The following is a 533214-nucleotide window of genomic DNA, read 5'->3' on the forward strand; positions in this document are numbered from 1 at the left end:
AGAATATTGAAAGTGCCATGGGCTGTTAAAGGACAAACAACTTCATCTTGGAAGAAGTATGGCCATTGCCTTATATATTTTGAACTTGTTGTCGGGAGAGACCAGTCCCTGGACTGTTTGGTACAGTAGCGGGGTGGTGAGAAAGAGGAAGCCACTTGACAAGATGGACGGACACAGAGGCTGAAAGAATGGGCTCAAGCATGGCAACACTGGTGAGGCTGGCACGGGACCTGGCAGTATTTTGTTCTCTTGTACAGAGGGTCACTATGGGTTGGAAATGAGTTGATGGCACCTAATAACAGCAACAACTTTCCATATAGAGTAAAACTATATGGAAAGAGAGGATCTATTTATCCTCAAGAAGATTATCTGTGACATGCAAACAAGAGGACGACAAGTTTCTTTTAACACTATTCAGGAATCTCTCCAGGGATTTGGAAACGTGGGAGAGGCAGAACGCAGACTTGCTGGGCAATAGTACTGGAGGCTTCAAGAGCGCTGACTCTGGAACTGCATGAAGCGCCAATGTCCCCAATATGTGCCCCAGGAGAGGGAATGGGAAAGAGTTTAATACCTCTTCAACAGAGTTTGAGGACTTAGACAAGGGAAAAAGTGGTGTCTGGTTTTCACTTAAGGATTTCGGAGAATGAGGATTGCTTGAAGCATTCACAAGATCCTGGCAAGAAGGGCTCTTCTACATCGCATCAGAGAAGGAGGTGGGGAAATCTCATCACTCCAACGAGTTCTCCAAGACTCTCAGAGACGTGGAAATGGACTTTGAGTTGCTTTTGTCTATAATGTGATGTTAGGGTCTCCCCTAGGCAGGAGACATGACTCTCACCCAAGACAAAAATGAACAAAACAAGTTAAAGGCCCATGCGAAGAGCTAAATAATTCACTCAGTGCTAGACAATTTATTGACACCAAGCATGTAACACAGGCATATAACTTCCTCTTTAGGAGTTTACAGTTTACTTGAAATAATACATAAGCACTTTACAAGTTACACAAGAACACAGGAGTTTAAATTCTCTGAACACTGATATGAGGTATATTTAAAAGAAAATTGTTTCATTAAATGCAGTTGTTAGAAAAAAATAAATGCCACCACACATGTTGAATGTTCTTCTAATTTTCCCCAGCTACTGCTTGTACATTATTTTTTAGTCCATATTTCTTTTGTGTTAGATCTGACGATAAAATTCTAGTTATAGTTAATAAATGACAGTGTCAAAACACCAACAAAAAGCATCAGCATTCAACAGAACCAGGAGTTAGAGCATGGGAGAGTGGTGGACTTCCCAATCCAGAGAGCACATAATGCTTAGTTCTTGGGGGCATGAGGCTGGCTTGTGGAGTGGGGTGCCCCTGGGCACTTAATTGAGAGAGCTGGGCTTGCTGAGCCGTGGAGTTTCAGCTGAATACCTGAGAATTAAGGTTTACAGTTCAGTGGGGTGCCCTTTATTAGCATTTTATTTATCATTGGCATTGAGGTTTACCCTTGGAATTTGAGGGTCTGGGGGAGCCCAAATAACATAGCAACATCCCAATTCCCAAAGATTGGCAGCTCAAACCAGACACCTATTCCACAGAACAAAGTAGTGGCACTGTGGTTCTATAAGGACAACAGCCTTGGGACCCTACAGGGAAGCTCTGCTCCGTCCTTAGGGCCACTGGGAGTTGTAATCACTGAAAAGGCAGTGGATTTGGTTTCAGTTTGGCGCATTAGCATAGTTTTTATTAGAATCCCTAAAAGAACTTTGGACCATGTGTGGGCTGAATAACTGTATCTTAAGTATTTCTCACCTGCCTTGAAAATGTTCATTTCTTTTATAATCCCTTTCTTGAAACACCCAAAACCTTTTAATCATGGGAGGAAGAGACTCATCTGATAGTTTTTGCAGGTGGAAACTGTCTCCACCAAGAGACAAAGAAAAGACCAGTGCTCTGTTGTTCATTGATTCTAGCATTTGAACTCCAGTCAAAACTGCCCCGACAAATCCAGGCTGGTGAGACCCGCATTCTCCTCTGATTACTCTAGAAGATGCTCTGTCAGTCATTGCCTAGACTCCCTTGGACACTACCGACAACCTCTTACTCTTGTTCATCTTACTTTCCATGTACTCCACTCTCTTCCAGCCATCCTTTCATGGTCTGACGCTGGTGCCTTGAAGCATCTCCTCAAACTCACTTAATATCTTTTTAAAATATCTTTATTCTCTGCACACCACCACCCCTTTTTCCTTGCAGGGACCATATATAAGCAAATCCATGACTAGATAGATAGATAGATAGATAGATAGATAGATAGATAGATAGATAGATAGATAGACAGACAGACAACATCCTGGAATGACATTGACCAATATATTCCTTTTTAATTGCCTGATTTGAATAGCACCATCAATTAGGAAATTATATCCCAAATGACATCAAGGTGTTCTTGTCCAGAAATAAATATTGAGCCCATGTAAGAGTAGTTTAAGGTGACGTCAAGACTTTCAGATAATTTTGTGTTAAGGGAGCAGAACATGACAGACACAACACTTGAGCGTGGTTAGGTATCCTCTTAGAGGCATTAGCAAGATAAGATCAAATTTAGTCATCAAACTAGAACAGAGCAGTTAAGGTAGCATGCACTGGCAGATAATCAAACTAAGGCTTGCTAATTAAATTGTGCTGCAGTGGATAACAATGCAGTTGAGGATGCCCAGTGCATCCCATGATTGTCACCAATTGCTGCTATTTATGAAACAGAGCAGTAGCTTTCCACTTGCATATTTTCCAGACCAAAGAGAACTGCTTGTACATGCACGTGTGCTTACAGGTGCCTGGTTGCTGTTTCGAAATATTTTTAAATGGGCATTTTTTTCTATGAATTGACCTTGTCAGGTCGTCCATCACTCACAAGATTAAGGTTAAAAACAAAACAAAACACCAACAACCCCAAACTCACTACCATTGAGTCAATTTGAACTTGTAGTGATACTATAGGACAGAGAAGGTCTGCCCCATGGATTTCTAAGGCTGTAACTCTTTATGGGAGCAGAGCGCCTCATCTTTGTCCTGTGGAGAGGCTGGTGGATTTGAACTGCTGGCCTTGTGTAACCCTGAAAGCCAAAATAGCCTGTCTCTACTGAGGATAGAATAGATGTATGTGCACATATCTTTTTATTGCTCTATACTTGTGTCTGGTCTATATTTTGGTGGATTAAAATATGCCGCTAGTACGGAGCTACCTCTCAGGAAAGGCATTCCGGTCGGTGCGATGGATAGGTGTGTGTGTGGCTGCGAACCAAAAGCTCATTTGTGAGTCCAACAAGCACTCAATGAGAGAAAAGACCTGGCGATCTGCTCCCATCAAGATTGAGTTTGACTCAATCGTACAGGGCTCCTGAGCCAGAATCCACCTGGGAGCAGAAAACTCTCAGGAAGGTGAGCATTCTTTAAGCCATTATCAAACAATCATCTTTACCTCCCAAAAGACCTCTGCAAGCCCAGACTTTGCTGCCCATAGAGGGCTCTGCATCTCAGCACGAGCGGCATGCAGCCACACTCACTGCTTTGCAGTTGCTGCTGTGGCACCCTCACTCATGATGAGCCTGGCCCATGTGGACCCCACACCCCGTGGGGTAGAAGCACACTCCATATAGTTTTCAATGGCTGGTTTTCCGAGGGAGATGCCAAAGGCCTTTCTCCTGAGACACCTCTGGGGCCACCAAGTTCTAATCTTTCAGTTAGTATCTGACCTTTTTGCCATGTGCACAACCCACATACTCTCTATACTAGATAGTAGCTGTGCTATTGATTTGGAATTTTAAGCATCATAAGTTAATTGAGCAAACTTTGACTGACTCTCAAGTCCTATTGGTGAGAACTTAATCACAGAGCAAAGAATCAATATTTCCGTGCCGTGTGCAAAGAATCAATACTTCCATGCCCTATGCCATGATGGGAAAATTCAATATGAATAGCAACTTCTGTTTTTCTCAGAACTGAATTCAAAGAGCACAGAAAGACAATCATAGGAGATCATGGCTGAAATGACTAGGGGTCCTCAATTCACAAGTCTGCCTCACCGCACATTTTCATTTTGAGATGGCATGAGCTCTGTCAATCAAGTAGTTAGGGAGAATCTGTCTAACCAAATGTATGCAGTAGACAGTAGACGAGATTATTCTGTGAATTAAGAGAATCTGGGATTTCGTTCATACTGAGTTGCAATTGATGCTGGAGCTTAGGGAATGGTCATTTCTCTGCCATACCCTCTCATAGCATTCTAGCTCCCTCCTTTGTGGGGGTCACATTTCTTCAATTCACATTTTAAGTGATCATGTAATTAATGAATGCCTGAATTACTCACCGGCCATAAGAAAGGGACCGTGCTAGACTTCACTTCTAGCATTTGTACAGTGCCAAACACCATGTAGATGACCAAGCATTTATCAGAAACCTAAATGAATGAGTTTTCGTTTTTTTGTGGCCCAATTTTTCCATGTGGAATATAAAAAGATATTTATATCATTATTCCTATATATTTACAGCATGGCTGAATATTGCCCATGCTTTAAAAAAAGATTTAATGGTGGTAGACTGCCTTCATGCTGTCTATTTTTGAGAAGCTTAGAAACTCTCAGAAAGAAGAAGCCATGAGTATTAAACTAAAAATAAAAAGGTTGTCAATAAGCAAGCACTTCCTTGTGAGTTACTACATTCAGAAAATAAATACTTATGTCAGTTAGTAGGATTTTACAAGATGGATACATTTGGGTAGTAGAAAAGATGGAGATAGGATGTGTAGGGGAATGCAAAGATCCCCTCCATTCCAATAACTGTGTGTTTATCTGAATAAATCCCCAACTTATTTGATTAATGTTTGTTTTGCCACATCATTAAATGATGAAGTAAATGTAACAGCCCAGATCTTGGTGACTGGATTCATCAGAGTTATTTAATTGTATTTGCTGAATCCTGGAAGTTCCGATTATAAATATCACATATCAAATCTTGGGGAGATCAAGTGGACAATGCAATACTCTGAGGCAGAAAACTGGTCATGCCCACCATGCTGTGCGAAGGCAGATTTTGAGAATAGAGATGTTTGTCTCCTTTCAGAGATAAAGGAGAAGCACTTCAAGCTAAGTCTGAAAGGCAGGTAAATAGGAGCAGTCTATAAAAGCCTTTGAGATGACCAAGAAGAGAATTCCAATTGCCTTAATGATTAGAAGTGAGACTTGAAGTCCAGAAATTCAAAGGCTCTTTACAAAACCATGGACCTCACATTTATTTAGGGATGTATGTGATCACAGGCACACAATTGTACACATCCAGCATCCTTTTTGCTCAGCCAGGAGGATATACAGCCACCTGGCACAAGGCTTTGATTAATACTACTGAAATCAGAAAGGAGAAATCCAAGTGGACAAAAAAGCCAACTGAATGTGCTCACAGTCACAAAACATTCCATTTGTTCAACCTGAAGAGCAGGGACTGAGGAATCCTTATTTTTAGACGACTCTTTCAAAATAAAATCAACAGAATAGTCTTCAACAAGTAACAGCTTGAAGTATATTCCCCAGGCTTGACTCTGGGTTCCAGATATTTTGAAAAAAAAAATTCAAACTAAAAAAATGATTACCAGGAAAAACACCTCTCAAAGAAGTGCAATGCCTATCCCGTACTTTTGAACTTAAGTAACCCTTTCTTCACATTGGACCTTATTTTAAGGTGTCAAATGCTATGTTTTCTGTATTAAAATTTGCCCAAAGCTTCGCATATATGGCTTGAGTGGTAAAGGAGAAGTTCTCCTAAATCATGCATCCAATAGTAATATTAAAAACTTTCAAAATGTTTTTGGAAAATTCCACTATCTTTTAATTCCATGAACTTTTTTGAAGCCGCCTCATGCAATACTAATGTATAGACCAGTTTCTGGTGCCTTGGGAATGCAAACAAGAGGAAGACATGACTCCTGCCTTATGGAGACTTCGAGAAAAGGTGAGCAAACACGAAAGGTGGCAAATAGTATGGAGCCGTATACGAATAAGCTCCACACTCACTGCTAGGAGGCACAGTAGGAGTCTCCTTTTGGGTTTCTGAGGCTGAAAACCACTATTGGGTTAGAATGTCTCATCTGTCTCTACCTATCTGGTTGGCTGGTAGGTTTGAACTGCTAGCCTGGATGTTAGGTCACTGTGTAACCAACCCACCTCCTGTACACGAGAGTCATTAAGTGAAGATCATGGCAGTTAGGAGAATGCTCACGGAAAGCTCTCCATGAGCATTTAATTTGGCCTGGGATGGAGAAAAGGTGGAGTGGATTCAAAATGGAAGGGATGATGAGAATGGAAGTGTGGATGCTGGACTGATGCTAGATCTGGGACACAGAGAGCTGGGCAATCTGGTTGTGATGGTGGGCTCCTGGGAAAAGGGGGACAGGGGAGGCAAGATGAATTTTAAAAAAATTAAAATAATGAATAAGGTGAAAGAGGAAGTATCATTATCATTTGATGTCTTCTTTAACATGTATAAATGCATTGCTAGTTTCTAAATGCTAAATGTATCCATGACTTCTGATACCATCGGCTTGATGATTTACAATGTTAGGTTATTTTCAAGTTCAGCAAAATATCTCATTTTAGTGAATGCTAGTTACCATATATACTCAAGTATGTTACCATATATTCTCAAATAGAAGCCAACCTGAATATAAGCCAAGGCACCTAATTTTACCACAAAGCCGCATTAAAAATGTTCTGAAAAACCCAGCTTATACACGAGTATATACGGTAATCTCACCACGCCCTGGTGGCATATTGGGATGCTGAATGGAAGGTCAGCAACTTCAAACCATCAGCTGCTCTGAAGGAGAAAAATGAGGCTTTCTACTCCTGTATAGAGTTACAGTCTTGCAGACTATGGTAGTTACACAATCTCCTGTGCGCTTGCGAAGGGGTGGAGTCTAGCCTGTCAATCAGCTCAGCTTGATAATCTCATTTGGAGGGACAAAAGAGATAAATACTCACTGGAGGGCAGGCACACTCCTGCTTCATCTTCCTGCTGACACGACACATGGAGCTGCACTGATGGAGCCAGAGCCCTGGAGCTGGAGGATCCAAGTGGAGACCTGTGCCAGCACTAAGATGCTTCCACCACCACTGGATCCACAAGACTTCCCACCACTGGCCTGTGGTCTTCCTGCATTTGGCATCATGCATGGCTGTACAAGACTAAAGAGGAATTTATGGACTAGTATCGACATATGGGCTAATATCAGACTTAAGAGCTTGATCTGGACTGGGATGGGATGTTTTATAATGTACCATTGCTCCTTGATATAAAGTTCTTTCTTACACACATATGAGCGGATTTAGATTTGTTTCTCTAGCCTACCTGGACTAATACAGAAACCTACAGGGGGCAGTTATACTCTGTCTAAAGGGTCACTATGAATTGCAGTCAGCTCGATGGCAGTGAGTACTAAGGAGTTAATCATAAAGACTTGCCTCAATAGCACAGAAATAAATTGTGAAAGCAATGTGCTTATCTTAGTGTCAAGCATGATTTTCTGATGAAAATAATGTTTGTATTTAAGATCATTTTAGGATCTGCAAATGTCACACACAGACCTTTTGTTTTCACTTCAATAACCTGCACACAGTATATATTTAGTTAGGATCCCTTCCAAGCTTAAGAAATCATTTACCCCATTGCAAAGATATTCTTTCTTATGGAGACTCACTAAATATCTCCTACTCTTCTAATGTAAAGATATAACAGAATAGGTCAATAATCCATTCCACACTGCATGTATCATAATGACAATGAATTCCATGTTCATGTCCTTCACTGAATCACTTTGTTGTTGCTAAGTACCCAGAGTCCATTCTTACTCTTAGAGCCGCTGTGTACAACAGAACCAAACACTAAAGGTCCTGTGTGGTCTTTCCTATTGTTGGCATCATATTGTTAGAGGTACCAATGTAACAGACATCTTGAAATAGACTCAGAACTCCAATTCACGTTTTAATATATCTAACTACGATGTTAAGAGATGTTTTTTTAAAGTAAAGCAAACACCCATACTATCACAGTATTTCTTTTCTTCTTTGATTTCTACATTCAGGGATGAGTACCATTTTGAATTAGAGAGTGGTGGTTATACTTTAGGCTGCCAAATCCAAGGTCAACACTTTGAAACAACCAGCTGCGTCAGTGAGACACGGCTTTCTACGCCTGTGAAAAGTTACAGGCTCAGAGACCCACATGGGGTAGTTCTAACTTGTCCTATAGGGTTGCTATGAGTTGGAAATGATTTGATGGCAGTCAGTTTGGTTTTGGTTTAGTGATTACTTGTACATTTTTATTTCATGTACATGCATATAACCTCATATAAATTTGTTGATATACATCTGTATACAGTTTCTTTTTTTCCAGTTTTCCTTGGTCCCCTCCTTTTTCCTTATTTCACAAACTTAACATGTAACTCATGTGGACAGCTTACTACATATGTGACATTGGATACTTCTCTGAATTTCTTCATACTCAACAACTAGTGAAATTAATCCAACTTGAGTCATTTATTTTTTTTATGAATGCATAATGTTCCATCACATGGGCATGCCACAATTAATCCAATAATCCCTTTATTCATGTTTTGTCACTTAAGAATATTATATATTGGTGTTTTATACTGTATTTTGATCTCTTTGGAACAGATTTCTAGGAATGATAATGTTGGGTCAAAGACAAGGAATTTTAATGGGAGTGATGATTACATATTATTTCCCTAAAAGCTATTATATATCGGACTTAGAGAAACAGTGTATTAGAACACTTTCCCCCATTGTTGCTAGTAATAAGAGCTTTAACACTTAAAAAATAATTTGATTAGTAAAAAGTATTTTATGTGCATTTTATGAATATTTGCTGGTTTAAGCATCTTTTGAGGTCTGTGAGATAGTTAGATTTGCTCTTTGATGAATTGCCTATTTATGCTTTTTAATCTTTTCCTTAATGGGCATTTGGAGAAGTCATTTTATATTTTACATATTAATTCTCAGTGCGCTCTATTGTAAATTACTTTTACTAATTGCTTATTATCTAGTGACTTTTTCATGGTATTTTGGGGAGCTGGGTCTTAGTTTTAATCCATGACAACATAATATTATTGTAAATTCTACAAAAATTTCTACAACAAATGTGAATTGGTTAATGGTTATCACTTGAAACTGTGGCTCCTGGCCCACTCCGCTGCATGTTATCACTGATATTCCAATGGAGTCTATGAAGAAGCTGATCCCTGCACTTTCTCTCATTCTGTTCTCCTCCCAGAACACTCTCCGTCCTGATACTTCTGGTTATTCTCAATGATACACAATCTAACTTATAAAAGTGAGTGAAGAATAGATTTTGAAAAAACAACTCAGTGATGTGGATAGAAATTGTCCTTCCTGCTTTCTGAAATATATTTTCAAAATTTTATTTTCAATGTGATAGCTTCTATCTATCTATTTATTTTGATCTATTCATTTTTTAGCTATCATAAAAATAGCTTTATTTTCTCTAAGGGAAAATCTGAGTACCATACATACTCAAGTATAAGCCAACTCGAATATCCTCTGAGGCACCTATTTTTACCACAAAAACCGCATTAAAAATGTGCTGAGAAACTCGGCTCATACTCAAGTATACACGGTAAGTTTTCAATCATCAAGCTCATGTTTAAGAGTCAAGGAGCCTAGGTTGTATAAGTGGATTATGATTAGTTGTTAACTTTGATGTTGTAATTCAAATCTAGAGTCTCCACAGAAGAAAGATTTAGCAAAATGCTTCCTAAAGATTAGAGTAAACGAACTGCTATAGAGCGGTATACTCTGTAACGCATGGAGTCACCATGAGTCAAGGCAAATTTGAGCCCCAGATAACAGTCACAATTTGAAAATCAGCTTAGACTTCTTATATTGTGATTGTTGTGTGCTGTTGAGTTTAATTCTGACCATAGCAGCCCTATACCCCATCCTAAAGGACAGAGCTTCTAGCCCATAGGGTTTCCTAGACAATAAACTGTCAAAGATGACTGCCAGGTGTTTGTCCTATGGAGTCACGGAACATACAATTGAGTGATAAGCAATTGTATCACTCCTGATCCTTGTACTCTAGATTCTGTAAGATGATGGGCAGCTTCACATTTGTTAATTTGTTTTATTACCAAGCGGGCATGGTACGAGGTGCTTTCTATGACATATTTTGTATGATCATTTCGACGACACTGTGAAGAAGGTGTTATTCCCCCAATTTCATAGTTGAGGAAACAGAGGATCAAGTAGATCCAAGAACCGCCCATCAGTTTAAGCAGTGTACCGCTTGTCTAGGTCCTCGCGTTGACTAACTCACGGTTCGTGCTGCGCTGCTGACCTCAAGATTGGTGGTTCAAACCAGCCAGAGTCGGAGTCAACTCGGTGGCAACTAACAACCACTGCAGTATTGTTTATTTAGTGACTTTCCCCCAGGGTATCTTTTGAAAGCTGTGTCTTAATTAATAATGGAGATCTGCCCATTCGCTTGACCAGATCATTATTAAAATATGCGCATGAGTCCTCCCCACCTACCATCTTCTTGGTCTGGAATCCTGCTTCCAGGACTCCCTTTCTTGGCAATAGCCTTGCCCATCTCTCCTGAGAAGTGTCGTATTGCGTCTTGCCTTCATGCATCCATCAAGCCTCCCACCATCACGCTGGCCAGAAGCTGAGGACATTTAACAAACGGGCAAACACTACAGGATGGAAATGAGCCAAATGGCTTGCCTGAAGCAGCATCCTTGGCATAGCCTCCTGTTTGGAGCATAAAATACTGGATACCTTCACTCCTGTTCAAAAACAAAATGTTCACAACTAGACCAACAATAGCATCATGATTAACTGAGAAAAGATAGAAGTTGTCAAGTATTTCATTTTTCTTTGAATGCACAATCCATGCTCATGGAAAAAACAGTCAAGAGATCAAGTGATACATGATCTTGGGTAAGGAGCCCTGGTGGTGAAGTGGGTCATGTGTTGGGCTGTTAATTGCAAGGTCAGAAGTTCGAATTCACCAGCAGCTCCAGAGAGAGAAGGTGAAACTTTCTACTCTCATAAAAGGTCATGGTCTCGGAAACCCACAGGGTGATTCTATTCTGTCCTAAAGGTTCCTGGTGACCTGGGATTGACTCAATGGAAGTGAGTTATTGCATTGGGTAAATCTGCTGTGTGAGGCTTTTTAGAAAGCATTAAGAACAAAGACGTCACTTTTAATCTGTGAGTTTAGAGCTTCCTTTTCATTTTTAGATATAATCCATGATACTACATTTAAATAATAAAGAACTTACGTGTTTTCCTTCAGTTTTTGTGCTGAGTAAAAGGAGCCCTGGTGGCATAATGGTTAAAAGTTGGGCTGTTAACGACCAAGGTCAGCAGGTCCAAGCCACCAGCCGCTCTTCCAGAGAAAGATGGGTGTTCGTGCTCCCATCTTGAATCACACAGTGTCAGAAACCACCGGGCGCTGCTCCCTGTCCTACAGGGTCTTACCCATGTCCACGTGAGGGGAGGGAGTTTGGGTTTCTTTGGTTTTCACAGTCTAGTTAGTGTAGGAGTTTCCTTTTTTATAAGGAGAACCACAGAATTCTTTGGAGAAAGGTTCTCCTTCCGGTGGTCTGGATAAGGATTTGGGGAGGATTTATTTCCTTTATAATTGACTTTATGGAATTAGCTTGATTGATTTTCATATCTCTTCTAGGCTTGAATTTAGAAAAACAAAATTTCCATTTGAAGCAAAACTTACTTCAAAACTTATTTCCATAAACTTATTTTAAATGTTTTTTATGATTTGTTTGTTATTTTAGATTTATAGCTACTACCTTTTATACTTTTTTATGTTGTATTCTAGGCATATCTCCATTTTTCTTTTTTTTAAATATTTTATTAGGGGCTCATATCTCCATTTTTCAAAAACAAGTAAGCTGATTTATATTCTACAGTTCTCTGGAAGCTGCTTGTCTCGTTCCCTGATTTTTGCTTCAGTCCCATCTTAAGCAAGAAGTACTGACTCCTGCTTTCTTTTTGCTTCCATTTTCTGAGTTTATCGTTACCTGATGACTTCACACAATAAAGTTTAAATTCATTCTCAGAACAAATCTAGCCATTCAGAGATCTGCATTTTATTCATCCTTCTGCCTTCCCATTTCAACTCAAGTTTAAGACAGGAAGTTGCTTCACAGCGACTAAGGCAGGAAAAGATGAAAGTTTGTACCTTGCGTGTCTTTTTATTTTATCAATAGATGTATTTTCCTGAATGACATAGTGTTGTTTCATGTTTGTGTCAAGTGTAATTCTGTGTCTTTATTATAAATCTCATCTGCAGAATATCATCTTTAGGACGCAATGGTCCCTAGTGTCTTGCATATAGAAGGTACCCAAAATAGACACATGCTTTCTTGTTCTAAATGTGTTTTTATGTAACATTTTGATCAGAGGTTGCTTCAGGTCTCTTTTTTTGTATTTCATTTCTTCAGATTTCATCCTTTTTATTGTATACATTTATCATGTTTTACTTCTCCATTTCCCTGGACACATAGGCTACCTTTATCTCTTTGAGAAAAACAAAAAACCAAAAACTCACCGCGAAGGGTCTCAATTTCTGATGCTGCAAATCTTTATGAAAGCAGACGGCCTTATTTCTCTTGTAAGGGTCAGTTGGTGAGTTTGAACTACTGACCTGAGTTTACAACTAGTATCCTTGTGAGAATCCCCTGCTTGATAGATTTCTCTGGAATTATTGCACCAGACTCTATACCGGGCCTCTTTGTTGGTGCAGATGCTTAATGTGACCAAATCTAGAGCGCCTGTATCAAGCGCCTGTATTATTTGTTTACATCGGGTACAAACGCCTCCAATTTCTCATATCCTTGCCAGCATACAGGGGGGGCTTAAAAATGTCCATGGAAAAATATCCATTATTTTTCAGTTCAATTATTCCAAGAACTTTTTGAAGCTTCCTTGTATTACAGGTATGAAATGATATTTCAGTAGTGTTTTAAGGATTCATTTAGTTACTTTCATATGTGGTTTCCTGCCATGTTCTTCTTGGGTTGTTGGAGCTCCTTTTATCCCAAATAATAATAATCAAAAATAATTTATCCTTGATTTTACACATTGAAAATGTCTCCTTCTGCTTTTTTAAACTCTGTTTACCCAGAACGTCTATTTCTTTGTGGTTTTATTGCTCACCATTACTTCTTCTGTCCCCATGGAACCTAGGTTTGCCCATATATGTCTTCAATTTAAAACTCCCAATATCTAATTGGGTTAGTTAATCATTATTATTTCTGCTGAACCAGGCTCTCCCATTATGTTGCCTCAGAGATTACTGCCTCGCTGCAATTTTGAATTTGTATTTCACTGGTCTCATAGAAAACTGGCCTTGGGGCTATGGAGACAGGATCAAATTGTTCTAAACTGATTATTTAATATGGGCAAGAAATGTCCATGTGAACCCCTCAAAAAGGGACAGTGAGTATAAGAGGCATTCTGAAATCTGAGCTTTTCAATATAAAATGTGCTTACTAAGAATTACGGTAATCAAAATCGACGCACTTTACGGATTGTACCTTATTATGTTTGCGATTTAAAATGCATGTGAATTGGTCCTCCCTCCTCTTTATGTTTTGATTGTACATTAATGCTTTAATCCTGACAATCTATTTTTTTCTCTATGAGGTAGGGGTCTAAAAGTAATTGTTTTCTCGACATATATTGAATACCTTTTACTGTTCTGAATTCCACTTTTATTTTATGTTTACTTTCTATATAATTGGTTTAATGTCTGAATTCAATCCATGTTTATGGTGCTAGTGCGTCCCACCACTTATCTGTCTCTTTGCTTTGCTGTGGTGGCTTGTGTGTTGCTGTGATACTGGAAGCTGTGCCACTGGTCTTTTAAATGCCAGCAGAGTCACCCTCGGTGAACAAGCACAAGAAGAGCTTCCAGGTTAAGAACAGGCTGCAAAGAAGGAATTGGCTGTCCACTGGAGAGGAAGCAGCCACTGAAAACCATATGCACAGTATCCAAACACTGTCCGATACTGAAGGTCTGATGGGTAGAAGAAGAACATTGTCAGAGACAGTGCCAGAAAATTCACCCCTCAGGGTAGAAGCACTTAAAACATGACTGAGGAAGAGCTGCCTTCTCAAAAGAGAGTCAGCCATGAAGAATTAATGGAGGAAAACCTTCAGGACCTTCATTTGCTGAGGGGGCATGCCTCAGAATGAAAAGAAACAGCTGCAAAATCTAATAATCAGAACTTGCAATGTCTGAAGGATGACGTTAGGAGAATTGGAAGTCATTAAAATGTAAATAAAATGCATAAAGCTTGATGTGCTAGTTGTTAATGAGCTGAAATTGACTGGTATTGGTCATTTTGCATCAGAAAACCCTGTGGTTTACAATGCTGGGAATGACACAATCAAGAGGAATGGTGTTGTATCCAATGTCAAAAAGAACACTTCAAAATCTATCTTGAAGTATAATATTGCCTATGATAGGATTATATGTATCCAAATATGAGGAAAACAAAACAATACAGCTATTATTCAAATTCATACACCACAAGAGCTAGTGGTAAAGAAATTGAAGAATTTTACCCATGACTTTAGTCTGAAGTAAATCAAACATGCAAGCAAGCTGCATTGATAATTATTGGCCATTGGAATTGGAATGCAAAAATGAAAACAATGATGGAGGAACAGTAGTTGGAAAACATGGTCTTGGTGATAGAAACAAAGCTGGAGATTGCATGGTAGAATTTTGTGAAATCAAGGAATTCTTCATAGAAAGTACCCTTTTTTCTCAGCAACACAAGACCACCATTCATGAAGAAAGCCAAGGGTCATCTAAGAGACAGAAGAGAAAGAACAGATCAAAGAGGGGTCAAAAGATACTCTGAAAGTTGCTCTTATTCATAGAGTAGCTAAAGCAAATGGAAGAAATGGTGATGTCAGAGCTGAAGAGGTCATTGCAAAGGGCGCCTCAAGAAGACAATGACAAACATCATAATGACGTATGCAAGGAGCTAGAGCTAGGAAAAAACCCAAAGAAGAGCATGCTCAGCATCTCTGAAACGGAAAGAACTCAAACAAGCTCACGCCCTGAATGGCAATTTTGAAGGAGTCAATCGGTAAAATATTGATTGATGCAGAAAGTATCCAAAGAAAATGGAAGAATACACAGAGTCATTATACACCCCCCCCCCAAAAAAAAAACAACCTAGTTGAAATTCCACCACTTCAGGGGATCGGATATGAGCAAGCACCAATGATACTGAAGAAGAAATCCAGGCTGCATCTAAGACCCTAGAGAAGAGCAAGACCCCAGGAGTTGATGCAAACCAAATGAACTGTTTCAGCAAGCCGATTAGCACTGAAAGTACTCACTCATCTGCGCCAGGGAGCCAAAAAAGACAGCTACTTGCCCAACTGACTGGAATGGATACCATTTTTTGTACCCATTCCAAAGAGATGACCCAACAGAACATGACAATTATACAAAAATATCATTGCTATCACATGCAAGTATATGTATGTATAAATATACATTATATAAATATATCTTGATATGTGTTTATATGAAGACAAGTGCAATCTGAGTGGGTCATCTATTAAACTGGAAGCTTCTTCTGACTTGCATAACCTCCGGGGTCTAGACCCAAGGATCTGCAAAGGAGGATGAATACAAGATCATTCGGTCAGGACAGAGAGGCAGATAAACCCAAGGTCAGCAGGTCAGGTGGCAGGTCAGTTTGCAGGCCACTGATAGTCCTGGGGTGGTAGGCAGTATGGTAGGCTTTGGGTTCCCGTCTAAGAACCAGATGACAGGCATTTTGGGAGATGTTGACTGAAAATGCAGGCCTGGTGGTGGATGAGTCACATGCAGGTTCCAGACCTATCAAAAACTAAACAAATATTTCCACAGACCACAGCCCCAAGGAGACTTCCTTTCAATCACATCAAGGCTGTCACCTGAACCAGGGAATTGCAATCCACAGTAATTTTCTTACATCTGATTGACTGATCACAACAGATTCCATTATGGAGTTAATTACATTGTCTTAGGTAATAATATCTTGGGGATTTCTAGATCTTAAGTGCCAGAGTTCCAGCCCAGCTAAGTTGACACAAAACCTCACTATCACATTGTGAAAATCCTTTTTAAACATAATTGTGCACGACAACTTATAAAGAAGAGTTTAGTTTTAAAAGTGAATCTGATAGAAAAGCCACGTTTCATGTAAGAAGGTCTTCATAGACTTCTGTGGAACTAGTTTTTATGGGGTGTTACTTGGCAGGTGGCTACAATTAGAAAGATAGTGAATCGAGAGATGATTCAAATGAACCACTTGAAATAATGTCAACACCAGGCTGATCATAATCCTTCTCTTGGTGGAGGGGGCTGCTCAGTGTTTGTGACTGGCTGCGTTCCAGGTCTTGCAAATTAATGGAAATGTTTTTTTTAATCTGAGTTCATTTTAAGAGTCTAGACAATGAGAAGCAGATTTGCCTAGATGATCTTTCTCTATAACACATAGGCATGAGTCACATTAGATGGCTTCATGTTAATAAGTCAAGGTTATCAAAGCACCACTGTATCTAGAACCCCCATATAGTCAGCATTTGCTTAATTCATAGCAATGCCACTTGGATCCATCTTTTTTCTTGAGTACTTAATAAAGAAGCAGCTTAGGGTAGACTGTAGGTTTGAAAGTATTATAGGACATCCTGGCGAGATGCCCAGCAGGGTATTAAATATCTAGAACTGAAGCTATATGAAGTCTAGAATAGAGAGTTAAGTTTCTGTGTTATTGGTCTGAAAAATTCTACTTTATAATGTGAGGATTGATGACATCAACTTGGGATAGCATATACAATTAATATAGAAAAGTACAGGACAGAGCTTTAAGGGATAGAAAATACAAGCAGTGCATAGAAAATAGGTTGCCAGCAAAGGAAACTAAAGAAATGTGTTCAGAAAGAGAGAGCAAGGTCATGAGATCATGAAAATAAAGACAATGGGAAAGGAATTCTAGTTGCTAACTAAAAAGATTGATTGAAAAACATCCATTGGATTTGAAAATCACTTGCTCATTTGTGAACTTGCACTGGGAAGCCATGAAGAAGAGGGTGGGAGAGGGTCGAAGAAACCACTTGGAGAGGGTTGAAGAATGACTTGGAAAGTCAGAAAATGAAGATACTGCTTCGCTTTGGGATGCAGAGGGGAGAAGGACCAAATTAGTAGCCTAGGAAGAACATGTGGAAAAGAGATTCTAAAAAAAATCTTGAAGAAATCGAAAGTAGATCTACTAAAAGGAAACTATTAATGATTATTGATTAACGTAACTTCTGAGGAAATGAAAGAAAATGTTATTGATACACAAGTGGTATTGTTTTACACTGCCAAATCACAGCTACCATAAAGGGCAAGCTACGCCAGCTTCAGGAATTGATAACATTGTGCTTGAAGTGTTTTAAAAAGCTGAGGAAACACTAAAAACCTTCATTCTTCTATGATAAGAAATGAGGAAGACAGCTACTGGCCAACCTCTTGGAATAGATTGATATTTGTGCCCATTCAAAGAAAGTGCCCCAGTAGAATGCCGAAATTATTGAGCAATATGATTTATTTACATGCATGTAAAATTTTGCTGAAACTAGTTTTCAAATGGGTGCTTTAGTACACACCAACAGAGAGCTGCCAAAATTCAAGCTGAATCTATGAGACTCAACAATGGATGTTGTTGCTGGTGTCAAATGGATCTTGAATGAAAGCAGAGAATACTTACTTGTGTTTTTATTAACTATGCAAAGGCATGAGACGGTGTGGATAACATAAACCATGGATAGCATTGTGAAGAATAGGAATTTTGAACACTTCCTGTGTAACCTGCACATGGGCCATGAGGCAGTTGGTTGTTCTAACAAAATAAGGGGATATTAAGTGGCAATCAGGAATGGTGTGCGTTAGGACTTTATGCTTCCACCAATAGTTATTCAATCTGTGTGCCGAGCAAATTGGCATTTGAAGCATTTGCTGATGAAAATCTAAGATTGCAGCCTTCGGCATGGATTACAACCGAGGGTAAAGAAAACCAAAATCCTCATAAATGAACCAATATACAACATAATGATAAATAGAGAAATGGTTGAAATTGTCAAAGATTTATTTCATCTGATTCCTCTTACTTGGAACCATAAACAATGTTCATGGAAATAGTGGTCAAGAAATCAAACGACAGGCAAATCCGATCTAAAAGACCTGTGGAAGCTGGTGAAGAACAAGGATATCGGTGTTCCACGTCATGACATCTTCAGCCACATACTCTGCATGTGAAAGTCGGACAGTGAACAAGGAAGAATGCATAGGAATGGATGCACTTGGAGTATGGCTCTGGAAAAAACGGTTGAAAGTGCGGTGGGCTGCCAGAAGAACAAACAAACCCGTGTTGGAGGAAGTATCGCCAGAATGTATTGTAGGGTGGACGATGGTAAAACTTCATCTCATATAATTTGGGCACGCTCTCAGAAGAAACTAGTCCCTGGAAAAGAGCATCTTGCTTGATAAGGTGGAAGGTCAGAGAAAAGAGGAGACTGTCCGGAGATGGCACGATGTGGTGGCTACAGCAATGGGTTCAAACAGCAATGGCGAGGATTACACAGGACTGGACAATGTTTTGTGTTACCGTACCTATGGTGGCTATGAGTTGGAACCAACTCCCTGGCACCTAACACTAGTAACAGAACTGTCCCATAAGTGTTTCTTCAGTGACATCTTTGTAAGAGCAGATTGCCAGGTCTTCTCTCCCGTGGAATCTCTGGTGGGTTCAAACCACTTCACTGTTGGCACCTTGAACATATAACCACTGATCCCCTAGAATTCTTGAGCTCAAATATAGATATATTTACATTTGAAATGGAAGAAAAGTATCTGTTTTATTTGTCATGATCATTGTGGCTTTAGGCATCTTCATTGAGAATATCTAGAAATTAGCATTTCTCCATAAAAATATAAGAAAATGTTGGCTGCTGAGAAAAACAAGGACAGAGATGGACCAATTGATTTGTGGATGATTGTGAAGGTAATGATAGACATTGAGGGTCGTGCCAAAGGAGCTAAGAAATAACTGACTTTGAGTCGATGACTGAAAAGCATGATCTGCACAAATCTCATAGAATGTACATCTCAGAAAACATACCAAAATGTCCCCATACTTTAATTCAAAACATGGAAAACTTTAGCGCTCAGTAGAAATATGATAATATTTAATCATAAAGAAATTTTGGGTACCAGCCCCCACAATCAAACAGTCCAAGGGGTGGCTGTGTAATTGAGAGGTAAAATTAAAGAGACGTCAGACAAGATAAAGCATGCAATTGCTCACCTCCAGGACGGCCATAATCTCAGCAGACAGGTCCGTACAGAGAGAGAAAATATGTTTCTAACCAAGGTTTATATACCTCAGGGGGCATGCAAGCCCCCCTAATTAAAGGGAACCACATGTGTAATAGGAAGGGGTTGTACAATAGGCACACGTGTGACAGGAAGGGGTTGAGCTAGAGGTGTACATGCAGTAGGAAAGGGAGGCACTAGGGCATACATGTAACAAGATGGGTGGAGTCGAGTCAAGATGGAAGCCTAACCATGGTCCTCCCTGAGTTGGCTTGACCTTGACTTTGGGCTCTCCTCCAGGGGAATGATCCACTATCCTGATCAGAAGGGAGTGGACCCCACCTAGGATGGGACAGACTATAGGGTATGATTACTCTAAGTCATAGGTTCTCAACCTGTGGGTTGAATGACCCTTTCACAGGGGTCACCTGATTCATAACAGTAGCAAAATTATAGTGATAAAGTAGCAACTAAAAAAGTTTTATGGTTGTGGGGGTCACCACAACATGAGGAACTATATTAAAAGGTCACAGCATTAGGAAGGTTAAGAATCTCTGCTCTAGATGGCTGACAACCCTCAGGGAGATAACCTTTAAGCAGTTAACTTCGAAGGGTATAGCCATTGACCATGTGTTAGCTAGCAGCGTCTTAGGTTTGGCATATAATATGGGGGGATAACCTTTCTGGTTCCCACAAGATTTAACTTATTTTGAAAAAGTCAAAAAACAAAAAAGACAATGCATGAAGGCCACGGCAGTTATGCAACTAAGGGAGTGAACAGATCAGCCTCCAGGAAGAGGATCTCATGGAGGAGACCCGAGGCAAAGAAGTAGAAGACAGATGCAGAATTGCATTATTGCATATTTCTGAAATAGCTGAGCTTACAGATGCCCAAATTCTCAGAAATCCTTTTGAATCCTGAAGTGGCAAGGGAGACATCCTTCATGGGAATACATGTGATACAATACATACCATCAAATGAAATATATTGTCAGTTTTCTATAATCATTGTATGAACATTTGTTTGGTTCTTGCTTGGACAAATTCTCCAGGGGGGAAGGGATGAAGACTGCCACCATGGGGGAGATGCAGGTTGATGCTTTGGTTGTCTCTGAAGATGACAGAGATGTAAATCCCACATACAATATTACCAGAAAAAGGGCATCTTAACGAGCAAGAGGTGACGGCCTCATCTGGGCACAGGTTTTGACAGTCCCGCTCTCCCTTTAATTGGGAACTTTACAGGCAGCACCTTCTGGGGGAAATGTTCTCTTTCTTCCAAGAAGTAACAGGATCAAATGCATTTTCCCTGTACCTGGGGAGCCTGTTTGTAAAGATGATCATATTTTTATAATTAATCTACTTCATACTTCCTATCTTTATATTCTTAAGGAAAAATGCTATGCATTATTTTTTTCCTTGAAATTCCTTTTTTTAAACTGTGAATTTACCAAGTCACAGTAGCAAAGAAATGATACACACAGGTTCTGAGAGTAAAATTTCCAGATCAGAACATGTGGTTTTAGGCGGTAGGACGGGTTGAGGAAGGGCAGGCTAATTTTATGTGTGTCAGGTTTGAGGAATGCCACGTAGGAAAGAAAGCTCCTAAGACCCTGTAAGCTCAGAGTGAATGGCAAATATGAATGTCTATCCTTTTAAAACCTGCAGGATTGAAGCTCACAAAGGTAAGATGTGCTGTCATTTCTAAATCATCTAAATCTGGAAACAAACATGCTTCTGGTCTTCAGAATTCTTTTGAATATGAGCCTATTGACCATCTCCAAAGACAGCACCCTTGATTGATGGATTTCTTAGGCAAGTAAAGGATTTTATTTTGTTGAAATTACATATCATATATATATATGCATGTATATTTTAACTAGTAAAAAAATCTCTTGTTAGAGCAAACTAAAGGTTAGTTTTGGAAATCTCATCTGAGCTTTTTAAAAATCATTTTATTGGGGGCTTGTACAACTCTTATCACAATCCATCCATCTATCCATTGTGTGTCAATCACATTTGTACCGTTGTTGCCCTCATCATTCTCAAAACATTTGCTTTCTATTTGAGCTCTTAGTATCAGCTCCTCATTTTACCCTCCCTTCCCATTCCCCCTCCCTCATGAACCATTGGTAATTTATAAATTATTAATTTTTGTCATATCTTACACTGTCTGATGTCTCCCTTTACCCTCTTTTCTGTTGCCCATGTCCCAGGGAGGAGGTTATATGTAGATCCTTGTAATCAGTCCCCCTTTCTACCCCACCTTCCTTCCACCCTCCTGGTATCGCCACTCTCACCACTGGTCCTGAAGGGATCATCTGTCCTGGATTTCCAGTGTTTCCAGTTCCTATCTGTACCAGTGTACCTCCTCTGGTCCAGCTGGATTTGTAAGGTAGAAGTGGGATCATGGTAGTTGGGGTGGTGGGGAGGAAACATTTAAGAACTAGAGGTAAGTTGTATGTTTCATCGGTGCTATACTGTATCCTGACTGGCTCTTCTCCTCCCCACGACCCTTCTGAAAAGGGATGTCCAGTGGTCTAGAGATGGGCTTTAGGTCCCTACTCCGCACTCCTCCCGTTCACAATGATATGATATTTTGTTCTTTGATGCCCGATACCCGATCCCTTTGACACCTCATGATCACACAGGCTGGTGTGCGTCTTCCATGTGGGCCTTGTTGTTTCTGAGCTAGATGGCTGCTTGTTTACCTTCCAGCCTTTAAGGCCCCAGATGCTCTATCTTTTGATAGCTGGGATCATCAGCTTTCTTCACCACGTTTGCTTATGTACACATTTCTCTTCAGTGATCAAGTCAAGAAGGTGAGCATCATGGAATGCAATTTAATAGAGCAAAGGCATTTAGGGAGTACTTGAGTGTAGGCCCAATGTCCACCTGATACCTTAATATTAAACCTACAAATATATGCACATAGATATATTTCCCCATCCTCATATATAAATATATTTACACATGTATGTGCCTACATTTAGACCTCTATAAATGCCCTTTGCCTCCTAGTTATTTCCTCTATTTCCTTTACTTTCCTCTTGTCCCACTGTCATGCTCAGCCTCCATTTGGGTTTCAGTAATTCCTCTTGGTTGCACTCCCCTTGATCAAGGCCTACCAGGCCTCTTATACCCTCCTTGCCACTGATTATGGATCACTTGTTCCCTTGTCCCTGGATTGGTTAATGCAACTTCCTTCCCCACAAGATCCACCTCTCCCATGTGCCCCCCGACCCCAAACCATCGGTCCTGTTGTTTTCTCCTCCAGGTTGTTTATCTTCATCTGAGCTTTTTATCTGACCCCAAAGATGCCACCCTGATAAGGCCCTGCTTCAAATCTGAGATGTGCTAAGACAGCAGTTCTTAACCTGTGGAGCACAACCCCTTTGGGTATCGAACAACCCTTTCAAAGGGGTTGCCTGATTCATAACAGCAGCAAAATTCCAGTTATGAAGTAGCAAAGAAAATAACTTTATGGTTGAAGGGTCACCATAATATGAGGAACTGTATGAAAGGGTCGTGGCATTAGGAAGGTGGAGAACTGCTGCTCTACGGTGAGATGCTCTGGGTCTGAGGGAGGAAACGCGGTATGAGTTCAGTGTCATCCACAGAAAAACTTTCTCCCACAGAATGGCCTGAAAGTCCTGGTAGGGAATGACAGGACCGCTGGTGCTATCAAAATGTGATAGGCAATCCTAGAAATCTCTCTGGAAGTGGGATGAGACTCAGAGATTGTCTAATTCTGAGTAGAAATGGTTTATAAGACTCAAAGTCTGCACCGAGTACCCTCTTTGTCTTCTCTAGGTCAACAGCCTTCTTTAAAAAAACAACCCCCCAAATTAAATGAAAGCTCAATACTCAAGCCTAAATGCCACCTTGACCCCCAACTACCATTCTTCCTCATTGATTCTGCCCACTTACACCCAAGCATCTTGAAAGTGGTAGTGGACTCTTCAGAGCAAAATGGAGAGAATGCTTCTCAGGTTTGAAAATTGTGAAAAAAAAATACTCCAACCATTTTCTTAACATTTAACTCAATAGCCTACTAATTTTAGCAGAAACTTTGTGTCCCAGTGGGATTCAGAGGGGTCTTTCCTCTGGGCCCGATTGCTCAGCATAAACGGGTGGGTCACACTCTCAGAGCATTTTGGATGCCCAATGGGCTCTTTCCAGAGACTAGCACCACTGGTAGATCTTTTCAAATTCTGAGCTCTGTACCTTTGGGTAGATGCTCTTCAGAACTCATGGAAGCTCCCAGGGACACAGAGTCTCTAGGAGGCTGCTAAGGCACAAAGTGAAACTGGATTTCACTTGGTTAAATTAGAATTATGCTGTGAGCTTTCGCGCTGTGGATGTTTCAGCTCTGAGAGCCAGAACATTCAGCCGAAGGATAAAAGGAGTTTTTAAAATCTAAAAATATTGGGCCTGATGCCCTCCACTGCTTTGGAATGCCAGCTTGCTAAATGAATAAAAACTATGGGTCAAAAAGGTGTTCCCTTTTAGAAAAATGGGCTGATTATGCTAAGGACATTTTGGATTTTCTGTGACCCAAACTGAGGGATTTTCTCGTTGGAACAAAAAAAGTCATTTATAAGGGAAGTTGAAAACTTAACATTAAAACCAATGGGTTGTGTATTTGTGATATTTTCATTGGCATGCTGAAATTTTTTTAAAAGGTAACATGAGAGTAGAATTGCATTTCTTAAAGATTGCTTGCAGGAAGTTTATGAGAAATGTAAAATGCTAGAAAAGGAGAAATATCTTTCTCAATTTTTATCTAATTAATCTCTTCCAAAGGTCTTTTTTACCCTTCACCATCTAGTTTCTCTAATTTTGATAAATATCCAAAGTTTTATCTGAACTTCTTTTCTGAAAGGAAGAAATTATTACTAAAAATGTCTTCTAAGATGAGACCTGCTACAATGCTAAGAACATCTGCTCGCGTTATTTCTGCCCCCGAAACAAAGCTGAATGAAGAGCTACCTTCAAATAATTTAATCAGTCCTGCAATGATCCACATGGATTTTAGCAGGAATTAAAATTTTAATTGAAGCTTTGGATTTTATATGTTCTCTTTTATGCCAATTCATATGCAATTGATAAAAATTGTATGTATGTGCTTTTGTTTTATACTAATTTATGAACATTTGTGCCAGTTTCTTTACATGCTTGGAAAAGCAAGGATGGATGATTTTGTTGTTAGATGCTATCTAATCAGCTCTGAAGCACAGCCACCCTGCTCACAAGAGAACCAAGCACTGCCCATTCCTGTGCCAGTCTCATAACTATGTTTAACCCCATTGCTTCAAACCCCGGGTCAATCTAGGTCCGAGACAGTCTTCCTCTTTTTTTTCAGGTCACCAAGCATTGTGTTACAAGTGGTAGAATATGCAGCACCATCTTGGGCTTTTCCAGGGACTGGTATCTCCTGACAGCAAGTCCAAAGTACATCAGACAAAGTTTCCCATCCTTGCTTCTAATGAGCATTCTGGCTGTACTTCTAAGACCTATTTGTTTGTTCTTCTGGCGGTCCATGCTTCTTTCGATGTTCTTTTCCAGCACTGTAATTCAGAGGCATCAATTCTTCTGAGATCTAGCTTACTTCCTTCACAGCCATATGTTGAGATGGAAAATAAATAGTAAACACAAAAGGACTAAGACTTGAATTGAGTTATCTAAGTGGAAAAGCATAAATGAGAATGAGCAGCAGTCCCTTTAGGTGAAATTCTTAAATTAGCTAAACATATTGAGGCAACACTTGAAGAGAGGCAGAAGGGCAAGCATTATGGTGGGGCAGGAGGAAAGTAATATAAATGTATTAATTCATAAAAATAGAGCGTTGTCCTATGTACATATATTAATATGGCAGTAAACTGAGGTAGCGAACGGACTTTGAGACTCTGCTCAACTCCTGCCTCAACGCAAGAAAATTTTGATCTGACAACCTGGAATTCTGTGATGCTCATCCTACCAGCATGATCTCTGAAGACAAAATAGGTATATAAGCAAATGTGGTGAAGAAAGCTGATAGTGCCTGGCTATCAAAAGATAGCCTTAAAGGCTAGACATTAAACAAGAAGCCATCTACCAGAGAAGCAACAAGCCCACATGAAGGAAGTACACCTGCCTATGTGATCATGACGTGTTTACAGAATTGGATAACAGGCATCAGAAGACCCCAAACAAACAAACAAAGCAAAAAAAATATTAAGAATGGGGGAGATCATAGCAGAGACCCAAAACCCATCTGCAGACAATGGGACATCCTCTCACAGAAGGGTCACAGGAAGGAAGGAATCAACTGGGGCACAGTCTAGCACCAATAAAGCATGCAAATTCCTCTGTTCCTTGAGGCTTCCTCACCCCCTCTATCGTGACCCCAGTCCTGCCTTTCCCTGCGGGCTAGACCAGAGCATGTACCCAGGTACAGATAAGAGATAAGAGCTCACAACACAGAATCCAGGAACAGGGATGGGAGTAGTGATACCAGGAGAGTAAGAGGAGAGGAGGGGAGGAAGGGGGAAACAATTGCAATGATGGACACATAACCAACCCCACTCCCAGGGGAACAAACAACAGAAATGTGGGGGGAGGGAGACAGCAGTTAATATAAGATATGAAAATAACTATAATTTATCAAAGGGTCACGAAGGTGGGAGTGGGTGAAGGAGGGTAAAAAGAGGAGCTGATACCAAGGGCTCAAATAGAAAATAAGTGTTTAGAAAATAATGATGGCAACATATGTACAAATATGCTTGATACAATTGGTGTGTGGATTGTTATAAGAGCTATCAGATCCCCCAATAAAATGATATTTTAACTTAAAAATAAGAGAGAGAAATTAAGTTAATGACACTAACTGCCACTTACAACTGCAAGGGTCTAAGATAAACTCTTGAGATGAAAGTTTTTCTTACAAGTCTTTGCTTTGCCCTCCTAGGTGTCAGTCACAAAAATACCCAGTCAAGAAAAAATCAGTGTCTGCAGTACATATAGACACTGGAAAAATAGTTTTCCATATTTCATCAAAATAAACAAAATCCACCTGAAATCCCTCACCCCCTGAAAAATACTTTATTTGGTCTGAGGTTGTTATGAGAAACTAAATGACAACATTTCCCCCTCCCCCCACACCTTAATTCCTTTATATTCCAAAGCAAAAACACAAATAACTGTTCAGGGGAAACCTGCGAAGCTTTGACAGACACTAGTGCAAGTCTTTCAACATTAATCCCCATGTTTTTATATCAATCTGTTGTTCAGAATGATAGAATGGTTTCAGTGGTAAGAACTGCAAATAGCACCTATGAAATACTTGTCTGGTAATAATGAACTTGGGACCTTTTGTGGAGCACTATCCTCTTTGGTCTTCTGAAACTAGCTCCATAAATTAATGGGGATACTTATTTTATCAAAATTAAGGAGTCAAATTATTGCTACTTCTGAAGGTGTGAAAATGTTAGAAATTCCTGATTCTTTGGAACATGCATCATTTCACTTAATACGGAATGGGATAGAATCAAACTCAATGATCAAAAATTAGAAAATTAAATCATTAATAAAAACTGAAAGAGAAATTTGGGGCAAAGAATTAAAAAGATACAGGGCCTATTCCACATGCAGAACCAATTCAAGTTGAAATTGATATTACTAAGCCTTGGCAATGCAATATGTGACTGACCAATTTGAATGAACAGAGAATAGTTATTTATATCAATTCACTTCAACAGCAAATTGTGTTTCATGCAAGAATCTGAGAATGTCAAACTTCAAATGGCAGAACTAAATATTTATATATTGATAGATACCTTTTTGGTGGAATTCATGATTTTTGCATAACTTGCAAACAAAGTGTTTGTTTTGTTTTTTAATTTGGCTGAAACTTCAATAAATGATGGCTCCTATCTCAGAAGAAATACAGCAGAATATTTCTTGGAATCAAGGATGGTGAGACTTCATCTCGTGTACTTTGGACATACCATCATAGGAGTCTCATCCCTGGAGAAGAACATCATGCTTAGCAAAGTAGAGGGTCAGTGAAAAGAGGAAGACCATGAAGGAGATGGATGGACAGTGTCTGCACCAATGGACTCAAACATGTGAACAATTGTGAGGATGACACAGAACCAGAGTTCTGTTCTGTCGTACACAGGACTGCTGGAGTCAAGACCCACTCGCTGACACCCAGCAAAGCAAGAGTTAAGGATTAGAGAATGGTCTCTAATTATTGAAATTGAAACACATATCACAATGATCCAGCATATCAAAGACATGTTTAACGAATTATTATACAAAAGTAGCTTCAACTTCTTGGATTGCTAGAAATGACACTATGATGCTTAAAGGAAATTCTAAACCAGAGGGACGTTTAGAAATCATATAAGTAAAGTAAAAGGACGGCTGGGAAGAGGAAAAGCAAAGTTGGACGAGGGCTACTTGGGAACCTACTCAAAACAGTGGATTCATAGAAGGACCAGATAAAAGTCAATTCTTCCGATATTGAAAGCATCATTTAACTAGAATCTTGCATTCTCTAACTCATCATTAAATTAAGAACATGATATAAATAATGAAGACTCACCTGTGGAGAAAATTTTCAAAGGCAGTTTTTAAAAATTCTATACTCAATGTGGTATTTGTATAAGCCACCTCACTCACTGCCATCGAGTCAATGCTGACTCAGAGCCACCTCTTACGGGTTTCCGAGACGGTAACTGTTCACAGGAGCAGAGAGCTCAGTCTTTCTCCTGCAGAGCTGCTGCTGGCTTCCAACTGCTGACCATGCTGACCACAGCCCAACGTGTACTCACTACACCACCAGGGCTACCCGCTTAAATTACAATCTAAAGAAATTGATCATTGCAGATCCTGGGCTGCATCCTTCACTAAAATGGCCTTTGAACTTTGATAAGTGACTTTTATTCCATCTCTTTCCTTTGCCATAGTGGTTACACATTGGGCTCCTAACAGCAAGATCAGCAGTTCAAAACCACCAGGATCTCCGGCGAGAGAGGGAAGGATTCCGGCTCTCCTAAAAAGTTACAGTTTCAAAACCCACAGGGGCCGTCTTTCCCTGTCCCACAGAGTCACCGTTAGTCAGAATGGACTCAGTGGTAGTGAGAGACTGTGTGAGGATATCATTATTTCCTGGGTATTGTTTGAAGATTCTTTTGTTGGAAAGAAGAATTTCCCTGGGAAAGAGCTAATGTAATTGTAATGGCCAAAAATGTTCTTAGAAAATATCTTTCCTCTTTGGGAAATGCCTAAAGACCTATCCAGTGGTTCGAGACCTGCCTTGGCTCTTCCTAAGAATGCATGGTACTAGGAAGATTACTCAATGATTAATGAGAATTAAAAAAAAACACAATTTACATTGTCCTTGTGCTATCTCCCCAGGCTCTAGTGATATTGAAAGAGCTGAGGAAATATGAAAATTGCTAAATTTACAGAAGTCACAGAACTTCTTTGGTCAAATATCTTGCCTTTGCTCCATGTGGCCACTAGATCACACCCCACAGGAAGATGTAAGATAACCTCCTATAAAATTATAAGTGGATATTCGTTGTCTTTAGCTATTTTTCATCAAACACTTCTCCTCTTGGAAATGTTGGTATAATACTATACTGTGAGCCACTAATGGTCTGAGGAAATGATGGGGGGCTACTTCTGACCTCCTCTAGCTGAAGGAGGTCCAGCTTCATATCATCTCAAGATCTATTGCCAGAAGGCAGAGGTCAGACTTGCCTCCAATGTCTCTCCTTCTACAGCCTGTTCTGACACCAAACATCCCTCCCATATGCTCTGTTTCACTGCTGGGTTAACTAATTTATGGCATTGGCTACACAGAACTCAGACAATACTCATGATGACGAGGTTTATTAGGGAAGCTGACAGGTTACAAAATGCTAAAGATACAGGTCTTTTGTCCTCATTACCTTCTCTTAGCTGTGCTGGCAAGTTTGCCTATCTCTTGTCCTTGGCCTCTTCACATGCTCCCTTGACTTCTGCCTGGTTCTGTGGGTCAGGTGGCTCGCTGCTCAACCTCATGCTATTACTGGTAAGGTCGATGCAACCAGAGCATATGTGCCACTAACAGAGAGGATTGGTCAGTTTTAGTTACCCCACCTCTGGTTACAGGGTGAACCATCTTTGAAGCAAGAGCAGAAAGAGAAATCCTGGAACCATTGGAAGAGCCTGTTTGGGATCTGTGTTTGAAGGGAAGGGGCAGAGGCACAGACCAGAGACACCAGAGACTGTGGCCTGGAGACCATAGGACAGAATAGAGTAGCCAGACAGAGACCACAGCCTGGGACAAGGAAATCATGAGAGAGCAGAAAAGCAGCCCCAAGACCATGGGACTACTACGGAGCAGAGCGGGGGCCCGAGTTCCTGGTCTACGGAACCACATACCTGAAGGGCTGAGTACCAGAGGGACTTGGCTACTCGGAGGAGAAGTGTTGCTGTTCACCAATGGCTGTATCCTTAATGTTTTCTTTTTTTTAATTTAATAAATCTTTTTGGGGGGGTTCGTACAACTCTTATCACAATTCATACATACATCAATTGAGTAAAGCACCCTTATACATTCGTTGCTCTCGTCATTCTCAAAATTCTTCTTCCACTTGGGTTCCTGGAATCAGCTCATTTTCCTTTTTTTCCCTCCCCCTCCCTCGCTGCTCCCCCCTCCACCCTGAACCCTTAATAGTTGATAAATTATTATTTTATCTTATCTTACACTGCCTGGCATCTCCCCTCACCCACCTTCCCATTGCCCATCCCCCAGAGAGGAGGTTGCACATAGATCCCCAAGATTGGTTCTCCCTTTCTACACCCCCTTCCCTCCCGGTGTCGCCACTCTCACTGCTGGTCCTGAGGGGTTCATCTGTCCTAGATTCCCTGTGTTTCCAGATCCCTACTGCACCACTGTGCATCCTCTGGTCTAACTAGGTCTGTAAGGTAGAATTGGGATCATGATAATTGGGAGGGGAGGAAGCGTTCAAGAACTAGAGGAAGGTTTTGAGTTTCATTGTTGCTACACTGAACCCTGAGTGACTCATCTCCTCCCCACTACACCTCTGCAAGGGATGTCCAGCTGTCTACAGATGGGCATTGGGTCCCCATCACGCACTCCCCTCATTCACGATGATGTGATTTTTTTCCCCCTCTATCTTTGTTGTTTGAAACCTGGTCCCCTCTTCCCTTCACAGTCACACATGTTGGTGTGTTGCTTCCATGTGGGCTTTGTTGCTTCTGGGCTAGATGGCTGCTTGTTTACTTTCAAGCCTTTAAGTCCCCAGACACTATCTCTCTCAATAGCCGGGCACCATCACCCTTCTTCACCAGCGGGAGAAGCAAAACAAAGAGATCCCGAGGCAGTATAAAGAATGGACTTAGGGGCCAGGACGTGGCACCCCACAAGACTCATCCGGAAAACACTCCTAAAGGCCAACAAACAGACTTCGAACTACTAACAGAAGTCTTTCTTTTTATGCTGTCCTTAATGTTGTCTAATCCTCATTTGTGGGAGCCCGTGAACTCTTCTCATAAACCTCCTTACTCATGAGTGCTGTCTCGAGTTCTGTGTGGCCATTGTAATGGGTTATCAAACCCAGGATGGATGCAGATTAGCATGAGAGAAAAGGTTGGCATCAGAATAGGTAAAGAGGAAGGGAGCACAGAGGCATGTCTGACCCATGCCTTTTGGCAACAGGGAAATCAGAGGAGGAAACCCGAGCTATTTTACATGTTATCAGAAGAGACTAGTCCCTGGAAGGGCATCATGCTTGGTAAAATATCAGAGCAGTAGAAAAGAGGAAGACCCTTGATGAAATGGATTGACAGTGGCTGTAACATAAAGCTCAAATATAACAATTTTGAAGATGGCACAGGATCAGGTAGGGCTTCCACCTGCAGGGTCATGTAGGAATCAACTCAACTGTACAGCAGCAGTCTCACAGTAGACCGTTAAGTATTTGAACCTAGCTAACTGCCAATCTTTTTTTTTTAAAAAAACAATTTATTAGGGGCTCATACAACTCTTATCACAGTCCATACATATACATTCATCAATTGTATAAAGCACATCCATATATTCCCTGCCCCAATCATTCTCAAAGCATTTGCTCTCCACTTAAGCCCTTTGCATCAGGTCCTCTTTTTTCCCCTCCCTCCCCGCTCCCCCCTCCCTCATGTGCCCTTGGTAATTTATACATCGTTATTTTATCATATCTTGCCCTATACGGAGTCTCCCCCCCCCCCCTGCTCTGCTGTCCCTCTCCCAGGGAAGAGGTCACATGTGGATCCTTGTAATCAGTTCCCCCTTTCCAACCCACTCACCCTCCACTCTCCCAGCATCGCACCCCACACCCTTGCTCCTGAAGGTATCATCCACCCTGGATTCCCTGTGCCTCCAGCCCTCATATATACCAGTGTACAGCCTCTGCCCTATCCAGCCCTGCAAGGTAGAATTCGGATCATGGTAGTTGGGGGGAGGAAGCATCCAGAATCTGGGGGAAAGCTGTGCTCTTCATCAGTACTACCTTGCACCCTAATTAACCCATCTCCTCTCCTAAACCCCTCTATGAGGGGATCTCCATTGGCCGACACTTTGGCCTTGGGTCTCCACTCTGCACTTCCCCCTTCATTCAATATGGTGTATAAATATATATATATATACACTCATACATACATACATACATACACACACACATATATATACATACACACATATATCTTTTTTTTTTTTTTTGCATGATGCCTTATACCTGGTCCCTTGGCACCTCGTGATCGCACTGGCCGGTGTGCTTCTTCCATGTGTGCTTTTTTGCTTCTGAGCTAGATGGCCACTTGTTCACCTTCAAGCCTTTAAGACCCCAGACACTATCTCTTTTGATAGCCGGGCACCATCAGCTTTCTTCACCACATTTGCTTATGCACCCATTTGTCTTCAGCGATCCTATCATGGAGGTGTGCAGTCAATGATATGATTTTTTGTTCTTTGATGCCTGGTAACTGATCCCTTCGGGACCACTCGATCACACAGGCTGGTGTGTTCTTCCATGTGGACTCTGTTGCTTCTGAGCTAGATGGCCGCTTGTTTATCTTCAAGCCTTTAAGACCCCAGTCACTATGTCTTTTGATAGCCGGGCACCATCAGCTTTCTTCACCACATTTACTTGTTCACCCACTTTGGCTCCAGCAGTTGTGTCAGGAGAGTGAGCATCATAGAGTGCCAATTTAATAAAAGAAGGTATTCATGCATTGAGGGAGTGTTTGAGTAGAGGCCCAAGGTCCTTCTGCCACCTTAATACTTAACCTATAAATATAGACACATAGATCTATTTCCCCATCCTCCTATATACATGTGCATGTACATGTCTTTGTCTAGACCTCCATAAATGCCCTTTGACTCCTAGCTCTTTCATTCATCTCCCTTGACTTTCCTCCTGCCCTACTACCATGCTTCGTCGCCACCTGGGCTAGAGTATACCTTTTCTCTAAGCTACCTTACCCTTGATCATTTCCCACCAGGCCTGCCACTCCCCCCTCTCTACCATTTTGGGTCCCATGTTCTTCCCTTGCCCCTGTGTTTGTTAACACCACTTCCTTATCCTCTCTACCCCCCCACCCCAAGTCCCCCCGGAACTGTCAGTCCCGTTGTTTTTCCTCCAGAGAGTTCATCCAGCCTGTCCTATTCAGACAGACCTGTGGAGACACTGACATGCACGAAAACAAGACAGAGGAAAACAAAGCAACAGTATACAACCAGACAACAAAACAACAAAAACAAACCACTGACAAAGAACAAAACAAAACACTTCACAAGAGAAAAGCTGGTAGTTAGTTCAGGGATCGTTTGCTGGCCCTTAGGAGCGTTTTTCAGTCCAGTCTGTTGGGGCACCACGCCCTGGCCCCAAAGTCCACTTTCAGCATTCCCTGGGGACCTTGCCACTCCATTCTCTTGTTGTTCCACTGCACTCCCCCAGTGCTTTGCCTCGGTGTGGTGGGATCAGGTCAGGTGCAATTCCCACACTGTGTCTCCGGTGCTGTCCCCTGTATCGCCCTTAGTTACTGATTGGCATCATTTCTCATAGTGGGCCCAGTCATGTTGTTCTCTGTGTGGACTAGCTACTCTACTCAGGAACATCATCCTCACGGCCTGGTGGGCCAGTCTGTGTTCCACTCTCTCCTCCTGCCCCTTCATCTGCTCCCATGTGCTCTGATCAGATATGTCCATCTCCCGGTGCTACAGAGTCAATGTCGTCCTTTGGAACAAATTCTTTTTGGGGGAGGGGCAGGAATCCACTTAATTTATGGTGCTGGGGCCAGCCTCCCAGACCTCTCCACTGGTTCCCTACTCCACGCCGGGATATTGCATTCACACCTTGCGGCACTGGGTTGAAGTCTGGTCCCACTTTCCCTGTGGAGATATAAACAATACCCTCCCCTTGGATGGATTAGTGCCCCATGCCCCCACTCCCCTTTTCTTCCTTATATTCATCCTTTTGTTTTCCTTTCCCCCCCCTCCTCCACCATTGTCTACCATGTGCATCCCTGGTTTTGGTCTGGTCTCTGCCATATACAAAATGGAAAGAAATGGGAAACTAGAATCAATAGGAAAATATAAATGAATATGGAAATTCTCTGTTGACAAGGATAATTTTTTCCCAAGAAGATAGGGAAAGCATTTGAACAATGATATATGAGTCCATGTTTTTATTAGGTAAACTGTGGAAGTTAAAGAATAAGAGGTGTTATATACCTAAAAATCTAAAAACACTATATATTTTATAACTGCTTACATTAATTTTCTCGGCATAAATAGCAGTCACAGAATGGATTTCTTTTTTTTATTCGTGAAAGACAATCAGAAATGATATATTTTTTAAGAGAGCAAATAGAAATGGATAGTGATGAAGAATATAGTAGGCAATTTAGGTAAAAAATGCTTGTGTTCCAAAGGATTCGGAAATTGCCACACCTGTATATTATAAGGAACTGGCATCATTCAATATTGCAGAAGGAAAAAATTCCAAATACAACCACATAAATTATAATTGCGTCCCACTTGACCTTTTAAACAGTTAAATATTTTAGGTAGGAAGGCAAATCTTCAATGGGGCTCAAATGCATTATTTAGATGAGCAGGTGTTTGCTTCGGAAAGTCATTTTAGATCCTCTCAGTGTAGAATCAAAGGCAACATGTGTAGTTCACAAAGAGCAATTTCAATCACCATTACCACAGTGTAATCACACAAACAAAGTTTTGTTTAATTACTGTCTTTCCAAGGCCCAGCTCTCATGGATTCTTGTCTCAGACCTCTAGGCAAAGCTTTCAGTAAAAATAGAAAGTGCTATTCTGTTTAATTGTCTTTCAGATGGCGGGGAAATTAGGCCCTTAACCCCACATAGCAGAACATCCTTCAATGTGAGGATGAAGTTGTGCCAGGTGGGCCCGGAACCGGGGATGGCCCCTGCATCCGGAGGTCTGAGGAGGTCAGAGGCCAGCCTTAACATACAGAGTTTTGACCCAGCAGCACAGGCAGCTTAATCAGACAGCAACTCCATTTCCAGTGAGCCCTGGTGGCCCAAAGTTGAAGCACTTGACTGTGAACCAAAGGTCGACAGTTCTAATCTACTGTCATTCTAAGGGAAAAACACCATGGTGTGGTATAGTTGACCTTCTTATACCCTCTCCCAATGCCATATAGAAGTGGGTTACAATAGGGACAGGGTCCTTTTGAACCCCTCTCCCTTCCTAGAGGAACATCTAGTGCAGTTTAAGTTCTTGGGAATTTTAATGGGGGGTTTCCATCCATACTAAAAAGCTGCAGGACCCCCACCTGGCCCCTCTGGTGTGGAAGCAGCTGTGCTGCCGGAGTCGCGCTCGCCCTGGACCACCTGGAGGCGGTGGCTCTGCACGACTGAGGAAGTTTCCACAAGATGATTTCTCCTGATTCTTCTGTTGGTCAAAGCGCTGATGGCAACATGCTCCCCATCACCCCCGGTGGAAATTATATCCCACTCACATTTTCCAGTACAAAGGAGTGTGTGGAAGGGCCATGGAACATCAAATTCATGCGATGGATTGATGTGTGGCCACTGTCTGAGAGGGGATGCCCGGGATCTTCCCTGTGCCGCTGCAGTCCCTCCTCCCTGCGAAGAAGTTAGAACAGATGGTGTGGGGATGCCTGGGATCTCAGTAGAGTCCTGAAGAAAGTGGTGTGGTTCTAGAAGGTGGATGCAGTGCTTCTGGTGCACTCTGCAACAGTTCTCCAACCAAGAGTGGGCGTTTTCATGAGGTTTGTGTCTGGAAGGTCCCGCCTGCCTGCCAACACCATTCACATTTCTCAGAGCTCTCAAATCATGGAGGTTGAGAGGTCTTAGGCCAGTCTGCCTGCCTCACAGACCTGCTTCTTCCTGGAGCAGATCTGCCGCCCTACTCCAGCCAGCGGTCATGGGCGAGTGACTGCGCTAGGTCACCAACCACTGCTGCTAGGTCCACCTGGACAACGGCATGCTCCTGTGCAACGCGGGCAGCGCTGAGGGCTCCTACAGTGACTCCCAACCCACAGGGGCCACCGCCCCCTCTGTCCTAGAAATGTCCAGTGTCACGTTGATCTACTTTGATGCTAACCACATCGATGCTTTAGGAACATAAAATGACGTTATAAACAGTGGCCACATTTAGCTACTTTAAATTTAACGAAGAGATTAGATGGTTTTTATGTTTGTGATTTTATCCCCTCCAGATCTCCCCCACAACACCCCCCCCCAAGAAAAAAATGACAAAGGCGCTCTCTCAGTCAGGTGTTTCCCTCCATGTTTTTGGTCACTTTTGATAAGTTTGCATGGAATTATTTTGGTGCGTTTTTCATTGGAAACGGTACATTTTTGAAAACCCACCAAGTGAACATTAAATTGTACATTGTGTATAATCGCTCACTAGAAAGGACAGTTTTTGTTTGTTTGTTTTCATTTTATTGGGGACTCTTACAACTCTCGTCACAATCTGTACATCGTTTGCATCAGACAAATTTGTACATATGTCGTCTTTATTCTTTTCTAGACATTTACTTTCTATTGAGCCCTTGATATCAGCTCCTCTTTTTCATATACTTATTTTGTTTTCATTTGAATTGCCTGTTTGGAGTCTTATGCAAAGAAATAAAGCAGAATCAGGGGGGAATAAGGTGGTCTGCTTCAGGGAAGATTAGAATCCTGTAACCCCTGAGTGGAGTGGACTTGATGTCATCCTATGTGTTGTTGTTGTTCGTTTTGCTTTGATTTTATCATTTCCAGATGAATTGCTACAATGTTGAGAAAACTGAGCAGTGAGCGCCCATGTAATGTTTTCCAACGTTTGGGAGTCAGGCAAGACTCTGCAGATATCCCTAGAGAGCCAGAGATATAGGAAAGAGTGCAGATCAATGAATGAATGGATAGTCTTATCCTAGATGAATTTGTGTTTCATCTCCAGTATCTTTTTCATTATATTCTTGATGTAAATTCCAGAGAGCAGCTGACCAGGCCTTGGCTACTAAGTTGAATTATGCTTAATGGGATAAAGATAACCACCACCCCTCCCCCCAAAGAAGTCAGAGCATTGCTCTGATATTCAACAGATTTTGTTGGGGAAAGGGTATTAGAGGCACTGAAACTTAGTTGATTGTAAGCAAACTTAAAATAGGTTGTCATGGAAACACCAATGAAGGTAGTCACAAAGATGAAAGAGCATCATGTTGACCAGTGTGGGAAATAAGGCAAATGTTAGGGAAAGATAGGGACAGACAGAGAAAAGTCATTAGAAATGAAAATAAAAGATCTGGAGACTAGTTGTTTAAATTCATAAATACAAATATGCGTGTCAGAGTAGGGACATATTTAATTTAAGTTTATTTCCATAATATTTAACCTATCTCTGTTATATAGTACACAGATATTTAACAATGGTTTGCTGAAGTAATGGTGTATAAATAAATAAGTAAATAAGCAAATGGATAGGGAAATAGGTGGCTGGCTGGGCCTTGGAAGGAGGGAAAATACAGACTGTTAATTTGGTGAAATCTGACAGTTTTCCGATAGAATGGAGTAAGGGTGTTAGGCTACCTTGCTCTCAGTGAATCAAAGTTCCAGTAATAAAGTGAGGCTGTTAGCTCCAAGGCATCTGATGACCGTATGTGAATTCCTCGAGTGCCTTCTGCAGCACAAGCATGCAATTTCCTCCAATTGTGTGCACCCAAGGAGCATAACTGCTCAGCCTCCAACAACGTGTCTTATGGAGGAGTCATGATTTCAATGACTCCAAACTACCAGATCCTTTTATCTTCTAAAATTATCTACAATTGGTGCCAAGTCATTTTTTGTTATTATTCCTCAGAAAATTTTCTAGAATGATAGCTGGAATAACCCCAGAAAAGCACTCAAAATGCACCTGAACTTTGACAGGAAAGAAGAAATAATAAACTGATCAAATTCCCTCCTGGAAATCTTAGGCACATTTCCCCAGTCATCCAGGATCCTGATGATGTTTTCAGGGTCTTACTTTATTAGAAAATGTTCTGTTTGGGGTACATCAAAGAGAAAGTCTACAAGGTCATTAATTTGAAACCACCAGCTACTCTCTGAGAGAAAGATGAAGGTTTTCTGCTCTCTTAAAAGTTATTTTCTTGAAAACCCACACAGGGCAGTTCAACTCTGTCCTCGAGGGTCACCATGAGCCAGAATCGATTTAATGGTAATCAGTTTTGTTTGAGCTTTTGGTATATGTAAGGTCGCTATGACTTGAAACGAACTCATAGACACCTAAAAGCAACAACAGTGTGTCTTCCTTCTAAGGCATTTCCATATGCTATGATGGAGATGATGCTCAATATCTCTTGGAGATATTGTTTTTTGTTTGAAAAATTGTGTTTCCCTTCCACACTTTCTATGGACTTCATGTAAAACACCATTTTTAAGAGCCTCCTAATACTTTTGAAGAATATAATTTGAAGGCAGCTTCATGGATCGTAGTCTAGATTTCAATGAATATTCATAAGATGATTTTAGGCTTGGCAGAAAGCTCAGGACTGTGAAGATACAAGAAAACTGAAGAAGTGCCTTGGAGCCACAAAGACTATGGGAAAGAGATGAAAGTAGCTGATTGATATTCTAATGATAAAGGTCATTCATCTACTGATTGGAAGTGTATATGAAGATACTTCAACACTTTGACACTCATATTACTATCTATCTGTTTTCATGGCCTTTGAGCCCAGGATAAAATTTTTCAGTGAGTCATCTTTGAGAGGTAGAGGGAAAAAGTGAGTTGAACTACTTCCTGCTGCTGGAGATTCAGAGAAGCTGGATATGAGCGTGGATCTGCCAAACCGCACTTGTAGGTACCAGACAAAGGTCCAGATTCACACTAACGATGCTTTCCTGACTGAAGGTTCACACTCCAACCAAACCTACTGTTATCCGATCGATTCCCACCTAGAGAAGCCCTACAGACCAGAGTAAAACTGCCCCATAGAATTTACAAGACTGTGACTATTTACAGAACCACACTGCCTAATCTTTCTCTTGAAGAGCGGTTGATGTGTTTAGACCCCACTATGTCAGTTAGCAGACTGATTTAACTCCAATAGACTTTAAATCCGTGTGGGCAGGACCATATTTGTCTATGCTTTCCACACTCTGTGACTAGTGCTGGGCACATGGTAGGCATCAAAAGAACCTTTGTTGGGCAGATAAATGAAATTGTACATATATCTGAGATGTAAGGTAAATGAAATTAGAGGCATTTGCATTTGTAAACTGTTCACGATGATTCATGCAATTGAGCATGGCTTGGCAGTATCGTTGGAAGAGGATGGTCTTCTATTATCTTATGTGCTACGCACTTCAAAAGAATGAATGTGCAGAGAATATGCATTCTTAATTTTCATGAATATTTTCTTTGCCAAGACACCAGAAGAACTAAATGGTGCCTAGTTACCATGACTAAATATATTGATTAAAGATTCTGAAGAACTTTGATCACAGGGGGGAAACGTGGAACAGAATTTCAAAATCTAAAAGGAATCTAGACTTTCTGGAGTCATTCAGGGACTCCATAAATCCCTGATATGATTGCACTGAGTTAATCTTCAAACACTTAGCTGTGAACCAAAGCTATGCCCAGAAGTCTTCTTTGAAGCAAACAAACAAAACCACTTATCTTAATAGATAAAGTACATTTCCTTTTAGCATTATACAGTTTTTAAAAAGACATTTATCTGTATATCAGATAGACCATATCAACTATAAAGGTTGGATTGGGAATTTAGGGGACAGTGAGTTTAAGGCAATGGTGACAAAATCATTTGGAAATGGATAGCTAAAATAGTAATACAGCTTGAAGAATGTATTCAGTGTCGTTGAAATGTACACATAGAAATTGGTGTAACCCTGGCAGTGCCTACTTCCACCAATATATATGTGTGCATATGATATATACATTATGTATGTGTGTATACTATGTATGTGTGTGTGTGTGTGTGTGTATATATATATATATATATATATTTTACAAACCTCTGTGAATTCATGACCAGAGTTGAGAAATTGGGCGAATTACCTACCACTTCTATAAACATGAGAAATTCTCAACTGTTTGAATTGTTCTAGGGATGGTTTTGCCTTTAGGAGACACCATGGTGACCTGTCGGGTTAGGCTGCTAAACATAAGTCTAGGGGTTCAAACCCACCAGCTGCTCTGCTAGAGAAAGATGAGCCTGACTGCTCAGGTAAAGGCTTGCAATCTCTGAAATTGAATGTGTTTCTAAACTGTCTCAATGGTAGTGGTTCCCTGTGGGTTCAAATGGTTTGTACACAAATGAAAGGTTGGTGGCTTGAACCCACTCAGCTGTCATCCTGAAAGTAAAAGCCTGGCAAAGTGCTCCCATAAAGATAAGGCCAAGAAAACCCTATGGAACAGTTCTACTCTGTAGTACACATAGTCACCACGAGTTGGAATCCACTCAATGGCACAAGAGAGCCCAAACATCATAGAACTTATAGTTTAGAGTACCATTCCTTACTTCTTTCCTTTCTAGAATCAGATTTCAGACACGAAATCAAAGACTTTAGTATGGCTGACAATTCAAAACTCTATGGACTAAGAAGTATGGCACTTTGCTGTGCAGTTTGTAGAATCCCATTAAGTTGCCCCAGATTCTATCTGAGTGGGCACCATTTTTCAGATATGTGCATGTCTTTAACTCTTAAGGAAAAATTGAGAGGACAGAAAAAGAGATAAAAGGATAGTCTAAGTTAATGGGTTCACAAGAAATTCAAAATTTGCTCTTCCTGCTGTGTGACTCAGGGAAGACAACTTAGCCTCTCTAAATTTCTGCATCCTGATCTGTAAAATAGCCATAATGATACCAAACTCATGAGGTTGTTGTGATATTAAAATATAAAAGACACATTGAGGTTTTTATTTAGTATATAGTGTAGCATAAAGGAAAGGTAGCTATGTTTATTATCATCAATAGCTGCATAGCATCGACCTGTCAGGAATTGTCTCCTTATGGGAGCATCTTTAGAATTCCTGGGAAGTGAGATTATAGAATACTATTTCCTTTGTTGGTTTGTGGTTTCACTCTGTTATGAGATTTTGTAGAAGCAAGAAGTTCGAGATCTTCAAGGAAGGATGAGTTTGGTAGTGAGTAAGACCCTAGCAGTTACACATTTTTAGACCAGACCAGGCCTAAAAATGTGCCCTAGTACAAAGAGACTTCAAAAAAATCATGGAAAAATATGGAATTAAAAGATAACAGAGATTTCCCCTGAGCTTCTGAAGCCCTATAGGGCAATTCTGGGTAGCCACTTAGTGAACAAATTGAATATTGTCAAGGATTTCATTTTACTTGGATCAACAATTAATAATCATATAAAAATAACCAAAAAAGATCAAGCAACAGAGTGGGTAAACTGGTACAAAATATCTCTTTAAAGTCTTTAAAAGCAAAGATGTTACGTCTGTGACTACAGTGCCTCATGCTATTTTCAGTCACCTCATCTGCATATGAAATTTTAGACCATCAGAACAAAAGACCAAAGAATTGATGCGTTTGAAATCAGGGGTTGCCAGAGAATATTGTATATACTTTGGGCCACTAGAAGAATGAACAGTCTTGGAGAAAAGACAGTCAGAAGGCGCCTTAGAAGTGAGGATGGAGGGATTTTGTCTCATTTGCTTTGGACACATCACCAGGAGGGAACACCTGTCGGACAGGGACATCCTGTCTTGTAGTGGGTTAGCATATAAGGAGACTGTCAGTAAGAAGAATCGACACAGTGGCTTCAACAGTGTGTTCAAATAGAATAAGGATTGTAAGATGGTGCAGGAACAGGCAATATTTCCTTCTGTGAGTTAAAGCCAATTCCTTGGATCCTAACAGCCTCTAGTGCAGTGGTTCTCAACCTGTGGGTCGCAACCCCTTTGGGGGGGGGGTGTCAAATGACCCTTTCACAGTGGTCACCTGATTTATAACAGGAGCAAAATGACCGTTATGAAGTAGCAACAAAAATAATTTTATGGTTGGGGCGGGGTCACCACAACATGAGGAACTGTATGAAAGGGTCACAGCATTAGGAAGGTTGAGAACCACTGCTCTAGACTCTGGGCTTTACAGTTGGGGATTGAAGAACCACCCAAGAAATTATTTTACAATTTTATTTATGATTTCAGCTTGGATTATACTGAAAATAAACTGAACCTAGCATTCTAGGTGCATTCTCATTCCTTACTCTCTTAGGGTATGTCACATTATCTTCATTGCATATGAAGGACATTAAGCTTGCCTGCATTCAAATCAACTGGAAGTCACCTAAATTGCTGGCCACATTGAAGTGTTGGCAACGTGATCATTGCTTAGTTACATAGAAGATGCAGTGGAAATGTTAGTGAGCTGGTAGTCAGAGTGATGATTAACCAATTCCATGAGCATCTGAGTATAATCACTTATGATCTGCAATATTTATGTTCCCTTTAGGCATCATTATATTTTCTTACTTGAGTAATTTTGTAACTCATATATCTCTAAAAGACCAGAATATATTCAACTCTATTGAATTTAATTCAAAATGTGTGTTATAGCCATTCTCATATTCACAAGGATACAAATGAGGATAGTTTTATAGAACTGACTATGAGAATTAAAAGTGTAAAGTGTAATTCTTCAATAATAAAGTTGTGATCATAAGTTATATGAAAATTATACAGTCACACACTATAAAAATATGTACATGGGACTTTAAAACAATGTAAAAGTATTAGCTATTGAGTATATAGTCATCCCTGCTGTGGGTTCATTAATTTGATCATTAGTTTTAAAAGGTCTGTTCCTAGCAACATTTTAATTTAGGTAATAATGGAGGTGTGTGGAGTTGTAAAAGACTCCGTCTCTTCTCTAAACTAGGAAACTGCTCAGTAGTTCATGAGTAACAGGAAGAGAGCAGTACATTGCAGAAGATTCCTACAGTAGATGCAAAAGGTTCAGATGGAGAGAGGACTCTACAGAAAGGAGAAAGAGGAATGTCTGGTTGAACATGAACCAATCAACTGAAAATATAATAGCTAAGTAATTATGACTAAGAAATGAGCTTTACCTTGATTCTTCAAGCTTTAGGGGCAGGTCTACTAATAGACCTTGAAAATGAAATGAGTGAGTTGTTCTCTTATTTACTCAGTGGATGAAACAGGAAATCAAAATAGCCTTTAGACCATCTTGAAACCTGCCTAGTAATAATTAATCAAATAAAATACAAGAGGTTGAGTTAATTTCAAAGCTGTGCTGCTCTTCAGCTACAAGATACCCTACACAATCCCTTCTTAAAAGACATTATTATGCACAGAGTTATATTCATGTTGTACTTTCATGTTTCAGCGTTAGTGTTGTTGGCTGTGCTTAGCTCCCATCAAGTTGGTTCCGATTCCGAGCAACCCTATGCTCAAAAGAACAACACTGCTCAGTTCTGTGCCATATTGTCAATGGTTCTTCTGTTTGAGCTCATGGTCGCAGCCGGTATGTCAATCCACCTCATTGTAGCTTTCATCTTTTTTGTCCTCCCTCTACTGTACCAGGCATGATGTCTTCTCCATGGACTGGTCCTCCCAGATAACATATCCAAAGTATGTGACATGAATTCTCATTGTCCTTGCTTCTAAGGAGCATTCTGACTGTACTTCTTCCAAGACAGACTATTTGTTCTTTTGACAACCAGAGACATGAACTATTCCTAAGCTCATTTTGGTAGCTAGTAGCAACCCTCACCCCCAACCCCACCTCCGAACCAAACCCAAATCAAAAAAACTCTCACTGCCATCAAGTTGACTCTGATCCATAAAAAAGCTCTCCAGGACAGAGTAGAACTATGGGTTTCTGGACTGTAAATCTTTACAGGAGTTGAAAGCCTTATCTTTCTCCTGTGACAATCCTGATAGCTTTGAACTGTTGATCTTGGAATTAGCAGCACAACTCATAACCCACCATGCCACCGTGGCCTTGTCTAAGACCTGGAAATGATTCCGCTTGAAAGGTAGATGAGCCCCTTCGTGGTGAAATGTGTGCCGTTCGCAGTGCCAGGAATTTGATTGCTGGCAATCCTAACATTGCAGGAATATGATTGTGATAAAGACAATTTTATGAAACACATCACATATAATTGAGGAAAACAGCCTTCTGTTTTATTAACTTGTTAAAAATATTTAAAAATCTTAATGCTCACTGAATTTTAAAATTGTATTTCATTTTTTAAATTGAATAAATCATTTTACTGGGGGCTCTTACAGCTCTTATAACAATCCATATATCAACTGTATCCAGTACATAATGTTTTTCCATTATCATTTCCAAAACATTTTCTTTCTACTTGAGCCCTTGGTATCAGCTCCTCTTTCTCCCATCCCTCCCCACCCTCTCACCCTCATGAACACTTGATAATTTATAAGTAATTTTTTTCATATTTTATACTTTCCACTTCACCCATGTTTCTGTTTTTCGTCTCCTTGGTGGTGGTGGGTGGGGGGTGGTGGTGTATGTGTTGTAAGTCAATCACTGTGATTGGTTCCCCTTTTCTTCCCCTTCCCCCACATTCTCCCTACCTTCATGGTATTGCTACTTTCATTATTGGTCCTGAGAGGTTTATCTGCCCTGGATTCTTATTGTACCAGCGTACATGGATTTTTAAGATAAAACTGGGGTCCTGATAGTAATAGGGAGGAAGCATTAAAGAACTAGAGGAATGTTGGGTGTTTCATTGATGCTATACTGCACCCTGGCTGACTTGTTCCTTCTTTTTGACCTTTCTGTGAGGGGCTATCCAATTGTCTACAGATGAGCTTTGGGTCTTCATTTGAACTCCCATCATTCACATCAAAATGGTATTTGTTTTGAGTCTTCTGATGCCTGATACCTGATCCTGTTGACACCTCGTGATCACACAGGTTGGTATACTTCTTCCATGTGGACTTTGTTGTTTCCCTGCTTGATGACCGCTTGTTTAACTTCAGACCTTTAAGACCCCAGATGCTATATCTTGTAATGGCTGGGCACCATCAGCTTTCTTCACCAAATTAGCTTATGCATCCATTTTGTCTTCAGTGCTTGTGTTGGGAAGGTGAGCATCACAGAATGCCAGGTAATTAGAAGATAGTTTTCTTGTGTCAAGGGAGGACTTGAGTAGAGGCCCAATGTCCATCTGTTACCTTAATATTCAACCTATAAATATATATGTACATAGACCTATATTCCTATCTGCATATATTAATATATTTACATATGTACCTTCCTATGTTTATGCAGCAATAAATGTCTTTTTCCTCCTACTTCTTTACTGTTTCCGCTTAATTTCCTCCTATCCCACTATCATTTTCAACCTTCATTAAGCTCTCTGCATTTACTCTTGGCTACACTGTACTTGACTGAACCACACCAGGCATTCTATGCCCCCCTCACCATCAATTTTATATCTTTGTTGTTCCCTTGTCCTGGGTTTGTTGGCTCCCCCATCCCTTTATGTTTTAAAGCCAGGTAAAACAAGCCTTCCAACTTTGTTTTTCTTCTTGAGGAGTTCACTGATAATTCTGAACTTCTTCCCTCTCCATATGAAGTTGGTAGTCAGTTTTGAAGAAGATTGTTGGTATTTGTATTAGTATAGCATTAAGCTTACATTGTACCTTGGGTAGGATTGACATCTTTATTATATTGTCTTTCAATTCATGGCACAGGATATTCTTCCATTTGTAGAGGTCACTTTTGGTTTCTTGTAGTAGGGTTCTGTAGTTTTCCTCACACAAATCTTTAGGTTTGTTTGGTTAGGTATATGCCTAGGTATTTCAAGTTGTGCTTGGCTAATGGGAAGGGCACTGACTTCTTGATTTCCTCTTCTGTGGTCTTGTCCAATATATAAAGCAATCCAATAGACTTCTGTTTGTTGATCTTGAATCCAGCTACTCTTCCATATACCTCTATGACTGTCAGCACAACTTTTGTGGAGCTTTTGGGGTTTTCAATGTACAGAATTATATTGTCTGAAAATAATGATTGTTTCACCTCTTCCTCCCTGAGAAAAAAATGCCTCTAAATCCATTTCATTGCCTTGTGTTTTTAGCTAGGACTTCCAGTACAATGTTGAATAGACATGCAGAGAAGGGGCATTCTTGTCTGGTCCTCTTCTTCAGTGGGATTGTTTTTTCTCTTTTCCCCATTGACTATGACGTTGGCTGTTGGTTTTTCACATATACCTATATTAACTTGAGGAATTCCCCTTCAATTCTTATCTTCTTGAGTGTCTTAATTAGGATTGAGTGTGATGTTGTCAAGTGCTTTTTCTGCATCTATTGATATTATTATGTGTTCTTATCCATTTTCTTTTCAATGTGATAGATGATGTTGATGGACTTGCAGATGTTGAACCATCTCTTCATCCCTGGAATGAATCCCATCTGGTCATGATGGATGATTTGTTTAATATACTTTTGTATTCCATTGGCCACTATTTTGTTAAGGATTTTTGCATCTATGTTCATTAGCGATATTGGTCTGTAATTCTCTATTCTTTTTGTAAAAATCATTTTACTGGGGGTTCATACAATGCTTATCACAAACCATCCATCCATCTATTGTGTCAAGAACTGTAGTTCTCTATTCTTGTGGGATCCTTGCCACCCAGTTTGGGTATCAGTGATATACTAGCATCGTAGAATGAGTTTGCGAGTTTACCCTCTTTTTCTATGATTTGGAATAGTTTGTGTAGGATCTGTGTCAGCTCTTCTCTCAATGTTTGTAGAATTATCCTATGAAGCTATCTGGCCTAGGAGTTTCTGTTGTCAGTAGTTTCTTGATTACCTTATCTATTCTTCTATTGCTATGGGTCAATTGAAGTTCTTGACTTCTATATGGGATATTATAGGGAGGGATTGTTTTCCCAGTATTTGTCCATGCCTTCCAGGTTGTTGAATTCATTTGGAATGCAGAGTTTCATAGTTGATTGTAATTGTCCTTTTAATATCATAGGGTCCATTGTGATTTCCCCTGATTCATCCCTCATCCTAGCTATTGATGTTTGCTTCTTTCTATTCTTGGTTAGGTTTTCCAGCAGTTTATCAATTCTGTTTATCCTTTCAAAGAACCAGCTTTTTGCTGCATTGATTTATTTTTGCATTCTTGTGTCTTCCCACTCCTTTTTCTCTACCAAAATTTTTATTATTTCTTTTCTTTTGCTATTGGAGGGATTGTGCTGTTGACTCTGCTCTTGTTGCTGAAGATTTTGTGATAGCATATTACTTCCTTGTTGTTCCCTTGTCCCTGGGTTTGTTAACACCACTACCTTTCCCCCACCTCCCCATCTCCCATGTCCCCCCAGAACTGTCAGTCCTGTTGTTTTCTCCTCCAGATTGTTCATCCAGCCTATCTTATTTATACAGACCTGCGGAGATAATAACATGCACAAAAACAAGACAAAGCAAAACCAAGCAACAAAATAAAACAAAGCAACACAAAACCAATGACAAAAACAAAATAAAACAATGAGATAGAAAAGCTTGTAGATAGTTCAAAGACTGTTTGCTGGTCTTTAGGAGTGTTTTCCAGTCGAGTCTGTTGGGGCACCAAGCCCTGGCCCCAAAGTCTATTTTTCGTATTCCCTGGTGGATTCGTTGCTCTCTTCCCTTGCTGTTCTGTTGTACATCATTAGTGTTTTGCCTCAGTGTGGTGGGATCAGATTGGACGCAATTCCCACACTTATCGCATCTCATAGTGGGGCTGGCCATGTGGTCTTCCCTGTGGATTGGCTGCTCTGAGCGGGAATATCGTTCTTAAGGCTTGGTGGGTCAGGATGTACTCCATTCTCTCTTCCTCCCCCTTCACTTGCTCCCGTGTGCTCTGATCAGACGTGTCCCTCTCCTGGAGCTGCCGATTCAGTGCTGTCCTCTGAAGTAAATTCTTCTGGGGGGAGGGGCAGGTGACCACATAGTTTGGATTGGGGCTGGCCCCTCAGACCTCTCCACTGGTTCCCTACTCCACGCCGGCATGTTGCATTCACATCTTGGAGCACTGAGTTGAAGTCTGGTCCCTCTTTTCCTGTGGAGATATAAACAATATCCTACCCTTGGATGGGTTAGTGCCCTGTGCTCCCTCCTGCTACCCATTTCTTTTTTATATTTTTTTCCTTTCACCACCTCTTTTTTAGTTGGCTACCATATTAATCCCTGGATTTGGTCTGGCCCCTGCCATACTACTTGGTCCTCACCACAGAAATGTTTGTGTAAAATAACTTTTTCCTTTTGCCCCTTTTGCATTTTTTTAAGCTTATCCCAGTGGACTCATGTTGTACTTGGTTTTTTTTGCTTGGCTTACTTTGCTTAGCATGATTTCCTCCAGTTCTTCCCTTGAAGCAATGTGCTTCATACGTTCATCACTGCTTTTCAGCGATGTGTAGTACTCCATTGTGTGTGTGTGCATACCACAGCTCTTTAATCACTCATCAGTTGATGGAAATTTGGGTTGTTTACAACTCCTTGGAATTGTGAACTGTGCCGCAATGAACATTGGAGCACAGATGTCTGGCCTTGGTTTGTTTCTTGCCTCTTTTGGGTATATGCCCAGTAGGGGAATTGCTGGGTCGTATGGTAACTCGATTTCCATCTGTTTTAGATATCCCCAGATTGATTTCCATAGTGGCTGTATATACTTACAGGTCCACCAGCAGTGGATGAGAGTTCCTGTCTCCCCACAGCTCCTCCAACACTTGTTGCTTTCTAATTTTTTGAATTGGGCTATCTTTGAGGGTGTTAGGTGTTTGGTACCTCATTGCTGCTTTAATTTGCATTTCTCCTATGGCTAAAGATTGGGAACATTTTCTCATATGTTTGTTGACCATTTGGATTTCTGCCCCTGGGAAACTTCTTTCTGTTCAGGTCCTTTACCCACCTCCTCAGTGGGCAATTCGTTTGTTTTCTTTTTGGAAACTAGCAGCATATTGTAGATTTTAGTAATAAGGCCTTTGTCTGATGTGTCATTGCTAAAGATGTTTCCCAGACCGTGGACTCTCTTATTATGCACTTGGTGAATTCGTTTGATGTACACAGGTGCTTTATCTTCAGTTTATCCCATTTGTCAATTTGTGCCTCCTCTGTGTTTGTGTCCTTCCCTATTTCTGATAGCCTATGTAATCTCTGTGCCAAAGTTCTCAAGTTGGTCCCAATTCCCTCATTGATGGCCCTAATAGCTTGGGATTTAACTTCAAGATCTGTGATCCACCTTGAGTTTATTCTTGTGCATGAAGTGATATAAGGATCTTGCTTCATTTTTCTGCAGGTAAATATCCATTTTTTTCCCAGCACCACTTGTTAAAGAGGGCATCTGCTTCTCATTGGATATTTTTTTGGGCCCTTATCAAAGATCAGTTGTCTGTATGCTGATGATTTTATTTCTGGGTTTTCAGTTCTTTTCCATTGGTCTGAATATCTGTCATTGTACCAATACCATGCGGTTTTGACAACTGTGGCTGTATAGTATGTGCTAAAGTCAGGTAACACAAGCCCTCCCACTGTGTCCTTCTTCTTGAGGAGTTCTCTGCTAATTCTGGGCTTCTTCCCTCTCCATATGAAGTTGGTTATCAGTTTTTCCATTTCTTTGAAGAAAGATGAGGATAATTGTATCGGGATAGCATTAAATATATATAGTGCCTTTGGCAGAATTGGCATCTTGTTTTCATTCATTCAGCTGGGTAAGTTTTCCTCCAAGAATTCTCTTATTATTGTTGCAGATGACTTCTTTGTTGTGTGTGCCTCTGGTAATCCAATAATTCTAATGTTATTCCTCTTCATAGCATCAGACATAGTTCTTAGGTTTTCTTCAGCTTCTCTGATGATCTTCTTACATTTTTGTTCGTGTTGGTTAAAGTCTGCTTGGCTGTCCTCCAAGTCACTGGTTTGGTTCTCTGCTTCCACCAGTTGATTCTTGAGGTCTATGGGTCTGCCACTAGTTTTTGTTATCTCATCCCTAAGCTCTTGTATTTCCCTTTGTGTCTGGACTTTATCTCCTCTATCATTTCATCCTTTTTCTGTATTGTTTCCCTCATATCTTGTATGACTCCAATCAGCGTTCTCAAAATTTCTTTCTGTGGCAGAAATGTCTGCTTCTTCTATACATGTCATTATGTCCAGGGCATCTTCTGCCATTGCCTTTTATTTCTCCTGTTTTTTCGTTGAGATTGTTGGGGCTGATGGCTGTTTTCATTGTGTTGTTTTAGAGAAGCCAGGTGCCATTTTTCAGGGAGTCGAAGAGCACTGGCTCTCTCTGGGAGACTTGTAGGAATGCTTCTTTGAACTGCCTACAGCTAATTTCACTATGGAATTAACCCACCACTTTATCCTCCTGTACTTCCCTTTCAGTGGAGCGCCCCGAAAGGCTGGTGGGTTGCCTGCTTTGGTGTAGAACACTCGAATGCTGGGTGGAATTGCCCTCGTCAGGTAGATCACTGAGGAGGTTTGTCAGAGGTTCCTGCAGCACCTTGGAACTTTGACGAGTGTTGGCCAAGCTGCCTTAGGCCTTGTGAGGCACGAAGGTAGGCGGGAGGAAGTTCCCTCAGTCATGTGGGACAACAGAGGTAAAATAGGAGCTCCCCCAGCCACACAGGCAGGAATTTCCCGGTAATAAATTGTTTGGATTATCCCCTGGTGGAGGTCAGTAGGGCCTTTCCAGCCTCAGACTATGCTGCACAGAGTGGAGCTCACCTAATTGGGTGGGGGGCAGGCATAATTGCCCTAGGCTAAGGGGAGTGGTCTGGAGGTCAGCAGTGGCGTGAGAGAACAGGGAAGAGACAAAGACGTGAAAAAAAAATCTCTCTGAGACTGGGGATGGGGGCTGCGGGAGATGGAGAGAAGAGAGGGAAACAAAAGGAACAATGTAGCTGAGCCCCGATCACTGCCCTGGGGCTGCAAGGGTTTAGTCCCTGCCATGAGGCGGCAGCAAACTTTGCTTGTGTTGAGATAAAACCCCTTTTCCAGCTCCAAATGGTCCTGGCTCCAGCAGAGGCAGTGGCGGAAATAAGGTCAAGCCCTATCGGGCCTCCACTATGCTAAGCCAAAAGCTCCCAGCCCCTCAAAACCTTATTGTCCTGTGTCTATTTATATTCATAATGCTCTTCCTGTGATCCTGCAGTGTTGAATTTCCCTCTTAGTAAGTCTCCTGGGCTATTTCTGCAGATTCCCTCTGGTGTGTTACTCCGTCGCCATCTTCCCTAAAGTTCCTCTCTTCCTTTTTTTATATGTGCATTAATCACTTTCAAATAACCTCTAATAACTGTTTTTGCTGTGTCCTATAGGTATTGGTAAATTGTGTTCTCTTTCTCATTAATTTCTAAGAACTTCCTAACTTTCTCTCTAATTTGGACTAGTACCCACTCATTCCACAGAAGATCATTATTAATCTTCCAGTTTTGTGTCCTTGTTTTATTTTTGATCATCCCTTTGTTTATTTCCACCTTTATGGTGTGATGGTCCAAAGGGTGTCTGATGTTTGCCCCAGCATGTGGTCCATTTTTGAATAAGAGCCATGTGACCTTGAAAAGAAGGTGATTTTTTTGCATTTGGGTGGAGAGCTCTATAAATATCTATCAGGTCGAGTTGCTTAATTGTGGTGTTTAGTTCTGTAATTTCCTTGTTAAATTTATTTCCTGGTGACATATATTTCTCTGATTTCAATGTATTAAAGTCACCTATTATGATTATTGAGTCTATGCTTTCTGTTTTCATTTTTCGAAGAATTTGACAAATTTTGCAGGTCTCTGGTTAGGCATGTATATATTTATTATGTTCTCTGGTTCTTGATCTCCTGGTCCTTTTAGCATTATATAGTAACCATCCTTATCTCTTCAAATTAATTTTGTCCAAGATTAGAATTTCAACTCTGAATTTTTTTCATTCAGTTACTATTTGCTTGGTAATTTTTTTGCCAGCCTCTTATTCTTAGCCCATTTTCATCTGTGAGCTGAAGGTGTGTCTCTTGAAGGCAACAGATTGATGGATTATGTTTTCTTGGCCAGTCTACAAACCTTTGTCTTTTAATGGGTGAATTCAGACTGTTGACATTCAGAGTTATTACCACCAACTGTGGATTCATTGTTGTCATCCCTATGTGTTAGGTGTTTTTTTTATCTCGCCACATAACATTGTGTTGAGTGCATGTGGGATTGAGGGGTTTCATTCTTGCTTTCTTTTCACCATTGAGGCAATGTTATCTTGAGGGTTGTTTGGGGCCCATTGTCTTCCTTTTGGGTTTGTGCTATGTGGTCTCCTATTTGTACTTAATGAAGGTTGATCTTCTGACCACAGTGAGTGGGCAAGGAATTTTTACAGGGTTGGGTGTCTTATAACCTATTCTTTGAGTTGTTCCTTTTCCGGGAAGACTCTTACCTCTCCATCTATCTTGATAGACAGTTGGTATGATAGAGGATTCTTGGATTTGCAATGTTCTCATTCAACTTTTGGAAGATGTTACTCCACTCTCTCCTTTTCATGGTATCTGATGATAGGTCTGAATATATTCTTAAATGAGTACCATAGTATGTGACTGCCTTTTTTTTCCCCTCTGGCTGCTCTTAGGAGTTTTTCCTTGCCCTGGTGATTTCTTTCTGGGGTTTAGTCTAATTTGTGTCCCCTTTGCTTCCTGTATGATTGTCTGAGTCTGATTCATTAGGTTAGGGAAATTTTCTTCCAAGAATTCCCTTGCTACTTTCGATATTGCATTCTTCGTTGTGTCTTGTTCGGGTATTCTTATTATTTGAATATTGTTTCTATTCATAGCATCTGCCATTGATCTCAGGGTGGTTTTTTTTTTTTTTGCCTCTTTGATTGTCTTGTTTGAGTGTCATTCCTATTTGTGGAAATCTGCCTGGTTGTCCTCCATATCACTCATATGATTCTCTGCCTCTTCTAGTCTGTTGGTGAGGTCTGTTATCTTGTTTTATTCTGTGTATCTGTTACCTTGCCTCTTTACTCTTGTATTTCCCTTTGGTGTGTGGACTTTATCTAATAGATCATGGACTTCATCTCCTCAGTTCTTTCATCCTTAGTCTATATTGCTTCCCTCATATCCTGCACAACTCCAAGAAGCATTTTGAGCATTTCTTTTTGTGGCAGATTAACATCTGCTCCTTTTATGAGTGTAGTTAGGTTTAGGGCTACCTCTGATGTTATATTTTGTTTCTCTAGTTTTCTTGTCGAGGGTGGTAAGGTAGGTTGCTGTTTGCCTTCCTTTGGTGGTGCCTGGTTCTATTTTCTTGAAAGACATGGTGTCCCTTACCTTCTCTCTGTTGGGCTGGTAAGAGTGATTATGGGTATCAGGCTACAACATAAGAAAGCGGTAGTGGAAGCTGGGTGGCTGGCAGTAGCAGGGGTGCTCGCAAATGGTCTGTGGCCAGTGACAATAGACATGATTCTGGATCAGGTGTGGGCATGCCTATGGCTGACTGAGACACCACTGGGCTGGGATGAGCTTTGGATATGCCATGAATCTGTCACAGAGATACCCTGGGTAATCCCTGAGGTTGGTCATTGTCTGGCAGAGAGTTGTCAGAGCCAGGGCAGTGCCTCAGTAAAGCCCCAGTGTTGGGGGTGAGCTAGTAGAGAAGCTATGCCAGTGTTCTCAAGCTTCCTAATTGCACGACCCTTTAATACAGTCTCTCATGTTGTGGTGACCCCCAACCATAAAGTTATTTTCATTGCTAGTTCATAACTGCAATTTTACTAGTTGTATGAACCACAATTTAAATATCCAATACACAGGATGTATTTTCACTGTTACAAATTGAGCATAATTAAAGCATAGTGATTAATCACAAAAACAAAAAGTAATTATAATTCATAAACTGTCATTTAACTTCTAATACTGCTGCTTTCAGCACAGTAGCTGCTTTCAGCACAGCAACTGCTTTTTACACAGTAACTTCTCTATACACATGTGTTACTGGTCCGCATAAGTACATTATGTTGCCAACCCTGTCAAATACACCTGTATTTGTATGGGGTGTATGTGATGGGGTTGGTGTGATGATGTCATCATCATGTAAGGTACTTGTATGTGAGTTTATATGCATGTGGGTGGAGCCACCTGGAGACTTATAGAGGAGTGGTGTATCAGTTCTTACGAACTTCAGAAATATGGTCTTATGCGACCCTTGTGAAAGGATCATTCAGTCCCCCAAGGGGTTGCAACCCACAGGTTGAGAACTTCTGAGCTACACAGTCATGGTGTTACCACTTATAGGCCCCTGGGGGAAGAAGCAACCTGTGTGGGAAAACCTCAGACCTTGAGGTGGCCTGTCAGAGAAGCCACTAGTCCAGGGCAGATTTACCAGAGGTCCGGGGTGTCCAGGCTGGTCCTTGTGGAGCAATCTGCAGATGATGGTGGATTGGTTCTGGCTGCTGGAGTCACTTGCTGTGGAGGGATCCAGCTGCAGGCTTACAGGGCGCAGTCAGACTCTGTGTATTTATTGAAGTGTTTTAGTTGCAGCTACTGGAGCTCCACACAGATGGCTGTCAGGCTGCAGTTATAATGGCACAGGCCACAGTTGGTAGGTAAGTGAAACTCAGGTGCAGGCACCTGAGCAATGTATGGGGGACAGTGGTAGGGATGGTTTTCAACTGGGCCAGGTATGCCCATGGGCTGGTAGTGTGTGGGGGCATTCACTGTGGGGTTTACCTTGGGTGGACTGCAAAAGGGCTCTAGCTGCAGCTGTTCCAGCCACAGCTGGTGGCAGGACGATACCAAGTGTGGCAGTGGGGTACTCCATAGCGAGAAAGTGGATTCTCGTGGTAGTGAGTGTCATGAACGTCAGACAGAGCCGAGGGGCTCTGGAGCATGGCTAGCTGCAGGGAAAATCATGTCCCCGCCTAGGGAGAACTCTGGATTGCTACAGGACTTAATTCACTTCCCCGAGTCCCCCACTGGGTCTCTAATTGTTGAATTTACTGATCACCGTAGACTTCTCAAGGCAAACTGCTTACCAGTGAACCATCTTGCCAGAAGTCCTCAATGAATTTTTTAAAATTCAAAGTCTCAGAAGATAAATGTAAGTCTGCATGAACCCACTTAAAATACTTTTGTTTATCTTTAACAAATTTGTTGATATATAATTCACACATCATACAATTTAATGGTTTAAATGTATTTTTTAAATGTGCAATCATGACCACAATCAATTTTAGAATATCATCTTCATCCTTGTACCCATTTTAATAGCTCCCCATTACCCCCAACCTCCTTTGCCACAATTCTAAATAACTATTAATCTAGTTAATGTCTCCATAGATTTCGCTATCCTGTATGTCATATGAATAACATTGGATAAAACTCCCCAGCAAAACAACAAAATAAAACTCAAAGATCTTCAATCCAAGAGAAAGCAGAAGATAATAAAAACCATAGTGAATTAAAATGGACCAAAATGATGTGTTTTAAAAATTGTAATTTTCTTTTTTTAACCATTTTATTGGCACTTCTTCCACAAATCAAACAATTCAGTAGTTCAATCATATCCAGAAGAGTTGTACCATCCTTATCACCATCAGTTTTAGAACATTTTCTTCTTCCTGTACTCATGGTTAGTAGTATAATTTTTTTCCAATTGTGGCAAAAAATATAGTTAACAAGACATTCTTCAATTCAACAGCTTCTACTTGTATCATTCAGTGCCACTGATTATACTCTGTGCTGTGCAACCATGTGTCGACCTTTAACTCCATATGCAGTAGTTCAGTTTCCATCCCACTCTGTCTGAGGGCAAGACATAGCACATCCTTGATCAGTGGTCTGAGGGAACTACATGGAGGCTGAATACCGCTAGTGACACTGCCCATGGCTTTTGGGCTTTCACTTTCAACCATAGTCTTCTGCAAACTGGGTGTTCAGAGTTTAAGCTCTAATACAATTCTCTCCCTGTATATTAAATACTGAAGCCTTCTGCCTGTCTTGCGTTTGAACTCTCACTGATACAGTACCTCCTAAATGCATATGCTAGATATTATAAAAATAATCAAACTCACTGAAATTGAATAGATTCCAACTCACAGCCACCCTTGCGGTTTCTCAGACTTTATGGTAGTAAAAAAACATCACTTTCTCTTATAGAGAAGCTGGTGGTTTCAAACTGATGACCTTGCTGTTACCAGTGTTTATAGAATCACTATGAAATAAATAAACTCGAGAATTACTAAAGCTTTAGAAAATAATCACATGAGTAAATATATTTAAGTCTAGAAGTACTGGTAGCACAGTAGTTTCAGTGTTGGGCTGCAAACTAGAAGGTCTAAATTCCAATCCACCAGCCACTTGGAGGGAGAAAGACTAGGCAGTAGGCATCCTTGGAGAATTGTAATGTCCTAAGCCGAATGGTGTTAGGAGACTATAAATGCTTGATATGGTAGAGGGGCAGCAAAACAATGGAGTGTTACATGGAGTGTTACATGGAGTGTTACATGGAGTGTTGCATGGAGTGTTGCATGGAGTGTTACATGGAGTGTTACATGGCTGCCACAATGGGCTCAAACATTAGAAAGCCGTGAAGGTGGTTCAGGACCAAGTACTGTTTTTTCTGTTGGACGTAGGTGGCTATGAGTTGGAAATGAATTGAGGGTACCCTACAACAAGAACAACTGAAACACATGTAGCCGTTCTACTCAGTCCTATAAGGTCTTTAGAGTTGTAATTGACTTGATGGCAGTGGGTTTGCTTTGGTTTCAAGTACATTTTAATATGTTTATACAGTTTATATTCATTTTCTATTGTTATATAACAATCACTATGGACTTTGCCTCTTAGAAAACATCATTATTACCTCATAGATCCCATGGGTCCGAAGAGCTTACAACAAATTCATTGTCATTTATATAAACTATTTCCTCTTCAGTTAACTCAAATTCCCACCAATCTAAATGGGATGCAACCAATTAATTCTAAGATATTTATTTAACCTATCTGACCCCTGACATCACCCGAGTTCTTAATGTGTTCAGTCTGAATTTTCTCAGCATTTCTATATTTCTGGCGTATGACTTCTTTTGGGCAATGGTAGATCGGTGAGGTGTGAACTTGGAAAATAATTCTCTGTTTCAGATTTCAAACTGGGGCCCTCTCCCCAGGAAATAGGGCATGGAAGACTCCATAAATTCATAAATGTCATTCAGGGCATGAGAATCTCAGTCAGGCTCCTCTCTTGTATGTTCCACACAAATTGCTGAGAACCTCTAGAAGATACTGTCGTTAATTGTCATCGAGGCCACTCCTGACCCATGGGAACTCCCATCTCATGTTAAGTGCATGTGCAGCAGAACAGGAGAGGACTCAGCCCTACGCTAGTCCCACAATTGGCTGCAGAATGAACTGTGATTACCACGATTTCCACTGATTATTTTTTTGGAAGCAGATCAACAGACTAGTCTTCCAAATATGCCTTAGCTTGGAACTTCTGAAGGAACCTGCAGCCTCATGGTGTTGTTGCCTCATGGTGAAATCACAGCCTCATGGTGTTGGCTCAGCCTTATGGTGAAATCACGTTGTTGGCTTAAAGTGAAAGCACCATCCCAACTACATGGACAGCCCCACTCCCTGCAGAAGAATTAACTTCAGAGGGCAACACTGAAGCTACACCTAAGGGAGAGTAACATGTCTGATCAGAGCACACAGGAGAAAATGAAGGCGGAGGAAGAGAGAGTGGAGCACATCCTGGCCCACCAATCCCTGAGGATGATATTCCCACTCAGATCAGTAAATGTACACAGAGGACCAGAGGGCCAGTCCAACTATGAGACATGACATCCATCACTGACCCACAACACTACATAGAACAACACTGGAGACATAGTGTGGGAATTGTGCCCGATCTGACCCTACCACACTGAGGTGAAACACTAAGGGTGTGCAATAGAAGAGCAAGGGGAGCAGAGCAACAAAGTCCCCAGGGAATACCTAGAGTAGATTTGGGGGCCAGAGCATGGCACCTCATCAGACTCGACCAGAAAACACTCCTAACGGTCAACAAACAGACCTTGAACTATTTAAAGACTTTGTGTGTGTGTGTGTTGTTGGCTTTTGTTGTTGGTATTATTTTGTTTTCTTTTGGTCTGTCTTGCTTTTGTGTGTGTGCATATTATTATCTGTGCATGTCTATCTAGATAAGATAGGTAGGATAAACAATCTGGATGAGAAAACAATGGGATGACAGTACTGGGGGACATGGGAGAGGTGGAGGTGGGGGAAAGGAAGTGGGTGTTAACAAACCCAGGGACAAGGGAACAAGTGATCTAAAATCAATGGTGAGGAGGGTGTTGGTGGCCTGGTAGGCTTGATCAAGGGCAATGTAACCGAGAGGAATTACTGAAACCCAAATGAAGGCTGAACATGATAGTGGGACAAGAGGAAAGTAAAAGGAAATAGAGGAAAGAAGTAGGAGGCAATGGGCATTTATAGAAGTCTAAATACAGGCATGTACATATATGGAATCGACTCAATGGTACCTAACAACAATGAGAAATGAGTTGTAACGGACTCAGTGACTCAACACCAAAAATAAGGTCACTATGAGCCAGAATATACAGGAGGGCACTAGGTTTTTAGGTGGTAGTTGTGTTGTTTGGGGGCATTTTAAAAGAGAAATAGGCCTTGAAACAAAATGGAGTTTCTAGTGCTACAGGAGAGTCTGATTCAACCCTTGTTCTCTCATTTCTGGATATATCGCATGCCTTTATTTTAAAATACTCTTACACATCTGGCAAAATGGAGTTTGGCCTGCCTCTTGTCTGGGCTGTCCAGAGACACTCAAACACCTTGAATTTTAAGTTCTCCTATAGAATAGCAGTAGCCAAATTCCACTGACAGACAATTACACGGACATGAGATGCATTGGCCAAAATCGAACCAAATTTACCACTGAGCCCTCACCAAACTCTCAAGACACCGCTAGAAGATAATAGGACGGACTGAGCTCAAAGCACAGTGAGAGAGCTGGGTGAGGAACTGTCTCAACCGCTCCTTGCCCAAACCGAATACTGGCCACTCTGCTCCGGAGACCCAGCAATTCCACTGTAACCGGCAGACTCATCCTTCAGTCAGCGCACAGGGGAATTTTATGAATAAAATTGCCTCAGAAAATAAAATGGGCAGGCAGTGACTCTGAGAATTCAGCTATTGGCACCATCTCCCCTAATCCTTTTAATGTTCTCATTTTTCCGTTAGTCAACCACACCGCTTTTGTTTGTGGACAATCAATAAAAGTCTGAGAAGACAAAAAACAATCAATTGTATGATTGAAGTAACATCAAAAGATGTGCGCTTCTGAACTGTCAGGATTGCAAAGTCAATTTATTCCTCAAAAGTCACTGTTACTGAGTCAAATCTGACTCGCAGCCACCCTGTAGGGCAGGGGAGAACTGCTTGTGTGGTTTCCCAGACTGTAATTCTTTGGGGTGAAAGCCCAGGCTTTTTCCCAGAGAGCAGTTGGTGGTTTCAACTACTGAACTCCACTTAGCAGCCCAGTGTGTAACCACTACACCGCCAGGGCTCCTCAACTAATTCCTACTTCGGTTTATTGGAACACTCACTTTTTGATGAGTCCTTAGCTGTAGTACAGTGCACTAAGCACTACTGATGAGTGTGCTGGGGGGTGGGGGGTGGGGTTGGTTATAATAAATCATATTAGTTAGGTTTAAAATCACATTCCCACTTATTTTACATGAAATTCGTTTATTTATAGTTTGCTTCTAGTCATAACTTAGGAGTTACAATGGATCCGTTACAACGAGATCAAGCAGGTTGAATTCAGGTTGAGGAATCCAAATGCTAAAACTATTTTGCTCTAAATCACGATTCGAATTTGAGATTAGATGGGATCCTCTCTAAGATCAATTATGCATTTTAGAGAGAAACTCCATTCACCAGTCGTTTCCAAAGTGTCTCCTGTGATTCCTTTGTCGCCGTTTCTGCTGTAATAAGGAAGGGCTAGCTAAGGAAATAGAGAGACGATCAGCAGGAGGCTGCAGTCCATTTGTTTGAACTCTGGTATCTTTCTGGAAAGATAAATGTTGAGAATCAACATTCCCCGTATCTTAGTTAGATGGGAGATCAGAAAGAGCTATTTCTGGCTCCAAGTTGATCCTTGGGTCAGATGGGTAAGCAACTGTCTTTGCAGTTTGGGGCTTGAGAAGAGATGAACTGTTGACTGAAGCCAAGGCTGGCTCTCGAGGTCCCCTCAATCCCTTCAAGGCAGAAGAGCCGGCCCCTTGCAGTGGATCAGAGAAAGGTCACCGTGGAGGAAGAGACCAAATACAAAGCCTGACTCAAGTCACCCCAGAGCTTTAGAGCAACCCCAGGGAAGATGTCCTGACACAAACAAACTCTTGCTTTAATACCCTTAGTGTTTGATTCTCAGAAAAGTCAATCTTGCTTCTCTGCCTGCTGGGGGCTATAGCTGTATAGTTCAGTTTTTCAGCATTCATTGCAACCTCCTGAAGCTAAAGCCATTTATGGGAGTTCTTGGCAGAGATGCCTTGATTCAGTGGGGGATGCTGGCCTCTGTCCTGTCTTGTTGTAAGTCACAAGGTACAAGGGGTAAATAATCAGGTTGTATGGGTCCATGGGCTCATGGTAAAGTGATACGTGGGCCCTTAGGTGGCTCAAGATGACTCTGAAACAGACAGTTCTATTATGAAGCTCCATTTTCATTTTAAGGCCAAGAATGAGTGTGCAAGCCCCACTGAGAAGACACGGGAACGTAGACGTTCTGGAGCCTTCGTCTTTATACCGCCAGGCTTCGAAGCTGCACAGAGCACCACTTTCATGCAGTGGGAAAACCAAAGAGAGCTGTTGTGTTGGTTGGTAAAAAGATACCTAAAGTTCAGGGTCATGTTTTCCTTCCAATAATATATACTGCAAAGAAGAGTCGCTAATCAGCTTTGTTTATCACAAGTCTGTGCTGAGTAATCACACTGATTTTCAGGTTTCTTCAAACTGCCATGGTGACTTATTCAGGAACCACTGAGAAGCAGTCTCTCCTAATGCGAACTGATGATGAACAGTTCTCTGGGCAGTGAAAGAGAGGAAGGCCCTCCGTGAGATGGACTGACTACATGACTGTGACCATGGGAACGCTTATAAGGATGGCACTGTTCATAAGGACAGTTGTAACGAGTGTGCAGTGTTTCATTCTGTTGTGCGTAGGGTCCCTATGGGCTAGATCCAACTTGATGGGCCCCTAACAAGAATATTAGCAGTTCTGGGGGAACGACGAGGCTTTCCTGTAAACAGTGACAGTCTTGGAAACTAACAGGAGCACTTCTACCATGTTCTCTGAGTCAGAAGCAACTCGATGGCAGAGAGTTTGGTTTTATTAGCAGAAAAATGAGGTTTTCTGCTCCCGTATAGATTTATAGTATTAGAAACTCACATGGGCAATTCGACTGTGTCCTATAAGGTCACTAAAAGTTTAAATCAACTTGATAGCAGTGAGTTTGGTTATTTGGATTCATACCCTGTGAGGTCTGGTGGAGCTCTGGATAAGCACTTAACAGGGAGCCACAGTTGGCAGTTCAAATCCACCTGCTGCTCCTTGGGCAAATAATCTGCTTCCATAAAAATCACAATGCCTTCACATTTGATTTACCGTTTGACAAATGTTGAGTTTGCTCTAGTTTTAAATATTTTCTGTTTTCTTTCAAACTTGGATTTATCTCTGTTGTATTTTGTTATTATTGGTAGCCTTCTTGACTATCTGATATTTGTTTTTGTATGTTTTTCTGTATATGAAACCCAGGATGGGTGACCCTATAGAGAAAATAGCTGGATTAAGGGTTTCTTGGGGGTATGGCAGGGGAGGCTGGGGAGTGGGGAACTAATAACAAGGAGTACAATATGGAAGAAAATGTTCTAAAACAGAATGCAGTGACAGTTGTCCCACACTTCTTGATATGACCGAACTATTGAATTGTATGATGTGTGGATTGTGTCCTACTGAAACTTTATGCATATCTAACTTTGCACACCTAATGGGGTAGTTTACTCTGTCGTCCATGGTTGCTCTGAGGCAAAACTGACTAGGCAACAACACATTCCAGTACTCCAGAGCCCCTGGGTTGTACAAGATGTCATCGACTCAGTGGCAACTGATTAGCCAATGAGAACCATGAAATGCAGATCAGGCCTGATCTTTCTGCTTCATTGTTCATGCTGAAGCATCTTTGACCATTGGTACCCATGCACTGCTTAAAGAAAGTGCAAGCCTTGATAAAAACTAGGGTTGAATTTGCCATCTGCACTATCGAGTAATCAATGTAATCCATATAATATGATCTCAATGTAAAGTAGTCACACGATTATTTTGTTTCCAAACATTTTCCCATATAAACAACTTAAAATGTCCCACAATTGAATGAATGACATTCAGTTTCTACATTCCCCAAATCACTGCCATTGAGTTGATGCTGACTCCCAGTGACCCTAGGATGGGGTAGATCTATCCCTGAGTCTCCAAGCCTGTAACTCTTTGCAGGAGTTGAAAGCCTCTTCTTTCTTCCTGGGAGTAGCTGGTGGTTTGGAACCTCAGACCTTACAGTGAACAACCCAACCCTTAACCACTATGTCATGAAGGTTCCTCAACATTGTTTTTGCAGATATAAATAATTCATATATCTACATACATATATGTATACTAAAATCATTCTGAAGTGTCAAAAGATTATTTTTAAATTAATTATATTGGTCCCTTAATGGCTCAACCTTCACTATCTCTTTTTATTTAAAATGTAGCCTTTATTTTCCAGGTGTATTCTCAGGCTTACGACTCTCTAAGCGGCCCCTCAGTAAGAGCTGAGGACTCAAAGTGGGAATTGTTTCAGCTCTATTTTACTAGAGTCACTCTTTGCTCCCTGAGCACAATGTCAAAGTCACTCTTCCAGGGTGTACTCTCTTTTTTTGATGTATGTCTGCTGCTCCCAAATTTTATCTCATTCATCTCTACCCAGGTCTACAAGGATAACATTTCTTTGCATAAGTACTAAGGTGTAGAGAACATTAGAGTGAAAATTAGTCTTCGGAGTGAAATTGAGAATAACGGCATAGTTATTTTCCTATCAGTAACTTATAAGCACACAGGCCATTACAAATGCTCTCTCGATAATTTTGCTTCGAAAACCCAGAAAGACAAATAAGATGTATATTAGGAAATACATTTTTAATCTCTGTCTTATGAGTGCCCGATGCCTGATGAGAGACAGTCTGCGAGGTCAATGTGCATTTTCTGTCCCTGGAACAAATGAGGTTAGCACGGAGGAAGGACAGGAAGCACATAAAAATACACAAGAGAATGGAGCCTTAACGCTACAGAGAACAGGACAGTAAGTGAAAAAGGAGAAAAATTATGAAACCAGGGCAAGTTTCCCAGGAAGAGAACAAGAAAGAACAATTGTTTGGCGGGAAATGAGAAAAGTTAAAGTATGAAAGGAGATGCATCTTGTAAGAGACTTGCAATTACACGAGGCAAGGAGATGTACTAAGGAAGTTTTTTCTAACAGTCAAGGGAGAAAAGCTGCTAACTGAAGATTGTGAAAAGAAAGATGCTTTCAATGTATCCCTTTCCTCTCTGCCTTTTCAAAAACCCGCGGCTGCTGCCGTTTAAGCAGAGAGGGTCCCATCTGAGTTTAGTGAAACAAGAAGAGGCTTGTGAAAAGTGGAGTATATGTCTCCAGAACCGAGATCTTGGAAATTTATAAATCCAGAGTTTCTCAGGAATTGATAGATATTATTATAGAAGTCTCAGCCACTGTCTTGGAGATAAGGAGCCCTGGTGGCGCTGTGAGGGAAGCATTGAGTTGCTAACCAGAGGTTGGTGGTTCAAGCCTTGGGGGCAGTTGAGGCTGTCTGCTCCCTTCACACCCTGGAGAGCAGTTCCACTCTGTCCTACAGGGTTACCATGAAGCAGAACCAAGTCGGTGGCAGGGGTTTGGTTTCTGTTTCAGTATCTTTGAGATATTCTGTAATGTAAAATTTCTGTTTCTGGGATCCAGACACGCACAAACACAAACGCACACAGACACATACACACACACTCGGAGAGAGAGAGAGCCAGAGAAACCTGGTGGTGCTATATGGGTTAGGTGTCGGGCTGCTAATTGCAAGGTTGGTGTTGGAAACCCACCCGGCATTTCACCAGAGAAATTGAGGCTGCTTCTTCCTATAGATTTTAATTTCAGAAAACCTGTATAGAGTTGCTATAAGTGAAAATTTAATGGGTGGAAGGCGGTTTTATAGGTATATTATAAATGAGTTTGAGTAGATATCGAAACATACATATGAGTTAGAATATATAATTATATACATATGAAGGGTACCCCTTCCCCAAGTGGAAATAGCTTCACTGGGCAGAGCTTTCTTAATACACATTTTTCCCCGCTAGGCAAGCATCGAGCAACTCTCTCTGAGTTAGTACATCCAGTGTCCCAGTCTCTGGGAAGGTTCTCTGGTCAAAGTGAATTTTGTCATAAAAGCAGTTTTGCTCGAACCCTGTTTTTTGTGATGGTCGATTTGAGAGAACAGCATGCGGCTATGAGATTTTGTTTCCTGCTTGGGGAAAATGCCGCAGAAACTGTTGTGATGTCGAACACAGCCTACAAGGACGGCGCTATGGGGAAACTCGTGTGCTCCAGTGGTTTTCTCATTTCAAAATGGCGAAATGTCAATTGATGACAAACCTCAGCTGGACAACCACCAACTTCCCGAACAAATGAAAATATTGACTCCTAGTGAATTTTGAGTTCATTTCACCAGGTCAGACTTCTTATCAAGATTTCTATTTAGAGGTTCTGAAAAGATAGTGTACTAGTGTGTGACAGAAAGAGGCCTGATTTGTGGCAGACAAGGAACTGGTTTTGCCACTACATCAATGCACCTGCTCACACAGCCATCTCAGTGCGCCAGCTTTTGGCAAAAAACAGCATGCCTCTCTTGCCCCACACACCTTACTCACCTGACCTGACTCCATGTGACTGGTTCTGACTGACCTGGAAATAGAGCATCAAAGGAAAAAAAGCCGGGCTTTGAAAAAACTGCTCTGAATCAACCCAGACTTTTTCCCAAGGTCATTACTGGTGATGAGACATGGTGCTATTCTGATGACCCTGAAAGCAAACATCAATCAAGCCAGTGGAAGACGCTATTGTTACCTCGCCCCACCCACAAAGTTTGTCAAGTGAAATCAAAGATCAAGATGATGCTCTCTTTTTAAAAAATTATTTTTATGTGAGAGTAGAGTAGTACATTTGGAGTTTATTCCACCAGGTCAGACTGTTAATTAAGCTTTCTATTTAGAGGTTCTGCAAAGACTGTGTAACAGTGTGCAACAAAAATGGCCTGATTTGTGGCAGATGGGAGACTTGTTTGGCCACCACGACAAAGCACCTGCTCACACAGCCATCTCGGTGTGCCCGATTTGGTCAAAACAACAGCATGTCTCTCTTGCCCCATGGCACCTTACTCACCCAACATTGCTTGGTGTGACTTCTTTTTGTTCCAAGAATGAAGAGGGACATGGAAGGACAGCCATGTGACGATATAGAAGAAGAGGTGAAGAAAAAAATGAGGGTGGTGCTGTCAGCCATCCAAACAGACGAGTTTGAAAAATGTTTCCAAGAATGGAATCGCAGATTTGACCAATGTACAGAATGGAGAGTGCTTCAAAGGTGTGAAGGTTGATTTGTAAAACAAAGAAGAAGAAATATATAGCTTCTGAACCCGCTCATATATACAAACACACATATATCTTTGCATTAAGTAGATTCCTACTCATAGTTATCCCATACGCCTTTTGTGTTTCCTAGGCTATAATTTTTTTTCTTCTCAGATTCCTCTTTATTTATTTTTTTAACAATTTATTGGGGCTCATACAATTCTTATCACAGTTCATACATATACATACATCAACTGTATAAAGCACATCTGTATAGTCTTTGCCCTAATCATTTTTCTCCTCTTTTCTTTTTTTACATTTTATTAGGGACTCATACAACTCTTATCCCAATCCATACATAAATATACATCAATTGTATAAAGCACATCCATACATTCCCTGCCACAATCATTCTCAAAGCATTTGCTCTTCACTTAAGCCCCTTGCATCAGGTCCTCTTTTTTTCCCCTCCCTCCCCTTTCCCCCCTCCCTCATGTGCCCTTGGTAATTTATACCTCGTTATTTTGTCATATCTTGCCCTATCCGGAGTCTCCCTTCCCCCCTTCTCTGCTGTCCCTCTCCCAGGGAAGAGGTCACATGTGGATCCTTGTAATCAGTTCCCCCTTTCCAACCCACTCACCCTCCACTCTCTCAGTATCGCCCCTCACACCCTTGGTCTTGAAGGTATCATCCACCCTGGATTCCCTGTACCTCCAGCCCTCATATGTACCAGTGTACAGCCTCTGCCCTATCCAGCCCTGCAAGGTAGAATTCGGATCATGGTAGTTGGAGGGAGGAAGCATCCAGGATCTGGGGGAAAGCTGTGTTCTTCATCGGTACTACCTCGCACCCTAATTAACCCATCTCCTCTCCTAAACCCCTCTATGAGGGGATCTCCATTGGCCGACACTTGGGCCTTGGGTCTCCACTCTGCACTTCCCCCTTCATTTAATATGGTATATATATACATATACATATAAACATATACACACATATACACATATATACACACACTTATATCTTTTTTTTTTTTTGCATGATGCCTTATACCTGGTCCCTTGGCACCTTGTGATCGCACTGGCCGGTGTGCTTCTCCCATGTGGGCTTTTTTGCTTCTGAGCTAGATGGCCGCTTGTTCACCTTCAAGCCTTTAAGACCCCAGACACTATCTCTTTTGATAGCCGGGCACCATCAGCTTTCTTCACCACATTTGCGTATGCACCCATTTGTCTTCAGCGATCCTGTCATGGAGGTGTGCAGTCAATGATATGAGTTTTTGTTCTTTGATGCCTGGTAACTGATCCCTTCGGGACCACTCGATCACACAGGCTGGTGTATTCTTCCATATGGACTTCGTTGCTTCTGAGCTAGATGGCCGCTTGTTTATCTTCAAGCCTTTAAGACCCCAGTCACTATCTCTTTTGATAGCTGGGCATCATCAGCTTTCTTCACCACATTTACTTGTTCACCCACTTTGGCTCCAGCCGTTGTGTCAGGAGAGTGAGCATCATAGAGTTCCAATTTAATAAAAGAAGGTATTCATGCATTGAGGGAGTGTTTGAGTAGAGGCCCAAGGTACTTCCTCCACCTTAATAATTAACCTATAAATATAGACACATAGATCTATTTCACCATCCTCCTAAATATATTTGCATGTACATGTCTTTGTCTAGACCTCCATAAATGCCCTTTGACTCCTAGCTCTTTCCTCCATCTCCCTTGACTTTCCTCCTGCCCTACTACCATACTTTGTCACCACCTGGGCTAGAGTATACCTCTTCTCTAAGCAACCTTACCCTTTATCATTTCCCACCAGGCCTGCCACTCCCCCCTCTCTACCATTTGGGGTCCCATGTTTTTCCCTTGTCCCTATGTTTGTTAACACCACTTCCTTACCCCCCTACCCCCCCACCCCAAGTCCCCCCGGAACTGTCGGTCCTGTTATTTTTCCTCCAAATAGTTCATCCAGCCAGCCTGTCCTATTCAGACAGACCTGTGGAGACACTAACATGCACGAAAACTAGACAGAGGAAAACAAAGCAACAGTATACAACCAGACAACAAAACAACAAAAACAAACCACTGACAAAGAACAGAACAAAACAGTTCACAAGAGAAAAGCTTGTAGTTAGTTCAGGGATCGTTTGCTGGCCCTTAGGAGCGTTTTCCAGTCCAGTCTGTTGGGGCACCACGCCCTGGCCCCAAAGTCCACTTTCAGCATTCCCTGGGGACCTTGCCACTCCATTCCCTTGTTGTTCCGCTGCACTCCCCCAGTGATTTGCCTCGGTGTGGTGGGATCAGGTCAGGTTCAATTCCCACACTGTGTCTCCGGTGCTGTCCCCTGTATCGCCCTTAGTTACTGATTGGCATCATTTCTCATAGTGGGGCCAGCCATGTTGTTCTCTCTGTGGACTGGCTGCTCTACTCAGGAACATAATCATCACGGCCTGGTGGGCCAGACTGTCCTCCACTCTCTCCTCCTGCCCCTTCATCTGCTCCCGTGTGCTCTGATCAGATATGTCCATCTCCCGGAGCTGCAGAGTCAATGTCGTCCTTTGGAACAAATTCTTTTCGGGGAAGGGGCAGGAATCCACTTAATTTATGGCTATAATTTTTATGGGAGCAGACATCTTTCTGCCATGGTGTGACTGGTTATTTGAGCTGCCAATCATTTGGCTAGTAGCCAAATGCTTAACTATTGCACCACCAAGACTGCATATATATACAGTACTGATAGGTGCCTTTCCAGTAGTTCCAACTCATGGTGACTTCATGTACAGCAGAGTAAAACACTGCTTGGTGTTGCACCTTCATCATAGTTCCTGTTATGCTCGATCCCATTGAGTTATAATGCATACTGAAAGCTATATTCTTTTATATTTGTATTAGTCAGGGTACTTTAGAAAACCAAATCTACAGAAATTCATGTATAAGAGAGAGTTTTATATAAAGGTTATGTGCACATCAGGAAAACATTCTAACCCAGTGCCGCCCAAGCCAACATTAACCCATATGTCTGACACCAATTCACAAAGTCCTCCATCTCACAAAACATGAACTATGATGCTGACCACAGGAGGAAAACCGAATCAGTGAACGTGTAAGCATCTCAGCACTGGCAGGGGTCTCCACATGGCTGCTCCAGCACCCAGGGCTGCATTGGGGTAGGTCCATGTGGCTTTTCCTTGGGGATGTCTCACAGGAAGTGAGCCTTGCAAGCTGAAGCAGGGAACTGGGTAAGGCAGCTGCACCCTGGTCTGACCATCACAAAGCAAGAGACCTGAGAACTAGAAATGTGAGACTCACCGAGCCATTTATCCCTCTGCCCTTTAATTGACCCCACATGTGTTTATCTGCCAGCTTGGCACAATTAACTCCCACAATATTCATCAGTTGCTTTTGTTAGGTCTCATCAAGTACTTTTTGAGCCGTTGTTACCCAATGCACAACTGTTCAAAACTATGCCTGGACCTGTGCCATCCTCACAATTGTTCCTATGTTCCCCCACCCTCCCACTCTCGTGAACCCTTGATAAATTATTTTAATTTTAATATCTTACACCATCTGCTGTCTCTTTTCACCTATGTTTCTGTTGTTTGTTCTCCTGAGGGTGGTGGGTGGTGGTGGTGGTCGTGGATGACGCAACTGCTGAAGACAAAGAGGGTGAATAAGCAAATGTGGCAAAGAAAGCTGATGGTGCTCGGCTATCAAAAGATATAGCGTCTGGGGTCTTAAAGGCTTGAAGGTAAATAAGCAGCCATCTAGCTCAGAAGCAACAAAGCCCACATGGAGGAAGCACTCCAGCCTGTGTGATCATGAGGTGTCAAAGGGATCAGGTATCAGGCATCATCAGAACAAAAAATCTTATCACAGTGAATGGGCTGGGGGAGTGCTGAATGGAGAACCAAAACCCATTTTTTAAATCACATTTTCAATGGCAACTTCTTCAAAGACATTCATCTTAACAAATGCCTATGTGATAAACCCCAGAATCACTGTAGATTTCCAGTTCTTTAATCCAACAACCAAATGCTTCACTCTTTTTCCAAAGGGTATTTGGACTCTGACCACTGCCAAACTCCGCTGCTCTGATGCCGGTCAATGCCCTCATCTTTTATCTGACTCATTGCAAAGACCTCCTTACCCTCATTTTGCTTCTACCCTCACTACTGCTTTACCTTACTTTCTATATAGTAATCAGAATGATGTTGAAATTAAGGTCAGATGTCCCCTTTACCCCAAATTGTACAGTGTCTCTGCTTCTCACTCTTCTAAGAACTTGCCGTAGCCGGTAGTCCTTGGGAACCACTCTGATCTCATCTGCTATTCTGTCCCTTCTGGCTCCTAATGCCCCAAGTACAATTTCCAGACCAGCTAAGATGACTCCCTCTTTTGAACTTGTCAAGTTCCCACTGCCCAGAGCACTCAGCCCTTAGATACTTGTATGGAACATCATAGTCTTTCCGCTAAACCTTCTTGAAGGGGTAGGATGGTTCTTGCTGTACTTGCTAGGTACCATCGAGTGGGTTCTGTCTCATAGTGACATTTTAGGCACAACACAAGGCCACCCCGCCTTGCCCGTGCCATTCTGGCGATCATTGTTTTGTTGAAGGTCATTGTTGTGGCCACTGTGCCTTCCCCCTGTCACTTACCCTCGACTTTACCAAGCACGATGTCTTTCAAGGGCTGGTCCCTCTTGAAGTACGTCCGAAGTAAGTGAGATGAAGTCTAGCCATCCTTGCTTCGAAAGAAAATTCTTTCAAGTACTTGTTTCAAGACAGAATGGAATAAACAGGAGAAAAATTACATTAATGAGATAAAATGGAAGCTCAGCAGCTTCACATTCGAAATGTGAATTCTAGTTAAAATTCTACTCATTTGATTTTTGTGAGCTTCTCATGTGCAAATATCTCCTAATTTTATTTTCATTGTAGTGCATTGCATAGAAAAGTAACTTAAGGTGTATGTAATCATTTGTGGAATCAGATGTGGATAAAAGATACCATCAGTTCAATTCATTTCAAGCCGTGTTTCACTGGTTGCTCTTAGTGTGGTGAGTTAAGCACTGTATTGCTAACCAAAAGGCTGGACCCCACCAGTCAGTTTGCTGGAGAAATATGTGGCTGTTTGCTTTTTAAGAGTGCAGGTCTTATAGGATAACTGGGAGTTGAGATCTGTTCCATGGAAGAGAATTTGGTTGATTTTTAGGAATTCTGGACTAGTCCCTCCTTTCCAGAGCTATGGCACGTGCCCTGGGGCCCCTTGAAGGGGGTGTTGCCATTGAGCAGTTTCTATTAAGCATAGTAGTGTCGTCAACAGCAGTTAAAAGTCACCAGCAGCTCGTTCAAGTTAAAAGTCACTCACTGCCATTGAGTTGATGCCCACTCATAGTGACTCAATCAGGTGTGGCAGAAGTGTCCTCTGTGAGCTTCAGAGACTATAACTCAATGGGAGTAGAAAGCCCTGCCTTTCTCCTGTGGAGCAGCTGGTGGCCTTGAACTGCTGAACCCAGTACTCGCCTCTTGGAAAGCCTTGGATGATTGTTTTCTTTTCAAGTGCTTACGGGTGTTCAGCCTCCACATGGAGTTATCTTGCTGAAGAAGGTAGGAAGCCTGGAAACTAGTTTCTCAGGATCCAGCTGGGTCTGTGGCAGACACTGATTAAGGGTCTCTGGGTAGACACTAATGGAATGTGATGGTCTCCACTGAGACACAGAGATTTGGAAAAGCAGCCCCCGAGGAGGTTAAATCACCCCCACTCCTCTCCCCTGCCTGTGGAAGCCCCTGTCATTCTTCCTGCTCCCCTGATACCCATTTCTCAGCTCCGGGGCTATCACAGCTCTCCCGGCTTCTCTCCCTCCCTTCTGCATTGTCCCTAACCCTCATTCCTGATTCCCAAAGGCTCTGAGGGACAAGTGTGCACTGGTAACCTGGTGACTGGAGACGCCCCTGGGTCGCAGGTGTCCTGCTCCCCTGGAAGTGGTCTGGCTGTCAGACTCCAGCAGCCCTCTGGAAGCCACCTTTGTTCACAAGATCTAGGGCTGCTCTTTGCAGTGACGAAAGAGCAGAGTGTCTTTGAGACCATGGCCAACCTGTTTTTATCAGCGACGCAAGGGAAGTGCTATTGTCATTTCCGTGCCCTATGGGTGATGCGCTGGGCTGCTAACCATGAGGTCAGCGGTTCGAAACCACCAGCTGCCCCATGGGAGAAAGATGGGGCTTTCAGCTCCCATAGTTCCAATTATGGAAAGGCATAGGAGCAGTTCTCCTCTGTCCTCCAGGGTCACTATAAGTCAGAATCAGCTGGATGGCAGCGAGAGTTTGAGCCATGAAGCCTTAAGGAAAAGATTAAGGAGCTTGACTTGTATGTCTAGTGATCTGAAAGAGGTGTGTCTGCTATTTGGGCAGAGGCACAAGTTCAGGGCTCCTCCTGGGCTCTAATTTCTGTGGCCACGCCACTGGTGCTAAATATACCTTTTCTCTAATGGTAACCTGTGCTGCTGGGTAGCACCTGATGATGTGGGTGCGTCTTCATGAAGGATGAAGTTTAACTGTAACTTCCTGTGCCATTTCTTTACATGCACACGTGTGTGTGTGTTTGAGAGAGAGAGAGAGAGAGAGAGAGAGAGAGAGAGAGAGAGAGAGAGAGAATTTAAATTTCAGAGCTTGAAATTATAAAAAACACTACTCCTACATGAGTATATTTCTTGCTTTATTTTCACTTTTGTGTTATTGGGGAGCATATTTGTGTTCTTGTTTTATACTAATAGAACTCCAGCTTTAGCTGGGAACATGATCACCCCTCCAGAAGCAGGCATTTTTCAGCCTTTCGGGCAGATGACCGTGGTGTCTGGACAATGTTTCCACTAAAGGGATGTTAGTGTCAGGTGTGTAGTGGAAGGACACTCTCTGCTCACGTTTCTTCCTGCCCCTGCAGCCTGGAGGCAGATTCTGTGTGTGTGTGTGTGTGTGTGTGTGTGTGTGTGTGTGGTCCTGAATCCCGAGAAGAAGCACCACATTCTCAGAGACAGTGGGTAAGGTGGTAGGGGGTTAGAATTTCCCGAAGGAGAACCATCATTCTACTTCTTGACATTTTCCCTCAGGTCATGCATTAAAGAAATAGGAAAAAATGTCTTCTTCTTTTAAAATATAAGCCACTGTTATTGTAAGCCTCTTACAGTCAAACGTATTCCTACCTCACAACAATAAAACTGCCTCCCCCCTTGTACTCTACAGCTCAAGAGAGTGGCTGCAGATACCTTTGTGAAAATCAAAACAATACAAAGCATTTGCAATGATAATCAAATGTCTTTATTCTCTAGAATTAATTTCTTACAATCACATTGAGAAGAAAACTAGTGCATCCCCAAATCTCCTTTCACGGGAAGGGAGCTGATATGAGCAGAAGGGTATTCTGAGTGGTGGTGGAGAAAGCTTGCTTTTTACTGAAGAACAAGAGTTCCATTCATTTTCCATCGCACATCCCCCAGCACAAACGTAAAGGGAAGTCCGTGCCCGAAGGAGGGGGCTGCTGTTCTTGACAAAAAATGTGAGAGAACAAGACAGTGTCTGACAATTCAAGATCCAAACCTGAGATATCCGCAATCCCATTAAAAGAAAAAAAGAAAGAAAAAAGACTATCTAGAAATGTGGAAAAGTACGTTTGTGAAAATGTCTTTCTGAAGAATGTCTTTTTATCGTTATTTTAACATTCTCTTAGTCATTTGGAGGTTTATTTAACAGAGTATTCAATCTGCTTAGCATTCAAATTTAGACACGCTGATTAATTGCTCTACACTTCTGAATGGATAAGTACACTCTATAAATAAACACATCAATTTTGCTTTATTACCACCCTTCCAAAGAGCTTCACAGAGTGGGGATTAACCTAGTGTCTACTTATCATTGAATATATTTTTGTTAGTGAGGACACACAGCACGTGAGTTTCAGGATTTTCATGAGTTGAGGATAATTTTCGTACTCTAAATAATATTTAAAGTGTAAACATCGCAGTGATAGCAGAATAAAGGAAATCACAACATTCACAAAACAATATATTTGGCTTTGAGGTTGAAGCTGTTTTCTTGAATACTTAGGTAGAACTCAAAATATAATTATAATTTTCCTTCAAGAATCCTGAAAAAGAAAGAATTGGTATATTAAGCATCAAATTAAAAAATTATTTGCAGCATCCTAGCATCATTCACTCTTGGACTCTGATAAAGATTTATTTCTCCTTGCCCCTTGAAACTGGAAACTGGCTTCTCAAGATCCAGCAGGGTCTGTGTGCCACGAACACTGAGAGAAAGTCTCTGTGTAGACATTGCCAGGGACTTGATGTCTCAATGGAGACACAGAGATTGGAAAAGTAGCCCCCCAAGGAGGTTAACTCACCCCCATTCCCCAGAGAATCATCTGTGCTATCAAGAGGATGTCATCCAAAGAGCAGATTATCAGAAAACAACTAGAATGTGAAGGAACTCACTAATTGGTCATTAATAATGACCCATTGGGAAGTTTTACAAATAGATTTCTTGTTTGAAAACAAATTGTCCAACACCATCCCTTCAAACAAGATGTGGAAAACACCCTGAGCGTACAAATTCATAACCTTAAAAGAAAGAGTGATTGGCTCTCTTTTATATTTCAGTACTTCTTATATTTCTTAATGAGAAGAAAGCTTCTTCTGATCTTTCCCTCCCAAGAAACTAGTTGCAATAAGCTTCTTCTTTTTAAAAAAGGTACTTGACAAGAAGGGATGGACTGGTTTAGCCAATGACCCGGTACCTCCCATAAAAGAGGAGGGGCCATCAGTGAATCAAGTGACTCCTGCAGGCATCTTCCCCGGCAACCGCTCCATGCATGACATCTTTGTGGACACTTTGGTATCCAAAAATTCAGATAAGATGATGAACTGCCATCAGATTTAGTTTGGGGCTTTTAATCTCCCAAACTAATTGAAGGTCAGTATCTGGATTGTCAGCAGGATTTGAAACTGAAGTTTTATTGGGACAGTGCCACACCCATTCCCTTTTCCATATTATCTGTAGCTGATTTCATGCTACAGTAAAAGCATAAAATTAATTGCGAATCACTGGAATCTCACATGACAGCATAGACCTATCTGACCATAGCAGCCCTATAAAACAGAGTAGAGCTGCCCCCTATGGTTTCTAAAACTATCAATCCCCGTATTCCTCCTGAGGAACTGGTGCGTTTGAACCATTAACCTTGCAGTTGGCAGGACAATGTTCAACTCACTATAACCCTAAGCCTTCATTACACTAATATAGTTAGTTGTATGAACACAGAACGTACGATCCACAGAACTTCTCGAGAGGCCTTCTAGAGAAAGAATTTCCCAGCCTCTGATACAGTTATGGCACGAAATTTCTTTTAATCGCTTGGTAATTGTTATAACTAGGTTGTTATGAACCAATGTAAACAGTAATGTAAACTGACTTTGAAGCAACTATGGCTTGTGTTCATATGTATAAGAGGGTGCTTCCAAAAGTTCATGGGAAATTTCATTATCTGTTCATTCCTTGTTCCCAGCAACTTTTTGAAGCCCGCTAGAATAAAAGCAATTTTGATAAGAAGCATATCACATCACAAAGAAAAAAACCCACTACTCAAGAAATATTTCACCATGAATGCTAATGGGGCGGTAGTCCTTCTGCTTAGAGCTCAAATAAACCAAATTTGAATTTTCCTGCACGATGCTCGTTACCTTTTAAGGCATACAGTTGGATCCTGATTGGGTGTTTTCATGGGCTGTATTGGCATTAGTTTTCCCTGTACTTCAATTAAATGAGATGACAACAGTCAGTTGTGGGGCTAAATCCCAAATTAATAAAAAAAACAGCATGGCTTGATACTCCTAAAGAAATTGAATTTTTCTCATTAGTTCAAGTCAGGCTCCTCTGTTTAATATCTCAACACCAGAAGAGGAAGATGTCCGAATCAACCAGAACTGTTTGGATACCAACCTCTTTGCTCAGTGTGAGTCTTCTCGCCTATAATATCAGAACACGGCATGAAGAATTTAGAGCTATTAACTGGGTTTAAGAGCCCTGGTAGTGTAGCGTAGTAGTTATGCACTGGACTGCGAATCACAAAGTCAGCAGTTCAAAACCACCAGCCTCAGGAGAAAGAGGAGGCTTTTTACTCCCGTAAAGAGTGACTGTCTCAGAAATCCACAGGGGCAGCGTGAACTCGATGGCACTGAGTTTTACTGGTGGGAGGAGTTCATTTCAGGTCCTCTCTAGATGACATCTCTTTGTCAGAAAGTATTCTAGCCCAGACTACTTCCTGCCAAGTGACTCTCATCCACTTAACTGATACAGTGGATGCTAGAAGAAGGCAAAATTGTACCCACCGCTGGGAAGGGGTCGGCAGCTTGGTTCCACAGAGTGCGTTCATCATTTCTCTAACTCTCCAGGGAGATTGAGGGACTCTCCCTCGTTGCTGCAGATCAGAACAAGAAGATTACATGTCTTGCGCCTCTTAAATGAGAAAGCTTCTAAAGAAATGGTTCACGCGCAACTTGGAAAGTTGGAGGACATCAAGTGTCTGGTGAAAGTGATCGTGCTGGGGGGAACCCTTGGGCAAAGGAGGACGAATATGGTCGGACAACGGGAAGAATACAATCAACATCACTGCGCTGTCCATGCAGAAAATGTTGAATTCGTGTAAGCTTTGCTGGGTATTGTCGCCACAAAAACAGCATAGCCGAAATAATGATACCGTTTTCAATGCAGATAAATGAGGTTGGTGGAACTATCGCATGCTTTTTGTGTACAAAACAAAACCAAGTGAAAAACCATTCATGTGACCTGTGCTGGTCTCTGTGTTCTGGGACGTGTACTTGGGGGTCAAACAATGATATCGGAGGCTTGTCATTGGTGTCAGGGGCTGTGGACGTGGCCCTGACTTGTAATTGTTCCCAGACAACACAAGGAAACACTGTCAGGTTCTGCACCACCTCCCCGTTTTTGTTACATGCGAATATGATGCATGAACACATTATTAGGAATGAATTGATGCTCAACCTTCCAATGCTTAAAATCCTTCTCACAGAATTATGATCGGGTGAGCAGAAAGAGCCATCCTGTCTGATCTCACCTAAACAGAATTGTCCTTAAATCTCAGCAAAAGAACAAAATGCAATAGAAAGTGAGAAGACTAACTCCACTTCCTAGTCATCCTGCACCACAGAGAGAGAGGTCAGTTTGTAGAATCTGCAAAGTACAAAACAATGCGCGGTTTCAGCTGGTAAAATAAGGGCGCTGAGATGTACTCGTGGAGGAAACAGTAAGTCTCACAATTTCCACGAGGTGCAGGACTTTCCTTTCTTTCCGCTATCTTCCTCTTTTTTTTTTTAAACCTTTCCATTAAAGCTGTTCGCACATCCAGCCTGGATGCCTCCACAGCGGCGATTCTCAGCCCAGGCTGTAGACAGGAATCAAGGGAGACAATGTGGGGAGCCAGCCCAGAGACACTCGTTTCCTGGCGCCTGGATCTGGGTTAGACCCAGATGAGTGTTTTTCCTAAGTGAGCATGTGGACACATGGAATCCCCAATGGACCGCAGTAAACCTCTGCCTGCAGGGTGTATTTTGAAAGCCAGGCATAATTTCTCATTTCAGTAGGCTCTCTCTTTATTTATATTTTTTACCTCCTCTTCCCATTCAGGATTGAATTCAGGTATTTCTTCACAGCCATTTGTTTTCTCAGGCGGGTGTAGTTGTCAGTGAAGATGGCGTCAGAGTGACGTTTGATGGGTGCCTTGTCTTCTGAGATGTTACTGCTAAGGAAAGTGACAAAGGAAATTAAAAAAAATCTTCTTAGCAAGGAACGGCACATGTGCCGATGCATCAAGTTTTTTGGAATTGCGTAGAAAGCAATTCCCACTAATTCATGCTTGATTGTTAAAGAAAGGGAAATAAAAATATACTGTACCTAAGGCTAGAGAAATGAGCCCCGGTGTTATAGTGGTGATGCGTTCGGCTGCTAACCTTCAGGTCAGCAGTTCAAGACCACATGGCAATCCATGGGAAAAAGACAAGGCTTTCTACACCCGTAAAGAGTTACAGTCTCAGAAACCCACAGGGCCAGTTCTACCCTGTCCTTTATGGTCACCATTAGTTAGAATGGACTCACTGGCCGTTGCTTTTGTGTGTTGCTCTGCTGGTTTTAACAAGTCCTATATCTGACTTTAAACATTGTTTATCTGGAATATGGTGTCGGGGGAGGGAGGGAGGACTTGGGGAGCAAACAGTGAATGGGGTGGGGAGGGAGCACTAGAACGGATTGCGATGATGTGTACACAACTTTTTGAAAAAACTGAACGATGGAAGTGTATGGTGTATGAATATTATATCAAGAAAATTACTGCTACTAAGAAAAAGAAAGAAACCAAACTTGACCAAAGGTTACCAGGAATGAAGGAAGGAGAGTTTTTGGTTAACGGGCATCCAGTTATGTTAATAATGGTGGACGAATTTGGAAAAGGATATCAATGATGGTTGTACAAAAGGACAAGTATAATCAATGACACTAAATGATACATGGCGAAGTTGTTGAATGGGACAATATTTTGTCTTATATATTTTTGTCACAATTTAATCAATAATTGCATTAATAACAATGGGTAAATAGAAGAAGACAATGTTCTAAAATTTATTGTGGTAATGATTTTATAACTCTTCTTGACATGACTGAGCTACTGAATTATATGTGGATGGAGTGCCAATAAAACTGTTAGTTATTTTAATGTGTTTAGTTCAGCCTGATGACAGATTTGTAAATGATTTCTACGTAAGAAAATAAATGTGTCTCCAGGTAGTATGCTATCACTGAAGGGGCATCTTTTCTTAATCTGTGAGCCATGTATAGTTTATTCATGAATATAAATTATATTTGTCTAAAGCAAACCTTATCAAGAGCTTAGTAGTTTTGAACACTAGGTTGCTTACAGAGAAAAATAATACTTTGAACTTTAAGAAATGATCATGCCTTTGATAAAAATGAGACATTCTCTTTACCTAACTCGTTTTCCAATCAGGGACTCCAGGTATTTTTTGGCAGAGAGCTGACCTAAGAGCCTGCTGTAGTCACTGGTAAAAACTCCATCAGCATGTCTGGCATTCCTAAAACAAGAAAGAAAAGATAGTTATTATCTTGTAAATCTTTTCTTCTAAAATATCATTTTGGTTCCTTGAATAACATCAGTGACATTAAAGAAACTTAGCTTGTCATAAAACTTCTTATAAAGTGGAAAAGATTTCCTAACAACCTAACAAAAATATTTTCTGGTCATTTGTTTCAAGATATATTCTATATTTCCAACCTAAGAATTTGAAAATAAATTGAATGGCATTTTAGGAAATATATCTCAGTATTAAATAATGCTCCCAAGTAGAATCCTTAAAACAAATTTTTCTCTAAAAACTACTGGTGTAAGAATACATTTAAACTAGTTTTTATCTTGACTTTTGTTAGTTTATTTCTTGATCCTGAATAAAATATAGGCAATAAGAAGATGTCCTGGCTTTTGGTTATTTCTTCCTTGAAAATATTTGGACACAAAAATTATTAGGATAGAGAAGACTTTGGAGACTCTTGTCCAATCTTTTAATCCAGATCAGAAAAATTTATATTCTGTTTTCAGCATAGACATATACTGTGTCTTTTACTGTTCCAAGTAATTTCGGTAATGAATAGCTGTATTAGATACCTTTCTTTACATTAAGATGAAATTCTTGCTTTAGAACCCACTCCATCACAGAATCCTAATTGCTGTGGTTTTATTAGGATTAGAACAACTTAAAGAATGCTTTGTTCATTCCAACTCATTTCAACGGCTTCCTACCTGAAAATCACGTGCAACCAGTAGGGCCGCAGTGAATCAGTCTGAGGAAAGCCAGGCTACATGGAAGTGTGTAGCATTATGCTAAAGAAATAGCCTCAGGGTGCTACACACTCTGGAGTGAGACAAAATAAATCACATTAAAAAAATAAAAGTCAACAAGCTCACCTGGCTGCATCATAATAAGGCGCTTCATTTTCAGCTAATGCATCGTGCAAGATTCCAGTGTCCGCCTTCAATAAAACTTGATCATTTTCTCCTTCAAATGGTATTCTGTCACCCAACCTATTAGGGAAACTGTGTTACTACATGTCTTTCTGGGAAGATGCTACTTGTGTTTTTGTAACAATTAGAAATAGGGACCCAAAATCTTAGGAAATATCACACAGTCACAAAATATGGATAGTGTAAGTGAACTTAATGAATGTAGATGAACTTAAGGGCCTCTGTGGTTTATAAGAATACATATAGTGGATTTTAAAATTATCTCATCCCAAAGTTGCCATATAACTTGTACTAGTTTGATAACGCCAAGTATCAGAACTGCGTCATTCAATTCTATCTGAATGTTAAGCAAAGTATACTTCCCTGACATATCTTCACTTTGCACAGCTAAAAGGTCCACAGGTAGATGAGTTTTGGTTTCACATTTTTATATTCAATGTAAAAAATCAGAGAGATTTGAGTGTATATTGATAATCGGTGTCATTCATTCCAAACATCAAAAGCTGAGTGTAAACGGCTTTTCTCTTGGTCATTTAGCTTTATTTTAGTGTCTGTTGGCTGAGTCAAAAGAACCCATCCATCTATGCATAGTTACTCAAGCCCAGTCAGATTTGTGGAACCTTTTGGCTTCAGTCTTATGACTTAATAAAATTCTAATAATGGATGTATGATATTATCCGATATGACCAAGAATGACCATGTCTATTTAGGTAACATAACTATACTTTTGAATGCAAGTACTTTTGACCATCAGAACACTATTGAAATTGCCTGCATGTGGGTATGTGCGTGTTTGCTCCGTTAGGATAAGCTTCCAATGAGTGTGCCCACTTTTAGGCCATGGTACATCTTTTGGTCAGTAACACACAATCAAAGCAATGGATACAAATTTCCGCATTCTTGGGGTTGTTCATCTACTGTGGTTTAGCCACTCAAATATAAACATTCTATGTAGTTATCAGAGCAACATAGGAAGTCAATGTCTTGAGCAGAGAATCAGGACTGGGCAAGATTATTTCCTCTTAGATAGAGTGGTGACCATACACCAGAAGAAAACTGAAGTTAGTGTGTTTTTCATTTACTACTTGCTTCTAAGTATGTCTTATTTCAGATAAAGCTTTAAATATGAGGTTTTTTATACCTTTGGAATTTAAAATACGTACTATAGCATATATAGATTAATGATGCTAGAGATTTATGTTTCAACCAAGTTATCATGATTTACTCATTGGGGGATGACTATCCCAAGAAATCAATTATCTTATAATTTTTAATATTGGCAAGTAGATTCTACCTACAGACCTCTGTCCAACATGGTTTTATTTATGTTTGACTAATAGTATTAGTGTTATGCTTATGTAAAGTGGGATATTTCTATTTCACCAATTAACTTTGAAAAGAAACCATAAAGAGGTTGCCAGCCCAACAGCTCAGTGCAGAAACTAAAGTGTTTTTGAATGAAAGGAAAGTCAACTCCTTCCATCCTTGTTTAGAAGCCTCACCCATAGACTAATTACAGACACGGCCTCACCTGCCCTGGAAGTGAACTTCAAGACTTGGAATAATCTTAGTGCCCTGATGTTGAAAAACACTTCCTCAACACACCAACCAAAGATGTAAATAGCAGCGCCCAACTTGAACAGTTCAGTTGTCAAGAATGACATACAGGAGATTTCCCGTGGATGAAAAGGAATGCCCCACCGTCCTAAAGGCAAGAAGACTCACCTCAGAGAAGGAGGTGCCGCGAACAGCGGCCACGCCAGCGTGTGGGAGAAGAGGACACTGCAGAGTGTCAGGAGCATGAGGAGCTGGGGGTTCCTTCTGGTTTCCATGTTTGCCCTTCGAAAGAGACACAGTCATGTCACCATCCCAGTCACAGCAAGCTGCTTCTGAATATCTAGGAACACCTTCTCAGGGTGGTTGGTGAGCTTGGAGATAGTAATTCCTATCTCATAGAAAGAGTTAAACTGTGATATGGTTACTCCTTAATTTCTGTCTGTGATGGGTGTTCAAATTAAAATTCGGGTAGGTTTTATTTGCTGCCTGTATCTCAGCAAGCACAAAGTTGGCCCAGGTCGATATTGAATGTTGTGTTATATTTCTGCATTGCTGGGAATTACATGGGGGACTATTTTCTGATAACACATTTGTAGCATCTAAGCTGAACTTTTGAGGCTAGAGAAACAGCTTCATGAAGCTTCTCCTATTTTTATGCTTTTCATATCTGGCTAATATGAACCTGGAGTATCATCTGTTTAATTATTCTTCCACAGTCAATCTTAAATATGGGTTTATATATCCACACAGAAAGATGTTGCATATACATTCTCCTTTCCTCTTCCAGTTACAGATAACATTAGGGATTGAGTTCCCGTTTGAGTTTAAACAATGGAGCAGTGAAAGTTAATGCAAAAACTTATCATTGAATCACAGAAATATCATTTAAATAAGTTTTTCCATTAAAGAAGAGTTCTTAAAGACAAAGCTAAAAATATTTAATCCATTGACAGGCTTATTTTATTTCTAAACAGTTTCTAGAAAGAAACTTTAGAGGCTCAAAGATTAGTTCTCCTGCTGTCTGTGAAGACTTAGATATTTAAACTTAAAATAAAGAGGAAAAGAAATGTTCCATAGATTCAGTTAACCAACACATGTAGAAAGTCAACACTTGGAAAAAAATAGATTGAAAACATTGAAAACAAATGCACCCAGGAAATCTTTCAGTCAAAATTTATACGCAACCAACTAAAAGGAAGTTGAATATATATTTAAAGATCAATATTCAGTAAAAAGAAGTCAGGATAAAGTAAGTGGTAATCAAAAGAATTCAGAAATACTTACCAGGTGACTTGAAAAACTTGCCTTTTTCTGTTGCAAATGTGGAGCATTGTAAAATTCTTTTCGAGAGAGAGGAAAATGCAGTATAGCCTGAGAAATTTGAAGAGGCAAGGGAAAAGAGAAGGAAGGAAAGATGGAAGGAAGCACAAGGAAAAGGAAGGAAGGTCAAGTGTTCTCTTACCTTGTTAATATTCTCGGGAGCTTTCTCTTCCGAAGGCAAGTGTGGAGCTGTCTTAGGTGCTGAAGTCCTGTGCGCGTTCTCTCAGCCTTCACTGCTAAAGCGGAACTTGCACTGGCTGAGGACTCGCAGGCTTGTGAGCTGCCAGCTCTGTTCTTCACTCTGACCAGCATTTCAAAGCCCCTCATTTATAGGGCTTAGACTTAGGGCTGAGCAATCACAAAGCTCTTCCAAAGACGTCACCGTAGCGCTCTCTTGGGATGAAGAGGGCTCAGAGTTCTTTTTTAATTGTCATTATCTCTGATTTATATAAATTTACGGTGAGTAACTTCAAGATGTAAGATACAAAGAGGAAATTTACTTTTCTTTACACAACCTTTATTCTCCTTTAAACAAGCTTATGTGAGACGCTTTTGTCTTTCCTTTAGCACTAATGAAATAAACGAGTGATTGTAGTGTTCTAACCAGGGCCACAGGAGTTCCTGCAGAGAATAAGAACTTCTGAGGGCAAGATCGAATACAGAAAGCAACAAGGACTTATGTTCATCTACTTATGATCGTCTAATTTTCCCACTAGTACATACCATTAGTTGTCCACATGCTTTATTTTTATGCTATTCATGGTGATACTGATATTAATCATTCTGTAGAACTATCCTAATTTTTAAAACATCTCGAAATCATTTTCAGTCTTTCTGGTCCATATTTCCCTGATGTTAAAAGTAACCCCAGAATGAGAGCTCCAGTAAGTCTCTCGGAGGGTACGATCTGCACAGAGGTGTATAAAAACAGCACCTCCTCTTCACTTCTGCATACAATGTTACAATTTTCTGTGCACTCCCATATGCACTGTCTCAAATCATCTACATAACGTAACTTGTTATCAGGCTATATGCTTCAAAGGGTTCATTTTTCTCCTCCGTTTAAAATTAATCTTGGCATCTTTACAAGTCCATGCAATATATAGAATTATTTTCTTTTTCTCCTTTCCTAGCTCAGTTGGTTTTGTTTAGTCACTTCTGTGTTTGCATTCTAAAGTATAAGTGTTTGTAAGAATTTTGAAAAAGACTTCATTTCTATGCGTGAACTATCAACTCAAAGTAGACTAGTGTAGATTCAATGGGAGGTTATGGTAGAAATACAGGAATATAAACAATCTCACAAGCAAAGTCGAAAGGTTTATTCGCCCACCCCTTACCCAGAACATCTGGTGTGTTTATTGCATTCTTATTTAAAAATTCCTCAAGAGAGAATGGTTCTAAATATTCCTTCTTTCTACTACTTCAAGCTGGGAACATATATGTGTTTTGTTCAAAGTCAGGCTGGTCCAGTAAAAGAATATCTTGCTATTCTTAATCATAGTTTCTAATCCAGTTTCCAGGAAAATTAAATGAATTAAATTTCAAAATGTCTGGAAATTTGTTTCCCAGTTGACAGCTCTGACTTAAACCAGAGTTCCTGTGGCTTAATTCCAGGAAATCTTTTTTTACCTGATTATTACAAACTGGGGGTTGAGAGGTATGTCATATGGAATTTGTTATCCTTAGCTCATCGGCACTCAGTTCACAGGGAGGCAATTTTATTGATGAGCAGCAACAGTAAAAGGAGGCTTATGGGGGGGGGGTCACATAAAAGCGTTTTTCCCCCAGAAAAAACAACAACATAGAAATGGCTGATCATTGAGTGTAAGGAATTACTTAGCATTCACCATGAGTAAGTGTAATATTGCTTTTCCAGCAGTAAAAAAAAATTCTCCCATGATAGTGATAAGACACAAAAATAAAAAGAAATAATCCAATCTTATTACCTTGAAATAAGAATAAACTAGGCAAAAACCCTGAATTCCCTCCTATTTAATTTTTTAAAAGCAAAATTGGTTTCAGAATGGGATCATAGCACCACCTGCAGGTTCAAAGGCTTAATTCACAGCCTTTGAACATACATTTATCTTTTCCAGCCAGTGGTCCTGGTCACATTACACATATGGATAAGTCCAGAAAAATAAACATCAATATGCCATAGATAAACTAATCTTGAATATTTTGATATTATATGATTCTAACCACAAAATCACAAGCATTAATGTACTATCTTTTTTCTTTATTTTGGTATCCCCAAGAAACAAATTCACTGCCCTCTAGCTAATCAATTCTGACTCAGAACAACCTCATAGGACAGGGTAGAACTGAAATTCTCATCTTTTTCCTGTTGGGTGGCTGCTGGTTTCAAATTGCCGACCTTGTGGTTAGCGGACCAACTCATATCTCACTGTACCCCCAGTTGTTGACCACTCCTTCGTGGGTCACTCTGAAAACGTCAGTTTTTCCATCCTCATAGTCTAGTTCCTTTGCTTATAAAACACAGGTAAATATCTCTTTATCATCACTGTTTTTAGTCAGATCCATCTGACATTCACAATTATATCCCTTACTCCATATCTTTTTCTGACATTAGCTTCAACTTCTGGCAGATTTTTGTCAATATACTGTTGCACCTAATTTTAAATTATATTTTGCTAAGTTTAGCTAGCATAAAATATTGATTAAAGTTCAACAATTTTCACATCCCATATCATGACCTTCCGTTGGAATAGTTAGTTGGTTGGCCAGGTAACTGTACTCCAAATTTCGGACTTACAATGCTTGATTCATTTGTCAAAGCATCTCCATTGGTATTTAGTTCGTTCTTGGAGCCTCGTTTTCCCCCACTGCTCTCAGTAAAGCATAGACTCCTTCGTTCAGCACAGCACTTCTTGATCATATGCAGCCTCGTGATGTGGTTCAATGTCCATCTTGTTTTGCGTGTTGGGGGGGCGGCACAGTGACTTTGTCTATCTCTTCCATTTTCTTTTGATGCTTCCTACATAAGTCCACGTTTCACCTTTGGCAGATGCCATCCATTCAGCTGGCTAGGACTCGTAGCCACTCTACATACAGGAAAAACACTCAATGCCAGTCCTGCGCCAACCTCGTGATTGCTGTCATGTTTGAGTCCAGTCTAGCACCACTGTGTCAATCCATCCCATCAAGGAGCTTTGTCTTTTTGCTGACCCTTTCCTTTACCAACTGTGATGTTCCCTGTTTTACATGAGAGTGCTTTGTTTTACATGGTGTCACAGGCTGCTTAGCCAGTTCTGACTCATAGTGAACCCGTGCACCACACTATGGACCATTGGCAGTTGTTGTTATGTTTGACCTCAATGTTCCAGCGACAGTAGCTCTTCATCTCACTGAAGAAAGAGTTTCCTATTTTTACCTTCTACGTTGCCAAATACAATGTCCCTTTCCAAGGGTGTTGGTTAGAATCCCTTCATGTGTCAGCTCAAGACTTGTTTATTACACCGTAAAGCGCAATGAATGTGATCTCACCCTTTAGATGTTTAATTCTAGACATTTCCACACTATGATAGTTTACCTGCTTTCTTGAATTCAACTCTTTTATAGAAAACTCTTCCAGGTGGTTTAGCTACTCTGTGCTTAAATGCACATTTCAGAGTAGCTTCTGTCATCCATTTTGGTGTTTTATTTTTTCCCTGTCTTTTTAATGTCCTATTGCATCCTTCCCTTATGCTATCAAATGTCTTTCCACAATTCTCCTGATCTTCAGTCATTAGTGTTCCATGTGTCAGATCTATGTTTGAGATGGTTTCTAAATTCATGTAGGATGCATGTAAGGTTGTACTCTGGCTTTCTCTAACTTGTTTTGATTTTCTTCAACTTGAAATTTCACATGAACAATTGGTGGCTTGTTCTGCAGTTTATCCCTGGCTTTGTTTTGACCGATATATTGAATGTCGCCATCATTTGTTTACACGGCTGCAGTGGTGCTTGAAATACGGATGACATCACTGCCAGCATCGTACCTGTGTGAAAGCCACGACAGTGCAACAACCTGACAGGCAGGTGGTGGTATAAGTATTAGGGTTATATTTCTCAGATATTTATCTAAAGTAGATTTTGGTAGGAAGGTTATAGAGAAATCAAAAGAGAAGGAAAAAATGGGTTCTGGGAATTCTCTACTTGTCAATGTCACTTTCTGATGTGGTCTCTGTACCCTCTCCCATCATACACACATTCTCTGCAACCAACCTTCAAATTTCTGGTTCCTGAAACTCAGGACACAGAGGCTAAGTAGTTGTCAAGGAAGGTAGAGCTTGCTAATAGCGAAAATGGAAAATACATTTGACTGAGTCTTGGCTTTTAAGTTTGAGAAATCTGTTTGAGAATCCAGCCTAGATATTAGACTGGAAGATTTAGCAAGAACATTTGTTGAATGAGATTCATAATCCTTATGTGTGCCTTTCTCAGACAATCGAAGAGATCCTGAGATGGAGAAGAAAAGAGATTATTAGTGCAAGGAAGGGCATCCAGCCCTCTGTCCCTAGGTCATGGGAGTAAATGGTAGGTTTGAGGGATGGATGGTACAATTCTCTCCTACTCACCTTGGGAATGACAAGAGAGAACAATGTAGTTCCATTTCACATGTTTTCCCCGAGACACCGGAAACCATGGAGGGGCCCTCTCAACAATAATTCAAGAGGAGGTAGAAAAACTGGTCTGACAAATTGAGTCATCAACGAAAATCCCACATGCCCTGCTTCGTAAGACTCCAAATGCCTTCCAGCTGGATATGGGTTGGTGGAGGCCTATGCCTGGACATATCTGGGGACAGTTAATAGTACATTTTGGTCAACTATAAATGACACAGAAGCATTTCCCAAGGCTAGAGACACCCCACGATTCCTTCTTGCTACATGCACTCACGGTAACTTGTAAACTATTCTAAACAAAAGGGGAAGGAAAGACCAAGCCTCACCCAATGGAAAGTTAAGTCTGAAAATTATGGCATTTACCCAGATGTGACTGACATTCCATTTTCTGTGAAATGGAGTACCAAAATAGACGTCGAGTGAGAGATGGCATTTTAAAACTAATTTTGCATGTGTGTGTCTTGTAAAAATGTGTACTTACAATACTTTTATGAAAGCTCTATATTTTGGGTGGTTCTGGTTTGTCTGGGACGAGCTGCTCATGACCCTCTACCCTACTTCATGGCACAATCAAATGAGGAGAGAGCCTGAATCAAAAGCCCAGGACCTGGAGATCCGCTCTTGAATTAGAAGGTCTTCCTGTGTCACTGACTGCAATAAGTCCTCTTTTGTCCCTCCACTGTTGCAGGTAGTCTTCAGCTTTCATGTCCAGTTCCTCTCTAAGGAGGAGTTAGTAACACCCCCAACCTATTACTTGGCCTTGAGGCTTTCGGTCTTTATCCTTTTTGTTGTCTCAGCTTGAAATCATTCCCCAATGTACCTGGCTTGTGCCTTGATCTTAGGAAGATAGGATGTGCCTCACCCTCCAGCTGCCCACTTCTGTTAGACACTCTCCATTCATTGCATACCTGGTTCCCGCTCCATTCTTCTCCATCTGGCCTTGTTCCCTGGAGCTGACATTTACGGACTGCCTCCTCTTTGCCCTGTGGTTTTCTGGTCTCTGATTGCGTGTGGTCAAAGGGATGCACTGGCAAGAACTCATAGGGACTAAAGTGGCTAGGAAAGAGATTTCCATTTATTTAATCCCTGTTGGCCATTGGATGGGAGGCTTGTGTAAGATCAAGTTTCTGTACATTGACCCAAGTCCTGCAGTTACAATTCTTATGTCTCCTGGGGTTCTGACAGCAACTTTTCCACTTTCCCCCTTCAATCCTAGAGGTGCCAACCACTTCCTGAAGAGTCTAGTTTATGGGTCATTGGTCATCCCACTGATTTCCTTAAACTGGCCTATGCTTTCATTCAAGTGTCCTCAGCTAACCTTGAGAGAGAGAACTGTGTTTCTGTTGCCATGGCCCCACCTATTATGCCCTCACTTCCAAGAGCAATCGAGGCATTACTTTTTAGGTTTGAGCAGCGTTGGAAGATGTCCTCATCATTAACAGCTTAATATCCTTAGTCACTCAAGTGTGATGATTTAGTCATCAAGTGATTTTTGAAATTTAGTGGCTGGAGCACTAATAAATTAGCAGCCTATTCCAGCCCTTGAAGACAGGGAAATCTCTCCAGGAGAAGAGGCAGGGTCCTTTGCTGATCCAGCTCCAGAGGAAGGGACAACATGGTGCCAGAAGCCAATTGTCAAACCCTGATGGAGACGTTTGTTGGGCATCACAGAAGAGGCCTGAGGACAGAATCCAAAGCAAACAGCCTCTCCCTCTGGAGGACTCCTGGCACCTTGTCCTCAGGAAAGAGAATCTCCCTGTCTAGGAAGCAGAAGTTGTGGCTATTTGATAAGCTTTCTTAAAAAAACAACAACCTCAGTCATCATTCCAACATCCTGTGTCTGTAGTCATCTCACTGCACTTCCCAGTCTGGGAGACTCATGTTCTAATTTCTTACTCATAAAGCCATAAATTTCAACTAGAGTTTAAGAAAATGCAGCTGCTTTGTTTTGAGCAATTATAGCAAAGTCAATATCCAAATAGATACCCCCACAAGATAAGGAACTTCCAGTTGAATAGAAGATCTGGGCTTAGGAGCCTTTTTTTCTCTCTCCAAGTGCACTGACTTTCTTTGTAACCACGTGCAGCCAGAAAAATTAGAGGCCTTGTGAACAGAGGCTGTATGATGGGGGAGAATAAACATGAAAAGGAAGAATGCTACTGTGATCGTGTGGATCTACCAAGGATGCTTGATAAATGTGATGTTAACAATTAAGTCCATGGGTCTCATTTGTTTTCAGAGTCCTTTGGAAAGTTTCACCAAAGCATCCTTCAGGAAGAGAAAGCAACTCTTTATCCTTTTCGTTTTTTTAGCAGACGAGCTCTAGATAGAAGTACCATGGGTGAAATGCTAGCTAGAGGCCCTTCTCACCTCGCATAGCTTCTATAGAGAGGAACAAGGGAGCAGGAAGACCACAGAGTAATGGAGACAGAATGGAAGTGACCTGTGTTAAGCCTGGCTGAGTAGGGAAACAAATCTAGTGACACTCATATATGTAAGAAAGAGCTTTATATCAAGAAGTAATTATGTATCAAGAAAAATCCCAGGCCAGTCCAGCTCAAGTCCACGAGTCCAATACTCATCCACAAGTCCCTCATCAGAACCCCGCAGTCTGTTGCAAGGACCGCAGAATGCTGGAAGATCCCAGGCCGGTGATTGAAAGTCTTGTGGACTCCATGCCATTGGAAACCTGGCAGGCTACAGCAGCTCTCTGGGTGTCTAGCAAGCAGGAAAGTCAATGGGAAAAAAGCAGAGGTTCCTAAGACCCTCCTTATGAGAAGGCCGCGCCCACCAACAGGCTGTGACCTGATTGACACGTGGAATACCACCCCTACACTTTATTTATATCTTTAAATTGACATAAAATTGTGTAACTACACCAGGATCCATGGTTGACAGAAAACCTGGTAGGCCACTGATAGCTCCAAGGGTGGAGAGAACAGGTGGTGGCCACCAGGCCAAGTCCTAAAAAGCTAGACACAGATTACAGGTGAAGAAGAAGGAAGAGGAGGAGGAGGAAGAGGAAGAGGAGGAGGAGAAAAGCCAGTGCTCCAATTGTCCATTTATAAATATGAGATAGGCCACGCCTTCAAGGAGGCCTTACTGGCAAAGTACTGCGGATCCTGGCCCAGACAGTTGATATGAAACCTCATTCTCACAACACGTGACTTGCAGATTGAGCCAGACTGTACTTCTCAACTTCTACAACTTTGTGAACCACTTGCTTGTTATTAAATTCTGTGTGTGTGTGTTTTGTGTGTGTGACTGATTTTCCTTCTCTAAAGAGCCCAGCCTAAAACAATACTCCATTTTCTCTCTCTTCTTTTGCTCTAGCGGTTTCGAGTACCTCCAGTTACCTCCTGCCTTTTTCTTCCAGTCTCATCTCCACAGGGCTGATAGACTGATCAAAACCAACAACCTCTCGGATCCCTCTGGTTCTCTTACTTAGAGCAATTCCACAGCTTCCCATGGTGCTCTAACCACAGTCCAGACATGAATGAATGTCTACACTTGCCTTATGTCACTCTTGTCACCGGCGCCTCACTTTGCCCTGACTGCCATCTTCTATTCTCAACCCCCCATATTTGCAATGTGATCCCTGGAGTGCCATCCTGCTGCGTACAAAACAAGCCCTCTGAGAAGCAGGAGGAGGGATCTCATCACCAGCAAGAGCCAGGAGTAGAGCTATCCTGGGGACCTGAGATCCCTGCACAATAACCCCCAACAACAGAGTCAGGACGGAGAAGGAAAGGGGGAGGAGTTAATGGTAATGGGATTTTTGCACTGATTAAGGGAGGGTTGCTCAGTCAATTACTAATTGTGTCCACCAGCCCCAATCACTCCCTGGAAGCTCTGTATTCTCTGCTCCCTCTGGTTTTTATACATGCTGCCTTCTTTCCAAGGAACACTCACCCAAACCTCTATGGCTTTCAGGTTTCAGCTTATACGACCCCCCCACCCCCCGCAGAAACATCTCAGCCTATTTTCTCATGCAATCTTACATGGGTACCAAGATTTGGCCTCCCATTTACTTTGGACTCCCATTCAACTCTTCCCCCCTCACATCAATCTGAGCCTCCTATATTCTTACAGGGTGTCGGATACAATCTGAGCTTTTAAGGCAAATAATAGCCACTGGAAAACACTCATGTGACAAAGTAATCATAAGTTGACCTAGCGAGAAATACCATGTAGCAAAAGAAACAGAGAAAGCATCAATGCTGAGATTTGTTGAGTATATATGTTTCGGTCAAAATAAATCAACAGAAACAAGAAGAAGGAACATCCCAAGTAAAAGGGCAAACAGTTGAGAAGCCTTTGAAATTTAACATAAGTAAGAAATTGATATGTATCAACTGGAATCAATGGATGGATCTGAAAACATTCAAAGAGAAAGGTTAATATGAGGAAGATGTAGTCATGGGCCAGATAATTTCTAACCGCTGTGAAAGCGTTTGGGCCTTATCTTACGGAAATGGGCACAAGTTGGAGTGAAATGTGAGCAGGTACTTGTTTTACACAGCTCACTCGGACTACCTTATGGAGTACAGGTTCAATACTGGGTGCAGAGAGACTGATGTATCCATATGATGCAAAAGCACAGTTTTCTAGGTCCAAAGGATAGTAAAACGTATTCTCTCTTAGAATGAACAAACTTTTTATAAACACATAGGTTCATAGAACATGAATGAACATAAGCAGGCTTATTGCTGCCGTCAATCTCACAGAACACATTGGATATTAAAGTTGAAAAGCTTTGGTCAAAAGAGGGAGTTCAATTTTGTTCTTATGACATTACCCTGTTGACATTTCTCCTCATGAAGAGATCGCTGAAGATAAGGGTGTTACAGCAAAGTGTGATGAAGAAAGCAGATGATGCTCAGCTATCAAAAAGAATAGTGTCCGGGGTTTTACAGACCTATATTCAAGCAAGCAGCCATCTAAGTGGGTGTCCACTAAGTCTACATGGAAAAAGCACACCAGCCTGTGTGAACCAAAGATGACAAGTAACAAAATCCAAATATGATGGACTGAAAGGATCAGAGCTTCAATTGTGAACACACAATGTACTGAAGGGTATGGACGACAGTGGGAACCCAAAGGCCATGTGCAGGGCACCTATAGGGATTAGGCCTCTGGTAGATCCCCTCTGACCAAAGTCTAGGGACTTAACTAGCCTTGCTTTCAGACAGAGGTTATTGGAAAGTTACTTGTCATGGATGGAGCTACTATCTAATGTGATACCCGGTCACTTGATCTCCTTCTTGAGCGATTCTGGATTTGTTCTAGGTTGGAATATTTCTTGCTCATTTTTCAACAACAATTTTTCTCTCTGACTTATTTTAATATTGCCGGTGGTCTTTTCCTTCTTCTTAGGTGTATATTTTTGAATGTTTATGTTTTTGTGTGTTTCCCACTTTATGAAGCTCAGAAGTAATGGATGTAAAGAGATAACAATTGACGTAATAGCTTTGGGGGGATGGGGAGCAAGGCTAAGGGGTGTTAGGGAGCAAATATTGAAGACAGGAGTGAGGAGGAGGCACTGGAACTGACGGCAGTGATGTATCTACAACTCTTTTAAAAGAGGACTAAACTGGAAATGTATGATATGTGAATTATATGTCAATAAAACTATTTGGAAAAAGAAAACACGTGGAGTTACCATGATTTGGAAAAACACGTGGGGAGAGTTGAGGTTCAGGCTAGTTCATGGAAGGGGATGAGGATGGTGATTGGGAAGAGGTGAGTTGAGTAGACATGATCTTCATGGCAGTGGGCATGGTCCCCGGTCTTCAAAACGTTTGCTCTTGTCTAGTTCAGACCTTTCTCCTTTTTAACTCAAACTTGAGTAGAATTTTATTTATTTTGTCACTATTTTTGAGACTATACACAGCAAAACACACACCAATTCAAGTTTGAGTTAGACTGATTACATCACTGGAGTTTTAACACTCTTGTGCCCCTGCTCTTGCATGTTCCTCCACCATTGGTGTGAACTCACTGCCCACTGAGGTTGCTACATCGTCTTTTGCGTTGCTCTTATCAACTTGATCTCACATCGATACTTTGTTTTTGAAAAAGCTTATTACTCAAGCCAGGAATTTTATTCCATTAAGTCCAACTATTGTTTGAGTCTTAAGACTTCAAGAGATATTTTTGGGTTAAAACTCTAAAGATTACTTCAGGACATAGTCTAAGGGCATGGTCCCAGGAAGTCTAGAGGCCAGGAGAATTTGAAATTACGTTCTGCATGTCCTCTCTGGATCTGAAATTCCTCTGTAGCATCTTTTATTGAAATATTCAGGCATGTTAACCCACCAAAGCCAGTTCTTTTGGTCTAATGGCAAAGGAGGTAATTGTTCATGGAGACAATTGACCACATATTGTTACTGTCCTGGGGCCCCTGGAATGGTAGTGGGTTAGACATTGTGCTAAACTTAAGGTCAGCAGTTTGATCCTACCAGCCATTCCTTGGAGGAAAGATGAGGCTTTCTGTTCCTGTAAAGATTTCCAGCCTTGGGAACACAAAGGGGAGTTCTGCTCAGTCCTGTGGGGTTGCAGGAGATACATGTAGCATATACATATTCTATTCAATGAGTCCGAACTGAATACGTGGCAGCGAGTTTTTGTTTTGTCCCAGCCTCCTACTATGACTGAATCTTTCCTTCCTCTGCTCTTCTAGGCAAATAGAAGTGAATTGTTTTGCCTTGGATGGCCACTTCTACACTTTTAAGAGCCCAAGCACTACACATTGCACTAGGGTTTAGAACAGAAGCACTAAACATGGTATAGGCCAATTAACTGGATGCCCCATGAACCTATAACTGCAAACTTTCAAGCCAAGACATCACCTTCTATGATGTCTTTCATTATGCATATGTAACCTCAGCAAATTCGCTTCTTTTTTATCATTGTTGTTGAATAGCACACAACTTTTGCCCATTCAAACTCCTTACAAGTGTACAATTTATTGCACATTGAACTTCCTAGATACAGCAAGATGGCTATACATCAGAAGAGCAGCAGCAGAACCATGAACCAGAGCATGGAACAGAGGGATGGACGTACCAATCCATGGAGCAAGTAAACCTGGGTGCTTTTGTGCAGGAGGCTGGCTTGTGCAGGATTGGTATGTCTCCGAGCCCTTAATTCAGGAAGGTGTCCTTGCTTATCTACGGAGCTTAAGATGAATGCCTTCAGGTTCAGTTTTATAGCAGAGTGGAATGTCCTTTGGGCATTCTGGGGTGCATTACAAAGCCTTATATGCCACCTGGATTCTCCCACCACTTCATGACTCAAATGCCAAAGGTGAGGTGTATTGGCGACTGACACCAGTCCTTGGCTGACATGGCTTAGAATTGTCATTGGCTTAAGAGAGTCAAATTGTCCAAATTCATGTTCCAGAGGTATTCCACTTCCAATGACTGGCCACTGTGAAGTATGAATAGCAATGAGTTCACAGGTCATCATCTCTCCAGCATACCCTGTGGTATCCCCATGCACAAAAAGGAACTCCAGATGGATCAAAGACCTCGAGGTAAACCCCAAAGCCCCCAGGATCTCAAGGAGAACACTGGAACAAACCTAAGGGCCCTATTGCAGGACATGCATGGACTACCAAATACAATGGAGGGGGCACACACAGCAGAAGACAAAACCAATGACTGGGACAAGCCGAAATTACATCACTTAGGTTCATCAAGAAACCTCATCAGGAGAGTGAAACCAGAGCCCACAGATGGTGGGGGTGGGGGTGGGGGGATTTAACAAGGACACATCGGACAAATGGCTAATTGCCAAAATATAGAGAATTCTACAATAGCTCAATAAGAAAATAAGAAGAGACTCAATTAAGAAATGGGAAAATGAAATGAACAGACAGTTCACCAAAAATGAAGATCAAATGGGTAACAAACCCATGAAAACTGTTTGAGATCACTAGCCATCAGGGAGATGGAAATTAAAGCCACAATGAGATACTACTTTACACCTACAATGATAGCCCAAATTAAAAAACAAACAAAAAGAAAGAAAACAACAAATACCGGAGAGGATGTGAGAGATTGGAACTTGTCTACACTGTTGTCAGGCTTGTAAGTACATACAGCCACTGTGGAAAATGATATGGTGATACATAAAGCCACTGGAAACTGAAATCCCACATGATCCAGCAATACTACTGTTAGGTATTTACCCGAAAGAAGTAAGAGACACAACATAAGTGGATGTATATTTTATCATGTTCATAGCAGTAAAGTTTACAATAGCAAGAAACTGGAAGCAGTTAAATGCCCAGTGGATAAAGAAACAACGCTACATACACACAGGGATACTATGCATCCCTGAGAAACAGTGACGAAAACATGAAACACTGCATGACATGGAAGGACCTGGAAACCGTTATGCCGAGTGAAGTCAGCCAATCACAAAAGGACAAGTACTGTAGGAGTCCACTAGTATAAGGAGAAACACCATTCAAACAAATCTTAGGGGCCAATTTCTGAATACACGCGGAAATGACCATGAACTATTTATCACCTCCCTTTTACGCACCTCACAAAAACCACCTTCTCGGGATCTGTGTGTAACCTCCTCTCTGGAGGATGGGCAACGGGACGGTGGGTGAGGGGAGACGCCGGGCAGTGTAAGATAAGATAAAATAATAATTTATAAACTATTAAGGGTTCACGGGGGAGGGGGGAGCGGGGAGGAAGGGGGAGGGAAAAAAAGGAAAATGAGCAGATTCCAGGAACCCAAGTGGAAGGCGAATTTTGAGAACGATGAGGACAATGAATGTATAAGGGTGCTTTACTCAATTGATGTGTACATGGATTGTGATAAGAGTTGCATGAGGCCCAATAAAATGATTTATTTAAAAAAACAAAAAAGCACCTTCTGAAAGGAGGATATCTCACATTGTCTGGGGTCACTCCTTCAAGAGGGGGAAATGGTATAAGACCATCCACTTGAGGCTGTCCAACAACAACAAGAAGTCTGGGACAAATCAATGCACCCCCCTCAGGAATGGAATGAGAATCTTTCCCAGAATCTCAACTTCAACACAAAGACTGCACTCATTTTCACAGGACACAGAAATTACTATCAGGGTCTTAATCAGAAAACCCATCTACACCAATTCTGTGCTCGATGTTACACTGGGTTGACTAGAGAAACTAATCCAGAGACATTCGTATGTGTGTAAGAGAGAGTTTTAAGTCAAAGAGCAATTGTATGTTGAGAAAACATCTTAGCCCAGTCAAGATCAAGTCCATAAGTCTGATATTAGCCCATATGTCCAACCCAAGTCTATAAATCCCTTTTCAGACTACTCACTTGGTACATGCAATGATGCCGAATGCAGGAAGATCACAGGCTGGCGGATGAAAAGTCCTGTGGCTCCAGTGGCAGAGGAAGCAACTCAGCACTGGTGCAGGCCTCCAAATGCCTCCTCCATCTCTCCAAGTGTCTCTTCCACAGGAAGGTGAAGCAGAGAGAGAGTGATCCCCATCCAGGGAGAAAGAGAGGAAGTTTCCAGAATCCTCATGAGAAAGCCACACCCACCAGGAGGCAACATCAGGTTGTGACCTGATTGACAGGCTGAACTCCACCCCTTCACTTTATTTATCAAGTTGACATGAAATTGTGTAACTACCACATGCCCTACAGCAACAGAGACACTGCTGAACTAGGAAGCGGTCTCAGTGTTGTATTTATTGGGAAGGAGTGAAGGGGTGACTTTGTGAATCTTGAGTGTGCCCCTCAGTATTAACAGGACAGCTATGAGTCCTCAAGACATTCAAAGGTGAACAATTATATGCCTCGTGACATAATCATAGTATAGGAGATTTGTGTGCTGACTTGAAGTGGACAGAGGTGGCAATGACAGTCCCCACTAACCAATGTGAATAATCAGACTTCCAATTTACGAGCATTAATAGTGCCACAGACTGTCAAAAGAGCAAACAAACCTGCCTTGGTAGAGTACAGCCCTGGCTGGACTTCATCTCACATACTGTGGACATGGTGTCTGGAGAGACCAGTCCCTGGAGAGGGAAATCATGCCTGGGAAGGCAGAGGGGCAATGAAGAAGAAAAAGGCCCATCACAAAATAGATGGACACAGGAGCTGATAAAATGGGCTCAAAATAAGAACCGTTGTGAAGATGGCACGGGGCTGGGCAGTGTTTAGTTCTGTTGTATAGTGTTTAGTTCTGTTGCATCACTATGCGTCAGCTCTAACTTGACGGCACCTAGCAAAGACCATTGGTAACCTCCCCCACTCTGTGGCGTGAAAGCCTTCTGCTTCACAGAGGCACACTGAAGAGGGGGAAAAGTCGTTAAAATACACAAAATAGTGTCATCGTTAACATAAAAAGCTATTAAAATGTAAAAAAAAATGAGCAAGAAGAAAGGCAGGAGGGCAATGAACATATAACGCATGTTGTTGTGGTTAGGTGCCACTGAGTCAGTCCCCACCCCTTGTGACCTTAAATATAACAGAACAAACACTGTGCAGTCCTGCCCTGCACCATCCTCACAATTGGTCCTACACCTGAGCCCACTGTGGCAGCTCTGGTGTCAACCCACCTTCTTAGGGGCCTTCCTCTCCTCTGCAGCACCTCGACTTTACCCAACATGATCGCTTCTGGCAACATGTCAAAGTAGGTAAGATGAAGTTTCACCACCCTGGCCTCGAAGGACCACTCTGGCTGTACTTCTTCCAAGACAGATCAGTTTGTGTTTTTAGCAGTTTTCTCCAGTACCACAATTGAAATGCATCAATTTTCCTATGGTCTTCTTTGTTCAATGTCCAACTTTCAAATGCATATGAGGCAATTGAAAATGGCTTGCGGCTGGTGCACCATATCCTCAAAGTAACATTCTTGCTTTTCAATACTCTAAAGCAGCCGTTCTCAACCTGTGGGTCATGAGCCCTTCCGGGGTCAAACGACCCTTTCACAGGGGTCACCTGATTCATAACAGTAGCAAAATTATAGTTATGAAATAGCAACAAAAATAATTTTATGGTTGGGGTGTCACCACAACATGAAGGACTGTCTTAAAAGGTCAGGTCATTAGGAAGGTTGAGACCCCCTGCTCTAAAGAGATCTGGGGCAGCAGATTTTAATGCAGCTAATCTTTTGATCTCTTGACTGCTGCTTCTAGAGTGTTGATTGTGCATCCAAGCAAGACAAAATCCTTGACAATTTCAACCTTTTCTTCATTTATCATGATGTTGCTTGCTGGTTCAGTTGTGGTATTCCTTACATCAATTCATACATAATCCATGTGGAAGGCTGAAATCCTAGATTATCAGCAAGGGCTTCAAGTCCTCCTTACTTTAGCAGTCAAGGTTGTTTCAACTGCATATCTCTGGTTGTTAATAAGATTTCCTCTAACCCTGATGCCTCATTCTTCGTTATATCAGCCAGTTTCTCTGAGGATTTGCTCAGAATACAGGTTGAACAAGTGTGGTGAGAGGATACAACCCTGACGTACACCTTTCCTGATTTGAATCACACAGTATTCCCTTGCTCTGTTCACATAGCTGCCACTTGATCCCTGTGCAATTCCTCACGAGCACAGTGAAGTGTTCTGGAATTCCTAATCTTCTCAAGGTTATCCAGAGTTTGTTATGATCCACCCAGTCGAATGTCTTGGCATAGTCAATAAAACACAAGGAAACGTCTTTCTAATCTTCTTTGCTTTCAGCCAAGGTCCACCTGGCACCAGCAATGATATCCCTATGCCACATCCTCTTCTGAATTCGGCCTGAACTTCTGGCAGCTCCTGGTCCATGTACTGCTGTAACCACTGTTGTATGATCTCTCATAGGCATCATGTGTGTGATATCAGTGATCTTGTTTTACAGTTTGAGTTCTGTTGGATTATCTTTCCCTGGACTGAGTACAAATATGGATCTCTTCCAGTTAGGTGGCCAAATAGCTGTCTTCTAAATTTCCTGGCAAGGATGACTGAGTGCTTCCAGCGCTCCATCAGCCTGCTGAGACATTTCAATTCATATCCCATCGATTCCTGAAGCCTTGATTTTGGCTAATGCTTTCACTTTGAACTTCTTCCTCCAGCACCATTAGTTCTAGCTCATGTACATGAAGAATACTCAACTTTACTAGTCATAAAAGGAACTCAAAGTAGAATATTGAGATAAAATTTAGTATAACCATCGCTATAATTTTATTTTAGTATACTGCTTTAGCTAAACAAGAGTCAGGAAATAAAGCTATCACTCTTTTAGACATTCTGGCAGTCAATTAACAAAACAAAATATATATTACAAATGTTCAAAATGTTTAAACATGAGCTCTGTGATTGACGAGGCAGTCTGCTTTTAGAGATTAGCTTGGCCAAATAATTAATTAGGAGCCCAGCTATTTTTCCAGCTGAGAGTTTTTGAAATAAGTAAATAACCTAAAAGTCTTCCTGCCTCAGCAACATATGTTTCCAAAATACAAAAACTGTGCATATTGTGTGTGAACCTGTCTCTCCAGCATCTTCAATATGATGTATTCAAGTAATATGTACCAAATTTACATTTGACAAATTAGATTGTGAGACATGCACATATAGAGTACCAGTTACCCTTGAAATAATAAGTGGATTGAAATTGGCACATGCTAACTTAAGCCTGTCAAAAACCTGAGAAAATACCCTTTGAGTGATATCAATTTTGCTATATGTTTTCTACACATACATGCAAACTCTGTTGAGATATGCATAGAAATGAAAATGGTAATTATCTCTGTAAGAGAGGGCATTGTTAAATTCATAAAGAGAAATATGAAATTATAAAGAGAGATAAAAGAATAACTGAGCTATGAAAAGTATATTTCCAAGAAATCCTTTGAGTGATGTTTTCATGTTTGCCTAAGACCATAATAGAAAATAAAAGCTAAAAATCATTGCGATCTAATAGGAGAGATACAGGTTCAATCATTTTGACGTTTAGAAAAGTTAAGAAAATGGATGCGCTCATCAATTGTAGCTTCTTCTAAGAAATAGCAGGTTTCCAATGTGTTAGAATTATTGAGTCTTTATAAAAATCCCCAAGAAGGCAATGCCTTCTTGAATTGTGGTTTAAAGGAAAAGGATCAAGATTTGATAGTTCTAGGACCTAAAATCTTTACAGAAAACAAAATGGGGTCTCTATCAGCAAAACGTTTTCTTTTCCTAGGCTAAGAAAAGGGTCTAAGGGACAAGAAAACGTCGTCACTTTGGAGCCACGGTCAATGCGGGGAGTTGTTCTGTTTATTTTCCTTTAATAGGAACTTCAAGTCAGTTCACCCAACTAAGGAAGATTATTAAGCAATTTACACTAGATTTTAGACATGGTATACCATGACATGATACGCCTCCCTCCTGCATTACCGTCCTCCCTATACGCCATAGCAATAAAGGAATGGCCAGCATCTTCTTAAAACTTCCGTCTCAGCTTTGTTAACCCAAGTATCATCAGGCATATAGCTTATTAAATTACCAAGCTTATACAGGCCATGGAGAAGCCACGTGTTCAGTGCATGCCAATTAGGAGCCCCAAAATAGTTTCAGTTTTAATTGTTTTATCTCCTTCTTATAAACCATCAGAAGACTCTAAAACATGGCACTGGCTTGATAAATAGTACATGAATTAAAAACACCATCAAAATATAACATAAAGATAGCCACCAAATATAGAGAATCATAGATTGAAGAAATATCAATTGTATTCCCCAAAATTAACCTAGTGGGAATGATGTAACTCTAAAGCTAATTCCTGAGAATTGCAGGATTGTTTTCTGATTGTGAGGCAATGGTCTCTAGTACTAGAATCTGGGGTTGGGGGAGACAGAGTGAAGTTGGAGATGAGCAATTAGAGATTCTGATTGGAAAGGTCTGGAAAAGTAAAAAAATATTTTTTTGATCTTGATAATGTTGACTTATTAACACTCTTCAAAATTACCTTTGTGTATTAAAATAATCCTTCTTGAAAAGTTGCTAGTATTTTAGTAAGAGAAAGACTATTTATAAAGCAAATACAATGAAATCTACTTTAAAGTTTATGTATGAAAATATTAATCTTTCAAACATAAAGAAAATGTGTCCTTTGTTCCTATTGTCAAATAAAGCATCACAATCTGAAAATTATTTCCTTTGAGATTAGCCTACTTGTGTAAATTGATTAAAATGCAGCTTCTTCTGGAGAAGGCCAATTAGATAAGAGAAATAAAGCAATGATGTCATTATTTACAATTTGTGCTTACTAATTTACATCATCTCATAAATGTTAGGTCTATTTTATTCCTTCTGTTTAAGTTTTCCACGTTGAGGTTTCTATGTTCCTATCAAGTTTTCTTTCCATGCTTGAAGGCTCTTGGAATGGACTCGGTGACAGCAAACAACAAATGAGTGGGAAAAGAACTTCAGAATTTCTTATGTTTCTATTTTATTATATAGTGTTGATATCACGGTCTTTATTAAGCCTGTAGGAACAGCTATCTGTTTCCTCCCTCGTGTTTTCCTCAGAGTCTATGACAAATAAAGATGTACTTTCTGCTTCCCTTAAAATATTTCACAGGGAAAAATGCCTACTGTCAACTAGTAAAAGGCGTCGTAAGGCTGACTGGAGGAAATTGGAAGAGTGAGAGAGGAAAAACCCTATCAATTGAAGTGGACTCTCTTCAATATGTTTAAAAAAAACAATGTCTATCCTTAAGAGAGAGAAGTCAGTTCCTCTATGTGTATTATCTGTTACAGACATCTCTTGATTTTGTCATTCCAGTGATCTTGACAGAGTTATTTCTTTCCATTAGGAAAAATAGCAATAAGAATAGAGACTATTTTATGCTAACTTGCTCTTTAATGATTGTGCAGAATTTGAATGAGACAGATGCATTGTTCCTCCTTTATAACCCCTCCTACAGACAATGAAAAGTCAACATTCTTGTTAGTAGCGTCTTTGTATTTTTGCACAAGAGACAGCCTGGTTGCTTAGCTTAAGAAATGCACCAGAGTGCGAGTCCTCTTTTTTTTTTTTTAAAGTACTCAGTTTCCCTCTGGTGCCCCTGTTAAGTCTGTAACCTCTAAGCATTAAGCTCCTGGACTGGAGATTGGAACTGACCAGTCACTCTGTGGGAGAAAGATGAGGCTGTCTGCTCCTGTAAGATTTAAAGTCTCAGGAAGCCAAAGGGGCAGTTCTACTCTGTTCTGGAGGATCACTTTAAGTCCGTAGCGACTCAATGGCAGTTAGGGCTTTTTATTTGTTTCTGTGAACAGTTTTATTGGCACGTCATCCACATGTCATACAATTCAATACTATCGAGAAGAGTTGTGCAATCGTCACCACCATTCATTCCAGAGCATCTTCTTCTTCCTTGTAGTCATTGTTATTTGTGTGATTATTTTTTTCAATTGGAGCATAAACTTTGAGTGATCAAACTATAGTTCACTTTTGAAGCCTTAGCATAATGCTTGGTTGACGATCCATATCATAGTACTCGTGATTAATATCTAGATAGATTCCAGCTGTGCCCCATTTGTCTTTGCCCTTCTAAATGCTATAGTCGTTTATTATATTTGACAGAAATAACTAGTTAAACAACCTTGTAATGATGCTGAGTATTACAACTATCTAGAATCTGAATTGTTTAGATCAGTGGTTGGAAAACGGTAGTTCTCAAGCCATATGCAGCCCTTTTGGTATGTACTTGTGGATCTGAAGCAACATTGAAAATGAAAATACAACCATGTAGTTTAATTTGCAAGAATAAAAGAAAATCATTTTATTGGGGGCTCGTACAACTCTTATCACAATGCACACACACATTCATTGTGTCAAGCGTGCTTGTGCACTTCTTGCCATCATCATTCTCAAAACATTTTCTTTCTACTTGAGCCGTCGGTATCAGCTCCTCATACAACCCCCTTCACCCTCCATCCCTCCCACTTGATAATTTATAAATTATTATCATTTTTTCTTGTCTTACACTGTTCAATGTCTCTTTTTACCCACTATTCTGTTGTCCTTCCCCCAGGGAGGGGTTAGATGTAGATCACTGTGATCAGTTCCTCTTTCTTCCCCGCCTTCCCCTGCCCCTTCTGGTGTCACCACTCTCATCATCGGTCTTAAAGGGTACTATTCAGATAATGGTGATTTCATTTGTTTGTACAAATAGATTCATGGTTCTCAAATAACTTTTAAAAATCTGCGAGGGACAGGATTGTCTCTTCTGTCTCAAAAATTTGCTGACTTTTGGTCTAAATCATAGGTTCCTGAGCTTATATGGCCCACCATCTCCTTTTCAGGAAAAATAATTACTCAACACCCCCTGGAAATTAAAAACATTTGTACCATACCACAGAAAGTGTAGGTATCTGCCCTTAGTAGCCTTCCTGGATCATCCCAGTGCCCCCTAAAGGAGAAATATCACACACTCTGAGAAAAACTGATTTAGATTTTGGACTTAGAGTAAATCCAGGATGCATGCCTTCATGATTAAAAAAGAAGTTTTTTTTTAAGGATCTACCACCCCTTTATTTAGAGCTATATGTTAGTTTGTGGTATGGATTTCTCAGCATTAAAGTGCCTTTAATATTCAAGACCTTGTCAGGACCATAGAAACATCTGACCCAAACTCTACAGCCTGAAATGAAAGTTCTAATTTATTTACAGCTGACAACGCTATTCCACAAGGTAGCTCATTCAGTTAGAGGAATACATTTTGCAAGTCATTTATCTCAGTGTGACGTTCCAGGAAATTGCATTGCTGAAAGCCAGACTGTCCATGGGCAAATTGACTCAACTCCCTTTGGGTTGAGATAAGCTTGTGGTTACACCTGCTTTAAAAATACCCATGCTAAACTTATGAACACACTAGGTATGTAAACAACTGAAACTTTATTCTATCAATAGGAATACATACCAAAAATATTTGTATAAAAATCCTTATTTTTCCCTCCAACATGCCCTGGGTTGTCTCCCTTCCAGGCATGTATAAAGCAAGTTTTGATAGTATTGGGCCTAAGCCATTGTCTCAGTTTTCATAATCAGAGAATAAGCCTATCCTGATATGTTGATTCTTAGACAATATGTTTTTATTCTTTACTGTGACATCAAAATATAGATATGGATATAGATACAGATATAGATTTCCATTCTGAAATTTCAGCATAGGGCAAAATAAGAAAACTCATTATAAATATTTATGAAAACTTCATTTAAAAGATGTGTACTCTCTTTCCTTTTCTAAATAAGCAGTTCTCTACTCTTGGTGGAGTTCTTTAATATGAAAGGCACTATACTGAAAATCCCCTTTTGGTAAAAATTATATACACTATTCTCAGAAAAATTCATTCATGCCTATAAAACCAAACAAAGAACTGAACCAATTGCCATCATGGTGATTTTAACTCACAGGAGCCACGCAGGTTTTAAAGTAGAATTATGCTCTGGAGGCTGAGTGTCCTCAAATTATTGGCTCTTTGGGAAATAGATCACCAGTCTTTTTTTCTCACAATGACTCTAAGTTGAGTCTAATTACTAACCTTTTTGTTATTCACCAAGTGCTTACCCATTTCTGCCACTCAGAGACCTCTTACATGCCTGTAATGCCCACAAATGTACACAATTTATGTGAATTTTATATCCCTTCCATTAAATGTATCCATTGACTCCATTTGGGTTCTTCTATCTACTTAGAAAGGTCTGCTCAAGACACCCCAAAAATATCCCAAGTACATTTATGTATTACTTCGATGAGACTGTCATATTATGCTTGCAGGAATACTTTTATTGATCCCATTAATTTTTGATGTGATAACAACTCTCTGTAGTAGTTAAGTTCTATGCCAACTTGACTGGAATCAGGATTGTCAGTGGTTTGGCAGTTGAGGTCTAATATTCCTCCCTTGGATGACCTACCACAATGTAATCATCTCCATACCAGGATTTACTAGGAGGAGCCAAGCAGTTGTAAGACGATAAGGGTGGAGTGCAGGCCCTTTACTAGGATCATAGCCCTTATGCAACTGCTTGGGAATGTGGCTTATTTCCTATATACATTACTTCCTATATACAAGCATACTATGGGGACAGTTATGCACATGAAAGTTAGATGTTGAATAAGGAACAGGGAAGAAAAATTGATACATTTGAATTCTGGTGCTGGTAAAAAATATTGAAAGTACTATTGTGGTAGTTACGTAACCTGTTGTCAATTTGAGAAGAGCAAAGGGGTGAAGTTTACCTGTCAATCAGGTTGCAGCTTGATGGCCTCATTTGGAGGTGTTAAGAAGATAAATAGCTCGCTGGACTTTCTATCCACTGGCCTGTGATCTTCCTGCATTTGGCATCATTGCATGTGTTTCGTGAGACTGAAGAGGACTTTATAGATTGGTTTCGGACATATGGGCTAATAGCAGACTTATGGACTTGATCTGGACTGGTCTGGGATGGTTTGTTAATATTTGATTGCTCTTGTATACAAAGAAAGCTCTTTCTTATACACATATGAGTGTCTATAAATTTTGTTTCTCTAGTCTACCAAAAAAAATCTGTCTAGGAAGAAATACAGCCAGAATGCTCCTTGAAGACAAAGATGTTCATCTTATATACTCTAGATATGTTGCCCGAAAAGACCAGTCACTGGAGAAGGACATCATATTTAATTAAGTAGATGGACAGTGAAAAAGAGGAAGCTCTCAGTGAGATAGATTGACACAGTGGCTGTAATAATTGGATCAAATATAGGAACAATTGTGAGGATGACACAGGACCATGCATTGTTTCATTCTGTGGGGCCGAGACTTTCTATGGGTTGGACCTAACAATAACAATAATATAGGAAATTTTGATTGCATTTCACTGGGTCTGTATCTCCATTGGACTCATTGATCTCCATTTCTTTGGGCTTGAACCAATGGTTTACCATATTGCCGTCAGATCCTGGGAGCCATATGATCCACTGACCTTGGATTCATCCACTTCTATAGCCTGGTACAAGCCTGTAATGTTCCTGCCTATCTTGGGTTCATAAGCGCTCTACCCTGCAAAGCTATGTTAGTCAAGAGAAGTCTCCAGCTTAGTATCTTACTCATGGAACTTGGACTGGACATGTCCTCTTCTACATCTATCTATCTATCTATCTATCTATCTATCTATCTATCTATCTATCTATCATCTATCTATCTATCTATATTATATACTCAAGTATAAGCTGACCCAAATATTAACTGAGGAAACTATTTACCACAAAAACTGCATTAAAATATGATGAAAAACTCAGCTTATACATGAGTATATACATATATATGTATGTATGTTACTTCTTTCACTTGTTTTGCTTCTCTATAGAACCCAGGCAAAAACACTAAGACACAGACTCATGAAATACCTTGCTGCTTCTTTATGACATACTTCAAATGAGCAACTCTTAAGACATAAATCAGAAATTACAACGATTCTCCTAAAAGATAATTGGACTTTATTTTATGAACATTATGATGCGATATCTAATCCATTACTAGACAGCCAAGAGTCAAATCCATCACCCCTGGTTGGTAAGCATATAAGATATAAGACTCTGCTTCCTGAGTGCTAACCTCATTACTGGCTCCGTGTGATGTTTCCTTGGTCCTGTCTATCTTTTATTTATGCTGCCTTGTTCAAATGCCCTTTTAGAAAAATTATACAGCAATGCTGAGAAGAAAGAAGGACAAGAAGAAAAAGGAAGGAAACCATGAAAGTGATTAGATATTTAATTCTGATTCATATTTTTTTCTAATTGGACAAGACTTCAGAAAATCTAGAGTAAAAGAGTATTTTACAATCCATGCATTCTGATCAGTGGCAGAAAAATCATAACTGCTAATATTCTATAGCTTAAAATATATAATTAAGCATACTGAAAGTGTTTGCTCACCTCTGTTTAGCCATATTCATTGACGACCCAATAGTGATCTACATGTGTGACTCAATGGTTGATACCAATGAAGCAATGAAAGATGCATGAGACTCCATTCAGTAACAAGAGCTAACACTAGATTATTCAGTGAGGAATAAAAATGATCCTGTAGGAAAACTTTACCTTTCAGTATGGCTACATAAAAGATGTCGCCTTTTATGAAACATCCAAAGGATCTTTTGAACATCAACTTATGAATACAGACTCCCTACACTAGTTTATCTGTTTATAGCACTGACAAGTTCCTTTCAGTTCTCTGAGCAACGCTAAACATTTCCAACTACTTAACATGATTATAGTCTGCCTGTCTTAAAAAACAAACATCTAGAAAATAATGATGGCAACATATGTACAAATGTGCTTGATACAAGTGATGTATGGATTGTTAGAAGAGCTGTAAGAGCCCTCAATAAAATGTTTATAAATATATAAATAAAAAAATCAAACAAACAACTGGAATTGGTCCTAACAACGTACACCCTTTCTTGTCTGTCTTCTGTTCCTAATGGGCCATATTTTCTTTTATGGATTTAGAAATATTAGAGATAAATGCCATTATTTTTCATAAAATGAAAAATAAAATGTTCGTTCAGCAGCATTACCTCATAAGCATTGCCTAATTTTATAAAGCATCCGTAGATCAGGGATCTGGCAAATGTTGTTTTATTTTTAAAACAAATTTCCAGTAAATGCAGTTTTCGGTTTACACTTATGAAGTCCAAACGTCAAGATGACTCAAAACAATACATTAAATTGCAAGTGAACTTTACAGATTTGATTTGGTGAAGAAGCGCAAGATTCAATGAGACCTCGTGTCTACAAATGCCCGAGTGAGCAATCAGAGATCATGCAGGAAGATAATGTCAGAGGCCAGACGGACCCCACTCATGCAAATAGCTTGGGGTGAAATGAGCTTCACAGACTAGAACATGCCCCCACTGAGAAGAAAACAGAATGAGTCCAAAGCGTGTGGCAAACGTTATAGAAGTCTGATTTCTAATGGCAATTTCCATGAGGAATAATGGATAGAAAAACATCCACTTTGAGATAAGGCAGAGGCCCAAAATGCCACTACACAGGCCCCAAGTCATAGATAGACCCACATAGAACCTGAGTGATTGTGTTTCTTTCCACCCAGGTGCATTGAAGTGACAAGAGGCAACGACTAAAATTACATTAAATACCATCAGTCCTCGATGTTCATCACACATGGGCATTTTCTCCCAGCAGGACCATTTTGTCAGGGATTTAAAAGTGAAGTCTATGTTTGTCTAGAGAAAAAAAAAGCTAATGAAGTTGGAAATTTATTCTGAAGAGTTGGAGGATGAAAAGTCAGAGAACATATGGGACAAAGTGTTTCACCCTGTGGGGAAACTCCAAAAATAAGCCACAAACCTAGTGATCGAAACAACAACCAAAGAAGGTGGCGTCCAGTTGAATCGACTGACGCAAGGACACCTGATGCCCCGGGGTCCCAGCGTGCGATTGATCCATCGGGTTCTCTTGGCTGTGGTCTTCACAGAGACAGGTCCCAGGCCTTTCTTCCATGGGTGGGTACAGTAACAAAACTTCACTTTTGCACACAATCGCAAAATGCATGTGCCACCCAGGGAAATCAAGGAACAACCAAGGGAATTTTAACGCATGTTAGAGTCTCCCTAGTTCACAAGGAAGATGTTAGGGGTGAAGAGAGGACAAAAAATGCAGAGTGAAGACAAGCAGCAAAAGCAAGATATAAATTATACATAATCAGTAAACGGTATGTTAATTAAGCAGGAGTGTAGCTGTTGTTAGCACCCCGATGAACAACAGAATAAAAAACTGCACAGTCCTGTGCCATCCTCAATGCTGACTCATAAAGAGCCCTCCGGGGGTTTCTGGATTATAACTGTTTATGGGAGTGGAAAGCCCAGTCTTTCTCCTGTGGAGCTGCTGGTAGTTTTGAACTCCCAACCATGAGTACCACAGCCCAACGTGTAACCACTATGCTTCCAGGGCTCCTGTCTGCCGAAAGTGTGGAGGAGTTGAGCTCTTGATGATGACGACAAAGGATTATAGCCTTCAGTACGGATTACAACTCAATGTGAGGAAGATCAACATCCTGACAACTAGACCAGCAGGTAAAATAGTAAAAAATGGAGAAAATGTTGACATTGTCAAGGATTTTATACCAGATAAAAGAAGAGAAACGTGAACAAAGAAAGATGGTACCTTCTACTAACAGCAAAGAAGAACTGGGAGCAAAGCATGTCCTTTGTTAGGGGCCCATGCACTAGGAAGCAGTAAGACCCAGGGAAAGATTGATTGGCAAGACAACCTTGCAGATGTTCTTCAGCACGATAAAGAACATCTGCTAAAACTCACAGCTACCATCACACTAAGAGTGGAAGACAATCTTCCCCACTAACAGCAAGAATGTGAAGAGAATATTTGTTGTCATACTTTTCAATAAACATATTGAAGTAAAAGAAATATAAAAACTATATTAATTGGTGACATGATCTTATATGTATAAAATTCTAATAAACCCACAGAAAGCTGTTATGCGTAATAAACAACACTAGCAATGTTGACAAATGCAAGATCAATACGCAAAATTAATATACGCTAGCAATGAAAATTTCAAAATCAAAATCAAGAAACCAATTCCCCTATGATAGCATTCAAAATTACTTAGGAATAAATTGAACAAAAATTGTATACCGAAACAAGCCCAACATTTTGAAAGGTATCAAAAAACTAAATAAATGGAAAGACAGCCCATGTCCATGGATCACAATATTTATGTTGTTAAAAAGACAACCATCTCCAATTTGATCTACACATGAAACACGAGCCTGATCAAAATCATACTTGCCTTTTTGTAGCAATCAACCTACAGATCTTAAATTGTATTTGAAGATGCAAGTAACCAATAGTATCATTAAAATAATTTTGAAATGTATGAATTGGAAGATTCACATTTCCTGATTTCAAAACAGACTTTACAGCGGAAATAACTAAGATAATTTAGCACTGGATTAGGATATATATGTATATACATGCATGTACAGTAAATAATATATTTTAAAATAACTGTAAATTAAAACATATCTGATAAGGGACTTATATGTAGAACTTTTAAGGAATCCTTACAACTCAACAATATAAGGACAATAATTTTAAACCTTTAAATGTTAGTTTGAAGCCTAAGGTGAGCCAACCCAAGTCATGGTATTTTCAGTTGCCTCATTTACATGTCTAAGTTGGACACTGAATTAGGAAGCCTGAAGAAGAATCGGTTCGCTTGAATTATGGTGCTGATGAAGAATATTGAAAGTGCGTGGATAAAACAAATCTGTCTTGGAAGAAGTACAGCCAGAATGCTCCTTAGAGGCCAGGATGGTGTGGCTTCTTCTCAAGTCCTTTGAACATATTGTCAGGAAAATCCAGTCTCTGGCGAAGACTGTCATGCTGAGGAAAGGAGTAGAGCAACGAAAGTGAGGAATTCCCTTAATGAGATGGATTGACGCACGGCTTCAACGATGGGCTCAGACATAAGAACAATTGTGGGTTTGGCTCATTAGCAGACTGTATTTTGTTCAGTTGTACATTAGGTTGTTTTGAGTCATAAATGACTCTATGGCACCTCAGTGCACAACAAATTTTAAATATGGCAAATAATTTTAAAATGGGAAAAAATTGGAATAATGATCTCTCCAAAGAAAATGTACACTTGGCCAACAAGTACTTGAAAAGATGCTAAACTTGATGTCCGGTTTCCATTAAATCAATCCCAATTCACAGTGGCCCCATGTCTGTCTAAATAGAACAGTGTCATATAGTATTTTCAATGATTGTCTTGACTTTTCTTCCAAGGCACCTCTGGGTAGACTGAATCAACTCTCTTTGGGTTAGTAGTAGGTCTTAGCTGTTTGCAACATCCAAGTTCTCTTCAACTTCTCTCTAAAACCCCCAAATAAAACCCATTACCATTGACCCAGTTCCACCTCATAGCTACCCTATACTATAGAGTACAATGACTTCATAGGTTTTCCAAGGCTGTAACTCTTTACAGGAGCAGACAGCATCATCTTTCTCCCAAGAGCATGGCTGGTGTGTTTGAACTGCCCACCTTACAGTTAGGAATCCAGTGTTCACCCAACAGCACTTTTAGGGTTCCTTAACACTCACTCTAAACTAACAAATAAGCACAAACTCACAACCATTGAGTTGAGTCACATTGATCCCACAGAACAGAATAGAACTGCCTCTTTGGGTTTCTGAGACTAAATCTGCAAAGGAATTTCAGCTTTCTCCCAGCACACTAATTAGTGTAGCTAACATAAAAAATACATATAATAATATCTGTTTAGAAGAATATGGGGAAATGAGAACTTTCAAACATTGCTGGCAGAATCATAAAATAGTGCAACCACTTTGAAAAGTTTGGCAGCTTCTCAAAGTTCTAAATAAAGCATCATCCCATGACCCAACAATTCTCTTTGTATATAGCCAAGATAATTGAAAACCGATGACTGCCAATAATCCTGTGCATAGGTATTTATAGAAGCGTTAATCATAATAGCCAACATTTGGAAACAAACTAAATGCTCATCAATTTAGGAATGGATAAAACATATATGGTATCCCATACAGTAGAGCACTATTCAGTCATACAAAGGAATTAAGTACTGGGACTACATACACGGATTTTGAAAACATGCTGCTAAGTGAAAATAATGCAAAGACCATGTATTACAGTATTTCACTTATAGAAAAAGTCCAAATGGGCAAATTCATGTGGAAAAGATATAAATTCATGTTCTGAAGAGGAGGAAATGGGAAATGATTGCTAATAGGGGGCAGAGATTCTTTTGACATGGTGACAATATTCTAAATGTACTTGTAGTGTTGACTACCTAACTGTGAATATATTGAACCACTAAAAGGTCCCTAAGAGTCACACACTAAAGGGTCGGTTTATGGTATGAAATTATATCTCAATAAATCTGTTCTTTTAAGAAACTCAGTAGCAGGCTACATGATGATCCCACGGACCAAGGGGCGGACTTAGGAATGGTTCCACTTTCATTCATTTCTTTTGTGATGCACTTGGGTGAATTTTGTTTACCATCTTCTGATAAACAGAAAAAGAACTTTGGCTAAAGAACCTATCGAGTATCCTTTTCAACCATAAACTGTAGCCTTTTCCCATTAACTTTGCAGAAAGAGACTAGGAAATAAAGGCTTCAAAAGCCTCGCAGGAGCCATCAGCGTGCTGGTCAGAAGGAGGATAACATTCTACTCTTCAACAATGGAGGCAGACAGTTGTACAAACTTGTAACAAAATAAGTTGGGCATTCCAAAGATGCAAAGAGCATCTATTCCTGCCCTCTTGCCTAATTTTAATGACAAATGAACAAATGGACATGCTGGAAAGGACCTGGTATCCAATGACCCAGATCCTTCAGGCACGAGAGTCTGATTTATTCCCAAAAGTAAACCTTCAGTCCAGTTAATGCACTCTCCGTAGGAATCCTGGTAGAGTAGGGTGACCAATTGGGCTGTGAACCGCAAGGGCAGCAGTTTGAACCCACCCACTGCTCCGCACTGGAAAGATGAGATTTTCTATTCCTGTAAAGGTTTACAGTCTCAGAAACCCACCAAGGCAGTTCTACTCTGTCCTGTAGGGTAGCAGTAAATCAGAATAGATTCCATGCCAGTGAGTTTAGAGAGTGATTACCTCCAATTTGCTTGTAATGCTTCTTTGATTTATGTTTTGCTGTAGGTAATCTGGTTTTTCTATATGGGTATTTGCAGAACTTAATCTATATGGTTCCACAATGTAATCAGTGTCTCCGTTCAGGGCCTCAGGTTGATTTTGCTTAGAATCACTAAGCACTTTAAATTTACACTCTCCATGGGTTTGTCTGTCTATTCAAATCCCCGTTTGTCTTATTGGTCAAGGGATCTCCGGGAAACTTGTGGCTCAAGAGTGCTTTCTTAGCCCAATGGAACTGCACCTGGATTGGGGTTTGAGGCTCAGGGATACATTTTTTTTGTATACTACCTACTCAGTAGAACCTGAGGTTTAATAGACATCAAGTACCTGGGAAAAGGTAAGTTATAATACAGAAATTTTGAAACAGATTTTCCCAGCATGGTTATTTATATTACTCAAGCAATATTCAAATTTTAAACTTACTTAGCCAAAGTCAGCTTCTAAAAGTCATGAACATTCGTATGGGCCATCTTGATTGTGCAAATTGCCCCATGGCCTTCATGCATTTTCCACTGAGTTATTCATATTTCTATGTGAAACAATAGAGCAGTTAATATACATCAAGGCTGGTAGCTTATCTGTATATGACAAATATTGCTCACAGTTCCTAATCTGTCTTTTAGTATTATTTATAGCTTAGCTCTAGGATAATATATTTATTAAAAATTCTTAGAGAAATGTCCACCTCCAGTCACAATGAAGTAAAAGGAATAATATTTACCCCCTGGCAATCACCAAACTCTGAAATTGGACAAAATATCTAAAACAACGCTTTTCACATGTTACAGTCCAGGCATCGCAGGAGTATGGTTCGCAAAAGAAAGGGAAATAAATGAGCTAAATCCTACAATTTTATTAAATTTTCTTCATAGGCAGTAGGTGCAAGGAAGGGCACATTCCAGACAATGGAGTGGAGGGAGGGATTAGAAACAGATCAACAGAACCCACTTATCTTCTTGAATTGAGTTTCTCATCTGAGCGAGTGTCTTCAACGCTGGACAGTGCATAAGGAAGACTGGATAAGAATCGATGGACTTGGAAATACAGTCCTGAGGAGGAATCATGGAAGTGCGGTGGACTCCCAGACAAGCAAACACATCTCTCTCGGAGGAAGGACAGGCAGAATGTGCCCTAGAAAGCACAGATGGCGAGACTTTGCCTCACGTACTTTGGGCATTTCATCAGGAGAAACCAGTTCTGCAAAAGGACATCGTGGTTGGCCAGGCAGAGCGTCTGCAAGAGGAAGAATGACGCAGTGACTCACACATCAACACCATTACGAGAGTGGTCCAGGGCTGGGCAGTGTTATGCTCCCCGATACATGGGGTCGCGATGAGACAACTTGACAGCCCCTAACAACATTCCTGGTACCTTCAAAATATGGATGGTCCAGGAAAAACACCCAATGAACCAAAGGACGTATGAATTATACATTGTATTGTTACCATTTCTCTACCTCCCAATCGTGTAAGAGGTATCTTAACAGCAAAGAAATACACATTTTAGCAGAACAGACTATATTTCTTTGAAGGTACAAAGAGAGCTTGTCTTCAAATTCCCAGCTCCTGACTGAAAGCTCCTTGACTTCTCTTGGCAGCTAGTGTGTGTGTGTGTGTGTGTGTGTGTGTGTGTGTGTGTGTGTGTGTGTGTTGGGGCTGAGGATGAGTCCTTCTTACACGTCATCCATCTCCAACCACTGTTCCTAGCGACTGAGTCTTCTCATTGCTTTCAGAGTGGTTTTCACATAACTGATTCTTCACATTCCTCATGTCCCTGAACTAGAAAAATGCATCTTGTTCTTGGTGTCACTTTTAAAAAAATTCTATTGATTATTCTTCTTCTCAGATTGGTAATAGAAGTTTAAAGTTTTTCTTACTTTCAATGCAGGTCGAGTTTTCTATTTAAGAATATTTATTTTCATGTATTATCTGTGAGCTCCCTGGTCTTTCTCATGTGCCTTTCCCTCCTCATTGATTGTCTGAAATCGTACATAAATAACAATTATTTATCTTCCATTTGTCTGTATTTTTTTCTGTTTGCATTTCATCTTTAAGCACTCATCTTAGGGGACTCCTACCATAACTGGCATATTTTCCTTCTCAAATTTTCACGATAATTTGACTACTTGGTTTCTGTTACCAAACAGCAGCCACTTTCTTCCTGCCATGTTCGTCAACAATCTAGTTTTAATTTTAGATTAAACATGCCAACTCAGCTATGCTCAAACACACAACAAGCATGAAGTTGGTTCCGGGACAGGCAATATTTCCTTCCATTATCTGTAATGTTGCCATGAGTCAGAGTCAACTCAGTGTTTAGTCGCAATAGTGACTGTGGTCTGAGCAAGGACTTCCCTTTCCCTGTCTGCCTTTGCCAAGAAAGATCTTCATTAATCATGGAGCCCCAACTACTCTGGTAACCCCACAGTTCCAAAAGATGTTCATTTCTGGAGCTGATAGTCTATAAAGTTCCGGCTGCAACAGAAAGGCTTTCTGGCTGTCATGCCATCTTTCCCTGTTTATGCACCCTGGAAGAGGGGTCTATTTCCACAAGACTCCTTCCAAAGCCACCGTGCACACCAATGTCTCACCGAGGCTGTGAGAGAAAGCCAGTGAAGTTTGTTCTTCGTTGTGGCCACTCTAAAGCTACTGCCCGATATTCAGAGCTCTTTTGTAACTCAATGTATCACAAGGATCAGAGAGGACAAGTGTTTATCACCACAAAGCAGACACTTGTTTCCCCAATCACTGGAGTCAAACTTCTGGTGTCCCTGCCTTATACTAGCACAGGGTCACCCTTGGGGGTTGTGAGACGCTGAGCAGAAATGTTTGCAGGGTCTTTACCAGTACAAAAATTTTAATTAAAGCTCATTGGTGCATGTGAACTATAAGGATCTACGAAGATGTAAACTGAGCCATAAAAAGTACTTATGGATTTGCTTATTGTTCAATTAGGGAATATAAAGATTCTTCATCTTGCGAGGAGATACCCCACACCTGTTTGTGAGTCTCATTTTCGTGGCCCAATTTCATGTAGTTTCATGAAGGGAATAAAACCAGGAATCAATCAAAGAGACCAAGCATACCCCATTGATAAAAGCTCTGGAGCTTCCTGAGCATATGCTTGACCCCACCCATGGGACAGCGGGTCCAAGAGCAAAGAAAAGTAATCTTCAAAGAAAAAAAAAAAGAACAGAAAAAAAATAAAAAAAGAAAGTAATCTTCAAAGGAAAATAATCCACATTGGGCAAGGATCCACACAGGTCCTAGTACAGGCCCAGGGCATCCCAACCAGACAGTATTCCCAGATTTGGAAAGTCCTCTTCACTGAATGGTGGCTTAGTATCTCAAAGCATGTGGCTCCATGAGGCATGAGATACGAGACTGGGATCGGGGTCCCACTGGTCGAGGTCAGGGCAGCACTGTGCCAGTGAATAGACTCTAGGGATCTATTTGTCATCTCCTCCTGGAACTGGTTCTGTGGTTAATTCCTTTCAAGAGATGAAGTCATAAAAGTATATATAAGTAATGACACTTTTTTATGAGAGGAAGCTCTAACTTCTTGGCACCAGATCTCTGATATTCCACTATCTCCCTTCCCTTCTACATTTCTACGGTATTGCCATTGGCAATTGTCCCATTCTTCCTTTCCTCTTACCTCAATCCTCTTACCTCAAAACAGGAAAGATCTATTGTTTCATATGGAATGTCCTCTCTGGGTACCTCTGGCTGATATAGTAGGACTGGTCTCCCTGTAAATCCATCACTACTTTTCTAAAGAAAGCAGGTACTATGAGACTTCACTACCTGTCCGATACAAAACAGGGGTACATCGTATCAGACTGTCTTACCAAGTACAGACTTTACTTACCTTGCTCCCAGGACTGTGTGAAAACACCTTTCTTAGTACATTTGCCAACAGTGAAGAAATTCTTTCTTAGAAATGATCAGCTAAAATGAAAAATACTATAAATTATTTAAATGCAATTCCTCAGTAGTAATTTTGACCATTCTACCATTAACTAAATTTTCTCTTGGGAGAATCTTCTGCTTGGGGCCTTTACAAAGCAGGGATATTGCTCTGAGGACTAAGATGTGCCTGACCCAAGCCATGGTATTTTCAGTTTCCTCAGATGCATGTGAAAGTTGGACATTGAATAAAGAGAACTGATGCATTTGAATTCAGGTGCTTGTGAATAATATTGACTGTCAAGGGCTGTCATAGAGGACGTACAGCCAGCATGATCTTAGCGGTGAGGATGGGAGACTTCATCTCATGTGCTTTAGACATGCTCTCACTAGTCCCTGGAGGAGACCATCATGCTTGGTAAAGTAGAAGGGCAGTGAAAAATCAGAAGACCTTGGACAAGACAGATGAGCTCAGATGTAACAAATTTTGAGGCTGGCACAGAACCGGGCAGTGTTTTGTTCTATTATATACAGGATTTATATGGGTCTGAACCGACTCGATGGCATCTAATAAAAACATTATAATTTAAAGATATTGGTGATTTGTTTGTAATATTTGTGGTGTTATTATCTACCTTTTAAATTTTTTTAGTTTGCTTTTCAACTGGATATATTTTCAGATGAACAGAGCTTTAGAATTTTTAAAATACTGTAATCAAAGATATCAATGTTGTCTTTGGCAATGTGTTTGTCTGGGTAGTTTAGAGAAACAAATCCACAGAAACTCATATATAAGAGAGAGATTTATATAAAGGTTAAGTGCACATCAAGAAAACATCCCAACCCAGTGCTGCCCAAGCCCACAAGTCCAACATTAAGCCATATGTCCAACACCAATCCACAAATTCCTCCTCCATCTCACAAAACAGATGCAATGATGCCGACTTCAGGAGGAAAGCCGAGTCAGTGAACGTGTAAACATCTCAGCGCTGGCAGGAGTCTCCACACGGCTGCTCCAGCACCCAGCGCTGCATCTGGGGAGGTCCATGTGGTTTCTCTTCAGGGATGTCTTGTAGGAAGTGAACCTTGCTCACTAAAGCAGGGAACTGGCTAAGGAAGCTACACCCTGGTCCAACCATCACAAAGCAAGAGACCCGAGAATTAGAGACATGAGGCTCACTACCCCACATGTGTTTATCAGCCAGGTTGGCACAATAAACTAACTACCTCAGGCAATTTACACCATCCCTCTGACTCTAGGAAAGCCTGTTTTTCGCCTTTTTTTTTTCTAAGCACTTGTTTCAAATTTCCTGTTTTTATATGGCCTGTATTTAAACTTATTTAATAAATAAGTTAATCAAATAATTCTGAAATTATTTTGATGGGCACAAGGAAGTAGAAATCTAAATTAATTTCGTTTAATTTTATTTTTGGAAAAAATATGCACAGCATAAATTCTACCTCCACCTATCCCAAGTTTCTGTGAGTCCTCCTGGCATAATGGTTACATAAAGTCAGCAGTTCAGAACCACCAGCTGCACCAGGGGAGAGAGATGGGCATTCTACTCCCATAAAGAGTTATAGTCTCAGAAACCCACAGGGACAGTTCTACCCTGTCCTATAGGGTCACTAAAAATCAGCATTGAAAAAAAAAAAGAGGAGCTGATACCAAGGGCTCCATGGAAAGAGGATGTTTTGAAAAAGATGATGACAGCATATGTACAGATGTGTCTGGCACAATGGATGCATGTATGGATTATGATAAGAGCTGTAAGGGCCCCAAATAAAGTTTAAAACAATTCAGCATTGATGCATTGCAGTGAGCTTGGTTTTGGGGATTTTTAGTATCCCAGTTTCTACACATAACCATCGGTGATATTGGGGACACTCTTCACGTTGCATCAACATTCTCGGTATGTCTTAATTTCACTTTTTAACAAGTAACTTACTAATTTTTTATTGGCCTGAATTTGTTGAAAAATCTCTTTTATTTTTACATCTTGTACATATTTATACAAACATGAATTGCTTTATTTCAGTCTTCTAGGTTACAAAGAATGCTCAACATTTGGTTAATTTTGGTACACCAAATTAAAAAGGATACTTTTCTTATTCAACTAATTTTAATAAGTTATAAAACCTTAATTGTGTGTATAGATCCATATATTGAAATGTCTTTAATCAAAAGTGTTTCCTTAATCTAGAGCTGCATTTCTCAATGTCTTACATTCTTGCTTTTTGTTTCCACATATACACTGTACACCAAAATTGCCATCAGCTTTGTTATATTTATAATCAACAAAGCATAAAACCCAAAGGAATTACAACCAAAATAAACCTCCCAGTTCTTGCTTTGATTTCACATCTCATCCACTAAACAGTATCTGTAAAGACACTCATTATGACGACTGGATCACTCAGGGCAGAGGGAGGCAGCAATTCAGCCAGATGGTTACATACAGCTGGAAAACCTCGGCTCTCATTTCCTTAATTTGAGAGACATAAAGCGGTTTTTACTGCCAATATAAATTCTAGACAAAATCATACACTTTGCTTAATTCTCACATTAAAGTGAAAAACTAGAGAAATCATTGTTACTAAATTAACAGGCTGTTTAAATCATACTTGGTCTATGAAAACTTCCTAGTTAAAAACCAACTAACCATTAATTTGATCATTTAGGCAGCCCCCCCCCTTCACTCCTTCCCTTTTCCTTCCTTCCTTCTTCCTCTCTTCCTCGCTCTCCCTCCTTCTTCCCGTCACATTGCATCAGAGAGCATTCAGATGTCTCTGTTCCCCACCTGAGGAGCCACGGATAGTGCCAGCTAGATGGAACTAATACAGAGAATGCCATGCAGAATCTTTTATTGCATAAGAATTGTTACCTCCTTGGGCCAGACAAGATTAATTATGACCACCGCAGAATTAATTGCAGAAAACAAGAGTAAGTTTTGTCACTGAAAGTCCCAATATTCAGAGAAACAAGCAAAAGGCAATGTAACAAAAGGTTCACTACAGCAGACGAAAACCATCGGCCTTGTTGTCAATCCCCTCTGTGACCTCATGTTCTCAAATGAAAAGGGAGCATCAGGCATCTGGTCCCTGAAACCCTCTGGCACTTCCTTGTGGGAGTGGACTTTTTAAATTCGTATCTGCACCAACCATCAGCATGCTTTGATTAGTAGAAATTTGGGGTTCACAGAATTCATGGAGGAGCAGATGAGGGGTGACACCTGCAGGCTGTGTCGACCCAGGAAGGAGCAGGCCTCAGGAAGGTTGGTAGCCTCTGTTTCCACAGCAAGCTCTGTCACCCAGCTGACCCTTACTTCTTCCATCTCTGAAGAAGCAAAAGAAGATATAGAGAGTAACTGCTTTTCCTCATTTCTAGCTATAAGCATGGAAAATAAAAATGCTTAAAAAAACTTATCCCTTAAGAAAAATGTCAAAGTTTGTTTCTAGAACAAATCAATGTGAGTTGTTGCTGAATTTGTAGCAATGTAGCAAAACTACCAAAGTGAAGACCCATTCTATGATCTGTTAATCCATCAGAGGATTTACCCCTCCGTAAAGTAGGTAAACTCTTCTTGGGGAAAGGGTGAAAAGAGGGTGTCTGGGGGAAAGTAAGTTTCAAAATCAAAGTGACTCGGCTCCCTGGCAGTGAGGATTCTGGATTGTTTATTTGTTGTTGATAACCTCCAACAGCAGCCCTGGTGGGGTCAACAGTTAAGCACGGATGGGAGAAAGGCCTGGAGATCGCAGCTGAGAGAACCCATATGGGGCGGGTCTACACTGCCACGCGGCTCCTGAAGAAGCGGCCAGGATGCAACAGCGACCCGACACCAGCCGCGTTGCGCCTCCTATGTTTGAGCGCCTTACTTCTCACAAACCAAAGAAATCAAGAAACCCGCATTTCTGACAGTGTCTGTTTCTGCTGCATAAAAGTCATTAACATCCCAAAAGTATAATTCCAATTCCGTGGGGCAGAATATTTTTATAAAAACAAATGACACAGTGATCCCCTAAGTGCTTTCCAGCCACATTGGGAAATAAACGAGGCTCATGAACCACTCCTATCTAGCGTTTTAGTTCCGTAGGCACACACATGGCACACATGGCACCATAGATCTGAACCACTATCTTGAATCCCAAACATATAAATACACCATTATTCCGCCACTGTCCTTTGCCACATACACACCCACATGTATTCAAAGAGAGGATATACTATGGATAATGTCCAACTCAGGGGAGCAGGTGCTCAGCTCCGAAACCCCTTCGTTCTTTGAGCCAGGAGCTCAACATTCTGCGGAGTCGATTTATCTTCCCCTTCCAATAAAATACAGGAAACTCTAAGAAGAAGAGAAAGGAAAAATGCCCCGGGTCTCTCTCCTCAGGAATCTGGGAATGCCTTTATGATAGACTCATAGGCCGGCGGGGGCGGCGGGGAGAAGGCGATGCGGAGATTGCTGCTGGACCAGTGGGACTCAGGGCGGCCCAGGCTTTGGGACAAGTTGCTGGTGGGCGAGGCACTGGACGCAGGGAGTGTCATCAAGTGGCTGTCCGTTTCCACAGGAAGCGGCGGGCATTGCAGAAAGGGGTGGAAAGTAGAGGCCCGGAAACTGGCTTTTCGTGGGAAAGAATTTGCTTGCTCCGCGGACGCTTGTCGCTGGAACGTGAGGCTGGCCAGGCTGAGGTTGCTGCGGCGCTCGCAGCCACTGTGGCGGTACAAGCCGCTTCTGTGCAGGCCGTGGCTGTAGGACCGCGAGCGCCGGCTGGGGCTCCACTGCGAGATGGGGGCGCTGGCTCTTCTCCGAGACAAGCAAACCAGCAGCGCCCACAGACAGCCTCCGATCACCAGTCCGATCGCCATGGACACGGTGAAGGATATCAGGACGTCCTCTGAAACAGAGCAGGCGAGAAACACGCCAAGTCGCGTTGTAAATAGGTATATTCCACGGAAAAGAGATGTCCAACAGCAACCTGCTGAAAACACCACCAGCCTGCTTTGACTTGGGAAACCACAAGGTGGTACTGGGTGCAAGTGAACAATTGGAAGAGGTGCAGTGGTTACCAATTGGGCGGCTAACTGCAGGGTCCGCAGTTCGAAACCACCAGCCGCTCCTTGGGAGGCAGACAAGGCTTTCTGCTGCACCAAAGGGTTTGTCTGGGAAACTCACAGGGGCCAGTTCTACCCTGACTATGGAGTCGCTGTGAGTCGGAATTGACCCAATGGCAGTGGACGTTTTTGTGAGGAATTCTTCCACGCATTAACGAAGCCAGAGCGCAGATGACACCTGCGAGCTCCAGCATCCGCACTGCCAAGGGCCAATCCTGGCCCGCAGCCACCCGCTAGGACAGAGAACTGCTCCTGTGGATTTCCAAGCCTGTGAACCTTGGTGGGAGCAGAAAACCTGGTCTCTAGGTTCCTCCTGCTATTTTATCATCAATAAGAAACAGGAGGTAAGAAGAGCTGCATGGTTTAGCTCTCGGATTTTATTTATTTATTTTTAGTTACAAAAGCGGTCCCAGGATGACTTCCTTTTGAGTCACAGCACTAACGCAGGTGCCCAACTGTCCAACAGCCTCGTGCTCTCGTCGCCCGTGCCTTGCTCATGTCTCTCTGCTGGCATTTATCTGCTTTGGGACTATCGCCCACCCGCAGGCTTCCGGGTGTCTCCCGGGAGACAGAAAGTGCCGGATTAGCCCCATCTGTTGGGATGACTGATGAATGCCCCCTTTCCTGAACTCCTGAGCTGTCACCTGGAATTGACTCCTGGTGACATGACTTATGTAGACAACTGGACTCTTTCGAAGTCACCAGCTTCCAGCTCATGCTGTTATCATGCCCTGGATGTGAGATCATGAAATCCTGTCTCTGCAGCGCCGTCGGCTCTCTGCTCTCCATTTTATCCTGCAGTTCATAGAAACTACTTGCTTAGGCTTCCTGTTCTGGGGAATTAAAAAAAAAATAGAATGGTAGACAATGGAAACTCTGCCTTGCTGCTGCCTGTCCTTTTGAACTAAAATTTCACTCTTGGTTGAAACTGGTAGCTTAGCTTCTGCTCCCTCCCACCCCCACCCCCCACTTCCTCACACCATGGACTCGATGCCGATCATAGAGATGCTCTAGGACAGGGTAGAACAATATTGAGTCATAGCCTTAAAATGCAATCACTTTAAGAGAGGATTTCATAGGCTTCTCGTCTATTAAGGTAAAAAGCAAACAAATACAGTCAGAGCCTTATAATGAGTTTTCTCAGTGCTAAAACACAGTTCCAGATTAACTTCCAACTCTCAGTGCCCCAAATATTTAGAACTCCAAATTCTGCTAAAAAGGATATTGTTAGAATATTGGGTTGACAAGGAAATGACAGTCGTATAAGCCAGAAATTCCAAATTCTGTTTGAAAACAACAGAGTCCAATAGGATCAAATAAAGCTGTACCAAATGTCTGCCTTCAGCCGAACTAAGACAAAGGAACTCAAATGTAAAGTTAGCCGGACAATTGAACAGCCAAACAAGCAGATCCCAATGAATTATCTGTCATACTTCCTTCCCACTAGCCTTCGTGGAAAGTAAGGACAACTGTGGAAAGTGATAAATATATCGGCCCAGGCATGCGCTCCCTAAGGGAAAGGACTTAAAGGGAGTGTAGGAACGAGAGGGGGGCAACGTGGGGCAGTAATTCCTACTCCACTTCTAAGGAAAAAGGTAAAGGGCCATTCATACAAGGCCACGTGTAATGTAAATGCACTTGTAGGAAATGTCTCGTGCAGGTGAAACTCTAGAAATTAGGTGAGTGATCACTGGCAGTTGGGGTGAGAGAGAATGGAAGAGGCTACTAGTGGATACAATTTGTGTGTGTGTGTAAATATTTTCCAATTATATTGTGATTGTGGCACTATTGAGAGACTATAATAAACCCACACCCAAACCAAACTTACAGCCATTGATTCGATTCTGACTTATAGGGACCTGGTAGGACAGGGAAGAACTGCCCTTGTGTGTTTCTAAGACTCTTAACAGTTTATGAGAGTAGAAAGTTCCATATATTTTCTGAGGAGTTGGCTGGTGGTTTTTGAATCATTGGCCTTTCAAATTGTAGCCCAATACATAACCACTGTGCCATCAGGACTCCCTTAGAATAAACCAGCCAAACGAAATTATTTGCTGTTGGGTCCATTTCAGCTCCTGGTAACCCTTGATTGAGATTGCTAAGGCTTTCCACCAAGGAACCTCTGTTGGTCGCAAACTACCAGCCCAAAGACCATGGACATTTGTACTACTACCCTGAGACTCCTAGGAGTGACTATGAAAGAAGGCATTTATTGTACATTTGAAGTGGGGAGATTATAATGTATGTAAATTCTCAAAAGTAAATGTTTTATAAAAAGAGAAAAGGAGAGGTGTTTTGTTGGGAAGCCATCTGATGAAGGGGACCATCAATAAAGGAGGAAGATAACACTTAATGCTTCAAGAACAAAAGGAAATCAGAAGCAACCTGGCCAATAAACACACGTGGGATTAATTGAAGGGTGGAGGGATAAATGGCTCTGCGAGCCTTGCCTCTCTTGTCTCTTGCTCTTTGTTCATCAGACCAGTGTGTGGCTGCCTTGCTTGATCTGTGCCTCAATTTGCAAGTTACACTACCTGAGGGACACCTAACCCATGGACTGTGTCGCTGTAACTTTAGGTTCCTTCAAGACCTGCTTTGCCACACCATTGGAATTCACATCTCTTGAGCTGGGAACTGTCGGACCCTGTCATCTGGCTGACTGTTGGTGACCTGCCATGCTGTTTGCTGCCTGTGCCCGGATAGCCTGAATTGCTCTACAGAGAACTACCTGGCGGCCCTCAAGACTTGAGGGACTGCCAGTGTCTCACAACTGTCTCACGGGAGTGAGTTGTACTGAGCCATTTGTACTGCTTTAAAATTTAATTAACTGCTTACTTATGTTATCTATCTATCTAAATATACATATATATAATTATTAGCATTCTGGTTTTGTTTCTCTAGAGAACCCTGTCTAACACACAATCAAAGGGAACTCATTCCTACCTCCCTTAGCCACTGCAACTTTAGAACTCTACTACTCAAAACACCCGACTACAGAAATAAGAGGGGATGCTTTAACTAAGGATCTCAAAATCACCTCCAACCACCAGCCTGGTTACAGAAATTCAGAGGTATGGTTTTCATCACTAAACATTTTACTACTGCAACCATAAAAGACAAAATATGTACTGGGTGCAAGTATCCCTTACTTGTTCTGTAAGCGAACTTGCTTCCCTGGCTTTTGCATGTTGATGGGGGTCTTTTCCGTCTCGTGCATTATTTGTATTTGTTGTCTTCATACTTAGAGTGATTTGTTTTCTGTGGGATCTCCCAGCTGTGAAGCACAGGAGGAGTGGATGCATAATGATAATAACGGATACAAGGAGCTATAGGGAATGCAGGCGTCGGGGCGGCTGCTAGGGAGGGAAAGAGGATCTTGGGAGTAAATAATGGAGGCGAGAGGGGGGAGGAGCACCAGCACTAACTGTGATTGCCCAGCTCGTTTTAAAGGCTATTTAACTATGGGGGGGGGGGTGCTCTAAGATTGATGTGGTGGTGATTGTACAATTCCCCTCGGTATGATTAGAGTGATTGAGCTATTCAGTGATATGATACGTAAATTATGTGCCAATAAAACCATTGGGGATAAAAACTAAGACAAAATGAAAGCCCAGTGCTTTGCCTGGTAAGAAGCTGTCCCTTAAAAACGAGCAAAGTCAAACGAGACTAAGTGGTACTGTTGCAGTCATCACACATAGACGACATGTGCCCAGGATGGCACCTGAGGATGGCAGAAAATACTATGAAATCAGAGCCTAAAATACGAAGAGCACAAATGGGGAAAGGATAAGCAGAAAAAGAAACCCCAAAATAAAGAGAATGAAAAAAAAAAGCCACCCAAAAGTACTATCAGAAAAGTTTCAACATTTTCTTTGATTATGATGGCTCAAACCGTCATATAACATGGTACTTGGTCAGTTGACCTCCCTCTTGACCCAACCTGAATTTGCTCTAGATTTAAATATTTGCTGTTTGTTCCATGACAGAAATTTCTTCTCTAGCATTTTAAAATATTGGTGGTCATCTTTTCATTCTTAATCTTTACATTATTATTATTTTCTTATTTCTGTTTCATTTTATTTTATTTATCATTTCTCTTAGGTTTTCCAGTTTATTGAAGAATAACCAAAGCCCTACAATGTATATCATATAATGTATTATTTTCCTACCTTGTCCCCACATGTGTTTAAGCTTTAAATCTACAATTACATCTGTTAAACACTTTGCTTCAATATTTTTCTTAAATAAGGTCTAAATAATACAAATAAGCCCTTATGAAGACAGATATATATAAAGATATAGAATAAGTCCCTTAATAATTATTTGGTAATAGGTTTAAATTAATGGCTACCATAAGAATAGATAAAGTAGATGGGGTAGGGGAAGGAAAAATTTAATAAATTTAAAAAAACAGAAGAATAAAGTCATGTCTAACTGGTAGTACAAAAATGTTTTTTCTAAATATTAAAATGCAAACAAATAAAACAGAGATGGAAATTTTATTATTTTATATGATAATAGATATACTAATTATAACAGAATATTATACTTGACATCATAAGCACAAGTAATAATAAATATGAAATGGAATAATTTATTGATTAAAAATATTTCAATTTGATTGACATAATAAAACTCAACCATTCAGTATGTAAATATAAGAGATAAACCTACATAGATCAGAGATTGCAGCCTTCAGTATGGATTGCAACTCAATGTAAAGAAAACAAAAATCCTCCCAATTGAACCAATAGGTAATATCATGATAGACCGAGGAAAGACTGGAGTTGTCAAGGATTTTTCTTTCCTCGATCCACCATCAATAATCGTGGAAGCAGCGGTCAAGGGTTCAAAAGGAGTGCTGTATTAGGTAAGCCCTCTGCACAAGATCTCTATGCAAGATGTCTCACTGAGGAGTATGGTGCACCGAGCCCAAGTCTTAGCATTTTCAGTCACCTCATATGCATGTGAGAGTTGGGACTGGGTTAAGGAAGAATGATGAAGCATCTATGCATTTGAATTCTGGGACTGATGAAAAATATTGAAAGTAACTTGGACTGCCAAAAGGACAGAGGTCTTGGGAGAAATATAGCAAGAATGCTTTTTAGAAGGAAGGATGGTGAGACTTCATCTCCGATACTTTGGATGTGTCATCAGGAGAGACCAGTATCTTGAAAAAAGACATCATGCCTGGCAAAGTGGAAGGGCAGGGAAAGGAAATGAATCAGCGTCCTGGTTGCAAAATTAGCTCCAGCATAAGAACGATAGTGAGGATGGTGCAGGACAGGGTGGTGTTTCACTCTGTTGTACACAGGGTTGCTGCGAGCCAATGGCTCAATGGAACCTACTCACAACAACAACAATACCTAAAAAGATGATACGATATAAACCAAGTAAAAAAATAAACAAAGGTATACCAAGAAAATGAAAGCAATAAGAAAGCAGTGATAGTCAATCTGATATCAGAGAGTCTGAAATTCAAACTGAAAAACATTAATTATCAGAAAGAAGGGCCCTTTTAGTACTAAAATTAAAAACAAAGCTAGAACAATTAGGAATAATTATGCATCAAAAGAGGAGCCTGGTGGTGTAGTGGCTATGCACTGAGCTGGCTAACTACAAGTTTAGCACTTTGAGACCACAAGCCAGTCCTTGGAGAAGGAGGAGGATTTTTACTCCTGTGAAATGTTAGGCTCAGAAGCCCACGGAGGCAGTTCTACCCTGCCCTGGAGGGTCACTCTGGTGGTTACATAATCTTTGGTCAGCTTGAGCGAAAGGGTGGAATCATAGCCAATGGTGCCTATGTGTGGGCGTGGCCTTCTTCGGAGGATTCTGGGAACTCCTGGCTTCTTCCCTGGAGGCAGGAGCCATGCTGATGGCAGCCACAGCCCTGGAGCTGAAGAAGCCATGCGAAGACCATGGCAGCGCTGAGATGCTTCCACAAGATGTTTCACCTACTGGCCTGTAATCTTCCTGCTTTCAGTATTGTGGCATGTGCTGCATGAATCTGTAGAAGAATTTATGGACTAGGATGGGATTCATGGGTTAATATCGGGTTTATGGGCTAATATCAAACTTATGGACTTAATCAAGACTGGATCAGAGTGTTTTCTTAATGTAAATTACTCTTGAATATAAAACTCTCTCTTACACACATATGAATGTCAGTGAATTTGTTGCTCTAGTCAACCTGGATAAACACAGTCACCATGAGACAAAATCGACTTAATGACAGTGAATTTAGTTTTTGTGGTTTATGCATTGGAAATATTGAGGAAAGAAGTCTGAGCTACACTGAAGCCATTAACAAACAATGAATTGACAGAAAACCAATTGAAATGCTTCAACAAGCTGGTGCAACTCAGGAAGCTCTGGACGTCTATACTATTAAATTTGGAAGATCATTACCTGAAAAATCACCCGGAAGAAATTCATATCTGTGTCCATTTCAGAAGATGGTAACTGAGGAATCAATGTGGACAATTTCAAGTATCATTAATATCACATGGTAGTAAAATTGTGCTGAAGATACTTCAGAATCAGCTGCAAAGGTGCATTCACCGTGAGTAGTCAGCTATTAGGCCTGGAGAACACCACTGATGACGTCACATGGATTTTAGTGGAAACAGAATACTAGAAAGATGTTTACCTGTGTTTTATTGACCACACAAAAGCTTCCCGCTGTGTGGATCATAACAAACTATGGATGACATTGAGAAGAATGGAAATTCCAAACTCCATTGTGCAGAATCTACATAGATCACGAAACAGTTAATCATACGGAAGAAGGGACTGCTGCATGGTCAAAATCAGGTGAAGTACGTGTCTGAGTTGTAGCTTTTTCCATGCTTATTCAATCTGTATGCTGAGACCATCACTGGAAAAGCTGAATGGCATGCTGAAGAACGTAGCAGCAGAACTGCAGGAAGGTCTATTAACCACCTGTGATGGGCAGAAAGCACAGCCTTGCGTGCTGAAAGTGAGGAGTGTTTGCTGATGAAAATAAAAGACTGCAGCATTTAGTAAGAAGTGCAACTTAAAATATGAAAGGGAAAATTTTAAAAAAGTAAAAATACTCACAACTAGACCAATAGACAACCTCATGCTAAACTGAGAAAGGATTGAAATTGTCAGTTTGCTTGGATCACCAATCAACATTACTGGAAGTAGCAGACAAAGGATACAGCAGCATCTCAGGTTGGGCAAATTGAGTGCAAAAAATTTCTTGGACAAGTATTGAAGAATAAAATATCGCTTTGAAAACTAAGGTGGCACCTGGCCCCAAGCTATAGTATTTTCAATAGTCTCATTTGCATTTGCAAACTGGACAGGGAATGAGGAAGACTTCAGAAAAGGGATGTATCGAACTCTGCCTTTATTGTGTTAAAAGCAGCAGTCATCTGCGGCATCAACCAAGTCCATACGGAGGAAGCTCACCAGCTCGTGTGATCCAAAGATGACAAAGTACAAATTCAAAATATGATGGGAAAAGTATTGGAGCTGAAACTGTGAACACCTAATTTGTAGAAGGCTATGGGGACAGTGGAAGCCCCAAATCCAGCTGCAGAGTACCTAGTCAGATGAAGCCTCTGGAAGATCCCCTCCAGCCACAAGCCAGGGACTCAAACAGCTCCAGTATGGGACTATTGTAAACCTGATTATGGGGGAGCCAGCCATGGTGCAACATGATACTTGGTCAGATGACCTCCCTCTTGACCCAGCCTGAATTTGCTCTAGACTCAAATATTTCTCGTTTGTTCCACAACAGAAATTTCTTTTCTGGCTTTTTAAAATATCGATGATGGACTGTTCTTTCTTACCCTTTCTGTGTATTGTTTGCATTTGTATTGTACTGCCATTTTATTTTGGCTTTGTTTATGGTTGGGTTTCCCAGGTTGTAAATCATAGAAGGAGTTAACGCAGAGACAGTTACTGATACAATGGTTTATCAGGGTGTGGTGGGGGGTTAGGGCTTAGGAGGTTGAAGGGATTTGGGAAGCAAGCACTGAATGTGGGTCGAGAGGGGGAGCACTAGAACTGATTGCAATATTGTAATGATGTATATACAACTCTTTTTCAAGGCAATTTAACCATGGAAGTGTAGGATATGTGAAATCCATATCAAGAAAACTCCTTAAAAACAGAAAGAAAGAAAAGAAACCAACTTGACCGGTGATTACCATGTATAAAGGAGGAAGAATTTTTGCTTAGGGGGCATTGAGTTTATGTTAATGGCGGTATAATAATTTGGAAAGGGATATCAATAATCATTTACAATACAAAGAGTATAATCAATGGTACTGAATTATGCATGTAGAATTTGTGAAGTTGGAATTGGAGAATGTTTTCTTGTGTATATTTTTTCCACAAATACAAGAAAATTACATGAATAACAATTAGTACAAGAATGAAGAAACTGTTTTAGAATTGTGGTGATAATTGTACATTGCTTTTTGATATGATTGAATTGTATGACATGTGGATGAAGTGCTAATAAAACTGTTTTAAGATATTTATAGCCTTGGAAACCCTACTGGCCTGTTCTGCTGTCCTATAGGACTATTAGGAATTAGGATCAATGATCACAATAGATTTGATTTTCGTATGTACTAAATGACACAGAATCAGTATTATAACACTAAAACTACAAGAGACACAAAGAAACAAAATTTAGAAACAGATAAATAGTAGGAGCCCTCAACACACAACATGAGAAAGACTAGTGAAAAATAAATAAGAATAGAATATCTAGAACATATAATTATTAAGGTAGGGTTTATGGTTATATGTTTGAAAGAATATGTGCATATACTTATATTCCTCTCTCATCTACTAACTCATCTGACAGTTTGCTTTGATGGCAATAGTAAGTAGTCTGCACTCTACTAGCAACATACATATCCATGTAACAGAAGCTGCGGTCTGAGGTTAGAGCAAAGCTGGCCGTCATAGTTAAAACTAGACGTCAACTTAGCAGAGTCATTATTTTCAGTGTTTTTACTGTTATGTACTGATATAATTTGGAAATTATAATGATGAAATTTGGCCATTATATAATTATATCATCTGGCATTTATGTAATGAAATAGTCATCTTCCATGATGTGATGTAATCATCCTACATTTTATCATACTGTTGATTTTTACATAATGTCCTGATTGTTGGAACCTAACTATGTTGCTAAGTAGAAGTGAGTGCATATTATACTTAGAATAAAACAGTAATATTAGATATACTGTGGGACTTCGGCAGCTAATTTCTCTGAAGTGGGCAACGAATTCCTTTTTCGTAGTTTGTTTGTAGTCTGGAAGCTCTACTGAAACCTGTTCACTTTGGGTGCCCCTGTTGGCAATTTGAAATTCCAGTGGCAATGCTTCCAGAGACCAGTCCCTGAAGAAGGGCATCATGCTTGGCACAGTAGAGAGACAGCGAAGGAGAGGAAGGCCCTGCGTGAGATGGCTTGCTACCGTGAGCTCAGGCATAGGAGCAATTGTGAGGACAGTGCAGGACCAGGCAGTGGTACTCTCTGTTGGGAACAGGGTTGCCGTGGGTCGGAAGTAACTAGAGACATCTAATGAAAACAGGGGATATTGGGAGGAGCCCTGGTGTCCTAGTGGTTATGCGTGCTGCTACCAACAAGGTCAGCAGTTCAAAATCAGCAGCCACTCTGTGAGAGAAAAATGAGTCTTTCTATTCCTGTATAGAGTTACAGTTTTTCAAATGCACAGGGCAGATCTGCCCTGTCCTATATGTTTCATCCTATATGGAATTCTGTATGTGAAAATTTTATGGTCAATATTTGCTGCGTTCATGATATATTTTTCTGGATTCTGATGTTTTAGTCAGGAAATGATTAACCCCGGAAATTTATCTTAACTTATTATAAATGCCCTGGAATAACCATCCTTTTTTGGCATATTTTATACAATCATGACTGCAGTTTGCATGTTTGTATTGAAGGGAGCACACGATAGCTCGTCATCACGCACAGGGTTTTCACTAGCGTTTTTCAATAGGTCCCAGAACCTTCTTCCCAGTCTGTTTAAATTGGAGCTCCACTGTAGCTTGTCTCCTACACATGACAATACCTGGGCAATACTTCTAGCACCACAGTGACACACATGCCACCACAGTGCTACAAATGACAGACAGATGATGAACACTAACGGTGATCAGTGTACAATTTCAGTGAATATGGAGTAGGATAAGATAGAGCTCCAGAATTGATAGAAATAACAGAACAATAAGTATTATATTACCTTTGATAAAGATTTTGTTAGTTTTTGTTATTCCGTGGGGTTTGTGTATGTGGAGAATGACTCCTTAGCCCATTAGGTTAGCCATCCTATCCCAATAATTGTAGAGGTGATTGTAAAAATTCTTATAAACTTATGAATGCATTTTAAAGTAGTTAAAATGATAATACCAATGTAAGAATTTCTGAGACTTAAGTGAAATATTGTAAAAACTTATCTATCTTGAAACTCTGTCTTTAATACAAACATAAAAACTGCTATCATAAAGGTAGGAATTTAAGGAAAAGTCATGAGGAATAAATCTGTTTTAAAACCATGATTATTCCAGGGCTGCTATAAATAAGTTAAAATAACTGACTGATAGTGTTCTAACTAAAACTTCAGACCCAGAAAAATATAATATGAAAATAGCATATATTGGCCATAAAATATTCATATACATAATTCCAAAGAAATATCCACTTGACAATATATTTTGGTAGCATTTTTCTTTAGATTTCTATAAAAGAAATGTATCTGAGAGAACAGATACATTGACTTAGCTATTCCTTCTTTGAGGATCATTTTTTAAATCATTTTACTGGGGGCTCATACAACTCTTATCGCAATCCATACATCCATCCAATGGGTCAAGCACATTTGTACATTTGTTGCTATCATCACTCTCAAAACATTTGTTTTCTACTTGAGCCCTTGGTATCAGCTCCTCATTTTCCCCCTCCTTCTTCCACCCTCCCTCCCTCACAAACCCTTAATCATTTATAACTTATGATTACTTTGTCATATCTTACACTAGCCGATGTCCCCTTCATCCAGTTTTCTATTAAGAACCATTTGCCTATATTTTCTTATCAGTTTAGGAAAAACAAAAATTATGTTTTTCTTGATGTACTTGACATAACCAAGTACATAAAATTACTACTTTAAAAATGCATTTAAAATTTATTAAAATGAATTAAAAGTATTTGAAATACTTTTGAAGATAAAAGAAATAGAATTTGATATCGGTAAGGTATCCCCAAATCATATATGTAGGCATTGCTATACTAAATAGTGTGTTTAAGACTGAAAGAGCCACACAGAAACCCTCAATGAGTTAAAGCTATTAATAAGATTTGCATACTTACTCAAATCATTTAATCATTTTTGATCTAATAGTAATGGTTACTATGTTCGTCCAGGTAGACTAGAGAAACAAATTCATGACTGCTCGTTCGTGTATAAGAAAGACTTTTATATGAAAGAGTAATTGTATATTAAAAAGGCATTCCAGCCTAGTCCAGTTCAAGTTCATAAGCCCAATATTAGCCCACATGTCTCATACCAGTCTATAAATTCCTCATTAGATTCACACAGCACATGCAATGACGCCAAATGCAGGAAGATCACAGGCTAGTGGGTGGAAAGTCTTGTGTGTCCTGTGGTGATGGAAGCATCTCAACTCTTCCAGGGGTCTCCACATGCATCCTCCAACTCCAGGGCCCTAGTGTACCTCCATGTGTCTTGTCATAAGAAATGTCTGCTGGGAGTGAGCCTGTGCCCCGCCACAGTGAGCTATTTATCTCCTTAGCGCCTCCAAATGAGGTCATCAAGCTGCCACCTGATTGACAGGCTAAACTCCACCCCTTCACTCTGAAGTTTCAAACTGACAACAGATTGTGTAACTACCACAGTTACTCTGCCAAAACCCACTGTCACCATTTTCTTCTGATTCGTAACGACTTACATAGGGTTTCCCAGGCTGCAAATCTTTTTTGTTTTAAACAGTTTTATTAGTACTCCACCCACAGCACACAATTAAATAATTCAATAATATCCAGAAGAGTCATACACTTGTCGCCATATTCAATTCTAGAACATTTTCTGTTTCCTTGTACTCATTGCTATTCATGTAATTATTATTTTCCTAGTTGTGGTAAAAATACAACAAAACATTTTCCAATTCCACAACTTCTGCTTGTGTAATTCATTGCCATTGATTATACTCTTCATGTTGTGCAAGGATGCTTGATAACCTTTTCCAAATGACTCCACCACCACTGACACAACTTTACAGAGCAGATAGTGTCACCTCTCACCTGAGCGGGAGCTGGTGGGTTTGAACCGCCGACATCGCCTTCAGTCATGCAGTTCATCACACCCTCAAATCGCATATCAGACTTCATTTTCAGTAAATCTATCAATACCTCAAATGCTGTTCCTAGTATTAAAATTTAGTAAAGCTCACCCTCTAGTGGTCTTACATTGAATAATTCCAACTTTTGAAAACAATTCATCTTTGCCAGCAACAAATCTATTACAGTTATAAGAATCAAACGCTCTGCTATTACTAAGCAAGGAAAAATTATATAGTTCTTGGGACCCAGCATGTTTGGGAAGATTGGTTTCAAATAGCAAGACTTAGAGGTAATTAGTTTTAAAGAGACTATTTAGGGAACAAAATTTTGATAGATTATAATAAGTTAAAGTGTAAGGAGCGTTTTCTATGTGGATCTCATGTTTCCAGAAAGTCGAATGGTTCTATTTTCAAAATATATCCAGCAATCTCTTTCTTCCATCCACCTCCTCTACTACTCCCATGGCCCTAGTGACCACCACCCCTGCTATGGAATATGAAAATTACCTCAGCCTCTGAACTGGTCTTGCTCCTTCTAGCCCTGCCCCGAGCCGCCACTCTGCTGTTTTCAACACAGCAGGCAGAGCATAAGCCAAGTCACATCACCCTTCTCTTCAGGACCCTCCATTTGTTCCAGAGGAAAAGTCTAACTCCTGTCCATGGTCACAGGCCTGACTTGATAGCTTCCCAATGACAGGAGCATACCTCTGCCCAGCCTTCCCTGGGTGCGTTCCATTGCAGTCGCACTGCCTTGCTTACCACTTTTTAAGCCCCCAACGTGCTGGCTGTTTGCCCTGCCTGGAGTGTTTCTCCACTCAGATATCTGCTGGGCTAATTTCAGGTCTTTGTTCAGGTGTCACCTCCTCATGAAGGTCTACACTAACCCCCTGTATAAAATGACATCCTATCCTTATCGACACTCTGAATATTTATTTATTTTGCTTTCTAAGTTAGTGGAAATGACCTTGCTTGCTGAAAGCCAAGAGGATTTAAAGCATCTGCCCACAAGGATCATAGCCAGGATAGCTTTAATCGCCTCAATATGCACGCGAAAGCTGGTCACTGACCAAGGAAGACTGGGGAAGAATTGATGCCTTTGAATTAGGGTGCTGTCGAAGAATATTGCAAGTCCCATGGACTGCCAGAAGAACAAACAGACATGTCTTGGAAGACGTGCAGACAGGATGCTCCTTGGAGGGAAGGATGGCAAGACTCCATCTCATGTACTTTGGACGTGTTATCAATAGATACTAGTTCCCAGAGAAGGACACCATATTTGGTAAAGTGGAGGGGCAGAGTAAAAGCATCTTTAACAAGCTGGATTGAAACAAGGCTGCAACATTGGGCTCAAACAAAGAATAACAGAGGATGATGCAGGACAGGGCAGTGTTGCATTCTGTTGTACAGAGGGTCAGTATGAGTCAGACTGACTTGACAGCGCCTAACAACAACAACAACATCAACAACAACATCAACCACATCAACACAGAAACATAAAACAAAAAGCCGCACAATGGATTCACTTAATATCGCCATGATAAATGGAAAGATTGACATTGCCAAGGATTAAATTTAACTTGAATTCACAATCAATGTTCGTGGAAGCAGTAGTCAAGAAATCAAATTATGTATTACATTGGGCAAATGCTGCACATGACCTCTTAGAAATGCAAAGATAGCGCTGAGGATTATAGCACACCTGACCCAAGCCATGTATTTTCTTTTTAATTTTTAAATTTTTATTGACACCATCAGTGAAGATAACATTCACCTGACAGAAATCAAAATAGAAAAAATATAATCCCATCATGATGAAGATGAGGGAACAACCTAGTTCTCTGTATCTTCATGGAAATAATTTTCCACCAGCTCATCCTACCTGCAAATCTAGATGAAACCCAAGGCACTGAAGGGGCACCTGGAAAAGAAGTTCCGCTTGTAGCAGTACACTCCGGTGGGAGACACCAGCCACGCACTTTACTTGTACGTCTGTTTGATGTCTCCGTGAAACAGCAGGTTTGCTGCTGGCGGTGCCTGAGTTTCCTTCTTTCTCTCATTCATTTCCTTCGGTGGATTCATCTTTCTGAATCAACGACACTTCATTATTCTTATTAAGCAATCTGAAAGGACTACGTAGCTTGTGCTGTGTTGTAACATTTCTCGATATTGAATGTAAGTATCATTGTATCTGAGAGACCGTAAGATTACTTGTGCCTGACACGGATTACACGCTTGAAGGAAGGGCCAAGTGCAAAATACCTTTTAAGGTATTTCTGATGAACAAATAAGCAAAAAGCTAGTAAACAACTGCCCAGATTTGGAAGTACCATATATACTTGAGTATATACCGACCCAAATATCAGCCAAGGCACCTAATTTTATCACAAAAATTGTTGAAAAAATCAGCTTATACACGAGTATATACGGGAAGTTTGACAGAAGGCAGTGGTTATCTTCTGGAAAAGGTGAGTCAAATAAAATCAGTCAAATGAAGGTACACTCACAATGAACAAAAGTACCATGACTTTCTGGTTCTTACGTAGAGTAAGACTTATCTAATTGCATTTAATATGCATTATCTATTTTTCACCCTCAAGGAGAAAAGACAAAGTTAAAGACAGTAATCTCTAAAGAAAGACAAAGAATCTGAGTAAAACTGTGAAAAACCTAACAAGTGTGGGAAATGAAAACTAGAATTCAGGGGTTTCCAAGGAAAATAAACTGGTAAGTACTCTGGGCTCATGGCTGAGCCTCTAAATCCAAATTAGCTTAGGGTCTCTCTTCCCAGGCTTACTCTCTAGAGCAAGGTAACCTCACTCAGACTATAAAATTACTCTACAATGTGCAACAGAACATTGAACTGAACTTATAAGTTACCAGATATTTTAGGGACAAGACTAATCAATGAAATCAGGAAAGCAAACAAACAGTAGAAAATATCTTGTTATTTTAAGTTATTAGAGTTATCACATAAAATATTGAATATTTTAAAATATTAGCATTATCAGATAAAAATATTAAAAGAATTGTTGATCAGTGTATTAAAGAAGATAACATCTTTGAAAAGTTCAGCAGAGAAGAGATACCTAATTAGTGTATTCAAATTAAAATATAGTATTTAATACAAACAAGAAAATATTCTAGTTAAATCATATTTATAATGTGAAATATTTAAACATGTAAGATACACATAAAGTCACGTCCAGAGAAAAAGCACAGTCTTTAAAAAGTTTGCTATTCACAGGGAATCCAGGGTGGACGATACCTTCAGGACCAGGGGTGTGAGGGGCGATGCTGGGAGAGTGGAGGGTGAGTGGGTTGGAAAGGGGGAACTGATTACAAGGATCCACATGTGACCTCTTCCCTGGGAGATAGACGGCAGAGAAGGAGAGGAAGGGAGACTCCGGATAGGGCAAGATATGACAAAATAACAATCTATAAATTATCAAGGGCTCATGAGGGAGGGGAGAGTGGGGAGGGAGGGAAAAAAAAGAGGACCTGATGCAGAGGGCTTAAGTGGAGAGCAAATGCTTTGAGAGTGATTAGGGCAAAGAATGTACGGATGTGCTTTATACAATTGATGTATGTATATGTGTGGATTGTGATAAGAGTTGTATGAGCCCCTAATAAAATGTAAAAAAAAAGAAAAGAATTAGGGCAAAGAATGTACAGATGTGCTTATACAATTGATGTATGTATATGTATAGATTGTGATGAGTTGTATGAGCCCCTAATAAAATGTAAAAGAAAAAGTTTACTATTTATTGATTCTGACTCCCAGGGATGCAAGAGGACAAAGTAAAAATGATCCAAAGCGTTTGTAAGGCTGTACACAAATAACATGTCTTCGGTTTCCTGCCACACTTTTTCCAGCAAAGCAGCTGTGGGTTCAAACAACAAACTTTTAGTTCGTAGCTAAATGCTAATCACTTTACCCCCAGGGATCATAGAGGCACACATATAAAAAGGATGACTTCAAATCAATCATAGATGCATTCATCATGAAAAGCTGGCAAAGGCCACTATATGAAACCTTAAGAAGTATCAGTAAATGAGAGGAAGAACTTCATGGAATACACAGGGCTGAAAGGGAACGACAGCAAGAAAAGGAGAGATAAGAGAATGAACAAAACTGAAGTTGTTTCTTTGGGTAAAAAAATGCAGAAGTAGAAATTGATCAATTATTAGTAGCAATGACCAATGGAGCAGAGAAAGAGAGAATATTACTAATATTAGGAATGAAAAGGGAGGCATCAGGACAGATAATCAGATAGTTCTGGTATTTGAAATATATAAAGATTGCACTTCACTTCCAGGATGATCTAAATAATGTCTATTATTTAGACATTAGTAATGTCTAGTAAAATGACTGTATATAATGCTGGACACAATATTAGAAACCAACAACAATAAACCTTTCCTAAAGTATATGAAGACACTGGGGGAGGGAGGTGTTTACATCTGGAAGATAAGAACTGCACCAGATTGCCTTTCTTTTTACTTCCAAATCTGAGGGCAGACTCCACTCTAAACCATGTGGGAAGGGGTTATCACCCTAAACCATGTGGGAAGGGATGAGAGTTAGGTTTTGTGTCACACTGGCTGAAGTAGGATCCTCAGTAGGGTGGCAGTAAGGCTCCTCCCATAATGTCACTTAACATAATGTAGCAAGAAGTGAAAAGATAAGGGTATTCCCATATACATATATTTATACATATATTCTCGTGTGTGTGTGTGTGTGTGTGTGTGTGTGTGTGTGTGTGTGTGTGATGGAGAACACCCGTCCCTTCCCGCTGGCTTGGGTCTTGCATCTTGCCTTTCAGGACTTGGGTCAGGGGTCTGCCGTATTGACTGCTGAGTGTGGGAGCTGCTGCTGACCCATCAGGTTGCCTGCTGTCCTTGAATCCTTCAACTCAGCCTCCACCAGCCTGCTTTCTGCTTCTCCAGCCTGCACAGCTATGCACGTTAGTAAACGTCTCCATCTTAGCATCCGGCACCCAGATTAAAGCAGACTACGGTTAAGCACTTCTACAGCTGGGTGAGCTCCAGCTTACTGTCTGACACACAGACGTCAACCAGATTAAAGTTAACCATTTCTACAACTATGTGAGCCATTTTTCTTGATATAATTTTTTTTCTCTCTATATATATATGAATATATAAATATCTATATAGAAATATAGATATATGCTTATGCTTCTCTAGAAAACCCAGACTAACACAGAGGGACAGGTAAATCTTAAAAAGAAAACTTCCACATTATTGGTCTGTATAAAGAGTCAATGTCTGGGGTAACCAGAGCTCATAGACTGAAAGGGGGAAATCCTAAAAAAGAAAGAATCAGAGAGAAAGAACTCCAATTCTAGTTACAAACTTTTTAAAATCTCTCAGATCACACACGTGCATGACCGACCCCATGCAACACAGCAAAGGATAAAGCCAAGCAAATAAAACCATAACTGAGATTTGAGTTGTATCTGAAAAGACAGGTTTTGTTACTTTTTTTTGTAGAGTGATTTTCACAAATTTATCTGCCTATGAAAGTAAAGCAGAAAATAATTAATCTGTGTTCTTCAGGGAAATATAAAGGAATTGAAATGACCACTTAAAATGTCAAGAATGCCACCTCAAATCACGTATAATATCAACAAAAAGAACATGTGACCTACTTTCAAGAAAAAAGAAGGCAATCAATGAAGACAGACCCCAAGATGGGGCAGATGGTGGAATTCACAGACAATTTTAAAGCAATGAATACATTTATATTCAATGATGTCAAGAAAGCTGCTCAGCAGGGAAGTTAATATTACAGGAAAGATCTAAGCAGAATCTCTTGAACCACAAGAGAATATTGGGAATTTGAAAGGTTCATGGAATGATCAGAAGATCAAAATCAATACGGCGGCAGAGGGGGGGGAGGGGGGTCAATAAACTGGAGGAGAGATGGGCAGGACATACGTAATCTGAAACAAGCCTGTCTGGAACGCAAACAGACTATTATAACCCCAGTGACTTATGAAATAATACAGAATGTTTGAAACACATGCAATTGGAATCCCAAAAGAATAGGAGAGAGAGGACGGAGTCAAACATATTTGGAAAAACTCTGAGTGAAATAAACAAAATTTGAGATTCAAGATTCTTGGTAAACCCCAACACAGAAACAAACACACATACACGCGCATGCACACACGAACAGGAGAGCTTCGAACAGTTTATGAAAAAATGTAATTAAAAGATAATGGAACTTTTCCACGAACTTTTTTGAAGCCCTTTCATCTATGGAACACATGCAGATCCACAATACCAAAGATAAAAAAAATCTCGAAAGCAGATGGAATTAAGTTAAAAATGACATTGCATTAAGAAGATTGGTAATTTGAATGACAACTGGAGAACTTACATTGTCTAACTTTTAAGATTCAATAGAAAAGCAACAAATAGTATGAAATGAATGAAGAATCCAGAAATCAGTCTATACTCATATATTGATAATTCAACAAAGACAAAATAGCATTTCAGTGGAGGAAAGAAGTCTTTTCAATAAACTGTGCTTGAAAACTGTCCACCAGTACGAGAAGGAAGAAAAAATAACCTGAATTTATGTACTACATCTAAAAATTAATGTAAGAGATACTATAGTTCTAATTATGAAATAATTTTAAGATAAAATGAAAGAATATTTAATGACTCATATTAGGCAACATTTTCTTAAGACAGTTTCCAGGTCTCAACACTCACAAAAGAGGGGAAAGGGAATAAGAAACATGATGTAATTTTTGCAATCTGTGTAGAGAGGGACACTGTTAAGAAAATAGGTATATAACTGACTATAGAGACTATTTACAAACACAAAACTGTTGGCTAATAATTAGACTATGTAGACTTTTTCACTCAGCAGGCCCCAAACAAAAACAATTAATGTGGGAAGGTTATATAAATGAATGTTCTCCAAATCTACACATTCAGAAAGCAATGAACATAAGAAAAATTCTGCACATCAGGAGTCAGCACATGTTTTTGTAAAGGACCAGGTAGCACGTATCTTAGGTGTTGCTGGCCATATATTCTGTCATGATGGCTCGCCTGCCACTAAGCACAGAAACAGGCAGCAACATTTCAACACATAGCTGTCACTGCATTCCAGGAGTTCTCAGGAAGGCAGGTGGTGGGCCAGGTATGGCCCGCAGACCTTAGTTTGTGGACCCTTGTTCAACATCATCATTCATTACTACTAAATGAAAGGTAAAGCCACACGTGATACAGCTGCAGGCTGATCCGAACAGCTAGAATTAGAAAGCCTAAAAATACAGAATTGTGGACAAGGAGGTGAAGCCGCTGGAGTCCTCAGGGTTGGAGGGACTTTAAAATTGAACGACCTCTCTATAACACAGTCTTAGAAAATTGTTTTATAAAACTGAGCATACAGCAACCCATGACTCACTAATGTACTTAAAGTACGCAAGGTAATGGAAACATATCCACAAAACAATATTGTTTCAAGAAAGTTCACTGCAGGTTAACTCTTAATAGCCCAAACTGGTAACGCATCAACTGACTGACTCACTGCCATCGGGTCAAGGCTGACTCACAGCGTGCCCCCCTCCCCAACCCCGGTGGGTTTTTCTGAGATGATAACTGTTTGCAGGAGTAGAAAGTCCAGTCTTTCTCCAGTGGGGCTGTTGGTGGTTTCAAACTTTGTTTGAAAATCAAGAAAAGGCCAAGGTAATCTACTCATTTAAAAAGAAAATCTTAATCGTGGCTTCTTCTTAGAATGGTGTAGGAATGGGGATCGACTGAGTAGGGACAGGAGGGAACATTTGCTGTCGATAGCAAAGTTGTGCATCTTTATTGGTGTTAGGCTTACCCAGGTGTTTACATATTTGTCACAACACAGCAAATGCTCATTTATAACCTGTGTGCTTCAGTTTATTAAGTTTATATTTGCCTTTGTATATAAATTTGACCTTAAAAGGAAAACAACCCACACTGACTGAATTCCAATATGCATACTGTAATAATTAGGGAAATGCATTGATGTCTTTTAAATATAGCAATAATAAGCCAATGAATAGATAAGTGAAGAGCATAGTAAAATAATCTACACAGTAGGTATATGAGCATTATCTGTAATATTATTTAAATTTTTTCTTAGTTTCAAAGATTTTTATTTTAAAATGTGAAAAAACGAATTCAAATGTGCAAATTCTTAGAAAAACGTTTCCATAAATGACAAAAGAATGATTAGAAAATCTAAGTTGTTCAACACTATTAAGGAAAGTGAATCTGTCATCTAAATCTTTCCTATTAAGACTGGCAATTCAAACCGACCAGCTGCCCTACAGGAACACGATGAGGCCATCTGCTTCTATTAAGATTTAAAGCCGTACAAACTTATCTCAGGTCACTATGAATTGGAAAAGACTCAATGACAGTGCATATGCTTTTGGTGAGAAGTCAGAACACTACAGGTAATCACGATGACTTCTCCAAACATTTAAATCATAAGCAATACCACTAGTGCACAAACTCTTCCAGGTAAATCGAGATTGCTTGCCGACTTGTTCCCTGAAGCTATACAACACTGAACCCAAAATTCAATAAGAACATCACAAGAAAAGACAATGACAGGCAAATTTCAGTCATTAGCTTAGATGCAGAAGTCCTTAGGCCACAGGTTTCTCAAAAGTACAGTGTTCTAGATTCCATTTCAAACCTGTTGTTTGCTGTTGACTCCATCCCAACTCACAGCAGCCCCATGGGACAGACTACCCCAAAGGGTTTTCTTGCCTGAAATCCTTACAGAAGTAAGATGGACTGATCTTAACTCCCATGGGTGGGTTTGAACCACTGACCTCTCAGTTTGAATCCCAGCGCTCCATCATTGAGCCACCAGGCCTCTTTATCTCACAGGTATCAAATCATAATCTCTGAATTTAGAGTCCAGTGAGACATAGATTCTCATAACTCTCTGTAGGTAATTCAGATACAGCAGTGCTAAGGACCAGCATTTGCAAACAGTTGTTTTCCATATTTTGTAGGTAATTATAATTGGGGACAGGTGGTGATGTGTAATTACTTGGTATGACTCTGCTACCCAGGTCTTCGTAACTCCCACCAAATGACGGAGTGGGGCTGTGCAAATTGCTGAGTGTGTGATACTATTAGGGGAGACTGGTCAGTTTTGCCATTCAACTAGATTTTAAAGCAAATCATTTCAGAAGCAAGAAGAGAGAATCCTGTGACCATCAAGACAGAAGAGCCACCAGAGAGAGAGAGAGAGAGAGAGAGAGAGAGAGAGAGAGAGAGAGAGAGAGAGAGAGAGAGAGAGAGAGAGAGAGAGAGAGAGAGAGAGAGAGAGAGAGAGAGATCTGTTAGAGACAGCAAAAGTACCAGAGATTGCAGCACCAAGATCACGAGGCACAGCCGCCGACGAGCATCATGGAGACCGTGAGGCAGAGCCGTGGGCTTCTTGTCCATGGAACAAGGCAGAGAGCAAGGGGCCCTTGTGGCTGCGCAGCTGAGGACCAGAATGACACCTGTCTGCTCGCATGGCTGAGAAGCAGGGTTGCAGACCAAATTCCTGTATCCATAACATTCTGTGATGCTTCCCTTATAGGCCCAAGGAGTGTGAGTGTTGTCTGTGAGTTCTGTGTGGCCATTATTAAATCCAACAAAGACGCGGAGTGCCATGGAAGGGACTGTTGGTGTCAGGATAGGAAAGGAAAATGAAGGTTGGCGGCATGCCTGACCCGGTGGCAACCCGCGTTGGGTGAGTGTGAAGCTGGTGTCTACCTCTCCCTCTAGAGGAGGTCAGATGTGACCGCCATGCTATTTTCTTAGAACCATAATTAAGACTGTTCATGTGCAACAATGCATAGCTTCCCAAGACTTTTTAAAAGCTTAAGTTGTAGAAAGGCATTTGGAATATAGTATTTGTTGACTGGGCGAAGATAGAGAAGGAATCCTTGAGCCACTTGTGCGGCTGCTCTGGGAACACCTGGATCCCATTTGCTGGGTTCTAACCCTAAGAACTGTATTTTTCTACAGGTTGAGGGACATGAGTTTGGGCTATGAACCAAAGTGGTGGTTCCTTGTCAGCATTAGATGCCACAACAAATCGATTCACAGTCCCCAGATCTCAGTTTTAATGGCCAATTACTTTGGAAGGGATTCAGGCTTTTCACAAGGATGCACAGGAAAAGAGAAAGCCTAGCTTTTAAACAATGGTGTGAAATTTAAAATGCATAGAAGTTAAATTAAAAAAAACATTATTTTTACTGCAACAGCTATGTGTGTTGAGGGGATAAAAGATAATAAAATTGATATCCATCTCAAAATGCTAAAACTCACAGAACAAAGAATATGTCTTTACCATACCATACAGTATGGGGAAGATTAACTTGTGGCGTATGAGACATTTATGGGCAGTGTGGCGAGGAGTTTGGAGAGACAATGAGAAGAGAGATAGAATATGACGAATGGGGGTTTTAGAGAAGACGACCCTCTGCTGCAGGTGCATTTAGGGGACTCCCACTGAAACTCGTGTCCATTCCTGGATTTCTGGCATCCAGGGAAGATGACAAACCCTTCTGTGAAGTCTTGACTTCCCAAGGGGCAGAGTGTGATTGAGGGGTAGTGGCACCCCTGCTGAGTACTCTTGGTGCAGCCCAGCTTCCTGAGGCTCCTTTAGCTCCAGACACTTCCAGGAGAGTACCCAAAATTGTTCTGTGTCTCTAAGAGAGATGGAAAGAGCCAGAAGCCCAGAGAAGGCTTTGATGAAAAAGAAACACTTTCTATTAACAAAAGGATGCAAACTACCAGCCAGATGTTATGTTAAGAGACTACAGCCCAGTCACAGAGTCAGGGAGGAGAAATACCAGCGCCTCCAATGCAGTTAAGAATGATTTGCCAGTAGATGTCAGAAGAGGCGAGAGTTTGATCAAAAACCAAAAAGCTCTCTCCTTCTAATATCCAAAATAGTTCTATTCTAAGCTTAGAGAGATGTCCTAGGTAGGGGAAAAGAGGGCAAAAATCACTAGATTGTGAGTTGTTGAATCTGTGCATTGACATTCAAAATCTTACCAAATCTCCCTCTGACAAGCTTTTCCAAATAGATCCCTTCAATTTCTGAATGCAAACCCATTGAATTCACCACCCATGTCTTGTTTTTCTTTTACATGGTTGCTCTTCGTTCCCTGAGTTTCTTATTTATACCTTATTATCACAGACACCAAATACATTGCCAATGCTTCCACGTCAGCTAATGAACTGAGTGCATGAATGACTTAATGAGGAATAAATGAATAACTAGGAGGTCCTTCCTACAATAAACTCCCCATTTGCATCTTATCTGACTTTGTAAGAACAGATGAAGTCCCACATTTTTCTAAGAAGGAATTAGATCTCGTTTCAGGGCATAGTTTAAAAAACCCCTATAGAATATTGTCAAACGTTTTTTTAACACATGCCTTGCATTATTGGTGTGTGTGTATTTTCGTGGGCACATCATCACTTTTCAGAATATAATCTTCTTGAAGACTTACCACTCACTACCATGGAGAGACCTCTGCCTCATGGCAGCTCCGGAGGACTGATTGGAACTGCTCAGTGGGTTTCCACGACTGTAAATTGTTACTAGAAAGCATCATCTTTCTTTCATTCTTGAAAACGGCCGTTGTATTTTGGGGAGTGATTAAACAAGGTGAATATGTTTACCCCTCACAATACCAAAGCCTGGTAGGGCACTAGGTACAACCAAAACAATGCCTTCTTTAGGATTCTCAAGAACTGAGAGGGTAACCGAGGTCACTCCTACTTGTCAACTATTTCATTAGAGCAGGAAATGTTCACAGATTGCTTCCTGTTGTTTTTATAAGGAGTGTTTATAGCAGAGGGACGGGCCTTAAAGAAAGCAAAGGGGAGAAGGGCAGGGCGCTGGCCTTCAGCTGTGTAGTCAATCTCAGACCACTTCTGCGGCCACCTCTTGTGCTAAGTAGCGCTTACACATTTTAGTGCTAATTAATGCGTATACATTGCATGCTAGCAATATTGGTAATAGGCTAGTCTCGTGACCTGACTCCTAGCGTTCATGCAAGCAAACCAAGAAACATTACATGTGGAATGCAACGTCCAGATGTAGGTGTATTAAGTCTTAGAAAATTTCCATGCAGCAATCAACTGATTCTGCTTTTCTAAGCGATTCTTTCTGTCTTCTCTGAATTTAAAATGCCAAGTAGACAGTTGATTTGGAAGCAATGGGCAACACATTGCATTGCACTTTATAGAACATTTTCCAAATAGTGTTTCCGTAGAGTCAGCAAAGTCGATACAAATGGAGTGCCCTCCCCGCCGCCCCTCCAGTAGAACCAAAATGAAAATTCCTGGCATTGATATTCAGAAGACGTCTCCAATTTTTATCCTTATGCTTCTACTTTTGCATTTTCTACTTCGTGTGTTTGACCAAGAACACTATTGCAGCCTTCCATGCACTTTCCACAAATTATTAAAAAGCACGTCTACTCAGCACATTTGCACTGGTTTTGTGACGGCTTATCAATGTAACACTCCCTTCCTGGTTTGCCCCATTCTCGTCCATTTTGGGTTATTTTCACATCCTCCAACAAAGGAGCACTGGGCTCTGCCTTTCCAACAATGCACTTGACTTCCCTTTCAAGGGCCGATTTCCATAGGAAAATGGTTGAATTTTAGAAAATCAGTAGATGGTCGTCATTGAAATAGACTTATCAGCAGCATGCTTTTTTCATGTATTTATTACCACTATTGGCATTTTAGTGACTGGATAATCCTTTCTTGTTCTCAAGTACCCCTCAACAGTTAACCTTCTGTGATTTGAGGGGAAATATCTGGCTTTTTGCAGGTTAACTGGAAGTAGAAATTTATTTTGTTTCTGAATAGTACATGAAATTACTTACTTTTATACTGATGCGTTTAGTTTAAACACACCCTCCCTACTTTTTAGCCCATGTTTGACATTTGCTTTCCTTGGAATGAGGACAATGAACAATATTGTCATAAATAGACATATACAGACCCCTACAAAGTCTTGATTGTCTAGTATTCTCCACCTACATTCAGCAGTATCAAAGCCATTCTTGAAAATACATGAACATGGTTTTCTTTTTGCTATATAATTATATTAGCGTGCTCAGCGACATCTCTCCTGATGAGGCGTAAAGCTACCACCAATGGTTGATGGGCTGGGTTGTTGGGAGATGCCTGGGTGAGGTGCTTGGGGACGCTCAGCAACTCTGGCTGACCTTTGCCCTGATCATCCGTTTCCAAAACGTCCCCTGGGATCACAACAGAAAAGCTAAAATAACTGAGGGAAATAAAGCTGCTTCTGGACTTGAAAACCATTGAACTGTTCATAAACTTCATTTAACAAATGTAACCCAATCATCTTCTTCACTTTTAAAATATGTCTCTGAATTCCAGAGATGTGTTTATTTGTTTGTTTGGATACTGAAACACAATCCTGATTCATAGAGGCCCCATGTGAGCTGGGCCCTGTAGCGTTTCGTATACGGGGCACTTGACAGGAGCATGACATCAGGCCCTTCTCCCTAGAGTGGCTAATTGGGTTGAAATCACCAACATTTCAGATCGCAACCCATTGCTTAATCTTTGTGCCACCGGAACTCTTTGAATCCAAGAGGACATGCTGACTTTTTAGCTTAGCTCTCCTTTCCTGTGCTGTGGGCCCTGAGCATCTGATAACCACAGCCTCAGCATCAGCCCTTTGATGAGAACTCCACAAAGCACTTGAGGATACGCTGTGTCTGGAATCAGCCAGAAAACAACATCTGCAGTGGTCCTTTCCCCTCTTGTATTAGGCTTCCTTGGGAAGGTTCTGCATGGTGTTAATTCCAAGTGGCTATTCCTATAATCCTCTTATTTAATTTCTTAGTACTATTCTATTCTTAAAATCCATATAAACGACACTCTAAATTCATTCTTTTTAGTAACAATTTGTCATTTAGAATAAATTCATTTTGGAAATTAATAATTTTAACTTTGACAACAGAATGTTAAAATCATCCCTTTAGATAGTCTTGGTTTCATTAAGTAAAATACATAATCTATAACCTTAAGAAAAATAGAACTCCAGTTTGTCAACAAATCTGCATGGTCATATCCCAAGAAGTAATTACTTCTAATTTTTAATCTCCTTCTCAATTTTAGTATCTTTTTTTCTAATAACATTCTATGATCCCCGCCAAACCCTATACTTAGAGCCAGTATTCTTAAGTGCCTTCATAGTACATTTTAAAAACATGCCTTTATAAATTTACTTTTGGAAATAAAGCTCTGAAAACTTAAAATAACCAATTGTCAAGAAACATGCCTCCAAGATTGAGATTTTCAACATATTGATAAGTTCTAGCGTCTGTTGCTTGCTCCTAAATAAATTTAAATTTAAAATAAGTTAAAGAAGATAGCTTACCCCAAAAGTTTTCTGGCCATGGGCTCCCTAAACTTGTGGCGTTATTAGCCATGGTCTCCATGAAAAATAAAAGAAAGAGAAGCAAAAAAGGAAGAAAGACAACCCAGTGTGTCCAAAAGAAGCACGTTGATTCTATGCCTTTGTGGATCAGCAAGCGAAGAGGAATTTCCACACAGCCCCTCACAGACTGGGTTTGCATAAAAGGAAATAAGTGTATCATGTTTCCTGCTTTTATACTCAAATTAGCAACTGTTTTTTTCTTATCTTGGAATTCCACATGGTTCCTGAGACACAAAACAATTTCCTTCTGGTCATTTCCGCTGCAAAATTACTAAGTACTCTCTTCTCACCCATCTCCAAAACTGCTTTGGGGAAAGAGTGACTTTCTTGGTCTTTGTCCTTCCTCTACTGAGACACAAAGAAAGCTTCTCAACTCTCAGAGACAGAACTCTTGACTTCAATTAACACAGACTTAGAAAGAGAGACCATTACAGGGCGTGTGACCATTGTATTGATAAAGTAAATTAAGTGAGAAAACTGTTCAGAGTTCCATATTCTCCTCAAGTACAATTAATCGATAGAAAGTAATCTTTTAAAAAATAAATTTCAATTAGTAAAAGTTTTAACATGTCTCTCTGTTGGTGTGTTAACTTTGAGGAAATATCTCTTCAATTCATTCCATGCGTATTTCTCTAAAGAACAATTTATCATTTGTATGGTTGTTCAATTGGTATTTAAATATGAAAAATAGTTCCTATACTGGGGGAACCTATTAACACCCACCAGGGGAAACAAATGCAAGCACACAGTTACAGCAGAACCACGGAGCGCTATAGCAATAGTACAATGACCACAGCCATGTTTTTCATGGACATCTGAGAGGGGTGCTTTAGAACGCCATATGACCACGAGCTTAGGAGAATAATTTTTCCAGGTAAAGAGCCAGGGAGAGAGTAATGAATGCAGAACAAAAGAACATAAAGAACCTGGACATCCAACACTTGATATATTCAAAGTGTAGTTATAGGTAATTTGACTTTAGCAAAGAGTTCCTTGAAACTTTGCAGGAGACATACATGAACATTTCAAGAGACTTTGTCTGCAAAACATACTCATTTAGACTGGATACTGTGACCATTAGGGAGCCACTGGAAATGCAAGCGATGGTTCTGTACTTAACAAGTGCACTACACTTCCTTCCCCGGCTCTGCTCTCTCAGTCTTTGAGTAATTCCAGGATACTGCACTAACCCTGATGGTAGTCAGAATATAATGGAAAGTGGTAGGTATCTTTGTGCAATGTGTAAAATCATCCCAACTAGTTATAGGAAAATCTGAAAAAAGAAAATCATGAAGGTTTACTTCTGCAGTCCTAATTCGCTCCACAAAGGAGCTTGCTGCTGCTCTTTCTCAATTTCTATGAATACAAATTTATTGAAAATTAAATTATTGGCAATCAGCTACTCTGTTAGACAAATATGAGGCTATTTACTCCCAGAAAAATTACAGCCTCAGAAACCCACACAGACAGTTCTATCCTGTTCTATAGGGTCTCTGTGAACCAGAACCCACTCGATAGCAGTGAATTTTAGAGAAAAACAAGACTTTCTACTCCACTAAAAAGTTAACTTTATCCCTGTTTTATAAGGCCCTTAAGAGTCAGAATCGAAATGATGGTAGTGAGTTTGGGTTAATGCATAATAAGGAGCTGGAGGTGTAGTGGTTAAGGGTTGGGCTGCAATCGCATAGTCAGAAGCTTGAAACAGCAGCTCTGAGGGAGGAGAAAGAAGGGGCTTTCTACTCCCGAAAACAGTTACAGTCTCAGAACCCCACAGGGGCTCCCTAGGAGTCAGCATTGACTCTATGGCAGTGAGTTTGGTTTTGGTTTGGTCGTGTGGTAGATTACGCCATAGGTTAAATTCTCAAGGTCAGCGGGTCCAAAAGACCAGAGGGATGACAGTTACTGCACACTGTGTAACAGTAACTTCTATGGTCACTGGTCAATATTCTTTACAAAGTGAATATAAATGCAAAGAACATCTTTTGTCTAAAATATAAATATAGATGAGATTACATTTACATTTCTAACATATATAATTTGGATACAAGTCTATTGAAACGGTATTTATTTTATCCTTCTAAAATCATGGAGTAGAGTTTTTCAATTGCAGTATGTATTTTAACATATACATTTTGTATTATTCTAGGTTACCTCGTTCAATAAATTCTACCTAATTTCAATTATATGTGTGCATATGTAACTTCATGAAAACTTACATAGGCTTCATTTTACCCCAAAATAATCATCCTGAATGAATGCAATGGATGAGCTGGTCTGTGTGAACTGCCTTTGGTGCAGAAACAGAGCTCATTGCATTTTGGCGTTGAGTTTTAGGCTGAGACTTCCTTTCATTGTTTTATGTTTTAGCCACTTAGCTTTTCTCCCAAAAGCTGTTTTGCACTTTTGCAGATGGTAAGAGCCATTCAAAGTCTTGATGAATACTTATTTTGTGTCAGTTTATGACATGGGAATATTTATTTCTTTTAAACATTTGTTTAAAAAACCCATTCCTATCCATGTGTATCATTTGCTAGGTAAAGATTGGTACTTTTCCTTGGCAGAGAGCCATAGAAGTGAGTATTTGTGTCACTGCAATATTCTAGTCCCATGACCTGCATGCCATAACAGGAAGTCGATTTTTATCTCTACCAAAACGTGAAGTCTGCATTTCATTTCTAACATTCATTGTGTAGCAGGTTGGTTCTTCAGACCTGGAGTTCCCAGAAGTCATAGAGTTCATTTAGAGGTTGGCTCTTCTCTCAGATATTTAGGGAATTGACGCCACCTCATCAAGGGACATGTGTTACCCATGTTTCTTGTCTAAAGGGTCCCCACTTGAACCCACTCTCTTTTATATTTTTTTCAAAGCGCTTAGTGGTTCTTGACATGATGTTATGTATGTTTTCATTGATTTCTGTGCATGTATGTGGCTTTTATCTTTTACTTCATCTCTTGCCTCCTAGGTAAGATTCAACAGGACAGGAACTTTCGTGATCTTGATCTTTGTCCCTCCCTCCTGTGGAGCTGCATGGAACTAACTCACAGTCGACCCTTGAGAAGCAGAGGTAGAGTTACAAGGTCAGAGCAGTAGAACCCATGCTTATCCTGACATGGATAAGCACAGCGGCTGTCTGACATAGCTGGCCCGGAGAATACAATCTACACCAGAAACGCCCTGTAGAAGGGGATATTCCCACCTTGTCTGACTCAGACTCAGCAGGTCAGTGGAAGCAGGAATTCTGCTAGGAATTCCAAGTTAAAAGCTTCTTTTTCCATGTACGTATTGGAGCATGAATGCAGAGTTTCCAGAGCACCTCACTTAAAATTTAGTTTAGGGTGGTTAGCTATGTGACAAGTGACGAGCACAGTGGAGAAAATAAATTTTCTTGACAGAAAGCAAATATTCTAAAGGAACACAGGTTAAAAGTAAGGCCCTAAAGAGCACTTACATTAAAAACATTAAGAAATATAAGCTTACAATAAAGCCATTAAGTGAATGTGATGGGCAGAATGACCCTATATAGATATGTATACTCTAATTCAGCGAATAATGAATATACTCTACTAAATGGTCAAATAGAATAGGATCACTATGAGTCAGCATCAACTCGATGACAGTGTGTTTAGTTTTTTTTAGCTTTATATGGGCAGAAGGATTTAGGTAAATGCAATTAAGAACACTTGTCAACCTGCTCATCTGCTAAGAGGTTAGAGTCTATCCAGAAGTACCTTGGGGAAATGCTTAATGCTCTATTTATGAAAATTCAACCATAGACGAACTTATGGATCATAGTTCTATTCTGACACATGTGGGGGCACAATGAGTTGAAATCAACTTGATAGAATCTGCTTTTTGTCATTTTTGTTGTTTTAACTCTGTAATATATGGTTGTGCCTAACCTATTTATCCTAGAGCTAGTAATGAAGATAAAGAATTCTTCCAAGTCTTCAATCTAAAATTGATCAAACACGCAAGCAAGATACATTGATAATTATCATTGATTGGAGTGGGAAAGGTGAATAAAAAGAGGGAGGAAAATATATAGTTGGAAAATATGCCCTTGGTGAGAGGAATGAAACTGACAATCACGTGATAGAATTTTTTGCAAGACCAATAACTTCTTCCTAGCAAATACCGTATTTCAGCAACATAAATGGAGACTATACATGTGAATTTTGCCAGATGAAATACACTGGAATCAAATAGCCTATATGGGTGGACAGAGATGATGGAGGAGCTCAATATTACCCAGGAAAACAAGGCTGTAGAACAGACCATCATTAATTGCTCATATGCAAGTTAAGGTTGAAGATGAAGAAAATTAAACAAGTCCACAAGAGCCCAAATAAAACCTTGAGTCTATCCTATGTGAATTTTGAGACCATGTCAAGAACAGATGTGATGCATTAAACACTAATGACAGGTTTCACGAGCTGTGGAATGGCATCAAGAACATCACACATGAAGAAAGTAAAAGGACAATAAAAATGTAGAAAAGAAAGACTAAAAGAAAGTAAAGGTCAGAAGAGAAGAGTGAAACTTGTTGTTGAATGTCGAGTGTCTAAAGCAAACGGCAGAGATGATGAAGTGAAAGATCTGAACAGAACATTTCGAAGAGAAGCAGAAAAGGCAAAGCATAGAATCACAATGAAATGTGCCAAGACCTGGAGTTAAAGCCAGAACTGAAGAACACACTCACATAACGAACGTCGAAAGTTTGAAGCAAAAATTCAAGCCCACAGTTACAATATACAGAAGGATTCCACGAGGAAAATATTGAACCATGAAGGAAGCATCAAGAGAAGGTGGGAGGAATACACAGAGTAATTGCATTAAAAGAACTGGGTGACATTCAACCGCTGCAATGGGTAGATTAGGATCAAGAACCAAGCTACTGAAAGAAGAAGCCCAAGCTACCCGGAATGGATTCGCAAGATACGAGGCTCCAGGAATTAACCAAATACTGACGGAAGTGTTTTAAGGATGTGATGAAGCACTCATGCATCTATGCTAAGAAATGTGGAAGGTAGCTACTTGGCTAACCAACTGGAAGAGACCCATATTTGTGCCTAATTCGAAGAAAGCTGACCCAATAGAATATGGAAATTATCCAACCATAACATTAATATTACATGCAAGCAAAATCTTGTCAAAGATCATTTAAAAACAGTTGCTGGACTATACAGACAGGGAGCTGCCAGAAATTCAAGTTGGATTCAGAAGAGGATGTGGCACGAGGGAGGATACCATTGTTAACATCAAATGGATCTTGGGTGAAAGCAGAAAATGCAGAAAGATATTATTTGTGTTTTAGCGAGTAAGCATTTTGTTGTATGGATCATAACAAAATATGGATAACATTGAGAAGACTGGAACTCAAGAGCTCTTCTTGTGTTCATGCAAAACCTGTACATAAACAAAGAGATAGTCTTTTGCACAGAATGAGGTAATATTGCATAGTTTAAAATCAGGAAAAGTGTACATTAAGGTTGTGTCCTTTGACCATACTTAATCAATATGCTGAGCAACCAATCTGAGAAGTTGGATTATATTGCAGATGAATATATCATCAGGATAGGAGGACGATTTATTAACCTGAAATATGTAGATGCCACAACTTTGTTTACTAGTACTGAAGAAGACTTGAAGCACTTGATGAAAATCAAGGATTGTAGCCTTTAGTATGGATCGAAAGCCCATGTTAAAAAAATAGATTTTCACAACTGGACTATTAATAACATAATGATACACAGAGAAAGGATTGAAGTTGTCAGGATTTCATTTAGCTAGGATCCACAATCAATGCTCATGGAAACTACAGTCAGGAAATCCAAGGACATATGGCATTGGGTAAATCTTCTGTACAAGACCCATTTAAAATGTTTAAGAGCCAGGATGTTGCAGGGGCAATGCAATATTTAATGTAACTCTTCTAAGGAAAATCCCTAACTCCCACCAAATGATCTTTCCTTGTTTGAGTCTGGTAAGAAGGTGGAGGAAGATCCTGATACACTTGCGAGTAATTGTGAATGGGATTCCCTGGAGTGACAGCTTGCTATGTATAAAATGAGCCCTCTGAGAAGCAGAAGGAGGGATCTCATTGCCAGCAAGAGCCAAGAGGGGAGCATGTCCCCTGAATTCAGGGTACCTAAATCTAGATGACAATTATAACAGTGAACCTTCTGGATCTAGATGACAGCTACAACACCATAGGAACAGCAGGAGAACCAGGAGCCAGAGCCTGGAACAAAGTGATGAACTTCCCAATCCATGGAGAAACTAACGTGGAGTGCTTTTGTATAAAAGTCTGGCTTGGAGAGTGGGGTGTCTCAGAGCATTTAATCGGGGGAGTTGGGCTTGCTGACCCATGGAAGTGGAGCTGAGTGCTTTCAGGCTGAGGCTGACTGGGCACTTAACTTATGGAGCTGGGTCTCCTGCCCCTGGAACTTGAACTGGATGCCTTCAGGTTGAGGCTTACCGTGGAATTGTCTGCCCATTTGGACATTTAATAGCAGATGTGAAAGAACTTTGTAACGTGTTCTGAACATTCAACCCTGAGCATTTCTCACTGGTTCTGCAACTTATCTTTCTTAAAAAACCCATTACTCATGTGTTTTGTCTGTGAGTTCTGTGAAGTCATTGCAATGGATGTTTGAACCTAGAGATAAAGTTTGTTGTTCTTTTTGTTAGGTGCCATAGTGTTGGTTCCAACTCAAAGCGACCTTATGCACAACAGAATGAAACACTGCGTGGTCCCGCACCATCCTCACAATTGTTCCTGTGCCTGAGCCCATTGCTGCCCTCATGCTTCCGATCCATTTCCTTGAAGGCTTTCCAATTTTTCGCTGCCCTCCTGCTTTCCCAAGCTTCTCCAGGGGCTGGTCTCTCTTCACAACATGCTCAAAGTATGTGCCACAAAGTATTACCATTCTTGCCTCACAGGAAAATTCCAGTCATACTTCTTCCAAGACAGATCGGTTTGTCCTTTTAGCAGTCCATGAGTACGTTCAATATTCTTCTCCAGCACCGCACTTCAAATGCATCATTTCAGCTTCATCTTATTCAATATCCAACATTCATATCCATATGGGGCAATTGAAAAACTACCATAACTTGGGTCAGACACACCTTAGTTCTCAAAGTAACATCCTTGCTTTCCAATACTCTATCGAGGACTTGTGCTGCAGATTTACCTAATGTAGCTTCTCTTTTGTTCTCTTGACTGCTGCTTCCATGTGCATTGATTGTGAATCCAAGCAAGACAAAATCTTGGACAACTACAAGCTTTTCATGACATTATTTATCATGAAAATTTATCCAAAAAATTTATCAGTGAAAATTTATCATGACATTATTTATCATGACATTACTTATTGGTCCAGTTGTGAGGATTTTGTCTTCTGTACATTGAGTTTTAATTCATACTGAAGGCTACAAACCTTGATCTCCATTAGCAAGTGCTTCAAGGCCTTTTCTCTTTCAGCAACCAAAGAAAGTTGTGTAACTGCATATTGCAAGTTGTTAATAAGACTTCATCCAACATTCTTTATCTAAACCAGCTTCTTTGATTTTTTTGCTCGGCATACAGATTGAGTAAGTATGTTAGGTACTTAATTTCATGTCAACTTGAAATAGAATGTAGGGGTGGAATCTAGCCTATCAATCAAGTTACAGGGTAACACCTACCAGGAGGATTCTGGGAACTTCCTCTTTTTGTCCTGGGAGGAGACCCACACTCTCTCTACTTCATATTCCTGTTGCTTCACATTCCTGTTGACCAGCCAGAATGCTTAGATGCTTCCACTGCCACTGGATCCACAAGACTTTTCACCCACTGGCCTGTGGTCTTCTTGAATTCAGCATCATTGCATGTGCTACAGAGTCTGAAGAGGAATTCGTGGGCTAATATCGAATTTATAGACTTGATCAGGACTGGGCTGGGATGCTCTCTTGATATACAATTACTCTTATGTAAAGTTCTTTCCTATACATGTATAAGTGTCTCTGGATTTGTTTCTCTAGTCAACCCTGATTAACACAATAATTAAGGTTAGAGAACACAACCCTGTTGCAGATCTTACCTGATTTTAAACCATGCAATATTCATTTTTTCCAGTTGCACAACTGCCTCTTAATGTAGACATAAGTTCTGCAGGAGTACATGAAGTGTTCTAGAATTACCTTTCTTCTCAAGTTTATCCATAGTTTGTTGCGTTCCATAATCAAGTGCTTTGGCATAGTCAACAAAACTCAAGAAATCATTTTCTGATATTCTCTGCTTTAAGCCAAATTCCATCTGACACCAGCAATGATATCCCTTGTTCCAGGTTCTCTTCGGAATCTGGCCTGAACCAATGTACAGCTGCAACCCTTTTGGATGACCTTCAGCAAAATTTTACTTGCATGGGATAGCAGTGATACTGTTTTATAGTTGGAGCATTCTGTTGCATCACCTTTCTTTAGAATGGGTACAAATATGGGTCTCTTCAAATCAGTTGGTTAAGTACCTGTCTTCCAAATTTCCTAGCATAGACCAGTGGGTGCTTCCAATGCTTCATCAGCTTGTTAAAACATTTAAATTGTTATGCAATCCATTCTTGGGGTCTTGTTTTTAGCTAAGACTTTCAGTGCAGTTTGAAATTCTTCCTTCAGTACCATTGGCTCTTACTCATATGCTGTCTGCTGAAATGGTGGATTATCAACTAGGGTTTTTTGGGGGTTTTTTTGTAAATTGACTCTGTGTGTTCTTTCCATCTTCTCTTGATGCTTCCTGCATCATTCAATGTTTTTCTCATAAATCTTTAGATGTCACAACTCGAGGCTTGCATTTTCTCTTGACTTGCTTCAGGCACAGGTACACTGAGCATGCTCTTTCCTTTTGGTTTTCTAAGTCTAGGTCTTTTCATTGTAATATCTGATTAGTCTTTTCAAACTGCCCTTTGACATTTTCTATTAAGATTTTTGACTTCATAATTTCTTTCATTTGCCTTATCGACTGTACACATAGGAGCCAATCCCAGTTTCTTCTGAAATCCACTTTAATCTTTTCTTTCTTTCCTGTCGTTTTAATGACCATTTTGCTTTCTTTATGAATGATGGTCTTGATGTCCTTAGTGTTCAATGCATCAAATCTGTTCTAGATATGTTCTCAAAATTTAGGTGGGATAGACTCATGGTCATATTTTGGCTCTCATGGGTTTGTTTTAATTTTCTTTAGCTTTTCCTTGAACTTACATATGAGTAATTGATGGTCTGCTCTACAGTCAGCCCCTGGCCTGGTTTTAGCTGCTGATATTGAGCTGCTTAATTGCATCTTCCCACAGGTGTAGTCAATTTGATTTCTGTCTGTATATTCCATCTGAGGAAATCTATGTGTAGTCCCCTTTTGTGTTGTTGAAAAAGATATTTTCAATGAACAAGTTGTTGGTTTTGCAACATTCTATCATTTCTATCACCAAGTCCATATTATCCAACTACTGTTCCCTCCTCTCTGGTTCTAACTTTTGCATTCCAATTACCAATATGAATGAATGCATCTTGATTGCATGTTTAATCAATTTCTGATTGAAGTCATTGGTAGAATTCTTCAATTTCTCTATCACTAGACATTTTGGTTAGGGTACAAATTGAATAATAGTCATATTGATTGGATTTCCTTGAAGCTGGAGAGCTATAAGGCTATGACACACAGCATTGTACTACATGACTGAGTTTGTAATGTCCTTTTTAACAATGAAGGCGCCAATGCTCTTAGTGTGTTATTCCCACCATAGCAAATCATGTGATTTTTCTGATTCAAAGGGACCAAAACCAGTCCATTTCATTTTAGACCACTTCTAATTTTCCTAGATTCATACTTCCCACATTCCTTATTCAACTGTTAATGGATTTTTGTAGCTGTTTCTCCCTATTTTGAGTCATCAGTAAATGAAGATCCACTCCCAGAGGCTTCACCTGACGCATGTCTCCGTGTTTGACTCCACTTCGAGAAATCAGCTCCTCAACAAATTTTCAGTGTCTTCAGGCCTTAGGGGTCCATCCTCCAGCACTCTGACAATATTCTTCTTCCACCCACTAGGCCTTCAGGATCTGACACTATTTTGAAGCAGTGCATAAGATTCTCAGCAGTCCCTTCCTCCAAAATGGGGAGCCAATTCCGTCTTCATAGAGAATATGAATTCAGACATCATCAATATCACTTTGAGGATGAAGGTGTGCCTAAGCAAAGCTATGGTATTTTCAATAGCCTCATATGCAAGAGAAAATAAAACTACAAAATAATTGATGGATTATGATGTACACAAAGAATCTTGAATGTACCATGGACTTCCAGGAGAATAAACAAATCAGCCTTGGAAGAAGCGCTGCCAACATTTTCCTTAAGAGCCAGCATAGCAAGTCTTTGTCTTGCGTACATTGGACATACTATTAGAAAAGGCCAATCTTTGGGAAAGGACTTCTGCTTGATAGGGTCAGTGAAAACAGGGATATCCTTAATCAGATGGATCAACATAGAGAGTTCAACAGTGGATTCAACCATAAAAATTGTGCGGATGGTGCGGGACCAGGCAGCATTTCATTCTGTTATTATGAGTCAGAAATAGTTTGACAGCACCTGACAATAACAATAGTATGAGTCATTCTGTTTTAACATCACTTAATTCTGGTCTCTCACTAAGTTAAATATCTCTCTAAGATAGGAGGGCCATGTCCCAAGTAATTCATATTGACTTGATGTTAACACTGAAAATTTTTGTGATGGAAAAATGTCACCTAACAATAAAAACAAACAAAAACAAAAGAGCAAACAATGCACCTTTCTGGGTATATCTGTTGCAGCTCAGGGGCTTTGCTTCAACACTGCCTCAGCTACGGCCAGCTCATGGTTGTGCTTAAATCCTGACACTCCAATGGTTGAACGGCTAGGGTTTTGGGGTTTTTTCCCATTTCTTTTCTTTATTCCCCCACCAGAGCTACACTTTGGGTGCTCCCTGCTACCACAGGAACCCCCACCCACCCCCTGGGGCTCTCCCTGCTACCATGGAAACCCTCACCCCACATCTGGGAACCTCCCTGCTACAGCAGGAATCACTGCCTGCCCTCCAGTGTGCTCCACACAGCCTATGGCAACCCTGCCCCCTCTCCACAGTGCTCTTCAACCCCTGGCCCTCCCAAGATAACATTAGCTCAAAGGTGAAAAGAAGGCAAGAATGAAAGAGTAGTACCCTTCACAATAGCCAAGAACAAATTGCAACATCTAGGGATATACTTAACCAAAAAAAACCCCAAAAGATGTGTATGAAGAAAACTACAGAACACTATTACAAGAATCCAAATTTGACTTCCACAGATGGAAGACGATACCATACTCATGGATTGGAAGACTCAACATAGTAAAGATGCCAATCCTACCCAAGGCATTATAAAAGTTTAACACTATCCCAATACAAATACCAAAATCTGTCATCAAGGAATTGGAAAAACTGACTATCAACTTCATTTGGAAAAACTGACTCCAACTTCATATAGAGAGGGAAGAACCCCAGATTTAGCAGAGAACTTCTCAAGAAGAAGGACCAAGTAGGAGGGCTTGCTCTACCTAACTTTAATACCTATTATACAGCCATAGTGATCAAAACAGAATGGTGCGGTTATAACAACAGATACTCAGATCAATGGAAAAAAACAGAAAATCCAGAAATATAAACATCAGCATAAAGATAACTTATCTTAGATAAAGGCTCCAAAATTATCACATGAGAAGTGGATGTCCTCTTCAACAAGTGGTACTGGAAAAAAATGAATAGCTACATGCAGAAAAATGAAGCAAGAGCCTCACCTCACTCCGTGCACAAGAATAAAGGTGGATCACAGACCTCAAGGTAAAACCCCAACTATAAGGCCATCAATGAGGGAATTGGGATAAACCTAAGAATTTTGTACAGGTAATACATAGGCTATCGCAAATAGGGAAGGAGGCAAAAACAGAGGAAGCACAAACTGACAAGTAGAATATACTGAAGATATACTGTGTACATCGAAAGACTTCACCAATAGAGTAATAAGAGAGCCCACAGATTGGGAAAGCATCTTTAGCAATGGCACATCAGATAAAAGCCTTATTACAAAAGTCTACAATACTCTGTTAGCCTACAATAAAAAACAACAACAATTTAAAAAATAAAAACATCAAATAGCCCCTTGAGGAGGTGGGCAAAACACCTGAACAGAAGTTTCACATGAGCGGAAATCCAAATGGCCAGCAAACATGAGAAAATGTTCCTGATCGTTAGCCATGAGGGAAATGCAAGTATGTTAGTCCAGGTTTGACTAAAGAAACAAATTCATAGGCACTCATATATGTGTAATAGAGAAATTTATATCAAAGGGTAATTAAATTTTATATTAAGAAAACATCCCATCCCCGTCCAGATCAAGTCCATAAGTAAAATATTAGCCCATGTGTCTGATACCAATCTATAAATTCCTCTTCAGACTCACACAACACATGCTGAATGCAGGAAGATTACAGGCCAGTGGGTGGAAAATCTAATGGATCCAGTGGTAGTGTAAGCTGAGAATGCCCCCTGGCCACTTTGGGGTCCTCATGCCTTTGAATCAACATGTCGGGAAGGGTGTCACTGTACTGAATGGTGTGGTTGATACAGATTACCAAGGAGAAATTGGACTGGTGCTACATAATGGAGGTAAAAAAGAATATGTCTGTAATCCAGGAGATCCCGTGGGACGTCTCTTAGTACTACCATACCCTGTGACTAAAGTAAATGGTAAACTATAGCAGCCAAATCCTGACAGGGCATCTAATGACACAGACCCCTCAGGAATAAAGATCTGGGTCACCCCACCAGGCAAAGAACCACAGCCAGCTGAGGTGCTGGCCGAGGACAAAGATAATACAGAATGGGTAGTAGAAGAAGGTAGTTCTACCTATCAGTTATGACCAGGTGATCAATTGCAGAAGTGAGGTTTGTGATTGTCAGTTTATCTTCTTTATATGTGCTTATTGACTTTCTTTCCTTTGTTCAAGTATGATGTACCAGATACAATTAGCTTCAGTGTACCATATAACCTTGTGTATAAGCTGAGTTTTTCAGCACATTTTTATGTAGTTTTTGTAGAAAAATTAGGTGCCTCAGCTGATATTCGGGTCAGCTTATACTCTATTATATACAGTATTTTCATTGATATGTATGATAGATGTATGATCTTAGGTTTGTGATTTCATTAATATCTAGAAATTATATATGGCTAAAGAATTGTGTACAGGTACCAAGTTGTCAAGGGGTCGACTGTGATAGGTAGATTTATTGTTCCAACCTTGCCAATAGGAATATGCGGGATTAATCAGGTCACAGTTTGATTGGAGGACAAAGAGATAAATGGTTCATCAAGGCCCCCCCTCTCTTCTCTTGCTCTCTGGTGATTGGACCAGCATACAGCTGCCAAGCCATGGATCGTGTCGCCACAGCTTAAGGTTCCTTCGAGACCAGCTTCGCCATGCTGTTCGTGTATATATCACTTGAGCTTGAGGCTGGTGGATCCTGTCATCTTGCATTGCTTGAGTTTGATATCCCATCCAGGCCTGCTTAGCTAAGCTCCGGAGCTGCTGACTGTTGGTACCCTGCCCTGCTGTTTGCTGTCTGTGGGCAGACTCTGCCTGAATTGCCCGAGGGAAGACTTGGCTGTCTGATTCCTTGATGTTGGACCCGGCAGCCCACATGAGTTGAAGGAATTCTAGTATATTAACTGTTCTACAGAAATGAGTTGAACTGAAGCCTCTGTACTGCTGTGTGGACTAATTAGCTGTTACATTTCTTCGTGCTGTATAAACCTATCTACATATATTTATAATCATAAGTGTCCTGGTTTTGTTTCTCTAGAGAACCCTGCCTAACACAGCAAATTAAAACAACTATGAGATACCACATAACACCCTCAAAGATAGCCCAATTCAAAAATCAGAAAGCAGCAAGTGCTGGAGGAGGTGTGGCGAGATAGGAGCTATCATCAACTGCTGGTCATCCTGTAGGTATATGCAGCCACTATGGAAATCGATCTGGCAATACCTACAACAAATGAAAATAAAGCAACCATATGTTCCAGCAATCCCCTTACTGGGAATATACACAGAAGAGATAAGAAACAGACCAAGACAAGACACGTGTGTTCCAATGTTTATTGAGGCAAAGTTTGCAATCACAGAGAGTTGAAAACAACCTAAATTTTTATCAACTGATGAATGGATTAAAACACTCTCTTGGATACATACAATGGAGTACTATGCAGCCCTACAAAGCAGCAACAAAGGCATGAAGCACATCGTCTTGTGGGAAGAGTTGGGAGAAATTATGCTAAGCAAATTTTAGCTAAGCACAAAGGGACAAGTACAACATGAGGTCACCGAGGAAAGCTCAAAAAGCCAATGGGCATAGAGGATAAGCTACTAAATGCATAAATCCGAGGTTGAGGTCCAAGCACTCTAGCAGGGGTCATACCGAACCCAGGGATGCATATGGCATCCAGCTAAACAGGAGGGGAGAAAAAAAGACAAGGGGGGTGGGGAAATAGGTCACCAATCCACCATGGGGAGGGTATTGTTTATGTCTCCACAGGAAATGGAGAAGGGGTCCAGACCTCATCTTGGTGCACCAAACCTTGAGGGAAATATACTGGCAGGGAGCAGTGAACTAACAGAAAGTACTACAGGGCTGGCCCAAACCTAGCTATGTTGACCCCCCCCCACCCCCCATCTCTCCAAAAGAATCTACTCCAGAGGACAGCACTGAAGATACAGCCTGTGGAGAGTGTCCAGACCACATGGAATAATCTAAGAGAGAGAACCTCATCGAGGCCCACCAAACCCTGTGACAACACCCCTGCTCAGAGCAGCCAATGCACAGAGATGACTGTAGGGCTGGCCCCACCATGAGTCACAAACACTTTCTCACTGACCTGCAGCACTACAGGGGACAGCACTGGAGCACAACGAGGAAAGAGTGCCTGGTCTTACCCTCACACAGTGGGGTGGAAGAAGAAGAACAAGAAGAATAAGAGAGGGGACGGAGGGGAGGGGGAGAAGAGTACAGCATAGCAGCAAGGGAAGCAAAGTAACAAAGTCCCCGACTCCCATGACCCCAGTCCTCATTTACAGATCTGCTAGACTGGGGTACATGCAAGGGTATAGGTAAGAACTCTATGGTGTTGGGTTCCTCCACCAAAAACTCAACCCAAACCCACTGCCACCAAATCCATTCTGATCCCAGATAGCATTCCCAAAGCTTTACAGATCTCTACAGAAGCAGACAGCGTCATCTTTCTCCCAAGGAGCAGCTGATAGGTTTGCACTCTTGACGTTGCCGGTTGCCCTCCAACACTTAACCCACAGCACCACCAGGGCTTTAAGGTCTCCCCTATCTGTAGTAGAAATTACTAACCCATGCAAACATGAGAGCAATTGAATTAGTGCTCGTATTCAGGGAAGAATGTGATCTGCTTTAAAGTCAGGACAAATAAAAACAAATACCCCTCACTGGGAACAGGATTATAATAAAATAATATTTTCACTAATGTGTAATCCTTTCAAGTGTTGTCTATTTATCCAAGGGTATAGAATTTAGCTCGCCATGCTACAGTTAATCCCAAGGCCAAGTAACATTTTCTTCTGTCAAGTTCTAATCCCCCCAAACAATGATTTCCTGCCCAAACTATGATTTTGTTCCCAGCATCACCCTACCCTAACTTATACTTTGCTTTCCCCCCCCCCCCAGTTTGTTTCAGATTGGTTTGGGGTCAATATTCTTGCTTTTTGTTGGTTTCTGTATGTGCTTTTCCTTTGGACACATCTGTTACTATCTAGAGAGTTCAAAAATTTATGTACAAGTTGATCAATAAAATTTTAACAATTTTATTTTTAGCCCCAAAGACATCTTTGTTGATTTGGAGTTGTATAAAGTAGGTGAAAACATCATTTCAAAAATATTCCTTTTTCAAAAATGGAAAATAGATGGAATAGGGTGGGGAGTGGGTCTGTTGGGGCTGAAAGAAGCCGCTAAATTCATTAAAAATCTACTGTCGCCATCCAGGAATGAGCTATGCATAATAACTTCTAAAGTGGCGGTGGTTGAGTCGTGGAAAATTCTCATATTCAAAGGGGATTCTAAAAATAAAATCAACAGATGTGGTTGACAAAAGGATGCGGATCTGTACAGTAGCATTGCTGGAATGCACAGTGAAATAATGGTAGGAAAACCTGGATGATTTATGTTTCAGGTCAGTGGTTTCATTTGGGATAAGTTGAGTTTAAGGTCACAAAGTCCATTAAATTTGTTTTCCAACCTGGCAATTTAACTGCAATGTTTATGCTTTCATCTTCCTCATTCCATACTTCCCCGGAATAGCTGGGTTCTAGTGCCACTAGGCAGGGAAAATCCCTCTCAAAAGTCTAATTCTGACACTTGCTGTTTCTATGACCCTGAGCTAACGATTTCTTCTCTTTGAGCATCTATTTCCTCATCTGTAAAAGGAAATGCATGATTATGAAAATTCGAGAGAATTATGTAGATGCACTAGCAAACTGGTGAATATGTTTTTCTTTTTCATTTTGGAGAAGACAGAGATGGTTTTATTTCTGAAATGTTCTTTTTAAAATAATTTTATTGGGGGCTCTTACAGCTCTTCTCACAATCCATACATACAAGCACTGTGTCAAGCACATTTGTTGCCATCATCATTCTCAAAACATTTGCTTTCTACTTGAGTCCTTGGTATCAGCTGCTCATTTTCCTCTCCCACTCCCATATTCCCTCCCTCACGGACCCTTGATAATTTATAAATTATTATTTTATCTTATCTTACACTGCCCGACTTCTCCCTTCACCCACTTTCCTGTTGCCCATCCTCCATAGAGGTGGTTATATGTAGATCCCTGAGATCGGTTCCCCCTTTCTACACCCCCTTCCCTCCTGGTATCACCACTCTCACTGTTGGTCCTGAGGGGTTCATCTGTCCTAGATTCCCTGTGTTTCCAAATCCCAACTGTACTGCTGTGCATCCTCTGGTCTAACCAGGTTTGCAAGGTAGAATTGAGATCATGATAATTAGGGGGGAGGAAGTGTTTAAGAACTAGAGGAAGGTTTTGAGTTTCATTGTTGCAATACTGAACCCTGAGTGACTCATATCCTCTCCATTACCCCTCTGCAAGGGATGTCCAATTGTCTACGGATGGGCATTGGGTCCCCATCATGCACTCCCCTCATTCACGATTATATGATTCCCGCCCCCGCCTTTGTTGCTTGAAACCTGGTCCCCTTGGCCCTTCATGATCACACATGTTGTGCTGCTTCCATGTGGGCTTTGTTGCTTCTGGACTAGATGGTCACTTGTTTGCTTTGAAGCCTTTAAGTCCCAATACGCTATATCTCTCAATAGCCAGGCACCATCAGCCTTCTTCACCACACTTAGTTATGCACACATTCGTCTTCAGCATTTATGTGGGGAAGATGATCACACAATGATGTTTTTTGTTCTTTGGTGGCTGCTACCTGATCCCTTCAACACCTCGTGTTCACTTAGGCTTGCGTGCTTCTCTGTGGGCTTTGTTGCTTCCATGTTAGATGGCCGCTTGTTTGCCTTCAAGCCTTTAATATCCCAGATGCTATATCTTTTTGATAGCCGGGCACCGTCAGCTTTCTTCACCACGTTTGCTTGCAGCCCTGATTTTTATTATCTGTTTTCCTTTGCTATTAGTAGAAAAATTTGCTCTGCTCTAATTGCTGTAAGTTTTGTGTCAGCATATCAATCATAAGTCTCTCTTCCTTTTTCATGTGTGCCTGTATTGCTATCAAACTTCCTCTGAATACTGCATTTGCTGTGTCCCAAAGGTTTGGGTATGTCATATTCTCATTCTTGTTGTTTTCTAAAAACTTCCTAATTTCATCTCAGTTCTGGGCCAGTACTCACTCCTTTTGCAATAGAGAGTTATTCGTCCTCCAATGGTTTGCCCTTGTTGTCGTAATAATTCGTTTGTTGATTTCCAGCCTTATGGCAAGTTACACAGACTCAACTTGTGTCCCATCATGTGGTCTCTCTTGGAGTGTCTGTCAAATGGGCTTGAAAAGAATGTGAATTATTTTTCTATTTGGCTGGAGAGGTCTGAAAATGCCTATCAGGTCAACTCGTTTAATTGTAATGTTTATATTCATAGCCTTCTTGTTAAGCTTCATTCCCTGTGATCTATCTTTCTCGGGTGTATTAAATGTACCAACTATACTTGTTGAGCCTGTAATTTCTTTTTTCATCTTTTGGAGTATGTGATGGATGAATTTCACGAGTCTCTCATTGGGCACATATATATGATGCTCACTGGTTCTTGATCTACCATTCCCCTGAGCATTAGATAGTGCCCTTCCTTATCTCTTGTTATGGCTTGAATCTTGAGATCAATTTTGTCTGAGATTAGAATTGTGATCCTTGCTGTTTTCGAATGGCCATTTTCTTGGTTTATTTTTCTCAAGGTTTTGATTCTCAGGCTATTTTTTTCCTCTGTAATCTTGAGATGTGTCTCCTGTAGGCAACAGACTGATGGGTTGTGTTTTCTAAGCCATTCTGTAAGCTTCCACCTTTTAATGCCTGATTTCAGTGCATTCATATTCAAGGTATCCATCTGGGGACTCTGTGAAGCCATCTTATACCTTTTGTGTTGGGTGCTTTACTACCTCCCTTTCTCATCAGTGTTGTGTGTGTGTGTGTGTGTGTGTGTGTGTGTATCATTCTTGACTTCTTTCCACCCTAAGCCAATGCTATCTTTGGGGTTGCTTTCTCTTTTTTGCCCTCTGGATGGCATTGTTCTATGTGGCAGTCTCTTATTTGCGCCCAGTGAGTGCTGTTCTGTCCATACTGGGTCGGCAAGAATCTTTTGTAGGGCTGGGTTTCTTTTAATGTATTCTTTGAGTTTTTCCTTGTCTGGGAAGACTCTTTTCCATCTATCTTGATAGATAATTTGGCTGGATAGAGTATTCTTGGGTTTGCGTTACTGTACTTCAAATTTTGGCCTGTGTTACTCCACTCCTCTTATTCATAGTGTCTGCTGATTGGTCTGAGCATATTCTTATTTGGGTACCTTTATATGTGACCGCTGTTTTTCCCTAGCCACTGTCAGGATTTTCTCCTTTTCCTCAAAGTTGGATAGTTTAACTATTATGTGCCTCGGTGACTTCTTGGGACTCAGTCTAGCTGGTGTTATTTCAGTCTCTTGAATGGTTGCCTTGTTTTCTTTCAGTGAGCTGGGGAAGTTTTTCTCCAAGAATTCTCTCACTATTTTTACCATTGATTTCTTTGTTATGTCTTCCTCTGGTAATCCATTTATTTTTAAGTTGTTCCTCTTCATAGCATCAGGCACAGCTCTTAGGTTTTCTTCTACCTCTCTGATGATCTTATTTGATGTATTTTCTCCACATTTGCTAAAGTCTGCTTGCCTGTTTTCACTGGTGCAGTCCTTTGCCTCCTCCAGTTTGTTGGCAGAGTCCATGAATTTGCTACTAGTTTTTATTATCTTGTCCCTAAGCTCCTATATTTCCCTTTGGTGTATGGGCTTTATCTCTTCTATCATTTCATTCCCTTTCTGTATTGCTTTCTTCATATCCTGTATGACTCCAAGGAGCATTCTGAAAATTTCTTTCTCTATCAAATCAATGTCTGCCTCTTCGATGCATGTCATTAGGTTCAAGACTTCTTCCAACATTGCTTGTTGTTTCTTTTCTTTTTTCTATTGAGGTCACTGGGGTTAATTGCTGTTTGTGTTGTAATGTTTTAGATGAGCCCGATGCCTTTTTTCCAGAGAGTTGAGGAGCACTGGGTTCTCTCTAGGAGACTCATAGGAATTCTTCTTCAAACTGCCTTCAGCTAATTGCACTATGGGATTTGCCTACTGCTTTATCTTGCTGTGGCTTCACTCTTCCCCTAGCCAACCAGTCTTCTGTTATTTGCAGAAAACGTTGCCTGTTCCGGTAAGGGGATGCAGGGTGGGTGTTTGTGGACCCTCGAGGATGGGCTACACTCAATGATCTCACAGGAAGCTGTAATGGTGTGGTCCACACAGCTTGGGGAACTGCAGAGAGAATATGGGGGTGCCTGCTGCAATGGGAATGCCACAAAAGGCAGGTGGTGGACCCACTTTTGTGTAGAGCATTGAGGATGGTGGGTGCAATTTCCCTAGTCAGCTAGATCACTGCGGAGGTTAGGCATAGGTTCCCACAGCAACATGGAGCACTGGAGAGTGTTTGTGGATCTTCCTTGGGCTGTGTAAGGCACTATGGCAGGTGGGAGGATTTTCCCTCAGTCATGTGGGACCACAGAGGCATGCAGGCAGGATTTCCCCTGGAGGAAGGTGGGCAAGCTTTCCTCAGCCTTGTGTTACATTGCAGAGGATGAAGGTCCCTCAGCAGGGTGGAGGGTAGGCATTATTTTCCTAGGCTAAGGGAGGTGGCCTGGAGGTCAGCAGTGGCGTGTGAGAGAAAAGGGAAGAGAAAAGACAAAGAAACAAACAAACAGGCCCACTGAGATTAGAGAAGGGAGAGAGGGAAGATTGGAAAACAAAAGTAAAGTTCTAGCTGAGTCTTGATTGTCTGACCTTGGGCTCGGGGGCAGGGTGTGGGGCATTAAACTTTTCCCAGAGATGATGACAAGCTGTGACTGTGTTGAAGTAAAGGTCTGGGGCTGACCAAAAAAAGCCCAACTCTGACCGAGACTATAGTGAGACACCTCATGATCACATAGACTGGTGTGTTTCTTCCATGTGGGCTTTGTTGCTTCTCAGCTAGATGGCCACTTGTTTATCTTCAAGCCTCTAAGACCCCAAACACTATATCTTTTGTTAGCCAGGCACCATCAGCTTTCCTCACCACATTTGCTTATGCACCCATTTGTGTTCAGCAATTGTGTTAGGAAGGTGAGCATCACAGAATGCTGCGTTTCTAGAACCAAGTGTTCTTGCATTGAGGGAGTACTTAAGCAGAGGCTCCATCTTCTACCTTAATACTTAACATATAAATATATGTAGATAGATCTATGTTTTATCATTATGTATATAAATATATTTACATATGTGCATGTCTCTATTTAGACTTCCCAGTTCTTTCCTCTATTTCCTTTTGCTTTCCTCTTGTCCCTCTCTCACGTTCAGCCTCCATTCTGGTTTCAGTAATTCCTCTAGGCTATATTGCCTTTAATCAAGCCCCACAGACATCCTATGCCCTCTTCACCATCGATTGTAGATCACTTGTCATTCCCTTGTCCCTGGGTTTGTTGACACCCCTTATCCTTTCCTCTGCCTCCCCTTTTCCCATGCCCCAACTCCCGGAACCATCAGTCCCATTGTTTTTACCTCTAGATTGCTTATCCCGCTTATCTTATCTAGATAGAAATGCAGAAACAATAATAAGTACAAAAACAAGACAAAATAAAGCAAAACAACAAAAGAAAACAAAAAGACAAAACGACAACAAGAAAATCAACCACACACACACGAAAAGCCTATAAATAGTCCCATGTCTGTTTGTTGACCTTTAGGAATGTTTTCCAGTCAAATCTGATTGGATGTCATTCCCGGGCCCTAAAGTCAATTTTTTGGCATTTCCTGAGGACTTCATTGCTTTGCTCCCCTTGCTTCTCTGTTGCATGCCCTTAGTGTTTGGCCCTGGTGTGTTGGGGTCACATTTCCTGCACTGTGTCTTCAGTTTTGTCCCCTGTAGTGCTTTGGGTCAGTGAGAGACTCCATGTCTCCTGGTGGGACCGGCCCAATGGTCCTCTCTGTGCATTGATTTCTCTGAACAGAAATATCTTCCTCAGTGGTTGATGGGCCAGGCCATATTCTACTCTCTCCTTCCATCTTCATTGGATATGTTTTCAATAGGTTCTCAAGGAGAGTGAAACTTTATCATTGCTCTCTAGACATGGTGGTGGTTGTTAGGTGCCATTGAATCAGTTTTGACCCATGGTATACCTATGCACAAAAGATGGTCCAGACGTGCAATATCCTTATAATTGTTCCTTTTCCTGAGCCCATTGTTGCAGGCACTATATCAATTCATCACATTGAGAGTCTTCCTGTTTTTTGCTACTGTGTTAGTCTGGGTTGACTAGAGGAACAATTTCATAGATACTCGCATGTGTATAAGAAAGAGCTTCATATAAAAAAGTAATTGTATATTAAGAAAATATCCCAACCCACTTCAGATCTAGTCATCGGAATGGCTTCATCTAGCTTGTCAACAGGAATCTGTTGCAGGGAGATTGTATCTGGCCTCCAGTCAGCTATTTATCCCCACCCATCGCACCTCCAAATGAGGTCATCGAGCTGAAACCTTATTGACAGGCTATGCTCCTCCCCTTCGCAAGTTGACAGGAGATTATGTAACTGCCACACTGTTCTACTTTACTAAGCATAATGTCCTTCTGCAGGGACTGAACTCTCGTGACAATAAGTCCAAAGTACATGAGACAGAGTGTTTCCATCCTTGTCTCTAAGGAGAATTCTGGACATGTTATTAGAAAAGATTAGTTCCAAGAAAAGATATCATGTTTGACAGAGAAGAGGGTCAGCAAAAAATGAGGAAAGCCCTTCAGGAGATGAATAGACTCAATAGACACAATAATGAGCTCAAACTTATCAAAACTCATGGGGACTTTGGAAGCAAGACCAGAGCCATTTTGATTCATTGGTCTTATTTTCACTTTTGTTTGTTTTTCATGTTTTGCCCTTTTCCAATGGTTCAGCAAGAGCTTGGGATGTTATTTTCTATTTGAACACTGCTAAGAGGCAAACTGGCCTTTCTACTTCTTTATTGATTTTATACTGTTTAATGGCCAAAAAGTCACTTAAAAAAAAGGAAAGAAAGAAAAGATCAGAGTGGATGTCAGAAGAAACCCTGAAACGTATCTTAATAAGAGCTGAATAGAAAATTTCAAAGGGCAGCTTTAGAAGACAAAGCCAAATATTATCCATAAATGTGAAATAACCTAGAATTAGAAAAAAAACAAAGATAAGAACATTCACAGCACATCTGAAATTGAAAGAATCCAAAGAGAAAATTCAAGGCCTGAAATGCAAGTTCGAAGGCAAATAAGCATAACATTGAGCGATTTGGGAAACATCAAGAGAAGATGGAAAGAGTCCACAGAATAACTGGATCAAAAAGAACTAGTTTGACAGACAACCACCTCAGGAGGTAGCATACAAGCAAGAAGTTCAAACTGCACTGAATGCATTAGGAAAAACAAGGCTCTGAGAATTGACAGAGTACCCATTAAAATGTTTCAGAAAACTGAAGGCGCACTGGAAGCACTCACTCATCTATGCCAGGACATTTGGAAGACAGTTATCTGGTCCACTGACTGGAAGAGCTCCATATTTGTGCCCATTCCAAAGAAAAGTGATCAACAGAATTCTTAAGCTATCGATTGATATCATTGACATTGCACACAGGCTATAGATTGATATCATTGATATTGTACATATTGATATCATTGGTATTGCACAAATTTTTCTTAAGCTCATCTAACAACAGTTGCAGCACTACATTGACAGGAGCCTGTCAGACATTCAGGCCAGGTTTAGAAGAAGACCTGGAACAAGGGATATTGCTGATGTTACATGGATCTTGGCTTAGATCAGAGAATAATGGGAGGATGTTTACCTGTTTGTCATTGACCATGCAAAGGTATTTTACTGTGTCGATAATAATAAATTATGGATAATCTTTAAAACAATAGGAATTCCAGATGCCTTACTGTGCTCATTTGGAATTTGTGCATGAATCAAGAAGCAATTATGTGGACAGAACAAGGGAGTATTGCGTGGTTTAAATCAGGAAAGGTGGGCATCAGGGTTGTGTCCTCTCCCTATACTTGTTCAAGCAAATAATCAGAGAAGCTAAATTATCTGATGCAAAGCGACATCAGGAATGAAGGAAGGCTTCTTAACAACTAGCAGTGTGCAGATGACACACCTCTCTTGCTGAAAGTGAAGAGGAATTGAAGCATTGTTGATGAGCATCAAGAGTGCAGACTTCAGTGTGGATGACAACTCAATGCAAGAAGGCCAAAATCTTCACAATTGGACTAACAGGTGACATCATGATAAATGGAGAAAAAAATGAAACTGTCAAGGATTTTTTTCTTGCTTGGATTCACAATCAATGCCCCAGGAAGCAACATTCAAGAGATTAAATGACATCTTGCATTAGGTAAACCTGCTTCACAGGACCCCTTTAGAGTAGTGAAGAGTCCATTGAATCATATGCATGTGAGCGTTGGATGTTGAATCAGGAAGACTGTAGAATAATAGATGCATTAGAATTGTGGTGATAGAGAAGAAATGGAAAGTATCACGGACTGCTAAACGGACAAACTGAGCTCTATTGGAAGAAGTAAAGTCAGAGTGCAAGGACGACAAGACTTCCTCTGACATACTCAGGACATATTGTCAGGAAAGATTAGTTCCTGGACAAGGACATCATGTTTGGTACAATGCAACAGTGGCAAAAAAAGAGGAAGACCCCTTGAACAGAGATGGATCGACCCAGTGGCTGCATCAATGGTTTCAGGCACAGGAAAAATTGGGAGGCTGGCACAGGGCCGTGCAGCGTTTAGTTCTGTTGTGCATAGGGTCTCCGTGGGTCAGAGCTGACTCAATGGCATCTAACAAGAAGCCAACAACCATATTTTTAGGAGAAATTAGTATAAATATCATCTGGGAAATTGGGATAATTTGTGTAACAGCCAAAGATACTCCATTTGTAGCTTCCTAATAAAATGCAGCTTTTCTCTCTTTTTGTTCCACTTGAACCGGTTGTTAACTGGGCTCAGCTTCTCCAGGGCAAAGACCTAACATTTAAGGGTAAAGAGATGGTGCAGAATCTGGCAATATTTCGTTCTGTTATGTGCAGCTTTGTCATGCTTTGACACCGACTTGAGTAAGAAGCACAGGAAATGTGAAAAAGTAAAGCAATAGTAGAAAATACCCATCAATCAAGGTTAATTTTTGTTGTTGTTGTTGTAGTAAGGTGCCATTAAATCTATACTGATTCAGTAATGCAATGTACAATTCTGTACCATCTTTATGATTCTTTTTTGAGTCCATTGGTGCAGCCACTGTGTCAATTCAACTGACTCATTTTCTCTTACTTAGGATCGCATCTCCAAGATGATCTTTCTCTTTTTCAATAATCTGTGTTATCAAACATGATATCCTTTGCTGGGGACTTGTTTCTGTTGATTTTGTTTCCAAATTGAGAAAAGTCTTGCTATTTTCCTTTCTAAAGAGTATTCTGCCTGTGCCTCTAAGGCAGATGTGTTTTGTTTTTATGGCAATTCATATTACTTTCAGCATTCTTGGCCAACAACATAATTCAAATGCACCGATTCTTTTTTGGTATTCCTTATTCATTAACCAACTTTCACATGCATATGAGATGATTGAAAACACCATAGCTTGTGGCAGGCTCATGTTAATCCTCAAGGGGATATCCTTGATCTTCTACACTTTAAAAAATTCGTATATAGGAGATTTGCCCAATGCAATGCATCCTTTGATTTTTTGATGCTGTTAATCTGAGCATTGATTGTGGGTCCAAGCAAGATGAGATCTTTGACCACTTCAGTCTTTTCACCGTTTATTATTATTTTGCCTTTTGGCTCAGTTGTGAGATTTTTTTGTAGAAAATACCCTTCAGTCAAGGTTAAGCCTTAAGCATAAGTCATTCTTATTGGAGGGATGACATGATTCTATAATGTCGAACACTTTAACATACACCTGGCCTGGAGCAATGCACCTAATGCTAAAGGAAAAGGAGGTTTTCTATTCCCCACAGGTGGAAATGATCTCTTCCGGAAATCCATGGGATGGGATGACATCTGTGACACTAATGACTGGAAATGTATGGCTCATCAACTCAACTACATTGACACAGACACAAAATACTCCAAAGAGTGTTCTCTGCTAATTGTAGGCTTTTGTTATAAACGGAGACACTGCCTACCATCACACTGAGAGAAACGTAGCACTCTGCTTCATTCCCTATTTTGAAATAAAATTATGAATGTGAAAGGCAAGCTAGCCGTGCCAGAGTGATTGTTTTTTAAGTTTTATTATAGACTCATTTCCTCTTACTTAGGTTCACACCCTAAGAGAAGAATTCCAAGGGAGGAGACAATAAAGTAATGTCCTGGGAAGTCCATGTATAATCAGTGGAATTGCTTTCCATTGGGAGTGAAATTATATTTTATCACATACAATTTACATTGGTGGGTAATGAATCCTTATAAATAAAAAATTATCCAAAACCCAAGACTTTTTTCTCTTGAAATTGAGATTGTGTTCTCTACTGTGAAGTACAAACGTTGCTTAGATACCTCTGGTTTATTTATTATTGTAACTTGTATTGTCCCTTATCAAAATAATTTAGATTAATTAATTAATTAATTAATTTTAGATTTATTACACATTGATACAACTTCAAGAAGGTAATTATGGGTTATGTTTTAGTAAAACCTGCACCTAAAAAAGAGTCTTTAGAGGATGATTTTTGTAAAGTGGTGATTAATTTTGTGATGTTGAGAATCAAACAATAAGTTAACATTTAAAAATAAGGTGGAAGAGCAAAACGTAGGTGAATGCTATACTAACATCATTGTAAAATTTTAAAATTTGATTTATTTCTTACTGTGTTTTATTTTATTTTTGATAAAAATATATCTTGTAAAGAACAGCTATGAAAAAAGTTATATGATGAACCACTCATCAAATTCATTCTTTCTTTATATTTTTCTGCATATATAACAGAGTGTTTTTTGCATAGGAATGAACTCCCCAAATGTAGAAGATATAATTTCAGCCCCTGTATGAGGACTAAGGACACAGTAAGCAAAAAAAAAAACATTTGCTATCCATCCAAGAAAATGAACTGTTAGGTAGCAGGTGTTAAAGGAAAACTTTACCCCACACCTAGAAGTTAATTTAGTCTTAATGACTGTTAAACATAGAAAGTTTTCAACATTCGTTGAAAAGAAACTAAGCAAGAATGAAGATAAATTGGGATCCCATAATATTTTTCTTCAAAATTTGCATTTAAAAGGAATTCCATTAATATATAGACAATATGCTATGCCATAACCCAGAAACTTCTGGCTCAGAAACAATGATCCCCATTTGGTCTTGGGAAATAAATTCAAGATAGTATAATGACTGTGTTAGACCAGGTTGACTAGGAAAACAGATCCAGTGACACTCAGATATGTGTAAGAAAGAGCTTTATATCAAGAAGTAATTACATATCAAGAATGCATCCCAACCCAATCCAGACCAACTTCGTAAGTCCAAAATTAGTCCATAAGTCTGATACTAGTCCATAAATCCCTCTTCAGACTCACACAGCCACATGCAATGATGCAGAATGAAGGAAGATCGCAGGCTGGTGGGTGCAGAGTTGTGTGGATCCAATGGCAGTCGCCACATCACAGGTCTCATTCAAGTCTTAGTGTGACTCCTCAATAGGAAGGTAAAGACAGAGAGAGAGAGAGAGAGAGAGAGAGAGAGAGAGAGAGAGAGAGAGAGAGAGAGAGAGAGAGAGAGAGAGACTGGCCTCCAGAGGGCCATTTATCTTGGTCACACCTCTAAAGCAGGTCATCAAGCTGTGACCTGAATGACAGGCTAAAATCCACCCATATCTTCTTACAGGTGCCATGTTGGCACAAAAAACTTATCATAACGACAATGGTAAAACCTATTATTATTTAAATCGTATACTAAATAGCTTTTATGTGCCATAAATAAGGTTAGGTAGTAGGGTACAATAGTGAATTCCAGTCTTAGGTAACAATAATTTCCTCGGCTTAAGATTAATTAATTTTGTCACTACTCTTTTGTTTGTTTTGTCATCACTTTTATTGCTAACTTAATAAGTATATAGATAGATATTCTCGTTGATGAAGGCATTATCTCAGAAAAGTCCATCACGTTAGAAATCTATTGCAGAACCCATCTACAAGTCTTTCTCTGCAGTCTCTCTTAGAATGCGGTCTCAGCTGAAATCTGTACACCAAGGATGACCTTTGTGGTATTTGCAATACTTGTGCCATAGCTTCCAGCTTCTGATCACAGCAACACGTCACAAACTGACAGATATTAGCAAGGGAAGAAGAGCAGGAACCGCCTTAGAGTTATTGTTGAAAAATTATCTAGTCTAAAATTGTGCAGAAAAATCAGCTCATGTGGAATAATACAAATGAAGACGGAACAGCTGCACCCATCCATTAAACATCAAAATGTATGAAGTATGAATCAAGAACCATTCAAATTTTTCCAAAATGACATGGAACTCTTAAAGATGGGTATGCTAGACAATTCGTAAGCTGAGACAGACTGCACATTTTGAATGGAACAAGCATCTCATACAATACTCCAGAAATGGCCAATTAAAAAAGAATGTCATCACCTCCAGCATCAAGAACATTTTAAGGTCTGTCCTGAAGTACAGTTCTGTCAGCGATAGGTTTCCAAGAAAAACTGGTTAATACCCACGACAGTTACTCAAATAGGCAGATGGTGACGAGGGCAGTTTTGCTTGCTGCAAGTGGAGGGCTTTAAAAACTTACTGATGAACATCAAAACTCAAAAGACTTCAGGGTGGATTACATATGAACATTAAGAAGAGCCCTCACAGCTGGACCATTAGATAGCCTCACAATACATGAAGAGAAGGTTGAAGTTACCAAGGACTTAAGTTCACTTAGATCTGCAAGCAGCTCCCATGGATAGAGCAGTGAAGAAGCCATCGAGGAAATGCACTGCTGTAAAGGCCTTTTAAAAGGTGTTAAAAAGCTGTCATTGAGGACTAAGGTGCACCTGACCTAAGCATGGCATCAACAATGGTCTCGGATACATGGGAAAACAGGGCAGCGAATGAGAAAGACTGGAGAAGAATTCATGCCTTTGAAGTGTCATACTGACCAGGAATTTCAAATGGGATTGTCAGAAGAATGCACACATCTGTCTTGGAAGAAATACAAAATGAAATGCTCCCCGGAAGAGAAGATGAAGACTTCATTTCACACATTTGGCCCATGTTATCATAAGGTACCAGTCCCTGGAAACGGACATCATTGTGCTTGGTAGAGTCAGCAATGAAGAGGAACGGCCTTCAATGAAATAGATTCAGTGGCCGCCACATGGACTCAGAATTGTCAAGGACTGTAAGAATGTGGCAGGATGGGGAAGTGTTTCATTCTGACGTAAATGGGGGTTCTATGGATCAGAACCAACTCCTAGGCACCTAAGCCAACAGCAGTATTGTAAAGCGTTATTCGTGATCTGAGTTAGCTGTGTAAGAAGTTGATGAAACTCACCAGAAGATGGCAATGCATAACTCTGTATCTGTTGTCCCTTACATTGCTGACTCTGGACAGAAAGTGCCTGATCCTACATGTGCTCAGCTTCTCACACCTCCATCACAGCTGCAAAGTAGACCTCTCTCTCTCTGTGGTTTTAAGTAGGTGTGTAATGTATATTTTGATCACTAGGCAGTATTGTCATCTACAGATTTATAGGGTTTTACTGATGACGGGGCACTAAAATTCATGATAAGGAAAGTTTACTTCTGAAAGCCCACCGGAAGATATCCCTTTGACCTCCTTATCAATGAAAGGCCTTATTTTAATCTTTTCATAAAAGTCAAGATCAAACTTAAGTCCTTGCTGTTACTTGTACACCAGCTTGTGTGGTTTTTTTCTTTCTGGTTGTTTTCCTATTTTCAACAATATATATGCAAGATGCATTAACATAAAATGGTACTACCTTGTTCATAGTTCTTTCTTCTACTTGAAATTCTAATTTGAAAGCATTCTATCAGTTCCCTCTTTCTCCCCTTCCTGTATCCCCTCCCCACACCCTCACATATCACTACTCCAGTTACAGTTTCTGAGGGGTTTATCTCTCCTGGAATCTGTGTGTTGAAAGCTCTTATCTGTAGCAATGTACATATTCCAGTCTAGCAGGATTTGTAAGGTGGAGCTGGCTTTATGACGGTGGGGGAGAAAGCCTTAAAGAACTAGAGGAATGTTGTATGTTTCATCAGTGTCATTCTGCACCCTGGATAAATCATCCCTTACATGTGACCCTTCTGTCAGGGAATGCCCTATTGTCTACAGAAGTGCTCTGGGTCTCCATTCCCACCCCTTTCCTTCACATCAATATAATTGTTTGTTTTTGATCTTCCGATATCTGATCCTGTTGACACCTCGTGATCACACAGGCTGGTGTGCTTTTTCAATGTAGGATTTGTTACTTCCTTGCTAGATGGGCACTTGTTTAACTTCAAGTCTTTAAGACCCCAGATGCTATATCTTTTAATATCTGGGCACCATCAGCTTTCTTCACCATCTTTGCTTATGCACCCATTATATCTTCAGTGATCTTGTCAGGAAGTTGTGTATCACACAGTGCCAGAGCATTAGACTAAAGTGCTCTTGTGTTGAGGGAAGACTTAAGTAGAAGCCCAGGGGCTGTCCACTACCTTGATACTTTTAATATATAGATATATGTACATGGACCAATACCACTATCTTTATACATTAATGTATTTACATATATATATATACCTCTCTATAGCTTTTACCTCCTAGTTCTTTCTTCTATTTCCTTTTATGTTCCTCCTGCCCCACCATCATGTTCACCCTTCATTGGGCTCTCAGGGCTTCCTCTTGGCTACATTACAGTTGATCAAACACCACCAGACATTCTATATCCTCCTTGTTGCTGATTTTAGATCCCTTGTTGTTTCCCTGTCCCGGAGTTTGTTGGCTCCCATGCCCGTTCCCCTGCCTCTCTTCTCCTATGCCCCTATTGCTCCCACCCCCCACCCCACTGAAACCATCTATCCTGTTGGTTTCTCCTTGGGATTGTTTATCCCGCCTATCTTATAAAGACAGATATACACTAAAAACATTAATTTAAAAAGCATATAAATATTTCCAGGTCTATCTGCTGACTTTTATGAATGTCTCCCAACCAGGTCTAGTGGGGTGCCAAGTACTACCCCCTGAGTCAGAAGTCTATTTTCAGGGTTCCTAGAGGACTTCTTTTTTTTCTCTCCCTAGAGGTCTTCTTGACGTTGCTCCCCTTGCTGCTCTGATGTGCTCCCTTCATGATTCGTCCCCCTGTGTGTGTGTGGCGGGGGCGGGGGGTGGGGGGACGACTGGACTGACTTCCTGCACTGTCTCCAGTGTTGTCCCATGCAGCACTATGGGCCAGTGAAGGGACGTTGTGTCCTGTGTTGGGGCCAGCCCTATGGACCTGTCCAAGCAGGAATGCTGTCCTCTAGGCGTGGTGTGCCAGGATGAGATTCTTTCTCTCTTTCCCTCTTAGTTTCTCCTCATAGTTTGCTCCTGTGTACACAGGACAGACAGGCCACTCTCCCAGCCTGTCTCTTCAGTGCTGTCCTCTGCAGTACATTCTTCCAGGGAGGGCCCCACATAGCTCAGATGGAGGCCAGTCCCACAGTCAACAGTAACATTTTTGAGTTGTAAAGTAAATTATATATGCTTTATGTTTCTAGCAAGGAAATTGAAGTTTAACCCTGTATGTATTATGAGAATTAGATTATTTTTCTCCAATTTAAATCCAAGATTTTAAAAAGTTATTGTTTTTTGTTCATTTTTAAAGTTCAACACATTTGCTTATGCATTTATCTTCAGCAATTGTGTTAGGAAAGTGTCAAACCCACCCCTTTTAAATAAATTGAATGATACACCCTGCGATGATGATACTAATAATTTAAAATCATGAGTGTGTCAGTGACATTCATAAGCAAATGACAATTTATTATTTCTCTATAAATCAAAGCAATTGAATAATAAATGTTTTTTTTAAACTCCAAACTCATTGCCATTGAGTCAATGCTGAGTCATAATGACCCTATTGAACAGGGTAGAATGGGGTATAATTTTTTATGAATGTAGAAAGCCCATCTTTCTCCTTGGAGTGGCTGGTGGTTTTGAATTGCTGACCTTGCAGTTAGCAATCCAATTTGTAATCACTATGCCACCAGGGCTCCTTAAATAATAAATATGTACATTCAATTCAACTTGAAACTGTTGTTGTTTAGAATCAAACTTCTGATTAAAAGGAAAACAGTAAAGACCCTAAAAGTTTTCTCTTGCTAGCAGTGAGAAACATCATAATCCAATGGTATTTCCAATTGCCTCATTTATTTGCCAAAACTTGAAAATTAATCAGGAAGCCCTGTATAACCATTAGGAACCCTAGGGGTATAGAGGTTATGCATTGGGCTGCTACCTGAAAGGTCAGTGCTTCAAAACCACCAGCTGCTCTGTGGAGAAAGACAGGGCTTTCTACTCCTGTAGGAAATTACAGTCTTGGGAACTCATGGGGGCAGTTTTCCCCTGTCCTATAGGGTAGCTATGAGTTGGCCTTGATTTGGTGGCAGTGAGTTTTTTTTTTTGGCTTGGTAGAACCACGGATGCAATTGAACTATGGTACAGCTAATATTCTTCACCAAGAGTATCATTAGATTGCATCCATTGGTCTACACAACTTCCTTACTCATTGTGTTAGTAATGAAAGTTGACTAGAGAAGCAAGTCCAGTGACATGTTGTGTATATATAAGAAAGAGCTTCATATCAAGAATTAATAGTACATCATTAATAGTACATCAAGAAAGCACCCCCGCCCAGTTAAGTCCTTAAGTCTGATACTAGTCCATAATCCCTCTTTGTATTCATGGAGTCATGTGCAATGGTGCACAATGCAGGCAGATCACAGGCTGGTGGGTGCAGATCTAAGGTGGGTGGAAATAGAGCAGGGCTCCAGCAGCGCTGAGGGTCAGTAGCAGAGTGGAGGGGGAGGGTCTAAGGTCCTCTTTAGGGTATGGTCACATCCCCAAGGACACTGCATCAGGCTGTGACCAGATTTACAGGTTTGACTCCACCCCTAGGCAAGAGTATCTAGTAGACATACAATCATCTATCACATTATTTTCCAGCTTTTGCATGAAAATACCATAGCTCAGGTCAGGTGCACCTTAATCCTCAAAGTGACATCTTTGCTCCGTAATACTTTAAATAGGTCTTATACAGCGAATGTGTCCAGTGTAATACATCATTTGATTCCTTGATTACTTCTTCCTTGAGCGTTGTCCAAGTAAAGGAAGATCCAAGCAAAATTAAATCTTTGGAAACTTCCATCTTTTCTGCGTATATCTGTCGGTCGGTTGTCATGCTATCTATGGGTTCAGACTGCAGTCTCTGATTCTCCTATGCTAGTGTTTTCAGGTCATGTTCACGTACAGCAAGCCAAGTAGTATCACGTGAATATCATGGATGTTATTTAGCCTTCCTCCCGTCCTGATGCCACATTCCCCTTCATGCAGCAGAGCGTCTCAATTCTTCATTCATCATACAAATTGAATAAGTCTAATGAAATGATACAGCCCTGACCAACGTTTATCCTGATTTTAAACTATGCAGTATGTAAACCAAGCAGTGACCTTTCTGTTCAAACAGCTGCCTCTTGGTCTATGAAGAGGGTTGCCATGAGTAGAAATGGTGTCCTCACAGTCCCATTCTTCTCAGGGCTAGCCATAGTTCGTTATGGTCCATACAGTCAAAGAGTTTTGCATACTCAAGGAAACACATGTAAATAGATGGCTGGTATTCTTCACTTTTTATCCTACACTCACCTAATTTCAGCAATCATATTTCTTGTGCCACATTATCTTCTGAATTTCTGGTATCTCCCTATCAATGTACTGCTACAATCATTTTGTAATTAACCTCAGCAAAATTTACTCTGAGGTAATACTGCTAATATTGTTCAATCATAGCTGAATTTTATTGAGTCTCCTTTCTTGGGAATGGGCATATATATAGATCTCTTCCTATCAGTTGGCCAGGTAGCTGTCTTGTGAATGTCTTGACATAGACAAGTGAATGCTTTTGGTATTGCATCAGCGTGTTTAAACATTTATAGTGGTATTTGTATTAGGCCGGGTTGACCAGAGAAGCAAATTCATTGACACTCATATATGCATAAGAAAGAACTTTCTATCAAGAAGTGATCATATCAAGAAAACATCCCAGCCCCGTCCAACTCAAAGCCATAAGTCCCTCTTCATAGTCACACAGTCACATGCGATAATGCAGAATGCAGGACTATCATAGGCCACTGGGTGAAAAATCACTGTTTCCAATGTTTCTGGAAATATGACAGGGCTCAGACAGCTCTCAGGATAGTCAGCCAACAGAAAGGTGAAGGCAGAGAGAGAGAGAGAGAGAGATTCCCAGAGTCCTCCTTATGTCAAGCTGTGGCCTGATTGATAGGTTGAATACCATTCCTACACATTTATATATCTTCATGTTGACATAAAATCATGTAACTACCACCATATTCCGTCCATTAACGGAGTTGCGGTTTTCAGTAATACTTACAGTGCTGCTTGAACTTCTTCCTTTAGTGCCACTGTTTCTTGATCATACACGACCTCTTGAAATAGTTGGAAGTCAATAAATTCTTTAGGGTATGGTGATTTCATATTCCTGCTAATCTCTTGTGCTGTTTCCTGCATTATTCAATATTTTACCCATAGAATCCTTCCATATTTCAACCAAAGGCTTGGATTTTTCCTTTGGTTCTTCCACCCTGAGGTATGCTGAGAAAAGAGGTGTGTGTGTGTGTGTGTGTGTGTGTGTGTGTGTGTGTGTGTGTGTGAAGTGGGGCCGGGAGAATTCTGTTCCACACAGACATTCAAGTATGTATGGTCTTTCACCAAGTTTACCAGTGCCATGTGGAACCTTGTTCTTCTCTCAATTGACAAATGGAGAAAACGAGCTCCTAGATGATTCCATGGGAGATTCTAAGAGTCAGGCAGTAAGTGGGTTCCATCATCTCTTGCAACTTCCTTTGGTACAAACACAATTGTATAGCTTCATGTAACTTCAAAGGAAGGAGCCCTTGTGGAGTAGTTGGTTATGCACTGAGCTGATAACGGCAAGGTCAGCAGTTCAAACCCACTAGCTTCTTCTCAGGAATGTACTCAATGGCAGTGGTGTGGTATTGTTTTTTTAACTGCAAGAGAGCCTTCCCATTGCATAATCAGGAAGAGGCATGATTGACAAGTTGTTACTGTCACTAACCATAAACAGAACAATCAATATTATAGATCTAGTTCAGATATAAACTAACAATAGAGAATATTTCTCTTTTAATGGAGCACCCAAGAATGTTGGTTACATATCAGAAAATAATGAAAACTTCAGTAAACTAAATTGACTTCTTATTAAAATGCAATAATATGTTCTACTTTTTCTATGGGTAAATAAGAACATGACAGCCCATCTTTTCTGCTAATTACAACTAAACACTCTAGGGAAGAAAATGCCACCGAGAACTATGATAAACACTGAACAGAGAAATAAAAAACTAATAGAAAACAAATAACACAATGATATATTCCTATATAAATAATTAAATTAAATAGGAACAGTCTGAAATGACACTGCCAGTATAAATACAAGCCTCATATACCAACAAAACCCCAATAGATTTGAAATAATATTAATTTAGCTTGTAAGTATATCACTATATTATGAAATATATTGTTTTAATAGCACTTTGTAATAGACTTTCATTCTACATTTGTTCATATATTGATTTGGACTGGGAACTTTTTTCATGCATCATGTTGTTGTCCTTGGGTGCTGTCACATGAATTTCAACTCATAGTGACCCCATGAGTCAAAGTAGAACTTCCCCAGGTGTTTTTCTAAAGCATAATCTTGGCAGGGTTACCGGTTGAGCTGCTAACCACAGGTCAGCAGTTTGAATCCAATTGCTGCTCTTCATAAAAAGAAGAGGCTTCCTGCCCTTGTAACTATTTAGAGCCTTGCAAATCTGAAGTGTAACTCTATGCTGACTCATAAGACCACTATGAATAAGAATTGGCTCAGCAGCAGTAACATCTTCTGTCCTTTGTTGGTTTGTTTTGAGGGGTGTGATCACTAAAAAAGTGGGTTACCAGTTCTTTATCCTGTAGAGCAGCTGGGTGACTTCTCACTGCCAACAGTGATTAGCAGTGAAATATGTAACTTGTGTGTCAACATGTCTGCTGAAGGTCTCCACTTACCACATGTTCTTAGTAGCTACTATATTGGATCAAAATAAGACAAGTATCTTTCTGGTGTTTTCTGCCTTCAGCCAAGACCATTGTAAAGGCATCTGAATCCAGCCTGAACCTCTGGCAGCTCCCTGTCCATGTCAATAGACTGCTGCAACCAGTGTAGGATGATATTCAGCAAAATTGTACTTGCATTTGAGATCAATAATTTTGTTCTCTAATTGAACATTCTGCTGGGTCACCTTTCTCTGGAATAGGTACAAATACCTATTCCGGTAAGCATCCAGGTAGCTGTCTTCTATATTTCCTGGTGTAAAGGAATGAGTAGTTCCAGTGCTTCAGCAGCTGTTGAAACAATTCAATTTGTGTTCCACCAATTCCGGAAGCCTTGTTTTTGGCTAATGCTTTCAGTGCAGCTTGAACCGTCTCCTTCACTGCCATCGGTGCTTGCTCCTCTGCTACCTCTTGAGATGGATTAATTTTGAGCAGTTCTTCTGGGATAGGTGACTCTGTATTCTTTCTATCTTCTTTTGATGTTTCCTGTACCATTCAATATTTTTCCCATTAGAGTCGTTCAGTATTACAACTCGAGGCTTGAATTTTTTCTTGAGTTCTTTCAGTTTAAGATATGCAGAAATAATATATGTTCTTCCTCTTTAGTTTTCTGATTCTAGGTATTTGCACATTTCATTATATTTGACTTTGTCTACTCAAGGTACCCCTTGAAATTTTCTTTTCAGCTCTTTGATTTCATCCTTTCTTCCACTTGCCATTGCTACAGAGAATCTTTTAACATCCACGCTGATGTTTTATTTTCTGTCTTTGTAGTGACTTTTTGGTTTCTTCATGAATGACGTTTTTTATGACAATTCACAGTTCATCAGTTACTTATTCTTTCATTAGCATTCAATGCGTCAAATCTGTTTGCGATGTTCTCAAGGTCATAGTTTGACCCTGTGGACTTGTTTGAATTGAGCAATCGATGGTGTGTTCCACCGTCAGCCCTGACCTGCTAATCCTGAACGTCTCCAACTTCTCTCGTACAGATGTACTCATTTTGACTTCTGTATATTCCATGTGGAAAAATCCATGTGTTTAGTCATCTTTTGTGTTGTTGAAAATTGATAATTGCTATTAACGAGTCATTGGTCTTACAAAATTCTGTCATGTGACTCCAGCATTGTTCATATCTCCAAGACCATGTTTTCCAAGTACTGTTACTTCCTTTGTCCCCAAATTTTGCATTCCAACTGCCAATAATTAACAATGCATCTTGATTCCGTGATTCATAAATTTTAGACTGAAGATCTTAGGAGAATTTTTTTTGCATCCCTAGCTTTAGTGATTGGTGCACACATTTGAATAATAGTTGTATTGGTCCAAAATCAATACTCATGGAAGCTGCAGTCAAGAAATGAAGGAATGCAATTGTGTTAGGAAAGGTTGATTAGAGAAACAAATCCAGAGACACTCATATATATGTAAGAGAGAGCTTTATATCAAGAAGTAGTTGTATATCGGGAAAACCCCAACCCAGTCCAGATCAATTCCATAAGTCTAATAATAGTCCACAAGTCTTAGACTCATCCATTAATACCTCTTCATACTCACTCAACTTCATGAAATAATGCAGAATTCAGGAAGATCACAGGCCAGTGGATGCAAAGTCTTGTGGACCCAATGGTGGTGGAAGCATCTCCAGGGCTCTCATAGGTCTCAGTGTGGTTCTGACATCTCTCCGGAACAGAGAGAGACTCTTGCAGGACTCAACAATTCTCTGTGTGGCTTGTCAACAGAAAGACAAAGGCAGAGAGAGAGAGAGAGAGAGAGAGAGAGAGAGACCTGCCTCTAGGAATAAAAAGAGGGGATTCCCAGTTCCTCATGAGAATATACCACACCTACAAGAAGGCAACATGAGGCTGTGACTTGATTGACAGGCTCTAATCCACCTCTACACTTATTTATCAAATTGACATGAAATTATGCAACTACCACAGCACTTCATTGGATAAATCTGCTGCACAAGGCCCTTTCAAAGATGTTGAAAAGCAAGGATATTGCTTTGAGGACTCAGGAGTACCTGACCCAAGCCATGGTATTTTCAATTGTCTCATATACATGTGAAAGTTGGACATTGAATAACTAAGACTAAAGAAGTAGTTAATGCATTTTAATTATGGTGCTGGGAAAGAATACTGATAATACCAGCCTAACAAAGTCTTCAAGATAAACAAGCAGCTATCTAGCTGAGAAACAACAAAGCCCACATGGAAGAAGCACACCAGCCTGTCCTGACATGATTGCTGAAGACAAAGCAGGTGCATAAGCAAATGTAGTGAAGAGAGCTGATGGTGCCCCGCTATCAAAAGATATAGTTTGGGGTCTTATAGGCTTGAAGATAAACAAACGGCCATCTAACTGAAAAACAACAAAGCCCACATGGAAGAAGCACACCAGCCTATGAGATCAGGAGGTGTCAAAGGGATTGGGTATCAAGCATCAAAGACCAAAAACATCATAGCATTGTGAATGAGGGGGAGTGCAGAAAGGAGACCCAGGGTCCATCTGTGGGCAATTGGACATCCCCTTACAGAAGAGTCAAAGGAGATGAGCCAGTGTGGGTGCAGTGTACCAATTATGAAACATACAATTATCCTCTAATTCTTAAATGCTTCCTCCCCACCACTATCATGATCCCAATTCTACCTTACAAATCTGGCTGGACTGGAGGGTGTACACTGGTACAGATAGGAACTGGAAACACAGGAATCCAGGACAGATGAACCCCTCAAGACCAGTGGTGAGAGTGGTGATACTAGGAAGGTGGAGGGAAGGTAGGGATAAAGGGGGAACAGATTGCAAGGTTCTACATATAACCTCCTTCCTGGGGGACGGACAGCAGAGAAATGGGTGAAGGGAGACATTGAACGGTATAAGATATGACAAAATAATCATAAATTATCAAGGGTTTGTGAGGGAGGGGGAAGGGAGGAGGGAAATGAGGAGCTGATTCCAAGGGCTCAGGTAGAAAGCAAATGCTTTGAGAATGATGAGGGCAACAAATGTACAAATATGCTTGACACAATGGATATATGTGTGGATTGTGATATAGCTGTATAAGCCCCCAATAAAATGATTTAATTATTTTTAAAAAAAGAATAAACTAATCAATCGTGGAAGAAGGATAGCCAGAATGATTCTTGGAGGCCAGGATGTCTAGACTTTGTCTCCAGTACTTTTGGATGTGTTGTCAGGGGCGATCATTTATGGAGAAGAACATCATGCTTGGTGCAGGAGAGGAGCAGGAAAAAAGAGCAAGGCCTTCGACAAGATGGATTGCCATGGTGCCTGCAACAAAGGCCCAGACACAGAACACTTGTGAGGATGGTGCAGGACCGGGCAGTGGCTTGTCCTGCTGTGCAGGGTCCCTATGATTTTAAACAGACTCGGTGGCACCTGAAAGTAATAACCCCAACATTGGCTAACGATACTCTAAATATATGACTCCCATTCAACTGCTGAGATTTACAGAGTGGATAGAAGCTTCTGCTCTGTCTCAGTGAAAGTGTTGGACAGAATATTTCAGAGAACAACTCAAGAAAACAAAGTAAAATATTAAAATGTAATCAGTTGGAAGCAAAACGGGAAGAAGGCGCTCAGCAGTTCTGAAGCTGAAAGAATGGCAGAAACAATTCAAACCTCAAGTTCTAGGATTGAAGGGTTCAATGGACAGATATCTAACAATGAAGGAAACATCAAACGAAGATGGGAGGAACTGAAGCTGAAGTCAAGAAATGGAACACTGTGTTTGTGTTGGGCCGGGTTGACTAGAGAAATAAACCCAGAGACATATCTATGTAAGAGAATTACTTAGCAATAAATAGTTATATATGCGGAAAACATCCCAGCCTGGTTCAGATCAAGTCCAAAAGAAAACTGATTGACATTCAACCATTTCCAAAGGTAGCGTAAGACATGCTCAGAAGCCAATGATATTGAAGGAAGAAATCCAAGCTACACTGAAGGAATTGGCAAACAAGCAAACAAAAAGGCTCCAGGAATTGATAGAATGTCAACTGAAATGTTTCAACAAACTGATGCAACACCATGCCAAGAAATCTGGAAGGCCGTGAGCTACCTGGCCAAAAAACTGGAAGAGATTTCTATTTTTGCCAATTCTAAAGAAAGATGACTTACCAGAATGCAGAAATCATTGTGCAGTAGCATTAATATCACATGAGATTAAAATTTTGGTGAAGATCATTTTTTAAATGGCTGTAATATACCTCTTCCAAGTGTGAAAAAACAAAGATGTCACTTTCATGAATAAGCTATATCAGAGGGGTTTAGCAGTCGTGTTGAGAGCTCTTATCTGTACCAGGGTACCTGCTCTGATATAGCCAGATCTGTAAGGTAGCATCAGTGATGTTTTTAAATACTATAATAAAACTGGGACTAAATAACAAAGCAGAAATCAAATATGCTACCATGTGAAAATTATGCTGTGTTAGCCAGTGAGTCTGTCGAGAAATGTTTAAGAAGTGTACTTGACAATCAGAGAAATCTATTGTTTTTACATGCTGCTGAGTGGGTACGACTCATGACGATGCTAGGTACAGCAGAACGAAACACCACCAGGACTGTGCCGTCTGTACCATGGTTCTTCTGTTGGAGCTCGTGTGACTGCTCTGGTGTCAGTCTATCCTATTGCGGCTCGTCCTCTTTTCCGCTGGCGGTTTTTGTCCTCTTTTCCGCTGGCGGTTTGCTTTACCAAGCACGATATCTTTTTCCAGGGACAGTTTCTCCTGATAACATGTCCAAAGTCCGCGAGATTAAGTTTTGCCATCATTGATTCTAAGGAGCATTCTGGCTGTACTTTTTCCAAGACAGACTTGTTTGTTCTGCTTTCAATGTCTTCTTTTTTTGTGTGATTTTGTTTTTTGAAGAGAAGACAAACACTTCACCCTACCCCCAGTCTGAATTCCTAACTAGGAATAAGAATAGTAAAAATTAAGGCATTGCAATGTAACAAGAAAATGGAATTGCCTCCTTTCTGCCCACAGCCCTCACCATTTTCTAATAACTTCCAGAGTTATCTAAGCCTTATTTTTCATAATAACCTATGCAAGCTTCCTCGTTGTAGTCAGTCTCATTTTGGGATGGAAGCTGAACAGAAACAGATTGCTAGACCTTTGATTTTGCAGTGATGCTGAGAGGGTTCTAAGAGCCAGCTATTTAGTTAGAAGCAAATCACAAATCAACTGAGCCATGTGGACTCTTGATAATTAGTGATTTTAGCCATAATAAACTTTGGAAGATATTATTCCAATTAACACTTTACTCTCAATATATTATATATGATTGTGTTAGTCTCGGTTGCCTAGAGAAACAAATTCATAGAAACCCATATGTGTATAAGAGAGAGCTTTATATCAAGAAGCAATATGCATCAATAAAACATCCCAGCCCAGACCAGATCAAGTCCATGAGTTCAATATTAACCCGTAAGTCCGGTATTCACCCATGAATTCCTCTCGAAACTCATGCAACACATGCAATGATGCTGAATGCAGGAAGATCATAGGCATCTGGGTGGAAAGTTTTATGGATCCAGTGGCAGTGGTAGCCTCTCAACACTGGCGGGAGTCTCCACGTGGCTTCTCCAGCTCCAAGACTCTAGCATAGCTCCATGTGTCTTGTCAGCAAGAATGTCTCACAGGGAGTGTATGTGTGTCCCACCTCCAGTAAACTACCGTATATTCGTGTATAAGCTGAGTTTTTCAGCACTGCTGAAAAACTGGGGTTCGGCTTATACACGGGTCAGTGGTACTCCAGAGAGGTGTAACATCTCGTGGGTGATTGCTGTTCCTCTGCTGTTCATTCAAAGCCCCACTGACACTGCAGGGCTTTGAATGTTTGTTTACTCGCATCTAACCAATCAGAGCCGTCCTATGACGTGGACGGCTCCAATTCGCAGAAGCACCATAGTGATTCACTTACGCAGCAGCTGAACTAGTAAGGATGTGTCTGTGGCTGTGGCCCGTCTCTCCCCTCTGATTTCTGTGTTAATTCACATCCTGCATTTCCCACCCTAGGCTTATACTCAAGTCAATCAGTTTTTCTGGTTTCCCAGGTAATAATTAGGTACCTCTGGCTTATACTCAGGTCGGCTTATACTCAAGTATGTACGGTATTTATCTCCTTAGCGCCTCCAAATGAGGTCATCAAGCTGTGACCTGATTGACAGGCTAAGCTCCACCCCTTCATTTTTAATAGTCTCAAGTTCACAACAAATTATGTAACGACCACAATGATTATACTAAATCCCATCTATACAGTATCACAATGTTTACTATAAATCCATTTATGGACTACTACAATTACTGATTGAGGCCAACAGTGACATGTCTTTTTTAAATAATTGATAAAATAATAGAATAAAATAGAAAAGGAGAAGTCAGAGAAGGAGGGGGAGAAGGAGAGGAAGTTGTCGTGTATTTGTTTAAGAACAGTATCCTTCTCCTTGTCACCATGGCTGCATATTTTAATAGCTTTGCTTAATCATTGATTTTTCTCTCTCTACTCTAACAACCACTAAATCACTGAAGCCGTGACCTTGACATGTCTCTCACATCCTCCTTTTCCTTTCCACTCTTATCAGGCCCCAAGTTCCTCCAAACTAGAAACTTAGCACAGTTGTCTGGCCTTTAATATCATATGCCTCATACTGCAGGTGAACAAATATTTTTAAATACACACCCATACTGATATGACTCTGTTCACAAAGTATTAATGACACACCCCTCCCCCCAGCATTCCTTATCTTGGTATTTAAAGGAATTTTTTCACATCTCCATGATTCAGCAAAATATGTTGCTTCACTGTTTCTACAAATACAAAATAGATTTTTACTTCTATGTGTCTCAGAGTCCATGTATTTTTATTTGGGAATATCCTTCTTTTACAAAATATATCCCATTAATTACCCAATATCATTTCAGGAATAGGTGATAGAGCAGATGAAGATAAATGTGATTCATTAAAGTAACTAGCTGGTTCACTGGGCTGATCATAGGGGTAGGAGAATACTCATATAAGTTCAGTATAATATTGAAGAGGGTGCTGGGTTTTGGGGGATTTTATTGACTACTGTGTAACATGGGGAGTCTCCACAAGCCAGAATTGACGCCATGGGAATATATTTGGTCTGAATTTTTAACTATCATACAAAGATAAGAGAAGAGCAATAAGAAATTAAATTCATACTAGAAATGCTGGGTAACTCCTAAAATCTATGCAACTTCTGGACTTCCATGGGATCTTTATTGTTTATGCCATTTTCTGCAGGCTTTCCTGTGACTTACATCATCAGGGGTCTGAAACAACACCCTGTGGATACGGACATTTGACTGTCATGTTTCTCACAAGTTCCTTAGCTGAAAATTGGTGTGAGCTCAAGCAGAAAGAACAGCTTCACAGGTAAGAATCCACTTTCCTTTCTCAGGGGCTTCTTAAAGTATTGGCAAGTGCCCAGTAAAACTGTGTGTACCCATGAGCTCATTAAGCCACTTTGGAACTCTTTGTAGGAATTCAATTAAGCACGTCTTCAATCTCCTGCAAAGGCATCTTTGACCTGATGTCATTACTGGCGCAGTTTTCTTGTAAACAAAAGCTCAATCCCAGAGAGTATTTAGGAAAATCATTACACGCAGCAATGCAGATCCATCTAGGCTTATGGAGCAACCTTTAAAAGCCTCCAGAATATGTTCTTGCAAACGAAGACAGAGAAATACCTACCATGCAATTCTACAAGAGCAGGAAGGACAAGCATGACAGCCAATAGGTCTTAGCTGTGCAAGGGGAGCACAAAGAAGCAGCCTAAGGCCGCAGCCGTGAATTCATTAAGGGATTTCAGACATAGCTGCTTGTAAGAAGCCATTTCAGGCTTAACACAGCAGGTAAAAATAGAGCACTTACTGATGAAGATGAAAAACGAGTCCTTTGGATGGGCTATCTCTGAACATGAAGGGAAGAAGAATCCTCACAATGGGATGAATACGCAGCATCGAGATACAAAGAGAAAGGCTGATGCTGTCAAAGATTTTACTTTACTTGGATCCACATTCAACACCCATGGCAAGGGCAGCTAAGAAATCAAATGATATAGATCACCGAGTCAACTTCCTGCCAAAGACCTCTGTAACCTGTTGGCACGTGCCCCCAACCATGGTATGTTCACTGGCCTCACATTCATGGTTGGACCATGAAGAAGCAGGACCCCCCCAAAACAAACCCACAAAAACAAGCATGGCCAAAGAACAGATGGATTTGAATGAATGGTTTTGGTAAAGAGCAGTGTGTATACCCCCAGACTCTTCCAGAAGAGCCAACAAATGCATCTTGAAGGAAGTACAACCCAAACATTCCTTCGAAGGGAGGATGGCAAGGCCTTATCTTAGTTATCTTGCTTAGTTTAGATATGTTCTTAAGAGCAATTAATCTTTGGGGAAGGACATCATGCTTGGTAAAGTAAACGCTCCATAAAAATGAAGATGACCCTCAATGAGAGGATTGATATGGTGCCTACAAAAATAGGCTAAACCATACTTACTGTGATGAGGATTTTGCGGCATTGGGCAATGTGCTGCCCTCCGGTACAAAGAGTCACGGTGAGTCAGAGGATGACGGCACCCAACACAAAAAGAGCCAAAGGACAGACCTATTTCAGAGAAGTTCCCAAATTGTGAACTAAGGAAAAAAGAAATAGAATTAAGAGTGCAAAAAAGAAAGAAAAAAGAAAGAATTAAGAGTTCAAAAAAGATACAGAGGGAAAGGGAATGGAAAATATGTACATTTTCCTGACTTTGTATTATGAAACCTGGCAATGTGCAGTTTTGATGACCTATTGAGGATCAGCCTTGTTAATTTATTCAACAAATATTTATTGAGTACCTTTTAAATATCTGTTTCAAGTACTAGGAAGCAAAAAAGCAAAAAGACAAAAATCCCTTGCCTCCTAGAGCTTCTGTTTTTGTGGAATAAACAGAAAATAATATAAACAAATGAGAAAAACTTCGACTCTTCGTGCTAAGTGCTGGAGAAAGACAGAGGAGCAAAGCAAGGAAGGAGAGAAAGTTCAAGGCTGACTGAGGGGGTGCTGGCACATTTCAGTTAAGGCATTCAGAAAAGATGTTACTGAGGAGGCAAATTTTTAAAATCATTTTATTGGGGGCTCATACAACTCTTAACTCCATCCATCCATACATCAATGTATAAAGCACATTTGTACATTCATTGCCCTCTTTATTCTCAAAACGAGGCAAGTTTTTAAGAAACAACCTGAAAAAGTTAGGGCATAAGAAACTTTCTGAATTGCATCATAAGGCTAAAAGGATGGCAAAAGTGGGTCAATTGAGCATCATGAGCAACTTGGCTCCGGTGTAGTGAATGGAGGGAGACCTCCTCACTCACTCACTCACTCACTCACTCACTCACTCACTCACTCACTCACTCACTCTCACTCACTCACTCACCTACCCACCCACCCACTCATTCACTCACTCTCGAACCCACTCACCCACCTACCCATTCACTCACTCTCCAACCTACTATCTCACTAACTTATGCACCCACCTACTCACCCACTTACTCGCTCACTGTCACCAAGTCTATTCTGACTCATAGAAACCTTAGGACAGAGCAGCACTGCTCCCGTGAGTTTGTGAGATCAACTCTTTTTAAAAGAAAATATTGGGGGCTTTTACACTCTTATCACAATCCATCCATACCTCCATTGTGTCAAGCACATTTGTACATTTGTCGCCATCATCGTTCTAAAAACATTTGCTGTTTACTTGAGCCCTTGGTATGAGCTCCTCATTTTTTCCTCTCCCTCCCGCTCCCTCTCCCTCATGAATCCTTGATAATTTATAAATTATTGCTATTTTGTCATGTCTTACACTGTCTGACACTGAGACTAACTCTTGATGAGAGTAGAAAGCTCTTGTCTTTCTCCCACACAGTGGCTGGTGGTTTCAAACTGCTGACCTCAGCAGCCCAACTCATAATCACATGGGGGATCCAGAGGGCATTGTATTAGAGATAAAATACCTATAAGAGAGCCAGATGCCACAAGTTGCTTGAGACTCATCGAGACCCTCGGGGGGTGGAGACGACACATCAATCTTTCGAGCAGAACTGCTGCATCTTTCTCCCAGGGGGCAACTGGTGAGTTGTAACCAAGACTTTGGGGTTAGCAGTGGAGTACTTAGTCACTGCGCCACAGGGCCCCATAGCTCACTGGGAGAAAAAGGCAAACCACATAGGGCTATAGAGGGACTCTAGCCCATCTTAAATACGATGACATATTACCGGAGGGCTCTGTCCAATGGCGTGACATCATCAAGTTGATGCTTTAATAGGATTTTTCTGGCCTCAAGTCCAGATATTGATGGTCTGGGGTGATAGTAGTGGCATTGATTCATGGTAGATTCTAGATTCAACTTAAAAAATCATTTTATTGAGGGTTCATGCAGCTCTTATCACATCCATATATATATCCATTGTGCCAAGAACATTTGTTGCCATCATCATTCTCAAAACATTTTCTTTCTACTTGAGCCCTTGGTATCAGCTCTTCATTTTCCCCTCCCTCTCTCACCCTTCCTTCCTCATAAATCCTTCATAATTTATAAATTATTATTTTTCATGTCTTACACTGACCAATGTTTCCCTTCACCCACTTTTCTGTTGTCCATCCCCCAGGGAGGGGGTTATATGTAGATCATTGTGATAGGTTCCCCTTTTACACCCCCACCTACCCATTACCTTCCTGTTATCGCTACTCACATCATTGGTCCTGAGGGGATTATCTGTCCTGGATTCCCTGTGTTTCCACCTCTTTTCTGTACCCATGTGCATGCTCTGGTCTAGCCGGATTTGTAAGGTAGAATTGAGATCGTGATAGTGGGTAGGGGACGGGGGTGGGGGAAAGAAGCATTAAAAAAACTAGAGGAAAGTTGTGTGCTTCTTGGGTGCTATCCTGCACCCTGACTGGCTCCTCTTTTCCTTGTGACCCTTCTGTGAGGGGATGTTCAATTGTCTACAGATGGGCTACGGTCTCCACTCTGCACTCCCCCTCATTCACATTGATATGATTTTTTGTTCTGGGTCTTTAATGCCTGATACTTGATCCGATCGACACCTCATGATCACACAGGCTGGTGTACTTCTTCCATGTGGAGTTTGTTGCTTCTCAGCTAGATGTAGATTAAACTTTTTGTAATATTTTGTAATTTTTTGCCATAAAATTGCATTTAAAGAAACGTCTGAAGAGTATTAGACAGAAAATCCATATATACTTCAATGAGTTTAAATTTGTTTATTTATTTTAATATTTGCTCTATTGATTCTCTCCATTAGTCTATCTCTCCTTTCACTTTATTTTTCTGAGCTACTTGAGAATCCTATTGCTGCTAAATATTTCGAGATTATTTTCTAAGAAGAGTATTTCTTATATTTAAAAAATAATAGACTTAATTTTTAGAAAAGGTTTAAATGTGAAGAAAGATTGTAAAGAAATTCTCCACATATCTTTCTTCCCATCCATCACCCCATGGTTTCTTCTGTTATTAACAGCTAGCATTTATGTGTGTGTTAGGCCAGATTGATTAGAGAAATAAATCCAGGGATAATCATATAAATATAAGAAAGAGCTTTATTTCAAGCATAATGATATATTAAAAAAGCATCTAAGCCCAGTCCAATTCAGGTCCATAAGTCCAGTACTAACTAGTCCCTGAGTCCCTCTTCAGATTCATACAGTCACATGCAATGATGCAGAATGCAGGAAGATCACAGGCCAGTGGGCGTAGTCACGTGGATCCACGGTCAGAGGCACCAGAAACTCTAAGGGTGGCCACCAGCGTCCTAGCAAGCAGACAGGCAGAGTGACAGAGTCAGAAGGAGCTTCTCAGGCTCCTCCTTACGAGGAGGCTGTACCTCCGAAGAGACAGCAACAGGCTGTGATCCGATGGGCAGATTTGGCTTCACTCCTACATTTTCAGACATTTTCAGGTTGACAAACATCTGTTTAAATTGTTGAACAAACACTGATACATGATTATTAACTATTAAAGAAGGGGACCCCTGGGTGCACAGTGGTTAAGCATTTGACTACTCACTGAAAGGCAGCCAGCTTGAACCCAGATCGAAACAAAGACCTAGGGACCTGTTCCCATCACTCTTGCAGAGAAAGATGAGACTCTTTACCCCTGGAAGGTGTTACCATCTCTGAAATCCACAGGGGCAGTTCTACTCTGTCCTATAGAGAGAGGGGCTATCAGTCAGAATTGACTGGGGACAGTTCTGTCACTTGAGTTTACTATGGATCTGTGGTAGTTACATCATTCCATATCAACTTGGTATATAAAAGTGTAGGGGTGGAGCCTAGCCTGTCAATCAGGTCAAAACCTGTTGGTACCTCCTTCTGGGCTTGGCCTTCTCATAAGGAGGGTTCTGGGAACCTGCCCCCACTCTCCCTCTGCCTTCACCTTCCTGTTGGCTGACCCTGATGGTGGTCAGAGTCCTGTGATGTGGCCACTGCCATTGGATCCACATGACTTTGTACCCACTGGCCTGTGATATTCCTGCATTCTGCATCATTGCATTTGGCTGTGTGAGTCTAAAGAGGGACTGATGAACTAGTATAAGACTTATGGACTGGAATTGGACTAGAGTTAGACTGGGCTGGGGTGTTTTATTGATGCGTAATTATTTCTTCATATAAAGCTCTTTCTTACTCATATATGAGTGTCACAGGATTTCTTTTCTCTCGTCAACCCAGCCTAACATAGGGTCTAAAATCTACTCCACAGCACCGAAGAATACATTATTAACTAAAGTCCGTGTCTTACTGGAGGGTTCTGTGCTGTACGGTTCTATCAGTTTTAGCAAATGCATGCCATGTATATGCTTTTGTAGAATCAGAATCAGAAGCACACAGATCACGTGTAGAGAGGTCATGTTGATTCAGTAGGATAGAGTAGGACTGCCACGTGGGCATCCAACACTGGCATCTTTATGTGAGCTGCCTGCCACACAGTTTGTACACAGAGTAGCTGTGAGGTTTAATTGATCTTTCAGTCGGCACCTGAGCACTTACCCATGGTGCTCCTGCAAGAGTGCGTGACAGGAGGATAATTACCAACGGAGAGCAGAGACCACTAATTCAAGGGATTTAGATGAATGCGGTTGTTACATAATCTGGTGTCAATTTGGGACTTGAGAGGATTACTAGTGAAGGGGTGGAGTCTGGCCTGTCAATAAAGATATAACCAATGAGGCCTCTGTGTGGGCATGACTATCCTCTGAGGATTCTGGGAAAACTCTAGCATTTCCTCCTTGGAGGTGGGAGACACTCTCTCACTCTACTACTCATTCCCTGCGAGACACTCTACTAAGAAGGCTGACTCCCTGGGAGACATCCCTGAGGAGAAGCCACATGGACCTACCCTATGCAGCCCTGGGTGCTGGAGAAGACATGTGGAGACCCCTGCCCATGCTGAGATGCTTACACCACCACTGGATCCAAAGACTTCCTGCCCACTGGCCTGTGATTGTCCTGCATTCAGTGTCATTGCATGTGTTTGTGAGTCTGAAGAGGACTTTATAGATTGGTATCAGACATATGGGCTAATATTGGACTTACAGACTTGATCTGGACTGGGCTGGGAGGTTTTTTCAATGTTCAATTCCTGTTATATAGAAACCTCTTTCTTATACACATATGAATTTATATGAATGTGTTTCTCTTGTCTACCCAGACTAATACAATACGGAATAAAGGAGTTTGGGTTTGTGCTTGTTGTAATGGGAAAATAGGTGTATGTTTACATGCTGGTGAAAATGAGCTTGTAGAGCAGGGAAAATGGATGACTCTGAAAAGAGAGAGAAACTTTGTTTGCTTGTTGAAGGCTTGGATCACGTAGAGCATAAGCACATAAGTAAAAAAGTTACCCTTGGCTAGAAGGTTGAAGAACTCATCCAGAGAAATAAAGGACGGGTGTGAATATTCTGTCCGGCAATGATGCAGGAAGGGAGGCAGTATATTGGAATTCTATGGATCGCTCACGGGGTTCAAGGGAACAATGGAAAGCAAGATTAGGAGCTGAGCATTTAGATGTGGGTGAAGCTATTGGAACCATGAGGAGACAGGTAAGAGGATGACACGGGTGTAGGGAGAACAGGAGATCAATTGGTCAGAGAAATACAGTATTATTGCCTGGCATCACTCTGGGGCATCTCATTGAGTGGTCACGATTGCAAATACCAATTCACATGGTTGAGTTTCCCTCCAGCCATGTTCAGCGGTAAGGGGTCAGGCACCAAGCAGGCAGAGTTGAATTTAACGGGTTTATGGTTTAGCCACTTCAGCATAAAAACGTGAGAGGATCAATACAGAGGCATGGGGATAATGATTGTACATAATAATAATATTATATGTAATGATTATAGTGATTGTGTGCAAGAGGATGGAACATGCAAAAGGTGGTAGTGAAAAAAGTGGTGGGATCAATAATCACGAACGTTATCACTGTAGACACTTGAGGGTACCTCTGTTGTGTGGCTCCCGCTCATATGAAAGTTAATGATGGGTCTATTTATTATAAATTTCTGACATATCACACTCAAATGTTTTCTTAAGAAACAAGCAGTCTACAACAGTTACTCACAGAGAATGGATGTGTCTTAAGAAGGGCTCTTCTCTCCTTCACAGGAAGGCATCTTAAGAGTCAACAGTGAAACGGACTTAAGTCCTATTCAACTGAGGGATGATTGGAGCTGGAGTTCCCGAAGAATCCACCTGGAACACAATCAGTGATAGTAGACGGTTATAATTAAGATGATCCTTAGCCAATACTTGCCATTGCCAACCGTGACAAGGTCAGGTAGGGGGATGAGGGAGACTTGAATTATCTAAGAAAAGCAGGTCCTGAGGGAGTCAGGAGGAGAAAATGCGGGGAGAATTAAGTCTGGGAAGCCATGCCATCACTTTAACATCCATTTACAACTCTTACATGCTCTCTTCTGTACCTCTGGGGCTGCAAGTTGGAGGTTACATTCCCTAGGCCTCCTTCCCCTGGGGATGCAGTTTGCATTTTGCTAATGCTCTTGTGGGAGATTTGGAAGGCAAAGGAGACAGGAAGGCCTTCTCTCTCCAGCAGGGGCTGGCTGGATGCCATGTGCCACCACCTGGAAGGACCCATCTCAGCACACAGTGCTCTTGGCAGCTTGCTGCATCATCTTGACCTGCAGGTGGCAGCAGCAATTTGCTGAGCTCCTGATGGCACCTGCAGTGGTGCTTAAAACCCAAAGGAGAAAAAACAAACCAAAAAACCCTTCCAACACATTCACTGCCACCAAGTAAATTCTGACTCAGGTGATCCTAAAGGACAGAGTCAAACTGCCCCTGGAGGTTTCTGAAACCGTAACTCTTTAGGGGAGTAGAAAGATGTGTCCTTGTCCCACGGAGCAAGGTCCTTGTCCTAAGGAGCAACGGAGGTTTCCAACTGCTGATTTTGTGGTTAGAAGCTCAACCCATCACCCCCACCTGACCTTATGGGTGCAGGCGGCCACACGCATCCTCATTTCCCGAGCCTTCCCAACACAACTTTTAAGCACCCAGTTCCCTCTATTCAATCTTATATCTGTTTTGTTTTTTCTTCAGTGAATCTTTTACTGGTAAAATATTTTTATGCATGGCTGGCTTTCGACCTTTAAAGATGGGGTCTTTTCTTGGTCATTTGACTTGAGGGGTTTGCTTACAAATTCTCATTGCTCACATAAATTGGAATTTTAGGGGCACATGGCATGCAGTGGCAAAACAGCGACTTAAACCAATGCTTAAGATGGCCCGGAATGAACAGTGTGAAGAAGACAAAACTTTGGAGTCGACGCTGGCCACTGCTCTGGAATCTTTCCGTAGAAAGAAGACTACAAGGGTTCAGTGTTTCCCCCAGTGACAGATAGCGCCTGCCTGGAGGGAGATGCTGGAAGAATCCAAAAGGAATGTCAAAGCAGATACCTACACTTTATCCTGCATTATGGGCTACAATCCAAGTGTGCAGTACAGTTGCTGGGGCAGTGGTGGTGGGGTTGGGATTGGGGCAGGGGGTGCTGAGTTAATTTTTTTTTTCTGAAAAGAGGACCATAGGCCAGATAAAACTGGGAACCTATGTATGACAGGGTGTGTTGGCTTCTTCCAAGGACACTGAACATTAGAAAGAAGAGAACATAAGCCAACTAGACAACTTTACATTCTTGGATCAGGGCATGCAGAGAACCAGAAAGTTTCCAGAGCTCTTACCCATCCCTAATTAATGTAGTAAAAGCTCACACCACTCCTACAGGCTGTGAACTTACCCACTTTATTGCACTGGTATGTCCCTTATGGTCTGGCTGAAGACCCTTGAGTAAAAGTGTGGGAACTCTCTTAGAGTTTGGGATGCATTTGACTCCTTTCAAGTGCAAGTCCTCCTAGATTTCTTTACTTGGGGCTCCGTCCCTCCCCACCTTGCTGGCCAACTGCAATGGCACCATCAAAGATAATTACCTAATGAGGGGCTGTCCATTAAATCCCAACTGGACCACATGAATCACATCAAGGCCTCAGCTGACAGGCCATCCTTTCCCTTCCTGTCCACACAACAGATGAACGGTTTGGTTTATTGTTTCATGACACTATGCATGGCAGTTTGTTTTGAAGGGGCTGCAAAAAGTTTGTGGGAAAGCTCCAGTATTTTTTTCAATAAATCATTTTATTGGGCCTCTTACAGCTCTTATAACAATCCACACAGCAATTGTATCAAGCACGTTTGGTCATATGTTACCATCGTCCTTTACAAAACGTTTTCTTTCTACTTGACCTCTTGGTAATCAGCTCCTCTCCCCCGACCCCCACTTCTGCCCTTGTGACCTCTCAATAAATTATGAATTATTATTATTTTCATATCTTACACAGTCTACTGTCTCCTTCATTGTGATAGGCTCACTCTTCCTCTCCCTCGTTACAGTACCTCTTGATGCCATCATTCCAGGAGCTCTTCGAAGCCCACTGTGGCCGTGACCTCATCTGGTGTCAATTTAAGGATGAAGAGTGTAGGGGTGGAGTCTAAGCTGTCAATCTGGAGATAGCCAATGAGACTTCTGTGTGGGCATGGCCTTCTGAGAATTCTGGGAAACCTGGTACTTCCTCCTTGGAGGCAGAAGATACCTCTTTCCCTCTGCTACTCTCTGGGAGACATTGCAGAAGAAAAGCCACATGGACACAACTAGACCTCGGAAGCTGGAGAAGCCACAGAGAGACCCCTGCCAGCACTGAGATGTTTCCAATGACACTGTATCCAAAGAATCTCTACCCACTGGCCTGTGATCTTCTGCATTTGGTATCATTGTTACATGAGTCTGAAGAGGACTTTAGAGATTGATATCAGAAATATGGGCTAATATCAGACTTATGGACTTGATCTGGACTGGGCTGGGATGTTTTCTCAATGTTCAATTGCTCTTGTACATAAATCTCTCTTATACACAGATGCTTGTCCATGGATTTGTTTCTCTAGTTTACTCAGACTAACACACCGCCTTGTATTAAAGTAGGAAGGACCTCTGGAGTCACTTCCTAGCTCATACCCAGGAGTGAAGATGAACCAATGGTCGAGCACAGCTGCTTTGATAGATCCACCACATGGCTTCAGTGTGACAGATTTGTACCAATGTCCTAAAACACAACTGCTAGGGAAGACACACGTATTTGCTGATCTACTATGGGCAGTAGGACTCTTCTTGTACAAACATGTAATACACCATGGTGCACTGGACCCCAGTGGAAATCTTGCTGCTCTTTACGATCTCCTATCAATGCTGACTCACAGTGACCATCCAGGACAGGGTCAAACTGTCCCTTTGGGTTTCTGAGAGGGTATCTCTTTACAGGAGTAGAACACCTCATCTGTCTCCTGCAGAGTGGCAAGTGGTTTTGAACTGCTGATCTTGTAAGTTAGCAACCCAATGTGTAGCCCATGCTGTGAGTTGAAGTTGATTTAATAGCATGAGTTTTGTTTTTGTTTGTTTTAGTTAATGCAGAGGAGGGATGTTGGGGACCCATCAGCAATGATGTCTGAAAATAAGACTATTGAAGATGAGAGAGTAGACACGGAAGACACATGAGGAGGGTAAAGGCCTTGGGTTTGGGCAAAGAAACTGTGTGTTAGCCCTGAAGTTGTGTTTTGCTCTTTTCAGGAACTGGTGTCTAGCTCACACGGTTCACTGCCATCAAGTCAGTTTTGACTCTCAGTGACCCCAGAGAGCAGGATAGAACTGCCCTTGTGGTCTCTAAGACTGTAACTTAAAAAAAATTTTAATTGGAAGTTAAAAAATATCTCAATCACATCAAGCAGGTTGTACAATCGCTACCGCAACCAGTTCCTAAACACTCCTTTCCTTCCTGGACCCCTTGATGTTGTCTCCCTTGCTCCCACCTACCGCCGCCCCCCAATGACTGTTACTCTTTACGGAATAGAAAGCCTCGCCTTTCTCCTGAAGAAGGCCTAGCGGTTTCAAACTGCTGCCCTTACCTATCCAAACTGCTATAAGGTGGAATTTCCCCTTTATTTTCCAATAGCAATGATAAGAATATTGGCTGTATCTTACAGCCCTACAAATGACATCATATTACAATCCCTAATTCTAAAGTATGTTATCTGGAGTGCCTAGTGCTCCGGGGACATTGTGCTTGGTCAAAAAGAGGGGTAGTGAGAGAGAGGAAGCTCCTCAAGGGCACGGATTGACACAGTGGCTGCAACAACAGGCACAACTGGATGGGGCAGGTCCAAGAAGTCCTTTGTTAACTTTTAAGTAGGGTCTCTAGAATCAGAACCAATTCAACAGCACCTGACAATGATGACAACTACAGAGATAGAAGATGGGAACTTGTGAGAGCCCAAATGAACAGTGATCCTCCAAGGCAGAGTAGACCTGCCCTTCAGAGTGTTTCTAAGGCTGTAAACTTTATGGAATTCAACTGTCACATCTTTATTTTGCAGAGCAGCTGGTGGGTTTGAACCACCGATCTTCTGGTTAGCAACCACCAATTTAATCACTATGCTACCAAGGCTGCTTGCGCCTGAGCAGACAGGATGAATGGGTCATATGAAGACAGAAACAGAGGGAGAAGCAAAGCAGTCTGATCCCAGCCTCCTCAGAAGCAGGCCTGGTATTTAGAATCCCTGTCTGGTGGTCATCCAGGCTGACAGTTGCTCTAGAGTGGGGAGGTCTTTATGGGTTCTCTTGACAGAGAACTCTGGGCATCTAAGATGAGCGTGGATCTTAGGCAAAGCCTAGAATCCCCAGTTCTGTGATAGAGTAACTTCTACAGCCACATCAAGGAAAGGTAACACACATCAGGTTGCCTTCCTCAATTCATTTCCGGTGTTATTGGGATGGGCTAGAGGACAGGGATTGGAGAAAAGGGAGAGCTAAACAGTGGGGGTGTTGGCAGCTGGGGAAGGAAAGTCAGGGTGCAAAGAGAAACTTCATCCACTTTCTAAGTTCACAACAACCATTTAGCGTATGTTGTTAGGTGCTGTGGAGTTGGTTCTGACTCATAGCACCTGATGCACCACAGAGCAAAACACTGCCCGGTCCTGCCCCATCCTCACAATTGTTTTTATTTTGAGCCTGTGGTGGCACCCATTCTATCAACCCATCTTGTTGAAGGCCTTCCTCTTTTTTTTTTTTTTGCAGTCCCCTCTACCTTACCAAGCATGAGGGCTGAGGTAGTTAAAGTTTATTGTGCCAACCTGACCGATAAACACATGTGGGGTAAATTGAAGGGTGGAGGGATAAATGGCTCAGTGAGTCTCACCTTTCTAGTTCTCAGGTCTCTTGCTCTGTGATGGTCGGACCAGGGTGCAGCAGCCTTAGCCAGTTCCCTGCTTCAACTGGCAAGGCTCACTTCCTGCAAGACATCCCTGAGGAGAAGCTTCATGGACCTACCCCGATGCATCCCTGGGTGCTGGAGCAGCCGTGTGGAAACCCCTGCCAGAGCTGAGATGCTTACACATTCACTGACTCGGCTATCCTCCTGCGGTTGGCGTCATAGTGTGTGTTTTGTGAGATGGAGGAGGACTTTGTGGATTGGTGTCGGACATATGGGTTAATGTTGGACTTGTGGGCTTGGGCAGCACCGGGTTGGGATGTTTTCTTGATGTGCACTTAACCTTTATATAAAACTCCCTTTTATACATGAGTTTCTGTGGATAGCAAAAATAATCTTGTATTACAGTAGGTGCAGGACAGACAGATGTGCTGATTGAACATTCAAGGGAGTGATTACCACGATTAAGATTCTTGCAACATAACTTACAATGACCGTAGCTGCAGTCATCTTTGTTGGACTTGAGCTTCATTGTTGAAGAAGAGAGATGATGTTTGACTTTGCTTGGAAACCATAAAACCACAACAAAAATAATATCTCCCTAATGTTTCTAGGCAACACCAGCAAGAGGAGGGCTTTTGATTAAAAATCCAATGACTCCCCCAAAGGGCACCAGGGGCCAGTTATCTGAGGAACCTGGAAGTGCTGGCACCGCATAGTCTTAGAGAAATAGTTGTGAGTAAATAACTGTAAGTTGCCAAGTACCTTCTCAAGGATTCTAAGCTTGAAAAACAACCACTCACAAAACACACCAACAAAAATCCCTCCAATGCCTTGCCTGGTCTCCCTAAATCCAATCACTGGCTACTGCTTTCCAGAGCCAGAGGCCAGCTGACAGGATCTTTGTGAAAGTGGATTAAAAGGGGGCTGGCGGAATGTCCTCAGCGAGTAGCAGCATCACTTCCTTCCTTGGACCATCAGGGAGCGTCCCCGACTGGTGAAGAGCTCTCTGCTCAGGAGCTACTTGCGCGCAGTGGACGCCCAGGCGAAAGTTCGCGGCTGGTGCAGCGCATCTCTTGCAGGAGTCTGGGGGAGCAGGTCCCAGCGCCTGGACCCCCGGAAAAGGAGGGGAGTGTGTGTGTCACCGAGGACTTTGCAGCTGCGGAGACACGCCGCAGGGGGAGAGGAGAAGCCGAGCCCAGAAAAGAGGTAGGGGGACCCTGCCTTAGGCTTCCTGGTCCCCGCCCCCTGCTTCCAGGGACCCGCGCATCCCAGAGGAGGGGGGTGTGGCAGGGCAGCGGGCACCAGCGGGCACCAGAGGTGACCTTCCCCTGGCGCCTCCCCAGCCGGGGGAGGGGAGGTTAGCCGTGGGGCGCGGGGGCAGGGCAGTCCTGCACCCCGAGGAGGCCCTGGTGGCTGCGGGCGGCGCCGCGGGGGGCGCGGGTGCGGGCCCCGGCGTGTTGTCCCCGGTCACCAGGGCGGCCGGCCCTGCCCACGGAGCGCCGGGGCCAACGCGGGGCTGGAGCCCAGACCCCTGCCTCCTCCCACCGGGACCCGGCTCCGTCCCCTGCGTTTCTGCTGGGAACGTGGGGGAGCCCGAGAAAGAGGAAGAAGGTGAAGGAGGGCGGAGGCCGGGCACGCCCGAGAACCCCCGGAGCAGCTAGGTGGATGGGGGAGGACGAACGTGTGGCAGAGAAATTATGGGCAAGTTGGCACTTGCCGGCGCAGGTTAGGTTCTGCGCCCTTGGAGGGAGCGAGGGAGGGAGAACGCAGCGGTGGCGTGTGTGTGTGTGTGTGTGTGTGTGTGTGTGTGTGTGTGTGTGTGTGTGTTCGCATGTGAGGTTCATGGACACGGAGCTTCGGAGGCTGGGGGACGTTCTCCTGGCTTGCACCGTGTACGTAGATATCCCCATGAATGCCACCCCCCATCCCCACCCCCGCGCTTTGATAGTGGTTTCCGCGGGAAGCACATCTCCTGAGCGCCAGCGATGCAGAAGCAAAGGTGGCCACCCCATGATGGTCGCTACTATCAGACAGGAGATGCAGGGCGCTGACACATCTGAGCAGCCTCCCTGCCTCCGCCCCTCCCCCCTGACTATTTTAGGACTGGCTGGGGGATGGGAGATGGATGGAAGAAGCCAGGGTTGGAAGCTCTTGCAAGGGGTGAGTGGGGGCAGGGCAAAGCCCCCCCTCCTCCCCAGCCTGGAGTAGCTGCTTAGACCCACTCCCCAGGGCCAGGGAAGTTTCATCTGGTCTTTCAGACTGAGGTGCTGCAAAGCCAATTGATAGGGTTCACCACAGGCAGGTGCCTCCCAAAGGGGAGGAGAAGGGTGAAGACTAAGGCAGTGTTAGCCATCAGACCCAGAGCCTCCTGGGGAGCAGCGTGCCAGCCTGGCTAGATTCCCCCCAGTCTGGTGCAGCAAGGAGAGTCAGGTCCAGCCCCCTGGGAGACATCTCAGATGGGAAACTAGGCTTAGTGGCCTGAGGCTGCTCATTTCAGAGCTCCCCAGTCTGGGACATTTGTATGCTTGGGAACATGAAAAAGTTGGACATGAATTCCTTTCACAAGGCCTATCTGCCTTCTTCTTAGATCTAGTAGCTTCAAGAAAGCGTTCCCATGCGATAGACTTTTCCAAGAGGAAGTGCAATAATTCTCAAGTTAGCAAAGGCTATTCCCGGGACTTGCTGCGGCCTAAAACGTTGACTCAAACCTGAGGCTTGAGGAGGTTTCTTTGAAAGGGATTTAATTCCCCAGGATGACCGATTCTCGGGACGGATAAAACATTCCCTTAATACTGAAATCAATATATATGCTGTATGCACCCCCCCCTTTGGATTCTTAAGTCTGTTCATTATCTTGTGGCAGAGTAACAACAAAATGTGCGAGGTCGTGCAGACGTAGAATGTTTCATGCTGAAGATAAAAGTAAATAAATCTTCAGGCTGACCCAGATAATAATATTGGCAGCCTTTGGAAATATTTTCCCAGCAATGACATGATATGCTCATTAAAGAGAAAGAAAAGAAAGAAATCATTCTCACTTAAAGCTTCTGCCCAAAGCGATTTATATCTGTATTCATTGTCCCCAAAGAATTCATTTCAGTGGAGCCCTGTCTGCAGGGGCTGGGTGCCGGGGAGGCTTGGGAAAGGGTAGTAAATTGACCGCCTGCAATTTCCCAGACACCACTGTGTGACACGTGCAGACAGCGCTCCGCTGGGGCCTGTGCTCTGCTAAGCATACTGCAGGCGCAGCTTCTTGGAATTGAAATGAGGTGCAACCGAAACAGGATGTCGGAAGCCCATGACTGGGCAAGGTTGGTGGCATTTTCACAGCTGCTGCTAAGGCCCCTGCAGGCCACACCCTGCCGCCTGAAACTGACAGGTCACAGCCTCTCCAGAGGCCATGCAGCCTTTCTCTTCTCCTAGGTGCTCCTAGTATTTCCTGTGTCCCTTTCAACAGCTGTGCCACAACAGGTGCGCTCTATCCTTCAGCATGATGGGGGGAGAAAGTTGCAGATGTCTTTGGGTGGAGCTGATACTCCAGAAGGACCTGCCGTCTATCCCACCAAACAATAATGAGAATTGATTCAAGGTGCTTGCTGTCGTTTGTGCTGATCAGTTCCTTGCGTTGCCTTTTGATTGCTTGTTCATGGTCTTGTCCTTCGTTGGGAAGGACACGTCTTTCTTTCTTACCCTGTGTCATTCATGAGTGAATAACTGCTGTGCCTTCCACGGATACTCCGTCCGTACCTTACTAGCATATTCATATTACTTCATAGGCTTACGCATAGAAACAATTGGGAGGATGGCACAGGACTGGGCAGTGTTTGGTTCTGATGTGCAAACACTTGCCATGGGTCAGAACTGACTCGGTGGCACCTAACAACAAAAACATATGAACTCAAAGATGGCCTTGTTCTTCCAGACCTTTTAGCCTTCTGAAAACAAATCCAAATGCACAGCTCTTGCGTTGATTCTGGCTCATAGCAATGCATACAGGGTTTCTGGGGCTATCAATCTTTACAGCTTAATAGAGAGCCTCATCTTTCCTCTGCGGAGTGACTGGGGGTTTGAGTCATGTACCCTGTGATTAGCACTCCAGTGCTCACCTGAAAGTGCCACCGTACTCTTTTTAGCTATGTTAGTATTTAAAGACTCCTGGTGGATTAGAAGGTGAAGTTATGGCCTTGTTAACTGCAAAATTGGGAGTGCAAACCCACTAGCCTCTCCAAAGAAGAAAGATGAGACTGCTTGCTCCTGTACAGATTTCAGCCTCAGAAACCCAAAGGGGGAAGTTCTACTCTGTCCTACAGAGTCACGGAGAACTGAAATCCACTCCATGACAGTGAGTTTATGTTTGTTTGCTTTGAGTATTTATTCACTAGCACCCTTATGAAGGAGTTGAATAAAAAAAAAAAAAAGACAACTCAGTGTGATGTCACGAACTTATCCAACTTGGATTGAAAGGGGGTTGCCATTTTGTCAAGTTTTTAATTTTTGTTCAGCGATGGGTTTTGTTATTAGTGCCATCCTCGTATGTATTTAGACATTAGATTGGGTTCATACTTCACTTCATATTTCTCTGACACTGTTCACGTGCATCTAGTCTACCTGATTTCCACTAGAAATGAGCCACGTTGTCTCTGATTGTCGCTTAGAATTTTTGTTGTCCTGTCTCAATACCTAACCCTTTAGTTGGATTGCTTTCAGATCTCTTTGAGTGGCCTTACTGTTTCTCCTAGTACATTTCTTTGAGTGGCACAAAGAAGAACTAAGTTTAGTTGTAAAACTCTGCTTAGGGACTGGGCAAGTCCAGTTGTGATAGGTTACTACTGTGTGTCCTCAGAAGTGCCCATCATTCGGTCCGGAAAATCCCATGTTGCCGTGGGTCATATTGCCTCTTGTGTTAGGCCAGATAGACTAAAGAAACAAATCCAAGGACACTCATATGTGTGTAAGAGCGAGATTTATATCAAAGGGCAATTGTATATTGAGAAAACATCCCAGCCCAGTCCTGACCAAGTCCATAAATCTGATATTAGTCCATGTGTCTGTTACTAGTTTGTAAATTCCACTTTAGACTCATGCAGCACATGAAATGATGGCGAATGCAGAAAGATCACATGCTGGTGGGTGGAAAGTCTGATGGATCCAATGGCAGTGAAGGCATCTCAGTGCTGGCAGAGTTCTCCACCTGGCTTCTCCAGCTCCAGGGCTATGGCAATGGCTGCCATCAGCATGGCTCCATGTGGCTTGTCAACAGGAATGTGTAGCAGAGAGACAGTGGGTCCAGCCTCCAGTGAACTATTTATCTCCATCATCCCTCCAAATTATGTCATCAAGCTGAGACCTGGTTGGCACCCCTTCACTCTGAATATCCTCGAATTGGCAGATCATGTAACTACCACACCTCTCTAGGCCATAGAGAAAATGCAGCTAATGCTTCTGAGTGTCTCCCCAAGCCTCGGAACTTCCCGATCAAATACCATTCTTTCCGCTCTATGAGCATTTAGGTGTCTTGTTCATTGCTATCTACTCATTACCATTGTCCCTTAGAATAGTTGCCCAAGACACAGTAATTCACCTGCCATGTGAATTACTAGATGTAATGTCTTACTTGTCTCCTTGATATTGTTACTCATTGTTATCCCGTCAGCTTAGAATGGTGGTGACTTCATGTGGAAGAAAATGAAGCATTTCGCAGTCCTGTGCCATCTTTGTGATCATCGAATGGTTGAGTCCATTGTGGGATTGGGCCAGTCCATCTCGTTGAGGCTTTTCCTCATTTTTGCTTTACTATGAGTGCTGTCCTTTTCTAGGGACTAGTCTTGCCTAGTGATATGTCCTAACTAAATGAGGCAACAGCTCAGAGGGGGATTCTTTTAAAACTTTTTTGTTAATTCTTTTGGAAATCTGAGACTGAGAGGAGTAGAATTCCTCCTGGTGGGTTTCTGGGGCAGTCTCATCTTTCCCCTATGAAGAGAGTAGTAGTTTTGAACAGCTGACCTTGTGGTAGCAGCCCCACATGTAACCCATTACACCACTAGGGCTTTGCCAATTCTGATAGCTGTATTTAAAAACCAATTGCTGCCAAGTGGACTCCAACTCATTTTGACTTCATATCTGTCAGAGTTTTCAACAACTGGTGTTACAGAAGCAGATTGATAGGCTTTTCTTATGAGTTGCCCCTGGATAGACTTGGACTTTCAACCTTTTGGGTTATAGCAGCGCATATTAACCATTTATACTGCCCAGGGACTGTTGGTGTATTTATTGGTAACAAGGAAGTACCATGTTACCTCCTTGCCTTGGGAATATTAGAGTTAGTATAGAGCAGCGGTTCTCAACCTGTGGGTTGTGACCCCTTTGGGGGTCGAACGATCCTTTCACGGGGGTCGCCTGATTCATAACAGTAGCAAAATTGCAGTTATGAAGTAGCAAAGAAAATAATTTTATTGTTATGGGTCATCACAACATGAGGAACTGTATTACAGGGCCATCATTAGGAAGGTTGAGAACCTACTATCACCTTTCCATCCAATACCTACCTCCCTGTGTTCCTCATTCCCACCTCTCTGTACCACATCTTGCAGCTATAAAAAAACTCTTTTAATTGTTCTGTAAGTAGTGAGATCCCGGAATGTGTTGGGCCATCTTCTGGCTCTCTTGCTCAGCAGTCATGTCCTTAAGCAGGACACGGCTGTGTGATCAGTCAATTCAAGGAGTAATTGTCAAGATCTTAGGACCCTGTATCTGTATCTGTTTGGACCACTATCTGTGCTGCTGGGATTTTTTTTAGAATTGGAACGCCTACTCAATAGCATCTATCAGTTCTAGGCTCAGATCTCATGTTATGGATGGAGAACCTGGAGCCAAGGGAGGGAAAGGTGGAGACCTTTACGTACTAAATACTCTCTATACCCAATCATTTGCTGGGAGCATTGCATATTTATCTTTTTAGATTTAATTTAATCAGGATCCAGTTAAACCTAATGTAGCATCAAATTATCTCATTTTAAAGATGAAAGAATGGGGTCATGGAAAAGTTAATTGTTTTAAGTTCACGTGGAGAGGCAGAGACTAAATTAAGGTTTTAAGTCTTTCATGTATCCAACATCTGTGCATTCTGTGGACTCACGCACTGTTCTCAACCTCTGCACCCTGTACCAGCTAAGCTAGTTTGAACAAAGCTGAAAATACAATTCATATTTTTTAATTCTGAGTATCCTCTTATTATTATCTCTGTTATGAAATTTCCTTCAATCTTACGGCCCATCCAAATAGTAGCCTTAGTAAAAAGCAAGGCATGTACAATTTAGACAGTTGAAAATATATGAATACATAGGTGGTGGAAGCAAAATATTTTATCTTAGATCTAAAAAAGGAAGGAGATTGCATCAACTTCTGCAGCAGAGAGGAAGGGGCTCTCTGGGGGTTGTCTCAGAAAGGTGAAATATGATGAACTTGACTGGAAAGATACATATTGAGAATCTAACATGTATTTGAGGATGTGCTTGGTGTCGGTGAGTGGGGTGCAAAAGCAGTTAGAGTTATAGTGTCGAGACCTGAGAAATGTTCCCAGGTGAGTCAGAATGAAGTATGACTCATGCTGGTGAATAATACAAGGCAGAATGTATTACTGTGCTTCATAATGTGGAGTATTCGTGCTGGAGTGTTGGAAGGAACATACTACTCTATATGTGCTTTAGTGTTTGGGCAAAGCTTCAAGTGGGATGTGCTCTGGGGCTAGGCATTTGGTGGTCCGTTGGATTGTTCAGCTGCGAGTGCTACCCAGAGGGATGAGACTACGGGGACAATGATGGAGATGATTATGGACTGTGGTTGGCCATTAAAAAGTTTTTCAGAAAGGATATGAGGATTTGGAGGCAAGTGTTGAAACGTACAACACAGCCCCCTCTACTGCTAAGCTCAGGTAATGGTACTGTGACCCATCCGTTCAGTCAGACATCATCATACAAGTGTAGTAGTTACATAATCCGGTGTCAATTTAGGTCTTGAGATAATTAAGGGGTGGAGCCTAGTCTGTCAATCAGGTCATAGCCAATGAGGCCTCTGTGTGGGCATGGCCTTCTCTGGAGGATTCTGGAACTCTGGGATTTTTCTCCTTGGCAACCTCAGCAATGCCTCTGACACTGAGAATCTGCTAGTTGTATTGTGGGCAATAGACTGGATACATAGACTGACATTGGATGTATGCAGAGAAATCCCAACTTTAGTGTGACATCAAAAAAATAGACACAAGGGTTTCTTTGTTGTGCAACATTTATGCAAACTGAACGAAAGTTGAAACTCCAGGATCTGTGATGAGATGACTCAGAGAAGTCACTTTTGGCTTTTTTTTCCTTTTAAATTCTATATTTCTTAGTTGAAGGCCAGGACCAGTGATGAGCAGGGTCTGGTAGGCAAGCGCTAGCTGCTTTGAAGTAAATATCTTCCCTCTTCTCCAGTTAGGAGATAAGCAGATTGATAAAGGGATAGAAGTAGACTTAGATAGGGAGATAGGAAGGTAGGGAGGTAGAGGTTGATGGATAAATGTCAGAAAGCTATTTTTGGAGAACATGATTTCAATGCTGCTGAAGAATGTGGAAGGAAGAACGGGCTGCCCAAAGGACAGACATCTGCCTTGGAAGACGTGCAGCCAGAACACTCCTTAGAGGCGAGGATGGCGAGACTGCACCTCACAGACTCTGCACATGTCGTCAGGAGAGACAAGTCCCTGGAGAAGGACATCACGCTTGGTGAAGTAGAGCGGCAGTGATTGACACAGGGGCTTCAACAATGAGCTAGCTCAAACATCAGCACAGTTGTGAGGATGGCCCACGACGGGCAGTGTGATGTTCTTTTATGTAGGCGCACTATCAGTTGAAACCCACTTGATGGTACTTAAAAACGAGTTTCTAATGACTTTGATAAACCATCCGTAAGGTCCCTCAGGCACATCTAACTGTCTATTAGTCTTGGAAATTAAGGCAGCTTTCTATGTAGGCAGATTGAATACTATTTCCACAGGAAATGTAGGCAACTAATGGGCACAAAATGCCCATAGGGCTATAGGTTTTGATGGTTGACAGCCCAGCCAGAAGTGATTATTTCTCCCCCGAGGACCTCAGGTGAGTGGGCAGAGTGCTGTTATAGGGACAAGATCGCAACCAAAGCCACGAACCAAACTTTGCACAAGTCATTGAGAGGAAACCTAACATGCTCTTTAAACTGTCATCTAAACTAGAATTGTAAAAACAAGAAGAAAAACAAGAAAAAGAAAGAAAATCCCTTGGAGCCTCTTGAGACGATATCAAGTATTGGCTTCAACTTTCCAGGGACCACCCTTAGTCTGCCAGAATGTTCTTCACAGCCCACTGCCAGCTGCCTCACACAGAACCACATAATAAGGATATATATGCATGTACATATGTGTGTATGTATGTATGCATGTGTGTGTATATATATGTGAACGGAATGAAAGCTGAAACACCAGGATCTGTGATGAGATGACTTAGAGAAGTCATATATATATATATATATATATATATACACTCTCTCTATATATATGCTCATATATATATATATATGCTCTAGGACATGCTTTTGAGGATATTTATGCAAGACCATAGCAGTGTACAGTGTTTCTCATCTATTTTTAAGGTGGTAATCACCAGTCTATTATCAGCTTTTATCAGCTCTTATCACTAAGTCCATCTTGGTGCAGTGGTTATGTGTTGCGCTGCGATCCTCAAGATCTGAAGTTTAAAAACTACCATGAGAAAGACGGGGCATTTTTACCCCTGTAAACAATTATAGGCTCAGAAACTGAGAGGGGGTAATTCTACCCTATCCTATAGGGTCACTAGATGGCAGTGAGTTTTCTGACCAGATGCCAATACAGACACTAACAATTCATCATGCCTTTTGGGAACAAATTTTAAGTTGTGATTATGCTCCACTACTTAACCAACCTTTTCTAGGTAATGCTGCTGAGGGATCATGCATCCAGTTGGATATTTTTAGAGTGTTCCTACACTCCTCTTATTTCCCTACTCCTTCCAGCAGGTGGACCATCCCATATACTTGTATAGTGGCTGTGTTTTCTTCACAGGTTTGTTTTTCCCACTCTACCTCCTCCACCTCCTTCCTCACCCACTCCCTTTTTTTTTGGACCTGGTCCTCATAGCCCAGAGATGGCAAGGTGGACTGTAGTCAATTGTCATTCTCACAAGGGTCGTCTCCTGTGTCTGTTGGTTAAGGTCTTTCTTTATGGCCATTTCCCATCCTTTCTCTTCTTCCTGCCATTCGTTACTCTGGTCTTTGGCAAGACCTTCTCTTCTGCTAACTTGAGAACTTGGCCTGCCAGAATTAGGAAATCCTGGCTCAAAGTCCATTTCACAATGTCAAGATTTCATCAACTTTTCGACTCTCCAAGCTCATCTCTCTAGCCCAGAGTGACCAATGAAATGTGATAGAAGGAGAGTGCTCAGGGAGAGCTTGGAAGGAAGAGATCCTCTGTCTAGTATGCCCCACCCCACTGCTACAACTTAACTTTAGAGGCTTTCGATAGGAGGAGGAAAATGGTTAATTCAAACCCATTTTGACTTCTGAAAATAAAATAATGGAAACCCATGTTTTTGGAAGGAAATTGGTTCCCATGCATAGGGCCTTAATAGTTGATCTCATTCCTGGAAAGGATGCAGCAAAACAGAGCAAAGTAAGTATGAAAAGCAAGTTAATCACCTGTGAACATTGAGAAATAGAACTTGAACTTGGAAAAAGAAGTACTTTCACGTTTATATATCCATGGAAGAATCTAGGGTTTAAGCTGAAAACGTGGAATAAGGCCAGCTCTCCTTAAAAACTAAAGCAAAAAACGTACTACACATGTCATGTTTCAATTTTCCCCAAGTATCTTGAGATTTCCTAATTTTGCACAGCCCTCGGAAGTTTGTTGATTCTGTAGGTTACAGTGTTTTCTCAACACATAATTTCACTTGATAACAGATCATCTGCACAAGTCATATAGACCTGGCTTCCCTTTGAGCATAATGGTGGCCTTTGTAGATTTCTTCATCTTCTTTTTTTTTTTTTTAAGTTTCTTTTCCTTTTTTCTCTTTCCGATCTCTAGATTCATTAAGAGCACCACCTTGAAGAAGAGGAAGTGGCTCTGTTGTCCGCAGTGCTGTATCCTGGGATTATTCCCTTGTGGCTCCCTAGCACTAAAAGAGGTCAAGGATGCTTTCCAGAGTGTGGTAGACTTGCCTGGCCACAGGTGAAGTTTCTCCTGGTGTGGGTTCCGTTCGACCTGAAGGAGCATGGCAACCGCCAGGACGGTGTCACGGTCCCGGGACATTGCCAATGTGATGCAAAGACTGCAAGGTAAGGAACTTGTCAACGCCAGCTGATTCCAGGCATCTGGAAGTTTGCTCACCTCTTCCTTCAATTTTGTGTACGGGCAGCAAGGCCTGGCAATTGTGTCTCTTATTCCAGTGCTTTCACTAGTATGTGTTGTCACAAAATGCTTTCTGGTATGCATGGAAATAAGGCAGAGGCAAAGTCTCTCTCTCTCTCTGTGTGTGTGTGTGTGTGTGTGTGTGTGTGTGTGTGAGAGAGAGAGAGAGAGAGAGAGAGAGAGCTATGGTATTAATCTGCCATAAACCCACTTTCTTTGATAATCGTGTGTGATGCTCATAGCAGTCATTGGTTGATAAGCTCTCTTGAATTTCAAAATACAGACCGATCCCTTCAATCTGGACCATGATGGTCCAGCACGTGCTACGAGCTGTAGAAAGTCAAGAAATAATAGCAACTGGATGTTTCTCTGACTGCCTCGATGCCATTCGTCTGTCCGAGTGCTCTTGTAGTCAAGCTTGTTGTTGATCTGTCTGGGGTTGACCTGTGACACTCCAGTGGGACCAGGGTGAACTTAACATTTATGTGAAACTATCCCATTCAGCACGCCAGGAAGAGCCTCGTTAGATAAATCTGCAAATCCTTGCTATGTGTGTAGGCACAGATCTCCTGCATAAACTGGAAAACTCTTGGATTGATGATCCTAGTGCCAAGAAACTCTGGTTTAAAATATGCATCTCACTAAGTCGGTGGATCCTGAAAATGCAGTTCCATCCCAATACCTATGTCTGTCTGTACTGTTTGCTCTGAAGAAGTGACTCAGCAGGTTATGTCTCTGTGACATCATCGGCAATGCGATGTACAGAAAACCTACGAGTCCCTTAAGGGGAGGTGGGGGAAGGTAAACTAGGCAAGAAAGCACATCTTCCTCTGGGCCTAGTTGCTGTGGCAATGCTTTGGATGAGATGCACGTTGATAGCACAGACAGAGTTGCACAGAGCAAGTTTGTGAAGGCCCGGTCAGCATCAGATCGTGGTCCTGCAAGCACAGCTTTGATTGGTGACCTTGATTTGAGTTTGAATGGCAGTGTGGTACTCCCTCTGTGGTTAGCGGGTGAGCAGACAGGGAGAAACCGGGACGCCAGATGTTTGGTTTTGTGTTCAGTGGTGGACAGTTACATGATTCTTTCACAGGCGTGTGTAGGGACTGGGTGAAAGAACAGGAGCCTCTGACTTATGAAGCCTTTGGCAGTGTACACCCTGTTTCATTTTGAAACCATGTGCTCCGTGCCCCATTTGAATCTGTGAAACACACACCTTGATCGGCCCCTCTCAGGATGGTCGTGAAGCTCGTCGAGGTGTGGTAGAAGCTACGAGCACTGGGCTGTGGTGAGCTATTCTAACAGACATGCGAGAGAGGTGGAAGACAAGGCAGGGCCTGAAGATTTGGGCGAATGCTATTGGTCTTCATGTGGGCGAATGCTATTGGTCTTCATTGGTCTTCATGGTGTAGTGGTTGTGCATTGGGCTGCGCAATCCACATGATCGCCAGTTTGAAACCACCGGGAGCTCAGACTGGGCTTTCTACTCGTGTAAACAGCTAGTTTCGGAGGGTCGCTGGGAGCCAGCATGGACTCGATGGCAGCAAGTGAGTTCTACATAAAAGTCGTGATTTTATGACCCAGTGAAGTGACGACACTTTCTGATCGTGATTGTTTTCCCTTTGTAATCAAAGAACGCAAAGGCATGAGCCAGGGTGGTGTCAGGGTGAAGCACTGAAGTGCAAACCGAAAGGCCTGCTCTTGGAGCCACCAGTGACTCACAGGAGAGAGAACTGATGTAACTGCCCACTTCCATCAACATTAGACACCCCGTTTGTCCCGTCTACTCTGCCCTTGTTATGTTTCCACTTGCTATGACTCTGTATCTATAGGGACAGATGTAACCATCTGGGTGAAATCTGTGTATTGTTATGCAACATCACATATGCTGTTGAGGCTACTCACCGTGTCTCCATATAGTCCAATTCATAACAACCCTATGCCCAATAAAACGAAGCAGAACAAACACTGCTTTGTAGGTATGTATGTATATATACCATATATACCATATAGATATATATATATCACGAAATCTGTTGCTATTGAGCCACTTCTACTCATGGTGACCCCGTAAGAGGCAGAGTGGCAGTGCTCCATGGAGGTTTCTTAGCTTTCATCCTTACAGAAGCCAATCAGCAGGGCTTTCTTCACACACACACACACACACACACACTCACTCACTTACTCATGCATATATTATTGATGGCTATAAAATGCAAAATCTACTCTATAACAAATGCATCAATGGAAGTAAAGGGAATTGACCAAAAATGCTGTATGTGTGATCACACTCATTTGTTGGTTCAGCCGGTGAGATGAGCACCCTCTGTCCTCCATTCCCTGCATGCATCCTCACTGCACTTTTGCCCCACATGAAGGCCAACCTCACTGGAGAGAGGAGTCCCAGTCTTCTGTCAAGCACACACAGTGGTCCATTGGGCCTGCTACTGGAACCTCCAAAGGAGTGACCTACCAACATAAAGGACGAGCATTATGGGCTGATAATTCAAGCAAATGCACCTATTTATTCTACTATCTTAAATAAAATCAGAGGGGCTATTTTTAATGTTCTACTTGATGAGGTCATTCTTCTAGAACCCCTCTTTCTGTGCCTGCACAGATAGCCCAACTCACTGGGCTGTTGTTCCTTCTTGGGCTTTATTGTCAGAGCAAAACCAGGCATTGCTACTGAAGAAGAGGATGCAACTCTGAATAACAGGCTCATTGTGTTGATTTGCTTAGTTTACAACCATAATTGTTGACTATTTTCCTGCTTTTAACTTTTATTTCTAGTGCTAGGAAATTAAAGCCTTGCACAAATTGCTACATCATTTAGCTGGTACAGAAGCAGATCAATATTTAACCTTTGCCAATTTTGGTGCTTGCCTGAACATAATGTTTCAGACTAGGATCCTGAATTATGAATGAGCAGTCAGACTGCAATGCAGACTCTCATTTGCTTCTCAAAATAACAAATGCTTCCATAACTTTAATCAACTTAAATAGAACAGCAAACACAAAATAACAGTACAATACGGAGGTATTCAGATTCCGAATACCCATAATTAGTACATATTTTCTGCTTTAAGGGATGAGGGAGGGGATCCGTTTTAATAGATGGCTTCTGGAATCTCTAGCTTCATAGTCACATTTGAAGAAACAAAGCGCTGTACTCTTCATATTACAAGCGCCTTAATGGACTGCCCACACTTCATTGCTCTTGGTCCTTGCTCCTAGTGTTTCTGCCTAGCTTTGGTGTTAAACGTGTGACCTTTACCAGCAGCACTTCTCCATTTGAAGATGATCGGTCCAGCTTTGTCGACGGGAAAATTGATGCACCAGGCTTGATTAAAGTGAGGCATACTGTCCTGTGGGGCAAGTGGTCAAACGCTAGAAGTGGTTCCACAGCGACTGCTGGGTTGTCGCATGGAGAGAGACTTAATTTTTAAAAAGCTGGCGGGGGTGGGGGGGACCCTGAGAGGTCAAACTGTCTTTTGCCTGGGAACCAAGCCAAAGAGAAGTCAAGAACAAAAGAGAAAAACATTCATTCTTGGAGAGATACCTGTGAAATTTGCAAAGTGATCCCTGCCAATTAATTCTGATCTCCCTGTAAACAAACAAACAACTTTTAACAAGTCATTTCCCACGTGTATTGCAAAAGTGTAATCTTCCCTAAGAATCGGTGACACCATAAAAGAAAAATGCAAATGAATAGAAAAGTAGAACCAGGCAAGCACGAAACAGCAATGGAATCCAGAGAGCAGTCAGGAGAAAGGACAGTGCCTAGGAACAGGAGTGAAACAGGAGATGGAGAATTTGTAAAATCCTAAATATCTGTTGACTGTAAAACCAAAGTAAGTTCCTGATGGCTTGAATGTGGTTGGCCACTTATCACTCTGAGAAATGGCAAGATTCTTAGGGGAGACAGATTCTTGGAGGAGGAAATGAAGGGTTTGGTGTGGACATGTTGCACTTTACTCCCCTAAAAGACATCCACGACGCAGTTGGAGATAGGACTAGATGAAGGGAGAAGATACAGATGGAGGGGGTGGGTGGGAAACCCTGGACATTATCAGTACATCGTTGGCCTCTCCCAGAAAGGGAGGCTAGAGAGCAAAGAGGTGAGGGTTCAGAACTGGGACACACAGCATTGGAAGAAGGGAAGTGGAGGGGGAGGTTACTCCATGAGACCGAGAAGTTACAGCCAGTGGTAGGAAGAGCGAATGAGAACCTGGAAAAGAAGTCAGGAAAATGATCCAGGAGTGTGAGAAGTTCATCACTTCTGCTGGTGTCTGTATGTCTGTGCAAGATCATTTGTAATATATAGGATGGTAATATGTGTTTGACATGACTATGTACAAGTGCAAGTTTGTATAAAATCAAAACCAAACCCACGGCCATGGAGCCAATTTCTACTCATTGTGACCCTGTAGGACAGAGCAGAACTGATCATTGGGCTTCTGAGACTTAAAATTCCAGCTGGGCCAGAGAACTTCATTTCCCTCCTGCAGAAGGGCTGGTGGGTTGAACCAATGACCTTGTGGTTTGTAGTCTAACACTTAACCAACTATGAGACCAAGGTTCCTTAGAAGTGGGCATAGGTAAGTATAATTTTTAGAAGAAGAGAATAGTCCTTATGTATAGGTAAAGGGTAGAGAGGCTCTTAGAAGTTAATTGCATAAAAAAATTCCTTAAAAGAGTATTAAGTATCATTTGGCATTGTAGATAGATCTCAATCACAAATGTGCTCTAAGGATACAAGTCTCCTAAATCAGGTCCCAATCACTTCTTGTCGAGTTTGGAGTCCTGGTAGAACTGACAGATGGTCCCAGGGATAGTCAGTGATGCTCCTGGTGGTTCCATTTGGGTATGTATGTGACTGTCCTCTCTCAGTACCTTCCTGCTGTGGGCCTCTCCTCGTCCCATCTCTCACTCGTCCCACCCTCTCTGCTGTTTCTCTAGATTCTTTCCACATAGCGTAACCAGCCTCATCACTGCTCATGTGCAGAGAAACTCCCTGTAAACTCAGCAGCATCTATTTTCATTGTTTTCACTGGTTTTTGGGGTTTTTTTAGCTCCTCTGTTCTCCTGAAATAGAGCCCTGGTAGTGTAGTGGTTACGTGTTGGGTTGCCATCTGCATAGTCAGCAGTTCAAAACCTCGAGCTGCTCTGCGAGAGGAAGACTGGGCTTTCTGCTCCTGAAAATAGTTACGGTCTCGGAAACCCACAGGGGGCCACTACCACTATGAGTCAGCATTGACTCAATGGCCATGAGTTTTGATTATTTTCTTGAAAAGAAAATGTCCCACTACAGGTGTCTGGCTTATCCGAAACCTCCTGAGGACTGGGGATTTATTTCTTCTTCATTGTGACTAAACATTGACGTTGTTAGTTGTCACGGGGTCACGTCCGGTTCATGTTGGCAACGGTCTCCTGGGTGCAGCCAGGATCTGTTCCGTAGGGTTCTAAGGGTTGTGTCCTTTCTTCCGACTTGCAGTTAGACGGGTTCAAACAATTTGCACCACTCAAAAACACCTTGCCTCAGCCCCAAATACTGTAACTGCATTTTAGAAAACTCCCATCAACCCCTATGGTGACAGTAGCAGTGCATCCCTTTCTAAAACTGTCAGTCCAGCTGCAGAAGGCTTACTGCTCAGCGCCTGTACAGATCACAGCCAGCAGAGCACAGCTGACAGCGCAGTTCTACCTGGCGACATGAGTCTTCCTTAAGACTTAGTAAGATGAATGAAGACCACTCAGATGCCCGTGAATATTGATGTATTTGATTAATGTATCACTTGGTAAAACAGACCTATAACACAAAACACAATAAACTAGACGTTAAATCCCAGGTGAGGAATTCCCTCAGATATCTTAAGAAACTCACCAAAATAAGTCCTATCTCATGTTATGTTAGTACTTTTAAAACAATTGAGATTATGAAGATACTGCTTCGTTGTTGTACACGGTTGTTGTTGGGTTCTATTGAGTTGGTTCTGACTCATAGCAGCCCCACGGACAACAGAACAAGGCTTTGCCTCCTGCGTCATCTGGACCATGGTTGCCATGTTTGAGCCTACAGCAACCACTGGGTCAGTCTATCTTGTTGAAGGTTTCCTACTTTTTTTGACTTTACTTTATCAAGCATGATGTCCTTCTGCAGAAATGTGTTCTTCCTGATCACATGCTCAAAGTATGCTAGATGAATGCTCATGTTCTTTCCTTGTAAAGACCATTCTGGCTGTACTCTTCTAACACATGTTTCTTTGTTTTTCTAAGATATAGTTATTTCTTTGTTCTTCTGGTAATTCATGGTATATTTACTATAATTCAAAGTCATCAGTTCTTTGGTTTTCCTTATTCATTTTCCAGTTTTTACACAGACAACTAGTGATGGGAAAATACCATGAAGAAATATCATGGCTTGGAGCAGGTGTGCTTTAGGCCTCAGGTGGACATCTTTTGCTTTTCAAAATGGTACAGAGGTCCTTTTGTAGAAGATTGTCCCCGGGTAATATTCTGTTCAATTTCATGACTGCTGTTTTCATGGGCATTGGTTGTGGATCCAAATAAAATGAAACCCTTGACAACTTCAGTCTTGTGTTAGTCTGGGTTAGTCTATGAAGATGAAACAAATTCATAGACACTCATAAGTGTATAAGAAAGAGCTTTATGTATTGGAGCAATTGAATATTGAGAAAACATCCAGCCCAGCCTGGATCAAGTCCATAAGTCTAGTATTAGCCCATATGTCCGATACCAATCTATAACGCTTTCTTCAGACTCACAAAACACATGCAATGATGCTGAATACAGGACGATCACAGGCTAGTGGGTGGGAAGTCTTGTGGATCCAGTGGTGGTGTGAGTATCTCAGCGCTGGCAGGGGTCTTCACGTAGGTTCTCCATGTCCCAGGCTCTGGCTGCCATCAGCCTGTCTCCATGTGACTTTTCAACAACAATGTCTCAGGAACTGAGCATGTGTACATGCCTCCAATGAGCTATTTATCCCCTTAGCGCCCCCAAATGAGGTCATCAAGCTGCAATCTGATTGACAGGCTTCACCCCTACACTCTTATTCCTCTCAAATTGACAACAGATTATATAACTACCCCAAGTCTTTTCTCCAACTATCATGATGAATGCTTATGGGTCCAGTTGTGAAGATTATTGGTTATGCTGAAGTTTATTCCACATGGAAGGCTATATTCTCTGATCCTCCCCAGTAAGTGCTTCAAGTCCTCTCAGCTTTTAGCAAGCAAGGTTTGGTTTTCTATGGCAGGTTGCTAATGAGTCTCCCTCCATTCCTGATGCCACATTCTTCTTCACACAGTCCAGCATCTCAAGTTGTTTGCGCAGCATACAGATGGGGTAAACGTGCTATGTAACCCTGATGAAGACCTTTTCTGATTTTCAGACAGCGGTATCCTTTAGTTCTGTGTGGATGACTGGCTGAGGACCTCTTGAGCTATATATATAAATATACCCTATGAGTCCAATTGAGCTTTCTAGAATTTCCACCCTTTTCATTGTTATCCACAATTTGCTATGATCCACACATTCAAATGCCTTTGCATACTCAATGAAACGCAGGTAAACAGCTTTCTGGTATTCACACCTAAAGACTGTTTTATGATCTTTTTATCTTAGTTTGTAGTACATTTAGTAATTATTCATCATCATTATTTAAAGAATTATGCCCTCATTTATTTATTATTAGTGAGAAATTACCACCTAACAATATCTTCGGCTATTTCACTATGTACAGAACATTAGTCCATTGATAATTTTCTACTTACTATTCTCAAATAAAGAAATGGAAACATTGGACAGAAGATGTTGGTGACTACCCCAAACAGGTTCAGGGTCAAATAGCTCACAGGAGATTTTTGATGTTGTTGCATGTAGTGTAATTTGCTTAAGTAGTTTAAAAGTGGTTTCTGCAGTAATTTCTGTTCTTTCTTATTATTCTCTTCACAAAGACCTCTTGGATTCAAAACAAACAATTTCTTCCTCTTCTGATATTATTCTTTCATGTTTGGTGAGCCTGGCCCTCTACCCACCTTAAAATTATTGACATCGAACAATGGAATTGCTTTCAATATGTTTGCTTCCTTTTTCCTCACTCATGTTACTTATACTGTCGGCACATCACTTTAAATCCTTTTTAAAAAATATCTTTCATCTTTATTAGGCTGTCGACTTGGGAAGAATTTGCAAACCCTCAGTACTTGCCTTGTTGTTTTGTTTAATTATCATTTTATGTACTTGAGTGATCATTTTGCCAAGAATTAGCACAAATTCATGTTCATGACATTCATGGTTCAGATTTGTTACTTTTTTAGTGTTCTTACAGGTGATCTCATTTTTTCATATTTGGTTAATAGGATCATTTATTGCTTTAATAGTCAGTGGAAGATATGACATTCTTACAGTCCACTCAGAACCCTGGGAGTCAAAGTAGATGGCACCGAGCTTAGCAAAGGACATTTTAGAGCCCAGCTCGGATTGTGTGCCTTTCCCTGTTGCAAAGTCTTCAGTGACTCACCATCATCTCCCAGATAAATTCACTAGGTAAACAGAGATGCCCACTAGATGACTTTTATTGCTATTCATATCTTCTTTCCTGATCATCCTTAACAAATTATAGTGTTCCAACCACTCTGAGCCATTTCTAGCTCTCTTCAAGGGAACCAAGATAGGATTCTCATGGCTTTGTCTTTCTCTCTTTCTCTTTTATTTTCCTGGGATCCTATTCTGGTTTCAAGGCTCAACACAAGCATCACTTCCTTTGTGAAACTGTTCCTAAAGCCACCCTTTTAGAAAGCAGATGCCTCCTGTAGATTCTATGCTGTGCTTTTTTTTATGACATGGGATTGCATTGGTCCAATGGTTTCTTTACTTCTCTGTGTGTTCAATGAGAAGATTAGATTCTCAAGGGCAGGGAATTTTTCCTGTTCAACTTTGGATATCCTGTTTTGGTTTTTTAAATCCATTGATTCTTTATTATACTTTGTATGAACACAAAGCCTGACCTTCAGTAGGTACTCAGTTTATTCAATAACATATCTGTACACTTAAATATATATCATCTAGGCATCTACAGCTGGAAGCCTGGTGGCATACTGGGTTATGAGTTGGGCAGCTAACCACCAAGTCAACCGCTCAAAATGACCAGTTCCTCCATGTGAGAAATACAGGGGTTTCTATGCCCACAAAGAGTTACCATCTTGGAAACTCATAGGGTTGCTGTGAGCCAACACTGACTCCATGGCAGGGAGTGTGAGTGGGGATATCTACAAAGGAGCTCTGGTGCCTTCCACACTGATGACCTCAACGTAAATGGTTCAAACTCACCAGTCAGTCTGAGGGAGAAAAATCAAGCTTTATGCTCCAGTAAAGATTTAAAGTCCCAGAAATCCATAGGGCAGGTTTAGTCTGTCCTATAGGGTTGCTATGAGTCAGAAACAACTAAGTGGCAGTGAGTTTGTTGTTGTTGTTTTTGGGTTTGGGGCTTCACAGTCTTCCACTACTCTGAATACACATGTGAACAGAAACTTCCTGTCCTCCTGGAACTTAGTATCTTTTGGAATGATTATGACATTTACCAAAGAATTTATCAACTGGGCAGTGAATGTTATTGATCGATAAGTGCATGTTTGGTATATAAGTGAATGAATGATGGAATTTTCCTCAAAACATGGAGATATAATGAGGTAAATGGAACAGGGTCATAGACTATTTCATAATGACCCTACAGGACTGGGTAGGACTCACTACTCCCCTGAGTTTCTGAGACTCTAACTCTTTAGGGAGTAGGAAGCACCATCTTTCTGCAGCAGAGTGCCTGGTGGTTTTGAACTGATGACCTTGCAGCCCAACACGTAACCACTATTCCAACAGGGGTCCCACAAAGAGTAGAAATCTCAAAAACAGGGAAGTTCTACTCCATCCTATAGGGTCACTATGAGTTGGCATAGACTCAATGTCAGTGAGTTTGGTTTTGGTTTTGAATCGACTGTAGGATTGTCTAAGTTATTTTTATATAATCTCTTACTGAGTTGGAAAAGCACCTTACCTAAAGTCACAAGTCGCTAGTTTTTGTTTTTTTAAGTTGCTATAGGGTGTACCTGGGAGGCACACATGGTTAATTGTTCTGCTACTTAGTGGCAGGTTGGCAGTCCATTTGGCTATTCTCTACCCAGAGGATCACTTTGGAGAAGGCCTGCTGATCTACTCCCAGAGATCCCAACCATAGAAAACCTTTGGAGCCCAGTTCTACTCTGAGACCCATGGGACTCAACTTGAGTTACAGTGGACTCAATGTCAGCTAACTGGTGGTGGCTGTTTAGACTGGGAGGGAATTTATAATTCATAGTTGGATGATCTTATTTGCAAAATAAATAGCAGTTGTCTAGCAATAAAGTAATACAACCAATGTCCTAAGTGACTATTTCAGGGACTTCAAGTGAACTGAAGAACTGCTACACCTTCACACATCAACTTAGATTCCTTTAAGATTTTCCCTCATAGTTGCTACTAATCTTAGATAGGAGACCAAGCCAGCTAAATAATTTGGAGGACTCAGTGCTGTAGATAATTGGGGGGCCCTTGTTCATAGCAGTTAGGAAGCAGAGCATTAAGGTATGTATGAGCTCTGCTGAGGGCAGGACCCTGAGAGGCTGCACAACCCTATACCCACAAAGCCAGCTTCATGGGAGAACAGACAAAAAGAGATGAAGGCTCACGAGGCAAAGCAGCAAACCATCAGGGCGCCCTTAGTGTTGCTGTTAGATACTATGGAGTCAGTTTGGACCAATGGAGACACCGTGCACAACAGAACACAACACTGCCGTCCTCACAGCTGTTCCTTTGTCCAAGGCCATTGTTAGCTACTGTGCCAATCCATCCTGTCGAGGGCCTTCCTCCTTTGTCACTCCCCTTCTACTTTACCAAGCATGAGGTCCTTCTCCAGGGAATGAGCTCTCCTCACAACCTGTCCAAAATATGTATGACCAAGTCCAAGTCTCACCATCCTTGCCTCTAAGAAGCACTCTGGCCTTAGTTCTTCCAAGACAGACCGGCTTGTTCTTTTGGCAGTCCAAGCCACCATCCATATTCTCCAGCACCACAATTCAAATGCATCCCTCCTCCTTGGTCTCCCTTCTTCAACTGTCAGCTTTCACGTGCGTATTCGGCAATGGAAAGCTCCACGGCTTGGGGCAGGCGCACCTCAGTCCTCTGCCATCTTTGCTTTTCAATACTCGAAAGAAGTCTTGTGAAGCAAATTTACCCAATGCAACTCATCTTTTGATCACTTGATTGCCGCTTCCGTGAGAATTGATTGTGGATACAATCAAGACAAATCCTTGACAACGTCGCACTTTCCTCCACTTTTCTTTCAGTCAGTGTGCCGTAATGTGGTGGCTTGTGTGTTGCTGACACGTTGGATGGTATGTCACTGATATTTTAAATACCAGCATGGTCACCCAAAATGAACAGGTTTCAGTGGAGCTTCCAGACTAGAACAGATAATGAAGAAGGTGTCTGCTGCCCACCTTGGAGTAAGTGGCTGGCAAACCCTTAAGAGGACTCTTGGGTACTTCCAGATTTTGCCTGGAACCAGTCTTGCATACAAGGGACATGAGAGGAGAACTCGCGTATTACCTCTTTCTGGACCAGAACTCATAACCAATCCTTGAGCATTGCTTTCCAACCTTTCTAGGCATTGTATCAACTGGAGTCATATCATGCATTACTACCTTTCCTTCTAGGGCTCAGAGAAACAACAAAAATGAATTCATGACTATCTAGTGAATGGAAACTGGCCTACCGATTTCTCAAAGAGAAAGATCATTTTGAAAATTAGTCAATTTAATATTCAGTTTTCCACTAGAACATGTAGGTCATGCTGAATTATCAATAAGAGAAATCAGTCCCTTCTCATTTCTGAATAGACGGTATCATGCTAATTATATCTCTTTATAATTAGTAGCACCCTAGCCAAATTTATCAGAAAGGTGGTATGTCATATATAAAAAGACCAGGTTATCGTTTTTTTGCCTCTTAACTTTTTCTTATTCCAAGAAGTTGTGAAAAATCCCTAAAGGGTGCAATGCATTTGTGTTTACAAGCCAAAAGTGTGAAAATATTTAGTTGAGAAAAAATTGCCAAGTTCTGGAGTGAGAGTAAGATAGTCTGAGATCCCTTTGCATTCTGATTTTTTATTTACATGATGATTTTTAGGTATAAAATACCTACACATAATACTTTTAATAGAAAATGTATATCAAGCATGTTAAAGTATTACTAGAAATATGTGTACACAATAGCACTTCTAATATTTTCTACTTGTGTTTATAATATGCTTGTTTTCTATGAAATACATGGGTCCCACCTCTTTTTATAAAATGACTCTTTTCAAAAATAATAAAATAATAATTTCTACTGCCACAATAACAATCAAGTAAACAATTAAGGAGTGATAGTCCTTGTCTGTTTTAATGCTTTGTGTTTTATTTTCCTTTGTTATTTTATACAGTAGAAATTCATTGCTTCCTTAAAACACTGAGTGTTAGAGATGTCTTTATGATTCAGTGTAATGATGGAATGAATGGTCGCAAAAAGATCCCCCAAACAACCCCGTATTAACTAGTTACAAGTAACTGGGAGTTGGACAGCTCTAGTAAAATCCAAGTTTGGCAACTGAAGGTTATGGATAAAGATCAGCATGTTTATAGTTTCCTAGATGGTACTAAAAGAAAACTGGGAGCCCTGGTGGCCTAGTGGGTTATGCATGGAGCTGCTAACTTCAAGATTAGCAGTTCAAAATCACCAACCTCTCTGAGAAAGAGAGAGATGAGGCTGTCTGCTCTCATAAAGATTTAGTTTCAGAAGCCCTATACAAGTGGGAACTGACTCGATGGCATTGGATCTATTTATATATTTATTTAGATGACACATGATCGTTGAAATGGAAGTGATCTTGAAAGAGTTGGAAACCAAAAACAAAGAAAGAGAACAAAACCCGTTTAGTGCTATCCCATCATAAACACCAGGGACACCGAGAGTAGAGCTACCACTCCAAGTTCCCAAGGCTGAAACCTCCATGCAAGCAGATTTCTATGTCTGTCTTCCACAGAGTGGGGGGTAGATTGGAACAGCTGACCCTTGGGGTAGCAGCCAAACACTTACTCAGTGCACTCCCAGGATTCCTCAGAAGAATTATTGAATCCCATCAGTGCAGGGGAATAATGTTAAAGATCTTCTTGTGTAACTCTGGTTGTTAAGAATATGTTGAGAGTCGTGAAGATTAAGTTGGCGGTATCAGTCATGTGTTTAGTTAAAGACAAAAGAGAACTAGAACCTAGATTCACTGGCCCTCTCCAGAATGATAAACGTCTCAGTGCTGAAATATATCATTTATTAATAAGTGTTGCTATTTTTTGGTTCTGTTCTGAGCTGAAAAGGAAGACTGATCTCCAGTGTGTGCTGATTTGCATAAAAGTATGTATTTGCTATTTCTGTCCAATTAGAGCCCTGAGCACAGTGAGTTGATGCTGTCACAAGCACAGCCAATGTCTTTTTCAACTTTGCAAACTACGGTTAAGTGCACGCTGTGTATGCTGACTGGATGTAAGGTTAGCAAATTGACCTTCTCCACCCTGTGTGATTACAGAGAATCACACCAGTGTTTAACTGCTGCTTCCGTAGAGTGATTGCAAATGTTTCCCGATAAAATCTACTTATTGACTGTGGGGACTTCAACTAGTAAAATGAACAGGCTACACATCTTAAAAGGGTTGTTCCCAAGGCCACTTTTTTTTTCTTTAGAAAACTGTTATTTGTCTAACAAGTTTCTTTGTATTTGTGTGATCTTTTGTTTGTGAAATGCAGAAGATAATAGAAGATGATAGATAGATTAGATAGATAGATAGATAGATAGATAGATAGATAGATAGATAGATAGATAGATAGATAGATAGATAGATAGATAGATAGATAGATAGATATTAGAGATAGGTAGGCAGCTAGTTAGACAGACAGGCAGACTGGTAAATGAATAATGGGTAGATAGCTGCTGTCCAGCAGACTCCAACTCACAGCAACCTTATATGCCACAGAAGGAAGTGTTACCTGGTTCTGCATCACGGTCTTGATTGCTGGCTTATCTCCGTCCACCATTGTGACACTGATGCCATTCCATCCCGCCGATGGCCTCCCTCAGTGTGATGGCCCTTTGCCTCACCAATGATGCCCTCCTCCAGCAATTGAACCCTCTTCAGAAACCCACAGAGATAGCTCTGCCCTGTCCTGTAGTGTCACCCTGTGAGCTGGAACCGACTGGTTGGCAGTGCGTTTGGTTTACGGAGGTGACCACAGGAAGCATGCTGTGAGGTTTTCCCCGGCTCACTTTTGAATGGACCACCAGGCCTCTTTTCATAGTCTGTCAGAGTCTGGACTTGCTGCTGACGCCTGTCCACCAGGGATGGCCCACTGGCATTGGACATGCTGACGGCACAGCTTCCAGCATCAAAGCAACGCACATGCCACCGGCATGACAATCTGACAGACGGTGGGGCTGTACAAATGCAGCTATTCCAATTCCTACCCAAAAAAATCCAACTCAACCCCTCCCAGGAGCCCTGGAGTATTATCGGCTATGCATTGGATGGCTAACCATGAGGTTAATGGTTCAAACCCACCAGTCGATACAGGGTTATTTTGAGTCACAATCAACCCAATGGTGGTGGCTGGCTAGGCTATGTTCCAGTTAGAGGGTGAAACATAAGGGCTGTAACTGAACTGACAGCAACGTCCTGGCCCCACAGGAGTTAAAAGCGAGGAGCCAGGTGGTAAGCATGCTTTTGCCCTGCCGTCCTTGGAGCATTTGCTGTGAGTCATCTGTGCGGGCATCTGAGGACCCTTTGGAAAGTTGGTTGGGTTCCTGTGAGCCACTGCTTGGCAGCACCCGTAGCCTCCCAGGCTACTGCTGAGCTTGTGTCCGGCTTATACTCTGGCCTGTCCTCACACTCATTCTCATGCCAGGCTTTAGGAACTAGGCCACATTCTGACAGAACTGCCAATGAGCTCCCCTTTCTGCCACGCTCCAGATGGCCCACTGGGTGGTAGACTACAAATTATGGGTCATTCTCTCCAAGCATTGCCAAGCCGCAGAGTGTAAACACAGACGAGTGAGGGATGCATGTGGACCTCCCCAGGCTTGGTAACAGTACCTCACTTTTCATGACATATGGGGAAGTCAACGTTCATTCCATATCTGAAACCTTTAGGGATTATCGTTGCTGTTAGGTGCTGCCGGATCATAGCAGTGTTTTGATCTATTTTTATAGGGTTGCTATGAGTCTAATGTCTGAGCCCATTGTAGTCACTGAGTCAATCCATCTCATTGAGGGCTTTCCTCTTTTTGACTGCTCCTCTACGGTATCAGCCATGGTGTCCTCCTCCAGGGACTGGTCTCTCCTGACCATGTCCGAGGTCTCATTACTTTCCTGAACTTCATGTTTTGGCACGGCTTTGGGCATGTATTGGATAAGTGGAGGGCATACTCTGCCCATCGACTTTCAAGCCAAGCACTCCTCTAATGAACGCCTATAGTGCCAAGGATAAGTGGGGGAGGGGCGATACTTTTAAAAATTAATAAAAGCCTCGGGATTGAATTATAGCTATTTTTTTAAAAAAAAAAACTTTAAACATCTGCATATACAGAAGTAAGATAGTTTCTGGGCTCCAATCGAGAAAGAGCCTTTCTGCCCAGAAAGTCATACGGAGTTTCAACCTGGAATTGGTTTTAATTGACTCAGTTATTGATGCCTCAAAGTGAAGTTTTCTAATGGAAATGTTTAATCAGCCTCCAGTGCACACCACCCACTGCAGGGATGAAATGCTTTCTCAAAGCTTTGCTTTGCAACCAGCGGCCCATTAATGCAAACTTTGGATGAAGAAAATGATTTCCTGTTCTCCAAATCAGCGGCTCCTAAAGTGGGTCAGAGTATTGATGCAGAACCTTGACCTCTCAAGGAGAGTCGGTGCTTTCAAGTACCAAGTGGCCTTTGTTTCTAGTTTGAATGTGTAAGTCAGGAAACATGAGACCTTTTTTAATGTTTTTCGTGTCTCCATTGCAAGCCTGCTATTTAATAATTGATTATTGAAAATGTGGTTCCAGAGAAGACAGGGATGTCATTGTGACTGCTTGAGAGGAGAAATGTCTGAATGGAAATCTATAGGCTGCCTATATTTTAAGTGAATTGTTTTTCATCAGCAAAGTGACAGTTTTTTAGCATTCTATTATGAGAAGAACCAGAAAATAAGTTTCTTTCCTAAAATCAAAGAGACAAAACTCCCCAAAGATATGCAGGTAGGTGGATAGGTGGGTGACTAGGTGGATGGATGGATACATGGGTGGACGGATAGATACATATGTACATACGTACATACATACAAGTATTTCATTGGATATCTTTCCCAGTATTTTTCAATGTGTGAAAATACTCATATAAATAAAAGAGTTTAGACTATGGTAGATTTTTTATAATTTATTTTTGTTGTTGTTTTCATACACCAGTATATTGCTCCCACCTTCCACACAATAGTAAGTCTGCATTAGTCTTGAGCGGTTGAATAGACTCCATTTTCCTCATTTACTTATATTTTTATTTCTAACACTTTTTGTGGTGAGTTGGGTGAAGGTTTACAGAACATACCATCAACTTTACATTCCAAAGTTCAGGCACAGTTGGTGTCTTGTCATTGATTCAATCCCGGCGATGTAACATCACTGGTCCCACTTCCTGTGTTTTTCCTGTGTCAATTCCTCCCTCTTTCCTAATCTTTCCGAGTGTTGTGCCTGGGCAAATACTGCCCTTTGGATCAAATGGCTGATTATTTTAAGCTGTGCATCCCTCCGTAGTGCTACTTTTCCCATTAGAGACCGATCTATGTGGTCTAGACTACCTGTCTCTTGTTTGACTGAAAATTGAACCGCAGGGATGAGCTAGTTCATGTCTAGACCTGAAGCAGCAGGAAGATCTAACCAGTAAGCCTGGCCTTTCAAAGGATGTTTAGTTTGGTTCCACATTTTGCTCTCACTCTGTCCAGAACCTTCTCATGCTATCCCTCTCAGAGTAGTCACCAGGCCTCATGAACAGGCTGCATTGTATACAGGTATTCTGGGGTGCTGCTGTGTTACTTCTGACTGACAGCAATGCAATGTGACAGCAGAATGGCCTCATAGAGTCCCAGGTCCTAATATTTATGAACATGGTGAGCGAGGTCCTTTCTTGCGGGGAGTCATTGGATGGCTCTGAAGTTCAGGTTTTCCGCTAGCAACTAACTGGGTAACCATTGCAGGACCGGGGGTCCCTTCTTAGCAGGATTCACTGTCAATTTAACGAATCCCCTGTTGTGTTTATATCGATCACCTCTCTACGTAAGACGCTGTGATTTTTTTCTGGGTGAAAGTGGACCTTAAGAAACACAGGAGCGATGTAACAGAGCTGATGCCCTTTAAGGACCAGCTTCAATGACGTTCATTGACAAGTGTCCAAGATAGAAAGAGACTAAGCAGTAAGCATCATGATGAGAGACTCAAAAGGGTGTGGGGGGCAGGGGTGATCTGGGGGAGGGGGAGGGGTGAACTTGACATACATTTCCTATTCCTATGGAATATTTTCAAGTGAAAACCCCAAACCTTCTCTTCCAATGTTGTCACCGCTCCCAGAAGCAGTCACCCTTCCTACCCGCCCCACTGACAGGAAAGTAGGAAAGTTCCCCGGGAAGACCAGGAGGCCAGGGGCTGGTGCTTTGTTTCCTTTGATGGTCCGGATTCCCGGGGAGCAAAGGGCAATGCTGCTGCTCACATTTCATAGAAAATGCCAGAACCCCATGGCTGCTGATAAGGAGGCCGAATCGACTCATCACACAGCAGAACGTAGGCTTTAATATTTCACACGATGGTCAAAATAAATAAATAGATGCACGCCTTACCCCCCCCACCCCCCCCACCCGTCCCCACCTCACTCCCTGATCATACATAGAAAAGCAGTTGAAGCTTTAGACTTGTTTGTCTTTTCCTTGAATCACCCAGAGGGATGCTTCCACGCTCAGCTTCATTTGCTTGTGCTGTGAGATGCTGTGAAAATAATTGATGCTAACATGCTCCTGCCCAGCCTCCTGATACCGGCAGCCATGGTGACCCTGGCAGAGGACTTCTTTTAGCCCGGGTGCCACCTCTGCATTCTGTCTGGGCTTCTGGTTCCTCTCTTTTCAAGATTTTTCCTCCCCTCGTGGGTGGTGACCTGCTTGACTTTCCCTGGGAGCTTTCACTAAGGGTGCCTGCCCTTCCAAGCGAGCTGTCGCCCTGCTTCGCTGCTGTCTCAGAGAAGAAGCAAGTCATCCAGCCTGCTTTTGCCTCCAACGTCGTCCCTGCTATCTTTGTCTCTTTTTCAATCTCCTTCCTGGTCCCCCTCCCCCTTTTTTTCCTTCTCTTTAAGAATAGTAACTACTTAAAATTCAACAGGTATTAAGCAAACCAAAAAACAGCTGTGGGCCTTGTTTCAGATCACGAGAAATCTTAATTTGTACTCGTTCCAGAAAGAATTGAAAATAGCAAAGAGAAACACAACGATGGTTTTAAATGAGGATGTGAGTAACCCAGGCCCGTGGCAAGTACTAATTACTGTCTTCACAGCAGCAGGGCGGACAGGCCCAAGTCTCTCCTGTGCCGGGCAGAGGGAGTTGGGATGTGGAGGAGTGGGGAATGGAGAACATCTACTCATGTATCTCCCTGTGGCTCAGCACCTGACCGAGATCATGGAAATCAAGGAGCTGGAAAATTCAGGACGAGGAGGGGCCCAGTGGGAACCTAGCTGAAGGAGGCCAGGTAGACACAGGAGACGAGTCTCCAAACAATATGTAGCTTTTAGTGCACAGCCTGGGGTGGGTGGTAAAGGAATCAACTGGGGATCAGTTAGGGTTTCCCCCATGCTTCTTTCAGATACTCTCCTTTTGTCTAAATGTGGTCTCATTCCACGAACTAGTCTCCTCAATGCTGCTTAAATTCCGTTCAAGGGGTAGCCCAAGTTTGATTCCCATAGGAACGATGACTCAGACACTCCCCCAACACCTCAGATTACAGTAACCGTTCTGCTGTGTCATGTTTACCCTGTGGCTACTCCAGCTGGGCTGCGTCCTACCTGTCAGCAAGGGCCCTTCTTTGCGTTGATTTGCTCGGGACATCAGAATTGGAGGAAGACGCATTCACAGCCGTGATGTAAAGATGATACACCTTTGTCAAAAAGGAAGATGTCTTGAAGCACGTACGGGTGAAGGTGAAAGACCACTGCCCTCAATATGGGTTACAGCCGAGTGTAAAGAAAGCAAAATTCCCACAACTGGACCAGTAAACAACATCCTATACTTGACCAGCTCAGTTTGTAACGATCTCATTCCACTTGGATCAACATCTGTGGAATGGATGCGTTGCAGGCAGCACTCCAGAAACCAATGTATTGAAACATCTGCAAAAGGGATCTTTAAAGTTTCACAAAGCAAAGATATCACTTGGATGACTGAGGTGTGCCTGACCCAAGTCATGCTCTCTTGAAGCATTTCAAATGCATAGGAGAGTTAGCCACTGATAAAGGATGAGAGGAGAAAAAGTTGATATGTTCAAAGTGTTGTATTGGTGAAGAATATTTACACTGTGGCCTTGCAGAAGAGCAAACAAAATCAGTCCATCGTGTTTGATGGAGGGGCAATGCCCACTAGGAGAACCTTCCGTGAGATGGATTATACAGCAGTCACAAGAATGGGCTCTAGAGTATCAATGATCATGAAGTTGACAAAGGAGCAGGCAGCATTTCGGTCTGTTGTACAGAAGTCACTATGAGTCAGCGACGAGGGGACAAAAACTAACAGCAGTGTATCCCGTGGGAAAGCTGTGTCCTTGGGGAAAGTCAAGGCATTTGTGTCCTTTTCCCGTGGCGGTGTTTCCTCACTCGGTTTAAGCTGCTCTGAATAGTCTTCCATTTGTGTTTCTAGTGCCTACCAGAGTGTTGAGTGGCACCAGTCCTGAAAGTCTGTTCCTAATCTAATGCTCTCCACTGTTGGGGAGGGAATTGTAAGATGAACCTCAGTATTCTGTAATCACATTAATCTTGTACCTCACTAGCAAGGTCTACTTCTGTTAGGAGCTTTGACTACTGGCATTAACATTTCTAAATTTATCATAAATAAACATTTAGCAAATATTTCGGATTCCTAAGCTTCTACCTACCTGCCTGTTGAACTTTTGCCTGATGTCATGCTCCTGGTAGGCAGATTTTCGGCAGAATGATTTGTATCTTCTTTGTATTATTTTTCAGTAAACACACACTTCTCCCACAGAGGAGAAATGTTATCATAGCTTTTGAGTGGTCATGCCTAGCCCTGCAGCCCTACCTTATATTATCCATCTGAGACCAAGGAGAAAACAGAGAAGAGGTATTTTGGTTTATTTGCTAGTGTTTATTTTCTTTGATGGGGGGGTGGGTGGGGTGGGACAAGAATCACAATAAGCACCATATCCTGGCCACCTAAGACAACTATTTTTAGTTCCATTGGACAGTTTATATTCCTGTTTCAAAAAGTCCTGGTGACAGTGATTATGCATAGGACTACTAGCCCCAAGGTCAGCAGTTCAAAACCACCAGCTGCTGCTCAAGAGAAAGATGAGGCCTTCTATTCCCATAAAGAGTCACAGTCTCAGAAACGCACAGGGGCAATTGACTCTATCCTATAGGGTCTCTCCAAGTTAGAATCAATGCCATGCAGTGAATGAGCACATACCCCCAAATGGTACCACCAGCCCCTTCTCACACGTTGTTGGAGCAGTTTTTGGTAGCCTATTGTCCTCTGTGGTTAACCTGGTCACCACTAGTGCTGTATGTTGTTTTAGGACTTACCAATTGCTACCTTTAGCACAGTGGTCAGTCCTTGCTGATTATGGGGCTTTGTTGCATCTTCCTCTTAACATAAGGAGAATGATCGACCTACAATCCCCCCACCCCTGCAGATGATGAACAAAAGAAATGTGGGTGAAGGGAGACAGCGAATTCCATCATTGGCATCTTTTCACAGGTCCCCGTGATTTTCAGGTTCAATGCAGGTAGCTATTGTGCCTCTAATGACCTGACCTTCCATGTCTGAGTAATCATGCCATGCATTTAATACCAATCTCCTGACTGGTGGCGCCATTATCAGAATGGTCGGATCTGGCCTTCTAAGTTGTAGGGCAAGTACACATTTGAATGATGAGCCCCCAGACTTCCTTGGGATACATGGACAAGAGAAGACATAGTGGTGTCAATAAAATACTATCCTTCAATATACTTGACTCAAGTGAACCTATCCAACCAGTCCAATGGCTTTTATTTTGACCCTTGGCAGGCAGCCTCAATTTAATTAGAATAAGTATCAGTTTCATAATCAGAAGTTTTTGCAGTCTACAAAGGTATAGCCCAAAAGTGAGGGACATTTTAAGCTTATTCACCTTTATCTGCAACTGAAGGGAAGCACTCACTTATCTGGTCCAGATACATAATGTCCCCAGCTCTAATTCCAGGAATTAACAATGTTCTGTTTGTCATTATTCCTTGGGGAGCTAAAGACATTCTTAGTTCTTTGATCTGATAATGTAGCCTATGTCAGATTGCTTAGTTATTTCCATGGAGGGAAGTGGGAGGGGTTCTGGAGAGCCAGATGGGTGTGTGATAACCTGGTGCTTTCAGATAAGTCGTTCCAAATAGGACTGCACAAGCAACATTCTTCCCATGTTCCAAGCACTGACTAGAGCAGCTCCTGGTGGTTTTTTTTGGCACGCTTGCATAGCCAGTGGGCTCTCCAGTCTAAGATATAAGACAAGTCAAGAGTCCCTCAAGAGCCTAGATCCAGTGCTTTCAGTAGCTTTGGCAGGGTAGTTCCCCCTCACCCTCTGGTGGATTTTTTTATTATTGAAATCATTAAAGAAATAGTTTCCTTTGCTATGTTGTTTATTAATTTCATATGGGGGATGAAAGTTAAATGTTTGTTCCCATCTTATTTTCTCATTGTGGAAGACTCAGAAGAAGCTTCTCATTTCTTAAGTCATTTTATTGACTTATACTTCACATATAAGACAATCTCATCATTCAGGGATATTAGGAGGAGGTGTGCAATCATGACCCCAATTCATTTCAGGACATTTTCTACTTGTCTTCCTGGTGGTTTGCTCCCCGTGTCCTCCAGTCCACCCTGCCATGCCCCTCGGTATTTAATACCCAAATTACTCTCTCTAGAGACTTACCTAGCCTTCGTTCATACACTGAAGATCATACAAAACACAAACAGGAAGCAAACAATGACCAGAAAAAAAACAGAAGAAAACCCCAATCGAAAAGAAAGCTCCAAATATGAAAAACAGAAACCACTATAAAATAGATCGAAAGGAAGATCAAATCATAAAGTATTACTACCTTTTCACCTAACTCCATCTGCCATCATCAACTTCACTATGAGACTTCTAATTTCTTACGAAAGAAGGTGACATCATGTGTATTTGCTAAGTAATCCCTTTCCCTGTGCAGCACAAGCAGCAGGAAAACATCTGGATTAGCTGGGAAGAACAGCTAACTGGAAATCAGCACCATCTAATGTATCACAGAATGCTCTGGTTGGCCTCCCTTCTGACGGGCGGATAAAGAGCAAAGGAAAATGTACGTGCATATTGGACTGACGCTCCAGTCTACCTGAGTTTGCAAAGGAGCCAACTCGCCACACTCTCGGAGGCTCTTCTTAGCGATGACAATGACGAGTGATGAGTAATACAGCATTGGTTCTTCTCCTGGGCAACACAGCTCTGCTAAGCTTTCTTTTACCTTTGCAAATGAAGAGAACAGGGTCTCTACCTGCTGCTAATTTGAAGATCCTGGCGTTGTTGCCAATTTGACCATGGGGGACACAGCTAAGAGACCACTGGGTTCACCATAAATGTGAGTTAGTTTAACTAATAGAAGAATGCTTTTCATCTGTGGGTTCAGTTCCTTCATCTGAGCTTACAGGCCTGAGCAGTTTTCCTGTCCAAGACCCTGGAAATATGCATTGAGTGTAATAGAAGTCTGGTGTTTGTTACCACTCTGTCAAACTAACGTGTCTGTTACTAAATTTGAGGAAGCTCATGAATCACTTTCTAGAAATTAAATCACATGAATATATATACACATACGTATATAGGATTCACTACCATCTTAAGAACAAATTATACTCAAAACCATTGTTGCTATAGAGAAAGAAAAAGGGAGATATTTCTGAAGAGCAGGCAAAATTTCCTCTCCATTATAATGTATTAATAGAGGTTCCTAAAAGTTCACGGAAAACTTCCGTTATCTGCCTATCCTGTTCTTCCACAAGCTTTTTGAAGTCCCCTTGTACTGCATGTTTCAGTTCTTAATATATTCCCGCCCCCGCCCCTCCTCCACCTCTCAATGGTTACAATGGAAGAACGATGTCCTTAGGATGGCTGTGTTCTCATTAAAAGTATACAATATGATATAGTAATAGTCCATATGGCCCTGGGAGTTTTTGCACACTCATTCTGAGTACCAGAGGATTTGGAGACACTGAAGAAATGCATTTCAACAGACATTTATCTTGTCCTCACTAAGCCATGTCACTTTCACAAGGTAGACGATGTCAGGTAAAGGGGAGGGGCGGTACTTTAGGAAACGGTGTATTACCTACCTCTGCCGAAAGGGAGAGCATCGGATTATTGAAAATTCAGAACATCTAATGATTGAAATAGCTCAAGCCTCCCAGGACAGTGTATGCAATGGAAATTCACATGTAACGAAGTCTCTTATGTCTTTAAGCAACACCTATGGTGTAAGAAGAGGGTAGTAAGACTGGTTTTATTACATTTTATTCCGTCTACCAGTTTGATGCTCACATTGTCTCCAAACAGATGGAAATGCTCAAATTGCTGGCACCAGATGAGCAGCTTTCCTGGAATGAGCTGTGACTTTATAAGGAACCAGGGCTTTTGGGGGGTGGGGGGTGGAAGGGACAAAGAACCCCCCAAATGCTCCATTCAGTTAGAATGTCCATATCCCACAGTTACTCAAGACCCTCACATTCATTAAGGGAGCCCTGGTATCTTGTAGTGGGTTGCTCACGTGTCGGGCTGCTGACGGCAAGCTCAGCAGTTTGAAACCACCTGCCCTGCGAAGGGAGAGAAATGAGATTTTTCTACTGTCAGGAAGATCTGTCATCTCCAAGCCTCACAGGAGCCATTCTACGCTGTATACCTGGTTGATATGAGTCAGGAGTGACTGCAGTGGCAGAGAGCTCAGAGTTTTGAGAGCATATTCATCAGGAATGGAAGATCTCTTTTACATGAATTTAAAAAGTAACTATATCATTTCACATGCTCCGCATAGAACTCAAACTCAGTCAAATCCACGGTCATGGAGTCTGTTAGAATCACAGCTGTCCCCCAGGACAGAGCAGCCTCCCTGGGTTTCTGAGGCTGTACATTTTTACGGGAACAGGAAGCTTCATTTTTCTCAGGAGTTGCTGGAAGGTTTGAACTACTGACCTTTCACTTAGTAGTTCAATGTATAACTTGTCATGTTACAAGGTCCCCTCTACATGAAACAGCTTCATGAATCTCTTGTTTCTGTTATCATTTCCGTTTACTCCGCTGACACAGAGCACGTACTTTTCGCATAACTAAACAGTGAACACTCCCAGTCACCCTAGGTAGAGGAAGGCTTAAAGAAATGGGAATAGAAGGGGAATGAAGGTAAAGCTATAACCATAAAAGCTTTTAAATTAGAAAAATAACTGAAAAAGGCACTACCATGCAAACTCCGTCTTTAGGTACATGTTGTTGTTGGGTACGATGGAGTGAGTTTGGCTCCTGGCGACCCTACATAGAACGGACTAGAGCCGTCCAGTCCTGCACCGTCTGCATGACCTTTGGAAAGGCTGAGTCTGTGGGAGAGAAACGTAAGCAGCATGATGAGGCCCGTTCCATTAGCTTCTAGTCATGTGCCTGATCAGCATAGCTGACATAGGATTCCGAGTTTGTGGGGGGAAAGGCCCACCCCGCACAACTAGTCACGGGCTCAGTAAGCAGAATTGTATGGTTGAGATACATAAAGATTATAATAAAGTCATAGAGAGCATGAGAGATTGAAATAATGGAGTCAGACACATTTCACGTTAGCATGCTCACCTCCCTGGATGCATCATCCTGCTGTGACCTGATTGACAGGTTGGACATCCACAAGTGTGAGTTTGCATATGACCTAACTACCACAGAGGATGCTCTGGAATCCAAGTGAATAGGATTGAAGAATGAAGGAACCAGTATTTCTGCTTTGAGGAGCCTTGTAATATGAGAACAGGAAATGAAGCTTGGGATTTGCTAGGGTAAAACTGTGGCATTGACAAGAGTGTTTTCAATGAAATAACCAAACCAAACTCACTGCCATTGAGTTGATGCCAACTCATAGTGACCCATTCAGAGAGGGTAGAACTGTGGGTTTAGGAGACTGTACCTCTTGGGGGGAATAGGAAGCCTCATCTTTCTCTCACGGGGTGGCTAGTGATTTTGAATGGCTTGTCTTGCAGTTAGCGGCCCAAGCAGTAATCAGTATTCCAGTATTCCACCAGGGTTCTTCATTGAAATAGTGAGGTTTAATGTTTGATCACAGTAGCTATGGGAAAGAAAAGGGTCATAAGTACAGATTACAGTACTAGGAATTCCTTTGGAAAGCTTTTCTACATAACAGGGTAGGGGTCTGTAGGAAAAGATTATACAAGTCATTGTATCAGGCATGCTGGGGTAGATAGTTCTGAAGGAGGACATAAATAAGTCATCTGGCTTCTGGATTCATGTGTGGAAGTGAGGAAGGCTTTACCGAGAGGGCAGCTTAACTTATTGGCATATTTGTCATGAATAAATTAAGCTGTGGGTGCATCAGAGAGTCCATTAAGAGGCAGATTCCACATCTAGAACATGACCATGGAGTGGACATGAGACACCTGGTATAAGTCAGGGAGTTGTCGTTGCACTGGGACAAAGGATGCATTTTGGAAAGCAATGATCGAAGAGTATGGAAGACAAGATGTGATTGAGAAAGGTCAGGATTATTTATGATTTTGTACCTGATCGTAGTGAGCTAGATGGATTTTTTTGGGAAAGGAATTTAATCATTTCAAAGCACCTAAGAGGGGCCTGCTTCTTTTGTTTAGTAGAAATTTTACTTGTGATTATTTTTAAACTCATCAGTTGCTTTTCTGGGCATAGTATAAAAATCATTTACCATATAGCCAAACCAGACCCTCTGCCAGCAAGGAGATTCCTCCATACAGGGTTTCTAAGGCTGTAAAGCTTTATAGGAGCAAGCACAGTTGCTTTTGTCTCGTGGAGCAGCTGTTTGCTGAGTTTGAACCACTAATCTTGTGGTTAGTAGCCCAACGCCCAGCGCACAGTAGCACCAGGGCTCCTTGCTTAACATATAAGAAGTGGGAAAAGGCCTGCTCTTATGTATTTGGAATAGATTTTACCCCATTCATTCTTGGTTTTAAAAATTCTACAGATTCTACAGATTCAAGCCAGCAAAAAAATAAACTTGCTGCTGTGAGTTACTGCCCATTTATAAGTGCCTGGGTCATGCAGAGGAGCCCTGGTTACAGGTTGGATCGTGAACCATGAGGTTTGCAGTTCGAAACCACCAAACGCTCTGCGGAGAAATGATGAAGACTTCCTATACCTGTTAAGAATTAGTCTTGGAAACCCACAGGGGCAGTTCTAGCCTGTACTTTAAGGTCGCCATGAGTCAGAATTGACTTGATGGCAGTGAGGTTTGTGTGTGTGTGTTTTTTTTTTTTTGAGGGGGAGCACAAGTGGTCCCAAGCTTGTGCTAACCTATAAAGGCTGATGGTTTGAACCCACCCTGCAGCCCTGCGGAGGAAAGGCCTGGCACACTGCTGCCTAAAACTTGTTCTAGTTGTTGTCTAGCTGATTCTGACACCTGGCAGCCCCACGTTTTCAAGTAGAACCACAAGTCACAGGGTTTTCTGAGTGGTGACCATCAAGGAACAGATCACCTGATCTGTGTCTTGAGACACGTCTGGGGGATTCGAACAACCAACCTTTTGGCTAGTCGTTGAGTGTTGAAAGCTTCAGGGACCCCAGTTAAAGCTTACGGAACCCCCCCCCCCTGTGGAGCAGCTGCACCCAGTAACACGTGGAGTTGCCAGGTAAAATACAAACAAGGAAAATGTAAACTGATAGGAAGGACTGTGCATAAGAAAAACAAATGGCTTCAACCAAGATTTACTAAGAGCTTTGTTTTCCTTTGAGTGACTGTTTCAAGTACCAAACTGTAACTAGTGCTTAAAGAAGAGAGCCGCCCAAGTCTTGAGGGCGGCTCTCACAGGCTCCTGGGGCCCCTTGAGTGGGTGCTCTGCGCATGTACTTCTTACTTGGCCCACAGCTGTCAAACATTAATGACAATGGGAATTGATGGATGGAACGTTGACTGCACGTTGCTCAAAAAGTTCTATTTTTACACTTCTCAGAGTATAATTTATGTCCCACCCATCTCTGTTCGGATCCATTTATTACTAAAATTCATTTTTGTGATTGATTTTCTGGTGAAAGGAGGAAGAATTTTCACATTAATGGCTTTTTTTTTTAAGCGACTCTCATGGACCAGACTTTGAAATATACTAGGTTTTAATGTTTTCTGGTAGAATATGGCTTTCTCAGATGATTAAAAGTATTAATAGAATATTTCTTTATTATGTAATTCCTCAGTAATCCCATGAGTTGACTAACAATCTCTATTAAGAGAAGAATTGGAATACGAGCTATGGAGAAACTGTTCTTCCCTGGGTTAATATTGCAGGGCTCTGAGCTGAACCACCTTCATTTCTAGGTGGCTGTACAGAGATGAAACCCGCTGGTTCCAAAGCTTGTGAGCTCTGGGTTGCCTCCCAGTTTGGCCCACTAGATGGATATGAAACTTTCAGGGCAATGATCCCAACCACCCTTGTATGAGTGCAAGGGGGCAGAAATCACCTAGAGAGCTGTGTTAGTCTGGGTAGACTAGAGAAACAAATCCACAGAAACTTATATGTATATGAGAGAGAGTTTTATATAAAGGGTAAGGTACTTTAAGAAAGCATCTCAACCCAGTGCTGTCCAAGCCTATGAGTCCAACATTAGCCCATATGTCCTATACCGATCTAACAAGTCCTCCTCAATCTCAAAAAACACGCACAATGATGCCGACTGCAGGAGCAAAGCCAAACCAGTGAGCATGTAAGCATCTCAGCACTGGCAGGGGTCTTCAGGCGGCTGCTCCAGCACCCAGGGCTGCATCAGGGTAGGTCCATGCGGCTTCTCAGGGATGTCTTGTAAGAAGTGAGCCTTGCCAGTTTAAGCAGGGAACTGGCTAAGGCAGCTGCACCCTGGTCCAACCATGAGAGAGCAAGAGACCCAAGAACCAGAAAAGTGAGGCTCACTGAGCCATTTTTCTCTCTGCCCTTCAATTAATCCCATGTGTGTTTATTGGCTAGGTTGGCACAATAAATCTTAACTATTTCAGGAGCCCCTTGAAAACATATACCTCTTTCTTTCCCCATTTACGTCTATCAGAATGTTAAGGGGAGGAATGCTAGGTTCATGTATTTTGAAAGAAATTATATGGTAAGGCTGACATAACCCACTTCCTCCCCATCCCCTGCCACTACCATGCATAATAGGGGCAGGTTGACCTTCTGGGGAAAATCTTTTGTTCCTTGGACAAGTCTACTCCTGACCTCCCTTGTTCTGGAAACCATTCAACCACTGCATAGGCTTCTCATCGACCTTGTGATTTGATCCCTTAAAAAAGTGATGCGACGCACAAAAAATCTAGACCTCAGAGTGAGGACGTCCTGTCTTCCAGTGTGATATTGTCTCGCTAAGTATTCTAATTCTTACAATCTGGCATCCGTGTCCACGATAGGTGCCCTTGGGTAGTGCTGTTAGTTCAGTGCTCAACTTCTAGCTGAAAGGTTGACAGTTCAAAGCCACACAGAAGAGCCTCAGAGGAAAGGGCTGTGGATCTGCCGCTCCAAGGGCACAACCTTGACAACTCTATGGAGGGCACTTTGACTCGCCAGACAGGGGTCATCAAGAGGGTCAATGCATTGGATGGCAACTGGTTTGATTTCAGAGCCCTGGTGATGTAGGGGTAAGCACTGGGCTGTGATCCACAGGGTCTGCAGTTCAAAACCACCAGCAGCTCTGCAGGAGAAAGACTGGACTTTCTATTCCCGTAAACAACCACGGGCTCAGAAACCCACAGGGGGTCACTATGAGTCTCTGACTCGGTGGAAGTGACAGAGAGAGAGAGAGAGAGAGAGAGAGAGAGAGAGAGAGAGAGAGAAATTTGTTTTTATGCCCAAGATAGGTTCTAAATTCACTTTAATTTTACCTTTCCTTTTTCTCAGCCACTCAGACCTCTAGTTACATGCTCAGGGTAAGGGATCTGAAGCAGGTTTAAGGCTGTGAGCCTTCTCTCTCTCTCTCTCTTAATAATTAATTTTATTTATTTATTTAGGTTTTTAAAGAAAAACATATTCTGTGTAGCCGCACAGCCCATCTCATCCAATCAAACAGTATCCTGTCAAACCCCCCATAAGTGTGCTTCTCTTTCCCCCCCCTTGCATCCTCCTCCCTCCCTCCATCATTTCCTGTTCCGCCCCTTTTCCCCCCCTCACGCCCCAAACCCTGGCCTCCTCTTGTTCACAGTTTGATCCTTTGTTGTGGAAACCACTTTTCTTTTCTTTTTTTAAATTATGTCATTTCATATTTGTTTTTTTGAGTTTGACTTACTTTGCTATGTGTGCTGTTCTCTAGTTTTGTCATCATCTGGCTGTGCTTATTCTTTATTTTTAACAGTTTAATTGACATAGAATTCACATGTGGTCCAATTTAATAGTTCAATATATTAAAATGAATTGTGCCATTATCACAACAATTAAGTTTAGAACATTTTCTTCTTTCTGGTACTCATTGTTATTAGTTCTCCACGTTCCTCCAACCTCTCCTGCCGTCCCCCTAAGAAACTATTAATCTGGTTACTATCTTTATAGATTTACCTATCCTGGATTCATATGCAGAAAAGCAACGAAAAAATAAACAATAAAAAACCAAACAACAATTACAAAATATAACAGAAAAACCTCAATTGAAAAGAAAGCAGAAGTATTACAAATCAGACCAAATTTAAAATGGGTCTACCTTACAAATCCAGCTAGACCAGAGCCATGTACACTGGTACAGATAAGACTCTCGACACATGGAATTCAGGAATCCAGAACAGATAAACCCCCCAGGAACCATAATGGTAATAGCAATACCATGAGGGTAGTGGGAAGATGGGGGGAGAAAGGGGAAACTGATCACAATAATCAATGTATAACTCCCCCACCCCCACACCCTGCCCAAGGTGATGAAAAACAGAAACATGGGTGAAAGGAGACAGCCGACGATGTGAGATGTGATAATAATAACAATTTCTAATTTATCAAGGGTTCAGGAGGATGGTAAATGAGAACCTGATACCAAGGGTGCAGGTAGAAAGAATATGTTTAGAAAAGGTTGATAGCAACATATGTACAGATGTGCTTGACACAATGATTGTATGGATTGCTATAAGAGCCGTAAGACACCCCCCCCATAAAATGATTAAACAAATAAATAAAATGTTTCAAAAAGGAGATTAAATGACAAGGTGTTAAGCTTTACCCTAACTACATGAGGAATAATCTGCTTTATGATATAATGCACTCTGTCTTTTTAGCAAGGTCATTCACATCCCTGGTCTAGATTATGTAATACGAATTTTAAAATATTAATGAAAAATGTGAAATAATACCTAATAAAACAAGTAAACTGCTATTGCTTACTTTGTTGACATTCATATGTGCAACAGTGTATGCTAAGCGCCCACAGTAATGTTCATTTTGTCAGTCGATATAAAACATTAGATGGAACTATGCTTGTAGTAATTATTTGTTTTATAAAGCTCATTATACTTTTGATGAAATGTTACTCTTTCCTTACATGGCATTCATTACTTCAGTAAGCAAACAGCTAACATAAAGAGGAAAAAGCGCCAAGCAACTATAACATGGTGTCATGCGCTTCCGCCTTGTGTGACACCCCAAGTTCCCACCAGATATTATGATTGAATTATGCAATTCCTGAAAGAGTTCTAAAAGCTAAATATTCTGTCAGAACAATTGATGTAAGTTCTGCAGAAACAGAAAGGGGTTTTTCAAAGATGAACATAAGATGCTCAGAGACGAGTCTGTTTCTCAGATACCAAACACAGTGACCATGGCCTAACAGCCTCCCTTGAGAGGAATGTGAGCCTACTCCTCCGGTGAAAAGATGGGTAAGGAGAAGTCACACCTGGGCACTGATGCTGGGAGAGAAGTGAGAATATTGTCATTGAGGATGCCAATCAAGAACAATATGGAAATATCTTAAAGAATAGGGTTTTTTGGTCAGATAATTAATGTATTTTCATTAATTTTAAAACTTGTATCACACAATATTGTTCTGTGTACTTCTTTTTTTTAAATTTTAACAATTTATTAGGGGCTCGTACAATTCTTATCACAGTTCATACATATACATACATCAATTGTATAAAGCACATCTGTACGGTCTTTGCCCTAATCATTTTTTTCTCCTCTTTTCTTTTTTTACATTTTATTAGGGACTCATACAACTCTTATCACCATCCATACATACACATACATCAATTGTATAAAGCACATCCATACATTCCCTGCGCCAATCATTCTCAAGGCATTTGCTCTCCACTTAAGCCCTTTGCATCAGGTCCTCTTTTTTTTTCCCCCTCCCTCCCCTTTCCCCCCTCCCTCATGTGCCCTTGGTAATTTATACCTCATTATTTTGTCATATCTTGCCCTATCCAGAGTCTCCCTTCCCCCCTTCTCTGCTGTCCCTCTCCCAGGGAAGAGGTCACATGTGGATCCTTGTAATCAGTTCCCCCTTTCCAACCCACTCACCCTCCACTCTCCCAGCATCGTCCCTCACACCCTTGGTCCTGAAGGTATCATCCACCCTGGATTCCCTGTACCTCCAGCCCTCATATGTACCAGTGTACAGCCTCTGTCCTATCCAGGCCTGCAAGGTAGAATTCGGGTCATGGTAGTTGCGGGGAGGAAGCATCCAGGATCTGGGGGAAAGCTGTGTTCTTCATCGGTACTACCTCACACCCTAATTAACCCATCTCCTCTCCTAAACGCCTCTATGAGGGGATCTCCATTGGCTGACACTTGGGCCTTGGGTCTCCACTCTGCACTTCCCCCTTCATTTAATATGGTATATATATACATATACATATATATACACATACATACACACACTTATATTGTTGGTTTTTTTTGCATGATGCCTTATACCTGGTCCCTTGGCACCTCGTGATCGCACTGACTGGTGTCTGTGTACTTCTTTTATTGTTCCTATTTAAGCATTAATTATATGAGCGAATAAACTACCTTCCAGTAGGTTGTGTTTTAAATACTTATCTTGGTCATTAGGGCAGTGAACCAGTTGTTAAATTATTTGAATCCCACCACTCATTGGTAGGGTATCTCAAGTCAGTTCCCACTTATAGAAACGTTATGTGTAATAGAACAGAATGGAACCGGATCAGGGTACTAGCCTCATAATGATCATTCATGTTAATTGAGTTCCAAGAGGCAGAAAAGACCCAGAGATGAAATGTAATAAAATGTTCCTGACGAGTCTAATCCAATCACCTTTCCCCTACAAAAAAGTGCTGTGCTCAGTGTGGAGAACCTGCCTTTTCAAATGAGGAAGAACTAAAGAAAAAGGAAACAGAAAGCTGCCTGTTATCAAGTCCCAGCTTTGCACCTTCCACACCAAGTGAGAGAGGGTTACTCTCTTGTAGAATTGTCACAATAGATCCTGTCTGCGGGAGGATGTGGGGAAGGAAAAGAGAAGAGGATATTAAATAAGAGGAACTTGCTAAAGAGATGAAGTTCACTTTACAGCCCTTTCCATCTGAATGGCTCAGCTTATTTAAAAAATACTAATTAGTATCTTTGTTTTGTTTCATGTAGTATAGACCTCTTAGCTTTTCTGCTAGCTATCATTTTACGTGATGGAGATAGATTTTTTTCCCCCATCATGTTTCTTAAAAACTCTTTTCAGTTGTGTCTATCTCAGTGTTTGGGAAATTTGGAGCAGCATTTAAAATGAAGTAAACTAAGTCATGCCATTCAATGGAATGGTCAGCCTTTAGGATAATGGTTCAAGATTATGCTAAAAAAATGGTAAGAGCCCTCAACTCAAGTACTCCTTCAACGTAAGAACAATTTGTTCTAATAACTCAGATTTCATGATGCTCATCTTCCCAACATGATTGCTGAAGGCAAAATGGGTGCGTAAGCAAATGTGGTGAAGAGAGTGGATGGTGCCCGGCTATCAATAAATGGTAAGAAAGTTTAGTTTATTACTCTTTATGAGAATTAACAAAAACAAACAAAAGAAAAAGAACAGAAAACAAGAGGAAAAATCAAACGAACACCCAACTTTAGTCCACTTGGAAACAACCAGAACCCAAACCCAAAGCATGGGGTCACATAAAACATTTGGCTCGGCCGTGGAACTTGGGAAGGGAAGGTCATCTCTGAATGTAGCCTGAAGTAACATTTGCGGAGACCCTAGAGCCTGGGACAGGAACAGTTGTTGGAGATACGTAGAACACTCATTTCCAGATCCATTTCCTCACTGAAGAACATCAGAGAATTAAAGTCGAAAAGAAAACAGATTTAAAAAAGTCTTACTGACCTACTATAATAACCTATATAGATTTACTAAAAATATTCTAAGAAGTGTAATTTGTATAGAGAGAAATGCCAGAAAACAGTATTTGAAGCTACAATAGGAAAAAGAAAAACAAATAAAGGGAAAAACAACACCATTCTTATACAAGTCAAGACAGACATGAATCTGTGGCTTGAGAAAGCTTAACCTCTGTGCTTTTTTTTCAGTGTGGTTAATTCTTAGCTCAGTTTAACAGTTACTGCTCCCTGCAGCGTGTCTGCTCTGCAGACAAGGCTCATTCGAGTGTCCCACAAAAATGCGTGCTCACTTCAGTTTTACATCTTGTTGATTGCATACATGGAAACACAAGAGAGAGAATCAATATTACTTATGAAATCTTCAAGATATCCCAAAAGCTAAACCTAATAAAAAGCCCCAATCTTTGACCCCATGCATAACTGAAAGAAAAAAAGAATAAACACAAGTAAAGCATTAGCTAAATTTTAAAAATTTAGAAAAGATTGCATAATACAAATAAGAAAAACAGATCAAATGAATTAATAAATGAGAAACATATGAACAATGAAATACGTAAATAAGAAATACTTCTTTGAACAAAGTACACAATGGGAAAACAACACAAAAGCCAGTAAGTAATTATGAATTGTTTTTTAATTGCTACTATAAACCAGTATCACAAATATGGTGGCTTAAAACAACCTAAGTTTATTACCTTACACTTTTATTGGTTAGAAGTCTGAGCCAAGTCCAACTGGACTAAAATTAAGGTGTAAGGCCTTCCTTCCTGGAGGTTCTAGGGGAGAATCAGTTTCCTAGTCTTCTCCAGGTTTCCAAGGCAACCTGCAAGACCTGGCTGGTGGTCCCTCCTACCAGTTACAAAGCCAGCATTAGAAGGTCAAATTCTCGGCAAAGCACCTCACGCTCACCTTTCCTGTGGTCCTGTCTCCCTGATTCTCTTTTCTGCCCTCCTCCCCCACCTGGAAGGACACAGTTCACTCTATTGAGTCCATTTGATACATCCAGATGATTGCTGTTATTGGTGTTGCTGAGTTGTCTCCCACACATGGCAACCCTCTGTACAACAAAAACAAAAAACAGCCTGTTTCGGCACCTTCCTCCAAATTGCTGTGTTTGAGTTTGTTGTTGCAGCCACCGTGCCAGGTCATCTCCTGAGGTCTCCCTCTTTTTCGACAACCCTCTATTTTACTAAGTATGATGTCCTTCTCCAGGGACTGATCTCTCCCGGTAATGTGTCTTCAATACACAAGAGGAAGTACTTATGGCCCTGAGATAATCTTTCAGACTTAAACCAAAAATTTCCCCTAAAGTCATCTTAAAATCAAACAATCGTTTAGGTTAATCAGTTTAAAAAAATGAAACAAGCATTATGCTCTTTTAAGAACTATGTTGGTTTTACACAATTGATGTTTGTATGGATTGTGATAAGAGTTGTATAAGCCCCTAATTAAATGATTTTTAAGGTTATTAAAAATAACAAAAATATAAATTATATATAAACATATGTATGTTGGATCCAGTTGAAAATAGAAACTTGAAAGATTAGATAGGAACCGCTAGGGGCACTGCATTTATTTGAATGTGGAGGAACAAATAAGCAAAATTTAAAGCAAAGAAAGGTCAGGTTAAAAGCACTCCTGAATCTCTGGATATTTCCACAAGGTTGATGCGAATAGGAGACTTGAAGTAGAAGGATTCTTGGTACCTTTGAAAATGATATGGGAGTTCCTCTTCCTCTGTGTTTTCTGAGAAAGACGTACAAACAGCATATTTGATTGATAGAATAAAATAACCTTTATGTATTTATTAGTATGCTGGTGATCTTTTCAGAGTGGTGAAAGGGCGCTCCTATTTTGAACACCACACTATGGATGAAGACGGAGAAGAATGTGCATCAGGATTGGAGGAAGGCTTACTCGCAACCTTCCATGTTGAAAGTGAGGAGGACTTGAAGCACTTGCTGATGAAGATCAAGGATTGCAGCCTTCAGTGTGCATTTCAACTCAGTGTACAGAAAATAAAATTCCTCATAACTAGACCAGCAGGTAGCATCATGGTCAATGGAGAAATGACTGAAGTTGTCAATGGTTTCTTTCTGCTTGGATCCACCACAATCCAAGCCCATCAAAGCAGCAGTTAAGAGGTCAAATGACATGTTCCATTGGGTAAATCTGCTGTCCATGGCCTCTTTACAGTGTCGCAAAGCAGTGTTACTTTAAGGACTCATGCACCTGACCCGAGCCATGGTATTTTCAGCTACCTCATCTGCATGTGAAAGTTGGACATTGAATAAGGAGGACTTAAGAATATCGATGTTTGAATGATGGTGTTGGCAAAGAATATCAAAAGTTCCAAATGAGCCAACAGACTTGTTTTAGAAGAAGTGCAGCCAGAATGCTCCTTAGAGACAAGGATGGCCAGACTCCATTTCATATGCGTTGAACATGTTATTAGGAAAGACCAGTCCCTGAAGAAGGCCATCCTGCTTGGTAGAGGGGCAGTGACGAAGAAGAACAAGAAGGCCCTTACAAGATGAATTGACACTGACTGCAACAACTGTGAAGGTGGCGTAGGGTGGGGCAGTTTTGGGTTCTGTGGTGCGTCAGGTTGCTATGAGTCTGAACCAACTTGACAGCACTTAGCAACAGCATCAAATGAAGTCAGGGAGGTTTAGAGAAGTGACGTAACTTGTTTTAGGCTACCCAGCTGCTGATAGTGGAGGTACCTTAGGGAAATATCTCTGGGGATGTGTGGGAGAAGGGGATGTGTTGACTAAGATCATCCTAAAGGCCCTGCCTTCCTTTCTGAGCAATCACATAACAACATAACACAGATTCAGTGACTTTGAAGAACTACAACACATTGGCTCCCAGTTCTAGAGGCCAAGGTGCCAGCTGTCTTGTTTCCATCTGAGACCCCAAGGGAGAGTCTGTTTCTTGCCCCTCTGACAGCTTCTGGTAGCTCCAGACATTCCTAGGCTTGGAGCTGCAACATCACGTGGCATCCTTCCTCTGTCTCTATATGTATCATGTGCCTTCTCTTGTATAAGAACACTATCATATAGGAGGTAGATCCACCCTCTTCCTGCATGACCTCAAATTGAACTCACTGATACCGTCTTCAGGGATCCTATTTCCAAACAAGGACACATTCTCAGGCCCAAGGTCTAGGACGCTAATGTAGATTCTCAGGTGTAACACAATTCAATCTGCTCGAGTGTCTTTGATTTTAGAATATGACCCAGGAAGTCAGGGCATATTCTAAATTCTGGCACACATAGCCACTCAAAGAGGATCTTGGATTTAGAATTTGAGTAGAGATAATTAATAATGTACATCAATGTATTCTTTTTAGGTGCAACATAACTTTAGGTTTCTTAGGAAATCTATAGCTAAGCAGCAGCTTATACATTGTACTTTATGAATAAAACAGTTACAAAACAGTGGGTAGGATTTATAGCACTTCAAAAGTACTCCACTCTAATAAAAGTCTTTAATTCTAATTGTCTCCCATGATTTTGTCCAATCGGGACCAAGCAAGTACTTAATATAACCTGCAGAGAAAACACCCAGAGTGGATGTAAATGATTGCAATGCTCCAGAGAGTGGTTAAAAACTGTGAAGGTAAACTCCCCTTATTTAGAGTCCTTCTTCTGATTGAACGATAATGAGGCATGAAATGCCCCTGCCATTGAGTCATGTATAGTATGTTTTCATTGCTGAATTCTGGACACGCGCAAAAGGGGGAGAGATCAAGGTACTGAGTAGTCCAGAGAGGGTTTGAAATGTGGGTAACTGGAGAAATATTGTGAGGGCTGCGTCTGGCTTCCTCCAGCTTCAGTCGGGAGAATGAGAATCCAGCTCCACAGCAACCCAGTGTTGATTGCCACAAGACAGACCCTTTGTCCTTCTTCCCTCTGTTCTGACCCCAGCTATCCATCCCTCCCTCAGTCTTCTGCTTCCCTGCTGGGTTTCATAATCTACTGCAATGGCCACATACATGCCCTCCCCTCCAAAAATCACTCACAATTATGGGATTCATTCAGTCACAAATATTAAGGATGCCGTTCTTTTGTCCACAATGCCTCTTCTCAGTTTTGGTGGCAGGCATGTTCCTTGTTGGTCGTCAGCCTCTTAGCCATGTGGTCTGCCTTGTTCGGGGGGCCTGTAAGTCTGCTGGACCTCATGGCTTCAGCGTGCTCCTCGGCTCAGTCTCATGGTCTTGGTGCAGCAGCCTCTGGAGCCTCTGCCACTTTAGACGGGGATCTAACCTGTGCTCTGTTGGTGGCTCTTTCTCCATGGTCGTTGGATTCCTCTGCTTCTGAGATGACTCACTCTTCTATACCCAGTGGGATGGCCAAGCTGATCAACCCCCACTATTCGTGTTTGCACATCTCATCTGCACGGTTCCACGCAATCATTTGGTGGGAGTTACAAAGACAGGGATAAAATAGCTATTCCAAATACTATCATGTCACCACACCAATAGAACACTCTTATGCCAACAAGAAAATATAACCTTTGTATTTTGGGCTATTAACAATTACACAAATAGTGAGTCATCATTGATGCTGCCCAAAAAGAAGACATCACATTTTCTAGAAATTATTATTATTATTTACACCACCTCCATTTCATACTGGAGGGATTTCAACTTTAAAATATATTTTGTGCTATTTGTGAATCAAAATATCCATTTGTATTCCAAACATCCTTGGACACTAGAGCTACAGAGGAACAAATTATCATAAGGTGAGATCACATGACTTTCTTGTAGATTTCCTGCTGGGATAACTGCATTTGCAGCTTATTCGGAACTTCGGCAAGTTATGGTTTTTGTGAACGTGCCTCAGTGTGTGTGTGTGATTCTAAGCATGCTTGCTTTCCCTCGGGTGAGCAGGGACAGCTCCGTGGATGATAGAAGTAAATGTGATGGCAGAAGGTCAAAGACGTCGGGAGAGATGCTACAGAAATGTAAGACACAGTGATACCGATTTTGAGAGCCTGTGAACAACTTCCAGACATGATTCCCTGGAAGATCTCACTGTTTAAGCAAGGCTTCCAGGAGGAGATAGTTTCATCAGGTGTAGCCGAGGGGCTGAAGGTATTTAAAGTGGCAGGACCAGCTTGAGGAAAGGTGAATGAGGCCGGGATCTGGCCAACCCAGCCCATGTTGTCCTTGGGAGATGTGGAGTACAGATCGGCAGAAGGAGGGATTAGGTTTGTTTGCTAGCTTTTAAAGAATAATAACTATGTACACAGCCCACCTGAAGAAATGAAACCAACCATATCTCGTTAAGCCCTCCATCTATGTGTTTCTCTTTCTTTCCCCTCTCCCAATGATGCTTTCATAACTCAAAATCCCTAAATAATGCCAATTTTAGAATCCACCGTCTTCATGGATCTAGGTGGCATATCTTGACCAGCAGCAGCATGGGCAACCTCTTACAAAATAGGTGGGATCTCTCGGTTTGCAGAAGACTATAGATGGTAGTGGGAGCCCCAAATCCATTTCCAGGACCCCACATGGACTAAGCCTCTGGAGACTCCCCTCTGACCACAGCCCAGGGGTGTGAGCAGCCTTGCTATCAGACGGACAGTATAACGCCAATTGTGGCAGATGTGTCGGGATCAAAAGTAACACCTAATCATTTGAGCCCCCCTCTGACTCATTTCACAGCTGTTTCCGTTTTTAATATCACCTGCTCTCTTTACTATTTAGGTTTTTTCCACTATGTGGTTCTGTCACAACAAAGGTTTTTTGTTTTGTTTCTGGATTTTAGTTTATATGTTTTGTTTGTTCCTTGATTTTGTTCTGTACAGTTTTCTGTTCATGGAATCCAGGATAGGTACAGTGCATCTATAGAACAGTAACTGGATCAATAACTGCTTAGGGGCACAGCATAGTAGTTACATGTTAGGTTTGTAACCACCAGGGGACCAGAGGAAGAAGGATGAAGCTTTCTATGTCAGTAAAGAATTACAGTTTGATGTCCCCCTGCTCCTGACTTCCCTTCCTTTGTTGTTCCAAATGAGTAGAAAGGACTTGTTACACCTTAGGTGGTCACCTGCAAATTGCTTACCACACAATAAACGAGGAAGTGAGACAGAAGCACTGTAAACATGATTTGGTCAATTAACTGTAATCTCCCATGAAACCATAATCTTTAACTTCCAAATGGAGGAACTAACCTCACGAGGCTTTTATTGTATGTAAAGAACTATTTTTTTTAATTTACAACAATTATTTACTTTTGTAAAAAAGAAAAACAGCTATCATACAACTTTTACTCACACCTTTTACTCACAACTTTTACTGTACACCTTTTGCAAGTGTACAGCGTATTAACAGCAATTGCAATCGTTGTCTTTTTATATAAGTGAGGTCATACAGTATCTGTCCTTTTGAAATCGAGTTCTTTTGCTCAGCATAATATGGTCACGCTCTGTCCATACGGTAGCGTGTTTGAAGACCTCATTTCTCCTTGAAAGAGAGGATGGTGAGAATTTGTCTAACATACTTTGGAGATGCTGCTAGGAGGGACCAGCTCCCGAACAAAGACGTTGGTCTAAGTAAAGTTGAGGGCCAGCCGAAAAGAGCAAGGTCCCCACAGAGAGGAACTGCTTCAGGGGCAGCAGCCACGGCCTCAAACAACTCTTGTAAGGACAGTGTAGGGTCTTAGAGCAGACTCCGCCACTCCTCACAGCAACAGCATGACTTTGTAGCAATGTGGTTGTTCTACTTATCCTTGTATATATTTTTAATAGTTTTATCGATAGAAAATTCACATATCATACATAGTTAAGTCTCCTTTAGAAATAGTTACATTCACACCATTACCATCAGTGCTCCCTCCCGTCTTCTGAATATATTATTTGCCCCCCAATTCCCCTCACCCTCCCCTGCCCCCATCCCTGATAAACCACTGCATCATTTATTGTCTCTAAGCATCCACTCCTTCAGTGCTTCATACACTGGGAAACTTAATAGAAATTGTTTAAAAAAATGAAACAGAAGGAAGGAAAAAAATATAAAGTTAAAAAAAAAGTAAGAAAGAAAAGACCACCAGCAATATTAAAAAGCCAAAAAAGATGTTTCTGTCATGGAACAAGCGAGAAATATTTAAGCCTAGAGCAAATTCAGGTTGGGTCAAAAGGGAGGTCCACTGACCAAGGATCATATTTATTATACCATCGTTCCATCCACCATAATCCAGCTTAACCTAATCTCTGCCTGATAGTACAGCTGTTCAAATCCCTTGCCAGGGGTCAGAGGGGATCTGCCAGAGGCCTCATCTGGCAAGATAGTTGACGCCTCACAGATTCTATTCCAATTGTTAGCCAGGCACCATCTGCTTTCTTCACCACACTTTGCTGTAGCTCCCTTCTCTTCAGCGATCTCTTCATGAAGGCGATTATGGAGCAGGGCCATGTTCTAAGAACTAACTGCCCTTGGACCCAAGTTAGAACTAAGTGAGCGCTCAGAATCTATCTGCTTGTCCACTGGTTACTTCGGGAGTCATACGAGCATTTTATGTCAAAACAAACAACAACAACAACAAAACCCACAAACCAAAAGAACACTCTGGGGTAGAAAGGGGAAACTGATTACAAGGATCTATATATAACCTCCTCCCTGGGGTATGGACAAGAGAAAAGTGGGTGAAGGAAGATGTCAGACAGTGCAAGGTATGACAAAATAATAATTTATAAATTATGAAGTGTTCATGAGGGAGGGGATAGTGGGGAGAGAGGGGGAAAATGAGGAGCTGATACCAAGGGCTCAAGTAGAAAGCAAATATTTTGAGAATGATGAGGGCAACAAATGTACAAATGTGCTTGACACACAATGTACGGATTGTGATAAGAATTGTATGAGCCCCCAGTAAAATGATTTTAAAAAGAAATTGTGTAACTACCACACACACACAGAGACAACCCCAAAAGACCACTCAACAAAACAAACAAAAAGAGAAAAACATTGTCAATCATTCCCCTTGGGTTTAAGACCATTGCACTGATAACATCAATAATTTATCCAATGGCACAGAATTTAAGGTACTGTTGAGATAAGGCGTTCATGTGAATCTGTAATCCATGAGTTGTTTATTTGTACAGATTGATTCTGATATGATTGAGCTGTGTTTATCTTGAGCATGGGGGTTGGTGTTAATGGAAAATGTTCTGTAACATTCCTTATAAGGGCAGATCCTTGCCTATCAGACTAATACCTGTCATATTAATGCCGAGAACACTGAGATCCTAACTGTATGGTGATTCTGGCCCCCCTTTCATTAGACATCCACTAAGCCAGGGGTCCCACCCAAGGACCAATGACTGCAATATCCACAGCCTTGGGGTGTTCATCATTTGATTTCTCTCCTATCAGGGAATTTCAGCCCTAAGTCCAAGGGATACAGGTAGTTTTGAGGCAGGTCACGATTCCTCAGTCTGGCTTCCATGTAAGCCCTTCTTGTGTGGTCCTTGGGGATGCCATGTTCCCTATAAGTCCAGTGCCTAAGGTCACCATAGTACTTATCTTATTTTGAAGTAAAAACCAAAATGGGGCAAAAGCACCCGGCAGGCCGGGTAAATGTCCTCGGCGGGCCACATGTGGATCGTGGGCCATAGTTTGAGAATCCCTGTCGATACCATCAAGTGGATGGTCTTCTCCCTTTCCCCCTTCTTAAGAAGTGACCCCAGCCAATGCGAGGTGTCTTCTTTCAAGGTGGGCCTTATGAAGTGCACAAAGAGGAGTGCTGTCTGCTTCGTGGTGAGCAGACAGACTTTCTACTCCTCTGTTTGAGAACTGGTCTCTAAGATTTATTTAATTGGCATTTCTCTTTGTAGTGGTGGACTCATACTATATTGGTCCTTTTGTGATTGATTGAATTCACTTAGCATAATGGTTTCCAGGTCCTTCCAAGTCATGTGGTGTCGCATGCCTTCATCACTGTTTTTAGGGGTGCGTAGTATTCCATGGTGTGTGTGCATCAGAGTTTCTTTATACGTTCTTCCACTGTTTGGCATTTGGGCTGCTTCCAGTTTCTTGTTATTGTATATATGTAAATAATTATTGCTATAGCTTTTTCTAGCCATACATACTGTGTTGCTATAAACATGGGAAAGCATTTGTGTTGTGTTTATTATTTCTTTGGCGTATATACCTAATAGTGGTATTGCTGGATCATGTGGGATTTCAATTCCCAGACACTTTAAGTATTGCCGGATCGCTTTCAGGTGGTGATTTTGAACTGCTGGCTTTAACTACTGTGGCACGAGGTCTCCGCTATTCCTCTTCAGTATCTACATTTATAACTATCTTATCCTCAAATGAAGAAGCCCTGGTGATGTAGTGTCTATTGATTAAGCTTCAATCCTCAAGGTCAGCAGTTCGAAACTACCAGCTGCTCTTTGGGAGAAAGATGAGGCTTTCTACTCCTGTAAAGAGTTACAGTCTTGGAAACGGATAGGGGCAGTTCTGCCCTAACCTATAAGATCAATATGAGTTGGCATTGAGTTTGTTTTTTATCCTCAAATAAAAGGAGGTTCCCTCTTCTGCCTGATTAAACCCGTTGGTTAAGTCCTTCTACTGTGTTTCTCTCTAACTTGTTTTCCTTTGTCATTGGAGCATCTTATTTATATTTTAGACGTTGTTCTTGCACGGTATTCTATATATTTTTTACCTCTTTGTTCTTTTCTCTTAACTCCAGAATTATACTACATTTTACTACATTATACTACATTTTAAACACGATTTGGTCATCTTTAGATGTGCTTTCACTCCCGTAGTTAATTAAGCTAATTTGGATTGGCCATGGTTTCTCTTTTGTTTGTGTGTCTTATTTGGGGAGTGGGGAGGTAGGGTGGGGGGGGCGCAGGGCCTGGAGTTTTAAAGGGCATTAACTTTCTGTTTTCCCCGGTGTTTCATGTTTCTGGCTGCACTACTTTCGGCAAGAAAACTCTTAGCTGGGCAGATACTTCAGCATTAGCCGACTGTTCTTTCCCTCTGTGTGTCGGCTCCTTCTGTCTCCCTGGTTTCATTGGACTTTCCAAAGTTTCAGATCTCATTTGGCAACTTCCAGTTTCTCCCAAGCACGTGAGTGAATACTGTGTGATGCCTTGTCTTTATCAGCGAACCCCACCACTCAGGCAAGCTCTTGGGTCCACATGTCCACCAGGGCAGCGCAGCCCACTCTCCGGTTATCACTCGCCCAGTCTGTCTCTGCAATTACAGGTGCCACCAGGAAACCGCCCCCACCTAGCAAGTTCCACTTTGGAGCGGAGTGTTGCCCTCTGATTTTGCCAATATCAGAGTTGGCATTCAGGGCAAGGGAATCAGTCGACTCTCCTTTATACCACGAGGTGGAGGGAATGGCAGCCCCCAGAAGAACCCCTGAAAAAATCTGTCTTGTTGGATTCAGGGTGCCAATGACCTTGTGAGTTGGAAGAGCAATTTCCAGGTAGCTGATCTGACAACTGCTTCCACTGCAGGGAACCTTCTCTAAGGGTTTATACCAGTTCGGAACCTGGCAGGTACCAGTTGGATAGAGATGGGGCGTCATCTTCCAAATGGACTCCCAGGAAGGTTTGTCACTTGTTATCAGAGCTTGCTGTGTGTGCAGCCTCCACTCAAGATGCCCGCTGTAAGGGAGAGCAGAGAGACCAGAACTAATCCCTACGTCGGGCTCTCCTGTTGGGTTCAGAGGTCAAGTAGCAGGCTGACTATGGGGGCATAGTCCCCTGTGGGTCCCTCCTGTAACATTTGCCACCGCCTGGAAACCAATTATCAGTAGTGAAAGGGAGGCCATGCTCTGGTCATGGCCAGATCTCCGCAGAGGTCTGCCTCATTGTTATTGGAGTCCCCAAGTAGATTATGGCTCTACGTGCAGGATGTACTGAAGACATCTGCTTCCTAGCACATAGTAGCCATGGTGAGCAGTCTCCAAGGGTGCCTGGAAGTGCGGCAGAGTAACCCAAATGGACCCAGGGAGGGCTGTCCTGTTGGTTTCAGGGACCTGAGCTTGGGGGAGTGCCGATTATGGAAGCCAACTCCACCCAAGGCCCCACCTATAGCCTTTCACATCAGGCTACTGGTCATAGTGGCTCGTGACAGAGGAGTTTTCAGGCTCCAAACATGCATGTGTAAGCCAACGGAGGGCTGCTGTGTTGACATCAGACACCCATAGAATGTTTAGGTGTAGACTCCTCTCTAGATGCGTCCTTCCTAGCCCACAACAGTCCCAGGCAGCAGTCCTCCAGAGAACAGCCTATAGACAGACTCCAGATGACTCCATGGTCTCGGTCTGCCTATTGAGTGCAGAGGCTAGAGTTGTGGGGTGCCTGGGGAGGCAGGTAGGGTTTGGACTGTGAGCGCAGGCTGCACTTCAAAGACCTTCCCTAGGAACTCGCAGTAAATAAGCTTGCATTCAGCAGTGACCTGGTGCCGGTATTGGCGCACTCCGAGCAGACCCCAGGGAAGACTCCCAGGTTGAATTCAGAGCAGAAACGTAGACTATTATCTTTGTACAGGCAGGGGGTATGGTGGTGAGTGAAGCATGGCCTCTTGCTGGAGCGCTTCCCTGGATCACTGCACCTGCATTCCTGTGTATTTGTGGGAGGGGCAGGGACAGAGGGAGGAGAATTGTGCTACCATATGGGATTCACTCTTGATTGGTTGGTTCTTGTCTGTCTGCAGCACCCTGCTGCTTTTCTCTGCTTCCCAAACAGAATTCCTTCCAGATGAACACCATCTCCTTCTTGTATTTGGGGGAAAGGGTGCCAGGTTGATGCTTCCTTGCCCTTCCTTTTCCCCAGGCATCTCCGTCCTCCCAATTGATTCTAGAGAGGCACTTACAGGAGAGTGAGATCATGCCTGCACCTCTTCCAGTTCGTTTTAATAGGAAGGGCCAGAAGCTGGCTATGGAGCCTCGTGCGTGCTGTGACCCAACGTTTCTTGCCAAGCCTTTCAAAGCCCCTAGTCTGTGTGTCACCGGGGCTTTTATACCCGGGGATTTTAGGGCGAGGCGAAATTTGCCGTAATGGTTCTTCAGCTATTTGCCCCTGACGGATTTAGAAGGGGTGTACCTTAAAAGTTAATTTCATTTTAAAAGTTAAAATAATAGTGTAGAAAAGTAGACCGGCTGCTACGGAGTCGATTTCAACTCATTGCAGCACTCTAGGACAGAGTAGAATCACCCCCTTAGGTTTCTGTGACTGTCAGCCTTTACAGCTGTGGCTCTCAACCTTCCTAATGTTGCGACCCTTTAATACAGTTCCTCATGTTGTGGTGACAACCCCCGCACCCCAACCATCAAATTATTTTCGATGCTCCTTCGGCACTGTCATTTTGCTCCTGCTATGAATCAGGTGACCCCTGGGAAAGGATTGTTTGATTCCCCAAAGGAGTCGCGACCCACAGGTTGAGAACCACTGCTTTACAGGCGCAGACCGCTCCATCTCTCTCCCTGTAGAAAAGCACTCTGAATTACATAGGATTGCTTAGTCACCAAGAGCCTTGGGGACAGGGTCCTACTGGAAATGACTAGATGGAAACAAGGAAAATCAACGCCATAGGATTCTGTGAGTGTTGTAGAAGGTGCAGAGTACGACTCAACACGTCAAGATGATAGCTGTTCGTTGTCAGGCACCAGTGAGTCAGTTCTGACCCATAGCGACCCCTTGCATAACAGAAGGCAACACTCCCTGGTCCTGCGTCATCCTCACAATTGTTCCTGTGCCTGCCCCATTGTTACAGCCCCCCAATGTCAATCCATCTCTTTGAAGGCCTTCCTCTTGTTCACTCTTCCTCCACCTCACCAGGCATGATGAAGATGATAAGAGGTCCTAGTACTTCTGCCAGAATTGCCCGCCAGTCATCTCTTCATTTGTCTCCATTAGCTGTCCCCTTGCATTTCTCAGGCATCACTCAGTCTCACCCCTGAGGGCAAATGTACCCTGACTGCCCAAGGTCATCAAGGAACTGCTTGTGCAAAATAATTTTATTTATTTTGGATTTAACCTATAGAAATTGAATGTGAACATATACAAATAACCACAGGAAGCAAACAGCTAATGAGGATTAGATTCAGCATTAGTAAAGAGAGATGGGTTGGAACCTATTCAAAGCACCACAGTGGGGACAATTTAATAGCTGATTGAATGAGTCCCAGAAAGACATGCTTGGGCTTGCTTGCTGATTTAGCCAAGGTCCACTTCGTTCTTATTGGCACATGATGCAATGGTCTTTGCCCAGAAAGTGACTGATAACACTACAAGAATTACAAGAGAAACGTTGCCTAAGTGGGATGTTTTAAGAGAAATAGTATGCACATCCAGTTGCTCAGTGGAAGGGAGTCATGATGATAAAATTTCCCCTGAATGAAGGGCACCCTGTGGTATGTTAGGCTCACAGTTGGCTCCCTGATCTCCCAGCAACCCTGGGAGGTAGCTATTATTGTGGGTGGTGGTGTTTGTTCAAACTCTTAGGGACCCTCTCTACAGTGAAAGGAAACATTGCCTGCTCCTTTGCCATCCTGCCATCCTCGTGATCCTCTTTATGTGTGAGCCCATTGTTACCGCCAGGATGTCATTCCATCTCCTAGAGAGCTTTCCTCTTTTTCCTGGATCCTCTATGCTACTAAACAGGATGTCCATTTCCAGGATCTAGTCTCTCCTGCTAACAGGTTTCAAGGATGTGAGATGAAGTCTGGCTTCTAAGGAGCATTCTGGCACTTTTTCCCAAGACAAATCTGTTTGTTCTTCTGACAGTTCATGGCATTTTCAATATTCTCCGTCAATGCCATCATCCAAACGCATGACGTCTTCTGATTGTTAGTAGCCCTGTCTTAGAGGCTAGGACAATAGAGCTCAAGTATGTTTGGAAACTTTTTCCATAAGTAATGAACACTAAAGTCATCATCCTGACTCCAAAGATCATGCTCTTCCCTTGGACACCACACTCTATAAATGGAAAGACATGCCATTTGGTTACTAAACTATAGTGAAACCCAGTAGCCCTGCTTTCTTACGAATTCTTCCATCTTACCAATTCTTCCTCTATCTTGAGGCTTAAATCATTATTACTAACTGACATCAGGGTGTGCATCTTTCTGGAATACAGAGAGGCCTGAAGTCCCAGTCTCCTCATCATGTGTTCTTGAGAAGCTGTAGGTCCCTGGGTGGTGGGGGTGATTCGAGCTCATCAGCTAACCTAAAGGGTGATGGCTCAAACCCAACCAGTGGTGCCATGTGAGAAAATCCTGGCCATCTACCGTGCTAACTGTCCAAAACCAAACCAACAAACGAATGAACAAAAAACCCAGAAAGCTCACTGCTCTCCAGTCAATGCTGGTTCATGTCCACCCTTCTGAACAAGGGAGAGCCGCCGCTGTGAGTTTCTGAGATGGAGTCTCTCCACAGGTGTAGACTCCCCACGTTCTCTCTCATAAAGACTAGGTCCGCCGTGAAACATGTGAGACCAGTGTTTGCCGGAATAGACTCAAGGGCAGTGGGTTGACGAGCGAAGAGATGGCTCGGAGCTTTTTGTACATTTCTAGTGATTTTATAAAAAGTTTTCGGTAGTTAAAATTTGTGTTTTTTGGCTCTTAGAGGTTAAACAAACAACAAAAAAAGGGTTTCCAAACCAAACTTCCTACCATCGAGTCAATTCTGACTCCGAATGACCCCAAAAGACAAAGTAGGACACGTCCTTTCGAAAGCCTTATCTTTCTCCTGTGGAGCAGCTGGTGGTTTCAAACTGCAGACCTTGCAGGGAGCAGCAGCCCAATGCATGACCCATCATACCACCCGGGCTGCTTGGAAGACCCGAGGGTAAGAGCTTACTGTGTCTGGAAAAGGGCCTGCTTTCTTCTTCAGGTGTGGATCGAGGTTCGCCTTTCTGGGATGCATGCTGTTTTAGAACAGCTAGGTGTTTTGACCATCTGAATCAGAGCCCGTTTCTGAAATGATTGGCCTGACTCTTCAGTGTCAGGATCAGGATGCAGGGCAGCGTAGACATGCCCAGGGAAAGGGAAACTGTCAGGTAACGAGGGAGCCAAGGATACACTTGACATTTGGGGAAGATGAATTCTGAAGCTTCTTGAACACGGTGGGGGTCGGGGGTGGGGTGGGAGGCATCCAAAGTCATCTCTGATCATGCAAATGGTTAACAGACTGGATTGCAAACCGAAAAAGCTGGGAGTTCAAGACCACTAAGAGGAATCGCGGAAAACTAAAAACCTCACTGGCATGAACTTGATGCCGCCCCATAATGACTCTGCAGGGCAGGGTTTCCAAGCCAGTAACTATTTTCAGCAGTAGAAAGCCCTTTCTCCCACAGAGTATCTGGTGGTTTCAAACTGCCGACCTTGTTGTTAGCAGCCCAACTCGAAATCTACACCCAAAAGAAAGGAGAAAATCATCCATTAACAACCCCCTAGAAGTCCGCCCCCTCCAATAAAACAAACAACAGAAAACACTGCCATCGTATCAGACATCAGAGAACAAACAATCATATGCAGAGTGGAGACTCAAAGCCCATCTGTAGGCAACTGGACATCCCCTTACAGAAGCGTCCTGGAGAGCTAGTCAGGGCGCAGGATAGCACCAATGAAACATACAGCTTTCTTCTAGTTCTTTAATGGTCCCCCACCCACTATCATGATCCCAATTTTACCTTACAAATCCGGCTTGACCAGCGGATGTACACTGGTACAGATAAGAGCTGGAAACTCAGGGAATCCAGAACTGATAAATCCCTCAGGACCAATAATGAGAGTAGAGAAACCAGGAGGGGAAAGGGAAGGTGGGGGAGAAAGGGGAGCAGATCACAATGATCTACATATAACCCCCTCCATGGGGGGTGGACAACAGAAAAGTGGATGAAGGGAGACATCGGACAATGTAAGACATACAAAAATAATAATAATTTATAAATTATCAAGGGTTCGTGAGGGAGGGAAAAATGAGGAGCTGATACCAAGGGCTCAAGTAGAAAGCAAATGTTTTGAGAATGATGAGGGCCACAAATGTACAAATGTGCTTGACACAATGGATGGATGGATGGATTGTGATAAGAGTTGTGCAAGCCCCCAATAAAATAAGTTTCAAAAATCAGGATACATAATTAATAGTAGATATTTAGATAAACACAAACAAACAACAAAACACTGCCATCAAGTTTCTGAGACTGTAATTGCTTATTAAAGGGAGTAGACCTAGTTAACAACCCAGTGGAGCACAGTCCTCCTGTGGCATAGGCCTGGGGGTGTCGTGTTAAGCATTGGACTTTGATCCTCAGGGTGACCAGTTCACAACCATTAGCAGCTTCTAGGGAGAAAGACAGGGCTTTCTACTCCCATCTACAGTTACAGTCTCTGAAACCCACAGTGGTCACTATGAGTCAGCACTAACTGCATGGCAGGGAGTGTGTTGGTTTGTTGAACACATGGGACTGCCGTGAATCAACACCCACGAGGTGGCAGCTGGTTGGTTAAAGTCGGGAGAATTGTGTGAAAGGAAACCCAACTTCCCCTTTCAGCCTCTTGCTCCAGTTTCTCACAGTGCTGTCCAAGCTGTGGGCTTTCGGAAGCAGATCTCCAGGTGGGCCCGAACCTCTAACCTTTTCACGAGTTGTCAAGGGAACACAGGGCCAAGCACCAGGACAACAACACAAGGACCCAGGAGGATAAAGTCTCCATCTCAGTATGCTTTCACTCTCTTTCCCACCCACTAGCTTAATTGCCCCAGGCAATTTCCGCAAGGTGTTGGCTCATTAGCACAATTGACAGTCAGGTGTGAATGCCACAGGGCCTGCCCTGCCAGGGCAGTGTTTACATTTCTAAAAGGTTTACTAGACTAAAGGCAACTCCCTGTACTGGAATGTGTGACTGAGCTAGGTTGTAAGGCTTTCCCTGCTAGCCTTAGTGAGGCAATGGGCCAGGAAAACACTGGCACCCAGCACCCATTTAACCCATAATACCAGTGTGCAGAAGGGTGTCTTGATTGTTTCGGTAGGACTTCAGTGACACTTCCTTTTCCAATGGCAGAAGCCCTAGTGGCAAAGTGATTCAGTGTTGCGCTGCTAACCTCAAGGGCAGCAGTTCAAAACCACCAGTTGCTCCACAGGAGAAAGATGAGACTTTCTATGGAGTTGCCCTCCAGGCAGACACTTTGTAGCTCATCTTTCCTGCTCCAGAGGAAAGCGCTTTGGCTCTCCTGACTAATGAGTGGTGTGGTGACCTTGAGAAGGTCCCAGATGCAGATTGCCTCTCAATTCCTAGAAAAAGTGCTCTCCTTTGGTGGTTGTGCGGTGCCATTGGGCTGGTTTTAACCTTGTGTCCAACAGAAGGAAACTGCCCATTCCTACATCATCCTCACAATCGTTCCATGTCAACCCTTCACACCGAAGGCTTCCCTCTTTCTCACTGCTCCTCCACCAGGCACAGCGTCCTTCTCCAGGGCCTGGCCTCTCCCAACGACAACAGGTTCTGACAACATGTCCAAAGACTCTCAGGCCAGAGTCTCATTATTCTGTGGGTCCTCTTGCTTTGTGTACGTTTTGTGAAGGCTTTCCAAGGTGATTCATGTCTCCCTCAAAGCATATGAACTTTAATAGGCTAGACATCTAAGGCGGGATTAGATTGTTTTAACAACCAAATACGTTCTTGTGCCTTGGGACCGAACCCCAACTCAAACCAAACGTATTGAATCTAATTCCAATTCACATCACCTTACAGGACAGAGTCGAACTGCCTGGGTCACCATCTCAAAGACAGGGTGTATTCCTGACTTCCTCTGGCTTCCCTGTGGCCACAAAGGACAGGTCAGACATGCTGCCACCCTCAATCCCTCTTCACCTACTCTCTGATACCAATCGTTTCTCCCAGTCCACTCTGCTAGTATAGTAGGTTATGCCAGGTCAGCAGTTCAAACCCATCAGCTGCTCCTTGGAAGAATGTTAAGGCTTTCTAGTCCCATAATGGGTTACAACTTAGGAAACTCAGGAATTTCCTAGTCCCATAATGAGTTACAATTTTGGAAACTCATGGGAATTTCCCATTCTGTAGGTTCAGTATTGACTTGGTGGAAGTGAATTTGGATGTATTTTTTTAGATTCATCATCTATGCTGGATTCAATAACTCCTTGCAGTGATTTTCACAGAAAGTTTTCACACGCATGGAGGTTTATTAGGGATATAAACCTCAGAGAACTCAAACTCAATGCCATTGAGTCAATGCTGACTTGTTGCACTCCCCTCTGGGTTTCGGAGACTGTAGCTATTGGTGGGAGCAAAAAGCCTAGTCTTTCTCCTGGGGAGCTGCTGGTGGTTTCAAACTGCTGACCATGTGAATTGCAACCCAACACATAACCAGCACACCACCAGGGCTTCTTTACCACATTTCACAATCAGTCAGTAGTAAGATTACTATTATTGGTACACAGTAACATCTCTCCTCAGCCAACAGTCAAGTCTCATTCCTGTCCTCAGCCTCTGAGCCAAGTGGTCCCTTAGCTTCAGCCTCAGTGGAGCAGGAAGTCAGTCTGCCTTCACTCTGTCTCACAGTCCCTTAGTCCCAGGCTAGGTGAGAAGGTACCCCACAGTCTCGGTGTTACTCATCTGAGAATCTGCCTCAGAGACTGTCTGGTGCCTCTGGTCTTGGCCTGTGACACTGATTGAGAGCAGAAACGTGCTCTCTTGATGACACTGTGTTTTTTCCTTGTGTCTTAGATGGCTCTTGGGTAGCTTAGGCATCATCAGAGAATGGTTTTGATGGACATTTCATTTTGTCTTTTAGCATATCATTCCCCCAAGGAAAAAAAACCAAAGGTGGTGACTTAAGTGATCCCTCTAGTAGAGTCTAAAGATACCAAAACAAAAAAAAAACAACAAAACTCACTGCCATCTATTTGATGCTGATTCATAGTGACTCTATAGGACAGGCTAGAACTGCCCTCGTGGCTTTCTGAGACTGTAATTGTTTTCAGGCATAGAAATTTCCTGTCTTTCTCCCAAGGAGCAGCTGGTGGTTTTGAACTGCCCACTTTCGGCTTGGAGTCCAAATCATAATGTTAACGATTCACTTTAATCCTGTAACAAAGAACACTTTCCAAAATGGGATTGTAGCCACAGGCATCAACTCCATAATCATAATCCGTCATATAAGGAATAATGGCTGGAAGGGCCATATTCATTGATTGCATTTCACATAGCTTTGAACCAGTTCATTTTAGTTCAACCTTCTGAGAATTTGCATTTCTAACCATCACTGCCCTCTTGCTCTTCTGACTCATAGCAACCCTATAGGACAGAGTAGAACTGGCCACATGGTTTCCAAGGCTGTCAGTCTCCACAGAAGCGGACTGACTGTCTTATTTTTCTTTTACTCCTTTCACCCCATTGTGTGTGGCTAACAAAAATATAACGGACTGATTTCCAACCTCCTTCTGAACTGCTTAAGGTACGAGACCAGGCCAAGATCATGGTTGTGAAGGTGTTTTGTTGTCTTTTGTCCATATTCAGGAAGTTACTGGCACATTTGGGTCGATATACCAATAAAAGTGATCATCTCTGGGCCGGGGCATTTTGAAAACGTGTTCTACTCTACATAATCATATTAATCGTTTGGCAAGCCATTTAAAAATAACCAGGTGGTTGCATGCAGTGTGGTGGACAAGGGCTTGCCTGCTAACTGAAAGTGGATGGTTCCGTCTCACCGGAATCTCTTGGGGGAACAGGCCTGTTAACCTGCTTTGCTTGTACCAAGATTTCAGTCTCGGAAGCTCCATGGGTCAGTTCTACTCAGTCCTCTGGGGTTGCTGTGGACAAGAATTGATTTGGGGGTGACGAAATCATGTTGGTTCTCAGGGAACTCAGATTTCTGGATCCAGCGACTTGGGGGACCCACCGAGACCATCTGCCCTTAGGCATCCTTTTCAATCTTGAAGGAATTCGTTTCCTGGATTTACCTTCAGATCAAATAACAGTGTAACTTAGTAGCAACGTGTGGCTTTAGGCACTGGGTCCTGTTGTGAAACCATGTGTAGGCAGCTTCGATAAAGGGAAACTGGAGTTGGATGAGATGTTGTGTTTTAGGATGTGTCCTTGGTGATTCTGTTTCTTTCACTTTGAACCCTTGCTCCTGTTTGGTCTCATCTGAGAAAGTAACATAGCAATGACCTCTCTACCCTACTTTGCTTTGTCACCGCTTCACAGTGCCTTCCTGATGCTTGGGTATGAACCATATTTAACTCAAAATAAATCTATTCTGTTACACTGAATGTGGTGATTCTCTGTGTATTTAGGTTGTTTTTATTAAAATCATTTTATTGGGGGCTCATTCAACTCTTATCACAATCCATACATACATCAATTGCGTAAAACACATTTTTACATTAGTTACCCTTACCATTCTCAAAACATTTGCTCTCCACGTAAGTCCCTGGCATCAGCTCCTCATTTTGCCCCTACTTCCTCACTCCCCCTCCCTCATGAACCCTTGATAATTTATAAATTATTATTTTGTCATATCTTACGCTGTCCGACATCTCCCTTCACCCACTTTTTTGTTGTTCGTCTCCCAGGGAGGAGGTTATATGTAGATCCCTGTAATTAGTTCCCCCTCTCTGCCCCACCCTCCTTCCCACTCCTGGTATCACCACTGGTCCTGAAGGGATCATCCTAGATTCCCTGTGTCCAGTTCCTATCTGTACCAGTGTACATCCTCTGGTCTAGCCAGATTTGTAAGGTAGAATTGGGATCATGATAGTGGGAGAGGAGGAAGCATTTAGGAACTGGAGGAAAGTTGTATGTTTCGTCATTGCTATACTGCACCCTGACTGGCTCATCTTCTCCCCGCGACCCTTCTACAAGGGGATGTCCAGTTGCCTACAGGTGGGTTTTGGGACCCCACGCATTTAGGTTTTTGACAACAGCATTGAACATAATCTTTCCTAGAACTGACCACCGGGCCTTTTTTCCTGCAGAGCTGCTGGGTAGGTTTGAACTGCTGACCTTTAGGTTAACAGCCACATGTTTAACCATTGTGTCACCAGGACTCCTGGGTAAAAAATATCCCCCCTATAGCGGGACAAAAGGCCTTATGTGCATGCAATTCTAACTCGAGTGGGATGCAAGACACATATGTGTACATAGTCTCAGTTTCTTAAGAAATCGCATTACTTTATTTGTTTTGTTTGTTTCTGTTCATCATCATTTTATAGCTCCTCTTGATTTTCCGGAAGAAAGACACCAGTTTATAGCCAAAGATCATGGTCAAGGCTGTTATTAAAAAAAAAAAAGGCTAGTAATGGATACTTAGAGATTGCCTGTCTTTAAGAGCAATCTCTTAAGAGAAGAAAACAGCAGGGAACATTTCTATTAGAGTGCCCCCTTGTAAGGTCATTTTTATTATGGGTTGGATACATAGTAAAAAGTTCTCTGAGCTAGATAGCTGTCAATTGAGAAAAGATCCCTGCATTCTTGCATATATCATTGAGAAAAGTGGTTTTGGGGGTGGGGGGGCTCACATCCTGCTCCTCCAACCCCACTAGCGGTAGTTGATTGACGTAAGGCAGAGGTCAGACAGACCTCTGCTCTGCAACCTTCTTTACTCTCTTCTGGCAGCCATTGCCCTTCCCATTTGTGCTCATCTGGGTAGACTAGAGAAACAAATTCATAGACACTCGTATGTGTATGAGAAAGAACTTTATATACAAGAGCAATTGAATAGTGAGAAAACATCCCAGCCCAGTCCAGATCAAGTCCATAAGTCTGATATTAGCCCATATGTCTGATACCAATCTATAATATCGTCTTCAGACTCATGCAGCACATGCAATGATGCCGAATTCAGGAAGACCACAGGCCAGTGGGTGGTAACTCCTGTGGATCCAGTGTAAGTAGAGGCATCTCAGTGCTGATAGGGGTCTCCACTTGGTTCCTCCAGCTCAGGGTATCAGTGTGCTTCCATGTGTCTTGCCAGGTGCAATGTCTCTCTGGGAGTCAACTGAGAGAGTCTCTCACCTCCAAAGAGGAAATACAGGAATCCCAGAATCCTCAGGAGAAGGCCATGCCCACACAGAGGATCACAGCCCAATGTGTAACCACTACACCACCGGGTCCTCTCAGAAGGTTAGGATGCTCATTTCCTGGAATTCCAGGAGGATCATCATGATGGATTTTTGACAAGGATGTGAGATGCTTGTGGAAGCCTCTAAGAAGTTTTAAGAAACTGGAAAACTGCGTCAGTGAGAAGCAGGCTAGAAAAGTTGTGCTGAGGACATTTTTCCCATTCCAACCATGAATCTGCTTGTTCCTTGAGGAGAGCAGCACTCTGTCTTAGGAGAATTTGGTTGGGAAGCCTTACTCCATGTACTAGACGGCCCCGATTTGCCCGCTGCAGACTTCCTTTTGATTCTCCAAACTCACAGGACAGTGGAGTCATCCTAAGCTGCCCAATGTGCCATTTTGACATCCCATAAATGGCCATGCATGGAGCTCTCAGGAAAGGGTAGAGAGATGGAAATACCACCTTCACAAGGGTATAGACCTAGATGAAGATGTTGAGAAACAATAGCTTCCCATTTTCATGTTTCTGTTTAATAAGGGATTTTCCAATTTTGTAGCAATACTCCAGACTCACAGACCTAACTTTGGCATTGAGACAGCAGGAGAGATGCAGCTAGTGCCATTCGGACAGATGAGAACATATTCATTCTTTGACTATCCTTTTTTGCTTTCGCTTCCTGGCGTGGTAGGAGTCAATGGGAAGTATGCTATTAGGTGCCACCCAGTTGGTCCCAATCCATACAGGCCTCTGCAGAACGAAACACTGCATGGTCTGGTACCATCCTCGCAATTGTTACTATGCCTGAGCCCACTGATGCAGTCACTGTGTCAATCTGTCTTCTTGAGGACCTGCCTCTTTTAAGTCACCTTTCCACTATAGCAAACATGATATCCTTTTCCAGGGACTGGCCTCTTGACAAAATATGCAGAGTATGTCAGATGAAGCCTTGCCATCCTGGCTTCTAGAGACCACTCTGGCCTTCCTTCCTGAAATAGAGACTTGTTTGTCCTTTTAGCAGTCCATGTTCCTGAGTTCCCATTCTTCTCAAGGTCGCCCACAGTTTGTGATGGTCCACACCGTCCAAACCTTGACAGAGTCCAGGAAACACAAACAAATGTCTTTGTGGTATTTTCTGCTTTGAGCCAAGATCCATCTGACAGCAGCAATGAGATCTTTTGTTCCACAACCTCTTCTGAATCTGTCCTAAACTCCTGGCAGTTCCCTGTCATTGTACCCCTGCAACCATTGTTTTTATAACCATAAGCAAATTTGACTTGTGTGCAATATCATTGGTATTCTGTAGTTCGAGTATTCCGTTGGGCCAGCTTTCTTTGGAATGAGCACAGATATGGATCTCCTCCAGTGAGTTGGCCACGTCTGGCAGAGATGGATGGATGCTTCCAGTGATTCGTCAGCTTTCTGAAACATTTCACTGGGTACTCTGTCCATTCTTGGAGCCTTGTTTCTGGCTAATGCATTCGGTGCAGTTTGAACTTCTTGCTTCAGCACCATTGGTTCTTGCTCATATGCTACCACCTGAAACGGTGACTGTTGACTGATTCTTTGTGGTGACTCTGTGTATGCTTTCTATCGTCTCTTGGCGCCTCCTGCATCATTCAGCATTTTGCCTATGGAATATTTCAAAATAGCAATTTGAGAGTTAACTTTTCTTTAGAGTTCTTTCCGTCTTAGATATCCCGAGTTAGTTCTTCCCTTTTAGCTTTCGAAGTCCAGGTCCTTGAACACCTCATTGTAATATTTGGCTTTCTCTTCTTGCGCTGCCCTTTGAAGTTCTCTATGCAGTTCTGGTTTCATCCTTTCTTCCACTTGCTTTAGCTACTCTACGATCAATATCAAGTTGCAGAATCGCCTCTAACATTCACTGATAAGAATCTAGGCAAATCATTCATCGGTAGCATCCGTCTGTTCTATTGAGGAGCCCAGGAGGCACCTTCCTTAAATGCACCCCTGCTAACAGAAAGTTCACTGGTTTAAAGCTACCCAACGGCTCTTCAGGAGGAAGCGTTGGTGATGGGTTGCCAGCAGGATTCAAACTCCTTGCCATCGAGTCATTTCTGCCTCATAGCGACCCTATAGATAAGGTAGAACTGCCCCTGTGGATTCCCGAGGCTGGAGCTCTTTACCCGAGTAGAAAGCCTTATGTTCTCCCATGGAGTGACTGGTGGTTTTGAACCCCTCACCTTTCAGTAACCCTCCCAATGTGTAACCACTGTGCCACCAAGCTTATTGTCAAGCGAACCTTCCGCGGTAGTCCTACTTTGACACACGGGGTTGCTATGACTCAGAATCCATTCAAAGGCACAGCACCATGGGAATGCAGGCAGATTGAGGAATCCACTGCCAAGAGATCTTTGCTGGTGAAGAAAAATAGGACCATGAAGGCCAAGAAAGCAAAAGAATGCCCATTGTCTTATAAGGCGAGGCAAGAAAGTCCGTTTCATTGCTGACAAGCTGGCGTGATTTGTTCATGTTTAAAATTATACAGAAAGAAAGAATTGTTTCACAACGCCAAAGCCGCTGAGAGACCGGCTTATTTTTCTACTATTGAGACAACATGCTGCCATGGGGAGAGTCACTTTTTTCACTGCAGTTGTCTGTGCCACAAATACATTGAGGGAAGCCAAGTGAAGTGGGGGCTGATCCTAGCAAGACAGCAGCTGAAAGTGACCCTGTGGTTTCCCTTCCTGCCTCCTGTCCATTTGGCATCCACAGGGTGCTGATAATCCCTTTAAACCTCATCCTAGAGCCCCGTGAACTTGAGACTTAGTGCCAGAAATGCCATTTAACCACCTTTTAATTGTATTTGAAAGGCACAGTATTGGATCTTGAATGATAAACAAATATATTTCTGTGACTGCCCTTGCATCTTGGTGTCCCCTCCGCACCTCCGCCGATCACACTTTGTCCTTGCTATTTTTTTTAATGCGGATATTATTTCTTGACGTGGATGTTTTCCTTCCTGAAGAGAAACAGTAGTACCCTTGACATTGTAAGCAGAGAATTAGATGGAAGGTCATGATGGTTGCTAACTCCAGCTGGTACCTCATCGGACCCAGCATCGCTCCTTTCTCTCCCCCTTGCCTCTCATCCCCATGCGCACAGGTGCCAGACTTTCAGTTTCACTATAGGGGAGAAAAGAGACCTTACATTCAAATATAATCTATGGATATTTTTAATATGTCTTGTACACAGGACAAAGAAAAAAGACAAATCCTGGGATGAGGGAGGCCATTCACACGGTGCCATCATGGGGTCTGAGGATTCACAGAAATGAGGCCACTTAAATAGGACACGGAGAACAAAAGATCTTCTCACCAAATCCTGACTGTCAGCAGGTGCAGGTGCAGGTGGGGCTGCGGAATGGGGTAAGGGCCAGGATCAGCATAGGTACGCTATTGCAGATCGAAACATTTACAAAGCAACTCAGGGCCCTCTGACCAAGGTAGTTAGGGTATGACTCATGGGTTGGCAACCCTAGAACCCAAATTTCCATCAAGGGCATACCTAGGCAAGTCCTTGAGGGCGAGGCTGCCTCTCCCTGGCCTAGCCATGGGCGAGGCAGAAATCCATTGCTCTGCTGGAGGGCAAAGCTTTCCACAGAGCTGGTCAGAGATCAGAAAGAACTCAATGGAGGCTGGATTGACGTGGGCCCTCAGAAGGATTTAGGGCCCTCTCTGTAAACATAGTCTTCTGAAAACCCTGTGCTCTGAAATACGCTTGAACATGGTTCCCATGAGCACCTTCTGCCCCATTTTCCAGGTGGCTGTCGTGAGGGGCCATCAAGCCGGCTCCGATGCAGAGAGACCCTGTGCACAAACGAACAAAGCAGCGCACCATCCTCACGGCTGTTCGTGTCTGAGCTCCACTGTGCCAGTCCGGCTCCTTGAGGGCCTGCTGGTTTTCACCAGCCTCCTCTTCCCAACAGGTTGCCCTTCTCCAGGGTGTGGTTTCTCTCGACAATACATCTGCAGTCTGCAACCCCTCTCAATCAGAAAGAAAGACGAGAACACCTTACTCATCTTGTTGGTCTGGTTCCTATTTTGCCTTGACACCCCAGGTCCAGGAGCAATCTTATTCTCCGGCTGGAGCAGCCTGCAAATGGGTAAAGGCTGATCACTCAGGGATCTAGTGTGACATCATCTTGGCAGCCGATGGAGGAGCGGTTCATATACGCGTTGTGTATTCATGCTCTGCCTAGACTCGTTTGGTAATTGCACAGCTTTTTCTTTAACTGATACTTTAGGGCATCCTGGCATTGTGGTTATGCACTGGACAGCGATACTGAAGGTCGGCTGTTCGAAACCACCAGCCACTTTTGGGGAGAAAGACGAGGGTTTCTATTCCTATAAACCAGCGGTTCTCAACCTTTGGGGGTCGAACGACCCTTTCACAGGGGTCGCCCAATTCACAACAGTAGCAAAATGACAGTTGTGATGTAGCAACTAAAATAATTTTATGATCACCATAACATGATGAACTGTATTAAAGGGTCGCTGCCTTAAGAGCTGTCTACTTCCATAAACAGTTACAGTATTGGAAACTCACGGGGGGCAGTTCTACCCTGTCCAACCAGGTCACTGTGAGTTGGCAACAATTGGATGGCAGTGAGCTGAGTCATATGCAATTGAATCAGGCAAACACACTCCAATTCTACTTTCATATTAAAAGCAACTCACCCCACATAAAAACCCTCCCCGTGATGCCTTTGACAACATCCTGTATGATGTATTCCTATATTGCAATTCTAATTTTTAAAGTATGCCACAATATTAGATATTATCACGGATTTTTCCTAAGGGAAAAATGTCCAGGAAGTTCAAAGAAGAAATTGAAATGAGCAAAATGCAAATATGAGGAATTAGAAACCATTGTAATATGGGTCTACCCAAGATTCATTTCATCTTTCTGCCAAATTCTAAATAGAAAACTTCAGACATATTTATCAGATAACAACCATGAGGCATTTTCATAAGTTGAGTGATTTAAAAATTCATATAAAAGAGCTCTTCAGTTTTGAAGACATTACCCAAACCCAAACTTAGTGCCATCGAGTCAAGGCTGACTCTTAGTGACAACCCTCTTCCCCCCATGGATTTCCAAGACTGTAACTGTTATGGGAGTAGAAAGCCCAGTCTTCATCCTGTGGAGCTCCTGGTGGCTTCGAACGTCCAACCAAGTGGATCGCAGTCCAACACGTAACCAACACACCACCAGGCCTCCCTAGCATTATGAAAATACTTGAATCCTTACATAGGGATAGAAAAACGTGCCCTTGATTTTTGGGTTTCTTTCCTCCTCCCCTGAGAATGCATCAGAAGCACTTTTTATAAATCAATTGAAAACTGTCTCTGCAGACAGGCTGGCGTTCTCCCACAGTGCGTGTGGTCAGTTAGTTAGCAGGGGGCGAGGCTAAAGAATGAGAGAGAGGATCATAGGCTCTTCTCCAGGGGTTGCTATAGTGATGCTACAGGATAATGCTGCAAGGAGGGTTGGCATTTCCCTGGGAGAGAGCTGTGTTTCCTTTCGATGCTGATTGGATTAGGATGACTTACCAACGTCCCTGTAATCAGTGGGGTATGATCAAAGCAAACAGCAAGACTCCTGGTGAGATAAAAGGTACTTTCCTCTTATTGTGTGTGTGTGTGTGTGTGTGTGTGTTTATCTTTTTATTCTAGGTAGTTCCAATCTGGATATCAGGTTTGAAATAAAAACACCTGATGGTGTGGAGTGCACTAAGAGAAGGAAAACATCCCTTCAAACAGTTCGCCTCTTTCTTTGGGAAGCTAACACCCATCAGGGATGGGAAAGCAATGGCTTTGACCTGTACACCCCACTTTGGAAAACAGTAAGGAGAATGAAAACTTGAGTCGTGGAAATGCTGGGATGGAGGCAAAATCTGGGAACAGAAAGTTAGGAGACTGGTCTTTATATCTTTTCAGGAAACGGTACCTAAAACTTACACCACCAGTGTTTTAGTGTCCGTCACATGGGATGGATGGAACTGAACATCTTCAAATAAATAAGCAAACATGTACCTGGCTGACCCTCAGGTCAGAAATACATCATAGTTTGTGAGTAAGCTAGTTTGGTTTTTATTACTACTAGGATTACTGTTTTCAAATATTACTGTTGTGAAGGCCATTGATCGACTTCAGAACTTTATAGCAATATCATATAAATTTTGTTTGTCATAATGCGAATTGTTTTCAAATGTTTTAAAAGATGTGAAGGAGACTCGGTATTTCGCCTCCTCACTACTATGTCCAGCTGGTGACTGGTCGTCAGAGGTACTAGAGCACTAGGTTGCTTTAGGCCTCTCAACAGATTTTATTTTATTTATTTATATTACGTCGGGTAGGCATTAGGCACTGGGCTCCAAAGGGTAACTTCAGCAGTTCTTTTTTGTTTCATTTGGTTTTGCTTCAACCTTTTATTGTGCATGAAGCGAACATTTACAGAGCCAAAACTCTTCCCATAGAACTCATACACAATTTTTTCTTATTTCCCATAGAATTCATACACATTTTAGAAATACATTGCTTTCAGTCCCCACAATGTAACATCTTTCCTGTTTCCTTTCTATTCCTTCTTTGCTACCCTTTCCTGAACTCTGAACTTTGTCCCTGGGTAAACCTTTGGCTCTCAAATGGTAGTCAGCAGGTCTGATAAACCAGACACTCTGGGGTAGAAAGACGAGGCTTTCTGCTCCCCGAATGATTGACAGCCTTGGAAACCCCATGGAGCATTTCTCCTCTGCCTTATAGGGTCACCATGAACCAGAATTAACACCATGGCATTGAACTTGGTTTTTGGTTGATGTGTATGTGTTCAAGATTATAAGGAGCTTTGGTGGCTGCTACAGGTTGGTGGTTCAAAGTCAACAGGCTGCCAGGAGGGAGCCACATGATGTGCCTGCTTCCCTCATGGCAGAAAGTCTCAGAAACCCTAAGGAGCAGTTCTCTCTGTCCAAAGAAGATTGCAGTGAGTCAGGACTGACTCAATGGCAGTGGGTTTGGTTGGGTCTTTTGGTGCATAATTAGAGAAGCCTCTAAAGCGCTAAGGCACTTTCCTTGCTGGGGAAGACCTACAGATTGGCTGGTCTTATGCTGGTGTCTAGCACATGCCATCTGCCGACCGTACCTTGCTGTTGGTAGGGATTCTCGTGATTTCTCAAGTTTTATATTGAATGCACCATGCATTGTTATAATGGAGTGTAAGCTGGAATCTGACTGTACAGTTATCAAGATCTTATATTCATAGAGATGTTTACCAAACTTTCTGTATCTTCATTATTGAGGTCTTTTCATTATTGTAAGGGTATTTTCCCCTCTGGCTCTGATTGTTGTATATACTCAGGAAATGATTCATGTCTTTTAGGTAATGTACTTGCCTAAATTGATATTCATGTACAACGTGGGGGCGGGGGAAATGGGCAGGTCGAATGGTGAAGAGGAAGGTCTCTCTGGTTTCCCCGCAAACTTTACTGAAGGCAGCCAGACCCAAAGTTAGAGTCATGTTTCCAAGGTGGAAGATCTTGACTCTTCCTCTTTGCTTCTTTCTAAGATGTCTCATTGCCACCCCTTCTTCATCGGGGCCCGAGGGGGAGCCACACCGGCTTATTTGTAGAGGCCGCCAACTCCGTTTCCTTCAGGTGACGCGAACAGCACCTGTTTAAAACAAGAATGATGGGTCTGGTTCTGCAACCCCAAAAGATGCAAGTTAGAACGTTTTCTTAGATCAGTGCTCACCGGAAGAAAATGCCTGTTGGGTCCTGATGCTCATTTGTAAGCCTCCCTGGTGGCACCGTGGGTAAGGCGCTTTACTGTGAAGTTTGGTGGTTTGAACCCACCAGCTGTTCCACAGAGACAGAGGAAGCCGTCACCTTCCATACAAATTTCAGCCTTGCAAAGCCTATAGGGCAGTTCTAATCTGTCCTATCTGGTCACTATGAGTCAGGACGGACTCGAGGGCTTGGGTTCTCAATGCTCACTTGTGGAAGTCCCTGGCTGGTGCTGGTTGAGAACTGGAAGAGCAATAGCATCTGCAGGGAAGAGGCCAGTGGGCCGTAGAAGGACTTAGGGAGTGAGACCAGACCTTGTTGGGCTTCTCTGGTTGGAGTAGCATTAAGGTGGCCAAGCTGGGTGGGCCGGTAAGACAGGGGCTGAGCCAAGATGGGCTGGTTAGTTTTCAGAAAGACTACCGCTATGCTCCCTGAAAGGAAGGCAGCTCAGGCTGTTTGAGGAAGCCCATGTTGAAGGTTGTCTTCTTCTCTTTCTTTGGCCTCCTCTATTTTTTGCCTCACAGAAGTACAAAGTGGGTCTTCAGAATGTCTCTCATTTCAAACAAATGGAGAGGGCAGCACTTCCTGGTGGTCATGGGCTTGGCTTTGAGGTCAAACTGAAATGAGACCATCTTGACTCCCTTTACAACCTGCGTGGCTTTACACGTGTTACGGAGAACCCTGAGCCCCTTGTTTCCTCTTTCCAAAAGAAATCACCAGTACCTAGTCCAGGGCCCTAACGCCATTGGAGACACCGAATGGTGTGTGTAATATATGTCAGTCTAGCAGGACACCACAATTTGAAGCTGCTGGTCTTGCTATCTGGAAGGAGTCCTATGTCCAGGAGTCAGAGTCAGCAGTGCAGTGGACACTGCGGAGTGTAGTCCAGCTCCCACCCTTCAGTTCTGGACCCTCACTGGCCCGCTGCAGGAGGCATGCCCACTGAAGTCTCACATACAAATATACAGAGGTGGAAAGGCAATTGTTCTGTTGATTCATCCATGAGCCCATTTGATGAGCAGATTGGTGATTTCAGCTCCCAGCTTCTGTGAGAGTTCTGACGCCAAGGCAGCGAATGGAAATGGGAAGTCAGGGGAACTGAAGACAGAGAGCATGGGGCTCCTGGGAAGAGACATCCGCATAACTTCTCACTCAGGAAGAAGGTAGAACATACCTGGTTGAACTTGGAGGTGCTGTAGTGACTGAACGCTAGCTAAATCATTTCTAACATGGACCAGGAGCCAAGGGGCCCAAAGGTATTGGCTGAAACTTTGGTATTTACTGAAACACGTGATCTCTGGAACCCAGCTCCCTTGTCTGTGAACTCGGAATCCTATGGCTCAGGGATGAAATGCTCAACAAGTCAGCAATTCAAACCCGCCCCTGCTGTGCAGAAGACTCGACACCCTACTTCCAAAAGACTCCCTTCTCCTCTGTTCCATAGATTTACCACCCGTGTCGGCTCTCCCTCGAGGTTGGTAAAGATCACATGGTAGATGGGAAGGTGGTCTGGAAATCCCATGGACTGTCGGGACGTGAGTGAAGAGTACTGTGGTTGGCATATAGGCTGTGGAGACCAATAATGTTACACTCTTTCCATGGTACCTGGGGCACCTTCGGCAGCCCGCTTAATCTCACGAGCCTTGGTTTCCTTATATGTGAACTTCAAGGTGACAGGAGGATAATACCTGGTTGGCTTGCTGCAGACTTTAAATGAGATATTTAGGGGTTGGCTAATGTTGTGAACTTTAAATTAGTAAGGAAGGTATTTAACATTATGGCATATGCCAAGCGGTAACGACCACTAATTGCCTTTGGGTCAACTTGAACACATGGTGACCCATTGTGTTAGAGTAGAACTGTGCTCCACCAAGTTTTTAATGGACCAGAACTTGACCATCCAGTCTATTTTCCATGGTGCCTCTGAGCGGAATCGAACTTCCAACCTTTCAGTTAGCAGTGGGGCATGGTAATTATGTGCATCTCCCAGGGAGTCCAAACTCTAACTGGATGACCATGGGAATAAACCTTGAAACAATACAGTGCTTTAGCAATGACCTTGAACAGCTGGTTGAGCTGACCCCTTCAAAATCCTTGTGTGGCATTCAGTGGCTACTTTCTCATATGGAAGCATCTGCTCCTTCATTCACCGATCGTCACCAATGGACCTTCTACTCTGAGGAAGGTCACACATGTCACGCCCCTCCAGAAGCAGCTGTGTGCCACGGTACCATCTGGTTGCTGTGTACATGATTAAACACCGAATGCTGGCCCTCCACGGTCCACGCGCAAATTGAATATTCTGCGCTGGGGTTGACTTTGTTTGGAGATGGGGATTTCCGGGCTCTGATGTTCAGACTGTGTTATTTGACATTATTTTTGGTCCTTCATATTTTTTAAAAAGGTCTTGTTTTTATCCTGTGGTGAATTTCAGTGCAAACACCGTAGCTCTCCTGTACAGCTCCTGAGCGGCCCTACTATGTAAAAGGATCTCTGGCAGCACAGTGGTTAGGCATTGGGCTGTGACCTTAAAGGTCCACAGTTGGAAATCACCAGCTGCTCCGTGGGAGAAAGATGGGGATTTCTATTGCCAATAAAGAGTTAACGTCGCAGAAACTCACAGGGGCAGTTTTACCCTGTCCTCTAGGACATGGGCATCGACTCGATGGCAGAGTGATTATATGAAACATAAAGGGTATTCCATCCGATGCTTGGATTTGTGTTTGGATATGAATAAAAGCAGTGCATGGCGAGGGGTTAGGGAAATTTAGGTCCAAGTTCAGAGGTTCAGAAATATGTGTAGTTATTGTGAAATATAAAATCTCTAAACATGAACTTGTAATATTGGGCCTGGTTAGAACAAAGGGCAGTAATCTAATAAAAATTTTAAAAAGGAAGAAAGAAAACCTTGTCCGAACTAAATTAGGATTCCCTGGATTTCATAGTGATTAAGCACTTGTCTACTAACTAAAGGGTCAGTAGTTTGAACCCACCAGCTGTTCCGAGAGAGAAAGATGTGACAGTGTGCTTCTCTAAAGATTAAAGCCTTGATAACCCTACTCTGTCCTATAGGATTGGTAAGAGTTGGAATTATCACAGCAAGAGCTGGTGTGATTTGTCTGTGGAAAAGACACATTCATTTAGAAGCATTATAAAAATTTAGACTAAATAAAAATTTTAAAATGAACTCACTACCATTGCGTCATAGCGACCCCCTAGGACAGGGTAGAACTGCTCCCGTGGGTCTCTGAGACTGCAGCTCTTACGGGAGTAGAAAGCTTCATCTTTTACCTGGGGGACGGTTAGTTTGGAACTGCTAACGTTGAGGCTAGCAGCCCAATACCTAACCACTACACCACCGGGGCTCTGAGAGTAAATACTAGATATAAAATACGAGCACTGATAAACCACTCTCTTCTCCCTGACCCGGAATGGAACACTGCATCTCCATTCATTTAAACGGAGGTCTTGTAGCAACAGTTTCCTGTGAAAATGAAGGGTTTGTGCACTGGTGGCCGTTCGGGACATAATTCAGTACTCTCCTCCTTCTGAGCTGGCGATTGCTCACAGCTCGCAATAGGAAGATCGCAAAATTGTGGTGGCTTGCTTGCGAAATCAGATGTGCCACTTTGTACAATCGGAAGCTCCTCGCCGCAGGTTCACTCAGCCTCGCCTGGCACCCGGTGTCCAGGCTTCTGTGCACACCGATGGGAAGAATGCCTCATCCCGAGCATCGTTTGTCTTCACTGCTTCTTCTGCCCTCTGTCTCCCTAGCTAATTTACCAGCAAACAGAACCAACTGAGAAGCAGCAAGTTCTTTGCCTCTATCCTGTCAACCAGTGGGGGTTGGCACTCCCTTTTTGCGCATTAATGCTTCTTAACTGTAAGTGTGTGTGTTTCTTCATCACACATTTATGCCCTCTTTGCTGTTAACTGTTCTCTGCCTGGCCAGCATGTGATGCTGGTGGTGGTGGGGGGAGGCATTTTTGCTGGGATGGAAGATACCCACCTCTCTGGTCTGCATCTCCATCTGGCCAGCGCCAGCTGCCAGGCACACAGGAAGTGTGCAAGGAAATCTGGTCCGCAAGTGAATCCAATCACCAGTGAATGACTCAGGTAGCAACGAGATTACAGTTGGAATCAGACTTCGGAAATTCTGCTCCTGTCACTTTCCAGACTTCTCTAGCTTTTGATTTCGGGCATATTTTGTCATGTTTATCTCATTTTCTTTTGGTGGAAGCAGACACTGTCTGTGGGACACCATTTCAGTGATTCCCACCTGGTACAATTCCGTGAGGTTGGGGACATTCTTCCAGGTGCGTTTTCATTCTCACTCCCCTTGTCCCACATGACTCCACCACCAAAAACATCAGTCCACGGTTTGGTTAGACTTCCCACCAGCTTCTAGACTGTGCTGGCCGATTCCTTCTTTCTTTATTTAAAATTTATTTTCTTTTTGATTTTTTAAACAGCTATATTGGCACCTTATCAGTTCAATAGTTCAGCCATATCAAGAAGAGTTGTATTGTTACTATAATCGATTTCAGCCCCTTTTCTTCTTCCTTGTACTCTTTGTTACTAGCTCCCCATTTCCTCTGAGTCTCCCTGCCACACCCACAAGAAACCCTTAATCTTGTTACTGTCTCTATAGATTCAGCTATCCTGCCCCATATTTACTAAGCCCCCAAACAAACAAACAAACAAAAACTAATGCAATAAACCGAGAAAAGCCTCAGTCGTGAGAAAGGTAGAAAATATTAAAAAGTAGAACAACTTTAAAATGGGTCAAAAGTGAGATCAAATGATTAAGGTGTTAAATGTTAACCCAACTAAGGATAGACAGGCATATCTTTAGTCTTTCTCTGCTTCAGTTTCTTTGCTTACCTTTGAGTTGTGCTACATCCTCTGTCTACCCAGCTAGGTTACTTATGAGAATCAAATGAGAAACCCACATGATGGCATAGGTGCACTCAAGTTATATGCAAATACCTGGTAAACCATCACTTCACAATACGGTCACTTACTTTTGGCAATGGTTTGCAAAATGTTGCTGCTAACCAGAAGGTTGGGAGTTCAAACCGAAGCTGTGGTCTGCATCAGTAAAGATTACAGGCAAGAAAACCTTATGAAATACAGTCCTATTCTGTAATACATGGAGTTGGCAGGAGTCTGAATTGACTTGAAGGCAGTGGGTTTGGTTTAGAGCAGTGGTTCTCAACCTGTGGGTCCTGACCCCTTTGGGGGTCCAACGATCTTTTCACAGGGATCACCTGATTCATAACAGTAGCAAAATTACAGTTACAAAGTAATACTTTTATGGTCACCACAACAAGAGGAACTGTATTAAAGGGTCGCAGCATTAGGAAGGTTGAGAACCCCTGGTTTAGAGCTACAGATATGAGGGGGGCTTTAAAGAATTGGTGGAAAGTATCTATTATCTTTTAATTCAACTTTCCTATTAACTTTTTGAAACCTTATTGTACAGGAAAAAGTGGCTGGAAAACAAACGAATTTCAAAAACGATTACTGTAAGATTAGTGAAATGCGTTGCCCTTATTTAGACCTTGACTGAAGAACCTGAGGGAAGCCATGGGTCCGAGTCTCACAGTGCACACTTGTGTTCATACGCCTTCCTCGTCTTCATCCCCTCTCTTCAGTCAATGCTGTTACTTCTGCCCAGTGGATGTCTCCATCTTTGGACACCAGGCATTCCAACCACTTCATTCCAGTTTAACAATCCCCTCCCGCCAACGCACTGAGAATATGCATTTGTACCCCAGTTGAAAAAGATCCCCAGGGAATTCTTATGTAGACATATAAGAAGCTGTAAGAATCCATAGGAATCCCCCGGAGCTCTTGTTAAACTGTAGATTTTGTATCTCTGGGATACAAATGCGTGTTAGCATGGGTTTGAATGGGACTGATCCAATTCGAAGCCCATAATTGCTTATGAAAAACCCTGGTTTCCAAGTTTGTTTTCAAATTCAAAATCTCTTGAAGTCTAAAAATTAAATGTGGTCTATATACCTATTTCTGTAGAGTGACAGATTCTGACTTACAGTTACCCGATTACAGGATAGAATGCCCCACAGGATGTCCAAGCCTATTCTCTTTATGGAACCAGATTGTTACCCTTTCTCTCTTGGGTGTTGGTTGCAAACCACGGCTCTCTGAGTGCTGAAACAGAGCTGCCAGGGCTCCTTATGAAGCAAATGCCACCAAGTAGTAGTATATAGTAATATGTGTATATAAAATTCAGATTCTATAGCAGTGTCTTCTAGTCATTACTATTTCTCCCAATGCTCCTTAGGGTTTATCTTGATGGAAGCAGACTGTCAATCTTTCTGGAAGTCAACTGCCTCATCTTTCTCCAACGGGACAGCTGGCTGGTTTGAACCACTGACCTTTCAGCTAGAGCCCAACAGTTAACTTACTGCCCTGCCAGCAGTACATGCATTCAAACCAAACCAAACCAAACTCTCTGCCACTGAGTCCATTCTGATTCATAGGGAACTTAAAGGACAGTGTAGAACTACCCCCTTTGGTTTCCCAAGATTTTACATCTTTATGGAAGCAGAAGGCCTCATCTCTTTGCAGTGGAACATCTGGAGAAGCAGACAGACAGACAGCAATTACTTCAAGCAATCTAAAACAAATGTTTTTCCTCTATTTCTTAAGCAAAAGCTGATTGACTTAGGGGTTTCTCTAATGAAAAGCCGGTGGACTGTGCTGAGGATGGAACATGTCTGTTTTGATTTTTCTTCTTTCTTCTCTTCGTTTCCAGAATAGGAGTTATAGTATTTATTTCAGTTTGGTTGTTCAGTACATTTATTAAATATATTTAAGTTCATTATGAGTTGGAATTGACTCAGTAGCAGGGGACTTTTAATTTCTGATTAAAAATTAAAAATTTCAGCTCTTTCCTCTGAAAAGACATTAGAATGTTCTGATATACAGAATATTTTATATATCCTTTCTGTAGTTGGATGGGTATTATGCTAGGGAATAGTTTAGCCTATATTTTTACTAATAAAAATCAACTGAAATGAATTAATATTTTTGAGGGGGTGGAATTTTTTTTCTTTTCTTACAGTTTGAGAATAGTAAAATAAACCAAATACAATATCAGGATACCCACACCCTCCCCACCCACTCCACTCCCGGTCACATAAAACCAGCCTTTCCAGATTTGAGTCACAGAATCTCTTGGCTATCATAGCCCATTTCATTCATATTGGAAAAAACATGTAATTTTTGCCCAACCTTTCAGCAAAGCTCTTTGATGCACTGTTACTTGCCACCTTTTAACTGCATACATCTCAGAATGGAATCATGTCTGCCCCCATAAATACATACACTTTGTGAGAAACCAATCAGAGAGTGACTCTTTGAAGTAGGTGATTACTGGTCATCCGAAGGGCCTCCATGGGAAAGAAAAGAGTGGCAGCTGCTTTGGAAAGATTGTAGCCGAGGGATCACTACGGAATGAGATTCTTTGTCCTACACGGTGGCTACGGGAGTCAGAACCCACCAGACAGCAGTGGGTTTGGTTTCAGGTTGAGGTTTAATCTAGTCACTAGGGGAAATGTCCCCATTGGATATCCAAGGCTCTGGTATTCAGGGGAGTAGATTGCTGTGTCTTTCTCCCGTGGAGCTACTGGTGCGTTTGACCCAGCAACCTTTGGGTGAGCAGTCAAGCATTTAATCACCGCACTGCCAGGGTTTCTACATTTCTTGATACTTTTGCTGAAAGTCATCCTGGACTTGTTTGTTGCTACACAACAAGCCACCACAAACACATTTATTATCTCATGGATTCAGGTAAGAAGAACGGGAACAGCCTAGCTGGGGCTTCTGCTCAAGGTCTCGGAAGGTTGGACTCAGGGTGCTGGCCAGGCTCACTCTCATCTGGGTGGCTATATAGGGAAGTCTATCCTTCCACCCTCATTCGCACTGTTGGCAGAATTAAGCTCCTTGTGGCTCTATGGCTGAAGACCCTGACTTCTTTCTGGCTGTTGATCACAGGCTGTCCTAAGGCCCCCTCCCGCAAGCCCACTCCATTAGCAGTCCGTAGCAAAGATGTTTGCTTCTGCCTGGGGGGCAGGAGAATCTCTCACTCCACTTGGCTGCGATGCAGTCTTACAGAAAGTCACATGATCGTGGAATGATAGCCATCATCACCTTCGCCATATGCAATTGGTTAGAAGCAAGTAACAGACATCACCCGCATTCTTGGGGATGGGATTACACAAAGGTTTAAAATTATAGGGAGCCCTGGTGGCATAGTGGTTACCTGTTGGCCAGTAACCACCAATTCAGAACCACCAGTCACTCCTCGGGGCAAAGATGCAGCTTTCTACTCCTATAAAGAGTGACAGACTCAGAAACCCACAGGAAGTTCTACTCTGTCCTATATCAACTCTCCTTAATGGCAGTGAGTTTTGTTTGGGGTTTTGGTGGAACTATAAGACGTTGACCTAAGGTAGGTTCACCACCTGCTCCTCATGTACATAGATCGCTCTTAAGTGGATTGTCGAGTAGCATGTCCTTGCTTTTCTGTTTCTGCCTCTAGAGATTTAGGGCAGGCACCTTTCCCTGCTCGTGTTTTGTGTTCCTGGTGCGAGTGCTAGTACTAGACTGAGCACTTAGTTGGTCTCAGTGAACTTGAAAAGCACAGCTTTATTGAAGGGTAATTGATCAGTGAAGTATAAATGAATGGAGGTACACATAAGGTTCACATATTGCAAATTTCAAAGCATTTGCTAATTATTTTCCAAGCAAGAGTCTAATTGATGACTGTATTTTGTGGTTGTGCGAACTCTTCCTTCAAGACAACAGATAGAAAATTTAATTAGAAGATTCAATCAGTGCACAATTGCTTCTAGACTTGGGGAACTGTGCATTTCCACCCCCACCCCCAAGACAATCTCACAGCATTGTAATCAGATGGCTTTTTTTTTTCTCTTCTAGATGAGCAAGAGATCGTTCAAAAGCGCACTTTCACAAAATGGATCAACTCCCATCTGGCCAAGGTAAAAGAAGCTCCCCAGCGTCTTATAAGTGTCCTGTGTTTAAGCCAACGAATCATTAACCCAGGAGGCCAACGCATGACACCATTGCTTCTGTCATTCTTATTGAACAGTGTGATCGGCAGTCACATCAATGTAAAGTTCCTGGATGGCATGGCCTTGGCTAACAGACTTCCGAGAAGCAATGGATGGATAGCAAGAGTCAAGAGCAGATTATTTCTGTCAGTTGTACACATCCAGTCAGTCCTTCTGCATGGTTGTGTTTGTTGCCTCAAAAGGAGAATTTATGCTGGATTTACTTGTTTGCTAGTTGGTTTCCATCTGGGACAGAAAGTATCAATAGGCAATCTGACGAGTAAAGCATTGGTTCTGGGTGGCGAGGACAGTGTCTGTGTGCAGGTAGGAGGTGCTTTGCTATAAAAGTCACCTCAAGAGAGGTATGCTTAAAAGGCTGTCCACATCCAGAGTGGAATCGCACTGGCTGTAGGTTGTAACAAACGTCCACGTGTTGGCACCTTGTGATGGTTTGCAAATAAGTACTAACACAAAAGACGCTTGAATCTAGCTCACTTTTGTAAAGATAAGTGCAGGAGAGAGGACACTTGCCTGAATTCCGTTAACAGAACCCTTGATTGAGAGTGGTACCTGGAGTGTGTAAGGCATAACCCTGTGCGCAGATTTGGATCAGGGACATCCCCAGAGCCGCTTGTATGGCCCAGGAGCAAAGGGAAGAACAATCTATGTCTGCCCCAGTGCACACGTGCACACGCGTGTTTATGCAGCTATGCTCTGGAGGAAAGGAAAAAGCAAGGGCTTTTCCTAGCTTTGGGAAGCTTACAGTCCAGTAAAGAACACCAAGGGATGCAGTATGTTAGGATGCAAGGCGACTTGGGATCATCTTTGCTGTAACCTCTTCCCAAAGCCACTTGATGAGAGTGGTGTTCTTGGGCCCAGTGGCTGTGTCTTGAACTCACCTTGGGATGACTTTGGATTTCATTTGCTTAATCCACGGTTGGTGCTAGCCAGGTATTATGTATATGGTATAAATGTAATCAATTAGGAAGGGTTTTTTCTTTTGTTTTTACCAAGATGGAAAATAGTTTTAAATTGAAAAAATTATATTGTAAAATGGGCTACCTGCTAATTATAAGCTATATTTACAAATAAACCTATTGCTAAGGGAACAGGATATAAAGTCTACCCTGAATCACATAATCCAGGAATGGCTAGCTTTTCAATCACTAATTCTCATAAATGTCTTTAAATAGTAGTTGCTGGTCTTGAGGTGTCTATTGTACTCAGCACACCGTTCCATGCCGATTGAAACAGAGTCTCACACCCATTTTGCCGGCTGACAAGGGTGCCAGGAAGGAGTCCTGGTGGCCCAAAGGCGAGGAGCTCGGCTGCTGAGTGAAAGGCCAGCAGCTTGGACACTTCAGCTGTTCCGAAAGAGAAAGATGCGCAAGTCTGCTTCTGCGAAGAGCACGGCTTTGAAACCCTATAGGGCAGTTCTGCTCCGTCTTCTAGAACAGCCTTGGGTCAGAATTGACATGAACATAATGAGTTTGGTTTGGGGTTTTGGCAGCCCTCTTCTGAGGGACTCGCTACTGAAACCTTAGGCGGAGCATGGACACTGTCTGCTAGCCAGGATGTGAGACCCTCGGGTTGGCAGGCACTCAGAATCGGGTTGACTTTACTCACACAGCTAGAAAGGAACCTTCAGGACCTTCATTATTGCTGGGGCACAACTCAAAATGAGAAGAAACAGCTACAAACACCAGAACATGGAATGAATCAATGATGAATCTAAAGATGTTTAAAGTCATCAAAAATGAAATAAGAAAGCCTAAAGACTGATACATTAGCCATCGGTCAGCTGAAATAGACTCTTATTGACCAGTTTGATTTGAACAGTCTTATGATTTACTAAGCCAAAATCCAACCTTGGGTCTATCCCACCGAAATTTGCAGACTGTCTCAAGAACAAATTGAACACTGAGGACTACGTCTGTCATGAATGACAAATTGCATTCATTGTCCACAGGACATTTCAAGATTTATCTTCAAGTAGGAAGCTCTCAGCCACATAGAGCCTTCACAATGATGATGTTGAAAGACGAGAGAGTTGTCCTTCTGTTGTTTATGGAGTAATAATGAGCTGGAGCCCGCTCAATGGCACCTACTCACAACAACACTAACATGTGTGTGTAGATACATACACATACACATACATATGCGTGTGTATATAAGTATACATATGGCTCATTCTTGTGCACGCAAAGAAGTTTCAAAAATTCATCAAACACTCCTTTCTTCTACAAATACTTTGAAGCACCATTGTATGCATGCACACACACACAGGGAATCTTGGTAGTGCGATCATTAAGTGCTGGGCTGCTAACAGTCTAAACCCACCAGTCACTGTACAGAAAAAAAGCTTTAGTGATCTGCTTTAGTAAAGACTATAGCCAAGGGCTCAAGTAGAAATAAAATGCTTTGAGAATGATGATGGCAACAGATGTACAAATGTGCTTGACACAATGGATGGATGTATGGATTGTGATAAGAGTTGTACGAGCCCCCAATAAAATGATTTATAAAAAAGATTATATCCTGGGAAATAGTGTTGAGCAGTCCTACTGTGTCTTATAGGGTTGCCATGAATTGGAATGAGCTCAACAGCACACAATAATACATCTACACGTGTGTTAGTCTGGGTAGACTAGAGAAACAAGTTCATAAACACGCGTATGTATATAAGGGAGAGGTTTATGTACGAGAGCAATTGAACATTGAAAAATCATCCCAGCCCAGTCTAGATCAAGGCCATAAGTCCAATATTTGCCCATATTTCCAATATCAATCTATAAAGTCCTCTTCAGACTAACGAAACACATGCAATGATGCTGAATGCAGACAATGTCTCCCAGGGAATAGCAGAGAGAGAGAGATGTCTTCTGCCTCCAAGGAGGAAGTACCAGATTTCCCAGAATTCTCAGGAGAAGGCCATGCCCACACAGAAGTCTCATTGGCTATCTCCAGATTGACAGCCTAGACTCCACCCCTACACTCTTAATCCTTAAATTGATACCAGATTAGGTGACTACCACAACATGCATGTGTACATAAATATTAATCTATAATGTGAACTATTGAACATTTTAATTTTGCTGCAACCTTAAAATATTTCCCATGTTATCAAGAATTTTTCCAACTTAAAAACTGAGCAGCTGGCAGTTTTGAACCGTTGGCTTTATGACTGATTAGCAGCCCAACTTGTTACCAGCACACTAGGTCACCAGGACTCCTCCAACTTCATTGGTGAATATAGTTTATCATTTACCTATTTGATGAGTCCTTATTAAAAATAGAGGGAGCCCTGGTGGCTTGGTGATTATGAGTTGGGCTGTGCTCCACAAGGTCCCCACCGCTCCTTAGGAGAAAGTTGGGATTTCTACTTCTGTAAACAGTCTCAGAAACGCACAGGGCACTTCACCCTGCCCTATAGGGTAGCTGTCGATTGACATAGTCCTGAGAGCTGTGAGTTATTAAAAATATACACTGACTATGTTTTCAGATATTCTTCAGTAGACTTCTTAGGAAAGACTTAAGAATGTACATGCTGCCCATTAAAAAGAAGTGAAAATCAGAATGTTTGTGATGACATACAGTGTTCTTAGGGTGTTTGTGGAGGGGATTCATGGCAAGAGTTTGATTTTAGATCCTTAAATTGTTTTTTCTATATGTTGACCTATTCCTGTCTCAGCTGGTTCTTGTGATGGTTGGAAGGTTCTGTCATGTATCCTTGCTGATCTTGTTCAGAAAAGATCAGGATCCTCCCCACTATGACAGTCTTGCTAGTTCATGTCGAAGGACTCCAGTCTTACTTTTAATTGGCAGCACAAGCCCTTCTTATTCACGACGGCTTCTCCTACTGTGGGTGAAAGCCAGTCGGTGCGGCAGGATGATGATCCTGTTTCCTGCCCACTTCCTCCCTCTCCATCCTCCTTCCTTCTCTAGCTTCCTGCCACTGGTGCTAATCCAACCCCAACTCAACCCACTGCCATTCAGGCCACTCCTGCTCATCAAAAGCCTCAGAGGGATTTCTGGGGCTGTAAATCTTTCAAGGAGCAGAGAGCCCTATCCTTTTCCAGCAGGGTGACTGTAGAGAACTCTGGTGGCATAGTAGTTACATGTTGGGCTGCTTAACCACAAGGTTAGCAGTTCAAACCCCGCCAGCAGTTACTGTCTCAGAAACTCATGGGGGCAGTTCTATCTACTCTACTTTTCTACTCTACAGAGTTGCTGTGAGTAGGAACTGAATCGATGGCAGAAAGAAAGACCGTGCAGTGAGCAGCCCCAGGCCTGCTTGGTCAGCGGCACCAGAACTCTCTACATCAGGTGACTGAGGCTGTACATCACAGGTTGACAAACTTATTTGGCCCACCACCCTCTTTTGAGAGGAAGAAAAATGACTCGGCCTTTCTTGGGCAATTAAAACTTTTATATTATGTAGCCCATCGTAAAGTGTAGGTATCTACTCCTTTCCTGGAGTGTTCCAATGCCCCCCCCCTTCCCCACCCCCACCTCCAGGTGATACCGCAGAATTTGTGAAGCATCGCTGTAAATCTTTATCACACCTCATCTTTCTCCTTTGGAGTGGCTAGTGGGCTTGGACCACTGATCTGAAGTTCGCAGTTGGACACTTACCTGCCAGCAGCACTCTAGGACCGTGGAACCCCATCCAGGCCCTTTCTCAGAGTCTGTAGGAATCCGCAGCTGGGCTAGGATTCTTTTGTAGTGCTTCCTAGCTCACCTTCCCAAGGACATTATAAAGCCGCTAAGGAATATGCTAATGAATTTCTTTGTAAATGCTAATAGCTTCAAGTGCCGTGCTGAATGTCACCCAGAGATGCTTAAGCAAAAAGCAGTGACAGAGCCCCTGTTTCTTTGGTTGGAATTGTAAAGACTTCAAATTGCTGGGGAAATGGAATCGTGATTAATCTCAGACACTGCTGATTGCTAGGATCCCTGGTGGATTGCTAATAAGCACATGTGTTCTGCCAGGTCAGCAGTTCGAAACCACCAGCCATTCTGTGGGAGACAGCGAGGGCTGTCTACTTTTGTAAAGTGTTAGTCTCAGAAATCCAAAGTGGTGGTTCTTCCTGGTCCTGCAGGGTTACTATGAGGTGGCATTGACTTGATGACGCGGAGCTTTTGGCGTTTAAGTGCTCAGCACAGAAATCTTCATTACTACTGAGATTTGAATCTACACTTGAATCCAAAGGCCATGTGTGTCTCTCCACTTTGCAGATTTTTGTACTGTTTACATGGTAACATTTTAAAGGGGCCAGAAAATGCATGATTTCTTCAGCTTCCCCATTCTAACAATGTCTTAGTAAGAAAGGTCTTTTTCCCCCTTCCTCTGTAATGTGGCCCCCACCCCAACCTCCCCACCTGCTGCGACATCTTGAAAACGGAAAATTGAAACATTAAAAATGTTGTGTTTGTGATCTTGAACTGATTTATACCTACATTCTAATATCTTGTCAAAATTTCCCCAAACCCACACATGTATTGGAGTACACGTTTGTTTTCTGGTGCTCTTGTATTTAAAAGCTTTCTGAAAATTAAATCTGATCCCATTACCTCATATGGGCAATCGGGAGCATGCTGAAAGAGCTATAGAGCAGAGCTTAGACCTGCATTTATCTCAGCGCTGACCACATAAGTGCCTACGCATTCTCTTCCTCTTTCCCAGCCTGTGGCATCTTCATCCCTCATTGGGTTTCCATTTCTAGCACTTTATCTATTTACCTCTCTCGCCTGTCCCAGGTCCAACTCTATCTCTGCATCTCTCCATCCCATCTCCTGCTCCTCTGCACTCTCACCTCCATCCATCTCTGTCTTGTTCTCCCTCAATCCCCACCCCTGTCTAGAGTCCCATTTCCATCTCTATTTACAGTATTCTAAAAGCACATGTATTCTACGAGTCCTACGATGCAAATCCTCTCCAGACCCACTGATGGCATCACAGATGGCATCACAGTCGACTTCTCTTACAGGTATATTGTATCCAATTACCTCTGAGAAGGCCCACAATGATAATGTTTCATTTGTACTGGAAACAAGCCCAGTTTTATGTCTTTGCAGCTTCTGGGCTAAGACGTGGTGTCATTATGGGAGAAGGTTTGCTTCTGAAGCTGCTGTGTTCTGGGATGCTAAAGTGTGCTTTCAGACTAAGAGAGACTGGGAAAAAAAGTCTTGTCTTTTCTGAAAATTAATAATAGTCAGCGGGCTCCACAGAAGCACAAGGCACACCCAGGGTCTGATAACACAGTTTCACTCCCAGACAACGGTGGGTTTATAGTCACAGGACAAACTTAATGCCATACTTGGAATAAAAACATATCTTGCTAGAAAATAATTCTAAAAAGAAGCAATCGACTTGTCTCATGGTGTTTCACATCTCGAACTTCGTGGGGGCCACACGGCTTCTTGCTTCTTGATTATTAAATAATCCTGGCAGATGGGGGAGCCAAGAGACATGCTTCCCCAAACACCGATCCATAACTCCTGTCAGCTTTGAGAGGGCCAAATCTCTTGTCATTTGTTTGGTGAAGTTAGGTTATGTTTGTTGTTTGTGTTTGTTTGCTCAATTTTGTCTGGTACATACTCAATGCATCTGGGCCCCAACTTTAGTGTGGTCTGACTTGAAACAGCTTGGGAATGTCTTCCAAGTCCATGACAAGGATGGAAACTCAGCTCTGGGATGATAATGGTCATGTCTCTGTCACCTACATCATGGCTCCCTATTTTAAGTAGCTTGGCCTTTTGGAATCATTTTAGAAAAGTTGAAAACTCCATCATTTAAGAAAGTTAAAAATCCTTATATTCCTAGGGGATCGGGCATTTCCCCCTCCAATATTGTGTTGCCATCTATCAATGAAGGTAGCAAAACGACACGTCAGAAATATTAGTATTCATGATACTGGATTAAAATCAACCCATTCTTTCATGCTGTGTAATGTCCCAAGCTAGTTTGTTGTTGTTGTTAGGTGCCGTTGAGTTGGTTCCGACTCACACCGACTCTGTGTACAATAGAAGGAATCCCTTCTGGTCCTGTGCCGTCCTCACAATTGTTCTTGTGTTTGAGCCAAGCTAGTTGAGTCTTGAGGATAAGGAAGGAGGGTAGGGCTAGATTGGCTAGGAGTCAAAACGGGCTTTAACTTGCTCTGGAGTGCAATTTGTCAATATTTTACAGGGTTTCTACCATCTGAGAGCATCAAAGGGTATGGGTTTTTTTTGGTGTGTGTGTGAGTAGATTTAAGTAGGATGATAAAAATTACTTCAGCCTAAATTCCCTGATGTCTCTTGTTACTGCAATTCCTTCTTATACATTTTTAATCAATTAAAAAAATAAACATTTTCTGTTTGAGGCTAATTTATAAGCCTCCTTATTTGCAAAGACTTTTTATGTGTGTTCGCTTTTAAAAAAACTCTTTAGAAATTGATCACTTAAAAAATAGCTTTAACAATATATTGTGTTGCATCAAGAAGTGGAAAAGTTGGCCATTCTCTTCCTGGTTATGCAGTCTTGGGTGCATGTTGGGAGCTGTCAGAAGATGATACGAAGAGGAAGTTTAGATTTTGTTTATTTATTTGTTCTTAAGAGAAACTTCCATTTGTTTCTGACTGCTTGGCTGATTTGAAAATGAACAACCCGTTTACTTCTAATTAAATGAGAGAATTAACCAATTTACTGATGGCTTTCTATTCTCTTGTATGAATTCTATAAATATTCTGACACTTGTATGAAGAGCTAGTCTGAAAGAATAGAGCAATCTATTTTTTTTTAAAAAGGTTTTTCTTAAAGCAAGTGTCTTATTAAAATAGGAGATAATGTTAGGGTTTTCTGATGTGTATGTTTATCTCATTTTTAGGGGCACAGGTCTAATTGCTAAAACTTGAGGGGATAATTATCTGTGAAGTTTTCATGTGTGTTTTGTTTTCAGATCGAGGTAGTCATGCTTCTGCAAATAGGCAGCCACTTGTGAAACACAGATTGCTGATTTACTGTAATATTAACTAACACAAGTTAGCGGGTTATGATAATTCCTGTGGGGAAGGTGGCTTCATTTTGAGATGTAACACCTATAGCTTTCTTCATTTTCAGCAGATTTGCGTCTTCCTGTTCTGCTCCTGCTATTCATGAAAGAAAGTGGAGTTGTTTCTTGTCTTAGCTTACTCAGTATTCCCAACACTGATGTTTCGTAGTGGGCTTTGTTTCAGCAGTAGGTCTCTGGCTCAGGCTACCTCATTGATGAAGTATATTACTCAATTATAGCACTGTCGTTTATTGAGTGCATTTATTGAATATGTTACTGAGTACCAGTAATCGTGTCCTTACAAGTTTATCTTTTATGATATGTCAGTACAATTTCCAACATAGTCTAGAGTTTGAATCAGAAACTTGGTGGTAATGAGTACATTCCAGCTGGTACAAATAGTAAATATGAAAGCCACGTGGAAATCTGAAGGCTCATAAGCGTGCGCACTAATCTCCGTGTGAGACACCAGTTTTGTGCTCCATTTGTTCTTTCAGCAAGTGTATTTTAATGATTTTCTACACGCTGGATGTGTTAGGCAGGGTTCTCTAGAGAGAAAAAAAAAACCAGGACACTTTTGATTTTATATCTGTGTGAGGATGGGTTTACACAGCGAGAAGGACTGGAACAGCGAATGAGTCCACACAGCAGCACCGAGGGCTCAGTTCAACTCACTTACATGGAACAGTCACTGTACCGCAGCAGTTCTCAACCTGTGGGTTGAGACCTCTTTGGGGGTCGAACGACCCTTTCACAGGAGTCACACGATTCATGGCAGTAGCAAAATGACAGTTGTGAAGCAGCAATGAAAATAATTGTATGGTTGGGGGGTCACCACCACATGAGGAACTGTATTAAAGGGTCGCAGCATTAGGAAGATTGAAAACCACTGATATACTGGAAGTCCTTCAACTCACATGGGCTGCCAGGTCCAAGGTCAAGAAAGCAGACAGCAGAGTCTTCTCTGGGGAAAGGCAAGGAGAGTCTGCCCACAGGCAGCAAACACCAGGGTGGGTCACCAACAGTCAGTAGCTCAGGAGCTTAGTGAAGCAGGTCCAGCTGGGATATTGAACACAAGCAATGCCTGACAGCAGGATCCACCAGCTTCAAGTTCAAGTAATGTAAGCACCAGCAGCGTGTCTATGCAGGTCTCAAAGGAGGCTCAAGCCCTAGTGACATGATCCATTGGTTGGCTTTGCCCAGTGGTAGTGTAGTACACAGGCTGAAGCAGAGAACTAGCTAAAGCAGCAACACACTCTGATCACCAGAGAGCAAGAGAGAGGAGGGCAGGCCTTACAGAGCCATTTATCTCCTGGCCCTCCAATCAAATTGTGACCGGATTAATCTCACATGTTCCTGTTTGCCAGGTTGGCACCATAAACCTAATTATCACACTGGACAATATTCTAGATGCTGAGACTCTAACAGTGAACAAAATACAAATGCTCTCCCTGAGTTATGGAGTGTGCGTCTCAGTGGTAGAGATAGACAGTAACATATCAGCTGACTGTGTAGAACAAGGTCACTGCGCATCATAATGGACTTGATGGTTGTGCTTTTGAATTTAGAATGGAGTTGTAGAAGGGAGTGGGCTTGGGCCAGAAGAAAGAGATACACTAGCTGATTATTGCAACGAGGCAGGCAGAAGAATGGCAAGTTGGACCATGGTTTCAGCAGTGGAGGCAGTGATAAGTGATTGAATAATGGATGGATTTAGAAAGTACAGCCAGGAATATTTGTTGATGGATTAGGTGTGAGGATTGAGCAAGTGAGAGACATCAGGGACAACCTCCACTTTGTACTGGACAGATAACTTGCACAGTTAAATCAGCTTCTTTTATATTGTATAGCAAGACAAGGTGTATAAAATATGAAAGGTGCTGAGAACAGCATTTTCCGAGCAGGTTTAAAGGCTGGCTGATGGCACTCATTACCAAGGCTACCTTTGGGATGTTTATTCTCCATTGGCTTGCCTAATGAAGGAAGTGGGACTGGGTCTGTTTTCTGTCACAGGAAACGAAAGGGAACGGGGAAACTGTCTTCCCACCTCTGTCAGCTAGTAGTGGAAAAATCACCACAATAAACGGAGTCAAAGGAATGCAGTTTGCCCATAAAATGTTTAAATAATGCCATCTGGTTTCTGAAGATATTTGGAATCGTGGAAAAAATTGTTAACCAAAGGGCAAAACACTTTAGACAGGAATATTTCTATGGGCTTCTAACTGTGGTCCTAATAATTATTTACTTTACGTGATCCAAGGCAGTTTTGGCATTTTTAAGCAATTCCATAGAGTGGGCTTCTGGCCAACTGTTGGTGTTGCTCTACATCTGCTGGTCAACCTCTTTTCCCTGTCCTCTGTTCCTGTTGTTTAGCACTTTGCTTCCATCATGAGATCATGATCAGCACATGCGCAAACTCTAGACTGGTCCCCCAGTGGGGTTTTTCTTCATTGAGTAATGGTATAAACCAGGAGCGGTGCTCTGTCTCAGAGGTTTTGAGGATGGTGACTTCTATCACGTCTCCTTGCATTAGGGCCACTCTAAACACTGCCCGGGGGGCTGTCTGTGAGCCTCTGAGGTTGTGGCCATGCCTCACTTCCAGTGACCCCGACTGCTCAGCAGCATTTGTATCTGTCCCTTCAGCTGTTTGGGCATCACTGGGCATCGAGCAATCATATTTAGAACCCTCGAGTAGGGGCTTAGTGTCTTAAACTAAAATGTTAGTGATTTTTGTGTGAGAAATATTTTGAGAGCCCATGTTCCAGAAATAATATGCATTCAGCAAAAGATGGGCTTGCCCAAGTGGTCTGAGACCCAGTAATGATGACAAATGGGGACCAAGTCAGGTGCTTTTGCTCTGTCCTTGGTTAAGGTGTCAACCTCTAAGACTTCAAATCTCCTTTCTGAGTGTGTGCTGTTGGTCGCAGGGGACTCCAGACTCTGTCGAGTGAGCATCTCTCTGTGAAGGGATGACATACTAGCCAAGTTCCAAGTGGGCATGTATTCTTCCACAACGTTACTCTTCCCAATCCACCACTCAAGCCTGCGTTCACCTTAGAGCCATGGTTCTCAACCTGTGGGTCGTGACCCCTTTGGTGGTCTAATGACCCTTTCATAGGGGTCGCCTAAGACAGACATCCTACATATCAGATATGTACATTATGATTCCGAACAGTAGCAAAATTATATTGATGAAGTAGAGGCGGTGACCTGATTGACAGGTTGGACTGTACTCCACACTTTCATAAAAATTCAAGTTGTCATAAGACCATCGAGCTGCCGCAGCTATCGCCTTTCTTTCGCATCCAGTTGCCTCCAGTTGATGACTCTCGTTTCAACCTCTTCCTTTTGGCCACTGCACCACTGTCGGAAGCCACTCAGCATAATCAGATCAGCCTTGTGTTTATAGAGGAGAAGCATGCTAGCAGAAAGGTTTTCTATGAACACATTGTTCCTGGAAATTAAGTGTCAAGGGTAATGCATCCCAAGGCCTCCCCTGGCTAACAACTAGTTATACATAAACTACCCTGTGCAAAGTAGGATGACAGAACACCTCCAATATTTACTAAGGTTTTTGTTCTTTTTCAAAGGCACGTGGAGGTATATTATTGGCTTTGCACAGTATTTATATTATATACAGTTGGATTGAGCTTTCAGGGTTAAAAGATCATTCTCTGATATTTATTTTTGACAGCTTTTTGCAGTAAGACATTAATCCCCCCCCACACACCTTTTTACTGGCTGCAATATTAAATAATTGGTTATATATTTGCTAAAATATTAAGTTAAATATTTTACAAGTAGAATTGACATGAGCCTTTTTAATTTGAAAAGTAATGCTTTGCTTCAGTATCTCCCTACTCATTAATTATCATAGGGTACTATTAAAATTTTTTCTTTTCACTTGGTTTAGAGAAAAAAAATGAGTAGTAATAGTGTTTTCCTCTGTTACGATAGAGTATTAGAAAGAATTTTGCATCCTGATGCTATTTGTGCATTTCCTTCTGAGAGTCCAGAAGGTACTTTCAAGTAAGCATCAAATGTCCCTGCTGAATGTGTTTCATTTGGCATCTACTTGTTAATTGCCAACTACTGCTAAATTGAAGTCAGGCATTCGGCATGTATTGGTAATCTAACTGCATCTTTTCTCTGAAGAGACTTCTCGATCTGAGTTCCTGGAAGCAGGGATTTGTAAATAACCATCTTCGCTGCAGTATCACCATAGAATTCGGATGGTTAATGGGTAAAGTTAGAAGAAATAATTAAATTGAGTTAGAGAATTCAGAAATAAATTACATGTGAGCAGTCTTGAAAAGAGAAATGGAGAAAGAGGAAAGGACAGTACCCAGACGGAAACCTTCCAGACGCGTATGCCCCTCTGGTCACATTTTTATAAAGCCCGGACTCAGGAAGGAGTTTGGTTAATGATCAGAGCAGGAAGAAAGGAAAGAGAGAAAGCAAAGAGGCCGATGACTCAGGCAGCCTGGTTAAAGTTTGTTGTGGTTGTTGTTGTTGTTAGGTGCTGCTGAATTGGTTCCACTTACAGTAACCCTGTTTACAAGAGAATGAGAAACCGCCCAATCCTGCACCATCTTCACAATCATACTTATGTTTAAGCCAATAGTTGCAGTTACTGTGTCAATAATCTCGAGGACCCTCCCGACTAGTCTCTGGATAACAAGCTCAAACTACATCTCACCGCCCTTGCCTCTAAGGAGCATTGTGGCTGCCCTTCTCCCAAGATACATGTATTTGTTTTTTTGGCAGTCCATGATGCTTTCAACATTCTTCATCATCCAGTCAGCTGTGACCCATGGCCATCCCGTGCACAACAGAACGAAACACTGTCTGGTCCTTGCCTTCCTCACAATTGCTCCTGTGCCGGAGCCATTGACACAGCCACTGTGTCCATCTACATCTTTGGGGGACTTCCTCTTTTTTGCTGCCTTTCCACTTTACCAAACATGATGCCCTTCTCTGGGATTGGACTCTCCTGACAGCATGTCCAAAGTATCTTAGAGGAAGTCTTGCCACCTTGTCTCTAAGGAGCATTCTGGCCTTACTTCATCCAATACAGAAGAGTTTGCCTTTTAGCAGTCCAAGGTACTTTCGGTATTCTTCTCCAGCCCACAATTCAAATGTCTACGGTCTTCTTTATTCAAGGTCCAGCTTTCACATGCATAAGACGCAATGGAGAACACCATGGCTTGGGTCAGGTGCCCCTTAGTCCTCAAAACAATATCCTTGCTCATCAATATTCTAAAGAGAACTTGCGCAGCAGATTTACCTAATGCAGTGCATCTTTGGATCTCTTGACTTCTGCTTCTATGAGCATTGATTATGGATGCAAGCAAGATAGAATCCTTGACAACTTCCATCTTCTCTGCATTTGTCACGATGCTGCCTAGTGGTCCAGCTATGAGGATTCTGATCTTCCTCACAATGACCTGTAACCCATCCTGCAAGCTGCACTCCTTGATCTTCAGCAACAAGTGCTTCGATTCCTCCTCACGTCCAGGAAGCAAGCTTGTGTCACCTGCCTTCCTCCAATCCTTGTGTCATAAACCTTCCTCCAGTCCTGATGCCACACTCTTCTTCAGAGAGTCCAGCTTCTCTGACGATTTTCTCAGTGTAAAGATTGATCAAGTATGGTGAGAGACTACAACCCTGAAGCACACCTTTACTGATTTTAAACCGATCCACAGTCAAATGCCTTTGAATAGTCCATAAAACACAAGCAAACATCTTTCTGGTACTCTCTGCTTTGAGCCAAGATCCGTGTGATATCAGCAACGACAGCCCTTGTTCCAGTTCCTCTTCTGAATCCAGCCTGAACTTCTGGCACTTACCCTTCAACGTATTGCTGCAACCGTTGTTGGATGATCTTAAACAAACTTCTATTGGCATGCAATATCAATGGTATCATTCTATAGTTTGAGCATTCTGTTGGGTTGTTTTTCCTTAAATGGGTGCAAATATGGATCTCTTCGACAATTGACCAGGTAGCTGTCTTCCAAATTTCCTAACATAGATGAATGAGTGCTTCCAGTACTTCTTTAGCTTTCTGAAACATTTCAGATGGTATTCCATCAACTCCTGGAGCCTTGTTTATGGCTAAAGCATTCAGTTCAGTTTGAATTTCTTCCGTCAGCACCATTGGTTCTTGCTCATATGCTACCTCCTGAGATGGTGGAATGTTGGCTAGTTCTTTACTGTAAAGTGACTGTGTGTTCTTTCCATCTCCTCTCGATACTTCCTGCATCATTCAATATTTTGCACGGAATCTTTCAAGATTGCAATTTGAAGCTGGAATTTTTTCCGAGCTTGTTATTCCCTTTGTTTTTTTTTAATTATAGGTCCTTGTACATTTCATTATAATATTCAGCATAGTCTTCTTGAGCTAATTTTTGAAACTTTCTCTTCAGCTCCTTGATTTCATCCTTTCTTCCATTTGCTTTTGCTACCCTATGATTCAGAGCAATTTTCAGAGTCTCTTCTAACATCCACTTTGGTCTTGCCTTTCTTTCCTGTCTTTGTGATGACCTTTGGCCCTCTTCATGAATGATGGTCCCACAGTTCATCAGGTCTTCTGTCTTTGCTGTTCAATGTGTCAAATTCGTTCCTGAGATGTTCTCAAAATTCAGATGGGATAGACTCAACGTCGTATTTTGGCTCTTGTGGGCTTGTTTTAATTTTCTTCAGCTTTATTCTGAACTTACATAGCAATTGATGGTCTCTTCCACAGTCAGCTCCTAGTCTGGTTTTAGCAGCTGATATTGAGCTTCTCCCTTGTGTCTTCTCTCAGATGTAGTCACGTTGATGTCTGTGTATGTATGCCATCAGGAGAAGTCCATGGGTGTAGTCACCTGTTGTGTTGTTGAAAAAGGTATTTGTTTTGAACAAATCATCGAATTTATAAAATTCTGTTACATGATCTCCAGCGTCATTTCTATCACTAAGTCCATATTTCCCAACTCTGATTCCTTGTTTCCAACTTTTGCATTTCAACTGGAAATGATTATTAATGCATCTGGATTTCATGTTTGATAAATTTCTAATTGTCATTGTTGGTAAAATTCTTCAGGTTTTTCATCACTAGCTTTTGTGTGCAGCGCATCAATTTGAGTAATAGTTGTATTGATTGGATTTCCTTGGGGGTGGATAAATACAACCCTGTCACAAATAGCATTGTACTCATTCATGGATTCAGCTAAATCTTTGCTGACAATGAACACTATGCCATTCCTCTGGATTGTGTCTTTCCAAGCATAGTAAATCGTATGCTCTTCTGATTCAAAATGGCTAATACCTGTCCATTTTAGCTCTGTCATGCCTAGGACATTGATCTTCATCTGTTCCATTTTGGTTTTGACCACTTCTAATTTTCGTCAATTCACATTTTCCTCAATTTATAGTATACATAAAAGGAATTTAAAAGAGAAAAATTGAATATGGAAAACCTGTTATTTTTGAACATGTAAATCTCAGCATGAGAACAAATTGCTCAGTGTAAGGAGAAAAAAATGCATTTAAAATGAGAATTGTACCACACAGAAGCTGTAGTCCTTGCCATCCATCATAAGAGAGAGAGAAATACTCCATACCAGTGGGTATGAGAAAAAACATCACATTTCATTAAAAATTGGGTGATTCGTTTTCTCTTAAATAGAAGAATGGGGATTCTACCACCTGACCTTTAACATGATTCAGTGAGAATCACAAACTATAGAGCTTGAACAAAGTAAAAGTGGAAACATTTATGATTCTGTAAAAATCAGACCCCTATCCTTCATTACTCTTTTAATTAGCCTCATTATTTTTATTTGGTTCAGTGCAATTAAATTGGATGAACCAGTACTGACTGTTGTGGCTATCATTAAAAAAAAAAAAAACTCCATGAATTTAACACGTGTTTTTTCATGAATTGGCATTGCTGGATCTGAGCTCTTGGGCTTACAATGTGAGAGGATGCTTGGCAGACAATCCCAGTGTGTGAAACAGAACATCCCCAGCTCACGCACAGGAAGATGAAGTCTGCACCTGCGCTATGCTGACGGCGCCTCCACAGCAAGGCCCTGTGTTAGCGGGGCTCGAGGTCACCTTGATGAGATGTCCCGATAGAAGCGATGCACCTCGTTAAGCCCCAGCAGTGCAATAGACTCCGCGTGAAGCTGCAAGGTTGCATCCAGTTGCCTGGGTGCTTATTCTTCTTTGGGCGCCACTTCAACCCTTCTCTTTTTGGTTGATAATGTCCTTTTCCCTTCCTGCAGCCGGCATCATGCCACCCTTTCAAAATTTAATTTCTGAAAAGAACCTGGTATGCTTGCCAATGGAAGCATTACATCTTCTGAGGGTTCTGAATCACATGTTTTCTTTTATTGTGGATTGCTTTTCTTGATATTGTGGTCAAAGGTGATTGCCCATCATATTCAAAACAAGAATTTAAGGTGGCACTTCAACAAACTACCCACTGCTAAGGTGAGAGAGAGCGGGGGAAAGGTGATAGAAAAGGAGAAAGAGAGAGGTGGATCTGGAAAGGAGCTTTTTCAGCATTTATTTCTTTTTAACTTTTGCAGCGGAAACCCCCCATGGTGGTAGAGGACCTCTTTGAGGACATGAAGGATGGGGTCAAGCTGCTGGCTCTCCTGGAGGTCCTATCTGGGCAGAAACTGGTAAGATTTCTTTCCCACCCCGATGGTCATCCTGCCAAAGCATTTCCATTTGAAATTTGGGAGTTGTGGGGTTGAAAGTAGAGGCCTGGTGGTGTCATAAGCAAAGCATTGAGGAGCTAGCTGAACACATGGCAGTTCCAAACCACTGTCCACTCCACGGGGGAAAGATGAGGCTGTCTGTAGCACCAAAGACATACAATCTCAGGAACCGTTGGGAACAGTTTTGGTCTGTCCTGGAGGGTCCCTTCGGGTTGCAATCATCAACACATCAGGAGTGGATTTGTATTTGGGGGGCGGGTGGAGATGGACGGACCTGGGGTTGAAAGTATCAGGGAAGTCGCCCCAAGAGTAAATTCTCTTCTGCAGTCAGCAGTACACGATCATTTCTAGGAGCAAGGAATGTGAGGGCCCTTTAAAAAAAAAGTTCGTGTTAAAAATGAAGCTAAAACATAATGGAATTTACCTCGTGACCTTTTTTGTGCCCTCTTGGATTTAAAATATTATGGATGAAAAACAATGAGGCTAACTCTATTAGTCACTCGAGGTGGCTAGTTCTTGTGTTTGTCCAGCGCCTGGGAAGATTAGTTGCATCCCTCGTCCTTTGTTTTCATGTGCACAGAGCCAGCCGAAGGACAAGTGACAATGAGCTATAAAAGACACGTTTTCTAGCATTATTCAAAGGATGCAGTATTTATTTACTTATGCTGACTCATACTTCTTCATTTCAGGACAGTGGGACGGTCAGTAGGTGGTGAATGTAAATGACTGGTGACTGATATGCACCATAATGGAATAAAAAGAGCTCAAAAAAATAGCCTTCAGAATGATGTATAAGATGACAGAGCTTGGGCCTGCAACAGGGGATTGATTTTTAATGATGGTTCTTATTGCATATTGACAAGAATGTTATAATGATGGTTATGTGGGTAATTGGTTTCTTGATGAATGTTTCTGGCTGAAAAGCAATGTCCAGGTAATTTTTGGAGGGATAGGAAATCCCCACACGGACTTTTTAGAATGCGCTGCTTGGTGGCAACTAACAGTCCGAAGTCAGTACAAACTGAGACTACTTTGGGGTGAATCACTCAGTTCATGGCTCATGCTTTAGCAGATGTTGGTGTGCCTGAGTCCCATCCAGACTCACCCCTGGTTCCAGTTACAGCAATGGCGGGCATTTCTCACACACCTCAAGCACTGGGCAGTGCTCTGGATTTCTGCCTCAGAGCTTTTTATCAAAGCCACAAGCTGCACAGGGCAGTCCTAGAGTGTGGGAGAATTTGTGGTCCCGAGTCAGAGTTGATTCCATAACGAATTTGGTTCGAGCTTGCAAGGAAACCTCAACTTATAGAGTGGGGTGTCCATGAATAGCACCCCCCCACTCTTGTTGAGAGGAGGGCCAGTCCTGAGGCGTGTTCTACACATGCCTCGTAGTGCTTCTTATAGACTTGCCAGCTGGTGCGTGAGCCCTCGTTGCCCATGGTAACCAGCGCAGAAGCATGCCCTGATGGATATTCCTTCTTCCCCGAGTCCTTGTATGTTCGTCCTCCCTGCTGCTATGTGGGATCACTTCTCCAACCAGCGACACACACTCAAATCCTTGTCTCCGGCTCTGCTTTGGGGAGACACAGAGACATAGGAACCACAGGGATTTGGAAAACACAGGCTTACGCATGAGCGAGTTACGCTGGCCCTGCACTAGGATGTGAAGGTCGGTGGGTTTCCAAGGCCACAAACCATGAAGCAGCAAACTGCCACATCTTTCTCCTGCAGAGCAGCTGGTGGGTTTGAACTACTGCTCTTTCGCTTAGCACTGAGGACATCACCAGGCTGCCACCAGAGCTTCCTGCAGTTGGGAAGGAGAGAGAATTGTTAGTTATGGCAGGTCAACGTATGTAAAAGTACATGCAAATAGGTGATCCTTAGATCTTGATCGTTCAGCCAGCACTTGCCTGAATAAGAAAAATAAAGAAAATATACTTGCGCTACTAAATTTCATGCCTTAAAATGAAACTGTTATTTAAAGCAGCCAGGATGCAATCTGACAAAGGCAATAGAATCCATAAACAGAATGAGATATGTATGTAAAAGTGGGCATGAGATTGGGAAATGGCCAAAATGGAATAGAAAAAAAAGATCTATCCTTATGGGAAAGGCTGTGGTGCTGCTGTTGTGTAAGCAGTGGACTACTAACTGCAAGGTTGGTGGTTCCAAACCACCAGCCGCTCTAAGAGAGTAGGATGAGGTTACTTGTTCCTGTGAAGATTTATAGCTTCAGATGCCCTCCAAAGGGATGCTATGAACCAGAATCAACCCAGTGGCCATGTATTTGTTGGGTTTTTTTAATAGAAAAAGGAGAAATTTGGCTCTAATCACATGACATATAGAAAAAATATATAATAAGAGCTTCAAAACATTTATGGAAAAATCCCATTATGTTTTCATTCTGCTCCCCCCCCCATGGACTTTTTGAAGCCCTTACACATGGACTGAATGTCAAAAACAAAATTTAGACTTAGAGTAGAAAATATGAGTGAACATCTTTTAGAACATGGGTTTTGGCAAATTATTCAATAAGATGCAAAGACATCAACTATGAAAACAGATTCATACATTTGACAATGTTGAAATTAATATTTAGAGAATGGAACAAAAGGTACTATAAATTAGTTGAAGATGTCAAACATTCATGTTGTAAAAGTATTAAGAAATAATTGTATCAAGAATATACAAAGGACATCTACAAAACACTAAGGGTACAAATAACCCAAGAGAATACGTTTCAGGAGACTTGATTAGATACTTCCCAGAAGAAACATGCATTCCCTGTGAACAGATGGAGGAATGTTCAGATAAGTGTGGATCAGATTAATGCAAATGAGGACCACAATAAGACCACTTTCTATACAGTAGATTAATTTTTAAACAATCTTTCCATATCAGAGGTTGAAAAGATCTTGAGCCATATAATTACTTCTGCATCATAGGCGAGAGTGAGGCATTTAGCACTGTTTCAGAAGTCCTCGTAGCTCATTACCCCGACCCAGCAATTCTGTTCCTTCATATTATGAGAACCTCTTCATACGTGTGTAAAACATGAGATGTATAAGAATGATCCACTAAGCATAGGCAATAGCAAAAATCTGGAAATAACCCATAGTCACAACCAAATGAACGTGATAATGGCAAGTGATGTAGCTGTTAAAATGAATGCAATATGGTGCCAGGCGGCCCAATGGACGAGTCCTAGTAATATGACAGTGAATGGAAAGACGACTCTGAAAGGGTTCCTGCAGAATGATAGCCCTTCTGAAGGAGTAGAAAAAGGAGAACACGTGCTGTTACTAAGCGCGCACATACAGTATGAAAAGGAAGCAAGGGCTGGATTGTGAATGAAGGTTCCCTTGATGTCGGAAGCGGAGGGATGGCATTGGCCAGCAGTTAGGGCTGTCATAGCTCAGTGTCTTGGTTTTATTTTACTTGGTTGGTTCAAGGGTGCTTTTTATATTATCAAAGAGAATTATTCTAACCAACTTAATAGTGGGCCAGCATTGACCTGTGAAAAGACTTTGCCATATTCTTTAGTGGTTCCAACAAGGAATAAATAGGGGAAAAAATGAAAAACAGTCCTCATTTAAAAATAATTGTTTTAAAAGTGTTCAAGAGAACAGTTGACTACTGTACTATTAATGGAGATGAAAAGATACTTTGTTTTGAGCCTGTTATCTGTATAGTTTCTGTAACTATAAAAAGGGCCACTAGTATCTTCCTTATTGAACGGACTTTGATGTTTCACATTAGCAGCATGACATGTCGAAAGCACACAAGAGATTATTAATAGCAGCCAGGGATGCAGTAACAAATCTACTATGTTCACATACCAGAACATAGTGTTGGGTGAAGACCATTTCCATTTTCACAATCCTGTTTCTTAACCTGGACGCATATGTTCCCTGTATGTTGATCATACAGATCTACAAATGTTATTAATGCTGTATCTTTCTTTGCATGATGGTGTGACTGGGGAACAAAAGATGAATGAAGTGACCAGGAGCACTTTCCATATAAATATTTTCCAACTTGTAGGTGTGAAGGAAGGTCTCAGTAAACTATATAGGTGTTTTTCGCCTTTCTGTTCTTAGGCTTACAGAAGTCTAGAAGACAGAGACATTAGCCGAGAAGCTGAGATAGCTTGTCTTTTTTTGAAGACATGTCTTTTATTGAGTGAATTAATACATCTTCAGAACACTGTGAGGATGACACTTTTCTTCAATTTGCCAATCTTTATAGAAAATGAGCAATACTGGTTGTTCTTCTCCGGTACTCTCCAAGGTTATTTTTAACGCATTCAAATTGGTTTTTATAACTATTTAAGATGTGCGTTTTGATTCGTCCCCTCCTCTGTCCCTTGTAACAACAGCCTTGTGAACAAGGACGCCGCATTAAGCGGATCCACGCCATGTCCAACATCGGCACAGCGCTCAAGTTCCTTGAAGGAAGGAAGGTACGTGGGAAACACAACAGAAATGTGCGGGGGACAGGGGTGCACTTGTGCTTGACCAGTTCGACTCAGTCATTCTCTCCTAAGTAACGTACTCAGTTCATCCCTTCACCCCACCAGTGCTTACAAGGTGCTTCCTGTAAGAATGGGAGTCCTGCGGCCACAGTGGTTACCCATTGGGCTGCTACCTGCTAGGTCCACAGTGTGAAACTACCAGCGACTCCTTGAGAGAAAGGTGAGGCTTTCTTCACCTGTCGAGGTCTCAGAGACCCACCGAGGGCAGTTCTCCTGTGTTCTCTGGGTCTCAATGAGTCAGCATGGACTTGATGGCAGTGACCTTGGTTTGGCTTTTCCTATAAGAAAAGAAGTTGAAACCGCAAAACAGAAGGAATTTCGATGTTGTCCTTAAGGAAATTGCAGTCTAGTAACTCTACTGTACAAGAACCCAATATAAAATCCAGTTAATCACCGACACTTCCTGGCCGAGGAGGATGTAAGTATTAAGATGGTATAGGAGAACGCCTTTATCTTCTTGTGCATTGTTGATTACACAGTGTTCCTAGATCCCTCCAATTATTTTCTTTGGAGGACTTCTCTTCTTCCTGGTCTCCTGCGTGAGTTTTCCAGAAAATGCAGAAGGAAGACTCGTTGAGTTGGGAATGGAGATAGAGTTCTTTAGGCACTCCATCTTTCCATTGCAGCTGTACTTAAATACTGAGGTGTAGTTGTTAGAAGATACTTCATCATAACTGATGAAGTCTTATATAAAATTTTGATGACAAACTATGAAAGTCATCAATAATAATTTTTCACAGATGACTGTATGAAATAAAGCTAAGTGTTAAAGTCCGTTAATCCGGTTTGAAATAGGACATGGTGGTAGGTTATGTGTTGGGCTGCTAATCTCAAGGTCAGCAGTTCGAAGCCACCAGCCACTAGTGGGTTATATGTTGAGCTGTTCATCTCAAAGTCAGCTATTCAAAAGCACCAGCCACTCCTGGAGAGAAAGAGGCTGTTGACTCTTGGAAAGATTTACAGCATGTGAAACCCGCCGGGTCAGTTCTACTCTGTCCTATTGGATCAGTATGAGTTGGAATCAAGTAGAGGGCAGTGGGTTTGGAATTTAGGTTAGTAAGGGCAGAATGTGATTCATTGAATCCCAAATAAAACCCAAAACCTTGTCTATGTCCCCACAAATTTCTTAACCTCTTTTAATTTCCAACAACAACAAGGACCTGGAGCAAAACAACAAAAAGCCTGAACCATAGCGTTTACAACCACCTTTCCTCACACTTCTTGATCGCATGATCGCAGAATGCTTGGCTGGCGAGAGGAAGGGATTTCGGAAGAGTCTTTGGTTCCCTCTCTCTTAGTATTCAGTTTTCTGATTTATAAGAATTTATGTCTCCGCTAGTTTTTTTTCCTCCAGGAATTTGTCTTTGATGTGTTCTTAACTGTGTTCTTCCATTTACACTTCTTCCTTTGGATATCAGAAAAGTTACATAGTAGTTCTTGAGTTCTTGTTGAGCTTGGTGGAATAATGCCAACACTCCTGTGGCTGTGGTGCTAATGATTAAGCACGAGATGCTAAGCAAAAGGTGAGCAGTTCAAGTCTACTCAGAGGTACCCACAAGAAAGGGCTGGCCATCTACTTTGGAAATCATTCACTGAAGGCCTTGAGGAGCCTCATTCTACTCTGACGCACATGTGCTATTGTTACACATGTGTAACAACAACTGGTCCTGTGTGCCTGAACCCACTGATGCAGCCAGCGTGTTAGCCCATGTCCTGGACAGCTTTTCTCTTTTTCACTGCTCCTCCAGTTTGCCCACCACGTGTCTTTCTCCGAGGACTGGTCTCTCCTGACGACATATGAGAAATATGTAAGACAAAGTCTCACGATCCTTGCCTCTAAGGAGCTCTCTGACCGTATTTCTTCCAAGACAGATTGCACGTGGTCTCCATAAATTGTAGTGGACTGAACTGTAATGGATTCTTTATTTTTATTTCTGAAAGATGTCTGAGAAAACCAAGCTAATACCCTGTTTATTTTTTCACGTGAGTTATTGAAAGGAAATTCTGACACAGTAGTAGCTGATGAATAGATCCATCACCATTGTGCCCAGTATCCACTTTGCTTTCTCCATTAGATACCAGGTGGATCTTTCTAAACAACAATACAAACCACCTAACTACCTTTCCTAAATCTTGCCATAATGAACACCAGGAGCATAAAGTCACGCTCCCGTGCAGTCCCAATTGGTGACATTAAGCCTGGGGGGAGAGAAAGGGTGCCCATGGTGAGCAGAAGCACGGAGTGGCCCCAGTCCATCACCAGAAGAGGGCAGTGAATGTTTGATTCTAGTTACTTCAATGAAGTGTAGATCCAGTCATCTAAGCTTCTCAGATGTATTGATAAAAGACAGTGATCTGGATTGTTTATTATCTTTTTTGGAAATGTATTACCAAATACTTAAACTATTTTGGAAATATGTCTGGGCCTCTAATTTTCAGGAAAAAAAAACACACCTGCAGATCTCATGAAGCATGTGATCTACCCTGGCCCAGCAGTTCTCAAGCATTCGCCGATATCAGCATCACCAAACAGCTTCAGTGAGACAGACTGGGCTGGAGCTCCTTAGTTTCTGGTTTCACTGGCCCGTGCCCAGGGCCCAGATTCAGCATCTCTAGCTTGTTCCTGGGAGATGGGCTGCTGCCTAGGAGCCTCCCTTGGAGAGCCGCTAATCTGAAACATTCCTCTCATTGGGTCCATCAGCACGACTCCATCTTCTTTCTGGCTTCTGGAACAGTTTCCATCTCTTTGGATGCCATTTTATCACCCACCCAAGACTCTTTAGGTGTGAAGGATGCATTACAAATCCAATGGGCTTTCACAAAGGACTTTTTAAGACATGGAGGGAGAGAATTTTTACCTAGGCTCTGTTAATTCATTGTGTGAAACATAGTTTTTAGGATCAAAGATGATTATGAAAACACTTCTTTTCAAAACTAAACTAAACAATCTTTAGGTTCTACAATTAAAAAATCAAACTCACTGTCATCAAATCAATTCTGTCTCATAGGGACCCCTGTGGTTTCCTGAGACTGTCACTATTTATGGGAATAGAAAGCCCAGTTTTTCTCCCGTGGAGCTGCTGGTGGTTTTGAGCTGCCTGTCATGCGATTGCAGCCAAACGCAAAACCACGAGACTACCAGGCTCCTTTTAGGTTCTATAATAATTGGGATCAATCAACAGTGTATTAACGCCAGAGGCAGGTGTTGTTGTTGGGTGCCACCGAGTCGTTTCCAACCATAGTGACTCCGTGCACAGTAGCACCACACACTGCCCGGTCCTCACCAGCTTCGCGGTTGTTCCTGTGCCTGATCCCAGTGTTCCAGCCACTGTGCCAGTGAGTGTATCTCACTGGGGAGCCTTCCTCTTGTACCAAGCATGACGTTCTTCCCCAGGGACTGGTCCTCCTGACAGTGTGTCCATCGTGTGTGAGATAAGTCTCATCATCCGTGCCTCTGAGGAGCACTTGGGCCATACTTCCTCCAAGACTGATGTGTTTTTCCATTTAGCCGTTCATGGTACTTTCAATATTCTTCTCCGGCACCACAACTCAAATGCATCCATTCTTCTGTCGTCTTCTTTATTCCATGTCCACCTTTCACATGCATATAGGTGTCGGTAGAAAATTCAAATTATATTCAATGGGATTTTTAAAAAGAATGATTGTGTTAGTCTGGGTAGACTGGAGAAACAAATTCATAGATACTCATATGTGTATAAGAAAGAGCTTTATATAAAGAGTAATTATACATAAAGGAAAACATCCCAGCCCAGCCTGGATCAAGTACATAAATCTGATATTAACCCATATGTCCTATACTGATCTGTAAAGTCCTCTTCAGACTCACAAAACACATGCAATGATGCTGAGTGCAGGAAGAGAACAGGCCAGTGGGTGGGAAGTCTTGTGGATCCCGTGGCATTGTAAGAATCTCAGCCCTGGTATGGCTCCTCCAGCTCAGGGCACTAGTGTAGCTCCCTATGTCTTGTCAGCTGCAATGTCTCTGCATCCTGCCTCTAGCGAGCTATTTATCTCCTCAGTGCCTCCAAATGAGGTCATCAAGCTGGAGCCTGATTGACAGGCTAAATCCCACCCCTTCACTCTTAATCCTCTCAAATTGATAACAGATTATATAACTACCACAGTGATGTACAAGGAAAAAAAATCATCCGTCCTCTGTGGAATGTATTAATCAATGGTAATAGCATTTGTCATAAATTTGTCGTTGCTATATACTGAGTGTGGAGAAAACTCTATGGGAGATATAAACAAAGCAATCGAAATTATTTTAGCGGTCACATTTAGTTCAATTATAAAGGATCAGAGGATATTGGTGTTCTTTATTTTCCACAAACACGAATCATATGTCTTATATTGTACTCAGTTTAAAATCAGAAGATGCATGTGCTTATAAATGATGGCAGTTTTCAGATTTCTTTTTGTCACCAAGTCGAATGAATGAATCTTAAACAAAAATCATATGTGTGTATTATTACTCTTTCTCTTGTATAGCACTTAGTAAATTAAAAAATTCAAATATAGAGTATTTGGGGACTGGTTTTGGATTTGAATGCTGTTTTTATAGAATGAACCGTTTACAACCCCCTAAACTTTATTAATTATTAAAGAAAGTTATTGAGCTACCATGGTACTGAGTACTTCTTCATCTTGTCCTACTTGGCTGAGGGCTTATGAAAGCTATGGTGAACCTCCCACACAGATGAACTGAAACGGAGATGGTTTGGTTAGAGCTAAGAAATAACTTGAAAACATAATTGAGAACACTTGGAAAGAAATACTTCATTACGCATGTAAGCAGAATGCCATCTCCTCAGAATGCTCTCTAATTACTGTGACCTAACAGTAAGGGACTTGACCCTTTTAGTCTCATTGATTTGCAATAGTTCCTGGAGTTTTTTCCCCCTCAGTTCTTCAAAAGGTATTCCCAAAACCATGCTTGAAATCCACACTCACATTTTTGTGCCCCTTGAACCAAGAATGCTGCTTTTGGAGGTTAACTCACATGTCTCTCTCACCTTCTCTTTCCCTTCTCATGTCAGTCTGTATACAGAGGATCGCCGGTTAGTACACAAGTTTTAGAATGTTTAACTCCTGACTTTTATAGGTAAAAGAGAACATAAGATTCATGTTATTTAGTAACAATCTTCAAAGTAAGTGCATCTTCTTAAACTGTTCATCATGAACACCCACTGCCTCCCCAACACGGCCCCCACCCCCCACCCCCGGTCTGGCATTTTGTTGGTAATTCTTGCATGACGTCATAGTTTTCAACTGCAAGCAAAAGGAATGTTTGAAATCAATTTTGCAGTTGTTTTTACTGTTGTGCACCTAATGGATGCTCCTGAGATTTTTCACTTAAGCCAAGTGCTTGCTGGTTGGTATTCTCACCGCACTTACTTTGTGTACCGTGACAGAGGCATGACCCCATCTTACTGATGTCTCATATAGTCCCCGTTACTGTATAACTGAACAACTTCCAATCCCTCAGCAGTTTGCTAGTACTGTCTTTTCTTTTCAAACAGATTAAATTAGTCAACATTAACTGGACCGACATAGCCGATGGCCGACCCTCCATCGTTCTTGGACTCATGTGGACTATTATTCTGTATTTCCAGGTATGGGGAGAGGGCTTCCAGGTGCTCCTGGGTCATGCAGGGAGGTGTGTGTGTGTGTGTGTGTGTGTAGACATTTCAGTAATGCCCTTATTTGTCATGCCTTTGGCGTTGAGACTCGAGCTTGCAGAAATGTGACCTTTCTACATACAGTGGTATTTGGTCGAAGGATAATTCTCTCTTCTCAGCAAAGTTGTTAATTCTTTTTGCTCCTCATGCAAAGATGTTGCACAGAGACATTCCCTTCACCCAAGACACCCAACAGGGGTGCCCACATGGGAAAGTAGGCAGGACACTAGAGAGATGAAATACAGGTACTGTGTAGGAGAAGCTACAGAGAAATTACACTCTTTTTCTTCCCATGGGGCACGTGCGCTCTATGTTCTTAAAGACCAAAAGGGAGAGGCAGGAGCTTTCCCTCTGCTCCAGAGTACAGTCACGTGCCACTCATGTCCGGTGGGATAACGTCCACCTGCACGCATGTTATTGATCCCAAGATTCCTTACACTCTATTACACTGAAAAATTCGAGGTACCTAGAAGGTTCCATGATAGCAAATAAGGACTGCTTTGTCACGCACATAAAATACTTTTATTATTACTAGTGTGTTATAATTTCAAAGATGTCTTAATGTATCTGGAAGTATTCTTTAGTGTTTTTATGCATAAAATTGTATATTAGTTGAGTAAAATATATACTAAGACAAACATCCCACTAACTGACATTAGATCCAAACAGCAGCTAACTGGTGCAACTTATGAACAAATTTGACATAAGGAAAGACTCAGGAATTAGCTCATTTATAAGCCGCGCACTGCCTGCAGGCAATATGGTGTTCTCACACTGTCAAGTCACCCCGTTTCACAGGGTGCCTCATGGATGTTAAGCGATGCGTGGCTGTGGTTGTCTAGAAAAAAAGTGTGCTTTACATTTTAACTTATCAATTAATTCATATATTTAATACATATTTATTATGGTATAAAAGATGCTCTTCTAGATGCCAAGGAAGTAGGTCCAGGAGTAAGACACCAAAGTGCCCTTAAGAGCTTTCATTTCTGTGTTAAGATCTGTCCAGAGACAGCCGGAAGATCCAAAATAGTAGGATGGCATTTCCAGGTAGATACATAGACAGGCAGCCAGACAGCTGGATAGATAGGAGCTCTGGTGTCCCTGTTGGGTTAGCATTAGACTGCTAGCCACAAGGTTTTCAGTTCAAATCTTTCAGCTACTCCATGGTGGAAAGATGAGGTTATCCAGTGCCCTAAAGATTTATAGGGTTTCTCTGAGTTTGAATCAATTCGACAGTGGTTACAGGAGCCTTTGTTGGGCTGCTAACCATAAGGTCAGCAGTTCAGACCCACCAAGCCACTCCTCCCAACGATGACGTTTTCTGCTCCTGTAACTCCCAAGGAGCACTTCTACTCTGTACATAGAGTCACTGTGAGTCAGAATTGGCTCAATGGCAGTGAGTTTGATTTAGAAAATTATTTATATACGGATAGAGAGATATCACTTACAGCAGTGACAATTAGGAAGTGCTTCATGGAGGGGGCATCATTTGAGCTGATGCTTATAATTTTTATAAGAAACAGAAATTGGCAGAAAGCATTGCGCCAACAACGGAGTCTGTGAACAAAGGTGCGGAGAGATGGACGCCGCGCGCGTGTATAGAAAGGAAAGCAGCTTGGGTAGCTGGGACATTGGATGTGCTGAGTGGAGGATAAATGATGAACATGAAGACGATGGCTTGTAGATGGTAGGATCCCCTAATGTAAACTAGAGGATTTCAAGATAAGTTGTATCTCATGCTTAGTTTTAAATCCCTGCCTATTCTAGGCAAGACTGCCCAAAGAAAGAGTATAAGATGACGCTCTGCTATCTTTTTTCTTGAAGCATCGATAGCCAGTGTCCTCCGAGAGCATTCCATTGTATCTCTCAATAATTGTATTATAAATGCTTAATAATAGGTGGTGTAACATGTACGTGCTCAGCTGCTAACCTAAAGGCTGGTGGTTTGAAACCACACGGCCACTTCAGGGGAAACGTGACAAGCCATTGCTCGTTAGAGATTTCAGTCAGGGAAGCCCGATGACGCAGTGTTCTTTGGTCACACGGGCTCAGTGTGAGTTGGAATAGACTGCATGGCTTCTCACAACAACGCGGGCAGACAATATTTTAAACGGACTACACAATACCGCAGAGCAGGGAATCATTAGCAACAGCATTTAATTGCTCTTCAGATGCCCTGGGCCTTTGTGCGGCCTGTGCTTTCCGGCAAGTAGGGAGAAAGACATCTTTCTTCTCCTGTACAGATGTCCAGTCTTGGAGAGCCGCAGGGGCAGCTCTTCTCTGTCCTCCGGGGTTGATTTGTCAGAATCAGCGCCGGGGAAGTGAGGTTCTTGGCTTGTTTTCATTTGTTTTTGTTTGGGCTGGTGGTTTCCATCAGTAACTTCTCCGAGATTTACTTTATTTTCCTTGTCAAATGGTGAGGCATTGAGCATAATTGATAGCCAAAGACCCTTCCCATTCAGAATTTTTTTTCTTTTTAAATACTTTGATTGGGGACTCTTACATCTCTTATCACAATCCATACATTCCTCCGGCGTGTCAAGCACATTTGCACATATGCTGCCATCATCATTTTCAAAGCATTCTCTTCCCATTTGAGCCCCTGGTATCAGCTCCCCATTTCATCCCCCTCTCTCCCTACCCCACCTGCCCTCCCTCACGAACCCTTGATAAGTTAGACTATTTTTTCCATATTTTACATCGTTCTCCACCGCCCCTCACCCACTTTTCCATTATTCGTCCTCCTGGGAGGGGGTTCTAAGTTGATCCTTGTGATCGAGTCCCCGTTTCTGCCCAGAATTTTTTTTTTATTCAGTGAGAAATTAGTCATTCAAATTAACTATGCAATGAACCGGTTATTTTCAGTCTGTTTACAATGTAAATAAATCATGTTCTACTGAAAAATGTTAAGCATGGAAAAGAAAAGTACCCGAGGCAAGAAAAACAGAGATAACCCTTTTACCTTCGCTGACTTCCCTGCCGGCAGATTGAAGAGCTGACCAGTAACCTGCCCCAGCTGCAGTCCCTGTCCAGTAGCGCGTCTTCGGTGGACAGTACGCTCAGCGCGGAGGCCGCCAGCCCTCCCAGCAAACGGAAAGTGGCCGCCAAGACCCAGGGAAACGCAAAAAAGGCCTTGCTAAAGTGGGTCCAGTGCACAGTAGCCAAGTAAGTATCAAGAGTGAGTTCGACACCCTTCAATTGCTTGAGTGCTCAGTTTCTTCCTGGTTGCGTTCGCAAGGACTGCAACCTTGGGAGAGACTCGTGAATGGATGCCCTGGCTGTAGCTTTCATTACACTCCTACGAACTGGAATGCGAACATCCATCACCACTAATAGACTGGGGAAACGCTGTAATAAAATGAACTCCCTGCCTCATTCTTCATTCAAGGGATTGGGCTTGATCCATTAAGCCAATTTATCCTTACACTCTGATTAGTAGCAGGAGGGCTGGATCTATTTAGGTCATTGTTTGGAGTTGTTTCTGTTGAATGGTCTTTTCAGAAATAAACTTGAGGCTCAAACCTCATGCATTTTTCTTCATAAGAACCCCTGGGGTCTATTTAATAGCAATGTGAATAGGATTCACATACTAAATAACTTTCCAGAAGCATTTCTAGTAATTTAATTTTTTTCCCCATTTGTTCAACATTTACCTGGAATACAGGCTCCTTTGTGCTTTCCAGCTCTGTGAGTCAAGAATTTGCTGCTAGTTTTCAGCTTCCTACCAAGCATAATGAAACTACATGGGTATATGCATGTGTGGTATGATGCTGGGTAGAAAATTACTGCTCCAGACAAATATCTTCTCGTAGCTATTTTAGGGGGGGTTTCAGTTGAGTCTGTGTCTTGGGGGTCAGTGGTAGTGCGGCTTCTCTCAGAAGCCTCGTTTGTTGTTTGATATTTTCCGGAACAACATGTAAAATGACTCACTTCCTCGCCCGTTTTGCCGCCCAGATCTGCGTTTGAGTCTCTGTTACTGGCAAAGAGTTGTAAACATGTCCTTATCATATTAAAATCTTGAGGTGCCAAAAATAGAGACTTCTATTTTTAAAGCATTTGAATAGCAAAAATAAGTAGAGAAAACGATCAACACAGAGAAGATGTAATTAGCGTTACTAATATATGGGTTTTATCGAGCTTTTAAAGTGTGTTGGTGGTTTTCTAATTTGGGGTGTAGTTTGATGCCACAAAGTACAGTTATGAATATATTTGAAACTGAAGCTTTTCTGATCACTGTATTGTGGTAGGCATGGATAGGCCTGTGATATTCCTACTATGTGTGACTGAGTGTACTGTAGTACGGATGGTTATATCCACATTGCTGGTATATTGTTTGTGTTCTACATACTGAGGCACTACTGGTCCCTATTGCCTCTGAGATAGACAGTAGGAGGGACAGGGCTTGCTAAAAAGAGCTGGTTACCACGCGGCATGAACTGCATCATGATCCTGTGGCAATCAGTCTTGGTCAAAGTGTTGATGTGGGGACTATTCTGGGATTCATTGCTTCACATACCATTGCCAATGTTAAATTGATATCTATTTAGTAATATACAGAAAGTAGCATTGGTTCAGTGGTAAAATTCTCACTTTCCAGGTAGAAGAACTGGGTTGATTCTCAGCTAACGCATTTCAAGCGCAGCCACCACTGTCTTTCAGGGGAGGCTTGCAAGTGGTTGTGATGGTGGAGATGAACCCTGGGGGCAGAGTGGAGTATATTTAGCCTGCAGACCACACAGTTAGCGGTTCCAAAATTTGCAGAACCATAAGGAGAGTTCATATCTCTTTCCCTCTCTCTCTACATATATGTATGCATATATTTTAACCAGTTTCATTATTGTCAATACCATTTCAGAATTTTCATCATTAAGTTGTGTTGTACTGCTGCTATTTGTATATTTTATTGGCAACAGTCTAAGAAGAACAATTGTATTTCAGAATACAAATGGATGCAATATCTGAACCCTTATATAGAACTCTTATTCGTGGACATATGTACATGCGTGTGCACGCACACACACAAAAGCACATGTTTGTTGTGGTTTGGCACCATCAAGTCCATTTTGACTCATCAAGGTCCCAGGGTTTTCTACATTTTAAACTCTCAGAAGCGGATGGACAGGCCTTTCTTCTTCAGAGCAGGTTTAAACCCCTGACCTTTCAGCTGGGCGCTGAGCACTTGCATCGAACGCATTTGAAATAACGAAGCAAACACGCAACGAGCTTGAGAAATGCCTATCATTCAGACATACCTCATCGGTTCTCTAAGTTTGTCTCTGAGAATCTTAAACATAATGTTTGCACTAGAACATTTTGGAACTATTTACTACTATTTGGGTCTAATCAGAAGCAGCATATAGATCCCGAACAAAGATAGAAAGCACAAATATGCTAGCAGGGAGATTTACTGCCATATATTAAATTATTCCAACAAAGCAAACAATTAGAGGAACATTGCCTGCATTTCTTTCTGAAATGACTATAATAATAATCAAATTCAAAGAAATCAGAAATAAGATACGGAGAATAGTATTTCACTTATTGTTTACTGATTTGTACATCACATTATGCTGTTAAATAATTTAAGAAGCTATAAGAAACATAAACAAGCATCTTTCGGTGAACAAAGGTGGGAACCTATAGGTGGAAACTAGCTGGCTGTATAAAGGTGTAGGTAACCAAAAGACACTTCCTGGCCACTGTACCTGGAGGTGTGTCTACCTGTCAGACGGTTGCTGAAAATAATTGCATCTGCACTAGGAGAGACTGAAACACTGTTGGAATTAAGACAAGATTCACAATTAGTTTATAATGATTGGACCTTGTCAGGTAAAACATGGCGTTCTGAAGCCAGCAATTGTGTACAAAGAAGCAGTTTTCTCACACAGTATATGTTACAAAAATAGAATGTGCGTGACTGAAAGGGAACCTGAGAGGTACTGAGATAAAATTGGAAGACATTTATCAATTAATGATATTATTGAAGAGGCTAGCCTGGTGATCATTTAAAACAAACCCTTCTAAAAAGATATTATCCTTTGACTCTTAGCTAATTCAGTAATCACCTTGAACACTACAGTGAATCAAGGGCTGCGGCTGCCCTGAAGGTGTCTGCTGCTCTCTTTTTAGAGCAGTCTTCAGAGTTGATGAACTGGGGAGAAAATAAATTCCTTGTGAGGTTGCCTCACCCTTATTCTCCACGACCACAGACTATTTATTAACTTGCTTTCTTAATTATGATAACTAGCTTTGAGTTGATCAGAGACTCCAGAAACCAAATAGATCATCTACACCAAACACCCCGGAAGACATCAGGACACCGTCTCAAAGGCAATTTCCAAAGAAGAATTGGAAAAACAATTTGATTCGTGAGATGGAGTCCTTTGTCTGGATTTATATGAAATCTGGGTCCATTACGAACCACTCTGTAGTCACTGCCATGGAGTCCGTTCTGACTCATAACGACCCTCCTGCAGGGGCGCATAGAACTGCGCTGGTGGTTTCACAGTGCTGATCTTGAGATTATACCCAGCAGGCATGTGACCACTGAGTCAGCACCGCTCCCTTGGTGACCGCTTTGAGAGTGGGCAACATTCACTTGCAAATGGGTGCTTTATGGGGCACCACTGGGCAGGTTCAGTTTGCCAAACTCTGGGCCAGTAGTCAAGTGCCTAGTCATTTGTTTCTGTGACTGGTGACCTGCTTCTCATGGGTCACAACTCTACAAACTCTATAAATCTGCACTCTAGTTGATCGCCATGTGTCAGAATCCACAGCAACAACAACACTTTAGTCTATTATGACCCATGTCTGTACAACACTGTGATGCTTACATTGAGGACGGTGTTAAGAGATGTCTTCCTACCAAACTGTAGAATGATGAATTGTTATCACTGGTTTTATAAGTCTTCCTTTTTTATTTTACTAGACACTTTCTGAAATTTGTTTTTTTTCTTTTAAAGACCCGTAAAATGCATTTTTAATTAAGTATTTAAATGACTGAAACACCTAATATAGAAAACTCTAATTGTGGAACTAGAATGTCACTTGTATCATGCTACCCCGTAGACATTTTGTTCTGCTCAATATTTCTCAAGACCAGTTAAAGATGGAGGTGTCTTCACGATATTTATTGTTTAAGAATGGCTTTTGTGTGGGATCTCATTTACTGTATCTGGTTTGACGTGATCTTGCTTGGTGTCCTATGAAGGCAGGCTGGAGTAGAAGTAAAAGATTTTGGACGGAGTTGGAGGAGTGGAGTTGCCTTCCATTCAGTCATCCATGCGATTCGACCCGAACTCGTGGACTTGGAGAAAGTGAAAGGAAAATCTAATAGAGAAAACCTGGAGGAGGCATTCACTATCGCTGAAACAGAACTGGGGATCCCAAGACTGCTAGATCCTGAAGGTGGGTTGAATAATCGTAACCGCAGGTTTGTGTGCATGGAACCCAGAAATTAGATGACTTGCCCGTCTCCAGTAGAGGCCAGAAAGCAGCTAGAAGAAATAGCCTCTTCCTTCACTGATATTTTGGATAATTTTTGGCCACATATTTGGAAGCAAAATAAAGTTCTAAACGGCACTTTGACATTGGGGGCATGAGCCAGGCAAATGATTTATTATGTATAGGTAAGGGTTGGTGGAAGAGTTTTTAGAGGTATATGTGTGATGGGAGGTGTCGTAAGATAAAATAATTAGTTCTGGAATTAAAGCTAACACATACAAAATGATAGTAATCCAAGAATTTACTCTTTAAAAAATGCCAGTCTTTCAGAACTTAGAAATGCCGACAACTGTGCTGAGTGCTTTGGTTTCCACCAGGCTAGTAGCAAACATGGTGTTAGGTGCCTTAACGTTGATTCCGACTCACAGTGGCCGTATGCACAACCAAATGGACCTCTGCTCAGTCCAATTGTTCTTCTGTTTGAGTCCATTGTTGCAGCCCCTTGTCAATCTATCTTGTTGGGAGTCTTCCTGTTTTGTTTGTTTGTTTGTTTTTTGCTGCTCCTACACATTCCCAAGCATGATATCCTTCTCCAGGGACTGGTCTCTCCTGATACCATGTCCAAATTACGGGAGAAAAAGTCTCACCATCCTTGCCTCTAAGGAACATTCTGGCTGTATTTCTTCCAAGCCACATTCATTAGTTCTTTTGGAAGTTACTGGAATGCTCACTATTCTTCCCCAGCCCCCAATTCAAATGCATTGATTCTTCTTTCAACTTCCCATTCGGTGTCCAACTTTCCCATGCCTGTGGGGCAATTGAAAAAACATGGCTTGGCTTGGATCAAGTGCAGCTTAGTCCTCTAACATCCTTGCTTTTTAACACTTTAAGATGTTTTATACATCAGATCCACCCAATGCAATGTGTTGTTTGATCTCTTGACTGCTACTTCCATGAACACTGATTGTGGAGCCAAGAAAAACAAAACTCTGACAACTTCAATCTTTTTTCTGTATATCGTGATGCTACCTCTTGGCCCAGTTGTGAGGATTTTAGTCTTCACACGGAGTTGTCATCCTTCATCTTCAGCAGCAAGTGCTTCCCAGCTTCCTCACTTTCAGCAAGCAAGTTGATGTCATCTGCATATTTCAGGTTGTTAATAAGCCTTCCTCCATCCGATGCCACATGCCTCTTCATAGAATCCAGGGTCTCTGATGATTTGCTTAGCATGCAGATTGAATAAGCATGGCATACATTATTAACTATTATTTTTAGTCCCAATTGTTTAGCTAATATTTCTAATCCCAATTTCTGGTGCACGTTTTGGTAAAGCTATAACTTTTCATCCTGTGTAGAAATGAAGTTAACCCTTTCAAACAGTAATTTTGAGACTTTTACTGTACTTTAAAAAGGTGTTCATTATATTGAAATGATTGGGTCCAAGTGAATTTTAGTGACACAACCAATGTTGTATTGGGATTGACAATGATAGGAATCTTTATTGATACATATACACATAAATACAGTGAAAACATAACACCTAAAAGATGAGTGTTCAGATTAAGCATTCCTAGGTCTGAAACACAAGGAGATCCTTGGGTGTCAGTGGGAAGTCACAGCGAGTCTCCAAAGATAAGCATCAGTGTGTAGACCCCTGGGCATTTTTGGACATTTCTTTGTGTCCCTAGATTCACTTGGGTAACTAGGGGCTCTCAACCCCAGTACACTTATGTGGCTCGAGGATACAGACAAAGACCTTTTGTTGAGTTCCCAACTTCAGAGGCTGTAACAGAGCCATTTTTCCCCCTAATGTCAGATGGGAGGAGAATACATGTGGTTCTCTCATATCCACTAAACTCTAAACTCATCAGTATTGCTCATAGTGAACATACAAAGAGTCTCCAAGACTTTGTGAATCTTTATGGGAACAGACAGCCTCATTTTCCTTCAAGGTACAGCTGGTGGGTTTGAACCACCAAACTTGCAGTTAGCAGTCTAGTGCTTAGCTGACAGTACCAGGGTACGGATAAGGGATCCTTATCAACTAGATCTAGAGAGGTTTTATTTGTCTTTTTGTTTCCTTTATGATCAGAAACAGACCGCAAATCTGAAAGCTATTTCCTCCAAAACTTATTAGGGAACTTGACTATGTAAACTTTCTAGGAATACACATGATAGTTACTTGATAATTTAGTTACACATCTATTTAAAAGCATATGCTGTTTTAAATCATGCATGCAATGTTGCTTTCTATGTTCATGCTTCATGAGACAATCTTACTTATTCATTAAGTGATTCTTGATCAATGATCTCCTCATCTCTAAGATCATCTCCAAATTATCTGACAGATTCCAGACAGTATCTTATTAGAGTTGAAGCATTTTAAAAAATCCTCCACTGCTTGTCCCTAGAAAGAATATCTCACATCAAGATGAATCTTTATAAAAAGACAATGCTGTATTTTGATGTTTGGTGTTTGTTTGCTTTGAATTAATTTATTTGCAGTTGGTAATCTCCAAAATATAATCTATTTTTTTATTGCTTTGAAAATAAAAATGGAATACAATTACTATTGAGTTGACTCTGACTCATGGTCACGCCATGTTTCTTTTAAAGGGATCTTAAAAGATGTATCTATAGCATTCAGAGTTTGATTTATGCAGTTTGACCTCCGGGAGAATGACCAAATCTGTCTAAATGTTTTGGGCTGTGTTTTACTTCTTTTAACAAGGAAAATTCAAAAACCACAGTAATTTCAGTCTTCTTAGGTTGATAGGTCCCCATCAAATAGTACTTGATTTTTCCTCAACAATTGATCAATAATTTAGAGAAAATGCCCCACAAAGAGAGTCTACCAAAAGAATAAAATCTAAGCCTTTTTGTCTTTTTGTTAAAGCGAAATTTGGCAGACAGAGGGGAGGCTAAGCTACATAGGCCATCTCTGTGGTCTCATCATTCAGAGCCAGAGCACTACACTTCTTTTTTTGTAAAAAAAATCATTTTATTGGGGGCTCATACAACTCTTATCACAACCCATCCATCCATCCATTGTGTCAAGCACATTTGCACATTTGTTGCCATCATCATTCTCAAAACATTTTCTTTCTACTTGAGTTCTTGGTATCAGCTCCTCATTTTTTCCTCCCTTCCCAACCTTTCCTCCATCATGAACCTTTGATAATTTATAAATTATTATGATTTTTTCATGTCTTACAGTGACCGATATCTCCCTTCACCCACTTTTCTGTTGTCTAACCCCCTGGGAGGGGTTGGAGATAAATCATTATGATCGGTTTCCCCTCTCTCCCCCATTTCCCCCTTACCCTCCTGGTATGGCTACTCTTAATAAATTGTTCCTGGGGGGTTTATCTGTCCTGGATTCCTTGTGTTTCCAGCTCTTATCTTATGTAACTGTGTACATGTTCTGGTCTAGCTGGATTTGTAAGGTAGAATTGGGGTTATGATAGTGAGGGGGAAGAAGCTTTAAAAAACTAGAGGAAAGTTGTATGTTCCAATGGTCTTATACTGTACCCTGACTAGCTTGTCTCTTCCTTGTGACCCTTCTGTAAGGGGATCTCCAATTGTCTAAATATGTCCTATGGGTCTCCACTCTGAACTCTCCCTCATTCACAATCATATGATTTTTTTTCTGGGCCTTTGATACCTGATACCTGATCCTATCAACCCCTCATGATCACACAGGCTGGTGTGCTTCTTCCATGTGGGCTTTGTTGCTTCTCAGCTAGATGGCGGCTTATTTATCTTAAAGCCTTTAAGACTCCAGATGCTTTATCTTTTGATAGCTGGGTACCATCAGCTTTCTTCACATTTGCTTATGCACCCATTTTGTCTTCAGTGATCATATAGGAAAGTTGAGCATCAAGGAATGCCAGGTTATTAGAACAAAGTGTTTTTGCATTAAGGGAGTACTTGAGTGGAGGCCCAATGTCCTTCCAGAGCAGTATACTTCTTTACACTACACGCAAACCCCAACATTGAACTTTGAGTACTTTAAGGATTTATTAGCTAGACAAATATCTGGATAGCCATATAGCGTCTTAGACTTCTGCTGAATGAACCTTGAGATCATGTAAATGGAAAATGTACTACTTCCTAAAAACTCTATGTTTAACCATGCCATCTTTCTAAATTATGTATTTTTCACCTTATATCCTTTATCCTACATTGGATTTCCTTGTGTAAAAGAAAAAGAACTAAATAGCAATTCTGGTGGGTTTTTTAAAATTTTATTTTCTGTATTTAAAGCAGTGTTTATTGGGATGATAATTATAGCATATCAAAAGCAAGGATGTTACTTTGAGGACTAAACCTCATATGCATGTGAAAGTTGAACATTGCATGAGGAAGACCTGAGAAGAATCCGTGCATTCGAGTTAGTGGCTGGTGAAGAACATTGAAAGTACCATGGACTTCCAAAAGAACAAACCAGTCTGTCTTGGTAAAAGTATAGCTTCATAAGAGTCCTCAGAAGTAAGGATGCTGAGACACCATCTCACTTACTTTGGACATGATCTTAGGAGACCAGTACCCGGAGGACATCATGCTCAATAAGGAAAGGGTCAGGAGAATAAGGTGGATTGACACAGTAGATGCAGAAATGTGCTCAAATATAAGAGTAATTGTGGGGATGGCACAAGACTGGGCAGTGTTTACATTCTGTTGTACATAGGTCACTATCCATCAGAACTGGCTCAATGGAATCTAACAACAAGAAGTTAGATTTCCAAGCTTTTATTATTAAAATCTATTAAAGGACCATGAACTTACTGACATTTCGTTTTCATTTGTTTTCAGATGTTGATGTGGATAAACCTGATGAGAAGTCTGTTATGACTTACGTAGCCCAATTTCTGAAACATTATCCTGATATCCACAGCACTGGCATTGACGGGCAGGATGGAGATGTAGGTATTTGTACTTATTCAGGTATTGTTAGTACACTCAATGACAGGGACTCGGGTGTTTTAACAGACTGTTGTCCAGAAGCAAATAGGAAGGCATTGCAGTATGAAGGCAGCTGAGTAAAGAATAGATATCCCCAAATAACCAGGATGTTGGAAGAAGATTCCCTCCCCCTGTATTTTACTTCTTGCTTTGGATATGGCCAAGAATAAGGTGACTGAAACCGTATAATTCACACTGGTGAATTAAACTTGGGGGGGGGGTGGCGGGGGCGATAGCAGTGCTGGAAAACTCTATTTTAATAATTTGAGGAAGGGAGTAGTTTTACATTCATCACATCGCATGCACGTCTATTTCTTGAATCTTGTGCTGATGAGATCTAATTTTGACTTTTAGATTTTATTATGTAAATTGTTACTTACAGCAAACATATGGAAGTAGGCACAATTTGTACAAGTTCTAATTATGCACTGAGATTATATGGTGTCAGACTTTCAAAAGTTTAAACAACTTTTGTTTTTTTGATATTGTTCAAAGATATTATTCATTGTGAAAAATAAAGAAAAAAGTCAAATGATCTTGATATTATAGAGATAATCAATCCTGGGGGCGGGCCAACACAAATTCATATAATTGATATGTTGATGTTGGTTCACAAAACTTTCCTATATTTACACAGGAACCCTCCCCCCAAAAATGGAACCCCCCCCCCAAAAAATGGAAAAAAGTTCCACTGGGCAGAGCTTTTGAAGTACATATTTTTCCTGCTAGGCAACCACTCTGAGTTAGTGCACCCAGTGGCGTGGTCTGGGAAGATTCTCTCTGATCGCAGTGAATTTTTTCATGAAAGCAATTTCGCTTGAACCTCGTTTTTTGTGATGGCTGATTTAAGAGAACAGTGTGCAGCTGTGAAATTTTGTTTCCTGCTTGGGGAAAATGCCACAGAAACTGTTGTGATATTGAACACAGCTTATAAGGGCAGCGCTATGGCAAAAACTCAAGTGTACGAGTGTTTTTCTCATTTCAAAAAACGTGAAGTCAATTCATGACAAACCTCATTCTGGACATTTGTCGACTTCCCAAACAGATGAAGATGTTGACCAAATTCATGCACTTGTGCTTGAAGACCGACGACAGACCATTGAAGGGATGGAAAGTTATCTGGACTATCTTGGAGCTCGGTGCAGCGAATTTTAATGGAAGATTTGGGAATGAGAAGGGCCGCTGTGAAATGTGTGCCTTGAGTTCTGACCAACCAGCAAAAAGAGTATCAACTGAAAATATGCCTTGCTTTGAAATAACAGCTCCAAAAATTTCCCCTAAGGTCATTACTGGTGACCAGACTTGGTGCTATTCTTGTGACCCCGAAAGCAAACATCAATCAAGCCAGTGGAAGACACCATCATCACCTTGCCCCCAAAAGCTTGTTAAATGAAATCAAAGATCAAGATGATACGAATTTTTTTTTTATGTGAGGGAGATAGTGCATTTGGAGTTCATTTCACCAGGTCAGATTGTTAAACAAGCTTTCTATTTAGAGGTTCTGAAAAGATTGCCTAGCAGTGTGTGACAAAAATGGCCTGATTTGTGACAGATGGGGGCCTATTTTTGCCACCATGGCAATGTACCTGCTTACGCAGCCATCTCAGTGCACCAGTTTTTGGCAAAAACATCATCCCCTCTTGCCCCACACCCCTTACTCATCTGACCTTGTTCCATGGGACATTTTTGTTTTCATAAATGCAAAGGGACATGAAAGGACAACTATTGATGACTTAGAAGAGGTGAAGAAAAAAATGAGGGAGGTGCTGTCAGCCATACAAACAGATGAGGTTTAAAAATGTTTCCAAAAATGGAATTACAGATTTGATAAATATATTAAGAATAATGGAGAATACTTTGAAGATAATAAGTCATTTTTATCTGTGTAAAAAAAGATACATAGCTTTGAAATAAAGAATTCTGGGGTTTTGGAGGGTACCTCATATTTTAACAAATATATAGCATGCATACTGTATGTTGTACAGTAACTTTTCTGTGTTTGACCGGGTAGAGATGCACTGTAATTTACTTATCCAGAATTAGAATTACCTATCATTTAAAAGGAGCTCTGGAGGAATGGTGGTTACGAGTTGGGCTGCTAACAGCAAGGCCCACAGTTCAAAACCACCAGCTGCTCTAAAGGACAAAGAGGGGGCTTTCTACTCCCATGAAGTGTCGCAGCCTCAGAACACACAGGGGGCAGTCCTACCCTGTCCTGTAGAGTGGCTATAATTTGATATCGACTCAATGACAGAGAGTTAGGTAGTTATCATTTTAAAAACATATTTTCATCAAGAATTCCTGATTATTTTTCCATTATAAGGAATGCTTTTATGACCCATTTTGTTCCGTGCTATCAAGAGATCTTGATCTTTCTAAAGTAATGCTCTATATTGTTATTATCACAAACTAGTGGATTAAGTGTTGATGTTAAAACTAATTGCAAGGCATTGTGCCATCAGAGAAAAGAATAAATGAAATTTTTAAAATGTAAATCATCTTATTGGGGCTCTTGCAGCTCTTACACCAATCCAGACATCAGCTGCATCAAGCACATTTGTACAGATGTTGCCATCATCGTTTTCTTTGTACTTGAGGCCTGGGTATCAGTATTTCTTTTTCCCACTCCCTCCCCCCACCCTGGGGGCCCCATGATAAATTATTATTTTCACATCTCACACCGTCCGCTGCCTCCCTTCATCCACACAATACATGAATTTTTGAGACCCTTCCCTCCTCGTTACTTAGATCTGCACTTCAGTTTCCTGTATCATACTTAAGAGATTACACACACACACACACACACACACACACACACACACACACACACACACACACACACCCCCCTCTGATGTGTTTTCTTATTCACTTTACTGAAGATCCTATAGTAGTTTTTTAAAAAATAAATCTCACCCAAACAAACTCCTGCCCACCGAATCAGGTCCTACTCTCGGTGACTTTGCATGTCCTGGTGATTTAGTGGGTTATGCCATGGGCTGCTAACCTCAAGGTCAGCAATTTGAAACGACAGCTGCTCTATGGGAGAAAGACGAAGCTTAGTCTCCCACAGGGGGCGTTCTCTTCTGCCCTGTAAGGTCACTCGGAGCCCTGGTCGACTCTCTGGCAGTGAGAGAGCGAGAAAAACGAAACTGATCACTTACTTTAGAGTTCCTTTCTTCCCTCCCTGCCCCGTCCCCCATAAAAAGATGTATGAAATTTCCTTTCAGGTCATTTCACAATTTAACTTTTGGGGAAAGTGTGTTTTAACTTTTGCCTTTTAAACAAATGAAACATTTGGAATGTGGGATATAAGCATCTAGAATTAGATCTTGAGGCTGGACATAAAGAACACAGCCTTGGACCCCCTCAATGGGACCAGTATGAGTTTCAGTCAACCTGACGACTCTGGGCCATTGGGTACATATTTTTTTCATGACATAGATCTTACATGCGTTTAATGCAGCTAACTGGATACCTAATTCTGTGATGTATCTTTAAGACTGTCTGTGCTTTATGTATCAGGGAGAATAATGCCGTCATCTTACAAATACTTAATATCAATGTACTGAGTCTTAGTGAATAACTTTCTTAATCCTAATATTACCATATTTACCAGGCCCCCACATTGTATGTATATTTGATTTTCATACCTTCTTTATGAATTATTTACATTAAATATTTCTTTGGAAACCATTTAAAATCTTAAATTTCTTCTTAGAAATAATGACTCCTTTACTCTGAAGGTCTTCATTGAGGCGTTCGCATTTAATTATTATTTTTTAATGATTGGCTTGACAGTCTCAGATATAAAACTAAATTTTTTTTATCCACTCATCCATTCTTCCACTGTAACAAATATCATTGTCTGTCTTCAGAAACAGTCCAGCCCCTGTGGTTCTGAAAACACAGAGATAATTATGTATTTGTAGAGAAGCCGTGAGCCTTGTCCTCTTTCTTGATACAACACTAAGATGTTTTGTGTTGTTTAAAGAAATGCTTATCAAAATAGTTTGTTGTCATGTATGACTATCACAGTTGCCAGATAAATACATTACTATCTTAGAGTTTATTATCTGGCTATTCTCAAAAGTTCTGAAAACACCTTCAATGAATCGCACACTTGAAAGAATGATTGCCGATTTCTTTGTAAACATGACACCTTTCCTTTGGTTTTCTTCTTATATTCAATCTCCACATTATTTTTTCTATATGTTATCTTTTCATATTGTTAGGAAATACTACCAGGTTTTCCATCTTTTGCAAATTATTTCCAACATTTGAAGGTAAGATTTAAGTAATCTTGGAATATTAAGTGGCCTCTTTCAAGCATCCTGCATTCCACAGCTTATTAGCCATTGTTTGCATGCATCTGTTCTTACCTGCACATTTCTTTTTAACATCTAATGTGTAACGTATTTGCCCTCTCTGATAGAGCAACATGTGTGTAATCAAAGGTTAGCTGCACTCTCCTAGCTCCACTTCCATAGACTTTCCCACTAATCTTTTCTTATAAGATGACGTCAAGTAACTTGTTATTAACCTTAAAGCCACTAATGAAAAAAATGTGTAACTGTGTCATATTGAGTGCAACCTGGAGGATCCAAATAAAGTTAAAAAGTGTATTTTTATAAATTCAAACACTTAGCAACAAATAATTCAAAAAGGTAAGTATTCATTTGGCTTGTAAGCCAGTAAGGCACCTCCTGTTTTTTCTGATCAATATTGGCTTACAAAGTCCATCTAGTTCAGTCCACGATACACGGTAGATCCTTACAAAATATTCGTGGAATACTTGATTATGATGGTTCCCCAGAGCTGGCAATCGAGTATGAATCTTACACTTCTGCTCTCCCAGCTTTCTCTCTCTCTCTTTCTTGTTTGTAGACACAGAGCCCTGGTGGCACTGTGGGTTAGACATTAAGTTACTAACCTCAAGGTCTACAGTTCAAATCTGCCCCCTACACCAAGGGAGAAAGATGGAACTATCTGCTCCCATATACAGTCGGTAGTCTCTTGTACTGAGGTACAGATTGACCTCAGTACCGTGCAGATGAATAACCTAGACCAAGCGTATTCTGTTCCTTGTTCATGGAGGTCAACAGAGTCGGCTGCAGTGTTCCACAGTGATGGTGTGGGCATCGACATCAACCAGAAACAGCCTGGGTGCCATGATCCCCTCCTCACACTCACTGCAAAGCCATGCCTTGGAAAGAGCTGAAGCAGCTATTAGAAAATAGTCTTTTTATCTAAAATTATTTATGGAGTGATTCAGGATGAATAATCAGATAGGGGGTGAGGCACTGGGGATCAATAGTTTAGTACACTGTGCATGAGGTGGGTGGCGGATGTCGATGTGGATGAGCGTCTTTCTGAGGGAATGTTAGCACTCACGTTGTGAGAGGATCACAGCACAGGTTCTCCGAATGTGGTCCCGACACCATTAGTATCGAGTCCCTTGGAAACTTATTAAACTGATTTTAAAAGCCGTTAGCCATGGAGCCGTTCCAGGCAGAATCACGTCTCCTTTGCAGGAGCGCAAGTGAGAGACGCAGGGTGACAGTCGTTTCTGAAGGAGGCTTTCTGCATAGATCATCTCTAATGCCCACCAAAGCCGTAGCAGGAGGGTACTGTTCTTCCTGGATGACAGCTTAACAACAGAGAGCTTGAAAACATGCCCAAAGTCACATAGGTTCAAAAAATTGATGGAGAGTGAGATCAAAAGGAATTGGGACCTTTTCCATGAACTTTTGGGACCTTCCTCTTCCGTGGCTGAACCAGAAGGTGGAGCCAGTTTGCCTTGACTTTGCAGACTGTACTCAGGGATCTCACCTTTCACCCACTGAGTGGGAGACAATCATTATAATTGTGTTATAAGCCCTGAGCATCAAGCGAGATGCTGCGGTAGAAAGCTATTTGTAAGTGCCAAAAGAACCATGCTACACGATATGTTTGTGATTACTTTGGGCTTCGTGGGGATAAGGAACCGGGAGGAAAGATCAGAATGTTTTTGCTAATCAATGATTGAATGGCCTTTGGTATTATTTATGGAACTGAATATGTGAATCCCATTTCCTCCCCTATTTCAAATGTGAGTTGAGGCCCGACTGTCAGCATTCAGTAGACAACCTGGTAAATCTCTTCTATATGTTGCGTTAGCAGAATCTAAGGACACAGTATTGAATGAGATCATTGCGTTTTCTACACAAACCACTGTGCTCTCATCTCAAATAGCATTTTAAAATAGTAATACAATATTATTTGCATTACTGTACAAAGTTATTGTATTACTATTTAAAATAGTATTCCAATATTATTTTAACTGTAGCTCCCAAATCCCCCCAAAATCAAGCTCATTCAGGACAGCCCTCTGGGTTTCCTGTGGTCCTGGATCAGTATCCATCCGTAGGCCCCTCTCTCTACCTCCACTCTCGCTTGTTATCTTTTTGAGTATTTTTGTACTAGAGCCTTTCCCTTGAGCCCATTTTCTTGATGAATTAGAAGGAAAACCCGGCGTAAAGATCCCCAGGGTTCAACAAGGTAGTGGAGAGATTTTATTTGATAAAGTTTTGCTTCCGATTCTCTAGTAGAGGACAGGAAGGGAAGAAGTTATTCAGCAAGATATGAGGTTTCCTAATCGAGCCATTCCTAGGACCAGTTGACTTTTAAATAGTATTAGATGAATGCTTGGTTACTAATAAAGTGTCATATCTCTTGGCTTTCAGAGAGAAGACAGGCTCGTTTGGAAGGAGGTAAAGGTCTGGATAGAACAATTTGAAAGAGATTTGACCAGGGCGCAGACGACAGAATCCAGTTTGCAGGATCAATATCAGGTAACGTATGGAAAGCAGGTTCCAAAAGCTTTGCGTGAGTTCTAATTATGCCCTTCATGCCTTCAAATGATATTAGTAAGTAAAACTTTTCAAGGGATAATGATCTTGCATGCAGTTTAGTACTTGTGTTTCTATCGAGAGGTCCAGTTCTAGGCTGTGCTGTGGCCACCGTGTCTGTGGATCTCGGAGGCAGCCTCGCTTTTCCAGAATTCAGTCTTGAACACGACCCAGCTCACAGACACCCAGTCACTGTCTTTGTAGAAGTCAAGGCCATGTAGGTGGCAAAAAGTACAGAATCCAACAACAACAACAAAGCCTTTAAAAGTTCAAATGAAACTTACTACAGAGTAAGCTGACAAAAGGCTTGCCGCGTAACCATTTGGAGTGGACACAGGATTGACATCCATTTCTACCACTACCTGCCCAGTGCAGGAAACGTTCTTGAATTTTCCTCACCCCAGGGCTCTTTCCTCTTATTTTCACTACAAATGTCATTCCCTGGATGCCCATTTGCGGTGTTCACTTCGAAGACACAAACGTTTTATAACTGGATTTTCCCATTGGAAAGTTGGTGCGTATTCTGGGCAGCACTGACATTTCCCTGCTATTTAAGATCTCAAGACATTTTAGAGGAGACTGTGGAGTCCTGGACTCGATATTATATTCTTGTCGTGGCTGCATCAGAGAAAAAGGCCGACGTGAGATCCAACATGGCAGGCAATAAAAGATTTAGCTATGGCACAAGGTGTGACTTTGCACAACCATTGCTGTGCTGTGTTCTTGAATACGATGGCTGACAGCTCAGTATTATGCTTGAACTTGACAAAGTGCTGAATATGCTCTTAACATCCATGTTTCTTTGTTTTGAAATTCAGTGTAATTCCAGCCCACCCCTGCCCCCACTCCCAATATAATTTTGGGGGAATGAGTTCCATGAAAATAATCGAACCAGCAGATTGAGAGCAGAAACACCAGAACTGACCAAATACACTTTTTTAGTCCACTGATACATTTTAGCTTCGCATGGGCTAACAACAAATAATTTCTAAGCAATAACATGAACTGTCACTGAAGTCTTAAAAAGAAGCAGACATAGCACTTGAAATTTACAAAAGAGTAATACTCTTTCAAGCCAAAGATGATCACTTATCTCTTAAAATAGGACTAGAGAGCGTTTAAACCCCCAGACAAGAAATACTTTCTTATATCTGTCTCTTATGTAATCAACATTTTCTATATATCCATACACATAAAATAAGAGTGTATGTGCCAGTTTTCCTGTGCATAAAACTCTGGAATGAAATCAAGACTGAATATAAATTACATGAACTTGCAATGATAGGTAAAACTAGTGGTAAAAATTTTTATTCACCGTCGCCCCCCAGTGTTCTGAATGTGAACTGACCTGCTGTTCACTTCTGTGGTTTTTGAATTCTTTTAGACTTCTTATCTACCAGATGGATTCTGTAGGGCCATTCTTCTGGTCTTTAATGTGCTTGCACATTTCAATGTCATTTTCAATTCCTATGTGAATCCGGAGCCATGTTTTAGAATGTATTAACAAGTCTAAGATAGAGAACTAATAAAAATAACCACTTTAAAAATGAGTATTAGGCTTATTGTTGATAGTACACATGTATTTTAATTATACTCTGGCAAATGATATAGTGCTTAATATTTTAATGCCAAAAAATATAAATGCCTATTATGTAAGTGGAATCTTCTAAAATAATCCTTTCTATCCAGGCTTGGAAACATTTGTTTTTGTTTTGTTTTGTTTTTGTTTGTTTGACACTCGCTTGTGTGTCACCAAAGAATTTAAGTCCATTTCGATCTTCCACCTCCTCCTTTTACATCCACTCAGATCAATGTTTAGGTCTGATGGGTAAGGAATGTGGAGAGTTGTACACACTATTTAGGTCTCTTTAATTCAATGTTATTTTAATGCATACAAATTCCATTAGTAAATTATTTAGGGATTTGAAGTACAGCAATTCCTTTCTGAGTAGTATAGATGTCTGCTACTATTTAATGCCATTTCCTGGAGCCCATGGGGAGGCATCTGGATTATTTAACGGAAGATCAAAAAGCATAGTGTGTAGTCCGGCATACATTGCTTGCCCATGCCAAGGCACCCCTGGGGTTTCAGCACCCTCCCCTGTGGTATGATGGTGCTGCGAACATCTCTGAGCAGCTGTGTGGTTGGCTTACCGAGGGAGCGAGAGGAGTTAGTGTGAGGAACAGACTAGGATTAGGCTTGGGTGCAGAAGGCAGGGGCCACGAATGATAGCTGTTATCAGTATCATAACCGCCTTATTATTGCTATCAATAACATATTAAGTGCTATCCAAATAGAAAGGACTGTTATTTCGGAAATGTGCTTTCCTTTGCCTTTGCTGTTTCTGACTCGTTGCCATGTGGTTGCTGTTTTTCCTGCTGCAGTCCTTTAAGCACTTCCGGGTTCAGTATGAAGTAAAGAGGAAGCAGATTGAGCAGTTACTACAGCCACTGCATAGAGATGGCAAACTGTCACTTGACCAAGCGTTGGTCAAACAAGCCTGGGATAGAGTGTCCTCCAGGGTAAGTGCTACCCAGATCCGTTTCCTTCAGGCTTCAGTCATTGGGATGAGACCCTCTTCCAGCTGTGTTTTCTACACTCTCCCTTGGCGGCTGGAGCTTCCAGCTCAGCTTGAAGGTGGGGGGAGGCTTGCCTATGGGAGAGTCTTCACCTTTTCGTCAAGTATTTCCTTCAAATGATTGGAAATAATAGCAAAGGTGGAAGAATTAGCGAAGAGCAGATGCTGGCAAGGGTGTGTGGATCAGAGTTCCTGCTGGTGAGATGGTAAAAGGGGGCACCCACTATGGGAAATCGCATGGGGTGTCTTTAAAATGCTGGAATTAGAAATACCCTGTCACCCAGAAACGCCTCTACTGGGTGTATGTATATCCTAGAGAAGTAATATCCGGATATGAATAGATATAAGCCCCGTCGTGTTCACAGCAGCGCCATTCAAACTAGCAAAAGGATGGAACCAACCTAGACGGCCGTTAATGGATGAATGGATTAAAGAAATCCCTGTGCTGCATATACACAGTAGAACGCCACACAGCTTTAGAGGATGATGAATCTGCAGAACACTCACGGCGTGGATGAACCTGAAGGACATTCTGCGGAGTGAAATGTGACATTGACAGAAGGATGCATTTTATATGATACCACTTAAAAAATTTTTAAAGCCACTCATATTGTTAAAAGCCAAGAAAATGTTTTCATGCAAAAAGAAACTTCCTTTGAAGGCTCCCAGAGTTGAGGGGTATCGTTCCTGGTTAGGGAGGGTAGAGCCCATTAATTTGGTAATGGGACAGGTGGGGGAAAGAAGTGGAAATGCCTGACTTTGCAATGCTTGTCCTGCCTTGAGGGCGATACCACCCACTGACTGGATGATAGATTGAAACCCAATTTAGGGAACTTCTCACTTTACACAACTTCATTCTGGCTTGTTCAGAAGAGGCGGTCCTCAATAAATGGTCTCCCCAAATCAAGCCTCAACAAATTCTCTATTACATATCTGTGCTTGATCCATCCAACAGTTAAGAATCTGGTTATATTGATAAACAATTTAATATTTTTAATGACTTATCTGACTTTTGAACCTGAAGGAGACCTGAGGAATATCTCTCACACTTAGCTTCTTCGCACTTGAAAATCAAGATTTCAAAACACTTTTTAATCACTCATAGACCCACATGGAAGAAGCACACCAGCCGGTGTGATCATGAGGTGCCAATGGGTTCGGTTATCAGGCATCAAAGAACAAAACAATCATATCATTGTGTGCTCACCTCCATGAGACAAATGGTGCATAAGCAAATGTGGCGAAGAAGGCTGATGGTGCCCTAGTGTCTGGGGTCTTAAAGGCTTGAAAGTAAACAAGTGACCAACTAGCTCAGAAGCAACAAAGTCCACATGGAGGAAGCACACCAGCCTGTGTGATCACAAGATGTTGAAGGGATCAGGTATCAGGCATAATCAGAACAAAAAATCTTACCATAGTGTTTGAGGGGGGGAGTGCGGAGTGGATACCCAAAGCCCATTTGTAGACCAGTGGACATCCCCTTACAGAAGGGCCACAGGGAGGAGACAAGCCAGGGTGCGATGTAGCAACGATGAAAAATACAACTTTCTTCTAGCTCCTAAATGCTTCCTCCCCTCCCCTCTCCACACACACACACACACACACACACACACACACACACACACACACACACACACAGGCTATCATGATCCTAATTCTCCCTTGAAAGTCTGGCTAGACCAGAGGATGTACACTGGTACAGATAGGAACTGGAAACACAGGGAATCCAGGGTGGATGATCCCTTCAGGACTAGTGGTGTGTGTGGCAACACTTGGAAAATAGAGGGAGGGTGGGTTGGAAAGTGGGAACCGATTACAAAGACATTGGACAGAGCAAGATATGACAAAATAGTAATTTATAAAGTATCAAGGGTTCATAAGTGAGGGGGAGTGGGGAGGGAGGGGGAAAAATGAGAAGCTGATGCCAGGGGCTTAAGTGGAGAGCAAATGTTTTAAGAATGATGAGGGAAATGAATGTGTAAATGTGCTTTACACAATTGATGTATGTATGGATTGTGATAAGAGTTGTATGAGCCCCTAATTTAAAAAGAGAGAAAGAAAGAAAAACAATCACTCAGAGAAATACTTGTCTTGAACTTTCACATTTTCTTCATAATGATGCTCTTATTCTTTTTCCATTGGCTTCTCAAGGTTCTTTTGTTAATCCTTAAACTTTTTATTGTGGAGCAAGTAAAGATTCACAGAGCAGATCATCAGTTACACATTCAATTGTTCACACACATTTTATCTCAATTAATCCAATGCAATCTCCTCAATAGACCATCACTTATCCCATTTCCTCCCTCTCCTGTTCCATCCCTCCTTTCCTAACCCTCTGTACTTTGTCCCTGGATCGATGCTGCCCTTTGGATACTGTCTTAACTCAATGGTGAGTTCAATTCCATACACGAAGACTTACAGTCTTGGGGCTCTTACCTGTCTCTAGCCAACAAGTGAGCTCTTTTATGATTTGGGGCTTTGTTCAACTTCATTTAGTCTTCAATATAGTTTGGGGGGAAACTTGAGATTTTCTTGTAGTAGAGATAATATTCATGTATATCTATTTTTTAATTTCAGCTCTTTGATTGGCACACCCAACTTGATAAGTCTCTGCCTGCTCCTCTGGGCACTATCGGTGCCTGGCTGTACAGAGCAGAGGTAGCCCTGAGGGAGGAACTCACCATTCAGCAGGTCCACGAGGAAACAGCCAACACCATACAACGGAAACTTGAGCAACACAAGGTAAATATTCTGTTTGGAAGATTTCCAAGAAGACCAGTCATTATGTAGTCTGGAACCACAGCCACCGAAGGTCACTGCTCCCCCACATACCCATCCACTTCTGACTCAGAGGCAGCACACCTTCTCAAAAGGGCTTTACTTTGTACTTCCTTTTTCATATGCCTGTAGCGAGCCCCCGTGACACTGTTATGGGCTTGACTTCAGGCTAGCATTGGACTGCTACTCTCACGATCAGCTGATGAATCAGACTTCACTTCATGGCAGCGAGCCCCTCTGAAGGAGAACGTTGAAGCTGTCTACTTCTGTACAGATTTACCGCTCAGAAACCCAATGTAGGGTATTAAGAGTTATAACCCACTTGGTGATGGTGGGTTTTTCAGATGTTGTGGTTAGGTGCTGTGTTAGGGCAGCTTGATTACAGAAATAAATCCAATGACACTTATATATGTGTAAGAACCAGCTTTATATCAAGAAGCTTTATATATCAGGAGAACACGTAGCCCAGTCCAACTCAAGTCTGTAAGTCCAATACTAGTCCATAAGCCCTGCTTCAGACTGACACAGCTATAATCAAAGATGCAGAATGCAGGAAGATCACAGACTGGTGGGTGCACAGTCTTATGGATCCAATGGTGGTTCAATCACAGGGCTCTGGCAGGTCTCAGAGTCCCCTGTCAGCAGGAAGGTGAAAGCAGAGATGGGGGTGTGGGGAGTTCTCAGGGCCTTCCTTATGAGAAGGCCACACCCACTAGGAAGTACCACCAGGCTGTGACCTGATTGACAGACTAGATTCCACCCCTACACGTTTATATAGCTTCAAGTGCATATGAGGTTATGTAACTACCACAGGTGCTGTCACGTAGGTTTTTAGCCATAGCAACCCAATGTGCACCAGAACGGAACCCTTCCTGGTGCTACTAAATTCTCACAATTGTTGTGATGTTACAGCCCATTGTTGCAGACCCTGTGTCATTCCCCTTTGTCAAAGGACTTCGTCTTTTTGCTGCCCTTCCACTTTCCCAAGCATGCTGTCTTTCCAGGGCCCGATCTCTTCTGATACCGTGTCCAAAATACAGGAGACGAAGTCTAGCTGTCCTTGCTTTCAAGGAGCGTTCTGGCTGTCTTGCGTCCAGTCTGTGGTACTTGCAATAGTCTGTGCCAGCACCATCATTCGAGTACATTGATTCTCCTTTGATTTTGCTTATCTAGTATCAACCTTTCACACGTCGATGAAGTGATTGAAGACACCATGGCTTGGGTCAGGCGCACTTTAGTCTTCAAAGTAAATTCCTTGATTTTCATACACTTGTTTAAATAAAAATCCCACTAGCGTCGAGTCAATGGGTAGAACTGCTCCTGCCAGGTTCTTTACAGGTGTAAAAAGCCTCATCTTGCTCCCTCGGAATGGCTGGTGCCTTCTATCTGCGGACCCTGTGGCTAGTAGCCCAACTCATAACCACTAAGCCACCAGAGTCCCTCAAGGAGATGGACTGACCCAGTGGCTGCAACGATGAGTTCAAGCACAGGAACAATTATGAGGATGGTGCAGGACCGGGCGGTGTTACCTTCTGTTGTGCACAAGGTCGCTATAGTTCGGAATCAACTTGATGGAAACATATTTAAACACCACTTTGAATAGTTCTCTTTCCCGGTAGAGCCAAAGGAATATTTGTTCTCTCCTTTGCTTCATGTTATTTTCTGACAGATAAGACCCTAGATAGCAGGAGAAGATGTGATCAGGTGATGAGCACGTAGATCAGATCTCATCCTGGCCTGACCTGAGGGAGAGGTCTGTTGGGGTTCTGGTGCTCTGAGTGAACCTGCAGACCTGAGGGTCCAGCCCTGCTACCAAGTGATGGAGTATGGTTTCCATGTGCTCTCTCTGGTCTGACCATGGTCAATGTCCACATGGTCAGTTGAAGTTTCAAGATACCGCTCTTCCCTGAAAAATATTCTCTTACAATGGTCTGAATCCAGTCCTCCAACAGTGACCATGTATTAAGGGGCAAGAACCATAAAGACTTTTGAGAATGGGAAGGGGATCTGCTAAGCCCCGCTCAGCACCATGGCAGCATGCAGTCTCCAGGGACTGAGGCATGGTGACCAGGTAGCAAACCTGTGACTCCTCGTGGAAGGCAAGAATTCTCCCAGTGAACTGGCCTCTGGGTCTGGGTGAAAGACTGTAGCTGCTATCATTGGGTGCCCCCATCAAGTTGGTGCTGACTCTTAGCGATCCTGTGCCCAACAGAATGAAGCGGGACTGCCCGGTCCGGCGCCATCTTCACAAGTGTCCCTGCAGCCACGGTGTTAGGCATCTCCTTGAGCGCCTTCCTCTGTCGGCTGCTCCTCCACTTTACCGACTTCTCCAGGGACTGGTCTCTCTTCATAAAGTGTCCAAAGTATGGGAGATTAAATCTGGCCATTCCTGGCTCTCAGGAGAAATCTGGCGGTGCTTTCTCCAGGAAAATTGGCTTGTTCTTTTGGCAGTCCATTATACTTCCAATAGTCTTCGCCAGCAACATGATTCAAATGTAACGTTTTTTCTACCTCATTCAATGTCCAACTTTCACATGCATATGGATTGACTGAAAATACCCTGGCTTGGGTCAGGCATCACTTAGCCCTAAGTTAAAATAGACCTAACAAAAAGTGCTATTTTTCATATTTCATTCATATCAGAATTGTATGAACAATTTTGTATATTTGAAAAAAATTTAATTAACTTACATGACTGATAGGAATCCTGGTGGTGTAAAGGTGATTAGTTGGGCTATAATCGACAAGTTCAGCAGTTCTAACCTACCAACTACTTCGTGGGAGAAAGACAGGCTTCCTACTACCATAAAGAGTTACCGTCTCAGAGCCCTACAGGGGCAGTTCTACCCTGTCCTATGGGGTCACTATGAATTGGAAATGACTCAGTGGCAGTGAGCTTGAGTTTGGGGGATATGCTTGATACGAATATTTTTATCCTACAAAGAGAGGTATATTTGTATTGCTTTTCCTATTTTCCAGATATAATTCTGTTATCTACAAAGATCAATAGTACAACAATCATAGCTCACTATTATTTAGTATTGAACCGTATTTCACTCTTAACTTTTGCTAAACATTTGCCCTGCAGGATGTGAAATAAGTAATATCCTCATTTTGCTAATGAGTAAATTTTAGGCAGAAAGAGATTAAAACTCTACTTGCCCCAGGTCACAGGGCTAAAATTCAGGTTTTCTAGCTTAAGCATTACATTTAAAATGTAACAATAAAACTATTCTGTATGTTTGTGTTGCATGATTATACGTATTAGTTTATTAAGAGGAGCATTGCTAGGGAAAGATAGACAATCATTCTTAGGGAATCAAAAAAACAGACTTCCTGTTATTCATCCATCTCCAACCTTCCAACCAGTCCCTGGGTCACCTTGTCTCCTTTCTGCATTTTCTGGATGAAGGTGCATGCCACAATTCTTAATAATTTCAGTAACCTACTGATCATGCTTCCAACGTTTGTGTTTCTTAGTCCATTGATCTCCTTGTCCCAGATGACCCTCCCTACGGTCACCAGAGTCATGAACTAGAACCTACCAGCCCAGTAACTGCACCCTCCGCGATACTCTGTGTCAACTCTCTCACTCTCCAGGCAAACTTGCTGTGTCCCAGCTCCTTTTCTTGGGTACCCCCAACTTCAAAAGGTCTCTGCTTCCTGGGTGACCCACCATCCACTGACCCAATGGCCCTTTACTTCCTCCTCCTCTTCCTTCCTTGACTCCCCTTTCTTTACCTCCAGTACACAGGTATGAAGCACCATCCTTGGCATGCACCCCCGACGGTCTTGTCCATGTGCCCCTTTCTCCTACCATCCCGATCAAAACACAACCTGAGATAACTCCAACTCTGCCTCACCTATGCCCACACCCCGCAGCTGACTCGGGCTAATGGCAACACACCTCCAGGCACAGTGACTAACTCAAGTGGGCATTGCTGCCTGGCAATCAGGTGGCATTTCTCAACTCCGTCCTCTCTCTTTTCCAGGACAGCTACTTCATACCTTGTCTCCTCAAACCTTCCACACCTCCTCCTCCCTCCTCACTCTCAGCTGATGCCATTGCTTGCTATTTGTCTGAGAAAATAGAAGCAATCAGAAAAGAATTTCCGTTGGCTTCCCCCACTGCATCCCCCCACCTACGTGCGTCTGTGCTTGTAGGATGGGGCCTCGCTTCTGGTGCTCTGCATGAACCATCTGCGCTCGCGCGGATGCCAACCTCTGCAGACGTGCCTTAGGTCCCACGCCCACGCCTTCTGCGAGGGCGGATTCCTGCAGGTCTTCCCTTCCTGATACTTTCTCCCCCCGAGGGCTTTCCCTATCCACCGTCAGGTAGGCAGTTTTTTCTCTGACATCAAAAGTCACGCCTTAGCTCTATTTTCCTTCCACCAACTGCGCTTTCCCTTCCTTCTTTATCGCTAAGTTCCTTGACTGGTTGCCGATTCTCTTATTTCTGTTTTAAAATGGTCTTCTTCCATTTTTCTTTTTAGAATTCAGCACCAACAGGTTCTGCTCCTGCTGTGTTGTCCATGTCAAGGTCACCAGGGTTCCCCATTTTATTATCTCAGAAATATTTGAAGGCGGAACCTCTTTGTCCTTGAAATAGCTCCCCAAATACTCACCCCTCCCATCCCTGATAACAGGTCTGCTTCCTATCATCTCACCTGCTATCAAGTTGCATCATCTATTGATTTATGATGGGATTTTCTGTACTAAAACATCCGCTCTATCATCGCAAGGATGCCTGTTTTCTTTCTTTTTACTCTTGTATCCCAAGCCTCTAAAATGATTCAGAACTGTTCAAGTTGTCTATTTATATATGTTTTTAAAATGTGATCAATATTGCTAACTAATACTGTCTAGGAGTTTACCCTCGTGGGTAATATTTAATATTTAGGCATCAAACCGTTAATAGGTACTCATGGGTTTTGTCATCTTTTCTGTGCTTGTAATTAAGACTGTCTTTTATTTGCAGTTCTGTTTGTTTGCTTTTCCTTGGTTCTCTTAATCAGTTATCCACTTGGCATGATTGATTTGACCTGTCATATCTTACCCATCTTTTCCAATAACTTTCTTTTCACAGTGATGCTGGTGTTTTAACAGTACCATGCTGGCTTTTATGGGAAGATACATTGGTTTAAGGATAGGGGATAGATGTTAGTGCCCTGTTTTTAGTGATCTCTGTGAAATTACTGGTCACTTGGATCAACACGGCAGCCTAATTTATTAAGAAGTGGTCAGATTCAGAGTGTATTTTGAAGAGAGAGAACACAGTACTTTCAGCATTAGATACACGTGGACGAAAAGGAGTCAAAAGGGACTGTGGTGTAAACACTTGCAGCCACTGAGATGGGGAAATTAGGCTGTTGGTTTGGAATAAAAGACCAGGAGCTCAATTTGGGGCGATGAGAAATATGAAGTATCTTTTCTTTTTTTCAATTCCAGTAGAGACCTGTTGAGTAGGCACTTCGAGAGAGGAGAGAGGAGTTAAGGAGAGATGACTATCAATCCTGCTCCACTGGCTTACAGAGGGATGTTTACATCTTGGAGACTGGGGAAGTTAAATAAGGGAGTGTCAACAGAGAAGAGGAAAGATCAAGAACCGAGTTCTCTGTGAGTTCCGTAGCAAGAGATCAACACGTAGAAGATGAGACAGACAAAAATCTGGGCAGGAGCAGCCAATGAGGTTGGAGGAAATGCAGCTAGAATGTTGCTCTAGAATTTAAGTGAAAAAGGCATATCAAGGTTAGGGCACACTCAGTAGAACAATTAGAGCGTCCGAACAACATCACTCAGGTCAAGTCACTCCTCTGTTCAAAATTCCATGAACTCCCTTCGTGCTCAACATAAACAGCAAAATGCTTGCAAGGACGGAGAGACCCCCAGGTCCACAACCCTTTCCCACCATCCCTCTCTAACCTCACAGCTCATCACCTCCTTGTTCCGGTCTGTCTATGTCCATCCTTCAGAACAGCGTATCAATAGCTTCTATTATGGTGGTAATCTGTCAGTTTCTCCTTACCGTTCTATCACATTCGTTTCCTATTTTCAGGCTTACTAGACATGTTTCCATTTACAATGAGTATATCTTCTCATAAATTCAATCAGAGTTGCTTTATTAAGTGGTCACTCCCTCTACTCTTAAAAATGTTTTCTGTTTGGAAATCTATTTTGTCTGATATCTGTATATTTATTCCATTTTTCTTTTAGTTCCTATTTGCCTATTGTTTTCCATTCGTTTCATATCAACCTCACCATGAGTTTAATATTTAAGTGTCTCCTTTATTAAAACAACAACAAATAAGGATCTCTTTTATATATTGGTGCCACCTGACACATCTCTGTCCTTAGTGGGTGAATTTCTGCTCTATTCACATTTTTTTAGAATGATTGATAAGCTTGAGTTGTTTCTGCCACCTGACTTTTTCCTATGTGTCCTCATTTCCCATCTTCTTTAATTGACTTACTTAACGTTTTATAATTTGATTAAAGGTATTTGTTCATTGACTTGCTCATTTTCAAGAGTCTTTATTTTTCCCTCGACAGATTTACAAGTCATAAACTCTAGCTGGTAGTATAGATGCCCTTGACATGCTGCTCTAGGGCACTTGACAACATTGAGTGCTGGTAATGTAGTGTTTGCCAGTTGGATAACTAACCACAAGGTAGGTAGTTCGAAAACCAGTTGTTCCCTGAGAGAAAAATGAGGCGTTCTGTTCTCAAAAAAGTAACAGTCTCAGAAACCCACAGGAGAAGTTCTACTCTATCGTCTAGGGATGCTATCAGATGGAACCGATTTGATGGCAGTGAGTGGGTTGGGTTCACTGATATAAAGGGTTGGAAGCACTGTTACTATATCATGAGTACTGTTGTTGTCAAGCATTTAATGACTGGCTTTCATGAAACCATAAATGTGTGGTTTCTGATCATTCTTACCGGTAGAGGCTTGTTTGCTGTGTCTGGAAATCTTTGTTTTCTTCTGTTATCTGTATTTTCTACGAACGGGGCCACATTTGCCTCCTTGAAAGGTTCTGGCTAAACGGAGGAGGCATAGTTTTGAGGTTCTCACCTTGTTCATGTCCTGATACTCAATCACTCACAGCAGTGGTACAGGTATATACTCCGGAAAGTCTGCCTATTCTCCTACTATTGTTCACTGGTCTGTTTGGGTCATGCTTTACTGAGAGATCTGGAAGACTTCATGTATTTCCTATGATCCCAGGAGTGAATTAAAATATGTTTTGTCCAGCACCTAGCAAGGGTACCCAGTTACATACTGGAAGTGGTAGAATTGCTTTTATTATGTGCTTGGAAAAGCTTTGCTTTTACATCTTAAGCTCCGCCCTCCTCCCCATGAATTAGATCCTAAAGACTGTGCAATAGGAAAAACTTTTGAAAAGGGAATCTGAGCACTTGGGTATTCCAATGGACGCAGACACCTATCCGTACTTTAACACAGAGTCACCTCATTAACATGTTAAAGACCAAAAATGTCACTGTGCGGACTGGTGTACCTGACCCAAGCCATGGTATATCACTCGCCTCATAGGCACGGGAAAGCTCCACAGTGAACAAGGAGCTCACAGATGGGTTAACACATCTAGTGTTGATGAAGAGTGTTGAAAGCAATGCACTGCGCGACGAACCAACCTATCCGTCTTGAAGGAAGCACAGCCAAAATGTCTCTGAGAAGCATGGATGCACACTTTTGCCTTACATAGGAGAGAGCGTTCCCTGGGAAAGGACGCCATGGTCGGTACAGTGGAGTGTCAGCAAAGAAGAAGAAGAACTTAAAAGAGATGCATTGATTCCCCGATTGTAAAAATGGGCTCCAACGTAACAACAGCTGTGAGAAGGGCGCAAGGCCAGGCATTCTTCTTGTGGTCCACAGGGTTCCTATCATTGAACTTGACTGGAGGGCCCCCAACACTACAGTCCATAAAGGACCCTGGGTGACACAATGGGGTAGAAGTTGGACTACTACTCATAAGGTCAGCAGTTGCAACTGACCGCTGGCTCCAAGGGAGAAACAGGGGACTCTCGGCTCCTGTTCAGTTTATAGTTTGGGACACCCCACCCGGGGCCTGTATAAACCAGAATCAGCTACACAGCAGTGGGGTTGTGGAGATAGAGTCTTTTAAGATTTCCTGAGTGGTGCAAAGCGTGAACATGCTCCCCTCAAGATTGGAGGTTGGAAAGTAGACCAGAGTTGATCATAACCCATGGACAAACAGATGGATTCTGGGAGCTCACTTAATTCTAGCTCCAATCCAAATGAGGTTGCCATGAGTCAGCATCAAATTGATGGCAACTGGATTTTATACAATCTATACAAAATCAAACCAAACTCACTGCCATCGAGCCAATGCAGCCCCATGGATACACTGCAAGACAGGGTAGAACTACCCCGTCCATTTCTGAAACTGTGACTCTTTCGGGAGACGAAAGCACAATCTTTCTTTTGCGGGGATGGCTGGTGAATTCGAACTGCCGGCTTTGTAGTTAGCAGCTCAATGCTTCTATATCACACCACACCACAATGGAGCATTCCATTGTGATAACTAGAGGGCATTCCCTGTTCTCATTTGAACGATTTTAACCATAGGGCTACTGTGTAAAGTCAATGCAACATAAGAAGCTGCTTTTCCTCCTTTGGTTTCACAAGGGGGAAGGAAAATCAGACTCTACATCAGGGTCTTCCACGGTTGATATCTATGAAGCTGAGGTCAGATATGTCCCAATCTCCAACCTTCCAACCAATTCTGATATCAATTGTCCCTTTCATAGCACTCTCGATTTTTCCGCTGGGCTTGGTAGTTCATTGCAGTGCCCACACAAAACTCACAGACAATATTCATAGTTATGGGGTTTATTAGGGAAGTTGAAAAGTTATAAAAGTCTAGGATACAATTATTCTCAGCCAGGTCTTTGGTCTCTTAGCTACATAGCGGCTTGTTAGCTTTCATTCTGCATGTTCAAAATTGCAGAGCGCTTTCAGAGCTGCCAATAAATGCCCAAAGGATACGCCACTCCACCACAAGCCCAAAGATGCTTCTGCAAACCTAGTTCCCCCAGTGAATTACCTGGAGGCACTTCCACAAGTTAGTATCCTGTCTGAAGACACTCAACTTTACTTGCTCCATGGGCTGGGAAGTCTACCACTCTCTTGCTCTGGCTCCTGGTGGCGATGCTATTACTGTTGCTGCTGCTTCACTGTAACTCCCCTGGTGTCACAGCTGGCTCCTGGATCAAGGAGGATTAATATGTAGTTATCTCAGGGATCAAAGGATGCAGCCCACTCCTGGCTCTTTTCTCTTGCTGGTAATGAATGACAAGCTCTACCACTTCCTGCTTATGAGTTGGCTCATGTTATACCAAGCAGGATGAAAATCATAATTCACCCGGTTGACATCTCACAACTGAATTGTCCCAGTGTCTTCCCCCACCTTCTCTTACCCAGACCCATCGGCAAAAGACCTTTTGGTGGGAGTAGCAAAAACTATGGCTAGAAGAGGAACATTAATAGCTCAGTGCACTGCAGCTATTTTCAGAACATACTGTGATATAATTGACTCACTGTTAGATGGCAAGTAAATATCACTTATTGGAGATAAAGCAACAGAGGAGAGTGGAATGTCTTTTTACCACTAAAAGGATGCATTAGTGATGCTTATTTTAGGCTTTCAAGAAGCCAATTAAAGGAGACACATGCCATGCCGACAAAATGCCCGCGTATAGCTGCAGTGCCATTTGGTTTTGCACCACGTGCCATTAAACTGTCCGAATGGATTGCGGTGCCAGTCTCATGTGTGTTTCAAAGATGCCACAATCACCAGGTTCGGCTGGAGCACCGTGCCTTCCTTGTAAGCAGCGGGCTCCCGGAACAGGTAATAAAGCCAGGACAGGCACCAGGCTGCCCATGGATGAGGCAGCTTGATGAAATCATTGAACACACTGATTCATCTGTGCAGCCTGAAAATTATGCATTTCTGCCTCCTGTGAACATGTTTCCTCGTCTTAAATTAAAAAAAAAATTGTCCCCTAGGATCTGCTTCAAAACACAGATGCCCACAAAAGAGCATTCCATGAAATCTACCGGACCAGGTCGGTTAATGGGATCCCTGTGCCCCCTGACCAGCTTGAGGACATGGCCGAGAGGTAAACAAACACCTGGCTTTAGGAAATCTCTTGTTCAAAAGCAGCTCCAGGGGGTGGGTTTTCCAATCCTTTTCTTTTAAAAATGGATTTCCTTTCTTCAACAGAGGTGTTTACATTTGATCAGGAAACCTCAGGATCCCCTAAGACAGGCTGAGAATGCCAAGGGTCTGACCCCTGGCTAATGGAAAAGAGGAAACCTGAATTTACTGGTGCCAGCCTGGAATTCAGGAGCACTTGTCTTCCTGGGCTGTATTGTTATTCAGGGCTGTCAGGAACATTATGTAATGTTGCAAAGGCAGCTTAGAAAAGAACCAGCAGAGCGATGTGTTGGCAGGGGAGAGCAGTGAATCCGACTCAATCATCCCTGGTGTGCCTTTCCACACAGATCTAGAAAAGCGATCAGAGGGGAGCGATCCACCGGTGTGGAGGGCTGTCCCGGCAGCCTGGTCCTGGGAGCTTGCGTGTAACAGGTTAAAAGCAGCTGCGTACTGTTACTATTAGTTACATCCTGTGAATTCTCGGTGTTTTCTCTCTAGGTTTCATTTTGTGTCCTCCACATCCGAGCTGCACTTGATGAGAATGGAATTTCTCGAATTAAAGTACCGTCTGCTCTCACTGCTGGTTCTTGCAGAGTCGAAGCTCAAGTCTTGGATCATCAAGTATGGGAGAAGGGAGTCGGTGGAGCTGCTGCTGCAGAATTACATTGTGAGTCTCCTGGGTGCTGGGTCAGAAGGAAACAGGAAGCAGGGATGTGGCATCTTACCCCTACCCCTTCATTTGATGCTGTTCTGTTTTCCTCTTGAATTTCAATGTGAAAGTACTCGTGCTTTGGTTGGATGGGAGAGGTGCTTAAGAGCCGTGTACAGGCAGCTGCTGTTAAAAATCTCTGTTTTCAGAAAAGGGTTGGTGCATTGGTCTTGTAGAGCAGGTATGATTGACTGGCTTTTATGGCTTTAAAAAAAAAGTTTTTTTGCATGGGATGCCCATGGCATCTGTTATGAACTCCTCGTTGAAGCCTGATTAAGACTGGAAGTAGCTCTACCTGTATCCCTTTAAATCGATTCTCATTTGCTCACAGAGAAGCTGTCTTTTTCTTTTTTTCAGATTAGGTCTGTTTCTATGTCTCATTGTCATTCTCTGAGCTGTGCATGTGCGTGTGTGTGTGTGTGTGTAAAACACTTGATCGATGAAGCTCTATACTGATGTGCAAATGAGTGTGTGTGTGTGTGTAACACTTGATTGATGAAGCTCTATACTGATGTGCAAATGTGTGTGTGTAACACTTGATCAATGAAGCTCTATACTGATGTGCAAATGAGCGTGTGTGTCTGTGTGTGTAACACTTAATCGATGAAGCTCTATACTGATGTGCAAACATGTGATCTCACTTTTGGGCTGTGTCCATTTAAAGCAGTGGTTCTCAGCTTCTCTCATGCCCCAACCCTTTAATACAGTTCTTCATGTTGTGGTGACCCATCTCCAACCATAACATTATTTTTGTTGCTACTTCATCACTGTAATTTTGTTACTGTTATGAATCGGGTGACCCCTGTGACAGGGTTGTTCGCCCCCCCTCCCCTCCCGAGGGGTCGTGACCCACAGGTGGAGAACCACTGATCTAGAACCATATAGAATTATATGAGGGGGCTTCAAAAAGTTTGAAATCCCAGTATCTTTTCAACATATTTCGCCACAAACTTTTTGAAGTCTCCTTGTATGGAGTCAGTGTAGATAAGGTCTCTGCCTACTCATGCACATACATGTGCAAAAGAGATTTCTCTGTCATCATTAGCTCCCATTGACATACGTGTGTTAATTAAAGGGGATTTATTTCTCTTTGTAAATTAAGCCTGCCCCCTTTTGCAAGCTTATTGGCAATACATGCTTACTCACACATTCATCTTTGATAGGACACTTCACTTTGTTTTCATCACAAATTCAAAATGGCAATTTAGTGAATTTTTACCAGATATATTCATTTCTAACCTGGACTCAGTGACTCTGACACCCGGGGGCAACTGATAGACCTACTGAAACAGTGGCTTTCGGGGGCCCCCGGGATTTTATTTTGCTACAGTTTTATTCTGTTTCCCAAGTGATGCCTGAAACAGCATTAATTTCAAAATTAAATGTCACAGCTTTTCAATCGAGTCTTTCTCAAGACTTCTAAAATGGTCTCAGAAGCATTTGTTAAAAATATGCAATCTGTTGTGATGGTCTCCCTTTATTCACCTTTTTATATTTTTCAGAAAGTAATGTGAAAAGTCCAGAGTTTCAACCCTCTGCTACTCCTTTCAATATTAAATTTCCCTTTAAGTGCAGATTTGCGTTTATATTTTCAGTCAAAAAATACACCCTGAACGCAGGAGCTATTTATGCAGGTTTCGTCTTTGCTATTTATGGACAGCCAATCAGATTCAAATGCTTAATGGGACCCTTCCACCAGGTTGATAACCCAGTACAATGATGTTAGCAATCCTCTTTTAACTTCTCAAAATAAAAGTTATATTAATAGAGAGTTGTTATTAATGATTAAAAATTCTTGTACTTTCTGCCTACTCCATAAAGTTCATTTAGCTGCTAATTTTAAACTTTGCTTTGTAGCTCTCAAAGTGACTTGAAAATTGCTGTAATTATGCCACAAACATAACATGTTTCAACGATTATGCCTTCATAGTCTCATCTCCTGTAGAAGGTTGCCTATTTACAAAAATTGTGAATATTAATCATTATGCAGCTTTGCTCACACTTCCTCTCCCCCTTCAGTTGCAAGTTAGCAATGACTTGGTGCGCAGTTCTTGGAATGACTGTAAAGCTTTGAGTGTTGTCCGTGTCTCTGGCGCCTGGGCAGTTGTGACACACACTAAGGGGCCTTCCGAGATCGCTCAGCATCAAGTCACCTGCTCCAATGGGGCACAGTTACTCTGACGTGGAACCTGGAGGTGAAGGCACAACATTCGGAATGGATGGGGGAAGGTCTGGGGGAAGCCCTGCTTCAGGTGGTAAAGATAGACTCATTGATCTTGTAGTTTAGTCCTCTGAAGAAGGTAGCTCACATATTAGTTTCGTCTCTGCTGGAGGACAGCTTACACTTAGACATTCGAGTTGCTGCTATTTATGTGAGAGTGTAGCATAGGTGAGTGGGTTTGCAGCAGGAGGGGAGGGATTGAAATGCACTCCCCCCTTACCCCCTCCCCCCACTACACTCCAACTCAATGCCATTTAGTTGATCCCGACGTGTAGCGACTGTAGGTTGGAAAAGAACCGGCCTGGTTGGTTTCCAAGACTATGACTCTTTGCAGGAATTGAAAGCCTCTTCTTTCTCCTGGAGAGAGACAAGTGGCTTCAAACTGCTGACCTTGTGGTGAACAGCCAACTCGGTCCCATATGACACCACCAGGGCTGCACCACCACTGGAATTACATCTGACCGTGCTTGACTCTCAGCACAGCAGCTCACTACCCATTCCACTTTGGGGATGACGCATTTTCCAGAAGACCTAGTCTTTTTGCACATTTTACAGCAACAGAATAAAACACACTCTTCTAAGGAGCAGAGACCGACACAGTTCTTTCGGTTCCACTTTGAGCCTCTCTCCTCCTTGTGGGGTTTGTGGGGAAGTTACCTGCTCTAGAACAGAATGGTTCAGAGAGTGACGACTTTCTGAGAATATAATAAGATCGGTTTCATTCATGCAGTCCGTTCCTTGGTTTCTAAAAACACTTGTTGTCACGAGCCATATGCTCTTCCCAAGAGAACACCAGAGGACTCTGTGAATGCAAAGGTTTCATAAGTACCTTCCTTCAGCTGAATTCTCAACTGTTTTATTCTTCTACCAAAAAAAAAAAAGATTAAAATTCCTCAGGACTTGAGAATGTATTTTTACAGGAAGTGCCTAAAGAATTCTTGCAAAAATACACAATGTTTGTTGCAGTTTGGTTAGGCAATAAGCTCTTGATAAGAGATGATTATTATAATGCACATCAAAAGATGACTCGTTTGCTCTTGCTGGTGGAATTGTTCATATGACCATGTTAGGTAACCCTTACTTCATTTGTACTTTGGAAAAAATGGGGTAGCATTTTATTCTTTCTTTCAAACAAAGAAAGAGAAGAGCTCTTGGGATTGTTGATTGTGTGAATGAAACATAAGAAACGCAAACATTCGTTTTATTAATACTTTATTCACTAAGTGGCCAATACTGTGAAACTACTTCTTTAAGTTTTTTCTTCTTGTTTTGAAGTCCTGAATTAGTCGGGTTAGCTCTATTGAAGTGAAATTGACAAACCTTCAAATTTTCATCTCTATTCTTACCTTGTGAAAGTCAAAATTTAGTCACTTCCAATAGTACTTTGGGTTTAGTGGAATAAAAAAGTTACCTTCTTTTTTATCAAAGTATCATCAACTCTGAAAGTCTCTAATGGGGCTTCTATGTTTAACTTGATCTCCAATTTGTCTTTATTTCAAAAAAGTTATTTTTATAAAGAAATAACAGACTATCCCTGCAGTTTTAAGTCTACTTGGGTGTTTATTAGCTCATTTTTCTTAGAGGCTATACCCAGATAGTTCATGGTGAAAGAGATTTGGACGTTCGCTCACTAAAGTGATTCTGGAAACTAAGGACCAACTTAAAAGAATCAATAACAAATTAAAATCAATGACCTCTCTTTCAACGTGTATGGTTTATTCTCTCAGATTGGAGGTCTACTTGGATAGGGCAAGCAGTTGTGTCTATTAGTTGAAAGTTTGGCAGTTCCAGTCTATCCAGAAACCCCTAGGGAGGCAGGCCTGGCCAGCTGCTTCCCAAAGGCCGCAGCTGTGACAGCCCTCAGGAGTCCTACTCGGAACGTGTGGGGTTGCCTCTCAGTGAGAATCGACTCAATAGTAATGCACAACGATACAACCATACGGGAAGCTCCAAAAGATCTGAATGACTCCTTACACGGTTTATACTATTCTTAGAGCCTCCTTCCTTGCACACCTAGAGGGGATGTGAACGTGGAAATAAGATTTTCCTTCTTGTTCACTTTTAATTACCGACATAATCATTAGCAAGAGGCTACTGAAGTCATTTTGCCCAGCCAGGACATTTCCATTTCCGTTAGCTAGAGGAATTGTCTTACCGTCAGCCTCTGGAAGCATGTGACAGACTATATATGACTGTCTTAAATCTTGGTCAGATAGTTTCCTCTTCAAGTTCTTCCACCAGGCTCATCGCCTTAGGTGTTTTTCCCCTTTTTTTTATCTAACTGGGGGGAGAAGAGGAAAATCAAGGATCGGGTGAAGGGTGAACTAGTAGGGGGGGTATTGTTAGTTTAAGCTGTGGACTATGGAGTTGATGATCTTAATGTAAACTCACATCTAGTTTACAACAAAAAGATGTTGACAAATTAAATTACCATATAATTTTCCCCCATTTGGTGAATTTGAAATTAAATAGTGACCTAACCACTCTCTTCCTACTTTATTCTCAAAACAAATATGAGCAGTCTTATTCAAGTTATTGAGTGACGTATTCGTCAAGAAACTTTCCATCCCAGGACATTTGCGACATTTCCAGCCCCCTCTACCTCTGAGGAATAATTAATGTGTAAGCACCTGTCTTATAAGCTTGACGTGCTATGAACTGTCCAATAGATGTAATGTTCTTTCATGTTTTCTTGAGACATGACCGACACATAATGGTAAAAAGCAAGGATGTTTGTGAAACTGCACCTGTACGATAGACTGTCCTATCTTGCCCTATGGGTCGCTATGAGTCAGAATTCATTTGATGGTAGTGAGCTTGCTTGTTTGTTTGTTTGTTTGTTTTTGAGAGGAGGCTCGTATTTCCTGGAGTTAACAATAACATAATTTATCTGTTTTGGTTTTCGTATGTGTTGTCTATTTTACAGTACATATTTGCCTGCAGTGACTATGATAGGTATGAATATATATATATATGAGATAGACCTGTCTTAGCTATATTTTTAAGAGGCCACTAGAAACATGACACCACTAATAACATGAGCTGAATGTGAGCTTATTTAGTTCTTTCCTCTTGCAAACATGCCCTGCCTCCCTTTTATTAGAACGGAAATGCTTGTGCCTGGCCCCATGTGTTTATAATTTGAAGTTTCTGGGAACATTCAGTCACAAGGATTTATATTCAAAGATCAAAAGAATCCCACAGCTCAAGCCCAGTAGGCCTGTTAAAATGTTCTTTCACATTTGCTGCTTTCTAAATGCCAGGCCTGGCTCTCCACAGAAACACCCATCTCCTCTCTCAACCAGCCCTTGGGAGGCAGAAGAAACCGAATACTTTCTCAATCTAGTGCTGAGTTAAAATTACCATTGTGGAATCAATGGTAAGCTTAGAATAAATTCAGGTTCTGTGTAGCGATAGAATCCATTTGATATTTTTAAGATGAGTAAGCTTAGGAAGTTTGGGTAAAATACCCACAAAGCGAGGTCATTGTCTTCAATCTCAGGCACACCTAAGACATACTGAAGCCGCCTGAGGTTCACACATCTGCCTAACCTGCGCTACCTTCTAACCATGCTCCCGCCCTTTCCAGTCTTTTATAGAAAATAGCAAATTCTTTGAGCAGTATGAAGTGACCTACCAGATCCTGAAGCAGACGGCTGAGATGTATGTCAAAGCAGATGGCTCAGGTATGGCGGGACTTGATGCGGCACGGGACTAGGTCAGAGTGAGAGCCTGCAGGTCTCTGAGGGATCCTAGCACGTGTAATCTCTGCAGAATCTGGGTGAGGCCGTGCCGCTGGCTTGGAGAGCACGGATTTAGTCTCCTCACGTGGACTTTTGGCTAGGAGACATTTTTCCAGTGCCTAACCTGCGTAATGACACACCTCAGTTTGTGTGTGTGTGTGATCTAAGAAAGAGCACAATAAGCATCCATTTTCTAAATTGCAATTTTAAAAAATCTATTTTCAACTCAGAGAATTGAAGGCAAATAAATAAATAACCTCAATACCACAATCAAGTCAATAAAAGCTTAATTGATATTAGAAAGTTGCCTCACGTCAATGCTGACTCACAATGACCATCTATGTCAGAGCGGAACTGTGATCCAAGAGGCATTCAAAAATAAATCAATAGCTGACGTTTGGGGTATAACTCACCAGGCCTTTCTTCCACGCCCTCTCTCTGGGTGGACTTGAACCTCTGGCCTTTCAGTGAGCAGCCAAGTGTGTTCCCCTTTTGATCCACCCACTTGTTTAGTGTAAACCCCAAAGTTGTTAAGAACATTATTGTCTTGAATGTAGTATGTCATATGTTTTGGCCAGCATCATGTGATAGCATTTTTGATTGACCTGAAATTCCCCCATTTACTTGGGTTCTTGGAACGTGTAAACACATGCATGGAGACCCTTGTCCATAGCCCATTTGTGGATGGCACTTGATGTGCTCGGATCTTTCATCTTTGTAATGGTCATGTGGCTTCCAGTACCTGGCGAGGGAGAGTCTCACGTTACACGTGTGAACTGTATAGCCTGAAGAAGGACCGGGCATTTCCACCAGTATGTAAGGATGCCAGGAGAAGGCATGATGGGCTTAAGGTATACATGCAAGCAGCCTAATGCATTTTGCCTGCTTCAGTGGAGGAGGCTGAGAACGTGATGAAGTTCATGAACGACACCACGGCTCAGTGGAGGAACCTGTCGGTGGAAGTGAGGAGCGTGAGGAGCATGCTGGAAGAAGTCATCTCCAACTGGGACCGCTATGACAACACTGTGGCCAGTCTGCAAGCATGGCTGGAGGATGGGGAGAAAATGCTCAGTCAAACAGAGCACGCCAAAAAGGTGAGGTGGTCGGACACAAGGGCAACTTCCATGTCGACTTTGATAAGTTTTTACAGCATGCTTTGCCTGGGAATATTTGCTAGTGTGACTCGACTATGCTGACTCCCCCTGACATATTATGTTTTCAGTCCATCCATTATTTCTGACCAATAGATACACCATTAACAGATGCTCTCTTCAGATAATTCCCTATTGGATACCTTCAGTGTTGGGCTTGTTTTGGTTTGACTTTGGAGTGCAGAAGAACCAGACTGGGTGCGGTCTCCCCAAACCTCCAGGCAGCAGAGGGCTCTAGGCTCACAATGTAGTCTGTATGGGAAGAGGCAGGAACAGGACCCAAAAACATAATCCAAACTCACTGCCATCCAAGCCATTCCGACTCATCGCCACTCATTTTTGAGAGGATGGAATTGGCTTTGGGTAACATAGTAATGAATCTAGAGCATGGCATTTTTGTCTCTGAATATTTCTTATTTTCAATTTTACCAACTCTCAGCCACAGGTTTTATTCTAGATTGGAGTAAGTTTTAAATTTTACTTATTTTTTGACCAGTTGTATGTATGTGTATGTATGAGGGGCCGTGGAGAGCACTGTATTACTTAATGCGAGTGGATGTAAGTATCAGTGAGATAGAGTATTGCATACAATTACTTTGTAAATATTTCACTTGGGGGCCAGTAGAAACCTCAGAGCAACCATTGAGAAAACGATCATAAAAATTACCTCTGCTCTCACTGATTTGTGGGGAGGGTAGGAAATAGCTCTGGGCCACAATGAACAGGGAAACAAATGAAATCTTAGCTGCCTCATTTCTTTGTCCATGAGTCGGTTGACAGTGTTGGTTGTGGTGGGTGGGGAGCTGAAGGCTGTACCATAGTGGTCAGAAGTTTTGATGTTGAGTTGAAATCTATTATACCATCTTCCCGAGTGTTCACACACATCGTTTAAACACAACCTGCACACAAATTCCAGCCTGACTACTGATAAGACTTTAAATGGTGGTCAGTAAATTTATGTGGAATAGGTACTACAGAGGAGTCTTAGTGGCACAGTTCATTAAGAATTGGGGTGGGAGGGGTTGGTCACAGGGTGACCAGCCACCCTGTGACAATGAGGCTACCTGCTCTGAAAGCCTAAGGAACAATTTCACTCTGTCTTCTAGGATCCCCAGGAGCCAGAATCCACTTGATGGCAGAGGGGAAATGCTAAAATGCTAGCCTCCCCTTAAGAAGCATATAGTCCACATTTACTATACGAGAATTACTGCTCCTCTTTCACAATTGGCTCCTATCCCATTGTGCTGTGCTACTGGATTTCCATTTTTCTGGTGTTTACCATTCTGCATTTGTGTAGCTTGAATATCTGTGGAGATGAGAATGGCGGCAGTCGTCGACCCATTCTGACTCGGCCTAGGTGTTTCTTGATGTAAGGGGCCCTGGCCACCAGGAACATAGCATCTCTTCCCACACAGGAACGACACACAGCTGTTTGAATGATCTCTTTACTGTGATGTGGCACCCATTCTTTTGACTTGGACTGAGCTGGAGAGCACTTCCTGGCCCAGTATGCAACCTTAAACAAATCAGAAAGGGTGTTATTCTACATGGGAGGGGCTTCCATTCTTCTTTGAAAAATGATTGAATTTGGTGTAAGTTTTGCTGTGTATATTCTCAACAACAAAGAAAATAAGATGTGTGTTTTATAAAAAAGGTATTTTCTGTTTCAAGTTCATTTATTAAAATGTTGTATTTGGTTGGGAACAGATTGAAGATGTCCCTGCACATTGGGACCAGTCTTAGAACAGGCATTTCTCTGAGTCTGGTCACTTTCATGTCATGGTTACTGTGCGGTACGGTTTCCAATCGTGTGCCTTCTTCACTTTCCGTGTAGGACTTTTTCCGCAATTTGCCTCATTGGATTCAGCAGCACGCCACCATGAACGACGCTGGCAATTTCCTCATTGAAACCTGTGATGAGACGGTTTCCCAGGATCTTAAGCAGCAATTACTGTTGCTAAATGGGCGATGGAGGGAGTTATTTATGGAAGTCAAGCAAGTATGTCTTTCCCATCTTTATATCTCCACAACACGTGTGTGTGTGTGTGTTACAACCTGCTGTGATAAACACCCTGTTTAGAGATTGCTCATCAAGAATGGGCTTACTGGTGCAGAGGGTAGATATGCTTAGAAATGGTATGTTGTGTATTTGGTAATTCATTCTCTAGGATTTTAATGGAGGACGATTACAAAAATTATCATTTGATTAAGAGGCACATTGACATGTGGCATCTACTTACAGAGATCCATTTGGGTTTCCAATCAGAGTTCAAGCCTTCTTTCTTTTTGCTAGTTCCTTCTTCTCCCCTTTCACAGTAATTGAACCAAGCTGAAATGTATTTAAATTTGGAGTTGGGGAATCTGGAGTTATAGGGAGTCCCCTATAACACGTACCGTGTAACATTTGCCGACAGTGTGAGGGAGTGAACGGCCAGGCAGACTAACGTCTCTGCTTAGTGGTTTCTCACACGGTGCACGGCCCGTTCTTGTCTTCTCAGTACGCCCGAGCTGATGAGCTGGACAGAATGAAGGAAGAATACACCGACTGTGTGAAGACCCTGACTGCCTTTGCCTCCGAGGCCCAGAGGAAGCTTTCAGAGCCCGTAGGAGTCTCCTTTTTGAATGTCAAGTTACTAATTCAGGACTTGGAGGTGAGGGGGATTCTGGGCCATAAAACACAGATACTACGTTGAAGAAAAACAACTCAGAGGGTGACTCAGTGATTGCAAACACTATCCCTACTTCTCCTTGGACGGGTCCTGCATGTCCTGGTGTGGGCCACCTCTCCTAAGAGAATGGATCTGGGTTTTGTAAAGCGTTGTGTTGACCAGGTAGAGTGTCACTTCGAAAGTGTTTACCTAGAGCCCAACGATGCAGCTCACGAGGAAACAAGAGCCTTCTGTAGACGGTGTATCCATCGATACAGGCTTTGCTAAAGGCTTCCGACAAACACGGTTCCAGGAAATCGAGTTTCGTTCATGCCATTTCTTGAATACTGTGCTGCCCTCAAACATGAACGAGTGGAAGAAGAGTTAATGACACGGAGAGGTTGCATGATATAATTGCGCTCTTAAGGTAGAAAAGCAATCACCATTAAACCTTAAAATGGTGAGAGATACACAGAGGGGAGAAAAGATTGGTGCTGGAATGAGACAATACTGGCTCTTCTTACAGTGTGAGAAGGCTATAGGAAAACTTAATTTTCTTCATGCTAATGTCTCTAAAATTTTTCAATGGGAACACATGGCTTTCTTGAGGGGTAAAAGGGTTGGTTAATATTTGAAGACAGGGAAGAGTCTCCGAGAGGGAACATGTGTTTGCTGACATTAGGGCCCATGACTCTTAGCTGCCCTGTGTACAGCGGAGAGCAGCCCCCACTGATCCTGCACCGTGTGTTGGGATAAAAGAATATTTACGACTGTGTCAGCACATAGCTTTGAACCTTTAAAGATTACGTCAGTTCATTTTTATGTAACTTAAAGATTTCTGGTCACTTTTCGAGGAAAGCTTGGATGTGTTTCTATATTAACAACGAAGGGGGAAAGGCCCCCAGGGGTGCCCAAGGAGCCAGCACAGCCCAGTGATTGAGAGCTCGGCTGCTAAGGAAGATGGTTGGTTTGACCCCACCAGTTGCTCCACGGGAGAAAGACGTGGCAACCAAAAGATGCATGCTTCCCTACAGATGTGCAACCTTGGAAGCCCTATGGGGCAGTTCTACTCAGTCCTGTAGGGCCATTATGAGTCAGAATAGGCTCTATTACAATGGGCTATGTGGCGCAGGTGGTTAAGCATTCAACTACTAACAACAAGGTTGACATTCACATTACCCAGAAAGGCTTGCTGACCTGCTTCCAAAAGGCCACAACCTTGAAAACCCAATGGAGCAATCCCACTGTTTACTCCTGGAGTCGCCATGAGCCCGCATCAACCTGATGGTGACTAAAAAACACCAAACTCGCTGTCATGGGTTCGATTCTGATGCATAGTGACTGTACAAGACAGTGTAGAACTGCCCCTCTGGGTTTCTGAGACTGGCCTTAGATAGCTTCATTTTCTACTGCAAAGTGGCTGGTGGTTTCTAATTGCTGACCTTGAGGTTAACCGCCCAACACATTACCCACAAGGCAATCAGCCCTCCTTGATGGTACCTGGTAATGAACTAAAACAACACCTGGAAGCTCCAAGGACCTCTTATAGACAAAGACTCTTCTGTGGCACCTGTGGGCTTTGGTCCCGCCTTCTTTGGTATCCTGAAGTTCTAAGGTGTTAATGTTGCTGTTTCCGTGGTTATTGCAGGACATTGAGCAGAGGGTGCCGGTGATGGATGCCCAATACAAGATGATTACAAAGACAGCTCACCTCATTACAAAAGAAAGTTCCCAAGAAGAAGCCAAGGAAATGTTCGCCACCATGTCTGGGCTCAAGGAACAGCTAGCCAAGGTGGGAAAACCTCAGCCCACACTGAGATACTGACACTGTGTGCTTGTCTCCTTCTCTCCCACCGACAGACGAGCGGGACACCTGCTGTGCTTGCTGACAGTCCTGCTTCTGCTTCTTTTAATGCTTTCCAACAATCTTTTTTTTTTTGCTTCTCCTTAGGTTTCCTGAGTTAGTAACTTTGGTATGAGTCTTAGCAAGGAAACTATGACGCTGACACCAAGCATGACCTCTGTTACTTTAGAAGTACTCCAAAAGCCCAAACCAAACTCACTGCCATTGAGTTGAAGCCTACTCACAAAGACCCTATGGAAGAGAGTAGACCTGCCCCCGTGAGTTTCTGGGATGGTAACTCTCTATGAGGGTAGAGCCCCGCCTGTCTCTCAGGGGACACGTGGTGCTTTCAAACTGTTGACCGGTGTTTAGCAGCCCAATGAGTCACCACTATGCCACCAGGGCTCCTTAGAAGCCATATTTTAAAGAGTCCTGGTGGTGCTATTGGGTAAGTATTGGAATGTTAACTGCAAGGTTGGTGGTTCAAACCCACCAGTCAAGATTCTAGGGAAAAGATGAGGCTATCTTTTCCTGTAAAGATTTACGGCCTCAGAAATGTGATATCGGATCATTATGAGTAGGAATTGATGTGATGGCAATGGATTTGGTTTGGGTTGGGTTTGGATGAGTTATATTTTAATATAAAGGTAGAACTTCTCTGAGGGAAAGATAAACTAAGAAATCGGTGTGTGTAAAACACACACACATATACATAGAATGAGAGGGGGGAAGGACGAGGAAAGAAGAGAAGGGCCATATATTTGAATGAGAATGAGTTCTCAAATACCCTTAATGTTAAGTGTTCCTGGAATACCTTCACCTTCTGTATTTGCTGATATAATCAGAAAACAGCAGAATGTCTGTTTTTCAGTTCCCAGATCTCACCTTAGACTTAGGGTGTTTTATTTCCTTTATATGCAGAGATAGCTGAACATAAAATCTGTTCTGACCCATAGCAACCCCATGGACCACAGAACGAAACACTGCCTACCTGGTCCTGCACCATCCTCAAAATTGTTCCTATGCCTGAGCCCCTTGTGGCAGGCACGGTGTCAACCAACTGTGCCATCTCCTTGAGGGCCTTGCTCTTTTTGTCTGCCCCTCCACTGTGCCAAGCAGGCTGCCCTTCTCCAGGGACCAGTCTCTCCCGACAACATGTCCAACGTGTGTAAGACAGTCTTGCCACACTTGCCTCTCAGGAGCACTTTGGTTGGACTCCTTCCAAGGCAGATCCGATTGTCCTTTTAGCAGTCCCTGGTACTTTCAATATTCTTCTCCATGATTCAAATACACCACTTCTTCTTGGGTCTCCCTTATTCAGTATACAACTGTCACATGCACAGGAGGCAATGGAGAATACCATGGCTTGGGTAGGGCACCTTACTCCTCGAAGTAACATCCTTGCTGTTCAGCACCTTAGAGGGTTCTTGTGCCGCAGATTTTCACAATGCAGCACACCTTTTGACCTACTGATTGCTGCTTCCATGAACACTGATTGTGGATCCAGAACTTTGATTTTGGATTGAGAAGCCATAGTCTTTTCTATTTGAAGGGTGGTTTTGTTTGTTTGTTTGTCTGAATTTTAGAAGTTCTTTGAGGATTATCTAAAGTTGATTTTGAGAAAGGTGGCATTTATAACCTGCATGATTGGATACTTAATTTCTAGCTAAAGAAAGGAGTTCATAAATAAATGAATGGGAAAATTTTTTATAAGGAACAATTAGAAAATAAAACAGAAGTAGACAAGCCTGTTAATAAGGATAGAAACTAGAAAGAGAGTGACCTATAGGAAATCTGTACTGAATATTTAATGGAAAAGAGGAATATTTTTGAAAAATTAAAATTGAAATAAGTATAGACCTGAGAAAGAAATGTTTAGCTGTCAGTCTGGTATAGAGTAGAGTATTTATTTTTAATGGATTACATTTTAACATTAAAACTAGAGTTATGTATAAGTTGAAAGTAATAGGAAATCATGAGAATATCTGTAGCCAGTAAAGTTGATAAACTCCCAGCTGCTCTCCAGAATTTTGTGTGGATTCACATCTCTGCCTGGACAGGCCTCCAGATCTGGGGCAATCCTGAAGGAAGCACATTATGCCCTTAGATACTGTCTAAGCCATGAAATAATTTTGCTGATGTTTCAGATGTAGCATCTTGATCTGTTTTCTGTAGCACACAGGAAGCTTTTTAAAAGTACCTTGTCTTTTATTGTTGATGCTAGCTTCTCTTGGTTTTGCTCAAGGTAATTTTAGCAGAGACTTGTTGCAGTGGAAGAATTATATCATTTATCTTTCAGGCAGATATGCAAGTGTGTCACCACACACCACTCTATCTGACACGGGGACACAAAGTGATCCTCTGGTCTTGCCACGGATGACTTTAGTAATATTAGTGATAAAATTAGTGCATGGCTGTGGTTCTCATTTAAGAAAGAAAAGGGCAAAACAAAACCAAAACTACCAGCAATGGTAGAATAACAATTACTTCATTCTCTTTCTTCAGTCTTATGAAAGTATTAATAGTACTTTGGAAGCCACCTTACAGAAAATGGGGTGGGGGTTGGGGGCAGCGGGGCAGGAAGGTCTCGGAGAACTGGTCCTGATCTAACATAAATGTTAGATGGCAGCTTTAGGGGCTCTTGCGTTCCAAGACCTTAGAGTCACATCGTCAAGATAATGCAGACATGCAAAACCAAACCAGCACGTGACGGGTGTGTTGGTTCTGACTCAGTGTGGCCCTGTGAATGTCAGAGAACTGCTTCCCTACTGCAAGACCTTTCTTCAGAACTGCCCCTGGGTGGATTTGAAAGGCCAACCTTTCTGGTTAGTTACCGTCTTCGTTAACCATTGGTGCCACCCAGGAGTTCCAGGTGCCACATTCACAACATGTTTTGCAAAGACACCTGAATGAGGAGGGCGAGGACCATTCCGACCAGGGACAAGCCTAGTAGCTGAGCCTTCCCGAGGGAGTGAGTCTGTGACATGAGTTCTTGGGACCTGAGGAGGCAGAGAGTATCGAAATGCGGACTCAGGGGGCAGCAGGGAAGTAGATAGCCTTCGAAGCCAGTTCACTCCCATCCACCTCCCTGCTGAGAAGTTGCCTCCGCAGTCCAGTTCTATGAATGCTGAATCGGAATCGACATTTCAGCAAGATTCCCACGTGATTCTGATTTAGTGGAGCTGGGGAACAAAGACAAATTCTTTGCAGAGGGTTGAACGAGAACGAACCAGTTCAACCCCTGATTTGGGAAAGAATAAGCCAACCAGTCTGTAAGCTTATCTGGACTGAGTGTCTTAAGTAGGAGGGTTATTGATAATGAATTTGGAAGGCTGGTGGAGGCCCCATGTACCTCCACTGAGTACATTCCAAAGCTGTAAATCTTAACGGGAACTGAGAGCCGTATCTTTGTCCCACAGAGTGGCTGATGGCTTTGAACTTACAACGGTGCTGTTAGCAGTTCAAAGTTTACTGGACAGGGTCACCAGGGTACCTTGGATTAGTAAAAAAACTCACTGCTATTGAACCAATTCCAACTTTCAGCATCACTATACGACAGGGGATTTAACCAAACCTATAGGAGATGGTGGAATCTCCCCTGTGGGTTTCTGAGACTGTAACTCTTATGAGTGTAGTAAGCTTCATCTTCCACCCAAAGAGTAGCTGGTGGTTTGGAACTACTGACCTTACAGTTACCAGCCTAATGTGTAGCCACTATGCCCCAGGGCTCCTTGGAGTGGTCTCGATAAAGAATGCTACTGAAAGATAACCTGGGTTCAGATTTGAAGGCCCCCGTAAAGATGAGATGCACGTTATGGGTGGAACCGGGTGCCAACTAGTTCGCCAACCCCATTTCTTTAGGTGAGAAAGTGCAACCCAGATGGGGCTGTCTCCATGAATTTTCATTGAAAAAAAACCAAAAACAACTTTGTAGCTATTTATTTTTCTCAGTGTGACAGATATATATATATATATTTATTTTAAACAGAAAAACACAACACGCCCACAGAAAATACCACTCAACTCTCTTCGAGATTTGAAAGCCCCAGACCAAAGGACATGCTCCCGAGAGCTGGAAACAGTCTCCGTAGCTTGCATCCTTAATGGTGTTTACTGGGATTTCACCCTTGTTATCTTAAAGGTCAGAGAATGTCACTCCCCACTTCTCTACGAGTTGCAGCAGCTATTGGTTCCGTTGGAGGCCTTGGAAAAGCACAAGACGAGCTTCCATGACTCCCTCGGGAAAATTGACGCCGCGATGGCCGTTCTTGAGCGCGAGGCACAATCGAGCGCCCTTTTCCAACAGAAGCATCAGGTGAGGAGACGTAGCCATGTGAACGCCCATGCATGAAGACAAACCGGGGCGGTGCGCGGAGGGAGAAAAATCCCGACCGCATGGGATGCGTTTCTAATGTCACAGTGACAAGGCAGACAGACAGACACAAGAGTTCTTGTCCAATGAGGAACGTCTGACTCCGTTGCCAGCTGACCTTGGGTTTGCACGGTACCCAGGTAGCTGTGGAGCTGGACTGTATGTTGTTGGGGCGGAGCTCCTTGGAACCAGGTGCTTTACTGTGAAGTCGTGAGGTTGATGAGTGGTGCATTGTGCAAGATTAGAAAGGCTGGCATGTCTAAATGCACCTGGTTCCTCTGCCTATGATCTCAGCAATGCCCAGAGCCAGGTGGTTCTCAGAAAGCACCTGGGGATGTCGTCTCGGTGCCGGGGAGTGCTATGTGAGATGAGCTGGAAACCTAACAGGAAGGCTGATTTCATCATGGTCCCTCCAATACCCAGATCAACAGTCGGTTGAATCAACTCATTGCGATCATGCAGGACACAGGCGACATACTCCTTAAGGTGTCTGAGGCGATACATAACTATGGGCAGAGACAGCCTCAACTTTCTTCTGCTGTGGGGCTGGCGCCTGGCCCATTTCACCACCATGCCCAACCCACAGCAGCAGCACCCTGGCTCCTCCCAACCCAAACTCACTGCCATGGAACCAGTTCCAGCCCAAACTGACAGACAAGCAGTGGTTCCAACTCATAGTCAAGTCCAGTTCTTAGCAACCCTATGCAGGGCATCCATGACTGTAAACCTTTAAGCTGATAGACAGCCTCCTATTTCTACCAAGGAGTGGCTGCTGAGTTGAACCATGAACCTTGTGGTTAGCTACCCAGTGTTCATCCCACAACGCCACCAGATCTCACTAACTGGTGGCAAGAATGCAGACACTAAGCCAGTGTTTCCCAACGTGGACGATACTGGGGATGCTGGAATGATCCAGGGGGCTACAAAGGCAGATGCCTACACCTTATCCTGGCCTGTGGGCTATAGTACAAACGTTTCTAATGTCCAGGGGCCATTGATTTTTATTTTCTTCCTGAAATGGGAGTGGTAATCCAAATAAGTTTGGGAACCCGTGCACTAGACAAACCACAATTTTGGCATCCTGTTTTCGTAATGTGGCTAAGCTGGGCATGAGGACACGGACCCTCAGAGCTCTCACTGCGACATTTGAATGTCCGACTCAAGAACAGACCTCGGACTTCAGTGGCTTTTTAAAGAACGGTGCCCCTGGCCCTCTGCCTTCATGTGTTGGTGCTGAGAAGGAGGCTCTTGCCGTGTTTAGAGCCTCCGCCTTGCGCTCGTCAGCCCCCTGTCGCTGCCTTCCCTTGCAGGAGTTGCTGGCGTGTCAGGAGAGCTGTAAGGAGATGCTGGCCCTGGTCGAGAAAGGCAGCCAGAGCGTTCAGAAGTTTGTGAGCGTGAGCAGCGTGCTAAAGCATTTTGACCAGACCAAGCTGCAGAGGCAGGTTGCCGACATTCACGTGGCTTTTCAGGTAGTTTGCTTTCTCCTTTGTTGTCTCCTTTCTCCTTTATTATGACTCTCTTGACAGTAACGAGCTCGGGAGACCACAAGGAGGGAGAAACCATGAACCTCGCTTCTCCTGCTCTCTGCCCCGTCGGGATCCTCCCTACCCACTTCAGATGTCTGAAGACCCATCGCTTTTCTATTAATTAGTCGTGGGAGGAAACAGTGATAAGGAGTCAGTTCTTTTTTGTCACCTCCCCAGAGGAGAGAGGCGACATGCTCCATAGATTTTAAGGCTATCTCCATCTTCAAGGATGTGGTGATGCGTTTGAACCATCAACCTTCTGATCGGTCGCTGAGTGCTTACTGGCTACGCCCACAAGGCTCCCCTTCATCGCCAAAGGGGTTGATTGTTATTGTTAAGTGCCAGCGAGTCCGTTCCAACTCATAGAGACCCCGTGCAGAACAGAAAGAAACCCTGCCCGGTCCGGTGCTGCTCCTCTTCTTCACAAGCATCATGTCCCTCTCCAGGGACTGGTCTCTCCTGACAGCATGCCCAAAGTCCACGGGAGCAAGCCTCGCCGTGTCTCTTAAAGATGGACTGCTCTTTATTTATTGATTGTTATTTTATTAAATGATCATTTACTGGGGGCTCTTATAACAATCCACACAGCAATTGTATCTTGATGAATTACAAATTATTACTATTTTCACATCTTACACCGACCGCTGGATAGAGCCTCACAATGTAATCATTATTTGTACATGCAGAACATGGTAAAGAAAACTGGTGACTGGAAGAAACATGTGGAAACCAACAGCCGCTTGATGAAGAAGTTCGAGGAGTCCCGGGCGGAGCTAGAGAAGGTGCTTCGGATCGCTCAGGAGGGCTTGGAGGAGAAGGGGGACCCAGAAGACCTCCTGCGGAAGCACACTGTGAGTCCATCCCCTGTGAGGACATGGACAGGTGACCCTGACTGTAGACCATGCTTACAGAGAGGGAGAGACGAGCGGATGAGGGAGGAGGGTAGAAAGCTGTGGGCCATAAGACCCCAAAACTTCAAGAGCAGTAGCAATGCTGATGCCCTTGGCATTGAAAGGCATCCTAAGATAACTCAGAGTCACCGTACTACTTAGAAAAAGTCTTAAATAGTCAAGGATGATGTAGCCAATAATTGAGGCGAATGACTACGGCCTTTGGGCTCATTCTCTAAGCTAGTACACTGTGGAAGGGATGCTCTATCTCCCGAAACGTGTCTCGGGACTGGAAGCCAGCCTTGTGCCCATTAAGCTGGCCATGGAGATCGCAATGGCATCAGCATGGTGAGCGCTAGTCATGTTTGAGCTGGTGGACGCAGGGAGTGGGCACACCGAGAATGCGTGTTCAGGGTCATCTAGTTCTGAAAGCGCAGTGGCTGTTTCTAAGCCACACTCTTGAGTGGCGAATGCAATCTATTTGTGAAGCAGCTGACTGCACTTCTTAGCAGCGTCCTACCTCCCCAGGGCTGCTGTAACACAGTGCCACATAGGGGGTAGTTTACAGGAGCAAAATGCACGCACTCACAGTTCGACCAGCTGTGAGTCCACAGTCAGGGTGTCAGCAGGACCCTGTTCTCCCCAGAGCTTCTTGAAGATGCTCCTTATCCCTCCCAGCTTCCTGTAGGCCCAGGTGTTCTTTGGTTACAGCTGTAGTAGACCTCTGCCCCCACAGGGCCCCCTCCCCCCTGTCTCTGCTTCTGCTTGATAAGCCACTGTGATTGGATAAGGACCCACTCTATTCCTGCATGATCTCATGATTACTTAGCCAATAGCATTTCCAAGATCCTGTTCCCACATGAGGTCTTGTTTTCAGAGGTAACAGGGTGTGGGACATCAACATATCAGTCTGAGGGGACACAAGACAATTCCTCTGGATCCTACAGATCCATGGTGTGCCATTTTCTACTTGAAATCACGGTGCTTTCAAAATTATCCTGAATGTGTTCTCCCAAGACTGTGGGAGGCCCGGTCATGGGCACGTCTGTCTTCCTGAGCCCAGGTGTGTAGTTGAAATAGCTCCTAATAGACCATGAGGGCCACGGACACATCACATTTAGGGGACAAGAAAGGGTGAGGCTTCGTTCTGGCTTCTGCTCCGTCCTCAGCCTTTCCCAAAGAGACATCCCTGTGGAGTCAAGGTTGGAGGACCATACTTGGCATGCCAGAACATTCTAGCAAATGTGAAAACCACGGAGATATTTTTTTTCCAGAAGATAAAAAGGGCTTGTTGAATTTTCAAATGCACTGGGTTCTGACTCATAACTACAGATGGTTATAGTTCATTCCAGAAAAATAAATAGTCACTGCCCAGAAGGTTTGAAGAGCACCGCAGTTGGCAGTGGGGCTGGTTTAGAAGCGTGACAGCTTCATGACATGGTGACTTCATTCTTTCCGAGGAGACTTTTTTCCCCCCTCAGAGGTTTGTTTTTTTATCAAAATTGTGGAAATATAGGTAACAAAAATGCTTGCCATTCCAGTCTTAATGTGTAGACTTCAGTGGCTTTAGTGACAGGTGCACAACCATCAACGCGGTCCATGGCTCAGTTTTGGCATCTCCAACTCACTGTCCCCTCAGCAGAGACTCTTGTTTCCTTGTCCCCACTCCTTCCCTGCAAACCAACATCAACTCTGTGCATTCTTCTCTTCTTGCCATTTCGTGGAAGTGGGACCTTAGAGCACGTTTCCTTTCGGGCGGCCCTCCTTCCCTCAGCACGGCGGTCCCTGGGTCGATCCGTGCTGCACCAGGCGTCAGAGCTGCGTCTCTCTTTATGGAGCAGTGATATTCCATCCTACAGCCGAGGGTGTCTTGTTGAGCTACCCATCTCTGCAGGGACTCTTGGGTGGTGGCGCCATATGGGTCGTTGTAAAGAGGGCTTCTGTGAATATTAGTGTACGGGCATCTGTCCACCTCCTTGCTTTCCAGTCTTTGGGGGTGTATTCCTAGAAATGGGATTGCTGACCCAGAGGATAAGTCTTCCTTCACGTCTGGAGTTGAACTTCTGGAGCAAGGAACTGCCAAACCTAACCAGGACACTCTTGCCTACCTCCCCCGTCCCACCTCAGGAGTTCTTCAGTCAGCTCGACCAGCGGGTGCTCAATGCTTTCCTGAAAGCGTGTGACGAGCTCACAGACATCCTCCCTGAGCAGGAGCAGAAGGGCCTGCAGGACGCTGTTCGGAAGCTTCACAAGCAGTGGAAGGTGAGTCGGGGAGGAGGGAGCGAGCGGGAAGAAGAAAGGCATCCTAGCTACTCCTGGCATTTTAAAGACAACACAACTGGGATCAAACATGAGAACACACCACGTGGTGGTTCTAATGGGTCGGAGGCATGGAGGCTCTGTGTTCAATGGAACGAAGCACCGTGCCATCCTGTGTTGAATGCCTTTGTGAAGTCCCACGAAAGTTTTGTTATTCCTTTTGTCTTGATGGAATCAATTTTATCATATGGGTTAAGATGCCTTTTTTGTTGTTGTTGTTTCTTCATTTGGGGTGTAGGGAGAGGGGTGGTATCAAGCATCGAATGTATTCAGGCAACATGTAGGGAATCTCTGGTGAGTCAATTATGTTAGGCAGAAACAAAAGCCAACTCACTGCCCTTGAGTCAATTCGAAGTCACAGCCATGTTCTAGGACAGACTAAGAACTGCCTCGTTCATATCCTAGACTTTCCATCATTAACAGGAGCAGAGAGCTCATCGTTCTCCCTCAGAGACAGTGGGTGGGAATCACTGACCTTGCAGCTAAAAGCTCAACACAGAGCACACCATTAGCTTCCTGGGTCTCACATGCGCTGCTGCAATGACAAAAAAAAAACAAAAACAAAGCAGAAAAAGAGTTACTGTCCTCCAAAGTTTACCATCAGCTTAATGTATAAATAAGAGCGTTTATTGTTTAAGGATTTCATGATGAACAAAAACACAGCCTATGTTCCCTGTGCTTAGAATCTCTTAGGAGAGAGAATTCGTTATACATAGCAGAAGCATAATTTCAAAGGACAAGCCCACAGTTAAGTAATATGCCAGTGGACCTGAAAAGTCTGTGCCACAAGGGAATGGAAAGATAATTTTCCACATGCTGTTTGAACCTCCCGTGTAGTTTCCAGCTTTGAGAGAGGGACGTGGACCCACTGAGATATTGGAGAGGGGTTACTAAAACAGTTAGCCTTTGAGCTGGGGTTTTAAAGAAGAACCAAAGACCAGGGGGCAGGGAGGAGGCAGAAGCAAACAGCACGCAGAAGAGAGAGGTTTCCCATGTGATCCATGGGTTTGCAGGCCTCTGATCCTGCTCAGTCCCACGTGGGTGGCTTGGGCTGGGGGAGTGAATCTTGGGAGACCAGGTCAGGCCTGTCCAGTGGAGGCTGACTTCAGCACAGACACATCACGGACACCAGGATCCCATTTAACGGAGACCCTGTGGAAGGCTGACTTCCTTAAGCCCAACTGCAGAGGCCGTCATGGAAACAAACAAATAGGCAGACAATCAGGACTCCGAAGAACACAGAACTAAGCAGCAGCTTTGGAGTCATGGTGACCCGTGTGGGCACCATCGCAGGTGCAACCGCTGCTGCTTCTGCACATGGGTCCCCAGGCCTCCTTCCTGAGCTGCCCCTGGGTAGACTCAAACCTCCAGCATCTCGGGTGGTGGCTGAACATGTTGAGATTTCTGTTCGCAGCTGAACACAGGGAGCCCTAGTGGCGTAGTTGGTTATACGTGGGGCTGCTACACACAGGCCAGCGATTTGAAACCACCGGCCACTCGGCCGGAGAAAGACGAGGGCGTGTGCTCCCATAAGACTTTCAGGCTCAGAAACCCACAAGGGCAGTTGTGCTCTTCCCTCTGGGGTTGCTGGGAATCAGCATAGGCTCCATGGCAGTGAATGTGCTGAATTTGGGAACTCCAACAATTTTTTTCCCCAAACCCAAAGCCAACTGCCAGCGTGTCATTTTCTACTCAGAATGACCCTGTAAAGGGCTTGTACATCTTTATGGAGCAGACAGCCTCATTTTCTACCTCAGAGCGAGTGGTGGGTTTGAACCGTCAACCTTGCAGAAGATAACTCTAGCAGCAGGTTAAGGAGTACGGTGCTGTGGAGTGGCACATTTCATAGACACTATATGAAGGCATGGCGGGGCCAGGAAGGATGACTACGAAAGTACTCTGCATCTGGGCTGTGGTCCTTAATGAATTGTTTTACATCGCTCATTCAAGCTGGAAATAAAATTCAGCCAGACCATGGGGAAATCCCAGTTCTGTAAATCTATTTTTACTTGCTAAGTCTGGAAATTGAAATGTCTCTGCTTTAAAAAAAAATTTCCAAAGAAATTGGAGTCTCTAAAGGTGCTGATGAAGCTCACTGTATATCATCGGGGCTGCAGTGAACATGAAACAGGGTGCCCAAGGAGCAAATCTCCTTGGCCCCGTGGAAGAATGTGTGTGTGTGTGTGTGTGTATGCACGCGCGCGTGTGCGTGTGTGTGTATGCACGCGCACTACTTCCACTGGCATGTGCTTAGTCAGGAACGTTTTTTGGACTGTGCCATGGGATACAGGATCTGCAAGGAGAAGCCCCCTATCATCTGCTTCATCTGAAGATTGACGTGGAGAAGAAGAGGTTCCTGGCTGCCATAGACGAATGCAGAACGGAGCTGGACCGGGAGACCAAGCTGGCGCCCCAGGAAGGCAGCGAGAAGATGATTGAAGAGCACAGGGTAGGTCTGCCCCAGGCGGGGAGCTTCAGAAAGCCACCCTGTTGCTCCCAGGCGACAGCCGGTGGCTTGGTTTCGGGCTCATGGAATCTAACGGGGACTCTGCCGGGAGCTCTCCTCTGAAGATGGATGGACGTGGTCTGGCTTCCCACAAGGGTTATAAAAATGTTCCTTCCGCCCCAGGTTTTCTTCAGCGACAAAGGCCCGCATCATCTCTGTGAGAAAAGGTTGCAGCTCATTGAGGATCTGTGTCTGAAGCTGCCCGCTCGGGACCCTGTGAGAAACACGCCCGAGACTTGCCACGCCGCCCTCAGAGAGCTCCGAGCGGCCGTGGACAGCACCTATGAGACGCTCCTGGGGGACCCAGACAAATGGAAGGACTACTCTAGCAGGTACTCCCAGCACTGCGCCCGCAGAGGGGAAGGGTGGGTGACTGTTCTGTTCATCAAGACCCCTTGTCGTCGATGGGCACGCCGAGTCGATTGGGTGCCATCGTGACCACACAGACTGGAGGAGAAGTAGCCCGCAGGGTTGCCAGGGTGCTCTTTGCAGAAGCAGCCTCTAGGTCTGTTGGTGGGCTCAAACCACTGGCCTGGAGGTTGGTAGCCGAGTGTTTAACCACTCGGCCACCAAGGATGCCCAGTCATGCAACACAAGAGAGAAAAGTAGATTGTATCATATTACCCCAAAATGCCTCCTTGAACAATGCATGGGGTTTTCAGTCAGAAGCAGTCTGGGGCACCTCGTTTCCAGAGGGGCCTACATGATCTCTCTTTGAGACAAAACTGGGACAAGTCCTTCCTCCTCAATTCCCTCCATCCCCCTACGAGGGACATGCTTTGGTGGGTTAGTCCTTCATGCTGGGCGGGGGGTGGGGGGTGGGGGGGAGGAGGTGAGGCTGATTTCAAGGGGAAACTTCCTTTCCCCCAGGGACTCAGAAAATGTGTTAGTCATCTTGAGAATATCTGGCGATGATAATACAGATTTTAGCCATCATAATATATTCCCTTAAAAAAAAAGCAAAAGCAACAACATGTGGTTTCAGGTTTTCTGAGTTTTCCTCGTGGATATCTGCGAAGGAGACCCAATTGAAGGAGGTTAAAGATGGGGTCATGGACACCGCCAACCATGGAGAGATCAAACGCACCGTAGAGGTGAGTTCTTGGTCCATCTTCATGTTACTGGAAATTTGCCAGTAATTTAAGTCAAGAAAGATGATCTCTCATCTATTTTGACTTCTTGGACGAAAAATAAAGCCCTTACCATGGTCATAAAAGTAAACCTTCTCATCCATTCTTATTTTGCCTATTGAATTGTCAGTGGCTCTGAGATTTGGTCTTGTTCGTGGCACCTCAAGTACATCTTCAGCTCCTGGGGACCCCCTGAGAGGAGACTGGAATGCAATTCTTAGAGCTGAAGTGTAAGAATTTCCAGAAAGCAAAAGACAACCAGCTTTTTCTATGATAAATGTTCAGGCCTTCAAAAGTCAGGGTCCAGAAAAGTGAAGGAGTTGGGCAAAGTTGGCAAGCAGTCTTTCTCCCCCGAGGTCGGCCTGGGTGGACTCCTATCAGCCTCTGGGAGCTTGAATCAGCCTGGTAAACCCAGCCAGGATGGGGAGCGTAGGCGTGGATCAGTCTGCTCTCTGGGAGGGGTGCCCACCAAGCCTCTCCCTGTCAGCACTCAGCGTCCCTCTGCGTGCTGACACACTGTTGCGAACGTTTTAGCTGCGGCATTTTCTCATTTCTGCCCTCCGTGAGAATCAGTTTCAGTGCTGCTACTATTCTCTGGGCCCTTTCCTCCCTTATCAATTTAGAACTAATAACCTGTGCATCTTCATAGCTGGGGTACTGATTTCTGAATGGTAATAAAAGTATCCTAGAAAATTTAAATATGAGGTCAAAATAAATTTGTGGATTATCCATAATATTATTTAGCAAAAACACTCTTCAGCAATAAAATTTACTTAGGTAGCAAAAATATCCTGAGTTCATTTTCAATATATACCCAGAGAGAGTAAGATAAACAAGTTTGCCAGACGTCATAACTCTGTGTTGTAGTATCACATATTCTTCCACAGTTCATTGTTATGTGCGGTGAAATATATGTGCATCTCTAGCCTCCGATTGTGAAGGTAGGGGGGTTGTTTGTTTGCTTGTTGTTGTTTGGGGGCATACACAGTGTTAACTTTATATTCCTGGTATCGGCACTGCAGAGGTAATTCTTCCTAGCCATTGTTGCTTTTTGTTTAAAAAGTGCACAGAAATAAAGCAAGCAAGCACTCAACTGGCCAGTTAATGGCTGCTTTTCATCTGCAAACCTTCTGAAATCGAGTCCTTTCATGTTGTAAGCCCGAGAGTCACAATTGCAGTTTCTTGGTTTTGATTTCTGTTCTTTCGTGTCCTCTAGGGTATCAGAGATGGCGTGACCAAGAAGGGAGAGACTCTCAGCTGGCTGAAATCCAGGCTTAAAATTTTGATTGAGGTTTCTTCTCAGACGGAAGCCCAAAAGCAAGGGGATGAGCTGGCCAAATTATCAAACGCCTTCAGAGCTCTCGTGACTTTGTTGTCAGAGGTATCACGCTTGCTCCACCTGCACGGGGAATTCTGGGGGAGTGTCTGGAAGGTTCCCTTGGAGATAGTTCAGCAAACACCTTCACGAAGATGCTGTAGTTGAGAAAGAATCCTTATGGCTTACCTGAAGATTGATGGAGAAGATGGAAAAGATGATTAACTTATGGTGTCTGCCACACTGGATATGTTCTTTCAAGTTAGCTAAAGAAAATGCTTAGCAAATCTAAATATATACAATCTTTATTATAAACACTTATTTCACAGTAAGTTTAGTGTGTGTCAATGGGGATTAAGCACATAAACTAGAGCAGCAGTTCTCAACCTGTGGGTTGTGACCCCTTTGGGGGGGTCGAACAACTCTTTCACAGGGGTCGCCCGATTCATAACTGTAGAAAAATGACAGCTGTGAAGTAGCAAGGAAATAATTTTATGGCTGGGGGTCACCACAACATGAGGAACTGTATGAAAGGGTTGTGGCATGAGGAAGGTTGAGAACCACTGGGCTAGAGTGTAAAACAAAAGCAGGGATGGATATTGATAACTCATTTCTTAGGTGACCTGGGCCTTGAGTTCCTTACCTGTGAAACAGGGGTGAAAATACTTATCCCCAAACTTTAAAACACTGAGTAGAGTCTTTGTAACGATCATTATAATACAGTAGGCAAGGATTAGTCAGCAGGTCAGTAGAAGTCTCTTTTTGGTAGTCTCTTCAGTTTAAACTTTTTGGACACACATTTTACCACATATCCAATATATATGCTTATAGATTCAAATATACAGACCTGTCTATGTAATTTCCAGTAGAGCCCCTTCTGTCCTTAGGAAGACTATTTCCCTGACCAGGGGTTGTTGGGAAAGTCCAGCGCGTTAGTGAAGGGAAGATGCTGTGAGAAGTTTCGCTAGAATCGCTGCTGTCACCAGGAGCTCTCCAGTTAGCTCTGACTCGCGGCCTGGTCCTGAGTCATCCTCAAAGTTGTCCTTATGTCTGAGCCCACTGTAAACCAGCACGAATCTAGTACATCATGGGTAGGAGCCCTAGTGGTGCAGTGGTTTAGGTACTGGGCTGCTAACCACAAGTTTAACAGTTCAAACCCCTCAGCCTGCCCCTGGGCGAAAGATGAAGCTAACTTCCTTAAAGATTTACAGTCTCAGAAGCCCTGTCCAGGGCTGTTGTGAGTCACAACCATAAAGAAAGTAAGACTGATCATTTTATTTTTTCCTCACTTATTAACTATCTCGCTCTGCAGCCTTTTACAATTGTGATAATATTAAAAACTCTACTATCTAACTATTTAGCACATTAATTATGTGCACCTGACAGTCATGGCCACCAAGGTTTAAAGCAATAGTAACATTGGTTGTGACGTTTGAATGTTACCTTGCTGGGCCATGATGCTCAGTGGTTTGGCAGTTACATAGGGATGTAATCTGGATGTAAGGATGCAGTCATCCTCCATTTTTAAAAATCTGATGTTATCATTCATATTCCTATAATGCTGACTTCACATGACAACCTAGTCTTGGAATCTAGCCTCCTTGATAAGGGAGGAGTGGGTGCTTACATTTGTACTGAGTAAATGATCTTTTGGATGACCATCTACACAATGCCCACAGTGCTCTCTGAAACCAACCAACCAACCAAACACAACTCAAAACCACTGCCATTGGGTCGGTTCCGACTCTTAATGACTGCATAGAACCAGTGGAGCTCCATTTAGTTGACAGGACGCTCAGTCTCACAGAAGCAGGCAGGCTCCTCGTCCTCCTCTGAGGTGACTGGTGGGTTCCAATGTCCTGACACTGTCGTTATTTGTTCAATGTGTCACCCACTATGTGCCGGGGTGCCTTGAGTACTCTACAGCAGGGGTTCTCAACCTTCCTAATGCTGTGACCCTGACCCTGTAATACAGTTCCTCATGTTGTGTGAACCCGTTTGTGGGCGTATCTGCCTGTGGGCAGACCCGCCTGATGACGGATAGAGAGCGGTGTCTTGGTTCCTAAAACCATCTGAAATAAGGTCTTAAGTGACCCCGGTGAAAGGTCATTAGATCCCCAAGGGGTCACAGCCCACAGGTTGAAAACCGCTGCTCTACAGAGCTCTCTAATTTTTACCATTTCATTGCCATTTAACTCATTATATGCTCTAATTCATGGGGATTGAGACTGTAGTGGTGGATTTCCCTACATCAAACATACTCTAAACTATGTGTAATCTAACTTTTAAGTATTGATCTCAATATGTGAAGGAGGGTTTTCGTAAGGCTTTTTTTTTGACAAATTGAAAACAATGGCAGGATTAATCAAATTTTGGGCCCCAGGCTACTTCAGCCCTGTGGTCAGCTATCATCCACAGCGATGGGGAAGGTCAGCTAGTGGCCACCACTGTCCTCTACATGAAATAATGGCATTGCACTCCTTTCCTCTCTACTTGGTCAACTCAAGTCACAGAAGGGTTCTAAAACGTAACTCCTATTCAGGTGTCGTTTAATGCAAGCCCTAAGAAACGGCTTGATTCATGCTGATAGCGGAATGTATAATAGTATTCATCCCACATAAAGCATGTTGGCAGCCTTTAAAAAGAGGCAGTTAATAAAAGCATTAGCTTGATCTCCCCAGTGCTCTCTGATACTGTTCATAGGGCGTGTCCCTTTAACAAGTGTTTATGCAATTGTCAGTTCTTGGCTGACTTGTTTGTCTCAAACTACTACATCTTTTATCTTGATATCCCTCTTCTTGTTTATTTACTTAGTGGAAGTAAAGAGAGCAATGGGGTTAAAAAACAAACAAAACAAAACAGTAAGGCTTGACACATTCACCCCTACTTTTGGCCGCAGCCCATTTAGTAATAAACTCCTGAACACAGGCTGCTGGCGAAAGTGCACTGAAAGACGGCTGGGGATGAATGTCCAGCTTGTGCTAAAGAGTTCTGTCTGAGCATAATGGATGCAGGGTGTCCCGAGACCTGGAGTTTGTGGTTTTCAGGGGTGTTCTGCCGTCTTTCTGCTTGTTTGGCGAGCAGTGTGCTCAAAGCTTCCCTTGAGCACATTCCGATCAGTCAAAGGGGAAAGAGGAAGGATAAGAGGAGGGAAACCTGGAAGGCTTAGGCAAAAGAGACATGATGATAAAACGTCATGAAAGGTGTGCAGCTGCACAGGGATGGGCTTTGAACATAAACAGCTGATGGACCTGAAACTTGAGGAATCAGAAGAAAAAGAAGGCGGCAAATCTGAGACGATGTCAAGTAAGAGAATCCGTTATAGACCCACACAATGAGAAAACGTGGATAGCACTGCAATATGAGAAATGTACTGTAAGCGTGGGTTGTTTTCCTTTCTAAATCGTTTTTTGTTTCCCTTTCTAAATCGTTTTCCTATGTAGTTTGAATAGGATGCGCTCCACTTTCAAATAAGGCACTTTTATGATTATGTGCTGTGAGTAGTGAGATTGAAATGATATGATTCCAAGAAGTAACATGGGAGCCCTGGGAGTGTAGTGGTTACTCGTTGGGCTGCTAACCATAAGGTCAGCAGTTTGAAAGCACTCGGTGCTCCAAGAGAGAAATAGGAGGCTTTCTACCCCCATCAAGAGTTAGTTTCGGAAGCCCACCGGAGTAGTTCTACCCTGTTCTGTGGGATCGCTGAGTCAGAAATGATTTAATGGCAGTAAAAGAGAGAGCGGAAACAACATACACGGGGACTGCAGAAGGTGTGTGGAAAAGTGGGATTAAAAGATCATGGCGCTTCCTCAAAAACAATTTGAAGCCCATTCGTATATATTTTTTTATTATTTTGGTTTTATTGCTACATTGAAACAAAGCCTTTCTGGTAGTTGGGTTTTAATACAATAACAGGCAACCACGTCCCATAAGACTTGTGTGACATGACCATGTATTTTAACAAAGATTAAACAGCCATGTAGCAAAGGCCAGAGCACAGAGTGCATATTTCAAGCTCTTGACGAGGACTTGCCCAGCATATAGTCTTGAAATATTTAAAGTTACCTGCATTTCCTTACGTCGTACCTGATTTATATTTGTTTCCTGAACATGTAGGTCGAAAAGATGTTAAGCAACTTCGGGGACTGTGTCCAGTACAAAGAAAGTGTAAAAAGTTCCCTTGAAGATTTAATTTCTGGCTCGAAAGAAGTCCAGGAGCAAGCAGAGGCGATCTTGGACAGTGAAAATCTGTTAGAAGCACAGCAGCTGCTTCTTCATCACCAGGTACCGAGGCACTTGCCCTGGTCACTGGACAGCTAGTGAGCACACCAGTGACCGAGGGAAGGGCCCTAGAGGCTCGGGGGGCTACACACAGAACTGATAACCAGAAGGTCAGCAGTTCTAACCCACCGGGCAGTCCTCTGGCGAAAGATGAAGCTTCTTACTCCAAAAAGAGTTGAAGTCTTGGAAACCCAATATGAGTCAATGGTAGTGAGTGAGTGAGTGGGTGGGGCAGTGAGGGAATGATCCAGAAGGTACAGGGGTAGACCTCTTGAGTGGGTGGAGAGACCCACTGAAATGGCCGAAAAGCACCAAGTACTTCTTATCTATTTATTTATTTTCCAAACGCTTCCATTCTCTCTGTTCACCATTAAAGTAGTTGAGAAGATCCTGCAAAAATAAACGATCAGACTGAGTCCCAAGGTGCCCAGAAGTTCAGGGAAATTATGGGGGAACATGGATTTGCCTGGGATAACCTGCATGAAACTTGCTAAATTGACCTTCCCATAACAAGGCAGAGAAAGCCTGGAGAAGGAGAATGGTTTCTGTCTGTCTGTTTTCCCCTCACTGAGATTTCTGACATTGTATGAAAATCTTGTTTCTCAGGTGCACAACTTGAAGTGCATCTGAGTTGGAGAAATCCTAACATTGACTTGCAATGCCAGGAATTTTGGCAAGAGTGTTGATCAGACAGTGTTGATTAGAACGGAGAGTGAAGAAAATCCCATACACCTTTGATAATAAAGAATTCTGATCATCTTAACCCTGACAGTCTGATAGACACTAATGGGACATGTCGTGACTTCTAAAACTCCATGTAAGAAGAACTGTTTTTAAACAAAATGCTCTAATCAAGCCATTCCAATTAATGTAACATGTAGCAAAAGCCTGGCTAATTTTATATATGATAATATATAGAAATAGAATTTATATAATAAGTCTGTGTAACATACACCCTGTAGGCTTTATAGGGATACTCAATAATGCTGGAACACAAACAGTAGTGCCTACTGTTATATTGACCTCGGTCATTATAAAAGTGGTATTTGGGTAATGATATGAACGTTTTGAAACTCTCCCACCCACCCACACACAGTTCTTGGACCAGGTGCCTGGCTATATGGGCGTGTTTCTTTTGTGAAAATCCATAAGCTATATACATCAGACTTGCATTCGAACATTCAGTATTTATAATATATTATATTATAATTGATATTTATATTAAACATATTTATATGTTTACATGAAAACGTACCTTTCCCTGGCAGATTAATCATTCTGAAAACCCGTGCTCTGTGACACGAGGCATCTTCACCCGTCAGAACCTTTTGTATTTTGATGCCGTTTGAGCCCTCGCAGGCCGGGACCTGCTTTCTGCCCCCATGTCACAGCGCAGGCGTTTATGGCTCAGCTTAGGGGTAACCTCATACTCATCTGTTGATCAAATGTTTCAGCAAAAGACCAAGCGGATCTCTGCCAAGAAGAGAGACGTGGAGCAGCAGTTGGCGCAGGCGGGGCCCAGAGAGGGGGCGCTGCGGGGCCGCGTGCGGGAGGAGCTGCGGCAGCTGCAGAACAGCCTGGCGGGCGTGGAGCACAGCCGGGAGAAGCAGGAGCGCCGCATCCAGGTAGAGACGCTGCGCGGCATCGCACACTGAAAAGCCAAGCCACACACGCTGCCATTGTGTGGATTCCGACTCCTGACGCGGCTGCCCTGGAGGACAGGGTCGAACTGTCCCTGTGCGTTTCAGAGACTGTTAGGGAGCAGAAAGCCTCCCATTTCTCCCCGAGGAGTGCCCGGTGGTTTTGAATCGCGCAGCCCGGCCTGTAAACCATGACACCACTTCCTACACACACACTCTCACAGCCCTCGAGTCAATGTTGACTCAATGACCCTGCAGGACAGAGCAGAACTGCCCCTGTGGGTTTCCATGACTGTTATTATTCACAGAAAGAGAATGCCTCAGCTTTCTCCTGAGGAGCAGCTGGTGGTTTTGAACTGCTGACCTCGCGGATTCGCAGCCCCACTTGTAACCAGGACACCACTTCTCACACTAGTAGGAGCATGCTCTGCCTCTGCTTCAGATGCTCCAGAGCTATGGGAACCCCTTCCCCAGAGTTAGCCCATTAAGTCACCACAGCCAGCAGGTGGACCTGGCAGGCCCTGCCGCTGGCACATTGTACAAAACTGGACCCTTGCCCAAAGTCCCACGGAAGAGATCAATAAGAGAGCCAGGATTTGAACCCACCTCTGCCTGCATCCAGACGTTGACGTGATGTCATTTTGATTTTCCAGAAAGCCCAGCACATTACCTTAAACAAACAAACAAACTCCAAAACAGAACCTTTTCAGAACTGCCACCTGCCCTCCCTTTTCTCCCTGCCCACCTTGTGGGTTTGCAAAAAGCTCTTGGGTCACACAAGGATTAAGTCCATTTCCATGGAACTCTTCCTCCTTTTCTGACCACTCAGACCAGTGAGTGGGTCTGATGGGTAAGGTGGGGAGGCGGGGCTAAGGCTGTGACCCTTCTTTTTTATTTTATTCCTTTTTATTATTCTTACCTTTTGCTTGTGGAATATGACATAGACAAAGAAAAACACTCCATGTGGCTTGGACAGCCCATCTTGACAAACCGGTGGGTGACAGAATCCCCGCAAACACCCCCCCCACACACACACACACACAGTGTATGTGGTTCTTTCTTCTTTTTTCCTTTCCCCACCCACCTCCTTCCTTACCCCTCCCCCCCCCGCACACCCATGGTCTTTGAAATATTTTCCTTTGATGTGAGACCATCTTTTCCCTTTATAATAATACCACCGTGGAACATTCTCCTTTCTGAGATTGAGCTCTTTGCCTCTGAGCCACACTTGAAATGGCTTGTTAGCATCACTGGCTGTGACAACTGGCGGAGAGCTCAGAAATCATTGGGTCACAGGCTTTCTGTCTGAAAACCATGACAGGGACACCCAGGCAGTTCTTCGGAATGGCCTTCGGAGAAGGGTCACTAAGCGAGACTGGGTGGAATTCACTCTGGTTCCTATCCTAACCGGACAGCCATGGCTTGACGAACGAATGGAAATGTGACACTGTTTTGTGACACACTTCGATAATCTCTAGGATGATCAATTTTTTTTTCGATCTCAAATGTAGGTCACACTGAAAAAATGGGAGCGATTTGAAACAAACAAAGAGACGGTCGTCAGATACCTTTTCCAGACAGGATCCAGCCATGAGCGCTTCCTGAGCTTCAGCAGCTTGGAAAGCTTATCTTCAGAACTGGAGCAGACAAAGGTACCCCGCTCACACCGCGTGGGCCCTGGTCCTTGTTGCTGTTCAGTGCTGTCCAGTTGGTTCTGACTCTTGCTGGCCCTGTGCACAACAGCACGGTCCTGTGCCGTCCTCCCAGCTGTCCTGCTTGAACTCATTGTTGCAGCCACGGTGCCGTCCATCTTGTCCAGGGTCTTCCTTTTTAACACCGCCCTGGTACTTTACCAAACAGGATGCCCTTCTCCAGGGATCCATGGCTCCTGAGGACATGTCCACGGGACAGGTGATGGAATCTTGCCATCTTGAGAGAGCATGTCTGTGAGCTGGTCAAATGAAAATCTGTGAACAAAATCTTTGTTTTGGCCAGGGCAATCCTCCATGAGTTTTATTAGCCAATGATATTTTAAGTTTGAGATCCATAGATCCCTGAGCCCATCCATCCACCCACCCATCGATCCATCTGTCTGTCCATTCTGGCGCAATGTCTGAGGAAGACGCCGTTTCTTTGTGAACAGGTTGATGAAAGATACCTTTGTAACCATTGCAATATTTCCCCCTTTCTCCACCCCCCCCCCCCCACCCCGCCAGGAGTTTTCTAAACGGACAGAAGGCATTGCCGTTCAGGCTGAGAACCTGGTGAAGGAAGCTGCTGAGATACCGCTTGGGCCCAAGAACAAGCAGTCGCTTCAACAGCAGGCGAAGTCCATCAAAGAGCAAGTCAAGAAACTAGAAGACACGCTCAAAGAAGAGTATGTGCTTGACCGTCCTAAGCTTCCTCTCTGAGATAAAGTTAAATCCCATCTTCCCTGGATATTGTCTTCAAAGCAGTCTTTCACAATCGCTGGGTGTCTGTCCTGCAGCATGTGTTCAGGAAGCGACTCATAATTCCAAAGAAAGTGTCACTTAGCCAGACAGCAGCGCAGAGCCAGGGATGTGGGTTTTGCCTCTGAAGTTGATGCTGTCCCGGAAAAAGGCGCATCTGTTCAATTCTGTGGCCTTTCTTGTAGAGAGGCTCTCAGAGCCGATATTTAAAAGAGTTTCTCAGCTGTTTTATTTTGTGGTCACTAGGCACAGGGAAGGGGAGAGCTTGTGTTTGTGTCGATGCTAAGCCCAAGCACCTATCTTGTGGACTAGACAGCCCCAACCCCAAGAAGCCAATGGAGCTTATCGATGGTGCCTCAAACCATGGTGACGATAGATAACTTGCTGTGTCCAGCATTGTTGTATTTGGAAACCCATAGTGTGTGTTTGACCAAGAAGGAAGAGTGAATGGTCTGACCTACTGCTATCCTGTAATAAACACACAAAACTAATTTGGAGGGCATAAACATTTGAGGCTGTAGCAGGTGGTCCTTGAACTAAGGCAGCCTTTACTTCTATTTTAGCCGGTTACCGTTTTACGTAATGGCGAGTCACCGACATTCCAACAGCATATTCCTCATCAGCCATGGGACGTCATTTCTCAGATGGACTTTGAGACATACAGTTTGTTTCTAATACGATTAGTCACTGCAAATCAACAGCTTACACTTCCCCAAACGGTACAATCCAGTCATTGGCTTAAAATGACAAAGGACTTGAAACTGAACGGACCGGACCTGCTGTCAGATATTCTCCATCAAGTTTTACAAGTAGTACCACGTAGAGTTTGTGGGGACGGAGGCCACTTTTATTAGCAATATCCATTTGAATCCTTACTTCGTTTTGAGGGTGCCTGCTCTGCATTATCCGCAGTGTAGAGAGCATTGGGCAAACCAGGGTATGGACTTGCCACTGTGAGGCTAATTTGACAGTCAGTGATGTCGCAAGTCATTTTGTGATCTCTTCAAGTGCTTTTTGGTCAACAGGGATCCCCACCCCCGCCATCCATTCCTACTTAGAACCCAAGGACTTATCAGTTCAATGATAGTCTGTAAGCTTCGTGGTCATCTTCTAAAGTATAAGTCATACGTAGCCAGTGATATAGAGCTACTACAAACTGGGAATCTATATTTTCAAAGTGTTGGCCAGGTTTATTACCAATAAATCCCATGTCGTCTAAACACAGCTAGGGTGCTCATGTCCAAAAAGAAGTTGCTGAAGCCCTTTGGCATCAGGACAACACAGCCATCGAAGAGCACTGAAATCCCTCCCCCCCCCCCCCCCCGACACACACACGAGTTGCGGGCTTGGTTCTAATCGCAGGAAGGGTTCCTGCCTGGCAGCCTGGTGTTGCACTCACAAACTAGCCTTCCCTCCCAAAGATGCGTTTTATAGAGGTCTTTGGGTATCAAGGTCCAAAACAGCGTCTCTCCTTATAAAAGCGAGAAGATTGCTGTCTAGGAAACTAGGACCTTTGTAATTTCTGGGACAATCCATCCCAGCAAGTCCTGCCACTGCAGGCCACAGGCAGAGCTTAATGCGCTAATACGGGGAGTCTTCCTCCTTTGGGCCCAGCAATGCATTGTTCCGAGCACCGTTGCATTCCTAGCTCATCGCAGCGGCTGCCCTGTTCCAGGTGTGCTTTCAGAGGAGCTCGGGAGACGGGAGGGCGGAACCGCAAAGAAGTGCATTTGTTGTTGTTCCAGGTGTGTCCACTATGAAATGGCCGCAAAGGCCTTCGCGAGCTGTCGGCTCGGTGATTGAAAGCACGCTGTGTGGTTGCTCGCTATTAAATGACTGCGTTTTGTTTGCTCAATGTGGTTAATTTTAGTATTAAAACCATGGAAATGGTGAAAAGCCAGTGGGATCGTTTTGGCAGTCATTTTGAGACCCTGTCCGCCTGGATAACTGAGAAAGAAAAAGAGCTCAATGCCTTGGAAAGTTCGCCATCGGCCTTGGACGTGCAAATCGGCCAAATTAAGGTGACTTGCTCCCATGTTCCATTTATGACCCATGCGTAGCTTTTAAGGACAGCTTTCTTTCCTTTTGTCCAATGCTATCTGGCCCCGGGACAAATCTTTCAGTGCTACGTGACTCTATGAAATTAAGTTCACCCCAAATCACTGAGCTAAGAGGTCTTGATTGATACACCGGGGAAAGCTCAATCGATGGATAATGTTGTATCAATATTGTCTGACGTATGCATTCAGCATCCATGTGTGTGTGCAATATCATTAAAATATTTTTATGGTTACATTATTCTTTTTCTTGCTTTTGACTTAACCCCTCTGGAGTGCTCCGTTGTTCACTGAAACATTGGGAAATGTTTTCATGGCCCAGAACTAGGTGCTTTTAACCTGTGGGTAGCATTTACCCTAAGCAACCACCAGGAGGCCTTCCAGAGATTACTTTCTTATATGGGAAGCAATCCAATGGCCCCCTCTGACATTTCCTTCTAGGATGACCTTGAGTTTGAGCTGCTGAGATGCGCTGTGTCAGCTCTGTCCTCCCCACAAGAGCCACGTGGCTCTAGCCCATCCTCTTCCACTTCATTTAAACAATGGACACACAGAAATAGCTGACAGAAATAGGCCCTGTATTCATCTCTCTTTTGCTCTCTGCTACTTTTTTTCTTAAACCCAGCACATTTTCAAGATCCCATGACTTCTTTTTCTCTCACTGCACATTTTCCCTGGACTGGGAAAGCCTCTGCCACTTCACTCGATTACATGTAGTCAGATAAGTAGCAGGGCGAGTAGGGAGCAGTGGTAGGGAGCACGTCTCATTGGGACTCAGAGGCAGGGAGCTCCATATTTCTGGTGGGAGGGCAGCAGGTGTGGGAGCCCAGATTAGACAGGGCTTTTCAGATCCTCCTGATTTATCCCACTCCTGCAACCCAGGCCCCAGTCCGTGTGGCACATGCTGTCGTGTGTATCTGCCGGAAGAAGAGATGCAGCGGCCCTTAACCAAGAGAGGTGAAAGGCTGGTGATCCCTAAACGGTTTAAGACGGTGCCATTTGATTATTTCTACTAAGTTCTGAGGAACCAAAATGAACTGCAGACTGAACTAAGTGTCTTCTCCTCTGAGTTCCCTCTTTTGAAGTTTAACTGGAACTTTTTCGCCTTCCTGCCATGCATTTCCTGCGATTTAAACCTTTAGGCCAGGACTTCTGACTGTGCCCAGGATCGGATGCCATCTACGTGGTACTTTTATGGGGCAAAGAAGTGCACATTTTACTTTTAAATAGACCAATATCTGATAGCATATTTCCATGCCACGGGACTCAAAGTACACCTTCATCTGCCCTGTATGCCATTTTTGAAAAGAACCTAAATGTTATTAAATGAATATGAATACCAGGAACAAAGTATTTGCCAGGGGTAGGCAAAGATCATATGGAATACATTTCGCGCTTCCTCATCGATCTAATAGGTTCATATTCTGTTTCCAAACAGAAGACTCTATCATGGGAGATATTGAAAACCGTCAGGCCCTTGCTATGACAGGGTTCCTGCCTGGTGGATTAATGAATGAAGCATTGGGTGGCAGGAAGCACTCTTAGCCCAGCTCTTGAACTTCCTGCCTGTGTGCTGCCGCCCCATCCACCCCAGCTCCTCATTTCCCTCCTCTCGACAGATTTGTCCTTATGCCTCACTAATCATTCATAAATCAGATCATTTCCACCTTCCACCTTTCTGGGGCCACCACCCAATAATGTCACTCCATATTTGGCATTTTTGAGATTTGTTGATGGCATCCATTAGTCTAAGAACTAACACCTCAGTCCTCCACGAGTGCTTAAACACAATTATTGGCCACAGGGGCGTGGTGGGGGTGGAGGGTGGATAAGTATGCATGTGACAGATGTCTGAATTAAACAACAAAACAAATCAGCTAAGATCTTAAACAATAGCAAAACAATGAAAGATGCTGTCCATGCTTAACCCTAGACACCCATCAGATCGACTCCTGGGGGCAGGCCTGTGAGAAAGAACAATAAATAGACATAGACATGCATGGCGCTCACCCACTGAAAGGTGTTTACCTCTCCTCTAAACCGTCGTTACCCTTGACCATGCTGTCCCCTATAAGTGGAAGTCACATGTTCCCTTTTCTCCTAGAATGAGGAAAATAATTTCCATTGAAATTGTTTCCAATTGACAGTCATCTGAAGGTTTAGCTTTATTTAGAGGCATGCTTTTACCCTCCCAGAAAAATAATCTCTCCTCTCTTATGAACAAATGAGCCTCTGTCTTTAGGGTAAACCCCTCCCATACGTGTGCCCCTTTAAACACTCACACACACACAAGCCCTTCATAGCAATCGATGGTTTTAATGTATCGGGCAATAGATCCTCTCTGCCCAGAGGGAATGTACGATATTGAGGCTTTTTCCTAGAGAGAACATGAGCTAATAGATCTGGTATCGAGCTACAAAGTAGGAACCTTGGCGCAGCAGCAGCAGCATCTGGGGGATTGCTTGCTCATAGGAGAAGTCATATCTGCCCCCCACCCCCATTTTTTTCCTGATTTTTTTTCCCTTGGGAAAGGGCACCATTTTATAGGTGGAAACTATGGGCAGAAAGAACAGAGGACATATTTTAAAAGACTGTTTTTAGCTAGGAACGGACTCAGAAAGTATGTGAACCACTCAAGTGCATTTTTAAGAGAGCTAAATGGCTGTCCTGTTTACCCTTAGAACGCACTGTGTCTGCAGGTTGCGTGGGTGTGCCTGCCTGGGAGACACAGAGGCAGTCCCCTGAAGGATGGGAGATACCGTGTGATTCCACAGTCATGTCCACCAATAGCCCGGACACACAGTGCTGTTCATAGCTGCTCTCTAATGGTCCAAGTGTGCTGCTCAGTGAGGGAAGCATTTCCCCATGTGTTTTTGTTTGTTTTTCTCTACGGATAAATGCACGGTTGTAGGGAGGCCAGCCTGCTCAGCCTGCATGGTCACTTTTCTTGTCTTCACTATTAGGTCACTCTGCAGGAAATAGAGAGCCAGATCGGGAGCATTTCTGGATTAGAAGAAGAAGCACAGTCTTTTGCTCAATATGTTACCACCGGAGAATCGGCTCGAATCAAAGCCAAGTTGACACAAGTCAGACGGTACTGGGAAGAACTCCGAGAGCATGCGCAGTGCCTAGAGGGCACCATGCTGGGACATCTGTCTCAGCAACAGACCTTTGAAGAGAACCTTAGCAAGGTAATCACTGGTCATGCTTGCTAAGGTTATCTGTTTCACCTTGACTTGCTAATGAACTTGTAACAAATAGACTAGGAAAAGACACAATGGACCAATTGACCTAATTGTCAGTGATGATGAAGTTGATCATGATTTCTCCAGGACTTTTCTCTGAAGGAGGACAAGAATATTTCTAGCAGAAGGACCTTCTGTCTTAGTTGCATCCTTTCAAGTAATGGGAGATAATTTTTATGGGAAAAATATGTTTTATTATCATACATTGGACAGTATCAGACAAGAGAAGTCATACTGCTTTTTCAATAATGGTTTTATGTAACTTGATGCATTTAAATATATTTTATACTTCTATTTTTACTTTATTATTACTTTTATTTAGTTAAATTTCATTGATTATTTACTTCTACATTATATATTTATATTTTACCAATTTTTAAATACTTCTCCATTTCATGTTTCAGATCCAGCAATCTGTGTCTGAGTTTGAGGATAAGCTTTCTGATCCAGTTAAAATATGTTCATCAGCTGCAGAGACATATAAAGTTCTCCAAGAACATATGGTAAGAAGGTGCTTCAGCGTGCCTGTTTATTTGACAGCTCAGATACTTGGTAATTACTGTTTGGAAAGGAAACACTGTAAATAGCTTCAAGAGAATTAAAAGGGAAAAGGCTTTGTATAGCTGAGGAACTATATGGATCAAATGTAGTCGTGCCATACAACACAACAAAGGTATGTATGTAAAGGGGAGTTTTCATGTAAATTTTACAAGGAATGAACATTAAAATGCAAAGCGTTTCTCTCCGTGTGAACATGTAACATGTTCTGGTTTTAATAAGCCCTTCCTAGCCAGTCTTCTCATTTGTGACCTTTAAAAATGAAATATGCAAGGAAAGGGAGACAGCTGGGTGACAGATTTCCCATGCGGGTGTCAAGACTATAAATCTTTACAGGAGCAGAAAGCTTCATCTTCCTCCCACATAGCAGATGGTGGGTTTGAACTACTGACCTTGACATTAACAGCTCAGTGCATAGTCTGATGGCCGTTGGGAGACTATCTGCAAAGCATCAAAAGAGAGGTCTCCAGCAGAATTCTGGGAGGAAGCAAAGTGGGGGGACCAGACAGAAAGGTATACTAAATGGGAGCAGGTGTTAGTTATTCACTTATGAGACTATTCATCTCTGGTATGTGCACACCTGTCCACAAATGGCAGTGACAGAAGGCAAAGGATTGATAAAGGCAGCTCTTCGATGAGGAGTGAGATCTATAGGTTTCGGATCTTTGAGAATGAGAAATGCATTTTTCTGTCTGCTCCCATCCCAAGTCCCAGAAGCCTTATGTGAGAATCAACCCACTGGATTTTGCTTTTATAAGTGAAATTGTGTTAGTCTGGGTACTTTAGAGAAACAAATAAAACAAATCTTATACTCATGTATAAGAGAGAGTTTTATATAAAGGTTAAGTGCACATCAAGAAAACACCCCAACTCAGTGCTACCCAAGCCCACAAGTTCAAGATTAACCCATATGTCCGACACCAATCCATAAAGTCCTCCTTCATCTCACAAAACAAACACAATGATACCAACTGCAGGAAGACTCAACGCTGGCAGGGGTCCCCAAATGGCTGCTCCAGCACCCAGGGCTGCATCCGGTTAGGTCCATGCAGCCTCTCCTTGGGGATGTCTTCCAGGAAGTGAGCCTTGCTAGCTGAAGCAGGGAACTCTATTTGCTAAAGCAGCTGCACCCTGGTCCAACCATCACAAACCAAGAGACCTGAGAACTAGAAAGGCAAGGCTCCCTGAGCCATTTATCCCTCCGCCTTTCAATCAATCCCACATGTATGTATTTGCCAGGTTGGCACAGTAAACTGACTACCTCAGTAATTAAAAAATATATATATGGAAAAGTAAAAAAAATGAATCCGATTAAATGACTTTAATAGACAACTAAGTTAACATTTCAACCCCCTAAACGACTGCTGGCAAGTCGGTCCCCACACATGGCAGCCCCTGTGAGCAGAGCAGAGTGCATTCGGGAGGGTTTCCAAGGCTGTGGCCTTTCAGAAGCAGACAATCAGGTTTTCCCCAACATGTTTCTGGGTGGGTTGGAACCACCGACCTTTGGAGTGGTTGTTGTTAGGTGCTATTGAGTCAGCTCCTGGCAGTAGCACACCTGTTTACAACAGTGTGAAACACTGCTGGGTCCTGTGCTATCCTTGCAATAGCTCTTACAGTGGAGCCCATCGAGGCAGCCACTGTGTCCATCGGCTTGTCAAGGACCTTCCTCTTTGGCGCTGCCCCGCTATTTTACCAAGCATGATGTCCTTCTCCAGGGACTGGTATCTTCTGACAGCATGTCCGAAGCATGTGAGATGAAGTCTCCTGATTGTTGCCTCTAAGGAGAATTCGGGCTGGCACTCCATGACACTTCCATTATTTTTCACCAACACCATAATTCAAATGCCTTGATTTTTCTTGGGTCTTCTTTATTTAATTCCCGATGTTCACATGCATGTGAGGCAATTGAAAATACTCTGGCTTGGGTCAGGTGCACCTAAGTAGTTCTCAAAGCAGTATTCTCATTTTTCAACACTTTAAAGAGATCTTCTTCACCTGGTGCACCAAGCCATGAGGGCAAGACACCAGCATGAAGCAGTGAAATAACAGAGAGGTCTGTGGGGCTGGCTCCTATCCCAGCTACATGGATATGCTCCCCAGAAGAATGCACTACAGAGGACAGCACTGAAGATGGTCTGGGGAGAGGGGCGGGTCTGCTCTAAACACACGGGAGAAAATGAAGCGAGTGAGCGAGTGAGCGAGCGAGAGAACAGCATCCTGGTCCACCAACTTGGAGACTGACATTCCTGCTCAGAGCAGACAATGCATAGAGAGGACCCTAGGGTCGGCCTCACCACAAGACACGATGTCTCCTTACTGACCCACAGCACTACAGGGGATAGCACCAGAGACAGAGTGCGGGGATTGTGCCTAGCCTGACCCCCACACACGAGGATGTACCAGGAAGGGAGCACAACAGAGCAGCAAGGGGAGCAAAGCGACAGAGTCCCCAAGGAATTCTGAAAATAGACTTCGGACTTGGGGGACAGGACTTGGCACTGCATCAGACCAGACCGGAAAATATTCATAAGGGTCAGCAGACAGACCTGTAACTATTCATAGGCTATTTTTTCATGTCTATCTATATAAGATAGGCAGAATAAACAATCCTGAGGAGAAAACAGTGGGACTGACAGTTCCAGGTGGACAGGGGCAGGAGGAGATGGGGAAAAGGAAGCGGGGAGCCAACAATCCCAGAGAAAAAGGAACAACAAGAGATTAAAAACTGATGGCAAGGAGGGCATAGAATGCCTGGTGGGGTTCCATCAAGTGCAATGTAACTGGGAGGAAGTACAGAGAGCTGAATGAAGGTTGAACATGATAGTGGGACAGGAGGAAAGTAAAAGGAAATAGAAGAAAGAACTAAGAGGCAAAAGACTTTTGTGGAGGTATAAACATAGCATGTACATATGTGAATATATTAATATATAATGATAGGGATATAGGTCTAGATACATATGTTTATAGGTTAAATATTAAGATAGCAGATTGGCATTGGGCCTCCACTCAAGTTTTCCCTCAATGAAATAATAACCTGGCATTCTGTGATGCTCACCTTTCTGGCATGATTTCTGAAAAAAAATGGGTGCATAAGCTAATATGGTGAAGAAAACAGATGGTGCCGGCTATTAAAAGCTATAGCATATGGGGTCCTAAAGACTTAAAGGTAAACAAGTGATCATCTAACAGGGAAACAACAAAGCCCGCATGGAAGAAACACAGCAACCTGTGTGATCATGAGGTGTTGACGGGATCAGGTATCAGGCATCGGAAGACCCAAGGCAATCATATCGATGTGAACTTTTAGAGTGGAGCCCCATAGCCCATCTGTAGATAATTGGACATCCCCTGACAGAGGAGCCATAAGGAAGGGACAAGCCAGCCAGGGTGTGCAAATGAAACACACAACATTCTTCTAGCTGTTTAATGCCTCCCCTCAACCCCCATCCCCACTATCATGACCCCAGTTCTATATTAAAAATATGGCTAGACCAGAGCATGTACAATTATGCTTGATACAATTGATGTATGAATTGTTATAAGAACTGTAAGAGCCCCCAATTAGATGGTTTATTAAAGCAAGCAAACAAAAAGAGGTCTTGTGCAGCAGATTTACCCAATGCAATCTATCTTTTCTTGACTGTTGCTTCATGAGCATTGATTGTGGATCCCACAAGACAAAATTCTTTACCACATCAACTCTTTCTCTGTTGACCATGATGTTACCTGTTGGTTCAGTGGGAGGGTGTTTGTTTTCTTTGCATTGAGTTGTAATGCATTTTGAAGGCTGTACTCCTGGATCTTCACCAGCAACCACTTCAAGCCCTCGTCACTTTCAGTAAGCATGGTTGCATCATCTACATGCCCCAGGTTATTAATAAGCCTTCCTCCAGCCCTGGTGTGCAACTCTCTTAATATAACCCAGCTCCTTTGACTATTTGATCAGCATACCGATTGAATAAATGCACCCCGATGCACAAGTGCTCCATTGTCAATGCCACCCTGGAGTCCCAATGCAATACCAAGAAGTACAATCTTACATTTAAAAATCCTAAAAATCCGAAAGCAATTACTATTTTTCTGCTTTGATTTTCTAATCTGTAAAATGTGCCTCTTGAAAGATATGTCACCTAGGTTTCTTATGGCGGTTAAGTGAGTCAATACATAAAATGTCCTCAAGAAAGCACCTACTACATACTAAACTCACTGCCCTTGAGTCGATTCTGACTGATAGTGACCTTAGAGAGCAGGGTTCAAATGCTTCTGTGGGTTTCCAAGACCACAACTCTTTACAGAAGTAGAAAGCCTCATCTTTCTCCCATCCTGCATCCTACTGCGACCTTATGGCTCTTGTGATTAGTACTGTCATTCATTCCTGATGTCAGTTATTTCAGGCCCTTCTCTCCATCTATTTCTAGAGAGATGGTAGCGTATTCCGTGTACCTTTTATAAATTAGGAGTTCATTTGGTAAAAGGAGTCCTGGCATATCTAGCTTCCATTTCATCCTCATGTCTGCGGCTGGACGCTCTGGGTGGCTGGGAGAAAGTTGATACTATTCAGATGATTTAGTGGCCAGTTTTGAGCTAGAGAACAGTCTCTCTGGTCTCATTTTCTCAGTTCAATGTAGCCTTCCATCTCTTTTCACTAGATCCTACTGAAAATCATACATGGAGGTATTCTTTGGTGGCATTGGTTACATTTTATGATGATGCCTCTCCAAAAGGGGAGGGACAGAGGATTGGCTTCAGATTTTGACCCTGCCCTTGGGTGGTCTGCCATCTGCTTTCTGCAGGATCTCTGCCAGGCTCTGGAGTCTCTGAGTGGCACTGTCACCGCGTTCTCAGCTAGTGCCCGCAAGGTCGTGAGCAGAGACTCGTCTGTCCAGGAGACCAGAGCTGTGCAGCAGCGGTATGAAGACATGCTGAGCAGGGCGAAGGAGAGACAGGCTGCGCTGGAGAGCCTCCTGGGTCACTGGCAGAGGTGAGCGGCCCGCCTCTGGTAGGGTGGGTTTCACGTTGCTGATGTTGTTAGCTTTGGAGGAGGCAGAGACTCATGGGCAGCCAGAACATAACAGAAGGAAACGCTGCTTGGTGCTGTGCCAACCCCATGATTTGTTGTGGACCAGACTGTTGAGCCCCATAGGGCTTTCAGTGGCTGATTTTCAGAAGTGGGTCTTCTCTAGGCCTTTCTTACTAAGTTCAGCATCATGGAACCGCTCAGGCCCCCAGTAGCAGATAGGCAGTGGCTAAGAATCAAACATAGGCCTTTCACATGGAAGGCAAGGGTCTTCGAGACATTTCTAGAAAATTTACATTATATTCTCATTCCATTTTCTACAAATTTTGAAGCTTCCTGGTATACATTGGGAATTATGGACTAGCTACTGTGCGGTTATGGAAAATCGTCATCCCAGATGCCAAACGTGTGTGAATGGATGTGCCTCACATGAGGAGATCTTGTAGATCTTGTTGTCAAGTGCAGGTCCCTAAGGTGGAGGGGATATGCACATATCCTTACACAGGACACCGCTAGCAACACTGACCCAGTGGCTGCAACAATGGGCTCCGGCGTAGGAACAGCTGTGAGGGTGGCGCTGGCCTGGGCAGTGTTTTGTTCTGTGGTGCATGAGGTTGTTTTGGGGTGGAACCAACTCGATGGCTCCCGACTACAATGATACATACTTATGTGAGAAGGAGGAGAGTGGCCTTGGTAGATTCTCCCAGAGGGTGCTGTGGTCCATATTATGGTTGGTTTTGAACCCTGTTACGTTCATTTGCTAATATGAGCCTTCTTATGGAATCTGCGTCTTATCTCTGTCTTCCACAGGCTGGAGAAAGAACTGTCCACCTTTATGACCTGGTTAGAGCGATGTGAAGCGATAGCCAGCCCCCCTGAAGTGGGCATTTCTGCAGACAGAGTCAAAGTGGAGAGTGAACTTCAGTTGACACAGGCAAGTTCCAGGAAGGGCGATTGGAGGCACTGGACTAGTGACCAAGAATCCTTGGTGGTGGGGTGGGTCATGAGTTGGGCTGCCAACTGTCAGCTCAGAATTTGGAATCCACCAGCCGCCCTGTGGGAGGGAGGGAGGGAAGGAAGGAAGGAAGGAAGGAAGGAGAGAGAGAGAGAGAGAGAGAGAGAGAGAGAGAGAGAGAGAGAGAGAGAACACTTTTACTCCCATAAAGCAATACAGTCAACGGAAAACCCCAGGAGCCCTTCTCCTCCGTCCTGTAGAGCCGCTCTGAGTTTGCATTGACAGGAGGATTTGCTAAGGCTGCATTAGAAGCAAACAAATAGACTTTTGTCCAACGCATTCCTTGCCCTCCTGTTGTGATGCCTCTAGCATCATTTCGTGTCAGGGGATCCTAAAAGGCCACATGCCACCCTGGCCTGGAAGACACATTCACGGAGACCTTTGCGACGGCCACTTTCTGTGATATATTCAATACTCCTCTGGCATTTGGCTCAGTCCTAAGCTCAGTCCTACCCAGCCGGGGAGCTGACTGAGAAATGGGCCTGACTGGAGGCGCAGCTCTGTGGACTGGGCTAACACCTCTGGATGCTGGATGACACGTGAGTTCTCTCTGCTGTGGAACGTTCGCCATATTTTCACAACGAAACGCAGATTTTCAAAGCCAAGCGCATACACCAGAGTGGAATCATGTCAGAGAAAAGGATTGTTCTCAAGGAAAATGGGAAAATGAATGAGAACAAATACAGGTGCCAGGTCAGAAGACAAAGAGAAGGAGCGGCGAGGGTCCCTGTGGGAAAACCAGTCTGGAAGACCGATGTCCGGGCTCTCGCCTGGTCTGTGCGTGGGTGACCATGGCCGGAAATTCAGAAGGCGAGACCACTCATGCTCATCATTGCTTCTCTGAACCCCCTGAAGGGTGTCTGTACCAAATGTAACGCAGTGTCTGTCTTCCATTGTTTTCCTGCCTGTCATGAGGGTACCCCATGGTCTCGGGAGCACCCCAAGTCCTGGTCCTCCCGTCTTTCTGCTTTGCCACATATATTGTTGGTGCTGGTTCGTCCTCAAGAGCCCCTTTGATTGGGAAGCACCTGGCTCAGAACGCCACTCAGTGGACCTAGAACTACGAGGGGGTTTCTAAATGCTTGTGGAAAATGCTCATTCTCTTGGAACTCCATTTTTTCTCCCTGGAACTTTTTGAAAACCTCCACATGCAATGTGAGAGGCTCTCAAGAGGGGGCACCCAGAGCCTTCCTTTAAAAGTGACAAGACACAGACAGGGAGCTCTCTGGCCATGTGAGGCTTCTCTAGTCGGCGTCTCTGTGTGGAAAGTCAGTGGTCCCTATGGTAGAAGACCAGGAGAATGGAGGGAACGCAAGCAGGGCTCCACTGTGGACCAAACATTGGTACTCAGACACTGCCACCTCCTGGGTGCCCTGGTGGCACAGTGGGTTAGGCGCTGGGCTGCTAACCACCAGGTTGGTCTTAGTTAGCATCCACCCCCTCCACCCCTGGTTTTCTTGGCCCTGTTCAACACCAGTTCATATGCTCCCCATGTGCTGGAGATGAAAGAGGAGGCCTTCTGGTCCCCTCAATATTTACAGGCGCCCAGCCCCAAGGGACAGCTCTGCTCTAATCTGTATTGTCACTGTGAGTCCAAATTGACAAGAAGGAAGCATGTTTAGGGTTTTGTTTTTGTCTTTGTTTTGGGCTTGGGCTTGCCCCAGAGGCTGTTCCAGTTCTCCTCTGGGTGCCTCCTCTCCTGTTCCCTGTAAGCTGAGGGACTGACTGACTGCTTCCTGATACCGTTAGTCATTCTGTTTGTGTCACATGTGACCTCCTTGGGGGAGAGGAAGCAAACATTTTGCTTGTCAGCTACTCTGTGTCAAGCCCTGGTGCTTCCATCACCTGCTCTGCCTGTGGGCGGGACGTTGAATGGGGAAGACTGAAGAAGCGCCGAGGCGTTGGCATTGCGGTGCTGGAGAAGGATATTGAAAGTACCATGGACTGCTCAAAGGACGAACGGGTCCGTCTTGGAAGCAGTGCGGCCCGAGTGCTTCTTAGAGGCAAGGATGGCGAGGCTTCGTCTTACATTTGGGCATGTTGTCAGAAGAGACCTGTCCCTGGGGAAGGACATCGTGGTTGGTAGAGGGACAGTGACACAGGGGAAGGCCCTCAAGGAGATGCACGGACACAGGGACTATAACAGGGGACTCCAGCGGGAGGATGATGGTGAGGAGGGTGCAGGACTGGGCAGGGGTTCGTCCTGTTGGGCAGAAGGTTGCTGGGGGTGGGGGGCAACTTGATGGCACCTAACAACAACAACAACATGTCTCAAGCTTGCACGTATCATTCACTTCAATAGCATTTTATATTGTTAGCTTTCTCTGTGTGTATGTTCTATCTGATTAGGTTCTGTGTTAGTCTGGATACTTTAGAGAAACAAATTCACAGAAACTCATGTATAAGAGAGAGTTCTATATAAAGGTTAAGTGCGCATCAAGAAAACATCTCAACCCAGTGCTTCCCAAGCTCATAAGTCCAACATTAACCCATATGTCCAACATCAATCCACAAAGTCCTCCTCCATCTCACAAAACAGACTCAATGATGCCAACTGCAGTTGGAAAGCCGAGTCAGTGAATGTGTAAGCATCTCAGTGCTGGCAGGGGTCTCCACACGGCTGCTCCAGCACCCAGAGCTGCATCGGGGCAAGTCCATGAGACTTCTCCTCAGGGATGTCTTGCAGAAGTCAGCCTTGCAAGCTGAAGCAGGAAACTGCTAAGGCAGCTGCATCTTGGTCTGATTATCAGAAAGCAAGAGACCTGAGAACTAGAAAGGCGAGGCTCACTGAACTGTTTATCCCTCCCCCCTTCAATTAATCCCACATGTATTTGTTGGCCAGGTTGGCACAATAAACTAATTAACTCAGGTTCCTACCATAACTCTTACGCACCACTCATAGCAGCTCACACACAATTCCTCCCTGATTTAAATAAAAGAAACGAACGGTTTACTGTATGGGGAACAAGTAAGACAGCCTGAGCTCCCCATGTTGGCCATAATGCAGTCTCTGAACCCCAGGGAGACCTCCCCGTGGCCTAGAATGGTATCTTTCCTGTTGTGAGATACACATCGACTCTCTTTAGCCAAAGGAAAGGCTACTGATTTCTTCAACCTGAAAAAAACTTCATAGCTTCTACAGTTGCTTCGTTGGCTGTAAGAGCAGAGATTCCAGAGAAGTTATCCAAGTTGAAGCGACATTTTAAAGAACGTGTTGGGACTGTGTCCAATAAAGTGACACCTGAGAAGCGGAACCAATCAGAGAAACAGAGGTCTCCAAAAATTTTGTGGGAAAAACTCTAGGATCATTTCATTTTATTTTTTCCATGAACCTTTTGAAGCCCTCTCATCCGTGTTCCAAGGTAAAGTGCACAGATTTGAGAGGCTGCAATGTGAGGACTGGCAGGGAGGTCTGAGGTCAGCCGCACTGGCCACCTGAAAGGGGAGGCTGGCGCTCTCAGAAGAGGCCAAAGTGCTGTCCACAAGTGACATTTCTTCATTGAGTACACTTCAGCTCTGCTGTTATGAGCTTTCAACTGACTGGCTCAGTACACCCACACGAATTCATATGATCTTCCTTTTTCAAAGTCAACGGATCATGGCCTGTAATCACACCTACAGCATGGAATACACAGACTTGGTGTTTGATGGAATAATGGCAGATGATAACCTAGCCATGCTGATACATAAAACTGCCCATCACACCAACTAAATGGAGTCTTCTGAAAATCCAGCTCCAATAAATGAAAGCTCTCTTTCAGCCTGGGCCCAGCAGGCCAGGAGAGACATCATGCTTGGTACAGTAGAGGTGCAGCGTCAACGAGGAAGGCCTTCAACAAGCTGGATTGACACCGCGGCTGCAACTATAGGCTCCAGCATCCCCTTGTGAGGATGGTGCAGGACTGGGAAGGTCTTGTTCTAATGCATAGAGAGGGTCACCGTGGGTTAGAGCCACTTGATAGCACCGAACAACAGCGATTTGGTTTGTTTGTGATCCGGTGTGCTCATCCACTGTAATGCTTTGAATAACAACCTGTGTCCCGTGGCCCTTGCCAGTCACTTGCACGGGGAGGAGGTCTGTAATGTGCTCTGTTTTCCTCAGGCCCTGCAACATGAAGCCGTGTCCCAGGCCTCCCTCTACAGCAGCCTTTTGCAGCTGAAGGAGTCCTTGTTCGCAGTAGCCACCAAGGAGGATGTGGACATGATGAGACTGCATTTGGACCAGTTGGATGAGAGATGGCGGGTTCTACCACAGAGCATTAGCAAGAGGTTGGTGTTTTGGGTGGTGGTGGTTGTTTCACTGTTAGGGAGGTGGCCATTGTTCACTTTAAACTTCTAACGGCATTTTTTTATTTTTTAATGAGGGACATATAATTTAAGAGATCGGTTTCACTTATACTCTGTCTGATTCAGCTATTTGGAGGATTACTATAGAGTGGGGGAAAGTACATTATCTGGCACTTCTAAAATCAAGACGCTCCAAAAAAGCTCAGCATTTCTGATGAACCTTCTGTACTCAAAATTTGCCCCTTACTAGCCGCACAAATGATCAAGCCAGCTGAAGTACATTGAGGACAGTAGGATTGCTAATTAGTGTATAATTTATTGCCAAAATTGTTTGGGTGCAGAAAAAATAATGAATACCAACATTCTGCTTCCCATATCTCTCAAACAAACATGGTGTGTGTGTGTGTGCATCTACTCCTTACTTTTCAACTGTCTCATTATTGTCCCTTGGGTATCTGATGTGGTCTTTCCCTATTTTCACATCGTAGTTTTCACATAACTTGGTCTTAGAAATCTGGGCACGTTGATAAGTGAGGAGTGTGTTTATGTCCAGCTCGACTGTTATTATTGAGTCAATTCTGACTCATCAAGACCCCATAGCACAGAAGGGAACTGCTCTGCAGGTTTCCGAGGCTGCACATCCTAATGGAAGCAGACTACCCCATCGTTAGCCCATGGAGTGGTGAGTGGGTTCAAACTGCTGACCTTTCAGTTAGCAGATGAATATTATAACCACCACGTCCCCAGGGCTCCATCTATATGAGGAGGCTTCAAACAGTTTATGGAAAAACAGAGTTAAAAGCACCTTGATACACATTGATACACATACACACATGTCACTTCCTTAATTTATTTCCAATGTAGATGTTTGGTGAGCCCATGGGGAATTATTCATATATTATTTTCTCATATGTATTTAAATTCTATATACTACCTTATTAAAGTGGATTAAATATTAATTAACTAGATGATTTAGCAGTGGGCACTTACAATTTTCTATTATGTAAGAAAGCACAAATTCTCCTGAAAGTAGTATTTCTTACACATGTCATCTTGGAGAAGGTGCTTCACCTCTCTGCTTACTTTACTGCATTCATTCATCCATCCAGCTGCTAAGCTTCCCTGCGAACACAGCCTCAGAAACCCCATTGCGTAATCCTTATTTGCCCTATAGGGTCATGGGGTCAAATGAGCTTCACTCAGAAAGTGAAGTTTGGTCCCCGTGGAGCTCATACTTCAGTGTGTGAGGAGGTGTGTGGCGAGGAACATAAGGAAATAAATGGCATAAGGATGCACATAAGGAATTAAGCACATGAATTCCAAGACTCTCTCAGGCCATTCTCAGTCTTACAGAGTCAAAGAACCTGGGCGAGGTGGCAGGAACCACAAGGTGGTGTCATACTGCACTAGAAAGTCGAACAAGCTCTCTAGGGAGAGGACAGCTGGTTTCAGATCTGCGTGCTGCTCAGACCATAGACCGACAGTGCCCGAGGGCCGATGAACTGCGTGGTTTTGCAGTGGTCACCTACATACAGACACAGGGACAGGGCTGCTCTCGGTACATTAAGGCAGTTATAAGCTGGAGTCCTGGGGCACAGGGAGAAGGTCAGTATGAGTGTGATGCTGAACTGTATCGCCAGCATCAGGGGTCCCCCAAACCAGTGGCTGTCGAGTCAACCCCAACAACTGGTGACCTGAAGATGTCTTATGTGAGACCCTTGGGAGACCACAATCAGGAGTAATGGGCTTGCCATTCTCAATTCATAGGAATTCGCACCAGTGTTCTTGAATGCCAGGGGAAGAGTCCAGTGCGAATTAAAAATAATTTGAACTGTTGTGTAGCGAGTAGTTGGTAGGGAAGCAAAGATGGAAGGAAAGAGACCCATTTGGAAGGTTGCTGGTGGCCCAGTGAGAGATGAAGGGATTCAGAGGTGGCGAGGATGGAGGCGAGAGGACAGAATTGTACGTGGGGGGTGGCATAGATGTTCCGCACGGTGTCTGGCTCCTGAGACCGTCTGGGTGGCTGAAATATGGAAATGGATGCAAGAAACAGGTTTGGGGAAGTAGAAATTCCAAAGTTCTGGTTTGCCCATGTTTGACAACTTCTGTCCTTGGGTAAGCGTATTCCAAAAGTACATCATGAACCCTTTCTCTTCATTGGCGGGGCAGTTCGACCATTCTCCTTGTCTCGCCGTAGGGCACATTTTCTTCAGTCGGTGGTGGCGGAACACCAGCAATTTGATGAGCTGCTGCTTTCCCTCTCTGTATGGATCAAGCTGTTCCTCGGTGAATTGCAGACAACGTCTGAGATTAGCGTGGTAGACCAGCAGGCAGCTCTTGTCCGCCACAAGGTACTGGGCCTTCTCTACATCTGACGATGGAGTTAGTCAAAAAGGCAGCTGGAGAATTACAAGGAGATTCCATGATAAAACCAAGAACAACAGCACCGAGCAACCCTTTAATGTGTGACCCACCTGCAGTGTTTGCATCATTGAGCATACGGGGCCAGGCAATGCGTTTTACAGATAAATTCAGCTGCTGAAGCCACATCGAGGCACCACTTTAAGACAAGGTTACTTTGGAGCAAATGTTTCTGGGAGAAGTGAGGAGAATATTGATCTTTCATCTACCTAGTTAATTTTGTTCCAGTACTGAAAAACAAAATTGAATGCCAATGTTTTAACAGTTTTTTCCTGAATGATTATTGAACTTAGTGGTAATTTAAAATTTGGAATGTCCCTTATATCTAAAGCATGCATAACAGCTAAGTGTGGTATCCAAAAGAAAGTTTTTCAAAAATCAGATTCTAGCTATCAAGCAGAAAAAGAGACATGCTTTTAAAGCTTTATTAATGATATTACTTAATGAGTAGTCATTAATATTTATTGAATGCTCACTCAATATTGACCTTTGTAACACCCATTACTTATGAGGTGGCTTCAAAAGTTCGTGGGAAAATTCCATTATCTTTGGATTCCATTCTTCCATGAATATTTGGAGCTCCTTCATATTGATCTTCTCCATTTCTCAAACACCACTATGAAGCAGGGGCTTCAATTATTCCTGGTGCATTAATGAGGAAAGGGAAGCCTACACCGGTTGGTTACTGGCTCACACAACTTGTAAATGATGGGGCAAGCATATGGATATAAACAGGAGAGTTAATAATAGGACTGTGTGCAAGAGTTGATGTGGCAAACATATATTATGTGGAATGAATATATTTTTATGCAAATCTCAATCCACATGAAATAAAAGTATTTTTTCCCAGTAGCAAACCAAACCCTCAGCTATCATGCCGATTCCAACTCCTAGAGCCCCTGTACAGGTTTTTTAAGGCTACAAATCTTTATGGCTACAGAGAGCCTCATGTTTCTCTGGCCTAGTGACCAGTGGGTTTGAACTGCTGACCTGTGTGGTAGCAGCCCAAGCCAAACAAGCCCATAGTGCCTACTAGTAGTGCTGCCAGGACTACTAGTAGTAGTTGATTATCCATTATCTCATTCCAAAGAAAGAATAAAGTTGGCAATTTCTCGTTCATGGAACCCATGTTCTGATGTTAGCTAAATGTTAGTTAACTTTCTAATTGACACAACCCATGATTTCCTATGAGTTAGTGAATTGGTCTGAAGATGCTCATGTCTATCTCCCCCCAGACCTTTCCCTACCAGCTCTCTTGTGTGTGTGCATAGACAGACCTCCTCAGAGGTGTGGGTTCCGCTCCGGACCACTGGCATAAAGGGAGGATCACAGGAAAGCTAACGACACACACATTTGGTTCCCAGGGCTTAGACACTGTGTGTTTCCACTATTCGGGAGCCCTGGTGGGGCTGCCAGGTAAGCGTTGTACAGCTAACCACAAAGAAGAGGCCGCCCCGCTCCGGTAAAGATTTTCAGCTTCAGAAACCATTTACCGGGTCATGATGAGTCAGAGTGCACTCAGGAGCAGGTGGGTGGGTGGTTTGGGTTTAGTACGTCTTAAAATTGTGCAGTTAACCAAAAGACAAAACAAAACATTTACCTCAGAGCCATAGAGTCATTTCCGACTTAGAGCAACCCTACAGGAAAGTCTGAGACTGGAAATCTTTATGGGAGTAGAAAGCCTCATCTTTACTTGGCAGAGAGGCTGCTGATTTCAAATTGCTGGCCTTGCTGTTAGCAGTCCTTTGCTTAACCCACTGCCCCACCACCACGGAGACTTTAAGTGTGCAATACCCCAAACCAGACTCGCTGCCATCGAGTCAATTCTGGCTCAGAGTGACAGGGTAGAACTGCCCCTGTGGGTTTCTGAGACAGTAACTCTTTACTGGAGTAAAAGTCCCGAAGCAAGCCGGTGTGAAATCTACACAGCTGTGCAAAATCAATCATCAGGTGTGTGTGTGGGGAGGGGGGGGTGTTGTTGACAGACATTGTTAAGGCATTCACAAAAGAGGAGACAGTAGTGTGCTGCAGACTACTGCCTTTGGCATTCATCTGGGCTTGGCAAATCCCTAACATCCCTGGAGTGTAAATCCTGCCTTCCTTGTTGAGTTAACAGCGCCCCCCCCCCTCTCTCTCTCGTCCAGGATCACGCAGCAGAGGTGGCAAACAAGAGGGGAGAAGTGAAGAGCCTGCAGGGCCACCTGGCCAAGCTGGCTGGTCTGGGCCAGGCCGAGGACTTACACCTCCTCCAGGGCAAGGCGGAGGACTGCTTCCAGCTGTTCGAGGAGGCCTGCCAGGTAGTGGAGAGGCGGCAGCTGGCCCTGGGTCAGTTGACAGAATTCCTGCAGAGCCATGCCTCGCTGCTGGGGGTTGTGCACCGGCTGAAGCAGACGGTGGAAGCTACAAGCAGCATGAATAAGAACCAGTCTGATTTGCTAGAGAGGGACCTCAGTGGTGCCATTCGGGATGCTAAGACCTTAGAGTCAGCTGCTGTCAGTCTGGACGGTGTTCTTGCCAAAGCCCAATACCACCTGAGGAGCGGGAGCTCTGAGCACAGGACTTCCTGCAGGGCCATGGCTGACCAGCTCTGTTTGGAATTAGAGAGGGTCCAGAACCTTCTGGGGACCAAGCAGAGTGAAGCAGATGCGCTGGCGGTGCTGAAAAAGGCTTTCATGGACCAGAAGGAGGAGCTGCTGGAAAGCATCGAGGACATTGAAGAAAGGACTGACAGGGAGCGACTGAAGGAGCCGACGAGGCAAGCTCTTCAACAGAGGTAACAGGGCACTGGGTGACTGCCAGGGGTCTCCTTCATTTGTTCTGGAGTTACCATTCAAGTAAAACTGTCAATAGTACATGTTAGTTCCGGGTAGACTGGAGAAACATTCATAGACACTCATATATGTCTAAGAAAGAGCTTTATATCAAAGAGTAATTGTATATTAAAAAACATTCCAGCCCAGTCCAAATCAAGTCCATAAGTCCGACATTAGCTCATATGGCTGATACCAGTCTATAAATTCCTCTTAAGACTCATGCAACACATGCAATGACACTGAATGCAGGAAGATCAAAGGCCAGTGGGTAGAAAGTCTTGTGGATCCAGTGGCGGTGGAAGCATGTCAGTGCTGGCATGGGTCTCCATGTGGCTCCTCCAGCTCCAGGGCTCTGGCTCCATGAGCAGCATAGTTCCATGTGTCTTGTCAACAGGAATGTCTCCCAGGAAGAGTGAATCCTCTTTTGTGAATGCCTTAGCAATGTCTGTCAACAACACCCCCCCTCCCCCCCCATACATGCACACCTGATGATTGATTTTGCACAGCTGTGTAGATTTCACACCGGCTTGCTTCGGGACTTTTACTCCAGTAAAGAGTTACTGTCTCAGAAACCCACAGGGGCAGTTCTACCCTGTCACTCTGAGCCAGAATTGACTCGATGGCAGCGAGTCTGGTTTGGGGTATTGCACACTTAAAGTCTCCGTGGTGGTGGGGCAGTGGGTTAAGCAAAGGACTGCTAACAGCAAGGCCAGCAATTTGAAATCAGCAGCCTCTCTGCCAAGTAAAGATGAGGCTTTCTACTCCCATAAAGATTTCCAGTCTCAGACTTTCCTGTAGGGTTGCTCTAAGTCGGAAATGACTCTATGGCACTGAGGTAGGAAGGGAAGAAGGAAGGGAGGAAGGAAGGAAGGGAGGAGGACAAGAGTTCCCAGAATCCTCAGGAGAAGGCCATGCCAACACAGAGTTCTCATTGGCTATGACCTGATTGACAGGCTAGACTCCACCCCTTCGCAAGTTGACGGGAGATTATGTTACTGCTGCACGTACCATAGCCTGCGCTTCCTTTCCTAAATCCTGAAGCTCAAACGGTGACAGAGTTGACACTTGAAGTGATAGAATGTCTTATCTGTGTAAGAGCCTGCTGGTGGCACGCTGGTTAAGCGCTTGGCGAATAACCCAAAGGTCAGCAGTTGGAACTCACCAGTGGCTTCTCCAGGGGAAACGGCCTGAGATGTGTTCCCACACAGACCCCAGTCAGACCCTTTAGAGCTGTTCCCCTCTTCCCTGTGCACAGGGTCACTGTGACTCAGAAGAGACCTGAACACACGCACAACCCTCTCAGCTAGGTGAGGTAGATGGCGAGCCACTCATTGGTCTTCCAAACCAGAAGCTATAGATGATAGTATCTATATAAACAACTGCTAACCCTCATGTCAGCGGTTCGGAACCACCAGCCCCTGCTTGGGAGGAAGAAGAGGTTTTCTCCTCCTGTGAAGATCCACAGTCTCGGACACCTAACTGTCACGGTGCTGGTGGAAGGTGCTGCTATTTTGAGCTCGTTGCGACCCCAGGTGAGAGAGTAGAACTTCCCTGCAGTGGTTTCCAGGCTGCAGTCTCGATGGAAGCAGATTGTCAGGGCGTTCTCCTGCGAGGCTGGTGGGGCGGTTTGAACTGCCAACCTCCCAGCTAGCAGTCAAGCACTTAACCTGTTGCACCACCGGGACTGATCGTCCTATGACAGCGAGTTATGATGGGGCTGACAATTGCGCTCCGGAGATTATATCCCTCTGGGCAGGTTAGCAAAACACTCACCGAAAGAAAGCGGATTTGGGAAGGAATACAGTCTCTGAGAAGTTGATCTAGCAGAGGGGAAGCCCGTGCGTAACCTTGGTAGCCGTGGGCTGTGGCTGAATGAGGATGAAATCGATGGAGAAGGTGGCCCAGGGTTGGCTTAAGACCACCCAGAAGCGTCGCTAACTGAGTCACCTAGCAAGGGACAGAAGACATGGCACTAGGATGACGAGTTGATTAAATCCCAGTCATACCCTGCAGCTCAGTGCATGTCACCTCTTCACTTGGGAGGTGGGGATATGGGTAGCAACTGTCCCCAGACTCTGTGTCGCAGAAATTGAATGGGGTGCTGCATACCTACTCTGCAGCGCTATCCCACAGTGTAAGGAATGAGAGTCAAGCCTCTGGGTGGCCCCTTTCCCCACATGCTCCACCATTAATTCTTATGCACCCCAAGTGATCATCTTTAGAGTCGCCTTTGAATCAACGAAGTAGTACATTCCACTTACGTTTTTCCTTGTGGAATTCCACCAGTAGAGCCATTATTTTTAATGAAGCAACTATGATTCTTAAGTACTATTGCTTTATAAAAAGTAGACTTCCTGCCACGGGAAGATAGCTTACCCATGACCTCTGAAGTTAGTACTCACCTTGTGGTTGACAAGGTCAGGCCTCTCGCTAGAAATCTTATGCCATCAAAGCCACGGAGCAAGAGAATGCAAATGTGGAAGGAGGTTGAGGGGGAGGGGGAAGAGCACCTTGCGTTGTTTTCTGAGCTGTAGTGTACAGTGCTCTGCAGAGTTCATGCGTGTATGGATTGTGATGAGAGTTGTATGAGCCCCCAAGAAAATGATTCTTATATATAAATGCACGCAACCACCATGAAATAAAATTGTGCAATTGAAAAAAAAAGACCTGTCTCTCCATGAATATGTCTCATAATTGCTGGGCCAGCGTTTCTAGCTGTCCCTGCTTGTGTTCTGTGGGCTCACTGTGTGTTTATGGGTAGGACATTTTATGTCTACTATCTCTCATAAGCCAACAGGACATTTGAATTCACAGGTTGAGAGTCTTCAATCAGCTTGAGGATGAACTGAATTCACACGAGCATGAATTAAGCTGGCTGAAAGACAAAGCAAAGCAGATTGCCCAGAAAGATCTAGCGTTTGCCCCTGAAGTGGACAAGGAGGTCAACCGAGTAGAAGTCACCTGGGACGACACCAAAAAATTAATTCATGAAAAGTAAGTGAAAGTGTCCCAGCCCTTGGTGCGTGACAGCGGGCTATTGTTACCTTGTGACGATGGGCTGCTGGTTGTTGACTTGAGTGGGTGAGATCGAGAACTGGCTCTCCTCCCAGGTTAGGTCTCCTGTCCACTTCAGTCAAGTCGTGTGGAACTTTTCTGAGGTTGTGTGCTTGAGAGAAGCAGCACCTGTGAAACCTGATGTTTAAAAGCAGGTGTCAACAATTCCAAAATACCGGGAGTCTGAGCCTCTCCCTTTCTTTCACTGTTCTTTTGCTTTTTGTTGAAATATCCATAAAGGGCCTCCTTTTGTGTGAGCGCATCGCTGTGGACTTTGACCAGTCAGACAGCTTCACAGTCTCAAAACTCCCTCCTCCCCCATGGCAGTCAGCCCCTCTCCCCCTCGCAGCCCTACAGCCCTCCCCCAGTTCCCCGCCCCGCTGGCTTTGTGTTTTTCCGAGGGACATATAAATGCAGAAGGCAGTCCTCTGCGTCTGGCTTCATGGAGAGTTCCCGCTTCCTTATTGTTGACGAGAGTCCCGTTGGATGGAGGTCCCACAGGTTAGGTATTCGCCCATTGCTAGACACCGGTTCTTTCCGCTTCGAGCAGCTGTACACCGAGCATCCGTAAATGGGCACATGGAGGTTTGAGTGTGAATGGATTTGTGTTCCACTTGAGTAAACACACAGACATGGAACGGCTGCCATTTACGGGGTTTGCTTAGCTCGACAGGAATTTGAAAAACTGTTCTCTGAAGTGCTGGGAACAGTCTGCATTCACGCCTGCCACGGATGAAACCATGCATGTGGCTTCTTCACGTGGTTGCCAGCACTTAGCGTGGTCAGACTTTCATCCATCCGTTAGTGGTGTGGGCCTCTTTGAGAGGACAGGAAGGCAAGCTTTGGAAAGACATGGAGCCATCTTGCCCACACTTCCCCTCTTATCCTGACATGTTCTCCACTGTGATTTTTGTGGAGGATGCATAGGATCCTATTCAATGAGTATGTCAGAATGAATTCTATGACTGGCCTGCTTTTCACATGGATGCCACTTCTATTTTTTGCCTTCTGAATAATGCTGGGTTTAATATATTTTTACCTAAATCTTCTTTAAAAAACAAAATGACTCACACTCAATGTCATCGATTCGATTCCGATATATAGAAACCTAAATTGTACTGCATTTTTACCTCCTTTGGAAACATTTCTGGACGTCAAATAGCTTGGTCAAAGGTGTGTTGCACTTATTAACAAACTCTTATCTCCTTATTTTGGTATTTTCAGGAGATAGGTATTTAGTGGAAATTTATGGAGGGGAAAAAAGAAAAACTTCCTAAGTCTTTGTATGCAGTTGGTTTTAAATCCGCCCCCCCCCTCCCGCCCCATTCTCCACAATCATGACACAATGGAGTCATTAAAGCAGCATATTAAAAAACATTTAGATCTGGCTGATCCAGCTGAAGGCGTTTGTGTGGACAAGAACCAATTAGCGTCTTTGTCGCTGGCTCCAATCAGTTCTTTGTAAATGATGCGGCATGCCTCAGCCAGAGAGATCAGTTTGCATATTACAGCTCGATCGAAGTGACTAGCAGGATTTTGGTCACAGGAGGTAAAATGTGATTTTCTTGATTCTGGCATCCATCTGTGAATACATTTATGCAGGGATATCCAAATCCAACCACTGGGAACGCTTCCCTTTCCTGAGACAGGGGAGTAACTGATGTGTTTAATTGGTACAGCCAGGGCCAGTGCTGTGGACTCATTGACTTAATGAGAGAATATCAGAACTTGAAGGCAGCTGTTTCCAAAGTCCTAGAAAGTGCCAGCAGCGTGGTCGGAACCAGAACCACTCTAAAAGATCAAGAGGACCTAAAATGCGCTTTGTCTAAGGTAATCATTTAAACTTCCTTTATTTTGGTAGACTATCTTTTAGTACATCTGTTTTTGTTTTGTTTTTTACCCATAACGAAATTCTCTGCTCAGCCCTCCGAGTCAAGATATTAAGATATGGATAATTCATGTTGATGGCCTTTTAAAAAAATTTCCCCAAAAATCCTAATATCCTATGATTCTACCCACTGAAAGAAAATCTATTTTATATTTATGTTACATCACTAAGCTTATGTGATTTATATACACACACATGTAAATGTAGGCATAAATGTAAACACAAATATAAATATGGCTTCATGATGTTCCTCCTGGAAAAATTCCATTACCCTAATTCCATTGTCCTGTGAACATATTGCCACCCCCCCCCCCCCCGTATCACATACACTAGTAGAGGTGCTTGCATTGTTGATTAATATCACGACCTTCTCCAAGAAGTCCACTGGGAGTTGAGTTTCTCAGAAGCAGCCTTGTTCAATTCCTCCCGGATCACTGACTCACTCACTAAGGCAGCCTTCATGTTTATCCACAGCACGAAGCGGCCAAGAACGCAATGCACGAGCAGCAGAAAGCGCTGGACCACTTTTCCAGTAAAGGGAAGCACTTGCTGTCGGAGCTGAAGAAAATCCACAGCGGTGATTTCACCCTGGTGAAAACCGACCTGGAGGGCGTGGTGGACAAGTGGTTGGATGTGAGGACACTTGCGGGGTGGGGGGGGGGGTTCCACGGCCATTTGAATATTGAGTTTCTCAATCCGCTCTTGGGCCAGATTCTAAGATGTGGATTCCATCTTTAACATTGCATGCTTTGTGCAAAATGATACTTTGAAGAAAAGCAGTATCCACATAATGTTTTTAATACCAGCTGCCATCCAATTAATTCTGACCCATTGAGACGCTCTAAGCCTTAGAGTCTAAGGGTACCTACCAGAGGCTACAAATCTCTACGGCAACAGACACCTCATCGCTCTTCCAAGGAGAGACCTGTGACCTTGGAGTTAGTTGACACCTAACCCTCCATGCCTATGAGAGCTCTCTCAAACTCTCTGGCTAATAAGTTTGAACCCCTGACTTCATGGCCCAGCCCTTCAGACGATAGTGCCGCTAGCATCCCTTAAAGTGTAGAGGTCGTGGGAGGAAATGATGTGCATCAACTTGTGAAAATTTACTGGCAGGTTTTCTAGGCTCAAACTTCCTAGCTCCATTCCTAATGACAACTCTAAATGTTTTCATTTATGATCGTGTTTGAATTGTGAATAGAATGGAAGACCAGTTTATAAATATACTGCAGAAGACTGAGTCATAATATTATATATATATATATATATATATATATATATATATATATATACACACACACACAAGGGTTCTGCGCGGGGAAACATGAGACTTGTAGTCCACAGGCTGGGATTTGGGTTCTGGTTCTGTCACCAGCTCTGCCACCACAAACAAGAAATCAAAGCTAAGTTCACCGTCACTGCACTGATTCTAACTTGTACCATCTCGGTAGGATTTCAGAGTCTGTGAATTGTTACGAGGTAGATAGCCGTGACTTTCTCTCAAGGAGAGGTTAGTGCCCTTGAATTGGTAGCCCAAACCCTAAGCCAAAGCTCTTGTTTGATCCCTTCCAAGTGTTACATCTCCACCCATAGATGTTTTATATTAATTTCCAGTTTTAAAGTCCCTCAATTCTGTTGCTTGGCATCCCCACACCCACTCAGTTCCGAAGTTCAACCAACAGTGGATTTCTGTATCGCAGCTAAATTGGTGAAGTTAGACATGAATAGGTATGTACTACACTCAAAGACTGGGGGAAAGTAAGCCTTTCTACACCTGTAAAAGTGTCACAATCTCAAAAACCTGCAGGCACAGTTCTGCCCTGTCCTATAGAATTGCTTTGAGTCAGAATCGACTGGTTGGCAGTAACTTTGACTTTGGGGTTTATACTCAAGGTTATTTTGAGCTACAGAACACTGCAATGCCTTCATTTTTAAATGTAAACACATAAAAATGAAGGCATTGCAGTGTTCTGTAGTGTAGATAGAGTAGTGTAGATAGACATTCGTAGTGTAGATAGAGTAGTCAGACATAATACTGTATTTGAAAGAATCTTCATGACACAGTGGGTTAAGCGATGGGCTCCTAACCGTAGGTGGATGGTTCAGACCCACCAGCCATTCCGAGGGAGAAAGATGAGGCTGTCTGTTCCCGGAATGATTGTCAGAAACTCTGTGGAAAAGTTCTCCTCCATCCCATAGGACTGCTGAGTTGGCATCGACTCAATGGCACAGGGTGCGGAGGGAGAAGGAAGCCAAGTTGCACGGTCTCCTGTGCGTTTCCTTGTTCTTTGTGTTCTGATCTGAGTGTGGCTCATCCTGGCCCTCCGTATTTCAGGGTCTGCAAGTGCACAAATGAAAACCCCGTCTCCGAAGCCCCCCGCCCTCAAGAGAAGCAGTTGCAGAATGGTTAACATTTCCTACATTGGGGTGTACACGGAGTACTGGTGGTGTAGTGGTTCTGAGTAAGGTCGAGTGTTCAAAACCACCAGCAGCTATGAGGGAGAAAGACTTGGCTGTTTACTCCCGTAAACAGACACAGTCTCGGGAACCCACAGGGGGTCGCTGTGTCAGCACTGACTCAATGGCAGCGAGAATTAGTTTACAACTGTTTAAAATAAGAGTCTGCTTTGCAGTTAGAATATAATTTTGTGATGAAAAAGCACTGATGTTTTAAAATGATTTGGTTTGAAAGGATGAGGGTTTAGCAGCTTCCGACTATCATTGGTGCGTGGTTTCTTTTTCTATCCTAGGTCTCGGAGAAGATTGAGGAAAACATGGAGAGACTGAGGGTGAGCTTGTCCATCTGGGACGATGTGCTTTCAGGTAAAGAGGAGATCGATGGATGGTCCAACACCTCTGTCCCACAGCTGTCTGAAAGCATCAACCACCTGAATAACAGCCATAAAACGCAAGAATTCCTTAAGGAATTTGAGGTAAAGAGAGCAAGTCTGTGCACGTGGTACACATGAGCTTATGATGTATTGTTAACAAGGACAAATAAGTCTCTTTTTAACAGTTATGTTTCCTCTCAGAGACAAAAGTGAGTGTTATAAAACTCATGACCATCTCTTGCTACTTACTTAAGATTTAAATAGGCTCGGGCTGAGTCTTCCCACTTCTTAGCAGGGAATTTTTACGTAAAGATGAAAGACGTATTTGTAGAAAAACACAAGTCCAAGAAAAACCATTCCTTTGAGAAGAGGGCATTGTCCTACTTGAAAAGCAAATTTCAGGTGTTTTGTGATTTAGCAGTAGCTGGCATCGGCTTTTTCTGTGCTCAAAAACTTTCTGCTGAGCACGCAGCTGAATTATCAAGAGCCTTGGTGGGACAGTGCTGTGTGTTGGGTTTCCAAATCAAAGGTCAGCAGTTTGAAACCCAGTCTCTCTGCAGGAGAAAGATACTTTCTACTCCTGTAAATTGTTATCATCTCAGAACCCCCCAGGGGCAGTGTTGCTCTTCCCTGTAGAGCAGCTGCTGTCAGAATCTATTCAGTGACTGAGAGTTTGGAGTGTTGGACCAAGGAAAGATTCTGGCCTCTCGAAGTTCTAGGCAGTCACCACCATGTCCTAATCTCTTTTGATGCCCATCTCTCACTTTTAGTTACTCAGTTTTTCCACTAATTTTTAACACACACCAAATTTATGTCAGATACTCTTACAGACCCAGAGACTATATAATTAGGTAAAGTAGCTGGGCTGAGAAACTTGACATTATAACATAGTGTGTCATTCATTGAGTTAGTTACATAGTAGCATATGTAAACTATATGTTAGTTACATAGTAGCATAGCCATTGGGTTGGGGTGACACATGAACTGTTGAGGGACAGGGACGCGGTAAGAGGTAAATGGGTGGCAAGTGTTTCTTTACCACAGAATCTTGCGGCGCCCCAAACTTCACCTGAAACTTGTAAGTGAATGGCTGAAAAATATAGCTGGGTGAACTTTCTTGCTAAATGACTCCAGCCATCTTGGCCCAAAGAACATTCTAGAAGTCGTATGAAGGACGGACCACAAGGAGTTGAGGAAATATTGCAGGGGAAAGTTGCATCAAGAGTTCCGGGCCTTCAGTCTCAGGACAATTATGTCCCTGAGATTCAATTAACACGACAGCGCCAGCAGGGGTGGGTGTTCCACTGATTGGCTGATACCAATGCCCAGGGATGGCCTTCACACTTCCTTTTTAGTGATGATGATTGGATTACCACAGGATCCCTGGTGGCATAGTGGTTACATGTTGGGTTGTGACTTGAAAGGTCAGCAGTTTGAAACCACCAGCTTTTCCAAAGGAGAAAGACAGGTTTTCTAGTCCCGTGAACAGTTACAATCCATTCGCGGCTTTGCAGTCTTCCTTGGCAGAGTGGGTATGCACTGGGCTGTGATCCTTAAGGCCTGAAGTTCAAAACCACCAGCTGTTCCTGAGGAGAGAGCGGGGACATTCTACCCTCCATAAACAGTTACGGCCTAAGAAACTCACGGGGAAGTTTTACCCTGTCTTATAGGGTCCTTGTGAGTCGGCATTGACTCAAGGGCAGTTAGGTTTTGAATTTTTGGAGATTCGCAACCACAGAAATTTTAGTACGTTCTAAAGTCGTATGCCTTCTGCATTTATTCTTCTGAGTCCCTGAGCGGTGCAAACAGTGCTCAACTGCTAGCCCAAACATGGTCTGTTCAAGCCTATCCCATCAAGGAGGAAGAAAATGCTGGCGAGCTTGTGAAAAATCCGCCATTGAAAACCCTGTGGGGTGCAGTTCTACTCTGGACCACAAGGGGGTGGGCGTAAGTCAAAATCAACCCGGTGAAGGTTTGGTTGGTTTTTCAATGATTCTGCTCCTTTCTGTTACTTGTCGGCTCTACAGCCATTAGAACAGCGTGGTGGGAGTGGCGTGCCCCCCTGCAGTGATACCACAGTGTGGCTCCAATCAAGCCTCGGTGGCACTATTTATACCACGGAAATTGATGAAAATCTACAAACCGGGCCCCTGTTTGGGGTGGGGAGGAGCCAGTTGTTCAGCATTGACCAGCACACAGCAGACCTCCGTCCAATGTGAATTAGATCCACACTCAGAAAGGCCAGGCCTCTGTCACTCACCGAGGCAGGTCTTTTCTGGCACTTACACTAGTGTGGCTCTAGCTCAGGGGATCCGTGGCACCACTGTCCTCATGCAGTAGCGGAGTGTGGCCCAGAGGTGCCAGGCCTGCTCCTGCGAGTTCACTTCATCACCCGTGTTGGAGAGTCCCTTCCTGTGCGGATTGAAGGCAGTACCACGAGGCTTGTTCGTGTCCCCCAAACACCAGCCTGCCGTTTCTCGGACCAGTGGAGCCATGTGCTGAATGGTCCCCTTCATGGCCTCACATCCCTGATGACTGATGACATCCCTAAGTGGCCAGTTTGCTCAGTCATGATGCTTAGATGATTCCTTCTTGTTGTCTTACGGTTGTGATGTGAAAACAAAAAGGGAGAGGGGGGCAACATACAAGCTGTTGGTTTTCTCATGAACATGCGTTCGACTGTACCATGCTTCAGAGGTTTATTTTAAATGATGCATGTTTCCCTTGGAGGCCTGATGGTGTAGTGGCTAGGAGCTGGGTCAGCCGTTCGAAACCACCGGCTGCTACGCGGGAGAAAAGTTGGGCTTACTCCTCCCCTTATCAGTGACAGCGTGGGAAACCCTCAGGGGCAGGTCTACCCTGACCTTACGGTCACTATGCGTCAGCATTGACTTGCTGGCCGTGAGTCTGGTTTTTGGTTCATGCATCAGGTATGTTCTGTGGGCACGAGGCACCAGCCTGTGTGTGTGTTGTGAAGCACCCCGTGAAGAGTTGTGCGCTGCCATAGAAACCGTGGTTTCAATGTTAATGAATAAATAACAGTTAGCTGACTAAGAATCTCTACTGACTCAAGACTTTTGGTCAGTGTTTAAATTTTTCCATGAGGGTCCCCCCCTCCTCCCTAATAAAAGGCAGGGAGGGGAGGAAGAAAGGAAGTTCCACGTATTCCCTCGCCTTCTCCCAAGTGAAATTAATTGTTCCATTTTCCACATTCCTCAACCACGGCAGCTCTCCAAAGCGACATGGAGGTGGGTGTCTGTTTGGGTTTATAATCCTGGGTTAAAACGGGGGATCTGCGGCGGAGTTAGCAGTGGGCATTACTGCACGTAGCACACGGCACGTCGGTGGTTTCATTTGTTATCTTTTCCCTTTGCTTTTGAAATAGTCTGAAGTTAGAAGCAAAGCCCTGAGGCTGGAAGAACTTCATTCCAAAGTCGAGGATCTCAAAGAATTAACTCAGAATCCAGAAACACCCCCAGACCTTCAGGTAAGCACGCAGTCAGCCTTTTGATGACATCAAACGCTGCCAGAGGCTTTGCTAGATGCTAAATGGATGGATGCAGGGACGGATCGGTGGAGAGATGGACAGAGATAGATACACCTCTCAGTATGGGTTGGGGTTGCCATAGTTAGAATCAAGTCAGTAACAACTGGTGTTTGTTTGTTTGTTTGGTTGGTTAGGTATTCAATATATACAAAAAGGATTGAGAAGTCTGTGGGGGAAATGCAATTATCTTTCAATTCTATTTCCCACCAACATTTTTGAAAAGTCATTGTATTGGGTGCTCGTACCAATCTTATTACAATCCATAAATACATTCCTTGTCCCACCAACTTTTTGAAGCCCCGCCTTGTGGTGTGTGTGTGTGTGTTCCTGTGTGAACACAAGGACACTTCAAAAAGTTCATAGAACAACGACATTATCTTTCCTTCCAGTTTTCCCAGAAACTTAGTGAAATCCTCTCCTTTATCTTCAGTGATACTATCACCTTTATAATCGTCATCATCATCACAATTCCACCTGAGCCTGCGGACCTTAGACCTTATCACAAATGGGGCTCAAAATACAAACACCCTTAGAGTTCCGGGTTCAAATGGAAATGCTCGATTTCAAACTCAAAGATGGCAATACCATCCACTTCTTTATTTCTTTCTTTCCCTATGAACTTTTAGGAGCATGGTCAGTTAGCTTGCCTGGTGTCCTTCTTGCGACTCGGTGCGGTGGAGTCGATTCTAATGCCTAGCGATGCTGTGTGCTACCGACAACACCCTGCCCCGGCGGGCATCATCTGGCCATTGCTATGGTCAAGTTCATCCTTCTCGAGGGCCTTCCTCTCTTTCGCTGACCCTCTCCGCAAACGACTACACAGCTCCGAGTGGAGGGCCTGCTTGTCTTGTGGACCATGAAACCGCTAGACAGGAGCAGCTACGCTTTTATGGTCACTAGTGTCCTTATCAGGGAGCGTGGTGGCACAGTGGTTAAGTGGTTGGCTGCTAATGGAAAGATCAGCAGTTCGGATCTAGCAGCTACTCTGAGGGAGAAAGATGTGGGAGTTGGCTTCCGTGAGGATCCCAAGGAGCCGTTCCATTTGATCCTGTAAGGTTGCGCTGAGTTGGAATCAAGTTGAGGGCAATGGGCCAGCCATCGATGTGGCACTTTGACTGCTGTCCTCGCCTTCGTGAGCTCCATCTGGGCTCACTGAGAGTTAAAATCGACTGGAGAGCGGTGGGTTCCGATTTTCTCTTCGTTCCCTCTCTTCCTCTTGTGTCTTTGTCATCTCACACTAGTTGGATGAACTGTACTTTTGCTCGGTCCTGAGATTCCGTATTCCTCAATTCCTACCTTCCGATGGATGGTAGGCTTGTACCGAAACGTTAGCCTGTGGCTACATGATGCAGATCCAATCCCAAACCAAGCTCACTGCTATCCAGTTGATACTGACTCATAGGGACCCTGTAGGACAGGGTAGAACTGCCCCTGTGAGCTTCCAAGACTGAAACACTTTGTGGATGCAGAAAGCCCCGTCTGTCTCTTGCTGAGTGGTTGCTGGTTTTCAGCTTCTGACCTTGCAGTTAGCAGCCTGGTGTATAACCACCATGCCACCAGAGCTCTTTATAAGACGCAAGGGGGTGATCATCACCCCACATTACAAAGGAGTCCTTACACCTGCCACCTGGGCCCAGGAGGGAGATGAGTCACGGTTGAACTTCTGTGCAGCGAAGATGAAGGCAGGATTCGGGGACCGGACACTGTGGGCTGCAATGTGGGTGTCTTTCCCTCAAGCTTAGAGGGCAGGGTCCAGACATGGATATATGTTCTCTGAAATTGGGGGTCTAATATTTAATACACATCTGGAGACCCGAAAGGAGGACAGGCAGACTGGTTGCAGATGGACTTGCCTGGAGAAAGGGCTGTGGGCAGTGAGATAGGGGTGTATGTGTGTCTACACTGTGACCCGGATATGGGTCATGAGAGAAAAGAGAGCTATGGAATGAGGGAGGATATCAGAGCCTGGCCTGGAAATTTCTCTGAAGGATCAACAGATCCCAGCAGGGAGCCATTAAAGATGCTCAGGGACTGATAGGAGAGTGACAGCATCCAGGGAACTCCCAGCCCTGGGCTGCTAATTGAAAGGTCAGCAGGTCAAATCCACCGGGCCACTCTGCAGAAGAAAATTTCCGCGATCTACTCCCATCAGGACTGCAGCCTAGACAGCCGTGTGGCGCATTTTACTCCGTCCTATGGCACTATGGCGGGAGAAAGACAGGGCTTTCCACTCCTGTAGGTACCGAGTTCACAACCTCAGAAACCCACTGGGGCATTGGACTCTGTCCTATCGGGCTGCTGAGTCGGCATCAGATGGAGGGCAGTGAGTTTGATTCGGTGTTCTGTTTTTCATAGAGTCACTAGGAATCTAAAGTGATTCCAAGGGCCTCAACAACAACATGAACAGCAGGGAAAGCCAGCAGGAGGCTACACAAAGGTGGGAGGGTGGTGTCAAACTTAGAAAAAGTGAGAGGTCAAGTGATCATTCAATGACACAGCTACCAACTACAGCAGGCCGTGAGCCACTGAGAAGCCTCCTGCTGATTTCTTCTAAGCTCCAGTTGGCAGGCATCAGAAACGACAGTGGGCGATTTGCAGTCCGAGAATAGAACGGAAATGAGGACAGAGAAGGGGAGGTGCGGGGGCCCAGACATGCCCCAGCCTCCTGCTTCCTGTAAATCTGAGCAGGAGGTGAAGAAAAAAGCCTTCATGTTCAAGTTAATTCAAAGTTTGGGTTGTTCAACAGGCCCGGGTGACTTCCTTCTGAATTGAGACTGTTCTGCCATGTACAGTTCCACGAAGGGCCTTCATCATCTCAGTGGCCAGAGAAGTCAGGGGCCTGAATGTACCTGCCAGGGAGGAGTGATGAACAAGTCCCACTGTTGAGTGTAAAGGGACCAAACCAAGGCCAAGCAAACCCACTGCCACAGGGCCAGTTCTGACTCCTAGCGAGCCAGTGAGACAGAGTAGAACCTCTTGTGGGTGTACATCTTTCCAGACACAGTCAGCTCCATCTTTCTCCCAAGGAGCGGCTGCTGAGTTTGAACTGCCAGCCTTGAGGTTCACAGCTCAGTGCCAAACCCATGGCACCACCAGGTTTCTTCCTTAAAGGGGGTCGGGGAGACAGCCATGAAGTTGCTTTACCTTTAGGCTTCGTGGTGGTGCTTGCTTGCAATCGGGACACAGCCTATGGGAATGCTCCCCAAATAGGACTCAGGGAAGTCTGGGCCCACCTCCTTGGTCATTCTGAAAGGCCTGGCTCCCCTTTAGGAATGCCGTCTTGTATTCCCTAGAAACGACCACTTGAACTTTCTCTGTCAATTACACTGCTTGTGCTTTTCATTTCCACGTCACGTAAAGACTGTGGCGACCTGTCGTTGCTTGGTGCCATCAAGTCAGTTCATTCTGACCCATAGTGACCTCATGCACAGCAGAAGGAAACTCCGCCCAGTCCTGAACCAGCCTCACAATGGTTTATGCCTGAGTCCGTTGATGCAGCCATGGCCTCAGGCCATCCTCTTGAGGACCTTCCTCTCTTCGGCGGCCCCTCTGCTTTATCAGGCATGATGTCCATCTCCAGAATCTGGTCTCTCCTGACAGGTCACTCACGTCCATCGAGTGGTTGTTGACTTATCATGACCTTCCAGTACAGGCTACCATCGCCCCTGTGGGTTTCCAGTACTGTAACTTTCTGCTTCATGGGAGCAGAAAGATCCACCTTTCTCTCTCAGAGAGGCTGGTGATTTTGAACTGGCGACCTTGGGGATTGCATCCTAACTCGTAACCATTTCTCTTCCCAGCAGCTAGTACCATGGCCTTTGCAGCCGAGAGAAGTAGCATTGCAAATAGCCCTCCAGAGCTAGCTCCTGTGCTTGGCCTTACATGCTGTTGACAATTAAAATGCCCATGAGCAGAAGTTCTACTGAATGACGCCTGCTGGTCTTGACACGTCTGTAATGAAATCCTATTTTATGCATAGTTTATCGAAGCGGACTTGAGGCAGAAACTGGAGCACGCCAAAGAAATCACAGAAGTAGCTAAAGGAACCCTGAAAGACTTCACTGCGCAGACCACACAAGTGGAGAGATTCATTGGGGAGATAACAGCCTGGCTGGCCAAGCTGGAAGAATCCTTGCAGAGCTGTGCGCAAGCTGACACTTGTGAGGGGCTGAAGAAAGTGAAGGTGGGTAGCGGACCCTTGTTCCATGTTTCCACTCAATGGTGACATTTGTTCTCCTTTGTTGTGGTGAAGCCTCACTCACTGCCATCGAGTCAATGCTAACTCGTAGTGACCCTGTGTGGGTTTCAGAGACGGTCACTGTTTACAGGAGAAGAAAGGCCTGTCTTTCTCCCAAGGAGCTGGTAGTGGCTTTGGACTGCCGACCGTACAGATCGCAACCCAATGCGGGACCCTGACACCACCAGGGCCCCATGGTGGTCGTCCGCAATTGTCCATGCTAAGCCCAGACCATAGAATTCACCATGCCGGACACAGCAAAGTAATAGGAGTGAGAATTGAATGAAGACATGAGTCAAAAACATTAATCCACTGCCCTTGAGTCAATTCTGACTCATGGAGCCCTTACATAGGGTTAAGGAGGCCTTAAATCTTTACGAGGGCGGGCAGTCCCATCTTTCTCCCAGTTGGTGGATTTGAACTGATAACTTTGTGGTGATAACAATTCAAAGACTAGTTATCTGCTAGCAGAAAGCATGCATTCCTATAGAGCAGCGGTTCTCAACCTGTGTGTTGCGACCCTTTTTGGGGTCGAAGGACCCTTTCACAGGGGTCGCCTGATGCACAACAGTAGCAACATGACAGTGATAAAGTAGCAACGAAAATAATTTGATGGTTTGGGGTCACAACCACATGAGGAACTGTATGAAAGGGTGGCGGCATGAGGGAGGTTGAGAACCACTGCTCTGGAGGATTCTCAAGGCTCCCTTGTTCAGATCTGTGTGATACACTTTGGCAAGGACAGCAGAACTGAAGGAGCCCAGTGGCGTGCTGATTAAAGTGCTTGGCCACTAACTATAGGTCAGCTGTTCCAACCCACCCGTCCCTGTGCAGGGGAAAGCTCGATCCTTCTGTTCCTATAAAGATGTACGGTCTTGGAAACCCTAGAGCAGTGGTTCTCAACCTGTGGGTCGTGACCCCTTTGGGGATCAAATGACCCTTTCACAGGGTTGCCCGATTCATCACAGTAGCAAAATGACAGTGATGGAATAACAATGAAAATAATTTTATAGCTGGGGGATTCACCACAACACGAGGAACTGTGTTAAAGGGTCACAGCATCGGAAGGTCAAGAAACTGTGCCTTAGAGAGTACGTCTTGAGTGTCCCATATGGTTGCTACGAGTTTGACTTGACTTGACAGCAATGGGTTTGCTTTTTACTTTTTTTGGAGATGTTGGAGAATAACTTGCTCTCCCATGAAACGTCAAGCTTGAATTGCAAGTGTTAAGTTGTCGTTAGGTGCCATCAGATCAGTTCCAACTCATAGCAACCCTATGTACAACCAAACAGAGCCCAGCCTGGGGCTGCCCCATCTTCACAATGGTTGTTCTGTTTAAGCCTCTTGTTGCAGCCACTGTGTCCATCTGTCTTACTGGGGGTCTTCCCCCTTTTTGCTGACTCGGTCCTTTACCAAGCATGATAGATAACCTTCTCCAGGGAAATGGTCTCTCCTGATTACATGTCCGAGGTATACGAGATGAAGTCTTACTGTCCTAAATAACATTCCATTGTACACTTCCATTGTTCACTTATTTTTCTTGGTGGAAATGATTGTGTTCATCCAGAGAGGGATATCTTTCAGCAGAGGCAGCTGAGACCCGACCCCACTTTCCAGTTGTCCCTATCCTAGATGACGATGCTGGCCAGCTCGCATTAAAAGACTTTTCAGCACACGCCGTCCGTTCTCTTCGAGTGAACTCTCTTATTGTACTTGAGCTTAAGGACCTATATTTTGAAATTAATTATTGGCCCTATTGGTGTGGACTGGTGACCCTGAAAAAAACTTTCATTGAAGAATGTAAATTAAGGGTAGCTTTTAATCAACTGATCACGTCTAGATTTGGAGGGCTAGAGTCCAGTTCTTAGAACCTTATTGATTTGCTAGAATTGCTAGATTATAGAACCCCTGATCCAATCCTAGCCATTTCCCAAAGAAAACGGACAACATTCTGAAGGAATCAACAAAGCTCTATCACAAATACTCACAAATGCCTACCATGATTATTTCCCGGGGAAAGAAACAAGCTACAGTGGGGTTGATGAAGCGTTTCTCCTGAAAGCAGTGGATCTCCTTCATGGCGAACGTTTCTTCCGCAGGATATACAGAAAGAACTTCAAAGTCAGCAAAGCAACATCAGCTCCACCCAAGAAAACCTCAATAGCTTATGCCGCAAGTACCATTCCGGGGAGCTGGAGAGCCTGGGCGGTGTCATGACCGGGCTGATCAAGAAACATGAAGCGGTGAGCCAGTTGTGCTCCAGGACACAGATCAGCCTTCAGGATTCCCTGGAAAAACACTTCAACGGTGAGCTCGGACAAGTCTTGGTGAGAATAGTTTGTTTACAAGGAAGCTCCTCCTTAGAAACGTGCAGCAGAAGCTGGGGGAACTCTCCGGTCAGATACCACTTTTTAAAAACCATTTTAGTAGTATCTAATTCACACATGGTACCAGTCAATTGTTCAAGTGTATTAAAAAACAGTACACGGTCATCACCACGGTTTTAGAATATTCTCTTCTTCGTTGTATTCATTGTTATGAGCTCCCCCTAGCACCCCAACCTTCCCGTCGTACCTCCAAGAACCCATGGGTGCAGTCAAAGTTTCTGTAGATGTATGGATCCTGAATTTCGTGTACAGACAACACAAGCCAACCAATGCTACCAAAGCAGAAAGCTCTCAGTAGAGAACATGAACATCTAGAGCAAATTTAAAATGAGTCAAAGGGGAGACCGTATGAGAAAGTGTTCATGTTTAACCATTTCATCTGCCGTGTGTTTGCGGTGAGACGTGGCAGGGACAGGAGTGTTGTAAGGGGCTCGCCTTCCTAGCTTCTCCCCCAGGAAGCTGAGGAGTCCAACATTCTGAGGAACCTGAATTTGATAGGGCTTTTCCACACGTGGTGTTATTTTGTGTAGCAAATCTGTGCAGAATTTGTCCCCCTGTCCACGACGTCAGCAGCCAGTGTGCCCAGATTGCCCTGACTCTGTCTTCCCATGATGAAGCCCCACAGTCCATTGGGAAGTTAGTCGAGACAAGAAAATAGTGGCAACCAGACCCCCAGACAATTTTCAGGCATCTGCCCCAGTCTCCACTTCCCACTCAGTGTGGTCTGTGTTCTGACCTCAAAGCTTAATGACCAGCGGAGGGAAATAGAGCTGTTTGATTCCGTTGATTAAAAAATGGTCTCCACAGCCACCTCAAGGAATGACTCCCCATGAACTGTCACTGAGCACAGGAATTCATTGTCTGCACCCAAAGATGGGAACTCAATAGGACATCAGACATTCCAGAATTTTAAAAATGTCCAGTCCTTTGCCTGTGTTAATTTCTCCATCTGCACCAAACCACCATACTTGTCCGTCACACTGTCCTTTCCTCTACATTGCTCCGTTCTTCCTGGAACACATTTGTAAAGCCAGATAAGCTAGGCTGGGGGCCAGATCCGATCCTTGTGTTCACGCTGCAATGTCATTTTGTTTTTCGTCTTTATTCTCCATTTTTGTTGCTTTCAAAAGAGTCCCTGCAGGAATTCCAAGACTGGTTCTCAAGCGTAAAGGCAGCAGCCAAAGAATCATCAGATAGAACGGGTGACAGAAAAATTCTGGAGGCCAAACTCCGTGATCTTCAGGTAGGAACCCTGGCAGCCCCATTTCTCCTCCCCCCCAAACTGACTGAAGTGTCATCAAATCACCCTGAAATCCTCTCCTTTCCTAAACTTCTGTCACTCTACTTTTCTTCTTCCCTGGCCAAACAAGCGACATAGAAAGTAAGGTGAGAAAGTGAGTTAGAGAGAGAAAATATATAGATCCTACCCTCTCTTCTTTTACCCTTTGGAATCCATTCAGCCTTTGGAATTCATTCAAAACGAAGTGAATTTTAATTTTTTTAAATTATCATAAAAATTCCATTTCGTATCACTGTATTGGGGGAGTTTTAAATAGGAGGAAAAGACATGATTTGCAGATTTTTAAATAGGTTACTCTTCAGAGTTGGAGATGCTATATTTTCAAATGAAACTAGACATTGCAGGCTTTATAGATGTAAAGGCTCTGGAAAAGGCATGAATTCATGAAGGAGACGGTAATTGTGAAGTTGTGTTAAGAAAAGATTCACAGAAGAGTTGGTTCAAATTCTGTTTGGGTAGCTAATCTGAACCTTACCCCCAAAAAGTATTGTGAAAATAATCATTCACAATTAATAATAACCACCAAGTGAGGATTTTGTTGTCTAAGGGGGACAGGCAGTTAGGGGCGGCTTCAACAAGTTCATGGAGAAGTGGAGTGAGAAGCTAGTGGAATTTTTCCATGAAGTGTTCGAAGCTCCCTAATATACGAAATTCATGAAGCGACAGGCCAGAGCAGGGAGATGGTTGTAAAAAGGGCAGGTAGATTTTCAGAATGTGTGGGATTCCCCCCCCCCTTTAAGCTTAAGATGCCAGTGGAGCTTCAGAAAGAGATGTCTAAATAATAATTGGAGGTGCCACACTGAGCTTAGGAGAAGAGACACGACTAACACTGGAATTCTGGGGTTCTTTTGCCTTGTTGAAGCCAAGAAAGTGTACTTTGCTCTTCTAAGATACACAGCAAGCACAGATGGGAACATGGGGAAGAACATGTGTGGTCTGGGTCAGAGAAGGAGGAAGGGCTGGCATTTAGCCAGATCCGGGAGTATCGCTCTGACCATGGAAGGAGATGGAGCGTGGGCTAATTGTGAACAGCAAGACTGAGAAGCGACTGGGGAAGAAGACCTTGGCACTGAACCTTGGCACTGTTCAGTTGGGCCTCCATGGTTCCAGTGACTGACTGGCACCTTCCCCAGTTTAGAGTTTGATTCGTTCAAGCAGTAGGCATCTTTTCTTTTTTTTTTTTTAACAGGGATATGTTTTCTTTTTATTCCCATTGCAAATAGAATATTTACCAGATTTGCTTATATTTTGGTTATAGAGCAATCTTTTTTCCCAAAGAATAGCAGTCATATAGCTTTTGTTCTAAAGATAGACCATGATACAATTAAGTTGGAGTTCAACAATGAACAACAATGTTTTATTAAAACATGTTTCCAAAATTTAAATTCACTGATAAAAATAATGCATGGTACAATAAAAGCAATCATATTGAAAAAATTTAAATACTCCTAACTGAATAATAACAATCGTATTCAAAACTTGTAGGTCACAAGTTAATAAATACTGAGAAATTTATAGTGTAAGTGGCTTACTTAGCAAAGAATAAGGGCTGCCAATTGATAAGGATTATACAATTATGCCATAAAAGAGCTAAGTACTGCACCTCCACATGGTTATCATGGTCAAAATCTCTTCTTAATTTTTTTAAAAAATCTTTTTATTGGGGCTCATAAGGCTCTTATCACCATCTGTACATACATCAATTGAGCAAAGCACCCTTATACATTCATTGCACTCGTCACTCTCATAATTCACCTTCCACTTGGGTTCGTGGAATCAGCTCGGTTTCCCTTTTTTCCCCCATCCTCCTCCCTCCCTGATCCCACCCCTGGTCCCTTGATAGTTTATAAATAATTATTATATCTTATCTTACACTCCCTGGCATCTCCCCTCACCCGCCTCCCCCTTGCCAATCTCCCAGAGAGGAGGTTACACATAGATCTCCGAGATCGGTTCTCCCTTTCTACATACCCTTCCCTCCTGGTGTCGCCACTCCCACCGCTGGTGTTGAGGGGTTCGTCTGTCCTAGAGTCCCTGTGCCTCCAGATCCCCACTGCACTGCTGTACATCCTCTGGTATAACCAGGTCCGCAAGGCAAGGTAGGATTGGGGTCATGATGATTGGGAGGGGAGGAAGCGTTCAGGAACTAGAGGAAGGTTTTGAGTTTCATTGTTGCTACACTGAACCCTGAGTGGCCCATCTTCTCCTCACTACCCCTCTGGAAGGGGTGTCCAGCTGTCTACAGGTGGGCATTGGGTCCCCATCATGCACTCCCCCTCTTTCACGGTGATGTGATTCTCACCACCACCCCACCTTTGATGTTGGAGACCTGGTATCCTCTGTCCTTCATGGTCACCTATGTTGGTGTGCTGCTTCCGTGTGGGCTTGGTTGCTTCTGGGCTAGATGGCCGCTTGTTTGCTTTCAAGCCTTTAAGTCCCCAGACGCTATATCTCTCAGTAGCCGGGCACCATCCACCTTCTTCACCACACTTGCTTATGCACACTTTCATCTTCAGCCATTATGGGAGGAAGGTGATCACACAATGATTGATTTTGTTCCTTTGTATCTGCTACATGGTCCATTCAACACCTTGTATTCGCTTAGGCCGTGTGCTTCTTCTCTGTGGGCTTTGTTGCTTCTGAGCTAGATGGCCGCTTATTTGCCTTCAAGCCTTTAATACCCCAGATGCTATATCTTTTTTTGATAGCCGGGCACCATCAGCTTTCTTCACCACATTTGCTTACACACACGGCTGTCTTCAGTGATCATGTCGGGAAGATGGGTATCCTGCAATGGCTGCTTAGCAGGGCGAGGTGCTATTGTATTGGGGGATTATGCATGAGGAGGCCCAATGTCCATCTGCTACCCTACTACTGAACCTATAAATATATGCATATAAATCTATTGCCCCCATAATCATAAATATATTTACATATGTACATGTCTGTATTTAGGCTTCTCTGTATGCACTTTGCCTCCTACTCCTTTCCTCTATTTCCTTTCGCTTTCCTCCCGACCCACTACCATGTTTAGCCTTCATTCTGGATTCAGTAGTTCCTCTCAGTTACCTTGCTCTTGGTCACTCTCTTCCAGTCCTCCCCTCCCCTCCCTCCTCTGGTTTTGAACCATTCGCTGTTCCCTTGTCCCTGTGTTGGGCGACACCTCCTCCCTTCCCCTACCTCCCACGCTCTCATGTCCCTCCAGGACCGTTGGTCCTGTTGTTTTCTTCTCTCATTATTTGTCCAGCCTATCTTGTCTAGGTGGACCTGCTGACATAGTAATATGTGCATACAAATGGAATATGACTTTGACTGTGCCCAAGTGGCCCGTAAGAACATGGCTTTGACAGAAGCAACATCGACACGCTGATAAGCAGAAAAGCCACTAACATACAAAATTTACAGGGTAAAAAACAAAACAAATTTAAAAAGACTAAACAAAAAGATAGCAAATATTAAAAGAAAAATTACTAGTAGTTCAAGGTCCTTTCGTTGGCCTTTAGGAGTGTTTTCTAGGTGTAGCTTGTGAGGCGCCATGTCCTGGCCCGGAAGACCATCCTTTATACTCCCTCCGCTTCCTCTGCTGCTCCATTGCACGCCCCCAGTGTTTGCCTCAGTGTGGCGGGGTCAGCTCAGTCGCCCATCCCCCATTGTGTCTCAGGTGCTGTCCCTTGTAGGGCCATGTGTTGGTGCAGGATGTCGTATCTCGTAGTGTGGTCAGCTGAATGTCCCATGTAGGGCCATGTGCTGGTGCAGGATGTCGTATCTCGTAGTGTGGTCAGCTGAATGGTCCTCTCTGTATGATGGGCCCTTCTAGCTGGTCTATCGACTTTGGGCTTGGTGGACCCAGGTGTACTCCACTACGTCCTTTCTCCTTCTTTTGTTTCAGCTTCCTTCTGGATGTGGTGTGGTGGGTCAGTTTCTTTCCCACTCCAGACGATCTATTTTTGTTTTCTGTGGTATTCCCTTCGAGTGTGGGGGTCGGCCTAATTCTGGTTTGAGCCGGCTTGTCGTCCAGCCTCTTTGTGTAGACCTCTGTACTTTGCGTTGCCCTCCTTGTTTGGTGTGTCGTGTTGGGGTCCGTATGCATGTTCCACATCTGTGGGGACATAACCGATACTCTACCCCGGGTGGGTTAGTACCCTGCCCCCCCCCCAATACCATCCATTTGGATTCTCCCCCTCCCGGTCTCCCTCACCCTACCCCACTACTCTTTCTTTATGCTGGGCTCTCATGTACCTCCCTAGGTGTGGCCTGTCCTCCCTCCAACTATCTATGCTTCCTCCCATTTATTGTGGGATGGATGTTTATTCTTCTATTTCTGTCAACAGTAGGCATCTTTTCTATTCCATCAGTTTTACAAAACCTAGGCCCCTGTTGAGCTTTGTGCTCCTTCTCTTGCTATCCTCTGCCACTTCAACTCAGGTATTGATCGATGCTTTCCTACACTGAGGTCTCATAAAAAGTCCTCAGGAGTTTGCATTCCCTTGATTGCCTCAACAGAACATTCTGGACTCAGTGAGTGATGGACAGAGCAAACTTGATGCTGTGACGCAGGAAGGACAAACTTTGTACGCGTATTTGTCCAAACAAATGGTCAGTAGCATTCAGGAGCACGTGGCCACGGCTAATGAAGAGTTCCAGGCCTTTCTGAAGCAGTGCCTCCGAAGCAAACAGGCGCTTCACGACTGTGTTTCAGAGCTCGGGAGGTAGGTAGATTTTGTTGCTGTTCGAGGCCGTGTCTTGGGGTCCAGTTCAGAGGCAGCCCATGAAGCACAGAACAAAACGATGCCCGGTCTGTGCTGTGTTGGAGCCATTGTTTCAGCCACTGTGTCAGTGCATCTCCTTGAGGGCCTTTATCTTTGTGTGGCTCCCTGTGCATGAACTGAAGTCTTGCCGTCCTTGCTCCTAAAAGAGGCATTCTGTCTGTATTTGGAGATGAAAACCCTCATGAATAAGTAAATAATATTTGAAACTGCAGAATTGAATTAAAATTCGCTTTGATCTTAAGTTCATACTACGGCAGTAATCAATTTCTCAGACTCTGAAGTTATCAGGTAATTTTATTTTCTAGCTAGAAAAAAATATGGTAGCCTTATTTTCTAGCTAGAAAAAAACACTGTATTTACTAATCATTGTAAACAGCAGACGTAAGTGCAAACAATATTTGTCTCTTTAGCTAACTCAGCAGATGAGAGTTCAGACCCCCACATTATAGATTACTCAAGCCCTTTTCCTTCTGTACACTTTGGCTTGGATGCAGTCATAATCGAAACACCTATACTGTTTTTCTGCGGATCAAGGTTGCAATCTGTAGGATGAGGCAACAGACGTGCATCTACTCTTCAAAGCAAAACCAAGCTCATTGCTCAGGGTGGGGGAAAGGTGTCGATATAATCAAAGTGCCTTTTCAATGGTAGATAAAGTTCCCTGAGTCTTGTCTATGTTTCTTGGGGGACTTGCGTTGCTTTCAAAATCTATAGTTCTGGGCTATATTCAGATTCCTTTCAAATACAAAGGCACAGAGGGAAATTTCCCTTATTTTCTTCATGTTCCACTTGTCCGTTGGGTCTCGTCCAACGATCTTCCCAGTACACCCAGTACACATATTAATGCACACTGAATAGGAATGTAATTTTGCTTGCCTTTGCCAGTTCTGATCATCACTAAACCAATTCAACAAGACGAGTGTTTCTGTTTGTTCTTTTTCTCCTTGAAGCGCTAGAGAAAGTAACATGATCTGTCATTTTATAGTTCGAATTAGCGCTCACCTGGTTCCGCTCACTGTTGAGTTTGTTTTCTTTTGTTACTTGAAATGCAGGGGGCCTCCATGGTCAGCTTCACCTCCCAGCACTCCTTTACGCTAACAAGTAGGGGTGGAGTTTGCTCAAGAGTTGTTCTGTTTCCTTAGCTTTGAGGATCAACACAGAAAACTGACCTTATGGATCCATGAAATGGAAGAGAGGTTACAGACAGAAAGCTTAGGGGAGAGTAAACAGCACATTTCTGAGAAGAAAAACGAAGTCCACAAAGCTGAAATGTTTCTGGGAGAACTACTGGCTGCAAGGTATGGTGTGTGAATGGCATGGGCCCTTTCTCTGTTTTCACCAGATGGGTTTGTTGGTGGTTGCTGGGGTTGGATGTTGGTTGGTTGGTTGGTTGGTAGTGGTGGTGGGTTGTCTTCTCTCTCATAGTGTAGGGTCTGGAGAGAGATAAAATTTAAAAGAAAAAACTCACTGCCATCAAGTTGATTTCAACCCATAGTGACCCTATAAGGCAGGGTAGAGTTGCCTCCTGAGGATTTCTGAGGCTGTAGCTGCCTATAGGAGTAGAAAGCCACATATTTCTCCCACAAAGAGACTGGTGGATTCAAACTGCTGGCCTTGTGGCTAGCAGTTCTACACATAATCCACTATGCCCCAGGACGCCTGGAAAGATGACAGGGATGAAAATAGCTGATGTGTTTTCCAATTTCACCTGCCTTTGCTTGACAAATTGAGCAGGCCATAAAATATGTCATGCCTTTATGCCTTTAATGTTGTGGTAATACTACTTCCTCTCAGGGGTTCCCTGGAGAACCTCTGAAGATCATGTGAAACAGGTATGAAGATCCTGCTGCTAGTTGCCAATGAGCTGGTGCATGACTGACGGAGAACCCATGTACAGGGGGATCGAACCACTGGCCTCCCTACTGTTTTCATTGGCTGGCTCTTCGGCTGTAGCTTGACAGGTCTTTCTTCCTAGTCTCTCTTGGTCTGTAAGAGCCTACCTTGACAGACATGTGGAGATGTGGATGTATTTGTGGAGCACTGGCCATGACTTGAATCTGTGTCTCCTGCACTGAACGTGAGAATTCAACCACTGGCCTGCCTCCCCCGAGTCTGACGGATAGAGGACCGCAGGGATGGGGAAGGCAATCTTCATGTCTGAAAGACACTGTAGACCCCCACATCTTACATTTCATCACAGAGTTCAGCTGCCCGGCCGATTTCCAGCCTAACCCACCCCAAAAATGGTCCTAGTAAGACAAGAGGTGTGGTTAGTAAGTGTGCTCGCCCTTGCAGTTTCTCATCTCCAGTGAACTATTTATTTCCTCACTGCTTCTGCACAGAGAAAAGGTTTCCTAACGCTTTCCCAGGTCAAGTTCTCTGGTTTGGACTTTGCAGCCCTGCCATTTCTGGTCATTTCATGCCCCTCAGGAGAGTTCAGCTTGCTTAAAGTCTCAGGGCCCTAATCCAACCTTGTAAGGAAGGAAGTGCGTGGGTCTGTGATATGTCAGAGGCTTACTCTCAGTCTGTTCCATTCGACATCTCAGCAGCCGTGGTCAAGGAGGAAGCAAATAATGAAGCCAGATCACACTTTTTTTCTGACCGATAATGACTCGAAGGCACTGAGGTTGAGGCATATAAAGTTATATCGACACTATATCACAGTCTGTTAAGGAGCCCTGGTGGGGGAGTGTTCACGTGGTGGGCTACTAACAGGTAGTTCAAAACCACAGCTGCTTTGGGAGAGATGAGGCTTCCTCCTCTTAGCAAATTAGTCTTCGAAGCCAGCAGAAGCACTTCCGCCCACTCCTCTGGGGTCCTCTGTGAGACAGAAAGGACTTGATGCCGGTGAGTGTGGGCTTTGTTTAAATGTATTTTTTAAATAGACAACCAAGTGTGCATTTACAACATTATGAGAGTGCACCAGAACGTGGAGGCACAAAGGAAGCCCATGCTGCTGGAAAACTGGCGCCCGGTGCAGGGCTTGCGCAAGCCTTCAGTTTGTAAATCCACAGTGTTTGTAATGCACAATAAAGTAAAGCTCGCTAAGGGAGGTATACCTTTATTTGTGTGTGTGTGTGTGTGTGTGTGTGTGTGTGTGTGTGTGCATTAAACACCCGGTCTGTAGGATTTCCTTGGGAGGCTTCAGTCCCATCTCTTGAAACACTTATCATGGTACAAACTGCACACACCCACACACACACAACACACACACACTGCCCCCTCAGACCTCTCTCTCGTAGAGACCTGTATATTCTCTGGACTTTAGAGGTTCATGTCTTTAGAGCCTTTATAGTCTCATTGCCATGCATTGGGCCAGAGAAGCAGAAATTAGTTGTTGGATTGACAGAATGAGGTCGTCATTTTATCTATCAGACTTTCTGACTATACTGTTCGACAGTCTCCGTTTTGCTACTTAGGTTCTGCCTCTTGTTCAGTCGCAGTCTTGCGTGTGCGGGCCCCGAGTTCTTCAGGACTTTCAAAGGGACTTTACTTGCTCTTGGCCCTTTCTGTTCCCGATGCTATCCCTCACCTCTCTCTGTTCTTACTTCTCTTGCCCAAACGAAACAAGAACCTCACTGCCATTGAGTCGATGCCAATTCATAGTGACCCTATAGGATGGGGTCCAACTGCCCCTGTGGTTTCATGGAAGTAGGCAGCCTCATCTTTCTCCTGCAGAGCAGCTGGTAGTTTTGAACGGCTAACCTTGTGAGTAGCAGCCCAATGCACAAGCCCGATGCCACCAGGGCTCCGGTACTTTTCCTGCATCACGACTCCCCATGGCGTCTGAGAGCACATGCCACGTGCTTCTCTGCGTCTGACCCGTTCTCTAGTGGCTGCAGTTTGGGATTCTGATGGTCTCGCAGGCAGTCCTGACCTGACAGGGGTGAGGGCTTAGAGCCCTCAGGTGTATTTGCCTCCCGCTCAGTTCCCTTCCGACTGACTACCTGTCCTCCCAACTGGAATGTGCTGTGCTGGGTCACCCACTTGCTAATGCTCAACAAAACTAAATGACAGCAATCCCTACTGCCCCGGGGCCAGAACTTTGAAACCACCAGCCATTCAAGGGAGAAAGATGGCGCTTGCTAGTCTTATAAAGACTGGCCGTCTCATAAACTGACGGGCAGTTCTACCCTGTCCTATAGGGTCACTATAAGAATTGAGTAGATGGCAGTGCATTTCATTTTGGTTTGGCCATTGAGTCTGTACCAACTCACAGAGACCCTAGATGACAAAGAAGAACTGCTCCCTGGAGCTGCCAAGACTGTCAATCTCTGCACTAGCGGACAGCTTCACATTTCTTCTGAGGAGCTCCTGGTAGGTTTAATCAGCCAACCTTGTGGTTAGCAGCCCAATATCGAACCCACTGTGCCCCAGGGATTCTCTCTCCCCAGGTATCATATTCTTCTTCCTTTCTTTTTTATTTTTTTAAAGCTATTCAAAATGGCATCCTTCTTTTGTTGAGACTGAACAGGAAGAAAGGATTGCCAGGCACCCCTTTGATAACTGCAAGTCTATTAAATTAATTGACAAATCTATCTGAAATCAAACTCTGTGCCCATTGAGCCCTGCCTCTGTTTTCCACAGAGAGTCCCTGGACAAGCTGTCGCAGAGGGGGCAGCTTCTCAGCGAGGAAGGCCACGGGGCAGGGCAGGAAGGGCGTCTATGCACCCAGCTCCTCACCAGCTACCAGAATTTGCTCAGAACGACCAAAGAGAAGCTCCGGAGCTGCCAGGTGGCCCTGCAGGAACATGAGGCCCTGGAAGAAGCTCTGCAGGGCATGTGGTCCTGGGGGAAGGGCATCCAGGACAGACTGGCCAGTGCCGAGAGTACTGTGGGAAGCAAGGACACACTGGACAAGCGGCTGATACAGATACAGGTATGTGCGGCTCCAGCCAGACATGCCGGTCTGACAGATTTATCCTGCTGATGTGTGAGAAGGAGAAGTCCTGGGTGGCTTAGTGGTTCCCCATTGGGTGGGATTCTCAAGATCAGCAGTTCAGAACCACCAGCCTCTCCTTGAGAGAAAGACAGGGCCTTCAACTCCTGGCAATAATTACAATCTTAGAAACTCACAGGGGGTAGTTCTATCCTGCCCTATAAGGTCGCATGAGTCGGCATCGACTCGATGACAGTGAGTTTCATGTGGGAAGAGGCGTCCTGGTTGTGTGGTGGTGACAAGTTGGGCTGATAACCTCAAGGTCAGCAGTTCAAAACCACTAGCTACTCTGTGGTAGAAAGACGAGGCTTTGTACTCTATTAAAGAGTTAAAGTCTCTGAAACTATGAAAGCAGTTCTAGGCTGTCCTGTAGGGAATTGAATTGATGCCAGTGAATTTGATTTTGGTATTTGATGTGTAAAGAGGATACCCTAATGGTGATGTCAAGTAGACATTGGACGGCTAAATGCAAGGTTGCCAGTTCAAAATCACCAAATGTTCCTCACAAGAAAGATGAGACTGTCTTCTCTGGTAAAGATTCACAGCCTCAGAAATGCTAAATAAAGCAGACTTAATGGTAGCAATCTGGGTTTTGGTTTATGTGGAAAGAGTTGAATGTGCTGGTGGCGAAGTAGTAAAGTATTGGACTGCTAACTGAAAGTTTGGTGGTTCAAATCCACCAGCCACTCTGAGCGATAGATGTGACGGTCGTTTCCATAGAGAGTTACAATCCTGCCACCCTAATGGGGCAGTTCCACTCTGGCCACGATGGGTCAGAATCTGTTTGACAGCAATAGGGTTTATATAAGGAAGAATGGGACACATTAAGAGTATTTCTCCTGGATTTCAAATTGATTGATTGCTTTTTTTTTCTTTTTCTTTTCTTTTTTTTCCCCCTCCTCTGATTCTTCAAAATACTCTACACTGAAAATATACCATTGTATTAAAAACATCAGGAAAAAAATCATTTTCAAACGTTCGGTTCGGTTTGTCTGAATATCCCTCTCCATTCTTCCTTCCCAGGAAATTCTCCTGATGAAAGGCGAGGGGGACGTTAAGCTGAACATGGCCATTGGCAAAGGGGAGCAGGCTTTGAGAAGCAGCAACCAAGAAGGTCAGAAGGCAATTCAGATGCAGCTGCAGGCCCTGAAAGATGTGTGGGCTGACATCATGAGCTCCTCCGTCCATGCTCAGAGGTAGGCAGCCTGCCGCTAGTGCTTCATAACCACCAGCCCCCCTGAGGTACAGGAGGATGAAGCTCTGCAGAGGATGCCTTCTGCCGGTCACAAAGCCATGATTCTCGCTTTCCCTGCCCTAGTCAAGTTTGTATTTTCCATCAGGGTAAAGACTAGTAATGCTTGTTTGTTGTTATATATTTATTTGTGTGTTTTTCTTTTCCAAAGATACATAGTTACATTCCCCCAATATCTTTCACAAAATCTTAACAGCGATTGCAGGCCCAGTGAAACGCCTCTTTTTTAAATCATCAAAAGAAAGACGTGGCCTTTAATAACTTTAATACTTTGGGGTGTTTAAAAAAGGACAGGACAGGATGTTACGTCGTTGACATCTAGTGAGGTGAAGCATACATGCGTTCCTCAACCTAAGTTGTGCCACGCCCACTGTGACTGTGGGAACCGTGTGGGGTGTTCTCGATGGTGACCTGGCATGGACGTAGTGCCTGAAGGCAGGGCAGACAGCTGCCTGCCAGCTGTGAAACATGCTCACACAGGGGTCAGGCCAGCCGGTGTCCCTGGAGAGACACTCTATGCCTGACTCCAGATGCTGCCGAGCAACTGGGGAAGATACTAGCTGTTACGCCAGGAGCTACTGTTGTTATTGTGTGTCTGACGGAAAATGTTTCCCTTCCTCCTCTGCTGTGGGGCAAGGTGGTTGGACCACTGGCCTTCATTCAACATTGGACTCACACACATTTCTGAAGTCGTCCGCTGAAGTTCATGCCGTTCCACCGCCGAGGAAGTTGGTGCCTAATGCGACCGTACTAAAGGCATGAGGGTTCATCAGCCAGCAAAACAAAACACACTTCTGTTGCCTCTCTTGGTAGGCATAGATAACCATGGCTGCCACTAAAATTTTAAAGTTTTAGTGTTTGCCTTTTAATTTAGATCCTAGATGGTCATTCCCAGATCAGCAGTTACTTCCGATCTTCGTAATGACTCACAATGATCACGTAGAAAATAGATGCCAGACTTTGGGGTTCTTAAGAGTCGGTAATGTAGACAGCGGAACATAAACCAAGCTTCCCAGTGCCGGGTTCATAGGTCAACTCGGAAGTCTTCATGGGAGTGTGACTGGATGTGTGTGAGGTTGAAATAGAATCGATGCAGATCCTGTCTATGTTCTTACTGCCAGAAAATAACTGGTAATTAGCTGTTGAGTCTGAGCGAAGTGCAAGCTATTGGGTGAAACTAAGGAAGCAAAACAAAGTTATTTGGAAACTCTAAGAGCTCAGCAGCTAGAGTTGGAGGTATTCTTGGAAAACTTATTCTGATTGCATTGAGAGTTTCTTAAAAAATACAAAAACTGAAACAGGATTGATGCCTCATAACCAAAAGCAAAGACTAACTCAAATACCTAAATGTTAAACTGGAAACAATAAGCTTCCCAGAGGTAACTTCCGGACAAATCTACGAGTTCTATAATTATGGCATACACGCACTATCAAATATCACTAAGAAAGCATCGCAGCAGACGAGGACCACGGAACCGAGGTCTCCTGAAAATGACATGCGCAGGTTCATCACACTCTTTTACAAAAAGAATGAAAACAAAACCTTTAGTCCAGGAAACCATCTTTGGAAATCACATCTACAACCGGAGTCTGGACAACTCGGATCTCTCAACTACTTAGAAAGCTTTAGAATCTCAACACCAAAAAGATGAGCATCCAACCAACAAAGCAGGCGAAGGACAACAGGAAGGTCGTCAAAGACATTCAGCGGCCTAATGAATGCATGAGCCATGTGAGAGCTACACGTCAGCGCTCTGACGAGACAACCTCCAAGCCCTGAGAAATATGGCCTTGAGAGAGAGAGAACATTTGCCGGAGAGGTTACGGAGAGACCGGAACTCTATAGACATTGTTGGTGGGATTGTAAAACGGCCGAGCCAGTATAGAAAAGGGAATGGCACTTCCTCCCCTATGATCTAACATCCCTCCTAGTTACGGGTATTTATCCCAGAGAACTAACAGCAGGGACAGCGAGAGACTTATTTGCACTGTGCTTATTACAGCATTATTCAGAATATCAAAAAGATGGAAACAACCTACATGTCCATCACTGGGTGAATGGATATTCAGAATGTGGTGTGTATGTATACAATGATAAAGAACAACAATAATCCTGGAAATGTCTAATGACCTGGATGGATCTTGAAAAAATTATGCTGAGGGAAATAATTCAGTCGCAAAAGGACACTTATATGATACCACTTTTGTAATAAGTCACGACTAGGTTGACACACAGAAAGGACTGTTCTATGGTGGGTACCAGGGATTGGAAGGGGAAGAAGGAGAATCGCCCTAGACAGTAGACATGTGAGTGTTCTGGTGACAGGAAGGACAATATGAAGGATGGGAGGAGCCAGCACAATAGGATCAAGGTAAGTGAAGATGCTGAAATGTACACAAATATAAAGGAGAACCACATAAATGGTGTGGCATCTACAATTCTACAATGACAGAAATAGCAACCAAGAGTTTGCGAATGATTCTATTGGTAGACATGTATGCTCTGTAAGTGTGGAAGGGCTTTTTAGGAGTACATGTATAGGTATAGTAAAGTGTAGTTTTCGGTACTGGTGCATGCATATTTATATGCGATGCATGTACATATACGCACATGTATATCCTATCCTATCCTATCCTATCCTATCCTATCCTATCCTATCCTATCCTATCCTATCCTATCCTATCCTATCCTATCTATCTATCTATCTATCTATCTATCTATCTATCTATCTATCTATCTACCTACCTATATAATTGAACACATAGGGTCATAGTGTCACAGTTATGGAAATTTCTTAAACATATCCAAACACCTGGCGGGACCGAGATGATGGGTTTAAAGACCACCGTCTCAGAGACACGAGTGTGTAAACTTTATAAGGCTCACATAGTTCATAACTACTATGTTCTACACCTGCATTCGCGTAGGAATATCTGGGGTCTTCTGAGATACAATTACACCTGCTCTTTCCTTCTTGGCTATCTTATTATTCAGCATTTCACACTTACAGCCAAAGTGAAAAAAAATCTACCGTCCGAACAGTTTGTACATTAGTAACATATGTCTGACGGTTAAACTACAGAGGGCTGTGGCCAAGTAACACTGGATATGAGTTAAGACTCCCTATCCACTTGCATGGGCCATGGTTCCTAGTGGTTTGGCCATTTTGTAATGATGTAATTAGACAATTATGTAATGGAATAATTAGGCAGATCTGTAATGCAGTAGCTACCCTCTATTTTCACATAATAAAGATTGTTGGCACAATGACCTGATCTTTGGCACCTTGTCTTGTTAATGAGTGAAGAGTAGGTGAATTGGTCTCTTCTTATCTGGAGCAAAGGAAAGTGAAAGAAACCAAAAACTCAAGAAATCACTTTGTCCACACAAACTAGAGCTCGTCCAGCCAGACTGGAAAGCCAAATGGTGCCCTGCTACTGCTAAGGACTGCTGTAATCCGTGGCACAATGAGACGAACATGTGGGACAAATTCAAATTCATCGAAAAAGACCAGACTTGCTATTCTGGGGGAGCCCCCAAGAGTATCATCCTAAAACATCTTTTAACCTGGAGTGGAAGCCATCCCTGATGTCACCTTTCAGACAAGTAGTAGATTGGCCCATGAAATAAACAATAATACCAAGAGCACGATGCTTCTTAGAACCATCGTCTCTACAAGGCGATCCGACAGGCAACAGTGGTCCAAAGTCAGAATGAGAAGGCAGCGAGGGGCAGGGAAATGGGGGCGACGGAATTGTGGGAGGCAGGATGGAAAAAGGCAGAACAAATGTTGAGGAGGCTGTGGGGAAATTGAAACGTCCTCTGTTACTTGTAGGAATGTCAATATTCTAGCTCCGAGGGAAAATGGTGAGGTGACACCTCAAAAAAAGGAAAACAGAACTCCCAGATAACCCAGCAATTCCACTGCTTGCGATAGACTCAGGGACTTGAAAGTAGCCTTGTGAACAGACATGTAAACCCATGTTCATATTGTAGGTTATTGTAACACTATTTACAATAACCAAATGGTGGAAACAACCTATGTACCTGTCAACAGATATATGCATAAATGCATAAACATAAGATGCGTGGTACGTTTGTGCAATGGAATACTAATCGACCACAAAGAAGAATGAAGTCCTGCTATATGCTACAATCTCGATGGAACTGGAAGACAAAATGTCTGTAAAATGACAAGGAAGGGACACGGTGATGGTCAGTGGTGGATGTGGTAGTTAAATAATCATTTGTCAATTTGGGGATTAAGAGTATAGAGGTGGAGTCTAGCCTGTCAATCAGATCATAGCCAATGAGGCCGCTGGGTGGGCATGGCCTTCTCCTGAGAATTCTAGAAAATTCTCTTTTTCCTGCTTGGGAGACACTGCAGCTGACAAGACACACGGAACTACCCTAGTGTCTTGAGCTGGAGAAGCCACATGGACCGACCCTGATGCAACTAGACCTCTGAAGCCGGAGAAGCCACATAGAGACCCCTGCCAGCACTAAGATATTTACAACACCCCTGGATCCAAATACTTGCTACCCACTCACCTGTGATCGTCCTGCATTCGGCGTCACTGCATGTGATTTGTGAGTCAGAAGAGCGCTTTACAGATTGGTATCTGAATATGGGCTAATATCAAACTTATGGGCTTGGACTGGATTGGGTTGAGATGTTTTCTTAATGTACAATTATCCTTTATATAAGACTCTCTCTCTTTTTTAAAAAAATGTTTTATTAGGGGCTCATACAACTCTTATCACAGTCCATACATATACATACATAAATTGTATAAAGCACATCTGTACATTCTTTGCCCTAATCATTTTCTTTTCTTTCTTTCTTTTTTTTTCCCTTTTCTTTTTTTACATTTTATTAATGACTCATACAACTCTTATCACAATCCATACATATACATACATCAATTGTATAAAGCACATCCATACATTCCCCGCCCCAATCATTCTCGAAGCATTTGCTCTCCACTTAAGCCCTTTGCATCAGGTCCTCTTTTTTTTCCCCTCCCTCCCAGCTCCCCCCTCCCTCATGTGCCCTTTGTAATTTATACATCCTTATTTTGTCATATCTTGCTCTATCCGGAGTCTCCCTCCCTCCGCTTCTCTGCCGTCCCTCTCCCAGGGAGGAGGTCACATGTGGATCCCTGTAATCAGTTCCCCCTTTCCAACCCACTCACCCTACACTCTCCCAGCATCGCCCCTCACATCCTAGGTCCTGAAGGTATCATCCACCCTGGATTCCCTGTGCCTCCAGCCCTCATATGTACCAGTGTACAACCTCTGCCCTATCCAGCCCTGCAAGGTAGAATTCGGATCATGGTAGTTGGGGGGAGGAAGCATCCAGGATCTGGGGGAAAGCTGTGCTCTTCGTCGGTACTACCTTGCACCCTGACTGACCCATCTCCTCTCCTAAACCCCTCTATGAGGGGATCTCCAGTGGCCGACACTTGGGCCTTGGGTCTCCACTCTGCACTTCCCCCTTCATTCAATGTGGTATATATATATATATATATATATATACACACACACACACACACACACACACATATTCTTTTTTTTTTTTTTTGCATGATGCCTTATACCTGGTCCCTTTGGCACCTCGTGATCGCACTGGCTGGTGTGCTTCTTCCATGTGGGCTTTTTTGCTTCTGAGCTAGATGGCTGCTTGTTCACCTTCAAGCCTTTAAGACCCCAGACACTATCTCTTTTGATATCCGGGCACCATCAGCTTTCTTCGCCACATTTGCTTATGCACCCATTTAAGACTCTCTCTTATACACACGAGTCTCCCTGGATTTGTTTCTCGAGTCTACCTGGACTATCACAGTGGGCTACTGCTTTTAGGTGCCATCAAGTTAGTGCTGACCTCTAGCAGCGACTCTATGCTCAACAGAAGGAAAGAGATGGCGTCCGGTCCTGCACCATCCTCCAAGTGGTTCCTATGCCTGAGCCCATGATTGCAGCCGTGGTACCAATCAATCTTGTTGAAAGCCGTCCTCTTTTTTCTCCAATGGTGGAAGAGAGGAGGAAATGGGAATTTATTGTTTCTGAGCCCTGTGGTGCCCGGACATCGTTAGTGAACATTCTCATCAACGATTCTACAGCAGAATCTTCATCAGAAGGAGGGAAACCCAGACGAGAACTTTAAATCCACATGGATTCCAGACGTTCTGAGGCTGGATGAATTCCCAAAAGCAATTGCCCTAAAATAATCTTTAAATTTAAACCAAAAATATCCCCTGAATTTTTTAAAATTATATAATAACTAATATAATAATCTGTTAAAAAAAAAGTGCCTTCACTGTCCTCATTTAAAGAACTCTCTCTAGGGGATTAAATTGACAGCAGCACCTGGGCAGGTTAGAGAGCAGATTAAGAGGCCGTGAGTTTGTGTTAAACCCAGTTTGGACAAGGAGAGGGAGATTGGTTGCACAGCCTGGAGACTGTCTGCAGGATCACCGAGGTGCACACGTCGACGTGATCGCCTGGCTGTGTGTTCTGCTGTGCCCATTCTCAACAGCAGCAACAAGGATCAAATACAGTATTAAGTTTTAGAAGGACACGCGGATTATCGAGAGCACAGTAATTGGGGAGCTGCAGGAGAGATGAGGCTGCTTTTGGATTTTGAGAAAAGTCAGTGAGGACAGGATCAAACAACAGTTTGAAGAAAAGCCTTCCTAGGTCCAGGCTCACAGGCTTGTATGCAGGCGAGGCTGGGAGGAGTCCCAGGAGGTGAACTTAGGAGAGACCATGAATAGTGGAGGCGCCTTTCAATTGGCAGCCTGCAAAGACACTGTCCTGACTATCTGATGAATTGTGTGCTTGACAGTGGAGCCCTGGTGGGGTGCATGCAACTGCAAGGTCAGCAGTTCAAAACTACCAGCCATGCCAAAGGAGAAAGATGAGGCTTTCGGTTCCTGTAAGGATGTACAATTCTGCTCTGTCCTATAGGGGTCGCTAGGAGTGGGCATCAACTCAAAGACGCTGCGTTTTTTAATAGCTTGGATGTTATAGATGTGACTGTATTCCTTGTGTTACAAATGTATTGAGCTTCTGGTCATTTCCACATTCAATATCGGGCCCTGAATATTGTACTTAAAACCAAAAACCAAACTCACCACCATCAAGTCGGTTCCAACTCATAGTAACCCTCTAAGCAGGGCAGAACTGCCCCTGTGTGTGTCTGAGCCTGTAACACAAGACAGGAATAGAAAGCCCCATCTTTCTCTCTTGGAGGGGCTGGTGGTTTTGAATTGCTCACCTTGAGGTTAACCATCCAATTTGTCATCTCTATGCCCCCTGGACTCCTAATAGTGTGCTACTCTGCCCCTAAGGGAAATTAATCTCATGATTGGTTTTCATATGCATCTAATTGTCTACAGTCTTCCTTATTCAGCGTCCAGCTTTCACATGTAAATGATGCAATGGAGAATATCATGGCTGGGGTCAGGCACGCCTTAGTCCTCAAAGTAGCATCCTTGATCTTCAGCACTCTAAAGTGCAACAGATTGACCTAATGCAACACATCCTTTGATCTCTTGGTGGCTGCTTCTATGAGCCTTGATTGTGGATCCAAGTAAGACAAAAGATCCTCGACAACTTCAACCTTTTCTCCACGGATCATGATGTCACCTCTTGGTCCAGTGGTGAGGATTTTGACCTTCCTTGCATTGAGTTGTGATCCATACGGAAAGCTACAGTCCTTGACCTTCATCAGCAGGTGCTTCAAGTCCTTATCACAGCATTCAGAAAAGCAGCTTATACAGACACGGTGCCTTGATCGTTGGATTTCAGTTGAGATATTGAGATAACTCCCCTGTCTAATGTGTGGCATTTGATTCTAGCACTTTAGAGTCTGTGATTGGCCAGTGGAACGACTACCTGGAGAAGAAAGCCCAGCTGGAGCAGTGGATGGAGTCAGTGGATCAACAGGTTGAGCATCCCTTGCAGCTGCAGCCAGGTCTGAAGGAGAAGTTCGCCCTGCTGGACCACTTTCAGTCCATCGTGTCAGAGGCTGAGGGCCAAGCTGGAGTCCTTCGCCACCTCAGTACAAAGTCCAGGGAACTCTACCAGAAGACCGGGGATGTTTCCTTCAAGGACACAACTCAGCAGGACCTGAACACCCAGTTTCATGACATCGTAACGGTTTCTAAGGTTAGTGCTTTCTATGCGAACCAGACTTCAAGGGCCAGGTCATGGGAAAACTGTGAGTTGAATTAACTGGGGGATTTGCTGTGGTAAAGCTACTTGTGCATTTTGTTAACGTGCATTGCATAATGATCTTTTTGCATCTATGAATGCCTAGTATCTACACCATTCTGCTCTTTTATGATTATTCCTCATGTTCTTTCCCCCCCCCTTCTTTTTCTTTTCTCCCCTTAGAATGGTAGCCAATCCATTTACCTTCTTGGTAAGAGTGTATGTTGCATGTCAGTACTTGAAGTAATTCCTTTTTTTCTTTTGCTGCCACTTATATGACAGAAAAAACACACCTGACAGCCAGTAAGTCAATTCTGACTCATAGCAACCCTATCGGAAAGGGCAGAACTACTCCCGGTGGGTTTCAGAGGCTATCAATCTTTAAGAGAACAGGAAGCCTCATCTTCCTCCAGTGGAACAATCGGTGATTTTGAACTGCTGACCCTGTGGTTGGCAGCTGAACACGTAGACCACTATGCCACCAGAACCCCTTCCATTTATGTCATCTATCAGAAAGGGCTTCACAAAGTAGGACAAAGAAAGGGAGTGGTGGTGATGAATCCTGTTATCTCTTAATTCTACTCTTCTACCCATTTTTCTGCTGTTCTACCCTTGCATTTTGTCAAATTCAATGCAGGCCTATTCACGATTCAGATTTCAGTCGTGTGCAAAGTATTGTGCTAATGTTTCAAGAGTAAAACATGACCTTTCTCTAGTCCCCAACGTGATTGATGTAGGTTGTCCTTAGTAGCTGTCCTGTCTGCCCCTAACTGGTGTGGACCCCATCTACAACGGAATGGAATGCTGTCTTATCCCGCCCATGACTATGAGCAGGTGCCTTCAGACCAAACTACAGACCATTTTATATAATATTCAGATTTCTCCCATTTGTCTACCTGAATCCCAATCTTTATTTTCCCCTGTGATCTTTTTTCTTTTTTTTCTTTTTTTTTTTGCACCTTACTGACAGTGAAAGAAAGTACATTGCTTGGTTTTGGTTTGGTTTCTTTGGTTGGGCTTTTGTCTTATTGAGACTTTAATTACTAACATATGCATTTACTTGTCTTAATTTTACCTTGGGATGCATCAAAACAATGGCTCACGAATCCAAAAGAACTACGTTCGAATCCTGACTTTGCCCTCCGTTGTGACGTGTGGTCTGAGTGTCTTTTCTTGTCCAGTGATAGAATCATTGTGTCTATACATGATGGGGCTATTGTAAGGGCCACGGGAACAAATGCATTTAAAGTGCTGAGCAGAAGGCCACGTACGAAGCCAACAGAAATAATTGCGGTGATGGTGATAAGTTATTAAATAATTAGTATTGAGTGGATTATTCATGTGAGACGTGAGCCTACATTCATTAAGCAGAAATTTGATGCTCAACTAGTCCGTAGAAACTCACAGGAAAAGTGGTTACTTCCTCAAAGTTCTTCATCCAATAAAGACTTGATCTTTTCATCTCAAACTATGAGACGCAGAGAAGGAGCCTCCAGATTAAGCCTTCTGAGAGCTGTTAGGATGCACTTCATCAGGTCTGTGGTCTCATTTCATGTTCTCAAGAGCGAATGCTTAAAGTAGCCCTTTTGTGTTTATTAGGAAAAAATGAGGAAAGTGGAAGAGATTGTGAAAGACCATCTCATGTACTTGGATGCAGTCCAGGAGTTTACAGACTGGCTCCATTCGGCCAAGGAGGAACTTCAGCGGTGGTCTGATCTGTCTGGAGACTCGCCCGCCACCCAGAAGAAGCTGTCTAAAATTAAGGTGAGAAAATGGGCAGATGGTAGAACTACATTGTCTCCTTGGGTTTTAAGAATCACACACTTGGCATAAAGATTCTGTAGGTCCCAGTCTGTCACAGAAACTCTTTTCTTCCCGTTTCCTCTTGGTTCGTGTTTATTCCTGTACCTGAGCAATGAGCAAGGTAACAACAGGATTTCCAGACATATTGCACTCGTGAGAACAAATGTCATGTTGTATCCCGTTGTCACTGTGTGCCCTGGAGTCAGTATTTGGCACAGAGTGACCTCCTGTGGTCGAGTGTAACTTCTCTGTGTGGTTTTCATGCCTGGGAGCTGTATAGGACTTCCTGCCGTAGATCCCGGGATGGGTTTGGACCCTTAAACGTTCAGCTGGTGCTGAACCATTGTGCCACCAGGTCTCCTGATGCGTGCACATGTTCTTGTGGCTGAAGCACGAAAGTCTAAGAATACATGCCAGCTCAGGGGATTGGAAAATCCTGATGGCACTTCCCAATGCAGTGAATGAAATGTCTGTGAAAAAGTAAAATACATTAGAACAATAATTAGGCTGTGTTATCAGAGATATCTTATTCTACTTCCCTACACAATAGTACAGCCTTGTGGAATGCAGTACTTTGAAGAACATTGAAGTTACTACCTAGTATTACTGTGTTAATAAGGCGACTTCAGAAGCAGAAATCCTCCCATTCTGAAGGAGTTCAAGATCTTTATTATCTTTTAGTGAATTACTAGCTGCTTGGATAGTAAAGTTTAAGCACGTCCCCCTCTGTGGAGAACAATAGCTTTTAATATTAAGCAATAATTTTGCTTTAGGTGAGGCCATGTTGGGAATAAAATAATCTAAGTATGTTTATACCCAGTTTATGTTCTGATCCATGGATATCATAACACAATTTTTATAAAAATTATAAAATGGCAGTAATAATTACATTTTTTGAGAATTTATTTCTGACTGTTTTCGAAATGCTATCCCATTGAACCTCATTTCACGCTACAGGGTTTGATTGAGTGAATTCACCTAAAACCAAGTTTCAAATCTTTATTATTTCTATGATTCTTTGAATTTTTTCCTCTGATGAATTACTCAGTAGTGTGCTAATATGTTGGTCTATCCATCTTTTCATTTATGCATCCAGGGTTCCAAGACCCAAAATGAGTTAGTAAAGAGCCCAGGTGACTGAAAGGTCTGTGGTTTGAACCCACTAGCCTCTCCATGGGAGAGAAAGGTCACAGTCCATTTCCTGGAAAATTACAGCCTTGGAAACCCTACGAAGCAGTTCTGCTCAGTCCTTATAGGGTTGCTATGAGTCAGAATTTCCTCAACGGCAATAGGCAGTGGAGTGTTAAAGGATTCCTGGTGCTGTAATGGTTAGACATTGGGCTGCTTGCTCCAAGGTCGGCAGTTCAAACCCCCAACCATTCCGCAGGAGAACGGCGAGGCTTTCTACTCCCCCATAAACAGTTACCTTCTTGGAACCTCACAGGAGCAATTCTACCCTGTCCGTAGGATAGCTATTGATCAAAATTGATTTGATGGCAGTGAGGTTGGTTTTTAAGCAAAATATGTACAAAATGTGACTTTATTATATATAATTTTGAGAAAAACTTATTTCTTTGTAGTTAATTTGCTGAAGTCTATTAAGTAGACAAATTATACTTGACATAATTTATTAAGCATGGTTTATGCTTACTATCTAAATGTTCTTTAATAATATGTAATTGATATCGTTGCTAAGATGAGATTGACTTCTTCCTTGGAACATTCCCTCATTAATCATTGCTTCCCTTCTATTTCATTCAGGAGCAAAGTCCTAATTTTGGAGTAATGCTAGCATAATCCCAGCTTTAGCAACAGATGCATAAGTATATAAGCACAAAGGGATATATTCAGTGAAAACCCAATAGAAGCATTTCAGAAAGAACTGCCAGTATCATACCTATTGAACAATATTTTGACTTTGTCATGTTTTCCTTGAGAGCCTCTGTCTGCTTTATCACTATGATGTTTTTAATATAACATTAATAGTGAAGCCAGGCTGGCGGTTACTTTGACATTTTGATTGTGGCTCTGTGATTTCTAAAACTCTGAGTGCTCTCATCATGTGTAGGAAAGCCCTGGTGCAGAGTAGTTTCTCCTTGGGCTGCTACCCTCGAGGTCAGCAGTTTGAAACCACCAGTCGCTTCTCCAGAGAGATGAAACTTTCTATTCCCGCCAAGAGATACCATATTGGAAACCCCCAGGGGGCGCTCTACCCTGCCCCTATAGTCAGTTGATGGCATTGAGTTACCATAGTGTTTGCTGAAGATACGGAAAGATTTGAAAGTCTGTCGGACCCATTTGTCACCCATTAATTGTCCTGAGGAGTTAGCTTGACTCCTGGTAGATTGGACATGGGGTTGAAGCCACTGTCTTGTGGGAGAAACTGAACATGGTGGTAGAGACCAGATGCAAGCCCCTTCTGCTTCTATCCTCATTCACTTGTCCTTCAACTTGGAAGGTGTACGTGGACCTGCACGTTTCTAGGGTCACAACTCGCGGGCGAGTCTTTAATCACGATGACACATTTTGACATATTCAAGCAGGCCTGGTTTCAGAGTCCCACTTAGTCTGCGTGCAGATGGTGGGGCTCCTGGATGCCACCTTGCCTTCCGCTGTCCCTCCAAGGATGACAATGTGTTGCTGTTAAAACTCAGTGGTGGGCGGTTGAATGGATTCTGGTCCCTGCAGCATGCTTACTGAAACTCCTAGCGGGGCAGGGTCCCCTTCTGCACACATTGGGAAACTCATAGTCCACATGACTCACAGGCCCCTTGGTTACCATGGTGATATTCCATTGCAGGAGTTGATAGAAGCCAGAGGGATTGGTGCTAGTCGCCTGAGCAGAGTGGAGTCGCTGGCTCCTGCCGTGAGAGAGGACACCAGTGCCAGGGGGTGTGAGCTCATGGATGCCGAGATGCAGGCCCTGCGGGCCGACTGGAAGCAGTGGGAAGACAGCGTCTTGCGGACCAGGAGCAGCCTGGAGGACCTGGCCAGCCAGATGGCCCTGTCGGAGCAGGAGTTCTCAGGCCAAGTGGCCCAGCTTGGAGAAGCTCTGGAGCAATTCAGTGGGCTTCTGACGGGCTGGGCTGAGCAACTCGCCCTTCTGGAAGGGAAGAACACCGACAGCGAGCTGGTGGCAGGCTGGCACAGGGGACACGTAAGTTGCCTTCCTGTTTTCTCCATGAGATGGTGCTTCCCAAACGGACTAGTTGCTAAAAACAGAAAGCAAGGGTGGGGTGGGGTGGGAGGGGGAACGCCTTGCTAACTGCAAATACGCCCCTGTCAGACTTGGAAGACTTACGTGTGTGTCTAATCACACTCGCAAAGTCGGATTCCCTTCATGCCCTTGTAAAGTACCAAGTCTTTGTAAAGTCCCTTCATGCCCTTTTGAAAGTACCAAGTCTTGGGACGGGGGCCGGAGGGATTTGTTCCCGGGGGATCCATTCTGGTTCATGGAGACATTTTGGCGGCGTTCTTCTGTGTCTGTGGCTGCAATCCTGCAGCTGAAAAATGGCCCTCCGGCTGAGACATAAGTAGCTGGGGCGTCATAGCTGATGGCTTCCTGCCAGTTAACCCTTTCCAGCTCCTAAGGGATTGAATGCACAGCTCGGAAAGGCACCTTTGGGAAGCTTCTAAGGCACACGGAGTGGTTTCCGCCCCGTGGATTTCACAGCGGAGCTTGGAGTGTCCTGTTAACTCCTGCTCCTGCTCCTGCGTCCTGCTCACTGGTTCCCTTACCAAGTGATTTTTATCCGTCTCCCACTGTGCCAGTTCTTCTAGGAAGTGAGGAAGAGAGGCACCCCGACCAGAAGCCCGGAACCCCCTTCTTTTCACTTACGATTCAGTAGCAAAAGCCAGTTTTCACATTTAGTTTTTCGTCGTGCTGTGAATCGTGGGTGCCCTTAAAAGGAAGTCCAGTTAAGTAAACGTGTCTGTTTCTATTTAGGTTGGATTCATTTAAAAATAGCTCCAGCTATGGTCGCTGAACAAGGCCGTATTTCCAGCATGGTCTTGTCTCCTTGTAAATTAAGTAGTGAGACAGATACAGCGTGCCATAGATTACAGTGGCAGAGCCATCTGTTTATGCTCTTTTATTTACCAAGTTCTCCCATTTTTCTTTTTGTTTTTAATCATTTTATTGTCGATATCATAACATTCCATAGTTCAGTTGCATCAAGCAGTATTGTACACTTACTACCAGCCAATGTTCCAAAACATTTTTTTTCCTCTTGGACTCTGACTTGAGTTCCCCTTTGTTCCCCTCCTCTCCCAGCCTACCCTCAGGAACCATTATTTCTCTCTTTTTTTGTCATATCTTGCACCATCCAATATATCCATTTACATACAATTCTGCAGCTTGCTCCCCTCAAGTGGGGCTACATAGTCATCAATACTGTCAGCTCCCCCTTCCCGCCATGCCTTTCTTACACCCTCTTGGCTTAAAGAAGGGGAATAAAAAGTTCAGTAAAACCAGGACCAAGAGGCGGGTGCTAGATCCTCGTGGTCAGTTATCAGTCACACCGAGATATTTGTTTTGAAAGTTACACATTTCAGTTCCTCTTTATCTCCCTTCCATTCATGAAAAATTACATTAAACATTGCTTGATCATATCTATAGGCCTTTATTAGTCGGAGCTACCGTTTTTGACGTTGTTAGTATTAGCGAAAGCACTTGGCGAGACTTACAGAAAAGGCTCACGACAGTTAGATAATGAAGTGATGCGTTCAGCGGTACTAACAGCTCAACGTTGACAACCCCCTGCCTGCGGCCCATTCTGCCTTGGGCTCCAGGATCCACGTGTTTGGAGACAGTTATTCAGATGTCCTCCTATTTCCAATCTTGTCACTTGGTTCTCTAAAAATGTGCCCAATGCTTCAGCTGCAATGACTGTAACGGAGACATTTACAGAGCAGTTGATTTGCTGGGGTTCTTACAGCCGTGTTTAAATGGTCACAGTAACAGACTTGTGTAAATGGTTACTTTCTCTTTTGCCGTTAAATAATGGCGTTCAAGAATCCCTTCAATGTATGCTCAGGGATCATCTATAAACTTAGTAAAATCATGTTGCAAAACATCGTGTTCAGTGGGTGACGGTATTCGTTTCGCTTCATGGTCACTGGGTTATTTGTGCTGGAAACAGGGCCGTGTTCCTAAGCTGGGCCGTTTCTTGTTGTCATTGTTTTGGGTGCTGTCGAGTCGGTTCTGACTCATAGGGACCCGATGTGCAGCAGAACAAAACACCACCCGGTCCGGTGCCAGCCTGGCAGTTCTAACCTCGTTGGAAAATGTATTCTAGGACTCAACCCAAACAGAAACTTGAGCCTGATGTTTACAAACTGAAAGATGCCCCTGAAATGTTTTTGTTGATCATCAGGACAGGGCACTGTTTTGACGGGAAGCTTTTCGATTTTCATTTTACCACGTTTGTGACTTACTGATTTGAATCTCTTTATTTCTTTGCTTTCTTGTGTGTGTGTGATACGCTTTGTTGGTTTGCTTGTAGCTTGGATCCTGTTCCCCTTCAGGAGTCAATGTGGTGTAAAGTATCTGTTGCTAATCTAGTGTTTGATGTTTGGGAGGGAAAGGCCTTAGTCGTTGTTAATTATTTTTTGTAAATGAGCATGTTTTCGACTCTGCTAGCCCAGACAGTGAGCTAAGTCAAAGAATGAAACCAGCCAGAGAGCTCTGCCGCTGTTCCCAAGACCACGGTTAGATAGAAAAGCAAACCGGTGCAGAATCAATGGATGTGTTCTTGTAATTAAGACCCAGACAGGTGTCCCTGAGAGAAGAGACCCCTATGAAGTAGGAAAGAGAGTAAAGAACCCTTGCAGGGCCTGTTAGTTGAGCTGAGTCTGGAAGTGTGGTGATTGAGGGATGGGCCAAGTGCACCAGGGGGTCAGAGAGCATGGGGTGCAGAATGAGAAGATGCCAGAGGGGAATTCAGGGAATAGGAGGGGAAATCAGAGGGAATGTGAGGGGAAATCAGAGGGAATGGGAGACCAAATTGAGAGGAAATTTTGCCATTCAGGGGAAACATGATGGAGACGCCACAGGTGACTCGAGTCAGGATGCAGAGAGGAGGAAACAAGCGTCCCATAGACTAGCTCCCTGTCTCCTGGCTGCAGTAGGGAGGGAAACGGGAGAGACCCACAGGATGCTTCCTCTTCTGATTTCAGTCGGGGAGGACAGTGGCGCCCTTTCCTTACTTGAGTTGCGCAGCACAGGCCTGGCTTGGGGAGGGAGGTGGTTTCTCTACAAAGGTGGGCCCTGGTGCAGTAGAGGTGGCTGAGGACGATGGTAGAAACTATGGCATCCGTTTGAGTCCCTGTCCTTCCTTTTTGGCCCCTTCCTCCTTGGTTCAGTAGGATTTTACCTCAGTAACCTCACAGTCTCGTGGACACATTTAGGATTCTTCTTCCTGCTGGTTGTTGGTGCCTAGGTACCTCCAGTGTGCCAGGAGTGGTGTCAGTGTTTGACATTCTTAACGGCATTTGCTGGCCCAGGTGAGCCATGGGGAGCAGGCAGCACAGACTGCGAAGCCCCCTCTTTGAGTCTCGGGGATGATCAGGACCTTGGTGCTAGAGGAGTGCTTGTCAACTTGCAAGACTTTCTTTTGGATTGTGTATACCCTACACTGTGACCCTTCATGCCACTCTCTGCCATTAAGCGGTGAGTTCTGCAAGACAAGAATTGGGTCTTTATTCTAGCAAGCAGCTTGGCGTGCTGCTCTTGTGAGTGGCCATTGAGCTGGTTCTGATGCCTGTTAACCCCTTCCGTGCAGAATAGAACTCCATATGGTTTTCAAGGCCGTGACCTCTTTTCCATGGTGTCCCAAGAGGTCTGAACCACTAGCTTTCCACTAGGGACCGAGTGCTTGTGCCCTCCGGGCCTTGCTGCTAGGCACAACATAGACATGGAACAAATGTAAGGAAGCAATGAAAGTAATGAATCACTAATGACAGACCTGTGGGTTATAAGGTATTCTTAAGGGGAATATGAACTCTCTATATTGCAATAAGGCAATGGCTTCTTTTTAAAATTCAAAGCAAGATTACTTTTCTTTGATATGATTTCCCTCTGCTTATGGTGGCATTGAAGGGTACACATCAGGCTTCTAATTTCAAGGTCAGCAGTTCAAAACCATCAGCTACTCTGTGGAAGAAAGATGAGGCTTTGTTTACCTGGAGGCCTCGGAAACCTACAGAGGGAAGTTCTACGCTGTCCTGTAGGGTCCCTGGGAGTTTGGGTTTGGGATTTGGTTTTCTCTTTACACTAGATCCCGAAATCTTCATGGCCTGCTTAGCCCCTTGTTAACAAGTTTAGCCTAGTCTCTTGTTCCCCTTTCCTCTCCCACTTCAACTCCCTTGACTGATCCTTTGGCTACTTGACCACATTTGGTCCTGGGCTGCTGCCCCATTTCTAGAAGAGGACGCATTTCAGACCAATGCGGTTACTTGTCCTGGAGAATCCTGGGAATAGGTTGCCTTTACTGACTGTTCCGTGCCAGATCCTCCATCATGAATAAGTTATACTTGAATGAATGATTTTCATACAAATGAATGAATGAACAGCAGTAGTGTGCGGCCATGTGGGCAGCACATTTTAAATGCTGACTCTGCTCTGTCTTGTTGTCTGCTCCTAGGAGATCCTGGATGCTCTAGAAAAAGCAGAGCCCAAGACGGAAGACCTCAAGTCTCAGCTGAACGATCTTTGCCGCTTTTCCAGAGACCTGAGCCCCTACAGTGGGAAAGTTTCGGGCCTGATTAAAGAGTATAACTGGTGAGCATGACCCTGACACTTGGAACTGCTTTTATAACCTAAACAATGGCCAAAGCCAAACCCACAGCCACCAAGTCCATTCTGATTCTTGGCAACCCCACAGACTGCAGACTAGAACAGCTCTAGGGGGTGTTCACAGAGCAGTCTTTATGGAAGCAGTTTTCCAGGCCTTTCTTACTCTGTGCAGAGTGGATTCCATCCTCCAGCTTTAGGAGTCCAGTGCAACTCTTTGAGTCATCCCGGGACTTTAAGTAAGAAACTTATGGCTTGCTTCTTGTAAGGTGTGATTTTAGTTATCAAGTGAATTGATCATAAAATAGACAAAACTCACTGCCATTGAGTCAATTCTCAGTCATAGCAACCGTACAGACAGAGTGTACCTGCCTCTCCGGGTTTCTGAGGCTGTAAATACTTGCTGCCTCTTCTTTCTCCTGCTAAATATACGGGGGGAGGAGCTTCCAATAGGCTGTAGAACAATTCCATTTTCCCAGGAACTTTTTGAAGTCCAACCCGCCTCCTGATATTACTAAATAAAGTGAGTGCCTGTTCAAAGAACAATGTATTTGAATAAATACTATTTTAATCTATTCTCTCATTTTCTCCTTGCATTAAATGGTTTGAATCATGGATTTAGCCTTTGTTTGAAAGCATCCAAAGGCTGCCAGAATAAAGAACAGATTTTACAGCAAAGATTTCAAAAGGCCTTCAGGGATTTCCAGCAGTGGTTGGTAAACGCCAAAATCACCACAGCCAAATGTTTTGATATACCTCAAAATATTAGCGAAGTTTCGACAAGTCTTCAGAAGATACAGGTAAGCATATTATCAATGAATTATCATTGTGCTAAAGTAGATTTGCTCATGTCCCTCTCCATCTTTAATTCAGCGCATTGCATACTGAAGTTTTGCTTCTTGTTGATGTGAGTTGCAGACTTGGTTGTCATCTTTCCAGGACCAGTTCGTCATGTCTTTGCCCCTCCGTTTTACTCCTTTGGAGCTACTGGGTGGGATTGAACTACCAACCTTTGGGCTATTAGTCCACTGCTTAACCATTGCACCACCAGGGTTCCTTACATTTTGTCTTACTATTTGTGTGTTATTAAGTCATGGCTGTCTCATAGCAACCCGAAAGGCAGAGTCGAACTGCCCCCTAACGTTTCCTAGACTGCAGTATTCCCTGGAGTCCACCTTCACTTCCATTTTCACTCATGGCCATCGAGTCAATGCTGACTCACAGTGATCCTTACAGGACAGAGTAGAAGTCCCCCTGCGAGTTTCTGAGCATGTAATTGTTTCTTCCTCGGAGCACTTGGTGGTTTCGAGCTGCTGCACTTGTGGATCAAAGCCAAATGCCTGAGCACTGCACCAGCAGGGCCCTCACAGGAGGTGCTTGTGGAGTCTAGCTTTCAGGCTTTCAGCAGCAGCACAGTGCTTGATGGTTGTGGCACCAGGGCTCCAAGTTGTGCTTATGCAATTCAGATTTCAAGTAAAGTCCTGCTCAAATAATTACTGTGTGCACAGAGAAGCTACCATGTTCTCATAAATACACAGTACAGAAAAGATATCAGAAAATAGTAGAAACTAGAACAAACTTAACATGGATCAAAGGGGAGAACAAATGACAAGATGCCAAATCTTAACCTAGCTCTCAATCTGCATTCGTCCATCTTCCATTGCCCTCCATCTCACAGCCAAACAGTTCACGTCCCTGGTCAAAAGTCAGCGGGAATTCACTAGTCTTAATCCACATGGGGATCCTGCAGATGGATTTGGGGATTTTGCTCTCTTCCATAGTCTTCTGCAAACAGAGTGCTCAGAATTTAAACTTTCGTACTCTGTCCTCCTCCAGTCTTGGATTTATTGTTTACAATCCTTGGTTCGCAAGGATTTGTACCCGCAATAGAAAAAGCTCTAGGGACAGTAACTGTATTGTTGATTTCCGTAGGTTATGGCAGGGGAAGTAGGGGAAAATTGGAACTGATAATGACTTCAAAAATGAAGAAAATAGATTTAAATTGATTTTAGTAGGTATTGCACACCCTTTTTAATATGCTTAAGTATTGAACTGCCAAAAGAAATTAAAATGTATATGTCAATAAAACTGTTATATGTCAATATGCCAATTAGATGTCAATAAAACTGTTACAAACTTTAAAGGTGCAGTATTCTTATGTATTGTACCCACTTGACATACAGCCTTGTCAGGTACATGGAGATCTCAGAGTATATCAAACTACGGCTGAGCGCCATAGCATTTTCAATGCCTGCAGAACATTATGCCTTTTTCTTTTGGGTCAGTTTTGAGTGGACTTGAGCCTCCAACCTCACGGCTAGCAGCCAAACACATTAGTCTTTCGGTCACAGGAACCTTCACATTTGGTGTCATTGTCCTGTTGCTAATGTACAGCAGCCCCATGTGACAGAATAGACCTGCCCCAATGGTTTTTAGGGTCGCCATCTTGACAGAAATGGCTGCTCAGGGCTTTCTCCCGTGGAACTACCGAGTGGATTCCAATGCCATCCTTGTAGGAAGCAACTTGCGCTCAGTGTTTCCTCCAGCAGGGCTTCTCTGTGCGTGCTCAGGACCTACAAATAACCCAAGTTCTCTCTGTGTGACATTGTGTCTAAGCACTGTCACCATATTTTTTTATCTTAATAACCATATTCAACCAAACAACCAAATGGTGTGAGTGCATTCTGACTCATACCAACCCTGGATTGGATTTCTGAGTCTGAAAATATTGACTGGATCAATATAGCTGTCAATTGACTGGATCAATATAGCTGTCTCTTTCTCCCTGATATCTATATTAGGCGCATGAAGTCATTGTTCTCATTTTACAGTTAAAGGAAAGGTCCTATCTTAGTGAGGTCACAAAGGTGCCCTGTGAACTTGCAGACTAAGAACCCTGGTAGTGTTGTGGTGGCGCATTGGGCTACTAACTGGAAGGTCAGCAGTTCAACACCACCAGCCACTCCTCAGGAGAAAGATGAGGCTTTCCACCCCTCTAGAGAGTTATTGTCTCAGAATCCCATAGCGGCATGTCTTCCCCATCCTGGGGATCGCAAAGGGATCTGCCATTGGAGCTTCGATCCCCTCTGTCTGGGGGCGGGAATTCAAAACTGCTCTGGAGGACTGTGGCGGCCTTTCCTCTGTTGCTCCCTCCTGAGTACATCTCCGTGTCTAATAGTCACATGTTCTGGCAACACGCTTTTGATGTTAACAAGCCACGGAGAATATTTGCTCTTCTGGATCTTGGCAGAACGAATTCCCTGGCCTTGTGCTTCCCACACCTTCTCAGACGCCTGCTTTAAATGGGTGGCATCCGACTGTACAGTCGAGGGGCCCCCAATTTTCTGAGAGGAGCTCTGGTGGCGTAGTGGTTACTCATTGGACTCCTCACTGCGAGGCCATCAGCTCAGGCCTACCAGCCTCTCCAAGGGAGAAAGACGAGGCCTTCTGCTTCTGTAAAGTTTTAAAGCCTTGGAAACCCTAGGAAGCAGCTCTACCTCACCCTAACGAGGACCAACGAACCACTAAGGACTCCCTGGAAGCGGGCTGGGTTTGTTATTTTTCTGGTGGGAGACTGTCACCTTTGGATCTCCGCACATAAGTTAAAAACACATGCGTGTATTGCACTTTATGAAGTAACACTTTTCAGTGTTAGGTCTCTGAAGGGCTTTGCCAAGGACAACCTCTGTTACTTTATGTATATATTTTATAATGTTGCCTGTGAGGAGGGACTCCCGAAGAAGAGACCCTCAACAGAGAGAGATTGACCCAAGGACTTTAACAGTGAACTCACAGGAACTTAATCAGTGAGCTCCAACAGAACAGTTGTGGGGACGGCCCGGGACCAGGAAGTGCATCCTTCCGGTGTGCATAGGAACTCGGGGTGTCGAAAGTAACTTGGCAGCGCCTAACAGCAGCAGCACACCCACTAATGTCATAGTCTATTTAGTGATTTTCTCTCCAGTGATGCACCAGGATAATTCACCTTGTCCCGCTCTAGGGACAGTTAGTTGTGCTTCTGCTGATGGTTTGATGTTTAATCTGGGAGACTGTGAGCCAGGTATCTGCTCTGTTTCCTTTTTGCCTGTGACAGCTAGGATGCTCAGAAACAAAGTCACAACCCAGCTTCACCCACTGTACCATAACCAGAGAGCATTTATTTTTTTTAAAGCCCAGTCTTTTCCTGTGTGCCTCTTGTTTTCCAACTCTTAGGCTCTTTGCCCTCATTTCCTCTTCAGTTTATAGTTATCGCACCATTAATATTTTATGATCACGCCCAACCTTTATTGGGACATGTCAGAGTGTGAATGAATACATGAAATAATTTACTGTTAGAGGAAGACTTGAGGCATTGCATGCAGGTGACAAAAACAGTTCATCACTTCTCTGATTGTACAGAGATTTTAGTAGAGAAAAACATCAATGTCCTTGAGCACAGAGAACATTTCATCATGCCAGTCTTACGTGTCTTCCTAGGAGTTTCTGTCAGACAGTGAAAATGGACAGCAGAGACTCAACACGATGCTGTCTAAAGGCGAGCTTTTGAGCACGATGTTGACCAAAGAGAAAGCTGAAGATGTCCAGGCCAAACTCAAGGCGGCCAAAGAAGACTGGAAAAACTTTCACTCGAACCTTCGCCAAAAGGAATCTGCCCTGGAGGTATTTATTGACAGCCCGCCACATGGGCGCGTTCTGTGCTGGTGTCACGGAAACCATGGCTTCAGTTGCTCTAAGGCGGCTTGTCGATGGTTCGGGTCATCCTTCGGAAGATAGGTGGGCAATTGTATACGCGCAGGAAGTGACTCCAGGCTGCGGTGGAAACCTCACTGTGGAGTGAAATCGTTCTTGTCTGGCAGGGGCTCTTGTAGATACACCTACGGTCCATCCCCCACAGGACCAGTCTCAGATCATGTAAGCCTTCATTCAAACTACCTCACCACTGTGAATTATGGACAGACAGGCAAGGAGGCAGGAGATGGAGGGTGTCATAAAGCTTGTGGGAAAATTCCACTCTCATTTAATTCCATTTTCCATGAGCTTTTCAAAGTCCCTTCACACTTATGGAAAGTTGCAAAAGGCTACAGGTGAGAGGTACCGTATATGTCATAAGAATATCAAGTGGTAGTAGATTTGTCAACGTGCCTTACTTAACGAGAGAATACGTGTACAGATTTCGCTTTCTCCGGAGGCCATATTAGCTGAGTTTACTATGATTGTAACATCCTGACTACCACGGTGCACTCCATGGTGTCTCCTCTGAGAGCATCAGCTTTGATTCCAACTCGTCTTCCCTTAAAGGAAACGTTAGGACCACGGAGAAGACATGTTCCTCTTTAAAAATCACTGCCTTGCAGAATCGATCCTTAATTTGAGTCTGACGATCGGATACAAAGGGAAAAAGAAAGAGAATTACTACCAGAAAAGTGGATAATGGATGTGTGCACACTTCTCTCCTGACCCAGGGCCACTGCGCTTCTCCTGTGAATGGTGGTGGCTCTCTGCCGGTGGCCATCTTCCACTTACTAGAGAGGGTGCACACTGAGTCAAGCCCAGGAATATGCCCTTGGCCACTCGGGGACCATTCATTCCATGTGGTCCGAGCATTGCACCATAAACTGTGAGATATAGCGCGTCTAGCATTGGCGGCAAGACAACAGAGTTCAAGGCGTGTCCACGTAGAGGAGTAGGTCTGGAGCTGTCGCATTTCTTTATCTGCCTTTCTCGTTGTGACAGGCTTACTGCTTTTACGTGAGATGCCTTCTCTGCCTCCCCTTCCTCCCTCCTTCCCCCCCTACTCCTTCCATCCTTCCTTGGTTATTTCATGAACTGTTATGCACCAGGCTCTAGGATGAGAGCCCAGAGGCAAAGTCTCACGTTCTAGAGGGTAGACCGTTCTCTAAAGAAGTGATCGCAGTATAATATGTCAGTCAAGGGGCACTTTGAAGAGTTTGACACCAGCATGAGATGGTGCACGGAGAGTGACAGGGATATGCACCGTGGTAGGTGTTAGGGCCAGAGACTGAAGTGCCCTGCGTGCCAAGGGATTTGCTCACCACCTCCTTCCAGGCTCAGAGCACTGTATGCATGTGTTATCTACAAATGTGGGGCTTTGAGGGTTCCGAGGTGAATGTTGAAGTCTGTGAGAGAAGCCTTGAAATGAACCAGAGTGCTCAGTGGGTGGCCTGTGCACCCTAAACCAGGGGGAGTGCACGCGTAACTCTCAGAGCTCCTTGACGTTGCTCTGATTTTGTGCCTGCCACCCAGGCCCTTGCTCAGCCCTTGTCACTGCGCTCCTTCTGCAAGGAACCCCACGTTTTGGCATGGACCTCTGATGGGGCCCCTACCACTGGGTTCCTCCATCCTGTGTCTTGTAGAATCTAAACTCCTGATCACCATTCCCCAGTTCTTCCTTCTGAGTGACTTCATGAGATGCCAGGCACAAGAAATTAAAAACAAAACCCCTTGGGTTTATGGAATGACGTACTTATTTAGCAGTCTTTTGTTGGGCATTTCCCACTGGCCAGGAACTCCTCTAGGTTTTACAGATATTGCAGAGAATGAAACAGATAAAAATCCCTGACCTCAAGAACCTGGAATGTTAGATGTTAGTAGGACTCGCTTTAGCATCTTACAATTATCTTACAAATCCTCCCCATAGTTAGGCCATCCCTCTGAGAGGGGAGCACTGCAGACATGCTTCCCACTCATCGTCGATATCCTGGAGAATCTACAGATGTATCCATGAGCCACTCTCCCATGGGCTCCCCTAGATTTGCCATTTGGGGCTTTTAGCGAACTCTTAGAGACCTGCTCTTTGGCAATACACCTTACAAGGGTGATCCATTAATGTCAACTCTCTGGTGGGTCCTACTGGGAATATAACTAGAAATTTCTATTTACTTCCACCTAAGCCTTTGTAAGTCATTGATGGCGGATATAGAGACCACTGCAAAAGTGAAATGGTCCCCACTCATCGCATACCTTGTTCAGCCAGGAATGCCTAAGGCAGTGGTTCTCAACCTCCCTAATGCCGCAGCCCTTTAAATACATACCGTTCCTCATGTTGTGGTGACCCCTCAACCATAAAATTATTTTCATTGCTACTTCATAACTGTCATTTAGCTACTGCTATGAATCAGGGGACCCCTGTGAAAGGTCCTTTGACCCCCAAAGGGGTTGCAGTGCACAGAATGAGAACCACTAGCCAGGAAGAATATTCCCCCAAATGGAATTTTTTTTTCAACCTAAGTATTTCAATTTTTTTTTACAAAACAAACTTATCACCTTCAAAGTACTCTCCATTACACTTAATACATTTGTCAAATCTGTGATTCCATCCTTGGAAACATTTTTCTAACTCATCTGTTTGGATAGCTGACAGCAGCACATCCCTTGTTTTTTCTACACTTCTTCTATATCATCAAATCGCTGTCCTTTCATGTCCCTCTTCATTTGCAGACACAAAAAGGAGTCGCAGAGAGCAAGGTCAAGTGAGTAAGGAGTGTGGGGCAAGAGAGGCATGCTGTCTTTTGCCAAAAACTGGCTCACTAAGATGGTCATTTTCGGTGGCACACTGTGACACAACCTTTTCATAATCTCTAAATAGAATGCTTCATTAACCGTTGGCCTAGTAGAATGAACTCCAAATGGACTATGCCTCTCATATTACATATGGGTTTTGGGGGGGACCTCCTTGTATGAAAATATGGGTTGCACTGTAATACAAGGAGCACATTAACATTAATTTGGTATTTCTTACCTCATTATAAATCAGAATGAACAAATTTTAAATTAAAAGTACAGTACACATATAAACAATTTGCCCCTTCTTGCCTCATCATTAATCAAAACGAATGACGTTATCGGCTGGCATTTAACAACTTTCTCACAAGGTACCTTGCACCTCCTGGGAGAGGTAAGGCAGAGGCCCTGCCCTCCGGGGCTCCTTGTCAAGAAGTTAGGGAGACAAGGGATGAGGCATCGGAAGGAAATTCACGTCCCAACCCCACGCTGTTAAGAAGTGTATGCAGCAGTCATAAACAGCAGATGCGATACACGATGAGAGGTGGATATCTTTGAGGTGGATTGATAGATACCAGTCCGGTGGTGGTTAGGGAACGGTTGCGTGCTTTTGGTTTGGTTTGGTCTTTGAAAAAGACCCATGAGTACTCCTTCAAGGATGTTAAGAACTGATACAGGTGCCGAGGTGAAGGGTGGAATGTTCTGCATAGCGTTTCTCAAAGTGAGTGATACTGCCCTCTGGGGATGCTGGAACGATCTAGCGAGAGCAGTAGAAACAGATACCTATACTTTATCATGGAATAGGAGCCATAGGGCAAGAGCTTTCAATTGCCAATTGGGTACCGAGTAATCTTTCCCCCCCTGAAATGGGAGCAGTAGGCCAAACAAGTTTGGTAATTTATGTCCCAGACCAGGGGAGGAGGATGTCTGGAGGCAGTGCAGACTCATCGATGCCAGCTAGGATCACACACTTCTCCAAAGACAAGCGGTGGCTGCCATCATGTTAGGGGTGAGAGCATGAAAGATTTGACTGATGCTGACGGTCCACGCATAAATAAATATAAATATCTCTATGACCCTTGGCAGAAACAAAGGTTCCCCACCCCACCACTGGAAAGAGTGAAACAGCGAAGGGAGGCCTGGACGCTGGAAGGCCTGGAATGCTTAGGGAACAATGTTGCCTGTCCATTAAAATCCATTAGCCCCAAGGCCCCTAACTGTGTCTGGCACCTCACAGAACCTGAAGACCCAGATGAAAGACTTTGAAGTGAGCGCCGAGCCCGTGCAGGACTGGCTGTGTGAGAAGGAGAAGATTGTTCGGGAGAGCAGTCACCGGCTCTATGACCTACCTGCAAAGAGGAGGGAGCAGCAGAAGCTGCAGGTGAGCAGGCCCTGGACTCCAGCCTACAACACTCTCCCCTCCCTCCCCCACCCACCCCTGGGTCCAGAAGCCTGCTCAGCTCCCTCCAGTTCAGCTAAGCACGCCTGAAAACTGGTGTCCCCAGGCCCTGTTTGTGACAGATTCTGTTTCCTGACTCTCCCAGGAGGCTTCTGGACGGTGTGTTGCTGGGGCGGGATCACGCCTCGGGCAGCCCTGATTGACCTGCCTGCCTGTGTGCATCGCTAAGTTCTGCCAGTCACAGCGTGTCTGCCTGCCGTGTGCTTTCTCCAGTCCCTTAATCGTAACTTGCTTGTGCGTTTCAGTCTGTCCTTGAGGAAATAAACTGCTACGAACCTCAGCTCCACAGGCTCAAAGAGAAAGCTCAGCAGCTGTGGGAAGGACAAGCTGCCAGCAGGGGCTTTCTGCACAGAGTGTCGCAGCTGTCTTCTCAGTATCTAGCGCTAAGCAATGTCACCAAGGTAACGCCTGCCACGTGCTGTGTGTGAATGTGGTGCCTGGGTCACCGGCCTGGAGTCGCACTGGAGGGTTGCTTGGGGTGTCTGGTGAGGTGTCTTCAGGTGGGGAAGGAGGCTTACGCGTGCTGTCCCACAACCCTGGAACCCAAGTTCATGGCTGTGCTTTGGCCGTCTGAGGTTGAGGAAGGTTTCAAAGACTAAGTCTGATCCCTGGTAACACACAGTGTTTCTTTCAGTCCTGGCGTGATAGGCGCCCCCAAGCTTTTGCCCCCAAAAGACACGAAGCAGAAACTCAAAACACACTGATAGTGACCCTACAGGACCAGGTAGAACAGCCACACGTGGGTTTCTGAGACAGTAACTCTTTAGGGGAGCTCAGGAAGCCCCCTCTTCCACCCTCGGAGCAGCCAACCTTGTGGTTAGCAGCCCACTTCATAACCCCGATGCCACCAGGGCAGAAACACAGGACGAAATTGAGAACTCATGGCATAAAGGATCTCAGAAATACATGTCGATAGAAAAACACAAGGGGTCGCGCTTAGGTGGGCGAGGTGTAAACGGTTTGGGATAATGGCATTTCCAACGTGTTTACAACCCTTAGATGGCAGTCAGCGGGGTTTAGTTTAGTGGTTCTGAGTCATGCTGAAATTGATGTTCATTCCTGTAACCAAATCTCTCTGCAAACTGCTTCAAAAGTATAAATAGGGTTGACTCTGCCCGCGTTTATAGGGAACACCTTAGTGTTCCAGGTGCAGCGCTGTGGTGAAATGTTTCCCTGCCCATTGGCCTTCACATTCTAGATCTTGGAATGCAGGAAATGTAGAGACCCCCTTCCTTTCAGTGGGACCTGTTTCCAGTCTGCTCGCTCAGCCTTTTAGAGGAAGATCATCGAAGGGATAACTATGTAGGCTTTCTAGGAAACTGTCTGTATTTTTACACCTGTTTATTCTGTGAGCAAACAAAACAAAGTATAGTTGTTAAGGAAGTCAATTTTCACTCTCCCCCCCCCAATTTTTTTTTTTTACGGAAACTGACTACTCCGTTCTGTAACCAGACAAGCACTTACCACTGTGCCGCTGGACCACCTCGTTTATGACTAAGTTATTATTATTATTGTCTTTAGAAAATCTGGCACAGACCTAAAACCAGACTGAATTCAGGCCATCTTTCTATGCATGGCGCATTTAGCTTAACAAAACAACAGACACAACCATCACGCCGACGCTGACTCATAGCGACCCTGGGCTGGACAGGGGAGAACTGCCTCTGGGGGGTTTGAGACCAGAACTCTTCACGGGACTCTTTCTTCTGCAGACGGGCTGGTGGTTTTGAACTGCTGGCCTTGAGGTTAGCAGCCCAACACCACCAGCCCTCTTGTGGCAATTTGTTAGACACCAACAATTGATAAACGTCTGAATGCTTGAAGGGCTGTGGACTCTTTTTTCTAAAGCCTGACACTGTGTTGTACCAACCCCGACAATTAATAAACAACATTTATCGCCCCAGCTTTTTTAACGCGAGGACACTGAGAAACTCTAGGTAATTATTTTGTAGGACTTTGTTTACCATGGAGGCTCAATGGGCGGGAGGCCTCAGGTGATCTAAAGGTGATGTGTGCATATGACGAATGCCTCCTATTAGTCTCCCCGGCAAGAGAAACATGAAGAAGGAATTTCACTGGGTCTAAGAAAGTCTGACCACACAGTGACTCAAGATTAGTGGCTCCATCAAGTCAGCTGAAACCACCTCTCTAAGTGCTCTGGGAATCCTAGCATGGTTGCCATTGAGAAAGATGCGTCGTGTATCTCCCAGGTTGAAAACAGATGTACAGCACAGTGTCCCTGCAGCACAGGGACCCTGAATGGGGACAGCTTGCCAGGCAGGCTGTTTACTGGCCCCAGGTGGGCTTTGGGCTCGAAAGCTCGGCGGAAGGGACAGCTGAAAAGCACTGCCACTGTCATTTCCAGGAGAAAGTGTCGCGACTGGACAGGATTGTTGCGGAACACACTCAGTTTTCCCTCGGCGTTAAGGAGCTCCAAGACTGGATGGGGGACGCCATCCACATGCTGGACTCTTACTGCGACCCCACCTCGGATCGCAGTGTGCTGGACAGCAGGATGCTGAAGTTGGAGGTGAGCAGACCGAGGCAGGCGCCTAGGCGTGCCTTGTTTCTCTCAACCCTCTTCACTCACCGTCTGCTTGGTGCGATTCTCTCGCTCTGACCCCACGGGCAGTCTCCCAGTGCCTCGGATGGGGTGGCTGTTTAGGTAGCCGTGCATCACTTCCTGGCTCAGGGCCTGCCCGTGCACAACAGAACGAAATGCCCGGGCCTTCCCCACTGCCATGATCAGCTGCACAGCAGACCCCTAGAATGCGCCTACGGGGTTTTCACTGGTTGCTTTTCAGTAGACCACCAGGACTTTCTTCCTAGTCCTTCCTAGTCTAGAACAGCAGTTCTCAATCTGTGGGTTGCGGCAACTTGGGGTATCAAACGACCCTTTCACAGGGGTCGCACGATTCATCACAGTAGCAAAATGACAGTGATGAAGTAGCAATGAAACTAATTTGATGGTTGGGGGAGGGGAGGTCACCACACATGAGGAACTGCATGAAAGGGTCGCCACATTAGGAAGGTTGAGAACCGCTGGTCTAGAAGCCCCACTGAAACCTATTCAATGCCGTAACAGCACACACACCTCCACTCACAGATGGGTAGTGATTGCGCGTGGGAGCTGCTAACTGGGAAGAGAACCCAAAACTCCCAAATGGAAGGCCAGAATCTTATCACTAGATGGCCAATGCCCCCGTGCATAGGTTTGGTGGTGGTGGTGGTAGGTGCCTTCAGGTTATCGATTCTGATGCACAGGCACCGCATGGACAACAAAATGAAGTACTGCCCAGGCCTGGACCTCCCTCCTCATGTTAGGTTTGGGCTTATTGCTGAAGCTACTGTGTCAATCCATCTCATTCGCTGTCCCTCTACTTGACCAAGCATGATGTCCTTTCCCAGGGACTGATCTCCTTTGATAGCACGTCCAAAGCACATGAGACACAGTCTCGTCACCCTTGCTTCCGAGGAGCGTTCTGGCTGTACTTCTTCCAAGACAGATTAGTCTGTTCCCTTGGCAGTCCATGGTACTTTCACTAGCCCCACAACTCAAATGCATTGAGTCTTCTTTGGTCTTCCTTATTCAAGGTGAAACGTGTATACGCACATGAGGCAATTGAAAACACCATGGCTTGGGTCAGGTACGCCTCAAAGTGACATCCTGCTTCTCCTCATTTAGAGTCAGGCCTCATTAGCAATGGAGGCCCCAGAGAATAACGTTATTCTCCTAGGTTTACTCCATGCACAGCATTATGGTCGACTCTACTTTGAGAAGTCCACTCGTATTCATTCATATTCAGTGTGCTTGCTGACCCACAGGGCTCATCTTCTGGCACTGTGTCTAATAATACTCTGCTCATATCCGTGAGCTCTTCAATATCTGACTGTGTTTTATACTCTCCATGAGGTTTTCAGTGGCTCTTTCCTCTGGAGCAGACAGCCTGTTACGTCTTTGCCATCTGCTGTTAGTCTGGAGGCACTGCTGAAGCCTGTTCAGTTGGAGTGACCCGGGTAGTATTTGAAAACACCAGTGACCTGACTCCCAGCAGCACAGCAACACACAAATGACCACAGTCTGACCAACTCACCAGCGGTGGCCTTTTAACGACGCTCCATAAAAGAAAGCCCCAAATGTAGCTACTCATCTGAGAGTCTGATGAGAGGCTGGTTTCCACTTACGTGTTTGTAGATGTTTATTTTGAGAAAATACGTTGATGGAACATTTTCAAGGGCAAACCTTTCTTCTTCAACTCATTGGCCTGCCTCTATGGTTTGACTGTTTCCTCCCCATCCCCAGCTACCAGTCCTGTTTCACTCATCCATTCCCCATCACAGAGATCAGTCACCCCTTGCCTTGACACCCGGGAACCAGAGAAGAATAGAATTTGACCCTCAAAGGATTGCTTGTCTGAGTCTGGGAGCTGACTGCAGAAGACAGTAGGGCCAGATGTAGACCCCAAATCCTCCTGCCCTTGACTTTTGTAGGCTCTGTTATCAGTGAAGCAGGAAAAGGAGATCCAGATGAAGATGCTCGTGACCAGAGGGGAGTGTGTCCTTCAGAACACCTCTCCAGAGGGCAGCCCTGCCATCCAGCAGCAACTGCAGAGCGTGAAGGAGATGTGGGCTTCTCTGCTGTCGTCCGGGATTCGCTGTAAAAGGTAAATAGCTGCCGCCCAGCACGGAGAAGGCCTCTCTGCAGAGCCGCTGCAGGTCTCTGTAGCAGAAGCCTCTCGGGTCTTCCTTTCTCACCCTCAGGTGGTTTGCATGTTAACACGAAGCCCAGTGCGTATGTAACTAAAACCGCACGTGTCCTTGGTTGCTGTCATTCGTCTCTCAAAACTTAAAAGATCACTCCATGTTTCATCACGTAACGATCGATGAGTTTGAAAGCAATTGATGAGTTTAAAGGCAGCTGGCCTGGGATGAGGGCAGTGGTGGTCCTGGGATGGGATTCTTACTTTCAACATGGGAGAGCTTCATGCTGGCCCCACGCCTTTGTCCAGGGAGCCTTGCACGCTAAGGTGGATGAGGACATAAGGCCTAGGATTCTACCTCTGAAAAATCAGCCCATGAAAACCCTGTAGAGATCTCATGACCTTGGCTTTATTGCTCATGGGGCCTGAGGTGAAGGCATCTGACAGAGACACTCGCTTTATTTGGAAGAGCATGCCTGGGGACACCAGTGGGAGGCGGGAAAGAGTGGTGAACAAGGGAGAGCAGCAGGTCAAGGCATGAGATCCCATCCCGCCAGTCCAGGAGTCCTGATGGTGGGATGGTGAAGCCTGAAAGGTCAGCAGTTCAAACCCACCAGTCCTTCTGGGGAAGGAAGACCTGGTCGTCTGCTTCATGAAGATTACAGTCCAGGGAACCCGAGGCGCAGTTGTGCTCTGTCTTGTCTGCCCGCTGTTCCTGAAATTGATTCCATGGCTCACGGCAGGATATAACTGGAGCTGGATATAACTGGGAATGCTGGGCACCTGGGTAGAACAGGTTTCTTCCAGGAGTGACTCACCCAAGGGGAGGAGACTCATATATGTATAACCAAACGCCTAGTGCTCCCAGAGCAGTGAGGGCCACTCTCAGGGGTGGGAATTCCCTGGTACTTTATGCTTCCCTCCTCCTCAGGTCAACTGGACACCTAGGGCCAGAGAACACCAGCAGGCCAGATCTGGGAGTGGACAGTTCTGGAAGCCCAGTTGACAGTATTCTGGAATAGGATCATGCAAGGTGGTATATAGCCCGGTGGCTTGTGACGCCTCCTGGAAGGACACATAGCAGGGTTACACAGTTGGGTGCTGTGCTATTCAGGGTTGACTAGAGAAACAAATCTAGAGAGATGTTCCTCCAGGGGGATGGACAGCAGAAAAGTGGTTGAAGGGAGATGTTGGACAGTGTAGGATATGACAAATAATAATAAATTACAAATCATCAAGGGAGCTGATATCAAGGGCTCAAGCAGAAAGCAAATGTATTGAGAATGATGATGACAACAAATGTGCAAATGTGCTCGACACAATGGCTGGATGTTTGGATTGCGATAAGAATTGTACGAGCCCCCAATAAAATTATTTAATTAAAAAATAAAAAGAAAGAGCTTTATATAAAAGAACAATTGTATATTAAGAAAATATCCAAGCCCAGTCCAGATCAAGTCCATAAGTCTGATTTTAGCCCACATGTCCGATACCAATCTGTAAATTCCTCTGCAGACTCATGCAACACATGCAATGACGCTGAATGCAGGAAAATCACAGGCCAATAAGTGGAAAGTCTTGTGGATCCAGTGGAAGCATCTCAGGGCTGGGGTGGTTCTCCACGTAGTTTCTGGCTGCCATCAGCATAAGTCCATGTGGCTTGTCAACAGGAATGTCTCAGAGGTAGACGAAGCAGAGAGAGTATCAAAGCAGAGAGCCTGTGTGTATGGCCTCTAGCGAGTTATTTATCTCCGTGGTGCCTAGACTCCACCCCTTCACAAGTTGACACCAGATTATGTAACTACCACAGGCACGGTGATACGCAGCATTTAACATGCAACATGCATATTGAGAGAGCCACAAACTCACTTTCCTGTTGATTCCAATTCATGGTGGCCCTTTATGTATCAGCGTGGAGCTCTGTCCAGTAGTGTTCACTATGGCTGACTTTTGAGAAGTGGATCTCCAGGCCTGTCTTCTGCAGTGCTCTAGGAGGACTCAAACCACCAACCTTTGGGTATGCAGGTGACTTCATTAACGATTTGCACTACCTAAGGGTTTCGTGGATGAAGAAAGAGAAGTGCTTAGTTTATCAATAAACTATCAGGTTTTTATATTTAGACCAATTTAAAAAATGATTGAGTTTCTAATTTGTACATCTCATATAAGATAGTTACTACTCTTGTTATTTTTCCTTGGGTCTTTCTCCCTTGGTCTAGTAAGTCCTTCCTTTCCCTCCTGGGGAAAAGAGGGAACCTGGGGGATCTTTAACTCTTGGGTCTCTTCCTGTGGGGGAATGGCTCCAGAAAAGGTTCTCACAGGGATGTCTGTGTCACCCTCAAGCCTCTCACAGTGTCTAGAAGGACAGACTGACCTGGTGACTAGTTCTCTGTTTGGTCTTCGTTGACTTGGACATAAGTGCCTCTTGGCTTCCATGGCTGTCCTTACCAAAGAGCCAGAACCCTGGTGGCTGGGTCTCCTCGCCGGAGGACAGGGCAGGCATTGTGTTATGGGCTGAACTTTTGAGCTTGCTCAGTACCAATGATTGTCCTTTACATCCCTTCCAGTCAACTCGAAGGAGCCCTTTCTAAGTGGACAAGCTACCAGGACGACGTCCGACAGTTTTCCAGTTGGATGGATGGTGTGGAAGCCAGCCTCAGTGGGTCTGAGCGGCAGTATGCGGAGCTGGGGGAGAAAACAGCTGCTCTGGGAAAAGCCAAGGTGAGAGCCTGATTTCACGCCCCGCTGTTGTCTTAGAAATGGTTCAACCGCTCCGTGCCAGATGACACAGAGTCACTGCTGAGATGAATGCCGCGTTTTCAGTGGCGGGCTATGGGCCAGTAGATGGCCAGATCTTGCTTCTGTGGTACCTCGGGAAGAACCTGAATCTCCACCTTTTCAGTTAGCAATCAAGTAGGGAAACATTTTTCAGACTCCTCAGGAACTTTTTGTGGATTCCCTAGCAGTAACTACACCCAGCCCCACCGCCAACGAATCAGTCCGGATTCATAGACCCTATCTAGCGTTTCTTAGGCTAAAAACCCTTACGGGCACAGAATGCCCCACCATGCTCCTGTGGAGCAGCTAGTGGGTTTGAGCCACCAACTTGCGCCCTGCTCATAACTCACGATGCCACCAGGATGACACAGATGCTCTTGCGTGCATGTTGCTGCTGTGGTTAAGTGCCGTCAAGTCAGTTCTGACTCATAGGAACCCGTCCACGGGCAACAGAACAAAAACATCGCAGGCTGCCATCTTCACAAGTGTCCTTATGCGTGAGTCCTTTATTGCAGGCCTGTGTCCATCCGTGTCATCAAGGACTGTCCTCTGCTTCACCACCTCTCTACATGACCAAGCATGATGTTTTATTTAGCTGCCAGGACTCTCTTTAGAAGTATATTTCCTTTTGCACCATAATTTCTAATGGCTTCTTAAACCAGTCGTTGGCTCGTAGGTATTCTATTCAGTGGATACAAAGTTTCCCTTCCAGGAAGAATCAAGTCAACCCAGGTTTTGTGATAAGTGACCACATGGAGTTTGGCATCTTGTAGTCGATGTTAGTATCTTCAGCCTGCTCGTCAAAGAATTAGCGAGTGACGACACTGTCTCCTCATCGCAGCCACCGACATTCTGTTTTCATGTAGCTTTCCTGATTTCCATGATGTTAGTGAAATGGCACATGTGTTTTTTAGAAATAATCAAACCCAGACAATAATAATAAATCATAATCATTGTCAAGATATGACCCGAAGTCTCCTTCTTACTGACAGCAGCGCTGAGACGTTTGTTTACTCCACATCTGGTTTGGCAACTGCTTTCTGGACCAAGTCATTAAGTAGTCTTTTCCTTGTCATGCTTACTGCCTTCTAAGCAGCCCCATAACCTGCTTCTGTTCCAAAACCTTAAACCTTGTATATTTTCAACTTCAGCCAATTTGGGGTGCCGACAGTTTATATCCTAAATTGGAAACCCCATTATCTCTAGCTCCCTTTTCCTCAACACTTAGGTCACACAGGAAGCCTTGCTGATTTCATCTCAGAACACTGGATTAATACTGTGCAGAAGTCTCCTCGGGACGCCCTTTGTCTCTTGGCTCCACCCGCTGGGTTCTTCAAAGACAGGCTTTCCTAGATGGAGGGCTCCTGTCAGCTTCCCATCACCCAGCTCTGCTCTGCTCCTTTCTCTCCCAGCCTCCTTCCCCCGATCTCCAGCCTGTGGGAGTTCACTGTCTGCACGAGCCATGTTTTTATTATGCCATGCCTTTGTGGGATCTCTTTCCTTTCCCCAGAATGCCCTCTCTCTGCCTCTGCACCTGGCCCACTGGCTCATGAAGGACACACAAGTACATGCACTCACATATATTAATATCATATATATATGTATGTGCTTAAATAGGCATTGGATGGTTATCGAGTGCTATAGAAACTCACGATCATCAAGCCTAAGACACGATAGAACTGCTTCTGTGAGTTTCTTAGGATATTCACTTTTATGGGAGCAGAAAGCCTCATCTTGCTCCTATGGAGTGGCTGGTGGATTTGAACTGCTAACCTTGTGTTAGCTCACTTTCTCTCTCTCCCTACACAAACACACACACACACACACACACACAGGCTTTCAAAAGTTTGTGGGAAAGTTCCATTGTCTTTTTTAAATTATTAATTGGGATTAATACATATGTCAAATCATCCCATAGTTCAATCATCTCCAGGAGAATTGTACATTTGCTACCACAATCAATTTCCAAACTGTTTTTTAGTGTGGTTCCCATTGATGTCATCATTCTGCTACCCTCTCTCTGCCCCCTCCTCCAACCTCCTTAATCCACTTGCTGACTCTATAGGTTCATCAATCCTGGTTTTTATACCCCCCAAAAGAAAAAAAAAAAACAACAACCCAAAAACCCAACATATATCTCAACTTCAAGAGGGTGACCCTCCAATGACATGACACTCCAGCGATGCCACCTAAAATGTACAATCGAAAACCAAAATGAAACAATACAATCCCCCATACATAAGATTTTAGAAACCAGATCAGGTCCAGCATGCATCCTAGGGGAATCTGCTGACAAATTTAACTGTTCAGAGTCTGGCTTCTGCCTTTGACCTCTATCCTCAACTCACTAATGCCCTCTGCATGCTGACCACTTTCCTCCCGTTCCTCAACTGTGGATGGAGGGAGTTCTCCGGAGATTTATTTCCTGTGTAGTTCCGCCAATGAATCGTGGGCTCCCTCTGTCATCCACTGCCTTCTGCAAACCAGGTTCTCAGACTTTAGCCTCTGATGCGAATCCCTTCCTTCAACTTTGGATGATATGCTTCACAATCCTTTGTTGACTAATGATGGTGTGCTCCTTCCATGTGGACTTAGTTGACATCTCACTTCGATACCTGCTTGTTTGGAGATAAGCCTGTAAGATCCCCGACACTATTTTATCTAATAGCCAGACACTGTCTAATTTCTTCACCACATTGTTCTATAACACTCGTTCCCCCCCACCCACCACCCACCCCTGTGTCCCCTTCCTGGAGGCTGGTATTGAGCAGGGCCATGATGTCAGAACTAATTGTTCTTAAGTTGGAGTTGGACTTAGTGTGAGACCAAAAACCAATCCTGGATCTATGTTTGCTTGGCCTTTCAGTTTATTTTTACTTGGGAATTAACCCAAATGTCATGATGGCTTGTCACTGAATTGTTCGATCTCATCAAGCAGAATTGTATCATTGTTTCCATAATCAATTCCCAAACATCCTATTTCTTCCTAAATAGCTTGACATTGTCTCCCTTTTACCCCCACGCCCCACCCGCAACCTCCTTGTTCTACTTGCTATCCCATTAGGTTCGTCGATCCTGGGTTTCATTTACTGAAAAACAGAAAAACTTATTTCACAACTTCAAGAGGGTAGTCCCCAGCTCTCCAGAACCTCTGAGATATTCCCTGGTTGCATGTTCCACAAACTTTGAATCCCTTTCATATATATACTAATACAGTCTATTATAAAACAGATAATCTATATGAATATCGATTAACACTGGTTGTAGTTAAACTGTCTTACATTGACCAGGATTGTTGATATGACGGTGCACATACTAACTCCTTTGTTATTTATTGTAATGCTTTCTAGTTGTTAAATGAAGAAGTGCTGAGTCACAGCAGCTTGCTGGAGACCATTGAAGTCAAAAGGGCTGCCATGGCAGAGCATTACGTCACCCAGCTGGAACTGCAGGACCTGCAGGAGCGATACAGAACCATCCAAGAGAGAGCCAAGGTAACCTTGCCCAGCTCTGCCTTGACTTCACGTCTTGATTCAAAGACATGGTTCCCTTGCAGAAGGCCAGGCAGGTGAAACTAGATAAATGACTTAAAGCAAAATAAATGCATAGTAAGACTTTAAAGATGCCACTGACAGAACCTACAAATAGTATATGGAAGGTACTACAGTAAAGTCATTCTCTATTAGGAACCCCCATACTTTCACCCAATTGAGGACGAAGGTGGACCGTTCCCTAAGGAAATCTCACGATGAACTTACTGTGTCTGAGGATGATCCTACCTCAGACCTGGAAAGGGAACCCACAGGATAGTTAGTCTTCTTCAGACTTCCAAAAGTAAATCACCTGAAATCAGTTGTTCAGCACACATCCAGATTTGTGGAATTCACTACCTCAAAAAAGAAACCTGCAGTGAACCCCAAAATTAATTTGAGGCACACTCCTGGTTTTCATTTTCTTCCTCAGCAAAGGCGTTTGTGTGACAAGGGGAATGTAGTGTATTTTGTTGGTTTGCCCACGCTGCACGTCACAAGCTATCCAGAGATTGGGTCCACAAAATGATTCTTGACAACCCCTTATAACCCTGAAATAGTATGTCTCTATATTTTTTGGATGTGTATTTTGTAGATTCATTCTCCCAGGAAACATTTCTTAGTCCAATGATCTAGTCAAGATTTCTTGCTGAACAATTCAAAGGTAAATTGCGAGAGCACACGGACACTATAGGTGTGAGCGTAGTCCTGTCTCACTCTCCTTACTCGTTAATTATAGGAAGCAGTCGCCAAGTCTGAAAAACGAGTTCGCCTGCATCAAGAGTATCAGCGAGAACTCCATGCATTTGAAGTGTGGCTGGGGCAGGAACAAGACAAACTTGCCCGATACTCAGTGCTTGAAGGCGATGCCCAGTCTCACGAGGAAACACTGCGTGATCTTCAGGTAACATCTGTTTCATCCTAAACAAAGGAATTTATCCTTCTAAACATGGAATTACTTTTGTAAGGGGAAGATGAATCTCTAACAATTGCAGTTCTGGGGATAGCTGAGATCGTTTGGTAGATACTTTAGACCGAGCAGGACTAGGACTTAGGGGAAACATTGGGCTAGCAAGGTGGCCCTTGAAGGAATGGCGACAAGTCTAATGTATGTCACTGGCTGAACACTCATGCGTTGCTCCCTGGAACATCTACTCCCGTGTGGGATGCAATGTCAGGTGCCAGTCAATTATAAGACTTCTCAAAGTCCGGCTGATGGCAGCAGCTTGGACCAGCTGGCTTCAGCCTTGCTGAAGATGCAGGTACAGTCTAGCAGGAGCAATACGGAGAGCTGGGAGACGTGTTGGTGTTTAGGCAAGCAGGGTGTGAATTGAAGCGCAATGCCAGACCTGGTGGGGGCCTGATGATAAGTATTTCCTCATTCTGCGTTTATGGAGTGCTTCTTATAGTGCAGACCCTTAGCTAGCGAGCTCAGGAAAAATTACTAAGATTCTACTCCTGCCCGCCTGGAAGTCAGCCCGTGAGGAAGTCTGACCCGTAGGGAGATCATTGGAAACAACATGCTATGGACACTAATAGACAAGGGATCTTCATGGGGCATCAGAGAGCGTTCTTAATCTTCCCCAAGGAGGCAGGTAGGCGTTAAGGTGTCCCATGAAGGTGAAACTAGTAGAAATGGAGAAAGACCAGTGAGAGAACTCCCTGCCTTGCTGTGGGTAGGAATTCACCCTGGAAGAATTGGTTCCGGAAGGGGCAAGCTACGGCAACCAAGGTGTGAAAAACAGGAGCTGTCATTGTTATCACTGATACCCAACCTCTCTGGTTGTTTGAGTTTGGACCCATGGATCTTGTCTGAGGAGTGGGCCAGGAAACCTCATCCTCTCTGGGACCTGACAAAGCAACTTCAGAGAAGAGACAGCCTCTCAGACCCTTTTTCCTCCACAGAGTTGATGTGAGGATGACATGAGATGTGGCAGACTCTTATTTAAATAGACAATCTGCCCAGGATGTAAATCTCTAGTAGGAGTTAGAAGGGTCACAAGCTCATGAATTTATTTAAGGACCTCGTCTATTCTGTCTTAAAATAGTAGGAGAGGCTCATCCGCGAGGCTGAGCAGTGGTCATTTATTTTAGTAACATTGACTTTGTTTTCCCCAAATGACCCTTCTCAGCACTTCCCTGCAGGCACTCTTGGCAGCGGACATCAGGCACTCCAGCCTTCTGTGTGGAGCCAGGACAGTGGATTCCTGGCCATGAACACATGTTTCTTTTGTTTGAGTTAGAAAAGAGCTTCACTCATGCCAATATCCATGTGGCCCCAAGCTAACCAATCCCTGGTTTCACCAAATCTCATGCCTCCCATGTTCTGATTATAATTCACCACAGTGCCAGACAGAAGGTGGGTGCTAGCGGCAGCATAAAGGCGTTGGGAGACTTGAGATGTTCCAGCTACACGAGGGAACGTCTCCAATGTCCAGGAGTCCCACGGAGGCCAGAGGAGGGGCTAGTTTCCCAACTGGCTCCCTGTCATCCGCAGGCTTAATCCGGGTGATGGAACAAAGTTTTGTAAATGCTGGACCATATTTTTTTCTTCTCTGAAATGTAGAATGCACAAGAATTTGCCTAACACCGTGAAGATTTGTTTAATACATAAAATTGTTTATAAAATATGGAAAGGATGTTGTATTGGGCAGGTTCATAAACTAGGATAGAGGCCAGTCAACAGCAGGTCAAACCCATAGGTCAAGTACAGCCCCAAGACCTGTTTTACTGTAACCCAGTCAGACCCAGTCCTTTCTGAATCGCCTGTGGCTCCTTCCATACTGTAATGACGAAGCGGTTAGCTGCAACAGAGCCCAAGTGGCCCATGAAGCCACAGGGAATTTTGGAATAAAGTTTCTATGGGTGTGGCCGTACGGATTAAGATTTTTGATGAAAGGTTTGCCAGTGACAGGAGAGCTTCAAAACACTGATGGGTAAATTCCATTATCTTTTCATTCTGATCTCTCCCCCACCAACTTTTTGAAACCGCATCGTGTATTAAACCTTTATTCCCATTCCACATTCCCATTCCACCTGCCTTGGTATACGGATCACGGGTCAGCCGTGCCAATGGTTTGACTCCAGACTCCTTTTTTTTTTTCATTCAACTGGTTGGTGCTTTTACAAGTTCCTGACAGGATTGGTTTTAGTTTCAGATAATCAGATCAAGTGAGAGTTATTGTTTGTTTGTTTATTTGACTTAGAGACTCAAGTACTGCCTTGCGTTTGTTTGAGACTTGGTTCATCATGTACCCGGAGGGTGAATGCTCAGGCTCTGTGATCTGGTGGAAGGAGTGTATTTTCCTCTGGAGGGGTTGGTTGGCAGACTCATGACCGCGAAGCCTGCCCCAGTGCCAGCACCTCCCAGCTTTGTGCCCTTGAGCTTCAGGGCCAGTGTTTCACAGCCGTCACTGTCCCTCAAGAACAGCTCTGGTGAAGGGCCCTCCATAGCATACGGAGAGTTCGAGGCTCCCTGCTCGGCCACAAGTATAGCCTTGGGTGCATTCGCCATCGGTGTGTGAGAATCCTTAGACTCTTTGAGCAGCGTTTGAGGCTTTTACACGTGGAGGCATAGTCATTATGCGTTGGGCTACTAACCTCAAGTTCAGCAGTTCAAAACCACCAGCTGATCTGCAGGAGAAGGATGAGAGTTTCTACCCCTGTATAGAGTTAGAGGCTCAGCGCTCGCTATGAGTCAGAATCTATCCAATGGCAAGGTGTTGAGTTGAGTTGACTCGAATGCTGTTCTTTTACCCCACAGCCCTTTAATCCTAAATCTTTCAGCTCACAAATAGCAAAAGTCAGGTTGCAAAAATTGACTTCTAAGATGACTGATGAAAATATTGGGGTGTTTCTGTTAATCACTCAAACTGGGAGTATTTCAGCATCTCTCTCCTGACCCGGGAGTAATATCCAGGGTTCGGCCCAGGGTTAGAATAGAAGATGCAGTGCTAGCTTTGCTGATGGGTGGGTTGAGCCGGGACCGCTGGCTTGGGTGAGACATGATCACCTGTGCAGGTGTAAAATATGAATGAGGAGCGTTGAGCTGCCTTTCCCCCACAGGAGCTGCAGGTGCGCTGCGCTGAGGGCCAGGCCCTGTTGAACGCCGGACTGCACACCAGGGAGGAAGTGATCCCCTTCGGCATCCCCCAGACTGAGGACCGGGTCCTGGAGTCCCTCCGCCAGGACTGGCAGGCTTACCAGCAGAGGCTTCCAGAGACTCGCACTCGCTTCAACAATGCTGTCAACAAACTGAGACTCATGGAGCGGAAGTTGCAGCAAGTCGATGACTGGCTGAAAGCCACGGAGAAGGAAGTGAGTCTGAGGCCGGGAGGTCAGTCTTCCCGAGCCACCAAGGAGCTCCAGTTACATCAGATGAAGGTACGGCTCATGGCAAGGCCTTATCTTTGTCAAGGCACCAGTCACCTTGCATTGTTTGTTTCACTAAAATATTTAGGGGCTTTGTGCCCAAGGTTTAGATTTTGCAAACTCTCCTCTTTCATGTGTAGAAATGCAAAATAAATAACAGTAAAGCATCCCGGTTGTAGCAATGGTTGCCTAGAGTCCTGAGTGTGTCTTTAATGTGATATAGTCCAGTAGAATTATTTTCTACTTTCTTCCTTGCTTTCTATAGATAGATGGATGTTCCTGATATGAAATTCCTCTAGTGTGTGAATTTTCTCATCTGGCCTCGTATGTTGGAACCGTACATGATAATTCATTTTATTGTCATTTTAAGTACTTTCATTGCATGTAATCCAATTACTGCTTTAGCCATGGGAGTTCCTTTTTGTCATTCAAATATTTTAAGACTATGTTATATATATATATATGTAAATAGTTAAGTATAACATAAGACTTAAAAATATATGCCATTTTCGGTTTTTGTTTTTAATGTTTGAATTGATGTGTTGTATATATGTAAATATATTGGTGTATATGTATATAAATATGTGTATAAAATACTCAAAACACTAGAGTACAATTTTTGTCATGTTGTTGTGATACAATTTCTATAAAGTTGCAGAGGATGCATTTTGAATCTGCCCCTCAAAATAGACCTACACTAAAATTACCTTCTATTAAGAAGGTATTGATTTATGTGTATAAACATCTATGGATGCGCACAAGCATACACACACATATATGTATTTTCTACATATATTTGTCTTGTGTAGTCAGTGAGTGATGCAAAAGGCTAACTCAACTCAGATGTGAACTGAAAGGTTGGCGATTTATATTCACCTCAAGGTGCCTGCGAAGTAAGGCCTGGTGATCTACTTCTAATAAATCAGTCCTGGCAAGCCCTGTGGAGACCAGCTCCACTCTGATTCACTAGGGCTCTCTGTGATTCGGACTTAGCCACGCAGCACCTGGCTGGTGGGTTCGGGTTCTTCCAGAATGCCTCAGATGGACTCTTTGCCCCCCTCCCCCTTTCCTGCATTTCAGAAGTGGCACGAGGACATCGCAGCGCACAGGGATGAGGTGGAGGAGTTGGGGGCTGGAGCTCAGGAGATCCTGGACGAGAGCCATGTGAGCAGCAGGCTAGGCTGCCAGGCCACCCAGCTGACTTCCAGATACCAGGCTCTGCTGCTCCAAGTGCTGGTGAGTGGCCATCAAGCGTCACCTGCCAGGTGTCCGTCTCACCAACTTCTGTCACAGATCAGTCTGTATCAGCGGGGACACGGGCTTTTTCACACATGGCTCTCGTTTGTTCCCTCCTATAAAGGAACAAATCAAATTCCTGGAGGAAGCGATTCAAAGCCTAGAGGAATCCGAGACGTCCCTGAGTTGCTATGCAGACTGGTACAACGCTACTCAGAAAAACTTCAAGAATGCAGCTACGAAAGTCGATAAAGTAGACAAAACCATGATGGGGAAGAAAATGAAGATGCTGGAGGTAGGATGTAGTCTTCAGACATACCCCTCAACCTTTCTTCTTCCTCAGGCTCCAGCAAGCTCTGGTACACATGTCCGTCCCCCACCCGTAAGCATTTCACCCCAGACATTGGCTTAGAGGGCTTCGGTGGCCAAAGATGGATTCAATTTGCTTGTAAAGTCATGTAGTCTGGAATGACTTTAGGGTGCACACCCATGGCATTTTTAAACAAACTAAGAGTTTGAAGGAGAAAAAGAAATGCCCAGGATGGGAGAAGCATCCGGTTTCTTTTAAATCTTTATTTGGCAATTCGTGCATGGATCAAAACTTTTGACTTATATTCCAAATTTGGGTCCACTGCTCTGGAGTGGATTCCAACACATGTGTTTCAGATCTTTAGTCTATGTTTCTCGTTTCTTTTATCCTTCAAAGGGATACATCAAAGTCTATAAGGCTTTCTTGGCTATGGTCTTCCTAGCCTCAAATAGACATAGAGGAAAAGGCTTCCTGAGTTTGTTGGTGGGGGTGCTCAGGGAACATCAAGTCCATTCCCGCTCGTAGCTGCCCTGTGTACCACAGAAAAAAACACTCCGGTCCCGCACTGGCCTCACACAGGGTCTGATGTTGGAGGCGACCAGTGCACCCACTGTGTCCATCCAGCTTGTCCAGGCTCTTCCTCTTCTTGCTGCTCTTTCACTTGACCAAGCATCATGTCCTTGTCCAAGAAGTGGTCTCTCCCGACAACTGCGCAAAGCACGAGATAAAGTCTCGCCATCCCGCTTCTAAGGGGCATGTGGGCTGTACATCTCCAAGACAGAGTTGCTTGTTCTTTTGGCAGTCCATGGTCCTGTCAATATCCTTCGCCAGAACCACAATTTAAATGCATTGATTCTTCTTCGGTCTTCCTTATTCCGTGTCCAACTCTCACTGGCGTACGAGGTGATGGCCGCATAAGTATTGACACAGTGCATTGGATGGCTGCAATGATGGGCTCAACCATAGGGACACTTGTAAGGATGGCGCAGAGCCGGGCAGTGTTTGCTTCTGTTGTGCATACAGTCCCTCCCTCTGAACAGGAACCAACTCACAGGGACCTAATAGCGACATCAACAAGAGGAGGCAATTGGAAACACCAAGGCTTTGATCAGGCACACCGTAATCCTTGAAGTAGCATCCTTGCTGCGCAACACGGTAAAGAGGTCCCTGTGCAGCAGACCGACCCAACACAATGTGTCGTGTCATTTCTTGACTGCTGCTTTCATGAGGGTTGATTGTGGAGCCAGGCAAGATGAAATCCTTGTCACTGTCAACATTTTCTCCGTTTATCATGGTGCTACCTATTGGTCCAGTGGTGAGGACTTTTGCTTTCCTGACGCTGAATTGCAATCCATACCGAAGGCTGCAATATTGGATCTTTATTAGCAAGTGCTTCAAGTCCTCCTCATGTTCAAGAAGCAAGACTGATTCCTGATGTGGGGTGGGATAAATCTTGTTACAAACTTCAGACACTTACTTTAAGGTGAATTCTCTTGGTGAGTCTGGATGAGACTCGAAAAGCCTTTTCTGTAAGAAGAAAGAATGAAGTCAGACTCTGTTTCCATGTGTTTCTTTCTCACTCTCTTTCCCAGGTTTTGCTAAAGGACATGGAGCAAGGCCAGAGTTTGCTGAAATCAGCCCGGGAGAAGGCAGAGAGGGCTCTTCCATTCTTGGGGGATGAGGAGGCGGGAACACTGAGGACAGAGACCCACGGTCATGTGGAGCAGTTGAAGGAACTGACCAGCACCGTCCGGAAAGAGCACATGGCCCTGGAGAAAGGCCTTCATTTAGCCAAGGAATTCTCAGATAAATACAAAGCACAGACTCAGTGGATAGCAGAATACCAGGAAATCCTGCACATCCCCGAAGAACCCAAGATGGAATTATATGAGAACAAAGCTCAGTTATCCAAGTACAAGGTAGTGTGCTCTTGCTTGTGATGGGTGTGAGTGGACTCCCCTGCGTGTGTTAGCAGAACTGCCCCTGGTAAAACATGTTGGCATGTCCGTTCCACATGATGTTCTCACAGGGGTGGATTGATTTGGTTGAAGATGTACTCTCTCAGAGTTATTGTTCCAGGATCATGTTTGTCGGAATCTCAAAGCTTGTATCTATAGATGGAGATCTTTTCAGAGCGTATGATCTAGGTATATGTAAGCCTCACAACAAATCTTCTTGGCCTTAGCAACCGATAACTTCCCTTTCTCCCTGGCCCACATAGAGGCTTCTCTTCAACTTTTGATACCTGAAGCCTATATGAGCACCTATGATGAATTAAAAAAAGAAATACGATCAACATAAGGAATGACATTCTAATTAACAAACTATAGCTAAACAAATTATAGATTAATTTTAGAATGACTGAACTGATTGCGATGATTTAGACAAAAGATATTTTAAAAAATAAAACCAACCAATTGCCATTGAATTAATTCCAACTCCAGTTGGCCAGCATGTGCAGAGCAGAATTGTGCTCCGGAAGCTTCTCAAAGGCTGATTTCCTCAGAAGGAGATCACCAGGCTTTTCTCCCAAGACACCCGTGGGAGGCCTCCACCCTTGAGGTTAGCACCCAGGCATGTTCCCCATTTGTCCCATCCGGGGATTCTACACAGGACAGAGATACTGACTTTTACCAGCTCACGTTTTTTTAAAACAACCATTCTAAGCTTATCTATGGAATGTTTTAGATTTCATTGGAATAATTAGGCAACAGTCTAATAATTACAGTGTGCCTTATCCCAAAACGTCTTTCCTGTTGGAAGCTTTTGTGAGCACTTCCTCCGCCCAATATGCCTATTCCTGTCCCTGGCTTTACTGCCAAGCCTAACAGCTCATTGTGGAAGGTGCCAGAGAAGAAACACAACCTGTTCTTTCCCCACCCCCACCCTCCAACTAAGTTCTTGATATTTAAAAAGCCATAGCAAGATTACAGCAGGAAGTTGGATCCCAATGTCATGCCCAGCTCAAGTTGTAATTAAACTTTAGAAACTCCACATCAAAAGCTAGGAGGCTCATTCCCTTCCATCCAGGTTGAGATTCCATCTCTCTGCTGCTAGAAATGAGGTGGCAGCCAGAAATACAAGTATGCTAAATTTGTTGGTATTGTTGTTGCTTGTCACCTTGGAGCCTACTTCTCATGGCAACCTAAGTATAAAAAATGGAAGGTTGCCAGGCTCTGCACCATCATGTTCTCTGTATCATCTTCCAGTAGTAGATGGGGCAATATCTGCTGTGATCCCTAAGGTTTTCCTTGATAGCGATTCCAAGACGACCTCCGGGTCTTTCTTACTAGTCTGTCTTCCTCTGGAAGCGCTGCTGAAACCTGCCCACCCTAGAGAGGTGGTGTTTGAAAATGCCAGCGGTGTAGCTTCCGGCACTATAGCAACACACCGGCTGCCACAGGTACATGATGGATGATACATGGAACCACCCAAACGCAATCATCTCCCATATTGCTCTCCCCACATCTGAAGAGGCCAATTGGCACGTCCCTCTTATTCTGCAGGGGAAGACGGGTTTTCCCCATGGTTCGATCGACACATCAGATACCAGCCTTCTCTTTGGGGTGGGCCATCTCTTAGCTGTGTCCCCGGTCTTGAGCGCCTGGATGAACTGGCTCGATTTCTTTTCTTTCTTAACCCTAGTCCCTCCAACAAATAGTGCTGTTGCACGAGCCCTCAGTGAAGTCGGTGAGTGAGAAAGGAGATGCTCTTCTGGAATTGGTGCAGGACGTGACGTTAAAAAACAAGCTGGAAAAGCTTCAGGCTGATTACCAGGCCCTCTGCCGTGCAGCCAAGGTGAGGGGTGAACTGAGGGCCATGAATCTTTTGGGTGGTTTTAAGGGCTGTCATTTTTACCTTCTACTGGGATGGACAGTTTAAAAAATATTTATTATTATTGATCGCATTAGCATATAATTTACACAATCCAGTGGTTTTAATATGTTAGAAAACAGAGTTGTGTAATCATCACCAGGATCAATTTTAGAACATTTGTTTCTTTCTTGTACTCATCATTCTCAGCTCCCTATTTCCCCCCAGCCTTCCCCCGCCACAATCCGAAACTATCCATCCAGTGACTGTCTCTATAGATTTGCCTATCCCAGATTTCATATGCAAAGCAACAACAAAACAAAAGCAAGCACAGACCCAGAAAACTCTCGATCCAAAAGAAAGCAGAAAATAAAATTTAGCAAAACAAAACAGAACAAACTTTAAAGGACAGAAGAATGACAAGGTGTTAAATTTTACCGTAACTGCACCTACATTAAGCTATTTCCCAGTGCACTCTGGTAGCAAACCTGTTCACATATGTGGTCCATGGTCACAGGAACTTCACCAGAGGCTTCAGCCTTGTGGGGTCTCGGCAAATGGATACGAAGCTTTCACTGGCATCCGTAGCCTTCTGCAAACTGGGTGCTCCGAATTTAAGCTTGAATGTAATATTCCCCCTCCCCCCTCCAGTCTTGGATTTTTTTTAAGTTTTATTGAGTTTAATACTTACCGTCCCAGGTTGGTGTACTTCTTCTGTGTGAACGTAGCTGACCTCACATAGAAGGCTGTTTGTAGGCATCAAAGAACAAAAAATCCTATCATTGAGAATGAGGGCCAGTGCAGAGTGGGGACCCAAAGCACATCTCATCCCTTACAGAAGGGTCACCAGGAGGAGACAAACCTGTCAGGGTGCAGTGTAGCAATGATGAAACATACAACTTTCCTCTAGTTCTTCAATGCTTCCTACCCACCCCCCCCCCCCACACACACACACTATCATGATCCAAATTCTGCCTTACAAATCGGGCTAGACAAAAGGATGTACACTGGTACAGATAGGAAATGGAAAATCAGGAAATTCAGGACAGATTAATCTTTCAGGACTAGGGGTGAGAGTGGCGATACCAGGAGGGTATAGGGAAGGTGGGGTAGAAAGGGGGAACCAATTACAAGGATCTACTTATAACCCCCTCCCTGGGGGATGGACAGTGTAAGGCATGACAAAATAATAATAATTTATAAATTATGAAGGGTTCATGAGGGAGGAGGGAGCGGGGAGGGAGAGGGGAAAATGAGGAGCTGATACCAAGGACTCAAGTAGAAAGCAAATGTTTTGAAAATGATGATGGCAACAAATGCACAAATGTGCTTCACACAATGGATGGATGGATGGATGGATTGTGATAAGAATTGTATGAGCCCTGAATAAAATGATTTTAAAAAAAGAAGGCTGTTTGAAGACAAATTGGGCCTTCTAAATGACAGAAAATTACTATCTTTTATTAAGTTCCTCATGGTTTCTCCAATGTAGGTCAACCTGCCTTTCCTGTGGGCCCCTCTGGGTTTGGTGAAATAGGGAATAGTGCTAGGTGGGCTTTTGTCTTGATGGCCCCCTTTAATGGACGTTGGTGTTGCAGGAGCATGTCTTCAGCCTTGAGGAGAAAGTCAGAGACCATGAGGATTACAACAGCGAGCTCCAGGAAGTGGAGAAGTGGCTACTACAGATGTCAGGCCGACTGGTGGCAACGGACCTCCTGGAGACAGGCAGCTTGGAGACAGTCACCCAGAAGCTGGCCCAGCACAAGGTATTTTTCATCCCCAAACAGTTGTAAGTTGGCTGTGCCTCATGGAGACCTCTTAAACAACACGCTCCCTGGCCCTGAGCCATCTTCGCCATCAGTGGTAGGCTTGCGTCCATTGTCATGGGTGAATTTGAGGGCTTTCCATCCTAGGGTGGGAGTGGGGTCATCTTGCAGTTAGTAAAATCAGAAGATGTTCTGTTGTGATTCGTAGGGTGGGTTAATTTCCAGACGCGGACCACTACCCTTTATTTTCAGTCTGTTCTTGCCTAGAAGCTCTGCTGAAATCTGCATGCCATGAGTCACCCTGCTGGCATTTGAAGTATCCATAGCGTAGCTTCCATCCTCTCAGCAACACGCAACGCGCCCCTCTGACCAGCTGACAGACAGGTGGTACCAAGACCTGAGCAGGATGGTTTTTGCAGTTGTCCTCTTTTTGCATGGTACAGTGATTGTACTTGCAGAATCCGCTCTGAGTCTCAAGAATACTTGCAAGGTGGATATTTGTTGAGCTGGAGTATTTGTTCAATAAGAATAGTTGAATCCTAGCTTTCAACTTCTGACCGCATTACAGGGTTTCTCCCAGCATACATTTCTGCCTCAGAAATATTTCATTTTCATGGAGTCATTTATCGAAGAAATGGATGATTTCCTTTTAGAAAAGTATAGCAAAGGTTTGGATATAGGGCTAGTGTTAAGGAAGTCTGAAATGGTGGCCAGAGTCTCGCAAGAGGGCTCAGACTTTCTGAGCCTCCTTTCAAATGCCTCTTAACAGGCGATCGTCATGTCAGCCCCATCTGTAACCTTTGAGACAATTACAGGAAAAGATTCCTGCAAACCACATAGAATGAAACTGATGTAAAATTTCCTCTTCTATGTTAACATGTCTGTTAGTGGTTACGTGTGCCAAATGACTGATAGCATATGGTCACAATTGAATACAGCAACTATTGGTGACCACAATAAGTAACTGCATTTAATGACTTGGTCAGTATCAGGCAATGCGTCTTCCCCAAGTCGCTAAACCTCTCGGGTTCAATATTCCTGACTGTAAGAGATTTTACTCAGCAAATAGAAAGTCCCTCACATGGTACATCCTGCTAGACCCTGCATACAACCCAGGAGATACTCTGTCCCCTTCGTAACTCCATCTTGTAGTGCTTTGACTCTCCCCCCAAGCAAAAGAGTTCTTGAAAGCTGATGTCTGTAGCTGCTAACCGGACACCAATATTAAAGTGATAGGGCCCTGGACTGCACCGGGGGACCACATGCGTCTACCCTAGATTAGTGGGTGTACATCTGGGAACCCAAGTTCCCATGGCCATCCTATGTTCATAAAGCTATTAAAACATAAGTTGGTACCTCCTCCCTGGGAGATGCATGTGAATACTCAATGAAAAGGTGCAGAGGGGGTAGTGGTATGAGGTGACTTCACAGAGTTGGGTGCAGGTCTGGGGAAGGTGGACATTTAGTGTTGGCATGTTCAACAGTCTCTTTCTGCTTCAGTCTCCTCATCTGTCAAACAGCAGCGATGGGTACATTTGTCGTACACTCAAGCTCAAACTCACTGCCATTGAGTCGACTCCAACTCACAGTGATCCTAGAGGACAGGACAGAACTCCCCGATGGCTTTCCAAGGCTCTAAATCTTGACCAGTGTAGACAACCAGCTTTGACTCCAACTCACAGTGACCTTAGAGGACAGAATAGAACTTCCCTGATGGCTTTCCAAGACTCTAAATCCTGACCAGCGTAGACAGCCAGCTTCACTGTGCTGCTTCAGAGTGGGTGGTGGTTAGCATCACAATGTTTAACCCACAGTTGCCACTGCTGAGTTGATTCTGACTTATAACGACTCTAGATAGGGTTGCTGATACTCTAAATACTTAGGCAGCCTCCACTTTCTCGCAGTCACTGCTGGGTTTGAACCACCCACTTTGGGGTTAGCCATGACGTGTTGACCCAAAAAATGCCATGAGGGAGCCTGTCCTGAAATATAGCAGTTGTTTAATCAATTGTAAACAAAAAATGATGTATTAATTAATATGAACATTGCTAGAAGCATAGTAGATATTGATATCTGTGTGGTCATCCTTACCTCTCTTTATATTGACTCGGGCTCATGGAAGCCTATACAGGACAGAACAATGCTGCTCAGTCCTGTGTTGTCCTCACCACTACTAGCACGCTCGAGTCTACTGTTGCGGCTGCTCCTGTCCAGTGTGGTTCAGGCCTAGACGCCTGTGTCCTGGCTGGCCCCCTGCTGCCCATAGTGTGATGGGATGCTTTCCCCTAGCGATTGAACCTTCCTGACGACGTGTTCAATGTTCTCTGGTAATCCGGAGCGTTTCATTGACTACGTTTCTACATTTCAGAAGGAGATCACGAGGGTGATTGTTGGTACTTCCAGTACTGGCGCCATAGCTTCTAGCATCTTAACACATGAGCCACCTGCACTCTTGGTTGATAAGCTGACGCGTGGGGACCTCCTGTGTGTGACGTACAACTGACCCCACCCCCGGGGTTTCAAGAAGCAGATTGCCAAGCTTGTCCTTAGAAGAGGACACTGCCAGTCTTGTGGCTAGGACTTGAGCATCTGTCTGTTTGCCCCTCCCAGGTGGATGAACATGGGGTATTGAGAGTTAAATAGTACACAAGTTAATTACTCAATGACAGACGTCATATTGAATGATACTTCGATTGTCTTAGCTATGGATTATACCAGAATCATGTTTTACAGAACTGAAAAAAGCAAATGTCATGGACATGGTTTTCTGTGGCAATGAAATCATGGAGCAGATCTTTCTATAGGGAAACCAATCCTCAATGCACACTAGTCTTAAACATTACTTTATTACAGAAGGAACTCTGGGGGTATTGTCGGGTAAGTGTTAGACCACTAACCATACCGTCAATGGTTCACACCCAACAGCTGGGAGGGAGAAAGATGAGGTTGCCTGATACCATAAAGATCTACCGTATCTTAAACCCTGTGAGAGAGAATTGGCTCAATGGCAGTGGATTTTGTGACTTAATCCCTTTAACTCATTAACACTGTGAAAGTATAATCCATGTCCTGAAAACCTACATTTACTTTATTCTGTGTTTCCCAATACATTTCCCAATACGAGGGGGCTCCAAAACACTCGGAGGGGGGGGGAGAGGAGGGGATTCCATTAGTTTTGAACGTTTCTAATCTTTGAATCTTTTAAATCACCACCATGCAACCAAGGCAAATTGCAAAACGCTTACAAACACTGCAAGTTAAGAAGCCACAAGGTGACCCATCTTCCTCTTCATATTTGTTGAGCAGGCAGTTTGCAAGTGAAAAGCGGGCTTCTTAGCGCTCTGTCTTTCATTCTCCCAGGCGATGATGGAAGAAATCGCTGGCTTCGAAGACCGTTTGACCAACCTTAAAGGGAAAGGCGATAATCTCATCAGTCAGTGTGCTGACCACCTTCAGGCCAAGATGAAACAAACTGTACACGCCCATCTGCAGGGCACCAAGGACAGCTACTCAGCCATCTGCAGCACAGCCCAGAGGGTAACGTATCAGCAGTGGCCTCGGAAGACCACAAATGGTTGAGAAAGACGATGAGCTCTAGAGCAGCACCTCTCAACCTGTGGGTCGCAACCCCTGTGGGGGTTGAACGACCCTTTCACAGGGGTTTCCCGATTCATCACAGTATCAAAATGACAGTGATGGAGTAGCAATGAAAATAATTTGATGGCTAGGGGTCACCACCACATGAGGAACTGTGTGAAAGGGTCTCGCGGCATCAGGAAGGTTGCAACCACTGCTCTAGAGGGTTCTAGAAATAGTGTTGGTGCTTAAAGTCTTTGGGAATGTTTTGGAGTGCACGCTGACTGAAAATAGGAGGATAGTCTGAACACAGAGCTGGCGTATCAGGCAACAGTGGATCATTTTAGATCATCATCATTTGGGAATGCAGCTTCTAAGACCAAATGAGAACATCCAGCTCTCCCTGGCTCCGTGTTCTAAATGAGTTCCAGTTTGGCCTCCTCCCTAAAGCAGAAGGAACGGCGTGAGAGATACAGCAGTTAGCTTTTCACGAGAGTGTTCAGTGTTGACTCCCACTGTCTAGTTTAAACAAAAAGAGCAGTGTTTACATGAGATGGGAAAATACTGCCAAGGCCTCTTGACAGGGCTGACTTTATGTTCCTAAATGTCTACTGCATTTCTGCAGCTACAGTAACTCCACCCACAGTTCCTTCCCGCATTAGGCTGCTCCACTGTGGGTGTGGGTGACCATGTGGGCCGTGGGGCTATAAGCTGAGGGTTGGGGGTTGAAAAGCTTGGGGTGGTTGAAGGCTGTGAGTGTTTAGAAGCCGGTGGCCAGGCACCTCTGGGCTCTGGGTTTTACAGCACTTGGAGCACAGGTCAGTAGGTTGTACAGTGCTGGAATGTAATCTGTCCTTCAATTTCATACATGAGTCCATTGGCATGTATGATGGACCCAAGTAAAGTGAAATCCTTGACAACTTCCATCTGGGCGGATCTAATGAATTAGACCTTGAACTCCCAGGTGTGGGCTGGAGGTCCAGACTGTCTTTGGCAGGTTCGGCGATCTTGCTTTGTCATAGGTGTACCAGACTTTGGAGCACGAGCTGAAGAGGCACGTTAGCCGACAGGACACCCTGCAACAGTGCCAGGCCTGGCTGTCTGCAGTCCAGCCGGACTTGAAGCCCAGGACTCAGCCACCGCTCAGCCGGGCAGAAGCTGCTAAGCAGGCAAGCTACTCCGAGATTATGTTATATGTGTGTGCTCAACATTCAGTAATGGAAGTGCATTCTTCCTGAAGTAGCAGCTAATTTATCAAAATCTACCCCTTTGTCTAAGGCAACGGCTCTCAACCTGTGGGTCAGGACCTTTGTGGGGAGTGACTGCCATGCCCACTGGTTTTGAGGTCTTCTGCAGCAGATTTGAAATCTTTAATAACTTCAGTCTTTTCTCCATCTATCATCCACGTTGTCTATTGGTCCAGTTGTGAGGATTTGGATCTTCTTGACATTGAGTTGAAATCCTTACTGAAGGCTGGATCTTTAGTTTTCATCAGCAAGTGTTTCAAGTCCTCCTCACTTTTAGCAGCAAGGTTTGCTCATATACACGTTGCAGGTTGTAAATAAGCCTTTCTCTACTCCGTCTGCGTAGTTCTTCTTCATGCAGTCTAGCTGCTCAGATGGTTTCCTCAGCATGCACGTTGAGAGAGATCAGTGAAAGGATGCAACCACGAGGCACATTTTTCCTGATTTTAAACCAGAGTGTACCCTCGTTTTATTTGTTCAACGGCCTCTGGGTCTGCCTGTAGGTCTCACAGAAGCACAGTAAAGTGCTCTGGGATTCCCATTCTTCTAAATTCTTCAATTCATCATTGGTTCTGAACCGCACAGTCGAATGCCTTTGCACAGCCAAGAAAACACAAGTAAACACCTCTCTGCTGTTCTCTGCTTAGAGCTGAGATCCAGCTGACGTCAGCAATGAGACCCCTGAAGGCCCGTCCTCTTGTGACTCTGGCTTACATTTCTGGCTGCTCCTCGTTGATGCTGCTGCAGCCATTTTTGAATTATCTTCAGCAAGTCCATTTATTTATTTAGTTCCTCTTACTTTTCTGTAATTTACCAAAAATCGTGTGACCTATTTGTTCGTGATTTCATGTACAGAGCTGTCTGTTCTCTGATAAGTTCTGTGAGAGCGAGGGTCTAGTTCGGCGTGTTTTAAATTCGGTACCTAACCTGGCACCTCCATAGTCTCTGAGCATCTTCAAAGAGTCACCGGGTCTCAAACTGTTTGTAGGAAGATTCCTTAATCTTTTGATTTCATATTTTCACAACCTTTTCAAAGCTCCCTAGTATATTTCCTGATCTATATATTAAGGATCCACCAGGGATCATTCAAGTATTAAGTATTGGACCAAGCAATAAATTGTGAAGGTGGCGCTGGGCCAGATGTTTTGCTCTGTCGTGTGTGGGGTCACTATGTGTCCAAACTGATGGACTGCAGCTAACAGCAGCAGCAGCAACATGGATCACAGCAGCCTCGGTTGTGAAATGTCAACAAAGCATGACAGGTGTTGTCGATACCCAGGGACAGCACACAGCTTGCTCATCCCACCGTCTGCCTCTTTGCAGGTCAAGCACTTCCGGGCTTTGCAAGAGCAGGCACGCACCTACTTCGATCTCCTTTGCTCCATGTGCGACTTATCCGACTCTGAAGTGAAAAGCACAGCGAAAGACATCCAGCAAACGGAGCAACAGGTACAGAGGACCTTTCACAGCACCCCGAGTCTTTCTGTTGTACTGCGTTGTATGGAATGGAAGTTGTGTGTGGGGTTGAAAGAAAAGGTCGCCTTCAATGATTCTTGCTATCATCCTCTTAACACGGATTAAAATCCATCTAACCAAAGAGTCAAATTCACTGTCTTCAAGTCAGTTCCAACTAGCAGCCACCCTGGAGGACAGAGTCGAGCTGCCCCTGTATTTCTGAGGCTAGAAATCTTTACAGGAGCAGAAAGCCTCATCTTTCTCTAGTGGAACCAGTGGTGGTGTTTGAGCAGTCAATCTTACGGTCAGTAGTCCAGCATGTCATCGACTAGGCCGCCAGAGCTCCAGATGTAACCCATAGGTGTTCAAGTTCAGCTATGTCATGGAAAAGGAAGCTGATTCTCCTGAAATGTAGCTAAAAGATTTCATAGCAATCTGTTGTATCCATTGTTTACACCTTGGTCCTCTTCCCCACCCCACCCTCACCCCCCTCAATTATCACTCTTTCCCATGTTTCAGATTTTTCTACTATTGTGTTGCTGCTGTTTTCACGGTTGCTCATTTCTCCTTATCCATTTATTTAAGGGCATACTTAATATTCAGGGTATTCCTGGCCATGGCTTTCTATCAGGGGTGACAACGAGCATGCCATTTGTCATGCCCTCCTAATCCCCCGGCAGTGACTGTAGAGTAGAGGTGGTCACGGAGGGCTCTGACGCTCTCTCTGGATTTGGTGGGAAAGTGTCTGTGGTATGAGCAGGGTTCTGTGCACAGGAGCCAGGGCACAGAAGTTGTGTATTCCCACTGTAGCCTTAAAGTATCTTAAGTGACACGGCTGAGTCTAAAAAGAGAAACAAAACTTGCTTTTTGGTATTTACTTTCTTAACTAATTACGGTGCAAGAGACTGATCTAAAGGAGTAAGAAAGGCTTCAAATAACATCTCTTTTTTCCTCTTCTGCAATTATTAACAAAATGCACCTGTCTTTAATCCATAAGGAAGATGATAGCATTCGTGTCACTTTAGAGAAGTGATTTATTGAAATGAAGAATACCGTCATAAAAATCCACAGAACTATTTCTAAAAATATACTCAAAATGTGAAAAGCTCAGTGTCTGATTGAAAACATCCACATATGTCCAATGGAGAGCAACACAGATCTAGTTAACCCAACACCCAATTCATGTGTCAGCGCGACAAAGGTCACTATCTATAAAAATGACAGAGAGGGGGCACCTCTGACTTCACCTGACTTCATCAGGGGAGGGAAGAGAATCACTAGCCCAAGACTAAAAAGCAGAGGCCAAACGTGTCCCCACCCTCCAATCTTCTTTCCCCTGTCCTGATGCCAGCCACCTAATCTGCAGAACTCTCTGCTTCACTACTGGGTTCAATACCTCATTTCCATGGCCACACTGAACTCACACTCATATTCACAAGATCACGGATCATATCCATGAGTATGAGGCTTAGTATAGAAGCTAGCAAGTTACAAGCCCGGATCAGAAATGATCAGGAAACAGCAGTTTCTCTGATCAAGAAAGCCTTTTCTCAGCCATGCCTGCAGGCGCATCTCTCTTGTCCTCTGCCACTCAGTCCACTGGCCTCTGCCCTGTTCAGATGAGTGTTACAAAACTCCTTTAGCACATAAATGCCCAAAGGGCATCCCGTTCTGCCAACCTGCCTTCTGCAAAGGCATTAAGCTTGACTCCTTCCATGAGTTTTCAGCTACATCTTGTGCTCTTGGAGCCACTGTCTCTGCTACCAGCTCTGCCTCCATGACTTCTCCATGAAGAGATTTCAGGGTCTAAGAGAAATGATCTGCTCATGGCTCTTCTTTCTGGATGGTTGTGAGCTCCATCGGTTGTGAGATCCATCATGTCTACCTCTAAGATAGCTCATTTGATGCTTACCAGAATGGCAAAAATCGACCAATCCCCTTAGAGTTTCAAGTACCTCGTTTGCATGTTTTTACATGCAAGAATTATATGGACTATGCTGGAAAAGCCACACTAGGTAATTCAGCTACACTCACACTATTGCAGTGCCCAAGTTATTAGGACAGCGTTTGACGTACTACATTGTTAAAATGTCTGAGAGCATCCCAATACTGATTAAAATCATGTGGTATAAGTCAAAGATAGTTTGAGCCTTGAGATAATTTAAACTTAAGAAGCACCCTGCTGTTGCTGAGTTAAGATAAGTTATTTTCAGAGTTATCACTGTGTGTATGTGTGTGTGTGTGTGAGTGACATATGGTGATAGCAAAGACAAACATACCTATGTCTGTGCACATGGACAGGTTAAAGAATTATATTACTGCTTCACTGAACATACATGCTCCTGTCTTTCGGCTCTAAATTCCACCCTCCTTCCCTGCCTGTTATTTCCTCTCAAGGTTGAACAGAGGCTAGCCCAGGCCCAAGCCTTAACACAGGGCTGGGAAGAGATCAAGCACATGAAGGCCGAACTATGGATCTATCTCCAGGATGCTGACCAGCAGCTGCAGAATATGAAGAGGAGACATGCCGAGCTGGAGCTCAACATTGCACAAAACATGGTTTCCCAAGTAAAGGTAGGACTGGATGGGTTCCATGGGGGAGATAACAGAGAACGATGGTCGAGAAAAATGAAATATCTTCTACATATTCACTTCCTATGCACCTGGTGCCAGACGATCCAGAGGCATCCGTATTACTGTTTAAGGAATAAGTGGGAATCAGAGCGACCTGAGGTGGTGCCAGGGAAAGACACATCTGAGCACAAGCATTAAGTGCTTTCCTGGAACTCCAGCTGGCGACTTTCATTCCAAAGGCACTGATTCCAAAGTGTGTGTTGCTAGATCATGGCGGCGGTGGTCTTGCCACCACGGGAACTCGGCCAGTAAACAAGCAAGAGCTTTATCATGTTGTGACGGTCAGCGCAGCACTGCTGAAGCTGCAGGACTGAAACGCTAATAGACAATTACTCTATGCTTATTCATTCGATTCAGGCTTGAACTAGATGCCTAACAAGTGCTAGGGTTTATTGTTTCTCGGTGAGAATGAGTCATAGATATTTTCTACTAGAATATTGTTTGCAAAGGCAGAAAAGTAATAGAGAGGACATACATTAGATTATTTTTCCCCAAAGGCATGAGACTAAACACTTTTTAGACAATAAGTGAAAGCTGCAATTCAGGGGAAGTCACTGACTTTTCTTTCTTTAAGACTATGACATCATTTTACATGAATCAGTAACTTTCCCCCCACCCCACCCCCATATTTCAAAGTATCACAATAAAGAAAATGCTGTATATCTCCTTGGATCCTTACACCACTTATTCATACAGAGGGGTGCTGATTTTCAAGTTTTCTCTCAGAACCCAATTCCCTCACCTCCCGCTGGGCATTCCTGGCTCGTTTTACCATATCCAGCGGCTTGAAATGTCTAGCATCGTTGCGTCTGTGTCTCACTCTGCCCTTGTTGAAGGGTCCCGTTCATGTTGCTTCTTTTTGTTACCTTTCAGGATTTTGTTCAAAAAGTACAATCCAAACAGGCCTCGGTGACCGCTATCAGAGAAAAGGTGGAGACGTTCACAGAACAGCAGGTGTCTCCTGAGCACAAGGAGATAGGCCACCTCAGTGACCAGTGGTCAGATCTGTGTCTGCAGGCGCACCGTCTGTGCGCACACAGAGAAGAGGATCTTCAGAGAACGCGAGACTACCATGACTCCATGAAGGCCGTGGAAGTGCTCTTAGAGAAGTTCACTGCAGACTGGGATAATTTAGCCAGGTAACAGAAACTCTCCCGTGAGTCACAAAATTGCTCTGCCTCGTTTCGGTAGGCATTTTTAGTTGTCTAACTTCCTTTCTCTAACAGGTATCTCCTATCATTATTGATATTGCTAGAACACGGGTAACTATTGGCCACTGACTCGACTCCTCCTCCTGGCAACCTTCTAGGTGTGTCAATGCAGACATGGGCTCCATGGGGTTTTCAATGACTGGATTTTCTCTTCAGAGGTAGATCGACAAGTCTTTCTTGTTAGACACCTCAGGGTGGATTCCAACCTCCAATCTTTTGGATTGCAGCCAAGCATGTCAATTGCTTGTATGACTCAGGGACTCTAGAACATTATGAAGAAATCAATATCGTCGTGTGCATACAGATTTGTGGTTTTCCTAGCTCAGTATTGTCAAAAAATTCCCTGCCATCAAGTCGATTCTGATTCACAGTGACCCTCTAAGTCAAGGCAGAATGGTCCCTTTGGGTTTCTGAGATTGTCACTCTCTGTGTGAGTAGAAAATCACATCTCTCTCCCATGGAGCACCTGGTGGTTTCACACGTTGACGTGCAGTTAGCGACCCAGTATGTGACTCCCCATACCACCAGGGCTCCTGCTATTAATCTGACCAGTGGATAAAAAAGAAATGTTTGAAACCCACACCTTTTCTCTGTGGTTTAAAGGAATACATCACAGACAATAACTGTGAACTAAAAGACTAGATTTATTGGCTCTTTTGGCAGTCCGTGGTACTTCACCAGAATGATGATGCAAATGTGCCCATTCTTCTCTAGCCGTCCTTATTCCGTGTCCAACTGTCACATGCGTAGGAGGTGATGGAACGTACCAGGGCTTGGGTCAGATGTGCATCAGTCCTTAACACGATATTCTTGCTTTTCAATACTTTGAAGAGGTCTCAGACAGCAAATTTACCCGATGCAATGCGTCCTTTGACCGCTTGGCTGCTCCCTCCACGAGCATTGGTTGTGAATACAAGTGAGATGAAATTCTTGACAACTGCAATCTTTTCTCTGTTTACCACGATGTCATCTGCTCGTACAATTGGGAAGATTTAGTTTTCTTTACATTGAGTTGCGATCCAAATGGAAGGCTGTAATCATCAATCTTCATCAGCAAGTGTTTCAAGTCCTCCTCACTTTCAACACACAAGGTTGTGTCATCTCCATATTGCAGGTTGTTAATAAGCCTTCCTCTTTTGTGTGTGTGTGTGTATAAGAAAGAGCTTTATGTAAAAGAGCAATTGTATATTGAGACCATCCCAGCCCAGTCTAGATCAAGTCCATAAGTCCAATATTAGCCCATATGTCCAATACTAGTCCATAAATTCCTCTTTAGGCTCACTCAGGCATGCAATAATGCTGAGTGCAGGAAGATTACAGGCCATTGAATGGAAAGTCTTGTAGATCCAATGGTGGTAGAGGATCTCAGTGCTGGTGTTGGGGGATGCTTCACGGGGCTCCTCCAGCTCCAGGGGTCTGGTTCCATCAGTGTCTCCATGTGACTTGTCAACAGGAATGTGTAGCAGAGTGTCTGTGTCGCACCTCCAGTGAGCTATTTATCTCCTTTAGCATCTCCAAATGAGGTCATCAAGCAGCGACCTGATTGACAGACTAAACTCTACCCCTTCACTCTTAATAGTCTCAAGTTGACAGGAGATGATGTAATTGCCACAGAACACCCCTTGTCATTTTGACACTTTCACATAACTCTTTAGCCATATGTAACTTTCAAAGAAACAATAATAAAATCTTATTGGTACCTAACAGGATAAAACTAAAATGCATTCAATTCAATATGTGCCACCCTCATTTAAACATAACATTCTATAAGTGAACAAAACAAAAATATCCTATATGCAATGTGAACACCTACACCATAATTCTATGAACACATTTCTATGCCTATATTCCCCCACTTATGAACGTTTGTAAGCCAGCCACTTCAGGCCTTTGCCCTCCCCATTATGGGTATTCAACTTCTATATTGCCCACTTACATCAACTCAGAGCTCCGAGGAGAAAATCATATTCTTTGATGTGAAGAATCTTCATTCCAGTTGGAACCTTGTGAGTCACATTTTTTTCAGAAAATAGTCCAGTAAACTGCATGGCTACATCTGACCTCTGGCTAGCCAAAGAAGTAAAACTAGCATGACACAGAGGTTGAACAAGCATCCACTCTCCATCTTTGTGATTTGTTTCTATAGTATCCCACTCCTGGTACTATATGTGTTAGTCTGGATGCACCAGCCATGTAATAACACTGACTGCAGGAAGATCACAGGCCATTGAGTGGCAAGTCTTGTAGATCCAGTGGCAGTGGAAGGACTTCAGTGCTGGCGTGGGGCTCCACAGGGCTCCTTCAGCTCCAGGGGTCTGGCTCCATCCGTGTGGTTCCATGTGGCTTGTCAACAGGAATGTGTAGCAGAGAGTCGCCTTCCTCTAATCTTGATGCCAGATTCTTCTTCATATCATCCAGCTACTGTGATTATGGGCTCGGAATACAGACTGAATAAGTAGTGAGAGAATGCAACCCCTTTCCTGGTTTTAAACCATGCAGCGTTCCCTGGTTCTGTTTGTCCCTTGTACAAGTTCTGCATGAGCACCATGAAATGTTTTGTAGTTCCCATTCTTCTCAAGGCTATCCATCATTTTTATGATCCACCCAGTAGAATGCCTGTGTGTTTATTGGACTGGGAATCCTTACCTTTCTCTTTCAGAGCTGCTGGTAGTTTTGAACTGCCAACGGTCTGGTCTGTTTAGCAGCCCAATGCATAACCCACGATAGCTCCAGGATACCAAAACTCCGTAATGTAGGCTGGGGTGACATAGCTAGGCACTGCCTTAATCTATCCTTCGGAGTCATTGAGTCGATGCAGACTACTAAGTCTTGGCTACTAACCCACTAGTGGGGAATTCAAATCCATCCAGTGGCACCTTAGGAGAAAGGCCCAGAGTTCCCAAGAAAGCCTTATGGAACCCAATCTATTGCTTTTTAAAAAGAATAAATTTTAAATTGTGGATTAGGTGGGGTTTACATTTCAGGTAATCAGTTTTGTATTACACAACATAAACCACATATCAAATTGCCAATAACTTGCCTACTCCCCTGTGCCTTTCTCTTCTCCCTCTTGTGGGATCCTGTCTTCTCCTTCACCCAAGCCAACATCTGTCTTCCCACAAGCCCTGCGGTTCTCAACCTGTGGGTCGCGACCTCTTTTGCGGGGGGGGGGGGGGGGGGTATCAAATGACCCTTTCACAAGGTTCACCTGATTCATAACCAATGATCCTTTCACAAGGGTCACCCTGTCACCTGATTCATAACAGTAGCAAAATGACAGTAATGAAGTAGCAACAAAAATAATTTTATGGTTTGAAGGTCACTACAACATGAGGAACTAACATAATATAGGGCTGCGGCATTCGGAAGGTTGAAAACCACTGTTCTAGCCTATTGCTTCACCTCCTCTCCCTGGTCCTCTCCCCTCCTCCGTAACCATCAAAGGCAGAGCAGTCTATTGTGATATGTAAGCCATGGGGTTTTGTGGTTGCTGGGCTCTGATGCTGTTCCATACCCTTACAGGTCCGACGCAGAGAGCACTGCCGTCCACCTGGAGGCTTTGAAGCAGTTAGCGCTGGCGTTGCAGGAGAAGAAGCACGCTCTCGGGGCGCTCAAGGACCAGAAGCAGAAAATGATTGAGCACCTGAACCTGGATGACCGGGAATTAGTCAAAGAGCAGACGGGTCACTTCGAGCAGCGCTGGTTCCAGCTGGAGGATCTTGTCCAGAGGAAAATCCAAGTGTCCGTCACCAATCTGGAGGAGTTACACATCGTGGAGGCCAAGTTTAAGGAGCTGATGGAGTGGGCCGAGGAGCAGCAGCCCAGCATCACTGAGGCCGTGGCGCAGAGCCCCCCACTGGATGGGGCGCAGAAGCTCCTCACAGACCACCTGGCCATCTGCAGTGAGCTGGAGGCCAAGCAGATGCTCCTGAAATCGCTCATGAAGGACGCTGACAGGGTGATGGTGGACCTCGGCCTGAATGAGCGGCAGGTGATCCAGCAAGTGCTCGCCGACGCCCAGAGGCATGTGGGCTGCCTCAATGACCTTGTGGGCCAGAGGCAAAAGTACTTGAACAAGGCCTTGGCTGAGAAGACCCAGTTTCTCCTGGCCCTGTCGCAGGCGACCAGCCAGATTCAGCAGCATGAACGGAAGATCACATTCCACCAGCACATCTGCCTCTTACCAGACGATGTGAGCAAGCAAGTGAAAACCTGTAAGAGTGCACAGGCCAGTCTCAAGACGTACCAGAATGAAGTCACCGGGCTCTGGGCCCAGGGTCGAGGCTTGATGAAAGGAGGCACCGAGCAGGAGAAGAGCGAAGTGCTAGGGAAACTCCAGGACCTGCAGAGCATCTATGACTCTGTTTTACAAAAGTGCAGCCATCGCCTGCAAGAGCTAGAGAAAAACTTAGTGTCTCGGAAGCATTTTAAGGAAGATTTTGACAAAGCCTGTCACTGGCTGAAACAAGCAGACATTGTCACGTTCCCGGAAATCAACCTCATGAACGAGAGCCCCGAGCTGCATGCACAACTGGCCAAATACCAGCACGTTCTCGAAGAGTCTGCCGAGTACGAGAGCCTCCTCCTCACGCTGCAGAGAACTGGGCAGGCCATACTACCGTCTCTGAATGAAGTCGACCATTCCTACCTGGATGAAAAGCTAAATTCTCTGCCCCAGCAATTTAATGTGATCGTGGCCTTGGCCAAAGACAAGTTCTATAAGGTCCAAGAAGCCATCCTCGCTCGCAAAGAATTTGCTTCGTTGCTGGAGTTGACAGTTCAGGCTCTGGGTGACCTTGAAGACCAGTTCAACCAGATGAGCAAAGTTCCCACGGACCTGGTGGTTGAAGAGGCCCTGTCTCTTCAGAATGGCTACCGAACACTTCTGGGGCAGGTGCTGAGCCTGGGGGAAGCGGTCGATGAGCTGAACCAGAAGAAGGAAAGTTTCCAGAGCACAGGGCAGCCTTGGCAGCCGACCGAGATGCTGCGCCTCCTCACCTTGTATCACAGGCTGAAGCGGCAAGCGGAACAGCGGGTTAGCCTGTTAGAGGACATCACGAGTGCCTACCAAGAGCATGAGAGGTTGTGTCAACAGCTAGAGACACAACTAGGGGCTGTGAAAAGGAAGCAGTCCAAAGTGAACGAGGAGACCCTGCCGACGGAAGAGAAGCTCAAAGTGTACCATTCCCTGGCCGGCAGTCTTCAGGATGTAGGGATTCTCCTGAAACGAGTCGCTGTCCATCTTGAAGACCTTTCTCCACACCTGGGTCCCCTGGCTTATGAGAAGGCCAAAGGTAAGCTCCAGGCCTGGCAAGAGGAGCTAGAAAGGTTGACTTCCACCATCAGCGAGACGGTTTCAGAGTGTGAGAGCCGCCTGGTGCAGAGCATAGACTTCCAGACGGAGATGAGCCGCTCCCTGGACTGGCTGAGAAGAGTGCAGGCAGAGCTGAGTGGGCCGGTGTGCCTGGACCTCAACCTACAGGACATCCAGGAGGAGATCCGGAAGATCCAGATCCATCAGGAAGAGGTCCAGTCCAGCCTGAGGATAATGACTGCCCTGAGCCACAAGGAGAAGGAGAAATGCACGAAAGTGAAGGAGCTGCTGTCTGCCGAGGTGGAGCACACCCTGGCTGAGCTCTCAGAGCTCGACGGCCACGTTCAGGAGGCTTTACGCACCAGGCAGGTTCGTGAAAACAGGGGTTCCTGTGTGTCTTTGCCAAGGGGCTGTGTTATAAGGAACTAGAGGAAATGTAAGGGGTGATGGTGGTGTTTGTTGCTGTTACTAGAATGGTTTCCTTTAGTAGTTCTGTTCTGATGCTGCACAGAACTGTCTTCCACAGTGACTTGCGGGGATATTTTTGATGCTAACTTCTGCTCAATGATTTCATGGGATTTCTGTGTCAATGTCACTAAACGTACCGTAGGCCCATGTTATCAAGTCCAGGAGATACATGAATGAGGCTTTCTACTCCTGGAACAAAGATTTACAGTCTCAGAAACCCAGAGGGGCAGTTCTGTTCTGTTATACAAGGTCTCTATGAGTCGGAATAGATGGCAATGAGTTTGGCCTTTGGTTCAATTATCAAATCAATTCAGATTCCTAGAGACCCTCTAAGACAGAGGAGAACTTCTCCACAGGGTTTCCAAGGCTGTGGGTCTTTCTGGATACATACTACCCTCTCTTGCTCCCATGAAGTGGCTGGTGGGTTCAAATTGTGTTTAACCCCTGACCCACCAAAGTTATTATATTTATCACACTATTACTTATAGCACAGGAATCAACAACAAAGTGAGTTGTTTTCAAGTCAACTCATCCCAAAGTCAACTGCGTGGGTGAGAGTAGAACTGCGCTTCGGGCAATTTTCAAAGCGGATTATTCAGAAGTAGATCACCAGTCTTTTTGTGAGACGCCTCAGCACTCAAACCCCTGATGTTTAATTAGCAGCCCAGGGCAAACCGTTCCTGCCACTCAACGATTCTTATACTATACTGATTCCTCAGTTATCCGTCACCACTAGGGAACAGCCACAGCACATCCTTAAGAAATCACATCTTAAAACAAGATGAGTCCTAGAATGTCTAGGATTAGCACTGGCTGAAGAGTCTACAAATGGAGAGCTAGATGGATAAAACAAGTGTGATTCTGTCCTGAGACAATCCCCCACACCATGGGGTCTCCCACTGGTGGCATCATCTCTCTTCCCCTTTATCCGGGAGGTAGTTAAGGGCCAGGAGCCCCTTCCCTTGCTGCTCTGTAGAACATTCAGAATGCCTCTCTTTAATGAGAACACAAAGAGAATCCACACCGGGTTTTCCAGCCCGCCCTCCCAACTGTGCCTTATGCTGCGTCTTGCAAGCTCTGTCCATTCAGAGGTAAGAACTTGTGTAAGGACAGGGAGCTCTGACTGCTGCTGGATGGGAACGTTTGAGCAGGAGTCCTCCTGGATCAACAACACTATGGCGGCAGTTGAGCCACCAAACGGTACCCTTAAAATATGGTTAAAATGGAGTGGTTCATGTTGTACGTATTTTACCACGATAGAACGTTCCAATGAGAAAGTATTTTGGCAAAGAACCACAAGAAGAAGGAGAGGTTGAGTCATGCACAGGACATCACTTCTTTTGAATCCCTTCGCCCCTTTTTCCTTCTCACCTTTGTCACCGCTCAGTCTGATAACAGGAATCTCCTGGAGTCTTATGTGTTCACACGACTCAAGGCTGGAATTAGAAATGAGAACTTATACTCTTGATCACAAACGCATTGTCATCGAGTGCTGCAAAATCACTAATAATGTGTCATCAAGTGCTTGCAAAATCACTAATAACGTGACTATTTTTTCCAGGCTACTTTAACTGAGATTTATAGTCAGTGCCAACGATATTATCAAGTCTTTCAAGCAGCTAACGACTGGCTTCAAGATGCCCAAGAAATGTTACAGCAGGCAGGCAACGGCCAAGATGTGGAGAGCTCAGAGGAAAACCTGAAGCGCCACGTGGAGTTTTTCAGTACAGAGGGTCACTTCCACAGCAACCTGGAGGACCTTCGGGACCTGGTGTCCAAGCTCAACCCTCTCATCAAGCCCACTGGTCAAGAGGACCTGGCACAGAAGATGGCATCCTTAGAGGAGAGGAGCCAGGGTGTCATCCGGGACTCTCATGTGCAACGAGATCTCCTGCAGAGGTAGGCGGAGTTGTTGTCTTCTGCTTTGAATGTCACTGCCGTGAATGTTTACCGCCTGGATCTGGGATATGGTATCAGTAAGCACGAGTGGCTTCCTTTTCTCGGGATGCATTGTCTCAAGGTTCTAGAAGACGGAATTCCAAAGTCAAGGTATTGGCTGGCTCTCAGGAGGAATCTTCGTAGGTTCTGTGTTGCTGGCATGGCCGGCCATTCCTCCACTCGTAGCTGCGTGCCTCCAGCCCCTGCATTTGCCCTCCTATGGTGCTCCCTCTGTGTCCGCACCTGCCTCTTCTTCTCATAAAGACACCAGTCCTATTGGATGGGGGTCCAGCTTTATGACCTTACCTTAAATCAATTTAGTGTGCAGAGACCCTGTTTCCAAATATGATCACATTCACAGCTACCAAGGGCTGGGACTGGTTTCAGAGCGACACAGTTCAAGTCCTGAGAATTAGCCTGCAGATCCACTCTTCTGTTTCCAGCGTCTGTAGACATACAGGGCATCAGAGCTTTGCCTAGAAATACATGATTCCTTGCAGTCAATCCTCACAAATCCTGATTTCTTCTGGACCTTTTCCAGGTGTGCAGCTCAGTGGCAAGATTATCAGAAAGCACGAGAAGAGGTCATTGAGTCAATGAATGAGGCAGAAAAGAAATTGTCTGAGTTTTCGTTGCTGAAGGCTTCTTCCAGTCACAAAGCAGAAGAAAAAGTGTCAGAACACAAGGTCGGTTTGTTCATTTTGTGTGTATCTCTATGCGTGTGTTTCAAATGCCCTTTAGCGGACATTCGGGAATATTTAAAGATAACTTGAATGAGTTTTTGTGGTATGATGGTTTCAAAAAGAGAGCATTAAATCCTCTTCCATACCCGTGTTTCTTAAATATGGCAGATTTTGCCACACACCATAGTAGTTTAAAAAAAAAAGCAAAAAATAAACTTACAGCTATCAAATCAATTCCGGAGTAGCTGATGGATTCAAACCACTGACCCTCTGGTTAGCAGTCTAATTTGTAACCTACTATGCTACCAGGGATGCTAGTCATTAAAAATATGTTATTATTATTATATTTTGCTTGAATATTCTTCACATATCCTACAAATTAATCATTCCATTATATTAAGAAGCCTTGTGCAATCACCGCCATGATCAATTTCAGAACATGTACCCCTTGTACCCCTTGTCCTTAGCTCCCCATTTTCAACCCTCCTCTCCTCTCATGCCCCTGAGGTGATTAGCAGTCTTAGGCCATTATCAATCCAGTGACTGTCTCTATAGACCTATGTATCCTGAGCTTCATATACAGAAAATCATAAGAACTACAGAGTAGTAGTTCTTAATTAAATAAGGGCACCTTTTGAGGTCTCCCACTGGAAATGCACAAAGTGTGAACAGTTGAAAGGGGCAGAGCAATTTGCTTCTGACGAGACCCAGCACTTAGTGAATTTCTGCAAGTATGGTCTGTTGCTAACTTAAAGTCATTCAACTAAAATTCAATAATTAATCAATGAGCTTCCCTGGTCTACCACTGCCATAGTAATGGCAATAGACTGCACGATCGAATTAATTTCACTTATAAACCTGCAATATCGAATTAATTTCACTTATAAACCTCCAGGGGCAGGCCTTCCCTGTCCTGTAGGGACACCTGAGGGCAGTGAGTTGAATGTCAGCGATTCGAGGCCGCCTTTTAAACATGGGACTTGGCCATCTAAATAACAGTTGAACTTTTATTATTAGTCAATAAATCATATTCACCTTGCCTCTTAAAAATAATCAAACACCCTCAACAAGATGAGGTGAGCACAGAGATGGGCTGCCTAGTCTTAGCCTCGAGGGGGACGGTGGTGCGGGTCAAGGCAGCATTCCGTTCTGTTTTCCGTATGGAGAGTAGGGTCTGAGTTGGAAATGACTTGATGGCACCTAACAATTACCACGGCCCAGCACTCAATGGATCAATGTGATCGATTAGTAAATAATTGTGAAACTAAGGGTAACTAGAGGAAACTAAGCTACGGTGGGAACATGGCTTTGCACAGGTGATTTTTGGAGGTAATGGGGAGCGTGGGCAAGACCTGGAAGACTATAAACCAACCTCTTCATCCCTCTCTGTTTCCCACACCCAGAGTTTAGTGTCAGTAGTTGACTCGCTCCATGAGAAGACCGTGGCCCTGGAGGAGAAAGCTTCCCAGTTGGAGAAAATGGGAAATGACACGAGCAAAGCCACCGTCCACAGGTCGACAACCACTGTCTGGCAGCGCTGGACACGTCTGCGGGCTGTGGTGCAGGACCAGCAGAAGATCTTAGAAGATGCAGTGTGTGAGTGGAAAAGCTTTAATAATAAGGTAATGCCTTTATGGATGGGCTAAAATGATTTTTTTCTCTTGATGATACACTTATTTTATAAAGCAACAAGCCAATCAGGGTGCAGTATAGCGCCAATGAAACATACAACTTTCCCCTAGTTCTTTAATGCTCCGTCCCCACATCATGATCTCAATTCTACCTTACAAATTTGGCTAGACCAAAGGATATACACTGGTACAGATAAGAGCTCACAACACAGGGAATCCAGAACAGACAAGCTTCTCAGGACCAATAATTAGAGTAGCAATACCAGGAGAGGAAGGGGAAGGTGGGGGAGAAAGTGGAACTAATCACAATGATCTACATATAACCCCCTCCTTGGGGGATGGACAACAGAAAAGTGGGTGAAGGGAGAAATTAGTCAGTGTAAGACATGAGATAATAATAATGATTTATAAATTATCAAGGGTTCATAAGGGAGGGTGGAGGAGGGAGGGGAAAATACTAAGGGCTCAAGTAGAAAGAAAATGCTTCGAAAATGATGATGGCAACAAATGTACAAATGTGCTTGACACAACGGATTGTGATAAGAGTGGAACAAACCCCCGATTAAATAATTAAACAAAAAACAACACATAAAAAAACCCCAAAATTTAAAAATTAAAAAAAATGTGTGAATCCTAAACCTATGGGCATGATCTAGGCCCAAAGAGCTAGGACTAATGAGAGTCTGGGAAAGGACCAGTCAGTCTGAACTGCAGGGAAATGTGTGTGTGGACTCCCCAACTTGCAGTTGGTATCCATTTGACCTCTGTTGGATGGATGGAGCTGAGTTGACCAGACCCAACCAATTGAAAAGAGAAGGAAGCTCATATCACGTACCTTGCTGTCGTCAAGCCTGCAAAGCCTGCTCAAGACTGAACTGTACTTGTTGATCTAGAAGCTCATTGTTCTACCTAGAATGAATATTCATATCAACTTACCCACTTGTCTCATCTGAGTATAAGGTTGATAGGGATGGGCAATTTAATAATTGGATATCTAAAATGGAGTAATGGCATGGTGATAACAAATGTACAAATGTGCTTGACACAAAGAATGAATGGATATGGAAGGATTGTGATAAGAGTTGTATGAGCCCCCAATAAAAATAATTTAAATAAATAAATGGTATGAATCCTAAGCCTATGGATATGGCCTAGAGCCCCAAGGAGCTAGGGCCAATGAGAGTGTGGGAAAGGACCAGTGAGTCTGAACTTACAAGATTGTTATGAGTGTCTTAGGTCTCAAAATGAGTCCAAGGGGGAGGGTATCCAATGACTAGTTTCCACTTCTCCTGCTGGGTCTGAAGAAAAAGTGGGAAAAGATTGATAGGATTATATGATGCAGGTATGTGACTACTAGCAATATTGTAAAAATTGATCATTGTAGAACATATAACTGAGAGGGTGGAGGGAGGTTAAGTTTTTATGTAAGAAAGAAGCAATGACTAGAAGATCCAGAGGACTCCTTGGTGTAACCAGAGAGGATCAGAGGTGTCATTTCCTTGGTGCTATAAGTCAATGATCTTGCAGATTTTTCCAGTTACCTTTGTACCAAGTATATTAAATCCATTCTTCCATGGTCTAAAAAAAATCCAAAAAACCGTATCACTCTTTTTAGTTGGCTTTATGGCATGGGCAACAATTCATGAAACAAAATAAAATTTGTTGTTGTTGTTAGGGTCATCAAGTCAGTTCTGACCCACAGCAACCCTATGTACAACAGGAAGAAGTGCCGCCTGGTCCTACATACCCTCACAATTGTGCCTCTGTTTGAGTCCCTCGTTGCAGCCACTGTCAATTCACCTGGTCAAGGGCCTTCCTCCTTTTTGCTACCCTTTTGCTGTGCATGGTGCCCTTCAACAAGAACTGATCTCTCCTGACAGCATGTCCAAAGTATGTGAGATGAAATCTTGCATCCTGGCCTATAAACAGGAGGTGCCAAATGTAGTTTAGCTCCAAGTTAGAGCCAAAATACTTCAGTAAGTAAACTAAGCTATTACACTTTGAAAGCACCACAGACCCATTTTGCCCCACTGGTCGGTTCCTGATGAAACATATTTACCCGACCCTGAAATATGAAATAAAAAACAACTTATTTTGTTTGCCATGAAAGTGGGCAAGAATTTCATTCATTTTTCACATGCTGTGTTTAGGTTCATTGTTGTAAGCTACCTCTTGCTTTGTAACTCACATTCACCACATTCACTCTAACTTAAGTACCAGAAAGCTCACTCTGCGTGTGTGGGTTTCTTTGAATTTGTTCTTATATTATGCATAGTTCCTGATTGCCCGGTGGTTTTTCAGTGCTTGGAGCTTAAGGCCCAGAATAAAATTATTCTTTTCTTTCAAAAGAAAAATCCTCATGCTCTTGCTTCCAGAAAAAAGCCCTGGTGGCAGAGTGGGTTATAGATTGTGCTGCTGACCTCAAAGTCAGCTGTTGGAAACCACTAGCCGCTCTTTGGGAGGAAGATGAGGTTGTCTACTCCCAGAAAAAGTTACAGCCTCAGACACCCCCAGGGGCAGTTTTCCTTTGCCCGCTAGTGTCGATATGAGCCTGGATTGACTCATGGTGGAGAGTTTTGTTTGGTTTTGGAGGGTTGGGAAATTTAGAGGTTACATCATCATCTTCTTCTTCAAAGCGCCTCTCTGCATTACTAGGAGGCCTGACGGCACAGTGGTCAAGTGATTGTCCATGAAGCTAAAGGCCAACGGTCCAAACACACGAGCTGGTCCACGGGAGAAAGATGCAGTGCTCTGATATCTGAACGACAAACAGCTCAGAAGCCCTGAGGGACTTTTATTAATCATCACCATGAGTCAGGCGCGACTCAATGGCAATGAGTTTCATCTCTTGCATTTATACATTACTATCCAGCGTGATCTTTATTGGAATGCCCTATTTTCTAGTCAATTTCATTCTGAGCTTGATGATATACCCATTTGTCATCAGGTCCAAAAGGCCACTGAAATGATCGATCAGCTGCAAGATCGGTTACCAGGGACCCCTGCAGAGAAAGCCTCCAAAGCCGAGCTCATGATTCTCCTGGAAGACCATGACACCGTGCTTCTGGAGCTGCAGCAGCAGCAGGCGGCCCTCGGAGTGCTGCAGCAGCAAGCACTGAGCACGGTCCACGATGGGGCCAGCCCAGAAGCCCCGGGAGAAGAGCCACCGGTCATGCAGGAGATTGCAGCCATGCAAGACCGCTGCCTGAGGTAACTACCCATCTGTGCTCTGGACCCAAAGGGGTGTGGGACAAGGGAATGAGACAGAAGCTCCATCCAGCTCACTCACACTTGTGGGGGGTCTGTTGCCTTCATCCTTGTTTTCCACAATCACTGCCTTGACAAAGGCTTACCTCATGGTACTTAGGGAAACACTGGTGAATGAAAGCCAAGTGTACAGTCAAACAGCAGAGGCAGAGACCAGACAAGCCATTTAGAAAGTGTTGAAACAGATGCCAAGGGACGATAAATCAGAGGTAATGAAACTTGGAAAAAAATAAAGGAGGGGATCCCTTCAAAGGAAAGGTTGAAGCTGAAGACTGAACAGGCCTGAGCAAGGTAGTGGGCTGGATGGACCTGTTCCAAACAGGGAAATAGCGCTTGATACAGCTGTTGACTTAGGGAAGTTGAGGGAGATGAGTCAAGAGAATGGAGTTAGAAAGGTAACCTATTGAGAACCAGTTAGAGCTCAGTGCTAATGAACTGTGGTCACTCCCTGACTACATGGCCTGCTGGAGACAGGAGCAAGCATGCGGCAAAAATCTAAGTAAGAAGAGGCATTTTCGGGGGATAGCACATAGTCCGTAGGTGGTACAAATAGTTAAGCAACTGCTTAGGTGCTACCCAACAGGTAGGAGGCTTGAATCTACCCAGAAGAAAGGCCTGGTTATCTACATTTGCCAAATCAGCCAATGCAAACACTATGGCACACAGTTTCTTGTGACATACATGGGTCGCAGGCGTCAGAAACTTGCAGTCAATAAGGACTCAACAGCAACTTGTAATGGGAAAAGAACTTGGAAGAAAAATTAGACTTATAAGCATATCCACCAGCTGTGTGTCAATTCGTTGTGCTGTCCTGGCTTGTGTATTGATGTGACGCTGTCATGGGTATTTCAAATACCAGCAGAGTCACAGGATCACCCAAGGTTAATAGATTTCAGTGGACTTTACAGGTCAAGAACAGTCTATGAAGTAGGAATTGGCTGTCCAATGCTGACTGATGAGCGACTGAATTCTTTTTTTTTAAACATTTTATTAGGGGCTCATACAACTCTTATCACAATCCATACATATACATACATCAATTGTATAAAGCACATCCGCACATTCCCTGCCCCAATCATTCTCAAAGTATTTGCTCTCCACTTAAGCCCTTTGCATCAGGTCCTCTTTTTTTTCCCCTCCCTCCCCATTTCCCCCTCCCTCATGTGCCCTTGGTAATTTATACATTGTTATTTTGTCATATCTTTCCCTATCCGTAGTCTCCCTTCCCCCCCTTCTCTGCCCTCCATCTCCCAGGGAGGAGGTCACATGTGGATCGTAATCAGTTTCCCCTTTCCAACCCACTCACCCTCCACTCTCCCAGCATTGCCCCTCACACCCTTGGTCCTAAAGGTATCATCCACCCTGGATTCCCTGTGCCTCCAGCCCTCATATGTACCAGTGTATACCCTCTGCCCTATCCAGCCCTGCAAGGTAGAATTTGGATCATGGTAGTTGGGGGGAGGAAGCATCCAGGATCTGGGGGAAAGCTGTGTTCTTCATCGGTACTACCTCGCACCCTGACTGACCCATCACCTCTCCTAAACCCCTCTATGAGGGGATCTCCATTGGCCGACACTTGGGCCTTGGGTTTCCACTCTGCACTTCCCCCTTCATTCAATATATCTTTTTTCTTTTTCCATGATGCCTTATACCTGGTCCCTTTGGCACCTCGTGATCGCACTGGCTGGTGTGCTTCTTCCATGTGGGCTTTTTTGCTTCTGAGCTAGATGGCCGCTTGTTCACCTTCAAGCCTTTAAGACCCCAGACACTATCTCTTTTGATAGCCGGGCACCATCAGCTTTCTTCACCACATTTGCTTGCGACTAAATTCTTATGAATCATCTAGTATAGTGCCAGCAGATGAGCCCTTCAGGTCAGAAAGCACTCAAAATATGACTTAAGGAAGAGCTGCTTTCTTAAAGAGAGTTGACCATAAAGACCTAGATGGAGTAAGCTTGATAGACATTTGCTTGCGAATGTGGGATAATGCAGCATGAGAAGAAGCAACACCAAATGCCTATTAATAATTGAGACATAGAATGTAAGAAATATGAATCTAGCAAAATTGAAATTCATCTAAAATGAATAAGTATTGCTATCCTGGGCATAACTGAGCTGAAATGTCCTGGTGTTGGCCATTTTGAATCAGAGACAACCATATGGTTTATTACACTAGGAATGGCAAATTCAAGAGAAATGGTGTCACATTCATTGTCATACAATACTTCAGGATCTATCTTTAAGTAGAGCGCTGTCTGCGATAGGATAATATCTGTGCACATTAAAGGAAATCCAGTTGATACAACTGTGGCAGGCCAGGTTATCGAGAGAAACAAATCCAGTGACGCTTTTCTAAGTATCAGAAAGAGCTTTACATCAAGAAGTAAATATACATCAAGAGGTCATCTCAGCCCAGTTCAGCTCAAGGTCATAGTCCAGTACTCATGCATAAGTTCCTCTGCAGACTCAAGCTGCTGTAGGCTGGTGACACAGAACAGGGAAGCAGGAGGAGCACCGGCCAGTGGGTGCAGAATCCCGTGGATCCACGGTTAATGGACACATGGCACGGCGCCAACAACTCTCAGGAACAGGTGGCCCACATGAGGCTGTGGAGGCAGGCAGGAATGTGGACAGGCAGAGGGAGAGATTGTCTCTCTTAGTTTTGCTTTTGTAACAAAAGGCTTATGACATCCTGGAGGTGTCTTCAAGCTGCAACTTGATTGACAGGTTTGGCTCCACCCCTTATCAGGAGTATCTAGTTGATCTAATTCCTAACTATAGCAGCAACCATTTTTCAAATTTATGCCCCAATCACTAAAGAAAGGAATGAAGAAATTAGAGCATTCTATCCATGTCTTCAGTCTCACACTGATCAAGCATCCAATAAAGATGTATTGATAAGTATTTGCAATTAGAAATTAAGAGGAAGGAAAAGTCATTAGAGCCTTGGTGATAGACACCAAGCTGGAAAGTGCATGATAAAATTTTGCAAGACCAATGACTTCTTTATCACAAATACATTATTTCAATAGCATTACTACTATACACATGGCTTTTTCTAGGTGGAATACACAGAAATCAAATTGATCACGTCTTTTCAGAAAGTCAGTGGATAACCTCAGTATCAGCAACCAAAAACAATACCCAGGAATGACTGTGGAAAAGAGCATCAATTGCTCATGTGTAAATTCAGACTAGAGTTGAAGAAAATTAAAACAAGCCCACAAGAGTGAAAGTATGAACTTGAGTATATCTCACTTGAATTTCTTGAATGTCTCGAGAACAGACTTGACGCACTGAGCAGTCATGGCAGGAGACGGGAAGAGTTGTGTCAAGTGTTACATATGTGACAGGACAGAACAAGGGACAGGACAGTAAAAGAAGATCAAAATAGGTGTCAGAAAGGGACCCTAAAACTTACACTCAACCATAGAGCAGCTACAACAAATGGAAGAAATGATGAAGTAAAAGAGCTGAAAAGGATTTTTCAAAGGGCAGTTCAAGAAGGCAAAGTCAAGTATTATAATGATGTAAAGACTTGGAGTTAGTAAACCCAAAAGGTAAAACATGCTCAGTAGATATCAACCTGGAAAAAAATGAAGAAAAAATACAAATCTTATATTACAATGCTAAATGATTCTATGAATAAAAATTTGAACGACATGAGAAGCAACAAAAGAAGATGGAAGGGACACACAGTCACTGCACTAAAGGGATCTGGTCCATATTCAACCATTTCAAGAGCCAATGGCATTGATGGAAGAAGTCCACGCTACAATGAGAGGGTTAACCAAACACAGGGCTCCAGGAATTTTCAGAATACCAATTGAAATGTTTTAGCAGGTTGATGAAGGGCTGGAAGCTCTTACTCATTCATGCCTCCAAAAATTGGAAGACAGCTCCCTGGCCAACAGTCCAGAACAGATCCATATTTGTACCTATTCCAAAGAAAGGAGATGCAACAGAATGTAGAATTCATGAAACAATGACATTAGATCATTCAACAACCACTGTAGCATCACATCAACTGGGAGGCGGCAGGGATCAGCCAGATGCAGAAGAGGACATGGAACTAGGAATGTTGTTGCTAATATCAGATAGATCATGGCTCAAACTGGAGGGTACCAAAAAAGATGTTTACTTGTGTTGTGTCGACTATGAAAATGCATTTGACTGTGTGGATCACAATCGAGTATGGATAGCATTGAGGAGAATGGGAATTCCAAAACACTTCATTGTGCTCATGAGGAACCGGTAAATGGACCAAGAAGCCATTGTGTGAACGGATAAAAGGGAATGCAATGTCTACTCAATGGCACTGAGGTTAGCTTTTGCTCTTGGTATGGTTTAAAATCAGGAAAGTTTTATTTCAGGGTTGTATCCTTTAATCATACTTGTTTATGCTAAGCGTATATATCATCAGAGAAGATGAATTAGATGAAGAAAAAAGCGGCATCGGGATTGGAGGAAGGCTGATTAACAACCTTCTTTATGCAGATGCTTGCTGAAAGTGAGGAGGCCCTGAAGTCCTCGCTGATGAGGATCAAGCACTCCATCCTTCACAATGGAGTGCAATTCAATGTTAGGAAATAAAAATCATCACCATTTCACCAATAGATAACCTCATAATAAAGAGATAAACGATTGAGGTTTTCAAGGATTTTATCTTGCTTGTCTCCGCAGTCAATTCTCATGAAAACAGCTGTCAAGAATTCAAATGACAACATAATGCTCTAGGCAGATCTGCCATACAAGACTTCTCAGTCTTGAAAATCAAGGTTGTTAGAGGGCTTAGGCATGCCTGACCCAATCACAATTTTTCAATCACCTCATATCTATATGAAAGTTGGATGTTGAATAAGGAAGACCAAAAGAGAGTTGATGCACTTGATTTCAGGTGCTGTCGAAGAATATTGAAAGTACCATGGACTGCCAAAGAACAAATACATCTGTCTGGAAGAATTATAGCCAGAATGCTTCGTAGAAGCAAGAATGATGTAGAAGCTGAAACAGGTACTTTGAACTTGCTGTCTGGAAATACCAATTCCTGGATAAGGACATCATGCACGGTACAGGAGAGGGGCCGTGCAGAAAGAGGAAGACCCTTGAGAAGATGGTTTGACACGTGGCTGCAACCATCGGTCAAACATGACCACGCCTGTGAGAATGATGCAGAACTGATTCGTGTTTTGTTCTGTTATACATAGCATTGCTAGGAGTTGGAACTGATTCCATGGCAGCTAGTAATAACCAAATGGTGCTGAACAACTAAAACAACCATTCACTAATATTCCCCAATATTTCCAGTACTCCTCTGTCAGCTTGTCGTACTGTGGTGGCTGGCGTGTTGCTGGGATGCTGGAGGCTATTCCACTGCTGCTTCAAATACCAACCGGGTTACCCAGCGTGGACAGGTTTTAGTGGATCTTCCAGACTCAAACAGATTGAAGCGAAATGGCATGGCATTCATCATCCAAAAGGACATTTGAGGATTTATTTTGAACTGGAATGCTGTCAGTGATAGAAAAATATCCATTTACCATATGAAAGACCAGTTCATACAACTACTATGCATACCTACATGCCAATAACTACTAAAGAAGAAGAAATTGAAGATTTTTTAAAAAATCAAACTTTCAGAGTAGCCAAACCTGCAGATAGGTCCATGGATAATTATCAGTTATTAGAATACAAAAGTTGGAAACAAAGAAGGATTTGCAGCTCAAAAATAGGACTTTAGTGATAGAAATGAAGATCACATGAAAAAATTCTGCAAAGCCAGGGGCCATATTAACTAAAATCCCTTTTTTTGTTCAATAATGAAACAGAGACTGTGTTAGGCAGGGTTCTCTAGAGAAACAAAACCAGGGCACTTATGATTATACACATATAAAACGTTAGGTTCATATACTGAGAAGGAATATATCTCATTAGTCCACACAGCAGTACCAAGGGCTCAGTTCAGCTCACTTTTCTCAAACAGTTAATATACTGTAGGTGCTTCGGCTCTTGCCAGTTGCTGGGCCAAGGTCAAGGAAGCAGAGAGTGGAGTCTGCCCTCAGGCAAGATGAACAGAGTCAGCCAGCAGGCAGCAGACATGGCAGAGGAAGAGGGTGGGAACAGCAGAAAGATGAGGAGTTGAGGTGTAGCAGAGGCCAGTAGTATGGAAGCGTAGTGAAGCAGGCCCTGATGGAGCCTCAAGCTCTAGTGATGGACGGCAAGGCAACACAATCCACGGGTTGGCTCGGCCCACAGTAGGGCAGCACACAATTGAGGCAAAGGACTAGCTCAGGCAGTAGCACAATGGTCTGATGGCTGGGGTGAAAGAGAGGAGACTAGCCTTGGAAAGCCATTTATCTCGGTCTCCCTCCAATCAAGCTGCAACCTGATTAAACTCTGCCTACATGTTCCTATGGGAGCCTAGTCTTCACAATAAACCTAACTATCATGGAGACTATACATATGGACTTTGATGTGTGAGATTCATAAAATTCAACTAGACTGCATATGTGGAAAGAGTCAGAACAAGGCTGAGGGCCAACAGCACAATAGATTCTCCATCAACTACTCTCATGAAAATTCTAGTGGAAGCTGAAGAACGTGAAAACAAGTCCATCAGAGCCAAAATATGATCTTGAATGTATCCTACCTGAATCCAGAAATGATCCCCAAAGTAGATTTCATGCACTGAATGCTAATGATCAAGACTAAATATGTGTGGGTAAGAGCAAGAACATCATATATGAACGAGGCAAAAAGTCATTAAAAACAAAGTTAAAAACAGGATGTCAGGGAGATTATGAAAGTGAAAATGTAAAGGAAGAAATGATTAAATAAAAGAGCGTAAAGGAATATTGCAAAGCGTGGCTAGAGATGATAAGGCAGCATAGTGAGGTGTAAGGGGTTCGAGTGAGGCAATAGGAAAGGCGCTCCTCAATAACTGAAAGATCCGTGGTTCAAACCGGAAGTCTCTTCAAAAGAGAAAGATATCACATTGTTCTCCACCGATTACAGCCTCAAGTACCTTGTGGGACAATTCTATTCTGTCCTGTGTGGTTGCTATGAGTCAGGACCTACAGGACAGCAGTTGGGTTTGGGCTTGGGGTATAATGAAATCTGTATTTAAGAAGCTTAAAGAGAAGAACCTTATCGACATTTATGGCGGGGGGGGGGGGGGGATGAAGAGAAATGTTCAAGTCTTCCCTTACAGGATCAAAGGATTCTATGAGCTAAAATAGAACGACATAGAAGCATCAGAAGAAGATGGAAAGAATATACACGAGTCACTGTACTAAAGCGAAATGGTCAATGTTGGGCCATTTCAGAAGGTAGCATATGATTGAGAATGATACTGAAGGAATAAGTCCAAGTTACTCTGAAGATTTCGATGCAAAACAAGCCTCTGGGAATGGACAGAATACCAAATAAGATGTTTCAGAAGATGGTTGTAATCCTTGAGGCATGCAGTCATCTAGGCCAAGACACTGGCATGAAAGACACTTATCAGACCAACCAATTGGGAGAGACCCCATAGTTGCCTGTTGAAAGGAAGGCGATCTGACTGCTGCAATACACAAACAGGAAACTTCCAGAAAATCAAGTAAGCTTCAGAACACAACGGGGAAAGAGGGTGTCGGGGTGGATGACAGATGAATCATAGCTGAAAGCAGAGAATACCAGAAAGGTGTTTACCTATGTTTTATTGATTATGCAAAGGCATTCCACTGTTGGAACCAGAACACATTATGAATGGTACTGAAAAAGGTCAATTCCCAAGCTCTTAATCGTGCTCATGTGGAACATGTCATAAATCAAGAGGCAGTTGTTCTAACAGAGCCAGGGGTGTGTGGCAAGGCTGCATCCTCTTACCAGACTTTCACAGTCTGCACACAGAGCAATCAGTCTGGAGGACTGGATAGTGTTTATTTCTGCAGTAGAGTAACTGTGAGTCAGAGCTGACTCAACAGCACCTAACATGTTGCAACCATCTCTTTAGAATGCAAAAATCTTCCAGGTAGTGCCACTCCACATTTATTTAAACCTCTGTGCTGAGTTCACATTATTGCATGTAAACATGCACATCTGTTGCAGTAGTTTTAACTGCAAAATCCTAAGGGCTAATGAAACCAAACTCACTGCCATTGAGTTGATTCTAGGCCATAGCGAAAAAGAACAGGGTAGAACGACCCCTTCTGGTTTTTGAGACTGCAACTCGGTGGGAGTAGAAAGCCTCATCGTTTTCGTGTGGAGTCGCTGGTGGTTTCGAACTGTTGCCTTTACAGTTCGTAGCCCAACACATGACTATGACTCTAGGACTACTCCTCAAAAGCAAAAGCCTTTCATTAAAAACTGAGTTCTTTAAAAACTGCAAGCATTTCAGTTACATAATGACTTTTAAATACTGGACATGCCGTACCATTTGATTAGATTTCCAAACAATAAGAACTTTAACCCATCAGTCTTTAAATGCTTGAAATAAAAAAAAAGTTAATTGCAAATTAGTTCCATGGGGGAAGTCCCTCTCAATTTTCCAGTAAATAAAGATTATGTCCATTTATATGATGTATCTCCTGTTGATAACCTTCAATTGGACTGAAGTATCACTCAGCATTATCAGACAGTTTGGGAGTGACACACTTAATGACAAGAGGCCTGAATCCTGCAAACGGTTTGCATTGGGTTACTAATTAAAATGTTAACAGCTCAAACCCACCTAACAGAGCCACAGAGGAAATGCCTGGCAGTGAAGTTCCATAAAGATTCCCACCCACTCCCAACAAGTCCATTCCTGCGTATCCTGCTCAGCAAGATTATAAATCTTAACTGCAACAGATAGCTGCATCTTTCTGCCACCGAGTGGTTAGCGGGTTGAAGCCACCAACTTTGCAAGTCGCAGTTCAATGCTTACTGACCCGTGCCCCCTCCCAAAGAGGACCCAGTTCCGTAAAGATGCCAGCCCAGAGGAAAACTGCGTGGAGCAGTTCTTCCCTGTAACATCTGGGCTCAGTGATTCAGAATCTGCTCCACAGGTGTTTGGGTTTTACTTACTTTCGAAAAAAGAAAGAGAACACCTGGTTTGGGTCAGCTGGTGTCACGCAGTAAACAAGTCGCTGTGACTTCAAATTCCCTTCTGCTTTCTCCCTTCCCGTCTGCGCAGCATGCAGGAGAAAGTGAGGCGCAACGGAAAGCTGCTGAAACAGGAGCTGAAGGAGCGAGAAGAGGCGGAGACCCGGATCAACTCTGTGAAGAGTTGGGTTCAGGAAACGAAGGACTATTTGGGAAACCCCACAATGGAGACAGATGCTCACCTCAAAGAACTACAGGTACACACTCTCTCCGCTTCAGAAAAGCGCACACCTGGTCTTTCTTAGACCCTGGGTTATTTGCCACAAAAATGGCCAGCTAAAAGCCTTTCAGAAATAGTTCATGTAATATGCATTTTCTTTCCATGCATGGCTCCTTCTATGAGACCAAAGTGAAGTTTCTTTGTTTTAAAATGTTCTCAAATTCCGCTCTGGATCATAGGTTCCCAGACTTGTTTGGCATACAGCTCCCTATTCAGAAAATAAATACCGGTTTAAAATATTACTCAGCATTCTGCTGACAAATAAAAACTTTTGCCCTGTAACCTGTGATCTATCTAGGTTGGTCTACAGTCAGCTAGGTCAGCAGCTTAAACCACCAGCTGCCCTGTGGGAGAAAGACAGGGCTTTCTACTCCCATAAAGAGTTACATTCTCAGAAACCCACAGGGACAGTTCTACACTGACCTGTAAGGTCACCATGAGTTGGCATCAACTTGATGGCAGTGAGTTGGGTATTTTTCTTGGAGGGAGTTATGAGTTGAGCTGCTAACTTCAGGTTCCACCAGCCTGCCACCTCTCTACCCGAGAAGAAAGATGAGGCTTTCTACTCCTGGATAGATTTACCGTCTGGGAAACCCACAGGGACAGTTCTACTCTGTCCTATAGGGTTACAAAGAGTAGGAATGGGCTCCCTGGCAGTTACATTTGGTTTGATTCTTTGAATCATTCCAAAAGCCCCCATTCCCTACCTCCCAATCCCAGGGAGCAATACAACCCACTTTTTGGAAATATGGCTCTATATAGATGATCAGTACATAGCATCACATTTATACTCCTTTATCAAGCTCCTGAAATTTCCTGTTTTAAACCTTTCCCCCCAGATTCTCTTAACGGAAGTCACCAATCACCGGCAGAGCATTGAGAAAATGGCTGAAGAACAGAAGAAGAAGTACCTGGAGCTTTCTGCTATAGTACCTTCTGAACTATCCCTCCAGTTAGCTGAAGTCGCCTTAGACTTGGGGACAATTCACGATCAGGTAAACCTATGTGCTGGCACGATGCTGTTGATGAGACGTTCTTGAGGCTCGCCATCCTGTCTGCTGTGACTCTACTTCTCGGCTTGGGTTTCCCAATTTAGGGAAAAGCCTTGGAAGACTTTGTGCTATCAAGTCTGAGAAGCAAGTAGCAACGGAATACAAACCTGAGCCATTGATATTAAAATCATGGGTCAGGAGCGCTCTGTGCACGTTTGGTGATTATGAGAACCTCTGGGGGTCCACTGTGCTCCAATGGAAATAGCAGCAGGAAGGGTGCAATCGACGTGTACAGATGGTGGAAGGAATGTAGCTTGGATGCCTGGGAGAGGTGATGCTGCAGGTGGCCCTTTGGGCAGAGCTCCTTGGTGCCAGAGCTGTGGTGCTTTGTTATTCTGACTCCTAGAGGCCCCAGTGGACAGGGGAGACTTGCTCCATCGGTTTCCAAGCAGACCACCACCTCTATTTCCCCTGGAGAGGTGGGTGGGGTCCGCCCGACAACCTCTCAGCAAGCAGCCTTTTGAAGGCTTACCCACCAGGGCTCTTCCAAGCAGCACTAACCCCTTGCGATCTCATTGCCATCATTTGAGGTTTCGGGCATCTATTAGCCGGTTTTAACCGAGGGTGATGTTGCTGTTCCCCTGCTTGCTTAGATCCAGGACAAAGTGAAAGAAGTTGAGCAAAGCAAGGCCATGAGCCAGGAATTCAGCCGAAATATCCAGAAGCTAGCCAGAGTTCTCACAACCACCCTGACGAAGTTGAACACCAAGACAGGTGATTTAGTTCAAGCGAAAGCTGAACAAAAGGTAAGGAAGGAGAAGGGGCAACATACAGGGTGTTACTGAATGACTGGCATTTATTGCTATGGGCAAAGGGTCGGTTTCATTTGAAGATTTAGAAGACAGCTTTCCTTGTGTTCAGGCTTCACGAAAACCAGAACATAAAAGCGGGCCGATAAGACATTTTATAAATGGGATATCGTTACCTGTTTGCAGAGCGTAACTTATGCCTACAGCTGCTCTATTTTAATAGATGTATGTGCATGTGTGCTTAAGAGAGATTTAGGGATTTTGTTGTCTTGTGCTGGCAAGTTGTTTCTGACTCACAGCTGCCCTCTCCCTGCCATCAAGTGGGTGCCAACTCATAGCAACCCTGCAGGACATTCTGTACGGCCGGGTCGAACTGAGACTGTCACTCCTCCCAGGAGTGGAAAACCTCTTCTTTCTCTCTAGTTGCCACTGGCCCTTTCAAACTGCCAACCTTTCGGTTAGCAGCCCAGGCTGAACCCATAGGTCACTAGGGGCTCCTGTCCTTGTCATATAGGGCAGCTTACAGCAAGAGTGACCAGATGTCCCGCTTTTGGCGGGACAGTCCCTATTTTTAACCATTTTTCCCACGTCCCATGGAGTTATAAAAAAGTCCCCATTTTTGGAAAGAATGCACGACAAGCTAGGGCGTACGGTTTTCAGCTGCCATGTGGCTATTTCGCCAGGATACGAGTTTTATCAATGGTGTCCCTCTGGTGTCTCACTTTACCAATGTTCAAATCTGGCCACACTGCCGGGCTGTTCAAACTCAGTCGTCTCTTTGAAGAAGATTTACAGCCTCAGAAACCTCATTTTGGGGTCACTCCGCGTCAGAACGAGAGGGATTGACAAAGGGGCTGTATATCAACAGTGGGTTCCTACATAACAATTGTGAGGATGGAGCAGGTCCAGGCAATGTTTCGCTCTGTAGTACATGAGCCTCCTCTTTCCCAGAGCAGCTAGGGGGTTCTACCTTTGGTTAGCACAGCCCACTCCACCACCAGAGCTCCTTTTAGCACCACCCCAAAATTTCTCACTGCCGTGGGGTAAGTCCATGCATGGCTGACAAACACCGCCAGGGTCTCCACTTCACTAGCAGACATCCTGATTTAGGAATACGAGTCTGTGCATTCCGAAGAGACTTTTGTTGTCAGCAGTTAATCAGTGCGCTCCCTCTTCAGTGGAGTTCAGTGATTCTAATCCTTCATGGGTGCGGCTGAGGCAAAATGTTAACCTCTTAGTCACCCGACAGGAAATAAACAGAATTACAGCACCATCTGTCCTGCCAAAGCGCAGCTGTGGCCGGGTCGCACTATTGATCCTTCTCATCTTGGAACACCTAGAGAAACAATGCTTTGTGCAAACTAACGTTCGTCCACGTTGCTGCCCATCTAGGTGCTGGGGGAAGAACTGGATGGCTGTCACGTGGAGTTAATGGCGCTGGATGCAGCGGTCCAGAAGTTCTCTGAAGAGAATAGCCAACTGGGCAAGCCTCTGGTCAAGAAGCTTGGGAAATTGACCGAACTCCACCAGCAGAGCATCCGGCAGGCTGAGCACCGGCTCTCCAGGCTCACTCAGGTACGTGCTCGGCTCCCGTTGTTGAAATCCTTGAAAGTTGAAGCTTTCATGTTGCCTTGTCCTTTCTAGAAAAAAACCCCAAAGATTACATTGACAGGGAGGAGAGTGATGGAGGTATAGCTTACTGTATTCCATACCTAGGCTTCCTAAGACTTACTCATAACCTGCATGCGTTTCACACAGAACCATGTTCTAAGTCCACTGACAAAGATGGTGATCTACATGCCTTCTGGGCGGAATGTTTTATAAGCTGGAGAGATACAAGGTGTGGTTTGGAAAAGAATCAAAGCGTCCATCAGCATGTTCCATAAGTTTTATTCCAATCAGGTCGGGGTGGATTCAAGCACCTTAAAATAAGATGTAATATTCAATTTCATCAGTTTAGCAGATTCTAGTTGGCCAACTATAATCCTTGTTGGGCGAAGAACAGACGTTTGGAAAGTTAAACACAAAGTTGGTAACCAGTGAATAACCTGGCATGCTCTCTTGTGGCCTGCTACCTTTACCCCAACCTGAGAGAAAGATGAGGCTTTCTACTCCCAAGAGCTTCAGTCTTGGGGGGCAGTTCTACTCTGTCCTCGAGGGTCTCCACGAATCAGCATCAACTCGATGGTGATGAGCGACTCGCTACCCACAAGCTGTACCCTGAGTGTTGAGATGGGAAGAGGAGCTCACTAGACAAGAGTTGAGATGGAAACTAAGAAAGAGATCATTCAAGCATATCCCTTAAATTCATCAGAAAGTCCATTTTTTAACAGGGAAATTGGCTTTCATGCTCTCTTTACATCTCACCGGCATTATTGTGATTCCCCCCTAGAACCAACAGAGGCATATAGAAGACTGGTTTGTAGCTCAGGAAACCCAAGTTAACATCTGTTATCCAAATGTTACTATATTTCAGGCAGCATCTCATTTAGAAGAATACAACGAACTGCTTGGACCCATTTTGAAGTGGATTGAGAAAGCTAAAGAACTGGTACATGGAAATATTGCCTGGAATTCTGCCAGCCAGCTTCGGGAACAATACATTTCACATCAGGTAACTTGCAGCTTTCAGCTTTTCAGCAGTAGCTAGGAAGGCAGTCTGGTAGTGGTTAGACTGAGGAACAAGTGAGCGAGCCATGGTGTCAACCAAAGGAAGATTGAGGTAACCGGGAAGCATTGTTCCAGCGTTTGTAGGAAGTAGATCCCTGTGAGTTTTCCTAAGATTGTATGGCTCATAAATATTTCATCTCCTCTACGTGCCTCGCCCCTTCAGACCAAAATAATCAGCCCTGTGGAACTAGGTGTGTGTGTGTGTGTGTGTGTGTGTGTGTGTGCAAGGGCTTTGAAGCAATTGTTTGAAGGGGGTGATGGGGAAAGTCTTGCCCCATGAAGTGATGTAGCCCAGTGTGGAAAGATGATGAATTCAAGCTTGGAAAACCAAGTCCTGCATTTGAAACTTTGTTGTTTGGCCCCGGAATTCTTTGCCTGAGTCCACTCAGTTGTGGGATCTGCACAGTGGGGGTAGGGGTGGGGCGATCCTAGTGCTGTTGCGCTATTCCAAGGACATCTGAGCGTGGTAACACAGGCAACCACCCGCACATTGGCTATGACAAGCGAGTGCTAGGCAAACAGTGTTCTGATGCCTCCTGCCTGGCATCCGCCCAGGTCTCGCTCACATGGCCTCCCCCCAGGAGCTGGAAGTCAACTGGGACAAGCAATGAATCTGACATGACTTCATTTCCTCTCAAGCCACTTGACAAAAGTGTTCCCTTTTTCTTTTTTGGTCCCAGTCATATTTTCCAGGAAATGATTTCATCATTTTTAATTAAATTTTTCTACATATATATATTTATTTATTTAATTGTTTTATTAGGGGCTCATACAACTCTTATCACAATCCATACATATGTCAATTGTGTCCAGCACATTTGTACATTCATTGTACTCGTCATTCTCAAAACATTTGCTCTCCACCTAAGCCCCTGGCATCAGCACCTCATTTTCACCCCTCCCTCCCCACTCCCCCTTCCCTCATGAACCCTTGATAGTTTATAAATTATTATTTTCTCATATCTTACACTGCCCGATGTCTCCCTTCACCCGCTTTCCTGTTGTCCATCCCCCAGGGAGGAGGTCACATGTAGATCCTTGTAATCTGTTCCCCCTTTCCAACCCACCCTTCCTCCACCCTCCCAGTATCTTCACTCTCAGCACTGGTCTGGATGGGATCATCTGCCCTGGGTTCCCTGTGTTTCCAGTTCCTATATGTACCAGTGTACATCCTCTGGTCTAGCCAGATTTGTAAGGTAGAATTGGTACAAGATTGTGAGGTGGGGATGGGGGGAAGCATTTAGGAACTAGAGGAAAGTTGTGTTTCATCGTTGCTGCATGGCACCCTGACTTGATTGAGACGGAGATCTCTACTAGCCCAGTTATCTTGCACCAAAATATAAGATTCGTTTTATTTCAGTAATGTGGCTATCTTCAGGTAGTACAGAGCCCTCTCTCTGACATCCTGCCGTGGAAAGACTAGTGTCTTCCACATCTGTGATCCCCTTGCCACCCTCTCACCCTCTATGGCCTGGTGTTGGTCCAGAGCCTCAGCCGCTCCTGCAGGGGCTGTTTTAACACCCTCCTAATTGGCTGGATGTATCTTCCTTCACTAATTGGCCTAGCACTCACCTCCTTAAAGGCAGTCTTTCCTGAAACAATGCCATCCTTCCTGCCTCAGGGGGAGCTTTGAGAATAACCAGCAAGACTTAAATAACAATTGGTTTACTGACAAGAAAAGTAAGATCAGCTGCCTTAGAAATCTACATATGCAAATTATAGCAGACAGAGGGCAAGCTAGAGAGATCCAAGTGTTCTACCCAAGGACAGGATTATGTACAAGTTTCTATTACTCATTGCCAACACAGTAAGGCTTTATCGCTTGGAAACTATGGAGTAGCTCTGGTGGAGTGGAGGTTATGGTTATGTGTTGGGCTGTTCACCAAAGGACAGCAGTGGAAACCACCAGCTGCTCCCAGGGAGAGAGATGAGCTTTCTGCTCCCAGGAAGAGTGACAGTTTCAGACACCCCCAGGGACAGTTCTACCCTGTCTTAGAGGGTGACAAGGAGTCCGCTTTGCAATTGGTTTTGTTTTTCAGGGTCAGAATTTTTTAAGACGGAATTGATTAAATGCCAAAGGCTTTCCAAGTTAGACATTTCAATAGGCATTTGATTACAAAGACTTCTTCCTGCCCCTGCTCCCAGGGAGCTGATAAAGTAGGGGAGGAAGTGGACAAAAAGCCAAAGACAATTGCAGTATGTGTGACACTGTGGAGTCCCTGGGTGGGGTGCAGGGTTCCAGACTCAGCTACTAACTTCAAGGTTGAAAGTCCTAGCTCATCTAGTGTCCTGCTGATCAACTGCCAAAGGGTTAACCCTTCAAAAACCCTGTGGAGCACAGGGTTTCTCCTCTGAAATGCAGGGGCTCCTGGAGCTACTGAGAGCCAGAGTCTATGTTATTTGTTGTTATTTTCTTTGTTTCCGGTGTTATAGGCAGGGAAGGAAGTCCACTGGGTTGAAGGAGCCACTTGCCAGGGCTATGCAACAATGGGTAAAGAGGCTGTTTTGGGTGGAGATGAGTCTAAGCCGAGACTTGAAATGCAAGTTGAAAGTCCATGCTGACCATCACAACCCCACAGAAGATGATAGAAATGTCCCATGAGTTTTTGTAAGGCTGTAACTCTTTATGAAAGTAGAAAGTCTTGTCTTTCTCACAAGGAACAGCTGGTGGTTTCGACTGTGGCCCTCCAGGGCTCCTGGAGACCAACACAAGCAGCAGGTTGCAGTCCCAGCACTCTGAGAAGTGCTGTGCTTGTGTGGTGGAGAGTTGACTGTGAGAGGGGAGCTGGGTCAATAGAGCACCGAGCGAGAGGAAGAGAACTCAGTTGCCAGTCACCAAAAAAAAAAAAAAAAGTTAATTTTTTTTGCCCCTCAGTGACTAAGGGCGATACAGGGGACAGCACCGGAGACACAGTGTGGGAATTGCACCTGACCTGATCCCACCACACCGAGGCAATGCACTGGGGGAGTGCAGCGGAACAGCAAGGGAATGGAGTGGCAAGGTCCCCAGGGAATGCTGAAAGTGGACTTTGGGGCCAGGGCGTGGTGCCCCAACAGACTGGACTGGAAAACGCTCCTAAGGGCCAGCAAAGATCCCTGAACTAACTACAAGCTTTTCTCTTGCGAACTGTTTTGTTCTGTTCTTTTTCAGTGGTTTGTTTTGGTTGTTTTGTTGTCTGGTTATATACTGTTGCTTTGTGTTCCTCTGTTTAGTTTTCGTGCATGTTAGTGACTCCACAGGTCTGTCTGAATAGGACAGGCTGGATGAACTATCTGGAGGAAAAACAACGGGACCGACAGTTCCGGGGGGACTTGGGGTGGGGGGTAGGGGGGGTAAGGAAGTGGTGTTAACAAACCCAGGGACAAGGGAAAAACATGGGACCCCAAAGGGTAGAGAAGGGGGAGTGGCAGGCCTGGTGGGAAATGATCAAGGGTAAGGTTGCTTAGAGAAGAGGTATACTCTAGCCCAGGTGGCAATGAAGCATGGTAGTAGGGCAGGAGGAAGGTCAAGGGAGATGGAGGAAAGAGCTAGAAGCCAAAGGGCATTCATGGAGGTCTAGACAACGACATGTACATGCAAATATATATAGGAGGTTGGGGAAATAGATCTTTGTGTCTATATTTATAGGTCAAGTATTAAGGTGGCAGAAGGACCTTGGGCCTCTACTCAAACACTCCCTCTATGCATGAATACCTTCTTTTATTAAATTGGAACTCTATGATGCTCACTCTCCCGACACAACAGCTGGAGCCAACATGGGTGAACAAGTAAATGTGGTGAAGAAAGCTGATGGTGCCCGGCTATCAAAAGAGATAGTGACTGGGGTCTTAAAGGCTTGAAGATAAACAAGCGGCCATCTAGCTCAGAAGCAACAAAGTCCACATGGAAGAACACACCAGCCTGTGTGATCGAGTGGTCCCAAAGGGATCAGTTACCAGGCATCAAATAACAAAAAATCATATCATTGACTGCACACCTCCATGATAGGATCGCTGAAGACAAATGGGTGCATAAGCGAATGTGGTGAAGAAAGCTGATGGCGCCCGGCTATCAAAAGAGATAGTGTCTGGGGTCTTAAAGGCTTGAAGGTGAACAAGCGGCCATCTCGCTCAGAAACAAATAAGCCCACATGGAAGAAGCACACCGGCCAGTGCGATCACGAGGTGCCCAAGGGACCAGATATAAGGCATCATGCAAAAAAAAAAAAAAAGATATAAGTGTGTGTATTTATGTGTATTTATGTGTATATGTATATATGTATGTGTATATATATATTATATTAAATGAAGGGGGAAGTGCAGAGTGGAGACCCAAGGCCCAAGTGTCAGCCAATGGAGATCCCCTCACAGAGGGGCTTAGGAGAGGAGATGGGTTAATTAGGGTGTGAGGTAGTATCAATGAAGAACACAGCTTTCCCCCAGATCCTGGATGCTTCCTCCCCCCAACTACCATGATCCGAATTCTACCTTGCAGGGTTGGATAGGACAGAGGCTGTACACTGGTACATAGGAGGGTTGGAGATACAGGGAATCCAGGGTGGATGATACCTCCAGGACCAAGGGCGTGAGGGACGATGCTGGGAGAGTGGAGGGTGAGTGGGTTGGAAAGGGGGAACTGATTACAAGGAGCCACATGTGACCTCTTCCCTGGGAGAGGGACAGCAGAGAAGGGGGGAAGGGAGACCCCGAATAGGGCAAGATATGACAAAATAACGAGGTATAAATTACCAAGGGCATATGAGGGAGGGGGGAAAAGGGAGGGAGGGGGGGAAAAAAAGGAGGACCTGATGCAAGGGGCTTAGGTGAAGAGCAAATGCCTTGAGAGTGATTGGGACAGGGAGTGTATGGGTGTGCTTTGTACAATTGATGTATGTATATGTATAGATTGTGGTAAGAGTTGTTGGAGTCCCTAATAAAATGTAAAAGAAGAAAAAAAAAATAAAAAGAGACGAAGAATAGAGGTGTTAGGTTTCTGGAGCGGTTTACCTCGGTTCCTGCTTTGCAACGCTGAAAGAATTCCCGTGGCAGAAGCACTTTTGTAAATGTGAGTTTTAGGAGGGAAAAGAAGGTTTCGGGAATTACAGACTTTTAGAAAGGGAAGTTTCAGGCATTACAGTTTCCAAAAAGTACACACAATTTCTGGAAAGCGTACAAGGCTACGCAGAGACTGCACGGGAGCCTACAACTGCAGGTAGCCACTTCAGGACAGGGTGAAAACCCATGTGCAAGAAGGACCGTCCTGGAGCAGGAGCTCAGAACCAGGTGTGTGGAACTAAGAGCAGCAAATCCCCAGAGGTCAAGGCTGGCCTGAGAGGGAGCTCAGGCCCCAGGGCCCTGTGGCGCCCTGTGTGTCCCTGCCTTCCAACTTGCAAGAGCACACCTGAACAAAAGAAGAAACAGCCCTGCCCAGGTCTGTTATTTATCCCCTTCTGTCCCCACTGGCTGGGGAGGCGTGGCTGAGGGTATTGGTGGATTTTATAGACTGAATTTAAGCGCACCTGTGTGATGTCTTGTGCTGGTGCCTACCACAGTGTGGGGCCCAGGTGTACCTCCCACCTGGGTCTAGGTGACTTGAGTGTGAGCATGCTCAGTTCTGGATTTTCCCATAGGCGTCTAATTAGTGTGCCTGATTCCTTTCCCACCCCTTTATTTATGACATGGACAGCTCATTTTCCTTTAGCACAGGCATTAGTGAAGACAACCCCCACCCCTTTGTCCCTAATCTAGCGACCTGTCCGAGGGATTACAGGAAAGTTTTTGCCCTGAACTTCCACCTAAAAAATCCCTGTGACTTTGGCACATAAAGTCCTCAGCAGGCAAGTGATAGGCTGAGACTTGTAAGGAAGATGATGAAGCAGCTTGTGGAAGATGACGAAGCAGCTTCTAGAAAATTGATTGGTGACGCTATGACAATATGGAGGAGATCCCACAGGCAGGAGGTCTTTTCAACAATCTAGAAGAAAAGGGCAAACTGTCTCTTTGGAGAGAGAAGATAGAAATCAAGAGAGATGAAGGAGCCAGAGCATCATCACTTGGTGACTGATTGGCGGTGACTCAAACAGAACAAGGGAATAGTACACGGTTTAAAATCAGGAAACGTGTGTTTCAGGGTTGTAGCCTCTCACTAGACTTATTCAGTCTGGATGTTGAGCAAATCATCAGAGATGGATGATAAGAAGAAGAATGGGCCATCAGGATTAGAAGAAGGCTTATGAATGATTTTTGATATGAAGAGACACAGCCTTGTGTGCTGAAAGTGAGGAGGACTTGAAACACTTGCTGATGAAGATCAAGGATTGCGGGCTGCGGTACAGATCAAGGTAAAGAAAACCAAGATTCTCACAACTGAACCAATAGGTAACATCATGATAAATGGAGAAAAGATTGAAGTTGTCAAGGATTTTTATCTTGCTTGGATTCTCAATCAATGCTCACGGAAGCAGCGGTCAAGAGATAAAATGACAAATTGCATTGGGTCAATCTGCTGCACAAGACCTCTTTAAAGGGCTGGAAAACACGAATGTTGCTCTGAGGACTAAGGTATGGCTGACCCAAGCCATGATATTTTCAGTTGCCTCACATGGATGTGAAAGTTGGACATTGAATAAGCAAGACGAGAGAAGCATTGATGCGTTTGAATTATGGTGCTGGGGAAGACTATCGAAAGTAGCATGGGCTGCTGAAAGAACAAACCTATCTGTCCTGGGAGACATAGAACCGGAATGCTTCCTAAAGGTGTGGACGGCGAGACTTCATCTTAGATGCTTTGTCGATGTTGTCAGGAGAGACCAGTCCCTGGAGAAGGACAGCATGCTTGGTAAAGTAGAGGGGTAGTGAAGAAAAGGCAAGCCCTCAATGAGATGGACTGACACAGTGGCTACAATAACCTAAGAACAATCGTGAGGCTGGCACAAGGACCAGGCAGGATTTCCCTCTGTTGTATGTGGGGTCACTATGAGTCAAAATCAACTCAACAGCCCTTCAGGACACTAACAAAGAGAAAGAGGAGTCAGGAGACCTCTTATGATTTTGGTGTGGAGGGCTTAAATGTTGTGCTAGTTATACAATTTAGTCAACTTGAGACTATTAAGAGTCAAGGGGTGGGGTTTAGCCTGTCTATCAGGTGGAAGCTTGATGACTTCATCTGGAGGTGCAATGGAGATAAATAGCGACACATTCCTGTTGACAAGCCACATGGAGCTATGCTGGTAGAGCCAGAGCCCTGGAGCTGGAGGAGATACATGAAGACCCATGGCAGCATTGAGATGCTTCCACCCCCACTGGCCTGTGATTTTCCTGCATTAATTGTCATTGCATGTGTTGCGTGAATCTGAAGAGGAATTTATAAACTGGTAATGGACACATGGGCTGATATCAGACTTATGGACTTGATCTGGATCGGGCTAGTAGGTTTTCTTAAAATACAGTTGCTCTTTCTATAAAGCTATTTCTTATATACATATGAGTGTCTATGAATTTCTTTCTCTAGTCAACCTGTACCAATACAGCTATCTCATGGGTCATGGAGAAGAGATCTGACGTGGTGACGATTTTTCTAGCACAGGTGCCTAGGAGAGAACTCAGGCTGTGGACTGTGTTTTGGGAAATCACATGCCATCCCAAGGAAGTCAAGGTGGTTTTTTATCCAAAGAGAACAGATATTGAGAAAATCCTGCAGTGTGAGCTGAAAAAGAATGATGGAGAATGGTAGTTATGTGAGGCTCTCAAGTACCTAAAAATACACTGGAACATGACGGCAGTCATTGCTTATGTAACATTGTCTCTGAGTTATAGGATTAAAGACTCATATTCTTCTAGTTTTCTATATTTTATAAGTGCTCTATAAAACATCTATGCATCATATTCATTGTGAAGGGGGAAAATGCATGCCTTTATTTTATTTCTTTGTGTGTAGGCATTTGTGTTTTATTTAGGTGTCCAGTAGGACTGATGGGCCATGACTGAAGTCCTGTTCCCATGTCTCCTCCTTGTATATCACACACACCGGTGACTGTGCTCATCTGCCTCTGTGCCTTTGCTTATGCTGTTCCCTCAGCATGCCACCTGTCATGAGGCAAACGCCCCGTCACCTGAGCGAAGGCTTCTAGCACACCGAGGCAAATCTGACTTCTGCAGTCCCCTGAGACTGTCTCTTTGTCTCTGCTTTTCACACCAGGCTGCTGCTATGGTTGTTCATCCATTTGTATTTGCATTCCCCACCCCCCTAAGCCGAAGACCACTCCACCCTGAGTGCAGATGTTGTGTTTCAGTCCCTTTGGTGCCCAGTTAGTTTCTGCCCTTTTGTCTCCCTTAAAACTAGTAATCCAAGTTTGTCTGTACTGCTCCTGTCGGGCTCTTATTCCACAGGCGATACACATGGGGTTGCAGCTGGAGAATGCGAGTGCTGGAAAGGGCTCCGGCTAGCTGAAATGGTTGAAATATTGAAAAATCAGGAAGGCTTGGAGACTTGATTGGGTGGGAAACAGCAAATTGTTTACAGTGGCTGAACCTTGATTTACTTGGCTGTAAAATAGAAGCAACTTAGGTGGCTTCCTGCAGGGGCAGGGGTGCGGGCGGTTGAACTACACCCTACTCACACCCCATCTGATTGCTTTACTTCACACCCCTTGGGTTAGGGCGATCTCGCCGACCTCTCTGGGGTTCTGACCTCACCCTCCTCTTTTTGTTGGCAATCCGCTCTAGACCCTGCTAGAAGAATCCGAAGAAATTCAGAGCGACCTGGAGGCCATGGCAGAGAAGCTGCAGCACCTTGCCAGTGTGTACTGTACGGAAGAAATGTCCCAGCAAGTGGCACATTTGGGACGGGAGACGGAGGAGTTGCAACACATGCTCCGAATCCGCTTGCAGAATCTCCAAGATGCTGCCAAGGTGTGTGTGTGTGTGTGTGTGTGTGTGTGTGTGTTTGTACATTCATAAAGATGTTACCAAGGTGTGTGTGTACATTCATAAAGATGTTACCAAGGT

General features: G+C 43.2%; 3 protein-coding genes across 4 annotated transcripts; 1 reads left to right on the forward strand and 2 right to left on the reverse strand.

Moving 5' to 3' along the window:
- Positions 1 to 76145: 76145 nt before the first annotated feature.
- On the reverse strand, positions 76146 to 81650 carry VIP (vasoactive intestinal peptide). Of its 2 annotated transcripts, none has more exons than XM_075553883.1 (5): positions 81544 to 81650; positions 79762 to 79878; positions 78770 to 78874; positions 77401 to 77529; positions 76146 to 76191 (listed from the first exon to the last, which is right to left on the reverse strand). In XM_075553883.1, exons 1-5 carry the CDS (start codon positions 81648 to 81650, stop codon positions 76146 to 76148), a joined length of 504 nt encoding a protein of 167 aa, XP_075409998.1. The 2 variants fall into 2 exon arrangements, with proteins under 2 accessions (XP_075409998.1, XP_075409996.1); XM_075553881.1 differs by having other exon boundaries at positions 77401 to 77532.
- A 39689-nt stretch (positions 81651 to 121339) lies between these two features.
- MYCT1 (MYC target 1) lies at positions 121340 to 149258 on the reverse strand. Its single transcript, XM_075554217.1, is given in 4 exon segments — positions 121340 to 121848; positions 148905 to 149004; positions 149006 to 149091; positions 149255 to 149258. Coding segments are annotated over 4 exon segments (699 nt in total).
- A 67165-nt stretch (positions 149259 to 216423) lies between these two features.
- On the forward strand, positions 216424 to 455499 carry LOC142453150 (nesprin-1-like). Its single transcript, XM_075554218.1, has 55 exons — positions 216424 to 216487; positions 219798 to 219935; positions 289366 to 289427; positions 306109 to 306204; positions 310622 to 310705; positions 316321 to 316413; positions 319466 to 319644; positions 323690 to 323886; positions 328738 to 328847; positions 335610 to 335717; positions 338160 to 338297; positions 340931 to 341095; positions 351180 to 351292; positions 351829 to 351997; positions 357850 to 357946; positions 358895 to 359097; positions 360989 to 361153; positions 361653 to 361805; positions 363451 to 363594; positions 367787 to 367960; positions 369328 to 369486; positions 370230 to 370394; positions 372561 to 372695; positions 375043 to 375201; positions 375382 to 375590; positions 376244 to 376352; positions 377605 to 377769; positions 381820 to 381987; positions 383439 to 383609; positions 385136 to 385276; positions 385841 to 386001; positions 387945 to 388095; positions 391095 to 391322; positions 391781 to 391879; positions 396731 to 396918; positions 397765 to 397888; positions 402072 to 402238; positions 404454 to 404607; positions 406822 to 407450; positions 410305 to 410484; positions 412224 to 412374; positions 412907 to 413065; positions 415183 to 415365; positions 418649 to 418750; positions 422790 to 422993; positions 425147 to 425354; positions 426565 to 426677; positions 431238 to 431443; positions 432646 to 432801; positions 436091 to 436382; positions 437466 to 437638; positions 445558 to 445867; positions 447512 to 447676; positions 450516 to 450872; positions 455359 to 455499. Exons 1-55 carry the CDS (start codon positions 216424 to 216426, stop codon positions 455497 to 455499), a joined length of 9234 nt encoding a protein of 3077 aa, XP_075410333.1.
- Positions 455500 to 533214: the final 77715 nt, after the last annotated feature.

This window comes from Tenrec ecaudatus, chromosome 7, assembly GCF_050624435.1.
Source record: "Tenrec ecaudatus isolate mTenEca1 chromosome 7, mTenEca1.hap1, whole genome shotgun sequence".
NCBI lineage: Eukaryota > Metazoa > Chordata > Mammalia > Afrosoricida > Tenrecidae > Tenrec > Tenrec ecaudatus.

Coding starts and splice junctions, on each gene's coding strand:
- VIP (XM_075553881.1), bottom strand. CDS start 81,650: ATGGAAACCAGAAGGAACCCCCAGCTCCTCATGCTCCTGACACTCTGC. Junction 79,879..81,543: donor GCGGCACCTCCTTCTCTGAG/GTGAGTCTTCTT, acceptor TTTCCCTAATAG/GTTGGGTGACAGAATACCAT. Junction 77,533..78,769: donor CTGATTGGAAAACGAGTTAG/GTAAAGAGAATG, acceptor CACTTTCCTTAG/CAGTAACATCTCAGAAGACA.
- LOC142453150 (XM_075554218.1), top strand. CDS start 216,424: ATGGCAACCGCCAGGACGGTGTCACGGTCCCGGGACATTGCCAATGTG. Junction 402,239..404,453: donor CCACAGAGCATTAGCAAGAG/GTTGGTGTTTTG, acceptor GTCTCGCCGTAG/GGCACATTTTCTTCAGTCGG. Junction 437,639..445,557: donor TCCTCCGTCCATGCTCAGAG/GTAGGCAGCCTG, acceptor ATTTGATTCTAG/CACTTTAGAGTCTGTGATTG.